Source organism: Poecile atricapillus, chromosome 6 (assembly GCF_030490865.1).
Source record: "Poecile atricapillus isolate bPoeAtr1 chromosome 6, bPoeAtr1.hap1, whole genome shotgun sequence".
Lineage (NCBI taxonomy): Eukaryota > Metazoa > Chordata > Aves > Passeriformes > Paridae > Poecile > Poecile atricapillus.
Window position 1 is genome coordinate 6,364,648 of NC_081254.1, and position 541,033 is coordinate 6,905,680.

The 541,033-nt window shown below is 47.2% G+C and overlaps 4 protein-coding genes and 1 non-coding gene across 10 annotated transcripts; 3 read left to right on the top strand and 2 right to left on the bottom strand.

Annotated features, from left to right (window-relative positions):
• Positions 1 to 490: 490 nt before the first annotated feature.
• On the top strand, positions 491 to 17,155 carry LOC131580072 (putative neutral ceramidase C). Its single transcript, XM_058840754.1, has 21 exons — positions 491 to 653; positions 1,635 to 1,771; positions 3,236 to 3,321; positions 3,705 to 3,854; positions 4,324 to 4,500; positions 4,814 to 4,941; positions 5,340 to 5,417; positions 5,848 to 5,968; positions 6,650 to 6,775; positions 7,063 to 7,149; positions 8,740 to 8,844; positions 8,946 to 9,027; positions 9,450 to 9,565; positions 10,585 to 10,679; positions 11,507 to 11,546; positions 12,424 to 12,519; positions 13,049 to 13,144; positions 13,738 to 13,887; positions 14,645 to 14,704; positions 15,250 to 15,338; positions 16,201 to 17,155. The coding sequence occupies exons 2-21, from the start codon at positions 1,645 to 1,647 to the stop codon at positions 16,391 to 16,393; spliced, it is 2,202 nt and encodes a 733-aa protein (XP_058696737.1). The 5' UTR covers positions 491 to 653; positions 1,635 to 1,644; the 3' UTR covers positions 16,394 to 17,155.
• Positions 17,156 to 21,228: 4,073 nt separating this feature from the next.
• A1CF (APOBEC1 complementation factor) lies at positions 21,229 to 48,175 on the bottom strand. 3 transcript variants are annotated; one of them, XM_058840760.1, is made up of 13 exons: positions 48,042 to 48,142; positions 46,222 to 46,328; positions 42,296 to 42,439; positions 39,274 to 39,408; positions 38,931 to 39,061; positions 37,366 to 37,604; positions 34,236 to 34,400; positions 30,909 to 31,006; positions 29,822 to 30,092; positions 28,201 to 28,409; positions 26,006 to 26,142; positions 25,104 to 25,237; positions 21,229 to 22,712 (listed from the first exon to the last, which is right to left on the bottom strand). In XM_058840760.1, exons 3-13 carry the CDS (start codon positions 42,392 to 42,394, stop codon positions 22,561 to 22,563), a joined length of 1,770 nt encoding a protein of 589 aa, XP_058696743.1. In that variant the 5' UTR covers positions 42,395 to 42,439; positions 46,222 to 46,328; positions 48,042 to 48,142; the 3' UTR covers positions 21,229 to 22,560. The 3 variants fall into 3 exon arrangements, with proteins under 3 accessions (XP_058696743.1, XP_058696746.1, XP_058696745.1); XM_058840763.1 differs by having other exon boundaries at positions 28,201 to 28,385; positions 48,042 to 48,135; XM_058840762.1 differs by lacking the exon at positions 46,222 to 46,328 and having other exon boundaries at positions 48,042 to 48,175.
• Positions 48,176 to 68,528: 20,353 nt separating this feature from the next.
• On the top strand, positions 68,529 to 431,558 carry PRKG1 (protein kinase cGMP-dependent 1). 4 transcript variants are annotated; one of them, XM_058840756.1, is made up of 18 exons: positions 68,529 to 69,196; positions 126,825 to 126,991; positions 227,982 to 228,095; positions 291,884 to 291,989; positions 318,751 to 318,814; positions 337,494 to 337,571; positions 341,450 to 341,544; positions 369,079 to 369,144; positions 376,648 to 376,722; positions 405,013 to 405,109; positions 415,741 to 415,880; positions 419,219 to 419,308; positions 420,988 to 421,129; positions 422,673 to 422,836; positions 423,599 to 423,721; positions 423,827 to 423,889; positions 424,557 to 424,623; positions 427,691 to 431,558. In XM_058840756.1, exons 1-18 carry the CDS (start codon positions 68,931 to 68,933, stop codon positions 427,787 to 427,789), a joined length of 2,016 nt encoding a protein of 671 aa, XP_058696739.1. In that variant the 5' UTR covers positions 68,529 to 68,930; the 3' UTR covers positions 427,790 to 431,558. The 4 variants fall into 4 exon arrangements, with proteins under 4 accessions (XP_058696739.1, XP_058696738.1, XP_058696740.1 ...); XM_058840755.1 differs by lacking the exon at positions 68,529 to 69,196 and adding an exon at positions 95,217 to 95,572; XM_058840757.1 differs by lacking the exons at positions 68,529 to 69,196; positions 126,825 to 126,991; positions 227,982 to 228,095; ... (4 more) ...; positions 369,079 to 369,144; positions 376,648 to 376,722 and adding an exon at positions 404,444 to 404,911.
• Positions 431,559 to 433,249: 1,691 nt separating this feature from the next.
• On the top strand, positions 433,250 to 435,865 carry DKK1 (dickkopf WNT signaling pathway inhibitor 1). The gene is made up of 4 exons (XM_058841615.1): positions 433,250 to 433,540; positions 434,115 to 434,271; positions 434,359 to 434,469; positions 435,151 to 435,865. The coding sequence occupies exons 1-4, from the start codon at positions 433,349 to 433,351 to the stop codon at positions 435,399 to 435,401; spliced, it is 711 nt and encodes a 236-aa protein (XP_058697598.1). The 5' UTR covers positions 433,250 to 433,348; the 3' UTR covers positions 435,402 to 435,865.
• Positions 435,866 to 532,187: 96,322 nt separating this feature from the next.
• On the bottom strand, positions 532,188 to 532,317 carry LOC131580682 (small nucleolar RNA SNORA17). Its single transcript, XR_009277935.1, has one exon. It is a non-coding gene; the product is annotated as a small nucleolar RNA SNORA17 (small nucleolar RNA).
• Positions 532,318 to 541,033: the final 8,716 nt, after the last annotated feature.

Below are 541,033 nucleotides of genomic sequence, written 5' to 3' on the forward strand. Positions count from 1 at the left end.
CGGTGCTGGAGGGAGGAAGGGCTACAGCTGGTTGGATCTTCCCTTCCTGCTGCACCAACATCTGAGGGTGTGACAGCTCCTGCCATTTTGGGGAGGAGCAAAGTGCCAAAACCCTTTGGATAAAGTGTATTTGAGCAGCTGGAGAATTTATCCAGGCCTATCTGAGACTTGAAAAAAGCTGGTTTTTAACAAATAAAGTTTTTGCCAAATAGAAATGCATTAATGAGAAGTATTTTACACTTAAAGTACAATTGTGTTTCCAAGTTCTTCTAGCAGAGCATGGAAACCCTGAGCACTGAAGTTCCATGAGAATCAGGATGGGAAGCAGCCACCATTCCACAGGCTGGACAAGCTGTGATGAGACAGAAGAGGAAAAAACATCCCATTCCCAAATTCCTCAGGCACCAGAGCCGAGCAGCTCAGTCCTGGAAAAATGACTTTGGGAGAGGGAGGTGCTGTCTGCAGCTTCACATAAACACATGGGGGGAAAACCTTCCATCACCTCCTTGTGGGATTCAAATTATTGATTGGTTTCTCCTTATCTTGTGCCACGCTTGACTCACGGTGTTACTCAGCAAGAATTTTCCAGCTGAACTTTCCAACTTGGAGCAGGTCTGGAGCTGGGAGCTGCTGGGACGGGCAAGGAAACTCAGGTAATCCCGCTGGAGATTCCCCTGGAATCCCGTAGGGTCGGTGTTTGTATCTCCCAGTGGCTTTGGGGCAGTTTTGTCAGAGGGATGATGAGAAGTGCCAGGCTGAAGTGTTTTGGGCTGGTGCTGGGATAGCTCTGGGCAGCTGATGGTGCCTGGCAGCCAATGCCACGCTGAGGGAATAAAGAGGGCAGGATGGAAACCTGTGACATTTGATTTGTTGTCACTAAAATATTTGCTCTGTGAAATTCAGCCCTGACCATGAGTGCTGTAGCAAAAGCAGCTGATAAGAGAGGTCACCTGGAGCAAGTCTAAGTGACCACTTAGATGCTGATTTCTCACTGCAACATTTTCAGGACCACAAGTGCTCATTCCAGCAGTTGTTTCCTGCGGGTTCATTGGTTCCAGGGCACATTCCCTGTGAGGAATAACCTGGAGGCAGGAGCTTTACCATAGCTGGAGAATGTTACCACCAGGAAAATCAGATGCTCTGTCTCATTCTTCCCTTTCTAATCACAGAATAATCCCAGACTCACAGATTGGGATGGGTTGGGAGGGACCTTGAAGAGGAGATTCCTAAATTGATGTTTATTGTGGTGACAATATTATCTCCTGACGTGCTCTGAGCTTCAACATCTCCTTTAGCCACTCAGAGAACACAGGACCTGGTGGAATATTGTGGGGTTTATTCCCAGGTCTCTTCAGAAGGGTGAGCAAAGTGCCTTGGGAAAAACAGGGTTGGGGTTTTGGGTGCTCTCCCTGCAGCTCCTGTCAGGCCTGGTGTCAGGCAGTGATTGCTGCTGGCAGGAGATACTTTTTTGCTGTCTTAAGCTGAAAAATAAATCTCCATTTCCTTCTCTGTGCTGCTGCCATCTCTGACACTGGGGTGGGGGACACAAACAGCTCTCTGGGGGTGGGGTGTGAGCTCTGGGTGGGATGTGCCCCTCACTGGGATGTCCCACGGGCTCCTTTCTGCACCCACAGTGCCCCCACCATGCATGGAAAGAGGTCCAGGTGCTCCTTCTCCCGGCTGGAGGTGATCCTGATCGTGTGCCTGGTGCTGATGATCACCCTGACCGTGGTGCTCCTGGTCCTGCACTTCCTCACCAAAAACAACGATGGCAAGTGGAGCAATCCCAGCCCCTCCAAGCCCTCTGCTCCTGGCGGGGTGCCCAGGGCAGGATTTAAATTAAAGGGGGACAGGTAGAGGTCCCCAGGCCACTGCTGAGCTGCCACCACTGCCTCTGCACGTGGTCCTTTCACCCAGGCACAGCAGCAGGAGCAGGGGGGTCACAGCAGCAGCTCTGGGCATGGATGCACAGCCCCGGGGATGGGGTGAGGTTGGCTGCCAGCATCCATCCCTTCCTTCCATCCTCCCTTCCCTCTCTCTGCCTGCTGCAGAGGGTCCTGAGAGCCCCTCACTCCCAGGATTTGTTTTACAGCCCCATCCCAGCCCACTGATGCCTCCAGCCCCATCCCACAGGGCACGAGGGTGTCGGGAGCTGGACTCAACATCTCAGCAGTGGGACCTTCCATCTTCTAGATTTTGGTCTCAATTTGGATGTAGTTCACATTAAGGACTCAAAACTTCATGTTTTTAAGCTGTAACATGTCAGAGTTTTGCACAAGTGATTCTCCTCTGTGTCAGAGCTCAAGGAGGAGGAGGAGGAGGAAGGGTAGTTCTAAGGGGGTGGCCCAGTTGGCTGGTGTCATTTTAAATGACAGAAATGGCATCAGTCTGTGGCCAGTGTGAGTGTTTCCCTTCTGTGTTCAAAGTGACAGCCCAGGAAAGGCCAGGCTGGGAAGACGGAGCATCCCCTGATCCCAAAGCCCTGCCTCGGGCAGCAGCAGCTGTGGGAACAGAGCAAGCACACAGAAATATTTCATATTTTCCCACTGTATTATCTCAGGCTGCAGTGATTTGTGGCTCTGGGAACTCCTGAGATGCAGATAACCTTTCTGACTGATTATGATTTGATAGCCCTCTATGACTTTTCTTCCACGGGTTTGTCCATCCTGGAAGGATTTCTGCACCTTCCCGGTGGCTGGGGTGAGACACCACCTCCTTTGGGAGAACCTTTCCTCACCATTTGGCTGGAGATCACTGCTCAGAACTGCTTTTCCCTTCCCTGAGCTTCAGCTGGCTCTGCTGTGATTTTTCTGGGGGAGAACCAGGGCACCAGCACAAGTGTTGGATGTGCCCTTCTCTCTTCCCTAGTCCTTTCCCAGTAGCTCCTGACACACCATCCCTTTTGTCTCATCCCTGCTGAGCTGAATTGTCTTTGGGAAACAGCACTCAGATCTGGCTCCTGCGTGGTACTGGTGGGCTTGGAGGGTTTAACTGGGAACACTGGGCTGTTCCCCCTCGCCGTGCATCACCACCTGTCTGACACAGCCCAGTGACCCCTCTGGAGAGCTCCCTGGGTGGTTCCTCATTCCTGCTCCACCCAGAGGTCTTCACAGCCTGGGCACATTGACAGCCCACTGGAAATCCACTCAGAGCACTCAGCCAGAGCTCTTTGGCCTCTTGTCCCTGATTCTGCTCGTTCCCATGTGCCCTGATCTGCTAGCTGTTGTTCCTACAGATTCCAACAACATAGCAGAACCAGCAAAGTACTTGGTGGGTGTTGGCAGAGCTGACTGTACGGGGCCTGTGGCACAAGTGCCTCTGGTGAGTTGGGGGAATTCCTCATGGGGTTGCTGAAATACTGCTTTTTCATCCTTTGTGAGTGTTTTTTGGCAGGATTTCTGCTTTAGAGCTTCTGCCTTGCCAAATGTGTGTCGCCTTCAAACTTAAGTTGAAATGTCTTTGAGGTCTGGAGCAAGGTGGGCTGGCAGGAAGTGTCCCTGCCCATGGCAGGGGCTTGGAAGGAGCTGGGCTTTAAGGCCCCTTCCAAGCCCAACCATTCCATGATGGTTGGAATTGCGGGGTGACACGGAGTCGCAGCTCGGAGCTGTAGAATGAGTCCTCTGACCCCTGGGCAAATCCACTCAGGAAAATGCGTGCAGAGGCATAAACAGCTCAGGATTTCTGATGGAGCTCCTCTCTTGCAGATGGGATACGCCAACCCCGACCAGGTGGGTGGGGGGCTCCTCTCGCGCCTCTACAGCCGAGCCTTCATCGTGGCAGACCTCAAGAACTCCAGGCGGGTCGTGTTTGTCAGTGCTGACATCGGAATGGTGTCCCAGAGAGTGAGGCTGGAGGTAGGGGGCTGCAAAGGAGGGTCAGGGGGCTTGCTTTCTTCGGGATTTCCTTGGGGGGATGCTGTGTCTCTGCTGGAGAAGAGCTTTGCACCCCTCAGCAAATGAGGCTGGACTTTGCTCACTCTTCTCTTAGTGGAAAAGTTACCGGGAGTTTGTTGGAATCACAAATACATTATCATGGTGCCTCTAATGCAGCAGAGGAGGGAGGGAGGGAGGTCCTGGAGATCTGTGGATCATCCTGGGATGATCTGGGATTCACTTCAAGTTGGATTTAAAGGTCTTTCACCAGATATTCTTATGTTGAGGCTCTTGCCAAGCCCACAGCTACAACCTCCTTGTTGTGCCAGGCAGGAAGAGAAGCGTGAGGAGGGGGATGGATTTTGGTTGAGGATTTTGCAAGAGCTGGGCCCAAATCTCTGTAGCCTTTGGGCACGAGAAGGGGTTTTTAGGAGCAGCTCCTTCCTCTCAGGTGCTGAAGCAGCTGCGGAGCAAGTACGGCCAGCTGTACCGGCAGGACAACGTCATCCTCAGCGGCACCCACACGCACTCAGGGCCTGGAGGCTACTTCCAGTACACCCTGTTCTGGATCACCAGCAAGGGGCTGGTCAGGCCAGCCCTCAGCTCCATCGTGAACGGCATTGTGAAGGTTGGTGTCACCCAGTTCAGCGTGTTGGTGTTTGGAGTGGCAGCTCCACGTGGCACGGCCTGAAACACGCTTTGAGGCGGGCTTGTGCTTGCCAGTGAAAGCAGCTCAAAAAGCAGAAGCTTTGCATCCTTCCTTCAGAGGAAGCTGTTGGTAGTTTAAAAATGCTATCATAATTTTCTAGAATTTTAGAGAAAAACAAACAAACAAGCACCCCCAAATTCCAGAAAAGGGCTGGGGAGGGGAAGAAAGAGTTTTCCTGGATAACCTCCCATGTGCCATACAGGTTGATACCCCTTGTCTTGCTGCTTTGCAGAGCATAGGTATTGCCCATGAGAACATGAAGAGAGGAAGGCTCTTTATAAACAGAGGCACAGTAGAAAACAGCCAGATCAACCGGAGCCCTTTCTCCTACCTCGCGAACCCGCAGTCCGAGCGGAAAAGGTAAAATCTCCTCAGGCAGGAGGAAAAAATTAACTGCTTGAAAAGGATTTGAAAGCTGTAGTTGCCCTCTCCGAGCATGAGGAATTGGTGAAGGATGTGACCTTGTGCTTTATTTAACAAGTAAAGGGTCAGAGGGCACTAAAGTGAGGTCCTTGGTGCACGGATTTGTGTCATCCCCATTCCCTGGAGGAGCGGTGCCGGAGGACAGCGGCAGCCAGAGCTCTTCCCTCACCTCCCCAGCTGGTTTCAGATGCCTCTCTAAGGCCTCACTGTGCACTGGCAGTACCTGGAATGACCTTTTCACATCCTGGCTCAGCCTAGTGGGGATTTAACCTGCCAGAGCGATGCAGAGCACGGCCCTGACTCTGATGGGATTTCCCGGCTTTGTTCCCATCCAGGTATTCATCCAACACGGATAAAGAAATGGTGGTGCTGAAGATGGTAGATGAGGATGGATCTGAACTAGGCCTTATCAGGTACTGACCACCAGAGCAGCAGGTTTCTCTCCATACCCTCATTATTTTTTGTAAGAACCAAAGTGTTCCATTCTTCCCTCTTTTTTACATGACTGACTCCTCCTCGTTCCTTTGAATATGAAAATCCCTGCAAAACATAATTCTCTGGGTTCCTGCAAGAGTCAGGTCAGGCCTGAAGGAGCTTGGTGGCCCTGATAATGACAGTGACAAATTCTTGTGGCCTCAAGGCCTGGATTGTTACAGCCATGAGCCCCCCTGGCTGGGAAGGGAGAGGATGGGAATCCTGTGCCCTTGTTAATCCAGCCCTAAGCACCACGAGTCTCTGTGCGTATTCTCCCAAAGAAAATTCCCACAAATACATGAGATTGAGCAGGTCTGAGCTGCTGCACAGAGTGACCAGAGCATTTTCTGTGTGTGCCTTGTGACCCAGCTGGTTTGCCGTGCACCCGGTGAGCATGAACAACTCCAACCACCTGGTGAACAGCGACAACGTGGGCTACGCCTCCTACCTGTTCGAGCAGGAGAAGAACAGGGGGATGCTCCCCGGAGAGGTGGGAGTGCCCAAAGGAATGGGTGAAACAGGGCTGGGACAGGGAGGGCAAACACAGAGACACAAGGACTGAGGTGAATGCTTTATTTCCTTTCTTCCTCTACAGAAGGGAAACAGGAAAGTATATTCTTGACTTTACGAACTAGTAATGAGTAGCAGTTATTCAGACTTGAGGAATTACTCAATTTGTTTTGATTAAATTCTGGGGAGGTTGTGGTTGCCCCTGGAAGTGCTCAAGCCTAGAACAACCAGGAAAGTGTCCCTGCAGCTAGCTCCAATAGTTCTCACCCAGTAAATCAGTCATGGTGATTGCCTGGAAGGGAAAAAAATCCTGTGCAAAGTGCTCCAATGACCCATAAACATCTGATCAGCAACATGAGAAGCCAGGGACATGCTGGGAAGGACTGAGGTGGAAGAGGGGGAGGAGGAAACACTGCCTGCACACCAAGGTGGTGTGAAGTTCTCCCTGAAATGGCATGGTGTGCATCCAGTTCTCTCCTGCTCTTCCTGATAGGGCATGCTGGGATGTGCTGAAACCCCCTCCCCCCCATTCCAGTGCTCCCAGTGACTCTGGGAATAAACCAGAGTCCTGCTTGGTGATCGCAGCGGCTGCGGGGAGAGCTGCAGGTGGGCTTTGCAGCTTTCCCTGCAAGGCACTGCAATGCTCCTCTGGCCTTGGCAGGGCTCTTTTGTGGCCGCCTTTGCCTCATCCAACCTGGGAGATGTGTCCCCCAACACGCGGGGCCCGTTCTGCGCCAACACGGGCGAGTCGTGTGACAACCCCCAGAGCACCTGTCCCGTCGGAGGGGTGAGTGTGACCCGCCCGTCCCACCTTCTGCAGCACCGTGCATGGAGAGGGCACCAAAAGTAAAAAATCACCTCTTCTTGGACTGCCCTGGACGCCACTTCCAGGAATTAACTGCGCTTTGCCCCTCACCCCCAATTTTCTGGTCATTCACCCTGAATTTTCCTTGAGTGTAGTAACCCTGTGCCTAATTTTGATGTGGCCTGCAAGAAGCTCTCAGTTCCCAGGATCTGACAGCCTGGCAGTGCCAGATGCTCTCCATAATCACTGATCACCAAATTTCCCAACAGGCAGCCATGTGCATGGCCAAGGGGCCCGGGAACAACATGTTTGAGAGCACCAGGATTATAGGGCAAAATATCTACTTGAAAGCAAAGGTAAGGCATATTCTACTTTCTGAGTGTGTGTGAGTGCTGCTGCGACAGGAATTTGTGCTCATTTAAGTAATTTGATCAGCCTTGTCGATCCCTTCCCTCTGGATATTCCATATTCCATCGTCTATCTACCTTGTATCTTGTATCTTCCATATCTATCTATCTTGTACCTGTTTTGGTGAATGTTTGTAGATTCAAATTACTCCAAAGTTCCTTGATTTTGCTTTTAATGAGTAAATGAGCTCTGCAACCAGCTGGTGATGTCTCTGTCTGCCAGAATCAAGAGGATCTCAGAGCCTGGAATTTGTTAGGCTTAGGACAGTGTAGGAAATCTTAATGGTGGGGAAACATTTCCTCAGGTATAACACATCTGATTAGAAACCTGAATTTAGACTGGACAGCACATACCTTTTTTTAGATACATCATTGCAGGTGCTGTCTTTAAAAATGTTGCTTTGGGGTTTTTAGTCTCACTATTCCTCACTGGGATGTAATGAGGATGTCCCCTCTTATCCTCTTCCTTCTCCCTCCCATTCATCTCAAAGGCATCATGACAGGAAAAATCCTCCTGGAAGAGCTCAGAGACACCACCACACACCACTTGTGGGCCAATTTGCCATCACATTCCCAAACTGACAGAAATGTGGGGTAAAATGTGTGGCTTGAACCCCCACAGAGGATGCTCCCCTTGCTCTGCTTGGCCCTGCATTTCCTCAGCCCTAAGGGCTCCCTTTTGTCACCTGGGGGCTCTAAAGCCTCCCTGGATTGAATTTGTTGGTGTGATGTGAGAGCAGTGAGTGCAAGGAGCGCTTTTGGCAGCACTTCAGGGACAGCAGCTTGTAGGAACTGGAGCATGTCCAGCAGAGGAGGAAGAGCAGGAGGCTTGGTGCTGGCTTTTCCTTTAATCACCGTTTCAGAGGCTGTGCCCTGAAGTCACTCCAGGCTGATCGTGCCTCTGTCCCCAGTGTGAGAGTCCTGGTGTGTGCATCAAACACAGGGGAAAAGAAAACCCTGCTGCTGTCTTTAACACCTCAGACTCCTGGCCTTCAAGGGCTCTGCCCTCAGCTCTTTCCAGGAATGTCATTAAACCTGTGTAACTTCTGGCAACCCTTCCCACAGGCCAACCTGAGGCCAGAAATCCATCCCCTGAAGGGCTGTGTGTGTGTAGTAAATACCTTCAGCTCTCAGGGGTGCAGTAAACACATGGCAGAGTATTTATTACCTTTAAGGCAGTGAGTAGAGCAAAGCACTTCTTTCTCACAGGAAACATTTTTTCTGCTTGGTCTAAGATGTGAGAAATGCCAAGAGGTGCAAACCAGGAGAGGGAAGATGCCATCCTGCTGGAGTAGGGGCATGCTTAGGTGTAAAAGAGAAATGTCCTCCCTGTCTGAGACAGGGAGGGCTTGCAGGGCTTGGGGTGTGCAGGGTGTAGAGGCAGGGTGACAGAAACAAAGGGATTTGGGAAGTACAGTGCCTGGAAGAGGCCATGGGAAGGTGGAACGAGGAAATGGTCCATACAGCTGCTCCTCAGCAGAGCTGGGTTCCTGACCACTTGTCCTTCAAGGATGTTTTTCCACCTCGTGTGTCCCTTAGGAGCTGTATGAAAAAGCCTCCCAGGAGGTGACAGGGCCCCTGAGCTCGGCCCACCAGTGGGTGAACATGAGCAACGTGTCCGTGAAGCTGAACGCCACACACACGGTGAGAGCGCCAGGAAACGCCCTGCCCCCGCAGCAGCAGCTGCCACAGTGAGGGAAACGGGTTTTCTCTCTTATTCCCTTCCTTCTCCCCTTCTGATTTAGGTTAAAACCTGTAAGCCAGCCCTGGGGCACAGCTTTGCTGCAGGGACTATTGATGGAGTGGGGGCTTTCAACTTCACCCAAGGTAATTTGGGGGCAGATCCCAATGCGGCTTTGCATGGCCAGGGAGGGGTTGGCATTCCCCAGGGAGATTGGAACCCCTGGAGTCACTTCACAGCATCCAAAGGAATGGTTTTTAGGCAGGTGGGGGAAACCCCTCACAGGTTTGTCTGTGTCCATTCTGGAAAAGATATGGCCATGCCCTGGAGGAAGGAGAGCAAGGGGATGGAGAATAGGGGAATTAAGAGCTGGTTTGGGATTCCCCTGCTCATTTGTTCCCATTACCTGAAGGCTGCCAGGAGCTGAGGTGGGCTGGAGCTCTTCAAAGCCCCCCAGGAGAGAGAGGTGGTCAGTGCCCACTGAGAAATGTCCCAGCCCCGTGAGCAGGGAGTCTGGGAGCTGCTGGGGCAGCTGAGGAACGCTGTTAAAAGATGTTTCCCCCTCAAGGTGCAGTAGAAGGGGACCCGTTTTGGGATCAAATCCGGGACCAGCTGCTGGGAGAGCCATCGAACGAAACCAAAGCCTGCCACAAACCCAAGCCCATCCTCTTCAGCACAGGGGAGGTAAGGACACAGCCATGGGGAATGCAGGGATCACCGGGCTGGGATCACAGACCCCAATCCCTCAGGGCTCTGTTGGGGGGCTACAGGCAATGTCTGTGATGTCTGGTGAAGAACAAGGAGGGAGCACAGGCTGCATGGGCTCTGCAGAGCTGCTGCTCCATCGAGCCCAGCCCATCCCCATGCCCAGGGCATGGCTTGGTGTTTCTGAGCTCTCCCCAAATCCTGCTCGACAGCTCTAAATGGAGATCACTGCGCCTTGTCCCACCTGGCGCTCCCTTGGCACTGAGGCAAATGCGCTGCTGCCGAGCAGAGGGATCCTGTCCAGGGCTCTTCAGAGCACTTAGACTGTCTGGATAAGGAAATTCATTGTTATTCCTTTCACCAGCCGCCTTAAAAACTTCCCTGCTGTCACTCTGTGTTCAATCAGCTCCTCACCTCAGCTCTCCTCAGAAGAGCCCCCAGCTCCTCCCAGCCTCCTCCTCCACGCAGGATGGTGTTACTGAGAGTAAATTACACTTTATTCTTATGGCTTTAACACATTTTAGGGATACTTTGACAGGCCTCCTGCTTCTGATGTGCTTCACAAGCTCTTGTCACTCATGTTTTGCCCCCAGCAAATTGCTCCTCAGAAAAAAAAGCCCTTTTTTGGCCTGCTGGAGTGGGATTTTTCATCTCCTCATCAATCCCAATTCTACCCTTTTTCCATGCAGGTCTATAGGTGCTACCCTGACCTTCTTTACCCACTTTGCCTAAAGCTGCCCCTCTGGCAACACCTTATTTAGGGGATTTTTTGCCTTACCCGTAGTATTTACCTGTGCCTTACATGCCTTTTATGGTCAGACATCATATGAAGGTACACCTTCTCATGTGTTTCACAAATAAATTAACTTTAATTTAAAAATAAATTCACAAAATATATTTATCTGCCTGGTTGATGACTGTAGGAAGTAAAACACCTCAGCTATTTTTTTTTTTCCACTAAACCAGAGTATTTATCTGCACTTTTTCATCCCCCCTAGATGACTTGGCCCCACCCCTGGCACCCAGACATTGTGGATGTGCAGATCATTGCCATCGGATCCCTGGCAATCCTTGCTGTTCCTGGGGAGTTCACGTGGGTATTCCTTGGGTCTTGCTCTATTTATTGCAGCCAGATTTTGTTCAAGCCTCTTGAAACAGTTCTGTCTGCTGGTAGTAATGGGGGTAGGCTCAAAATTGTCCTCAGACTCACCCTGAGAATAATTGAGATGCACACAGGCTTCCTGAATAATTTTGGTTGTGACAAAATGCAGTTTCAAGGAAAACAAAGGAATTTGCTAACTTAGATTCTGGTTTTGGCACCACAAATGTCATAATGATGAATTGCACTGACTGATGGTGGTACAATGATGCACATTTAAATGGGATAATGATTTATCTCTAGTGTCTTTATTTCTACCCTGCCCTGGCTGTGGTGATGGGTGTGAAATGTTTTGAGGTGTTTTGGTTGAACTTGTGCATAGAGGCTTTAAGGGATGTTGGGAAATGCTGGAGCTGCTGTGGGAATTTCTGGTGGGTGCTGCAAGTCCAGCCAGCAATTCCTGCTTTAGATCCCTGCTCTCCCCAAATCCGGGGGGGTCGGGCTCTGCTGCCAGGGAACAGGGACAGGACAAGGGGAAACGGCCTCAAGCTGTGCCAGGGGAGGCTCAGGTTGGACACCAGGAGGAATTTCTCCATGGCAAGGGAGCTCAGGCCTTGGCAGGGGCTGCCCAGGGAGGTTTGGAGTCCCCATGTCTGGAGGTGTCCAGGGAAGGGCTGGACGTGGCACTCAGTGCTCTGGGCTGGGGACAAGGTGGGGATCAGGCACAGCTTGGACTCCATGGGCTGGGAGGGATTTTCCAGCCTCAGTGATCCTGGGATTCCATGATTCTGGAGCCTAACTTTGTTCCCTCCATGCCCTAGGACCATGTCTGGACGCAGGCTGCGGGAAGCTGTTAAAAGTGTGAGTTGCTGGGGTTTCCCCAGACTTCTCTTTTCCTGAGCCTCCTGGTTTTGCCCTCCTCTCTTCCCAGCTGGGCTCATGGGACTCGTGTCCCACAGATGTTTCCTTCTCCCATTTTCTTCAGAAAGATTTTCCATCTGCTTCCTGACAGGCAGGAGAAATGAATATCCTCCCCAAACACCAACTGATCGGGTTTCAATCCATTAAGCCAATTCCATAGGGATCCAGGCAGAACTGATGCCAGCAGGAGTTTGGCTCTGGGATGGAGGCGTTCAGCTCCTTAATCCCTACCAGGATTTTGCAACATGAGAACAACTGAAAGAAAAAAAAAAGTAAAAAAAAAAAAAAAAAGTGTTTTTTTTCCATTTGATTGACACATCCTGGCTGCAGCTTAAATAAAATCCCAATCCCAGATGCTATCTCCACAATTCACTGGCCTTTCTCACACTTATATCCCTGATTTTTTTAGGAGTATACAGTCCTAATCAGCTATGTATCAGCTTCCAAAAAAACCCCTAGATTTACTGGAATGTGAGGTCATTTGTCCCCTTTTTCTTTGGGGAGTGAATATGAGACCTTAAAAAAGGCAAATTGCAGTTGTAGGTTTGCATTCCTGAGCATCCAGCCCCCCTTCCCATATAACTTTGTATTCTGTCCTGGATAATAATAATAATAATAATAATAATAATAATAATAATAATAATAATAATAATAATAATAATAATAATAATAATAATAATAACTACCATAACATTAATAATATTTTATATAATATATAACATTATATATATAATATTGATACAATAATAGTAATAATGACAGTACAGTTGTGCATGAAGCAGATGTTTCAAGGTAAAGGTTTTATTTCCTTCCTTAGGAATTTGATTCCCATGGGACACCAGAGATGAACGTTGTAATTGCAGGTTTGTGCAATGTCTACACCCACTACATCACCACCTACGAGGAATACCAGGTAAATGTTTAAATTAGGGATTGAATCTGTCTAACTGAGCTCAGCTTTTGGCTCCATGGGCTAATAGTTCATGTGAAATGATGTGTGTTTGGAGTTCTTTCCCTTCACCACAAAAACAGGCAGGGAGAATTGGGAGGGAAGGTTGGAAGAACTGGGGTTGGAAGAATCCCACCCCAAAAAGTTGGAGGGGGAGGCAAGTTGCATCAGAAGCCTTTAAAAGAGGGTAAAATATTTTTTTTTAAAATATTTTTTAAAAATCTTTTCTAAAAAAGGGTGATAATTGGGAGAGCAAAGAGGGTAAAAACTGCACTAAAGGGAAGAGCAAACAGGCCTTCCCTGTTTGCAACAGGTTGGAGAATGAGGAGTAACCTGAAATTGCAGCAGAAATACTTTGGCGAGTTGTTGGGGCTGTTTCCTTATCAGAAAAGGAGTAAATGACCCCTCTGCTGATCTTGAGCTGGGTGGGATGGGATGTACAAACCATTCAGGAGCCTTCCCAACCCTCCTCTCCCAAATTTGTCCTTTCCAGGTTCAACGGTATGAGGCTGCCTCGACTATTTATGGGCCACACACCCTTTCTGCTTACATCCAGCTGTACAGGGGCCTGGCCAAGGCTATTGCTCTGGTAAGCAGCACTTCCTACATGCCACAGGCTGCTGGGGACACCTAAATCCTGTCAGGGGTGGTGGCTGGTCCTCGCTGAGGCCACCTGACTGCTGCCGTCTCTCTTCAGAATCTACCTTGAGAAACACTACATGGTATGAAAATAATTCCTGTAATGGGGGTCTGACACCACTTGAGAAATTCTGGGGGTTTTGCAGCTCAAAGTGTAGGAAATCAGTACCTCCAGCCTTTCAGCACTGCCTGAAGTTGCCGCTTTTCTACCGAAAGGGAAAAAAATCTGCTGCGTTCTTGGTGTACCTGGTGGTGCCCATTAACACCGGGACACTGGGCAGGAGTGGTGGGCAGGAATATCCTGGGATGTTCTGGGGCTGGATTTAGGAGAACCCAGCTACAGGGCAGCAGGTGTCCTGCAGGGATTGCTGCTGCAGGCAGAGCACAGATGGAGATCCTCTTCTTTGGTTTCACGCTCACTTTATTATTCCTACAATCTGTGCAAGCGGAGGCTGGGAGGCAGAGCCGGAGCAGTGCTGTGGCTCCTCAGGGAACCCTGCCTGTCCATGTGGATGTTTAAGGAGCACATCTTCCCTCTCCCAGAATGCCACTCAGGAGCTGCCCCGTGGTCCAGAGCCTCCACTTTTCAACGTAACCAGCCTGACCCTGCTGCCTTCGCTCGGCGCCGAGAACGCGCCGGCCAATAAAACCTTTGGGGACGTGCTGGAAGAAGTGAGACAAGAGTATCGAGAGGTGAGAGCTTCAGCAAGTCCCTAAAATCTGATTGAGAAATTGCCTTTAAATTCTTCCCCCTCACCCCACAAGTCTGTGAGTTGTGGTACCCTCAGACCAACCAGGTCTCATCTCTCTGGTGGGCACAGTTGAGAAGGCAGGGACAGAGCATTTCCATGTACTGGACGGGAATAAAATGGGTGAATAAAGGAGAAAATAAAAGCCCTTCATTCAACACAAAGCAGATTTCCCCCTCTGCTTTAAAACAAAACAGCAGTTGATAAAGTAGGCAAATATTGTACAGTGATTTTTTACAAGCAGCAATCAGGTCACCTCTGATGCCTCTGCTGTGGAATGTGAATGAAATGAAATCAAAATGTCAGAAATGGTCCTGTTTTTAATGCTCAGCATTTAGATAAGATTTCAGTTCAGAGCAAGGGCTTTCACCTCACTGCTGTCTCCTTACTCCCTGCAGTAAGGCAGGGAGGCCTTCTGAAAAATCTCCCTTATTTCTTCCCTTTTTTATGTGCAGTGGTGGAGTTTATCCGGTGGACAAGTGGAATGGCAAGGCCCAAAGCAGCAGTACAAAGCATGAATTGTCCACTGCTGTTGCAACAAGTGAAATTATAAATAATTTAAAACAACAGCAACAACAAACCAAGCACAATCAAACACCACAAAAACAACCCACCCCCTAAATGCATCAAATGGCCTCTTCAAAGGATGCTCTTAATGTGCTGCTCAGCCTTTAACACAAACCTCAATTTCTTCTCCCCAGAGAGAAGTTGCTGAAGTGACTTTTGTGGGTGCAAACCCCAGGAACTCTGCAGAGAACGCGGTAAATGAGATGAATGATGCTGGAATTGGGGTGTTTGGGATTAATGGGTATTTGGGTAGGATTTTTTCATTGCTGGGAGACCAAAGGAAGATGTGTGCTTTGGGAATTCACACCACCAGAAAGCTTTTGGGGCAAAGAAGTGAATTTGGGCTGTTCATGATCTCTTTATATTATCAAAGCTGAACCTTATTATGTGTTAGACCAAGTTGGTATCCAGGGCAAACCTGGTCTCTAATTTCCATCCTACCACCCTGCTGCTTTATTTTAACAAAACAAAGGAAATTAGAAAAGCACTTAATTCATTCCATCACTCACCTGGCATGGACATTGTCATTGACCATTCTCTTCCTACAGGTAAGTTCTTTGCATCATTTATCAGCTTAAATTTGTGCTTTGGCAATAAAATATAACATTTTTGCCAGTAATTCCCAGATTTGCCAGTAAAGGATGAGGAAGTAGAGTCCCTGTCCAGTTTAAAGTGCCACAGAAAGTGGGGACGTGCCTGTACCTTCAGTGTCTGCCAAACTCTGGTATTTTTATTGCAGACTGAGCATAACTTCCTGACAGTGGAGAGATACTCCCACATTTCCGGCAGCTGGCATACGGTGCTGAACGACGCCTCCTGGGACACCAGGTGGGTGCCCTGAGAAATTTCCCTGTCCCACAGAATCCAGGGAATCATTCCAGTCTAACCTCATTCCAGAGCTCCCAGCCCCAGGTTAGTCTTGGCCCTGCAGGCCATGCTCTCCAGGGCAGGATCACCTCGTATTTGGGGGGGGAGGGCAATTTGTCAAAACTGGTGTTCCCCTTGGCTCCAGAATCTGGAATGGAGGCTTGTAAATTTGGGAAAGGGAGGAGGAAGGGCAGAAAGTAGAGAAGGTTTGTGGTCCAGCTTGCTCCTAGCCTAAATCCCTCCCTCTAGCACACTGTGGGGATGAATAAGATGCCAAAGAGAAAAGAGGAGAGACTCACAGGGAAAACTGCCCAGATGTGCTGTGCAGCATAAACAGACAGCAATTTTGGAAAGTTTGGAAGAAAGAAAAGTTAAGGGTGGAGATGGCAGCCTTCAGGAAAAATATCCACAAAGCAGCAAGGCTGGTGACACCTTTCTAAGCTGTAGGTGAATCTTCATCAGCTTCCCAAGAGGGGCTCCCTCAGAGCCAGCTGAAAAATCCCTTGTGTCCAGATGAAGTGTGGGGGTTTTGAGGCTGAACATTCTCTGTAGAGTTTTGGAATTGAGCAGAAGGGCTTTTGCATGAGGAGTCTGTAAAAGAAAATGGGCTTTTGATGTGGAAATGGGTGCCAGAAGTCCTGAGCTCAATAATTAGACTTTGTTTGTGATTTAAGTGAGTATTCATCCTCTTGGTTTAGCTCTGTCCCTGCACAGGGAGGACTTAAAATGCACTTCCCAGGAGTGTGTTCATCTCATTGCACGTCGTGAGCTCCAATAAAACGTGGATTTCCTTGCTGACTGCAGTTTTGGGCCTGTTTTGCAGGTTTTACTGGAGCAAAGGATCCCGTGGCCAGAGCAATGTGACCATTGAGTGGCACATCCCGGCTGGCACAGAGCCGGGCGTCTACCGCTTCCGCTACTTCGGGCACTACAAGAAGAGGCCGTTCCCCTTCTTGAAAACCATCACGGTCCCGTTTGAGGGCTCATCCTCAGCATTTCAAATCACAGCTCCATAGGTGATCCATGGTGGTAGATTTGGTATCTGGGCTGTGCAGGATTTGGACTTGGACGATTCTTGTGGGTCCTCTCCAACTCCAGATGATCCCGCAATGTTCTGGGGGTGGTTTTTGTGGCTCTGGATGTCCCTGCTGCCCCTTGAGTGCTGCTGGTCATCCTTTGAAGTGCAAAGCTTGACTTTCTGGAAAGTTTTGGCTTTTCCCTGCACTTGAATCTCCTCATGTGTCCTTGGTCAAGTGGTTCCTGTCCTGGCCAGGCCCAGTTTCAGCTGATTCTTATTGTAATAATGATGTAATTTCTTTAGTCATTAAAGCTGTGTCTGTTGATGGTGAATAGGCTGTCCCAGAGGGAATGAGATGGAAATCAGTAAGAACTGAATTGATGAGCTAAAGCTGTGGGTGAGGCAGCTCTGAACAGACCCCAGCCTGCTTTTTTGGGAGCATCAGGAAGGACCCAAGGCCAGCAGGCTCTGGCTGGATGAAGGGTCACCCACAGAAGGGACTGTGGTCCCTCTCCAACCCACACAAGAGTTCACCCAAGCACAGAATGAAGACACCATTGCAGGGTACAAGGACAGCGCCCAAACCTGCTGGCTGAAAGTGTTACACCACAAAGAAAGTCCCAGGAATGCAGATGATCTTCCCAGGAGGGTTTCAGAGCTGCCTGGACAAAGCCATGACCACCTTGACCCAGTGTTGGTGGCAGGTCCCTCCTGAGCTGCCTCCCACCAGCATTGCCATGGGCTGCCATAAGTGGGGACAGCTCCACGTTCCCTAAATCTCTTCTGCCCACTGTAAGTGGTAGAACCAGGGGGCACAGGGAGAAAAAAACACAATTCAGGTCTGGATTTAGGATTCTTGTAGGGTCTGACAGCTAAACAACTGTAAATGTTTAATAAGCTCCAATAATGTGTACCAATTTTGTATGCAATCTCCTTAATTCTTCAGAGAATCATCAATCAGATAATTTTGCCTCTCTTTAAAATCAGTAGGAGAGGATGAATTATTCATTTCCAACCAGCTGCAATCAGTCTCAGACATCCCCATCCGGAGGAGCTCAAAGCAGTCGTAATATTGAGTCAGGAAAAAGAGAGAGCTTTGAAAGAACATCACTGGGAATCAAATCCCTGGAAATGCTCCTGATGGCCTGTTCTAATAACTCCCCCAGCCACCCCACTAACAGAGGGGTTTTTTTTAGTAGGCCATGTTTAGGACATGCAGGACAAATTTAAGCCAGCCAAGCTGGATTGCAAAATGAAAGGTCTACCCTCTAAACCATGAACATCTGACCCAAAAGAACTCTCTCCTAAAAGAGAGTTTTTAGGAAGCACGGGAGAGGAAGCGTTGAAATCCAGAATTAGGGTATCTGGAGAGTCCCTTGTGCCCCAGCACAGGTCACCTTATGAAACACCTCCTGTTTATTTGGCTGTCATCAGTGGGCAGGATTTTGAAGTTTAGGGGGCTTTTTTTTATTTTATTTTATTTTTTTTTTATTTCCATAATATTTTGTGTGTAGAAAATTCTGTGTGAGAGAAGCCCTTGGTTTTATTTGCTCTGTAACAGCATCGTGGCTGTCGGCAGGCAATGACCAGCAGCCCGTCCCTGCTTCCCTGCACGCTTTTTGGGGATGCTGTGCCTGGATCCGGCAGCCACTAGGTGCCAGTGCTGTTTTACATGAGAACAAACTCGAGCCAAAGCCTAGAAAAAAAGGAATTTTTCAGGAATTTGGGCACCTCGCCAGCTGTTAAATATAGCACTCACTACTCCTCGCAGTTGCTCGTCCTGGGCTGCTGTCCCTCGACGTGGAGCCATTTGTGCCCTGCTACGTGCTGGGGAGAAGGGCAGAATTCCACCTCTGTTTTATTTTTGTTGGCGTGGGATTTAAACTACCACGAACTCGGGGAACTTGTGTCCGCAGGCTGAGCTCCTGTGCAGGACTCGGGCACGCCACAACCTCCCCTCCTGCACATCCCGTCCCTTCCCAATTTACCAGCAGAATTAGGAGATGCTAATTTGGGATCTGACCCGCTGCTGTCTCGGGGCTTTGATGTGGGATTTGGGATTTGTTGGATCCTGTGCTTGTCTGGGGCTTTTTCCAGCATCCCACAGAGGGTATTTGTGTGCAGCCTATCTGCAGCTCTCTGGTTTTTAACATCTCCACAAACCGGGGTTGGATATACACGGGGTGGGGCTGAGGACCAAGGAATGTCACTCTTCCAATGTTTGTTCCTTAAGCAATCCCAAATCTGGATGGGCTCAATCCTGTGGATAACTGGAGCCAGGCCAGGATGAGTCTCTGGGCATGGAGAGGAGTTGGAGGTATTCAGGGAAAGAGCAGCCCACCCCAAACATCCCCAAAGGACAGGGGTTGGTGGGCAGGGGCTGTCTGAGCCCTCACCAGCACTTAAAAAAGGACAGCTGAGAACTGGAGTTTTATCCAAGATGAGATTTTGGGGGACACAAGAAGGAAGAAGAAAGGAACATCCATCCCATCAGAGCACCATGAGTAGCACCAGGGCCAGGCTGACCCCCAGCTGGGGACCAGCAGGGACTGGTGACCCCTGACTGGGATGTCACCTTCAAAGGGTGGTTGGTTGGTTGGTTTGGGGTTTTTTGGAAATCCAGCTCGGTATGTGATGGAGCAATGAGATGAGATGGTCCCTGGGAGATTTAGCTGGGAAAAGGGAGCCATGCAAGCTCCAAGGTAAAGCAGATCCCTTTGACAGTCACATTATGCCATGGACTGAGGGGGTTTCAGTGGGACATGAGAGCTTCTGGCCAGCTCCAAACACAGAGTTGCGTCACCGTCAGGGACATTTTATTCTCACTCTGCACCTCAGATGAGAGGCCCTGTGTTGTACAGACCTCCAGGAAGGCACTGGCTGGAAGAAGGGAGATGGAGAATGCAGTTTTTGTATCCCTTGCCGTGCCAGCAGCCAATGATGAGTCCATCTGCTGATTTTTCTGGGTGTTGATCTCATCACTTACACCTCAAACTTGTCTTAGACTGATTGGTGGAGGGTGGATATGGTTTTTGGCTTTGTCTTGCTCTCCACTGGGAACCCATATCTTTACAAATGGGAAATAATGTATTCTTTAAGTTGGGCTGTGGGTTTGAGATTCCTTGTAAACTCATCCTTGCTCTCCAAAACTGACCGGCCAGCTGCTGCTGAGCAAAGAGGGAATCTCAGTTGTGCCAGGGGGAAATGTTACAGCACAACAGCAAATTCTCCATTGCCCTGGTTTTGGAGAAAATGAAAGCAGGACATTGGGAAAAGCTAATGAGGGAAAATAATAGAGCTGGCAGAGCTGCTGGAGCCCAGAATACAGCTGACCTCTTTGGAAGAACAATGTCAAGCTATTTCGGCAAAATCTCTTTTGGAGTGGCAGGGAGGCCTTGGCTTGTGTTATCAGATCTTCCCCCATTTCTTGGGCTCAGGATCTCTCTGGAAAGGTGCAAACCCAGAGCCCCTTGTCCCAGGGATTGCTGTTTCTCAGTCATATGATGGTCTTCCAAGGAGCAGGGCCTCATCTTAAAAAAGATTTACCTATCAGTGACCTGGCAACAGGCTCTTCACAACGTGGGGCAAATCCCCCACAGCCCTAAATCATGGATCTCCCCATTTACCCCTCATTTTTGCATGGTGTTGTCTCACTATTGATACAACCCCCCCCAGAATTCTCCATGGGGATCAGGTAAGGAACAATTACCATTGTAATAAATTCACAGCAAACCAAATTCCTGTGGCACTGACAGGTAAATAATTACTGTTTAAATAATAATATTAAATAAATAATAAATAATTACTGGTGAAAGAGGGCAAAGAGGCCAAGAACCCCCCGATTTTTCACTTAGAAGTGCAGAAGAACCTGCTGATTTTGTGCTGTGTGTGCTTGGTGAGGGTCACCAAAGTGTGGAAAACACTCCTGAACAGCTTTGTGACCCTGCCAGCATGACCTGGGATCGATCTCCCCAGAGCAAAGTGTGCTCCTGTTTACCACAGATACATACAAGGACCAAGGCTTGTGTTTAAAAAGTTTTAATGATATTTCAAAGTCCAGTGAATGTCCTCGGATTACTCGAAAATCACAGAGTTGCTTCACAGAATTTAGTCCCCGTTCTAATTTGTAACGGATGATTGAGATGCCATTTTCCCCTTGATTCCCTTTAAACATACGATTGTCCTCCAGTAAATGGAAATTGTGATTTTTCGCTACACTTCACAGTGTTAAAACTCTATACAAACCTTGTACTACTCGTACAAAAATAAGTGCTTCATGCACACATTTTTAATACTGCTTCTTGCCCTTTGCTTTGACATCTTTCTGAACTTTTATAAATAGCTGAAAAAGCAGACTAAACTCACTGAACGTGGAAAGTGAGAAACACTTCCTGCCAACGGTTTGAGAGACTCCCCTGGCTATGTTCCTCTTTGGCAAACACCACTTAAAGACAGATACAGAAGAGAAAAAAAGAAGCCAGGAAATCCGTAACACTCTCGGTTATTTGACCCTCTGTGACCAGGTTTGTCCTTTGCTGTGAAGCCAAACGTGGCCAGCAGCAGCCACAGAGGGCTTGTAATACCTTTAGGGTCTCCCTAATGAGCTACTTTATAAATAGGAGGGGCCTAACAGGGCCTCAGCCCATACAGCCCATGGGGTTTGTTCCATTCCAGGGGAAATTGAGTCAGAAGAAGAAAGAAACTCTTGGTTCCTGCAGTCACCACCTTGTCACAGACCCCTCACAGCCTGGGGGACTCACAGGGAAAGCTCCCCTGGGAATGGCTTCCACTCTGCCACATCACAGCATCTAAACCAGGTGAAAAATCTGACATCAACCCAGCTGTAAATTCTTCCTCCCAAAAAGGGTTTTTTTGGTCCTAGACTGAATAAATTCAAGTTTTCTTAGTGTGCATCACTGTGTAGGATTCATGATATAGGATTAAGGTGCTGCTGTGGTTATCCAGCACTGGATTCCTCCTATAGCTCCATAGCATCATTACCCCTGCCTCAATCCCATGGCAAAAATAAATGGATAATGTCCCTGCTGCACACCAAAGGATGCTCCCAGCATCCCCAAAGGGTTCAAACACAACACCAACCCTGGTGCTCTCCAAATTAAGAGGGGCCCTTAATGCTGGTGTGAACCCTCTTCCACTAAATTAATTTTTGCTGGAATCAGAGCAGGCAGAAGCCTTGATTTAATGTGTAAAGCTAGGCAGGGCTCTTTCCAACCTGGGAAAATGTTCTTTGGATATAATTTTATTCCTGTTGAGGTGCCTGCTATTACTGGGCCATGGCTGTGAGCTCTCATGCTCTAATTAAGTAGAGAATTGGCCTTAATGAATAGCACTTTTCTCCTCCTCAGGCTTAAAAGTTTCCCTGTTTTTCAGTGAATGTGCCATTCGATGGGAAGCGCACAAAAAATACACTGGTATTTGCTGATTTTTGGATCTGGTTGGGACGGAGCAAAGTAAGAGGAAAACTCTGCTGAATTCTTTGTGCCTTGCTTTAAAAATAAAATTAACACGGGAACCTGTTAAAAATTAGCCTCTTGGGCCGGGTGAAAACGTTTAGGAGAAATGATTTTTCACCTTGGCAAAGAAGAATTTCAAAGAGCCTTGAGACACCCTGTGCTGGTGGCAAGGGGTGGGGGGGGATCAGAGACAGGGAGAGGCAAACCCACGTGGCCAAGGGGGACCTCTGCTCTGCCTGGCCTGGGAAACTTTGGGGAGGATGCTGGAAAATTCCTGGTGCATGAAGGGGTTTGCTGGGCCACCCCATCCTTGCCCAGTCCCGGTCACAACAGCTACAGGACCAACTGTTTTCAGCACAGGTTGTTGCTTGTAAACACACACACAGGAGGTGTATAAATATATATACGTATAAAATACACATATACACCTGAGAACCTCTCATCTCCTGGGCTGAGCTTTTGCTTTCTAGCGTGAAAATCTGATTTTGCACGATTTTTAAAAATTTCTCCTTCCCCCCCCCACCCGGGCCCTTAACATCCCGTTACAAAACTAAAGACCTACAAGACTGAAACTCCGACTAAAAATGAACCTTAGGCCACAGATTAGCTTCAAATCGTGAGGGTGTTGAATTACCAGGCTGAGATAGTTTTTCTTTTCCTCTCTGCCTGTGCTGGGTTTAAGGGAATTTGGTTAAAAGGCTCCGTAGCCGTCACTCCGTGTGGCGACAGCAAAGGCAGGATAAGCCTCGTAGGCCGCGTACGTGGCCAAATCTTGTCCCATTGTCACTGCTTGCTTGAGCTGAGTGGCTGTGACAGCGGCAGCTGCGTTGGCAATGGTGTATCCTGAAGGAAATAAAGAAGGAAAACCCGTGGATTAATGAAAATCCATCCAAAACTCACCTTTGCCTGGTAGGTTTTGACGGGATGACTCTCAGTGGGAACGACTTGGGCAGCAGTGAGTTTGTTAGTGGGAATGATGTAAATAAATTAAAAAATTCATAGGAAAATGGAAGCATTTCCTCACCTGTGATTTGTTAAACAGTGTGCTGGAAAAACACCCCTCTCTGTTGAATTTTTTTTCCTCAGGTTTTGATTATTTCTGAGCTAATTGTGCTCTGGACAGGTTCCCCCCCCCTATATAGCATGAGGAGAGCAAGAAAACAACCTAAAATAGGGGAAATTTGGGCAGGGTTCTTGGAGAAAATATAGCTCTGATCCCTTCATAGCCAAAACACAGCCAGTTCAGGACAGCCATGGTAGGGAAACTCCCTCAATGCAACAGCAGGGAGAAAATATTTAGTAGACAGGATTTTTTTGTTTTTTTCCTATCGGTTTCTAATGGAAACTGCGGTTTCAACACTTCCAAATTTTCCATGGGAAGATGGAAGCGTTGCTATTTGAGAATGAATCACTGGGAAAACAGCATCATTTGGGGCTGGCTCCTCTGAAGGCAGGGCATTGCAGCTTGTCGACCAGACCACAGTGTTTTGTCGTAAAATAATCAGGAGTTAAGACAAAGCCTAAATTTGGGAAGAACAGCTGGGGTATCCATTGGATCTGCTGGACCAGGTTCTGCTGCCAAAATACATCTCTGAGGATCCTGTCTGACCAGGTGGGCAATGGGATCAAGTCAAGGTCAGCCAGAGCCAAGGTCCTCTTGGTGGGGAATGGAAATACTGGGGAGCAGGGAGCACACACTGCCTCACTGGAGGTGCCACTTTGGGAAAAGACATCAGGAGTTCCTTACCATTTGAATATTGTGGCTCTCCAGAGTATTTCCTTTGCACCAGCAAGGCCAGGTGCAACAACTCAAGCAGGAATTGAGAAATCTGGGACTTAAGGCACATCTGCCACCATCGAGAGAGAAATGAGCTGCGAGCTGGGCATAGCCTGAGCTGAGCTTTAGCAAGCCCTGGCCAAGAACTAGACTGAAGCAGCAACTTTGGTGCATGTCCATTTGCCAAGTTCCCAAGACAAATAAATAAGGGTGGATGAAAGAAAAGGAGAGATGCTAATTAAGCAGTAAGTGGGGGATGGATTCAATAAAGAGCCCATTTGGGTTCCACGCTGCGGAAGCTGCACAAGCCCAGACAAATTGATTTTTCTGTGGTTTTTGCGGACTCCTGTGGCAGGAAGCCGGATAGATGTTTTATTTTTTTTTTTTTTTAATCCATCCTTGAGACACTCCAAACAACTCAGTAGTACTGACTAATGCGTTCCTCATGTGCAGCTTGGCACATAGTGCTGCCTCTCCATCAGAACTACTGTCAAGCTGGAGAGCATGGTAAATGTAATTCCTGTGTTTTCCATGACTTCCAAGCTGTTTTGGGCAGTTCCAAGAGCTATTGGGTACGAATTCTCAAACTGGGAGAAAAACGTTCCATGGGGGTGTGAGAGCTGGGACAGGATCCAAGCTTTCATGGCTGTGTCATGCCTTTGGCAGATGAAATCCTAAGTGTCGGTTCACAGGGAGCCAGGGGTGCTGGGGGAGGACAGAGAGCCCATGAATTCATCAGCCATGTGTCCTTGCAGGGAGGATGGTCTCTTCCATCCTGGTGACAGCAGGTCCAGGGAGGGGACTCATCCCAGATGTGGCACTGAGGACATCAGTTTTGTGTCATTTTTGGGGCTCCCAGCTGAAGGAGGCGTTCACAAACTGGGAGGAGTAGAGGGGGTGTGTGGAGCCAGGATGGGCCTGTGGATGTTGGGATTCCCTGCCCTTGGATATTGCTCTGACTCCCCTGGACATGGTCCTAGCTGTGGCATTGACCTGAGGGGTTGGGGTTGGAGCAGAGCCCCCCACCCCAATGTCCCTGGCCTGAGTTGCTCTGGAGTATGGACACAGAAATTTGGGCAGTCCTGGGATAGAGATAAAATCCTTTATAGGCAAAAAACTGGCACAGGGTGCCCAGAGCAGCTGTGGCTGCCCCTGGATCCCTGGAAGTGTCCAAGGCCAGGCTGGACTTTGGGGCTTGGAGCAGCCTGAGATAGTGGAAGGTGTCCCTGCCCATGGCAGGGGGTGGAATTATGTGATCTTTAGGGTCCCTTCTGACCCAAATCAGTCTGGAATTCTCTGATAAAGATGCCAGACACACAAATAACATGAGTCACTGTGAGAAAGCACAACCAGACCAGTCCTCAGTGGCCAAAACGTGCTTCATTCTTCACTCCCACAAGGAACTAGCAGGAAAAATGACATTCCAGGAGCCCTTTGCTGTACAGACGTGCCCATACCTGGAAAAGCTGGTGCTGCAGGAGGCACCTCTGCCCCCTCCACAGGGATGCCCAGGGTCTGCAGGGTATATTCTGCCGCGTAGGTCTTGGCCTCGTCGATGTAGGCGCTGAGCTTGGGCGGTGTGAAGGGGTGTCTGTGAGGACAGCACAGAGTTAGCTGGGTTTGCTTTCCTTTCCCCAGGGCTTTCCTGCCAGATGCTGTGATCCACTTAGAGCTGGCATCGCCCCACACAGCAAATGGAAGCATCGCTTTTCTGTGCTGGTGCATTAACAGAGCTGCTCTCCCCTGAGTGGTCGGGTTCCTTGCTGAGAGCATCGACCCTGGCTCTCGTGCTGGACACAACATCCTTGCAGAGTTTGCTGCGCTTTTTCCATCAAAAAACCAAATAAATAAATCCTGCTGCGTTTTTTCTTTACAATACCCAGCCTGGGTTTTTCTTTACAACACACAGCAAATGGTGGTTTTGGTCAGAAATATTTACAGTGGTATTTGGAGCTAAAATATCAGCATGTTCCTTCAAACCCCCTTCATTTCCCCACAAGGACTATAGTTTGCTTTCTTTCTGTACAAAAAATGCCCCCTTTTGCCTGATTATGTCTGGCTTTCTGTAATGTTTGCACCAGCAGAGAGAGCACCAAGCACAGCAGGCAGCACTTAATTACACTCTGTGGATGTTTTCCTCCCTGTATTTCTTTAAAAAGTATTTATCTATATAATTATATAAACATATATAACACATAAATATACATTTAATATATATTCTAAGAGATATTCAATAAATATTTTTTAAAATCCAAGGAAACAGAGACCCGTGTGCTTGGGACTTTAAGGACATTTGTTTGGTAAAATATAGTTTAAAAAGTAAAGCCTAAGCCTCAGAAACCTTCCACTAATGACATACATGGTGGGGTTCTGGCTGGCAAGGGCAGGGATGGTGATTTTGTAGAGGAAGAGCTGTCTTTGATCCTGGCCGATGGCAGAGTGGAGCTGGTACACAGGCTGTCCCCAGTTGTTTTTCTGGCAGATTTCTTCTAAGATCTAGAAGGAAAAAAACAAACCCTCAGGATTTGTGCTGGGGGTCATTGCTGTGCAGAAGCCTCCTCACCCAGCTCCAGCCCCTGTGCTGAGCAGCTGCCTTCCCTCAAAGGGTTTTCAGGGATTCTGGCAGCTTCCTCAAAGCTTAGCAAAAAATACAAAGCAAATGGCAGATAGAATACTGTGCACTTGAAGTGTAAGATTCATCTAAATGCTTCATACTTTAAAATCTGTTTAATTCCTGAAATTACTCCCTCTTCAGTTGGGCATCTGAGTCCTTTTGCTGATTAGATTATTTCAGTGTGGTTTGCTTTGAATTCTCCTCAGACGCTCTGTCTCACGGACTTCTGTTTCAGAGGACTAAAGAAACTCGGGTTGCATTCATCTTCTCTGCTCTGCTGCCTCCTGGCTTAGTGGGTTACAGAGCACGAGAAGTCAAAATAGGCTTCTTTTTAAAAAGAAAGAAAGTTGTGTTTCCATCCAATTAATTCCACGGGCTTCAGCAGGCAATTGCAGCTTTTGAAATGCTGAACCACGCTGCCCTCAGCCTTGGCACAGCTGATCCCCTGGTAATTGGGAATTGCTTTCCAGAAACACTCCTGCTTTGGCTTGGGATTCGAGGGTTTTTAACCCACTGGCAGTGTGCTATCCCAGGTGGGTCTGGTTACCTTCCATTAAACCAGGTTGCTCCGACCTGGCCTTGAGCATTTCCAGAGATGGGGCACAGCCACAGCTGCTCTGAAAAACCTGTGTCAGAGCCTCACCTCTGTCACAGCCTAGAATTTCCTCACAATATGCCATCTATCCCTGCCTCCCGGCAGCGGGATGCCATTCCCTGTGTCCTGTCACTCCAGGACCTTGTAAAGTTTCTCTCCATCTTTCTTGCAGCCCCTTCAGGCACTGAAAGGCTGCAATTAGGTCACCCTGAAGTCTTGCTGTCATCTACCTCAATTAGAGCTTACATTTGAATGGATTTAAAACTAGAAAGTAAAATTTAAACCTCACTGCTGCCTCTAATTTTGCCACCACAGCTCCAGCTGAAGTTTAGCGTCTTGCAGTGTAAAATGCTTCATTACATAGTTCAGTTCTCAATTACAACAGTTCATTTCTTCACTGTGGCAACACTTGTTCCCTTTATATGTCAGTTTTATAAAAACGAATTTCACCTGCCCTAAGGGCCTGCAGAACCATGCCAGGGATTTCACACCTCTAGTGGAAGGTGCCCCTACCCATGGCAGTAAGTGAGCTTTAAAGTCCCTCCCAACCCAACCCATTCTTTGATTCTGTGATTTGCTGACGAAACAGAGTAAGGGTACTTTTGCAGAGGGGAAAAAAAATCCCACCATTCAATTTTCTGGGAGAAAACAAGGATGTTTTCATAAACTTTGGCAAAATGGATGCTGTGGCAACTGAAGTGCTAAAAGTAAAGGAAAAATGCTTCAAAATTCAGGGTGAAGTTGGTTTCTCGTGTTGCTCTGCACAATATAAGGGGAAAAGAGTTACTGTGAGAGATTCCAGAAACTCAGGGAATTTATTCTGGATTTCTCCCCAGCCCTCATCCGTCCATCTGCATCAACACTCACAACCAAATCAAAAGCCCCCACTGAACCGGCAGAGTTTCTGTGCAAGGCCGGGTTATGTCAACACTTCTTTTGCCATAAATGATTTGAAAATGCGCATTATTTTTTACACACGTGCCTTGTTCCTTGGTGAAGTCCCAGGTGATGAATTTTATGTATCAAACCCATCTAGGGTGGGAATTCCTTGACCCACGGTGCTTTTATGGCACAATGGTCAGAACTGGATTAAGGCATTTATGACAACTCTCCCCTGACACCCATTATGATCTTAAAGGTCTTCTCCAACCCAAACCATTCCATGATTCCATGACAGCAGGCAAGGCAGGTGGATATTGCAAGATGCAACTGCTACCGCTCATTTTTCAATGTCTTTTGAGACACAAGAACGGATTTATTTACCAGGCTGCGGCGCAGATTCAACGAGGGGCCTGTTTTCCCAACGCAACCCTTGGCATAGGGATGCTCTTTTTGGGGCATGTACCTGAGGAGCGAGTTTGATCCCCTGGGGCTTTAGCGTGACGTGGTTCATGGGGGTGAGCTCCATCCCTGGCAGGAGGTCGTAGAGCTTTTCCTCTCCCCTCTTGTCTCCCTTGAGGTGGTATCCGCGCCCCAGGCTCGGGAACGCCAGGTAGCCGCGGCCTCCCAGGCCTCGGACGCCCGCAGCCCCTACAGGTACATTCATGTAAATTTCTAGGAATGTAAGAAGGCATTAAACCGAATCAAATCACGGGAAAAAGGACCTGATTCTTGCTGAAATGGAAAAGTTAGCCCAGCTTGCTGGGAGGGTTGGGAAACAGGTGGGCAGGAGGTCCCATGGCCTGGTGGTGGGATAACACAGGCTCAGCACTGACACCCTTCCTTGGATAGATACAGGGTTTTGGGGAAAGACTTCTTTCTGCCCATTTTCCAGCTTCGCTGGTCAGTTTTGATTTCAGGACAGCTTTTTACCCTTTTTTACCCTTTTACCCCTTTTTAGAGCTTTGTAGTTGGAAGGCAGAAAGGGGACAGCTGGCATCTTTTGTTACCCACCAGTGTAATTTCACCTTGAAGAATTTACAGCTTACACAATTTCATCCCGATGAACAAAAATCCTTTTTGGTTTTGCCCCATTACACTTCCATTTTTCCTCAGGGAACCCTGCTTTGGAGTCTGGGGAGACCATAAGGCAAGGGATGGGTGGGGAGTTACCCATCTGCTCCTTTCCTAAAGCGACCTTTAGAGGAGCTGGTTCTCCTGTGTGGGGAAAAAACCTGAGGAACAAGGGGGGTATTCCTGCTTCCCTGTCTCCTTCCTGGTGAAGGGACAAAAATTGGCCATCATAATCCTTGCTAGGCCTACCAGGGTGCCACACAGGGTCCCACCCTGCTGTGGGACTTGGCTTGGGGACACAAGGCATCATCTTTGGAAGGAAGGTCATATGACAGAATTATTTCTTTGCTAGCCCCAAACTTATGTCTGAAATGACCAAAGGATGTCTGTTTTGACATTTAATTTGGGGATGCCTGAATGGGGGGATTTGATTTGGCTCCAGGCACAGTCACCCAAGAGCCTTCAGAAATACTCTCATTTATTCAGAGATTGAATTAACTGAATTAATTATTCTTAAGTTAACAATCACCCAAAAGGGGGCCTCCACCTCCTAGAGCACAGAATGTCTTGTCTGATTCCCTACCCTGCACCAGGGCAATGTGGCTTCCCTGGAAAACTCCATGGCTTTGGGTCAGAAAACACCAGGATGGGCAACATTTTCCCTGCAACTTTCAAAGCAAAGAGGAAACATAGTGCTGGTGGTGGTGGCTGGCTGTGGGAGCCAGCTCTGAAGGGGGAAAAGTGTTTTATTTGGTCTTCCCTGCTGGGGCAAAACCAGGAGGATTCGTGGGTTATTTACACTGGACTGAGGGCAATCTAAACGTTCCTTCCAGGAAAATGGTTATTTTTTTCAGCTGAAATATTGCCTTTGGGAACGACAGAACTTAAACCCTGTGTTTTCCACCCCTTTCTGAGCGCGATCCAGGAGCTGGGGCAAAGCCAATGTCACCAACGCGCGCCTGGGCAGATACCAGAGGAGCCTCTTGGCCGAGCGTCGGCGCGAGGGGAATTACCTCGGACGGAGGGGGGCCGGAGGATGCTCCTGTTGCTGAGCCCCTTGGCGGCGGGGAAGTGCAGGTTGGGGATGGCCGCGTAGGCCTGGGGCGCGTAGAAGACCGGGGTGCCCAGGTAGGCGGCGGCGGGGTCGTAGAGGTGGCCCAGGGTGTAGGTGTAGTCCCCCTGCAGCACCGGGGCCCTGCCGCCCGTGCCGCGCGTGTACCTCACGTAGCTGTCCTTGTCCACCGGCTTGGCCAACGTCACCTCGATCGGGGAGCCGTCCAGCACCTTGGCGGTGGGGAGAGAGCGCGGGACAAGCACAGGGTCAAAGCTCTTGGTGGAAATCCCACCCATGGAGGAACTGCCCCCACATCCTAACAGGATGGGAAGATGGAGGAAACCAAAAGCGCCCCGAATCTCCCTCAGTCAGTGGTGCTGGGTGGGTGAAGGCTTAATCTGAGAGTGCCCAGCCCTGGCCCCAGCTGGGAGAGGCTCCTTCAGCAAAGCCTTCAAAAGGCCTCACTTCCCTGCAAAGCAGCTCGTAAGCCGGCGAGATTCCATGTGCTCCCGTGGAGAACAGCAGTGGCACTAAAAATAGGAGCGGGGTTAACACCTCTTTGGGAACAGCTCCGGCTTTACAGTGAATTACATGCAGAGCAAGAAGGGCTAAATTCTGCAGCCTCCTCGCAAATCCGCATCTGAATTTGGAGCAGATGTTTGGGCTGACCTCGTTTGTCCCAGTTTGCCATTCACACGCTGCCCTGCCAGTGTTTTTGTTGGCAGTGTGGAACAAGGATGTGAGTGTGAGCCAGGGGGGATCGTAACCCCTCCTTTCCTAGTTCTTCTTTCAGCTTTTCCTGTTTTTTTTTTTTTTTTTTGTCTGAGCAGTGAGCTAGAGCCGGGCAAGCACTTAGCACAAGTACAAGGAGCCAAAATGTTTGTGTACAACAGAGCTGCTGAAAAACAAATTCAGGAGTATAAAAGCAACCAGCAAAGAAAATCGGGATAACACCTCCAGGAGGGTTTTGGAGCTAATAAAGCAGGTGGCTTTGTATAATGTACTGCACCCTAAGCACCAGGAATTAACATTTATAGCAGCTTTACCTTCCCATTCAAGGCTTTCATGGCCTCCACTGCGTGTTCTCTTTTATTAAAGTGCACAAAGGCGTAGTCTCTAATTTTCTTTACTCTCTCCACTGCACCTGTGGAAAACATTGGAATATTAGTGGGAAGTGGGGATTAGTCAGAAAACAGAGATCTGAAAGAGTGGTTCTGTCAGGTTATGAGCCCCTGGAGAGTAAAGGCTGAGCAAAGGTAGAAGAGCAAGAGGTCAGTGTCCCTTCACCTCTTTGGATGTATATTCCACAGGAAAATCAATATATAATGGTTGCAGCATTTCAAGGTAAACTAGAAGGTTTTGGGATGAGATACCAGTAAGATTCCCATTAAACTGGAGCAGTTTTCTCCTGTCCAAACCATTCTGTTGGACACTATCTTTGGTCTTGTGTCTCCTTCTGGGAGAGACCACAGCTGCAGGAACATCCCCATGTGATCCCCATCTCCTTGCTTTTGTACATGCAATGGAGGCAGGCTTCAGGAAAGCCGATGCTTTTGCCATAAAACAAGGAGGTTTTTTCTCCTTGACAGCCAGCTCAGGATGTCCAGGAAGAATGAACAGACTGCTCTGCCCAGGACAGAGCAGCCCAGGGCACTGGGATGGGCTGGGACTGATGGGGCAGCAGGTGTCTCCCTAAGACACAGCCTCTCCCTAGGAAACAGCCTTTCCCATGGCAGTGGGGCTTCCCTGGATGCCCCAATTCACCTGGACACAGCCCCAGTCAGGCTCTGCAGCTGAGGGCTGGCCCTCCTGGGATCAGGCTTGGGCTGGAGAATCTTTCTTCCAGCCTGAATCTTCCTTGCATCCAATTTATCCAAAGTCATTCAAATGTAAATGACTTCTTGCTCTTCTTTTCTAAGTCCACCCCCCACAGTTTTCCCTTTCCCTTCTCAGCTGCTCTGCTGCCAGGAGCTCATACTCTTCTGCACTGAGGAGTCTGTCTCCAAAATAACCCCACCACTCCTGCTCCCCACAGCCTTCAGCCATTTCTTTAATTCCTCATCTTCTCTGCTCCTGTGGCTTGGGAAGCACAATATCAGCCAGCCCAGCCTCCTGCAAAACCCCCAAGATGTCCTTTGGAAACATGCCTAAGGGATGCTGAGCAACTCTTCTGTCGGCTTCTTACCTCCTAAAGCAGAACAGGTGCACAGGGAAATGTCATATTGCCCCAAAAAGCACAGGGAAATGCCATATTGCCCCAAAATGCAGGAGGAAATGAACTTTGGTGTTCAGGGGGAGTCACTAGGAGCTACAGAGGGCTAAATGAGCCTGTCTCAGCCTACAGCCCAAGCAGGCTGCATGTCTTGGAATGACACAGGGAGGGTAAAGTGGCACTTTGTGTCCTTCTGGGGCAGAGGATGATTTTCCAAGCCTGAATTTATGGGAGTTATATGCTGATGCTTTGTTTACAAGTGGAAGCTTTAATGAACTCACTATGTTTTGAATATCCCCCTTCTGCCTCCTGGAGAGCATTCCAGGACACCAATCCTGAGCCAAAAATTCTGCTCTTCCCTGCTTCTGCCTCTGCTGGGCCAAGCAATGTGAAACCCACCCTCAGGTCACCTCCATGGAGAGCATCCTTGGGACATTAGAGGGTGTCCCAGCACTTTGGGACAGCACAACCTTCCTGCTGGGAATTCTACCAGGCAGAAGGAATTTCACTGGGATTCCTAAGGAGCAAGGGCATGGCTTTTCAGAGAGACAGCTCTACAGATGTTGTCAGGCTGTGAATTTGGCACAGATTTAAGGGGTGCTACTTGTACTATGTCCCAGCTTGAGGAGCACAAGCAGCATTCCTGGTCCTGTCTATGGAGCCCTCAGAGATGTGGCAATTGCTGTGTTATGGGGACCTCTGGATCATTTTTTATTGGATGACTTGTTGATGTCAAAACAGCTTCTTAACACCCTGGATCTGTGGTAATTTCATCTAAGTAGTGCTGAAATGTGGCTCAATGAGTGAGGCAGAGAACCATGGCAGGGCAATGAATAATTTCAGATCATTGCTGCCTTTTTTGATTTCACTGTAACTTAAACTGCATTTTCTCTCCCCAAAGCTGCTCTAATTTGCTGCTGTAATGCACCTCATTCCTGATTTTAGCCACTGAAATAAAAGCTGTCCATTAAAAAAAAAAATAAATTAAAAATTCCAACATGAATGCTGAAATGATAAAAGGAAAACGAAAGATGATGCAGAACTTCCGTTGTTATAGTGGAAAACTTCTTAGAAGCAAAGCAGATGACTGCTACCAAAGTGTCAAAAGGCCACAAATGTGTTTCTGGAGAGTGTCAGCTTGTTCAAAGCTCGGGAGCAAAACTGGGTAAATGAAAGAAGGAAACAGTTCAGAGAGTGGGATAACATAAATTTAACTCAGGGATAAAATGGGGTCTGAAACTGCTCAATGGTGGCTAAAAGTATGAACCAGAAATGCTGGAAGGACACAAGGAAAACATGTGAAGACTTTTGCATTGCTGCCTAGTCCAGAAAAAAGAATGCATAGAGCAGAAATGAGAAGTTAGTGGAAGAAAAATGAAGCTCTGCAGCGTTTTTTAAAAAATTAATAGAAGGAAGCTAACAGGAGTGAGATGAAAGGAGATTTCACATTGCCAAGCATCAGTTCCTAATGCCTAATGGACCGTGTGGCTTGCAGAGCTGCAGAAATGGGTTATTTTTACTTTGTTGGTTTTGGGTGGAATTTCCTAAAGCTGGAGCAATTCAGAAGTAAAATCTCCTTTGAAAGCCAGCAGGATTTTTATTCCCAACTAATCTCCCCGCTTTCTTTGAAAAATCTCACCCTAAGTGCATGTAAGATATGCCACAAAGGAATATTGAATTAAATGGGAAGCACTAATTATTCACTAATTTACACGAGTACTGGGGGGGATGTATGGAAATGAGCTCAGAATTTAGACAGATCAGATAAAAAAGAGTTGTATTAAATCACTATTTTGGTCACTATCCCTTGCCACAGAAGAATGCTGAAGTCACCCAGCCTGCTTCACTGACTCTTTTTAAGAAAGACTAAACTATTGCAAAACATTTTGATGACACAGGGCATCCCCATGCAGCATTTTGGGTCTCTTCTAGTTGCCAATCATCCTCCTTCATGGTGGCTGTAGCCGGGAAATAAGCAGCCCTTAACGGGATGGCATTTTGGGTGGGAGCCTTCAGCCTCATGACAATTTTTGTGGCATTTCACACGAACATTTCACAGCAGAAAAACAGCAATTTTTATCTCTCGTGGCATTTTAGGAACGCAGAAATATTTCCATTTGCAGCACTTTGTTTAGGAGGCACGGCACCAGTGGGTTCCTACCTGGTTTGATGCTGCTGAACTCCTTCTCTATGGTCTCCTCGGTGGTCGAGAGCATGAGGTTCCTCACGTAGAGGATTTTCACTGAGGACATGGTGTCCTCATCCACCTCCACCTCTGGCTCTGCCCAGTCCACGGCAATGGGGTGTCCCCACAGCTGGATCCTTCCTTTTAAGGGAATGGGCATGGTCAGTGCTGGGGGTCTTTGCTTCCTCTCACTCCTGCTCATGCTCAGTGTTATATTTATAAAATATTTTATATAAATATTATAAATATAAATTATTAATAATATAAAAGTTTTAAAAAAATATGTTATAGAACAGGCCAAATTCTACAAACACGACCCAAAAAAAAAGCCTTCCTAGCTCAAAGCACTGCTGCTGCATTAGCTCCCTTCCAAAAGCACACTTGGAATGGCCTCCTACAAATACCTCTGGAGCCTCCAGAACTGAAAGAAGTGAAAATATGGAATAATTCACTTAAAGTCTCAACTTCCTGGAGTGCTCCCTAAAGGGAAATATTTTAATGCACTTATAAAAATCCCTTTTGGCCAGCAAAGTTTCATTCCCTCGATACCAGAACAGGGATCCTGAAGTCCCAGCGGGATGGAACGAAACAGCAAAAGCAAGGATGTCTCTGTGTGTGCTTGAATTCATTTGGATGAAGCTGCAGCAGAAGAAAGGAGGGACACAAAAAAGTTCCAACACATAAAACAGGGTGTGGGTGTGGAGGATAACCCCAGGGACTCTGTGTACACTGGACTGAGCTGCTGAGGAGCAGGGAAGAAAAAGCAAATAAATCACATTGCTGAATGCTGCTGATGCAGTTGGGTTGGTGTCCCCACTCCTTGAGGCTCAGCTCCAGATTCAGCACCTGATGTGAGAATTTCACTGAACTCCAGGGGAATTTTCAGAAGCCTGTATTTCTTTCTGTCTGTATGCATGTGTATTAAATTTTGGTTAAGCTGGATTTGTGGTTCTGTTGAACTTATAGAAAACTCTGTTGAACTGTTTTAGAGGTGTTAAATTGGTCAATTTTATATTAAGAACTGCTAGTGTTGATCAGATATTGTTAGGAGTAATAAACCATTATTAAGCACTGTTATGAATAATAAACCATTTAGACTTAAATTGTTGAGCCAGTCTGAGGATGAGATTGGCAAGGGGGTTTATTCTGCTGGGACTCAACCCTTGGAATCCTTAACTTTTTCCTTCCTCACCCTTTTGCCTCCCTGGTCTCCACATGAATCATTCTAGATTGCTTTAATCTGGTATTTCTTTGTCTGCTTTATCTGTATAGTAAGTAATAGAGTGACCCTTGCCAACAAAACCTGTTGTGCCTTCACAAACTTATATTAAACCTGCTTTTGCCCAGACCTTGCTGGTGATTCTTTAAGTGACCCAAACCACACATTTGCAGCTGAGGGAACAAAGAAAATCCTGCAAAACACTCTTTGCCAGATCTAAAAAGGCATCTCTGCTTGGATGACCCACTTAAGAAGGGGTGGGAGCTCCAAAATGAGAGGGTGAAGACAGAATTTGGAGGCTCATTGGAAGTGTAAATGATCAAACTAAATGGAAAGGTGCTGTTCCTCTGGAATCCCTCGTGAATGAGCTGGGGTTTGTGGAGTGAGGCTGAGCTGCTCTTCAGCTTTCAGCACAGCACAGAGCCGAGCTGTCAGTGACCAGGGATAAAGGCAGGGCTGCTCACGGTTCCGTGCCCCTTTCTCAATCGCTGTTTTCAGTTAAAACGTGGAAATAATGAACTGCTTGACTTGCAGCAAGGAGCTAAGCTTGGTGCCTCTTGCTGAAAACCAGCCTATCTCCACACTCTTGTTTAGCCAGGACAAAATTTTAATTTTTTTTACAAAAACTCTCAATTTTTGAGCACTTTCTCTGCAGAGCTCCCTCCAAGAGCAATGAGGTTCAGTTTAAAGGAAGCATCTGATAATGATATTCAATCTCACATCAGCTGGAGACACATTCAGCTCTGGCTTGAAACTTTTTTCCATTTCTTGCCATATGCTTGAGGCTTCAGAGGACTCTGGCTCCTGCTCAGGCCTTTGGAATTCCCTAAATTGTTTACTGAGATGTCCCTAAACTGGAAACTCCTCATGCATTGCACATGTCTGCTCAGGGCTCTGAGTTCCTTCCATCTGTCCTGCTGTCTTTGCTCAGGATTTCGAGTGCTCTGCCTGCTCCTGCCTTTTCCACATAAAAACCATGGGAAAGTCGTGCTGAAGAACAGAATGTGCTCCCACCATCAGGGAGCTGTTTAAACTGAAGAAGAAAATGCAGAATAAAAGGAAAAAAATTGTCAGTGTGACATATCTCCCAATAGAAAAGCAAATTAGCTGCTCAAAATCATTCTCAATTTTTACACAATAAGAAAAAAGAGAATTTAAGTGACGCAAGGTATTTCATATATAAAACAGGTGAAAGAAGGCTGGTGGCTGTGAACAAATCTCAAACCCCAAGGTTTGCTGGGTGCTTTCACCAGTCAGTGAGCTGTGCTCAACAAAGCAGTGCAGGAACATAAGAAAGCAAGAAAAAATTGGTGACATCCCTGCAAATGCACTTAGTGTTAAGTGACCCCTTCACCTAACACCTGCTAAACCTCCCTCTCCTTCACAATGGTCTTTGGCTGTCTCCCAGTGCTGAATTTCATAGGTTTACTCTAAAGCAATTCCTCATTCCAAGTTTTTTGCCAAAATATCAACTTTCAGTCCATGCTCCAGCCTGAATCTGCTCTCGGATGCTTTCCTGAGCAATTCTCCCTGAGAGGTCATAAATGAGTTTCTATTTTGTGTTTAACCCAAGACAAGCACAGGACCAAGCACATCCCACAGCAGAGCTGCAAGGGTACACACAGCCTAATCCAGCTGGCTGGATTTTTAATAAACCCAAGCTCCTGAAGGACGACCATGGCTCATCAGCACGGTGCTGCTGCAGGAGCTGCAGTGAATCCCCATGGTGTGCTGGGGACCTCCTGGCTCTGGGTGTCTCTCGCACAAAACTGCTCTCTGAGGGCAGAAAACCCAACCACATTCACTTCCTTGGATTGCCTGGAGATGTTGTCACCACAGCACAAGGTGGTCTCCAAGCTGAAGCCACCCCTTCCCATCCCTGCCAACCTGGGAGCAGCTTCCTCCTGGCCATGGCTGCTGCCCGGTGGTTCTCATACTCCACGAAAGCAAAGCCCCTGTTCTTGGTTTTATCAGCTGCACTGGGGTAGACAATGACGTCCACGACACCGTCCGTGACCTTCTTCATCTCTGCTAGGATTTCCTCCCTCTTCTTGGTTTTGGGGATGCCCCCCACGAACAGGCGGCAGTTGTCCACGCTGGCACAGACCCCCAGGAGCCTCCCGTTCCTGAAACAACAGAGCTGCTTTGTCAGGAGCCAGGAGCCAAAGAGGGGATGGTTAAAGCAAAACCCCTCTTCTGTCCCAAAACACAAGGCCAAACACAAGGCTTTGGGGTCAGCTTTTCTTTTGGGATATTGCAGTGGCCTTGCTCAAGCTTGCAAAAGCTGCCACTCTGCTAAATCTGACATTGAAGCCAGGCAGCACAGCTGAAATGGAGGATTTGAGGGAGAAACCAAAGCCAAATTTTGCTTTTCCTACTTTTACTCTCCCTTTTGCTGCCACCGGGCAACTGCACCCCCCACCCCAGGTCCCTGTGTTGTCACCAGTGGCTTCCCACTCACCTCATGACCGAGGTTTTGGGGGAATAAAATCCCTTGCCATGGAGAGGCACCATTTGAGGACTCACCAATGCCAACTTCTGTGCAGCCCCCCCCCAAAAATTTCCTTTGTTCACCTTTTTGGGGTCAAAGTATCTCTTACAGGCCTGGAGAAGTGCAAAACTTCTTTAGAGGAGTCTTTGGAACCAGGGAAGGAAGTGGAGGAGGTGGAGGTGGATGAAGCCTGATCACTAAGACCTTCCAATCTCTGCTACAAATGACGTCTCCAAGACCTCCGTGTGCCTTGATCCGCTCAAAGCAGCTCACAACCCTTTTATTTTAAATTAAAAAAGCCATAGAATTGCTGGCATGCTTTATCCCAAAAGGTTTTTAAGCAAAGGCATCAACTCATGCCACTTTGAACTGGCAAAAAACACTAAGTGTGGTTGAAATCCAACCAACACGTATTGATGGGCCCATCTGTTGTTGATTTCTGGGTGTTTTGTTCCCAAATTCCACACAGTCACAAACATGAGGGCTTTTTCTGTTCCTTTCTATTAGAAAATGTCACTGTTTTGCCAATTGGTTTCCATCCTATTTCACCATTTTTTGCAATTGCTCCATCTCCCAGAACATATCTGCACAATCTGTCACGAGGGAGACTGTGACTAGAATAAATCAACAACAAACAACCTGAGGGGAACATAATAAACACTGCTGGTTAGGGGAAAGTTAATTTGATGCAAAGCCGAATATTTTTTTCCAATGTTCTGATAGATTTTTTTTGTTTGTTTGTTTGGTTGTTTTTTTTTTTCCCTGTGAGAAAGAAATTTCCTGTGAAAGATGCTGGCCTTAATGAGCAGTGACTGCACAGGGAGGAAGGAGGAGATTTCCCCTCCAAACACAGGGATCTAAATAACCTTGCTCTGAGCTGCCAGGAAAAATATCCCTTACATGCCAAAATAGACCAATAACTATAATTTAAAGCTGCTTTGAAGGTGTTTTCCCCACTTACCTGATTTCATAATTATTGAGTGTCTTTATTGCATTCTTGGCCTCCTGTTTATTGGAGAAGGTCACAAAGGCGTAGCCCCTGTTGTTGCCATTAAAGTCCATCATCATCCTCATCTCATAGATTTTGCCAATCTGCCAAGTGAGAGAGATTTGTCAGCAAGGTGGGAGTGCTTATTGAAGACTGGAATTTTAAAGCCCACCCAGCTCCAGTTCCATGTGCAGGGACACCTTCCATTGACCAGACTGCTGCAAGTCCTGCCCAGCCTGGCCTTGGAATCCGCTCAGTTCAGCCCTGAAACGCTGCTCTGACCATCAGTGACTGATCAGCTGCCACCAAGCCTCACCTTTTCACAGAGGGGGATAAGTTCATCCTCAAAGAGGTCTCGGGGCAGTTTTCCAATGAAGATCTCACAGCCCCTCTCTGGTGGAGGGCCATCCCAGCCCGGTGGTGGGCCCCCATATTTCCTCTGCCCATTTTCCTGCCGTGGAGGAAAAGAAAAGAAAGGTTCAGATATCGATTTTTAAACATGGATTAAACCAAGCCCATCTCTGGGAATGACCCTTGAGGCAGACACCCTCCTTCCCTTCAGCTCCTCACGGATTCAGCAGGGATAACACAGTGTCATGCTGCCTAGGCTGGGATACTTCCAAAGTCCAAGCTCAGACAGTCAGGTAACTGCCTGGAACATGGAAATCCTCCTGGCTCTGGCAGGGGAATCTCCATAGGCTGTGTGTTTGTCATGGGCTGGGTAATGGAACACTTGCAAAATTTAGAACTTGTCTTGATTTACGTCCAATCTGAGGATGACACCTGCCTACCCAGGAGGTCTTTCTGGCAGGGAGCAAATCTTGGCCCCAAATAATATTCAAAGATGTGAAGGCCAGTCAGTATTTCCTTTTGTGTCTCTTTTTGCTAGATGAGTGTGTCTCTGCTCTCCTCCCCTATTTTTAAGCATATTTCCTTCCTTCCTTCCTTCCTTCCTTCCTTCCTTCCTTCCTTCCTTCCTTCCTTCCTTCCTTCCTTCCTTCCTTCCTTCCTCCCTCCCTCCCTCCCTCCCTCCCTCCCTCCCTCCCTCCCTCCCTTCCTTCCTTCCTTCCTTCCTTCCTTCCTTCCTTCCTTCCTTCCTTCCTTCCTTCCTTCCTTCCTTCCTTCCTTCCTTCCTTCCTTCCTTCCTTCCTTCCTTCCTTCCTTCCTTCCTTCCTTCCTTCCTTCCTTCCTTCCTTCCTTCCTTCCTTCCTTCCTTCCTTCCTTCCTTCCTTCCTTCCTTCCTTCCTTCCTTCCTTCCTTCCTTCCTTCCTTCCTTCCTTCCTTCCTTCCTTCCTTCCTTCCTTCCTTCCTTCCTTCCTTCCTTCCTTCCTTCCTTCCTTCCTTCCTTCCTTCCTTCCTTCCTTCCTTCCTTCCTTCCTTCCTTCCTTCCTTCCTTCCTTCCTTCCTTCCTTCCTTCCTTCCTTCCTTCCTTCCTTCCTTCCTTCCTTCCTTCCTTCCTTCCTTCCTTCCTTCCTTCCTTCCTTCCTTCCTTCCTTCCTTCCTTCCTTCCTTCCTTCCTTCCTTCCTTCCTTCCTTCCTTCCTTCCTTCCTTCCTTCCTTCCTTCCTTCCTTCCTTCCTTCCTTCCTCTCCTTCCTTCCTTCCTCTCCTTCCTCTCCTTCCTTCCTTCCTCTCCTTCCTCTCCTTCCTCTCCTTCCTTCCTCTCCTTCCTCTCCTTCCTCTCTCCTTCCTCTCTCCTTCCCTCTCCCTACAGTGATTCCCTGTTCCCAAACAAACTGGGGCTCCAGTAAGTTTTCCATTTTTGGCTCCCTGACCATTTATTTAGCCACTTCCCATTCTGGGATTATTCCAGGAAAGCGAATGCCTTGTACATCTGATTTAAAAGGAATGTAAACAAACAGAGATCCTTACAATAAAACAGGAATATACCACAAACCCTTTTAGTTTTCTCGAACCTAGATCAGGCCCTGCATTTTTCATTCTCATTCCTGTTTTCCCAATGTTTTCAGCAGCAATAGAGTCCTGGGGACATTTGGTTTTATGTCTGAGCTGGTGTGTGAGGGGGCACAGCAAGAAATAAACCCCTCAGTTTGCAGTGGCTTCATTTGTGGCTGGAAGGCAGCACTTCAACAAACCCTTCCTGACCAGGAGCCTGGAGGGAAAGTGGACATCAGCCACTTCCCAAAGATGAACAACCCAGGTGTGCACTGAGGAAGAAGATGTTTGGCTGCACTCACAGACAGGCTGGAAGAAAAATCCCTAAGGTACAGGGAGATTAGGAGAGGGGTGGGGGGGGGGGGAAGAGAAGAAGATAAAGGTTGGAATGGAAAAGGAAAGGAGAGAGAAGAGCAAGAAGGTGTTGAAACGTGTGGGGGATTGGGAGCTGACATCTGTGAGTTAGGAGTGAGCTTTGCCAGATGTGACAGAAGGAGAAACTGAACACCAGGATAATTCCAAGGCCAGGTTGGACAGGGCTTGGATTAACCCAGGCCAGTGGGAGGTATCCCTGCCCATGGCATGGGGCTGGAATGAGATGGGCTTATGGAACCTCCCAACCCCTATGATTCTAAGAAAGCCACAGTAAATCTAAGACATACAGAAGTCCCCTATCTTATGGGTCGGGTACAGCAGAAAGGCTCCTCAAGGGCACCAAACACAGCTGCTGGCCTGGTCCTGGAATGTGCTTTTTCCCAGGAATCTCAGGCTGTGCTTGGGGCTGTTGTGCCCTCTAGTGCCATGCAAAACAAGGCAAAGTTCATGGCCTCCACCTGCCTAAAATCCAGTGTTTCCAGTTCCTTCTTCCAGGATGCTGCTCATGGCAGTGCCCAGTGCTTTCCAATGCTGAGCTTGTTTCGGCCGTGGTAGCCAAGAAAGGCTTTCTCAGGTGGGTTTGAAAGTCATGCCCAAGCTCCCCCTGCCCTAACCACAGGAGGTTTGGATCTTTGAGACCTTGGAGCCTAAACTGGGAGAAAACCTTGGAGCAGGTGGGGCACCTGGCTCCCATGTACCTGTGCAAGCATCTGCACTAAAGGTGACGTGCTGGACTTCCCACCTCAATCCTCTTCTGAAACTTTGCTCAGTGGGTTTTCTTTGGTTTTCAGACACCAATCCCGACCTTTCCCAACATTTAGCCGTGCCCAGGGTTGTCCTTCTCCCACCTTTACTGTCATTTCCCACCAAGCAAGGAATTCCTTGAGGAATAAGATCCTGCTTTGTGAAAGACAACGTAGTGATGTTCAGCATGGATGTGAGAGAGAAACAGAGCGAAAAGGAACGAGCAAGGAGTGATTCAGGAGCATGGATTCGCTGCTCACGCCCCCAGTGAAGCTTCAGGATGAAGCTGGACACTGCACAAAAGGATGGGACCGTGAATTCCTACCTGGATCAAATTATATCCTGTTCGCTGAATTAACGCACGGAGGGCGGCTTCTTTCTGTGTGCCGGTCAATCCATCCCCGGATTTGTGATTTGATTCCATTGGGAGTGATTATCAGCAAAAAATCAGGTTAATTAGGGGTGCTCACTGCAATCAAATTTAAGATAAATTAAATCAATTAATACAGCTGGGAGGAGAAAGTCCACCCTCCTGAGAAAGTTTACAGGGTCGCTCTCCCTAAATCAGTTATTTTGGAGATAAAACCGAAACAGAACAGCAGAGACCACGGAAAAAGAAGAAATATCCCCCCTGCTGAATGGAAATAAATAGCATTTAAACCCACAGTGAGATCCTGGGGAGATGCAGAGGGAATTTGTAGCCTTTTGCTGGGGTCTTAGGAGGCAAAAATATGTAAGTGCCTAATCCTGCACGGAATACACAACGAGTCCTTCAAGCCTCGTGTGATGCTGACACTGGGAAGGCAACCTTGTACCAGCCATGTCCAGCACTCTGTGAGAAACAGGACCTAGCTCCAAACTTGGCCTATTTTTATCTTGGAAATAAGGAACATGGGAGAACTTCAGATCTTAGGGCTCAGGGCTGGAACAACCTTGGGTTCAGATATTTTGATTCAGAGCTGAAGTTTTAGGTCACGGCTGATTTAAGATTTTTTGGTTTGGGTTTGGGCTGAACACGTCATAAACTGAAATCTGAATCTGTCTTGAGCTACACCCTGGGAAAGGGACATTTACACCATGGATTCACTACTGGTGATTCCCTGTTTTTCCTGAATGCTGAGCTCTGAGCTTGTCCAAAAATCCATTTATGTGCTCCAGGCATAAAAAACAGGGTCTGTAGGTGCAAGGCTAAGCTTGAAGTCTCAGGCTGATGCTGAACAGCAGTCAGAGAATACCCAGATCCCTCCTCAGATCCTCAAGGACTCCATGAAGGAAAATGCTAAATTGTGTCATCCAACATGGTTGCTATTGCCTAAAATTGCATTTTGTTGTAGAAAGCTGTAGGCAAGGGAAGGTGGTGCCTCCCAGGCTTGGCTGGAGAGCAAACAGGACCAAGAGGGGCTGGGATGGGATGGTGGTGGGGATGCTGGGCAGAAGGGAAACCCAGAGCAGTAGGAAGGTGGAAGGAAGGTGGATTGCTGAGCCTGCACCCTGAGCTGCTGCCAGATTTTTGGGAGGAGACCCTAAACATCCCCCCTGCACAGCAGTCCCTTGGTGCATGTAAGGTGAGCACTGCATGTAAGGAAATGCAGGTAAAGCACTGCAATCTATCTGGTTACAGCTGACTTTCTGAGAGCGTCATGATTCTGCAGAAATAACAGAAAAAGCCTTTTCCAGTACCCAGCTTTTGACACCAACCCTTTTTTATCAGCAGTTTTTTCACTGAGGGAGGAGCCAAGGCTTGGGGCAGCCCACCTTGGCCATTACCTGCCCTGTGCTCCTATGCCTTTGTGCCCTGGAAGTCTTAAACAGCTGCTTTCAATTTAAAATGGATTATTCCCAGCACCAAAAATGGGGCACGAGCCCAAGTATTTGGAGGACCTCAGTCCCATGTCTCACTGAGATCCAGAGACTGTGACTCAAACACTTGCAAATAGAGGCACCTCTGCAATGCCAGAATTTGGAGCTATTTCATGCAGAGGTTGGTGAGGCTCTTCTGAATTCATTTTATCTTTTTCCCGTGCTCCCAGGTTCTCCAGTGTTTTAATTACTACTAACGTGCATGGGCTGGGACATGGATTATCCAATGCAACAGCTCTCTCCTGTCTCTAATTCCCAAATGAGTGTTTTCTGCAGCAGCTCTAGCCCAGTTACTGGTTTGTTTTGCCCTTCTGAGGGCAGCAACAAGACCCTGTGGATGTTTGTGGTGTCTGTGCCTGCTGTCTCCTCCAGAGCTGGCATTCAGCAGGCACGGGGCAGGATTAGCACACTGCTGTGCAGAAACCACTTGGAGCCTTTCCCAGGCTGCTTCAGAAAGAGAACGTGAGCGTTCACAACAAACCCCGGTTAAAATCCAGATTGCTTTTGCACCCTCCCCTTCAAAGACACCCCATATATCCACCCCATAGGGGAAAGCCCTGTGGCACTGCAAATCCAGCCCCTTATATTCTGCTTTTGGAGCATCCTGGTTTCCTCGGGGAGTTGAGGGATCAAACCTCAGCCCTCGGGCGGGTGGGTCCCTCTTAGCCCTTAGAGCTGGAGCTGAGCGCTGCCAGGCTGGATGCCTGCAGGGATGCTGCTTTGGATGCACTTGCAGGTGGATCCTTTGAGGCCACACAGCCTCTCCTGTGGGGAGGAGGGATTCCCAGGAAAGGCTCTCTCCCTCCCGGGGAAGCTTTCACGCTGAGCAGCGAGCACAAGCCCCGGGGCTGGCGGATGGATGGGAACAGAGCATCTCCCTGGCTGATGCCTTTCCAGCAGCAGCAATATCCCTGTCTGCCTTCTGCCTTATTAGATAAGACAGCCGAGCTCTTCTGGGCTCTTCTCGTAAGGCATCCTGCAAAGATATCAGGCTCTAGACCAGCATGTCTAGACACTGGTGCACTCCAGGATATGCTGAAGCAATCCACTTGGAATTAGGGAGCAAGAGCATTCAAGGTTGCAGTGAAGTATTAATCACAGCCTGCTGCAAAACCCAGGGTCTGGGGGTGGGTTGTTAAAAAAGATCTGGCTTTAATCTGTGCCTGGTGCTTCCACACATTCCTGCCTCTGACCCATGGAAACAACCCTGCCCCACAGAAGAGGTGCAGGATGCCCATCCTCAGGTCTGCCCTGACTCACCTGGAGTTGTGGAGCTGGTCCTGCTGGAAGTGGGGTCCAGCTGGAGACCCCCAGCACCAGCCCCTGCAAGCCCCCACTCCTGATTCCAGAGGAGGCCAAGACTGGGCTGGACACAGACATGGACAGCCCCATGCACCACCTGGGTATGGGTCATTCACAGGTTATTTATGAGCTAAAGAGCTTTCCCCCATCAGTGGGGTTTCTCCAGGATGGAAACAGCAAATCCCTCTTTTCTTTGAGGTATAAATCCCAACACAACAAATCCCAAACCTAGGGAAACAGGCTTTCCACCCTACAGTTTCCCAAGCACTTCTTTTCTCCTTCCTTTCTTCCTGTCTCCCTTGAGCCAAGGCCATCTAAACACTTTTTTTGGACAGGGCACTTTTCCACCTCTGCCACCCAAGGGTCCATCTCCTGGAAACACAGAATCATTTAAGTTGGAAAAGCCCTCTCAGATCATGGAGTCCAACTACTAATCCACCACCAAACCACATCCCCAGGTGCCACACCCATGTGCCCATCGGTGCATCCAGATGATTTCCAGAACACAAATCATGGGGGGATGTTTTATTTCTGAAACTTGTGGAATTCCAGCCCTTTCCCCTTATTGCAGGCACCAGCCCCAGTCTTTGCAGCAGTGCCAGTGTGCTGGGATGGGGTTTTTTTCACCTTATGGGAGGAGAATTCCTGTCACCCAGAGGAAACACGATTACTTTCTCTCCTTCTTTGTTCCCTGAGCCAGGAATCAATTAGCAAATCCACCCCCACAGGGGAAAACCCCCCTTCCATGACTACTGATAGAAAATGTGAATGATTGCAGCAAATTTAGTGCTTTAAAAAGAGAATCAACCCAGTCACACTTAATAGAAATAATAGTTCTGGAATTCAACCAATTTCAGGGATTTGCATTTAAAATGGATTATCATTAACAAGGGCCACTATGTGAAAAAGTGAAGGAAAAAAAGCAGAGGGGTAAGCTGCATTTTGTTCAGAAGTTTAACTTGAAATTAACACCTTTGAAAGTGCAAACTACCCATATTTCCTATTTCATCCTCATTTGTGATGAAATTTTGACAACAGCACCAACTCATCATGGTCACAGCATCAAGAAAAGGAAGGTTCTGCTTTTACCTTCTATCAGAGTATCACCAGGTCTGGTTTTTCTCTCTCCACTCTCATTTATTTTAGGTTTCTGCTGCAATTCTGAAGTGCCAAGGCAAGAAAAGGTCCTTTCATACCTAGCAAGCCCACATCAACAAGAAACAAACCGATTACGATACCACCTCTCCATGACTACTTCCACATGTGGCTCCCTCACACCCACTACAGCACATCCTCTGCCTTTCCTCCATCCAATCCAGGAGCAAGATGAATTCAGACGATTTCATCCCAAAAATTGTGGAAAACTTTGCTTTGCTTCTGGGCTATTTGAAAAAAGAGGAATCTCTTTCCTCAGCCATGCTAGGATTTTTGCTGAGGGGGTATTTGAGGGCAGAGCCTGACCCTGTGCAGCCTTTTCGGGGAAAGCAGGTTCTTGGTTCCATCAAGGAGATAACAAACCCATGTTTATCCCACAGGATCAATACAGACCTGACTGTGCTCAGCCACTTGGACACATCTAATTAAGGCCATTTTGTCTGGTAACTCCTCAGTGCAACTGCTCCTCCTGAAGAATAACAACCTCTGGGAAGACTGGACAATGATATTCACTCTTTCCCCTAATAACCCAAATAGGTCACTAGAAAAACCATTTTCCTCTAGATTATCAATGTTTTGGGGATTTTTTCCCTCTCCCTCCAGGCTCCAAGCAATATCTATTCCTTTCTATACATCCAGAAACACCAAGCATGCTTCATTTTCTTCCCCAAAACTGGAATTCTTGTGAGCTGCCCCAGCTCCTCGCTGGGGTGACACACTGAAGGACGGAGTCTGATTGAGCAACGCAGCACGAGGTTTTCGTCCCTTGGCTTCCCCAGGTGGGGGGTTGTTTTCCACCTCTGGTGGCTCCACATAAATTGGGAACTTGCAGACATTTGCAGGAAAACAGGGAAAATTCAGAGCTGCATGAAAGCGCTGCAGCACATGAGCCTGGAGAAAACATTTTTCTGCCTAATCCGGAACATTTTTTTGCTCGGCCCCTTTTGCTTGGGAATCAGCTTTTCCCTTTGGAATCCCTTTCCTATTGGGCTTTTGCAGCTGGGTTGCCAACTGCACATGAAATGTCCCCAAAAAGCCACTCTGCGATGCTGAGCCCAGCCTTCCTCCCTGGCGTTTAATCTGCATCCCCGTGTGCCGCACACTTGGAAACCATCCTTCCCTCCCTGCCTGCTCCCACCCAAAACTCCTGTTCCAGCGAGGGGAAGAGCTTGGGAGGAGCATTCTGTGCTGGGCAGAAACTGCCCTTGCTGGTTGGGAGGGATTAGGGAAAGCTGAGGAGGTTTTGGGAGCAGTGATTGCCTTTGAAGGGAGACTGATCTCTGGCAAAGAGAAGGAGGGACACCAAGTCGGCTGGAAAGATCTCTAATGATTAAGCCTTAAAGTTGCGCTTTAACAAATCCAGAGGGAATTATGGCAGGGAAAATCCCTCCTCCCCGTCCGCCTCGTCTGGCCTCGCTTTTCAGGCAAGGAGGAAAAGCAGAAAACCCCCTCTTTCTATGGCTTTGCCAGGTAAAAACCGCGCCGAGGTTCCCGAGGAGCCCTTCTGTGCCCACCCTGCTCATCCCAAACTCAACACCAGTGGTGTGGGGCTGTGTGGGGCCAGCCAGGGGGTCCCAGCCCCCCAGTCCAGCCCTGCTGGAGTGGGACAGCTCCGGGCTGTGAGGCTGATGCTGGGGCACTCTTGGGGTGGGAGGCTCCCGATGGAGCCGCTCCTTCCCAACGCCACCGCCAGCCCCGCTTTGCGCACCCACTCCCATCCCCCCGAAACCTCCCAGCAACCAGCAGCCGCCTACCTGAGCAATTCTGGAGATGGCCCCCCGGGAAAGAGGTCTCCTTGCTTTGTGGGGAGTTTGCGACGTGTCACTGCGGTTATTCCCTAATCATCATATCAAACTCCAAAGGTTCAGCAGCCCCGGGCTGCTTTACAGTCCCGCAGGTTAAACTTTAACCCGCCCTATCTGCCAGCTCCCCGCAGGCCTTTGACCAGATAGCTGCCTCAGACAGCAGCCACCAGGCCCAGCTTTCCCTGCTTAAATGCAGGCAAGTCCCAGTTGAAGGGCTGGGATCGTTCTGACAGCGGTTTGCTCCGTGCTTTCCCACCTGATCCATCCCCGGTGCTGCAGCTCTGCCCAGCAGAGATGCCGGGAGAAGGGACGCAGCCTTGTGACACTCTTGGGCTTTACAGGAGGTTTGGGTTTGCTGGAGGATGATGGCAGGAGCGAGAAATCCCTTTTGGTGGAGAAATTCCTCTCGGTGGCCTAAGCAAAGCTGTGGCTTTGCAGGAATTGCTACAAAAATGTTATCCAAGCAAAGACTCACAGTGAGGAAAGCCAGTGCATGTTTTGGGGAGGGTTTGTTGCACCCAGAAAAGGCTGTGAATAAATCCAGCAGCCATGAATTTCTGCAAGGGGTGGCTTCCAGGTGGGGCAACCTCTGAGCATCCCGAGTCTGTGGTCCTTGTGTCACATCTGGTGATGCAACAGCTGGATTGAATGTTTGGCTCTTTCCAAAATCCCTCTGGACCCTCACAGGAACGAAGTGGGGTACCACAGGACTTTAGCAGAGTGATTTCATGGAATTAAAGGACCATTAAGTTTGAAGCAGACCTTTATGATCTTTGAGTCAAACCAGCACCACCATCATGCTCACCACTAAACCATTTTTCTCGTATGATGTGCAAGTCTGAGATCCCAGCACTGGGATCCATCCCTGGAATTGCATCCTGCTGTGGCTGTCTCTGACCTCAGAGCTGGAGCACGACCAGGCTGGGGCATGGTTTGCCATCCCAGAGCTGACCCCCACCACATGGATGCAGTCCCGGGCTTCATTTGCAGCCCTGTTAAATGAAGCATTTATAATTAGGTGTTGCTGACGCTTCAGATTTGGAAAAGTGCCATCCCTGTGTTTGCTCAGCTTTAAAAGCATGAGGGATCCCTGAGGGGGGAGATGACAGGGCCTGGATCCCTCATGGAGAGCAGCATCTTGCTCCTTCCACCTTGCATCCGCTGTCACACCAGGGTGCTGCTCCCATTTCCCGGCCCAAACATGGGATTGCTCCCAAGGAAACATCTCCTGTCTGCTATCCACCTTTCTGCAGAATTCAGGGGTTCAAATGCACGTTTTGGAGCACATTCAAAGAAGATAAAACCCCCAGACAAGCCCTGTTATGAGCAGCTCTCCCTGAGCACAGCTTGGCATCTGCTGCTTCTCCTGATCTCCAGGGCAGAGCTTGGGAGTGAGGGGCAGATGTAACAATGGGTTTTTGCCCTTGTCAAAGGGATTTTTCTGTCTTTAGCACACCATCCTATCCTATCCCAAGGGACTGGGTGGGATTTGATCACCGAGACACTGGATTTCAGACTGATAGCCCCAGTGTGCCACTTCAGACTGCACAGGGAAACGAGCTGAAATCAGTGACCAATTAAATGCCTCTGCCCTGGAATTGTGACAGTGGGAGGAGCACACCAGCTCCACAAAATCAAGTGTCACACTCCTTCACGGGCCCAGCACTAAAAAGAGCAACGAGAAAGTCTCTCTGGAGGAAATGTGAGGTGTTACCTGAGCACAGGTAATGGGACTCTGCTGATCTGTCAGCAAGAGGGGATGAAATGCAGGTGGCCATGGCATGGAAATAGGGCAGTTTGGGATGGAAATCCCCATTTTGGGATAGAAACCAGCTGTGGATTGACCCACAGGTGTGGGGGAAGCGTGACAACACATATGGACATGGAAAGCCACTCTGATGCCAGAGGGGTTGGGATTCAGCATCAGTTTTTGAGGTTGTGCAGGGAGGCCAGCTGTGATGCTTTCCTTCCCTGTCTTCCTCCCTCTGCCACAGATTTTGCCAGAAGAGGAGAAGTGATCAAGAGAGGAGCTGTGATTTGTGCTCGTGTTTCCTTGAAAGGCTCTCAAGAGGCAGAGTGGAGCAGCCCCAAGAGCATTAGAACATAATTGTTTCCTTCTCCACAATCACAGCAGCAGTGGGGCTGCCTCCTCCAGGGTTTGCCTCAGCCTGCCAGTGGGAAAAGTGACACTTCAGTGGATGTTAGCCCTTTGTCTTATTCATTTACTGCCACAAACCCCCTAAGGGGGGCCTGATCCTCCAGATTTCCCTGGAAGTGCTGCACGAAGTTTTCCAGGATGTCTAGCAAAGGATTTATGGCAAATCTCTGGCTGTGCCAGGCCCTGCTGGGGATCAGCAGCTGTCTTTTAACATGGAAATAAAGCCAATAAAAATATCCTTGGTGTCAGGAGGAGCAGGATCAGAGCCCAGCCTTGGGAAAACATGAAAATGGTGATGTTGAGAGCATCTCCTGAGGGCTGTGTTTGCTGTGCTTGGTGGAGATGCCCTGGCCAGACACACCCTGCTGTGATCCAGGCGTGTGGATGCTCTGGTTGGTGGCATTCCCACTGCAGGGACTGCTGGAAGCTGGGGAAGAAACGGGATGTTGCCAAAAAACTTCAAATTTTCCCAAGTCAACTACGGATTCAGAGGGATGTGTATCAGTTATTGGGGAGGGTTTTGTGTGTGTGCAAAGAGAGATTGTTAAACACCATTACAGCTCATTATAGCTCTCTAAACATCCCAGTTCTCCTTATCCCCCCGAATAAATCTGCATGCTGCAATGTCACCGTGCTCTGTAATTAGGAACAATTCAATCAAAGTCTTAATGCTTTCCAAAAACAATCCTTTGCTTCAGCAGCCTGACTCACACCCTGCTAGAGAGCTGCTGCTAGGCTGAAAAGGAATTCATAGCGGAGCAAACAGCCTGTATTTGTATTTAGAGATATGAAAACCACTTGGTCCTAATTCCAAAACTGATATTAGGTGAAAAAAAATAATTATTTTTAAAAATAGTCACAAATGAGGTTTCTGCACCCCTGTCCCTCAAGCATGGGACTCTCCAGCCTCTCGAGCTGCTGGTTTTTCTTTATTGTGGCTGAGACATTTTGGGTTTGTTTGTGCCATAGAGAGGCAGCAGTTGTGCCCAAAGGGGGCTGGATCGTGCTGCCGCCAAAGAAAACAGAATTAATTATAAAAGTTTTGTGTGCCTGTGGCTTCAAGATAAATCTGTGGTCATAAGTATTCCTTTGATTTAGGATAGTTTGATAAGACCTGTGTTTGTGTAAGGCTGATGTTTGGATATGGATCAAATATTGACACTCCATAAATATTCTGCTTGTGAGCCCAATGACTTCTGTAAAGCTGTGGTTACAACTCCTTCAGTCTCAGGTGTTTCTCCAATGCCTCTGGACAACAACAGCATCAACAGTGGGTGTACAATTCCAGCACTATGTTCCACAGTGCAATGCCAGCCTGAATAATCACAGCACAGGGCCCTGCACCTGCACACAGGAAAGTGGGAGCCAGTAAGCTCAGGAAATGCCCTCATTTCCCATTTCTCTGCTCAATATTTTCTCCTAAAATCCGTGTCCAAAAATAATTGCAAAGAAGTGATTTCAAACTGGAGCTGGTGGCAACAGGGCTCCTGCAAATGTGTTAGACACGAGAAGTGTTTGAATCCTGTCCCTGCTGGCGTGTCCTCCCCTTCGGCAAAATATTCTTCAAAAGGCGTCATCAGCCCCAAATGCTTGGGAAGTTTAATTGGAAGTCACATTCCAATATTTTTAGTTCTGCTGACAATTTCCCAACCTGCTTCCCTACTTCTGTCCTTGCAGTTTCTTGATGCTGAGATTATGACCTCCACAGGGTCTTGGGAAAAGGCAGGGGAATCATGGGCCTAAAAATACCAGGTACTTTAGAAATAAGTTGTAAATTTATAAAACAATGTCCTCCCATTAAGTGTGAAGGCAAACCTTGAAGTCACAGGTGTTAAGATTTATTTAGTGCAGCTTAAAAAGGAAAAACCTTTCTGCAAAACGTTACAGAACCCCAGAGTGGTTTGGGTTGGAGAGGACCCTAAAACTCATCTTCTTCCACAGGCAGGGACACTTTCCACTCTCCCAGGCTGCTCCATGGCAGCACAGCTCCCTGGCTATGGGAACCTGGCCTTGGGCACTACAGCTCTTATTTCTTCTTTTAAGTGCATTCAGAAAAACCCAGTATGTTCTGATTGTAATGGTTTACACTGAACAGAAGTGAAAAGCAGTAATTGAATTTACTGTACAAATCACTGACAGTAAGTCCTCTAACGCTGTTAGGACTTCTTAAAATAATAGACTTAAACCCCCCTCCAAGCTGAAACCAAAGCTCTCAAGGCAAATAATTACACTTAAAGGCCAGATGTGGTTATTTTGCAGCACCTTTCATGGCTTCTGTGTGTGCAGGAGAAAAGCCTTGGGCTTTTTTCCTTTTCCTTTCTGTTTCAGGACATATACGTGGGATGGGGAAGACAAAGACTTGCACAGGTCTTTGTTTGTTTTGGAAGGACACCCTGCACAAGGGTGGTGTGAACTCAGTGTGCTGCAGCCTGCCTGGCTGCCTACAGCATGAATCTTAATATATCCTCATAGAGATATTTAATATATCCTCATAGAGATATTTAATATATCCTCATAGAGATATTTAATATATCCTAGCTGGCAAGGGAGAGCTGCTGTGGAGAAGGAAATACCCCAGTGGCTGGGTGCAGGTGTAAAGAGAATGGGGTCAAGGCCATGGTCCATTTTGTTGGAGGGGGCAAATGGGGGAGGTAGGAAAACTGGTATTGATCTGGGGATATAAGGGCACTGATAAGAGAAATGGAAACAATTTGCATGAAGAATTGGGCAAGTCTGGGCAGGACCAATAGGCAGGAATCAGGCTTTATTTTTATATATAAATGCGCTTTTAACAAAATTAAAAAGGTGTTGTTGGGCCTTGCAGATTTTTCCTCTGCTGGGAGACCAGGGAGAAAAATGAGATTTTTTCCAAGCAGCAGGCTGGGTCTTGTAAGCCAGGCCTAACCACTAAGCTGAGTCTTTTACCTCTTCTGAGCTTGGGCCACCTGGGGAGGCAAGAGCAAATAGTTTGTGACTTGTTTCCTTCCATGTAGCTTTTGCTTTTTTCCACTTGTGTTTTTCATCAAAGCACATTTCATACCTCCTGGTGGATGCAGGCATTTTTGGAATATTTCCCACTTCACTCTTTAAGGGTGGCTGCGTGCTCATGACTCACTGTACCTTTCTAATGTGTAATAACTTCCTTCTGAAAAATGGTTCTGCAGCACATTGAGTTCAGGTGTGTTTTATCATCTTGTGGGGTGGCAGAAAAGCACTTGGGACATCCTGCTGTCATTAAGGCATCGAGTGTAGAAGTTTTTAAAACTGGTACAAAACCTTTACAAGGGTTTCAGGGAAGAAATAATGGCTGGGATAGGCTTTGATATCCTGAGTGGGCTTTGTAAGTCCCTGGTTTATGAATTCATTGAGAAATTGATTCACAGAATGATTTGGCTTGGAAGTGACTTAAATCTCATCCAGTGCCACCCCCTTCCACGGGCAGGGACCTTCCACTATCCCAGGCTGCTCCAAGCCCCAAATTCCAACCTGGCCTTGGGCACTTCCAGGGATCCAGGGGCAGCCACAGCTGCTCTGGGCACCCTGTGCCAGGGCCTGCCCACCCTCCCAGGGAACAATTCCTTCCCAATATCCCATCTATCCCTGCCCTCTGGCACTTTAAAACCATTTCTTGTCCTGTCACCTCATGCCTTTGTCAGAAGTCCCTGTCCCTGACTTTCCCTGTGGCAGGAAAAGCAAGTCAGGATTAACTTTGTTCTTGCTCAGGCAGAGGTGCCATGGAGAAAATCAGGAATGTGTGGCCTGTCCCAAACCACCTTAGGGATGAAGTGTGGGAGGGTGGCTATGGGAAACTGCAAAAGGAATTAAAAAAGGCCCCTGTGACCCAAAGAATCTTGAGAAACAACCAGTGGGTGCTGAGCATTGCTGGGAAAGGAAAGTCCTGAGCTGGGGATGGGTGGCCAGCTCCTCCAGCTCATAGGTACAGGAGGAATTACTCACCTACCCAAATTGCAGAGGTGCCAAAGTGGGTGTTAAGTGCCCCACTGCCCCCCTAAATACAGACAGCTCAAGGTGGAGGCTTCCACACCTCTGCTCCAGCAGCCTCTAAGTGCTCAGAACCCAAAATACTGCTGGCCACAGGCTGGATTTCTTAAAATATTTCCCTAAACCCCGTTCTTTTTCCTGTCTCCTTTCCCCAGTGGGTTGGTGGGTGGTCTGTTTGCTGGGTTTGGGTTTGCTCATGGGTGGCCTTGAGCTGCAAGGGTCGGGGCTGTCGTGGCAGGGGCTGGTGCAGAGCTGGGTTTTGGGGTAGGGGACTTTACAGGACCCCGGCTCAGAGGCTCATTCCTCCTTCAGGAGGCTAAAAAAGTCATTCAGGCTCGAGTCATGAAGCTTGGCCCCTCTGCCTGGGTTAAATGGGAACTTCCCTGAGGGTTTGGGTTTGGATCCAGACAGCAAAATCCCGCTGTTGGAGTTCAGGGGGGCTGCCAAGCTGAACTAAGTTCAGGTGGGTGGTGGAGCTGGATCTCACCCCATGAGGCCAAATGTGAACAAAAAAGGGTCTGTGATGCAGGGCACTGGTGTTTGGTTTGGGATGTGTGACTCCTAACCACAAACAGAGTCAATATTTAATAGAAAAGAATGGAGAAATAGTAAAAATAGTAGTTAAAGCAGACCTGTGTCACTTCAGCATAGGTGTAAGGGGTATCTCTTGTCCTTTCAAGTGTTTATTTTATTTTTATTATTTTTTAAATGAATCTGGGACCTTGGCAGTTTTCGGGGTGTTGCAGTTTGCTGCTCCGAAGGAGCTCTGCCAGCACCATCCTCTGAGCTGCCCTGCAGAGTGAGGGATGGGGAATACACTCATTTTGAGCGAATGTTTTTAAACAAACCCTTTTCAGCTGTGGCCAGACTTGAACCTTCAAATGTTTCTATGTCTGGTGAAAACGATGTTTCTTTAAATAAAAACTCACACCACTGCTCCAGAGCAGAATCCCAGACGGGCTTGGGTGGGAAGGGACCTTGAAGCCCATCCAGAGTCACCCCTGCCATGGGCAGGGACACCTTCCACTATCCCAGGCTGCTCCAAGCCCCATCCAACCTGCCCTTGGACACTTCCAGGGATCCAGGGGCAGCCACAGCTTCTCTGGGCACCCTGTGCCAGACTTCCTACCTTCTCCTTTCTGAGTGATCCTTGCTCTTCCCATCACATCAGATTCCTGCTGCAGATGGGGTGGCTTGGGATGGTCTTGCTGGACAAACTAAACAATATAAAAATGCCATCCAAGGTTTCCTGCCCTCCCTTGCTGCGAGCAGTGTCACCACCCTGGACTCCACTTGCCCTGATGTTCTGTCATTTCCTCAAGAGAGTTCCAGCAAGGTGTCATTTTCCCACTGGGAAAAGAGGTTTCTCAGGCAGCTCCAGCCCAGCTTTCTGCTGGAGCTGTCTCAAAGGAGATGTCCACCCTTCCTGGCAAACCTTGCTAGCGACACTTAGATCATATTCTGCTTTTATTTCCCCTGCTTTGAAAGCAGCCAAACTTCTCCCAAAGCTTTGTGCAGCTGGAGATTGCTGAAGCCTCTCCAGCACCCAGCAACAAATTACAACTGTGAGATAACACCCAGCCCTGGGCATTGGCTAGAAATGGCACATTCCAAATATTTTAATTGCTGATTTGTATGTTTGGGAGAAAAAAACACCAACCCTTCAGATGCCGTGCAATGCATGTATAAATTCTGAATTGTAAATAAATATCCTCCCTGGGAGCTCAGATTTTTTTGGCAGTTTATCAAGCAGTGAGGTTTAAACAGGAATACATTCAGCTGGACTGGAAAGCAATCAGAATATCTCTAGGATTTTGGGAGTGGGATGGGGCTCCCTGAGCTGGGCAGGCCTCTCCTGATGTTGGTGTCAATGAAAACTGAGAACTGAGAGCATCCAAAGAGACCTCTGGAGGGGAGAGGAGCCAACTTGCATGGAGCAAACTCAAGCTGTTGTCCCATTCATGGCCTGCAAGAGCCAATTCTGTTGTGAGAAGGTCACAGACGAATCAGAGCTGCTTCTCCAGCCTTGGCAGAGAATTCCTGCTGCCCAAGCTTTGGGCCTTTGGACAGGGATGCTGTGTTCCCAAGGAGGATGGTTGGTACCCGTGGGATTGCTCAAATAACTCTTTGAAGAGATCGAATGTGGATGCACCCAGTGTTGCTTCCCAGGCTTCAAAGTGAGATAGATGTGACAGAACTTCTCATGCTGGAGGAAAATAAAAATACATATTCAAAATGGCAAGAATCCAGTTAGAATAGGAAAAACACCTCACACAGACCCGAAGCCAGGTTGGACTCTGCTTTGTGGAAATTGCTTTGCACAGGCCCTGATTTCAGTGAAGAGGGACATGGAGAGGTTCTGCCCCCAGCCCTGAGCAGTCATGCAAGGCTGCCTGTAAAACCCCTGCAGGTGAGCTGCCAGCAGCTTCTCCAGGAACAGCAGGCTTTGGGAGCAGCTCTGCCTATGGGAATGAGCTTGGGAAGGCAGGAAAATAAAGCCTCTAAAAAATACAGCTGACTCTGTCACTTTGGTGTTTCTTTTCTTCATCAACACAACTTTACCTGGGTGGCAAACAGGCGCTCTGAAGAGCAATTCTCCCTCCTTTCCCTTTCCAAAGTGGTTGGAATTGTCCCTCAGCTGATGGAAAAGGCGGTTCCTGGGAGCAGAGCGTGCTTACCTGGCTGTTCCCAGGCTCCAATATGGGGAGCAGGTGATGCAGAAAATGCTCCAGTGCAGAGCAAACCAAGCAGAGGAGAAACATTAATTTAGGTTTTTCTGAAAGGCAGCTGGTTTTGTTGGTTTTGCGCACTGGGTTATGCAGATGCTCCCTTGGTGTCGGGGATTTCTGACAGAGCTGGTGCTTTCAGCTGTGACAGAAGGTATAAAAAAGGTCATAAACACAGCTTTGACTTCAGGTAAAACGTAATAAAATCTCCCCAAAAGACAGACAAAACTGCTTCTAAACCCAGCCTGCAGCAATTTCATACTGTATATATGCAAAAGATCTCAGTAACCGTTCAGAAGCATCAAGAATTCTTCGTTTTTCACTGTAAATATTTCTTAGATTACAAATACAACTCCGAACAATTCCCCAACTGTCTGTAGCCCTGATGGATTTGTGCCTCCTGAGATTAAATTAATTATTTTTCACTTGAAATACTTCAGTTTTTACTGCCACAATTAATGCTGACTGAACTTTTAAGCTGTAACTTTCATGGTTTCTTTGCAAATCTGTGGGGTTTTCATTATTTCTCCTCCCCTGAAGACAGTATGAACACGTAGTGAGCAGAAGAGGGTGTCACTCCTTAGTAAAAAATGATTTAAACATGAAAATTCTATTTTTAAGAAGCCTAAACCTGAACACCTGTGTTGGGAGAGTTTGCAGGAGCTGGGGATCATCTTGGAATGGTTTCTCTGCTCAATAGCTTCCAAAAGCAAAAGTCACGGAAGCTAAACGTTGCTTGGGGTTTTAAACTGAAAATGCATTTAGAAAGAAGAGAATCCTTGAGGGAATCGAGGTAAAAATAGCTGCCAAACAAGGCAAAATTGAAGAGGAAGAGAACATTGATATTCAGTATATTCATTTCTCACGGAGCCTGATGTTAACGGCTCTGCTGGGAAATTACATTATTGTTGTTAAAATGCTGTGGAAATCCAAATAAAGGCTGGGAAGCTACAGGATGTTCTCGGAGGATGCAAGCTTTGCTGGAAGAAAATGAAATAAACAGCTCAGCTCCAACACTTAAATATTGACATAAAGATGTAAAAGTTGAGGAGGCTTCACAGACCAGCACGTGACAGGGATGTCCCAGGGCACTGGGCAGGCTTGGAAAATCAAATATTCTCTGTCCCTGTGAAGCAGTTGGAGTTCATGTCCTAGAAAAGCAGGATGTGAGCCAAGGAATAAGGGAATAAGAAGCAGAATATGGGAGGTAGTGAGTGGGCTGTGCAGGAGTGGGGCTGTGGCAGCGCAGTGAGGAAGGGGGGTCACAAACAGCCTCGCTGGTGGGTGAAAAGGGCCCTGGAGGAGCATCCCTGGGCACGGGGGATCCCCATCCTCAGGGACAGCCTGGGATTGCTGGGAGACGCCAGAGCAGAGCGTGTGCTGCTTCAGGAGAGCGGTTCTGGGGGGATTTGTAGCTCAGAACTGAGCAGGGCAAGAGCCACCAGTGGGAAAATCTCCCTGGAGCTCCGGGCCGTGAAGGGAGGTCACTGCTTTCCCCACAGTCACTCAGGGCATCCCCACACGGATCCCACGGATCCTGGGCACAGCTCAGGAGTTACTCCTGCTCAACAGAGGTTTCCCTGCACAGCAAACCAGAATGGGGCCTTTTCCACGGGCCTTTCCCACTTTGTCACTCTCCTGATTTTCCAGAGCCGCTTTTGTCGGGAGTTTCTTGCTGACGGAGGCTTGTCACCTCCAAGCTCTGCATCCAAGGGCAGGACACCAGCAGGCATGAGGATGGAAAAACTGATTCTACCTCAAATCCCGCTGCCCCAAACACCCCCAGCCACAGCCAGGCTGCTCTTGGAGCCGATCCAAAGTAAATTTGGAGGGAGCTGAGGAGGAGAAGCCTTTTGTGGCATCCCAAGATAAGCATCAGTTGTCGGGCGAGGAGCAGGAAGCTTTTCAGATCGGTCACGGGTGAGATGCTGAGCATTTTCCAGGAGTATTTCTGTCTGGGAATAGCCAGTGGGAGGCTGAATGGATTTGTGGCTGGCCAGGTGGCTGCCACAGCTGTGCTGTGCTGCTGGGTGTCACCCCGTGCCACTGCTGCCATCAGGGCCAGGAGGGGTGGCAGGGCTTTGTTCCACGGCTACAGAAGGGAAATGCTCTGGTGTGTTCCTGAAAGGTGGAACCATTCTTATTATTGATTTACAACTGCCTAAATGTTTAAATATATATATATATATATATATATATTTATATTTATATTTATATATATGTATGTGTATATATATATATATATAATATATATGCATATATATATTTATATATATGTATGTGTATATGTATATAATATATATGCACTATAACAGTGCATATATATTATAATATGCATGTATTTAGATATAATTATATATGTATAAATTTATATATAGATAAAAATTTATACATATATAATTATATATAAATATATACATATTATAATATATATGCACTATAACAGTGCATATATATTATAATATGCATATACAGTAACAAAAATGTATACAATATATTTAAAATGTATAAAATAGTATAATAAAATATATAAGATCTATAATAAACATTTTAAACATATAATAAAATGTATTAAAATACATAATAATAATAATTGCATGCTTTAAAAAATATAGAGATAGTTCAGAAAAGTCTTTGCCTAGATTTGTAATAAGATCAAGTGATGGGATATGACAAAAAAGGAAGTATATTCTATATTTGCATGCAATCATCTGTTTACAAGTCTGGCAGAAAGTGACTTTTTTTTTCCTATGGACTTATGACAAAACTCTCAGTTTTTGTTCACATTCACCATTTTTCAAAAATCACCCCGTGCTGAGTGGGAGGTAGGATACAGCCTTAAGAACCACAAATGCAGAGTGGGAAATTCTTCTGGGATAGCAGAAAGGGAAAAAAAAGCCCCAGCAGGAATTCAGGCGTAGATGTTGAGAGCATCTAAATTTGGATTCTGGATTTTTTGCAGCCCCAACAGGTCCCACTTGTGTGATTTTTATTTTTTTTTTCCCTCCCTCTTTATTAAAAAGAAAACTCTTTTGCAGTCCGTGGTTGGAGTGTCCAGTTGTGGAAGTGCCTCCAAAGGGGAGAGTTAATAATATTTATCTTAAACGTGCCAGAGCCCACGTGGAGTCTGGGAGATTGGGCTGGATAAAACAGGATGAAATCCCTGCTATCCTGGGAGTTGCTGGAGGGGCTTTTTTTTTCCCACCATCCTCTGATGCTGTGGAGCAGTTGTGAGAGCGTGGATGTGACGATACCCTTGTAGCCAAAGGAATATTTTTAGCTTCCTTGTTTTCCTTCAGGAAAATGACATCCTGCTTGCGACATTCAGGGGATTATTTTAATTTATATTAATAGGGGAAGAAGTAGAAGTTGTGGGACCATTTCCAGAGCAGTGTCATAAACAGCAGTGAGAAAAAAAAAAAAAAAAAGCCAAAAAAGAAAGAGGAAGATACAAGGAAATATTTCTGGGTTATTGCTTCAAGACAAATATTTAATGTGGGATAGTGCAGTATTTTATATAATCCTAGAATGGTTTGGGCTGGAAGGAACCTTAAAGCTCCTCCCATGTCATGGGCAGGGACACCTTCCACTATCCCAGCCTGGCCTTGGACACTTCCAGGGATCCAGGGGCAGCCACAGCTGCTCTGGGCACCCTGTGCCAGGGCCTGCCCACCCTCCCAGGGAACAATTCCTTCCCAATATCCCATCCATCCCTGCCCTCTGGCATTGGGAAGCCATTCCCTGTGTCCTGTCCCTCCATCCTAAATCCCTCTCCAGCTCTCCTGGAGCCCCTTTAGGCCCTGGAAGGGACTCTGAGCTCTCCCTGGAGCTCTGTCTGCTCCTGGTGAACACCCCCAGCTCTCCCAGCCTGGCTGCAGAGCAGAGGGGCTCTGTGAACTCATAAAATTTCACCAGCAAAAAATCCCAGATTTGGATGATTGGAATAATTTCTCTGACTTGCTGCACGGGCAGTGTCGTTGTGCTGGAAGGTTTGATGGATTATAATTAATAGCAGAGAGTGAATTCCACCCAGCTTCCCCAGTGTCAGTGGGGAAAGAACTGGATTATTTTTAAGGTCTCCCTTCCAACCCAAACCATTCTGGGATTCTACGGAAATGCCTGAGCAGCATCACCCAGAGCTTTCTGTGATCCAGAGGAGTGGTGGATTTCTTCAGTAGCTGCAGGGTGTGTAGGGCACACAGCACAGACATCCTCACACTGCTCGTGCCCCAAGCCAACACCAAGGCACTTTTTGGAGGTGTCAAGCAGAAAAAAAATTCCTGTGACAAGCTCAGAAGGAGCTCAGCACACTGACTGCTCCATGGCATCATCTCCAAAGGGATTGGGAAGGCTGATTTTTTTTTAATATAAATATAATTGTTCCCATTTAGGGAGTTACTCTGTAGTGAAAAGGCTCATATCTGTTAGTAAAGTAGACACTGAGGAGGTGACACAGTTTATTAAATTACCCAGTGAAATAGGGACTAAAATGATCACTGAAGAAGGAAACAGCACAGAATTAATCCTTCCTTTTTGTGGCCTTAAAATGCTCTCCCACTGAAATCTTCTGTGTCCACAGCTCCATCCCTTAAGGAAGCTGCCATTAAACTTCAGCTGATGTTAAGAGCTTGGTGGGAAAAAATAGATTTTTGCTACTATTGAAGGAAGTCATAAATACCGAATATTTTCTTTTTTAACATGGTGGGGATTACTGCCTCCATCCAGCTCTGCCAAATCGCACAGGGCTGTGACCTCGAGTCCACTCGGCTGCTGCTGCTGCAGAGGCTCTTTGCTTGCAAAAAAAAAGCGAGTTTGACACGGAGAATGGTGGGGGTTGCAGAGGCGGAGTAAAAGGCAGGGTATCGATTTCATAAAAACCCAGCATCACCTTTGATACTCTGTTAAAGTTACACCAAGGGAGAGCTGGCACGGCTTCCAGAGGGATAATTACGGCCCCAGCCTGAGTAATGTCTGCGTGCCTCGGGCTTGCGGAGCGAGCCGGGATGAGAAATGCAGGCGCTGAGCCTTCCTGGCTTCAATAGCTGGCATATTTTACATATCTGCCGGCTGTAAAGTGTTTTCTGCAGTGCCTCGTAACCGAGAAGCCGCGGGGAGCCAGGGGAACGAGCCCCGGCCCAAGCCGAGGGTTGTTTCCAGCAGCACTTTGTGTTTTGCCTCCTCTGGACGTGCGGAGTCGCGGCTGGGGATGTTCACCCTCCGCTGGAGTGGTGGCAAGGGAGGGGCTCAATCCTTCAGGACATCCCGGGACCCCCTCCTTATGGATGGGATCGTGCCCTTTCCTTGGATAAACACCCCGGGTCTCACTGGGCGGGCTCGAAAGCTAAAAACGTGCACTAATGAAAGGCACACCAAGAACGAGGGGGCTGTAAAGAGCTTTCCAGCACTTGCAGGAGCTTGCCCGGCCTCCAACCCATCGCATCCTTACCAGTAACTGCGAGCGTCCCTAAATTAACAGCGCGGCGTTCAGCCCGGGGGGTGTTGGGGTGGGTTTATCCCCGAAATCCGGGATGTCCGGAGCTCAGCCCGGGGGGCGATGCTGGGGCCGGGCGGAGCCGCTGCTTGGCTCAGCTCCAGGACCCTCCCTCTGTGCCTCTTGATCCACGGGGTGCGAAACACTTAAATTCCCTCGCTTTCCCAACCTGGGATCAGTCTGAGTCTCCCGTGGAGCTGCTGAGTTTCCCTGCTCCTGGCCGGCTCTCCGGGCATCCTGGTGGGCACAGAGAAGAGCGGGATGTCGCTGTTCCTGTGCCTCGGGGATGAGCAGTGTCCCTGTCCCTCTGCTTCCAGCCGCCCCTCCTGCTGGCCCTGGGCTTCCAGCCGCCCCTCCTGCTGGCCCTGGGCTTCCAGCGGCCCCTCCTGCTGGCCCTGGGCTTCCTCGGGTGCTGTGTGTGTGCCAGCCGGGGAGGACAGCGGGATGTGTGCCGGCTCCCAGCCGGGACCGGGATGCGGGACACGGCGGGGCTGCGGGAGCCTCCTCCTGCTGTTCCCTGCCGCTCCTGGCTCTCTCGGTCTCCTTGCAGAGGCTTCTCAGGGCCGTGCTGGCGCTTCGTTGTTTTATCTCCGCGCTTATCTTCAGATGAAAGCGCAGCTGCTTCGGGCTGAAGGCAGAGCCCGCGCTGGGAGCGCTCCGGGAAGGGCCGATGGATGCGGAGCGTGGCTTCGGCTCGGTCAGGGGACTCGGGGCAGGCTGTGACCCCACAGGATGCCAGAGCCTCTTGCTCTGCGATTTTGGCCTCCCAGGAGCTGACCTTGAAGCTGCAGCAGCTGCTGGTTGTGAAATGGTGACGCTCCTTGGTGACTCGCTGAGCTGTCACTGAGCTCATGGAGCCGAGTCCGCGGCTGTTCTTAGTGCCATCTCTATTTTATATACAAAAATATATCGATGTAGCCTTTGAGCTAGAGCCAGAGTAGGTTACTGAGTGTGTTTCACCGAGTGTTTTTTCCCTCCTGTGCCTCCCAAGCAGCCCAGGGCAGCTGGGATATTAATAATGACTGCTCACACACTCCAACCCCAGAGTGCCAGGGTGGGGATGCAGCTTGGGACCTGTTTCTGCTGTTCTCTGCTCCAGAAATTGGATTTCCTTTAGGTAAAAGCTCTTATCAAAAGAGAGTCATGGCCCAGTGTCTCCAGTTAGGGTCCAGTAATGTGGTGAGGGCTGGAGAGACTGTCAGAGTCTGGGGTTGAGAACAAGGCTGGAGCTGGTGGTTTAATTCACAGAAAAGACATATTTATCCTTAGCTCATAGCATCCTTGGAGTTTCCTCTCTGTGCTGCCAGCCCCTGGAGTGGCAACACAACTCAAACCAAAAGTGGTGCCCCTGGAGTGGAAAGGTGGAATTAGAGTTCCAATTAAAAGAAGTCTTTGTCCTGTTTTTAAAAACCTCTTTGGGGAAAGTCGCATCCTTCTGCTGCATGTGAGATTGTTGTGGACAAAACCTATGTTTTGGAGCAGTCAGGTGGCTGCTGCCTGATGGAGATCCCTCTGCTTTCCTCATTCAGGAAATCCAGAGGTTTGGGAATGGCAGCAGCCTGGCCAACAAGAGTGTCCCTAGGGACTGGAAACTGCCTCAGGTGTTGAGAAAAGGGAATCCTCCTTTCCTGACTGGGTATCCTGGCAGGAAGGCCACACGCCTTTCTATTTAAATAGACAGAGGACTCTCATATCTATAATTACATCCATAAACAGAAAATAAAGAATTTCATTGATAAGGGAACACAAAGCTGCCACAGGTGGTTACGTTTTGAGAAAAGGGTTCCTCTATCACATAAAAAACTTGGATGAAAGTGATGGTTGTGCAGCCAAAATTGTTAAATGAACGATACAAACTCATTCTGCCTCAATCCCAGGGAAGTATTTTGATCCCTAGATTAAGATAGTCTTCACCCTACTTTTGTTTCTACACAAGTTAATATTCTCCTGGGAAAAACATGAAGTGTAAAATCAGTAATGAAAAATAATAACCAAGCCACTGCCTTACACACACACAAAGGACCAAGAAAACCCTGAGAATTTGCCCAATGAAAATAAAAATCTCAAAATGAAGCTTTGAAGCATCTCAGAAGTAATTAAAACACACCAGGAAAGGGTCATTCTGCCTTTAAAATGAACAAATTACCTAAAGCTGCTCCTTTTTGTGGAGCAAAGTGTTCTCAAGTCCATAATTACATACACAAATAGAAAACAAGGAGCTATATTGATAAGATACTTTTTCTTCCTTCCCTAACAAAGAGATTAAGAAAACCTCACCTCCAAAATCTTAATTTGCCTTAAAAATAGAGATTAGGGAGTTGCCACTCTCATGAACTGTGCAGAGTGGAGGAAGTAGTTACAGCTCCAACTATTCTGTGACTCCAACACCTGGCTGTCTTGAACCATCAGTATTTATTTAATTAAAAGCTTCATTAAAACCTTAATTGCAAAACATACCAGGATGAATAATTGTGCTGGACACCTACGTGGGATGAAGGTTTCTCATCCCCAAGGGATTTACCCACCTTCATCTTCCTCAAAGCCATCTGAAGCTGCTCTTATTCCCAGCCAGGTGTGAGAGATCCTCGGTTTCCTCCTGCTGAGGCCAAGAGGAGGCACCAGGCGAGGATCAAGGGTGGTTCCTGCATTTCCCACCTCTCCCCAAGAAGGCCACATGTGCCCCATCCAGGTGTTTTCCAGCCTGGGCCTTTCTCTTTCCATCCAGTTGCTTTCTCACTACTGATGCTTTTCTCCTACTCATTCAAGGCACTTTGATAAGAGGAATCCAGGAATTGCCTTCCAGGCTGAGTTCCTGTCCCTGGGCCAGGTTCCATGGGGCCACGTTTGGAGGAGACAGCAGAGATTCCTCCTCAGGAGCCAGCTGTGTTTTGATCCCAAGGGGAACCATGGTCTTCACTTTCCTTGATGACTTTTTCCCTCCTTTGGCTGAAGGGAGATGTTATTCTCATTTTGGGCTGGAATTTTCTGTCTTGTCAATGATTCTGGTTCTGGTCTTCTCCAGTTGTGACTGTCGGGGGTCAGTCACCACCATTCTGGTCTGACCCGAGGCTGATGAAGGCTCAGGGGAGCAGAGTCAGTCCTGCCTAAGAACTTGCCCTGTTCCCTCCCACCCTTCTCAGCTGGCTGTTTGGGGCCAGCCAACCACTGGCACAGGATGGAGCCGATGGACCAGGCCCAGAGCAGGACCATCACAGAATTCACATAATCACTGGGCTGGAAGAAACCTTCATGATCATCAAGCCCACCCCATGCCCTTAACACCTCAACTAAACCATGGCACCGAGTGCCACATCCAGTCTTTTTTTAAACACGTCCAGAGATGGTGACTCCACCACCTCCCCGGGCAAACCATTCCAGTGCTGTATCACTCTTTCTGTAAAAAACATTTTCCTAACGTCCAACCTGTATTTCCCTTGGCGCAGCTTGAGACTGTGTCCCCTGGTTCTGTTAGGATGGGAATCCTTTATTTGGGCTCTGTAGCGGATCACAGACTGGTCTCAACGAGCCAAGGCCAGGAGCACGGAGACCACTCGGCGCTCTCGGTGGTTTCCTGGATCACCATCAAAACTCCGATCCCTGGCGTGTGTCCCTGTGCCACTCCCTGGGGATGCTGTGCCCGTTTGGGGCCGGCCCCGAGCTTCTCGGGCTGTTCCCTGGTGCAGGAGCAGCGGCACGCCCGGAGCAGCCTGCGGAGCAGGGAGAGCCGCTGCGGGCGGACCGGGGGCTTCGGGCCCCTGGGAGCGGCTGGGGCTGGCCTGGGGGGCAGCACCACGGGCTCCGTCTGCGTCTCCCGATCCACCAGGAGCCGGACGCGTGAATTCCGCCGCTCTTGGGCCGGGTTCTCGGTCTGTGTGTCTCGATCCACGCGTTCAGCAGCACCCGAGTGCTCCGGTGCCGGGGGCTCTGTCTGGGTGAGCTGGTGGACAAAAAGCGGCTCTGTCTCGATTGAAGCAGGGGTGGGAGGTGTGGAGGGCACTGCCGAGGAGCTCTCCGGCGTGGTTTTGCCCGAGCAAGCCACGCAGCTCCTCAGGCGGCGGCACTGCCCGCGGGCAGCGGTGTTGGCCGGCGGCGGCAGCGGGACGGGGCTGGGCACGCTGGAGCGGGAGCCCTGGCCCCGCAGCAGCCTGGCCGAGCTGGGGTGGCTCCCGGCGCTCTTGGTGCTCTTCTGGAGGCTGGAACGGCGTGAGGGCCTCTCCCCACGGGCGGATGGAGTCGGGCTCCGGGACTGCTGCACTTGGAGGCGAGAGGAGAAAGAGACGCGGGAGGTGCGGGATGGAGGCGGCTCCCTCGGGCCGGTGCCGGCCCCATCCCCGCCTGTCCCTCCAGCCCCATCCGCCAGCAGGTGAGTCTTGGACAGCTGGGGGCCGAGCTTGTCCTTCTCCATGGGCATTCTCTGGCAGCTATCCCGGGGAGCTGCAGCCTCCGGAGCGCCGTGCCCTGCGCTGCTGGAGGACACGGCCCGGCATGCTCCTTAAACACGGCCGGGACCCGCAGTGCAGCCCGGGCCCCGCTGCCAGCACCAGGCACGATGTGTCACAATGGCCCCGTGGCACCGCCAGGCCCCGCTGTCACAGTGGGTCCCGGGTCCCCTCTGTGACGCGGCCCGGGCTTTGCCGTGGAGGCTGGAAGTGGCAGGGCCGGGCATGGGGCAGCCCCTGCCCTCCGCTCTTGGAGGCTTCGTCCTGCTGGGAGCGCTCCCACCGCTGGTTGAACATCCCCTCTCTGCTCCTGAACTCCCTAAAAGGGCCGGGCTGTCCCAAATCTCGGTCCTGAGCTGCGGTCAGGCTGCCCACGAGGTGGCGCTCTCTGCCTGCCAATAAAGCCCAATGCACTTATTATTAATAATTGTTAATTAGTCCCCCCCCACCAGGACTGCCTGACCCCTTGGCCACAGGGATGCTTCCAGTCTGAGGATGGGACAGCTCCCGAGCCCCGAGGTTTCCAGCCACATGTGAAAAGCTGGAGGCACAGACACGAGACTGCAAAAACACCCCACCACCCCCACCTCCTTAAAAGACAGAGACGCTGCTAATTGATTTTTCAACCCTTAATTTAATACTCCATCGATACAGCCTTGTCCTCCAGCTCAGATGCTTTGTCTTCTCCTTGCCCTGCCCTAGCGGACCAGGGAGTCTGTCCCTAAAGGCGTCCACAGGATTCCACATGGGTTGGGATATGGACCCTGAGCGGCTCCTGGATGCCCTGAGTGCCCAAGGCCTGGCTATGGGGGCTGGGAAAAACCTCCTCCCCTCTTTTTGCCTGCAGCAAGGGGCTCCTGAGAGCCCTCCTTGGAAACGAGAGTGGTTTGGGAGGGAAATGTGATAGGGAAGCTGATGGTGCCCTTTGCCAGCCAGAATTAAAAATTCATGTGCATGATGGGCTCTTCCAAATAAGTCCGGGAAGGATGAGTTCCTCCCTCCCTGGACATGCTGGCAAAGCACTCCGCCTGCCTCCCCCCTCAGGTGCCACCAGGGCCCCGATGTCTGTGCTTGGGGACGGGCTCTGCTCCCCCAGGGCGTGGGGTGTAGGCTGTCCGTGCACGTTGGGATGAGGGACACTGGGTGTTTGGGAAGTTGTGTGTCCCACAGGACGGTGGGGGTTGGCTGGCATGTGCTGGGGAGTGACCCGGAGGGCAGGGAGCAAGGAAACCTGGTGGGAAGGGGTGTTGGGTCCTGGATGGGGAGGAATGCAGGCACCCGAGAGGGGTGGGATGTGGGGAAGGACGCTGGGCGGAGTGTGCGGTGCCCCATCCATGAGGTCCACGGGATAATCTGGGCAGGGAAGGATGGAGGGGGGTGTGCAAGGTGCCCAGGTGCCCTGCCAAGGCGGGATACCCAGGAGGGACCAACAGGGGAGTGCTGAGGATAACGCAGCCTGGAACGTGGGGTGAGGAGGGAGGTGGGATGCTGAGCTCCCGGGGTGCAGAACCGCGGTGCTGAGATCCCGAGGCGGGAGGAATGGGATGCTGAGCTGCCGGGGATGCTGAGCTGCCGGGGATGCTGAGCTGCCGGGGATGCTGAACTGCCGGGGGCCGGGCCGGGCGGGCCGGGGGGCGGCTCCACGTGGCTCATTAGCAGAAGGCGATTTAATATTTATGAAGTGTTCTTGTTTGAATCCCAAGTCTTCGGCTCCAGTTACAAGGAGCTGCGTCACCCTGCGATCACATGGTAATTGTTGCTATTTCCAGGATCCCAGCCTCGCAGAGTGGCACAAGAGCTCTTTCCCCTTTTCTTGTCCTTTTTTCCCCGCCGCCTTTTCCCTTGTTGGCCGCTGTTTTCGGGGCGGTTTTTGCTCTCCCCTCGGCCGGCTCGGCGCTGGCCGGAGGCGCGGGGCGATGCCGGGGCCGCTGCCCTGAGCCGGGGCGGGCGCAGCCGCTCCCCCGCCCCTGCCCCTGCCCGGGAGCCGCTCCATGAGAGCGGGACCGGCCCGGCACCCCCAAAATGACCGAGCTGGAAGGGGACTTCACCAAGCTGCTGCTGCTGAAGGAGGAGCGGATCAAGGAGCTGGAGCGGCGCCTGGGGGAGAAGGACGAGGAGATCCAGGAGCTGCGGCGGCGGCTGCACAAATGCCAGTCCGTGCTGCCGGCCCCCAGCCCGCACATCGGGCCCCGCACCACCCGAGCGCAGGGCATCTCGGCCGAGCCGCAAACCTACCGCTCCTTCCACGACCTCCGCCAGGCTTTCCGCAAGTTCACCAAGGCCGAGAGGTAGGGATGACACCCCCTTTTCCCACCCCCCCATCCCGCGAACCCCCGTTCCCGAGCGGGGTGGCCGGGACACCGCGTCTCCCCGCCTGGGATCGCCGGCACGGAGCGTGCCCGGGGCGGGGAGCGGCTCCGAGCCGCCGGGAAGGAGCCCTGCGGGGGATCGGACAGCCCGGAGCTCCCTCCCTCGCTCCCTCCCTCGCTCCGCTCTGTCCTTCCCCGCCGCGGCTCCCGGGGGATGCTCGGCCGGAGCGCGGGGGGGCGGCGGTGCCTCCCCGGCGCTGGGAAAAGTTTGCGGCGGGGCCGGGAAGTTGTTCGGTGGCTGCTCGGGAGCCGCCAGCACCCCCGGCAGCCCCGGGCCCGGGACAGGTGCTACCTACCCCTCGTCCCGGCCCCCCTTTCCCCACCCTATTCTCCCCGAAAACGAGCCCACGCTGCTCCACCCGTGCTTTGCCTCCTGTTATCCCGGTGGAATTCGCTGATCCCGGAGGACTTTTTCCACATAAATGAGTCCATGATTCTCCTTCCCCGTGCTGCTGTCAGGCACCCAGAGAGAGGTTTTTGGGGGGGATCGTGGGGTCTGCATCACTCAGCCCAGGCTCTCGGGGGTTGTCCTTCTTCTACACACGTGGGAAAACCGTGGAGCGTGGTGCTGTGCTGGCTGCTGGGGAGGTTGAAGGGATGGAGAAGTTGGGAGGGTGTTGAGTGCGATGGAGAAGTTGTGTGTGACCGCAGGGGTGACCCTGCTTTGGGCAGGAGCTGTGGCTGGTGCTTCTCGAGCAAGGCACGGTCTCGTGTGCTCTGTGCAGAGCGATTTATTTCAGCAGAGCCATTCCCAACAGGATCTGTGTGTGAGTGAGCATCCACAGCTCTCACACCTCAAATGTGCTCAGACCAAACTCCAGCCCTTTCCTCCTCACCTGTCCCCTGCCCCTTGTTAACAAGACTATGGCTCAAACGAGGAGCACTTGGCTTTAGGCTTTTTTTATTCATTGTTATTCTTTTCCCTGCCTGTGGCGATTTAATAAAGCAAACTGCTGTGCCCAGGGAGGTGTGGGAGTGTGAGCTAAACGTGTCCATTCATCCTTCCCTGGGGCATCACATCCCTTGGCACCCCCTGCCCAAGGCAGAGGCCAGGTGTTGTGGATGGAGGAGAAACCACGTCCAACTTTTTCCTTTTGCTGCTGGTTTTTTTGGAGGCAATGATCATCCCGAGCCTCGTCTACCAGAGGGAAGGTGGCAGTGACCTGGCAGCTGTGGTGAGGGCAGGGAGCCAAGGGTGTCCCCACCCTGTGAAATAGCTTATTTAGGAGTTGTTAAACCTGCTCGTTGCTCTAGTGAGGTTTAGTCCTGGCCTGAGGCTTTCCCGTGCTGTTCCTGGTTTGGGTTGGCAGGCCAGCTGCAGGAAAAGCTGTGTCCGTGTGATGCCGTGAAGGTCATTTGTCCCATCCTACATCATTCCCATCATCCACAGATGATGTTTTAGTGGGCAGGAAAAATTCCTGCTGGGGCCCTTGGGCAGTTCCAGGCTGGAACTCCATCCCCTGGCATCCCCCCATGCCTCAGCCTCACTCGTGGTAGCCATGACAATGGTATCCAAGCCAGTCTGAGATTGCTTTTGGGTTTTAATTCTTAATTCTTCCTTTAATTCCACTTAATTCTTCTCCTGTCTCGTTGCTGGGAGAGCAGGAGGGTCTCCCATGGTGTGCTGAGCACGCTGCACCCACAACCTCTCTTTTGCCCCTGTTTCCCTCCCAAATCCCTCCCCACCATGGGCTAGATCGAGGTGTGTTTTCCATGGGCAGTGTCTGGGTCCTTGATCTGGTTCCAGGGCGCTGTCCTGGGATCAGGGAGCAAAGGGCTGTGCTGCAGAGGCCTGTGCCAGGAGCATGACGAGCTTTCCCCGCTCCTGCTCCGGAGGCAGGAATGGCTCCGAGTGCTGCCAGCTCCCCTCAGTGTCCCCAGGGCTTGCTCTGGCATCTCAGAACCGCTTACAGCACTCGGCTGATTTATTCATGGGGGAGCTCACGCACCTCCAGCAGCCTCCTGCCTGTGCTCCAGCGACAGCAGCAGCATCCCAGCTCTCCATCCCACTGGTCTTCAGCTCTCTGGGAGGCTGAGGATGGGCAACACCTCTTCTCCAAAACCCACAGACAACTTCCAGACCATAAATCCCCCAAGGGGATGTTCAGGCCCGTCTGTTTTCAGCTGAATGCAAACAGAAACATTTTTTACCTGGGATCAACCTTCAAACACTTTTTCATCTCTGAAGATAAAGATGTAGTTTTTGACAATATAATTGGATTTATTTATTGTGTGTAATATACACCAACATGTAGAACTGTCAAGGAGTTGAAAGCAGTGAACTACAGGATGACAGGAACTCAAACAGGGATAAATCCCAGCTGAAAGCAGAGAATGGAGTTGGTTTAAATATGCTATGCCTCTTGTAATGCACCTCTGTCATGTGCAGCAAGGGTAGAGTTGCAAAGGCTTGCAGAGATCCAAAGAACTGGGATGTGTAAACAGAAAGGTGGTGAAGGATGTGTTATCTCTGTTCTGGAAGTGTGTTTTTATGTTGTTGTTCCTTCTGATAATGTGGAAGTATAAATTTTAATGGCAGAAAGCATTGGCCAGGTGTATAGAGCTGTCTGTGTATCTACAGCCGATCTGTAAATTAGATTTTCTTTCAAAATAGCCACTTTCTGCACCTGTTTTCAAAAGAATTCCTCCCTGTTGTTCCTTGATCTGTTCCTGCCAGCAGAGATTTGAGTTGAGAGCAGAGCAACACTCTTACATCCTTGTAAATGATTCCTTAATTTATTTATGGCCAGCGAGTTTTGATTCACTTTTACCCACAGCCAGTGAGTGTTTGGGATCACACGAGGCCTCGGGGCTGTCTGATCCAGCACCTGCCCGTCCCTAATGGCAGCACAAAGCAGGAAAACCAGTTTGTCCCTGTTCCTGGCAGGGTGGGAGCCATCCCTGGATGATGCAGCAGCCCAGGCACTTTGCTGAAGTGATCCCCAGTTGCTAAGCAAAGGCACTGCAGATGATCAATGATGCAAAAAGTAAATGCTGAGGTGTGGCAAAGCCAGGACTAAGAGCTGGATCAGCCCTGCCTGTCCCTGCACCCAGGGGTGCTCATCGGTGGCTCCCCAGCACCCAGAGGTGCTTTGTGCCCTGGGAGTGATCGACCTGAGCCCTAATCCCACCTCCAGATCATCCTCCCGGGAAATTCCAGCAGCTGCCTGCCTTAATTCCGAGGTGCAATGTCTAATTCCAGCTAAATCCTGCTTATGTGGGGCGAGAAGCCTCCTTCAAACCAGGGTGGTGCGAAATGACTTGGGGAGCTCCGGAATTTTTTCGGAATAGCGACCGAATCTTCGCTGAAGCCCTGGCCCTGCAGGCAATTCCAGATTTTGTGTGTGGTTATATCCTCAAATCCCCGAATCCAGCTCAGAATCCCTGCCATCCCTGGGTTTTTCCATGCCAGTTTCTGTCTGACAGTGCTGTAGGCTCAGCCTCAGCATCATTTAAGACAGATGAGTTTCCCCACCCTGCTCCCGGTAATTTACTCATCTTTCTTGGCTCCCTAACTTTTTCTGCAACTTTTAAATGGGTTTTCCCCCCCTTTTTTAACTTTATTTCAGGAAGTATTTACCACAAGATGGCAGTGGGGTCTAACATTTAAGGCGAGGTGTTGGGGTGTATTGTGGTTTCAGCCTCCCAGGCCTGGACCAGCCCTCCTGCCTGTGGTTTTCCAGATAAAATCAGGCTTGAATCCTTGTTTCTCCTGCTTCCACCTCCTCTGAGGTGTTGGGGGTGTGTGTTCAGCCAAGGTGTTTAAACTCAGGATTAAAGGCGTTGGGTGGTACCAGGGATGGAGCATTGGAGTGGATCCTCTGAGGTTTATGCAGCAAAACTTGGGATTTAGCTGGTGTTTGGCTGTGGCTGGATCAGTCCGTCTCTGGGCTTTGGGTCCTGCTCAGGCCAGGACCAGCCATGCCCAGGGTGAAAACTGGGCAGCCTGGGAGGTCTCCAGTCCAAAATTCAAGACAAAGTCACCTTCAAAGCTGGACTGGGGCTGCCCCAGGCTAAAGCAGAGATGTCCTGCACAGCCTTGCAATTCTCCATCACTTTTCCCCCCTCCAACCCTTGTCTCGCATCTCCACCACCCCTGGAGCTGCTCTGTTGACAGCTTCCAACCCCCTGAGCGTGGCAAGAGGGATCTTCCCCCTCCCTGGAGCCCTGTCCTTCCTCCCTCAGCCCCTTTCTGGGAACTGAGCTGCCTGCCTGCGTTAATTTAGCCATGATCTCATCAGCTGCCAGCCACTAAAGCGATATCGATCCTGCGCTCAGCCTGCCCGTGAAAAACAACCCAGCTGCTTCCCCACTACCTGGAACCACCCTCCCCCGGGGCTTGGGCAGCCTGGAAAAGGAGTTTTTGCCTCATTTTTTTACTGGTGGGAGACCAGTGCATGACCTTTGACCAGTGTGTGACCCTTCAGCCTTTAAGCTGGAAAGGGACGGTTTAGGACTGTCCTTATGCAATATGTGACACCACTCAGCACCTATGTCTGAAATAGTCCAAACAGGGAGCTTTTGCTGGATCCAAGTCTGCTGTTTCTGTCTGTTAGGGTCAGCATCCCTTTGCAAAGCTCAGAGGAAGGATGGCAGTGGTTTTGCCATTAATTACGACCCTGAAAACTCCTTTCTTCCTCATTCGCTCGTCCCCAATCCGCTCCCATCTGCTTCTGATGGGCTGCAGCAGCAAATTCCATGGATGCTTCATCCCTGGGTGATCCCCCACCAAAGATCAGAAGGATTTTATTAGCTGGAATTATATTGGCAGAGGAAGAATTAATACTGTTCTCATTGCTTGTTGTTTTGGGAGTGCGTGGCTGCTCCAAGGGAGGGAAATACAGAGGGAAGTTTGACAGGGTTGCTTAAATTTGGGGAGAGCTGGAAAATATTCCAAAGAGAGTGATGGAAGTGGGAGGTGGACTCTTGGCTTGGTCCTCTGTGCTCATTTGGATGGAGGAACTTGTGGCATGAAGCAGTGGAGGGTATTGAGTGAAGATGGGGGAGACAGGGGGGTTGTCACTGCAGGGAGAGGTGTGACATCAGCCCCTGGAGAAGTCCAAGGTCAGACAAACAAGCACAGAAGGGTTTTAGAAAGGGAGAGAAGCAAATGTTTATGGTTAATCAATGGAAATAATTTCCTGTCTTTTAATTTTTAATGGGCTGAACTAACTGCTCCCCCCTTCCTTGGGCATCACTTCCCTTTGGTTTACAGGAGACCTGAAAATTGAGCCAGGATGGGGGGAAATTTGGCTCCCAAAGGGCATCAAATGGTGCCTTTCTACTGGGTACAGTCTGGCGTCTGTCTGTCTGTCTGTCACCAGCAGCCCTGGTCACCCAATCCACCTTTCCCATCGTATCCCTTCAGTGCTTCCTCATGGGCACAGTGGCATCACTGCTGGAGCAGCAAGAGCAGCTAAACTCAGCTTACCCTTCCATCTCCTCAAAAACAGTACTGAACAGGTATTAATTGATATATAAACATCTGGAATTTTAAAAAAACAAAACCAGAATAATTGATATATAAACATGTGAAATGAAAAAGAAACCTGATTATTCGATGAGATCCCTGGTTCTAGTGAGGAAAGGAAGGGCAATTGTCATTTTTCCGTGTGGTTTGGGATGAAAACTTGGACTCTTTGGCTTTGCTGTGTGTTTCTGAGGTCTGCCCCGAGGAAGGGCACACACATCCCAAGGCTGCCCTCAGCAGGAGCGGGAAGGGCAGGGAATGAGGCAGTGCCCATCCCTGGCTGACGCAAGCTCCGTCCCAGCGGCGTCATCCCAAATTCTTCCTTCGGCCTATTTTTAAATGCCTCAAGTCAGGAGGGTTTTGGAGCCTCCCTTGGGGCACCAAACCACAGGCCCAGAGATTTCAGGGCAGCTGCCAGATCTCCATGTCCCCCAGCTTCCCTCTGCCTGGAGCTGTGCTTCCCAATCCCTGAAAACCTGGTTACGTGTGGGCTCTAAAGCTCAGCTGAGCTCCCAAGCAAGGCCACCAGAAACTGCTTTTCCCTCCTGGATCTTTGGTGTGAGTGGATTTATAAAAATGCAAAAAGCTGGGAGTTGGGATTGTGTTGTTTTCCTGGAGCAGCTTGTGGACATCTCTTAGTCTGGAGGAGAAAAAGGGTCTTGTGTCTCTCTTGCTGCTGCGTTTTTAAAAGTGGCACGTGGATGTCATGGTGTAAAACTGCTTGCCCTCACTCACTCTTCATTTGGCTTCTTTTATAGTTTCTGTCAGATTTTTTAAAAATCATTTTTGTCAGAATTTTTGCATCCTTTCCATCAGAACTTTTGTGTCACTTTTGTTAGAATTGTTCTGTTGTTTTTGTCAGAATCGTCCTGCACGATGGAAAAGGTAATTCTCCAGCAAAAATCCCTCTGGGTGCTTGTCCTGGTTTAGAGCAAATTTGGGAGAAGCAGTGGTGAAGTCTTATCAGAGCAAAATGGGATAGAAAGGACTAAAATAAAACTCAGAGTGCCACTTTCCTAATGAGAAACTTCAGGAAAAAGCCTTCCCAAGGTTTCCACTTGGTTGTGGAGTTGCTGCAGGTTCTGGAAAATCTCTGACAGGGCTTGGCAAGGGGCTTCCTGAAGAGCTTTCCCCTCTGCCGTGACCTCTTGAGTGGAAAAGATGAGGATTGCTTTTTTTTTTAAATAGATTTTTTTTTTCTGTGTCCTGCTCATGGGTGTCCTCAGAGCATTTTTGTTCCATTAGAAATAAAAGCCTGTAGTGACAAATGAGGAAGAGGATGCTAAAAGAGGAGGCTGAGTTCAGGCTCATGGGTGGTGGCAGGAGCTGGGATGATCCTGGGGATCCATAAGGATAAGTGATTGAGATGATTTAAAATTTAAAATTCAGTTTTTGGATTTAATTCATGTTGGGGGCTGAGCTTGAGCATTGTGGGAATGGCTACAGGAGAGGGGGAAAAGCTCCCCAGAAATGGGATCAGATCTCTTCTGTTTGACTCAAAGGAGTGGAAGCAGATTTAGCAGCGATTTTCTTGGTGATTCCTGGTTTTGAGACATTTAAAGGTGTAAAATGGGGAGAAAGTGTCCACCTCATGGCAGTAAATTAATGACAGGCCGGTGGGGTGATGGAAAACTCAAAAAAACCCCAACAAACTCAGCAGCTGCAGGGGGAGAAAACAGAGAATTACTTAATATAAAATACCCAGAAGGAAACTCTGCAGGTGGGAAACAGGTTCAGGAGAAATATCTTAATATTTGGGGTTTCTGGCACAAGGTTTGCACTGAAGTTTGCACTGTGGTTGATTGATTGATTGATTGTAGCAAGCACAGCAGGATGGGAATTCTGAGTTGTTTTCATTTGCATTTTTTCTCTTTCTTGGGAGTTTCTATAAAATCCTCTGAGGTAAAAATCACCACCAGGATTTTAAGTGACCAATTAGTATAAAAAATCTGCTTAAAAAAAAATTATGTTGAGCTGTTTGTAATAAGGGATCAAGTCCTAAATATCAGAATTCCACTTTCTATTTATGTATCTGCACTGTGTTGCCAATATTTAACTTTTTTTTACTCTTTATTCCTTCAATTTCTCAGGAGCTGTGCTCTGTATTATTTTTCCTGTGGTGAGTAGGAAGGATAACAGAGAATAATTCCTTGAGACCCTAAAGAACTACACCCAGATCCTCTGAGTGACTCAACATAGAATTTTGGTGCTTGCAATTACTAAGCCAAAATTCAACTTTTAAGGCCTGGAATTGGTGGGAATAGCAGGGAAAAGTCCCTTAAAAATGCACCCCAAAGGTGGCTTCCAGCTTGGCTGTTTGTAAGGAATCTCAGAAGTGACTGTGGAGCAGGGAAAAATGCAGGGAGAGACACCTGGGGAGCTGCTGCACTTCCCAAAAGTTCCTAAAAAAAAAAAATTCTGGAAGGAATAAATACATCCAAGTGTCCCCTCTTGTTCCAGCCCATGGTTTTTATGACATTCAGAAGAAAAGAAATCCATGCTTACAGAAATACAGAAAGGTTCTGAAGGTTCAGAAAGGCAGAATGGGGAAAAGCTGGGAAGGAGCTCTCTGTGAAGGTGGGAAAAACACTGGGAAGTTGCTTTATCTGGGAAAATTTGGCAGCACCAGGGCTGTGTCTCCAAGGTGGTTTTGCTTCCCACCTGCCAGCCCACCCAAACCAGTCAGGGATTCTGCTTTTTCTGCATTTGATGTTTACCCTTTTCACAAAGCCTTGGGGGAATTTCTGTGGCCATTTCAGAATGGAGGCAGGAAAAACCCACCCCAAATCAGCTCTTAGAGGGAAAATTTTCATGGAATGACACTGAGAGTGTATTTTTTTCAAAAGACAGCCACCACCTCCTCGGCTACTTTATTTCTGTCTTTGCTGTAGTTCAGAAAAGGACTGCTTAACATTAAAAAAAAATTAAAATACTAAAATGAAAGCAGCATAAAAGGTGGTGGTTGTGGGTTTTTGTTTTTTTTTCCTCCCCCCATTGATTTTCATGCTGCTTTATGAAATCTGTGTTAAGTAAAGGCTGAAGTCTCTGCCTTCCCTTTCATCCCATAATGCAAGGCTGGGCTCTCCCTGCCAGGAGCACGTTTCTCACTTTGATCTGCAGGTTTATTATCGCGTGTCCCATCCAGGGAAAAGGCTGCAGTGCCTTTTGGGAAGCACAGACCGGAGCAGTTGGGCTCCCCTGCAGAAACCCTGACATTTTAAATCTTCTTCCCCACATTTCTCAGCACTGCTGGGGCAGAGAGACTTGAAGCCAGATTGAGATTTATCCCTCCCCTCCATGACTTTAAAATAATCACTTGAAAAAAGAAGAATTTCAAAGTGTTTTATCTTTTGATAAGAGAATGCTCGTGGCAACTTCAACCAGAAACTTGTTCTTCTATGGGAAGATGCTGGAAAAATATAGGTTGAGCTGGTGTGGATATTATGAATATTAAATTTTTTACTCCATTATTCCATATGTTTGGAGTCAGAATAGCAAAAAAGGAAGTGGGAATGGTGTTGTGGATCAACTGAAGGCTGGTTTTAGGGAAATTTCTGGGGTTTGATTCATCTCTTCTGAGTCTGTGCAGTCAAATCCATCCTAAAGCATCAGTTGCAGAGGCCATTTGATTTAGGGACAGTTGTGTCCACATGTCCAGTTCGTGCTGCTGCTGCTGCTCATTGTCTCTGGCACCTTTTTGGCTGGGTTGACTCCTAAATTGAAATTTCTACTCTGAGATTAAAAGTAGGTACAGCTGATTCCAATCTTTTATGCTGGGCTGGTTGATTTCTCTTTTGGAGAGCCTCCTTCTCCTTCTTCTTCTCCTTCTTCTCCTTCTTCTCCTTCTTCTCCTTCTTCTCCTTCTTCTCCTTCTTCTCCTTCTTCTCCTTCTTCTCCTTCTTCTCCTTCTTCTCCTTCTTCTCCTTCTTCTCCTTCTTCTCCTTCTTCTCCTTCTTCTCCTTCTCCTTCTCCTTCTCCTTCTCCTTCTCCTTCTCCTTCTCCTTCTCCTTCTCCTTCTCCTTCTCCTTCTCCTTCTCCTTCTCCTTCTCCTTCTCCTTCTCCTTCTCCTTCTTCTCCTTTGTTTTTTTGCCAAATGTTCAGTATCTAAAAATCAAGCCTCTTTTAAAAGCTTTAAATCAAATGGAAAACACAGGGGGAAACTTCCCATGGAATGATGTCATGAATCTTTGCAGCCAGCGTTTCTGTGATGGCTCCTGCCCAGGCAGAACATGAAGAAGTCCCCTGGAGCTGGTTTCCCCCACAAGTGACTCCTTTCCTGACCCTGCTCCCAGCCTGTGATTCCCTGGGAACTGGAAGCAGCAGCTCCTTGCGTGGGTGTTGTGCTGGTGGTGTTCACATTGTGAGGGAGAACACGGAGCTGATGAATCCCTGCATCCCCATTCCAGCCTGCAGCCTCTGTAAATCCGGATTTGGGAACTGGTAATTCCTGATTTGGGAAAGGAGATTTCAAGTGGGAATCTCAGGAGGTCAGCAGGGCTGGCTTTCCCCATCCAGCCCCTCGGCCTCCGTGGAGGTTTTGTTTTCTCCGGTGCGTTTCTGTCATTAATAAAATCACCCCCTTCCCATCCCAGCTCACAGCCCTGCCGGTGACTGAGGCAGCCCTGCGAGCTGCAGGGAAGATTAATTGCCCTAATTGCTCTGCCTTCAATATTGGTTCCACATTTCCAGCCTGAATCTGTCTCAGCTTCCTGGCCCAGCTGTTAATCCTGTCCTGTTTGCTGTCCTTCCCACGCTTCTCCCGAGCACTTTTCCCTTGCTTCTAACCCCCCTGTGCCAGGATAAAAGCCCCTGGAGCTGGAGATGCTCCCAACAAGCTCGAGTTTGTGATTCAGCCACTTCACAACAGCCTTTTAATTGCATTGCATGGCTGCAAATGCTTTTTTTCAGCCCAATTTGTAGGTGCTTTAATAAAACTTGCTAAGCTCATTCCACGAGATCTGTTTTCCATAGGGCCCTATGGATTGGCACTTGTTGTCTCGCCTTAGTTTTTCCAGCAATTAAATGGAGGCTCTCACATCCCAAAGGACGTGCAGGATTTGATGTCAGGCTGACAGAATTACCTGTGGGATTTCATTTACCTGCCAAAATCCTGGTGGAGTGTTTGCTTTCCTCTGGCTCTCCAAAATGTATTTTTTTTGTATTCCAGAACTCAGCAAAGATCAAGAGCAAACTCAGTGACTCTCTGGCCCACCTTTTGTTGAAAATTAAAAAACCCAGTGTGTAAAGACTTGAACCACTCTATTTTCCAGTATTTTGGCTGTCCATATCCAAGCCCTGCTCTATTTTTTATCTGTTCAGGTGCTGACCCATAAGATCATTTTTTATCCAGGGACTTGTCCAATATTTTCCTTCCTAAGGCAGCTGTGACTATGAGTTCACTGCCCCATCATGTTACTGTTCATTTCCTCTTCAATTAATGGGGATGAAGTGGGATTTAGGCAATTTTAGTGTGATGTTGATGGGTTGGAGGTTTTTCTTTCAAGCCCATGCTGCCTTCGTCAAGCTGTGGTAACACTTCCATTTAATTATACAAAATTCCATTATATTATATTATATTATATTATATTATATTATATTATATTATATTATATTATATTATATTATATTATATTATATTATATTATATTATATTATATTATATTATATTATATATTATATTATATTATATTATATTATATTTTATGTATTTTATGTATTTTATTGTATTTTATTTTATTTTATTTTATTTTATTTTATTTTATTTTATTTTTTTTCTCCTTTCCTCTCAGTCTGAGATGCCTGGCCCTGGGGGCAGGGGTGGGTTTTGGCCTGGAGAAAATCAGGATTGCCACAAGTCTCTTGCTGAGGACATGGGGGTATTCTGGTGAGGTTTCTTCTGCCCTTTTCTCTCTGCTGGTCCCATCCCAAGCACTTTTCTCCCCAGTCCACATCCTAAGGAGCAGATTTAAGGAGCAGGATTTGAGGGAAAAGCTGAGGTGCTGTTTCAGGCTGCTCCTGCTCACAGCAAAAGCTTCTTGAGCCTGATACTCTCCTAATGAGACTATGGAGGGAATGATTTCCCTGTGTGGGGGAAGCATTTTCCACTGACATTATCTCAGTTTAGCCTTCAGACCCGACACAAGGATAATGGGATAATTACAGCTCGATTTGATGTGCTCAGGCATCGCTTTCATTACAGACAAATGTTCCTGGAGAAAGGAAATGTCATCCCATTACTGGCTGATCTTTAAAACCTCGAGGAGTTCGCTCACTTTTGTCTTACCAAATCCGGTTTCCACTCGTACACGTCCCCAGCCATACCCAGGGTAGTGACTGTGTTTATCAATAAAACAGTCAGGCCTGGGCACTCAAAGAAATGTGAATTTACTGGTCTCCAACCAATAAAAGTGTCCAGGAGGTTAAGCACAGATTTGGCTTTTGAAGTGGGCTCCTCATTCAGGAGCACTGGGGGCAAAATCAGGCTGGAAATGAGGAATGGCACGGGTTTGTTTGGGACTTGAGCCTTTGGCATCTCCTTAATAAGATCAAGCCCTGTGTGGGATTTTATTGCTCTGCACAAGTCCCTGACAGGAGGGAGCAGCCAGGGGGGTCAGGCTCTGCCCAGGGAACAGGGACAGGATGAGGAAATGGCCTCAAGTTGCTCCAGAGGGGGTTTAGATGGGATATCAGGGAAAATTCCTTCACCAAAAGGATGGTCAGGCCTTGGAAGGGGCTGCCCAGGGAAGTGGTGGAGTCCCAGACCGGGGAGTGTTCCAAAACTGTGGGTGTGGAAGTTGGGGATGTGCATTGGAGGTGGCCTTGGCATTGCTGGGGAATGGTTGGACTGGATCTCAGAGGGGTTTTCTGACCTTTAGGATTCTCTGTGAAGCATGAACCACCAAGCCCTAAAAACCCCAGCCTGATGGTAAATGAACTGCCAAACCTGGGCTATATCTCCTGTTTTTCTTGCATTGCCAACCTTTCCCTAATTTCTCAGTTCAAAAGAGCTTGGCAAAGCAGTTGGTGGTGCAAGAAAAGAAAGGGTTTGGTACCATGTGGGAGAACCAGGGCTGGATTTGGTCTGGTCAGAGCATTAATGTAAATTCAGTGTAAGGTTGAGCTGACAGATGGATTTTATGCCATATTCCTCCTGGCCATGGCTTCTGGGAAGGAAAGGAGATCTGGGAGAAAAGTGCAGCTTTAACACTTGGATTATTTCAGCTTTATCTTCCATGTGGCTGGAAATATTTGATGCTTAAGGCAGCGACAGAGCCATGTCTTGGGGTAAAAAATCCAGGGGACAGACCTCAGCTTAATGCTGGGAAGTGGTTAAAAAAAAAACCTCCCAAAAACTGATGCCTGAGTTGCCAGGGAATAGAGGGAGGGAAAAGCTGCAGGGCTGCACAGCCCCCTAGCTTTCCTGGGAATGAAAAAACGCTTTCAGCTCCGTCTCCCCACCCTGTGCCCTGGTAAAGGGCCTCACAGAGCTGAGATCTTTCTGCAGAAGGTTTGAATAAGGGTTGTACACGGTGGTGCTCTGTGGGTAACCACAGCACCTCCAGGAGCTGCACATGGAGCCGGAGCTCGCCCTGGCCCGGCGGCACCGGGGGAGGCTGAAAGGCTGCGCTGTTCCCGCTCCGGGATTTTTATCGGAGAAACCCCGGGGAAGGATTCCTGGAGGGAAGCTGCCAAACCCCCAAACCCAGCGGGAAGGTGGGGAGAAGCCTCTCCTGTGTGCTGGCACGCAGGGCTTGGCTGTGGAAAATACCCTGGCACAGCTCTTTGGGGCTGGAGGGGACGTGGGGTGGCGGCGCTGGCAGCGGAGACTCCAGAGGGGGAAGATTTGGGGATAAACACACTTGGGCAGGAAAAGCTGGGTGGTTTGGGGGTTTTAGAGCATAAATCTGCTCAGCTGGGGTGGGCACTGGAGGTGGCACTGCTGACCTGGAGCTGCAGGTGGAGATGTCCCTTTCCCTGGATATGCACCTGGATATTTGTCCTTGTTCAAAATAGGTGCCGCATTTTTCATACGGATTTACCAATCTTCCAGTTCTTGTAAAGTCTTTTGCTGCTCGTCCAAAAATGTCACTTATTACTGGGCATTTAATCAATTATAGCATTGATATAATTTAAAATAAGATTTTTATTTTATTTTTTTTCTACAAGCCCCTTCTGCCCTTGACAAATACTATTTGTTTACTTTCTTCAGCATCATCTCCAGCTGCATCCTTTGCCACATGGGGGACTTCAGCATTCTGAAACAGCAGTTCAGCCTCAGCCACCAGGAATTACAGCTCCTTCTTGGCCTCTGGCTGTATCTTGTCCTTTGACTTCACGGTTTCCTGGTGCAAACTGCACGGGGAGCAAAATTCACCCTCTGGGTTTGTGTGGGGCTGTTTCTTCACCCAGGCAGAGGATGGAGGCTCTTCCCAGCAGGAGAGAGCTCCAGCCTGCCTTTTCTGGCAGCCTGCAGGTGGGGTGGGCACAGGTAACACCCCCGTTTTTTGGAGGTCCCGATGCCCATTTTATGGTCCTTCCCTACCTAAACCAGGAGAGCGAATCATGGCAGAGGTTATAGGGGAGGAATGTCTGTGCCTTGCGCTGTTCTCCTTTCCAACACATTCCATCAAGGAACTAAAGGGAAAAGGCGATTTCCCCCCTCCCAGATTCCTTTGATGCCGCTGGCATCCCCTGTAAATCAAGTGCTGGATGTGGGGAGATTTAAAACACGGTATTTTTGGTGGCTAAATGCAAACCTGTCCCATTTTCCTTGCTGTGATGCCCGGGATAAAGCGGAGCTCAGCCTGGGGCAGGGCTTGGCTTTGCCTGACAGGTCCAAGCTCTGGCACTGACTGCCAGCAACAACTTCGGAAGAGCTCCGGGCCATAAATAATTAATACCTGCTGAATTATTCAGGCTGGGCGTGCAGCAGATGAATGCAGCGAGCTGACCAGGCTATGAATGAGTAATTATGTTAATTAACCCATGCAGCTCGCTGGTGGTGCAATTAAGCTCATCCTTCAGGCTGCTGCGATTTTTCAGGAACAGAAATGAGATAAAATGAAACAAACTAAAGCTGCAGTTACAAGAGGTGGGTTAAACCGTGTGGTTTGAATGATCAGCAGACGAGCTGTGCTCTAATTCAGGTGGATTTATGTTCCAGCAGCCCTCCATTCCTTCGGGGGGGGGTGAAACGGGTACATTTCTTAAAGGTTTAATCACTGCTCTCTGCAAGAACTTGAAGACGTTTCTGCAGATTTAGTAGCGTGATGTGCCAGTCTCTTCTATTTCCTGTGTGTTGCTGAAGAGGAAAAAAAAAAAAAAGAAAAAAATATTTAAAACCCATTAGCATCATGAGATGGGTCCTAATAATGCTCTACAAATTGAAAGCTTAATTTTGCAAACACATCACTTGCCTTTCAGTGGCCAGCAAAACCTAAGTCCATGTTAAAAGGCTTTTCTGATGAAAAGAAAGAATTATTTTAGTCACAGGTGGAGAATATTCCCATTCCCCCCCCCCCGCTCTTGTGTTGATAATATGCTTTGCACTGTGAAGAATTGGAAGAACACTGATGGAATTGGGTTCATGAGAGAGAAGTTTAGGGAATGGCTGCGATTTTTCCCAAGCTGACATGGAAAGGATCTGCTCTGAGCTTTGCCTCTCATCAAAGAATTACCCAGGTGGGGTGAATTCTCCACTGAAGGGCTCCAAACCTGTTCCAGCAGTGAGGCTTTTGGTAAAACCTTTAAATAGAAGTAAGGGGGGGATAGAATCTGTGGTTTTCCTTCTGTTTGGGAGAGCAGAGATGGCAAAATGTGGTTCATGCACGGGCTGGATTTTGGATTTGGGATCCCCACCTCCAATTTCACCTCCTGGTAGGGATTTTATACTGCTAAAGAATTGGATACTTTCATCTGAGGATTGTTTCGTTTTCCTGAATTGCTTGGTCTGCTTGGGTTTGATTTGCCTTTTAAAAACTTCTTTTACCCCCTGTGCTGGGCATCCCCTACAAAAATAAAAAGAAGTTTGAGGGATACAAAACATATTTACTTCAATTCCCCAGCCTAGTGGGGCTCCTGGATTGATTCTTCTCCCATAATTTACTCCTCCATGCTCAGCATGTGCTGTTCTGCTGCTCAGTCAATAGTGATTCTGCCTGGAAATTGCATCCATGGTTTTTAAAATCAGAGTTTGCTTGCAAAGCTTGACTTGATCTGTAGATCTGAGCAGTTTGGGAAGTCAGGGTTTGTTATGGGGTTTTAGGGAGGTGATGAATTAACTGCAATTGCAGTGAAATATTCATGGTATTAGCATGAGCTATTTAAATTTAATTGACTTTTCTGGGAGTTTACAAGGGAATATAAATGGAGAGTAAAAAGAGTCAGAGTCCTGAAAATGGAATAATTTAAAATGAGACAAAATGTGTCCTGTGTAGAGGAAAGAAACTCCCTTCATTTTTCAGATTGGTCATTAATACTAAAAAGTAGGGATGTTTGTGTCTGTGTGTCCTGAATTTTGTGTGAACACTCAGAGTGGCTGGGAGTTGAGCCAGGAACTGATGCAAATCAATGCTTTAATGTGCATTACTGCATCGAATCATTGATCCCAGCTTGCACCAAATCAATCTGTGGCATCTCTTTAAGGGGGAACAAAGAGATGGTATTACTTAAGTCTGGTATTATTTATCATACCACAGGAATGGTAAAGAAAACCCACCCAAAATGTGGTGTCTGCAGGCAGAGTTGTTACAGCTCCGAAATAATTTGGTTTTGGACAAAATGAATATTAAGCAGAAGAAGGCTGTGAGTTTAATTGCTCTGAGGGATCTACAGACAGTGCCGTGGGTTTATAAATGCCCGTTTTGATAGAAATAACCCCCTTAAGATGCCACATGTTCATTTTTTGGGGAGTTGCACTGAGTAACTCGAAAAAACCTTGTGATTAAAGAGTTGTGGTAGCGCCTTGCAGAGACACCAAATAAATTAATGTCTTAAACCAGGGCTTGAGCAATAGTGTTGCAATTTATTTTTTTTAATGCGATGACTGTTTTTGATATTTTTATCTTGCATCTAGATTGCTTTGGGGTGTTTTTTGTTGGGTAGATTCTGTGTTTTGCTGGGTTTTATTGCCCAAGCGTTCTGTGCGAGGCTGCATCTCGAGCAGGGCAGCAGAGGGCGGCCTTACTCCTTGTGTTTGTGTTGCCTCCTCCCGGGAGAAACGGGGCTAAAAAGCCGGGAAAAAGGGAAGAATGTGGGGAATGCTGTGCCTGGCCGAGCTGCGGGCCGTGGAAGGCAGCGGAGCCGGCACAGGAGCCGCGTCATGCCCAGAGCATCAGCTGCCAATTCCCTTCTTTGCTGAGAGCCCTGCCTTGGAAGCACAAGGAAAAGAGGAAAGAGCGGGAGCGAAGCAGAAACAAAGGGGAAAACCCTTTTTGTGCGTGTGGGAAAGGAGCAGGGGTGGTTGGGATGCGAGTTTGGATGCGGACTGTGAGTTTGTGCTCCTGTTGGGGGAGCAGGGCTCTGGAACGCGCTGGGTTTGTGCCTCCTGCCCATACCGAGCCTTCCTCTTGTGCCACCGGAGCCTTGCCAGGGGCAAGGAGATGTGCAGAGCCTGCCAGGGGCTCTGGAGATGGGTTTGGAGCCTGCCAGGGGCTCTGGAGATGGGTTTGGAGCCTGCCAGGGGCTCTAGAGATGGGTTTGGAGCCTGCCAGGGGCTCTGGAGATGGGTTTGGAGCCTGCCAGGGGCTCTGGAGATGGGTTTGGGCATTGGGCTTTGTGTGCCGGCAGAAACTCGGGAAGGGGGAAAGGGCCCTGTTGCCTGGGCTGGGTTGCTCAAGGAAAGCAGAGGAGGTAAAGCTGCAACACAAACAGTTCTTGGAGAGAAATCATCTGGGCCCAGCACAGGAGGGACCTGGAGCTGCTGGAGATAGTCCAGGGGAGGCACCAGGATGAGCAGAGGGATGGAGCAGCTCTGCTGGGAGGAAAGGCTGGGACAGCTGGGATTGTTCAGCCTGGAGAGGAGAAGCTTTGGGGTGACCCAACTGTGGCCTTCCAGGACCTGAAGGAGCTACAGGAAAGAGAGAGAGACTCTGTACAAGGGATGATGGAGGGAGGGACAGGACACAGGGAATGGCTTTCCAGGGCCTGAAGGAGCTACAGGAAAGAGAGAGAGACTCTGTACAAGGGATGATGGAGGGAGTACAGGACACAGGGAATGGCTTCCCAGTGCCAGAGGGCAGGGATAGATGGGATATTGGGAAGGAATTGTTCCCTGGGAGGGTGGGCAGGCCCTGGCACAGGGTGCCCAGAGCAGCTGTGGCTGCCCCTGGATCCCTGGAAGTGTCCAAGGCCAGGTTGGACTTTGGGGCTTGGAGCAGCCTGGGATAGTGGAAGGTGTCCCTGCCCATGGCAGGGGGTGGTATGGGATGAGCTTTAAGGCCCCTTTGACCCTAAACCCTTCTGTGATTATACAAAAGATCAATACCAGCCCAGGAATCTTTCTTCCTCAACCTCAGAGAAGCAGACCCAAAACACTTTGCCTTGGCAGCAGCATTTCTGCCAAGGGATTTTTCCCTTTAGGTTTGAGGAAGCTCCCAGTAGTTGGTATTACAGTTCCCCAGCTGTGCTGTTTTCCACACAAACCAAAGACTGGGAGCTGGTGGGGAAGAGGTGCACGGGTGAACCTTGCTGGCATGTTTGAATACTCTGCCATGCAGAGGGGTTAAGGTCAGAGGAAAAGCAGCTGGGAATGGAACTGGAGTGAGGAAAAGCAGGGCAGGTGAGGAGGTGGAGCAGTGCCAGCCAGGAGGGAGCCCTGCACCTCAGCCAGGGGTTTGGCTGCTGATCTGCAGAAATGGAAGAAAGGTGAGGATGAAAGCTCTGCCCATGCCCTGACTCACCCAGGGCACTCAGCTGAGAGATGTTGGCGGTGCTGAGGAAATCAGGCGAGTTCTGGTCTCTAATGCTCTGATGAGTAGAGCAATCAGTCCCTGCTAACACTGACAGAGAAAACGGTGAATATAAACATTTTACACACTCTGAGAGCCCAACTTGATGGAGTTTCCCCAAGCATAAATAAGAAATCGCTGTAGAAGTCAGTGGAGCGCTGTAAAACCTTTGTGAGGCCTGATGTGAGCCCTGTTTGCAGATTGTGCCTGGATGATTCATGGATATTTCCTTGGTACTGTAACAAGCTGTGCCTTCTGTGGGGTGCAGCCATTGATTCGGAGCCTTAAATGATCACAGGGCTCTGCTCCTGTGGACAGAACTTTTTGGGAAATGTTCTCTAAGAGGAAAGGTTTAGCATTGCTGGAATTGTGGCCATAAACACCTGTAGATCCCTAAATAAGAGTCTGGTGCTCCAGTGGAATATTTGCAGTTGCTCAGGACATGCAAATGTCAAAGACTTCAGGATAAATTCTGTTTTTTTTAAAAGGAAGACAGCTCTCAGTGCAACTTAAAGAAACATCAGCCTGTTCTCCAGGCATGTAAAGGCCAGGTTTAAAATCTGTGGTTTGTGTTTATTGTTATAAATGCCTGAAACAGTCAAATAATAATTTTTAATAAGCAGAGGAATTAAACTGATTGTATAAAGAGACAGGGCACTTGTTCTCAATGCATCATGAAATAATGGTAACACACTGGTTATTTTCATATCAGGGGAGCAGAATTTGTGTTTATTTCTAATCCAATTTCAAGTATAAATGAATTGTTTTGAAGGCTGGATAAATCAACCCGACAGACCAAGGCAATTATGGGAGGTGAGTGGTGCATTACTGGTGAGGAGAGATAAGAAACACTGCAGGGTCTGAAAGGGTGAGCAGAGGGAGCACCTGGAATTGCAAATTCTTGGGGTTGCTGAGAGGTTTGTCACTGTGAAACCCCTGAAGTGGAGGAATGGCATCAAACAGCCTCAAAATGAGGCTGGAGAAATGAGCTGCTATCAATTAATATAATTTTGGGGGGTGGTAGGGGAGTGAGCTTCTTGCTGTTCTCACTTTCCTGAGGGTTTTGCTTTCCACCTCTTGCAGCCAGAGCGCCGTGACTGAAACAATGAGCGAGGCGCACTGGGCAGCGCAGGTCAGAGATGGAAAAAGCTGAAGCTGAGGAGTTCAGCTGTGGTTGTGTCATGTTTTAAAAGGAAACAGTGAAGAATTGCAGCTGTCTCATGGAACAAATCTCATCTTTGGTGACCCCAAGTTTTTCCCAGCATCTGAGGAAGATTGGTGCTCTGGCAGAGTTGGGATTGTTCAGCCTGGAGAGGAGAAGTTTTGAGGTGACCTCACTGTGGCCTTCCAGTGCCTAAAGGGGCTACAGGAAACATGAAGAGAGACTCTGTGCAAGGGATGGAGTGACAGGACACAGGGAATGGCTTCCCAGTGCCAGAGGGCAGGGATAGATGGGATATTGGGAAGGAATTGTTCCCTGTGAGGGTGGGCAGGCCCTGGCACAGGGTGCCCAGAGCAGCTGTGGCTGCCCCTGGATCCCTGGAAGTGTCCAAGACCAGGTTGGACTTTGGGGCTTGGAGCAGCCTGGGATAGTGGAAGGTGTCCCTGCCATGGCAGGGGGTGAAATGAACTGAGATTTAAGGTTCCTTCCCAGCCAGACCATTCTGTGATTCCACAGATGCCCGGGGATCTGTTGCTGCTTGTTGGAGTCCCACATAAAGACAAGCCAAGAGGTGATTTCATGTGAAAAAGATGTAGAACAGATGCAGTCCAAGGAGGAATGTGTGGGGGATAGTGAAGGTCACAGGGTCACTGAGCACAGCCTGTCCCCAGCAGTTCAGCTCTGGCTGATGAGAAATGGAAGGAAGCTGGCTATCCCAGCCATCCCACTGTGGAAATCAGACCAGCACATGGCTCCCACCTTCCTTCAACTGTTTCAGCTTCCCCCAGTCCAGCAGAGATGTGTCTGGCAGCAGAATGAACCTGTTTTCCCAGCAACATCAACTGAACTGATGTTTTCTACAGACTTCACCTCCGTTGCATCCTGGATCTTGTGGCTCCATGACTGAATCTGCTTCCTTACATTTTGTTTAATTGGTCCCTGGGTTCATTTGCTGGTTGCTTATGGCTGAAAGCAAAAGGGAAACTACATTTCCATGACCTGCCTTGTCTAAATGCTGCTTTTGCTCTACATAGTCAGTGCCCTGGGACTGTTTAGAGAAGCAGGGCACAGGCAGTGTCTAACTCTGGTAACTGCAGAGCATGGGGTGTTTATTTTGGCAGCTTGCAGAACAAGTTTCTGCTTAATCCCAGCCTAAGGAGGCTTCCCAAGGCAGCCGAATCGTTTAGAAGTTGTTACTGGCTTAATTCAGCCCAAAGAAAGAAGTATATAAGCTCTCCCTGTGTCTGATCTTGCTGGGCAGTCCAACCTTTTCTGGGAAGTGGGAAAAGTGAACTTGAGGTGTGTCTGGACTGGAGGGATCAGGGTCGTGGCCCAGGCTCCTGCAGGAGGGATCGGGATCATGTGTGTGGTCCTTCCTGGAGAAAGCCTGGCCCCAAGGATGTCACTCATGCTGAGGATGTGAGAAGTGCTCCCAGGAATCCCATAGCATTCCCTTAACCCTGAGGGGCTGTGGGGATGCACAGCCACCATGTGCAGCCAGCTGGTGGGGTGAGCTGCTGAAAATCCAATTTTCTGTGTAGTCATGGGAGAAAAACTTCCTGCTTTTGGAGGGCAGAGGTTTCTGTAGATGTGTGGGCAGAGATGGTGGGAATAGAGTCTTGTTAGTGGGGAGAAGAAGTCAGAGGGATGGTTTTGATTGCTCTGATGGAAGGACCAAGCTTTGAAGGGCTTGTTGAACTCCTGGCCACCGAGAATGATTTTTGGGTGCCATTTTTCTGTAGAAATTGTAATTAGATGAGTGATACTCATGTTGTTTCAGCTCTGCAGCCCACCCAGCAGGAAGCACAGCCCAGGCTTTGCTCCAGCCTGGAAGAACAACGAGGGGAGGGAGATCTCTCGCCTTGTACTGACAGGAGGTGCTTTGTGCCATCTCTTCCTGCCAGGCAAAGAGCCCACAAAGGAGAATTTAAATCTTCAGCGCGATGTGACATGTGCTCGAAACCACTGCGTTCCTGGAGAATCCTCTGCTATTCCATGCTCCCAATGTCTCCTCCTTCGGCTTTGCATGGCACAAACATTCATTTTGGTGTTCTGCGTGTCCCTAATGTGATATAAAAAGCTAAATGCATTACAACGGCAGAACAGCACATTGTTATTTTTTCCTTCGGCTTCTTCTGCAGCGAGCAATTTTTTGTTCCATTAATAAGCCTTGTGGTATTTTTCTTTTCCTTCTCATGCACTCTACCCCAGATTCATCCTGGGAGGATTTCCTAGGCAGGCTGGAATGGCTGTGTGCTCTTCACACTTCTCAATGTTTCTTACTGAGCATGGAAAGAACTAATGCCCTAAAGGAAAGTCATCAGGATAATCCAGTTTAGATGTTTTGACTTCCAGCACGAAGGAATCAATGGGGTTTGAATGACAGTGCTCAGAGCTGGATATCTCCATCCCTTTGTGGGGAGGAACAAATGGTCTTCAACTTTGTTTTAGAGGCTCTGGGAAGGATGAAAACAGGGAGGAGGAACATCCAGTGTCATGAGAAAATAGGTCTTTTCCTAGAGAAAAGAGGCTGAAGCACTCCCCAGCTGTTCAATTCCTGCTCCTTGGTCTTGGCTTTCACACAGTAATTTCAGTGTCATTCCTGGGGGCTCAGTTTAGTTCCCAGGTGCCCCCTATAAATCTGTAGGGCCCTGTGGACCTAGAAGGAGCTGCCAGAGGCACTTCAGAGCAGAAGGAATGGCCAGATGTGCCTTAGGGTGGAGTCAGGTGTGCCCATGTTTCAGTAGGTGGCACTCCTTGCTCTGCCTTGGGGACTGCCGTGGATTTTGGGGATGTGGTGGAATAGCAGGTGGCATCCCATGGATGAGATGTGGCGAGTCTCAGGTGCGACTACACCTCAGAGTGCTTTTTGCAAGGGTTCAGCTGTTGTGCTGCCTTCCTTGAAATTTTCCTGTATTTCTGTTGTTCCTTCTCATCATAAAAGGTGTGCAGGTGGGGAAGGAATTTGGTTGTGTGCCAGTGGAGGGAAGAGCCTGCAGGTCACACACCTTCCCAAACCTGCACAAAGCCCCCACCAGCGGCATAATCCATCACAAAATCCAGCTGGTTCAGCTTTCTGCCATGGGCTGATCTACTCCTGCAGATATTTTGGGGAAAGAGTAGAGTGGATTAGGCAGGGAACAGACACCACATCCAGGAGAAGGCAAATGTTTATGGATGTGGTCAGTGGTGCATGTCCAGCCTCTCTGTCCGTGCTGTCCTGGCCGGCTGGAGCAAGGTGACATTTGCCCATCAGGGATTGTGCCAGCTCCCTGAGCCTTGTCTCGGGAATCCAGGGAGATGTTTGCAGGATAGACAGTGTTCAAATACGGTTCCAGCTTGGGAAATGGCAGCTGAGTGGGTGCATTTGGTGACAGATGATCCCTGAAAAGGTTCAGAAGCAGAAGCTATCAAAACCCCGGAGCTGTGCAGAGAGGAAATACTGTGAGTGCAGCAGAGAGGAGAAACACCCCTGCTCCGTGTCATTCCCACCAGCCAGCCTGGTGTGCTGTGCTTTGGGGCAGATGTCTGCAGATGCTCTTTTTTTGGCTTCCCACTCGACATCCAGGCACACTCTGGCAGTGGAGGGAGCAGGAAAAGGCTTTGGGAATTTCATAGCCAAAGGTTTCCTTAAACCATGAGCAGCTTTGCCCCGTCTTCCCAACACCAAGCCAGTTGGTGCATTCCTGCCATTCTTCATCCTAAAGCTGTTTCTTTCCATTTCCTGCATCAAGCAGATAAAGCAGCTGCTCTGTTGAGCCTCAGCTTTATTTATTTTATTTTTTTATTTTTATTTTATTGGGAGCTTTAAATTGAAAGGAATGGAACCATAGAATTTATTTTTATTGGAGGGGGGTGGTACCCTGGGATCCCGGATATCACGCACCAGGATCTGTGCTGGCCTTGTGGTTTCTTTGCTCTGGTTTCTTTGGGAGAGCAGGGAATAGCCAGAAATAGGCAACTGCCGGCTGCCTTCCCACAGCAGAGCTCTGCTGTCGGCTTGTGAAGCCCTTTGGGCTGCTTTGGCCTCATCTTTAAACCAGGGAACACTGGCCTTGGACTTGACAGCTGCTGGTTATGGTCCCAAATCTAAACCTGGGCCATAAAACTCTCTCCTGAGACCTCCCAAGGGTCTAATGGAAATCTGCTTCCCACCTGGAAATAAATATATATTTTAGATACACTTGGCTAAATTCCTTGACAGCTTTATGTGCCATAATTTCTCATGGTTTTCTGTGAATCCTTTCTGTTCTCGGGCACTGTTGTCTCAGTCCTGGGCTGTGCCCCTCTCATAGAAACAAAGTAATGTTATTTTACTGCATGTCACTGAGAAATTATGCACCAGTTTTCCCCAGGGCTTCCATTCTTTTGAAGCTTGGTGGGCTTCAGGTAACTGTATCACCTCTCCCTCCTGCACATTTCACTTCTGCAGGGAGGAAAGCAATAAAAATTACAGCATGTTGGCTGAATGCTGTTAAAATATTTTATTTATCACTGATTCCCAGTTTGTAGGCAGAAGGAATGCATCTGTTTAATGCCTGTTGTCTTTAAAATGGAAATGTTCAGCAGATATTTGGTACTTTTGTTTCCAGTGAGTTATGTGAGCTGGAAAGAGGTGGAATAGACAGTAAAAAATGCTGTCTGGACTTAAACCCATGGAAACAACTGGAGGACTTTGCTTTGTGCCTGGCATGAATGTATCAAGGGAACTGAAAACTGAAGAGTTCTGCATAATCCAAATGCTTTTTTCCCCCTTTTCATGTGCATCTTGAAAAATGCAGGATCAAATGCACGAAGAACCTGCAAATCCTCATGCCTGTGAGCAGAGGCTAGGCTCTTTCCAGCAACAGTGTGGAGCAGTTCTAATTCCTCATCTGTTCTCTTTTTAAAATTTATTTTATAAAGACCAGCTGCAGGTTGAAAGCTGGAGCTAGTGTATAATGGGGGAAAAAAAAGGGCAAGACCAAAGGAGCTCATTCCCATAAGCAGGGGTTAGATGTCTGGCACTCCCCAGCTCATGCCTGCCATGGGAGGTCTAGGACACAAACATCTAGGTTCCACCCACCTCCAAAAAAACATATTCAGGGCTGCATCCTCCTCCTCCCCAAATGAAGTGCCCCCAAGAGAGAACAGGAACAGCTGCTGAAAAGCTCTGAGCATGGAAGTGTGCCGATGCCCCAGTGCTGCAGAAGCTTTTGTGAGGGTCCTGCGTCCAGCTGTGCTCTGGGCTTCCATCACTGGCTCCTCCAGGCTGGATGATTTTATCAGGAACCCCCGAAACAGCTCACAGCCCCCTGTTTTTTCACCAGAGAGCCAAGGCTGGAGCAGTTCTCTAAGGGTGAGCATTGCTGGCCCTTCAGTGCCTGGCAAATGGAAGAACCCAAAACCATTTGGCACTGAGGGCTCGGCCGCTGTGGCTCATTTATTTGATTTTGTTATTTCGGTGCTGCAGCCCCGTGGGCCGTATAGCAGAGGTTGGACCACGCAGAAAACCTGAGTGCACAAAGGAAAACCCTGCACTCTGGGAAAATCCAATCGGGTTTGGTGCGGCAGAAACTTAATTTGGGCTTTCACATGGGTATTTGGGCCAGGCAGAAAATCTCCCAGATTTAAAGTTGGGCTTTTTTTAGTGTTCTGAAGGCCAGATGCCCTGCCTCCAGGCTTTTCCAGTGCAGGCAGACTTGACCGATATTCCCATGGAAATCTGGGTTTTTGGAGCCCGGAGCTTGCTGAGGCTTGAGGAGGAGCCATGCCAGACGCTGGCTTCTGCTTCCACTCGGAGAAGACAACGAAAAACGGCTCTTTAAAAGCAAAGTAAAGGGAGGGATAAGTTCTTTAAGGAGAAGTGGCACCTTAAGTGGAGCAGAAGAGAGGGAGGGAGGGGAGCGGGGTCCCGGCGGCAGCGGGACGGGAGGGGAGATCGCGGCTCGGACCTGTGCGCTGGCCTCCAGCAGAAGGCCGGCAGGGCAGGCACCGGGGGCTGCTCCCGGCCGCCCCCTCCCTCCCTCCTTGGCAGCCCGCGGGGCGTGGGCGGCGCGGGGCGCGGCGGGGCCGGCGGGAGGGAGCGGGGCGAGCATGTGCATCCTCCCCGCCGCCCCTGCCTCCCTCCCGCCTCCCCTCCCTCCCCGCTCGCCGCCGCGGGTGTGTGTGTGTGTGTGTGTATGTGTGTGTGTGTTTCTCGGCTCCCTCGCCAGCCCGGCCTGACGCAGGCGGATCCACATCGCCCCTGACAACACCCCGGCTCCGGAGCGCCGTGCCGGGGGTCCGGCTGCGGCGGCGGCGGCCCCGCGGGGCCGGGCCGAGCCCAGGGGGGCGGCGGGGGCCGGGGTGGCCCGAGCGCGGGGAGGCGGCCCCGGGGGGGGAAAGTTGCCGGGAGCGGCCAGGGGCGAGCGCGGCGGCAGGACCATGGGCACTTTGCGGGATTTACAATACGCGCTGCAGGAGAAGATCGAGGAGCTGCGGCAGCGGGATGCTCTCATCGACGAGCTGGAGCTGGAGTTGGACCAGAAGGACGAACTGATCCAGAAGCTTCAGAACGAGCTGGACAAGTACCGCTCGGTGATCCGGCCCGCCACGCAGCAGGCGCAGCAGCAGAGCGCCGGCACCTTGCAGGGCGAGCAGCGGACCAAGCGCCAGGCGATCTCGGCCGAGCCCACCGCCTTCGACATCCAGGATCTCAGCCACGTCACCCTCCCCTTCTACCCCAAGAGCCCGCAGTAAGCAGGGGGTCACCCCGCCGCTCAGCCTCCCCCCTCTCCCTCACCCCGCTCCATTCCCGGCCTCGCCGCCGCCCGCCGGGCAGGGACCGGAGCGGAGCGCGGCATTCCCGCATCCTCCCCGGGTGTCCCCGCGGGGTGGGAAAGTTGCGAGCGCCGGGTTTGCGGAGGGTGGGGGGAAGAGCGGCAGGAGTGAGCGCCGAGGTGCCAGCAGAGGGGGACCCGGCTGTCCTCCGTCCCGGCTGCGGGGCGATCCGTCCGCCCCATCCCGCCGGGGAACGGGGGCAGCGGCGGGCGCGGGGGGGACGCTGCTGCCGGCGGGTTGAACCGGATCGTGTCCTGGGCATGGAGGCTTTATCGTTGCGGGAGAGGGCGGGGAAACCCGGGACTCGCTCCGGGACCCCGCAGGGAGACATTCCCAGCTGGGAAACTTGGAGCCCGGCAGGATGCGGTTCCCGGCTCTCCGGGCGGGGGCTGGTGTTTTGGGGAGGGGGTGTTTGGCAGAAGCAGGGGCTTATTGCAGTGTCCTGGTGCGCCGGAGGGTGTGCGGGGGGCAGGGAAAGTTGCGGGGATCTTCAGGTGTCGGAGCGCCGGGGGATGCTCTGCCCCGGTTTCACACCTGCCGCAGATTAGGGAAATTAGAGCGCCTTAATGGGTAAACGGAGCCCTCGCGGGAGTGGGAGCGCTCTCCCTCGCTCCGTAGTTCTTTTTCCTGGCCAATAAATCGCCGTGCCTTTGGTTCAGCGCTCCTCAAGGCATAAAAAAGGAGGAGGGAAGAGGTAATGAGCGGGCTACTCGCCGTGCGGGGCTCCATGTGCGGCGATGGGGCGCGACCTCCCCGTCGATGGGCAAACCCGCCTTCCCTCCGCGACCGGCATCTTCCTCGTGGAAGCATAACCGGGAGCGCTGGCGGACCCCCGGAGCCATCCCGGTAGCGGGGAGCGTGTGTGCCGGGTGGGCTCCGGGATGCGGGCACCCTGCGGAGCCTCTCGGGGGACGGGGCGGGCGGCGCGGGGCCGGGGCCGCGGCACAGGGACGGTGCCCGGGCAGGGGTGGCGGGGCTCGGGGACCCTGCTGGGGCACGGGGAGCCTGCCGGAGCGTCCTCTCAGGGACCCTGCCGGGGCTGGCCCCGCTCCCCGCGCAGCCTCAACCCTTTCCCACCGCCATGGCGGGGCCCCGCCGTCTCCAGGCAACTGCCCGCCCTCAGGGCGGCCGCCATGGCCGGACCCCGCCGGGCCGGGCCGGGCTGGGCCGCGTGTTCCCCTCATGCCGCCCCGCCACACTCCCGTTCCCACATTCCCATTCCCGCCTCCCCCGTTCCCACCGCCGCAGATATTTTGTCCTTTTAAGGCGCCTTGGCCGCGCGTTCAAAAGGCTGGCAGGGGAGGAACGGCGGCGGCGCGGGAAATGCTCCCCACAGCCCCCAAAAGGAACAAAACAGCCCGAAAAGCGCCCGCCGGGGGCTGTCAGGAGAGGGGGGACAGGGGTGGCTGAGGGCAGGCGGGAGAGCGCTCTGTGAAATCCCTGGCGTGTGCGGTAAACATCGGAGCTGGGATAAAGCATCCCACGGTGTTAGCTTCTCTGGGAAAGCAAAACCCCAAAGCTGTCGCTTTCCTTGTCAGTGTCGTCGCCTCTCGGCGCCCTGGAAGCGCAGATGGAGCTGGCAGAGCTCCGGGAAGCGCCACAGGTTTCAGCAGAGCGACTCCGCAGCCTCTGCCGTACCCGGTGAAATGTGTAGGAAGCCTGGCAAAGCCTTGGATTATCGTTTTCCAGCTGGAATTTTAATTGCTCTTTGTGTAAACGCAGCCCTGCAGTCTGCTGTGGGGGTATCGCGTGCCACTCCTCTGAGGAGGTGTTTCATGTTGGTCATCCACGGCCAATACTCCTGGTATTATTTACAAAATTGAAGTAAACTTGTGGCTGCAGGTTGTAACTGCTTTTCAGCTGGGGCATTCCAGAGGTTTGGAGCAGCCTGGGATAGTGGAAGGTATCCCTGCTCGTGGCAGGAGGCTGGAATGAGATAAGTTTTGGGGTCACTTCCAACCCAAACTGGGCTGTGATTACAGGAGAAGATCCTTGCTAATGGTTTCAGGAGTGTACAGGCTCCGGGAAGTGTTGTGTGCTCTGTGTCAGCCCTACCCGGTGGCCAAGATAACTCATGGTGTTGGTGAGACTTATGGTGGTGAAGACGTGGAAATAACAAAATCTACCAAAAGAAGTGTTGTTTTTTTTATTTCTCCCCTGTTCATGCTGAATCTCAGTTGACTCTTGGGGTAATGGCATCCAACCTTTGGTTTTGTCAGGCCACCAGGAAGTGTTCAAAAGCCAGGTGGATGTGGCATTTGGGGGATATTAGTTATTGGTGGCCTGGGCAGTGCTAGGAGAATGGTTGGACTTGGTGATTTTTAGAGAGGTTTTCCACAAAATTATTCTGAAGTAACCTCTGGGTTTTTTGGGTTTTTTTTTTTTGTAGTTAGGTGGTGCTGGATTTGCTCTGATCTGGCAGAGGTGGCTGGGGATTGGTAAGAACAATAGTAGCAGGAAGTCTGTTGGAACTGAATTATCATGAGGGTCACGGTAGATACTTGAGGGTCTGTGGTGGTGGAAGCTGTTGTGATGGCACATAGAAGATTCTGGGTTATGGAGTGGCTGAACTCTGAATGAACCTAAGAGAGCTGGAGAGGGACTTGGGACAGGACACAAAGAATGGCTTCCCAGTGCCAGAGGGCAGGGATGGATGGGATATTGGGAAGGAATTGTTCCCTGGGAGGGTGGGCAGGCCCTGGCACAGGGTGCCCAGAGAAGCTGTGGCTGCCCCTGGATCCCTGGAAGTGTCCAAGGTCAGGCTGGGGTTTGGGGCTTGGAGCAGCCTGGGATAGTGGAAGGTGTCCCTGCCCATGGCAGGGGATGGCACTGGATGGGCTTTAATACCCTTTCCAAGCCAAACCATTCTGGGCTTCTATGAATGGCTTTCAAAGTGTGAAAGGAAATTTAACTGCCTTGTGTAGACACATACCATTGAATCTGCAGGATCTCCCCCCTCCCTCCCCCCCATTTAGGATGTGTATGGTTAAATAAAATTGCTTTTTCAGAGCTTTAAGAGTTTGAGATGCTGTTGCAGAGTTGGGCTTGTTTTTTGCCTCTACAATATTTTTAAAAGTGAAACAGGACTTTGTGGGCTGACCCGGGGAACTAAAATTCATGGAGGGACACGTCCTGCCATTCAGCCATTTTCTTCTGAGTTACGAGGGAGAGGAATTGGGCATTAGCATCTTTATCAGTCTCCCTGTTCAAGTAACTAGAAGCCAGTTATTTAAAATACGTGTCTTTTTTCTTCCCTCCCTCTCTTAAAGGAAATAACTTGCAAGAAGTGAGTGAGTAAGAGGGCACAGACTGGGGAGAAAGCTGGCTGCTTTTCCGCTGCAGAAAAAATGCCGTGACAGATCTTTCTCTCCTCTTCATCTTCCCAAATTGCTGCTGGTGTTTGTTTTTCCACACCTTTGACCTCTTGCAGGGTATATCCTGGCTGCTAACCGCTTGTCAGCATGGAGGGAACACTGGGAGACCGAGTTTGTACCAACTGCCTTTGCAGTTAAAATTGTACAGGGCAGCCAAGCAAAGAGAAGCCTTTTCAACCAGCAAGCTGCAACTCTTCCCTTTCCCTGCCTTGTTCTTGCCATGGGAAAATACCCAGGATTTTAATTTTAACAGGCTGCTTTGTTCAGGGATCGGTAACAGCTGTTTACCTTTTTGGAAGGCTGTATAATCAGCGTGTTTTCTTCTCCAGAAGGGAGAAAAAAAGAAACGTAGAAGTAGAACATAGAACAAAGCACGGAGCTCGTAAGTGTGAAGGGCCTGATCTCTTGGCTGAGGTGGTACAAGCTCTGTTGTTAACAGAGACAGCAGCAAAGTGCTGTGTCATTTGTAAGAAATGTTGAGTCAATCATAACTTGATTTGGGGAGTTAACAGACTTTTGGGGAGTCTGCCAAAATCCCAGAGACTCGTTTGTGAGGGGAGGAGCAGCCTGTGAGTTGTATTTAAGAGGTCTGGTTTAAGAAATGTAAAATACTTGGTTGCATAGCCTTAGGGAAAGTACAACATCCATACAAGAGGTTTAACAAAATCCCTGCAACAGCCAGATTGGTTCTTTGAAGGCGAATGTGCACATCCTCTGGGGGCTAGAGGCATATTTTAAGTGATCCTAATAGTCATAAAACCCCCAGCAATACTTGAAAAGCACTTTGTATTTAGGGTATTGGCATGAAATGCTCTTCTGGTGTTTATCAGTGCTATGTATGCTGCAGTAGCCAGGAGCCATTCATCTAAAAACCCCTGAAACGACCCAAACCCCTCTTCCCTCAACCCCCACGCTCTCCTCTTCCTACAGTAATTTGGGGGATGGTTGGTACATGGTGAAACCACTGGGAACTGGTTGTTGAGATGATGGGGAGAGCAACTGAGGCACGCTCCTGCAGTGATGGTTTCCTGGAATGTGAGGCAGGAGCTGGAATGGCGGTGGCCTCTTGAGTCCTGTCACTTTCTGGTGAAGTATCTTGCCCTGAGCAGTCAGCAGAGATGGATGTAGTGGTGTGACCTTCTTTTTTTATTTACTTTTTTTTGGTGTCAGTCCACTGTGATGTGTCCAGCGAGCAATTAATTGAACTGCATTTATCATCTGTTGTGAGAGCTATTAAATGCTGTGGTTGCTTTTATGTGCTCTAATGTCAAATCCATCTGAATGTAGTTTTCAGCTGACGCTCGATGGACAAAAATCCATTAATGTCAGTGGGGTTTTTCGGTGCATTTGAACGGTCAGGATTTAAGGTCAGGATTTTATTGCAATGTGTTGAGCGGTGCTGGGGCACCACTGGCTGGGGAGGATCCCTGGTGCTCTGCAGGGATGCGGTTTTGCTGTGAGGGATGATGCTCTCCCTGACAGAGCTGTGAACACAGGGAGGATGGTGCTGGAGCAAGGCAGCCGAGCGTGATTTTGCCATGTTTTGACAGGTCTGGCTCGGCAGTGGTGGCAGTGATGGGGCTCCCCTCTGTGCGCTCGTGTGACTCACGCTCCGAGCGCCTTTAATGCCTTGGGAAATGACAAGGGGACATTGTGACAGCTCAGCTCCTTGTGTAATACATTACAACCCTCTGAGGTTTGGGTTACTCGCAGTAGTAAGGGGTGGCTGGGTGGTGTTAGGCTGTTAAGCACAGAAGTACAGTTTTTCTCTATTGAAGCAGTGTTTTGGGTCATCTCTCAACACGCTTGTTTGGGCTGGTGATGTTTATGCTGAGTGTAAACTCCAGAGGGGTTTGACTCACAGGAAGGTAAAAAACAAATCTCCCAATAAAGCTATTAAAGCCACGTAGTTGTTTTGTCATCTTCTGTCTGGTTTTTGCTGAGATGAGTTTAATTGCAAAAGAAAACATCGCTGCAATGTCAGTTATCCTTAGTTCTGTTCAACAAGCAACGCAGACTTCCCTGGGTTTTTTCTGCAGCTTTTGGAGATTAATTTTAGCAGTGTGGTGTCAGTAAATTGTGTTTTAAAGCAAAGTAGCTCTGTTCAGAAACTACAGTGACATTTTCTTGGTGGTTATATGCAAAACAGCACTGTTCAGCAAGTATAGTAGCTCTGAGCACACTAACAGCTGGTAATTAACATAGAGACTCTTTTTTAAACTGTAGTACAGCTCCATAATTTTATTTTCTGCAGAATTAACTTTTTTCCTTTTATCTGTACTACTGGAATAATTACCTATAATTGTCTGAGCTGTGTTACATTCATCCTTAGCTGTATGAATGCTGTAGGTGGAGAGTTTTAAAGTGCTTCAACACAGAATGAGGTCCTCAGGTCACGGACACAAATTCCTTTTCTCCAGACTCTGTGAAAGCATTCCTGAGCTTCAGCATCCCATGTTCCTAAACACAGGATGTGTCTTACATTTCTGAAATTGTTAATAATAATAAAAAAAGCCAGGTCAGAGTTCTGAAACTGAGCAGAAATTGATACAGTAGCACAGAATTTAGCCCCGGCAGCTGCCTCGGGAAGGACTCCTTGAGTCCCGAACTTGCTGAGCAGCAGATGGAAAACAGGAGTCATGGGGAAAATTTGTTTCTCTAGAGAGTTAAAAAGGTTACAGTGAATTGTTACATATCAGTTTCCGTGGTTATCCTGAGCTAGATGCTGTAGGATGATAAGAGTTACTGAATACAAACATCTTTCTGAGGGAATGGGTCCAGGAAAGCTGAACTGGAAACGGGTTAAACGCCACTCACTGCCATCAGTGATAGTCCTTGCTGCCTGTGCTGCTGGTCTTTGCTTTTGGCTTTTCACGGGGCCCAAAGCCTTGCATATGCATCAGGATGAAGTATAAATATTTCTGTAAATGTTTTTCATCTGCTGCTTTGCCGTTTCTAGAGGATACGCGCAGGCAGGGAAGTGCCTGACGTTCACGTTTTGTGTGGCTTGGCTTTGTTTTGAAGGGCAGAGAGAAGAGGAAAAAACAAAAGTATTTGTTGCTACATTGGAGCCTAAAGAATGACAAATAATACCTTTCTCCTCTCAGCATCTACAGAAAGTGGTTTGGTATGAGTCAGATAGGTTCTGTGTGTCCTGCCATCCTGAATGCCTGGAATTGCATCCAGGTGCTTTGGAAACGCTGCTGAAGCCCCTGCCTGGCACGGCTTGTGTCGGGGGATGCTCCAGCACAGCGTGCTCTGAGCAGGAGCGCAGGACCGGCGTTTTGCAAGGCTCTTGCAGCCACTGGTTTCCTTGGAAACCACAGCCTGAGCAGGGAGAGCCAAACTTCAACACCCGTGCCTGCTTTCCAAGTCGAAAATGGGCTGTCAGACTTTCAGAAGTCTGGGGTCTTTCGGCTGTGTTTGGAGCTTGTTCATTAGGAGCAAACTTGAAGATGGGTATCAGTGATAAAAGGCTCCCTGTCAGGCTGCAACTATTCCTGCCTGGAGGAGATTTTTTTTTTCCCCTTTCTCTCCCCAAATTCCCTTCTTTGATTCAGTTTGTGAGCACATTTATTGGAGGTGTTTCCTGTCAAACACCCCAGATGTGTCAGGAAAGCTGCACAGCAGCTCTGTGATTTGGGCTTGATGTGGATTTACAAACTGCCCAGCCCAGGCCAGCTCATTTTGTTCACTTACTTAATGTTCTCTGAGGTGGTGGCTGTGGGTGACGTGAACAAAGAGGAGAAATCATAACGGAACTGCCTGGGTTGATGGAAAATTAAATTGCAGTCTTGTAAGTGCACACGTGCTCTGTGTTGAATGTGAAGAGAAATATATATATATATAATGACATGTATGTGCACTCATGTATTTAGCACATGTAGGGGAGTATTGAATTCATGGAAATATACTTTTCTTGGGAGGGAAAACAGTCAGGCTTTAATATCAGTGGAGTAGAGGCAGTTTTGTACAGGATCAGCAGGACTGTGGGAGTGCATCCTGGTCTAGTTGAAGGTGTCACTGCCCGTGAACGAGATGGTTTCTAAGGTCTCTTCAAATCCAAATGTGGAAGTGCTGTCGGTTTCCGTGACCACAGAGTATCACTGAGATTCAGGAGCAGAGGAGTAAATAACATGGGTGTGATGGAAATGGAGAGCCACTGTTCCCTGCTCCCAGTGGAAGTGGGTCCCTGGAATGTGTCAGTGCTTGTTAGGATTTAAACTGCCTGCTTGATGTCATTTGTGTGCAGAGATCTGGTGGCTGAGGGGAATTCATTACTGTTCTTGGAGTCCACAGGCTAAATGAGGAAAATAACTTTCTTGGTGGGTGATATTTCTGGTGAATAGAGGAAATCAATGGCCCTGGGACTGCCAGTAGCACATCAGGAGAGTGGAGATGAGATGAATGTCCTTCAGCAGCTCCTGTGTTCTGCAGTGTGAAACACCACCCTTTTCTCCCTTCTGAGCCCTTGGTTACTTCCCTGGCTGTCTTGTTCCTGCTCCTACTTCTGCCCAAGATTTTTCTCTCTTCCCATGGATGTTGCTTTTTCTCTTCCCTGACAATCCCAAAGCTCTTCTACAGAGCTGTCCAATCCAGCAGGGTCCAGACTTTACATCTTGGTTAAAAATCAGCCTTCTTTCCTGTGTGCATCTGGAGGCAGAGAGCCTCCAGTGACTGGAGCACAAGATACCACAGGAGGCTGGATTTTCCTGCCAGGCCAGCTTTTCTGGTGTGCCAAGGCATTTTCTGCTCCTCACCTGCCCCACCAGCAAGCAGGCAGGGGCTACACAAGAAACTGGGAGAGCTGACTGACAGAGCCAGGACAGCTGATCCCAGCTTCCAAAGAAGGATTGCATAGGGTGGAACCCCACATTCCTGGGAATGGCTGACCACCCACCTGCCCATGGAAAACACAGAATTGTGGCTTTTGCTTTACCTGTTGAACTGCCTTTACATCAACCCATGAGTTTTTTCCCTTTTACCCTTCTGATTGTTTCCCCCATCCCAGCTGGGGCGAGGGCTGTGAGTGGGTGGTGGTGCTGGGGTTCCACCTCCAGCAGGAACATCTCAAGGTGTCTGTACCTCCAAAGGGGTTGGGGCCCAAGGATAGGCCCTGGAGCAGGGACACCTTGAGGCATCAGCAGCTGTGTATGAGGCCATAGATAAGCACATGACACAGCAGGTTCATTCCTGGGGGGCCTGTGGCTGTGGGTAAATCCATGGTGGAGCAGGTTCATTCCTGGAGCAGGTTCATTCCTGGAGCAGGTTCATTCCTGGAGCAGGTTCATTCCTGGGGGGCCTGTGGCTGTGGGTAAATCCATGGTGGAGCAGGTTCATTCCTGGAGCAGGTTCATTCCTGGAGCAGGTTCATTCCTGGAGCAGGTTCATTCCTGGAGCAGGTTCATTCCTGGAGCAGGTTCATTCCTGGAGCAGGTTCATTCCTGCAGGGCCTGTGGCTGTGGGTAAATCCATGATGGAGCAGGTTCATTCCTGGAGCGGGTTCATTCCTGCAGGGCCTGTGGCTGTGGGTAAATCCATGGTGGAGCAGGTTCATTCCTGGAGCAGGTTCATTCCTGGAGCAGGTTCATTCCTGCAGGGCCTGTGGCTGTGGGCAAATCCATGGTGGAGCAGGTTCATTCCTGGAGCAGGTTCATTCCTGGAGCAGGTTCATTCCTGGAGCAGGTTCATTCCTGCAGGGCCTGTGGCTCCTAGAGAAGGCCATGCTGGAACAGGAGCACCTCAGAGTCAGTGTGGCTGTGGATAGATACACCACAGCAGGTAAACCCCTGGATAGATTGGCTGATGGATAAGGTTCCAGCTGGGGCAGGTACATCCCTAAGGGCATCTGGATAGGTCCAAGTGGGGACAGGACCTCCACGGGGAGGAGTTCACTGCAGTGTTCTACTTCACCGTCTGGTCTGAAGGGATGGGGGTGAAGACAGTAATGGATACACCCTTAAGTTGTTGTATCCAGGGATTTCAGTGGCACCTCACAGGAATTACTGCAGCAGGAATCCTGTGCTGGGAGCAGGGGTAGGGCTTCCCTGCAGTGTCAGCCCCAATGACAGACTTGGAGCTGTCATTGTCACAATGTCTCTCTGCAGCCCTGCGCTGGCTCAGTGACATCCTGGGGACCTCCATGCCCTGCCAGCTCCAGAGGCTCTGTGTTAGTGTTTGGGCTTGTCCTTGTTACAGTCCTGCTGTGGACCAAACAACAGCCAGGCCTCACTGGTGGGGAATATCCAGACCAAGAGAGGGATAAATCCATTAGAAATGTGGGAGTGTGTGTGCACCTCTGTACACAGCTCGTGTCCGAGTCCTGGGACAGGGCTGTGCAGCCAAACTTGGCAGATATCTACAAACTAACTGGGGTGTGTGTGTAATACCTGTTGTTTCTCCTTATGCCTCCTTGCACATTTAAGTCCTGTTCAGACAGCGATTGCACAAAGGGGAGAACATCTCCTGCTCATCAGATCCGTGATTGCTTTCTGTTCTCCCGATGGAAGCCCGGCTCTGCGAGGCACAGGAGGGAAACGAAGCGTGGAGAGGCTTTTGTCAACTGGCACTGTTCCCAAACACTGGGACTGGGACACCAGGACAGAGCATGTTGGGAGAGCATAAGGCAGGCAGATCCTCCGGTTTTCTCTGACCTTTCCTTGTTTGAGGGCACAGCTGGGAGGAAGCCAGAGCCTCTTGAAGTTGGACTGCGATTGAAGTGTCCCTGCTCCTGCTTGGAGGAGGGACACAGCTGAGACAGCTGTGCTTGCACACATTCTGCTAACATTCTGCTGCTTTCTAAATGACTCTGACAGGTATCTCAGAATCATTGCTTGCCTTGGCAGGAAGGCTCCTGTGGCCTTTTTCTGGATCAGTTCTGGATGGATGCCGTAGCGCAGTCTGGATTCCCAAGGGAATGCTAGCTATCCATCTCATCTCCCTCCATCCACGTGCTGGGTTTGTTACTGTGCCTGCAGGGGGGTTTCCAGCAGGCACAGCAAGCTGGGATACCTGAGCACAGTGACTGTGCCAGCACAGGTGTGTTCCGTGTGCCACCGCTGTTTGGTGGCATCTGGCACTGGGAAAAGTGACTTTGGGCTCTGTGAGGTGACAGACCTGACCTCTGCCTGCTTCACCTTCTGTTTTGCAGGCATTGTTATTTTCTCATCAACCACCCTGCCAGGTGCTTTGTGTCTTGTCCGTGACTAGGAACAAATTATCCCTTCCCTCATGAATCCCCAAGTTTTCCCCCTTTGGACTTTGCACAAGGATGAGTGTTAGCGTGATCTAGGTAGGCAAAGGGCTCCAAAAGGGAGATCATCAATCAAATCTCAGCTCTTTGGGTTTGTGCCATTACTCGTGTGCAGACAAAACAGGTGTTAGGAGTCTTTTGAAATTATTTCTTAATTTGAAAGCCAAAAATAACTCAAATGGGATCCCACTAGTGTGATGCTAAGAGCATCACTTGGGATGTACAAATCTGGGTTAAGCATTATCCCACAATTTACAGGTACAAACGGAGAAGCTTCCATAGGGATTGAAGCTGTTTGGTGAGGCCAAACACATGGGAGACCTGCTGGAAACGGGGCAGAGCCAGGGACATGAGTCCATGTTACTCACGTGTCACCTCTGGAGCACAGTGGCTCTCCACCCTCTCCTTGTTTTGACTGAAATTCCAGCTGTGAGCTATAAAGGACTTTTTCAGTGGCAGGTTTATTCTCTTCCACATGTTTTTTCAACAGTTTCCACCACAAAAGGTTCTTGCTGTGCTCTGTGATGTGCAAGTGTTATAAGCTGGAGTCACATTATTTGTTTAAGCTGGCTGGGCACAAACATTTTGGCTGTAGGGTTCTGAACGAGGCTCCTGCTTAATAAATACAGCTGAACAACGTTCAGGGCACTGTGGCAGAGTTGTTATTGATGGAAAATCCATGAATATGTAGCAACCAAAAGGCAGAGCTCAGCGAAGCTGTGCTGCCAGGGGGCAGGGTTGGGAAGGGTGGCTTGGGACAGCTGCCTTGGGCACTGGGGCAAAGCAAAAGCTCAAGGTTAACTGTGGAAACTATGGATGCTCGTGGAATGTACCCAGAATGGGATCTTCACAGGGATTTGGAGTTTTAATATATGCTGGAGGAGCCTTCTGAGGCTTAGGTGCTTCCTGGGGAGCCTTCAGCTCTGTTACCTAGCCTGAGTTCCTTGGTCAGCAGCTGAAATATTTTGTGACTTTGCTCATACCGAAGAAATGATTGATATATCATGGGGAGATAATATTCCATGCTTATTCCAAGCTTCTTAATGGAATTTTTATCAGTTCTACTGAAGAAAAGGATGCACAGAAAAGTTGCCTGGCTGTCAGATTGTTTGTTCTGTGCCTCCTTTAGAGCTGCCTTGGCTCTCTCCATGTGGCTTCCCAGTAAAACGATGTGAGGGACCATCCCACCCTAAATTTCAAGTGTCTGCAGCCACCAGGTGACATCAAATCCCTTTGACACTGAGAGACAGGCAGGGCAGGACTGCAGGGTGCAGACCCTGAGCATCTCTTGCTGATGCTTCAGGCATATCGCTGGCACATCTCTCACTTCTCAACAGCTGGGTTTTTTTTCCTTCCACCAATATCTGCTCGTTTTAAACCTATCTTGTGCTCAGTGTTTTCAGAAGACCTAAAAGCTGTTGTTTTTTTTTTTAAATCTGTTTGGGCTGGGGAGCCTGAGATTGCTCAGCCACAGCCACTCTGTGCCCTGACACCATTTTCTCTGGGATTGCTTTGTTGACTCAAGTGCACTTTGCTGCAATACAAACACTGAGGATAAAAGGCAGCCACCTCAGCAAATTAGTGTTAAAGCACTGCAGAAGAATTGTAGATTGGTGTTTTGGACGTTTTTAGAGTCAAGATCTCTCCTTTTGCCTGTGGCCTGTGCTTTTTAAGGAATATCTGTTGTGCAGGGAGGGCTTCTAAAAGTTAAATCAATTGTCTGTTTGTGGACTCATCTGAAGGGTAAATCAGATGCTGCATTGACAGGGATCTGCCTGTGTGGTAAAACTTCAGGTGAGGTTGGATTTAAGTGAGTCTGGAAAAAAAAAAATCATGTCATGGATCATTTGAAACCTCTCCTGGGAGCAAAGGTAGGGAGAGTTGGGAATTCAGTCTGGAAAAGAAGGCTCTGGGTAGACCTTAGAGCCCCTTCGAGTGCCTGAAGGGGTGCCAAGACAGCTGGAGAGGGACTTGTGACAAGGGCTGGAGTGCCACGACACAGGGAATGGCTTCCCAGTGCCAGAGGGCAGGGTCAGATGGGATATTGGGAAGGAATTGTTCCCTGGGAGGGTGGGCAGGCCCTGGCACAGGGTGCCCAGAGCAGCTGTGGCTGCCCCTGGATCCCTGGAAGTGTCCAAGGCCAGGTTGGACTTTGGGGCTTGGAGCAGCCCAAGGAAGGTGTCCCTGGCCATGGCAGGGAGTGTTACGGGATGAGCTTTAAGGTCCCTTCCCACCCAAACTAGTCTGGGCTTCTATGATTCCATTCTAATTTTCATAATGAAAAGAAGTTTTCCTCTACATGCTACAGGTATCCAGGTGTGCAAGCCTATTACAAAAAAAAAAGTAACAAAAAGGCAAAACCTCCCTGAAAGTGCTCTGAAGGGTTACAATACTTTTTGAACAAGGATCTAAAAACTCCCAATTGTATTTTTGGTTACTGTCCATGAAGGCTTTTTTGAGCAGCAGCCTTTACTCTGAATGCAGCTGGTTGAGAAACCTCCCTTTTAGCAGCAGCTGGCTTGTGTGGAATAAAAGAATTAATTAACCTGGTGTGGAATGAGAGAACTTAATAAACCTGGTGTGGAATGAAATAATTAATCAGCCTGTGGCCAGCCTGGAAGAGCAGCCATCTGATGTGTCCTGTTTGATTATCAGGGGCTTGATTCCTGGCCAGGCATGGCTGAGCTGAGCTCCTTTGTATGAAGCTGAGGTGAAAAGCTCCTTCTTTCTGCTTTAGCAGAAAACTGAATTTTTGTACCCAAGACTCGGGAGAGTGGTCACGGGCACGCAGTGGCAGAAATTTCTGCTGAGGAACAAAAGCAAATTTCTCATCAGAGAATGTAATCAACTGGTGATGCTGCAGCTGGTTCCTTGCAGCCTCTGCACGCAGACAAAATAGCAATGTAGTAGAGAGAAAATGTTTGCTGAGTTAACTGGGTTATATTTAGGTGCCAAGTAAACAGATTTCTGCTTTTGGCCCTCCCCCTCACACCCTCAAAACTGTTTCTTGGGCTGTCTGCAAATGTCTTGGCTGTTGGTGGCTTATGTTCCCTGCGAGAAGAGTGATGGGGAGCAGTAGGGGAGGGACATCTGTCCCAGCTGAACATGGGAAAGGTGAGTGCTGGGCATACAGTCCCTATCTCCAGCCCTGTTCCCTCCTCAGCCCTTCCTCAGCACTGCCTGCACGGGCTGGCTGAGGCACAAAACCCTGAACCCCCCAAACTCTCCTCCATGGGGGCTCTTGGGAATTGCAGAGGGTTCAACCAGGCCAGGTGCTGGGTTAGGGCAGCCCCTGGGATCGATCCAGGCTGGGGATGAGCAGCCCTGGAGAAGGACCTGGGGGTGCTGGGGGTCAGAGCTGGGACCCAGAACCCCCCCGTGCCCTGGGCTGAGCCCCAGCGTGGGCAGCAGGGGAGGGGGGGATTCTGCCCCTCTGCCCCTGTGCTCAGGTGAGACCCCACCTGCAGAGCTGCCCCAGCCCTGGGGCCCAGCACAGGAGGGACCTGGAGCTGCTGGAGAGAGTCCAGGGGAGGCACCAGGATGAGCAGAGGGATGGAGCAGCTCTGCTGGGAGGAAAGGCTGGGACAGCTGGGATTGTTCAGCCTGGAGAGGAGAAGCTTTGGGGTGACCAAATTGTGACCTTCCAGTGCCTGATGGAGCTACAGGAACCATGGAGAGAGATTCATTACAAGTGGTAGTGTGACAAGGGGGAATGGCTTCCCAGTGCCAGAGGGCAGGGATAGATGGGATATTGGGAAGGAATTGTTCCCTGGGAGGGTGGGCAGGCCCTGGCACAGGGTGCCCAGAGCAGCTGTGGCTGCCCCTGGATCCCTGGAAGTGTCCAAGGCCAGGTTGGACTTTGGGGCTTGGATCAGCCTGGGACAGTGGAAGGTGTCCCTGCCCATGGCAGGGGTGGCACTGGATGAGCTTTAAGGTCCCTTCCAACCCAAACCATTCCAGAATTCTATGACCACTGTGGCCTTATTGATCCATATAAAGCAGGAGCTGAAAAATCAGCATCTTCCCTTCCGTGCTGCGTTTTGCATCCCATTTTCCTCTTGCAGCAGGCTCTTTTTCTGGCACTGCTGTTGGGACTGATTGTACAGTTAGCCCTTTATTCGTGTGTGCATAAATTTGACTTCTTTTAAAGGAAGCAGCTCCTGTAATCGCCTTGCCAGAACAGATTAGGAGAGGGAGTGTGCAGATCACAACACTCCTCTGCTGCCTTTGACGAGGATTTCATCAGCCTGCTTGAAGTGCTGCTTGCAGCCTCAGGGGTGGCCAGAGAGCAGTAGAAGTTCATTTATTCCTTTATTTTCTTCTCTTCAGATGTTCTTATGCTGTTCACATGTTTTTGCTTCCTAATTTACGACAAGTTGGGGAGTTTGGGACACCCAGTGTTGTATCCGAGGAGGAGAGAATTGTGCTCAGCACAAGGTTTGCTCTGCCCATCACTTCAGGCTTTGATCTGTCTGGCTTTCAGTGCTGATGAGTTTTTCTATCCCAGAGAATGCCTTAACTATAATTGCTTCATAAGCATGGGCACTCGGTGATTAGAAATTACTTTTCATTCCTGATTAAATAGCAAGGCGCAGTCTTTAACAAAAACAGGACACTTAAAATTCCAGCGTTCTCATTTAAAGGACATTGATTTTCACAGGCAGAAAAGCTTTCCTCAAATTTCCACCTAAAGAAAAAACGTTAATGCAGATATAGGTTAATGACAGGTTTGTTTAAGGCTTTCTTTTCCCAGTAACTCGAGAGTAAATCACACAGCAATCTCTAAAATTTGGTTTATGTCTGTTAGAGGTGTGCTAATGAGGTGAAGAGTTTGGAATAATTAAAGCTCAGGTTAGAAACTTCAAGTGGGTTTTTTTTTTGGTTGGTTTTTCTTTTGTTAATCTACAGCCTTTATGGAGCCCAGCTTGAGTGTTTTGGGGGACAGAGCTGATCTCCTGGGGTTTTTGTTGCTGAGCTTCTAGCTGGCAGTGCTGGGCGTATCTGTCCAGAAAAATGGAATTAGAGCACCTGCAGGGAGTAATTCTGCCTGGCACTTCTTGGTCCTGCCTTGACTGACTTCCCTGAGGAAGAATATGATAACCAACCTCAGGGATCCCTTGCTCAGCTTTGTTTTTGGTTGTACCTGTGTTCTTTGACATTGGCTCGGTGGTGCAGGACAGCTCTCAGCTCTCAGCACCCACCAGCCCACAGTGGGGATCATCAAACACAAAATGGCATCAGGAATTCAGGTTCCTATGCAGGTCCAGCTGAGGAATGTCTCCTGTGCTGTGCTTTCAGTGCAGGCAGCGTTCAGCTGGGAATGCTGTGATCGGGATGGGCTTAGATGGGATTTCTGGGTTTGCTCCTTGGTTTGCCGTGTTCCTGGGGGCCTGCATGGGCTTTGTGCGGTGCCAGCAGCTCCACAGGTACTGTTACCTTGGATTTAAGCTGTCTGCCCCATTTTGCTATGCCATGATCATCACTCTGACCACAAAACCTGTTTATTTGCAGTTGTTGTTAAGCGGATAAAGATTAAACCAGTCCGCTGCTTCTCACAGAACTGAGGAAGGTTTGAGCATTGGCAGCTCTTGAATCCTTGTCTGACCTCATGTGAAATTCATGTGGAAGGACCAGTCCCTCAGGACATCATTCCAGTACAGGAAGATGGCAGAGATGTGTCTGATATGTTTGAGACAAAGTTTTTGTCCAGGTTAAGCCTCTTAAACCTTGTTTAACCCTCTTAAACCTTGTTTAACCCTCTCCTCAGCCCCAACCCCGTTTGCTGTTCCTGGCAGCTTTTCTCCCTGCCCACAAGATAATGCCAGGCTTTTTCCTGGCATGCCAGCCAAACAGGATTTAAGGCAGTGGCTTATCCAAACAACCTGTAAAAGTGTTATAGAGTGTTTAAAAAATAATAGTTGTTTGAGTGAAGAACAAGCAAACACTTGCATTCTCCTCTGTGTGCACAGACCTTAACTTAGAATGGAGGGGAGAAGTGATGTTATTGGGAGAAATTTCTTTTTCTCTCTGAAAGGGGCTATTTAAATGAAATATTCTGTTTTAATAACACAGAGATGTTAAGGCTCCACAGACTGCACACAATTTACTTGACCTTTATAAATAGAACAGCCTTGTCTCTCTATTGGAAAACAAAAAAACCCTGAAAGCAGCATGCAGATTTATTAACCAGCACAGAGAAGAACTGTTAGATTTTATTCCTTGAGCAGGAAGGCAAATTGTCCAAGTAGGATTTGGAGAGAATACCGCCACATATATCAGCTTTTTGGGATGGCTGCCAAAAAAAAAAGCAGATCCATTAAACTGGCAGGTGGAAAGTGTTGTATTCCTGAGGTTTCCTGCAGGAGTTACAGTTTGGGAGGAAGGAAATGCTGGGATGGTTGAGCACCTTGTGAAGTTGGCCTCAAACTGTGCCAGGGGAGATTTAGATTGGATAAAGGAAAAACTTTTCCATGGAAAGGGTGGTCAGGCACTGGAAGGGGCTGCTTAGGGAGGTGGTGGAGTCCCCATCCCTGGAGGTGTCCAAGGAAGGTCTGGATGTGGAACCTGGGGACATTTAATGAATGTGGTGGTGTGGAGCTGATGGTTGGATTTAATCTTAGAGGGCTTTTCCAGCCTCAGTGGTTCTGTGATGGGAAGTGGAAGCTGCCAGCTGCTGGAACTGCATGCTGGAGAGGGAACAACCATGGGAATTTAAATCTTAATGTTACTTCTGGCACCTATTTAAGAACCACTGCACCTAAAGGACATCAGGTATATAGATTATTAAAGACCTGGTCATTTTATTCTTGGAATAGATGGGGAAAATCATGGAATCACGGAATGGTTTGGGTTGGAAGGGACCTTAAAGCCACCCAGTGCCACCCCAGCCATGGGCAGGGACACCTTCCACTGTCCCAGGCTGCTCCAAGCCCCAAAGTCCAGCCTGGCCTTGGACACTTCCAGGGATCCAGGGGCAGCCACAGCTGCTCTGGGCAGGGCCTCCCCACCCTCCTTCCTAATATCCCATCTATCCCTGCCCTCTGGCAGTGGGAAGCCATTTCCCCTTGTCCTGGCATTACAAAGTGGGTCTGAGCGAGGAGAATGTCCCAGTTCCCTTAGCTGGAGGAGGTGGATTATTATTAACACTTCCTAGTGTTCCATAATGGAGAATCCCAGGAGTTCTCATTCCTGGGGGGAAATTGTCTCGTAGGGACACAGTTAAAATACTTTTCCAGAATCTGCCTGTGCATCACAGCTGCCTGAAGTGCTTTGTTAGGTGAGCAGAGGTGTTTCATTTCAGATAAGGTGGATCTTAGTGGGTGAAATAGGGGTAAATAAACTGAATTCCATTGGAAATAAAGGATTTATTCAAACTTCCTGCAAAAGGAGATGTGGAAGTGCAGGCCCCAGGATGAACAATGACCCACAAGGTTTGGCTGCTTTTCTTTGGGTTTGAGTTTTCCATTTAGATCTGGCTGCTGTTGCTGTTTGGGTGAACAGGCTGAATTTAGATTTTAAAAAAGAATGGTCAAAGTTGTGCTGTTTTCTTTCTGACTTGAAAGGCTGGAATGTTTTTTTCCTTAAACTCAGTAAAGGAAGTTGTGTTTTCCAAGAATTCCAGTGCCAGCTGATTTCGTTGTTCAGTGTTTAACACCAGCTTGGGCTGATATTTCCAATCACCTGCACTCCTGAATATATGGGATATTAGCATTTATGCAAACAGCTTGTGCCTGCTTTTGACTTTAAAAAAGAATTGTTATCTTTAAAATTAAATCTCTTAAATCTCAGATGTTACTTTCTGGGCCTGTTGGGATTAAACTGAATCTGAATTATTTCAGTTCCCTCCAGTAGTTCCTGTTTCCTCCACATAAATAACTCTGCTCCTTGGCAGGCACGTTTTCTCCATCTCTTTTTAGCTCTTTCTGTGTATTCCTTCATGTAAATATTTCCTCAATGCAGCCTCGGAGCATGGAACAGACTCAGAACACGGAAGAGTTGTAGCAGTGCTTTTCAGAATGTGAACAAGGTTTCTTTCCTAGTCTCGTGAAATATTGGGGACAGAGGAAAGGAACTGTTTCCCTAGAAACCCACATGTGCCTTATTGGAAGAAACACTATTTCTGTCTCCTTGTGATGTACTGATGTCCTGTTCTGCTTTTTTTATGGTTTTGTTGGGGTTTTTTTCCCTCATTATCATGGAATCACAGAAGGGTTTGGGTGGGAAGGGACCATTAAGTCCATCCAGTGCCACCCCTGCCATGGGCAGGGACACCTTCCACTATCCCAGGCTGCTCCAAGCCTCAAAGTCCAACCTGGCCTTGGACACTTCCAGGGATCCAGAGGCTGCCCCCCTCACAGGGAAGGATTTATTCCCAATATCCCACCAAATCTGATGGAAGGCACATTTCTATTTCCTTCTTCCTTTCCTCTTCTGCCACATGAAACCCTTGGGCTCCTTCTGGCTCCTTTCAGCCCCTTTGCAACCTGAGTATTTTTCCTGGCCTGGGGCTCAGCTTTCTGCTTTGTTTAGGCTGATATTTGTTCAACTGCCCCATGGGAGCAGTGAAACAGTGAGAGGGGCAGGGACTTGCAGGGGGAGCAGGAGGGGAGAAAGCATTTGGGAGGATAGTGGAAGGAAAAGGAAGAGAAATCCATGGTGCTCTGCACTAGGAATGTCAAATGAGGAGCTCAGACGAAAAAGGAACAAGAGCCAGAGTTGCTGCAATGGGAACAAGCATTTTGGAGTTGGGAGATGGTGTGGGAAGGTGAGGAGACACGAGGGTGGTGGAAAAGGGGAGACTTAAGTGCAGGATAGTAATGCCAGGGAAGGAAAGCAATCTCAGCAGTACATTATGGGAGCAAACTTTCTTTTCTGCTCATGTGGTGCAGATAAAGGTAACTTAACTCTCTGCCCTCCTCTGGCTTGTTTTTCCTGTGACAGTTCTCAGCCTTGAGATGTGGTTCTTCTCTCTGGTGCCCTGTTTGGAGCTTTCCTGTGAAACAAAGGTTTTCTGTTGTGGTCTTGGGCAGCAGTGTGGCAGCACATTTGAGCTGTACATTTTGGGGCTTTCCTGGCTCGCTGAGGGAGGCAGGAGAGACATGTGCTTTTATGCCTCTTGCTGTCTGTCCTCCAGAAAACAAGTGCTGCTCCTGTCTCCCCTTGAAATGGCCCTTTGTAAGCAGGAGAGCCTTCCCTTGGGAATATCTCAGTGGATCCCACGCTGGGGTTCTGGCTTGCCGGGCTGTAACACCAGGAGGTCACAGCTGCTCCTAAAGACCATAGTGAGTAATCTCCAAAACTTCTTCAGGGTCTGGAATGTGAAACCTGTGAGGAGCGGCGGAGGGAGCTGGGAAAGGGGCTCAGCCTGGAGCAAAGGAGGCTCAGGGGAACCTTCTGGCTCTGCACAACTCCCTGACAGGAGGGGACAGCCAGGGGGGGTCGGGCTCTGCTGCCAGGGAACAGGGACAGGACAAGGGGAAACGGCCTCAAGCTGTGCCAGGGGAGGCTCAGGTTGGACACCAGGAGGAATTTCTCCATGGCAAGGGAGCTCAGGCCTTGGCAGGGGCTGCCCAGGGAGGTTTGGAGTCCCCATGCCTGGAGGTGTCCAGGGAAGGGCTGGACGTGGCACTCAGTGCTCTGGGCTGGGGACAAGGTGGGCATCGGGCACAGCCTCCAAGGACTGGATGATCCTGGAGGGCTTTTCCAGCCTAACTGGTTCTGTGATTTCCCCAGTGTCCATGCCACTCCTTTGCTTTCCTTGGGCAGCACCTTTTGTACTGCTGCATCCTTCTTTTACCTCCGTATGTCCATTCCTGTTAGGATTCCCTGAGGACAAGTGATGCCATGAAATGTAAGGTTACTACTTGTTCAAAAATATCCTCCCATTTGCCAGAAATAGGATGTTTCCCCTTCAGTATCCTTCCAGGCTGAAATTCCTGGAAACTTTCAGTGCCTCTGAAGGAGAGTTATTTTGATCAAAGAAAAGGGCTGTTTCCTAAAATCCTTCAAATTCAAACCTCTTCATCTTTCCCTTGCCTTCCATCAGAATTTGGTGCCTGCTTTCTCCTAGCACATTTGTCACTATTATTCTTCAAAACAATTCCTTTAAGTTCTCTCTGTCTTGTGTTTATTATGTGGCTGGATGATTGCAGGCATCCCTGGAGTTTGTCTCATATGGTTTATGGGAATTAGGGAAATTTCTCTGAATCCCCAACCCACCACCAATTGCTCCCTACAGGTTGTTCTTTACAATCCAAGATTTTATGAACGCTTGAAAGTCCTGAGATTGGAGCTTTCCATGCCTGGGGTTGAGTTTTTTATGTTGTGGTTTTTTTTGGTGGGAGGGTTTCTCTGGAGGTGTCTGCCTTGTGCTGCTCTGATTCCTGCTGTGCTGGGCATCCCTCCTGTGGCTGTGGGATCTCACCTCCATGAGGACAGTGCTGAGTGCTTCAGAGTTTGGGGGTATTTTTTTGATTGAAGCCAAAGGCAACACCACAACCATGGGATTATTGTGGAATTCCTAAAACAAGATGAACAAAAGCCCTGTTTTGTTTTAGTACCACAGAGTTATTAAAGTTGGAAATGCCCTCCAGGGTCATCAAGTCTACCCTGTGCCTGATCCCCACCTTGTCCCCAGCCCAGAGCACTGAGTGCCACGTCCAGCCCTTCCCTGGACACCTCCAGGCATGGGGACTTCAAACCTCCCTGGGCAGCCCCTGCCAAGGCCTGAGCTCCCTTGCCATGGAGAAATTCCTCCTGGTGTTCAACCTGAGCCTCCCCTGGCACAGCTTGAGGCCGTTTCCCCTTGTCCTGTCCCTGTTCCCTCGATTCCTGTCAGGGAATTGTGTAGAGCAGTTGTTGTTTGCACTATTCTTCAAAACTCAGTGGGATTGTCACGGTCAATGCTCATGCAATAGAAATAGGGATGAGAAAATAATATATGGAATGTGCCAGCCTCTCCCCCACCTACCTTTGAGCAGAAGGAAAGCAGCAGCACTGCCCTGCTCCCAGCCCCATCCTCCTGCCTTTCCACAGACACCTCCTGAGCTTCCTGCTGCTGCTCTTTCTCCAGTTAAATGCTATCAAGTTGTGTGGCTGCTCCGAGTTCATCTTGCCTGCCACAAGGTGCTTGTCCAGCTCTAATCTGGTTTATTGGCAGGCTAGACAGAGCCTGCAGGATGTGCTCCCACGGCTGCATCCCGGAGTGACCCTTCTGGGAGGAGGCACATCTTGCCCTTCCATCCTGGCTGCTCCTTGGTGCTTGGCAGTGGGGAGTTATTTGGATAATGCCACACGTCTTGCAAATATTTATGACTGCAAACGTCAGGCCTCCTGCTGACTGGTGAAGTAGGAAGAAATAGTTCTCTCTAAAATCCCTGGGAATATTTATTGGAAGACTGAGGCTCCAAGCACTGTCTGCAGCATTCCATTGCCACACGCCTATAGCATTTCAGCCAGGGATTTCTCCAGGCTGGAGAGAGCTGATGGAACTTCCCTGGTGACAGTCCCATCCATCACAAGTATTGGGTGAATCAGAGTGAGGGATGTGAAGTCTCTGTCGCTTTTCTCTCTTCCCCATCCATCACAATTCCTGTGAATCCCCTTCCTGAACTTTCACTGGAGCAGCTCTATATTTCCCTGGCTGTGACAGCATTCCCTGTGGATGTGTTTATGTCAGGCAGGAGCAAAGTGCTTTTGCAGAGCACATCCATCTCTCCTGGCCCATGGTGCATTTGGAGGCGCTCCTGACGTGTTCTCAGCCTCTAATCCAGGAGAGCAGAGTGAGCTGTCTCTGCTCAGAGGATCTCTAATTGGATTTCTGCATCTATGTAAATTAGGTTATCATCCCCTTGGCAGATTTCCTGCCTGTTGCACCAGGGTGAAGCCATCTCCGTGGTGGCCATCAGTAACTCCCTTCTCCAGGGAATGGGTGCAGCTCACTGTCCACACCTTCATTTATCCCCAGGGAGCCACACAGACCTCCAAAGGCACTAATAAACTTGGGGAAACTGTGGGATTTGCCATGTAGCTCCGCTCCTCATCCTTGCCTCCAGTCAGGGGTCACTGTGTGGAGCTGCCAGGACTGGAAGCCCACATGGATAATGGTTTGGATGGAGATGGATGGAGAAACTTCTGCCTTTCAACTACATGGTTCTTTTCAAGATGCATTGTCATGACCTTCAGGATGTGTTCTCTGTGTCTCTGACTCTGTCTTGCTCACTGAGCTCCTTCTGGAGGATTTTGGGTTGTTTCTGGGTCCTTAGGTGTGGAGACATATGGGGACGTGTTTTCTCTGCTATTTTTGTAGGTGCAAGAAGGCTCCAGCACAGCTGTGCTGGATGTGAGCACTGAAACTGTGAAATGCACGGGGTAACAGCCCTCAAAAGTCTGCTTGGTTTTGGCCAGGCATCCCTGAGAGACACCCATCCCCCTTCACCATCACTTTGCTATGTGTTCTAGAAGAATTCTGGAGCAATTCCTCCATGGCAAGGGAGCTCAGGCCTTGGCAGGGGCTGCCCAGGGAGGTTTGGAGTCCCCATGCCTGGAGGTGTCCAGGGAAGGGCTGGACGTGGCACTCAGTGCTCTGGGCTGGGGACAAGGTGGGGATCAGGCACAGCTTGGACCTGATGGCCTCGGGGATCTTTTCCAACCCAAATGCTTCTCTGATTTTGTGTTTACACCTCTCATTAGCTGCCCAAAGCTTCTGCTGTTTGCTTCAGGTAATCAAGGAGCTGCTTAATCCTTCTCCGAGGGCTTGGTAGTGGTTTTTCAAAATGCAGCTCATGTGGGAGTTCCTCAGAGCTGTCAGAGAGTGCAGGAGGAGGCAAATTGTGTTGGCAAGAGCCAACTTCTTCTCCTGCCTGAGCTTGCCAACATTTCTGGTATCTAAACCTGGGGCCTTGTAGGATGCGAAATAGGAGCCTAAAAAAGGGTGGTAAATTAAGATCTGTGGGGTGAGACATGTTAAAATGCAAGTTAACCAACTCTTGACTACAGTATTTTTATACCAACAACAATTTTCAGCGTAGGTGAAAGGGGATTTGAATATTTTTTTGCTGAAATGATTTTTCTTTTTAAATGTCGGGTGCCAAAATATGATATAATGAACAGCAGTGTACTGATATATTTAGAAATCCTAAGTGGAGCTGTCTGAGCAACATTCTCTGCAGAACAACTCGATTCTGCAACTCCAAGTTGTACTGAAGTGCAAGAAAACCTGGAAATGTGAAAGCTATTTTCCTGGCTTACAGGTTTTGATCAGGGCAGAGTTGTTTAACCTGTTTTTAAATTCGCATTTTAGTTAAAAATTTTAGTGGACTCTTGTGAAGAACATTCTTCCATCCAGCTATTCAGGAGGAGGCTCACTGAAGATACTTAAGTTCCTGCTCAGAAATTTCCTCTAAAACCTGAAGATGGGCTGTGGGTTGTGTGTTGTGGGAAAGGGAAGCATTGTAAAGAAAATCCACAAGTGTATTTAAAGGCCTTCACGTTACTCGGTCCCAGACTTGAATCCTACTCTTATTCCCAGTTACTGAGACAAGAATAGCTCTCTGGAGTTATATTTAAATATTCCCTTGAAGGAACATCCAAAGTGGGCTTTATCCAGAGCCAAAACAAACAGCTAAGGCAGACTTATCAGCTATTAAGGGCACTGGAGTCCAAACAAGCCCCAGATCTTACCCAAAGGTCCGAGCTTTTCTCTGCTGCTCTGCTCCTCGGAGTGAGTCATGAAAAGATCTGCTTGTTCTCTTGCAGGTTTTAGGATTTGAAGGCAATATCCAGCATTTCACCCTTCAGAAAGTGCTCTGTGCTGGGGGTTTGTTCCTGCTCTGGGAGCTGTGGCACTAAAAGCCCTCACAGGGAGGACTCTCCACCTTGCCTTGGCACCAAGAATTTCACTTCAGTTGCAAAAGCAGCTTTGCTGAATGGTGTGGGCTTCAGGCTGGTGGTTGAGGGATGAAATAATCATCCTGGAAGTTCTGCTCCTACCTCTGGTTCTTAGATGGGAACCTAGGAGCTGACAGCAATCCATAACCCAGCCTGCTGGGAAGGGACGAGTGCCAGGAACGGGTCTGGACTGCTGTCTCTTGTTGATGCTTATTTTGGGATCACTGAAGGCTTTGTGGTTCTCAGCTGCCAGTTTGGAACCTCTGGATGCGTGGCCAGGCCACAGGAGATGAGTTATGGAGATACTCATGGAGTATCACATTGAGTACACGTATGGAGATATGTGAGGAGGACACAGAACTGTTGGAACAACTCCTGAAATTACTGAAGGGACTGGAGCTGCTTCCCTCTGGAGCCAGGCTGGGAGAGCTGGGGCTGCTCAGCCTGGAGAAGGGAAGGGTGTGTGGAGACCTCACAGCTCCTTCCAGGGCCTGAAGGGATACAGGGAAGCTGGAGAGGGACCCTGCATCAGGAACTGGGGTGCCAGGACACAGGGAATGGGTTCAGAGTGACACAGGGGAAATTCAGGTTCCACAGACAGAATTAATTCTCTGTGAAGGTGGGGAGGTCCTGGCACAGAGAAGCTGGGGCTGCCCCTGGATCCCTGGAAGTGTCCAAGGGCAGGTTGGATGGGGCTTGGAGCAGCCTGGGATAGTGGAAAGTGTTTGGGACAGCCCGAAATGGGTGGAAAGAGGTGATTTTAAGGTCCCTCCAACCCAAACCACTCTGGGATTCTCTTCCAGAACAGAGCTGGGTGTGTTTCAGTTTTACCTCCTCTTTGAACTACACGAGGGCTTAAAACAGAATTAGAAGCTCTACAAAGGTGAGCTTTGAGCAAAAAGCTTCCCCAACCCTGCTGGAAACTCGCAGCCTCTGCTTTTTGTGCTGCTTGGAATGGAAACCCCCTTTGGAAAGGGAGGTATGTCTGGGGACAGCTTAAAAAAAAATACCAGTCTAACACTTCTTGCTGTGTATTCGTATCCTGCTGGATAGTTTCCTGAAAGCTGGAGCAGGCACAATCCTTGGCTGTGTTTTCCCTTTTTAAGGAAGGGGTTTTTTTTCTCTTTTTCCATGGCCACATTTTGTAGAAGTAAACACTTTTAAACATTTCACGGTGTGGATTTTAAACAGACGGTTGTTGTAGGGATTGGCTGGATTCTTGTATCCATCATCAGATTCGGGGGCAGAGGCTGCAGAATTTTTTCCATACTTCTTATCTCTGAAATCAACTTAATTCCTTGGGCAGGGATATGGAAGTTCCCAAAAAATAGTGCTTTTGTGCATGAGTTTCTACAAATAATTTGGATTTTTACAGCAGTGATAACTGTAAAAAAAAGGTGCCACTGGTTGCAGTAGCTTTGAGCAGGATTTATTGTGTGAGTAAATCAGGAATTCTCATCTCCCAGGGCCCTGCATTTTTACTGCTGTAAGCTTGAGCTCTCTCTGTCTGCTTGGTTGAGTTCCTGTGGATATTTTCTTCCTAAATATGGAGATTTATGTTATTACTAGTATTTGTTAATTCGTGGTAGGGGAAACTCAAGATAAAATACTCTTTCCCCCCCCAAAATTGGCATATTGAAAAGTTCTGCTCAAAGTTTCGAGATGGAAACAGCTAAAAAAATAGTCTTGCTTATTTTTGTCACTGCCAAGTGTGGTTTTTCTTCCCCTTTTTTGCAGGCATCTTCCAGCCTGTCCATCCAGTACATTGCTTTTTGCTTTCCTTACTGGTAGTTTCAAATCTATTTGCTGCAAAGCTGTGGTGGTGAACACCCTAAAATTCAGACTTGTTTTGCTATAATCTTTAAATTGAACTCTTAATTTCTTCTGTTTTTCCTGATCCACCTCTGTTTGATCAGCTCTTGCCAGCAGCAGATTCGCTGGGGAATGATTCCTGGGTAGCTCCCCTTGACCCCCAGGTTCCTGCGGGCTCCAATGCAAACTGGGATTGCACCAGAACAGGGTGTGGTGGGAGGGTTTTGGTTTCTGGAAGCATCCCTAGAGGAGTCTGTCAGAAGTTTTTCCATCTGCTCCTAAATTCTTCCCTTCCTTAAAGCCAGCAAGTGGCTTTTCCACATTGAAATGAGCCCTTTTGGGGTGAAGAATAACTTTGTGTTCTAATATTTATTGTACGTGCCAGAAGGTACAAACCCAGCATAAGGAACATGGCTTTTGTTGCTGTGAGGGAAGAGCCTGGGATGAGCATTGGTTGTGTTCCTTGGAAAATGGGAATTCCTGTTGGATAACAATGGACAGTGCTGCAGGGTTGGGTATTTTACTTGGGTATTTACTTTACTTATTTTCCCCTTGCAAAGCACAGGGGATTAACTTGGGCTGCAAAGCATCTCAGGATGGTTTGGGCTGGAAGGGACCTCAAAGCCCACCCAGTTCCACCCCCTCCCATGGGCAGGGACACCTTCCACTGTCCCAGGCTGCTCCAAGCTCCAAAATCCAACCTGGCCTTGGACACTTCCAGGGACCCAGGGACAGCCACAGCTGCTCTGGGAATTCCATTTCAGCCCCTCCCCGCCCTCCCAGGGAACAATTCCTTGTCAATATCCTATCTATTCCTGCCCTCTGGCAGAGGGAATTCATTCCCCCTTGTCCTGTCCCTCCATCCCTTGTCCCAAGTCCCTTCTCCAGCTCTCCTGGAGCCCCTTTAGGCACTGGAAGGAGCTGAGGTCTCCCTGGAGCTGTTCCCTCTCCAGGCTGAACAATCCCAGCTGTGCCAGCCTTTCCTCCCAGCAGAGCTGCTCCATCCCTCTGATCATCCTGGTGCCTCCCCTGGACTCTCTCCAGCAGCTCCAGGTCCCTCCTGTGCTGGGCCCCAGGGCTGGGGCAGCTCTGCAGGTGGGGTCTCACCTGAGCACAGGGGCAGAGGGGCAGAATCCCCCATCCCTCAAGCTCCCCACACTCCTGGGGATGCATCTCAGGGGTTTTATTTCCCATCTGCTACAATCCAATATTTTTATTTATCTCTGCCTTTGTGCTGGTGGGTGTTCACAGCAGGGTTTGAAATCCAGCATTTTATGGTCACTGCAAACTTTTAACATAAAGGTTTCCACAGCTCAGCACAGCTTCTGTGCTTGCTGGGACAAAAAACTGAATTTCTTTGGCTTGTTGGGGGTGCTGGTGGCTGGCTCTGGACGGGCTGGGGGAGCAGAACATCCCCAGTAGAGCTGTGGGAGGTGTGTGGATGGACACCCCTGGCTGTGCTTTGCCCCTGAGAGGCAGCACAGCCAGGTTTGGATGCACTGGGTGTACTTGTAGGCAACTTGTTCAGGTTCTTTTTGCATGACTTCTGCAAATTCAAATGCAATTACCTTCTTCCTCCTGTTGCCTTATTAATTACCGTGATGGACTTAAACTGATTTGGGACAGGATGTATCACAGAGGATTGTGCCCTCTTTTTAAACTCTTCATCAAGTCTCCAGCACATTTGGTCATTAATCTTTCAGGAAAACAGGGATGGCTTGGTGCCAGGCTGCTTGCTCTGGAGAGGAAAGATGGCAATAACTGCTTTCTACTCTGAGTGACCCTCTGATGGCAGAGACATTGACTCCAGTGCTAAGTAAATATTCATGGAAACCCTTCTCCTTCAGACAAGCTCATTTGGAAACAGTCCTGCTGCCTTACAAATATTGCAGGTTATTTTGTTTGTACGTTGTTCCTATTAGAAGCCCGAACCAGAAAGTACAGAAGAAACACTGTTGGAAAATAAGAGGTAATGGAACAGCTATATCTTGTTTAAAGCACTTATTTGCCGTGGCAGGAGTATGATTTTTAACCATTTAAAATATTTTTTATTCTGTATTACTGGGTAGATTCCTATATTCATGTGTGTGGGATAGCTGCTGTTTTGGAATAATGGTGATGATTAAGGAATGGTGTGGTTTGGAGAAGCACTTATTAGGGAATAATTGGGGACTAGGAGTTAATTCATGTGCTTTGAGGTTCATGTGTTTCTGGACTGGTGATAAGGTGGGGATTTGGCTTGATGGTCTGGGAGGACTTTTCCCACCTGGGATTGTACATTAGAATAAACACAATAGAAAAAAAGCCTCTTTATCTGAAATGGCACCTGTGAATTACAGGGAAAGAAAAGCTAATAATAATAATAAAATAATGTGGAAGTTGCTGAAGGCCTGGCACATGCCAGTGTTAGGGGCTGGCAAGCCACAGTGCATGAGTAATTTTTCTGAATTATTAAGAGTGACGAATATTCTCTCACAGGGAACAATAGAGGAGCTCTGCTTGTAGCTCTGACGTTGTATTTTTAGTACCAACTCATTTTCAAGTATGTCCAACTCAGCTTTTTTTCTTGCTTTATTCTAAAAGATGGATGAAATATTTCCTGTTGGAAGGGTTTGGAGTTCCCAAACTATGGAGGGTGGTTTAGTCTGTGGTGGGAGGGCTGGAAGGAGATGATTTTTAACATTTTTTTCCAAAGCAGTCTGGGATTCTATGAAATACTCTCATAAATAAGCAGCTGGCTTGCAAGGTGCTTTTGTTCCTCCAGCCAGCACTGTTTAAGGGCAGCTGGAGGTGCTTTTCTCACAGGCTTTGTAGTCAAAGTCTCATCTTAACCAATTATCCCTACTAATAAAGCCTATTTTGCTCACATTCGAGCATGACTGAGTTATTATCCAGCCCTTTCCGTGTGGGTATTTAATTTTAGGATGCTCTGATGTGGCAGAGATGAAGCTGTGTTTCATTGATGTCCCAGCCAACATGATGATGTATTTTGTGGGGTGGTTAAAAGGGTTGGGATGACTCAGGAGCCCCTGAGCTTGCTCTGATATTCCTTTGTTGAGGATAGAGGCTGAATCAGGTGGTTTAGATGTTCTGTTACACATCTGATATCATATTATATTACTATTATTATTAATATAATATTGATAATACTATTAAGCTCTTGGATTCCCTAAATTTATTCACATTGGGTCTGTTTTGCTGCTTCTCCCCCAACTAGAATCATAAAGGTTGAAAAAGACCTTTAAGCTCATTGAATCCAACCGAATTTTCTGGTTCCTTTGCTGTTGTTTGGACCAAATTTCCCAATTCCTCCTCAAATCCTTTCCCATGTTCAATTCCAACAAGAAGAGCACTGTTTTGTGCTGAGGATCTCTACATCCAGAGGGAAGTTTGACTTGGCCCAGGAATTCCCTACAGTCTTTTTGAGTATTTTTGCAGCAACTCCTCTTGAAAGCCTGACTTTATCAAGGAGAAACGAAATAAATTTGGAACCTTGGAATGAAATAAATGCCTGGAATTAGAATGCAGGTTGACATGATGTACACAAAAGCTTTAACTAGGCTTTCTTTGGTGGGCAGCTGGGTAACATTAATAACAAGCTCACTGTTATGAGGGTTTGGGGAGGCTGAGACCAGAAGAGCAGTCAAGAGCTGAGTCAAGGCACGGCAGGGAAAGCATTGTCTGGCTTGGCACAGGAGGTGGGGTGAGGAAATGGGGTTATGCAGCACCCAGTCAGCCTTACAGATCCCCAGCTGTGCTGAAAGGAAGACATCCCCCAGGTGCAGGTTTTTCTGGGAGTCCTTATTTGCACACAGGAGGGGTTGGAGTGGCAGTGAGGGATTGGTGTGCAGGCAGATTCCAGCTCTCAGGAATGGTTTTGTGGTGCCCTGAGCCTGCCTCATCCTTGTCCTGTCCCCTCCTGCTCCTCAGCAGGGTCAGTTCTGGTGGCCTCTGGTCAGAGGAATGAGCTGTGTTGAAATAGCCTCCAACTATCACAGGAATAAAAAGAATCTTAAACATCACTGAGCTGGCTCTGCGCTGGGTGGAACCCTGATCTGCTTCTAACCCTGTGCAAGGACCGTGGTATCCCCAAGGCTGGGCTGGTTTGGGTCTCCTCAAGTCCCAGTTTGGCTCTTTTTCAAGAAGATGTGACCCATTAAAGTATTTTTATTTGAAAAGTTTTCTTCATTTTCATCTTTCAGCAGCTGAAACCCTCCTGACTGCTCAGGAAACTGCTGGCTGTGAGCAGCTCAGCCCCCAGGGTCAGGACTGAGGAGCTGCTGGAGGTGTTTTAGGAGCTTTAGTTTTAGTCTAGATCAGGATTTAACATCTCAGTTGTCCACCTGCACAAGTGGCTTTAGGAATTTTGTGCCAAATGCCTCCTGTAGCCAATATCATATAAATAAGCCAATATAATATAAGTACTCAGAGAATCCGTGCAGCGTCACCCTTTGGTGTGCTCCAGTTTGTATAATTATGGGAAAATATAATAAACCAAGTTATAAATCTGTTACTCTCTTGTTTGTGCTTCCTTTCAGTTTTGTGTATGGATGATATTCCAAGTAGCTGTGTTTATTGTAGATGTGAAACTTGTAGCTAAAAGAGGATTTTGCAACTCCACGAAATCTATTTTTATTTCAATGCTGGGCATATCTAAAGCTTGTTTACAAAAAATAATTGCAAGTTCACATCTCTTTGTTTAATTTACTTTTTGTATTTTTTTCTATGACTTCTCTGCACATTTTTAGGCCTGGAATTACAGAAAAACACTGAAAATTACTAGAAAAACACTGATTTTTTTTTCTTTTTTTTTTCTTTTTTTTTAATTTCTTTGTGCCCCAGGTCCAAGGAGCTAATAAAGGAAGCGATCCTTGACAATGACTTCATGAAGAACCTGGAATTATCCCAGATCCAGGAGATTGTGGATTGTATGTACCCCGTGGAGTATGGCAAGGACAGCTGCATCATCAAGGAGGGAGATGTGGGTTCCCTGGTCTACGTCATGGAAGGTAGGGTTGGGAAAGATCTTATTTATTCCTTTTTTCCAACACTTAGAGACAAAAACTTTCGTGGGAGAAATGATTTCGGAGAAAGAGGCTGTCTATATATGGTTGCTTAAAAATTGTGTGGACTGCTTTTGCCTGGAAAATTCTGCCTGGGTAAAGAAAGGAGGTGAAAGCTGTTAACCCTGCACTGGAATAAACCTCCCCTAAGCAGAGGAGGGATTGGAGGCAATGGTTTGCTGGATAAACGAGGATTTTAACAGAAGGAATGATGGAGATGGGGAGTGACTGTAGAACAGGGAGAAGGTGGTCACAGCCTCCTGCCAGGTGTAAATGCTGGTACAGCACGAGGGGCTCTCCACAGGAGCTGTGCTTGGGAGGATGGAAGATGGTGTTGGTGCATCCTGGGCACAAAGGAAGGGCAGCACCTGTGCTCGAGCACCTCTGCTTTGTCACAGGATGTGCTGGGGTTTCTTAGGGAGCACCAGAGCAGGGCTTTGTCAAAGTCTTCTAACAGATGTTGCCAATGCTCTGCATTTCCAAAATCCCAGCTCCTTGTGTTTGGTGTTGTCTTCTTTCCAGGTTCTCTCACTCTCCATGTGTCAAACTGAGCGTGTTTTGTGTATATTTGTGGTTTTTATTTTTAAGGCAGTGCGTGTCAGCTGTCAGAGTTACTGAGCTGGATCAACCCTTGTGTGCATCCAGCATCCCTCTCCTCAGAGCGGCTGATCCTGAGTTCTGAGGGAAAAATCCCTGTTTTCCTTCCTGGTGTGACTTGCTACCACAATGGATAAATGCTTATCAAATTCTTCTTGCTCCTCATCAGAACTATCTGGTGGACTCGAACATTTTGGCTGGATAACACCTAAGGGGAGTGGAGGTTTTTCACTTGACCATCTATATTTTAATATCTTAAATTGTTCTTTTAAACAAAAATCTTTCCAAGGCAGTAAGCCATCCTTTAAACAAGCTTTCCTGCCAAATTCCTCATGCTGTATAGTTGCAGATACTCCTCACTGGTTTCCCAAAACAACTTGAAGCTTCTGTCCTTTTAAGGTTAAGTCTTTTCTCAAGGCACAGGTTTAATTCCTCTGGTTTTTCACAGTTTTGAATTTTGCACATTGAAATGTTTTTTCTGTGAATTATGTGTTTCCACCCCCAGCACTGCATGGAAAGATGTAAGGTTTTCATGGAAAGTTTTAAAGTTTTCAGTCCTCTGAATACAGAGAGTACTTTTGAGGTGCAGAATCTGTTCTGTTGATGATAAAAAAAAAACTGCTTTAAAATAATCCTTGAATAATATTTTCTTCCTAGTGGAAATGTGGAGGATTTGCACTGTGCAGTTCTGTGCTGGCTTCCCAAATTCCCCCCACACCAGAGGTTTGCTTATGGGGTTTTTGCTGCCTGGCTGCTTTTGGGATGTTGTGTTCAATGCTGTCCTTGGAAAAAAGCCCTAAGAACAGGACAGGTTGGAATCAGGGTGTATTTCTCTCCTGCTCAGCCTCTTCCCTCTCCCTGGAGAGGATTTTGGGGGGGATTTAGGGGCAGAACTCTTTCCAGCATGGTTTGGGGTATTGAGCATGGCTTGGTAGTCAGATAACCCTTTACTGCAGATAGATTTTATCATATTTATGGTTATTATTTATCAGATGGCCATGTGGTGATGAGTGTGCAACAAATGTGTTTTTGTGTTTGTGTTTTTCGGGCACTTGAGGTTTTCCATGTTCTCCTGGCAGCCCTGTGTGTGTGAGGGCACGACTTGGCTCTTCCCTTGGCTTTGTAACTTAATTTAAGATTATTTAGATAGCTCCCTAAATATGCATAATGCTTTGCAAACCAAATTATGGAGAGTTTATAGTCTATGTTTAGACATAATGCAGTGAGTGATGATGAAGTCATGGAAATGGGAGAGGACATTATCAAATAGGTTGGGCTATGCTTATGAGAGCTCATTTTGTTTTATCATCCTGTGTCCTCTCAATTATTAACACAATAAACCCAAATAAAAACTCTGTTCTTTGCAAAACTCTACAGGAGAGACCCATCTTTGAGTATTACTGAGAAGTGTTTTCTCAAAAATCAAATAAATACTGTCCTCCTTCCATTAATTCCTTTTTCCTTCCTTGCTTGGGCTCTTGTTCTTCTTTGGGCTGCTTGTGAGAAAAAACAGAGCTTTGAGTCAGGAGCTGAAGTTGAAATTTCTCAGCATGCAGAATCCTGAATTTAGAGCTTCTTTGCTTTTAATAAGTCTAATAAGCTTTTATTATTATTATTATTATTATTATTATTATTATTATTATTATATATATATTTTTTTTATTCTGGGGTGACTTTAGCCACAGTCTGTGTCTTGCTGGCCAAATTCCCATCTCTAGGGATGTGAGGGCCCCTGGTTCAGGCTTTCAGGTGTTGGCCCCACCACAGCCTATTCTTTATTTATTTATTCTTTATTTTATTTATTTATTTATTATTTATTTATTATCTATTCTCTGGCTTCACTCTGCCTGTGCTGTTCCTTCAGCCCTCTGGGAACACCCCACGATTCCCTTGTGTTCAGAAAGTAGCAAGAAGCCCCCTCAACTTTTATTAACTGAAATGGGTCAAGAGATTCCCTAAGCCTTGAGCAACACCAAAAATTTCCCTTCCAGCTGTGCTTTGAAGGTGGGAATGAACGGATTTGTGATGTGACAAGTACCCATCAGGGGCTGAAATTGCTGGCAGCATTAAACATCCCTGCTGTGCCCACCTCCAGCAGGAATATTCCTCCAGGCTGTGAGACTGGGAATGAAAAGGGGATTGAGTGATGCTCTGCCTTAAACTACTCCACACTGGAAATCTGGGCTCTGCAGGGAAAACAATTGTGAGAGGAAAATAAACTTATTTATTGGATATATTCCCTTTCCTGGGTGAAAGTTTGCTACTTTGAGAGGGGTCCAACAGAATATTTGCCTTGAAACTGAGAGTTTTTAGAGCCAAAATAAGTTCTTGCTTATTAATCATAAATGAGCCCGCTACCTCCATATTTTTTTTTTCATCAAGAGAAAAAACTTAAACATTTTCCAATCGGTAGTTTTGCAGGTTTGCATTTGCTGACTTCACAACATTCCTAAAATTCTGCTGAAAGCACTTAAAAATGTGGCAGCCTGGAGAGGTGTTTTCAGAGAGCTCCACCTCAGATCTGGGCGGTGTTGACAGGCTGGAGTTGTGCGTGGGTGCCGCCTCACACTGATGAGGATAAATGTTCTATCCCACCTCCGACCCCAAATGTTTCCTCTGGCTGAGCTGGTGGCTGCAGGCTGTCAGGATGGATTAGGGCAGGAAAATCCTGTGGAGAAATCAGGTGACAAAGTCCAGGATTGAGGCTCTCCTGTGAATAAACCGATCTTCTCGGTGTTTTAGAAACTTTAGTAATAGGTTGAATGGAAGAAATGGAAGAAATAATTCAGTGACACAGGGGGAAGGGGGAATTCCTTGGATTAACTCTTTTGTGGCTGATTGTTTTGTGTTGGCAGTGGGTGCTGCAAGTGAATTCTGAGGCTGCACCTCTGCACACACCCAGAGAACCTGAGGGAAGAAAAGTCCCCTGTGTGCTCCTGCTTCTACTGGCATGGAGAGGGAAGGAGCAGCTTTTTAAGAAGCATGCTGAGAACCAGCCCACACTTCCCCCAGCCCCTGATTTAGTAGATTTCCCTCTCCTCTTAAATTTAGTTTTATTTTTGTCTTCAGTCATGGGGATTTGCCTTTTATTTTTAAAGGTGACTTTGTCTCTTGCTTCCTTCTTGGTAGTTCCTCCAAAGCAAGGATCTAATTGTGATTTCCCATGGGAACGTGGGTTTCTGGGAGTTTTGGGAAGCAGTGTATTCCTAGAAACTGTGGGATCTGCTGGGACGTGGAGCTGGGTGTTGATAAGGGAACACAAACAAAGTCTATGTGGCCCTTTGAACTATGGAGACGAGTGGGAGGCCGTGCAGTCATCCTCAGTGCTCTGTTCAGTCTTGGTGTCACCTCCCTCTGACCCTTCTTTCCTCTCTTCTTATGGATCTGATTTAACAGGACTAATTCCCTTGTAGGGTCTCATGAGTCAGATCCTCCTCCTCCTCTCAGGAAAGGGCTTGGTGGGACTGATACTTTAAAATGAAAAAATTGTAGAGAACCGAGACTGGTTTTGGATTTAAGGAACGTAAATGACCTGAGGGAGGAGAGGCTGGGAGAGCTGTGGGTGTTCACATGGAGAAGGGAAGGCTCCAGGGACACCTCAGAGCCCCTTCCTGTGTCTAAAGGAGCTCCAGGAGCGCTGGAGAGGGACTGGGGATAAGGGATGGAGAGACAGGATACAGGGAATGGCTTCAGAGTGCCAGAGGGCAGGGACAGATGGGATATGGGGAAGAAATTGCTCCCTGGGAGGATGGGGAGGCCCTGGCACAGGTTTGGCTGAACTCTGTGTGGGCTGGGTCATTGTCATGCTCTGGGGTCACACCTGGAGAGATGGAGCTGAGCCCTTGAGGTGGGATTTTCCTGCCTGTACAGTGTGGTTTGTCTTGTGTGCCCAAATACTGTCCTTGCTAGGCTTCCTCTGGGAAATTCCTTCCTTTCTGGTGTAGGACCAGGCAGTTTTGAGTGCTTTTTCCAAGTATATTCCTGATAACATTGCTAATTCTCACCTCTCTCCATCTCCCAGGGGCACTGTGGAAGGTGGTAACAACAGCATCCATTGCAGTCAGGGCTTTTCCAACCCAATTGAGGCCATTCTGCTTCCAGGATTTGTTCTGCCTCTCAGAGCAGGTGTTTTGGGCTCTACCTGAGCCTCTGAACCTCCTCTGGAGGGGTCTGGATCTGCTGTCCCAAGCAGGTGTCCAAGACAGCATCTCCCTGCACTGGAGATTGGGGAGCAGTCACTCAGTGTCCAGAGGAGCTCCATGTGCAAGGAATCAACTCGAAATTTTGGCAGTGTGGCAGTTTCTGCACAGCCTGCAACAAATCCCTGGCCTCCAAGGAGCCTGCCTTTCCCAGGACTTCCCATGGGGTTTGGGAGAATGTCCTGTGGCAGCAGTTTCTTCTTTGCTCTCCTGTTTCATGCTTTCATCTGCTTTTGGACGATTCCTTTTTGTTTCCTTCATCCTGGTATTGCAGGAGGGGGTTGGGCAGGAGTCAGATCAGGGTTTTTTCCCTCTGCTCCTCTCTGGAATCCTGCAGCCTTCATGGGTTTCCTGTCTCTTGGAGAAATTGGGCTGTCCTGCCTTTTACCCGGGGCAATGGAATGCAAATCTTCCACTGTTATTGGCTTATTATTTTAATTTTACGGTGTCTTAATAATTAACTCTTCCAAGAGTATTATTTACCCATATTAGTGATGGGGAATTAAACATTTCTTGTACTTATTTCATGAACTGTTCATGAGATTAAACGGGATATCAAAGGATGACTGGGCTCATGACAGATGTGGTTTGATATTCTGGATACAGCAGTTATTTTTAAAGCTGCAGAACTAAACCTTAGCACATAAAATGCAATAAGAAATACTGGTGAAGTCATCCCTTTTCTGCAAAGAGAACCTAACCTTTGTTTGACTAAGCCAGTATCTGGTAGGGAGGAGAAGAAAATGGAATCCAAGCTGGGACCACTAACTTCAGCCTTCCCAAATTTGTGAAGGTGTTGCTGGACTGGCAGAGGAGAGGAGGGACTGGATGGTATTTGCTGATTTACACAAATATAAATCCCCCAAACAGCAAAGTCTGCTGTCTCTGTCCTCAGCCAAGCCCTGCTGCCAGCACAAATTCTTGTTGGGACTGGATGAGAGGGGCCTGCTGGCAGGTTCTTCTGCAGGGCTGTAGAAGTTTGAGTGTCGAGCTGACCTGAGAATTCCTTTCATTTTCCCAGTGAATGCCTGGCTTTCTTTGGGATCTGCTCCTATTCTCAGTGATTTACTCCTCTTGCCATTCCTCTAATCATTACCTGAGTCTTTCTGCAGTGTGGTATTGACACAAAACTGGGGCAGCCTTGGTGAAGGCTGAAAGAATTCATTGCTGGGGAGGAGTACTCAGAGTTTATCAAACAGATAAATTATTCTGTAAATGCTTTCCTACAACCTGGTTCATCCCCAGGCAGCCAGATATCCATCTTCCCCTCTCCAGGGAAAACAGTGGATAGGTGTAACCTCTTCCAAAACAGTTCCTACTGGATGACAAATGTAATTATAGTGGATTTTTCCCCCGCTTAAGATCATAGCTGATGTGCCATTTATTTTTGTACTGCTCAGCAGTTATGCAAAGGCTGCTTTGTGGTGAAGGAGGTTTTATTTACCAAAGAAATTGGGGAGATAAAGCCTCATTCATTTTATTAATAATAGCAGCTGGAAAGGGAGGCACAAATGTCTTTCTTTTTCCCCCCACTGTTCCATGACTCCCTTTTGTTGCAGCTCCCACCAGTGAAATGTGAAATAAAAGGACTTTTCAGCCCAGCAGTGAACATGGAGGAGCCTGGATTTCGACCTTTGGCTGTGCCCCTTCAACTCCAGGGCTCTGTAACTCAGGCTGTGCATGCAGATAGAAAAATCCCTTTGTTAGAATCCAAACTATCGTTAAAGGGAAGGCTCCCTTTGGGTGGGCTCCACTGGCTTTGGATTCCTTGTTTGCTTGGAAAACTCATCTACAAAAATAATCAGACCATGGGAGCTCCGTGCCCTTTGTTCCTGCTCTTGGTTGTGGGGAGACAGCTCAAAATCACCAATTTTGGGAAGGGGAAGGAGAGAGAGAGAGGCTGGATCAGAATTGTACAAATACAGAATAGCCTGAGCTGGAAGGGATCCCATCAGGATCAGCTCCGTGTTCATCTGGAATCCTGCAGAGTTTCCTGGAGGAACTCATCCCAAAGAGTTGCTGAGTAGTGACTTCATCATTGCAATTCCAGGCAGGAATGGGTGAAAAGGGGGAAACCATTCCTCTTGGTCCCAGGGAACTTCTCCATGTTCCTTAAACACTTCACCTTGGTTGAATATCTCTCTTCACCCCAGGGGAAGCTCATGAGAACATTTCCTGCATTTGCTTCTCCACTGAGGTTTCTTCTCCTTTTTTTTTGGTGGGAAAAACCTCCCATGGATTTTTGTGGTCAAGGCTTTGTGCAGCCCAGAATTTTGACAGAGACAGGTCTGAGAATAAATCCAAGCAAAAGGATAAAACCAGGAAGGGGGGTGGGGAGATGTTTGCATTGCATTATTTGGCAGTTTTCTGATTTTTCCTGTGCTTTGATGTGTGGGGTCCTGATCTGCAACTTCTTTGCAGCCCTGGCAGATGGGTTTGGGGGAAAAATGAGAATTCTGCTCTTAGGAAACAAATCAAAATGTCAGATCAATGTTTGCACTGTATTTATCTAAAATAATAGAAATTACAGTGTATCCCAGCAGCTGCTGCTCCTCGCACATCCAGGCACAGATGATAATTAAATGCAATCAGAACACGTTGGATTTAAGATGGAAAAACTAATAAAAGTAAGATGTTTTCCATTCTTGTGCTAAATATTTTCATAACCCCTCGGTTCTGACTGCAAAAGCTATTTTGTGGAGCTACCAGAAGATGAAATAACAGTGGGTGAGCTTCCTCATATTGTGAATAGCAGCAGCAGCCGGGATTGGAGATGCTGCAGGTCTGGAAAAGCAATAATCCTGGGGTAGTTGTGCAGCCCCATCCTTCCATTGGAGCTCCACAAGGGATTCCTTATCACTGCTGAAACTCTGTAAACTCTTAGCTTGGAGTAGGAGGTAACTTGAAGTCATTTTCTGCCTGGATTGTGAGGCTCTTTTTTTATTTTTACTGATAGTGATGTGTAACGTCACAGGCTTCCTAATGTTAATTGTATTTTTAATTGTATTTGTGAGCTCTTTCCTCTCATTACTTTTTTTGGGGGGGGTGGAGAGGTCCAGGAGCTCTTAAAAGGTCTTTTTTTGTAACTATGTGAAATCTGACTTAAATTAGTTTTTGTTTCCCCAGAGTTTTCAGCCCAAAACACTGCGTTCTTTTTGCCCTGATCTCTTGTGGCAGTTGTTCCTTTCAAAGAAGGGAAGTCCAGTTGTAATGTGGATTAAAGATGTGCAGTGGGGAGTGAGGAACTGGCTGTGGAGAAGCCCTGCTGCCTTTAGGATCATGGGACAAGTCAAGGGACATCTGGTGCCACATCCCTGCTCCAGCAGGGTCATCCCAGAGCACCTGGCACAGGATTGTGTCCACTGAAAATGATGAATAACAGGAATTTACTGCAGGCAACCCTGCAAAAAATATTCCTTAGGATTATGGAACCATTTGTGCCCCTAAACCTGTAACCCATGGCAGGGGGGGAATGAGATGAGCTTTAAAGTTCCTCCCAACCCAAAGTTTAGGATTTACTTGGCAGAAGTAAGATGGAAAACTGACATCACCGCTGAAATTTAAGTTTTCCAGTGATTCCTGGAGGTTTGGAGTAAGCCATGGGGTAAAAATTCCACGGTGGCTGAGGAAAATCCCCAAGTGCTAGGTCCAAGGATAGAGATTTTTTTAGAACCAACTGGTCAATGTGCCCTGAAATGAGAATGAGCTCCAGAGATCTCCATTAAACACTGAGCTCCTGTGTTCAAATTTGGACTGAATAAACCCATGGAAGATCATTTTTTTAAAGCAAGGAATGTTTTTGTTCCTGGTTGGTACAAGATAAGAGAAGGAGATGTCCTTGGGAATGTTCATTTGGAGGGAACAAGTGGACCTGCTGCATGATGAATGAAAAGAAAGGAAGTTTATTTTCTGCTTTCTACCAGCAGACTCTGCTTATTATCATTTGTCAGCTCTCTCCAGGATGTTGTTTTCCTTCTTGGAAAAACTAGGCCTTTTTCACAGACCCCACTTGGCTGAGCATATTTAACACTGCAGAACTTACTTTGCTCGTCGTTGCTGCTGGGAGGATCATTTATTTCCTGCTCTTGTGCTCTGTTGACTGGAACAAAAAGCATTTGAGTTTCCTCAGGAGCTTTGGGTGGTGCTTGGGAAGATCAGGGGACTGGAGAGTGCTGAGAAGCCCCAACAGCTTCTTGTGCTGCTTTGCCTTTTGAATTTCAATGGTAATCTCAGTTTTCTGTCTTACTTTGGCAGAATAAATCCTAGATCCCTGAATGGTTTGGGCTGGGAGGGACCTTAAAGAACATCTCATTCCCCTGCCATGGGCAGGGATACTTTCCACTATCCCAGGTTGCTCCAGCCTGCCCTCGAACATTTCCAGTGAAGCCTCTGATTTAGCTGACAAAAAAAGCAGGGCTGGAGCTCTTTATCTCTCTTCTTGGTCACCAGATTTGCCTCCCAGTTCTGCAGCTGGGTGATTTCCATGTATTAACATTCCGAGCCAGGTCCTTGGGTGACACAAACCAGCACAGCCCCATCTGTCACCAAGCTGCTGTCTCCATGCTCTGTTTAATGTTATTATTTTCCAGAGGAGGATGAGCAGTAAGTGAAACCTTTCTTTCGTGCTCTGGCCTCAAACAAGGCAGCTGAAAAAGAGAATGAGAGCTGGGGCCAAAGCAGAATATAAAATCTCACAGTAAATGAAAGCTGATGGGAGGCAATGGAGTGTGGAATGGGATATGGATGTGGGGACTTCCACTGGGGACTGTTCAGTGCTGATTGGGCCGAGGCAGGAAGGAGTGTGGGAAGGGACCTCAAGGGACACCTTCCACTATCCCAGGCTGATCCAAGCCCATCCAGCCTGCCCTTGGACACTTCCAGGGATCCAGGGGCAGCCACAGCTGCTCTGGGCACCCTGTGCCAGGGCCTGCCCACCCTCCCAGGGAACAATTCCTTCCCAATATCCCATCCATCCGTGCCCTCTGGCAGAGGGAAACCATTCCCTGTGTCCTGGCACCCCATCCCTTGTCCCAAGTCTCTCTCCATGTTTCCTGTAGCTCCTTTAGGCACTGGAAGGCCACAGTGAGGTCATCCCAAAGCTTCTCCTCTCCAGGCTGAACAATCCCAGCTGTCCCAGCCTTTCCTCCCAGCAGAGCTGCTCCATCCCTCTGCTCATCCTGGTGCCTCCCCTGGAGTCTCTCCAGCAGCTCCAGGTCCCTCCTGTGCTGGGCCCCACGGAATGGATAAATTGCATTCCTTAGGGTTACCAATGTAAGGTAACCTGAACAGGTTAAGGGTTAAAAATGCTCACTGGGCTTTTCTTCCCCCTGAGTAAGTGATGAAGATGATCAGTTTTCTAACACAGATTTAATTTTCTGAGCCCTACAAGTCCGAATTGGCACTCAGGAGGCGTTTCCAGAACTGTGCATTGTGCTGCAGCGCACAGCAAAAAGAGGTGCTGGAGATTTATTTCCCTGTCTGGAGATGAGTTATAAGTACATTCACCACATTATGCAGATCAGCTGTCAGACTGTGGGATATCTGCATCAGGAATGGCTCTGATACCAGAATAAAAATCAGGGAGTATTCACTCCAATATTACAAATCAGTGATTTTAAGAGCTCCATAAGGAGTAGAAAGAATCACCATTTTTAAAAGCTCCTAACAAACAAGTTAGTGCAGTGGGAGTGATGAGCATCAGTGTCAAGCTTCCTCACAGTCCTGTACAGCTGATTTGGATTGTCCTGTGTTTATTCAGCATGTTATTCCCCATAACGGGGAGCTCCTGGCACAGGTTGCCAGAGAAGTTGTGGATTCCCAATCCCTGGAAGTGTCCAAGGCAAATCTGGCCTTAAAGCTCATCCAGCTCCACCTCCTGCCATGGGCAGGGACAGCTTCCAGAGCAGAGCAGGTTCCTCTGTATTGTGGAGAATGGGAATAGGGAATGGAAACATGCCAAGGACGAGGGGGTTTCCACCATCTGGGAATTAGGAGTCACCAGCAGACCCAAACAGCCAACAAGAGCAAAAAAAAAGGTGGTTTTTTTTGGTTTTTTTTGGTTTTTTTTTGGTTTGTGTTTTTTTGCTTCTTGTTTTTCCAGTGGTGAAAGACAGGATACAAATTTGGCATAAACAATTCCTTAGGAAATGTAGACAGTTTTGCATTTCAGGTTTGATTCCCTTCCTAAGGGAATGTGTAATTTTATTAATTTGCCTTAGCTACTTCCTTCCACAGCATTTGTTCTGTCAGCTTTGCTATCTGCAGGATATTTGGAATATAACCCTGGTGGCCTGTGAGACCTTGCGCTTGCTCATCCCTGGATGTCCTTCCTGATCCCTGGAAAGATTTGAAGCATGGAAAAGGTACCCTTTAAAGAACCAGAAGGGTTCACCGAGTCTCGGTGTGCATTAACAGCTACCATGTTTCTTTAGAAAGAAAATGCTTTCCAACATCCCCGCTCTGGTTCAGCCGAATGATTACCACAAAAACCTGGCCAGAACAGGTTGGGAGCAGCTGCAAACGGAACTGTTCAACATCACAGATTCATATCAGGCTCTAATGAGGCAAAAATGAGCTCTCCCCATGGCAGATGATTGCTAATGTGCTGGAATATTGCTGCTGCTGCTGTCTCCAGCCTGCTTGGAATTCTAACATCATCCTCTCACCCGGGCAGGACTGGGAGCTGGGAGAATGCCCTGCTTCTCCTTGTGGGGCTCAAGTTCTTCAGGACACCAAAGTGGGCAGAGAAAGGAGAACTGGGTTTGTTAAATGACTGAGTTTTTCCAAAATCAGGCACTGCTGCCCCTTGTGTCACAGCTCCAGTGGTTCAGTCCAGTTCCCTGAGTGCTTTAACAGGGAATTGCACCTTCCCTGTTCCCGATGCTGAGCTGGGCTCTAGTTTTTGCTAGTGCTGCCTGGAAGGATGGACACCACAGCTCCTCCTCAGGGCTTTCCATCACAAAAACAGCCTGAGAACTGGTCTTTGCTGGGAGAAAACAGCGCCTAGATTTATTACCTAGTGAAGAAATTAAACTTTTAACAGTTTGTTAATGAAGGTGATTAAAGCAAAGCGTCTCAGCTTTTTCCTTGCTTGTTCTGTGGTGGAAAGGGAGTTCAGGTAGAACATCTGGCTGGGAAAGCCTCAAGTCATCCAGCAGGGAAGCTGAGTGATTTTTACTCCAGTCATAGGGAGTCTGGAGAGTTGCTGATGGAGTATTGAGAACACTTCCACCCCTCAGGCCCCACACTCCCATGGCTGACTAATGGCATCATAAAAAGCCAAAAAGAAACAACTGGGACACAAGGGATGTTCCTGGTAAATGGGAATATAAACACTGTGCTTCTGTTACCCTCTTAGACAGAAATGGTTCATGGTGGTATTTTTTTTACAGAACTTTCACCCTTCAGTGCCTGATTTAGGATTTGGGATTAAAACTTTATCCTTTCCCGACCTAAGGGCCACTTCTTGAAGCGTAAGAAATGCTTGCATCTTGTCTTTGCTGTGGGAAGTTCAGCTGGAGGGACTCTGCCAGTTAAAAATATTGATAATGGAGCCATTATCAAGGCTAAGTGAATTTGAAAATCCAGATGTGCCAGGCTGCTGTCCTGGAGCAAGTCTGGGTGGAAGCACTTCCAGCCTGACCATCACTGGGCAGTTCCTGCTCTTTGGTTAAGTGATCCCTCTATGTCTTTGAAAAGATCTGTGTTTTTCCCCTGCAGCCTTCCTGAATGACCTCCTGATCACATTTTACCACACTTACTGTGGTTTGTCTTGATCTCAAGACACATCCCAAATTTCTTGCTGTGATCAGAGATTGCTTTGTTAAGGACTTTCTCCTATAAAGTCAAGTACTGTGTGTGGAAATGAAATTATTTTAGCTGACAGAATGAGGTTTTTTTTGTGGTGTTTACCAAAGTTAGACCTAATTCTTACAGGGGAAGAGCAGCCAGATTCTGTTGTTGAGAAGCTTTAATAAAGGTCTTGCAGGAGACTTTTTTTCCCCAATTCTTCCTATTTTCTTCCTTCTGTCATTGTTACAAGTCACCCCCTGAGCTGTTGTTGCTAAGCTGCCCTAAGAATTTGCATTCCCAGGCAGTCTGAGACTCTTCTAATTTCAAGAATAACCTCGGTAAGAGGCAATTCCATAACCTAAAACGTGGGCTGAAAACAGCCACTGGTGTGTTTGGCCTGTTATTCGTGCCAGGGAACAACTCCTTGGGCTGCTGTGCAATCCAGAGGAATCCATTTTAGAGGATGTGTGGATTTCTCCCCTCAGCTCCCCTGTGCAGGTTAATAACCTCAAAAATGGTTTTGTTTCACAGCCAACACCGCCAAGGCTCCCAGGGAGGGGAAGGGAATGCTGGCCTGAGGAAAAGGCAGTTTAGGTTTGTGTTTTAAAAGGTATCGATTCCTGCACTGTGGGAACCTGGGGAATGGAGTAACAGTGTGTGGGATTTGTGTCTCAGTGAATGGGGAAAAACGATCAGCAAACAGATAAAGCCATTGAGGAAAAGCAGCACAGACAGACAGAAAGGGTTTTATTGACTATTGGAATGGAATGGCAGAGTGGTTGTGCAAATAAAGTCATTTTACCTGCTTGGGGCCGAAAGGAAGGCAGGAATTGGAGGAGGAGGAATTCCTTGATAGAGGAAGCATGGGGATGGAGTCTGTGCTCTGTGTGGATGCCCAGCCTTAGGATGAGCTGTAAACCCTGAGCAGGGTGAAAGAGGAGCACTCAGTGCTGTGAACAAGCCAATATTACCTTGGCAAGCAGGTTGAGGTTGAGTCTCCAAGGCAGAATCCAATAGGATTCGGCAGAGTGACAAAATCTGAGGGATTACATTTTTTTGTGGGTCTCACCAGCACTCTCAACCTGGAAAAGCACAGCACATTCCTAAAGAGCCGGGTTTTAACTCCAAAGGAACAAAATAAATGCCAGCTGTCCTAGCTGGGAAGAGACATTTATTTTTAGAAGCCCCCAGGTTCCATGCAGACATTAATTGTGAATTATCTGCTCAGGTGATCAGTATTCAAAGCAGCTGTTCCCAGCAGGCTGCAAACCAAAAATTAGCCAGTGGCTCCCTTTGTTGAATATTCCTAAGTGAATTAATATTGGGCAATTCCACAACCATCAGTAATCCAGAGAAAACACATCCCGTTTGTTTTGGTGTGCTTTACTGACAGAACTCTGCGGAAGGGACCAGCAGCTAAAGGTTTTATTGTACTTCCAAGTCTTATTTGCTTGGAAAGAAATCCCATTTTCTGCTCTGGATTTGCACTCCATTATCTTGGCTTCCTTTTCTGTGTGATGGAGTGTGGGCCACGTGGTGTTGCTGGGACATTTGGGTGCTGGAACACCCCTCTGACAGTGTGATGCTTTTCTCCTTCATCCCTCCTTCCCAATCCATTCCCTCATGGCTTTGCACCTGCTGGGTCTCACCTGGGGCGTAACTCCTGAGGAGATGCAGGTTCTGGTTTTCCACAGCACTCGAGCAGATGTCAACATCTGCCTCCCTTTTTGGGTACACCAATGTTTCTCACGTGATTGCTGTTCCAAGCCTGGGGACATTGCTCAGCACCTCATTTATTTCTGATCCAGTCTGCTATCCTCTCCTCAGATGAATTATGTTTGCCCACAGGAGTCCCTTTTCCCTCCACCTGAGAACAGTTTCTGTCATTCTTGATCTGCTTCATAATTTTCAGTGGGTCAGAAAACAACCCTTTCATTTAGAGGGAGAAAATACAGGTGCAGAAAGATGTTTTGTCTTCTCCCAGCTATTTGGAGGCGATACAGGAGACTGGCTTTGAAAATACTGGCAGGCTTAAAAATGCCTCCATCTTTCATGTGTAGGAAAGAAAACCTGTCTGTGACCTTTTAAGTGCCTTTGTTTACTTTTTGGAAAGTACTTCAAAGAAAAAGCAAGATTTAAGAGGAATTTGCTACTTAATGGGTCGATAAAGTATCCGGTAAGGTGAGACTGCTGCTTTCCCAGCCTAAAATAAATCACAGCACACACCAGCCTTGCACCTGAAAAGCTCTGGAGAGCAGCTACGAAAAAATATGTCTTGGTGGGTGATTGTTCTGGGCCGTCTGGTGACGTCCCCAAGTCATGACTGTGTCCTTTCAAGCACAGCAGCCACGTCACTGCTGTGATTCATCCTAGAGCCTCCAATGTTTCTGGCTAACATGGGCATGGTTTGTTTTCCAGACATAAGGGTAATTTGTAGAGGTGTTTAATAGCTGATTCAGTTCTGATTTGGCAGCAATTGTAGCCTTTCAGACGTTCAGGATTGCTGGGTTTGTGTCCTTTCAACAAAAACGCCTCGAACAAAACCACCCCCCCCCCAAAACCTGTGGCAAGAGTGTTTATGAGCTGTTGTTTTTAAATGGATTTGTGTATTGAATATGATCTAGCAGAAAATCTGTGCTTTGCTTGTGTGTGATGGAGATAAAGCAGTCAGGCATTATTGGGCTGTTTATTATGGGTTTGTTTTTCTGCAAGATGCTCATTTTCAGCTTCTCAGAAAACACGGGCTCCTCTCTTGCGTATTAACTGAAACCGAGTGGATTTTGCTGCCAGCAGAGAGGTTGCTGAGCTGCCTGCAGGTCTTGGGGGGAGAGATGGCAAACATCTCATCCTTGTGGAGATCACTTTGGCTGGAGGTCCTTGAGGAGGGCAGAGGAAGCTGAGATCATGTTTGTACAGCAAAATCCTTATCTCCTTTCTTTATTCCTCTTAAATACCCGTGACTTTGGAAGCATCATTTGGAGAAATACTTGGCTACTGATCTGCGGCAGCACTTTGGATGTGTGTCCTGTTTGGAGAGCTTGATGGTATCTCCAGGCCATTTCTGGGCTCTGGGGAAGGGCTGGGGCAGCACAGTTGCACATCCCAGATGTGGAGAACTCACTGCCCCTGGATTGCTGGAAGTGTCTGTGGACAGGGCTTGGAGCAATCCAGGATAGTGGAAGGTGTCCCTGCCCACGGCAGCGCTGGGGACAGGATGGACTTTCAAGTCTTTTCCAACCCAAACCATCTGGGATTTTCTCCTAATGGTATCATTCTGTAGCAGGTTGGTAAGAAGTGACTGGAATTTGGAAGGAGGGGTGTCAGGAGTGTGTTTAGGATAAACAGCCCCAAAGAGTCAGAAGTCACCAGAGTGGATGTGCCGAGTTCATCAGCAGTGCTGGGCAGCTGGAAAACCTTGGCTTTGTCAGGAATGAAATCGATGCCAGGAGCAGAGCAAGGAGCTCTCTGATCTTGCTCATTCTCCCAGCTTCTATTTTAACCTCCTTCCCATTTGTCTGTGTTATCCCAAATGCTGATGGAACCTGGTGTTGTCACCTGAAATCATGCTGGGACATTTGTGCCAGGTGGCTTTGCTGCACTCAGGGACAAGTGTGGGTTTAGGATCATCCTGACGCTGCTGTGAATAACACCTCCTGTGTTAAATCATATTTCACACTGTACTTGTGAAACCTCAGAGTTTCCAAACTTTGAGGCCAAGGCATGCAAGGAGCAATTTCTCCTTCCTTCCTGCTGTTCCCCGTGGCTCCTTGGCACACCAGCTGACATCCCCTGAGCCAGCCAGCCCTTAGCATGCAGGGCCAGCAGAACATTGGTGTGTTCTTCACTCCTCGCAGCTCTCAAGACAATGATCTCATCAAGCTCTGGGAGGATGGATGAGGCAGCGTGGAGAGATGGAGGCCAAAATAGCATCTTCATCCCAAAGGACACTCGGGAACGGACTGATAACCCTGGAGTTGGGAGAGCTGCACTGCAGAGGCTTTGTGCTGATGGAAGTCTTTCCCATCTAAGTGAAATGAGAGCCTTGCTAAGTGCCTGAAGTGCTCCCAGTGAGAGGTGCACAGAAATTCCCTGTTTGGGGCACAGGGACAGTTTTGTAACTGGGATAAACCCCAGGAGAGCCAGGGCATGGGCCCAGCCTTACACTTCACCTTCACACCAGATGTCTGGTGAGGCTTTCCATTAAATATTTAGTTCCTGATTATTTTGTAAAGCAGGCCTTTGGAAATTTCTGCCATTGTGATTTGAACCAGGTTACTCAGTTTTTTGTCTGGTCTGACACCTCTTCTAATGAACTTTTTGTTGTAACTCAGTGTCCATGTGTTGAGTTTCATTGGCTTTGCACCAAGCTGCTGATATTTGCATTTGAATTGCTTTCCCAGGTCTGTCCAAACTTTCTAATTTTCAATTTGCCAATTCTATTGCGGTAAAAGCTAGTCAGATGAATAAAAAATGAAAAATTTCCTGGCTGTTTCATACCATTACAGCATTTCTGAGCACTCAAAGAAAGGTCAGCAGTGCTTGTGCACCTTCATTTGTGCTCTCCACAGTCGAGAAATGACAGGACAAGGCACAAAGTAATGGCCAGTGCTGCGGACAGCTGGGAGTACCTAAGGAAAATTCGGAATTTGGGGGCAAGGATCACTCTTTTGTGTATCAGCCTGGGGTGTTGTGTTCCACACAAACCTGAGTCAAACAGCCTCTAAATTCCAGAGGGTTTGAATGACACAACCCCTTTTGTTCCATTCCATTATGATCTTGTCAAACTTCGAGGAGGAAAGCCAAGGGAAGATATTGGTTGTGCTGAGTGAAAACATTTGTGCCAGATTGCTCCCGTGTTTGGAGCTTCACTCAGGGGCTGGATGCTCCAAGTGGGTATTTTGGTAATCAGTAGGAGAAGTGTTTGTTTGATTGGAGGAACGAGACTACGGCACTTCCTGGGGGATAAAAGAGGCTCTGCTGTCATCCTTCCCTCACAAGGAAAGGCTGAGGGAGCTGGGGCTGCTCAGCCTGGAGAGGAGCCCCAGCTGAGAGGGGCCCTCAGGCCTGGCTGGCCCTGGCTGCAGGGAGGGCTCCCAGCAGGGCCCAGCCTCTGCTCCGGGGGCCCAGCAATGGCACCAGAGGCACGGGCAGGGCCTGATGGCAGCAATTCCCCCTGGCCAGGAGGCAGAACTTCTTCCCTGGGCAGTGCCCAGCCCTGAACAGATTGGCCAGAGAGGCTGTGGGCTCTCCTGCCTGGGGCTGTGGCAGAGCTGTGTGCACACAATGCTGTGCCCTGTGCTCTGGGATGGCCCTGCTGGAGCTGGGAGGTGGCACCAGGTGCCCACTGAGCTCCCTTCAGCCTCAGCCATCCTGGGATCCTGTGACTGTGTTTGTGCCCCTGTGACTGTGTTTGTGCCCCTGTGACTGTGTTTGTGCCCCTGTGACTGTGTTTGTGCCCCTGTGACTGTGTTTGTGCCCCTGTGACTGTGTTTGTGACCCTGTGACTGTGTTTGTGCCCAGGCTTTGCCAGCACTGGGAATTTCCAGGAAATCCAGCCCAGCAATCAGTAATTGAGGTGGTTAAGGAGCAGTAATGGGGTCTCCAATGGCCAGAGGGGGTGTTTGGTGAGGGAGCTTTATGGATATGTCTTCCTCAAAGCTCCCATTACTTCTTGTATTGTTTCCTTCATTCCAAATAACTTCTCATCTGACTTCCTTAAGTAAATTAAAAGTTGATTTAATCGCCTTCTCCCTGTGTCTGCCTTTTGCACCAGCTGAGGTTGTCTGTTACAGTCCTATGAAGTTCAGCCTTTTAGAGCCTGTGTCTCCTCCTGTTTAGTTCTGCTGAGGCAAAGCTCAGTAATTCACAACCTAGTAGCTTTCTCTTCCATGGAAGATTTAATTTGGAAATTAGGGAAAACTTGTTCCCCAGGAGGGTGGTGGTGCACTGAACAGCCTCTCAAGGAATGGGCACAGCCCTGAGGCTGCCAGAGCTCCAGGAGCGTTTGGACAGCGCTGCCAGGGATGCACAGGCTGGGATTGTTGGGGTGGCCAGGAGTGGGATTGGGTGATCCTTGGAGATCCCTTTCAGCACAGGATATTCTGTGATTCCATAACCAGAAGAAAGCACAGGAATAAATGGAGACAGACTCTGTATCCTCTCTTGACTTTTTAAAAAAGCTTTTGGATCCTCAGGTTCTGGTTATCCTGTTATTGTGGCTGCAGTTTTTTTCCCCGTTAAAATTGGTTACCTATCAGTAAATTTTGTTTCCCCAGGGGATTTGCTTTTTCGGGGCTCTGGAATTTTTGAAAGGTGTGATTCCATGCAGTATGGATGGAACATACATTCATGGATGGAACATCCTTTTTACCTCTCCAGTTAACTTGTCCTGGAGAATTGGAGGGAACCTTGATGCACATCAAACATTGCCTGCATTTTTGGTTTTCATCTTTGGCATTTGCATTTTCCCCAGGAATAAATGGAATAACCTTTGGGCTGTGAGTGATTTTCTGTGTGAAATGAAAGCAGGCTCATTTTCCACAGGACCTAGAATCATTTCCCCACGAGTTCTAATTAAGCAGTGTTTGCACTTGAAATCAGGACTGTTGATAGGAAATTAATGTTTTCAAATGTGATTAAAAAGCAAATAGTTGAATATAATCTCTGCAAACTAATGAAAAAGAATAAAGCAGAATGGTTTAAACCAGCTTTGTTTACACTCCAGAATCACTCTGTGTGCACATTCACTGCTGGCTACACTTTTCTAAATCTAATTGCTCCTTTTTTTCCTGCTGGAATAGCTGATAATCAGATTTACGTGTGAAGAAAAAGAATGTTTTATATAAAAAAATCCAAAATGTTTTAATGATTTATTTAGAAGAAGAATATCACCATGATGTTGTGTCACTGGGTGTTTTAAGGGAAGCTGAGTGATTCTCACTTCTCCTGAAGCTCAGCCAGCTTCCTGAGTCTCCATCCCAGCACTTGTCTTACTGGGGTTAATGTTCCAAGACCTCGTAAAGAAACTCTGCTGTTTTCCTCAGTTTTTTCCCTTCCTGGAACAGAAGGAGCAGCACTTTGGCCTCTTGCAGGGTGAAACCAGAGCCCTGCTGCTCTCCTGCAGATGATATTTTTGTTTGGGGAAGGGGTCACAGACCTCCAGTGTTTGCTGTGTTCTTCATCCCTCTGTTTTGGGTTTTTTTTTACCTCCTGGCAAAGCCCATGCCTCAAATCTGAGGTGGATGGCTCAGATTTTTAGAGGAATCTGAGGAACATAATTATGCCTTTATTATCTTGGATTTACTTACTGGAGTGTGCAGCATTCTCTGTCCTTGGGAGTGAGGTTATGGTTGCTGGAAAAGGCAAGAACAATCCTTGAGTGATATTGGTTACAGCAGGGTTTCCTTGCTGAGAGTTCATTTTCCTCCACGAAAGGAGTTTTAATTCTCTCTCTTTGAAACCAATCTGCACTTGATGCCTTTTACTGGAAAAAGGGAAGCAGCCAGCAGTGGGAAGAGGATATAGTTCCAGTAGTAATACAGAGAAAATGGCCTTTTTTTTTTGGGAACTGGCAGATAGTTCTGTTTTCTTCTGGAATTAAATAAAGCAGGGAAGGCCCCAGCAAGAAGCTGCAGGTTCCCTGCAATTCTTACAATAACAGTGACCATCTGCGAGCTGTAAGGTTCCATAACAATAAATAATTAACTCCAGCAAATTAGCTCAAATTCTCATTCATCAGAACAACAGGGAAGAGAAGGGTTATTGAATAATCCTGAAATCAATGTTTTCCAGCATCCTTCGTCATATTGTGAATTTGTCGGCTTCCATATTTTAAGCACAAAAATCCTTAAGTTTCCAAGGTCTAAAGGAAAAGTCGTTTTTGTCTCTTGCTTGCCCGGGGTGTGTGTGCCAGGTCATCAGACACTGCTCTTCTCATCACCTCGTTGAGTCAAGTCCTTTCTGAAAAGGTTTCCTTGCACTCAATTTTGACAGGACTAATTCTCTCCTCCTCAGGATGTTTCTGCGCTGCCTCCTGACTGCTGAACACAAGAAATGGCACACAAGAGAGTCACTGAGCGTGGGATGCAGGCAGCAGCCAGAGAGCTACATCCTGTTGGGATGTGCAGATCACAGAATCTCAGGATGGTTTGGGTGGGATGGGTGGGCAGTGCCACCCCTGCCATGGGCAGGGACACCTTCCACTATCCCAGGCTGCTCCAAGCCCCAAAGTCCAACCTGGCCTTGGACACTTCCAGGGATCCAGGGGCAGCCACAGCTGCTCTGGGCACCCTGTGCCAGGGCCTGCCCACCCTCCCAGGGAACAATTCCTTCCCAATATCCCATCCATCCCTGCCCTCTGGCACTGGGAAGCCATTCCCTCTGTCCTGCCCCTCCATCCGTTGTCCCAAGTCTCCATGTTTCATGTTGCTCCTTCAGGCACTGGAAGGCCACAGTGAGGTCACCCCAGAGCTTCTTCTCTCCAGGCTGAACAATCAGGACCATTGCAAGGCCAGGTTGGACAGGGCTTGGAGCAGCCTGGGATAGTGGAAGGTGTCGCTGCCCGTGGCAGGGGTGTGACTGGATGGGCTTTAAGGTCTCTTCCCACCAAACCATTCTGGGATTTCCCCTGCCTGTTCTTCATTAAGCAGTAGCCTCTAAGTGCAAGTGGGAAAAAATGGAAAAGATAATTTAAACAAACAAACAAAAAAAGACAATAAAAAAGCGCGAATATTTGTTCTTCCAGAATTCCAGAAGCGTTGGGATATGTGTGATAGAGAGAGCAACATCCAGGATTGGGTTGGAGGAGCAGGGGAAACTTGGCTGAAGGGTGTGCAGGAAGGATGGCTGCTGCCCATGAACGAGAGGCAGCACAGGGGAGATGCCTTTTGGGCAGGCAATTCCTGCTGGGATGGCTGCTCTGGAATTCCTACAGCCTCCTGCACTGAGGCAGCCCCAGAGCCTTCCACAGTGATGTTTCCCAGAGCCCTGAGACTTGTTTGAACAGAGCAGGAGTATTTCCTGTGGGATTGATCTGGGAATGCTCAGGCAGTGAAGGGGCTGCTCTGCTTGGAGGTTTGCAGTCCTAGTGTTGGTTCAGAGGGGAAAAATGAGGAGGAGCTGGACACAATCAGGCTGTGCCTGTGCTTTCCCTTCCTGCTACAACTGCCCAGCCCAGGTGTCATTTTGGCAGCACAACTTCTGATTACCCTCCTATAAATCAGAATGATTAATTGCTATCAGGTAAAATAATATTGGGGAAAACAAGTTAGCTCTTCTGTTAAGAAACTCACAGGGCTTGCTCTGCTTACATCTCAGAAGAATGAGAAACTCAGCAGAAATTGTGGCACTTCAGGTGATGACTGTGTCTGGATTGCACCACATGGCAGCTTTAATGTCCTTGGATTTCTGCTTACCCCAGGTATTAAATAGCACGAGAATTTGGATGTTTGCAAATTTTGGAATTTCCTTTATGTCTTTTTCTGTCTTGGAGGTCTGTTAATATTTTTTTTGGTGGGGGTAAAGCGTTGAACTCCAGGCCTGGCAGCTGTGTGTGGTTTCTGACTGGGGGGAGGCGAGGCAGCTGTGGAGAAATGATGTTACCATTGTATTAGTGCCTTTTTGCCCTCCTTTTCCTGGGTAAGGATTGTTCTGTTGTGCTGTCAGGATAAGAGATGTCCTGTGTAGGTGGTGGAATTGTTTGCTCTTGGTTTATGCAGCACTTCTAGGAATAAATATTAACAATATCATTTTTTTCCCACTGCTGCTGTGTACCACGAAATCCATGAAGTTCATCTTTCCCAGCGTCATCTTCTAGCTAGGAATTAAACTGCTCTGTAGTCCTGGAATGTTACAAGGTTGGTAAGATGTTGTATGTATAGAAATTTGTGCTTACATCTTCCTGTGTGAGAGGGGGCTGCTGCTAATACCAGAAATGAAGAACCCAGCCCAATGTTTTTATTTGCACTGTGACAGTAATGGTGATGTTTTGAGAGATGTTCGCTTTTTCCCAAGGAGGTCTTTCCTGAGCCATCCTGACTCCAAACACAGCCTGTGCCAGCTCTTGGGAAGAAAGGAACCCTTTCCAAGTGCAAACCAGAGCAGTGGGAGCACTGTGAGAGCTCCTTAGGAAATGCTGATTTGCCTACAACAGTCTAGATTTGTTTAGAGGCTCTGCAGGAGTTGGGGAGCTGCAAACAGAAACCTCTTGCTGGCCCTCACCAGCGAGGTTGGGTGAGCTCAGCGGGGATGGGGGAACAGTGAACTCCAGTTCCCGTTGTGTCTGCAGGATCTTCTCAGGCCCAGAGCAGGCAGTTCCCAGCTGGAGCTGCCACAGGAGCCCCCTCCTGGGAGCCCTCATCCCGGCCATCCCCATCTAAGCCGGGCCAGCCCCTGCAGCCGCCAGTGGCGCTGGGCCGTGCCAGAGCCACGAGCGACGGTGGCATCCTGCTGGCTGCACTTGCCCTGCTGCTGGCCACCCAGGCTGGCTGCTGGCCCCTGGCCACCGTGGGGGTGGCAGGCAGGGATTTGGAAGCTGTGAAAGCACCCCGGGGTCCAGGCCAGTGGCCCGTGGAGGAGCCGAGGAGCCCCTGTGGCTCCCAGGTCTCCAGGCCTTGGGTGACCCTGGATGCTCCCATGAGCTGCCCTTGGTCCCCTGCAGCTGCGGCCCCTGGGTGACCATGGCCAAGGAGCTGCAGGAGCTGTTGCTGCTGGTGGGCTCTGGATGGGACATTGGCCCTGCTTTATTCCAGGGTGTGGCAGGTGCTGTGGGCATGGCTGGAGGAGCTGGGGAAGCGAGGCTGCCTGGCCTGCTGTGGCTTGTCCAGCTGCTCCAGGTACCTCCGTCCCTGCAAGAGGCTGCTCCCACTGGGAATGGCCATCCCTGGGAGAGCCTCCAACCCTTCAAAGATGGCATTCCAATGGAGATCAACCAGCCATCGAGGACCCTCAGGCCATCAGAGAGCTGCCATCGTGCCAGGAGCCTCCTCTGCCTCTGACAGCCTCCAAACCTCCAAGCCTCAAGCTGCTTTTGAGCATCTCCCTCCCTCCCTGCGAACCCCCATCCCTGCCAGCACCTGCCAACAGCCTCCATTCCCACAGAGAGCCCCCAGCCCCTCAAGCTCCTCTGCCTGCAGAGATACTTCATTCCCTCCAAGTGCCTTCCCTCACTCAGAACCTTGCTTCTGGATGCCTCTGTCCCTCAGGAGTTTCAGGAAGCCCTGAGGGCCTGCGAAACACAAGGAGGCCGTGGACAGCTCTCCCTGCTCCCTCAGAGAACAAGAAGATCCCAGGGGATGACACCACCGGTGCATCCCTGAACACGGATGTGCCCAGGGAAAGCCGGGAATGGGAGCCCAGCCCGCTTCAGGGACTGGGAAGCATTCCCAGGAGCAGGTGGCAGAACAAGTGTCCTGCAACCACCAGTGTCCACCCCAGGGCTCCCAGGAAGCTGTGGCTGAGCCAGCTGGGAACAGCCTGAGCTTGGTGGAGGAGATGAGCCCTAGGAGACGGGGGAGGTTCACCCATCTCCAGGAGGCTGCCCTGAGATGGGCACTGGGCCCCAGGAGGACGTTTGTGGTGGCAGGAGAGGACATGTAAGTAGGATCAGTGTTAAATAAATTAGGATTTTCCCACAGAACTGAATGTTCCTACTGCTCTGGATTTGACAGGGATAGGGTTCCTTTCTCCCCAGGAAGTGGCTCAGCGCTGGGTTTGGATTCAGGCTGGGAATGCTGTGGGTAACAGGTGGATGGTTTGATTGTTGGTGAGCAAGCCTTGCCCTCCCCAAGGACTCTGCAAGGGACAGTTTGTGTCCCCTGCTGTGCCAGCGAGGAGGTAACAAGGAGGCAGGAGGGAGCACAGGCAGGACAGCCTGTTAGGACTGGCCAGAGGGATATTCCAGCCCACAGAACTCCTGGACAGTGAGCAAGCTGGGGACAGGAGAGGGTGATCACTGCTGGGATGGGCTGGGCAGGTGTCAATGGTCATCTCACAAATAGGGACAGAGAAAAAGCTGAGGTGTTTAATGCATTATTTACCTCCATCTTCAACGCTCATTACTCCATTCCTGGTGGAAAACATGGATTGTCCCATGGGACACTGCAGAGTCCTTGTGGAGGGCAAGCCTTGCTCAGCAGCAACCAAACCACCCCTGTGTGATCCACAGCACTGGCAGGGTATTTTGCAGTTGCAGAATCCACTTCAGCCTGTCCACACGATGTGCAGTTCCCAGCCAGAGGTTAGGAAAGCAACGGGTAAAGGGCAGAGTGTTTGTGTTCCCTTGCTGTCCCTCTGGGCCCTGGATGCAGGAATTTGCTGTGACAAGCCCAGCTAGTTTGTTCAGTAAGTGTGTATTGCTGTTAGGATGAATTTTAGCTGGATTTTAGCCTTGGTTCCTGCCTGGCTCAGAGTGTTCTCCTGTTTGGGGCGAGCTGGGAGTTACACAAAATGGCTGAGACAGGATGGGAAATGTTTAATAGTCTCCAAAGCAGTACAAATTTCTGCTCCTCTTGCTGTCTTCTTCCACCCACAAAGTGAGGTTTTGCTTAAAGTCTGCAAAGTAGAAGCTTGCCTAGAAATGGGTGAGTCCAGGTAGCCTGGAGGTCTGCAGACCTTGAGGGACTTGGGGCTGTGGGAGAAGCAGAGACCATCTGCAGGATCTGCAGCTGCTTCCAGGGTCAGGCAGGATGGATGTGGCTGTTCTGCAGTGCTGGGAGAGCTCTCTAGATGAGACCCTTCCAAAGGTCTCCATGTTTACCTGGACTGGAGGTGCTGTGTGTCCATGGTGGTGGCACCATGCTCAGTGTTGCACCTCACTCCAAAGGATCCCAGGATGGCTGAGGCTGAAGGGAGCTCAGTGGGCAGCTGGTGCCACCTCCCAGCTCCAGCAGGGCCATCCCAGAGCACAGGGCACAGCATTGTGTGCACACAGCTCTGCCACAGCCCCAGGCAGGAGAGCCCACAGCCTCTCTGGCCAATGTGTTCAGGGCTGGGCACTGCCCAGGGAAGAAGTTCTGCCTCCTGGCCAGGGGGAATTGCTGCCATCAGGCCCTGCCCGTGCCTCTGGTGCCATTGCTGGGCCCCCGGAGCAGAGGCTGGGCCCTGCTGGGAGCCCTCCCTGCAGCCAGGGCCAGCCAGGCCTGAGGGCCCCTCTCAGCTGGGGCTCCTCTCCAGGCTGAGCAGCCCCAGCTCCCTCAGCCTTTCCTGGGCACCGAGATGCTCCAGGCCCTTCCTCAGCTGCGCAGCCTCCGCTGGCCCCGCTCCAGGAGCTCCCTGGCCCTGCTGTGCTGAGGAGCCAGAGCTGGTTTGGGCTCAGTACAGGCACCCTGCTTCTAGTTCTAGCCCAAGGATTAATCTCCTCTTTCTAATCCTTTCAGTTGCTGAGTTATTACCAGACTTCAGGAGCTGGACTTTATTTTTATTGACCTGACTTAGCCTAAGCCAGGCCTGAATCCCCAGAGGACACAGTAAATATCAGACTTGGGGTCGTTCAGAGTAAGCCTCACTTTGCCTCGTGGTTGGATGGGCTGGCTCAGCCTGTCCTAAATCTGTTCCAGTTTATATAAATATTTGCAGCCAGACCTCCCCTTCCACCCACTGCAATCCTGTGTCTCACTAATATGTCACCTTCGACTCTGTGCTGCTGATTCCTGTTGGTTTTTCTGATATTTAAAAGCTCAGCTGGAGCAGAGTGACCTTCAGCCAGCACCACTCAGGGATGACCTTCCTCACACTTCCCTTTCTACTTGCAGTGAAGAGAAGTTTATAATTTGATTTTTTGTGTGTGTGTGTGATCCTTTCAGGAAGAATCCTGAAAATTACAATTCTGAGAAGGAGATGAACAGCAAAGAATTAAATTTAAATCTGAGACCAGATAAAATAGAAGGTTCTGCTCTGGCCCTCGCTTTCCATAGCCCAGGGCAGTGGTGGAATCACCATCCCTGGAGGGGTTCCAAAACTTTTCATATTCCCAGTGCCTATGTCCCAGGCCTCTTTAAAGGATTGCAGGTTAAGAAAAAAAACCCCAAACCTTAAGCATTATCATGAAGTGTTATCAGAAAAGTGGAAAAAGCTTAATTCAGGATAAACATGTGTTGTACAATAAAATTTCAGCACCAAGTGGTATAAAAATGCCTTTTGGAGCCTGTTAAAATGCGTAGGGGGTTTCGCATAAGAAACAACGTTTTGATTAAACATTCTCTGCTTTGGTGCTGTGATGCTGCACTTCCCATACTCAGTTCTAAAAGGGTCAAAGAAATCTTCAAGACCAAAAACCTCATTTTTGTGTCCCTTTTTTATAAAGAAAAGCTGCTGGAAGTAGAGTAGGCTGTGATACACAGACAGTTTGAAATACCTTCCTCTTGTTTAGGTCTCGTTTCCAGCTAAATATATTTATCCCAAGACATGAAGTATTCCCCAAGTGACTCTTGTTCTTAGAATACACTTCAGCAAAGGTCAGCTTAGCCCCTCGCAGCACCATTTTAGAGGAGAACATGACCATGCATTTTTCAGCTTGTCTTCCCAAACCCATCTGGAAGCCTCTCCAAGCAGATCATCGGCTGAACATGTGAAAATATGTCCCAAGATTCCCTGAGGATTTTAATGGAGGCACTGAAACAGGGAAAAAATTTTCTCTTGGTCTACAGCTGATAGGAATCAGCCTGGATTCCTCGGCTCCAGCCCAGCCCCTTGGATTTATCCTAGCTGGGGATGCAGGGGAAGTGAAGGAAGTTATTTCACTGAATTGACTGCTTTGTCAAAAAGATTAACCTGAAACATTTCCACCGTTTCAGAACAAATCTCTGTTGCCAGCACTGGAAAGGGTTTCATTCATCAGGACATGATTAATGAGGGCTGGCAACTCCACACAGGAATCAGGATTCTTTTTGGGTACAAATCTGATATGATTTAAGTTGGGCTGAGTTGTTTTATACGCACATTTTGGGAGCTGAGAGCATTTTGAGTAACTAATTCCTTCAACTGGAGATTGCCTCTTGGAATTTATGCTGGGGCAGGTTTAACCTGAGCATTTTTGTGGATTGCACTGCAGAATAAATAAACACAAGGTCATAGATTTAAAAAGCTGCGGGGCTGCTGATGGGTGAGGGAGTGTTGGGAACATGAATAATGGGACTGGATGGTCCTTAAGGTGGTTCCATTCCCACCCAAACCATCCTGGGATTCCATGATCAGTGAAATCAAAAACCTTACTGCAGAATAGAAATACATGATTTGAGTTAAACAAGCAAATTCAATTCTTCAATTTCCTTTTCAGCTTTCTAGGGCCTTTCTTCCCCCCTGTGATGTTTAATGGTTCTGGATGGTTTGTATTCAACAATAAGTGGATGGAGAATTGATTTTTTTTCTTCATTTATGTAGCAGGAGTTGTTTGTTCATATGATTTCTTCATGTGCTTTCTGGCATGCCGTATGTGCTGCTACAAGCCAGCAAGAAGTGCTGGGTTTTTAGCTGTGTAAAAAAATTTGAAGATATCTCAGCTATATCTCAGCACTTATAAAGGAGTTGTTTAAATGTACAGGTTAGAAATGTGCCTTTTCTGTCTGTAATTGATTTCCTCTTGACCTGTGCCCATTTATCAGCTGAAAGGGAGCATTTTTATTCTTGTTAGCAGGAATCAGTCCAGGCTTGGTGCTGTCTCTGTCAAGCACTGAGTGGGAGGGGAATGGGGACACAGTTTGTGAAATGTCACCGGTGTAAACACATCCTCCTGAGCCTCAGGCACAGGAGCAGCCAGCACACGGATTTTCTTCAGGCAGGGGGAGGCTGGCAGGTACTTCTGATAGAATTATCCAACCAGAAGAGTGTTTTCAATCCAGAGAGGCCAAAACATGGCGATATTTTCTGAAATTTGTAGCCTTGTCTGGTTTATTTTGACTATTTAGCCACAGTTTGTCCTCCTGAATGTTATGCTGGTGACTTCTGACCCTTCATTAAGTGCTTTAAATTCAGGCTTTTGCTGGCTTCTTCAACCTTGTCTCATTTGACTCTTTCCTTGCTCTTAACTGTAAACTTTTGAACTTTTTGGGTCACTTCAGTCCTGTTTCAAGCCCAGAAGGTTCAGTGAGGCTGCTCAGGGTGGGTTGAGAAGATGCTCACATTACAAAGAGAAGAGCTGCCAGTTATTTCTTTTACCTATCAGCAAACAAAATCCAGGTGGAAGAACGGAGGGGTCTCAGCCTCTGCTGAGAGCTGGAAAACACTTGGAATTTTATAAGGAAAGAGTGGAGAAGCTGAGCTGGTTTCACTGCAAAATAAAATTGGAAGGAATTTGCAGCAGAAGAAGCAGCAGAAATTGGAGGCTCACATCTCCAAACGGCACCAAGCAGATTGCAGCACGAGAGTTTGGATTTGTTAAGGATTCTGTGAGGCTCTGGGAATTGTCCCTGCTTTAGACATTTGATATTTCTCTCAATATCATGTTAATGAAGCTGGGAAAGTGCCCGTTTCAAGGCTACTTTTCTTCAGAAGGGCTAAATAAAAGTCACCATCTGCTACCAAATCACTGCAGAAAAACAAGTCTCCCTCTCATCTCAATTCCTCCCTAAGCCTTGAGGTCATGCTGGTAATTGCTGACATTCCCTGAGCTCCTGTGTAAATTTTACCATAATTTCAGCAGAAGTTGTCCAAAATCCTTTACCATGAGAAGCCGGGGAAGGTGGTTGAGGAGTTTAGCAGTGGGGGGGCACAGAGTGCTCTTACCTAAGGAATTCCCTTTTAAAAGCTGAGCAGAGGAATTAAAGTGTTTATCTGGGAGCAGGAATTGTGTGGCAGTTGTAGAGCTGGGGCATCACAAGCATTCCAGGTGTTCCTGATGGAGTTTGTTACCATTTCCTGGAGCTCCTCTGTACTTAAAATTTTGGTGATATTAAATCTCTCAGCCCTTGCCTTGGGGCACATTGAAACCCATCTTGGCCTGGGTTTTGATACAATTTTTCAGTATTTCCTGGTGTCTGCTGACCTTTCTCAGGGCTGCTTGGAATGGCAAGTCAATCCTGTCCCTCTCTGCAAGAAAATTAAATGGTTGTTTGCCTTAACTGGCAGGGATTTGCAGCTGGCACCGGGAGCCTGCCCACTGCATGCAGATGATTTTTGCTGCTTCCCTGCTGGAAAGCAACTGGGAACTGTCATCTCCTTAAACTCCTCCGTGCTTTGGAGATGTGCTGTGCCAGCTGCCAAAGCCTGACTGGTGGTTTTAATGGAATCTTTCCCTGGCATCCAGATTGATGCAAAAACAGGGCAGCAACCGCACCTCAAAAGCACAGCAGCGTGAAAGGAAGGCTTTGTCCACTGATGAAACTTCAGAAGGTAAAACCACAGCGTTTCCACTGTAAAAATCACATTTTGGATGAGTTTTTCAGCTGTTTTCTGAGCCAGTTGCACATCCATAGGTAAGAGCAGAGCAGCTGTGGTGAGGAGCCTGTTTGAAGGGAGCAGAAGGAATAATTGTGATGTGTCTGATATCACTGAAAGACTGTGGGATGACTGCAGGAGGGGTGCTGGAGCTCATGGAGATGACACATCCCATTGCTCTTTCAAAACTATGTTTATTAGTGCTGGGGAAAGGGACAGCCCCTGGGAGTGTCAGAGTGGGCCTGTCTGGGGTGCAGACGGCTCTGTGGGATGTGGGAGAGGAAATCATTGCCACTTTGGGGTGGTGAGAAGGGGCCGCTGAGCTCTCAGAAAATCCACGGCAGCGTAGAGGTTTTCCTTTTGTTAATTTTAGATTCCATGCCTGTGCTTGCAGTCCTGAGGTTTCTTTTTTTATGTTTCACTCAAACTGGGAGTGATTCAGAGTTGTTGGTGAGCTTAGACTGAAGGAGGCTTTAGACAGAGACAAGGAATAATGAGGGATTTTCCCCTCTGTCCTTGCTAGGAGGCGTTTCTGTTGTGCCAGACTTCTGGGGTGGCCTGAGGAAAGGCTTGGACTCCCAAGATCTCCAGTGTCTGTTATCCATCCTGGAAAAGGGGAAGAAAAATTCTTTCTCCTTCATCCCTCCAACCCTAGTACATCTCTGGTCCCCACAGTCACTAACTAGTGGAAAGCCAAATGAAGATCAGGCAAGTCAAGCAGGGCGAGGTGGGTTTCCATCCCTTGCTCCCTGGGCTCTTGCTCCAGGCACAACCCACAGCAGGGATGTTTGGAGAGGCTGTGGGCTCTCCATCCCAGGGGTTTGCCAGGATTTAGCAGCTCAAAGCCAGCCCAAGTGAGATAGTGTGAAAAGAAGGAGAGTATTGGAGCAGGGGTAAGGGAAAAATCCTGGAGTGCTGTTTTGGGAAGCAGCTGCCAGCTGAAGGGCTCCATTTCCTGCTTCCTGCCTAAACTCCTTAGGAAGTTGGGATCCAGAAATGGACTGGGATAAAACATCACTGGTGATGCACTCCATGGGGAATGCTGCAGGAGCTGGATAACCCCTCCAAAAGTAAATGTGGCTGTATTATATTTCAGGGTTTCTTGGGAACGTATTATGTGAGACAGGAAAAAATTACGTTCGTAGGGTGGGAATTTTTTCCATGTCTCCTCTGTTGACATTTCTTCCAAAGTTTGGGTACTGCTAAGATCAGCAGTTTCCTATGGGAAAAAATGGAAACAGAACATGGCTCTTGCATAAGAAAGAAAAATAAAGTTCTTTTCAGAAGAACTGCCTTTATTTGTTACTTAATGCCTATGAAAGTGATTAGTGAGTACAGATCCAGAAAATAAATGTTCTGGAGCCTCCAAAACTAAGCTTACTGGAGAATGATTTTGGAATTCAGTGTAGTAGTTTCCACGCCAGAAATCAAATATTCCACAGGAGTTTTGTCCCTGAGTTGAATTTACTGTGCACAATGTATTAAAAAGCTCTAGCGCAAGCATTATCTCTCTTTCTGAGAAAAAAAGCCTCCTAGTCTCACTCTGTGCCTCCAAGGACCCCTTGCTTCAGTTCATTTTTAAGGTCACTGAGATTAATTCATTTGCATTCCCAGTCAGCAATGCCATAAATTGTTTGATCAAAACCCTGCTTTTTTTTTTTTTTTTTTATTTTTTTGTCAGTCTTCCCACTCGTTTTATGTAATCTCAATTCGGTATTTTTGGAAATCAGGCCTGCCTGGCCGTGTCTTGCACTGATATCATCTCACAGTGGAAGTCTCCAAGGATTCAGGGTCTCAGAAACCCAAACAGGCAGAACCAGTGTCCCTAAAGGAACAGTTTTTGTGCAGGGAGTGTCCCTATTCCCGTAAAGGTTACAGATTTTGATGCTAATTACCACTCTTAGAGAACGGCATTTAGGAATATTTGCTGTTGATCTCCCTGTCAGCATCCATTTCCCATCAAAATGTGTGTTTTCCTGCAAGTCTCAGGGACTGGAAAATAATTACTTTAATAATGGCTTTGCCCAGCACTGCCTGAAATATTAGTGTAAATAGTGTTGGTGTAACAAATTTTGTGAGGAGAAAAAAATCTCCTCAGAGGTCTGCATCTGGAACAGAACAACTAATAGTAAAAGTTATGGAATTATGGCATTGTGGAATGGTTTGGGTTGGGAGGGACCTTAAAGCCCATCCAGTTGCAACTGTGGGCAGGGACACCTTCCATGGACCAGCTTGTTCCTGGTCCAACCTGGCCTTGGACGCTTACAGAGATCCAGGGGCAGCCACAGCTTCTCTGGGAAGTCCATTCCAGGGCCTGCCCACCCTCCCAGGGAACAATTCCTTCCCAATATCCCATCCATCCCTGCCCTCTGGCACTGGGAAACCATTCCCTGCATCCTGGTACTCCAGGTCCTCATCCACAGTCCCTCATTATCTTCCTTGTGAGCTCCTTCAGACACTCCTTTCTCCTCCTTGTTTGGCATCCTAAAAACCTCATCCCGAGAGGAATCAATCCCCAGGAATTCCAGGTCTGGGTAATTGTAGAGGCAGAGAAGAGCAGGACCGAGCTGCACAGCGCTGCTGCCAGCTGCTGGAGCCATGGAAATCACCCCAGGAAATCAACCCCTCCTCCCCAAAAAGGCAGCAGGAGCACAAGGAGGTGCTGGATAAGGGCTGAACTTCTCAGGTTTCTGGCTCACACAATGAAGGACAGGCTGGAGAGCTGGGTTACAAACCCCAGGGACTGGGATATATTTAGGAATAGTGGTGTTGCTTTTCTCCACGCAGATCTGAAAAGTGTGGTCTTGGTGCTGCAGTCAGGAGACAATGGTTCATTCTCGCTTTTGTTTTGATGATGGAAGACTTGTCTGCAGTGGGAGCTGGCTGAGAGCGGGCTCTGTTCCTCCCCTGTGGCCTCTGGCTCCTGGCTATTTTCTTTTATTACTTGTGGAGAGAAAAATCACTGTGGCCTTTTCAGGGAGAGTGAGGGCAGAGCTCACTGCAGCCTTTCAGGGCCTGGAAAAACAGCAGGGGCTCTTCTTACATGGGCACAGAGAGACAGGACAAGGTTTTGAACTGAAGAGGGGAGATTTAGGTGAGATATTGGGAAGGAATTGTTCCCTTGGAGGGTGGGCAGGCCCTGGATTCCTGGAGGTGTCCAAGGCCAGGATGGACCAGGAAGAACCTGGGATAGTGGAAGGTGGGCTTTAAGTCCCTTTCATCCCAAACCCGTGTGGGATTCTGTGTCTGCAGATTCCAGAAGTGGTAGCAGAGCCCCACCCCAAAAGCTTACACCCAAATCCGGTGTAATGAGGAATTAAAGGCAATCTCCTCCTATGGAAGTGAGTGACACCGAGCCAGTGACTGCTGGAAGTGCCCAGGATTCACTTCCAAGATCCCAGGCTTGTTTTACAACCCGTGAAAGGAGCTCAGGTGCCTTGGGCCGTCCCTTCCCCGAGCACTGTCACAGCAAACACGGCTGCTCTCATTGCTGGGGCTCAGCTAGCTCTTGTTTCTCCATTAAAGTTTAAAACCAGTGTGATTAAAGCAGGATTTCACCATGGTTGTCTCAGCTGTCCTTCCCTCCTCTGCTTTTATATGGAATTTTTTCCATGACTTGTCCAGGGGAAGAACAGTTTGTCTGCAATGTGAATCCAGACAAATTTTGGCAGGTGGCTCAGTGAAAAGAAAACCTGATGCACTGGAAGCCTTTAGGTATGCAGCTCTTTAAAGTGATGGAATAGGTTGAGAAACAACTTCTACGTGGTGGTTTCTTGGATTAAAAAGAAATATTTTAAGCAAACTAGTTTGGAGAAAATATTTTATTCTTGATTTTTCTATTTTTTTAAATAAATTAATGGAATTAACAGAATTTATTATGCTTGTGCATTTATCGTGGTGAATTTTTTGTCCTTAGTTGGTGTATTTCTAAATCTTGCCTTTCTTCTTATATTACATAAGGAAGAATTGTCAGTTTGGAAGGAGGGCTATATATGGAATATACTCAACAAAAGGAAAATAAACCCAAACTGAATATCCTTTTGGCTTCATGTCAAAAAAGTTTAAGGTCTGGATCCAAGAGAAACCCATCAGTTTCTGTATGAAGGAAGTGCTATTTTGTGAATAATATAATAAATATAACATACACATCTGGGGTTGCCTGCAGGATTTCTGCTGCAGAGGAACTCTAATGACAGACAGATGTTTTACCCCAAGTTCTTTCAGATCTGGTTCAAGAGCTGAGTTTCCGTTGTTGCTTCTCCTTCCTTGAACCAACAGAAATGTGTTTTATAGTGGTGCCAAAACTGGTTTCAAAGGCTGCTGGCACCTCCCAGGAATCAGATCCCATTTTGCTCCTTGCCTTTGGCAATGACCTGTACACTTGCCATGATATTTTTCACTGCCATGAAAGGATTTCTCGTATTTTTGATATAATCCCCTCGTAACCCCTCCTTTAAGGGTGTGTGAAATGGGATATTTTAAATAAATGTGCAGGGTTTTTGTCCAGCAGAGGTGCAGAGAGCAGTATCAGACTGCAGCTGGGAGTAGAACCACAGAACATCCTGAGCTGGGAGGGACCCACAGGGATTGATCCAACTCCTGATCCCAACAATCCCAGCCTGTGCATCCCTGGCAGCGCTGTCCAAACGCTCCTGGAGCTCTGGCAGCATTCCCTGGGGAGCCTGGGCAGTGCCCAGCACCCTCTGGGGGAAGAACCTTCCCCAGATCTCCTGACCCCACCCTGGCACAGCTCCATGAGCAGAAAGAACTCATTTGTAAAGTCCTTGTGCTGGAGAAACAGAGCTAAAATGCAGTGGCTCATTAAAATCCAGCACTGGGATTGTTGGGTTTTATCAGGACAGTGTTCCACACCTGGGATTAACTTGCTGGGAGAAGATACAGGAGGAATAAAAGAAACTGGCAGTTCTCACAGCCGTGATTTTGAGGCTGCTTATGCAATCTGAGACCTTCAGTGCAAAATCAATTATGAAGAGAAGAACCAGGCACCGAGCAAGGCAAACATTATTGCTTTAGAGCTGTTTCATTATGGATCGATGGCCCAACGTCTCTGCTGTCATCCTTTTCCTCCTCATACCCTGCTCTGATGATCATGGAGAAATCCAGGAAGATTCCTTGTTCCTAATTGCTCTGTGCCTGCTGGCAAGCTGGAATTTGCATGGTTAAATCAGGTTTATAATTAAAATACAGGATTTTCAATGGAGTTTTGTGCCATATCCTAGACTTTTGTTTTTAAAGAACAAAAACATTGTTTTGCCTTCATGGAGCTCTTGCTCTGTTCATTGTTTGGGAATAATTCCAGATATTGGACTATTCCCTAAACCTTCAGTGAGGAAGACTCAAGGGCAGAGTTTCGTGTCCCACATCTGGATCGCTAAAGTGAATTTGCTTTCATTTTCCTGGATGATTTAAATTTTGACATTTCTACCAGCAGAATTATTTCTGTCAAAGCCTCTCTGAGGATCAGGGAATCTGTACCAAGGAGGTTGCGTGGAATTGTTTTGACTGGAGGTCCTCAGGAAAAAGCCCAAATATTTTGGCTTGTTATTTCCAGGGGTTGGCTTTGAGGTAGCTGCCCTTACCTTTTGGGTTTGGCTTTTATTTCATTGGGAATCTTTTATTAGAAAATGACTTTAATAAGAAACTTGAAGCTGGGTTAACAGGCTCAGGTTTCTAGAAATGTCCATTGATCCTTCAGATGGCTGAAGAAGAAATTGATTGGGGACGGCGCCAGAGAGACCCTTTCAATATTGGAGGGTTTCAAGAGCTTAAGTCTCCTGCTGAGTGTTTTCAGAAGGGGACATGCTGAAAATCTCATTAATTTGGGAAGTCTTGGCACAAGCAGAGCACGGGACAGCAGCAGAGCACCTTGGGACTTGCCTGGTTTTCCCTGCTGCTTGATGCCTTCGAGGCTTTTGGTGGTTTATTCAGAATTCCAACACCATCCTTCTCCTCCAGCCTGTTGTTTTTCACTTTCATGGCATGCTGGAATGTCTTGTTGCTTTAATAAATTGCCTAAGCACAAAAGCAAGCCCTGCTTGTGTATTTCTGTTATCATTTCTCTGTGCTTCAGCAAACACTTGCTTTAGTCGAAAAAATACGAGGTAATTGGCAAATACACTGAGAAATGCTATAGAAAGTGTTTATTTGTGTGATAGATACCAATGGTTTGGACAATTTGGTTCCTCATCACGGTGATAGGAAATGATATTCTCGCATCTTTTTGAAGTAATTAAATACAGTTTGCCAAAGGAAATGTGGATGAGTCTGCCCTGCAAAGGTATTGACGTTTTTAATGCGCCTTTATGGTCCTAAGAATGAAGCAAACAGGGAGAAAAACCCTCTCTTTAGTGTCTTTTGCATTCCATGGAGGTAATTGAAAGAGTTGGAGAACTCTGGTTTTCATTAGAAGGGAAAGAAATTCCAATTTATTGAATCATTTCTGTTTGCAGGTTTATGAAATAGCTTATTTGTTCAGGCAAATGCCAAGAGGCATCTGCAGCTCTGATAACCCGAGACATTAACTCTGCTCAGACATTATTTTTGCTTACAGTCAGGAGAATAGAAAGTTGACAGGGAAATAATGTGTTTTAATGAAGTATTCATCACTTCTCCCCATTTTTCATCATTAAAACATCCATTTCAATTTAGAAATGGACCTGGGAAGTCATGAAATCCCTCATGCAGAACAGATGGTTTGCAGTGCAGATGGAAAAAATTCAAGCTGTTCCTAAACATCAGTCTGTGTATTTTAAGCAATTAACTGCTTTTCTGGAGGTACAATGGGTCAATTTCTTTTTTCTTTTGGCGTGGCAGAGGTGAGTTGCCTGGAGTGATTAAGCTCATATTTTGTTTTCAACCAACTAAATGAAGCTCATATTTAAAATACTACATTTGATTAAGCACAAGAAGTATTATTTTGGTAGAATTCGGGGTAGGTCAGAAGGATTTTGGGGCATTTTTGTGGTTCTCTTTTCCTAACTAATGAGAGCATCTTGAGGTTCCTTTGTGGGCCACAGACACAATGGAGTTTTCCTTCCAAGTCCTGTGTTTCTCTGGAGATTCTCCTCCTGCTTCCTCTGGGAAGGTGGGAGTACAGGGTGTGATTGCTCAGTGTTTCTGTGCTGGTGTTAATTAGCTTGTTAATTTGTCGGGATGCTCGTTGTGGTTACATTTAACATATGGCTGTGCTTGGCAGGGGCGTGACCTGGAGGAGCTGGAGTCTATGTATATCTATATTATATATATTTATATTTCTTGCTTTTTTATCCATCTCCTCTGATGGAGCACTTGAGGGTCACTAATGAGATTTCATGAGGTGAATGGAGAGGGAATTTTAAATGGGCCAATAGTGACAGGGGAAGGGGGAATGGTTTTACACAGAGGGCAGGGATGGATGGGATATTGGGAAGGAATTGTTCCCTGGGAGGGTGGGCAGGCCCTGGCACAGGGTGCCCAGAGCAGCTGTGGCTGCCCCTGGATCCCTGGAAGTGTCCAAGGCCCAAAGCAAGGACTGCCTGCACAAAGTGTGATTTTCATGGAACTGGAGCAGGTGCCAGCCATTGGATTTGCTCCTGATTGGAGCTTTTAGAGAGGGGGATTCCCTTTTCTCTTTGTGTGTTTTCTGTGATCCAGCACACACCCTGGGAAACACTCGGCAGTGCATTTTATTCTCCAAGATAATCCTTCCAGGAGCATTCCTGAACTTTTCTGTGAAGCATTAGAGCTCTCTGGTAATATAGAATCATGGATTCTTTGGAGGGTCTGGGTCAGAAGGGACCTTAAATCTCATCCAGTCCCAGCCCCTGCCATGGGCAGGGACCTTCCACTATCCCAGGCTGCTCCAAGCCCTGTCCAGCCTGGCCTTGGACACTTCCAGGGATCCAGGGGCAGCCACAGCTTCTCTGGGGATCTGAACCAGGGCCTCCCCACCCTCCCAGAGAACAATTCTTGCCCAATATTCCATCTATCCCTGCCCTCTGGCACTGGGAAGCCATTCCCTGTGTCCTGGCACTCCATGACCTTGTGAAAAATCCCTCTCCAGCTTTCTTGTAAACCCCCTTTAGCTACTGGAGGCATCTGAGATGCTGGGATCTGCTTGGAATCTTCCACATTTGTGAGATCTTTACATCTTTGAATCAGGACACCTTTGCCACACTGCAGGACTAGCTTCACCTGATGTGTGGGTGAAACTTCATCACCACATCCAAGATGGGATTTGGCCCAAGATGGATAAAATCCTGTATTTTGGGATAAGCTTCCAGCTTACAGAGGTTTACATGGTGGATGCTGCAGCCGGAGCGATTTCACAGCTTCCACCTCTGCTGATTTTTGAATTGAAAACCTGCAGAGATGCTTTATATTCCATGTCCATCCGTTCCCAGGAGATTAAATATGTTTTTGGAGTATTGCAGACAGTGTGACCTCACTGGATTGCAGGATCCATCTCGGGTGCAGTTTTGAGCAGGGCAGTGCCTTTGCTGCAAGCCAGGAGCACTTTCCTGTGGAGAAACCATGGATAAATGCTGGTGCTGTGTTCTCCCATTGTCTGGGCAGGATTAGCCCTGCTCCAGACACCTCTGGGAGAAGACACAGAGCTGTGGCTCTGAAAAGAAGTAGTCTTGACATCCAGCTCTTCTCAAAGAGCTGCCTGTGAAATCCAAAGTTTAGGCAGGCTGGCATCTTTTTCACCCCAGAAAAGCCAACATTTCACATGGTTTATTAGCCTTGTGTCTTTTACTGTCACTGCTCCTGTGTGACAGGCTCCAAATCCAAGAGATTTCAAAGGATTTCTGCCAGCTTCTCCCTCAGCAGTGCCCCCCAAGGCATGGTCAGGGTGGGGGCTGCAAAAGGGGGCTGCTCCCTGCACTTCCCTTCTTTTCTCTCAGACCCCAAACATTTCCATTCCTGATTACAAGAACCAGAAGCTGAATAGGTTAATAAATTTAAAAAAGTGTATTAAATGAGGTTTTGTGTTTGGTCCAGAGCTGTGGGACCTGTACTGAATGAAATTAAAATCATTAAGGAGCACTAACCACAATGGAATCATGGAATGGTTTGGGTTGGAAAGGCCTTAAAATTCATCTCCTTTCATCCCCTGCCATGGGCAGGGATGCCACTCACTGAAATCAGGTGGCTCCAAGCCCCATCCAACCTGGATGTGGACACTTCCAGGGAAAAGGCATCCACAACCTTTCTGGACAACATCTTAGAGCAGTACTTGATATCCCAGAGGAGAAACAAAGGCAATTTGAAGTGTTTTTCAATTGTACACAGAGAAATGTGAATATGGGGAAAGTGTCAGATCAGATATTCCCATTCTGCTGGTGGAGGGAAGGAGCCCTTAAATTCCTGCACCTGTCACCTGTAATAAGTACAATTGTCAGAAATATTGGTGTGGACAGTGCCCACGGCTTGGAAGGAAAATCAAATTCAGCCTCCCCTTGGATTTTCAGCTTCCTGAACACCAGTGAGGCTTCTAAGCAAGGAAATGATGGATTGTTGGTTTAGTTGACACATTGCTGGGATTATTTCAGGTGATTTGCTGGGAAGGTGATGTTTTTTCCCTTGGCATTGAGCATTTTGCTGCATTCCTGAGCTGCAAGAAGAGGCCCTGCTGAAGAAGAGCCGAAAATACAGCTCTGTACACAAAGATTGGACACGCTGGTGTGGCATCTCAGCAATTAGTCACGACCCAAATGAAATAAATACCAAATCCAAACCAGCCAGAAATAGGCACCAGGTAAAAGCCACATTCACATTCCATTTCCATTCTTTAAATTGCTCCAAGGGCATTAAAAATATCCTGGGAGCATGAGGCAGAAGGGGCAGAGAGAGGCAGGAATGTCACATCATTTGTGGATATTTCTGTGTGCTAATAAACCAACAGCCTTGATAGCTGAAATACTATCCCAGTACATCAAATATCCATTTTCCAGCTAAGGAAAAAAGGCATCTGCGCATCTTGGTGGCTGTCACCTTGTAAATTTTGATAAACAGATGTAGAACAATCAGCACCAAAGGAAGTGTGAGCACCAAACCACCTTCTCAACTTACTGCACTCAGAATTTCCGAATGTATTTCACTTTACTAAGAAATGCTTAAATAAATTTTATTTATTCCCCTGGTGGCTTCAAACTGCACAGGGAAATGGTGGAGTCACCATCCCTGGATGTGTCCCAAAGCTGTGGGGATGTGGCACTTGGGGACATGGTTTAGTGGTGGTGCTGGTTGGACTTCATGATCCTGGAGGTCTTTTCCAACTTTAACGATTTGGGGATTCTTTGCAGTTATTTTTAATATTTTCACCTGGAAGCCCAAATAATTTCCACATTTTTCCTGGAAAATAATCATGAATTTAGAAATCACTGGACTTGCCAAGATCACTTGCTTTTTAAAGTCCAAAGCTTACTAGAATTACTCCTAAAATGGTATTTCTTGAGGGGGTGTACTGAACACAGAGACACTGAGCTGTCCTTTTCCATCCCTTCTCCTCCATGAGCTCCTGGCTTGGATATTTCTCCAAGGACTGGATTTCTGCCTCAAGATCTCAATCCTAAAAATGATTATTTAATGGCTGAGTGGCCATGGATGTTAAAGCTCAAAACACAAAATACAAGTTGCAGAATTCGTGGATGGTGCAGACTGTGGGATGACAGAAAGTCCCTTCCCGTCAGATCACAGCTTTGTGGGCTCCTGCAGGTTCCTGGTGTGCTTTTCTGCTCTTTTCTAATGAAACAATCCAGCTGCCCAAAGGGATTTCTGGTTTGGATGCAGCATTTCCAGCCTCAGGGAAGGTGGGACAGCAGGAGCTCTGCTCTGTGGTTAGGAAGGTTTGAAATCAGAGCTTGGAATGGAAGGAGAGGGATGGCTCTTTCCCTCTGCTCTGTGTTCCAAGTGCCAACGCCAGCAGCAGCCCCAGACACACCAAAGTGAGAGAAAATAAGGTGAATTTTAAGTATTTTTGGGCCTTCTGGCCAAAAGTATAAGGTGAATTTTAAGTACTTTTGGGCTTTCAGTCACAGAGTTCAACAAAGATGAGGCAAACCCCAGCTGGCACAGCACAGCTAAGAGGACATTTCAAAGTGGTGAGGGTTTATTAGATTATGGAGCTACTGAAGGAACAATGGTTGCACACCCCAGTGTGATTATTTTGTTGAGCTAAAAAAGGCAGTTTAAATAGTAAAAATTACAGGAATTATTTCTTTCAATAGTGAACTTTCTGGGTTAAAAAGTCTTTATTTGTTCTGCATCTAAACATCCCTGCTATGAACACCACCATAATTAAAGCCTGAGAGAAGGGCAGTGTGTTGTCACTGAGGAGAAGTGACAGGGACAGGGGTAGTTTTGGGGTAAACTCAGCAGCTTTGGCTACCTGGTGGCTGTCTCTGTTGTCCCCAGGCTGTGCCAGCTCCCAGTAACACCCACCAGCTGAGATGTCTATAATTCCCATTGTTGTGCTAACCCACAGCAAGTATAGAACAGTAGAAAATGATAAAAAATGTATCTTTTAATTTATCTTAAATTAGCCCTTTCTGTTGCCAGTTCCTGTTCCTGCAAGGCAGCTCTGAAAAGGTGATTTTCTGCCAAGGCCAGGTTTGGGTTTCCTCATTCCAGATCCACCTGATGAGTTTTGTGTCTTTTGGTGCAATGGGAAAAACAGGGCCGAGTCTCACACAACAAAATCCCAGAATTCCAGCCAGGTTTGGGCTGGAAGGGACCTTAAAGCCCATCCAGTGCCACTCCATGCCATGGGCAGGGACACCTCCCACTATCCCAGGCTGCTCCAAGCCCCAAAGTCCAACCTGGCCTTGGACACTTCCAGGGATCCAGGGGCAGCCACAGCTGCTCTGGGCACCCTGTGCCAGGGCCTGCCCACCCTCCCAGGGAACAATTCCTTCCCAATATCCCATCCATCCCTGCCCTCTGGCAGTGGGAAGCCATTCCCTGTGTCCTGTCCCTCCATCCCTTGTCCCCTCTCCAGCTCTCCTGGAGCTCCTTTAGGCCCTGGGAGGGACTCTGAGAACTCCCTGGAATCTTGTCCTCTCCAGGTGAGCACCCCCAGCTCTCCCAGCCTGTCAGACTCCCTCCCTTCCCTGTTCCTGGGCACTCCACACAAATCCCACAAATCCCACATTGGGATGGCTGGACAGAATCCTGGCAGCAGAAATTGTGTTGCAGAGGAAGATTTCTCTCATTTTCGGGCCTTTTCTGCAAGTTTGGAAATGTTGATGCACAGCATTTTGGCTTAACCCACTGGGGTGCAGCAGCAACCGGGGTTGAAGGGCCTGAGGGTGACTCTGGGCTTGGTATCAAATATTTACTTCTGACTCCTGTTTGATGTGAAGGTGTGAGCCTGTGCAAGGTCACTGTCCTCGGACTGAGCAAATCCCCGTGCTCTTGGATGCTTTAAGGAGGTTAAGCCCTGCCTTTTGCCAGCTTTTCCTTGTAAGATCATTGTGCAAAGAGGTGTTTTTCCTGTGTATTTTTTATGTCCTAGCTGACTCTGACTTGAATTCCTCCCTTAAAATTGTCCCTGTGTTTTGTTTTATTGATGGAAATAAAAAGCAATAAGCTGTTTACACCTCGGCAAAAAAAATTTAGGAATAGAGGAAATCTTGCAGAAAAGTTTTTTCTCTTAGGGTTTCCAGTCTGGGGTGGAGATCAAAGGAGCCTTGAGCTCTTGGATACTCATCTGTATGAAACTGGACCTCTGAACCAGTTGAGATTTTCAGAACACTGCTTCACAGGAAATATTTATTGTTCTAAGGAGGAAAAAAAAAAATAATCCCCAGGAGTTTACTTGTAAGTGACTATTTTCCAAAAGAAATATTCCCCAGCTGAAAAACTGGGGCATGAAGATGACTTCCACACTGAGGCATGAATTTCTTGGTTTTTCCCATCTTCTTCTTAACCCCCCAGAGGCCTCATGAGCTAGTTACACACATAGTTTTCCTTCCTTTAAAAGCTTTGCTAAAACCCAGGGTATTATAAGGATGGGTAGGAGCTGGAAGTGAAAATATGACTGCTTTTTTTTGTTAGCTTTAAAAAGCACTGAGAGCTGCAAGTTGGCTCCTCCCCTGCTGTGTTCCCTGGAAGGGTCAGGATGGTCCCAGATAAAGAATCAGAGAATCCCAGACTGGGACTGGAAGGGCCTTAAAGCCCATCCAGTGCCACCCCCTGCCATGGGGACACCTTCCACTATCCCAGGCTGCTCCAAGCCCCATCCAGCCTGGCTTTGGACACTTCCAGGGATGGGAATTGCCCACCTTGGCTGAGCTGAGGGTTCAGGGATGGCTCTTGGAAGTGTGATGAGTTCCAGGTGCTGGCTGGGAGAGCAGAGCAGTGCAGCTGGCAGCTGATAAGGATGTCCTTTGCTCCCTATTCCCAGCATAAGAGAGCAAATCCTGTGGATCGCTCTTGGTGTCATTCAGGAGCTCAGCACCATTGCTCTGCTGACCTTCGCTCTGAAACTCTGATTAAGTGATAAACTTGTGGAGGCAGGGAAGCTCAGGCAGGTGTTTAGATCTGACTGAGACTTCCCCTCGTGTGTTCCCTGCCCCGTGGCAATCCTGGCAGCCTTTCCCTGGCATCTCCTGTGTGCCCATATGTGGAGCAGAGCCTTTGATCCACACCGCTGGCGGGACCTGCGTGCGCAAAATTCTTCATTTCCCTTCTTCTCCCAAAAAAACAAGAACCAGAAGCAAAGAGCTGGCCTTGGGGTGCTTAGGGATTTGAAGATACCAGACAGGATATGAATTTTCACGCAGGCAGTTTGCTGGAAGCGAGTGGAATTTAGACAGGAGCATTAAATGCTGCAGCTCAGCTCCTCCTCTCATTGGCAAACTGTTGGAAATGAGTCCCTAGAAAAACGTTTGTATTTTTGTCTATTGGAGATGAGGAGTTGGGGTCTTGTTTTGAAAATGTGCAAATGGTCTGGGAGCATGAGGGACTTTTTGAAAACCACTCTGTGTGTCAGGCATCTCATGGGGTGCAGGCAGCCCTTCCCAGGATTTGTCACAGCTGCTGATTCTCAGAAAATGTGGGAATCCTTCCTTGCTGGGAACTGTGGATTGCTTTTCCTATCAGTGCTGGCTCCCTGGGCCTTTTTAGGGGATGGAGCCTTCTCCATGGCCAGCAGATGGAGGCTGATTTCTTTCTGAAGAGTTTGAAGTTGGATTGATCTTGTATTAGAACCCTGGGATGGCTCAAGTCTTGCAGGGTGCTGTGAGCTAACGTGTATGATTAAGCTGAGTTTATCATGCAAGACACATCTCAAAGGACTAAACACTGTAAGTGCTTGGGGAAGCCTTTTCAAGCTCAACCAAACCTCACTTGGTCCATCTGGAATTTTTCTTCACAGAGCAGTGTTTTATGCTCTCTGGTCTTTCCTGGTGACACCAGGCTGAGAAGTCGTGCAGGTGTTTTAGTGGAAGACTTGGGTTCTTGCATCAACTTCAGCCGTGTGGTGTTTCTTAGGGATACTCCAGGCTGACCTGGACAGATCCATCTGAGGGAAAATGGAGAGAATCTCCTAGAAGTGTCTGTGGGAAATGCCTGGAAATGCTGCAAGAACATGGGGCAGGAGGGGAGTGTTGAGCATGGAAACAATCTTTGGAACGAGTTTAACACAAAACTGATGGCAAACAGCTCAGACATCAGGATGATGAATAAATACCTGGAGGCTGCACAGGGAGCATCCCTTGGAACAGACCTGGGTATTTAACTGTAAACTTTAGAAAGCTGATTAATGCACAGAGGGTCTGAGTGTCCCAGGAGAAGGCTGTTCCAGTGGATTCAGCTTTTCGTGCCATGAATATGCATTGCCATGGAGTCAGCTCTGCCATGAGGTTCTCCCTAGGCAGCTCCCCAGGGTTCCTGGGCTGGAATTGCACCTTTCTGCCTGTGCTCCCTGGAGCTGCTGAGTGCAGGAGCCTCCTGTGCTGGGATTTTGGCAAGGGAAGGACACTGGAGCAAGTGGAGTGTCTGGCTGTGCTGCTGTGCTTTGGCTGCTTGTTTGTGCTGTGATTTTCTGTGGCACTGCCACTGTGCTGGTCCACAGGAGTGGAATGTGGGTGGGATATTCCTTTCCACATTTGGAGCAAGGTGAGGTTTGTAATGCTGCTACTGCCTTCAGCTCAGCTCAGCTCAGTTCTTCCAAATACTTGTGAAGCCGTGCACACAAATTGTCCAGATTTGCCACCCATTCCTGAGCTCATTAAAACAATTCCCTTCACTAAGCAGGAAATCTGCCCCAAAAGGTCCCCCAAGGCTTTGTTTCTACACTTGGGGACATTCCCAGCGGTGTGTGAGGGAGATGTGTGGGAAGAGCCTGGAAGTGTTGCTGAGCTGATAAAGCAGTGACAGCCTGGGGTGGTGTTGGCAGCTCCAGGGGTGCTCCAACTCCTCACCAGACACAGCCTCACCCTGCCAGCTCATGGGTGTCCTGGAAAGGTGTAAGGATGGTTATGCTTGATGGGCTTTTATTCTTGTGAGAAGTAGAGCCGAATGTCTCTTGAGGCAAATGTGTGGAAGAACTGTGTCAGGTTTCTCCAGCAGATCTTGGTCTCTGGCAGGATGGATGTGGGTCAGCACAGGGACATCCCTGTCCTGGGGGAGGTTTGGGCACCACAGTACTGAAAAGGTCTAAAAAAAGATCCTTCCAGAGTGTCCAAAGGAAGGACACAAGGATGGGGGAGGGCCTGGAGTGGCTGCTTGAGGAGCAGCTGGGAGCACTGGATTTGTTCAGCTGGAGGAGACTGAGCTCAGACCTCACCAGGGGCTGCAGCTCCGCTCTCTGTGACAGGACAGGACCCAGGGAAGGGCTGGAGCTGTGCCAGGCCAGGCTCAGGCTGGAGATCAGGGAAAGGCTCTTCCCCCAGAGGTGCTGGCACTGCCCAGGCTCCCCAGGGAATGGGCACGGCCTGAGGCTGCCAGAGCTCCAGGAGCGTTTGGACAGCGCTGCCAGGGATGCACAGGCTGGGATTGTTGGGGTGTCTGGGCAGGGCTGGGAGATGGATCAGTGATCCCTGTGAATCCCTTCCAGCTCAGGATATTCCATAATTTTACCGTTCTTTGACATGTGACCCTCCAGAACTTCAGTGTCTGCTGAGCCTGTGCCCCCTTGTTGCCTGGAGAACGGCACAATCCGTGTGGGCACAGCTTCCAGTCCTTTCCATGGAGCTGTGTTAACCTCTCAGGTCAGCAGAGTAAAACAATAATTCCATGTGGAGCTTTTAGGCATCTCCAAAGGGGGTGGGACACCAGCAGCGCTCCCTGAGCATCACGCTGGATTCTGGTATGGACTGCCTTGTGCTGCTGTTGAGTAGAGCACAGTACTCCAGCGATCCAACTGCTAGGAGATGACAGCAGGAATATTTACCAGTGCCTGGGTGTGGGGATGTGTCTCTGTGCACACACACAGGCTCTGTCCTAGGGGTAGCAGGGAATTGCGTTTCGGATTTCACGGAGCTCTTCCCTTTTCTCCTCAGGAAATAGCGAATTGCAATGCAAATTGCCTGGCAATTGATTCTCAGCCAAATCAATTTCTGAAGGGAATTTTGTTATTCTAACAGTCTCTAATGCACAGCCAGTATTAAAGGTTAAGAACTTGAGGGAAAAAACACAGGAAAATTGAGACCAGAACTCCATTACTGAGGTATTCACATCCTTCCGTGCAGGAAAAGCACAAGTCCTAGTGCTTTCCTTTTTTTAAGGAGCTGTTGATGATTTCCAGTAGATGAGAGCGTAATTAAATCAATTTTCTATTAATGTGCTTTAATCGTTAAGAAAAGCTCATTAGGCAGCTTTTCATCCTGTGTCAGCAGCATTTTGTTTGGGGTAAGACCTGAGGATCCAAGGCTTACAATAGATTATTGTAATCAGCCTGTAATCCAGCTCTGAACTGTGTTAAAGTATTGATTTATTACAAAAACAACCCCAAAACGTGTTCTACAATTGAAACATTGACACTATTGGCTGTAGTTGCTGAAACAGAGCCTCTGTTTAACAAACTGAGCTCCCCAAGGCTGCTCCTGGGTCTTTCCTGCCACAGCTTCTCTGCCTGGAGGAGCCTCTCCGAGATTTTTTTAGCCCTGGCACGACACTGAGTGACTCAGGATCAGTGACAGAGGATGGTCATGGTGCCCTGGGAGTAAAACCAGCCTTTTACTAAATATTCCCTTTCTCTGAAGAGTTGGTGTGTAGAAATGCAGTGTGAAAATGGTTTACTTTGCCTGGGAATGGCTGATTTTCCACTCTGATGTGGGGTCCATAGACTAGGGCTGATTTTTAAAAAGGTTTAAGAGTTAATCATCCAGTCCCAAGGAAATTTGGGAGGAGAGATTTAGGCAAAGTCCACGTGGACGTGGAATTGTAAAAGGAAATATTTAGATCTTGATTCTGGACCTGATTTAGTAGATTTTAGTAATGTTCCAATATAAATTTGCAGGTTGAAAGCAACTGTTGTGTGGCTGAGGAGCAGCTTTGGGGCAGGACAGGGAAGATGGAGCTGTTTCCCAGGAAAAGCTGGAGAGGTGGGGGATAAGCCACATGTGAAAGGCAAAAACGAATCAGACAATGATGAGGATGGAGCAGCAGCTTGGGAAGGGTGGGACAACTCTGCTGCTGAATCAGGAGTAGCCTCAGGGTTTATGGTAGAGCAGGGACACCACCAGCAACAGGAGAACGTGGATCTGAGGCACAGTTTTGGTCAGGCTGGGAAAAGAGGCTCCTCAGTTAATTAAAGGTGAAGTTGACAAGGCAAGAGTTGATCTTTTCATCTCTCCTTCCCTCTGCAGGTGCTCCCAGCAGTCAGAATTCAGAGAGCAGTGTCCAAACGGGAGCGGGGAGGGAGAATTCTCCGAGCATGTTCTTCAGAAATGAATTCACTGTGAACTCTTTGTTCAGGGAAAAAGGAAGGGACAGGGCACAAGTGATCAGGTTTCAAATAAGCAAATGCAAAGAGCTATTTCAGCAGGTGCAGTCTCAGCTCAGCAGGACAGGCAGGTGGCCAGGGGACAGTCAGAGCTCTGCCTGGGTGTCACCAGGCACCTCGGGGTATAAAAGCCCTTCTGAGCTGGACAGGTCTCAGGCTGGCTGCAGAAGTGGTGCTTCAGGAAAGAAGGTCCTGAGTTACCTGTGCTGGCAAGAATCACTGACTCCTGGATTTAATGCAGGACCAGCAGGAGGCTTTCATTACCCTCTGTGTGCTGTGGGGAAAGGGCACATTCAGGGTTAATCCCAGCAAGATGGAATAGTGCTGGTTGGAAAGGACCTCGAGAGCTCCCCAGGCTGGCACTGCTCCTCAAAGCAGGGTGGTGTTCATGTGAGGTCCAGTTCCTCTCTGGAATTTTGAGAAATCCCTCACCTCAAGTGCTGGTGGAAATTTGGGCACCACAGTAAAAAAGAGATCTAAATGTCTCAGAGAGGGACCAAAGGCGGGACACGGGGATGGGGAAGGATCTGGATGGGCCACATCAGGAGTGGCTGAGGGCACTGGGTTTGCAGCACTCATGGGGGGACACTTTGGGACCTGGTGACTGAAATTTGATCTCAGCACAAAATGTTTTCCATGGGGCAGAGATGGAGAGCTTTGCCACAGAGAGGGGGTTTGGCATCATTGCAGGTAATTTGTAGAAAACCATCAGTTCAATTCCCTGTATCAAAGCTGGAAGCATTCTGTGCCAAAGGAGAGGTGCCCAGGTTCCTGTGTGTGGGACATGCTGCTGCCACAGCGTCTGTGTGCAGCCCCAGAGGGGACCAGGTGGCACTTCACAGGCTGGGCCGGGGCACACCGAGAACTCTGCCACCAAAATGCCACTTATGGCAGCCCTGCCAGAGCACCTGAGGCTCTGAATGCCAACCCTGAACCTGCACAAAGCTTTGTGACAGCCTAGCAGCTGTGATCCAGGGCCTGTGGGCACTGAGCCTTCCTTCACAGGGAGGGCTCTGCTCAGCCTCCGAGCTCTGTCTCCCCTGCCTGGTGTTTGTTAACAAGCAGCACATTTTTTACTTGCCTACTGAAGCTCTTCCAGTGAATTTCCTGAAGCCTCTTATTTATAACAGCACCTGTAAGACCATTTTGTTAAGCATCTCCTGAGGTCTAATAGCCCAACTTGCTGGTTTTCCTTCAAATCAAAGCACTGCATGAGTTTAGTGTGGTATGGAAGTAAACTATCCTGAAAAGCTGTGCCCTGTCACCCAAATTAGATGGTTTGGAGCTGCTTTTTTTAAAAATCAGACCCTTTGTAGGATCTGAAGTATCAACACATCCTCTTATCTGCCTTGCTGTGGATCTGTGGATCTTCTGCCTCTGCTTTGTCCAGTTCTGGCTCTCCCAGAGAGCCCTGGAGGGGCTGGAGCGTGTCCAGGGCAGGGAACGGAGCTGGGGAAGGGGCTGGAGCCCCAGGAGCAGCTGAGGGAGCTGGGAAAGGGGCTCAGCCTGGAGCAAAGGAGGCTCAGGGGAACCTTCTGGCTCTGCACAACTCCCTGACAGGAGGGGACAGCCAGGGGGGGTCGGGCTCTGCTGCCAGGGAACAGGGACAGGACAAGGGGAAACGGCCTCAAGCTGTGCCAGGGGAGGCTCAGGTTGGACACCAGGAGGAATTTCTCCATGGAAAAGGTGGTTAAACATTGGAAGAGGCTCACCAGGGCAGGGGTGGAGTCCCCATCCCCACAAGTCTTCAAAAAACAAGGAGATGTGGCACTTGGGTATGTGGTTTAGTGGGCAAGATGCTGTTCTGTCAAAGGCTGAACTCGGTCATCTTGGAGATCTTTTCCAAACCTCATGATTCTGTGTGGGAATAGCTGGTGATTTCACAGTGACTGTTTCTCTCCCAGTGGAGGTACCTGAGCTCAGTCCCTGAATTTGCCATTCTGGGCAGTGGCAGCAGTGGTTTAGTTTATTAAATTCAATTCACTTTGCTGCTGCTGGCTCAGGTTCTGCATTCCCACAGACAGCACTGCAGGAATCCAGCTCTGCAAACACCAATTAAGAGGACAGTAGAAGACACAGTAATTATAGGAATACTGTAAAACCCCAATGTTTGGCTTGGCTGTTTGCTACTTGTTGCTACCTCTACCCTGCAGACAAATACCAGGGTGGCTGCTGAGGAGCTGAGCAGAGGCAGGCTGGGATGTTAAGAGCTCATTAAAATGAAGCAGTGTTCATCTGGGTCACAGCTCCTGTGTTCCCATCTGTCTGTGGGCTCCTTTCCCCAGCAGCAGCAGCCCTGACCTCTCTGTGCCCCCCAGGGAAGGCTCACTTGAAAAACCAACTCACAAAACTCTCCTGGCAGAGTGTTTTGTGCCGTTTAACACTTTGCCCACGTTGTTTGCAGAGTCAAATGTTTGTCTGGCATTGCTGGGGATGGGCTCAGTACTGCAGCACAGAATCCTGGAATAATTTGGGCTGGAAAGCTCATCCCATCCTACGGGCCGGGACACTTTCCACTATGTCTGGGTGCTCCAAACCCCATCCAGCCTGGCTTTGGACACTTCCAGGGATCCAGGGACAGCCACAGCTTCTCTGGGCACCCTGTGCCAGGGCCTGCCCACCCTCCCAGGGAACAATTCCTTCCCAATATCCCATCTATCCCTGCCCTCTGGCACTAGAAAGTCCTGTCCCTCCATCCCTTGTACAGAGTCTCTCTCCATGCTTCCTGTAGCCCCTTCACGCCCTGGAAGGCCACAGTGAGGTCACCCCAAAGTTTCTCCTCTCCAGGCTGAACAATCCCAGCTGTGCCAGCCTTTCCTCCCAGCAGAGCTGCTCCATCCCTCTGCTCATCCTGGTGCCTCCCCTGGACTCTCGCCAGGTCCCTCCAGCAGAGCAGAGCTGAGGAACAAAGCTCTTCAGGTTTTGATTTCATTTTTTAGGAGGAGAAATTAGGATCTTTCGACAGCCTTAGATGAACCTTTCTTATCATTAAAGACATAACAAGAGGCTCACCTCTAAATTAGGGGTACAAGCATGTTTAGGATCTGGTTTGGGTTGGAAGGGACCAGTCCCAGAAGAGGCTGCTACAGCTTGTAGAACTCTCAGACTTTTCCCCCCACCATGGATTGAAAGCACTTTATTGTATCTTAAATGATGCAGTGAACATGTGGTGGAGACAAAGATCCGCCTTTTTGTTTTCACTCAGGTGGTTTAAAAGAAAGGATGCCCTGAAGAAAAATGTCAGGTTAATTGCCAGACATAATTGCATTATGGCAGAGAAAAGAGCTGTAACAAGTCCCTGAATTCAAGGCCACCATTTCTGATATCTGCAGTGCCTGGAATTGTTTTAATTAAGTGTAAAGTTTTATTCACCTTCTAAGAGCTCTCGTTTTCAGAAAACTTTCTTTAGTGGGGAATGCAAGACTGAGATATTTCCAGCTTAAGCAGCAGAGATGGGGATTTGTGTGCAGTTCAAGGGCAGCTTTTTCACTGCAATGAGAGTAGATAAGATCCAGCTGGTTGCACCAATAATAGCAATTTTTTAATTTCAGAGAGCCAGGTCTATCTCTCTGTTTCATTAATGATCTGTGCTGCTTAAATCCAGCCAGGGCAAGGAGCAGAAGGCAATTCTGTGTATATCTCCCATCTCTGGTTTTGGGCTGCTGTCCTGGCATGGAGAATCATGGAATATCCAGACTGGGAAGGGACCCACACTGTCAAAGGTATCAGCAAAGCCAAGCTTTAATATTGACTTGCAAAAGCACAGCCAAGTTGGATGGCAAGGATTGCTCTGCTCCTTCCTGGGTGGACAATGCAGATAAAGGAAAATCAAATTAGAGTTGAGTTATGGTGGTGGACACAGAGCTCAAAGGGTGAGGGGGGTTGGCCTCCAGCTGCACCAGGGACACTCAGGTTGGACAGCAGGAGGGATTTCTTCCGGGAAAGGATGCCCAGGCCTTGGCAGGGGAGTCAAAGTCCCTGGAGACATTCATAAAATGAATAAATGTAGCACTTGGTGCTGTGGGTATGCTGGGACTTGGTCAAAAGTTGGACTTGGTGGTCTTGGAGGACTTTTTCAACCTCAGTCATTCTGGGATTTTATGATCTTTTCTTCACACTGAATTTGACCTGTATGCAGATTGCAGCACTTACTGGAGCAACATCCAGAGTCTCTCTCCCAGGAATCTACCAGATAATTTCACTTCTGAGGAGGTTTCTTGGTGATACTGAGAGCCCCAGTGTGCTTTACTGTGATTTATTTCTCTTGGTGAACTATTTAAAGTCACAGGTTTTCTATTTCTATTTAAATTTCTATTTCTGTTTTCTATTTAAAGTCACAGGATCCCAGATGGCTGAGGCTGAAGGGAGCTCAGAGGGCAGCTGGTGCCACCTCCCTGCTCCAGCAGGGCCATCCCAGAGCACAGGGCACAGCATTGTGTGCACACAGCTCTGCCACAGCCCCAGGCAGGAGAGCCCACAGCCTCTCTGGCCAATCTGTTCAGGGCTGGGCACTGCCCAGGGAAGAAGTTCTGCCTCCTGGCCAGGGGGAATTGCTGCCATCAGGCCCTGCCCGTGCCTCAGTGTTGGCTTGGCTGGTTAAAGTCATCTGACAGTGATGCCTGCTTGTATTTGAGTGTTTTATGAGCATCCTTTGCCATATGAGTGAGTTCTATCGATGCTTCTGTTCTGTAGCTTAGTTAAAGCTCTCAGTGATGCCTGTACCCTATTTTAATTTTGTTTTTCATCACAAAATCAAGCATTTTTGCTAATCTGGGCCTGGAGCATGGCAGGGAGATGGGAGCCTGTTGGTTTTCTGTGGAAAAGTTGGACCAAGGAGCACTGCTCTGTTTAAAAATTCCCTCACGCTCCCCTGGCCTCGAATGCTAATGAGGACCCAAGATGTGAGGAGATAATATTCCTGCCTGGGCTCTGGAATTTGCTGTAGGGAAGGAAGAAAACAGCGGTGTGGAAAATTGCACAGTGGCAGTGAGGGCTGGGTGTTCCTCACTCTGCACTTAACACGTGCTGAACACACATTTCAGGGCTGATGCATGCCCTCAGCCTCAGCTTTGGTGTAAATACAAACCTTTCTCTGGAAAAAAAACATTCCAGGGCATTTTCCCTGCTGCTTTGTGTTACAGAAGTTTTTTCAGAATGCCAAGGGAAATAAAGATAAGGATTCTGAAAGGAGATTGGGCAAGAAAGGGAGAACAGAAAATCCACAGGGATGGTGTAAGAGAGGGGAGGGAGCCAACTTGTTTTTACAGAGTAAATAATGGAGTCATAGATTGGTCATTAAGGTTGGAAAAGACTTTTAAAATCATCCAGTCCAATTATCAACCAGCACCATGTTCACCACTAACCCACATCCCCAAGTGCCATATCCACAGGTCTTGTGAACACTCCCAGGCATGGGGACTCCACCACTGCCCTGGGCAGAAATATCCAGGTTTCCCCCTTGTCCAGGAAGAGCCTTTGGACAAGGCTTTACAGGTTGGGCTTGGAATGCTCCCTTCAAGTTTGCTTAATTAAAGACTGAACAAATGAGTTTGATTTTCCTGTGCTGGTGTGCTTGTGCCCTTTGTTCAGTTCACAGTGTCTAAGGCCAGAGTCCATCCTGCAGCCTTGTCTTTCTGTCCCCATTTTGGTGAAGGAAGTGGTGCCTGGTACTGCATTTTATTCCTTACTATTTTCCAAAGGTTGTAGCAGTGCTGATGTTCCTACTAAAACAATTTTGGTTGGGGCAAACCCCCCTTTTTCCTCACCCTCCATCCATAGCAACATTCCTGGCCGTGCCCCTGAACTGGGACAGAGCTGAGGGGATGATTTTAAGTCCAGAGTGCAAAACCTTTTCTGCTGGGCTCAACCACAGCTCCTGCTGAGTCCAGATTCCAGAGGGTGATGCTCACATTTCAGCTGGATGCTGCAGGAGCCTGTGCAGGGGCCTGAGCTGAGAGACCTCCTCAATATTCATCTGGATGCATTTTTCCAAGCATTCCCCTCTAGAAGCTGAGATTTAAATCCCCAGGTGTGTGTGTATTTGTGCAATGTGATTACTGAGATAAGAGTATACAAGGGAAGAAAGCCTCAGCTACATCACTGATATGGTTTCTTTGCCCTTTAACTCGTCCCATTCAGCCAGAATTTGCTTTGAGTTATCAAGCAAAGCATTTCAGGCTGTAATTGCTGTGTAGGGATCAGAGGGGGAGATTTTTTTGGAGATGTATGGAGGAGCTTTTATATTCCTGGAGAGGCTGTAGCTCCTGAGCTCCCCTGACATCAGCTGTGGACTCATATTTGGGGTATTTTCTGTATGGATCTATGTTCCTCAAAGCTGAATCCATGGGGTGGGAGGGATGAAGCTGTTCACACTGTCCTTAGCAGGAAGATTATTTTTGCTTTTTGGCTGTGCTGCTCCACGGAAGTTCTCCAGAGCAGCCTCCTGGCACAGGTGTTTTTTAGTGGATTTTAGTGACACTGAGTTGGATTTAATCTGGAAAACTGCTGAATGGAACCAGTGACACCTTGACCTTAAACCCTGGGAATATTTATATATATACAGAAGTCCATAAACTCCCTCAAAGGAATTCTTCCATGCTCTTCCCTGGGTAGGGTGGGTTTCCTTTGCTTCTGGCTCCCTGCTGAAGGAGGGGGTGCTTTGGTTGTTCCGTCAGGGGGATGTGCCTCCTGCTTCCAGCTGTGCCAGTGCTGGTGGCTGGGAGATGGGAGAACGCTGCTTTCAGCAGGTGTTCTCAGGGTACAGCATTTCAGGTGTTCAGGGGTACAGCTGCTGTGGGATGGTGAGGAATACACCTGGTGAGGGATGATGAGGAGCAAACACCTTCCCTGTGTGCTGGGGAAGCCACCTTCACCACTAGGAGGAAGGAAAAGTTCCTTTAAAAGATGTTTTTTGGGTTTTTTTTCTGCTGCTGTCTGGGAATTGCATTTTACTTTTTTTTTTTTTTTTTTTTTTTTTGCGTGGGCTCACAAAATAAGAGTTCATTACCACAGGCTCACAAAATAAAAATTCATTGGGTAGCGATGCTGTTATAAAACATTTTATTTTCATCTTTTGCTTTGTTTGGCTTAATCTTTGGAGAGAAACAAGCGGGTGCTGCTCCTCTGGCCCTGCAGTCACCATTTTGTGGTGTGTTTTTCTCACTCCTCCACACTGCTCTGCTGCCCACCCACTCTGAAGACATGGAGTGGATTATTTCCAACATTTTAAATTTTGTGAAGACTTAAAGGATCCAAAGGATCTGCTTCCAATCTGAAGGGATCTCCAGGGAAGCTAGAGAGGGACTCTGTGTCAGGAACTGGAGTGACAGGATAAGGAGAATGGCTTCAAACAGAAAGAGGGGAAATTTAGGTAGGATATTGGGAAGGAATTGTTCCCTGGGAGGGTGGGCAGGCCCTGGCACAGGGTGCCCAGAGCAGCTGTGGCTGTCCCTGGATCCCTGGAAGTGTCCAAGGTCAGGTTGGGCTTTGGGGCTTAGAGCAGCCTGGGACAGTGGAAGGTGTCCCTGCCCATGGCAGGGGTGGCACTGGATGGACTTAAAGGTCCCTTCCCAAACCTCTCTGTGATTCTCTGATTTTTTCCTGCTGGATGTGAGGTACTCACATGATGATTTCAAACACAAAAAAAGGTTTCAGCTGTACCCATATGAAGCATTTTAAGGGTATTTGGAGGGAACATAACGTGGCATCTGGTGTAACTTTTCACCCACCCACCTGCTTGAGCACAGACAGGCTGGGGGATGGCAAGGATCTCGTCTGGAGTCTCTGCCTCGCTTTTTCCAAAAATATTCACTTGCTTTGGCCTCTGCCTGGTGCAGTTTCATCTTTGCTGGTGGCTGCTTTCCTTACACATGGCAGGGTTTGTGTGCTCCCGTCCCTTAGTGAGCTGGGAAATCTTCATGTCCATTCCTTTCCTGCAGAAATCCTTGTGTTGGTCATAAATCCTGTTCATGGATTTAATTTGGTGAAGCTGCACTTGAGGGCTTGGTCCAGTTCTGGGCCCTCCCTGCCAGAGAGCCCTGGAGGGGCTGGAGCGTGTCCAGGGCAGGGAACGGAGCTGGGGAAGGGGCTGGAGCCCCAGGAGCAGCTGAGGGAGCTGGGAAAGGGGCTCAGCCTGGAGCAAAGGAGGCTCAGGGGAACCTTCTGGCTCTGCACAACTCCCTGACAGGAGGGGACAGCCAGGGGGGGTCGGGCTCTGCTGCCAGGGAACAGGGACAGGACAAGGGGAAACGGCCTCAAGCTGTGCCAGGGGAGGCTCAGGTTGGACACCAGGAGGAATTTCTCCATGGCAAGGGAGCTCAGGCCTTGGCAGGGGCTGCCCAGGGAGGTTTGGAGTCCCCATGCCTGGAGGTGTCCAGGGAAGGGCTGGACGTGGCACTCAGTGCTCTGGGCTGGGGACAGGGTGGGGATCAGGCACAGCTTGGACTCCATGGGCTGGGAGGGATTTTCCAGCCTCAGTGATCCTGGGGTTCTGTCACTCCTGTAGCTGTGATGTGTGGGAAGCCTGTGGGGGAGTTCTCCTGTGCACATCCATCCACACTGAGCACAGCCCTGGCTTTGGGATGTTTACTCCACCTGTATCAAATCCATTAATTCCCCATGGAAATGACCAAAGGCTGTCCTTGGGCATGGAAAAGTGTCCAGACATGCAGCACATCCCCAGAGAGGCTGGAATCCCATCAGCTGCCTCTGCAGTGAGCTCACACAGAAATTCCACACTTCTGGGGGGCTGTTTGGCTGCCTGGTACCAAGCAGCAGCACAACAAAGGATGTTTGGGGCAGATTAAGGAGGGAAAGAAAAAAAAATTAAGCTGTTTATGTGAACTAGGGGAAGGATTTATTCCATGGAAATCCAGAGCAAGCCTTCAGAAATGTTGATTTCTCAGTTTTTCAGTTTTGAACAGGAACAAGAGGGTTCTTCATTATTTGTGAAAACAAAACAAAACCCTCCAGTCAAAAGTTGATTTTTGTTTGAATCATAGAAATCAGTGATCATTCCTGCAGCTTTGCACTTATGTCATGTAATGTTTTTTTTGTTTTTTTTTTTTAAACCCTCAAAACAAGGCAATGTTTTCATAGCTTTGTTGGCCTCACAGGCAAACCCTTCAGTGACCCAGGTCTGATCAGCCTGTATCCACCCCAGCTCTATGGGGAGAGGCAAATCTTGTGTTCCTTCTGACAATTCTCCTTTTTTTCCATTGAAACGATTCACTAACAGAACACAAAAAAGCCTGATTTTTTCAAAAAGCTGCTAAAAAATGAGCTGGATGGCTTGAGCAGTGGCTGGGACAGGAGTTTCAGTGCTTAATTTCTATTTTCTCTGGGTGTGCAGTGAGCTCTGTGCCCTCGGGGGTTCCTGACCAGAGGTGTGAAGTGGTTTGTGGCTGTACAAGGCTTCTCCTTGCACATCCTGGAGCCCTTTTCCCACCAGCACTGTTTAAAACATACAGATTTCTGGTTTGGAATAATTTTGCAGCCCAAGACATCTGCTCTACTTGAGGAAGGTTAACATACAAAGGATTAGAGACAAAGGTCAAATCTTGATTAATTTTCCCCAGATTCTTGAGAAAAAAAGTAATTTTCCTCCCGTTTTCTTCCTGGAGGAGAGCGGAGGCCAAATTGCATCACAGAGAAGCTGTCTGCTTTTCCCTGGCTCAGTGGAGAGCAGGGTCCTGCTGAGGGCAGAGGGTTTTCCTTGGCCCTGAGCTCTGGGGTGGGGAGACTCTGGTCCCTCTTGGGGCCATGATGAGTGTCCCTACACTCAGTGCTGGCTCACCCTCCATTTTCCTCCTCCAGGGGTCACAGAATTCCAGAATGGTTTGGGCAGGGATCTTAAAGAGGATCTGTCTCCACACCCTGCCATGGGCAGAGACACCTTCCACTATCCCAGGTTTCTTCAAGCCCTGCCTAACCCTGGCCTTGGACACTTCCAGGGATCCAGGGGCAGCCACAGCTGAAACAATTCCTTCCCAATATCCCATCTATCCCTGCCCTCTGGCACTGGGAAGCCATTCCCTGTGTCCTGGCACTCCAGGCCCCTGTCCAAAGCCTCTCTCCATGTTTCTTGTAGCTCTTGGAAGGCCACAGTGAGGTCACACCAAAGCTTCTTCTCTCCACGCTGAACAATCCCAGCTGTGCCAGCCTTTCCTCCCAGCAGAGCTGCTCCATCCCTCTGATCATCCTGGTCAAACGTGATCCTTTAAATCCCAGGAATCAGAGGCGAGAGGCTTTGCTCCATCCTTGCTGTCCAGAAGAGACATTTCCTCGTGATGTTTAATCTGCAGAAATGTCCACCTGTTTAACTGCTCTGCTCTGTGTCCAGCAATGGCCTCCTGCTGTCATCCCCGTGCTCGAGGAGCTGCTGCTGTCTCAGTGTGTGTCTGTGTCCATGATTATCCCTCAGTCCTCGGGCAGGAGCTGTTTCCAGCCCCCTGCACCAGCAGCACGAGGCACTGAGACAGCTGAAGGGACGCGCTCCATTAACAGCTGAGATTTGCTGATCCCTCTTAAATTGTTTTCTAAAGAGTTTTTATGTCACTGTTTTGTTTTTCTCAGCAAAAGGGCACAACGAGAAATATCTTTCCCGTTGGCATTTCCCACTGGTTTGTCCCTGCTCAGCTGGGCAGGGGGTGGGAAAGGGCATTCAGAGCACAACAAGGCTCAGTTTTGGCTGCAGTTCCAACTGGGAAGTTCCAACAGCAACTCCAGGAAGGTTTGCTTTGGGTTGGGGCCCTCAGCATGAGGGAGATGCAGATCTGTTCAAGCAGATCCACAGGAGGCCACAAAGGTTCCTGAGGGATGGAGCAGCTCTGCTGGGAGGAAAGGCTGGGGGAGATGGGATTGTTCAGCCTGGAGAGGAGAAGCTTTGGGATGACCAAACTGTGGCCTTGCAGTGCCTGGAGGAGCTACAGATGGGGAGAGACTCTGTAAAAGGGTGGAGGGACAGGACACAGGGAATGGCTTCCCAGTGCCAGAGGGCAGGGATGGATGGGATATTGGGAAGGAATTGTTCCCTGGGAGGGTGGGCAGGCCCTGGCACAGGGTGCCCAGAGAAGCTGTGGCTGCCCCTGGATCCCTGGAAGTGTCCAAGGCCAGGTTGAACTTTGGGGCTTGGAGCAGCCTGGGACAGTGGAAGGTGCCAGGGGTGGAGACTGGATGATCTTTAAATGTCCCTCCCACTCCAACCATTCCACTTTTCTGTGTTTTTATGGATGTGTGAGATGAGGTGGAGACCTCATTAATTCATCAATACGGACCAGAGTGTAAGGATGATTTTAATCCTTGGGGTTATGGAAGAAGGCTCGCAGCATCCCTTCTTACGCCACCTGATGCATCCACAGAAGCACTAAAGCAATTAGATCGATTGGGATGTTGGCTGAGTAAACAATCTAATGCTACATCCCTTGCATTGAGTGGTTTTTTAGCAGATGTTAAAGGTGTTAGGCGTGCAGCTTTACAAAACAGGGCAGCAATAGATTTTCTCTTGCTGGCACATGGACATGGATGTGAAGATTTTGAAGGAATGTGTTGTATGAATCTCTTGGATCATTCCAAAAGTATTTATAAAAGTTTACAAAAGCTCAAAGAAGGAGTGTCAAAAATCAAAGTAGATGATGGAACCTGGCGAGATAATTTAGTTAATGGATGGGGTTTAACACCTTGAATAAAAAAGTGCCTTAAAACTGGTTTATGCATTTTAGTAATTGTGATAGTAGTAATAACAATAGTGCCTTGTTTGCTTCAGTGTATGCAATGGATGATTACCAATTCCACTAATTGAGATTTTTTTAGTGCAAAGAGAGAGGGGAGATGTTGGAAACCAAAGAATAAAAACTTCTACAGATGCTGAAGGGTTCAATTTGCAGCCTTGGAACGAGCTTGGGTTAATGTGATGATGAAAGTACATTGACACTGGGTAGAGAAATTATAGACTTATGTTTTATAGTTGTGTAGTTTCACTTGACGGGACATTCCTTAGGACTAGGGGTGTCCTCCTGGCTGGCTTTTCTCTTCTTCTCATGACCTCTCCCCTTCCCTAAACATCTGGAATGTCACTGGTGACCCAAACATCTGGGGTTGTCCCTTCCTGTCTCTCTCCATCTTCTGGTTACACTGAGGGGGTGCATGAATCCAGCATAAAAGAAGCTATAAAAGGGCTGGATTTCAGTTTTCTCTTGCATAAAGTGCAGTTTCTACAAGAAAAATCCCAGTTTTTCCTGTAATACCCTTCATTTTTCAAGTAGTCCCGAGCATGTGGGCAAGAGCGTGAGGAGTCTCTTGTCCCATCACTCTTCCTCATTGCTTAGATCCAGGGGAAAAAAACATTTTTGCAGCTCTGCTGCTTTGCTTTTATTTTTCAGTACTTTCAGACAGGAATATTGCATCCTTAGCTGGTGTGTGAAGGTGAGGGAAATAAACCTGGAGAGGAGCGTGAGGGGAATTCAGTATTTTGGGGCTGTAAAAGGTTTGTGTGGCTCTGGCTTCACCTTTTGGAAGATTGAAGAAAATCTTGGAGGAATCTTTTGTGCTGGACATGGAGGATGTGCTGGAGGGGTGTGAGATGGTGGAAGTTATCCACAGAAATCTAAGGGATTATCCCCATTTTTATCACTGCTTCCTGATTTTTGGGTGTTGCTTTTTTCACATGCCTAAAATTGATGCTTTTCCAAACAAAAGCACAGAATTCCTGAGGCTGGAAAAGACCTCCCAGACTCCAACACTTGCCTGATCACCACCTTTCTTTCGTGGGTTTTTTGGTGGGTTTTTGCAGGAATGAGCTGAATCTGGATGGGAATTGTACTCAAAGAAATGCCATGCTGGATGAAAAATTAACCAGAAATAATTATATATAATTTATTAATGAGTTGAATCAACAGCAAGCAGCTCTTGAAGGAATATTTTGACCACAGGTTTGTGTAAATCCATATCTGCTCCTACAATATCCCCAGGAAAAGCAGCTGTAGTTTGGAATTATTGTAGTTATTTTGCCATTAATGCAGCCAGGGAGTTATTTGATCCTTTTGACAAAGGAAAATACGCTTGGCAAAATGATTTGGAGATGGAAATACACTGGCAATTTTTATTCTTTGGAGATCAGTGGCTCATGCTCTTGCTCGGCTTTTGTTGGAAGTGCTGTGGAATGTGGAAAAAAACAACCCCAAAATCCTTTCATTTCCCAGGGCTGATTTCCTGAAGTGTTACTGCAGAGATTTTTTTTTTTTCTCTCTTTTCATCTCTTTTCTTAAAAACCTGAGGTAGCCAAACCTTTGTCATCTTCTCTGTTTTCCTGCAAATGAGACCAGCACGGGGGTGGGTTTTTTTGAAAGTGAATTTCCTGTCTACACTCGGATACAAAGACCCAAGGAAAGGGCAGAAATCCATCTGAGAAAGAGCCACAATAAATTTATTGTTGCAGGATCAAAAATTCCCTGTGTCTATAAATAATAAACAGCCAGAAAAGTAACAGAGATTTCTATAGGATCTTTAAATATCTCTAGGAAAGTCCTGGCAAGTTTTCTAATGCATTTTCCTTTTTTAAACTGAAATAAATACGTTTTATACTAGCAAGCTCTGTGCCAGAAGTGTACAGAAATGTGAAGGAAAATACAATCACAGCTTTCAGTTTGTTGTAGGTTCTTAATTCCTGTGGAATGAGGCAACAAATTCCATGGAATATGAGTTCCGTATAGTGGAGACATCCGAGGTAACTCGTGGTTTTAATTCAATTAATGTTTAATGAAGGCTATTAAAACTTTTTTGAGAGTTAAATTGGAAGAGCCACACCAATACCCACCTCACTGTGAACTGGATAATTATAATAATGAGGAAGCTGAGGAATTTGAGAATATCCCTCTTTTTCATGAGCTGGATGAAACAGCAACAATCAGAAGGCTGGGAATATTTCCTAAATCCTGTGGGAAGGAAGCTGATCCCACCTGTGTCAGAGGCAGGAAAACCCCTGCAAAGGCTCGAGCTGACTGTTCAGAGCTGAGATGCTCTCCCCAGAATTCCCAGATGTTCTCCCAGGGAACATTTTAGTTCTGGAATATTTTCTGTGGACATGATTTTCTGAACCTGAGGGAATTTCAAGCTCTCAGGGCTAATTGTTCCCAAGGGAAAGTCTTTGGAATTTTTTTCTTCTCTCAAGGACTCTTGTGAAAGACAAGGGAAAACCAGGTTTTACTTTCCCAAAACAAGGCACAGATGTTCTGAGAGTGTTTTCTCTTTTGTCCCACCAATGGGATGAGGGAGGTGTTGTTCCTTCTTCCAATCAGGATAACCTGGATTGGAACACCTTATAAAAGGGTTGAGAAAACCCTGAAATAAAGGCTTTTTTGCCTCATCAAAACCTGTGGCTGTGAGTGATTCTCGGAACCCTTCACTCTATACTTTGTGTCCTCTAGTGACATATTTTCCTCCTAATAAATTCTGTGCCCTTATTCCAGCTGGAATGGAGAACAGGTTTTGGAATTTGGGATTTGGAGTTCCTTGGAGGACATGCTGCTGCTGTTGAATAGTTTGGGGTTAATTTCACCTGAATCAAGCAAAGTGTGCAAAGGTCTGGGCAAGCCCTGAGGAGGATTTGGGAAGAGCCTTGTTCCTGCCTGTATCTTTTCCATCTTTTTGGGGTTTTCATCCCACAGTCAGGCCCCCAAAGTGCAGTTGGATGTTTTAAAAGCACTCTTTGGTAATTATAAAATTCATTTTTAACAGGACTGGGTATAATACGGTCAGGGCCTGGAGGGACAAGGCAAGGGAGCGGCTTCAAGCTGGAAGAGGGCAGGGATGGATGGGATATTGGGAAGGAATTGCTCCCTGGGAGGGTGGGGAGCCCTGGAATGGATTTCCCAGAGAAGCTGTGGCTGCCCCCGGATCCCTGGAAGTGTCCAAGGCCAGGCTGGAGCAGCCTGGGATAATGAGAGGTGCTCCTGCCCTGGCACTGGATGATTTCCAAGGTTTCTTCCAAACCATTCCACAATTCCAGGGTTTAGGTCCTGTCTCATTTTCCAAGCTCTCTCAGTGGTTACTGGGTGTGAACTCCCTAAATTTCCCTTCCTGTTGAACCGGGGGGTTTGGGGGTTTTATTTCTGGCTGAGCTTGAAGTGCCTTTCCTTGGAGATCTTCGCTTTTCCTCTCCTTTTCTGACCAAACCCCAGGCAAGGTGAGGTGGAATTGCCTTCTTGGCACACATTTGGAAACTGTAAAAATCCTAAATTTTGTCCCTGTGAGACTTCTTAGACACCAATGGGAAGTTTTCATATTTTTTGAGTCATTGCTGCATTTGTTTCAAGATCACCAGACTTGGATTTAATAAATAATTGAGAGCAATTAATGAAGTTTTCTGTGGAAGAAGATGTTTGGGATATATACTTGTTGGAATGAATTTTGGGACAGGAAGAGTCCAGGATTTAAAATATTGTAATGATTTCTGTTGTTTGGATTCTCTGTTTAGGGAAGGGAAAGTGCAGCAAAATTTGGTTTCTCCTTTTTGATTCTCTTTCTTTCAGTAATAGCTGATATGGAAAAACAAAGCTCAAACTTCCTGGGTAGAATTCTAATTTTCTATTAAACAGGAATTGAAATAATCAAATTTAAATTATTTTCATTGAAAAGCAGCTTTTATTGCCAAAATAAAAGCTTCTAATTTATTTTCCTGACAGCAAATGCAGAGCTTTCACTTTGATCTTTGGATCTGCAAGTCACTTTCCTGGAGATTTTTAATTTTTTTTCATTTAATAACATTTTTTTCCTCTCACCCTGCTTAAAAAGAGAAAAAAAAAATAAAAAATGAGAAAAACTGTCCTGGGGGAAAAAGTCCTGAATTTTGAGAGTGAGCTTTCCATTTTTAATGGGATATTCCAGGGGCTGTGGAAGGGATGGAGACAGAAGAAAACATGGAAGCATTTTTCAGGTGAGAGTCATTGCTTTTGAGTTAATTAAACAAAATGACATTTTTGGTGAGCAACACACGGGATTTTTTTGGGTTTAATTCTCTGTATTCTACAAATTTCAGGGATTTGGGCTGTGTTTTGGATAGCTCTTCACTTGGAATTAAATGGATAATCACAGGAATATGTCTCAGGAGGAGAAGTTCACCCCTGGCTCAGATTTCCCTATCGGCTGGGTTGTTTTCCGTGTTTATTTGTTATTCATTAAAGTGTCATTTCTTCAAGTCCCTCAGTGGTGGGAACTGAAGGATGGGAATGCATGGATGGAATGGGGTGTGTAGGGAAAAGCTGGGGAGATGGAATCTGATAGGAAGTAACAGGGTTGGGAGAGCTTTTGCTTTTATATTTTAGAATTTCACACAAAAGTTTCTGAAGGAAATTAATTTCAATCTGCAGATCAGCGCTGGCAGTGTGAATAACCAGTTTTTCCAGGAGAAAAGGAGATTATTTGTTTGTTCCAAACTATTTGGGAGCAATTGCTGCATGTGACCACAACAGAAAACAGTTTTCATTCCACTTGTGTAAATAACAGCTTCTGAAACTTGAGTTTTCCTGGGTTTTTGTGGCAATTAATATTCCCAGGATGCCTTTTAGCTGGGCCATGTGGGGAATATCCATCAGTATATGTGAATATTCTCAGAAGTGGATTTGCTGTGTGATAGGAAAGGAAGGTTCTCCCTGGCAGGAGGGGTTTGGCATCTCCCTTCATTAAAAACAACAAATAATAAAAGTTTTCCATGATGAAACCAAAAATGTGTGGAAGCCATGGATAGCCCATTAGTGCCACGTTATCCCAATCCCATCATTTCTCACCAAAACACTGCAAGAAGCACAAATCAAAATCTCTCTTTTGGGCTCTTTCTCCCTGTGTTGTTCCAAGCTCTGTTTGATGGGGATTAGGGGAAGGTTGTCTTTCCCAATAAATCATTTGCCAGGGGCACAAACACTCCTAGAAACCCCAAATTTACCTCTCTGCATGAGAGGTGAGATCTCATGTAAAACACAGTTTCACTTGTTCTTTTTTCCCCTTTGCACAAATGTGTAGGAATTAATTGGAAGTTGGAATTTTTGCTGAAAGCTAAAACATGATAGGGTTCTTAATTATGATTTTTTCTCCTCTCTCTCCATTTTGCTGCTGAACAGCTCTCAGTGCTCTGGCATGTGGCTGTTAAGTGGCTTTCAATGATGCCTTCTCCTCCTTCATTTGCTCAGGAATCATTTTCCTCTGCTCCTGAGTGCCTGGGATTGATTTTGAACAGCCTGGGATCCGTGGGAACGTGTTGGATTATTCCCATTGTGTTCTCCTAACACTCGTCTTGCTTTTTCTGTCCGCTCGTGTGGTGGAAAATGGGATTAACCCCAGATATTCTCCTTTTCATTAAATCCCATGAGGGCTTTGCAGAGATCTGCCTGGGGAGCTGGATATCCATTGGAATTCTTCCTTTAGCTGGGCCATCCCAAGGTGGGAAACGTGGGCTCAGCTCGTGCCTGATTTTCTTTGGGAATTCCTAATGGCAGCACTTGGCAGCAAAGACGAAAGCTCTGCAGGTAGGAACACACAGCAACTGCTCCCAGATTGTCTGACACCACCACAGCACTGCTGGGAATTTAGTCCCAAGTGTGTTCCTTGTCAAAAGCCTCCCTTTTTTCCTCTGAGGAGCACGGGAACGCTTGCTTTATTGAAAAATAAGAATATAAAATAAGAATATAAAATTCTTTCTGGGAGGTAAAGCTGCAGGGCAAAAGCCCACGCTGGTTTGACAGAATGGAACTGCTCTGCTGTGATGGAAATTAGGACCAGCCTTTACTTTCAGTTCAGGGAGTGCACTGAAAATTGGGGGGCAGCTCCTGCCTATTTCGTTCAATTGGAGAGAAATTCCCAATCCCACTGACTGCTGGAAGCACACTGGGAACACTTCTGGGCCTTTTGCTCGCATAAGAATTTGTCTGATTTCTACCTTTGAAATGTCACTCACACATCAAACCCTGGGATGTTCAGCCAAAGGAAACTGGAGATTTGTTTTATTTCCACAGTGACAGCCACTGTCACTGCAGCTAAAGTCAATCCAGCTGGTTTGTCTTGCACAGCCTCCACCTCCACATGAGGAAGAATTTCTTCTCATGAGGATGGCAGAGCCCTGGAACAGCTGCCTGGGGAGGGTGTGGAGTCTCCCTCTCTGAACTGGAGCTGTTCTGGTTTGCTCTGCTGTGATGGAAATTAGGTTAAACCTTTGGTTTCAGTTCAAGGAGTGCACTGAAAATTGGGGGGCAGCTCCTGCCCAGTTTGTCGAGTTGGAGAGAAATTCCCAATCCCAGCCAGTGCTGGAAATACACCAGGAATATTCCTGTGCTTTTTGTTCACAGGAGCAACAGAGCACATAAGAATTTATCTGATTTCTACCTCCAAAATGTCACTTGCACATCAAACCCTGGGATGTTCAGCCAAAAGAAACTGGAGATTTGTTTTATTTCCACAGTGACAGCCACTGTCACTGCAGCTAAAGTCAATCCAGCTGGTTTGTCTTGCACAACCTCCACCTCCACATGAGGAACTTCTTTTCCATGAGCCCTGGAACAGCTGCCTGGGGAGGGTGCGGAGTCTTTCTCTCTGGATTTATTCCAAGCCCATCTGGAAGTGCTCCTGTGTCACCTTCTCCAGGTGACTGTGCCTGGGCAGGGGCTTGGACTGGATCATCTCCAGAGGTCCCTTCCAACCCAGCTCTCCTGTGATTCTGGGGGATTAAACAGAGATGAAGCCACATACCTTTTAAACCCAGGGAAATCCAGCTCAGACCATTTCATAAGATCCAGGTCTTTGATCCTGTGATGATTCCCAGTGTTTCCAGTCCTGCAGCTTGGCCTCAGTACAAGACTTTTCCCCTCAGTTCCTGCAGATGAATTTTTTTATCACACACCCAAGGAAAAGAAATCCCACAGTTTCATTTCCTGCATCTTTGGCAACTGTTGATGCAACCCATGTGGGTTTTTTTGCCATGAGGAATTACCAGATCAATTTTTCCCTTCCTTTGCTGTGGAAATACTGTTTATTTCCCCAAGATATCTGGTTTGGTTCTCACTGCAGCAGCACCTGGGCATGTGAAAGGGGTTTTGGTTGCAGAATCCTACAATGACTGCACTGTTCAAATCTGCTCTGGCTGCTGAATCCAAGCCTTGCTCAGGAAAGGCTGCAGCAGTCTCCTGGAGAGCCTGAATAAAACCCTCTTTGCTTGATTGTGAAATAAGCAGAGCAAATTTCAGAAATGCCCTTTAGCCCTATTTGTTTTTGTTCTAAAGTAGATTTAGGTGTATACATAGCAGAGACCATATCATTCATTTGCCAATAAAAACCCCATAAACCAGCCCTGCTGGAAAGCTTTCCTGGTTGTGCGAATGTCTCAGTGTAGGTGGAAAAAAGTCTGGACTTAAATATGCAATTAGTTCAAGAAGAAGGGATGATTATTTCTGGCAAGAGGTAAATAAGGGCCTTGTTATTTCAAGGTATCTTTCTTTGGAGGAAATAGAAGCATTGGTTTTGGGTGCTTTGGGGTAAAGGCAATGATGAATTTTGTTGGAAATGTGTGGGTTTGTAACAGCAACAATTCCAGACTGATTTGGGTTGGAAGGGACCTTAAAGCCCCGCAGTGCCACCCCTGTCATGGGCAGGGACACCTTCCACTATCCCAGGCTCCTCCAGCCTGGCCTTGGACACTTCCAGGGATCCACAGCTTCTCTGGCACCCTGTGCCAGGGCCTGCCCACTCTCCCAGGGAACAATTCCTTCCCAATATCCCATCTGTCCCTGCCCTCTGGCACCGGGAAGCCATTCCCTTATCCCATCTCTCCTCCATCCCTTGTCCCAAGTCCATCTCCATCTTTCTTTTCTCCTTCAGGCGCTGGAAAGCCACAATTAGGTCACCCAAAGCCAGGAATGTCTTGTGTAAAGTGAGGGTGTTACAGAGCTGCTTCTTTTCTCTTTTTCCTTTCTCTGAGAGCCCTCAGGATGCTTGGGAACACTTTGTGTTTGCTGGGAAGGAAACTGAGGGTTCTGAAAGTGTCTGGGTCTGGCCAGGAAACCCTTGGGAGCTGCACTGCTGGTGAAACGGAACATTAGGCAGCTATTTCCCTGAAGTGTGATCTCAATTTGCCTAAAGTGCTCTTTTTTCTCTCTCTGCCAGAGTTGCTGCTGGAAATATTCATTATCTAAGGCAGTGTGAGCCCTCAGAGGTATTTGAAACTTTGTGTCCCTGCTTTCTGGTGTCCAGATATATTTTAGATGCATCCATTCTCTTAAGGGCTCCATTTCCACGTGGACAGTTCTGCTGGGAAGTGTCTGCTGACCACACCTCATTAATTGGTCTAACTGATTATATTTTAACGAGGATCAACAGTTCTGAGGGCAGGAGGTCCCTCTCCTTCTCTTCTGAAGGCACTGGGAGTGTTCCTGCTATGTCCTGCTGCTGCAGTTCCTCAGGGATGGTGCTATCCATGCACCTGGGAGATAAATCCCACACAGCTCTCTGAGAGCAATAAAATGAAATAATAAACCAAAAAAATCTCATCTCCTCAGCAGCACCAACATCTTCCTGTAGTGTTTTAGGAACAAAAGGGTGCTAACACTTCCCACAGCTTTGATCTCCCTTTCCCCACTGCCTGGTGGAGATGGTTTGGCAGGGTTTGGCCTCAACTTGGGGGTTCTGCAGAGCCACAGACATTTTAGAGGTGTGGGATTGTTAATTCGGGTGTTTCTTGGGAGCTGTATCAGTTTGGCACACGGAAAAATAAGGACACAGAAGGACATCTCCCAGCAATGTGTTTGAATCACTTCACAGTATCCCGGGATATCATGTTTGGAGGCAGCTTTCCAAATGTTCAGGATCTGTTTTTCTAGGAGATAATTGTTGCAAGGAAGAAAAACATTAATGCAAAATGTTGTCTCAAAGTACAGTTTTACTCCATAAAAATAATAGACAGAATGGACGTTTTTTGGAGGTAATTTGGTTGTTCTGGCTGTCCTGGTTATGGAGAAATGGAAAATTCCTGAGTGTGGGATGGCCAGGAGTGGAGTGTGCAAGTGAATTCCACCGGCTGCAACCAGCAGTGCTGCCCCAGGAGGGCTCCTCCTGCTCTGGAGATCTTGGCTGGGAAACTGAGGAAGCTTTAATTTCTATCCCAAACCTTCTCGCAGCTCCTGGGGCTGCCATGCTGGACATTTCCATAGGGAAATCTGGGAGCAGCTCTGAGCCCCCAGCAGCAGGAGTGGGGTAGGAAACGCTTAACAGCTTTAGCAATTACCAGTTCTGAATCAGCCAAGAAATGAGAGTTAACACCATCTATATTTCAAAAAGTACCAAGGGACCCTTAATGAGACTTCAGGCTCTTCTCTCATCCTGCAAACAGCTCTTCCCAGCACTGCTGCTGCTTCCCAGCTGCTGCTTCCGAGCAGATTCAAAGGGAGAAATCCAATTTGCTGGGTTACAAATGCCACCCCCTGCAAGAACAGAGAGGTTTGGAAGGCACCACCTCTGAGATTTGTACCTGTGGAACCTTTGCTTTGGTGCAGCTGGTGTGGATAATAAATAAATCAATCAGTGGCAAAGACCAAAAAAGCTGAATGTTGGGCTGGCTGGGTTGATTGTTGTGTTCCCAAACTTGTGGAGGTGCTGGTTGAGCCTGCTGGGTTTGAGATGTGCTTTTAATTCCCATTCAGCTTTGCAGCAGCAGCCAATTCCCATTTCCTCCTCCTCTTCCCGTCCCTGTAGGCAGGGCTGGATGTGATCCTTGGGCTTGTTCCCACAGGCAGCAATGTTTGCTGCAGGTTTTTATGGCACTTCAGCTAAAAGCTGATGGAAAAGCACAAGGGAGAGACTCTCCCAAGAGCACAAGTACCATTACAATTGTGTTTTCCACTCCTTTTTGTCCTGCCCTCTTCCAGCAGGGCTGGAGAGGCATCTGTTGGAGGCTGCAGATATCCAAACCCACTCCCATGAGGATGTGTTTTGGTGCTAGCATTCTTCTCTCCTTTCCTGTCACTTTGCCTCCATAATAATCTTATTTTTTGTTGGACAGAACAGATGAGAGATTTCCCCTCTGGCATGTGCAGCTGAGGAGGTTCTGCCACAGACCAAGGGCAATTTTTGCTGCACTTGGCACCTGCCACAGGATCAAAGTGACCTGGAGGGAATCCATGATTTAATAACAAAACTCATCTTTGGCACTCCCACTCTTTTCCACTATTTTTTTGCTGTTTGTGTGATTTCTGTGAGTTGATCTTGTTGGTTCTTTGCTAAAATATCTCTTTTCTGGATGGGGACTGGGACTGACACTTGATCACCAAACCCAGCAGGGTTGTAGGCAGGTTTTGCCCCTCAGTCATAATTTATTTCATGTTCAGTCAGAATTTAAGTGGGATTATAGAAAGCCTTTGGATGAAGGCTGTAGTGTTTGTTTCTTTTAGCTGATATTACAATAAAATAATGATTGAAAACAGGTAAATCCCCCTTGATAAATAGAATAAAACATGATCCACCACCTTTGATTCACCTGCTCTTGCACACACGGGCTTCAAATCAAAATCCTTTGTATTTGCAAGTGCTTCCAGCAGTGATACAGAAATTTTGGAGGAAACCCAGCAAATTATGATTATTTCAAAGCAGGTTTCTGTATTTCTACAGTGTTGTTCTCACAGAATTGAGTCTGAAAACATCTCAAGCCTTTAAATCCACGGAGTGCACAGGATGAGGTTTGCATGAACCTGTTTGATTCTTCATTAACTCAAACCCGACACATTGATATTCCTGGAAAAAGCAGGAGCCCCCCAGGAACAATGCCTGATGATTTTTGGGAATGTTTTCCCTTCAAAATATCTCAGAGACACAAGGTTAATTGCCTAACCCCACCTCCTAAAGAAGGGGGAAGCTGAAGGGTTCCTCACCTACCTCTGGAACAAGCACTGAGCAAAATACTCAGAGTGCAGCAGAATTTACGGCCCAAAGTTCAAGGGAAAAGAGTTTGTTCTGAGCCCTGGAAAAAGCTGGGGAAGGCTCTGTGTGTCCATGGGGAGGGCAGGTACAGCTCTGCCTGACAGGAGAGATGCCTGCAAAGATCTGCAGAGGGGTGGTTGGGTGGTGCTGAGTTTCTGGGCCAGTATTTAATACAAAAATAGGATGAAAATCATCACCAGAGATGACTTTTGCACACACTTTATGATGGTTTTTCCTTTCATTTCACTGCTGAAAGCTTTTCCATGAGGGTTTTATGCAGAATGACAGATCCTGTTTGGATTTACTATTTAGTGCACACTTAAATTAATAGCAGCCTGGTGACACAAGTTAATTACATTTTAAACCATTATTAATGTCCTCTAAAGAGAATCATCTCCTCTGAATTCAATTCTGCTGCTTAACTGCTCCTTGGCTGGTGGAGATGGGCTCCTCCAGGAAGTCCAACAATGGGTTTGGGATGCTTTAAATTGGAATTTTGTTGTTTCCTGTTGTTTTTCTTTCATTAACATCCAGTGGGTGTTTAGCCTGCTCAGCTTTTAGCAGCCAAGGAATTTCTGCCATGATCTGCTGGGACAGGATTTTTCGTTCAGATTTCTACCACTGGGTTTTCTGTAAAAAACAGTTTGTTCCCATCAGCATGTGATAAATAAGATAAGGAAGCACCTGCCAGGTTTTAGCATCTTCTTCTATTTTCTGCTCAGGGGTGACTGATACACTTTTCTTTTCCTTTTTTTTCCCCTTCTCTTCACTGTCCTGTAGTAAATTACTGTAATCCAATTTTGGGCTGTATTGAATCACAGCCCTGTAAGGAACTGGGTAAGGCAGAGGAGGGAGGAGTACTTTGGGTTCCAAAGCTTATAAATCCCTGGAGAAAAAAGGTCCCTGAGCTCCAGTGAGGAATGGTTTTGTTGCTTTAACAGAGTAAAATTACCTGGAAAATCATCAAAAAAAAAATGGCTCAGGGAAATAGCCTGCTTGAAGTACTTCCTCACTCATTTTTTTTTCCAGGAGAAAAGAGAATTCCACAGTGCTAAGGAAACATCTAAACTTGTCTGTTCTCGGGAACATCGCAGCCCTCACAAATGAGCCTCAGGAATTTCCTTGCTGCTGCTGCAGCGTGTTCCTCACCTCGAGGCTTTAATATCTGCCATCTGTCACCGTGCTTCGCTCTGATTTCTCTTAAATGAGGAGAAAAAGGCAGCCACCAAAAGGATCAGTGGCTTTTATTGTTATTAATCACATCTGTGGAGTCAAAATCAACAGAGGAGCTCTGCTGTGCAGGGGGGCTGAGGGGAGAGCCTCGCAGCGAGGCAGCAGCAGGTGGGAAAGGGAATATGGGACTGAGAGAGGGAATATGGGACTGGGAGAAGGAATATGGGACTGAGAGAGGGAATATGGGACTGGGAGAAGGAATATGGGACTGAGAGAAGGAATACAGAACTGGGAGAGGGAATATGGGACTGGGAGAGGGAATACAGAACTGGGACAGGGAATATGGGACTGAGAGAGGGAATAGACTGGGAGAGGGAATATGGGACTGGGAGAGGGAATATAGAACTGGGAGAGGGAATGTGGGACTGAGAGAGAGAACACAGGACTTTTTTGTCACTTTGGGCATTGGATGATGTGTGAAGGTTGCAGATTTTAGTGTTGGCCTGGCCTACTCTGTCAGGAAAAGGATGGTGCAAGGTACAAGTCATCCCAACTCTTGGAAGCAACACAGGAAGTGGTGTCCATCACCCACCACGTGTGTGTGAGCACACAGCAATCTCTCAACATCCTGGCACACTGAACAGAGTGAGGAGAGGGTGATTTAGGTCCACTGAACCTCTGGCCAATGGATCCAATGTAATTCCCCTGCTCCGGCCGTTTCCCAGGCAACCAGCACACAGTTCCAGCTCTAAACAGCAACATACCTGTACCCTGCCCCTCCTGGAGAGGCTAAAAATATTGGCAGAGAGCACTTGGGCCGTGTGAGAAATGGCATGGCAGGAATAGTTTATTAGGCAGATGGGCTGCTTGAGTCAGAGCCACTGGGAGGTGGAGCAGTGATGTCCCTGTGCCGGGAGCACAAGGGCTGGGATATCACATGTGGGAGCCACAGGCCACCCATCCTCGTGGGCATGAAACGTTCTGCTGAGTTGTTTCCATAGTCTGTGTGTGGTATTTATATATATTTGGATATATTTAAGGTAAAGAGAATAGCAGTTGGAGGTAGAACAGATGGCAGTGGCTGCTTTCTTGGGTGGTGTTTCCTGGCACTTCCAAAATGGCCAATGCAGGCCTTTGTCAGCAGCTTCTGCTCAGGGCACTGGCACGTGGGAAGATTGTTACTGTTCCCACAGCTTGGAATGGGACATTTCTCCACGGCTTTACTCGTCTGGCTCTCATTGTCCTGCTGGCTGAGTGATTTTGGGGTGCTAAGAGTGGGCGCAGTAGTGGCGTCTCTACTTTAGTCCCTCACGGTGTTACTACAGCTCTTCTTTCCCATGTGGGTGGGAAAAGCCAGCTCATCTTCCTCACAGGATCCCAGGATGGCTGAGGCTGAAGGGAGCTCAGTGGGCAGCTGGTGCCACCTCCCTGCTCCAGCAGGGCCATCCCAGAGCACAGGGCACAGCATTGTGTGCACACAGCTCTGCCACAGCCCCAGGCAGGAGAGCCCACAGCCTCTCTGGCCAATGTGTTCAGGGCTGGGCACTGCCCAGGGAAGAAGTTCTGCCTCCTGGCCAGGGGGAATTGCTGCCATCAGGCCCTGCCCGTGCCTCTGGTGCCATTGCTGGGCCCCCGGAGCAGAGGCTGGGCCCTGCTGGGAGCCCTCCCTGCAGCCAGGGCCAGCCAGGCCTGAGGGCCCCTCTCAGCTGGGGCTCCTCTCCAGGCTGAGCAGCCCCAGCTCCCTCAGCCTTTCCTGGGCACCGAGATGCTCCAGGCCCTTCCTCAGCTGCGCAGCCTCCGCTGGCCCTGTTCACTGTTGAAATTGCATTCCTGTGGTAGCATCGGATGTGGGAAATAACTCCCTTGTTTTAAGGGTAACATTTCCTCTAGGAGTGAATTAAGCCTCATCTCCTGGGCAATTTATCTTTGTCACAGGGCAAGGTCCTATCTTGGCGCCCTGCCCGGGCAGGTGATGAATCATTGCAGTCCCAGCAGCATCTCAGGGATATTGGTGCCCGTGCTCCGAGCCCTCTGCAGTGAATGGAACACTCATTTATCCCTGGATTCTGACAGCCGGAAACCCGAGTGCCCTCTGCTCCCAGCGGCTGTGTGAGGCCACAAGGAGCTAATGAAGTGACAAGGAAGGGGGACAGCGTGGCCACAGCAGGAAATGTCCTGCGGATCGGACTGGTGGCAGCACGGGGAAGCCGTGAGTGCCAGAGCTGCGGTGTGACAGTGAGGGGACGGTGGGGACAGTGTCTGTCCTGCTGCTGTGACTCCTCAGGAGAGGCTGCCATCAGCAGGGCCTGGGCTGAGGGACACCTGGAAACATCCAGCTTGGAGCCCCAGAATCCCAGTTGGGGTTGGAAGGGATTTGAAGCTCATCTGGTGCCACCCCTGCCATGGGCAGGGAACTCTCCCAGGCTGCTCCACGACCTGTCCAACCTGGCCTTGGACACTTCCAGGGATAAGAAGTCTGAAACCTCTCTGGGCAATTTCTCAGGAACACTGGCTTTTCTCCCTGCCAGCTTTTCTGTTTCCCTAGAGAAAAGGCTTGCTCAGATCCACCTGGGAGGAGAAATACTCCAGAAGAGATCCCAGAGGAAGTGGATCATGCAAGCACCTATTCCAGGAGAGGTTTTTATCTATTTATTCCTCCTGGAGAGCCTCAGGAGGGTAATGGTTTCCCAGAGCACTAATGAAGGCCATCAGCAAGACTTTGGGCTCTGTAACTGCTGCTTTTTGTCTGCCTGAGCTTGTGCTTGGCAGCAGGGGGTGGATTGCCTTTAAACACATGATCGATCAACTTAAGCAGCCTCCTTGGCAGCACCTTCATTATTTTTTCTCAGCCAGATCATTTTCTGTTATTAAAAAGAAGAGTAACAAGTGGGTTGGAAAATGTTTATTCACAGATCCTCTTTTTGAGAGTTTTTTGTGTGGTTTTTGCTTTATACGGCAACTATTTGTATTTTCTATGGTTTGTTAGTCGGTGGTGTTTGATACCTGTATTAGAATCCCAGAATGGTTTGGGTTGGAAGAGACCTCAAAGCCCATCCAGTGCCACCCCTGCCATGGGCAGGGACACCTTCCACTGTCCCAGGCTGCTCCAATCCCCAAAGTCCAACCTGGCCTTGGGCACTTCCAGATCAGGCTGGAGACTCTGAGATGAGATGATCTCTGATATTTATTGGCATCTCAGTTATTTATTAGCTTGTTCTCCTATGTTACTAAATCTATATTTCCTTTCCATTCATTTTTCCCCAGATTTCCTGTGAGGTCACCTATCAAATTCTGGGGCTGTAGCTCTGTGGGAAGGTGGAGGGTGGAGACTCCTGCCTGGGAGGTGCTGTCTGGCCCTGAGAAAGACAGGGATAAATGGGATTGAGAGGCACCAGAGCTGGTTTCCTTAATTTCCAGAGCAGGGGAATGCTTTGTTTCCAGAGGAATTGCACATGGGAGAGGGCAGGACTAAGTTTTGTGAGTGATGCTGTTCTGAGGCTGAGCCCTTCACTCTCCAGGTGTGCCCATCCATTTCCCAGATGCAGGAGGAGCTGGCAGTGGGAGGCAGGGCTGTGTTTGTCCCTTGGCAAAGGCCAGGACAGGGGAAGGATTAGTCACGGTCCTGTCAGTCTCGGGCAGCTGCTGTGCTGTACAGTGGCTTTTTGGAAATGCAAAAGTCCCTGGCCACTCTCTCCTGTAGAGATTTCCCTTTTCTTTCAGCCTCATTCAGTGGGAGATTAGCCTTGGGAGAAATTGAAGTATCAGGTGAGTGATTTGGGGAAGAGATTTGGGGGGAATGACTGGAAGAACACAGGGACCAAAAGTGAAGCAAGGTGGGAACACAGGCACCGAAGTTTTTATTTGCTTAGTTCAGCTTCTCCTTTTCCAATTTTGCTTTAAGGATTCACTGGCATTTCCCTCACCCATCCCAGGCTGGCTCTTGCCATCCTCCCCTGTGCTCTGGCAGGTGCTGGGATGGGTTTTCCTTTGGAAAGCTGCAGCCAGTCCCTCCAAAGCCTGTGGCTCCCTCGCAGTGCGGGATCTTGGCTTGCTCACATCCCTGAAAGCCTGGCTTGATGGAGCAGCCAGGATTGGCAGGTTCGCATTCCCAGAGCTGAAGGGCAGCTATTGTGCTTTTTTTAAAAAGGCCTTTTACAAATGCTCAGGACCCCAGTGCCAGCTGGAGAACTCGAACATCAGTTTCTAGGTAAATTATTTCTGCTCCCCGAGTCTTCCCAGCGGCCACTTGGCAGGCAATTAACCTGACAATGGGATGTGGGAGAGATATGGCACAGGGGCTGAGAATTGGACATCGGGAAGATTTTAAAATTGCTTTTCAAACCAGCGCCTTCCCCCTTCCCTGCTCTGCAGTGGCTGTCATACAGCCAGGGGAGGGGGTGTTTGGCATCCCCACGTAGACTTGGAGGTACATCTCAGCCTTTTAAGCCTCATACTTTGAGCCAAAGAGGGTTCTGTGCCAGCGTGCCAGCTCTCAGGGCTGGTCTGGAGAGCCCTTCCAGCTCCAGGCAGTTCTGAGGGTTTGGATCCCTCCATGTCTGAAATGGTGGCTTTGGAAGAGCAGGTAATTTGTCACACACATACCTGCTGTCATTACCTGCCACAGGGGACTTCTGGAACAGCAGCTCCATTATCCTTTGGAGAGCTGAGTCAGGGATGCTGGGACAGGCTCCAGGTGCAGCTGAGCCAGGGATCAACTGGGGATTGGGACAGGAGCTGGGTAGAATCATGTAGGTCTGATTGTGGAATCATGGAATGGTTTGGGGTGGAAGGGATTTCAAGCTCATCCCATTCCACCCCCTGCCATGGGCAGGGACACCTTCCACTGTTCCCAGGCTGCTCTAAGCCCCGAAGTCCAACCTGGCCTTGGACACTGCCAGGGATCCAGGGACAGCCACAGCTTCTCTGGGCACCCTGTGCCAGGGCCTGCCCACCCTCCCAGGGAACAATTCCTTCCTCACATCTCCTCTGACCTGGTCTCTTCAGTGTTGTCCCATTATCCCAAGTTTTGGGTTTTCTCTTTCCTTGTAGCATCCCTCTAAAGGAATGGGCTGAGCAGGGAGGGGGTTGTGCCCACAGCACCCTCAGTCAGTGCTGCCTCAAGGATCTTGTGCAGGGCATTTGTTCCTTTGTGGAGTTGTTTTGAAGTTGAGGAGCTGACAAGGTAGGCAGATCTGGGGCTGGCAAACCTCTGATCTTGTTCTTGCATCCAGTCAAAAATCAGAGAAGCGACTTATCCTGAGGGATTTGGGTTGGAATTGGAGTGTTTTCCTTGTGAGCCCCACAGAAATGAAAGGTTTCTGACAAGAGAGGCTGGTTCCAGCTCAGCTGAAGTTCAAAGCACTGAGTGGGAGTTGTGCACACTGCAAGCCCTGTGAATATAGGATCCCTGCTCATGCTTTGACAGCTCATTTCTTATATCCTAAAGGAATGTCACCCTCTTCCCAGGAACCCGTTTTGCCTAAGTTGGAACACCTGGAGTAGATACGACAGTGAATGGCAGTGTTGTAATAAGTTACAAATGGCTTTTTGATGTGGGCACTGGAGAGCCTGTGCCAAAATGGCAAGGAATTTTCTGGCATGGGCTTGGAGGAAGCTTGCAGCTGTGTCCATCCCTGCAAGTGTCCAAGGCCAGGCTGGATGGGGCTTGGAGCAGCCTGGGATGGTGGCAGGTGTCCCTGGCAGGAGGTGGAACGGGATGGACTTTAAGGTCCTTCCCACCCAAACCACAGTGGGATTCTGGGATTTAATCAGCTTTTTGTCAGCTGGGTGGTGTGGCTGGAAAAAGGCTGTATGATTCCCTGGGCTGTATCTGTGTGTGTCTGGTCCATGCTGGATTTTCTCTATTCCAGTGATAGTAAAATGCGGTTTGGAACTGAAGGTTTTATTTCCCTACTCCATTTCCCTAAGCTCAAGGACAGAAATAATAATTTTATTTCTTTCTATTGAACCTGCCCTCTCTCCAGCCCATGACCTTGTTCCTGGGTGAATCCCATCTGTATTTTGGTGCTTCTCCTGTGGCCAGCTTGAAATCCAAAGGTCATTCAGACACACTGAACATCACTTCAAGCATTTTGTTTGATGGAGTCGGGTTAAAATGTTTGATTTATCATAGCTGTATAGGGAAAAAACGCTGAAAGATGCTGCTGCTCTTTGTTTTGGCTGAGTCTGTTGGGTTTAAGGCTTGTGGTTTTAAGGACGTGGTTCATGGCAACATTTGAAAAAGCTGCCGGGTGCTCTGCAGTAATAAAAGAAGACAGATAATGAGTAATTTTCAGGTAATTTGAGGGGTGGTTTGATTTTCTTTTCACTTTCCATGTATTTTGAGGTTGGAGAACCCATTACTGCCCAGAGCTCTGGGTACCACTGACACAGGGTCTCTGTGAAGTGGCAGCAGCCACTGTCCCCTGAACACTCAGGAGTTCCTCAGCTGGATGTAATTGCCTGTAATTAGCTGGGCTGAAATTAATCAGGACCAAAAAAGGAATTGTTTTTGTCTTTCTCTGTCTACTTGTTACTTTCCAAGGCTGTGTGTTGGGTTTAAGCACCACAATTAAAAGAGGAACAATTTAAATATTTTGTTTTATGCAGATGAAAATAAATCAAGGAAATGCTGCTGATATGCTAAGTTGAATCAGCATTTATTGCAATAAAGAAGTCCTTGTCCAGTTTGATCAACTCATCAGTCCATCAATCGTCAGGAATCCACTTGGAATTTTAGCATTTTTATGTTCCACTCTTCAGAACACAAGGAAAGGAGAGGTATTCCGTGTGTTCCTTCCTAACAGCTTCATCTCTGGTCTCATTTTTGGGGTTTTGCCCAAATATGGAGCAAATCCCTGTGGCTGGAGCTGGGATGGAACTCCTGAAGGTGGGGCAGAGCTGGAGTCTCCAGGCTCCCTGGGCAGACAGCGATTGGGAGTTCCTTGGCAGGAATTCCCAGTGTTCCTGGTGTGCCCGTACCCAGCTGAGGCAGAACTGGGGTTTCTACAGGAATCCCTCTGGTTTGCAGACCCCAGGGAGGGATTCCCTGAGGAGTCAGGGGCTGTGGAGCTGCAGACCTGGATTTCTGTGCTGCTGTACCCTCTAAGGAATTTTTTCTCTCTCCCTTTATTTATGGCCCCTGCCTCCCACACTGAGTTTTCTCTCCTTGCTGGTCTCATCAATCTCTGGGAGTACATTCATCCATCTCATTTCAGGGGATGGCTTCTGTCTGTTAAAAAATGCTTCTTTATTTTTCTCCTGCAAGGGCAGCCATGCAGGTGCTCACCTTTGTTTCCCACGTGCTTCCACAGGGTTTTTCACCACTTTAAATCCAGGGGAAAACTGGGTGTGAGACAGCAGGGAAGCAGCTTGGCAGGGAGTGAGACAGGATGGGGTTTAAAGGCCCTTGAAACCCAAACCATTCTGGGAATCTGTGATTCAAGGAAAACTCTTGGTTCTGTTTAAGAGGGGAAGTAAAAGACTTCTCAGGTCTGTACCTGCACGTGCTGTGTTGGGATGTGCTTGGCTCCAAAATCAGCAGTTTTCATCAAATTCCTTGAGCTCATTTCTCGGGTGCCTTCAAAGAGTGACAAACAGCCTTAGAAAAAGAAAAGCTGGCTGGGTTTTATTGCAGACACTGCTTTTTTGCCTTTTCCTCGTGGGGCTGTTTGTCACCAGCCAAATGAAGAAATGGCAGGGCTTGATTTGTGGGCACCTCTTTGTCTGAATTCCCAGCGGTTTTATTACCTCGGAAAAGCAAGAGGATGTAGAAGGAGGTGAGAGGATCCCTGCGTGGTGCAGGGAACGTCTCAGCCAGCCTGAAGCTGTTCCAGTGCTCACAAAATCCTTCAGGAGGATGAAAGATGTGTTCTTTAATTCCTGCTTGTGAGCAGAGTGCTGGTTTGGAGTGTGAAAAACAACAATTCTCTGCCAGGCCAGGCTGGATGGGGCTTGGAGCAACCTGGGATAGGAGAAGGTGTCCCTGCCCATGGCAGGGGGTGGGATGAGGTGAGCTTTAAAGTCCCTTCCAACCCAAAATAATCCATGAGACCATGATTTTTCAACTCAAATGGGATTAGAAGCCATAGAAAGATTCTGGGAGGTCTGGCCAAGGTTTGGACCTTCTGCTCTATTCAGTTCCTTCTGTATTTAATACAAAATAAAAAAACTTCCTTTTGTATCCATAAATTACGGAGGACAATCAGCCTTGTCATGCAGGGCTGTTAACTGGGGAGCTGGGATTTGTGAGTTATTATTAATGTGTAGTAAACAAAATAAACCAGAAATACAATTTTTAAAAATCAAAACTTCTCTCTTTTAATCATATATTGGAAGAAATCTAGGTCAAATAGCTTAGCTAGGAAACAATCTGGGGTGCTCTGCAGTGGTCTTTGGTGCTCTAGGTGGCAAAACCTTTCACACCTGGGGATGGAGGATGAAATTATGGTATTGCAGTAGATGAAATTCCACCTCAGGCAGCAGAATAACAAAACAGTCATTAATGTGTGCTCTCCTTTAATGTATATCCTGGTATTTATTACAACATATGCTCTGCACGTACAATATTTACTGAGCTGGCAGCCTCTCTAAATGGGGCTTGGGAAAATTCTGCAAACAGGAAAGCAACAAAAGCGAAAAACATCTTTTAGCTGTCGTGTGTCAACACACTTGACTGGCAAACAGAGGTAGGGTTTGCCAGGGAAAACCAGCCCCGTCTCTAAAGGTTGGTGCTTCCTGCCAGAAAAGTGCTCATTGCTGCTTTAGGAACAAGACAAAATATTCCCTCAGTTTTCAGAACTGCTTCAAATTACTGTCAGCAAGTTTTCCACACAAGCTGTGGCTGCTCCTGGATCCCTGGAAGTGTCAGGTTGGACTTTGGGGCTTGGAGCAGCCTGGGATAGTGGAAGGTGTCCCTGTCCATGGCAGGGGTAACACTGGATGGGCTTAGAGGTCCCTTCCAACCCAAACCACTCTGTGATTCTCTGATCCCCTTAACCCTCCTTCTTCTCTGACCTGGTTTGCTGAACTAAAAAGCATCATGGGGCTTGTCCCCAAAGATCTGGGGATGTCTGTGGAGTATTAGAGCACCAGTGAAACATGGAGTAGTTGGAGGCTGCTGCCCCTGGCTCCTCATTGCTGCCAAGGTACATTGCTCACTTCAGTACTTCTGTGCTTCCCACTGGCAAACCCAGCAGGAGTTCTGGCAATGGAAAAACAGTAAAATAACAAAATGTGAGGGTGCAGGAATTTGTGTTTCATCAATAATGGTACAAAACCAACCCCCCAGTGAAGGGTTGCCTACAGGATTTCCTCCTTTCCCTCTCCTGAAGGATGTGTGCAGCTCCAGCTCTGACTTTTAAGAATCTGCACACACAAACTGAGAAAGATGAAATGGTAATTGTGGTTGTTAATGTGCCACTTAGATGTGGATTGATTGCATCACTTCACAACCACTCCACCTTGGTTTTTACTTCTTATTTTGCTGTCAGGGAGAGCCATTGCATGGAATTAGTGTTTGGTAGAAATGGAGCTCCCTCCTTTTCTCCTTGAATCCCCATTTGTCATCAGCGGGAATGGGCAGAGCTCTTGGAGTTTGGGAATTCTCTGTGTGAAACTTGTGTCTCCTACTGCCCCTTAGACTTCCACAGGTTCTCCTTCTAGGATAACTCCTGCCTTTCAGGCTCAATAATCAAAAATGTTCTTTGTGGTGGTTTTTTCTGTGTCTGAATTTGGCAGAGTAGCTATTTTGCAAATCCCATTTTCATCCTTTCTCACTTGATGCTGTCACAGAGGTTCACATCTGTTGAAGGCACACAGTTCCCATCCTTGTGACTGTGGTGGGAATTACATCTCCATAAAACTGGGGAAGAAAAGCCTGGAGGAAAAGCTGTGTAGCTCAGTACACCTGCAGCTCCTCTGGCTGGGCACTTTGTGCTGTGGTTTATTTGATGTGGTGGTATTTAGTCAAGCATTCGATGTTCTTGGATGTCTTTTCCAACCTTAATGGGGATTCCCTTGGAAAAATGTGGCACTGTCATTGTGTGGGCAGCAGTGGGAGGCACAGGGGAAGAAAGGCTGAAATGCAGCCATAGCTCCGTGTCAGTGGTGGTTTAGTGCTGGCACTGCCCAGTGTTCAAACCCAAACCCTGTTCCAAACCCTACTCCAAACTATCCTGGGCCCTTTTCCCCCTCTTCACGGCACAAATCTCCCTCATATTTCGATGCTTTCCTGTCTCAGCAGCCCCTGTGTGTAAATGCTCCCAGACAGCAGAACCATTGCAGAGATCAACCTGCAGCCTAAACTTCCTTTTTTCCTTCTGATCCCTGAAAAGGGAAGTGCAAACCTGTCAGCATCCTGTCCTTAAGAGCAGCTTTTAACCAGAAGCCCCCTCCAACTGCAGGAATTTGGCTTTGATTTTCACCCCCCACTATCAGCAGTGTTTTCTGTCCTGCAGTGTGTGGTTGCAGGGTTGTGGTGTAGGATTAGCTGGGGGATCAGTGACTCTCTAAGTGCCAGGTGAATCATGGTAAATTGGAGTGTGCCTGAACAGCCACATTCCAGCTCTGAGCAGGGCTTGGAGAGTGCTGCATTAACCTCTGAGTGGTGGAGGGCAGTCTGGAAAAACAGCTCCCCGTGTAGCCATGTGCTCTTTTACAGTTTCTATAATTTCTCTCTGCTCCAGATAGGCTCTGTGAGTCAAAATCTTGGTGATCCTGGTTATCCATTGATTATCCATGATAACTTGGCTCTGGGAGTTACAGAATTTGGCACTGGTAGCCTTTAAAATGAGAGCTGGGTGTCATCAGACCCATCACGCTGTGAGCAAGGGCTGTGCCTCAGGCCACAGAAAGGATCCCAAGCTCTCAAATCCATTCCTCTCACTGTATTTCTCCCAAAGTTTGTCTTGACTGGAAGCTGCTGTACCTTCCACTATCCCAGGCTGCTCCAAGCCCCATCCAACCAGGCCTTGGACACTTCCAGGGATCCAGGGGCAGCCACAGCTTCTCTGGGCAACCTCCCCATCCTGCCAGGGAAGGATTCCTTCCCAACATTCCCAAATTTTTTTGTGTCACCTGCTGTGGGGGCTGTCCTGTGTCCTCTCTCCTGCCTCTGAGCAAGGAACCCCTTGTGCTTCCCAGATGATGGGATGGTAGTGCCACATTTGTAGCTGTTCAAGTTAAACTGTGGCTGGCTGGCTGGATCTGCCCAGTTTGTGTGGATGTGGGACTGAGTTTTCCCTGCTCAACTGCCCGGGAAAAGTAAATGTTAAGTGCTTGTGCTCAATTAAACTGGGACAACAAACTGTTAGCAGAGTGCTGTTAAAATTCTCAAGTCAAACACAAATCCCTGGCTCTGTGCTCTGGGTGGCCTCACCTGCGGGAAAAATCTTCTCTGCCCTGGTGCTGCCTCTGGCCAAAGCTGAAATCCACAATTCCTGTGTCCCAGTTTGACCCAAAATTCCACATTTGAGGTTGGTTTTATGTTGGGATGCAAGTCCTGTGACTCCCCAGCAGGACAGTCCCCAACCAGTGCACCAAGCAGGGTGGGAGATATGCCTGGGATAGATCCAACAAGTCCATCCAGCTCTTACATTTCTCTTCCCAAATCTCCCTGCCCACCCAGTCCCAAGCCCTCTGGGACTTGCTGCTTCCATCTGCAACTTTCCACCCTTTCCCACAGCTTGAGGGAGAATATCCTCAGTGGGGCTGGACAGTGCTTAGCTCCTGCTCTCCTCCTCTCCCTGAGCAGATCCATCACCGTCTTTCCACGTGGATGTGCTCCTCTTGAACATGGAATCTGGATTTCAGCAGCTCCTCAGCTTCCATGAACTGAATTGATTTGGTCCTTTTAGAATTTTTGGTGCCGAAAAGCTGTGACGTCCCCAAAATTATGTACAGATTTGGGGGTTGTATGTCCAATCCATGGGTTAAATCTCTGGGATGAGCCAGGCTGATAAATGAACCCCAAAACCTCAGGAGAAAATGCAGGTTTGTTTTCCAAGGCAATAATTCCAGTAGGACATGGGTTAAGTAAAAATCAATGGTAGGTTACAACTCTGCAGTGTTGTTCCAACAAATTCAGGTGCTCTGAAGAGCTGCTTGTAGAGAGGAAATGCAAGGACAAACTGTGAGTAAACAGTGTGTAAACAGTGAGTTAATGTGCTCCCCCCTGCTAGCAGCTTCATGGCAATCCTCAGAAATTATCTGTAATAAATTGCTCTTAATTGGCTCCTAAATGTAAGGAAATCGTCAACCCTTTTTCGCTTTTTTTTTTTTTTGCTATAGTTTAACAGTGACCTTGATTCCCTAACCTGTGCCCTTGGAGTTATGTGCTCAACACAAATAAAAGACAGAAAAATCAGGGTGGTCTGGGATGAAATTGGAATGCATTGATGTTAACAAATAGTGGCTGAGCAGCTCCATGATCAAGAGAGGTAAAACAATCTGTGCCTGCTGCTGTGGAAATATTTGTTATTTCCCCCCTCAATGGGCTTCATGTTCCTGATGCTGATCAGGAGTTCGTAGCTCTTGTTCTGCAATGGAGTTTCAATTATTTCTGAATTCTGCTGCTGTCAGTGTGTGTGGGGGAGATAAGAGTTTGTGGAGTTGGAGCAGTATATCTTCCATGATTTCCTTTCCTACCAAAAGGCCCTGGAAAAGAGCAAACACGGGCACTCATAACAAAATCTTCTAGGTTTCAAATTGTAATGCAAACTTACTTTTGTTATAAAACCTTCCAGACAGCTCCTTGCTCAGCCTTTTGCTCCCTCAGCTCATGCATTCTTCCCTGAGGTAGAATTTAAGGGAATTGTATATATCCATGTGTGGATTTTAATGGATTTAATTGCATAAAGGGAATTGCAGTTGTGGGAACAACGGAGCCACTGGGATCCAAGGAGAGGCCTTTCCTCCTTGTTGGGAAATAGGGATGGAACAGGTGCATCAAATTAAGCACGTTTTTTCCTTTATTTCACAACATTCCTATTTTCCAAATTACCCAGAAACACAATTACCCAACTAAGGAAAATGTAAACAATCACATTTCATTCGGGTGAGCGTATAATAAATGCTTCAGATTTTTGCCTCTCATGCTTTTTAAGCCTTTAAAGCAGAACCTGGGACTGGGAATGTGGAAAGGATTTTCAGGTAAAGAGGGGAATTTATGATGAAGTTGTTGTGCCCAGTTACTTGTCTGCAAATCAGGGGTGTTTAGGATATGCCCAGGGATTAGAGTCAGATTTAATTTCCCAATTTTCTGAGGCTGCTCCATCCCTGTTCTTTCCCAGCTCCACCTGCCCAGTGCTTTGGGCACATCCAACACTTTAAATGCAAAGCAGAGCAAATGGCAGAGCCTCAGGTGTCCTGGGGTGGAAAGGATCCTTGGAGATTCTCCCATCACTTTTGCCTCTGGAGAGAGGGAAGAGGACGAGAGAGACAGAATGATGCTTTTCTTTGTGATCCAAAGTGAACCAAATAATGAACATGGACTGGGAGAGCTGGGGGTGCTCACCTGGAGAAGAGAAGGCTCCAGGGAGAGCTCAGAGCCACTTCCAGTGCCTAAAGGAGCTCCAGGAGAACTGGAGAGGAACTGGGGACAAGGGATGGAGGGACAGGATACAGGGAATGGCTTCCCAGTGCCAGAGGGCAGGGATGGATGGGATATTGGGAAGGAATTGTTCCCTGGGAGGGTGGGCAGGCCTTGGAATGGATTTCCCAGAGCAGCTGTGGCTGCCCCTGGATCCCTGGAAGTGTTCAAGGCCAGGTTGGACTTTGGGGCTTGGAGTAGCCTGGGATAGTGGAAGGTGTCCCTGCCCATGGCAGGGGTGGGAATAGGATGATTTTTAAGGTCCTTTCCAACCCAAACCATTTTGGGATTCTGTGAAGATACAAAGGAATATTTATATTTCTTTTCCTCCTGTAAACTACAGGGCTCCATTTGTCATCTCCCCTGTGTTAGTTGGACATGTGAGCAGCTGTTTTCCTCCTTCCTTGTGATAATCAACCTTTCCAGCACCTTTTGGGATTTCAGTGGAGCCCACCCTGGGATGCAGCCTGGGTACCCTGGGGTGTGCTGGTTTGTTTTGCCATTTTTTCCCTGGCAGGAGAAGGCAGGGATGGCTGGATGGCTGGCTGGATGATGGATGGATGGATGGATGGATGGATGGATGGATGGATGGATGGATGGATGGATGGATGGATGGATGGCAGTGCTGGCTCTCTGCTGGCTGAGCTCCAGGCTCAGGTGAATGCCCAGGTAGCTCCTGGCACAGTCAGATCCTCTGACAAGTGGCAGTCAGGCAGATGGATTAAAAACCTTATTTAGCAGATGTAAATCCGTCCTCAGTCCCCGAGGTGTTCGTGCCAAGCATTTCCCTGTGGTGCCTGTGCTTGTCACTGGGGAAGGCCGGAGGGGACTGAGGGAGGCTGGAGAGGGGCTGGAGAGGGTTTGTGCTGTCAGCCAGCTCTGTCTCCTCGTTAATGGCTCAGCAGGACGTGGCTGGCTTGGCTCAGACTTTGCATTTTCAGCTGACAGCACAAAAAGCTCCCTCCCTGCAGCTCCTCTGGCATTGAGCCTGCCTTAATTGACAGCCAGAAAGTGGGAGCAGGAGCTATCCGGACCCATCTCCTGCTCTGGGCACAGAGTCACTGCCCTGGTTTCCTTGTGGGAATTGTGAAATGTGAGATGCACCTCTCCCCATTCAGATTCCATCTGTGTGGTGGTGTGGGGAGCAGCAGGAGGAGCATTCCCAGCAGGGCAGGGAGGGATCCTGCCCCTGTGGGCAGCCCTGGAGGCAGCTCTGGAGTGCTGTGTCCAGCTCTGGCTCCTCAGCACAGCAGGGCCAGGGAGCTCCTGGAGCGGGGCCAGCGGAGGCTGCGCAGCTGAGGAAGGGCCTGGAGCATCTCGGTGCCCAGGAAAGGCTGAGGGAGCTGGGGCTGCTCAGCCTGGAGAGGAGCCCCAGCTGAGAGGGGCCCTCAGGCCTGGCTGGCCCTGGCTGCAGGGAGGGCTCCCAGCAGGGCCCAGCCTCTGCTCCGGGGGCCCAGCAATGGCACCAGAGGCACGGGCAGGGCCTGATGGCAGCAATTCCCCCTGGCCAGGAGGCAGAACTTCTTCCCTGGGCAGTGCCCAGCCCTGAACAGATTGGCCAGAGAGGCTGTGGGCTCTCCTGCCTGGCAGGAAGGTTTCTGGTTGGTTACTCTTGGTTATAACTTGTTTTACCCAGCAAAAGTTCTCAACTGCAGTTGGGTTTTTTTACAACCAAAACCAAAGCTTAAGGATGGATGGATCAACAACTCATCCAGTACAACAGTGTTATTTTTCATTTTCCATGTCCAAGGGGTAAATTATGTTGGGGAGGTGATATTTAATCATGAGACCATCACTTGGAAGGGAGCTTGTTCATGCAGAGCATGATGAATTGATTTTTGGGGAGGACAGTTTTTTCCCATGTCTGAGTTTGGAGTGTCCTCACAGCTTCTCTTTGAGAGACTTTGCACCTCTTTGATGACAAATACAAAGCGTCCATGATCATCATCTGAATTTATGGGTCTGCAGGGTTGTGCAAGGCACAGTTTCACTGTTCTTTAGTGTTCAATAGAATATTATGTGCTTGATATTAAAAGCCTGCAGAAATGTCAGGGCAATTCCAGGGTGTAGATAAAAGGCAGTCACTTGGAGGAGTAAAAAAAAAAAGCTTTATGTAAACTGCACAATGGAAGAGAAGTTAATATGTCCTCTTGGGAAAGAGTTCTGAGCTGGTTCTTAAAAATACAATGAAAATGAGTAAATCACCTCTCTCAGAGGAGAAATTCATGTGAAAGTTCAGTGTTGGGACCCTCTTTGGCTTTGTGTCCTCTTCCTCTCACCTCTCTCTGTGCTTACAGAGAAAGGAAACAAAGCAGATGAGCTTTGTGGGTGGTTCTGTGTCTCTTTTCAGAAACCCTCATCCATGACCTTTCCAGCTCTTTTGTGGATGTTCATCCTTAAGTGATGTTCCCTTCTGCAATTCCAGCCTTCAGTCTCCTGTGAACTTTGATTTATACAATTGTGTGCCTTCACCCAGGCCCTGCGGCCCTGATGTGTTTGGTAGAGATTAATTAGGGATCGGTTCTGGCAACTCTCCTGGTTCTCACACCCAAAGCACTCTCTGAGCCCTGCTCATCCTGTCCTTCCTCTTCTCATGTCTTCTAAGAAATGGATGGTGGAGACTGAGGAAAAGTTTAGCAAGGAAAGGAATAAAAAAAGTTTGTGAGTGTTTGCATTAATGCTGGGGACAAATTCCTGCTGGGCAGGGTGATGGAGCAGCTCTCCTGTGGAGCCAGGCTGGGAGAGCTGGGGGTGCTCACCTGGAGAAGGGAAGGCTCCAGGGAGATCTCAGAGCCCTTTCTGGGACCTAAAGGAGCTCCAGGAGAGCTGGAGAGGGACTGGGGACAAGGGATGGAGGGACAGGACACAGGGAATGGCTTCCCAGTGCCAGAGGGCAGGGATAGATGGGATATTGGGAAGGAATTGTTCCCTGGGAGGGTGGGCAGGCCCTGGCACAGGGTGCCCAGAGAAGCTGTGGCTGCCCCTGGATCCCTGGCAGTGTCCAAGGCCAGGTTGGACTTTGGGGCTTGGAGCAGCCTGGGATAGTGGAAGGTGTCCCTGCCCATGGCAGGGGATGAAGCTGGGTGGGATTTAAGGTCTCTCCCAACCCAGGAGTGTATTGGATTGCATGATTTTGGGGTTCAGCTTCTCAGGTGGTGTGAGGAAGCAGCCAGTGTGGGAATGGAGGTGGCAGGAAGTCTTCCAGCCTTGGGCTGTGGGCATGAAAACAGGTGTTTGCCATTTGAAAATATTTCCAAACAGGTCAAACCTGTTTCCCATCCAAATTCCAAACTCCTACCCTGACTTTATTGGTCAGGACACTAGTACTTGGTAAGTTTGGCTTTAATTTTTACACTTCTGATGTTCCAGGATTACTAGAACTTCCTGGCCTGCTGAGGAAAAGTCCCTTCAGGGCACCTTGTCGCATGAAGCCACTGCCTGTGAGCTGAGAAATTGTTTGCAGGCAGATGATCAGATCTGGGTGCTTTGTTTTCTGCATGCCCACAGAAAGCAATATCAGATTTTTTCCCCCCTTTTCCACAGTCAAGACCAGTGACAGAGCTCAGAAGCAAACGGGACTTGTCACTCTGTATTCCCTCCGTCATCAGAAGCTGATTCCTGCTGCTCTCTCATGTCCCAGACAGTAATAAATCACATTTTCTGAGCCCAGCTGACGTGCTGATTTGCAAACATGAAGTAGCAGCTCATAAGAGAATGCATTTCACATTTGTAGGGAGTAGACATTGCATTAACCTGGAGTGGTGCAAATTTCAGCGGCAGTGAGTGAAATGGAGCTTTGCTACTTGAAAGTTCAGCGCAGACTTGATGTATGCAAAAGTAATTAAAACTCAATTCGCTGTGTTTTCAGAAGAGACTTCAAACACATTTGACAGAGAAATCATGTCCCTTTATATCACAAGGTGTTTCCAGTCTTGTCATTTGCTCATTTCTCAGTTTGGATTTGGAATGAGAGCTCATACTTCCAAGCAGTTTCTTGCCCAGGCACTGATCACCCAGCAAACCTTGTAGGAATAAATAGTTGTTCCTACCTGGATGGAGCATCCAAGTGGATGCTCCCCAAGACGGTCCAAACTTCCTCACAGCCCTTTGTCTTTTGTTTGAACAAATCAAAGAGCTCCTGCTACGCTGATTTGCATCCCTGGGGATCTCTGTTCCCAAAAATGCCACTTCCCCCTGCGCCAGGGTTTCTTTTCTTTGTGCTTCAGAAATCTTCAGCCGCCTCCTGGGCTGATCCATCCCTGACAGCACAGGGCAGTCTTTGCTGGGGTGTGTTTTCCACACTGCTGTGGGGTTAGCAGTGTTGGGTTTTCCAGAGAAAAACAAAAGTGAAAAGCAGCTCTGGTGAAATCAAGATTTGAAGGAGGATTTTTGTGTGCTCACAGCTGGCCTGGTCCTGCCGTGCCTGAGGCAGGAATGAGATGGTCTTTAAGGTCCCTTCCCACTCAAACCATCCTGGGATTCTCTGATTTGGTGTGGTTTAAGCCCTGTTTTTTTGCCTCAGAGCTGATTCTCAGCTGATGGCGTTTGATTAGTTGAACAAACAGCCCTTGGATGACAAATTCTCCTTTTCTCTCTCTCTCAGAATCAAGACTTGATTTTACATATTTGTTTCTCTCCCTTTCTTCCTGTTTCTTATTGTTTGAATCAAATAACCTCCTACAATTCATAGCGCAGATATTTTTTTCCAAATTACTGATTCCCTAGTGTTTTCCTCACTGCTTCCACCATTCCCCTTCTCTGCTGACTGGAGCAAGGTGTTCCTTGCGTGGCCTCCAGGCAAACTCAGCTCTGTATTTTAGCATGGGCAAGGCAGAACAATTCTGTTCAATCCAACCTGTCTCCCATCTTTTCCCTGTTTCCCAGTGAATTTTTGGAATTCTGTGGAAGGAACAGCCCTTGAAAAGCTCTGGGAGAAACCACAGAGTCATTTATGGGACAAACAGGGAGGGAATTGGGGCAATAAAGGAGCACAGTCTTTTAAGGCAGTGAAATCATTATTCTGTAGGTGTCATTGTTTCCACGTTGTGGTGGAGCCTGAACCCTCCAGATGTGTGAGGGTCTCCAAGGAATCCCCACTTTGTTTGCTGCTGACACTTTTCTCATATTCCTGCTTCTCTTCTTGATTGCTCTGGATGATTTATGATCCACTTGGCATTTCAAAATAAAATTTGGGTTGAGCCCCTGATGTTATTTTCCCATCTCTTCCTGAAGGAAAACAGCTCTGAACTGTCCTTCCTTTCCCACAGGATGCTTTGGAGGTCTTAAGTCAGAGTTGGGTGCAAAGTGGACTAAATATTGGGGTGAAATAAGGAAATCCCAGGCATCCATCTCCTTGGGAGGCTGCAGGATAAAATGGGAAGGGGAGCAGGCTCTGCCTGCCCCTTTCTTTCCCAGTGGGATGTTCACTGTGCTGTGAAGGTGGTTGGGAATCTGATCAGAGCTCCTCTTGGAGGAGAATTATTTTTGTTAAATGGGAAAGGATTTGCTTTCTGAATAAATCATTCCCTTACTGCCTTCAGGGGAGAAAAAGCAGAGTGGAATTCTGAAGTGCCTGTTCTGTCAGGAACACTTTGCTGTCAAAAACTTGCCAAGTTTTATTGACCAGCTATTCAAAACCCCTCATGCCTGGACAAGGAGTGAAAGCACCAAAGGTGCTGCTGCTTCTGTGTAACTCAGAAGCTCTTTGCTTGTGTCAGGTGAAAACATGGATTTAGTGGAGATCTTCTCCTGCTGCATCCGAGTCACTCCAGTGAGAACTCTGCCTGCCCAGCCTTCCCTGCCAGCCCCTTCAGCCTCATCCCAGGCATTTATTTACCAGGAAAATGTGGAAAGTTGGGGAGAGAGGAGCTGTGCTGTGAGAACAAGACCTGGAATGGTAAATGTGGACTTGCAGTCACTCGGAGCAGTGTGAGAGAAGGGTTTGGCTCTTTGGTCAAACACTGTGGACAGGAAGGGTCAAATAAATCCTAATCCCCAGGTGTCCCACTGGTGGATTTACCCAGGTCCTCGTGTTATTTACCACAGGAAGGAGTTGTGAGCATGTGCAACATCACAGAGGGAGCAACAGTCTTAGAAAGTATTATGGCATTGGAGCATTTGGCTAAAATTGGGCTAAATTAACACCCCCCCACACCCAATTATTGTGGTGGGGCTTGAAGGAGGGAAAGAATTCCCTGGTTCTTGCAGCACCTCTCCTCCTTCAAGGACTGGCCAGAAGGAGAGGCCGGAAGAGCAATTCAGGATTTGCCCTGAGGAGTTTTTGTGGGATTTCCTTGCAGAGCTGTAGTGTTTGGCACTGAGCTGAGGGATCTGTTCCAGGCAGATTGATGTGTGGGCGTGCACCTGCAGAACAGTGTCAAATATTATGGCTTTGTACATTTTAATCAATATTAATCTTTTATTTCTGCGAGTTACAGCGTCGCTAGGAAGTGGGTTTTAAATATATCTGCTCTTTTATCACTGCCTTTCGAGCACATGATTATCCTGGGTGAAAATGGAAAGAAGGGAATAAGTTTGTGTTTTTTAAGGGATCTCAGCCTCTGGGTTTGGACTGTTATCTTTGGTATGAGACTGCAGTGACTACATGTCCCAGTATCACTTATCAATCATATATCAAAGGTAATTTTCAGTTTAATTGAAGGATAAATTAAAATTATCCTCAGTTCCTCTGTTTTATTTGTTTATAGCTTCAATTTTTGTTTTGGGTTGGGTTTTTTTGGTTAACATATTGACATAGAATCATTAAGGCTGGGAAAAGCCTTCCAAGATTGAATCCAGCCATTAACCCAGCACTGCCAAGGCACCTCTAATCCATGTCCCCAAATGCTACATCCACATGGTTTTTCAACACTTCCAAAAATGGTGATTCCACTTCTTCCAGCAGCCCCTTCCCATGCCTGATCACCCTTCTTGTGAAGAAATATTTCCCAAAATCCATTCTAAACCTTCCTTGGGGCAACTAAAGTCTGTTTTCTCTTGTGCTCAAATGCTTCTAAACTATTTTGAAAAGCCAGGAGGTAAAAGTGACAGCTCTGAAAAAGCAAGGGAGGAGGTTTGCAACTAGGAAATAAATTTGGATGGCAGGATCTAACAGCTGTTTGGGGCAGGTGAGCAAAATATGTCTTTTCTCAGTGTATTCCACGGGGAACATCTCAGTGTTTTAAGGGGGATTATTTTAACCAAGTGGCTTAGAAGGGCTGTGAAAATGAAACAAATGGGAGGGTTTTTAAGGTTAAACCTCCAGGTTAAGAGGTGCTGAACCAAAATTTGGGACAAACACTGCAGCTCAGCAGGGCAGGCTGTGTCCTTCCACAGAGTGCTTGGGGAAAAGCAGTTTGCATTTGGGTTTGTTTGCTTTTGAGATTGAAACTCGTTATTTATCGAGGAAAGAGGGAGGCAAATTAGACAGGTGTGCCCTGAAGGGTATTGGAGCTTTTAAAAATTTTATCCAGGGTAAATATTAAACTCATCCCTTCTCTCTGATGACTTTCTGTTCACATCTGGGCTTCAGAAGGACTGGGATAAAGGAGTGTGTGTGAGGATAAACTGCCAGCATCTCCCACTCTCTGCAGATCTTCTTGAGTTTCAGCTTAACTCCTTGAGTTAATCAAACTGAGCAAACCACACCTTCTGTTGCTTTCCCCAAGGATCCAGACTTCTCCCTCCTTCCTTTTTTGAGCCTCCTGAAGGATGAATCAGGCAGAGCTGTTTATTCTGGGATCTGTCCAGCTGAGGGGGAGAGTGTGGGATCATTCTGGGGTGACACAACCCTGCGTGTGCCTTTATGCTGAAGGAGATCTTACATCAGCCAAATTTTCTGTGAGTCACACAAGAACCAAGGTTGTGCTGGAGTTCTGGAGGTCACCTCTCCATAACCCTGAGCAGGGATCTATATTACAGTTGGAAAAATCTTGGAAAACCAGGGTAAATATATATATCTGCATATATATATATTTGTTGATGTTTTATATGTTTTTTGAGGATGAGCATCTCCCCTTGGGAGTGGGTCCAGTCCACCTGTAACAAAAAATAGTAATCATCATCGTCATCATCATCATCGTTATTATCATCTTAACAGAAAAAAATTCCAAACTAGTTTTCTGTTCTCCCAGGCAGGAGGCACCTGGAAAAACCCCATTTATTTTGATTTGGCTGCAGTTTTCTTGTGTAGGTCACAGGAGGAGATGGTTGGGAGTGCCCATCTCTGTGCAGGCAGAGTGTTTCTTCTGGGATAATTCTTTAGGGACTCTCCACCTCTTTCACGGGGAATGTCAGCAGTTTGTGATGAGCTGAGGATCAGAGCCAGCTTGGATTGGGAGATCCTGGAGGGTTTTTTCCAACCCCAGTGACTCTGGGATCTCCACAGGCTGCCGCACTCTGGCTCTCAGTGCTCTGTGCCTTCTTCTCATCTGGCTTTTAGTCCCTACCTTTAAAGCCCAGGGGAAGCTTCTTTATCCTTTTTTCAGCTGCTCTCAGTTCTCCCAGCCCCTCTCTGCCCCCAGGCTGCTGTTACAGATTTGCGCAATCACCTCCTTTCTTTCCATTCCCTGCTTTTCAAAACGCTCCTGCAGCCTTTTGGGCTCTAGAAGGGTGGAAACTGGGATGGAGCTCTGCTCTTATCTCCACTAATCCTTTCTCTGGAGTGTGCCTTGATTTAAATCCAAGAGGTGTTACTGAAGTCACCGCTTCAGGCTGCAGACGTGGTACATGTTGATTCATGGCTTGAAGCTCAGTTTCAAAACCATTTCTTAAAAGCCAGTGTTAAAAAGCAGTTTTAGGATGTCATTTTTTTGGTAGCAGGTCCCTGCCAGGGAGGTGGGGCCAGCTTGGTAACTACTTTCTGGTTTTTGGGCACCTGAGCACGGGTTTGTGCTGGTGTCAGACTCTCCTAAATAACCTTTGGCACTGGAAATCCACCACCACCTCCCAGCAAGAGGATTTCCAGGGTCTGGTTTTGGGGAGGCTGTTCTGGTGACTGCCCCAGTTCCATCACAGTGGGACTGCCTCCCCCAGAGGGTTTGAGAGGAGGTAAAATCAATTTGTTCAACTCAAATGCATTTGCTGAAGGGACTTGTAATGTCACAGTTACAGCTGGAGGTTTGAGAGTCAGAATTCAGGTCTTGCTTCATTTACCTTCCCCTTGGGTTTTATCCAGCAAAGGTAAAGCTCCCCCGAGGGTTTTTGGGAATGGGATATGGATGAGGCTCCGCAGGGTCATCAGTCTCCAGGCTGATCAGCTGCCCCGTGTTCAGTTCCTCTTCATTTGCTCAGCTCTAAAAGACTGAGCTTTAAACTCCTGCTGCAGGTGTTTTTTTAAACAAAATAATCCTGGAAAATGCTATCAGAATTTATTTGGCTTTTCCCAGGGAGACATCTAAGTAAAAGTGATATTTTCTCCATATTCAAAGCACTCTTGCAACAATTTGCAGTGGGAAAGGAGCGTCAAATTTAGGAAAATATGCATTATTTATTTTTTCCCCACTGATATTGTAGTTATTCTGTCAGAACTTTCTTGAATTTGGGTAAGGGAGAAACCCATCAGGGCTTACATTTCCCACACACACACAGGGGCTTGTCACTGTGTTGAAGGGTAACTTGTGCTTCGTCTCAGGTGCCATTTTTGAAATATATTCAGCCTTGTTCAGGAAAATCTGCAGATCCAGAGTGATACTTCCTAAAGAAAACTTTCTACAAACAATCATTCCTCAGTTTTCAGAGCAGAGCTTGAATAGCATCCAACAAATCAAGCTGCAGTCCAAGTGTGAAACAGGCACAGATGAAATCAAATATTGAATAGTCATTCATGAATCCTGCACTGAATCGAGGGAATCCTCCTCCCACCCCTCCTGGCATTTTTGGAGTTGTGGGATGAAATTTATATCCTAGGAATACATGAGCTTGTGCTGAACTCTGCTTTTTTACATTCTTCATTTTCCACTAGGAGTGTTTGTATTTTTTAACCTGGAGTAGGACTGTGGTGAATAATCAATGCCTTCATGGAATAATCAGCTTTTTTTTCTCCCTAAGGGTTCAGGGCTTGAAGAGGGCCCAGTAATGTGAATAATACTAAAATTCATTGCTCTTATCCATGTTCCAAAGGCACTGCTGGGATAGACAACTGAATATAAGGAATTAGGCCTTCCAGGTGTCGCCTGGGTATGGAGAAATGCAAGGTAGGAGTGGCCCTGGCTCATTCCTTCTGTTAAAGCATTTACTGCACAACAGAAGAAAATCTTATTGTACAAAAATCCACTTGGGGTTCTCAGGTACTCTCTTGGATATTCTTGTATCTTTAAAATTCAGATTTGTTTGGATTTAGGAGTCATGGAAGATTTTGGCTGGAAGCAGCAAGTGCCCTTTCCCCTGTGCTGGGAGAAAAAAGGGAGTGCTGATAATGCATTGCAAAAATTTAGTCTATTATATAAATTACACACAAGCTGACAAGTTCCTCAGGTCAACTTAATCTGTTTTCTTCTGTGCAAGAGAAATCGACCATTTAATTATATGGGGAAAAACATGATCCTCCTGATTGAGAGAGTCACATGAGTGCAATTTACTTTATCCTTCCATTCATTGGGGGACATGGATGCAGTTCAGCCAGGGATGTTATTTCAAGTTTAATTGGGTGGGCTCAGAGTGGCAAAACCCCCAATGTCCCCATCAAAACAAAACCTCTGTGGTGGTGGTGTTGTAAGGGACAAAACTGATCCTTTGCTTTGTTAAGTGCTTCATTCATCTGTGTTTTTCTTCTTCTGTGGTTAAAATGATCCGTGATTAACTTGGCATCCTGGGAGGTTATTCAGGAATTCACCAGAGCACAGGCCCTGGCACAGGTTCCCCATCCCTGCAAGTGTCCAAGAGCAGGTTTTGGATCACCCTGGGATAGTGGAAAGTGTTCCTGCCTATGGCAGGGGTGGCACTGGATGAGCTCAAAGATCCCTTCTAAACCATTCTATCATTTTCCATGTGTAGCTGATTTTCCAGGAACTATTTCCATGATTCCTGAAACTGGGACAAAGATGCACCAGGAGTAATTCGGCGTCAGCCTATTCTAAGCAGGGCTGTGATAAAAATCCTGCCTTTAGATTTAATATTGTGAATATTTTCCACTCTGAAGTGGAACACTCCACGGCCACCGAGGGGAAGATTCCCAGTGGCTGGGGCACAACCCCGTGAATAATTCCATGAATAATGTGGACCATTATCAGTTTGTGTTCCCAAACAAACACCAGTGTTAGCACATCTTCATCGGGACGGCTCTGAAGTCAAGCAGCCACTTAGCAATTAAAACTTTAATTGCTCCACGATTAAATTTGCAACTACAATGTAATTAGCACGAAGAGTTTAATTTAGGAAAGCGAGGCTCTGGCTGAGAGGCCCAAGGCTCAGGGATGTTCTGGGGACCATGGCAGCAAGGGGAGCTCTGTTCCCTCTTGGATTTCATGGAATATCCCCAAAGATTGCTGAAGTCCAACTCCTAGGACTAGTTTTTAATAATAAAAGCTTAATTTAATGAAGTTTTAGTGAATCTCCCAGAAATCTTGCAGAGCAACAGGGTGAGGTGAGGCTGTGGCACAGGCTACTCAGAGTGGCTGTGGCTGCCCCATCCCTGGAAGTGTCCAAGGACAAAGAACCAAAGAACTAAGACTTGGGTGTCTGCAGGACTCAAAGTATTTTGAGTTCTGCATGGTTAAAGGGATTTTTGGAGGTTTTTCTGTTGGGAGCAGGCTGGTGGATGGTGGAGACATCGATCTCTTTTATTGACCCTTAATTCCTGTCACCTTCTCATGTTCATTCTGGAAGAGGAATGGCTGGAGCCCTTGGAACTGGGGAACTGAAGACACTAAGATTTTCATTTTATGCTCTATTTGAAAAATCATATGCATTGCCCATCGTTATGGAATAACTTCTTACAGCTGACAGAAAAGTGCATTGTTTGTATGCCAGCTAAAGCTCCCCAAAATCAGCTCAAGCTTTAAATTAAATATAATATTGAATTCAATAATGCTCAATATTTAGACTGAAATGCAGCATTTTCTGATTCTCCTGCCTGGAGAGAAGCATTTCTTGCATTATTTAGTATTTGTCTGATGGAAATGCCAGGGCAAGCTGCAGATGTATCTCCATTAATTGATCAATATTGTGTTGTATTTCATTTGGTTCCTTTATCTGGTTGATACAGCAGAACAATTTGTTTGCTCCATGGAAAACTGCACTGTATAGGCTGCCAGGTAGGAAAAGAAAATGGGAAAAATCCTTCAGCAATCCTTTGAATTCCATGAGAGGTGAATTTTGCTCACGGTCTGGGCATCTTATGGTGAGGTGTTGTCGTGGTTTTAAGGCAGTAACTAAAAAGTTACTTACTTCTTACTGTGAGATATGGATTAGAACAGGAACAAAACAGGCTTAAAACTTAAAAGGAAATAAAGAGAATTTATTAACAAAACTACAAGACTAAGAACACCAGAATAAACTTCCAGAAAACCCTTTTATCCCCCACTACCCAACCATTCCTGTGTTCACATGACAACATAGAGACAAAAAACTTTGGAAGTTTGGTGTTTAAAACAGTCCCAATTCCTGCTAGAGTCTTTTCATCAGCCTTTGTAGAGAAACAGAAGTCTTCTTCTGCTAATCTATGGAGTTTCTCGTGAGAAAACTATTTCTGTTATAGTTTTCTATTTCTCTGATGCCAGCTGCCCGGAAATCTGCCATCAGTTCACTCCTCCCATTTCACATCACTCTGAGGTGTGTATGGGTCAATGAGTCTAGGGATGTCATTTTTAAGGATGGGTTATTCAAAGGCAAAAGTTCTCTTCATCTGTCTCTGTGAGCTTCACTGGAAAACAGTTTTCTCATTGCCCTCAAGGCCTCAAATCTTCTCCTCACTCTGTTCCAGCACCTCACTGTATCACAATTACTCTACTTTTTGCTCAAATCCACACTTTGAACACTCCATTCCTCCCAATATACCCTGTCATGAATTAAAGAAGTTTTTTTCAGAACACTATTGTCCATCTCCATAGCTATAATAGAAAAATACTTCAGCTTATAAAGCATCTCCTTATTCTCTCTTTCCCATCCAAAACTTAACTCTTTTCTTCACTGTCTTTCATAGTTTTATGATGTCTCTTTCATGTTGATTGTTTCTCTCTCTCTGTCTCTCTGGGAAAAAGAAGTAATATGTACGGTTTATCTAAGTAGTAAAAGAATTAAAGTCTTAGAAAATCTGCAGATGTTCATGGTGTCAGGTTTAAGTCCAGCAGTAGAAACTACAAACTAAACCAGGCTGGCCGGCTCTGTTTCTCTCTCCACCCCCCTCCGCCCTCTGCGGCCTTGTCCGGCCTGGAGGTGGGGGGGGAGGCCGAGACAGAGCCTTGTTACCTTTTCAGAGGCCAGAAACCAAAGAGAGCAAGAGAACTCTGGCTTTACATCTTAAGGTGGTGTTCATAAGTTGATCTCACTTTTCAATGGTCAAAACTGCTGTCAATTCTTAGAAATGACCGATAATTGGTCAGGAGAAAAGACTCCCATCAGCCACCAGCAGCTTCAGCTTCCTTAGCCCCCAAAGCTATCTTAAAGGTAAAGTCACCCCATGACAGGTGTTTAATGCTCCAGATTGCTTAGTTACACAGCAGGAGAATGGGAGGCTTTCTCCAGGACAGTAAATTATAATTAAAGAGCACTTTAATTACCAAACCACAGAACATCTTTTATCTAGTCTTGCCAATACCTACAATATCGTGCTGGGAAATCTTCTTGATACTTTTAAAACAAGTATTTTAATTTTATCATCAATATGTTTCTATGTACTCTCCAACACTTGGGAATAATGTGATCCCATCTGTGCATTACTGCTCAGAATTGTCCATCTTTCTTTGGAACCCATGAGCCAAAAGTTAGGAAAAGTCATTCCCTTTGCAGGTTTTTGTTGTAGAGCTTTATCCAGCAGAGCTTTTTGCGGAAAAAGCTGCTGAAATTCAGTTCTATTAAACAAAAAATTACATTCTTAAAAATAATTTAGAAATCTCTGCAGTGTGTGAGGCACCACTAAAGGTTGATATTGCTCGTTCTTGAGAGAAACACCTCTTTTTGTGCTTCTTGTTAGAGTGGTACTTAATATGAAGAAATCAATCAAACATCTATTAAAATAGTCATAAAAATTAGCTTATAATGAAGATATTTGAATCCCCCCCACCTCTGCTATTCTGTATTACAGAAAACACTGCCAGCTAACCTTTAGGTCATAATATTTACCAAACAGCCACTATAGGTTTGATAAATAATCATCTTTTCCAACCTAAATGAGTCTGTGTTTCAGTTCTCTGATTGTATTTCCTGATCCCTGGAGCTGTTTCCCAGTTTGGGGTGTCAGGGAAGGCTTTTTAGTGGTGCTAGGATTCGAAACCTTCACTCTTTTCCCCCACCCTTTTTTTTTTTTGGTGGGAATAACCCTGTGGCCCCCTCATATCTGTCCCCTCTTCCTTCCCTTATCTTGGCTCATTTTCTTCAAATCTTGCTTTTCAAACCCTCCAATATTTAAAAGATTGGTCACTTCCAATCTCCATCCAACCTGGGATTTTAACCCCTCCTCATGCATCCCTTCCTGGTATGGTGCAGGTAATCTGATTAAGCAGATTTCCCCTCATAAAATGAGATATTCAGAAAGGCAAGGGGTGGAGAGATGGGAATTAAATAGTAGCCACGGGTCAGAGTAATTTTCTTTTTGATAATAGTTCTGTTGTTCATGGATAAGTGTTCTCAGGGATTAGTTTCTCAGGGAAAATGAGCAAAATGACACTGCCATTTTCATGTGCAGTGGTAAAGACCTAAATATTTTCCTTTTTAAGCACAAAAAAATTGGGGTAAATTTCACCTGAAAGTGTAAGAGGTGAAACAAAGTTCACACTGACTGTACTGACTGTACAGATGCTCCACTAAAAAACACTCAAGTGTTGAAAAGTTTCTGTATGCAACAGTTGGTTTTAATCTTGTGATGAGTTTATGTGCTCTTCTTCATAATGCATTTAATTCCTCTTGAAGTTGTAGGGCTCTGGAGATTTTTGTTCACAGTATGGAATCGCAGGATGTTTGGGATTGGAAGGTACCTCATCCTCTTCCACCCCCTGCCATGGGCAGTGACACCTTCTGCTATCCTGGGTTGCTCCAAGCCCTGTCCAGCCTGGCCTGTAATCAAATACATTTTAAAAGTTAAATCAAAATAACATTAATCTTCCTTTTAAAATGTCTGAAATTATGTAATTGCCCTTTTCAAATGGTCTTTTTCTCTTCTTTTTCTCACAGATGGGAAGGTTGAAGTGACAAAAGAGGGAGTGAAGCTCTGCACCATGGGACCTGGCAAAGTTTTTGGGGAGTTAGCCATCCTCTACAACTGCACCCGGACAGCTACTGTCAAAAGTAAGAGCATTTTAGATGTTTTTTTTATCTTTTCACTTGGAAGTTGCAGCCTCTTTTAGATGTTTCTCTTTCTCAGTGAATTCAACTCTTTAGGGCACAGATTTTGGTATGGAATTTAGCCACTCTCTGTTGAAGAAGATGCAGAGAAAATGCTTCATTCAGTCACTCAGGTTGGTCCTACCCCACACAGAGGAGCCTGAAAATTATACCACAGTTTTCCTTACAATTCCTGCTGAATCTCATGGTAATTATTTTCTTATTGCTTAGAAGACCCTTTCTGACCTGTGTAAGTTTTCAAGGAAAACTCAGTAAGCCAAGTTTTTGCTGAGGACAAGTCATTGTTTTCCCACTAAGCTGACTAAAATAAATCAGGAAAAAGAAAATCTGGATGGTACTTGACCCCCTGCTCTAAACTCCTCAACACTTCTCCTGTTATCTGTTTTCTTTTATGAATGTTCTGGGCAAAGGCTTGGCTTGCAGAAATTAAGCAGGGGAAATAAATCACATTGCTATGTACAACTTAAATAGGTTTTGTTTAAATTCAGATGCAGAGTTGAGATCTGGGATATAGGATATCATTGTCCTCCTTGATCTTGAGGACAAGTTTGTGGTGGTGTCTGAAGCAGAGAGAGATAATAAATAGTTGTGTGGTTTTAAGGTGCTGTGGGGGAGGAGTCAGAAGGGTACAAATGGTACAGAATAATCCAAACAAGAGGTACAGACTTGAATAATGCAAACCTGTGGTATTCTTGTGCCAGAATAATGAGCTGTGCGAGTCCCTGCTCAGAAGAAAGCCTTTTCCAAATACCTAATTGTGCTTCACAAAGAGAGAAAGGAAAGGAACAAATGGGCAGGAATGAGAAAGCAGGGACAGATAAGTGGATTATTTTCTGCAGGATGTGCTGTTCTCTGTAAGGCTGAAGGACATGACTGATGTTCTCTGTTCTCACCTGTGCAAACCTTGCCTTTACACAAGTGCTGGGTACCTCAGGTGATGGTGAAAAATTCAGAGAAGCAACAGGTTTGTGTGATAAATACAGCTGGGGAAGGTTGGAAAGAGCAGAGGGAAAGGTCAAATCTTAGAAAAGGCAATGAGAAGATGGCTGTTGTTTATTTCCTCTCAGGAGTGCAGAGCTAAAAGGCACCTGATCCTACATTCCCATGAGCTGAGTCCCACATACCCACTCTGCTCCTGTGGCCATTCTCACCTGGCTGTGCAAGGGATTCCCACAGGGAATTATACACTGCAGGTTTTCCTGACACTTTTCCTCTTAGTGCCTTTTCCACAGTCTCAGGCTCCCCTCCTGAGCAACCCTCCAGACTGGCACTTGGCATTCAGCTGTCCCAAGTCCCTCTGTCCTGCTTAGACTGGGGCCAGGGGTAAGGTCACTGTTCAGAGAGTCTCAAGGAAGAGGATTCTGTGTTCCTTGTTCCTCTGGTCCTTCCCCGGCAGCATTGTGTAATTAGAGTTCTGCTAGGTTTTAATCTCCTTCCCAGGGCCAGCAAGGGACTTTGAGGAATTTTCTTTCTAGTTAGTGCACAAATCAGTGCATTTGGGGTTGTAATGAGCTTGGGGAACTGCTGCAGCTCGCCTCTGAGCTGAGGGTGTGGAGGTGTTCACGTCCCCTCAGGGCATGGTATTGACTTAGCTGATCCTACACAGCTTCAAACACCTGCTTGTTCCTTCGGGAAATGAGCAATAAATGTAGTAAATCCCTAGAAAGGTGAGTGGTGGTAAATACTCCATTAAGCCTGGGGATAACTTGGATCATTCCAAGGTTTATTCCCAGAGAAATGGAACTGGTGACTGTAGTGAGAACAGACACTCAGTCAGCGCTGGTGGTAAAGAAGTGTCAGGGAACATCATCCAGCTCCCATTTGGAGAAACACTCAGGCCTTCCCAATTTTCAGGAGAGAGCTTTCCATCATCTCCAGAGTGTCAGGAGTGTGTTTTGATGTGCCTGCTTGTTCTTCATTACGAGGACATTAAGAGCTGCTTTCTGAGGATGAAGTTGCAGCAGAGGCTGAGTGAAGGATGGATTTATTGGGGTATGGAGCTCAGCGTTGCAGCTGGGCCATAATGAGGTGTCAACTGAGTTGACATCTCCTCCTGGATCTGGGTTTTATGTGTACCCTGGCTTTGGTTTGTAAATAATAAAGATTTTAGTGTCATTATTCACTGTTAGTCTACACGGGCTCTTCATCTCATGCTCACTATGCAGGAGCAAACTTGAAATATAAATCACTGGAGGAAGGGCTTTGTCTTTGCAATAGAATTTAGGAGATGTTAAAATTTAATGATTCTGATCTGACTCCTGTCTCATAACGACCTCTTTAATAAGGCACTCCAGGGCTTTGAAAAGCCTGCCCCAGAAGCACTATTAACATATTTTTTCCCTATTATTGCAGTTTTAAATAAAAGCAGAGTGGGGTTTGAGTTCAAAGAGGGCCTGGACAGAACCCAAACTTGGGGGCTGAGGAGCACCAGGGAAGGCAGGGACACATCTCCTGACATGTAGCTTTTTTTAAAAATAAACTTACAGTTTTTGACATCTGATTTTTGTTTGGTTATTCTGTGGTGTTTGCTTTACATTTCCAGATATTAGTGGGGTGTTTGGGAGTTTTTTGGTTCACTTTTTCTCCTTCTGGTAGAAACTGGTCAGTCTGCTCCAAGTATGGAATTGTCAAGGCTTACTGACTCCTTGATGTTCACAGATCACCTTCCACTGCGCACTCAGTGAAATCCAAATCAGCAGCTGATTTCTCCCTCTCTCTGTTGATTATCCAGAGTTCTCAAGTGCCTGTGTGCAAACCTGGATACTGCTTGCAATTCAAAGCAGAGCCACAGACTTTCCTCCATGATTCAAACAAATAATTAGGTTTGGAATGAGGAAAACACCGCTTGTTATGGCTACACCTAAAATGATGTTTCTGATCCTCTGTTTTTAAAGACATGGTTGGAAAAAAGATCTATGAGAGGTCAGCAAAAAGAAAAAAGGACAGAAATCCCCCCAGATGAATTGAGGTTGTGTTTAAAACATTGTGATTCTTCATTTTGATAGCAGAAAAGATGTGGGAGGAAGTGAAATTAATCTGCTGTTAATATTGTGCAGAAGTGCTCATTCCTCTTAAAGAATAATGTGTGGAGCAGAATTTTGCATGTGATTTAGGGCAGATTTTGTGGAAGGAGCAGATTCTCCATCCTCTAAGAATGTCCTGCTTATTTTAGAAATGGTCTTAGCACCCAAAATGGATTCTCTTGGGGTAAAATTCAAACAAAACCATCCCCTAGAAACATCTCTGTGTGAGACTGATGATTTCAGGGGAGTTACACTCCACACCGACCTGTGTTTTCAGGAGAACTCTTAGCCAAAAAAAAAAAAAAAAGCAAGCAGAAGCTGAAGTTATTAAACTCTAAATTATGTAAATCCTTTTGCTGGCCCTCAAAAGGCAGCACAAGAGTCCCTCAAGCTGCTGTGCTTGCCAGCTGCACTAATTGTACAAAACCCAGCGCGGCGCAGAGGGATTAAGGCTGGAGCTCAGCCCTTCCTTGCCAAGCCTGGATGAGTTTGAATTTTCCACTGCTGTTTTTGTTTTAATGGAGTCCTGTGCACTGCTCGCTGCAGCCCCAGGAATGACAGAACTTTGTGAGGAGCTTGGTAACATGGATAATTTGCGAGGAAAAATAAAGCAGCAGTGAGTTGCCAATTAAAACTGCAGAGACTCGTTAAAAGCCTTGCAGAAGGATGTTGCCTTTAGATGTTCTCCAACAATTACAGGAGCCAGGGTAAAGTTTGTTCAGCTCTCCCTAAAACACACTTTGGAAGGAAGTTGACTTTAGATACTCAGCTGTTTGATTAAAATCTCTCTGATATTACATGGAGATAAGAAACCCGGGATGGCCCAGCCAGTCTGGTGTGCCTGGTGGGAGATAAATGGAATATAAATGGATATATCCTGGGAGAAGGTAATTTAAACTCACCCTTCCACTGCCTATATTTTTCTGTGACCTTTACAGGTTTTGCAAGTAATGTGACAAAATGGGATTGATTATTCCTCCAAGGAGATGATAATGAGAAAATGATGTTGAGGACAATGGACAAAGTGTAGCAGGAGTTCTTTCCCCTGCTCTTCTTCTTCAGGAGCATCTTCAGGATGGCATTTCTGTGGCTTTGGAGACACAGGCACAGGAATGGGTGGTCCTAACTGAAATTTTAACTGGGGGACAGACTAATCCAAGAGAAATAGAGAAAACAGAGTGGAAAATTCATTCACCTCCTGGGATCATTGTGTACCTGAAACATCCCCAGGCGTGTTGGTTGCCCAGAGCAGCTGTGGCTGCTCCTGGATCCCCAAGTAGTGCCCAAGGCCAGGCTGGACAGGCTTGGAGAGGCCTGGGGTAGTGGAAGTTGTCCCTGCCCATGGCAGGGATGGCACTGGATAGGCTTTGAGGTCCCATCCAACCCAAACCAGTCTGGGATTCCAGGATTCACAAGTTTCCCAGGATCTGCTTCCTATCCCCTTTTCTAAAGCCTTAAAGGAGGTGCTGAAGGAAGAGGTGGGGCAGCCACAGCTTCTCTGGGCACCCTGTGCCAGGGCCTGCCCACCCTCCCAGGGCACAATTCCTTCCCAATATCCCATCCATCCCTGCCCTCTGGCACTGGGAAGCCATTCCCTGTGTCTTGTCCGCCCATCCCTTGTCCCAAGTCCCTCTCCAGCTCTCCTGCAGCCCCTTTAGGCCCTGGAAGGGGCTCTGAGGTTTCCCTGGATCCTTCTGAACACCTGGAGGTTCTGTCATCATGAGCAGCTTTAAGACTGGATATTTATTTATGGGAAAAACTTTCAGTGTTAAATCCATGTTTAAAACCTCTATGGACCTGTATGGCCAAGCAGATAAAGTAACAATAAATAACAAAGCCCTGTTTGTTGTGTCTGATACAGGAGGAGGGTGATCACCACATCAGGGAAATGAAGAGCTTCCGTTGTTCTGGAACACTTGTGGAAATAATTTTGTTGATATTTTTCACGTTGATTTAATTGCAGAGTGGAATGAGCTGAGATCCCATCACTTAAACACTGTTATAAAGAGATGATGACTTTCTCTGTGCAACCCTTGAAGGATTAGTTAATATTAGAAGCAGATGTCAGATAATTAGTTCATAAGAGCTCCCATTTCATCCCTTTTTATGGATGTCACTGAAAGTGTTGCTGATGTTTGAAATATGGCCAGAGCAGCTGTGAGAAATGAGGTGACTGAACTTTGCTGTTGACAGTAAAGCTTTGCTTTGGGCAGAGTTTGATAAACAAGGGGATGCAATGGAATATTTGCCATAAATATTAATTTATGGGTTCAGTGACACGTGGTCTTTTCCCAGATTAAAATGCAACAGACAGCACAGGGGCTGGATTTGCCCCACAATGTATAAAATTTATTGACTATTAAATAGTCGAATGTGTCTGGAATAAGTCTAGAATAAAAATTCTAAACTATTTCCTGGTAGTAACTGGGGAGCAAAAAGTCACTTGGCACCAAGACAGACCCAGAACTGATCAATTTGTGTTTCAGAACCAAAACAACCTTCTGTTCTCTAAAGCCACTTTTAGAAGCTCCTTGATGACATGAAATCACCCCAAGCTGCCTTTCCTGCTGTCCATGAAAGCAGAGTTTGTAAAGATTATTTTGCCCATTGTAATTCAATGTTTCTTTCTGAGAGGCACTGGATTAATTTAAATGTTTGATTGATTGTATTGGAGGAGTTGTGCTTCCCTGTATCTCAAGTCCATCACTTCCAATGAGCTTCCATTAAGGGAATCATAGAACAATCTCCCTACAATAAGCTCCAATATGGTACTATTCAGTAAAAGTTACTCAATTTCTATTGCTTACAGTGAGGGTGTAGCAGCACCACCTCCACTGGGTGATCCCTTTGGATCATGAGGATACTGCTGCCTCAGGCAGCAATGGGCTCCAGGTCTCCCTAGCCCACATGGAACAGGAGGATTTTTTCCAATGTTAAACCTACCACAGGTTTCATTGATGAATAATGTTTATTATTTTCCCCCATGTCTTTTGTAGTACTGTGGAAGTTATTGTGAGGAAAAATGTGTATGAACAACAATACAAAAATTATTCTTTTAAATTTTCCACAAGTATCACATGAAGCTTTTCTTGCTTTCCAGGCCTTTTTAGCTATGGCAAGGTTCAGAACAAGGCAGGGCAGCCCTGGCATTGGGTTGGATCAGTGGAAAGCATCTTCCCCTGGTATCTGAACATCCCTGGAAGAGAGGAGACAAAATCAGGGGAAACCAGAGAATCCCAGAATGGTTTGGGTTGGAAAGGACCTTAAAACTCATCCCATTCCACCCCCTGCCATGGGCAAGGACACCTTCCATTATCCCAGGCTGCTCCAAGCCCCAAAGTCCAACCTGGCCTTGGGCACTTCCAGGGATCCAGGGGCAGCCACAGCTGCTCTGGGCACCCTGTGCCAGGGCCTGCCCACCCTCCCAGGGAACAATTCCTTCCCAATATCCCATCCATCCCTGCCCTCTGGTACTGGGAAGCCATTCCCTGTGTCCTGTGCCTCCATCCCTTGTCTCCAGTCCCTCTCCAGCTCTCCTGGAGCCCCTTCAGGCCCTGGAAGGGGCTCTGAGCTCTCCCTGGATCCTTCTCTTCTCCAGGTGAGCACCCCCAGCTCTCCCAGCCATTCTCCAGAGCAGAGGGACTCCAGCCCTTGGAGCATCTCCATGGTCTCCTCTGGACTTGTTCCAGCAGCTCCAGGTCCTTTCTTTGTGGGGGACCCCCAAGTTGGAGGCTCTGCAGGTGGGGTCTCACCTGAGCAGGGCAGAGGGGGAAAACAGAAGGGCTGGGCTGCTCCTCCAGCCAGGAAGCTGAGCCTAAACCAAACAGAGCCACTGTGGATGCTCTTGCCCTTCCCAGCTGAGCTCCTCTGATCTCCGTGCTGACGTGTTCTGTGGGAGTGAAGGTCCCTGGAAGGTTTTTAGGGGCATGAAGGTGACTTTGCACACGAGGACTTCACCCTCCTCTGCTGCCAGGGGTGAAACTGCAGCCTGAGGGACCAAGGAGCTGTCTTGCAGTTGGAGATGTTTTGCAGACAGTTCCTGTGTTGATAAAAGGAAATCTCTTCATTATGCAGCATTCAGCATTCCACCCTTATTGCTGCTACTCTTGCCATGCTTTGATTGCTTTACACTTTGATAGTGGGGCGTTGGTATCTTGTCTCCATTTCAGGGATGTTGTTTGAAGTGGGATTTTTTACATGGCCCAGGCCTTGTGGGGAGATGTTTCAAGTGAGGAGAAAGCTGCGCAGGGCAGCTCTGCGTTACTGCTCTGATATGTCAGTTTAAAATACTGATTAATGCTACACAGCAGTTATGCTTCCTAAAAGAAGCAGAATTCTGGAGAGAAGATGAAAATCCCAGTGTGCTTTTAGGGATTGTGTGGTGTCTCATCAGACTCCCTGGCCTTTTCAGCTGCAAATGCTCTGGGACAAAACAGCTGGCATCTCTTCCATGGTATCGACCTTGTGACCTTAAATCCGTTTGTTTGTGGCAATGATGCAGTAATAATCAAATTGATGGAATAATAATAATTCCAATAATAATAATAATAACTACTCCCATGATGGAATCATTGCAGCTGGAAAAGACCTTCAGGATCATCCAGTCCGAGCTGTGACTGATGCCCACCTTGTCCCCAGCCCAGAGCACTGAGTGCCACGTCCAGCCCTTCCTTGGGGACACCAAAGCTCCCTGGGCAGCCCCTGCCAAGGCCTGAGCTCCCTTGCCATGGAGAAATTCCTCCTGGTGTCCAACCTGAGCCTCCCCTGGCACAGCTTGAGGCCGTTTCCCCTTGTCCTGTCCCTGTTCCCTGGCAGCAGAGCCCGACCCCCCCTGGCTGTCCCCTCCTGTCAGGGAGTTGTGCAGAGCCAGAAGGTTCCCCTGAGCCTCCTTTGCTCCAGGCTGAGCCCCTTCCCCTTCCCCAGCTCCCTAAGACTGCCAGTATTTGCTCAAGTTTGGGATGCTGAAGAGGGCTGTAGTTTATTTGTATTTATGTGCTCTGAAGTTCCCTAGAAAAGATGGATTTCATATTATTTAAGTGCCAGCATTAAAAGCATTTGGATACCAAATAAATTGACAAAACTGCAGATAGGCTTTTTAATTAAAAAAAAAAAAAAAAGAAAAAGAAGCACCAAACAAGTTCTCTGTATTGCACATTTGAAAAACTCATTATATTTCATGAATTACATCTTCTCTGGGATTGGACTCTGAATTGCAGTGCTTTTATTTATCTTTAGGCTGCAATAAAACCCATCCAGACAACAGAAATGGTGACAACTGCATTCACTTCTCTGAAGTTATTTGCAAAACCCTTTAGTCCAGAATATCAAAGTCAGTAGTGTTTGAAATGGGTTTGGTGAAGCTCTGCTCTGCCCTTTGCAGCCTGTGTCTGACGCCCAGCTGGAGGAAATGAGATTTAAATAGTGTCTCTTTTTTAATTAACTCCAGGAATGAGGAGCGTGGGAAGAGGCTCAGCTATGTTTTGTTAGTTCTTTGTTTTTTCCACGTAGCCCAGCGCCTCTGTGCACAGCAGAAGGTGCAGGTGCCACCCTAAAGCTGTTTTCTCTTTCCTCTGACATGTCCTGGACATCCTGGATTGCTTTTCTGATGGGAATTGAGGTGAACTCCAGACAGCTGAAGCGATCTGACAGCACTGGGAACTAAGTGCAGAGATCTGAGCAAGGCAAAATCCTGGCTGCCTTTGAAGAGCTAGAATTGTCTTTATTTCTTGTGTTTGTTTTTCAGCTCTGAGGTTACCCTGCCTGATTTACCTGTCAGAGGGCAGCAGCAGAGGCTGATTAAATTCACACAGCTTATCTGATGAGGGTCACAGGAGCTGCCTGCAGTGGGATGAATTGCCTGAGTGGGTGTGAAAATGCCACATGGTGGGTTTGTCCATGTCACCAGCCGCCTTTCTGAAGGGCTTTGCCCAGATACACCTGAGTGCCCACGGCAGAGACACTGCTGGGATGTGCCTCTCCCGCCTTCCTGGCCCATTTCCTCCTTGGGAAGGCACATTCTCTACTTAAAGGCTGCTCAGCATCTGATTAGATGCTGTATTCCCTGTTGGAGGAGTCTCTTGAACCTCTTCAGAGTCCTTTTTGTTCCTTGAATTTCTTCTGCCTCTGCTTTTGTAATCCTTCATCATTTCTGAGCACTGCTGTGATTCTTCCATTGCGAGAGATCCCAAATGCAGACTTACTGGTGTCAGATACTCTCTGCTAACACAGCACAGTTGGCTTTGTTTTTGGGGAAATGGAGGGAATTTAGGTGAGTTTAGCTGATTTAAGGAAGCAGATGAAGGCTACTGTGCTTTGTGTGTGAAGGAGAAACTCAGGTGCTCTGCCTGTGGTAACCAGACACCTCCCTTGATCCTGGGCTTGTGTTGGTTGGGAAGGACCTCAGGAAAGCTTCTCCAGCCTCTCTCTGGGAGAGGGGCTGTCAGGCAGTCTTGGCTTTGTCCAGCAGGCCTTGGCACCCTGAAGGTGCCCTGACCCAGAGGGACACCTGCTTGGAAAAGAAGTTTTCCTTCATGTCCAGCCTACAACTCTCAAACTGCATCTCCTGAGCACTGTCCCGAGTTAGCTGGGAAGTTTGGGAATGGCAGCTCTGTAAGTGCCCTCCTGGGAGGTGTGGGGGGTCAGGGATCCCACCTTTGCTTCTGCTGCTCCCTAGGAGACGGAGCAGTGCCCATCTCCTGTTATTCCAGTGCACACCTCTGTGTCCAGGGACGCAGGAGATGCTTTGGGAAGGGGTCTGAGTTAAACATGAACCCCCCCATACATGCTGAAACCCCCTCTTTGGGTGATTTTGGGCCCCAGAGTGCATTTTTCCCCCACAGCTGGATGAATGCTGGCAGGAGGGAGGGGAGTGCATGGGAACGGGACGTGTGGGAGAGTGCTCAGGTAGAGATGACAAAACAAGGGAAAGTGTTTTAAATCCTCTTTATTCTGCATTGTGGTGTTTAGGGAAGATTTAACAGTTTTAAAGTGCTCTTCTGTTTCAGAGTTGGAGCTGTTTGGACATGGCCCAGTTTGGGTGGGGACAGCGGGGTCCCTGCAGAGCTCATCCCCATTGTCCCACCTTTCCCAGGGGATGGCATTTCCTTTTATCAGAGGGAAAAATACACCTGGAGTGAAGCCCACAGTTTCAGATTGAGTTGAGATTTCTGCTTTGTTCTGGAAGCTTGATTTTGGATAAGCCCTCCTACCCTTTAGCACAGGTGTCTGGAAATCTGGGATAATTTGAGATTAGAAACTTCCTGCGGAGGGGCTGGTTTATCCCATACAATCAGCACTATATGAGGATTCTTAGCTGTAAATGCAAGTAATAATTATTTGTGTGCCATTGCTGATGACAGTTTTGTGATTGAACAAAAAAAACCTGTTCCTGCCCCATCCCTTGATGTGTCCCAAAGCCAGGTAGAATGGCTTTGGAGTCTTAAAGGGGATTTTTAAAAATCCACTTTCAAAATGAAGGATATTGAATCTTCAGAGAGCCAAATACTTCAATGTTGGTTGGGATTTTTTTAATTTGGCTGCACAAATATTTGCCTGCTTCAAATGAATTGTAAAAGCTTTATGGTGTTTGCTTAATCGCTGGTGCGTTTTTAATTGTTGCTTGACAAACATTGTAGTATCTAAAAAGACTCAGTAATTCCCCAGCTTTATAGAGCATTGGGAAAGGAGATAATCTTGTTTTGGCTGCTGCTGCTGTAGAGTTTTTTGGGGTTTAACAGAAATCCTCCTTCCAAGTCCAGGAAGATGATGATGGTGGTTGTATTTAACAGCTAATATTCAACTCCTGCTTCATTACTAAAATAATCCCCCTTAATTATGGGCAAATAAAATGCTGCATCACTCCATCAGCTACTGCAAGAAACTGGGAGGCTCCTAGGCTTTGCTGTGCCCTCGTTTCCTCCTGGTTATTAACAAAAGCATGGCAAGACATCAGTGATAATGTATTTTTCCCTAATTAACCCCGTACAAACATATTTGCTTCCAGGATTGCCATAAATATTTGTGTGGAATGAGCTTGCAGTCAGGTCTGGGATATACTACACAGGATGATCCTACACTGCTGTGGTGCTTCTCCCACATCCTCATAATCCAGAGCCCCAGGAGCAGCTGGCAAGGCAGGCTTGTCCTTCAGCTGCTTTTGGAGCACGACATTTTGGGAGAAGAAAAGCAGGGATGTGCTGCACTGTCTCCGCTGGGAATGGGAATATATAAGAAGTAGATGTAAAGCCAGGCATGGAATCAAGCAGGCTCATTAGCACAGTGCCCCCTTGGGCTTGCTTTAATGTGTGTTTTAATGACTTTGTCATTAGTGTCTGGAAAAGAGTGGTTCCATTCTTGCTGGATTAGTGGTGGGTGCTCCTGAATCCTGCACTCCTGGGGTCGTTGCCCAAATAAATTGGTGCATTTCTAGCACACTGATGTGTTTATCACAAAGATGCTCTGGTGCCAATCGATCAGCCAGAAAAAGCCCAGACTTCAATGGGTGTGTGATGGCTGTGGCTTTTTATTTTTCATTTCATTAAAATCCCAGACTGGTTTGGGTTGGAAGGGAACTTCAATCCCATCCATTCCCATTCCTGCCACATGTAGGGACACCTTCCACTATCCCAGGCTGCTCCAAGCCCCAGAGTCCAACCTGGCCTTGGACACTTCCAGGGATCCAGGGGCAGCCACAGCTGCTCTGGGCACCCTGTGCCAGGGCCTGCCCACCCTCCCAGGGAACAATTCCTTCCCAGTATCCCATAAATCTCACCTCTTTTACTTCAGAACTGTTCCTCTTGTCCCATTACTGTCTAACCATGGAAACAGTCCCTGTTTCTCTTTTCTATAAGCTCACTTTGGTAGTGGAAGGTGCTTTAAGGTCTCCCTGGAGCCTTCCCTTCTCTGTGCTGGGAACATGGGGAGGTGGCAGAGATCCATTGACAATGCACACTTTTAAATTCCTCTGGGGAGGATTTACGGCTGAGATCAACCAGGAAGACTGAGCAGTTTCTCAGGCAGTGAGTTTTTTTGGAGGATGTTGTATTTGGAGAAGCCAATCTTAATTTTCCAACTTCGTTTGCAAATTAAGTCTTCTTTGCTGAGAAAACAAAACTAATATTATGAAACTGTCTTTATAAACAGTTTGTAATTGCTTTGATCTGATAAAGGCAAAGTGTTCCCAGCTTTGTCCTTTAATATCAATTAATATCAATTTATCCTTCAACAGCATAAGAGGAGAACCTGGAGAAGAAATGATTCCTCATGAAAAGACACACTCATTTCCATATTTCTTCTCTCTTTTTTTAATGTTCTTTTGTAGCTAATGAACTGCTGTGGGTTTGTGTGGGCCATGAACATTCTAAATTCATTGTGCGTCTGCTCTCAGCCCTCACATTAGGACTGGAACAACGTTAAGGCCTTTTAATCACCACTGTAATTCCTGCTGCAGGGGGATGTTACAGCTCTCAGGTGTGATGGGAACAGAGAGCTGACGCACAGTTGTGTGAATTCCTCCAAACCCAAATGTTCCAGGCTGTTGGAGATGTGCACAAATAATCCTCCACAAATAAAATGGCCTTGGTGATCTAATTCTCAAGTCCCCCATGCTTTGGTGCCGGGACAGGAACAGGCGTTGGTGGCTTTGGGAGTTTGTGTTTGTGTTCCAGCCTGGGAATGGGTGAGGCCCTGCCACTGGAAGCACTTCAGAGCTGCACCTCCATCTAGGAAGATTTAACCTTGACATTAGAATATTAGAATAACCTAACATTATCGATTCTCTGCAAACTGCTGAGGTTTGGGGCTGAGGTCATACCCACACAAGTATCATGGAATCTCAGAATGGTTTGGGTGGGAAGGGGCCTTAAAGCTCATCCATTTCATCCCCTGCCACATGCAGGGACACCTTCCACCATCCCAGGCTGCTCCAAGCCCCAAAGTCCAGCCTGACCCTGGACACTTCCAGGGATCCAGGGGCAGCCACAGCTGCTCTGGGCACCCTGTGCCAGGGCCTGCCCACCCTCCCAGGGAACAATTCCTTCCCAATATCCCATCTATCCCTGCCCTCTCAAAGTGGGAATTCATTCCCCCTTGTCACTCCATCCCTTGTCCCCAGTCTCTCTCCATCTTTCTTGTCAGCCCCTTCAGGCCCTGGAAGGCCACAATTTGATCACTCCAAAGCTTCTCCTCTCCAGGCTGAACAATGCCAGCTGTGCCAGCCTTTCCTCCCAGCAGAGCTGCTCCATCCCTCTGATCATCCTGGTGCCTCCCCTGGACTCTCTCCAGCAGCTCCAGGTCCCTCCTGTGCTGGGGACAGCCGTGTGTCTCAGGGGTGTTGGCAGTGAGGGACCAGCAGGACACACACTCCAGGAGTGATTTGTCATTGGGATCTCCACAAGGTTTGCTTAATGAAAGAGGGAGGAATATTCCTAATCCCAGAGGTTCTACTCTGGGTTTGAGTTGAGGGATGTGTTGGTCCTGTTATACCCTAAACTGACTTCAGCTGCCTGATGCCATTTAGAGATTCCAGCATCTCATACATTCCAGAGTCTGCTGGAAACACCCCAGAAATCCTGGGGACTCCAGCTGGGGGTGAAAATCACAGTCACTCAACTCCACATATTCTAAAATTAGGAACTTTAGGCAGCCAAGGTTAACAACATTAAAAGTCAGCCTCTGCCAGCCCTCCTGAGGAGAGTGGCCTGTCTGGGAGACCTTTTGTGGATGAATTTTGTTGTAATGTGGAGTTATTTTGCAGTTTCTCTAACTTATTTTCCCCAAATATTTGTCAAGTTGCATGTAATATTTCTGGAACAGGGGAGGCATTAACCTTTATTAACCACTGCAGAGACTGAAACTCGTAAAGACTGACGGGATAATTAAGGCAACATCTCGGGGTGACTTCACTGCTCCTCAAACTCCATTAATTCTTATGACAGTGATGAATTTCAGTGCAGTAATAATTAGTTTTTCTCACTGTATAGAAAAACATTCTGTGAATTACTGCTGTAAATTCACTCTTTATGAGTCCAGAGACATCCGGACTCATCAATGATGCTGCAGTTATTTCCACGTCCCAAGAGATTTATGTGTGTTGGAATGGCAAAGATTCCACAAGCTGGGACAAACAGCACAGCTGAATGTGCAAACTCCTCCTGTCATGACACCAGCAAGGGAATTCTGAATGGCTTGGGATAGGCTGGGCTTTCCCCCTTGCATTTATACCCTGCTGGAGTTAATCCTGGCCACTTATTAAATGTTTGAGCCTTGAGTAATGAAGGTGTGATTTCCAGGTGAGGCTTTGGGAATAGATCCACTGGGAAAGGCTTGTCCAGCTTCTCTCTGCTCTCTTTGGGAAGTGTTCTGATCAACATTAAAAGCTGATTGTCACATCCATTCAATTAATCCTCTCAGAGCTATGGATAGTGCATGGAACCATGGGATACCCTGAGCTGGAAGGACCCACAGGATCATCCAGACCAACTCCCAGTCCTGCACAGACACCCCAACAATCCCGCTCTGTCCAGACGCTCCTTGGCACCTTCTGGGTTCGCATCCGCTTTGGAGCATCATCTTTTCCTCCCGTTCCCTTTGCCTGCAGTTTCCAAGCCTGTGTGAGGTGTCTGTTGGAAACAAAAGGGATGGCTGCTGGGGAAGGAGGATTTTAAGGCCTGTGGAGAGATTCTGTGTGTGGGCAGGCAGCAGGAGAGCCTCAGAGCTACCACAGGTTTGAGCACACACCAACAAGGGGTTTTGCCTGTGTGGAATTAACCTGTAAACCTCTAAATTGATGGAATGCAATTCCAGGTTGTGTTTGTCAGAGGAGAGAATTCCTTGCTGATAAAATCCTATGGATGGTTTGTCTTGACAGACGGGGAAAGGATGGTCTTGTTTTAAATTGTGTGCATTGATGTTGTGTGGAGATTATTTTGTGTTTTGTGCTGAGAAATTTAAATTTGTGCTGGGAGAGTTGGGATTGTTCAGCCTGGGAAGAGGAGCTCTGGGGCTGTCCCTGGATCCTTGGAAGTGCCCAAAGGCAGGCTGGATGGGGCTTGGGGCAGCCTGGGATAGTGAAAGGTGTCCCTTGGCACGGGGTGGGTTGAGATGGGCTTTAAGTTTCTTCCCCACTCCAGCCTTTTCCTGTTCCAATAATTTATATATAATATAAAACCCTTTTTGCCTATGCAGCTCTGTTTTTAAAAACAATTTTCCAGTCTGAATTGCTTTTCCTAAACTCTCTGCAAAGCCTCTGTTTATAAAGTGGATATTAAAATGGGCTGAAAATTGTTTGGTCACAAAGTCAACGCTCTCAATTCCCATGCATATGGTTCATTTTGTTCTTTAAACTGTTATTTACACACATATTTACACTATGAATGTTTATATGCAATGGCAATTGTACGTGTCCTGGGAAGGAGCTGGAATCCAAGAGGCTTCAATAAAATTGTGTGGTGCAGATTTCACAGTAGATTTGGTTAAAACCATTTTTCCCCATTTAGTTTGTCACTAATAGCTGCTTTCACTAATTACTTTTTTTTTGTCTTGAACAACTGCTTGGAACAGCTCCACAAAAGCCAATTTGTTGTGTTCATCATGCAAAATATGCCACGACCAATTACACTGCATGAGCTCATATATTTAAAATACAATAAATCATCAGAACACAGAACAGAATTTATTTCTCTGAGTGCACATAGAAATTAATCCACAATTTTCCTAAGGTGGTTTTCTGTCTGTGCCAACTTCCTGTGTCATAGCAACATTTCCTGGTAAGGGGGAATGGATTCAAACTGAAAGAGAATGTGTTTATACTGGATATTGGGAAGGAATTGTTCCCTGGGAGGGTGGGCAGGCCCTGGCACAGGGTGCCCAGAGAAGCTGTGGCTGCCCCTGGATCCCTGGAAGTGTCCAAGACCAGATTGGACAGGGCTTGGAGCAGCCTGGGATAGTGGAAGGTGTCCCTGCCCATGGCAGGGGGTGGCACTGACTGAGCTTTAAGGTCCCTTCCAACCCAAACCATTCTGGGATTCTGTGATTGTAAATCTGATTGTGCCTTATATTTGCAGCAATGGGAATGGTGTCTTGTGAGGCAACAGGAGGATGAAGATGTGAGAGGAAAAAAAGGAACAGAGAGAGTCACATGGATGAGTTTGTTAATGAGAGATGGATTTTCCCTGTGCTCTGTGTCAAGGTTGCAAACGTGCCCCTGTAAAAGACCCTCTCTGTGCACATGTGCAGATCTGTGCTTGCCTTCATGGTTTAATTATTTAGCTTTGCATTCAGCATCTTTCCAAATGATTCCAGTGATTCATTTGGGGATGACAAATTCTGTATTTTTAGTTATTTTATTCCAGCTGCTGGGATAACTGCTGGGAGCAGAAGAGGCTGCAGCCAGTGATGCACAAAGGGGAGGAGCCCAGCCTGGCTGCCAGACCCCCCCAGTGACTTTGATGGTTTTATGCTGTTAGCAGATAAATTGCAAAATGATCCCAATGAGACAGGACTGACTGGCGAGCTCCTGATACCAGGACTAACAATATTCTGGAGTGTGGGAGCTTACCTGCTTTCATCTCTCCCTTTTACACATGGTTTGAGCAGATTCTTTACTTTCCAGAGCATCTGGTGGCCTGCAGGAGGTTTGGCACGTGGTGGGAAGCCCAGTTTGTTTAGACAGTGGGTTATTTAGTTATTATTATTAGTTTGTTTAGTTTTATCTGTCCTCTTGCTGGAGATGTGTGCACGGGAAGGAAGCAGCGGAAACTGGGCCACCCAGACCTGGAGTCATAGAAAACACCAAACAGTTTCCCAAGAGCTTTCAGGAGAAAAGAGGGCAAGAGGAAGTTATTTGGGAAGGAGACCTAAATATGAGCCTTTTTCATACATTTAGGACAAGAGGCTCAAATCCTGGTTAGGAGTGTGGCTCTGAATCCCCTTTGGAGATTGACATTCCCCCAGGGAATTCCGGCATGTGGGCTCAGAGGGTCCCTGATGCACTAAGTGGGCTGTGTGGAAATGATGGGAATGAGCCACAGATCAGCCTCTCCAGTGGGGTGTTGAAATTACAAAATTACCATAAAGAAAAGGGGGGCTGGAGCAGAATTCCTGCTTCAGTTGATGTTGTCCTCGTGTCCCAGTGGAATGTCCCAGCTTTTGCTCCCTTGCCACCCATGGGTTCCTCTGTGCCTTAATCCTTGTGTTTGAGTGCAGCATGTTCAGCTCCATCTGCCATGAGGGACAGCAGAGGGATGGAGCAGCTCTGCTGGGAGGAAAGGCTGGCACAGCTGGGATTGTTCAGCCTGGAGAGGAGAAGCTCTGGGGTGACCTCACTGTGGCCTTCCAGGGCCTGAAGGAGCTACAGATGGGGAGAGACTTGGGACAAGGGATGGAGTGACGTGGGGGAATGGCTTCCCAGTGCCAGAGGGCAGGGTCAGATGGGATATTGGGAAGGAATTGTTGGCTGGGAGGGTGGGCAGGCCCTGGCACAGGGTGCCCAGAGCAGCTGTGGCTGCCCCTGGATCCCTGGAAGTGTTGGAGCAGCCTGGGATAGTGGAAGATGTCCCTGTCCAGGGCAGGGGTAGCTCTGGATGGTCTTTAAAGGTCCCTTCCCACCCAAACCATCCTGGAATTCCATGATGTTTCTTTGGCTGAGGCCAGTGGTGAGTGGCTGGGTGTCCCACTAGGTCCTGGTGATGATGTGAGCTGATCCATCCTGGAACATGCTTGATTTGCATTGAGAATCAGCCACTTCCTGGTAGAACCCACTGATGCTGTTGATCCCTGGTGATCCCTGGTGATCCATGGTGATCCATGGTGATTGATCCCTGGTGATTGATCCCTGGTGATCCCTGGTGATTGGTCCCTGGTGATCCCTGGTGATCCCTGGTGATCCTTGGTGATCCATGGTGATTGATGATCATCCATGATGGTCCATCCCTGTCCATGGTGATCCAAGCTGTGGTGGCCTTTGGAAGTGCTGATCTTGGTGTGCAGCACAGGAATGAGGTTTTGGAGACACAGAGCAGCAGATCCAGGATCTCCCCAGCTGAGAAAGCTCTGTCCACCTCTACCTTCCCTTGGTCACGTCACTCTGGGCATTAAATTTCCCTGGGAAAAATAAGCAAAATTTCCATTCCCATTCAATACACCTCCAGTGGCCTTGGCTCACCTGATTTCTTTTCCTTTTTTGCCTTGGCTCTTTTAATCCTGTTCATTAAGTATTTCATTAGTTGTGCTGATCCCTCAGTTAATCTGTTATCAAAAAAAGATAATTGAATTTAACCTCCCAGCACAACCCACCTTTAGATAGATAAAATTCTAGGCTAATGACTTGGTTTTAAAAATTCCTAAAATTAGGCTGAGAATATTCTTCTGTTGACATGAGATCTAAAATATTGCTTATCCCAGGGAAATATTTTTCAAATAGTGCAAATAAATGTGGTGGTAGAAAACAGAATGGTGTTGAAATATGGAGAGGTTTTGCTTGGTTTGAAGGCAGCTTGGGAAGAGAAAGCATATATGGAATATTTTGGATGTTCCATCCCTATATTGCTGAGAAATAGGGTTGTACTTAGAGCTTTTGCAGTGAAGATGAATCTTTATAAGGATGAGAGAATTTCCCTAAACTGTTGCTTCCAGCAGTAAAAGGCTTTGGGAATGCAGCAGCCTTTGGTGTGGAGACTTTGTATTGCTCAAAGTATTTGCATTGCAGACAGCTAACAACAGATGAGGGGTTTCTGCTGAGTAAATGTGTTGATAAATGAGTGATAGACAATTAATGAGCAGCTTCAATCCTGTGTTAATCCCTAAGGGGTGACCCAGATGATTTGGGGGAGAAGGCAGGAGGGGAGCAGGTCAGCATCCTGCAGCTTGGGTTTTGTGGAGCTGTGTGGAGTTGTTTCACTAAGAACAACTGTTGAAGTCCCTCACAAGCTGAATATTTACAAGTAAATTCAGCTTCCCCAGCAGCTGGCTGTTCAAATCCCTCATGGGAGCTTCAGAAATCTCACTTAGGATATTTAGTGGGTTGTTCTGTAAAACCTGGAGCTGCACAGAATAGAACATGAAGTGTTGTATAATCCCTTCTGCTGTGGGGAGGACAAAAACCAAAGCCTAAAGCAGTCCAAATACAGATCTGGTTCCTTTTGTTGTCTCCCTTCTCCAATAACAATTGCATTTTCTGTTTTATTCCACAATCTTGGAATTATTTCTGTTGGAAAGGACCTTGCATCTCATCCAGTCCCACCCCCTGCCATGAACAGGGACATTCCTCTATCCCAGGTTGCCCCAAGCCCCATCCAGCCTGGCCTTGAACTTTTTTATGTTGGGAAGGAGATGAAGGAGACAGGGAAAACCTCCTAAAGGTGTTGGTGATTTATACAGGTTTCAATTCCCACTCCCAATGTGGTGATGCTTTCCCCTTCCACAGCCTTTTTACAGGCATATCCTCCTGGATGGGCTTCCATTTCTGTGCAGCACTCAGGGAACAGGAATCCCTTGCCATCCTAAATTTGATGGGCTTGCTCCATCTTTACATGATTGTTTTTACAGGAAAACGACAGTGTGGGGATTTCCCAGATTTTCCAAGCTCACTGTCCTGAAAGAAAAAGCCTCGGGAAGGGCTTTTCCACTTAGGTTACTTATTTTTTAGGGAAAAAATTCCTTGTATCCTCCTGGAAGACAGCGGTGAGGACGGGTCTTTGATTTCTTATTTCCCAGGAAGCAGATGCGTAAAACAATTCCTAAATCTGAAAGATGAACATTTTTGAAATGGGAGGAGTGCAGTAGGAAGGGCGGTACATGCATTTTTGGGCAAATAATACGTGTATTTTTTGGGCAAATATCTCCTGGCTGCCATTCATCCAAATGCCCTGGACAGGTGTGGATGAGTCAATCCCTTACATCAGAGATGGGCTTTAAAATGGAAAGGCAGCTTTGCCACAGGAATATCACCCTCAAGGGGAACGTTCCTTTTCCCTGTAGGAAATGAATCCCAAATTTAAAAAGTCAAGGACAGAGCAAATGCACCCCTGGTTTTGCACCCCTGGACTGTTCTAGCAGTGGTTGTGCAGAGCAATATTCATAAGTGAGGATTTGCAGCAGGTCCTGCCAACTTCAGATAGGGTTTTAATTTGCATCGTGCCTTTGTTCAAGTGGTGTTGGCAAAGAAATGGAATTCTCCCGTGGGGCTGGCACGTCACAGCTTGATTGTGCTGCTGTGGGAGAAGTGCCACCTCTTGTCCCACATTCTGCCATGGGTAGGGACAGTGACAGCAGCTTTGGGGACACCTTATTCCTCCCACAGCTTTGGACAAGGGATGGAGGGACAGGACACAGGGAATGGCTTCCCAGTGCCAGAGGGCAGGGATGGATGGGATATTGGGAAGGAATTGTTCCCTGGGAGGGTGGGCAGGCCCTGGCACAGGGTGCCCAGAGCAGCTGTGGCTGCCCCTGGATCCCTGGAAGTGTCCAAGGCCAGGTTGGACTTTGGGGCTTGGAGCAGCCTGGGATAGTGGAAGGTGTCCCTGCCCATGGCAGGGGCAGGAATAGTTGATCTTTAATTCCCTTCCCACCCAAACTGGTCTGGGAGTCTCAGTTACACTTGAACACATCCAGGCTGTATTTATGGTTCTCCCAGGTGATATTATCCCCCCAAAATTAAAATAAAAAAAGAACTGATGGAAATGGTGGGTTGTGAAGTAGGAAAAACCCATCTCCTCTTCTATTTTTGCTCGCACAGAGGCACCTCCTGTCCCTGTCAGTGTCTTTCAGTCACCAGTGATGATAAATGCAATATTTGTGCCGTTCACATGAAGATGGGATCATTCCAAGGAAGGTCTGGAGACTCTTTTATTAGAAAGTGTCCTTTATTTAGAAAGCATATCAATAGGGGAATGGGGAATGGGAGGACATCTCTATTTATACTATTCTCTATTTTCTTTGATCATTAGATGCTCTGTAACTCCATCTCCAGCCCTCTCAAGTGGCATCATAAAATTAATTGGTTACCTCTGGAAAGAGGCAGAGCTCAGACACTGAGGGTTTGACAGCTGGGATCTCAAGATGCAGTGGGAATGCAAAACAATTCTGCTTTCCATTGCTGAGCAGGCTCTGGGAGTGTGAGGTCCTTGAGGGATGCCAGAAGCCCCAGGAGCAGCTGAGGGAGCTGGGAAAGGGGCTCAGCCTGGAGCAAAGGAGGCTCAGGGGAACCTTCTGGCTCTGCACAACTCCCTGACAGGAGGGGACAGCCAGGGGGGGTCGGGCTCTGCTGCCAGGGAACAGGGACAGGACAAGGGGAAACGGCCTCAAGCTGTGCCAGGGGAGGCTCAGGTTGGACACCAGGAGGAATTTCTCCATGGCAAGGGAGCTCAGGCCTTGGCAGGGGCTGCCCAGGGAGGTTTGGAGTCCCCATGCCTGGAGGTGTTCAAAGCCATGAGGATGTGGCACTTGAGGATGTGGCTTAGTTGTGGGCATTGGGCAGTGCTGGGGCAGTTTTTGGACTTGATGACTTTGGGGGGCTTTTCCAACCTTCCTGATTCCATGAAGAGCACAGCACCTGTGTGGCTGCTCTGCTGGGAATGGTTTACACCTTTCCCTCCAAGAAATCCTGGAGGATCCCACACTGAACCTATTAAAACAATCCAGCCTTGACCTGAAAGTGCCATTTCTAGAGCTTAATCCCTTGGGAATTGTGTACTGGCTGGTTCTGACATGGAATGTTGATGTCACTGTTAAATCAAACCACTTCATAACCTGATCAGATCCAGCATTTTCCTCTTCCCCTGGAAGCAGGAGGCAGCTCTGCTGCTGGAAAAAGAGTGGAAAAACCTTCTCGTTGGCTACAGAAGAGATGTCAGGAAACTATTCCTGAGTGGTTTATTTTCCTTTAAAAAAATACATAATTTCCCCTGTTACTTCTGGCACGGGGGTGACCTCCCTGTGCTCACATTAACAAAGTAATTAGAGGAGCCCCAGTGATGCCACTTGTCACAATTACACTGAGGAGCTTAAAAAGTGCAAACCTCCCCAAATTAATTGCAAAGCTATTTCATATATGAGCAGCTCAAATTAATCATTAACCTAATCATTTTTATTCTAACATTATTTCTTTGTTAAAAATGAGCCATTTTAATTGGATAATGAGGTGCCACTCAGGAATTGTGCATTCCCCAAGTGGATGAGAAGGAAGGGAGTTTATGCAAGGAGCAGGGCAGATGCTTCTCCAAATGCCTCCAGTTTTTATTCTGACAAATTCTTCATTTATTTCCAGCTGGCTTTGGAGTTTCTACAGCAGTTCCTGCTGTCATTTTCCCATTTGATATTCACCTAACTGTCACCTAACTCCTGTGAGCCCTAAAAGTGATGCTCACACCCCTGGGCAAGACCCAGCCTCTGGTTCCAGGTGTCCCAGCCCTCCTCTGGAAGCAAAGGGAAATGAGCAAGGTGTGCATGAGAGATTGCTGGATTAGCACCAAATCCTGAGGATGGGAATACTGGATTTTTCCAGAAGAAACAAAGGCTTTCACCTCAGAAACCTAGAAAATATTATTGAAAACATAGTCTGAAAGAATACATCTAATAGAGTTGCCAGGTACATCATTTTTAGGGGCATGCTTGTCCCATAAAATAATTTTATTAAAAAAAAAAAAACCACAGAAAAAGGAAGAATACTAAGGTGTTTTCTGCCCTGCAGGAGAATAATTCATAGGAATAAAGAAGCCTCCATGTTGAAAATATATTTGATTTCCAAACATGAACTGTGCCATGCTGCCCAAAATAGGAACTGCTTTTCCTCTGCCTTTGCTGCAACCCACCCCAAACCCACAGTGCTGCAGCACCACTGGGATGGTTTTCTCCAGACTAAAACATCAGGAGGCAAAAATAACTGAGTGGGAAGGCTGAGAATTGGGATTGTTCAGCCTGGAGAAGAAAAGGTCTGGAGTGAAATAATTGTGGTCTTCCAGTGGCTGAAGGAGCTACACAAAACATGGATATTTGCAAGGGATGGAGTGCCAGGACAAGGGGAAATGGCTTCAAACTGCCAGAGAGAAGGTTTGGATGGGATATTGGGAAGGAATTGTTCCCTGGGAAGGTGGGCAGGCCCTGGCACAGGGTGCCCAGAGCAGCTGTGGCTGCCCCTGGATCCCTGGAATTGTCCAAGGCCAGGTTGGATTTTGGGGCTTGGAGCAGCCTGGGATAGTGGAAGGTGTCCCTGCCCAGAGGTGGAATGGGATGCACTTTCCATCCCAAAGCATCCTGGGATTCTGAGATTTCCCCTCCCCATCAGAGGGGTGGAATTTGAGGCATGGCTGAAATCTGGTTCTTCCTTTCCTGCCCTGTGCTCCAGTGTCTCCTCTGCATCCCTCTGCACCAGCCCCATCCTCCTCCCCTGTGCTGCCACTCCCAGCCCTGGCCTTGCCCCCCTCCTGCTCCTGCCTGCAATCACTGCCCTCTGGAGCCCCTGAGAAAGAGTCAATTAAGTGGGTAATTATTTCCCTGCCTGGTGGCACATTAGGTTAAACGGCTGAACCAAGTCCTTACGTACCTGATAATTGGGGAGGGATATCCACTCTCCTGACACATTCCCACATGGCTCTGTATGATCTTTCCTGCCAGGTCTTAACTCGTTTTTGTAGGAAATCAGCCCAAATTTGCAGCATGTCGAAATATTGTTAGAGACCGAGGAGCAGGAATCTTGTGGATTTTATTAGGAGCTGAAGGGTTAAATAGGGCTTTAAAAAGCCCCAGTGTCCTGTCCTGGTGAATACCTGGATTGGTTTGGGAACTGACCATGTTAAACAGGTGCTTTTGTAATCCCCATACTTAACACTTTGCTCTTGGAGAAGAGGGAATATTGCTGGAAAAGAGTTTGCATGTTAGTTGCTCACACTTAAAGAGTGAAAGAAATCAGGATTTCATTGAGTGCCTAAATCACTGACATCTCTGTTGGGTTGCCTATTAAATTTCAGCACCATTAATCCAAAACCTGATACTTTTGTCATCCTGGAAAGGAGGATTTTCCAGGCTACTTTTAGGCTTCCTTAAAAGCTCATAGCTCCAGGAGTCAGCTGCAGCACGAACAGGACGTGCAGCATTTTGTGGTGGTTTAAGGTGATATTTTCTTGGTGTTGTAGGGTTTTCTTTGCCTCCACAGCCTCAGTGGTTGTGTCCTCCCAGTCCTGCCCTCTTTGAAGAGCGTCCTGCACATGATGCTTTGTGTGACATTGGGGTGGGACATGTGTGATGTGCTTTATTATTTAATTTGCTTAATATAACCTGATATTAACCCAAATTCTCTGCTAACACCACTCGGGTCAGGGCTCTCTCCTGCACCGAGGAATCACTGCAGCAGCACCAGCTTTGGTGACTTTTCCCTTGTGCTGCCTTCCCATCATCTCCACTGCTAATTAGAAACAGAGGCTGTTAATTAAATATTTCCCCAGTGTTTAATTAAATATTTGTCCGGTGCCTGTGAGCAAAGCGTGAAGGCGCTCTGAGATAACGGGGTTTGTTTTTGCTCAGCAGGACAGTGCTTGTATCTCCCCAGGAAACCTTGGGATTCTTGGAAGCTGCTGCTCAGTGTGAGCGTGGAAAGCAGCTGGAGTGTGCATGGACACACAGAGGAGGTGGCTGTGTGCAGCCCAGTGCTCTCCCTGGGCTGAGAGCGCTCAGCTCTGCTGCTGGGGAGCCTGGAGCCTTCTCTGGAGGTGGGCACAGGGACAGCATCCCTATGGGAGCTCCCACTCCTGGGAAAGCATCCTTCGCTTGCCACTGAGGGGTGGATGGATAAATGCACGAGGGAAGGGGTGAAGGCTGCTGATGACTCTGTATCAACTGTGAAGGAATCCTCATTTCAATCTTTGAGACCACAGAATCCCAGAATGGTTTGCGTTGGAAGGGGCCTTAAAGCCCATCCAGTGCCACCCCTGCCATGGGCAGGGACACCTTCCACTATCCCAGGCTGCTCCAAGCCCCGAAGTCCAACCTGGCCTTGGGCACTTCCAGGGATCCAGGGACAGCCACAGCTGCTCTGGGCACCCTGTGCCAGGGCCTGCCCACCCTCCCAGGGAACAATTCCTTCCCAATATCCCATCCATCCCTGCCCTCTGGCACTGGGAATCCATTCCCTGTGTCCTGGCACTGCAGGTCCTTGTTCCAAGTCCCTCTCCAGCTCTCCTGGAGCTCCTTTAGGCACTGGAAGGGCCTCTCATGTCTCCTTGGAGCCTTCTCCTCTCCAGGCTGAACAATCCCAGCTGTGCCAGCCTTTCCTCCCAGCAGAGCTGCTCCATCCCTCTGCTCATCCTGGTGCCTCCCCTGGACTCTCTCCAGCAGCTCCAGGTCCCTCCTGTGCTGGGCCCCAGGGCTGGGGCAGCTCTGCAGGTGGGGTCTCACCTGAGCACAGGGGCAGAGGGGCAGAATCCCCCCCTCCCCTGCTGCCCACGCTGTTTTTGGTGGATCCCCTGCAGTTCCCTCCTGTGCTGCTGCAGGACACTTCTCAGGAGCTCTGGGACTGGGTTTGATCAGGACTGTTGGAGGAAACAGGGAATTACAAATTCAGGCATTTCTTCCCCAAGATGCTTAACCAGCGGCTGAATAGTCTGGAGCTCCCCCAGATCCTCAACCCTTTTTTACTCCTCCAATCCCCTCTGTATTTACTGCTTTTCTCCTTCAAGTTGTCTTTCCAGATTTTTCCTTTTTTAGAAGGATTATTGAGGTTTAGCCACTGCCTTGCACACCAGATGGCTTTTTTTTTTTGATAAATTCCAGTAATTTTGCTGTTGTTACTTCTCACTGCTCTATTGCTGCCACACAACACTTTTCTGGTGTTATTAAGTTTTGCAGAAAGAACAGTGGGGAGGAAATCCACAATTTAAGGAGTTGAAAATAAACCAAGAAACCCCCCAATAAAATTAAAAACTCCAGAACTTTTTTTCTTTTCTTATGAAGTCCCATTTTTTAAAGCACTGCAGAAAAGGCTCCCTCTTTCCACTCTGTGGCTGCATGGGTGAAGCTCTGATATATGAAATAATTTTGTATTTTCCCCTTTCTAACGAGAAGGGATAATTGATTACGTAGGGACTTTGATAGCACTGCTGGTGGTGGAAGAGTTTGGAAAGAGGTTTGGGATGACAATCCAAGGTCTCTCCAATGCTTTGCCTGGGGTGCCTTTTCCAGGGACTCTCAGGAAGTGCTTGGCTCCCTGGCCCTGCCCAGCATCACTTGGGATGGAATGAAGAGGTCTTTGCTTGGACAAGGGAAATCTTCCTTAGACCTTTCCTTCTGCATCCCTAAATGAATTCCGCAGCTGTATCTCAAATTTTTACTAGTTGTAACTCAGGAAAAACAAAAGAAATCCAATTTCTGAACATATTCAAAAAGCTTAAGGGTGTCGTGACAGCAAAATGTGGCTTCCTCCCATCTTGCTGCAGGTCTTGGAGCAGGAAGGAAGGATTTTGGGATAGCCATGCTTTGCTCAGTGGCAGTGATTGACTTGCCTCTCCTGCTGTAGAACTGTGTTTTATACCTGAAATCCATGTGAGTCCCGGTGCTGATGGGTTATTTTGCCATTTTTTAGCTAGCCAAGTGAGATGCCAGGGAGTTGACACAAGCTGCTGCCTCTGGAAGTGCTGGCTGGTGCTGGAGTGGGACTCATTTTATTAGAGGAGTCAGGGCATGGTGGCTGGGTGCCTGTGACTCACAGTGGTCAAAAACCCACGTGAGTTTTGATGATTTTGGTATTTTTTTATATTCATCTCCAAAGGAGCTGTTTCCAGGGCCCATTTGTGATTTCTGCAGGGCGTGAGGATGGAATCAGCAGCACATCCCTCCTCTGCCTGCAAGGGAACAAGGTGCCCAATGTCGTTTTTGCAATGTGTCTGCGGGGTCCCTGCTGTGGCCGCAGCTGTGCTCACAGTGCTCTGTGTCTGTGTGTGACCCACAAACCACAGCCATGCTCTCTCTGGGGCTGTTCCTGCTTCTCTCCTCCTCTGCCTCACGCTGCAGTAGTGGGAGCTCATCAGTGGGGAGCATTCCTGCTCTCCACGTCACTTGTGGTTGCTGCTGTTTCATCCAGGCACGGCTGGAGGCAGAGAGCAGCTTTTGGTCCGTAGCTTTGCAGCATTTTCAGTGCCATTCCTGGCTTTTTTCAGTCACCAGCTGCAGACCAAAGTTATTGGAATCATGGAATGTGCTGAGCTGGAAGGAACCCACAGGGATCATGGATCCTGTTCCTGCCCAGACCCCCCAACAATCCCAGCCTGTGCATCCCTGGCAGCGCTGTCCAAACGCTCCTGGAGCTCTGGCAGCCTCAGGCCGTGCCCATTCCCTGGGGAGCCTGGCCAGTGCCAGCACCTCTGGGGGAAGAGCCTTTCCCTGATCTCCAGCCTGAGCCTGGCCTGGCACAGCTCCAGCCCTTCCCTGGGTCCTGTCCCTGTCACAGAGAGCAGAGCTGCCCTCAGGAGGAGCTGCAGATCCCAATGAGTCTCCCCTCAGTCTCCCTCTGCTCCAGGGAGCTCAGTAAGAACTTTGTGAGTACTCCAAAGTTTTTTTGTGTGTGGAATAAGCTAGGACAGGTTATCCTAAGAAAGCTCCCAGCATCCCTGGTGTGGCAAGAACAGCTTTTGGAGTCCCCAGAGGGATGAGCTGGGCAGCCCCACACAAGCTGTTGTGACGTGAAGGCAGCACAGGGCTCATTCCCAGCTCTGTGGCTGCCCAGAGAAGCTGTGGCTGCCCCTGGGTCCCTGGAAGTGTCCAAGGCCAGGTCAGAGGCAGCTTGGAGTAGCCTGGGATGGTGGAAGGTGTCTCATGTTGGAATATTGGAACAAGATGGAATTTCAAGGCCCTTTTTTAATCCAAACCTTTCTGTGATTCCATGATCTTTAGCTTTGAAGAATTCCAAATATCAGATGGTGACTGTGTCCTTACTCCTTCTCTCCCTGTGAATTTCAGTGTCAAACCACAGACCTGGGGATATTTTTATGGAGCACGTGGCAGGAATTTACCCAGGAATGTGGTAGCTTTAGTGGATCTCCTCCTGTGTGTATCCAAGCTTAGAAAACTGCTGGCAGGAGGACTTTGCATGATTGTGTTTTAGTTGGGAGCAGCTTTCCAAGCAGTGATTCCTTACAAAATGATGAAGGATGATCCCTTGGACTGGATGTCAGCCTCTTAAGCTCCTCTCCTGGCTCTCACTGTGGTTGCCTTTGGCAAAACCCCTCCTTCCTGGGATGTTTTGATAAAATGAGATAATTTGTCAGTGTTTGTACAGCGCTTCAGGGACTTCAATTTTCATGCTTCAGCAACTGGCTGAGGTGACTTCAGTCAAAAGTGGGTTTATCTGCAGAGTATTAAACTAAATTTGTCTCATTAAGCGCAGCCTTTCTCTTGTTTTCCCAAAAATGATGCTGGCAACTGCAGCTTTCTCTCATCAACAGTGCAGGGTAATAATTGCTTTGGAAATGATACTCTTTCTCTTTTTAGTGCCAGTTTTTTCATGGTTTCTAGGAGAAATCCTTCCTCTTCCCCACAGAATACCTTTCCATTGTTCTAATTGGAGCAGCCTCTCCTGTTCCAGCCCACAAACTTTTCCTAGCTGTTTCTATCCCAGAAAATTCTCCTTCCCCCCTGCCAAGGCGGATGAGATTGAAGTTTTTTAGATGTACAAGAGCCTCTCCCTGTTTTCTGAAGCATCCCACTGCCATTTGGGCAGAGCTTGGGAGGTATCCCAGAGAGCAAACCTCAGACTGAAGATGCCAAGTTCTTCTGATAAAGTTTGAGTGCATTTTAAATAATTAAGTTTTTCATTAGTCGTGAGAGTCCCATTGGCTAAAACTATCCTTGAAAAGATGATGGTGATGGAGCTTAGTGGGAAAAAGGGGATTTTCCACAAATGGGGCAAAGAGGATCTTTAAAGTTTGGTGGTTTTGTTTTGGGTTTTTTTGTGGGTTTGTTTTGGTTTGTTTTTTGATGTTTTCATTTTTAATTCATGAACAGTTTGTCAGAGTCAGAACCCAGTATTTTGGGTTTCAAATATTTTTAAAGCCTCTGCCTTGATTTTGTTCCCAATTGCTGCTACTTTGAAACGCTTGTGGCCCTACATAAAAGGCTCCTTCGGGTGATAAAAGGGATTATCTGCAGAAATGTGGTTATTGTGTTGATAATTATGCTGTCATCAAAGCCTTGTCACGCTTGAGCAGGTGTGAATTCAAGGTTCATGTCCAGAACTCGTTGCTTTTCCACTTGTACTCCGGGGAGGTTGTTATTATTTCGGGTATCTCGGTGCTCATCTCAAACCCTTCTCTCAGCAGACCCTGCAGCAAAAGTTACAGAACCGTGGGGTGCAGAGTCTGGGGTTAAGGACAGCATTTGATCTTCCCTGGGCAAGAAAACAAAAAGTTCCTTCTTGGCCGTGGTTTCTTGCAAAATCCCAGTCAAAGGCCTTTGTTTTGTTGTTCAGCACCCAAACAGGACCATCCTGCCTCCACAGGAGCTCCCCTGGCCACCTCAGCCCCTGGAGATCTCCATCCCCAAGGATAACGCACAGGGAACACAGGATCCAGCCTTAACCCTTGCCTGGCTCCTTTGGCATCATCCCACAGGAGTTTTTTAGGGATTTTGGGCTTTCTAGAAGGGGTTGTGGAGTGTTCAGTCAGATATTAGGAAATATTTCTTTGTGGAAAACATAGTCAGGCCTTGGAAGGGGCTGTCCGGGGAGGTGATGGAGTCCCCAGCTCTGGAATTGCCCAAAGGCCATGTGGGATGTGGCACCTGGGGACATGGATTTGGGGTGGCAGCCTTGGCAGATCTGATCTCAAAGGGCTATTCCATTCTAAAGGATTCTGTGATTCATGGTGTGGTGGGGGCATTTCTTTAATCTGAGCATCCACTTGGATGAATTTCGAAGAGCTGAAGAAAATCCTGGGACCGTTTTGGCTCCTTAAAACCATCCTGCAATGGGATTTTTTAGAGAGTGAATTTCTATAGTTGGATCCCAGATAATTCCCATGAAGGGAGGATGAGGCAGTAAGAAATCTTTATTAAAAATCCAGAGGAGTGAGATGATTTTCAGCTCCTGGTTTTCAGTTCCCAGGGCCTTCACCAAGTGTCTGGATGCTTCATCACAGCATAAAAATTTATAGGATTTAGCACTGCTGTAATGACAACATGATTTGTGCTCCCTCCTAAATGGAAGCAGCAATTTATTCCTTGGGGTAAGGGGGAAACCAAACAAACCAGGAAGAAAATAACAGATTAAAGGCTGAAAATCATCTCTTTTTGTGTGTGTCAGCCTCAGATAGATGGGCTTATAAGAGGGTGTAATACTCCATGGGTAGTTTTGTCCTGCAAATTCCACAGGTTCGGCTGGGAAGCTCAAAGGAAAAAGAGAAGGGGTGGGGGGAAAGCAGATTAACACAATTATTATTTGAATGAGCACAAGATTAGTCCTTGAACCCCCTGTTTTCATGCTGGATTTCAAGGGCAGGACTAACACAGCCACTCCTCTGAAGCAGCAAGAAACACCTCAGCTTCATCCTTCCATAAACGTCTCTTTTTTGATGCCGTTTATAAATAGGGTTCTTTAAACAGATGTAGATTTTTTTCTGCCTTGGTTTGAAACCTGTGGGGAATTTTGGGGGATCCATTTCTCACAAAGGAAATGGTGCAACCACAGGTGAGTCCATGTGCACAGGTACTTTACACCTTGGGTAACCTATTTCCAAAAAATGTGGAAGCAGCACCCTCTGAGAAGTTTTCCAAGTCTGTAAATTGTAGGATTTTGTGGAGGAAATTCCATTTGTAAATCTTTCTAACTCACATAATTGCCATAAATCTTAAAAACTCATTTTTTCTCTCTGCTGCAAGTAGGTGAGTTTATATCAGTAGAGAAAAATTGCCTCAAAATCATCCTTGGTCTCTGGTGTGGACTGTGTCAAATACCAAATTAATGGAGAAACCTAATTAGCTCTCTGCTCTAATTACATCAGCACAACTTCACTGTCCTCAGGAGCCAGCATCCCAAATCCCATCTCCAGGGCGAATCTGGCAGCTTATCCCGGTTTCTGACACTCCCAGTGGGGATGTTAATTCCAGGGGATCTTTCACAGCTGGAGGTGTGAGGACAAACTATCCAGTATCAGAAAAAAGAAAGACATAAAACCCAGCTTTTTCTTTATCCCAGTTGGGATGTCCATGAGAGCTTGGGTGGGAACAGGATGATCTGTAAGGTCCCCTCATCCCAAACCATTCTGGGATCCTCTCATTGAACTCATCTAAAACTGTCATCAATTACCTTTTACTAATAAACCCCCATCAGAAATATATTATTCTATCTATTTTATGTTTTCATTAATACAGTGATTTCCCAAGCTCCTGCAGGATTTTCCTTTCTGCTGCTGGTAATCCAAAGCACCCCTGGGTTGTTCAGCCAAGCCCAGGTGAAAATCTCACCTGGCTTTGATGGCTGTTAATGTTTAGGAGAAGGAGAGAGGGGATGCACCTGGCATGGAAATGAATGAATGAATAAATAAATTAATTTCTAGGATGGAAAGGAGAAGGTGTCAGATGAGGTTTGCCAGGATCTGTTAGCATTCCCTGAACTGGTTTGCAGAATTATCAACAGCTTCAGATAGAACTGGCTGCTTGAAATTAAAGCAAATCTGGACTAAATATGCAAATAAGCTGCAACAGCTGGCGAGACCTTTGTGGGGGCACTTCAGTGATGCTCAGAAATTCCTGCACATCTGGAGGAGGACGTGTGGCAGATGGTGTTGCTCAAGGCTTGGGAATAATTCCTGGCTAAAATAGTGGTTATTTTATTTAATTCCCAGCTGAACCTAGCATGAAACAGACTGTGAGATCATCAGGGTGTGCTAAATGAACAAAGGATTTGGGAAAAAGGAGGGAATAGTGCATCCAGCCAGCCTGGGAAGTGGATACTGCATGCACACAGGGAGTGTGGCAAGTTTGGCATTTGAGCCACAGCACTCGGTTAAATTCTAAAGCAAAGCCAGCCCATGGCTCAGGCAGGTGCCACCTTTGGAGTTCAATAATTAGATTTAATTACAAATCCAGGTTTTTATCAGTCATTAGTTCTGCTTCTGGGAATAAGATGGGGAGGAATTTCTGTAGCCAAAGGAAAAATGGAGTGGCCAAACTTCTTGCATCACCTACAGCCTCCCAAAGGCCTTCCATCTCCAAAGTAATTCATGGAATCAAGGAATATCCTGAGCTGGGAGGGACCCATCCAGTCTAACTCATGGCCCTGCACAGACACCCCAACAGTCCCACTCTGTGCATCCTTGAAAGTGTTGTCCAAACTTAATTCCTCTGGATCTGATTAACCAGGAGCATTGCAAACCAAGGGGATGAGTTACTTTAGCTTTTAAGTGCGTTTTCTGTCATTATTTCAACATCTTTGTTCCTGGAAAATGATATTGCAGGGTTATCCTTATTTTTAGAGCCAGTAGCAATAAAAACATTCCTCAATATTGAAGATTCCTTGCCATTTACTGGGAAAGCAGGATGTGCCAGTGGAACTTTTAATTTCCTGTGCTAGCACCAAACTTCATTTGTCATTTGCTGCTTTGGGTTTCTCAGGGATTTGGTAAGATTTTTAGGGACTGGGGGCATTTTTTTAGCTGAGCACCACATAAAATTCCCTTTAATTGATTAAAGGACTATGATGCATGTGAAGATATTTGAATGTTCATGAGCCTTTTATGATTTAATTACAAATAATGGCCCAGCTTTGTAGCTGTCAGTTAAATGAGAGGTTAAAGGTAAGAATTGTAAAAATTGGCAAAATAATATGCTATTATTCTTGTGAAAGAACAGCTGCACCTGATTGAATGCTAATATTTCTAATTTAAATATTTGTAACTTAATTAGGAGTGGATTGGAATATAAAAATAATATGAGATAAATGCTAAAATTAGAAATGAACTCCTTTATGTAAAATTGTTGTTCCATTTTAGGTTGTCCATCTCTTTTCCCCATGGCAGAGCTTCTCCCTGTTATTTTCCTTTCTCTTTTTTTGGCAAACACAGATGGTTTGCACCTTGTGGGGTTTGAATACAAATCTTCAGTGCCTTATCAGGCAGGCAGGCCCATCCCTGCTTTCCGTGCTCTTTAATTCCTGTCTCACATCCTGGGCAGTATTTTGGGTCAGGATTTTGATTTGTCAGAGAAGAAGGCAAGGAGCACATGAAAGCACATGAGTACTGTGAATCCATTTAGCTATGAGAAGATGTGTCCTTTTAGGGCAGGAGTGGGATAACCCAGGAACTGTTTTCTCCTGTTATCTCCACAAGAACCTGGGGGTGGGATCCTTTCTCCCGTTATCTCTTCCTTGAGATGCAGCATCCATGGACAGGCACCCTCTGAGCTCCTGTTCACGGCTTTACTGCTCCTGGAAAGTGCATTTTAATTCCAACTTGGACAAAAGCAGAGGAAATAATAACGCCAATGCAATTTCTTCTCCCCTGTGAGAGTTGGGACTGGGAGCTGCTGGAAATCCTGCTTCTCTTGGCTAGCTCTAAATGAGATTTCCCCCCGTCCAGCCTTGATTTTTTTGATAAAAACTAATGTCAGTTCGCTTGAAATATTGCTGGGAATGGCCAGTTTCACTGCAATCTCTGCACATGAGCTTCCCTGCTGGATATTTTTTGGCTGGTGGAGTGTGAAAGGGCTGGGCCAGGAGTTTCCCACCCCGATGTGTCCCTGTCCCTGTCCCATCCCATGGGAGCTCCCACTCCAGCTTCCCTTTCCCCTCACCCTCCCCAAGAGTCCCAGCACCGCTCCAGAGCTGTGTGGAGCTCTCCTTAGGGATGGAGTGGCCTTGATCCTGGGGAGGATTAAGCTCCAGTGCAGACAAAGGAATTTAACTCCCCACAAAGAGCCGCCACAGGCGGATGGGGCAGGGCTCAGAATGCCCTTGGCTTAGCACCTGGATGAGCACCCTGCTCCTTGCAAGCTTTGCAGAGAGCTCCTCGTCTCATTTTTGATGTCCTGGTGTGGCACAAGTTTCTTTGGCAAAGAGGTTTCCTCCCTAGGCCTGGCTGCCTGGAGTTCTTCCCACTTGTCAATCCATTAATTATTCCCTGCACTTTGAGGTGTGATATCCAAGTGGCAGATGGAAGCAGAGGGAAGATGGGAAGGACCTTGGAGCCAGATGTAGGGACAGAGGTGGCCATGGATTGTGCCACGGTTATTTTGCTGTACCAGGAGCTTGACATTTGAGACCAGGGGGTGCAATCCCAGGTGGGGCCACAACAGAGCCTGAGCAGTCAGAGAAGGAAAAAAATCTTCTGTTTATAAATCAGTTAGACATGGAAATATTTTATGGGTTTTTTTCTCACTGGGGTGATAACATTTATTTTCTTGGATTTGGAATGGTGAAGAAACCAACCCAAAGCCACTACTTTGGGGTAATTGTGATACATTGGGAGCTGGGAAAGGGGCTCAGCCTGGAGCAAAGGAGGCTCAGGGGAACCTTCTGGCTCTGCACAACTCCCTGACAGGAGGGGACAGCCAGGGGGGGTCGGGCTCTGCTGCCAGGGAACAGGGACAGGACAAGGGGAAACGGCCTCAAGCTGTGCCAGGGGAGGCTCAGGTTGGACACCAGGAGGAATTTCTCCATGGCAAGGGAGCTCAGGCCTCAGAACAGGGTGTCCAGGACATCATGGAGTTCCCATGCCTGGAGGTGTTCAGAAGATGTGTGGATGTGGCACTTGGGGACAGTGGTGGCCTTGGCAGTGCAGGGGCAGTTGTTGACCTTGGAGGGCTTTTCCAGCCTCAGCAGTTCCATGATCCTCAGATTCCGTGGTGGCCACGGGTGAGCTCTGATCACCTGCCCAGCTCCTGCCACCACCTGGGTTGAGCACACACAGATCAATCTGGCATTTTGTCTTCTCCCAGTGTGAACTCCCTCAGGGAAGGCAGCTGAGCAGCAGGAGCTGTGTGTCACCGCAGGATGACGCGGAGATGAGCTGATCTGTCAGGTGAGGTGACTCAAACCATCCTCATCCCTCCTGTGATGTCCTTTGCGTTGGGACATCGTTTACATTCCAAATGCCACCGGGCCGAGGAGTCCGAGGGAGAAATGGGATGGTGTGAATCCATTAAACAGCAGCTCTGGCCACAGCTGCCAGGGACTGCAGAGCAATTCCAGGGCTCCCCTGGGAAGCTGCAGCCCGCTGGGAATGCTCAGGAGCACGGCTGTTATCTCCTCACAGGGATAGGAATGGCTTATTTCCCCTCCGGATGCTGTTTATCTGCAAACATCAATAAATAAGGGCTGCTTCTCCCAGGAAGCAAACTCAAGGAGGAGTTTCAGCATGAAAATGTATTGGTGCTGTTGTTGTAGTGATTATCAATGCATCTCAGTCTGGATGGGGCATTTTCCCTGGTTTTTCCATGCTTTTGGGATGCAGTGCCTTTCCCTTTTTGGAGGGACCAATACCAACCTTAGGGGATTTGTGGGTTTCCAACAAGTGCCAGGGTGGTGATTCCTGAAGGAGATCAGTAGAATGAAGGGTGGGCAGGCCCTGGCACAGGGTGCCCAGAGCAGCTGGGGCTGTCCCTGGATCCCTGGAAGTGTCCAAGGCCAGGCTGGACTTTGGGGCTTGGAGCAGCCTGGGATAGTGGAAGGTGTCCCTGGCCATGGCATGGGTGGCACTGGATGGGCTTTAAGGTCCCTCCCAACCCAAACCTGGCATCCTGTGGTTCTGTGAGTGTGGTGTTGACCAAATTCCTACAACCCCCCCAAATTTCAATAGTAAAAAACAGCAAATGGAGCTGGCTGAGACTCCCCATCCTAAATCAGCCTGGAATAGTGGGAACACGCTTCCTTGCAGTGTTTCTTGTGTTTTGAAGGAGCTTTAGAAATGCTTTGACAATATTTGCTCCAAATTAGAGCTTTAAATGATTTGAGCCAGAAGACAAATTTAATTTAGGGTTTTTTTCCCCTCTCAAGTTGCTTTGTCCTAACAACTTCTAGCAGTGCATGAAGGGTTTTTCATTTACATTATGATTTTCTGTTTCATCAAGTGCTTTGCTCCCACTCTGATGGTGCCTGCAGCAATCCTGAAATGTGCCAATAATAGTATTTTAGCAGAGTAATGAAAAGCAGATAAACAAAGGGACTTCTGCAGGACACAGATCCAGGTAGTGGCAAAGGGGTTGGGGTGGTGCTGATGCCTTTTCTTGTCCTGGAAGATTTGGGACCACCAGAACAGGCTTTGTGTTCCTCTAAACATGTGCTTGTTTGGAATCAAAATACCTCGAGGTCCCTGGGCCTTTTTAATTCACATGTGTCCCAAAATTATACTCAAAACTAATTAATTAAGCACCCCACTCAACTCCAGTTCATTACCAAAAGAATGGTTTGATACTCAAACAGTGCAGTGTGGCGGTTAAAGAGCTGACTTTTGATATGTACAAAAAACCTCTTTACGTGTGCTCCCAGAAGAAAATTTGGACTTGTAATAAATTCAGGAAAAATCCTTTTCCCTGCCTGAAGTGAAGCCAGTGGCATGGATGGGATTCTGTGACTCAGACAGATGTTTTCTGCAGGAATATACAGCTCCTCTGCTGCAGAATTGCCCCCAGAGAGATAGTTACTGTATTTGGTGATATTTTCAGGGGAATAATAGGGCTGCTTCAGCCCTTGCTTTTGTGCTCTCTGTAGCCAAAGCCTCTTGTGGAGTCTTAAATTCAGGGAAAGTGGGTTTAGAAATAGAGATTGGAATGAAAAGTTTACTTTTTGGCTCGTGGAAAATGCAATAGAAAGGGTTTTGTTGAATGATCTGCAAACAGGGGAGAGCTGGAATTGTGCATCCAGAGAAGAGAAGGCTCCAGGGAGAGCTCAGAGCCCCTTCCAGTGCCTAAAGGGGTTCCAGGGGACCTGGAGTGGGACTTAGGACAAGTGATGGAGGGAAAGGACACAGAGAATGATGGCTTAGGTGCAGGATGTGACCTGTTGGACCCAAATGCTCCTTGTGACTTCTTTATTTTTTTATTCCAAAAATAGAGGGAATCAAAGAGTCAGGCTGAAAAGAACTTCGGATCACTCAGTCCAACCAGTCCCTGGCACTGCCAAGGCCATCACTGACCATGTCCCCAAGGGGCACATCCACATGCTTTCTAAACCCCTGCAGGGATGGGGCAGGACAGCCCTTTCCAGGAGAAATTTCCTCAATATCCAACCTAAACTTGCCCTGGCACAACTGAGGCTGTTCTCTTGTCCTCTCCCTCAGAAGTGGGTGAGCACAGTTTGGGCAACGCGTCCACGTTCCTTAAAAAGTTTCCCCCAAATTCCTTGAGGTTTGCAATTTACCAGAGGGATTTTGAGATTTCCTCCCATTTCTGGGGTAATGTTTGTTTGTGTAGTTGCTCATATCCCTTTTCTGCAGCAGCTCCGTGTCTGTGGCATCCAAACGCCGTGTCGCTGTTGTTCCCTGGTTTAGCTCCACATTCCAGCCCTTGCTGAGCACACAGATGGGTGTCATCATCATTAACGATGGAGCTGCTGTGTAATTAAAGATGCCTTTGACTCCAGGAACACGGGCAGGCCTTGGAATGTTGGTGCTCTTCAGCCTCGCTGGAGGAGCAGCCAGTTCACCCTGGAGGGGGCAGGCAGGGAAATGGGGACTGGCTGTGGGGCTGTCCTGTCACTCAGGGAGTCACTCCAGCACCTCAGGACAAGGATTGCTTTGTGCACATCTGCTTTGTTTTCCTCCTCCCACAATGGGCTTTTCATATCCTGGGACACCTCCAGGGGATGGACCCAGCTGTGGCCTTCCAGCACCTGAGGAAAGATGGAGAGAGACCATTTACAAAGCCTGCAGTGCCAGGACAAGGGGAATGGCTTCAAACTGAAAGAGATTTGGGGTTACATGGTATATTGGGAAGGAATTGTTCCCTGGGAGGGTGGGCAGGCCCTGGCACAGGGTGCCCAGAGCAGCTGTGGCTGCCCCTGGATCCCTGGCAGTGTCCAAGGCCAGGTTGGACTTTGGGACTTGGAGCAGCCTGGGATAGTGGAAGGTGTCCCTGCCCATAGCAGGGGGTGGGAACAATTTCAGGTCCTTTCCAACCCAAACCATCCCATGATTCTATGAAAAATTTCTGTTTGTACAAGCCTGAAGCTGCGCTGCCTCAGTTTCCCTTGATTTTCCACACTTGGAAAATGTATTTCTAGGAACTCATATTTCCAGACTAAAGCCTCTCTCGTTTTCTCTGGCATTTTCACAGGCCCTACCAATATTTCATCTGTTTTCTGGTGCTCCAAAATCACCTGATCTCCTCTTCACCTGTTGGCAGAAGGCTGGGCTGATTCATTGCTTTTGAGCATTGTTTCATTATACCCCCATTATTCCCAACAAAAAAGGGCTATTTGGGATCCCTGGCTATTTGAGAGGGATGCAGGCAGGCCCTGAGCCTGCTTGGCTGTGCTTCCTTCAGAAAAGGCACCAAAAATAGAATTTACATTTCAAACAGCTCCAGGCAGTTGTGCTAATTTTAAATATTTCAAAATATCCATCAGTTCATGGAGTTAAATGGCTTTTTTTTTGGTCCTCGCATACAGACAGGCACAGTGGCAGTTTTGGGGAATCTGCTGATGCTTAGTCCAAATAAAGATGGAAAAATGGTTGGAATTTGTGGAGAAAAAAAAAGAAAGAAGGACTGTGTAAAACCTTCCTTAATCCAGAGCCATCCTTAAATGAACCCCTGGCATCACCCACCTGGAAACCTCCTGAATTAGGACTGAAATTTTCATACCGATTCAGGGGAATTTTTGGGAAGGGAAAAGGGGAAATTGCAATGTCCTGGAAGTGTTACCGAGTCACCAGCAGCAGTAAATCCCTGCCCTTGCACTCCCTTAGCCATCTGCATCAGCCACAGTTGGTTTGTGTTCCTGATGATCCCATCCTCCTGGATTGAGCAGTGACTGATGGACGGGATGATCCTGCCAAGGGAGGGAAGGTTCTTCCCAGAGCTTTTCAAACTGGAATATGCAGGACTTTGGGGCACTGTTACAATCTTTATGATGCAGCTTTACAGTAAAATCCTGATTATAACTGACTGTTCTCCATCCAAAATGTGGCTCTGGCTGCAAAGTTTTCCCAACACTGTGATTCCTTAGGAGTTCTCCAGCAGTGCTTTGAAGTTAAATGACACGAGCACCCCTTTCCCTGGGATCCACACTCAGCCCACAGATGAGTCCCACAAGTAATTGCTTCATTAAATCCCTGCCAGTGTTTTCTTGCTTTGCCAAAAGGCAAAATGCTCCTTCCTTTTAATAAGAGCTCATTATTATATTGGGGTGTTTATAAAAATGCAAAGGAGGCAGAGAAAGCTTTAAAAGCAATTACTGGGAACATTTTTGTTGCTATAACAACGAGAGGCAGCTCTTGATGAGCCATCAGATCCTTAATGTTGTTAAAAAGTTTCATTGCCATGACAACAGAATGCAGCTTTTATATCCTGGAATGATACTTTTGCTTTTTTCCCCTGTTTTTGGAGCAGCAGCCTGGGTTGAATTTTTGGAGTGTGAAATATTTAACACACACAAGTAGGAAATAGGAAGTGGAGTACATAGGGATGGATCCTGTGCTTCCCCTTGTATTTTAAATTTGGTTTTTAATAGCTGTTGGGGACAGGGAAACTTCTGGGGGTCTTTGAGGAGACAGGCTTTCATCCCTAGAGATGTTCTTTAAAACGGCAGGGATAGATGGGATATTGGGAAGGAATTGTTCCCTGGGAGGGTGGGCAGGCCCTGGCACAGGGTGCCCAGAGCAGCTGTGGCTGCCCCTGGATCCCTGGAAGTGCCCAAGGCCAGGTTGGACTTTGGGGCTTGGAGCAGCCTGGGACAGTGGAAGGTGTCCCTGGCCATGGCAGGAGTGGGATGAGGTGTTCAGTTCAGAGTGAGAAAAGAGGAAAAGCAGATCCTGGGAAAACGCTCTGTGCTGTAGGAATGTTCATGCCAGTGTGGGACAGCTTTTCCCAGCCAGTCCTGAGAAACCTGCAGCAAATAAATTAATAAGGCCGAGCAGACAATCTTTTCCAGTTGCTTTTGTTTAATCCCCACACGGAGCTGCTGCTGCATCCTGGGCCTGGCTGGATTTTCCCATCGCGTTCCCCTCTCTGCCAATTCTTGTTTTCCGGCCACCAGATCATGCCGGGCTCTGGGATTGCTGTGACATCCAGGGAATGATGCTCAGGCTTTGCCCTTAAAGGGCTGTCACCCCTCATCACTGTTAGCTGGGAAATATAGGGAAGGTTTGGGATGAGCCCTGGGGCTGGGGGTGTGTTCCCAGGGAGGGATTGCTCATCCCAGAATTTCAGCCTTCTCACGGTGAGGGGAAAGCAACTGGAATTAGAAATGAGTTACTGAGAGAGGGAGATTGACCCCAAAAATGGTGTAAGGAAATAAAGATCAATTTATATGTGTCTAAAGTAAAAATGTAACTGGGCAGATACAATATTTTAATGTTATAATAATATAGAAATGTAAACATATATAAATGGAGAGAAGCTTTGGATAAAGGCCTGGAGTGCCAGGACACAGGGAATGGTCAGAGGGCAGGGATGGAGGGGATATTGGGAAGGAATTGTTCCCTGTGAAGGTGATGAGGCTCTGGCAAAGGGTGTCCAGAGCAGCTGTGGCTGCCCCTGGGTCCCTGGAAGTGTCCAAGGCCAGGCTGTGCATTTGGAATAAAGGCAAGGAATTAGTGGAAAGAGGTGAAAATGGGAGGAATTGCCCTTTTCCCCATTCCAATGTTCATTTGCAAAGCAGCATTTGGATTTTGAACCCCAGTCCTGAGCGGTCCTTGCTGCTGTTCCTTATTTGTCCCAAGTTTTGGAGAACCCCATCCCTGCTCCCCCTTCCAGGAACAGGATTTTGCCAAAGCAAACCTCCACTGGTGCAGAAGCCCCAGAAGAGATTTTTTGGGATGTGTGGATGAGGGGAAGGGAGCTCTCTGCAGCAAGGCCATGGGGATCACCGAGTCCTGGCCTGCTTGGAGCCAGTGGGGAGCACCTTGAGGAGAGATCCCAAGGAAGACAAGGAGCAGCACCATTATTCCCTGTCAGCTCCAGGGAGAGATCCTGCAGGGCACAGCTAACAACTCAGAGCTGTTCCTGAGCGATTCCAGCAGTGTAGGAGCACCACAGAGCTCCGGAGCCTGAGGAATATCCAGCCCTGTCTCCTTCTCCACCTGGGATTATCTGGGATGTGCTCAGGCAGGAGAGCTCCAGGAGCAGCTCTCCAGACCCCCCTCCCAGCCCCTCCTGCAGCACAGGGCAATGAAAGCTGGGAAATGAAGCTGATTTGGAAATGAATCCAGTGTGGAAGTGAATTTGTTTAATTCACGCTGCAGTTTAAGAACGCTCTGCTCATTAGCTCAGTGTCTGTGATTAGTGCTCATTACCTACGCTTAATTCCCTCTACCTTCTCCCTATTTTTCCCTTTTTCCATCTGATTTCCTGGTAATTTAGAATATTGCTTTGTTTTATTAAAGTACTGAGGAGAACAGAGAGATGAGAGGGGACAAGCAAATCTGAGTTGCTCAAAACCAAACCAGAATTTCTCCTGAAATTCAGTTGCCAAAGTCCCAGCCCCACCTTTCCCAAAATTTAACACTGTGGAGTGAATAGCAGAGTGTCTAAGTGCCTACCTGCTTCCATCTCCTCTCCCTCTCAGGTGTGGGTTTTTTATAGCATTTTCTGCTATAAATTATACCCCCAAATAGTAGAACTCTCTCTTTGCATCTGGGCTTGAGGTTTTTAATTTTTTTGCCTTCTTAAAGTTAAATTTAGCTGGGCTGCAGAGTGTTTTGGAGATTTACTGCCTAATAGAAATTATTCTCAGCATTTCTTTCTTTAGTATTTCCTCTTTACAAGCAAACACTTTGCCCTGTGTAAATTCTGCTACGTTTCCTTGATAGTGGAATATTTTACCTCCGTATGTAGATTTTGTAGAATTCAACCTGGCTGCTTCACAGGTTGTTCCAAGAAAATTTCCAAGGGAGGAAAAGTTCATTTGTGACATTTTTTTTTTCCTGTAGTTTGTTTAAATTGGGGAGTTTAGGAATTATTCTTTCCACCCAACTCCCAGCCAACAAATTCACTGTCCCTGCTCTGTTTGCATTAATCACTCAGTCCATAACTGAGGTGTAAACAAGACATTCCATAGTGATAATCTTCATTTTCTCTGCCCTTTGTGGTGATGCTGAATTGCTCTTGGATGCACTGTGGGTTGTTGATGGAGCAGGGATGTTTTGGGATAGATAGTGGATTTAGGGAATGACCTGCAACAGCTTCAAAAACCCCCTGGGAATCACTGACCCAGCTCTACCTGCTTTTATGATCACCAGGCTGTGCTTCAGCCCTGATAAATTCCAACTGGGAATTTCCTGTGTGTCAGCACATCGGTGTTCCTGGAGGAGCTGGAGAACAGGGATGAAGCAAGGGAGGCTGGGAACTCTGCTGGGTAGCAGGAGTTCTGCCCAGAGGTGCAGCTTGTTCCCTCTGTGGCTGAGATAATTTTGATAACTCCAGTGTCCATGCTGAAGTCATTCCCACAAGGAATGGTTTTCCATGATAACCTCTGCCTGCTGGAGATCTGCATCAAAACCTCTCCCAGGTGCACTGCTGTGGATAAGCTCCTTGTCCTGCAGCTGGTGTTTGATGCAGGGAAATGTGGCTTCCTGAAAAGGCCAATCTGAGTGAAATCCCTTCTCCACTTCAGGAATTCTGCTGAATTCTTCCTTCCGGATGGGTGGAAGTGGAAATGGTCAATTTTCTCTGCAGTGTGAAAAAGTTCCACACAAATTTCCCAAGGCATTGAGGTGCTGGGAGTGAGGAGCAGCTGAGGGAGCTGGGAAAGGGGCTCAGCCTGGAGCAAAGGAGGCTCAGGGGAACCTTCTGGCTCTGCACAACTCCCTGACAGGAGGGGACAGCCAGGGGGGGTCGGGCTCTGCTGCCAGGGAACAGGGACAGGACAAGGGGAAACGGCCTCAAGCTGTGCCAGGGGAGGCTCAGGTTGGACACCAGGAGGAATTTCTCCATGGCAAGGGAGCTCAGGCCTTGGCAGGGGCTGTCCAGGGAGGTTTGGAGTCCCCATGCCTGGAGGTGTCCAGGGAATGTGGCATTTGGGGACAGGAATGAGGGCTGGGCTTGGCAGTGCTGGGGGAACAATTGGACTCAGTGATCCTAAGGATCTTCTTTTTCCAAGGAAAAATATTGCACCCTGTAATCAAAGAAAACACAGGACCTTGAATTAAGAAATGGTTTTTTCCCCAAAAAACGGTGTAATAATCTGAGATCAAAGGAGTGCTAAGCCTTAGAGACATTTTAGTGGAACTCTTCCAGGTTAAATACAGGTGAGGAGCAGGGCAGCTCCCTTGCAAATCATCCCCCATCCCACCACCCCACAGGGACAAATCCCTGCCCCATCTGGGAATTGTGGATTATTTCTTGCTGGGAATTTCTCCCAGGCCCTTCCCAGGCTGCTGGGAACAGATGCTTGTCAACATCCCCCCTCTCTGCTGGCAGCTTGTCAGCAGATGTTCATCCCCCCCCACCCCCAAATGATTAATTTTCATCTAAACAATAGAAAAAACTCAGAAGTAAAGCCTTGCTAGGTCCCATGAATTATTTAAAAATCATTTCAGATGTCAAAACTCCAGTTACAGTTTCTTGCAGCTCCCTGGTGACTCTGGAGTCATCACTCTTGAAAAATAACCCAAATTATATTTAATAATTGAATAGCATCTACTTTGGTGCTTCTCTATCAACCCTTGGAGTGACATTTAATGCTCGTTAGAAGGTGCTTGGGGTTGTTTAATTCTCTATCATGCCAAGAGTTCTGTAAAGGAACATGTTGATTTTAATTGCATTTAGATTTGATTACAAAAAACCAGTAAATCACTCAGAAAGGGTCAGATTGTTCCATTTGGCCTTAAGCTGTTTTGCTTTTCACAGCAGATATTTTATGTGGAGATCTGGTTCTGTGTGTAAGAGGAGTTCTGAAACAGAACTGATGCAAGGTGAAAATCAAAGCAGAATTCTAGAGTTTGTAACTGTGACAAAGCATTTTCAGAGCAAATTTCAAAATTCAACTTTTTTTTTTTCATGACATAAAATACATCTTATTGAGCCCTCTCTGCTGCCAGAAATGTACCACATCCCATATTGTATGGATAAAAAATAATTCCTATATTCTCCTGTGTGATTTTCTTCCTGTCCCCTTCTCACTCTTTTGTCTCTGGGATTCAGTAGAGGAACATTTTATTTTCAGTTAACTTGAGCCAGAACCTCAAATACTGCTTAATTGGGTGGAAATTAATGACCCAGAGAAGACCTACATGTCCTCTGCTGTTCTTCCCTGTGGGAGTGGTGAGGCCCTGGGATGGATTTCCCAGAGCAGCTGTGGCTGCCCCTGGATCCCTGGAAGTGTCCAAGGCCAGGCTGGATGGGGCTTGGAGCAGCCTGGGATAGTGGAAGATGTCCCTGGCCATGGCAGGGGTGGAATGGGATGAGATTTGAGGTCCTTTCCATCCCCAAATCCAAGGCAAAACCCAGCATTTTCCAAAGCAAAGATGCCCTGAGCGCTCAAGCATCAAGTGTGATCCTGGCATTTCATATCCCAGTTTTTGATGGGTTTAAGATGCAGAGGAGCAAAGTAGGAATGTGCATAATTCTGTAGTTCCTTTTATCTCCAGCAGGAGTTGAATTATTTAGAATTTATGACATGAAATCCTTGCCTTTAGGCCTTTCAGATAAAAAAATGATTGCCTGCAGTGAGTGTAAATTCCAGTAAGAACCCAGTGCCAGAGGAGGGGGGAGCAACTGGGAGTAACACGGAAATTCTGTGTAAATTCAGTTGTGTTTGCACAGGGAGGTGCTTCATGGACTGAAAACTGGGACAACAAACCAAATGCTTAGAATCAGTGCTAATCATATTTACATCTTTCCAGGACTTCATGGATTTGGGAGGTTTTGCAAGAAAGATTCTGATTTATCCTGAACCTTGAGAAATTTATTTTCAGTGCAGGGTTTTAATAAGTCAGGTTAGAGCCATAAAATCCCAGAGTGGTTTGGGTTGGAGGGACCTTAAATCCCATCCCATCCCACCCCCTGCCATGGGCAGGGACACCTTCCCCTATCCCAGGTGACTCCAAGCCCTGTCCAGCTTTGGGAATATGGGCATGGAGTTAAATGAGTGGCAGAATTGAGCTGTGACTGATACCAAGCCCTTGGGCTTGTCTCAAGGCAGGGAAAACTCAGCTCCAACAATTTCCATGCCCTAAATATTCCACATTTTTCACTGCCTGTGGGGCAGATGGGATTCCCTTGTATCCTTCATGGATTTGATGTGTTTGAGAGCGTCAGTGTGGCTCAGTGCCCACCCTTTGCACAGAGGTTTGGTTTTTGGAACGCTTTGGGAGGTGTGGACTCCAAAGACACAGGGAGAACAATCCATGGGCGAGGATTCATCTGGGATAACTCCAGCAGAGCCTGGAGAGATGGAACTGCTGGCCTGGAAAACAGGCTCGGATTAGGAAATGACAGCTTGGTGGGGTGTCCTAAAGGCAAAGGGAGAGGAAAATGGAGCTGTTTGATGGCAGCACAAACAGGGTGAGGACGGATCAGTCCGGATTCTTTTTGATGTGGGCCATCAGAGGAAAATCAGGAGATAGAGGATGGGCATTCCTTGGATGAGGTGTGGGGACAAAACATATTTTTGTGATTATAGAAGGACTGGGAACTGCTAACCAGAACGTGCTCAAAAATCTCACTGTGATCTGCACAGGTCCCAGGAAAGGGACAGGGATGGATAAAATCCTTTATTGTTTGGAGGGAGGAAAATGTGAGTGCTGAGAATTTTGTGTGGAGGAATTTTGATGTCACTCTGACTGGATTTACAGCCCAGTGTGACCTCTCTTGGAAGCTGGGACCAGTGAGAGGTTTGGTATTACAATCAGATCGTCAAGAAAGAGTGAAAGATTTTGGCATCATCTGTAGACATTTATTAAAAACCCTCTTAAACAGAACTGAAATATAGACACAGGAGTAGAGAAAAGGTAAGACTAAAAATAGAGTGTATTTAACAAGGTGTAAAAATTCATTCATCATTTTGGTCACACTTTCACCTGTAGAACAGGGGAAAGCATAAAAAATTAATTACCTTCTACTTCCTGATTTAATTGGCTGTTGAGCACAAATTTCACCTTTAAAACAAGGAGTCCTATGCTGTTGATTTTTAATAATATTATTTTATAAGAAATGCTATCTGTTCATAGGCTGGGTTGAGGTTTGAGCCTTCAGCCCTGAGATGTGGGAGGGCATCCTGAGGGATCCAGCTCAGATTTGTTAAGGATATTTCAGGACAGAGGCAGAGCCCTTGCTCTGATTTCAAGGAGTCTGTGCTGCAATTGGATTATGGGTCCCATTTAAGTTAATAAAATCAGGGAAATGCGGAATTAAGGTGATTATTGGAATTGGTGGGTCTGCCTTACCAGGAAAAGCACAATTCCTGGAGGAGGAGATGAACCCTGAGCTGAGCTGCCACGGAGAGCTGCTCAAAATGCCAGGGTTTCATGGAAATATATCCATGTTTTCTTCATGTACATATATAAATGTACAACTAGATGGCTATATAAATAAAATATAAACTTCTGCTTCAAAGCCAGGTCGGATGGGGCTCTGAGCAACCTGGTTCTGGTGGAGTCCCTGTCCAGGCAGAGACTGGAATTGAATGGAAAATTCATGCTGGTGTTGTTTTTCCCAGATGTGCCACATGGTCATGGCCTCTGTTGTTACCCTGATCTCACTCCTCAGGTAAAACGCACTCAGCAGGAGAAGAATTGGATTTAGAGATCCCCAAAATGACATGAATTACCTTTAATACTTCACAGATCAAATTTAAAGGCACTTGAACTCAGCATTTCTTAGCTGGGAATGGGGTTGGAAGTGTCTGATGTCCGATGATGAGAACTGGTGCATATCTTGTATCAGACCCCAGGAAATCTATTCACTCAATTCCCCACTGTGGATAAAACCAGGACAGGGCCTTTCACCCAGAAGGAAAGAGAATTTTGCTGAACTGAAGTTGTCCTTAATTCCAATCCGTTAAATAATTGCCTAATTTTTGGGCCAGCTTAAATCTCCTATGCTTTTGGCTTCCTCTGCCTGAAATCCCATAGAATTCAAAATCAAGCTGTGGGGTTTCATGGAATTTATGGTTTGCTTTTGTCACCTTTAACTTTTTCCTTTAGAAAAAAGCTGAGCAGCAGCATTTTAAATCAGAAAATCAATCCCCTGGGCATGCCCAACAAATTATATTTAAGATATTAACCACTGACATGGCAGTAGGATTTTAATCTATTAATTTTTAATTTTAATTTTTAGCTGGGAATTGTGGTCATTTTCACTCATAGGAGCATTTCCAGCAGGAAAAATTGTGCCAGGGTGTTGGGTAGACTGGAGATCTTCTTAGTCTGGGAAGGATTGGGAAGATCAGGGTTGAGGCTGAACATCTTCTGCCACTGCTGACTCCAGAAGGCACCAAGAGGTGTTGGAACACAGGGAATGAACGCCTTATCCAGAGTTATCCTGGGGATTCACTTGCTATGGAATCATAGAATGGTTTGGGTTGGAAGGAACCTTAAAATTCCTCCAGTTCTACCCCCTGCCATGGGAGCCAACAGGAGAGCTGGAGAGAGACCTGGGACATGGGCCTGGAGTGCCAGGACACAGGGAATGGCATCCCAGTGCCAGAGAGCAGGGATGGATGGGATATTGGGAAGGAATTGTTCCCTGGGAGGGTGGGCAGGCCCTGGCACAGGGTGCCCAGAGCAGCTGTGGCTGCCCCTGGATCCCTGGAAGTGTCCAAGGCCAGGTTGGGGTTTGGGGCTTGGAGCAGCCTGGGATAGTGGAAGGTGTCCCTGCCCAGGGAAGGGGGTGGGATAAAATGGGTTTAAAATCCCTTCCAATCCAAACCTTTCTGGGATCCCGGGATTCAATGAACTGGGCCTGTGTTTTGCCTTGAAATCAGAACAACCTGGATAGATTTCGAGGCAGGGAATGAGCACCTGAGATATTTGTATGCTAATAATGAGGAATAAACAATCTGTTGGGAGGCTGATTATGTAATCAACGTTATGGCTTAATTACACCACAGAGTTTGCTGGGATAATTTGTATTCCTGGGAAATGGATAGAGAAGGATGCAGCTATTTGAGGAGGGCCGAGGAAGGGCTGACAGGGCTCAGGTACCACCCAACCACTGAGGGATTCCTCTGGGAGAACCTCCCAGGGGATGTTTTGTGTTAAGTGTTGCAGGGATTTGGGATTTCAGGTTGTACCTGACAGAGTTTGGGATCAATCCAAACCCAGACCCCTGGCACCAGTAAGAAATTTAATATCTTGGAGTGATTTTTGATTGATTCCCAGATTAGGTCATTGGATGATGCACTGGCAAAAAGTAGTGATGGCCTCGAGTCCATATCCTTGGTATTTTTAATGAGATTTGCACATTTAGCTGAATTCAAACGAGCTCAGGAAGAACCAGTTCAGCTGCTGACAACTATGAGTGGATTTGCACAAATGGAGCTTTTCCTTTTGGTGATGGAGTTTTTCCTTTTAGACCTTGTCCCACTTGGAGCATTTTCATCACCCCCAGCCCCCATAGCTGCTTTTCATATTTTTTTTTATTTTTTAATATTTAAAATATACATTGGAATATAGTTGTGGCTGCCCCTGGATCCCTGGAAGTGTCCAAGGCCAGGTTGGATGGGGCTTGGAGTAGCCTGGGATAGTGGAAGGTGTCCCTGCCCATGACAGGGGAGGCACTGGATGGGCTTTAAGGCCCCTTCCAACCCAAATCATTCCATGATGCTGGTAATGGATTATTAGAGGTGATAGGTGATATACAGGTGATATTTTGTAGGCAGAAGAAGACAGAGATTTTGGATAATTTTAGATCATTTTTGTAATTTTGACATAGGATATCTCCAGCAAGTTCTGTTTCTGAGCTTCTCAGAAATGTGCAAAACCCAGAAATATTTCAATATTTCATGTTCTTACTCTTCCCTTGCATTTCAGACTTGGGGAGGATCCAAGGAGGATCTGTATCCTAATGCAGGTGTCCCAACTTTGATCCATGTCTCCTGTTTGTGTAGCCTGGTTCCAGGAATGCAGGGTAGGGAATAAACATGGGAATTAATGTTTAAGATGGGAATGAGGTTGGTGATTTAATAAGGCTCTGTCCTGTACCCAGTGCAGAAATATTTCCAAATGCAGTTTTCTCAGGGAATAGGCAACAAAAGCAAATCCCAGCTGATTGTTTTAAGGATTTGATTTTGCCTTTTCCAATCCCATCAGAAGGAGGCTGAAGACCTCCAGAAGACGTGGACCAGATCCCTCCCTCTGGAGCCAGATGCCCCTGATCCTCCTCCCCTGCCCTCTTCCGTGCTCCTTTGTGCTCTCCTTCAGCCTCCTGGCAAAGTGGCTCCGTGTGGGATGGGAGGGAGGGACCACAGCAGGATTTTCTCCTTGGTTCATGTTTCTTTTCCCAATCCCTTTGTCTTTCTGACCATGCTGAACAAGGAGCTGGTGATTGAGGGGCCGTTGTGTGGTGACTCCTGCCCAGCCACGACTCCTTGGTCTCTGTGGGCAAGCTCATCTCTCTCAGCATTTTCCATCCCTCAGCATCAAATCCTGTTTGATCTGTGGGTTCTGCAGTGTCCAGCAAGTCCTCTTTAGCTTTTACCTCCAACAGATTTTATATCATCATCCAATTTGATCCCCTTTTTGTCACCCTCACTTCCTCTTCTTTTCCAGAGCACGTTGGACAGCAGGAATGTCCCTGCACATCCTTGGATTCCAAGGTGCTTTGTGTCTTTAACTCTCCTGAGTTTCCCTAAGAGCCTTTATAAAGTGAAAAAAAGCCATCAAAATCCCCCTGAAATGCTCATGGCAGCAATTCCAGCCCTTCCCCCGGCGGAGTTTGGGGAACCAAGGGCTTGATTTCCTCCTCATACACCCAGCAAGAGCAGCAGTGACCCCTTTGATATATTCATAGCTAATTTGTCCTGATTTGTGTGATTCCACACATCAGACCGAGCAGTGGGCAATGCTCTCGAAGCCTCTGGGAGTTTTCCCAGGATTTTTCACCTCTATTTTTACCTTTATTGCACAGTAAGGGAAATGTGCTGGATTAATCCTGTGAGAAGCCCTGAGTTCAGGTGTATCAAAGCCAGAACAATTCCATGTAGGCAATTCCTTATCCCAGGTATTCTCTGGAAGTCCTTCCTGCTCCCTGTTTGGTTCTTTTTCACTCTGGTGAGCTGTCCTTGTTCTTTGGTGTAGAAATCTGTAACAAAATCTTTCTTTTTATGGAAGAGAAGGTGAGGAGAAAACACAATTTAAGCTCCAAATTAAAAGCAACTTCTCAAAACTCCCAGACCTCAGTAAATGAACTGGAGCTGCCTTCAACTCTGTGCTATTAAAACTCGATTAAAATCAGCCTGTTCTGCTGAATTCCCACTGGAATTCCTACGGAGGATCTGTTTAATAAGCCTTCCAGCTCCTCTCTGAAGAACACAAAACCTAAAGTTTTAAAGCTATAAAAATGAACATTAAGGATGAAATTCTTTCTGGCCAAAATCACCAAGGGCCTATAGGCACTCACCTTATCCCAACAGAAGCTTGGGAAGTAAAAACTATGGAAAACCAGTTGGTTTTGGGATTGTTGCAGCTGCTCTGGCTGTGTCTCGGCTCAGTCTCATTTCATCCTTCGTGTCCGAGCTGGCAGATTTGCAGAGAACAAATTATTCCTTAATAAAGGTCTCATTCAGTCAATTGTGGATTATTTTGGTTTTAGGATCTGATCCACAGGCCAACAAACCTGTGGAATTCCATGGGGCTGCAAGCACATAAATAAAGCTGCTGGAATATGCTCCCTTGCTCTCTTTACATGTTTTTATACCTATATATTCATTTCTGTGCTGCTTTGGAGCCTGTCCAGCACATCCTGTGTCTCACAGGATCAGAATAATGAGGCATAAATACCTTACAGTCCCTGAATCAGGAGAAATAAGTGCTTGAAACGTGGCCCTCGTGATAGGTTAAATGTGCAACAGGAGGCAGAATTTAATGTTAGTGCAGAAACCACACAGGGGAGGATTTCAGAGTGCAGGGAGGATGAAATTCCTGTTTGCATAAGGGTTGCAGGCTGCTGGATCCGGTTGCTGAAGCACCTGAAGGAGGTGTGATGTCTCCTGTCTGTTTAATAAGAACTCCAAACTCTGGTGTTAGGGGAAAAATTAATCCCAGGATCGCTGAGGCTGGAAAATCCCTCCAGCCCATGGAGTCCAAGCTGTGCCTGATCCCCACCTTGTCCCCAGCCCAGAGCACTGAGTGCCACGTCCAGCCCTTCCCTGGACACCTCCAGGCATGGGGACTCCAAACCTCCCTGGGCAGCCCCTGCCAAGGCCTGAGCTCCCTTGCCATGGAGAAATTCCTCCTGGTGTCCAACCTGAGCCTCCCCTGGCACAGCTTGAGGCCGTTTCCCCTTGTCCTGTCCCTGTTCCCTGGCAGCAGAGCCCGACCCCCCCTGGCTGTCCCCTCCTGTCAGGGAGTTGTGCAGAGCCAGAAGGTTCCCCTGAGCCTCCTTTACTCCAGGCTGAGCCCCTTTCCCAGCTCCCTCAGCTGCTCCTGGGGCTCCAGCCCCTTCCCCAGCTCCGTTCCCTTCCCTGGACACGCTCCAGCCCCTCCAGGGCTCTCCTGAAGGGTTCCCTGGGATTGCTCTGGCTGTGTGGCTTGATAGGCTGAATTGTTTGGATAACTGGAAAGGAGCTGGAAATGCCTTCCCTGTGGATTAGGGGAGTAGATTCTCCTCAGTATCCATTGTCTCCCTCTTCCATCTCCATCCTGAAACTGGGGCAGACACAGAACCATCAATGCCGTGTGCTGAAGTTCAGGGCAAGGCCGGGCTGGGCAGGGCTTGGAGCAGCCTGGGACAGTGGAAGGTGTCCCTGCCCATGGCAGGGGTGGCACTGGGTGGGATTTAAGGTCCCCTTCAATTCAACCCATCCTGAGATTCTGGGATCCCATCTGCCACAATCTGTCCTACCTCTGCCTGTCCCAGGTTTACCTCAGTTTCTCTTGGTTTGTCTGAATTTATATCAAGCTATCCTGAGGTTTATCTAAGCCTGCTTTCCCTGTGAGGGCCACCTCTCCTTTGCCTGCTCCTTCCCACCTTCTCCTGCCCAACTCCAATCAACCAAATCCAGCTTTAATCCATACTTTAAACCTCCACTCTTAGCTCATGTCTATTTTCCCCCAACAGCTGAGCTCACTGCTGGCTCTCAAAAAATAAGAGCTCCCGAACAGCAACACTGGCATGTAATTTTCTCAAAAATCCAAATTTTCCAGGGAAGGCAGATTTCAGTGTGTTTTAACCACATTCACTGCTCTCTTTGGGATGCAGCAGCAAGTGTGTGGATTATGGAAACTGGCTGCTGGCTGGGGACTGCAGACATTTCAAAATAATTAATAAATGTTATTAGAGGAAGGAAAACAGCTCCTCAATATTCCATTTTCAATGTGATTTCTGAGCACTCCAGCCGAGATACCAACTACCACAGTCAGTGTTCAGTTAACAGTGTTTTCCACCCGAGCCAGAACCGTCTGGAATGATGGAACGATGCTTCTGCATATCAGGAAGGGATTTTTATTTGACATATGTATTAATCAACAGCTAGAGTAGCGTTATGCCCCTGAACAACTTCTGTAAATTCATGGGGAATGTTTTTATTCCAGCTGTCCCTGGCAGCATTTATTGAAACCCCACAACTTCCCCTGATGGAATACACGGTGTTATTTCTGTTGGTATTATGGATTTAATGGTTTGGAAAAGCAACTCCTCATGAATCCCATTAAACACTCTGCCAGCCAGGGAAATCCAGCCTCCACCTGTGCTGCTGGTGGGGTGGTTTGAGGAGCAAGCTTTGGGGGCTCAGGGCAGGGGGGCAGTGTTTTCCCCAAAGCTGATGTGCTCCTACCTCTGAGGGAAGAATTGAGGTTCCCTCTTCCAGGCAGGCAGGTGGGATCTACATGTCTGAGTGGGAAGGGAACCACAGGGATCATCCAACCCAGCTGCTGGCCCTGCCCAGACACCCCAACAATCCCATCCTGTGTCTGGGAGTGTTGTCCACGTGCTCCTGGAGCTCTGCCAGCCCCGCTGGGGCCTTTGGATGTGTTGTGGAAATAAAGGTGGAAACCTCCCTGTGCTGCCATGGCACAGGGAGTGAGCCCACACTGGCACTTGGGGGGAATTCATCCCCCAGAGGAAACAAATCAGGCAAAAAGAGGAGTTGCCAATTCTTTCTGTGCACCCTGGGGCTGTTTTTCCAGCCCTGGGAGTGGTGCACGGCAGAAACCTCCTGCAAAAAAATGTTGTCCTATTTTCTTTATATCCTTCTTTCCCTCTGCAGAAGAATTCCTGATTTGTATCTTTTTTCTCTCTTTTTACCCATAAACTTCTGGGCTTCAGCTGGATTCCAGCAAGCTTTGTGCCTTTTGTGCTGCCAGTGGCTCTGTTTAGTGGTTTAGTGGTGGATCTGGGTTCTTGGTTGGACTTGATGGTCCTTGAGGTCTTCTCCAGCCTTAATGATTCCTAATCCCATGATTTTAGGATTCCATCTGCCTCCCAGTTTGGGTTGGAGCAGCAAAACCTTTTGTGTCCCACTCTCCATGTGTTCCTTTGCCACAGTAGACGTTTTGTTTTGCAAACCACTGACTGGTTTGGTTTTGGCGGAGAAACACGTCCCAGACCTCCCACCACCTGTGATCCAAGCGCTGCTGGATTCAGACCCGCTCCTGCCACCCTACAAAGTCTTCCCATGCTGACTTGTGGAGCAGACACCCCAAAAAGGCTCTGAAGTGCCAGGAGTGCCACCCCAGGGTGTCTGAACAGTTCCCTCCTGTGATATTTTAAAATTGCCCTTTTCCCTTTCCCTGCTCCTCCAGACCTGGTGCTGCTGCTGCTCTTTGTGCAGTCTGTGCCTATCCACAGGTCTCCAAGTCCAGGAGCAAGGAAAATGCCAGAGATCAGTTCATTTCAGGAAGAGATAGATGCAGAGTCGGGAATAAAAAGCCAATGGTATAAAACACAACTGAATGCCAAATCTGACACGATACTGAGGGCACACAGGAGCAGAATTGAGTTGGAATCATAGAATCCATAAAGTTGGAAAAGAGCTCTAAGATGGAAGTGTCCAAGTCCAGGTTGGATGGGGCTTGGAGCAGCCTGTGGTACTGGAGGGTGTCCCTAACCATGGGAGGGTTGGGACTGGATGGGATTTAAGATCCTTCCAATCCAAACCAGTCTGGGAATCTGTGATGATCCTGTTATCCTGGATCTCCTGTGGGGATGGGATCTCCTAGGATTTGGGATTTGTTTGGTAGAGGAAGCCTCCCAAGCCCCAGCTTTTCACCAGGGCACACACAAGCCCTGGGCAGTGGATTAATGCAGCCCCTGCTCTGCACCTCCTCTGTGCTATTTCAGCACAGCAGAACCTTTAGGACAGACCTTTCCAACCCAGGGATAACAGCACAGGGATTTTACAGGATGGGACAGGTTTCCATCTGCTGTGGAAAACAGGGAATGCTCAGGAGAGAAAAATCTGAGCATGGGTTATTTAATCATTGTGTAGGAAATGCTGCTCATGGGAAATAAAGAAAGTGTTGAAACACGAGGAATTACTGCAAAGTTCATTTAGCTAAGTACCTCTTTTTAATCACACCAAGAGAAGCTTTTGTGTCGTTGGGCTTTCAAGCTGCTTCATGTTCTCAGTGTGCTGCCAAGCCCCGGTTTAACTGCTCTGTGTTTCTCAAAATATTGGGATTGCAGCTCAAAGCTGGAAGTTTAGCTTTGTTTGCAGATGGCAGCCATGCAGTCATTCTGTTTGATGTTAAATTGCAGGTTGATGTGCAGCATTTTGCAGGAAATGTGCAGCTGAGTGTGGGGCAAGGAGACAAAATCTTCACTCCTGCTGCTGTTCTTGGGCAAGTTGTGCTGGCTGCAGTTCATTCCAGACAGGTTTGGGTTGGGAGCTCAAATCCCATCCAGTCCCACCCCTGCCATGGGCAGGGACACCTTCCACTATCCCAGGCTGCTCCAAGCCCCAAAATCCAACCTGGCCTTGGACACTTCCAGGGATCCAGGGGCAGCCACAGCTGCTCTGGGCACCCTGTGCCCTCCCAGGGAAAGATTTCTCCCTCATATCTCATCTAAATCAGGTTTATGTGAGTAGATCTTAGAAACCTGAGTGAATTTTGATTTAAATGGAGAAGAGGTCTGATTTATACAACAAACATTTCAGGCTTGGAGAGAAAATAGTGGATCAAGGAGAAAGGTGGCACTAGGAGTTGGAATAGTTTGGTTTAAAACATGCCACGTCTTTCCTGGGAGATTATTTTCCTTGCAGCCTCTGAAGGCTGTGTGGTTTTTCCCTCTGTCTCTTTTCCTCTTTTTTCTGGTGAAACCAAATCTCAGCTGGAGAAAGGGAGCCCCAGCCTTGGATCCCCTTGAACAAGAAACTGTCCCTGGGATGTACAAGTATCTCAGTGTTTTGATTATTTCCATTTTCTTCCTGTCATTTCTGTGGAGGGGGCTGTGGGGTTCAGCTTCACCAGTCTTACAGCCCCAGAATAATTCATTCCACTGCTTTATTTTATATTATTTAATCCAAAACTCCTTCATTTCTCTGCGTGTCCTTTTGCTCAGCAGAATCATTCTGCTCATAACATCCTGTAAAAAGAGACCTTTCACGTTGCTTTGCACCCAGACAGCTGCAGTTTGGCTTTCCCTTTTTATTTTAGCATTTTAGGGGCCATCACTTCAGAGTACATTTTAATTTTGTCCCATCCAAAGCCCAAGGGAACAGCTCGGAGCTCCAGCAGCAAAATAAATTCGAGCCATGCAGCTGAACTAGGAAAGAAGTAAAAGCTACAAAGCAGCTCTAAAAGCAGAGGTGACATCTTCCCTTTGGAAACTCTGGAACTGAGTGTCCCACATGCTGCTCCAGGGCTCCAGCTCAGGGGTGGCTGCACTGGAGGGGAGGATCCCTGCAGAGGGAGGGGCACCCTGGGGATCCCCTTGGCTCCTGCAGCAAAGTCTGTGCTGGGGCCTGTAGGGAGGCAGCTCAGGTTTGGGATTAGCACTGGGATGTTTGGGACTGGTTATGGAGGGAAAACAAACTGCACTTCTTGTCTTCCTGCCTCTTATCCTGCTCCCTCTTCTTCTTCATCTTCCTCTCCTCCTTCTCCTTCTCCTCCTTCTCCTCCTTCTCCTTCTCCTCCTTCTCCTTCTCCTTCTCCTTCTCCTTCTCCTTCTCCTTCTCCTTCTCCTTCTCCTTCTCCTTCTCCTTCTCCTTCTCCTTCTCCTTCTCCTTCTCCTTCTCCTTCTCCTTCTCCTTCTCCTTCTCCTTCTCCTTCTCCTTCTCCTTCTCCTTCTCCTTCTCCTTCTCCTTCTCCTTCTCCTTCTCCTTCTCCTTCTCCTTCTCCTCATCCTCCTGTTTTTTCTGCTTTTTCTTCTGCAGCTGCTGTTTCTTCCTCTTCTCATGCATCCTCTTTTTCTTCTGCTTTTCTTCTTTTTCTTCTGCTCCTTCTGCTGCTTTTTCTGCTGCTGCTGCTTCTGCTTATCCTTATCATACTTCTGGGTTTTTTCCTGTTCTTCTTCTGTTTCTATCTCTTCTGCTTCTTCTGCTGCTCCTTCTCCTCCTTCTGCTCGCTTCTTCTGTTCCTTTATGTCTTCTTCTGCTTCTTCTCCTTCTCTTTCCGCTTCTTCTGTCACTTCTTGTTCTGCTTCAGGAGCTTTTCCTGCAGCTGCTTCTTCTGCCTCTTTTCCTTCTGCTGCTTCTGCTTCTTCTTCTCTGTCTTCTGTTCTGCTTTTTCTGATGCTGATTCTGATGATGATCACGACTGCTTCTCCTACTTCTGCTCTTTCTGCTCCTTCTTCTCCTTCACCTTCTCCTTCTTCCTCTCCTCCTCTATTCCAAGCACCACTTCAATTAAACTTTTCAATAACTAAACCCCACCATGCTGGAAAGGTGTCCCAGCTCAGGTATTTGCACCCAATGCAGGTATTTATGGCACTTTTCTTGTTCTCATGGTTGTTACTTGTGAATTAAAGCATCCCGTGGTGCAGAATTATAAATGAGAGTGTCTGGCTGGGAAAATTGATTTCCACCTGGCTTCCTGCTGCTCTCGCTGCTCCACTGAGCTTTATGGCAAGTTGGCCATTGGAGCCACTTCTGTAGCTAAATAGTCCAGGAGCACCTGGAGATGAAGGGGAAAGAAAGCATTAAAACACTGGTTTGTTACTGTGGAGAGATGATTGTTAATTTTGCTGCATGTGAGCAGCTCTTTAAAAAGAGGGTTTTCATTCCAACCCCCTTCTGGATAACTCAGAGCTGGGAATAGATTTCCTGGACCTGGGTAATGTTGTCCCTTAGGGAAAAACCAGTGGATGAGGACGAACTGCGTATTTTCCATGTTTTGGTTTCGGGATCTGTTGCAGAGCTCTGTGAGAGACCCTGGGATAAGGAGAGAGGAAAGGTTCTCCTCACTTGGTGCAGTTCTGCTCTGGGGTCCTCGGAGCAGGAAGGACCTGGAGCTGCTGGAGAGAGTCCAGAGGAGGCCATGGAGATGCTCCAGGGCTGGAGCCCCTCTGCTCTGAAGCCAGGCTGGGAGAGCTGGGGGTGCTCACCTGGAGAAGAGAAGGATCCAGGGAGAGCTCAGAGCCACTTCCAGGGCCTGAAGGGGCTCCAGGAGAGCTGGAGAGGGACTGGGGGACAAGGGATGGAGGGACAGAACACAGGGAATGGCTTCAGAGTGCCAGAGGGCAGGGATAGATGGGATATTGGGAAGGAATTGTTCCCTGGGAGGGTGGGCAGGCCCTGGCACAGGGTGCCCAGAGCAGCTGTGGCTGCCCCTGGATCCCTGGAAGTGTCCAAGGGCAGGTTGGACTTTGGGGCTTGGAGCAGCCTGGGATAGTGCAAGATGTCCTTGTGTGGGACTGGATGATCTTTAAGGTCCCTTCCAACCCAAAGCAGTTCATGATCCTGTGATTCATGAGAAACCAAACAGCTTGCAGATACCTGTATCATCTTCCCAGAATCTTCCATGAGGCTCTTGCCACTGTTCCTGCTCAGATTCAGCCCCCACAGGTGCAGCCACCTGGAATTTTTGCTTGCTTTTAGGGCCCTTTCACACCCACTCCCCTGCAATTCTTCCTGCCTTTCCTTCTCTCTGCAAGCAGCAGAGCAATTCCTGCCTTCCCAGAGCACAGTTCCTGCCCCACCTGCATTCCAAGACTCTGGTTTCCATGTTGGGGATTCTCTCTGAGCTATTTTTTAGTTGCTTCTTTAGTGCTGTTCTTCCTGTTCCCTTTTTAATGGTCCCCCACATCAACTTCTCCATTTATCAACACCTTCCCTTCCAGCCCAGGGCTGTGTTAAGATCCCCTCTTTAATTGGGAATATTAATTTTCCTTGGGATTGGATCTCCTGTAGGCAACAAGCTAGAACTAATTTGTGATCTCTTTTAAATGTGAATTCATTACTTTCCTCATTCCCCTTTCCTGGTACTGCTTCCATGCTCCTGGCATACCAGTGAGCCAATTTGTCCCAGGCTGAATCTCCACCTTCCAGGAGAGATTTGTTTTGTTTTCCCCTTTTCCTTCCCCAGATAACTTGAGACATTTTTCCTCACCCCCATCTTGCATTCAGTGAACTAAATGAGTTCTTTAATTTGAGAATTCTGACCTTCCTGAGAGCCTTTTTGGCTTTCCATTAATCTCCCCTCACACACACGTCACTCTCCATCACACTCCAGATAGGATTTGGGAGTGTTTCTTGTGTCTTCCAGCTTGTTCTTCCTGAATTATTTCAGCTTTTATTGTTCAGGACCAGGGAAGATTTCTGAAGTAGTTTGGGAGCTCCAAGGGTTAATTAAAAACCTGGGCAAACCTCTGTGTTGTAGGAATGTGAGAGGAGCAGAGCCCGGAAGAGTAAGAGGTGCCACGGAAAGGTTATGTAAAATAACACTTTGCAAAGAGCAAACCAGGATGGGTAATTAGCAGGGGTTGTAGTACAAGTGGTTTGAAATTCTATGGAAAATAGCTGATGTAATTGAACACTTCCTTAATTAATCCCTGCCACCACTTCTCATTATAGGCTGAGGAGTCCGGAGGCTGCAGAAGAGGATGGAGAGATCTGGGGGAGACAGCAAAGACTGGGAATGGTGTTAGAGAAAAACAAATGCCAGGGAAACATCACGGGCCTTCAATTGATCAAATCACCCAGGGTGGTGTTATTCTTGAATAATTCATCGGTTTCCTGTGACACATTTCTGGGACAGGAGGCTGGATTACTCCAAGAAAAATCCTAGGATCCTACGCAGTACCTGCTCCAGCTGATTGTGCTTAGCCCTGGCTGATAGGTGTTGTCAGATCTGTTTAATACTGTTAAATTCAATAGTTTCAGGTGCCTTTTTAATGTTCCATTTGATTTATATTTATATTGAATACTCCAGGTGGTTTTGTTCAAGAGCAGGGTTGGGTAATAACAATTTCCCTCTGCCTCTTTCCTTGGTCTTGCCTGATCTTCTCCAGGCAGGTGTCGTTCCTAAGGAAACCTTACACACTTCCTTGGAATCTCGGGGCTCCTGGAGCTGACTGGAGTGAAAGCAGAGCTCCCTGGAGGTCTCACGTCCTTCCTGCTTCCTTTTCTCCTCACAGAACCTGCATTTATTATTTGTCACCTCCGAGACCAGGGATTGAGCAGCAGCCCAAACATTCCAACCTGGCCTTGGACACTTCCAGGGATCCAGGGGCAGCCACAGCTGCTCTGGGCACCCTGTGCCAGGGCCTGCCCACCCTCCCAGGGAACAATTCCTTCCCAATATCCCATCCATCCCTGCCCTCTGGCACTGGGAGCTTTTCTCTGTCTCTGCATTTATCATTGGCCAAATTAAAATGATTCCTTCCCTACTGACAAAACCTCCCTGGGGAAAAATGGGAAAGGACCTGCTGGAAAATGGGATATCAGGATGGAGTCATCCTTGCCCCAGTGCTGTTGTTAGAAACTTGGGACAGAAACATCTGGGAATAAAGGAATTTATTCCTGCTCCAGCTGTTGGATGCATTCTCTCCATCACTCCATGCTGTATTCTGGAGCCTCCCTCATGATTCCCAGAGTGTTTGGTGGCATAAAGCAATTCCATGTGCTCCTCCTGTTTAGTTAAATGTGCTTTAATCATCATTTCATACCTTAAACAGGAGGGAGCAGAAATAGCTGGAAATGGCTGTGTTTTCCCCCATGGTGGGAATATTTCCACAATATTCCCTGCACAACCCAACCCAAGTGGGAGGACAGTTAAATAGGAGTGGAAATTCGATGTTTTGTCTGCCCAAAAAAGCCCTGAGGACACAAATTAGTGGCTGCTTCTTTGCCTGAGGGCAGATAAACAAACAATTTTTGGGATGAAATAGCCCAAAAGGCAAAGTGAGCTGACGAGTTCCAGCTTGTGGTGCAAGGGAATAAAAATTTTCAGGTCTGGTAACGCTGCCAGCAAGAGGATGATTCACCTGGTGATCCTTGAAAAAACTTGGGAAGGCTTCAGTGAGCACATAAAAACTTGGGAAGATGTTTAAAGAATGCAGGGCCATCTGAATATTGCATCTCATTTTGGAAGCAATGCCTCTGCTGGCTGCTCTGATTTCAAGGATTTTTTTTAATATTCAGGACTTCCCCACCTATCTAACATAAAATATATCATATTAAATAACATCAACAGTATTTAGGTTGCTCTTCTGTAAATATTTAGCTTAGAACTTTGCATTTCCCCCCTTATTTCAGTGCTTTGGCATGTGAGGAAAGAAAAGGGGAGCTGATGATCTTCAACCACTGGGTCCAAAAGAAGAAATGAAGCAAAACAGCCCAAACTTTGGCAAGCTGGGGATGTGATGGAAGTATTGAAAATAAAGAGAATTAAGGCCTGGAGAGGTTCAGTAATGAATAATCCCCGTTATTTAGAGATTTAAGGCTGTTCAGCCTGGAAAGGGGAAGGCTCTGGGCATGAATGGATGAACCAGCTGGGACAGATCCCAGGCTATGGGCTGGGCTCTGCACCCCTTTCAATTGGGATATATTTCCATGGGTTCGCAGGTAAAAAAATAGGAAGAAAAGTTTGGGAGTAGTTCTTTTTGGAAAAGAAGTTCCAAATTGTTTATTGACTTTTTAAATTGGTTTTAATCAGGAATGTTGATGGAGAGAGGGGCCTGATTCATTTACTGAAATCATTGATTGAGATAATTTCAGTCAGCTTCAATCACAAATTAGGACTTAACCATGGCAAGCATTTCAAATTTAAACTTTATTGGTAATGTCTCCACCCCCATCCAGTTCTGCCCCAGGAAATCCTGATACTTTTGCCTCAGCTCTCCCCTGTTTCTCCAGCAGCATTTGCTTTGTTTTCAGCCCTTGAACCACAGCAGAAATCTGTCAGAAATCATCATAAATCATAATTCCCATCACTCTGTTGTCTCAATGTGCAATTCAATTATTCTGCAGTGCCCCATCCCCTCACCTGGAGAGCTCCTGCAACTGCAGCCATAGAGAAATGGCAGGTTTGGGCATCCCTGTCCAAACTCCTGGGGGTTTCTGGATGAGCAGTGATTTTGTTGTGTGCTGCTCCAAAGATCAAACAGAGGCCCAGCTATGGCATTTTGCTGGGGAAAAAGTGTGAAAGAGGCAATAAACTTTAATTGTTGCATCACTGCAGCAGAGCAAGCTCTGACTGCAGGATGATGTTTTAGATTATTGAATAAGGAAACTCATGTTGCAGATGCATCTTCTTCCATCATTTTGTTTCTCATATTCCTTCCTGGTTGTGCCTCCTGCAGTCAGGGAATAGGATATTTGATATTTTACATCCAGCACAGGCTCTGTGCAGAACCAGGAAATCTCTGTCTGTGCCTGTTCTAATTCCCAGTGGATGCTGAATTTGTGGGACACATCCCAAAGATATGTTTTTCATCTCAGGGCACTCCTAAATACATAACTCTGAAGCCTTTAAGAGGATCAAATCCCACAGAATTCCTGCTGTTTCTTCAGCACTGACAGGGGGTTTCAGCACAACAGGAAATGCTGCTCATACTGATTATAAGGCTCCTACTGACATTTAAATCTCTACCCTGATTAGCCTTTAGTAAAGCAGCTGTTTGTCATTAAGGCTGGAGAAATGAGAATATAAGGTGTGATTAGTGGCTTAATTAATACAGAAGTGCATTGTCTGCACTTTACTGAGTTCCTGCATGGACCTTGGGGGGCCTGGTATATGAATTTATTAAAATATATAGGATGTAATAGTGTGTTATGGTTAATGAGAGAGCAGCACCTCTCCACCATTCCTGATGGGGGGTCGGGCTCTGCTGCCAGGGAACAGGGACAGGACAAGGGGAAACGGCCTCAAGCTGTGCCAGGGGAGGCTCAGGTTGGACACCAGGAGGAATTTCTCCATGGCAAGGGAGCTCAGGCCTTGGCAGGGGCTGCCCAGGGAGGTTTGGAGTCCCCATGTCTGGAGGTGTCGCTTTGATTATAAAACCAAAAATTCTTTTCTAAGAGAAGTTTCTGTGTTCAAAACTAGAAGAGGCTTTAAAAGCTGTTCTGCCATGCAATTCAAGAGGAGATCTTTGAGTTTGCACTTTGAAGGTTTTCCATATTGCAAATGCAGTTAGGGATAAAAACTCATTAAGGAGGAGGTTTGGGAACTGAAGGACCAGCAAATCAAAGCACATTCATTTTATGGATCTTATCAGTGAGAGTATTTGTAAATATTTTGCTGAAAGTCTCTTTGCTTCATGCTGTTTCACGCAGTCAAATGGAGATATGGGGATGGAATTTATTGCATTTACTCTCTGAAAAAATAGAAATTAATATGAGTGTAGTGGTCTTGGGAATAGTTTTAATCAAACTGTTTCTCTAAGGAGAAGCCCTATTATAAACTGTATATAGTCAAGCATTTATGGTTAATGCAAATGTCTAAGCCACAGCTGAGATAAAAACTGGAACTTTCAAGATTCTACCCTCTACTTTATGCATTGGTTTTCCCTGTTTTTATGATGGAATTTTGATCTGAAGAACAGGATGTGGTGTTTGTTGAAGTCTTGGAATTCAACAGGGACCCGAAAAGTAAAGTTGGAAAAGAATGACTCAAAACCTCCCCAGCTGGGAGGTGTTTCATTATCAGGGTGTAAGAGGGCTTGGGGCTGGAAATTTCCTTGAGGTCAAGGAGGAATTTGGGAGCCGGATGGAAGCTCAATGGATTTTGCTGGATAATGCACTAAAAATGTCCCGAAATCACCGAGCTTGTGATGAATTGACCCCGAGTCCTTGCTCACCTTTAGCCTTCCCTGATTTCTCCTCCCCTCACAGCTGCTTTCAGGCCATCTTTCCAAAACCCCACATCCAACTCCTAAACCAGGATTTTCCCAATCCTTTCAGTGCATGCTTTCATGTTGTTTCCTGGTTTGCAGCATTCCCCATTCCTGTGCTTTCTCACCAATGACATCATTTTCCTCTGCAGTTCACAACAGGAATTTGGACATTTTTTGCTAATCACATTTTCCCCTTGTCTTGTTTTTTTCCAGCTCTCGTAAATGTGAAACTTTGGGCTATTGATCGGCAATGTTTTCAAACAATAATGATGAGGACTGGCCTCATCAAGCATACTGAGTATATGGAATTTTTGAAAAGGTATGGCACTTGTTTATTTATCCAAAAATCCCATGAAACTGCCGTCCTCTCTTGCCTTTTTCTTTTTCTTTTTTGTGAGTGCAGTATTTGATTTGTTTCCTTCTCATCTCTTTTGGTTTTAATGATTATTATTATTATTCTGATCTTTGCTGTTTGCCCATCCTCCTGAGAGGAGGGGGAGCTTTGCTGTGGGGGAGTTTCATTCCTGTTGTGAGTTATTCATTGGCAAAGAGTCCCAGAGCTGAGGGGTGAGAGACAAGCTTTCATGTGAGTCATTCAAAGTGTGTCAGAAAAGACACATTTTTACAAAAAAACACCCTTTCAAGGGAAAAATCTGGGGTTTAAATTTGTTCAGATCCATCCGGGGCGTGTTCTTGTGCTTCTGGAAGTAAAATGGGAGTTTTTAGAAAAGCAGAGCTTTAGGTTGCTGTAAAATGCGGGTTGGATGAGTAACATAAAGACAGAAAAGCAAATTTTTCACTCATTGTATTTGATTTTCCCAAAGGTCCCTTCAGAGATTTAAGCCTTGGAGAGGATCAATAATGAATAATCCTGGTTATTTGGAGAGCTGGGGGTGCTCACCTGGAGAAGAGAAGGATTCAGGGAGAGCTCAGAGCCCCTTCCAGGGCCTGAAGGGGCTCCAGGAGAGCTGGAGAGGGACTGGAGACAAGGGATGGAGGGACAGGACACAGGGAATGGCTTCCCAGTGCCAGAGGGCAGGGTCAGATGGGATATTGGGAAGGAATTGTTCCCTGGGAGGGTGGGCAGGCCCTGGCACAGGGTGCCCAGAGCAGCTGTGGCTGCCCCTGGATCCCTGGAAGTGTCCAAGGCCAGGTTGGACTTTGGGGCTTGGAGCAGCCTGGGATAGTGGAAGGTGTCCCTGCCCATGGCAGGGGGTGGCACTGGGTGGGATTTAAGGTCCCTTCCAACCCAAATCATTCCATGATTCCATGAAATCCAGTGCCATGGTGTAAGGAGCAGATTGTGTTTCATGTCACCAACATGATCCCAAAGGGAAGGAAATCTCACCAAATTGTAGGGAATGGAAGGCCCAGGCCACTGTGAGGCTTTCAGCCATCCCAGTGCTACCCAGACATTACTAAGCTGTTACTACACCAGGCTTGTCCCAGTTAGTATTGGAGAAGAAAGGGACTCAGAGAAAAGGATAATAATAACAACAACAACAATAATATTATTCATAATAAATGTTAACAATGCCATTATTAATAAAATATTAGTTTATGCAAGTAGATATTATTTAAATTATATAAATATATATATAAATATATATTTTGTATTTATATACAAAATTTATATACCATGCATAATATAAATATATATATAAAATACAACATCTATGTGATTCACAGGATCTTTTAGATTGGGAAAACCCTCTAAGGTCATCAAGTCCAGCCATTCCCCCAGCACTGCCAAGGCCACCACTGTCCATGTCCCCATGTGCCACATCCACAGGGGTTGAAATCCCTGCAGGAATGGTGACTCCACCACCCCCTTGGCAGCTGTGCCAATGCCTGACCACCCTTTCCAGGAAGATTTTTTCCCAATATCCCACCTAAACCTCCCCTGGCCCAGCCTGAGGCTGTTCCTCTTGCCCTGGCACTCCTTCCCTGGGAGCAGGAGGGTGATCCCGTGGGATTGATGCCCTGGGATGGGGGTGCCTCTAGCACAGCTCAGCCAGAGGCAGGGGCAGGGAATTAATCCAAGCTGGGATTTGATCTGGGATCAGAGTCCTGCCCAACTCACTCTCCCAGTCCTTGGCTGGGTGGAGATCCCAGCTCCCAGGCTCTACCTGTGGGCTGGAATTCCACTGGGCTCATTTCAGCCAGGAATGGAAATATTCCTGGGAAAATAATAAAACTCAGGTACTTGGCCAGGCTTCCCAGCCTCTGCTGAGGTGAGGGCTTCCCTGGAGAGGGCCTCTGTTGATGATTATCACCAAAGCAGCTCAGGAGAGGAAACAGAACCTGCTGCTGTGTTTTAAGGGTTTTAAACCCATCCATTCCAGCATTAACAAACCTTTTAACAAACCCAGGAATGAGTGTGGGATCAGCTCTGGGGTGGGAGCTGCTAGAGCCAGCCCCGTGCTCACATTAAGCTTTTAAGCTCTGAGCTTTAATAGAGATTTTCCAGAAGATTGTCAAGATTAAAATGGATTCAGGTCCTGCAGAGCCTGCCCAGCTTTAATTTTAAAGCAAATAATGTGAGGAGGAAACCAAGGAGCGTTTCCTCGCTCTGTGGCTGTGCTATTTGAACACAACTTGTGGCTCATCAGAAAGGCCTAAGGCAAGCAAATAAATATTTATTTTTTTAAATCTTACAATTTGAATTTAGGAAAAGGATTTCTTCCACTTGGAGCACCTGTAGGAAGGTCCTTAAGAAATGTTACTTCCCATTGGGTCTTCCACTTGGGCTCTGGGCACCTTTAGCTGTCTCAAGCTCAGTTTAAATCCCATATGGAACATTAAATGGTCATTTTTAGATCCCATTTGCTACATTAAATGCTCATTTTTAGATCCCATTTGCTACATTAAATGCTCGCTTTTAAAGATGCTTTCCTTCAAAACATTTCTAAGGAAAACCAGGATAAATCCTGAAAAAGAGCTTGTCGATTGTCAACTTTATTCTTTGCTTTTTGGGACTTTGGGGCTTTTTTTTTCATTCCTTGCCTGTATTAATGTATGAATGCAAATTTCTCTTGTTAAGAAATAAATGGAATAAAAAAGAAAGGTTTGAATAGTGGCTGCCCACAGAAAAGTCAGTGGGGTTAGACAGGATTTTTTCCTGCTGATATTGATCTAAAAAGTCCCTCTCTAATTGTGCCATTATCCAAAGAATGGAATTATCAGCGTCTCCAGCAACAGATTTTCATGTGTGAGCAGAAATTCAACTTTTGAGGGTGAAATGAGGCTGTTCATTTAGTTTTTGGTTTTTTTCTTCATTTATCCTGCTGGAAATAAGTGCAGCTGGATTTCCAGGGCTGCCTGGGAATATCACCCCAATGGTGCCGTGGGTTCACTGGGGTTTTCCCCAGCAGGAACATCCCTCTGGCACAGAGGACAGCTGCTGCTCCTTAGGGCCACCCTTGGGTGTGTCAGTCTTTTCTTCTGAAGGCCAGGAGAAAACCATAAAGCTAGGAAAAATCCATTTCCTGGCTAAGAAATCTGGGAGTGCCTTCCCAAAGTGTCCTGGGCCAGAATGCTGTATCCCTCCTTGCTTCAAGGATAGTACTCAAAGAAAAGTTGGGATAACTCCCCCGACAGACATAGAAGAACTCTTCTGGAGCAAGCAGCAAGTGAAAATCCTCTTTTTCCTCACTTTTCTGAGGAACCAGTCCATGTTTCCCTTCCCAAAGTCAGCAGATGATCCTTGATGGGATCAAAAGCCGCCCTAATTCCGTGGCTGTGCCTGCTCCAAGGAGGGGCTGGAAAAGCCAGCTGGTTTTTGATCCCTGTGTGTACCTGCAAGATGAATCAGAGCAGTGACTCCCTTGGAAACACAGATTTTTGGTAGCTCAATATGCAATTAAATCAACGTTAGATCAAGGTAGATCGTAGAGCAGCCATCAGTGAAAAGTGAAATGTAATTTTGTGTTGTAGATTTAGTAACTCCTGACGGTACAGGAGGTTTTTGTTGAATTTATCTCTAGTTTTTAGCCCCAGTTGTGTTTTTTGTGTGTAATTGACTATATTTGTCCTTACACAAGTGCAGTGAGGTCACAGTTGTGCTAAATGCTGCTGCACCTCTCACTGTAATATTCACTGTTCCAGCCTGACAACGATTTCTTGCTCAACCCAGTCCTAAAACTTGGACTTCAAAACAAAAAATCCCATTAAAAATGGAATTTTTAATTCAATTTAATTAAAACCAGAATATTTCAGTTAAGGAAACAGCTATTTATTAAATAAATTTGTCCAGGGAATAAAAGCAGGGGGGAAAAACCTTGTGCTGTGACAAGAATTTCCTGCTAAACATAAAAGTTTTAAGAGCAGAACGCCTTGAAAGAGTAAATATTGCATTTTTTTCTTCCCCAAAAAAGGCTTCATAAATGAAAAAAGCTTCCTTCAGTTAAAAGAGGCCGCAGATTCTGGTTCATGGTGTAAACCACAATTCCTCCAAGGCCCTGGATGCAGTCAGGAGAGCTGCTGAGGGCTGTTTGAGCTTTAGGGATGGATACTGGGGATAAGTTCCCACTTACACAGCCTTGAATCCTAGGAATGAAAAAAATTCCTTGTGCAGGCAGGGAAAGGATTTCAAGGGGGCTGGATGAGAGGAGCTGCAGAGGGTGGGGATCCCACAGGAGCTCTCGGGACATCCTTGCACCTCCCGGGCTCATCCATGAAGTGTGAGCCCAGCCCTGCCATCCAGGTTTTGTGGGATTTCAGCCCCCCTGCATGGAAAAAAAGCTCTGGAAATGGCCTCGCCTCTTGTCTGCCTGGTGTGTTTGGTTTTTGACCATGATTGGAAATTCAAGCTGTGCTGGGGACATTGAGGCCAGGGAGGAGCAGGATTTGCTGCTTCATGGTGCACGGGCAGGCGCTGGAGCAGAAATGAAGGGATGTTCCATGGGATCAAACTGTCCATTCCCTTCTTCTCTTTACAAGGAAAAACTGTTTTTCTTGTCTTGTAGAGAAGGCCAGGCTCAGGATTTTCTTGAAATGCTTCTTGTAATGAATTGTTTTGGTACAGATTTGCCACAGATTAGTCTCTGTAACTCCTTGTGAATTCTGGGAATGGGTAGGAGGGGGCTGGGGAAGGTACTGTGCAGTAATAGAGGTTTAATATTGACCATACATGTTTTAAAGTAAGGAAAATCATAACTGGAGGCAATGCATCACAGGGAAAAGGGAGGAGAAAGGAAAAGAAGGTAGAAGGATCAGGTACCTGTTGATTCAGGGCATGATGGAAGGGATTCAGTTCTGGTGTCAGCAGTGTTTGAAATGTTGGTTAATAAACATTGGAATAAGTCAATATCTCATTTTAATATTACTGATTCATAGAATTAAAGAACGGTTTGGGTTGGAAGGGACATTAAGGGTTATCTCATTCCACCCCTGCCATGGGCAGGGACACCTTCCACTATCCCAGGCTGCTCCAAGCTCCATCCAACCTGGCCTTGGACACTTCCAGGGATCCAGGGGCAGCCACAGCTGCTCTGGGCACCCTGTGCCAGGGCCTGCCCACCCTCCCAGGGAACAATTCCTTCCTCACATCCAGTCCAAGCCCCCCTTCTTTGCACAGAACTGTTCCTTGGCACAGTGGAGGGACAATCCCAGTATGTGCTGTATTGTCACCTTCTGCAGGATCTGCAGTTTGACACTGAATCCTTTACCCCAGGCAGGCCACAGGCAGGGACTTGGCTCCCACACTGCATCTGTGGGGGCCTCAACTCCCTGACAGGAGGGGACAGCCAGGGGGGTCGGGCTCTGCTGCCAGGGAACAGGGACAGGACAAGGGGAAACGGCCTCAAGCTGTGCCAGGGGAGGCTCAGGTTGGACACCAGGAGGAATTTCTCCATGGCAAGGGAGCTCAGGCCTTGGCAGGGGCTGCCCAGGGAGGTTTGGAGTCCCCATGCCTGGAGGTGTCCAGGGAAGGGCTGGACGTGGCACTCAGTGCTCTGGGCTGGGGACAAGGTGGGGATGAGGCACAGCTTGGACTCCATGGGCTGGGAGGGATTTTCCAGCCTCAGTGATCCTGGGATTCTGTGAGGCATTTTCGGGCTGAGCAGGAATGCTGAATTGCCACCTACAGTGGGAAGGAAGTGATTACAGGGACCAGGGGGTGCAGCTCTGGGTGCCCTGGGGAATGTCACCTGGATCCCTGAGGATTTTGCAGAGTTTGACCTACGTTTCCAGTTTTTTTTTTGTTTTTTTCTTTCATTCACCTCAGAGTTTACTTGGTGAGGTAAATTCTAATTTGCTGGCAGGATTGCTGTGCTCTGTGAGATGGGGTCTTTACATTTCTGAGGAAAAAGAGCCACAAATGTCCTTTTCTCCCCCTTTTGACTATGGCAGCGAGGAAGAACAACCTCAGAGACCCACTTGCGATCTCCAGAGGCACAAGGCCTGGTTTTGGTTTAAGTTGCTGCCTTCTACTTTTAGATTATTCTGTTACAGTGTTTCTACTGAGAATTTGAAAAGATGATGCCAGGAATTAAATCTTCGGCTTTTTCTTCTGTTTTTTATCCTTGAAAAATAATGATGTTTATTTTTACTTGTTATTTTTGTTTTCCAAATCCCCTTTTTTTAAGGATGAGTGCTGCCTTTTTGGATTTCTTTGCCATCAGTTATTCATTCTGCCCACAACGAGAATCACATTTTATTTTTCAACACCTGCAGAGTGGGATCACAGGTACAGATGGATCAACAGGGTGGAATCACTGGAACCAAGTGTTCTGTGATTTTACCCTGATGCAAACAGGCCCAGAACCCAATTCCCAGTCAACACAGTGGTGCTTGAGAGCCTCCAGGGGTGGTTCCATCTCATGTCCTGCCTGTTCAGGGAAAGAAAACTCCTCTTGTCAGGAATTTTACATCAAGTCAAGCCAAATCCTGGCTCATGGCTCATAAGGACAGTGGAATTCTGAGCTCCAGAGCAAAGCAGGCTGTGACAGGACTTCAGATCATATTTTCTGCAGCTCCAGCTCTTCACAGCTCAATGCAGAACATTAGGCACAACTGGAGATTTATTGAGGTGTTAGGGTTTGTTTGAAGTCATTCATCCTTTCCAAATTATCATTTGGGACTGAAATATTGATGGCTGTGCATAGCAAGGGGATTGTTTTGTGTTGCTTACTAAAATGTAGAGAAAAGTAGAGTGATGGGAGGGATTGGAGTGAAAGATTGGAGCTTTTTACTGCCATTATTAAAGTAGATGGAATTATTAAATATTTTCATCTCATTATAGAGTGACTTGAAATACAGGGCTCTGAAAGGTGGTGTGATCTCTGAGTTGTGCTTAGCTTCCTTGAGGTTTCCCTCAGAAGGGAAAGGAGGCAGTGCAAAATAGTGGGGCAAGACTTGTTTGGGTGTTATTTTGCTGGCTTTGGTGGGAATCTCTGGAGATGTGACCCATCAGCTCTAGAAAATATTCAGGGCAGTTGTTCGCTCCCTTGCTTGGGCTGAGGAGAGAGGAACAGCCATGCTTGGTATTTAAGTATTAAAAATGACTAATTGTGGTGAATTGTAAAGGATGAGGAATCTGGAGGTGGAGTACAACTGGCTTTACCCCTTAATTTATAAACCAATCCTGGAACTGTTGGGAAATATCAATTGGTTTGACTTTCATCCCTGTCCCTCTCCGTTGTGGCCGCAGATGTCCTTGGTTGTCGTGCTCCCCTCATGCCCCACAGACAGTGTCCCTCAGGGTGTCACCAGGGTGCCTGAAGAGTTTAAGGACCTTCAGCTCCTTCTAAGTGATCATTGATTGGATTGTAGATAATTAATCAATGGATTGGAAATCAAGGCAAAAGCTTAAGCGCAGATTTAAGACTTATTGCACCCGACTCTTTCAGCCTCAGCAAGGGATGCTCACCTTAAACAAGATCAACAAGATTTGGAGTTCCAGGTCTGTTCCTTAACTTTCTTTCTGAAGTTTCCCCTCACCCATTAAACTCTCATTTCTCTGGGCTCCAGAGGTGTTTTAGGAGCCCTTGGACAGTGTGCAGCCATATGATAATCACAGATATTTCAGAGCTCATCCTCGTGCCTGACACTTCTCATAAAAAGCCATTTATTCCCCTATCCAGCCTGTTATCAGCCAGACAGTGCCTATTCTTGTGTCCATTTTCATGCTCAGATAACAAATAGATCCTTCCCAAAGCAGCTGACAGTCTCCTCTCCTTGGGGGAGAAGGATTTCAGCAGAGCCAGGAGTCGGCTTGGAAATATTTTGCTTTTTGATGAGGCCAGGTAATGAACTCTTCATACAGGGGCAGAAATGCAGCTGGAGGCTTCCAAACTCCGTTTCCTTTTGCCTGGCTTGTAATCACATTGGCTCCTGTGTGATAAGAGGATTATTGTCTTTATCATTATTTTTCAAATGAGGGAGGAACCTGAGCATTTTTTGACAGGTTAGAGGCTGAGTTTAGCTTCTCTCTCATGTTTTTCCATGTCTTCTATGAAGAAATGCCTGAATTTCACTGCAATGTCCTGGATTGCATCTTATTAGCCATGGCAGTCCATGAAAGAGATGTTCTCCTGTGGGAATGTTGGGCCAGGGTCAGAAATGCCTTTGGGGCTGGTGTTTGCTGGGATTTCTTCTTACAGAACCGTTCATTGTCTTGGGTTTATAATGGAAAACCAGCTGAGGTCTTCAGTACAATATTTCAGAGAATTCCAAGGGAAACTGGGCTAAAATATGTAAAAATCCATGGAATGTTAGGGAGAGAAAACCATGGGAAAAAGGGCCTTTTTCTTCACAGCTGGTTGAAAAGTTTGAGCAAAGCCTAATTATGAGGAGGATGTCTCAAGCTTTGTGTTTGAAAACTCTGTCTCCAAACTGCCTTTGGAGCCTAATGAAAACTCCGGAGTCTGCCTGCAAATCCACAATGCCAAGCAAAGCCTTCTGGAGGAGCTTTAATTTGATGGAAAAAAAGCAGCTTTGGGGCTGAATAAATCATTGACAGACTGTTTCAGAAATGAGAAATTGCATCTCTCTGGGTGCTGGATTCCTCTCAGGATGAAGAGGCTCTGAGGAAAAGGGCAGAGCAGCGGGTGGTGTTGGTTTGAGGTCAGACAGGCTGGGGACACTGTTGCCTGCAACACTTGGAAGCTGAGGATGGATGTGATGGATGCATGGATGATTAAATGGGCTGGAATTTGGCAAGGCTGGCAGGCCTGGAGAGGGGTAATTAATGGCCTTGATGTTTAACTGGTGCCAGGGAAAAGCTGAGGGTGGTGGGGTTGATGTGAGGCAGATGCTCCCCGTCTCTCACGCTGCTCAAGGCCACACCCCGAGGGCTCTGTCCAGTTCTGCCCTCCCCCCAGTTCCCCCCTGGGGCTCCATCCCCTTCCCCAGCTCTGTTCCCTTCCCTGGGCATGCTCCAGCCCTTTGCCATGAGGAGCCCAAAATTAAACTTCCAAGGGGTGCCCTTGAGGACCTCATGGTGCCAACAGGGCCCAGAGTGAATGTTTAATGATTGATGAGTTTCTCTGCTGTCCCTTCTAGCTGGTCCCTGAATTCCTGCCCATGATGACAGCATTTCCAGTCTCCAAGCCTCAGGTTTGAGTGGAGGTAGAAAACCTCAGATGCCATTGAGATTGAAACATCCTGGCAGGAATTGCAGTATCCGTAAATACTTAGTAGTTAACTTGTAATCCTCCTATTTTAATGGATTCATTGAAGTTTCAATTTGCTGTGAAGCTCTTTGTGATTTTCTAAATGCATTTTAGTGCAAAGACCCAGCCTTTTGCACATCCAGGACTTCAGGCTTGCTGAGAATATCCTCTTCCATGGCTGCTTTCTCCTGGCACCAATTCCCAAAGAGTTCTGTGGCTGAAAACACCCTTTGGGTTCTGTTATAAAGGGGGATTTAGAAACACAGCTCTGGAGTGAATTCCCTGGCCTGAAACATGGGTGGAAGTTCAATTGCCATGGCTGGGGAAGAGAGGAAACTTGGGATAACTGGAATTGTGCCCACAGAGTACTGGAGTGCTTGGGTGGTGGCAATTCTTTTAAGAAATAAGTGGCCATGGGATAAGAGAAATATCAACAACTCCCTCACTGGCCATGGCCACCTTCTTATGGGGCTTAGTGAAAAAACACCATGGCAATAGCCAAGGAAAGGTGTTAGTCCTTCACGTGGTCTGATTGGTGGTAATTGGCTGGAAATCACAAAGCTCCAGTGTGGATTTGATGTTGTCACTTAAATCCACTTAAATTAGGAAGAAGTGGGGCTTTCTCCCTGCTGGAAAAGGCTGGGGATTCCAGAGAGAAGCACAGTGAATAACCCAACCCAACAGCGTGATTTGTAATCTAACATTCATATCCAAGGCTGCAGCCTTCATTCCATCTTTCCTTAAGGATGGCTGACAGTTATCCCATTGCCCAGCTAACCCAGCTGTGGGTGAGCAGCAAACTGATGGGAAAATGGAAATTGATGCGCCACTCGTCCCTGAAAACTTTTTTATTTTTTATTTTATTATGACAAAGTGTCATGAAAAATGCATTTCAATAAGAACAAAAATTTCATTAGGAATCTGATGAGCTGTCACTTTAGGTAACTCTTAACAAACACAGAGCCCTTGAGATGTGTATTGGGATGAGGATGGTGTGATCCTGGTGTGCTGATTGGAATCCTCTGGGTAGGGAGACGTGGCCAAGTCTCTGTTTGTTCAGGCAAAACCTAAATAGCACAGGCTGGCTCTGAGGAGCTTTGAAATAAAGGGAATTATTGCTTCCCCTGCAGAGGGAAGGCAAAATGCATAAATTCATCCAGACCCTTCTGACAGAAGGATTTTAATGTTTGTCAGTGATGTGGGTGAAACAGCTGCTGAGAGCAGCCAAGTCATGTCCCATATACAAAAAAAACCCCAAACAACCCAAATTAAGAGGAAAAATAGGGACAGTCTTTGGATCCACCTTGTTGCAGTGCAGGACTCAGGAGCACATCTGCCCTGAGCAGTGTGTGAGAGTTTGAAGGCCCAATTAAGTACAGATCCGGGTACAATTTCAAACTAAAAGCTCATTAACTCCAGCCCTGTATTGACTTGACCTCTGGGATGTGCATGAGGACACCCCTGGATGCTCCTTGGCAGGGAATTGGGAGCTAATTTTGGCCTTGACATTACAGAATGATGCTGCTGGAGATGAAGCCCCAGCACAGGAAAAGCCATTGCTTCACTGTTTGGGTGCAATATGAGGTGTGAGAGAAATATTGTGGCAATATTTCCTCACATTCACGGGACAACAGCGATGATTCATGGGGAAATGGGATAGTTTCTGTATTTAGGTTGTATTTAGGTTGGATCTCTGCAGAATGTGCAGGCTGGAGGATGTGTAAATGTGGGATTAATGCAGGGGGTTGGTGTCTATACAATTTATATCCTGTGTGTTGCTGTCTTGGAATTATTTGTTTTGCATGCCTGCAGCTTGGTGAGCTCATCAATGGCTAATCTGGCAGGTAAAGCAAGAAATTTGGCTTAAACAAGTATTTGAAATGATTCCTAAGGTGGTTTAGGGAGCTTTTCCTCTTTTTTTGCTCAGAGTGGCAGGTTCTTTCCTGGTATTTTCCTGGAGAAAACCTCTACAACCATCTGCAATTACTGGTGGAGCAGGGGGAGGGTGTCAGGTTATTCCTGATAGAGTTTCTCCCTCTCAGAGTTTAATTATCACTGCTTTTAGTTATCTGCTCTCTCTTAATTGCACTGGGGTTATCTCTGTGCGGTGTTGGAGTTGCACCCAGCCTGGTGAGAGCAGTGAGGACATGGTGGACGTGTTTTTAGAGGATGATGGATGGTGGTGGCTTCTCCAGCTTGTCCTCCTCCCTGGTCAGCTGCTGGGGTGGCTTTTGTATCCCTCTGTGATTTACATCATTGCCAATATCCCACCTGTCCCCTGGAATTTCAGACAAGGTGAGTGGGAAGTGGAGGTGATTTGGTTTATTCACTACCTCAAATAACCCAAGGCATGGAATTGGACTTGGATTTAAAAAGGCAACCCCCCTCAGTTTTCAGTTTGTTCTGGCATGAAGCAGTAGCCTTTACCAGGAAGAAACTCCATGGAGAATGCTGTAAAGGTGGGATTTACATCTGTTTCATCCAAAAGCTGTCATTCCCAAATCAAAACCAACCCATGTTTTAATTAAAACTCATCCAGAGTTGCCCAGGAAAGCCAGGAATATTTGTTTCAATATTTATTAGAAAAGAGTCATGCAGTTTTGACCATTCCAAAACTACTCTTGAGTGCTTCCATGGTTTGCCAGGTGGATTTGTCTGGAAGATATATAAATTGGGTAAATTCTTGTTTCTGTGCTTGAAGATTAGAGATTCTGTGTGTGCACATCTCCAATCATCTCTCCTGAGTGAAGTACACATCCTTTACCTGGTAATTGTTGTGTTTTGTCTCAGCAGAGCCCAGGAAAGATGAGGCACAAAGCCTTTACTGTGATTACAGAGAGCTGTTTAGAGGTGCATCTCATTATGTGGAATGTCTGGAGGCCTGGCAGGCTGCCTTCCCCACACAGGCACTGCTTTCCCCTCACGAAGATATAGAAATATTGATCTAAGGATAGGCAATAATTAGCACAAAAGAAGATGTTACAGAAAGTAGCCCCTGGCACTGTCGATAGGGGATCTTGTTCAGAAGCTGTTGTTGAGCATGAAATCCCTGCTGAGTGAAATGAGATGATTTGATCACTAAATGCCCACAGATTATAAATTTGGTAAATCGATTATTTACTCTTTTGTTGCCCCTAAGTCCCAGGGACTCTCATTGTGTCACAGAAAATTCTCAATGGTGGGAGCCACCGTGCCTGGGGCAGGAGTTTGGCTCAGGAGCTGAGCAGGAAAGGGAAAGGCTTTTAATCACTGGCATTTTCCCCTTTATTGAATGGGAAGAGTTAAATTTGTGTTGATTTGAGGGAAACAGAGAATGTGGCTCCTCTTTGGGAGCCACAACTTCCAACTGAACTCAAACTGGGAGGAAGTGCAGGAACCTTCACCAAAGTGGAAAGGAATGGCCCTTTTTTTCCACCTGTTTTGAGCCAAAAATTAGGGATTCATGTCTGGGAGTTCAAGATCAAGGTCTTCTCACTCTTGAGCTGCCCAGAACTTGCTGCTCAGGGTGGAATGCCTGGAATCCCTGGAAATGCTCAAGGCCAGTTTGGATGGGGCTTGGAGAACTCTGGGATAGTGGAAGGTGTCCCTGCTCATGGTGGGGGTGGCACAGGATGGGCTTTGAGGTCCCTCCAAACCCAAACCATTCCGTGGATTTCTGATTCCATGACCAAGGCTGGACCCCAGTGGTAACCAAAGTCAATCAATCCTGAGGTAGAAAAAGGAGGAATTTGTAGTAGATCACTCCTATGAAAAATTAATCTGTGTGAGCAAAAGATGGGTTTTAATTTCTGCGTCTGGAGTGAATTTGGAGAAGCCTCCCGGGAATCTGGAGAGGAGTTAATGACTCACAATGTGCTTAATTACCTGTAAAGTTACTTTGTGCTGAACAGACAGAAAGTTAGATTTGGGTAAAGCACAATGAAAGCTCTTTAGCGTAGACAAAAATGAAAGAGGAGGGGAAGAAGCACTATGGTCCCACAAGTGTCAGTGACAAGTCCAGAAAAAAGGTGGATTTGTATGGAATCATAGAATCCCAGAAAGAATTTAGTTGGAATGGCCTTAAAGCCCATCCAGTCCCACCCCTGCCATGGGCAGGGACACCTTCCACTATCCCAGGCTGCTCCAAGGCCCATCCAACCTGGCCTTGGACACTTCCAGGGATCCAGGGGCAGCCACAGCTGCTCTGGGCACCCTGTGCCAGGGCCTGCCCACCCTCACAGGGAACAATTCCTTCCCAATATCCCATCCATCCCTGCCCTCTGGCACTGGGAAGCCTTTAGGAGGTAAAGGACAAGGGCAGCAGCTGCCTTGGCTGGGTTTTCCAGGGACACCTGTGCATGGTGAAGTCAGGGATGAGTTTCTGGGCCATAAATAAGTGTGGAAGTTCAGTCCTGAGTGGGAAGAGGTTCAAAATACTCATAAATGCTCATCAGTGATGATAATGTGGATAATGTGGCTGCCTGGGTAGGATCACCAACATGGAATGGTGGTTTTGGTTTGTTTTTATTTTAGGGAGTTAATTCTGCTTTCACACAGGAGCCACGCTGTTGTTAATACTGGTACAAATCCCATTTTTGAAGCAAGCCTTAGTCATGCTACTAATAGGAGCATTTTCTCCTCAGCACCTTTAAAAGTTGACTAAATGGTGCCATTTGTACTCTTGATATCTTAATGTTTTTATGTCCAGGCAGCAACCGGTCTGGTTTTCCTGTACTGAGTCCATTTGCACATCATAATGATCCTTTTATGCATTTGTCCTCTCCTTGCATGGGATGAATTTTTAATGTGCAGGCAGAGGGTGACATTTTTATTGCTTTTACGGGCATCAGGAATGCATTTTAAATTCAATTATGTACTGTCTCTGGAAATACCACACAAGTGACTTGCCAATAAATACATCTCGTGGATTACTGGAAACTAACAGGGACAGTAATCACTGGAGTTACTTCACTGGGCCAATTTTTGTCACTCCAAAAAATACAAGTTAATGCATATTAGGAGGAATAATTCAAGCTTCATATAGAGACTGATAAACCAGCATAATTATTTCTAGAAGGAGACGAAAAGAGTTTCTGCAGCTCAATGGAGACAAACTCACTGCGTGCCCCAGCAGCTCGATATGCAATTAGAAATCAGCGTTTTAAAGGGAAGGGGAAGCCAGAAAAGGGCATTCCATGCACTGAACACGAGCTCAAAAAATTTGTGCTGTTGAATTGAGCTGGAGATGAAGACAAATCAGGCTTAGGCTGAAGTGTCCTCAGAGGGATGGTAAAAAATCCTGAAGTTGTTAATAATTGAGCAAATTCCAGCTGACCTGCCGTGAATCACTGCTCTGTTAAGCTGCTGACAAGGAAGGGGAGCAGAACCAGCTGGCCAGAGCACACCAGGCATCAATCAGAATCTGGTTTAACAAGAAAATCCAAACTGCTGGAAAACTGGGAAGATAAAAATCAAAGCAAATTGGGATCTGTGAGTGCAGGCACACACATCTGTAGGCACGGGATTTGTAATGCTTTGTGGGCAGATAAAGGGTGATATTGCAAATAAAACAATGTCACTTGAAACAAGTAATTACAGTGTAAGTCCTTATCCAGAGGAGGTGAATGCAGGAGGAATTGGCATTTGCTTTCAGGGCATGGAATAACAGAGTGGTTGATGTTTGCAGGGATCATCTGCTCCAAATCCTCCTTTAAAATGGCTGAGCTTGAGCTGATCCCATCACCACCCCAGAGAAATGTGGAGGGAGCAGATACCCTGTCCAACACAGCCTCTACTCCTCTGCACCTGTGGGATGGGAGATGCTCAGCAGCTCCTGGATCCTCCAAGGAAACCAGGATTGCAATACATGTCCAGGATTTTCCTCTCCATGCTAAGGGATTTACCCTTCCAGGAATCCAGGAGCTTCTGTTCCCTTGTGTTTTAGTTTCCAGGTTAAACTGATGTTTCAGTAAATCCCAATCCTTCAGAAAGTGTTCCCAGCACTGTCTCTGTGAGGTTCTAGACCTAAGGGACCCTGGATAAGGGACAGGGTCGCTGAGCCTCTGAGCTCCACTACAGTCCCCACTGAATTTTGATCGGAGAAAGGTAAAAGCATGATTTTCCTGATAAGAAAATATCCAGTCTTGTGTCCTTGGCTCCCTCATGGACACAGCTCTGCCCCTCATGGACGGTGCTGTTCCAGTCCTTTCCTTATTGCTGGAAATGGGGGAACGGGACAAAAAACTCAGTTTATGGGATTTCTAAATCCACCAGACTCTGCCTTCCTTCACCTGTAGATTTTCTTTGCCACATGATCTTCCTCCCATGTGGGTAATAACCACTCTGAATCTGTAATAAGTGACAAATGTGTTATTCCAATGGCACTTTATGTTTTTTTGGGGGGGATGTTATTGAGAAGAACTTGGCTGCTGTGTTTTAAATCAATCCTTGTGTGCCCACCCTGGTGCTGCTGCCCTGATCTCTGTGCCTGGTCCAAAACTGAGCTGTTGAACACATGTGGGACATTAAAGGGAAATTTGTTAGACATTAATCACCTCAGAGGAGTAAACTGAGTCATCTGCAAATGTGTTGAATGATCATCAATAAATCAGGAATGACAGGGAACCAGGAATGGATTTATGGAAGTGCTTTCAACACCTGTTGCTGGCTCCTTTTAACAGTATTTTGATATCTGTCAATGAGTCAGATTTTAATCTGAAGTGTTGCCTTCTAAACACATTGAATGGTGGGTTTAATCAAGGTGAAATGTGGCCTTGCATAAATCAATGTACAGAAAATAAAATCTGTAGCCATAATCACATCATGATGACCTTCTTTCTGTGAAATAAAATGAAATAAAATAAAGCTGACTGGCATAAATTATATTTTCAAATAATTTTTGATGGGGTGGTGGATGAGGATGGGCTGTGGGAATAGCCAGGCTCTTGAATGCTGCTCTGGGAAAAGAGGCAGGGCAGGATATCCTGGATTACAGGGCTCAGGGCAAAAACTCAGCACCAAAACTGGGTTCTTTCCTTTTGGATCCATCTTCCCTGTCCTTTCCCCTTCCCTGACCTTTTCATGGGCTAATTTGGGGTCAGGTTTCCCTTCTGTTTACTTCATGTCTGCCACAGAAATCCAGGAATTCTGTCCTGCCTTTTCTTATTTCTCTGCCCAAATATCAACCGAGGAGGCCACAGATAGTCCCAGCCACTCCAGTTTCAGGATTATCTTCATCACATTCAGAACAGGACAACAGGAAAAGGTTTGGAGGTTCAACCATGGGCCAAGGGAATGACAGAGGAGGGTGCCAGCAGAATTCCCTTCCTGGGATACAGAGACAACCCCGTCACGTGCTGACCTTTTGTCATCTGTTGAACAGCAATTAGTTAAACAAATTGGTGGAATTTAGTGAAGCTTTCATATTGCAGTGGAGAAAATAATGGAAAAGAGAAAACGCTGGAGAAAGCAAAATGAAACATCTGTTGGGATTCAAGTGAGGACGGATCCAATGCGTGTTGGATCCAAAGGAAAAGTCGCCAGGAATTTCCCTGTAATGGCAGGACAGGGGCTGTTCCATGGATCAGGTGACCTGTGGCTAGTAAGTCTCACTGGTGACCACTCACTAGAAGGTTCTTGCCCTTTTCCAAACTGCTTTGGACCTGGAATGTTGCACTTTCCCCTCATGGATCATCCAAACCTGAGATGCTCCAGTTGGAAGCTTGGATGTCCTGCTCCCAACAGGTCTGGGAGGAGTCTGGGTTTAGGATCAAGAATTGAGGGTTGGATTTGGGATCACTGATCCCTGATGGGCTGTGCGGGGAGAGGAAGCTGAAACTGGGATGAACCAGTAGAATCAAGAATAGAGGCTGGATTTGGGATCACCAGCCTGGGAGAGGAAGCTGAGAGGGTTTGACAGCAGCAGAACAGAATTGTATGAAATTATTGCAATTGGCTTCCCAGCACAGAGGTTTTTTGTGTTTGGTTTTTTTTTTTTGTTTATTTTGGTTTTTTTATTGCCCATTATGCTGCTCGCCTGTCTCTAATATTCCCAAGATTGTTTTCATAAACAATTGGATTTTTGAGCCGTGTGTGGAATCTGTCAGGCTTTATTTGATTATTTCTCCAATACAGCCCAAGCCCCTTGAAAATCCTCGACCTTTAATTCATTTCCAGCTGTGGAGGCTTTTCTGTGCATAGGAAATTTTGGTCTCCAAGATGTAAAAGGAGAATCAACAGTGTTGTAAAGTCTGGGGTTAAATCATCCTTCTCCTTTCTTTAATTCAATAAAGGACTCAGGCTTATCCTGGAGAAAGGGATGTCCCAGCTATGGCTTTAGAGCTTTAGAGGTACTTTAAAGGTATTTGGGATTCTGTGCAGGTAATAAGTCATGAGGAAGGGTTTTTTTCCCATTCATGGGTTGGGATCACAGAATTGGGCTGGCTGAGATGTCCTGGGGGTTTTGCTGGGGACCCCTGGGGTTAGCACAGCACTGCTTGTTTGTGGGAAGATCTCAAATGCCTCTGAGCTGGATTTTCATGGGGCCAATCCCAGGATTTCATCCCAGCATGGTTCTGCTGGGTTCTCACCATGAAAGGAACAAAATTCTTTGGATTTTGGTACCAGTTTCGTGGCTTATTTCTCTGGGGGTAACTAAGTCATTCTTGGAAGTCTGTTGTCATTGGTGATCTCAGAAGTGATCCTCTGGTGATGATTGAGAAGGGATTTTCCTTGGAGTTGTCCCTCCATAAATCATCTCAGCTGTATCAGCCAGAGTGAGGAGCTCAAGGTTGCTCCCAAACCCAGTGGCTGGGATTTAGTGATACTGCCAACCATGGGGTCACCCCTGCTAACTCCCAACCTAGGAATGTGTTGGGCAGGATATGCATGGTTTTCAATCCTTCTATAGTAACTAACAACAAAAAAGATAAATATTTAGGTGTTTTAATGCTTTGTGAATTGTGGAGATTCACTCAAGACGTGTGTCAGGGAACAATTAAAAAAAAAAAAAAATATTCACAGGATCCCACGATGGCTGAGGCTGAAGGGAGCTCAGAGGGCAGCTGGTGCCACCTCCCAGCTCCAGCAGGGCCATCCCAGAGCACAGGGCACAGCATTGTGTGCACACAGCTCTGCCACAGCCCCAGGCAGGAGAGCCCACAGCCTCTCTGGCCAATCTGTTCAGGGCTGGGCACTGCCCAGGGAAGAAGTTCTGCCTCCTGGCCAGGGGGAATTGCTGCCATCAGGCCCTGCCCGTGCCTCTGGTGCCATTGCTGGGCCCCCGGAGCAGAGGCTGGGCCCTGCTGGGAGCCCTCCCTGCAGCCAGGGCCAGCCAGGCCTGAGGGCCCCTCTCAGCTGGGGCTCCTCTCCAGGCTGAGCAGCCCCAGCTCCCTCAGCCTTTCCTGGGCACCGAGATGCTCCAGGCCCTTCCTCAGCTGCGCAGCCTCCGCTGGCCCCGCTCCAGGAGCTCCCTGGCCCTTTCAGGTCCCATTGGTTTGGGGAAGTTGCCCAGGAGAATGTGAAAAGCTGGTGATTCAGAGGACATTAAAAACACTTACAGCTTATCTTTCTTTTGTATACATGTAATTCTGAAGGCAGAAAATGATGGTGATCTCTGTGATATGTTCATTTAATGGGGGTGGTTAAAAGGAGGACACAGCGTTCTGGCAGGAAATGGGGCTGTGCGTGGAAAGGGTGTCAGTGGCTTCATGAAAAAGAGATGATAATGATGCTGTCAAGTGCAGCAGAGATCTTTTAGACTCCTGCCTTCATTTGGTCTTGGATTTGATGTAAATACCCAATTTGGAGGAAAGTGAGACAACAGACTGTGCATGCAAACTCCGCTTCTCCCTTATTTACACTCACTGTGATTTTGACACACTGACCAGTGTTAAGGATCTCTTTTGAGGCACACCATGAGAATCAGTCCCAAAAGTCTTTTGTTTTCTACCTTGTGTGAGGTAATGGTCTTCGTTGGACTTCATTCTGGTGCTCCAGGGTTGCAAGGCCGGGCTGGACAGGGCTTGGAGCAAGCTGGGATAGTGGAAAGTGTCCCTACCCATGGCAGGGGGTGGGACTGGATGAGCTGCAAGGTTCTTTCCAACCCAAACCATCCAGGGATTCTGTGGTTTAATAACGAAGCAGAAAATTGGCTTGGTGCATCACTCTGGGTCTGTCCAGAGGTTGAAGGATGAAATGCCTATGAAATGCCCTAGACAAAGGGGAAAAAATGCAGGAGAGAAACTCCTTGACAGCAAACTGTTTTGAAGAGATAATTACAGTGAAAGCCAAAGACAATTTAATTTCAGCTGTATTGTGAATGCAGGATCATAAAAATCAGTGTTCAGGGCTGTGAGGCTTTGCATGACAGCTTTTATCTTTCATCACCAGTGGGTTTATATCAAACACAGTGTGGCCAGATGGACCAGGGCAGTGATTGTCCCCCTGGGCTGGCCCTGCTGAGGGACCTCAAGGGCTGGGTCCAGTTCTGGGCCCCCAGTCCAGGAAGGACATGGAGGGGCTGGAGCGTGTCCAGGGAGGGGAACGGAGCTGGGGAAGGGGCTGGAGCCCCAGGAGCAGCTGAGGGAGCTGGGAAAGGGGCTCAGCCTGGAGCAAAGGAGGCTCAGGGGAACCTTCTGGCTCTGCACAACTCCCTGACAGGAGGGGACAGCCAGGGGGGGTCGGGCTCTGCTGCCAGGGAACAGGGACAGGACAAGGGGAAACGGCCTCAAGCTGTGCCAGGGGAGGCTCAGGTTGGACACCAGGAGGAATTTCTCCATGGCAAGGGAGCTCAGGCCTTGGCAGGGGCTGCCCAGGGAGGTTTGGAGTCCCCATGTCTGGAGGTGTCCAGGGAAGGGCTGGACGTGGCACTCAGTGCTCTGGGCTGGGGACAAGGTGGGGATCAGGCACAGCTTGGACTCCATGGGCTGGGAGGGATTTTCCAGCCTCAGTGATCCTGGGATTCTGTGATACAACAGTGTTGGAAAAACTGGGTGAGTTGGAAGGTAGAAAAGTTCTGCTTTGGGACTCTAGGTAGAATTTGATGTGCACATATGAAGAAATGTGACCTGCTAGATCCAAAATCACCCCATAAGATCCTCCAAGGATTCCAGCAGGAGCAGGTTCCCTCTGTAAGGTGGCTCAGGAGCAGCAGAGTGAACCCTGTGCCTGGACATGAGCAACCAGAACTGGGCTGTGCAAACTTCACTCTGGTTCCCTGAGTGGCTGCTGAGCCTTTGTAGGTCTTAGGGAGCAATTGTCCTTTCCAAGATGAATCATCCTGAGTGAATTCATGTGCAGTGGGAGGAAGGGGTTCACATACCTGCTAATTACTCTCTCTCCCTCTCATGCTGACAGCAACAATGGAACTTTTCTTTTAAATCAGTCCCATCTCCCCAAAGGAGATGCAGTAGGAGGGCTCTCTGTGATAATGAGCCCCTGTCAGGGAGAGGCAGAGATTGACAGGAGCAAGGCAAAATACTCCTCCAGAGTTCCTGATCTGCCTATTGAACACAAACAGTGCCTGGGCCAAAAGAGAGTCCCTGGAAGTGTTCAAAAACCACACAGATGTGGTGGGCTAATGATGGACATGGCAGAGTTGGACTCTGGTCTTGGAGCTCTTTCCAGCCTTAGTGATTCTGATCCTTTTGAGATCATTTCACATTCCCCTCAGAGAAACTGAGAGTCCTGGTCTCATGATGTCAGCAGATCCCTTGGCATCCTTGGTATCCTTTTAGCACAAGAGGGGAAAATGGAATTTTTGGCACTTGCTTTACTTCAGTATTTGCTCATTAGGGATAAGATCAGTTCTGATTCTCTCTGGTTTTCCTGTGTGTAGTAGAGCTTAGGATATAACCAGATCCCTGAAAACAAATGTCCTACAACCTCCTTTCAGGGTTTTATTTCCCTGATAAGGGCTGTGAAATGAGTGGCAGAACATTCAAACTGTGGCTGTTCCATTTTCACCCTTTCCAAAATGAGTAATTGTGAATTGTTTACTGCCTGTGTGGCTTTAGCACAGCAGACAAATCAACTGCAGCACTTGCAGAGCAAATCCATTCTCTCTTCCTGAGATTTCTGTTCCGTGCTTCCAAGGCCAACCCAAAGTGAAATTAATGGGAATGTGAGTGGCTGTCACCCTCCCTGTCCCTTCCTCCTGCTTCTCTAATGTTCTTTGAGCTGTGTCCTGTTCTGGGCCTTCACAGCCAGAGAGTCCTGGAGGGGCTGCAGCACGTCCAGGGAAGAGAATGGAGCTGGGGAAGGGTTCAGGTTGGGCACCAGGAGGAATTTGTCCATGGCAAGGGAGCTCAGGCCTTGGCAGGGGCTGCCCAGGGAGGTTTGGAGTCCCCATGCCTGGAGGTGTCCAGGGAAGGGCTGGCACTCAGTGCTCTGGGCTGGGGACAGGGTGGGAATGGGTCACAGGTTGGTTTCAATCGGCTAAGAGGGATCTTCTACCTCAGTAATTCCATGAATCCAAGCAAAGCATATAGGAAGTTGCTAAAGGAAAACCAGCCTTGACTTAGCAATTACCTGTGTGACTGGGGAAGGACTGAGATTTTTGGAGAAATAGATACACCTTTCCTGAAATTAATTTCTGCCACTTCCCTTCTGGATACTATGAATGAAAGTAACCAGCAGTTGATCCTCCAAATAATATTTATTGATCTGACAGAAAAGAGGAATTATCTTTTGATGCAGCAGTTTGCAACACAACAGGAATGTACCTGGGAGGGTGGGCAGGCCCTGGCACAGGGTGCCCAGAGAAGCTCTGGCTGTCCCTGGATCCCTGGAAGTGTCCAAGGCCAGGTTGGCCAGAGCTTGGAGCCATCTGGGATGGTGGAAGGTGTCCCTGCCCATGGCACTGGCTGGGCTTTACAGTCCCTTCCAACCCCAGCCACTCTGATTCTATGAAATTATGCCAGGACCATGATCCCAATGATCCCCATTGCCTCCCTGACACAACTGGGAGCCTAGTGTGAGGCTGCCTGTACAGCTTGAGTTGTCCAAAACACCATTTTTTGGTGATTTCCCAAATCAAGGATCAGCTTGGGCTGTTCAGATGTAACCTCAGTTCTTTTGGAACTGAGACAGAGCTCTAGGAGCAGCCCAAGTGTGCTAAGGAAGGACATTTGCATTTTTCAGCCTTCATTCCAGTTGGGTGCCAAAAAGAAGTTTCAGGGAACTCATCCTTAATTTCCTTTTACTGGAGTGTTGGAGTTTGGAGCTCTGCTTACCCAAGGCACAGAACAATGACAACAACTGCAATTGTGATGGTGCCAAGCAGCAATAAAAGAAGTTTTGTTCCAGGCTTAACCCAGGAGAAACATCTGCCACCGACCTGGATGAGCACCCTCACTGAACACCCTTCAAAAGTTTGGGAATGCATCTTGAAAGGGATTTAGAGAGTGAATGGTTGCTTTTACAGCCTGGAGGCAGAGCAGAGCCAGGAGCCCTGCGAGCTGTGGTGTGTGTGTGTGTCAGAAGATAAATGTCCTGTCAGAGCTGGCAGCGCTGCATCCGAGCGTGTCTGAGGCTGCAAACAACGCCTTGGGCCACAGCCAGCACTGCTTGGAAGCCCTTGCTGCTTCCTCCAGGAGCCATCCTGTGGGATGGAGCACAGGGATGAATCAAAGCATGAGTTAGTGGGGATGTTGCTTCTACCTGGAAGTTGAGAGCAGCGTGATGACAGCATCCTCAGGGATGGAGCCATGACCTTTCCCACTTCCTTCGGGAATTTGGGCATATCCCTGCTCCTCCATGGGGACAGGGATTCAACCCACGGATGTTTTAGCACAGCTGCTTTCCCTGAGTTTGGCAGCTGGTGCTGGGCATGTTGAGCTCTCTGGGAAAATGTGTCACTTTTGGAGCCAGGCAGAATCGCTTCAGACAGGAAGCAATTCCCCACGGGATATTCTCCTGGGTCCAGGAACTCCAAGATGCAGAATGTTCCATGGCTGAGCAGTGGGGAATGCAGCCAGGAAAATGTCACCTCTCCTCCTTCCCTTGCTCACTGTCCAGGGTGTAGGGGCAGGGTGGCTGGAGCAGGTTCCTCATCCCACCATCAGGATGATGGCACTCGCACTCTCCTGATAAAAACTCTTTGTGGATGTATTAAAATCATCCAGTTCATTGCATTTTCTGTTAAAACTCAAATCCCTGGAGCTAGGGATCTGCTTTGCCTCCTTGTTTGCTGTCTCTGTAGGGTGGCCTGGATCCTCCTGTGGATCCTGGGCTGCACTTTTGCCAGGGGATCCTATCCAAAAGGCATAAATAATTTGCTGTCCATACTTCATAACACCTTATCACCTTCAAGAACTTGGAGGAGCAGAAGGGCTGCAGGTGAGCAGGAGGTCAGTGAGTAGTGAATGGTTCTATTCCATCCCCAGCTGAATTCCATAACTTCATCCAGGGAGTGGATTCAGGGCATGTGGAGAAATTACTCTTAATTAAGTGCAATAAGAAGCAACTGGAGAAAGTCCCTTATAAAGACTGGGTAAGGCAAGTAGAAGGAGCCCCATTGTGCTGTGAGAGGTTGGTGAGCTGCTCTTATTAATTCTACAATTGAATCACAGTCATTAAACTGGAAAAAACTTTCAAGATTATCAAGTCCAGCTTTTCCTGGGCAAAGTGGGAGATGGTTGTGGAAAAAAAGGAACAAGTGAAGTCCTTTACTTGTATTGCAGGTAGGGAGAAAATCACAAGTTTCAAGCTTTGCTGAGGACTTTCAGTGTTACATACCAGAATATCTGTTTTTGCCAGCTGTAGCACTATTACTGTCTCGAGTGGGTGTTCAAAAATTTTCTTTATTGATGGAATTTAAGGAGCATTGGGAAGAGAACTTGTTGGGGAAAGTCTGGGTTTGTTTGACCCTATTTTGTTGGGCAGAACAGTTGTTCCTTGAACAGCTGGAGCAGTTTGTTGCTGTGACTTCTTCTACCTTAAATACATCCCAACTCAAGGGCTGAGTGTTTGCCCTTCAATAGTTCCAGTCTTTTTCACACAGCTGTAGAAAGGGAAATACAATTTTCCTGCCTCTTGCTGTGGTGATCAAAGATTCCCTGGGAGGTTTTCTGCTCCTGTTTGCCTCTGTCCTATGTGGTTTCCCACTTGGAGCAATTTGCAGCTCAGCTGTTTTGCTCAAGGCTCTCCCTGGAGAGCTGAGGCTCCATTTGCCTTTCAGGGCAAGTACCCACCTGGAAATAATCATGGAAACACTCCTTTTGTACACAGCTCCTTCAGTAATCTAGGCAGTTCTGTGGAGGGAATTGAGACTCTGGTTTATGAATCCACTTAATATTGTCCTGTGGAGAGCAGAGGGGGATTTTTATTGATCTGGAGAATCATGTCTTGCTATCTACTTATCAAAGAAACGCAAATATTTGGTTGTTTTGTCACTTCTGGCTATTCAGGGCGATTCTGGCCTGCCATAAACCTCCCCTAAATCTGGGATATTGATGGTGTAATTCCATGATGTATTGGAGTTAGTTTTGTCAACAAACAAAATGCTTTTCCTGTTATTTGCTCTTGGAAGTTCTAGGCTTTTCTCATGAAATTTGTTAGGAACTTAGGACCAGTTTCCCTGATTTTTTATGGATTTGGTCTATAATAGATGTCTTTCTACCCTTCCTAGGATTTCACAGGCATAATTATTCACTAAAATATACCCTGAGGTGGGTTCCTCCCCACCCTCATAAAAAATAAATAAAAATAAAAAAATAAACTCATAAAAAATATGAGTTTAAGGCACAACCACACTAAATTCTGACCACTTGTCCCAGGCTGCGATCTTCTCCCATAAGTTCATTTCTCATTTGGGAATGCTGGAATTGATGTAATAAACTTGCATTTTATGCTTAGGCTGGGCTATCACAGAATTCCCGTCCAGTTGTTTGCTTGTTCCTGTAACAATGTGGCTCCACGTGATCCCAGTAATAAAAGTACTCTTCCTAAGGGGGGAAAAAAAAAGCTGTTTTTGAGAGCATGAAAGGTGATATTTTTCTGCATTTATCAGCCCAGGTTTGTCTTGTTATCATTAAATAGATTCAACTGAAGCTATTTTTTTTTTTTAAGGAGGGTAAATGAGCAGAGAATAATTTAGATTGGGAAAGACATAAAAGATCAAGTCCAGCTGTTTCCTCAGCACTGCTGAGCCCCACATCCCCAATATGCTGACCCATATCCCCAAGTTCCATGGCTGTTAAACCATTCCAGGCATGCTGTTTTCACTGGGGCAGCCCCTGCCAAGGCCTGAGCTCCCTTTCCATGGAGAAATTCCTCCTGGTGTCCAACCTGAGCCTCCCCTGGCACAGCTTGAGGCCGTTTCCCCTTGTCCTGTCCCTGTTCCCTGGCAGCAGAGCCCGACCCACCCTGGCTGTCCCCTCCTGTCAGGGAGTTGTGCAGAGCCAGAAGGTTCCCCTCAGCCTCCTTTGCTCCTTAAATTCCATCTATTCCCACCCCTGCCATGGGCAGGGACACCTCCCACTATCCCAGGCTGCTCCAAGCCCTGTCCAGCCTGGCCTTGGAGGCTTCCAGGGATCCAGGGCAGCCACAGCTGCTCTGGCCATGGTGTATTTTGGGTTAAATTTTTGTGGTGTCTGTGTGTTTCCTTCAGCATCACCTGGGAATATTGGTGGATCTCAGGTCTTTATGGAAAAGAGAGGAGGAGAAACCAGAATATTGCAAATCACAGGCTGGCTGAGGATGGGAGGGACATGTGGAGGTCCTCTGGTTCAGCTTGACATGCTCCATGTGCTGATGGCTTTTGGGTGTCTCTGAAGAGGACAATTCCACAGCCTCCCTCTGTGGACTGGAGATACAGCTTCAAAGTCAGGATACTCCCTGGAGGTTTGGGGACCTAAACTCGTGTCCCCATCCTGCTCCAGACTCATTTAGGTGCAGTCCTGGGGGCCCTGGGTCAGGGGGCCCTTTATGGCTGCATCACCTTCTCATCCCACCCTGGCCTGGGCAGCTTTTGCTGAGGGAATTGCTGCCAAACAAGTGATAATGTCACCTTTTTGGCCAAGGAAGAGCCACAAATTTGGCTGTAAAACCATTAGGGAAATGTTCAGAAACTCGCCGAGGGCTTGGATGGGAGCTCAGTGCTGCAGAGCCCTCTGTACATCCAGGTGTGGTTCACTCTTTTATCTGGGGCTGCTCTTTTTTGTGTTGCATTTTATTTCTGGAGGGCTGAAGCAAACCAGGCAGGACTATGACTGAGCAGGTTTGTGGCTCACAGGAATTCCAGTGGATCCTGAATGGATCCCTAGTTGACTACCAGCTTTAGGGGTGGCTCTCCAGAGGTTTGTTGCTCCCATCATCACCAAATCCATCCTGGCTGCTAAAAAAGGAGATGCTTTCCATGATATGTTTTTCCTGTTCAGCCCTGGAGCATGAAGGAAAAAAATCTCGAGAAGACAGAAGGAAGGAAAGCAGCTGTATCTGTGCCCTGCGTAAAGGGATCCATTAATCGAGGTTTCTTTTGTATTGCAGTGTTCCCACATTCCAGAGCCTTCCCGAGGAGATCCTCAGTAAGCTTGCAGATGTCCTGGAAGAGGTAAGTGCTTTGAATATTGGGATTTCATGAGTTCAGAACCCTCTGCTGACAATATGCAGCCTCTTCATTTTCTGCAAAGAGCAGCTCCCCAGTTTGGCAGCCATCGAGACCACGAGAGGAGTTGTTGGGAAAATTAATCCACTTTTGAGCAGGGTTTATATATTTAATTGTTTTTTTATCCAATTGGGGAGCGAATCCATCATTTCCTGTGGTGTCCAGAAGGGAATGAGCTTCTTCAGCCCCTGGGTGAGTGGTGGGAAGGAGGGGAATGTGAAAACCTGGTCTCATTTCAGATTTGACAGGACACTTACGTTGGAGGGTATTTTACAGGTGTCATGGAAAAGGTGCTCTGGGAAGAGTTCCAGCAGTGTTGGGATGGAGTTGGGCATTGCCTGCCTGGTTTTAACTGGGGTCTCATTAGGGTCAGGCTTTTATCTAAAACAACAAAGAAATCACCCACAAAACAACCAACCAAAAAAGAAACCTCTGAAAAAATGACAATAAACCCTACAACCTTCCCAAAAATACAAAACCCTGCACCCTACCAAAAAGAAAAACCAAACAAAAAACAAACCCCAAAGCCCCCCAACTTTGCCCCATAAGCAGATGTAAAATGGATGTAAAATACTCATCACAGTTTTCTCCCATATTTTATTCCCATAATTCTCCCTTCTGGGCCTAAGGAATTCAATATCCCAGAAAGTCATTAATAAACCCTCCCAAAAGGTGATTTAAGTGCAGGAAATATGTGTGTGACAGTAATTTATTTAATTCCTGCTCCCTCTCTTTCATCCATGCCTCTCCATCAGGGAAGATGTTCTTGTGGATTTGGAGGAAAAGCTCTGCTGACATTGGAGTTGATTTAAATTTTTTTTTCCTGAGCTTTGCTGGGGTGTTGTTCCTTCTCTGCCTTTTTATTTAGTGCCCAGATAAATTCTGTGACTCCAACAAATCAGCTGTTTGTCACCCCGAATAATTGCATATTCACAGATAAGCTTTATTCCCTTTACTGCCAGGGAATGCTCTGATTTAGAGGAAAAAAAGGAGATGAATTCCCTGTGCTGTAAATTCCATCTGCCTATCTCAAAACCCCACTCCCAACCAGAATTTGCTTGGATCACATCACCAGCCTTAAGCTCCTTATCAAGAGTTAAGGAGGAGCATAAAGTGCATAAAACTTTTCCAGAAACACTTGAAGTTTTGTGGCAGGGGGAAAAATTTCTTAATAAATACCTTATTAAATAATGAGGAAATGAGGCACGAAAGCAGCATTTGTGGGCAATAAATCTGGATTTTTAGGGTGGATGCTCCCAGTTCCTTGCTTGGAGTCAGTGATATTTCCTCTGGGTTTGTCTTGGGTTGAGTAGACTGTGTTTTGCATAAATTAAAAATAAAAAGTCCCTCTCAGGTCTGTATATTTAGAGATTAAGCTCCCACCTGGCTACAGCCCTTTTTCCATAGGTTACACTGCTGTAGTATTGGAAAACCCCTCTGGATCATGGCACTGTTAATATTACATGGAATAATGTCTGGTGACTCACACAGGGATTATCTGGGTGACACCAATGTTGCCAATCATTTCAGTCTTTATGGATAATTTCATGTAGCAAATGGAATTAAAATCCTGAAGGGAGTAGGATGGAGAGTCCGTTCCTGGCATGGCCAAGGAGTGGGATGAGCTTTTGGTGAGCATGGATAGTGCTCAGAGACCTGGGCTGGCATTTTCTCCTCTCCTTCTTTCCCCCTCTTTAGTTTTATTTGGGTTTTGTGGCACAAAATTGGGATTTGTTTTCTGTCCTTAAGTTGCTTCACATTCTGGCAGTGTTTTTCCTCTCTAAGGTGTGCCATTCAAATGTAAAACTAATAGGATTTCCATCTCAAATCAGGTGTTCAGGTACTGATAGGTGTAATTGAAGTTCCTTGACTCAGTCTCCTCTGAAGACACTTCCAGGTACTCATGATTTTGTAATTTTCTATTTGATCTCAAAGTTCTCATTGTGCCTACAGCTGGTTATTCTAAATTTTGTTCCCCAACTCCAAATTCCTGTTCCTGTTTCAAAGAAGGACCCCTTTGCCTGGATATCAGGGATGGAGCTGATACCTGCCTGAGCATCGGTCCCAGCTCCACTGAATTGGGTCAGGGTTTCAGGGAAGGGGAAGGAGGCAGGAATTCAGAGAGCCAGAGGCAGCTGGAGTACCTAATCCTAGACTGGTATGGGTTGGAAGGGACATTAGGGATCATCCAGTCCCACTCTGGCCACAGGCAGGGACACCTTCCACCATCCCGGGCTGCTCCAAGCCCCGAAGTCCAACCTGGCCTTGGACACTTCCAGGGATCCAGGGGCAGCCACAGCTGCTCTGGGCACCCTGTGCCAGGGCCTGCCCACCCTCCCAGGGAACAATTCCTTCACAATATCCCATCTATCCCTGCCCTCTGGCACTGGGAAGCCATTCCCTGTGTTCTGTCCCTCCATCCCTTGTCCCCCAGTCCCTCTCCAGCTCTCCTGGAGCCCCTTTAGGCACTGGAAGTGGCTCTGAGCTCTCCCTGAATCCTTTTCTTCTCCAGGTGAGCACCCCCAGCTCTCCCAGCCTGGCTCCAGAGGGACTCCAGCCCTTGGAGCAGCTCTGTGGCTTCCTCTGGATTCTCTCCAGCAGCTCCATGGTTGGTGCCCTGGACAGAATCATCCAAGATTTGAAGTTCTGTGCTTGCAGATGCACAGGAGGAGATTGGATTAAGGTCTTGCTGGCATTTTCAACCCAGGCCTTTTCATCTGCATTTCCTAATCCTGTGCCTTCGCTGTTTGGGATTTAACCTGGTAATCCATGGAAGATGTTGTGTGTGGGAATCTGATCAGCTGGAGCGAGAGACAGTGACAAAGGCGCTTTGATTTGCTTACAAAACCCTGCAGATCAGTTCTTTGTGCAGATAATGTCGGGTCTAAACTACATCACGTGGATTTGCCTTGTTTGTTGTGTATCCAGAACTCGAGGCAGCTTTGACATTTGTGTGTGTATATATTTATAGGTTATTGCAGGATGTATAGAAATTTAAAGTGTTCCAGGCCAGGCTGGACAGGGCTTGGAGCAGCCTGGGGTAGTGGAAGGTGTCCCTGCCCATGGCACAGGGATGGACTTTAAAGTCCCTTCCAACCCAAACCATCCCATGATTCTCTGGCAATACTTAATCACACATTGAAATATATAATATTTATCACAGTTGCAGTGTAAATGGATATTTAAATATAAATATGGCTAATTGCCCCAAGTCCAGCTGTAGAGACTTCATTAACTCATCCTGGGTTAACAGGAGAGCAGCTACAGCTTGGAAGTGCTGGGAATGCCATTCCCACGTCTCCAGTGTGTGTTTTGAGAATTCTTTCATGGGAAGCATTAATATTCAGAATTTTAATTTATTTGAATGCACTACTGGGATCCAAGTGCCAGTGATGTGTTTCCCCCAGCCCTGGCCTTAGCTCCCAGTGGATTTCTGGACAAACAGCAGAGCCAAACTGAGGGAAAAGGCAGAGAAATGTGCTGAACCCCACAGGCAGAGGCTGACAGGGATTGAAACTCTTCCTGCTGCTCTGGGTGCTGAAATCTGGGATCCCAGCTCTTGCCACTTCAGCAGCTCAGTTTGTGTGCTGAGTGTTGCTTGCCAGCCTTTGTCTTTTTTTCTTCCTTTTATTTCAATTTCAGTGAAAGACTGAATTTTAAATGTTGAAAAAAAATAAAACACAACCCAGAGTTCTTCCCTGTTGCTCGTGGAGCTCCTGTTGTGGCTCCTGGTGAAGAGTGGGATCTTGGAGGAGATTTCATGGCTTAATTCAGCTTTAAGAGCTGTCTTGGGCCTTTCTGCAGAGATAGCAAGCATTCTTCCTGCTCCATGCTGCCCCATTAGTATGGATCAGGAGGCCTTGGGATGCCTGGTTAATTAACAGAGGCTGAACACAGTCCTGCCTTTGTTGGGATAGTGTGGCAACAGTGAATAAAAGAGGGAACTTGTGCAAAATTAATTAGCTTTCCATAGAATCAGTGGTTTTTAGGCTTATTTAGGAGTGAGGATGGCTCATGGATAAAGGGGATGAGGTCCCTGGTCCATCCTGCAGGCTCTACCAGCACCAAGGCAGGCCCTGATGTGATAGAGCCAGAAATCAGATTTGAGGGAGAATTCAAAATAAACAGGGAAAAGTAAAAGGTTTTGGTGAAGAAAAAATACCTCAATGTTATTATTTGTTTTCCTCGAAGGAAGCACTCTGGAGAGTGTTCACTAGAGGAGCTGTGGGATAGGGTAATGCTGCCTGTGGGGACATCAAATCAGCTTTAGTCATGACTGACTATCACAAATGGACAGAATTTTGACTCAAGTTGTACTTGCATTAATTTTTCAAATGGTGCTCATGAGAACACAGCTTTGGGTCTGCAGGTGCACCAGGAAATAAAAGCTTTTTGGGGAAAAAAAGCATTAGAAAATGAAATGCAGCTGGAAAAACTGGAGTGCAGGAATACAATGGAGTCAGTGGCAGGAGCTGCTCTAGCTTTGGATTGGGATAAAATGTATTCTTTGGAGTTCAGTTTTCCTTTTTATTTTCTTTAATGTGGGCACAGACCACATGAAGGGAATTAAAAATAATCTCCTGCTTGTGTTAGCACAGGAAAGGAGTTCAGTATTCCCTGGTTCCTGTGGATTCTTGTCAGGAATGTTGTCATCCCTGTGTGTATTTATTGCTCATCCTCTGTTTTCCTCTGTGTTTTGCAGTGGTAGAAATGGGGCAAGATTTGGGGATTTTCTTCCTCAATTCAGCAAAACTTATTGCTAGAAGGTGATGCCAGTGGAGAAAACCTCTGGGACTCTGATTACTTCTTAATGTCCCAATATCCCATCTATCCCTGCCCTCTGGCACTGGGAAGCCATTCCCTGTGTCCTGTCCCTCCATCCCTTGTCTCCAGTCCCTCTCCAGCTCTCCTGGAGCCCCTTTAGGCCCTGGAAGGGGCTCTGAGCTCTCCCTGGATCCTTCTCTTCTCCAGGTGAGCACCCCCAGCTCTCCCAGCCTGGCTCCAGAGCAGAGGGGCTCCAGCCCTTGGAGCATCTCCATGGCCTCCTCTGGGTTCTCTCCAGCAGCTCCACATCTCAGATCAGACACCCCACTGCAGGTGGGGTCTCACCAGAGGGGTGGAAAAAATCTGCCATTTCTTCCCATTTCATTTAACATCAAATCCCTCCTTTTTTTGCCCCAATAAAATTCTTTTGCTGGACACATGGGAAGGCTTTTCCTGGAGTTCCGTGCTCTTGGCACATGTGGGAAGTTCAGGTCTTCTCCTGGTGGGTATTTGTGTCAGGTGCAAGGAGCAGCTTTTGGCCTCTCCCAAATGTGCTTTTCAGGCAGGGAACAGTGTTCTGTTTTAACTGAGATTTATGAAATGAATTTAGAAACCTCTTGAGAAGCAGCTTTTGTTCAAGCTGAAAATCCCAGTGGTATCAGAAGGATCTTTATCCAGAGGCTTTCCATGCAAAGCTGGATTCCTCTGGAGACAGGGGAAGTTTAATAACATCTCATTTACTGTCAGAAGTCCCTCTGCCCTTGTCTCTGGGCTCCTTTGCTAAACCCCAAGCAGAGGAGCTGGGCTGTTGGTTTTCTTTCAAGTGCATGTTGTAAAATCCACTGGAGTTAGGCTAGAGCACCCCAGCTAGGGGATTACATTTCCTCTGGCTCTCCAAAGCACATAGATTCGTGGAAATCTCCATGAGAATCCCAAGGACACTCAGAAGGATGGGAGTTGTAGGACTTTCTCAGCTGTTAGAGAAGACATTCTTCCCTGGGAGGGTGGGCAGGCCCTGGCACAGGGTGCCCAGAGCAGCTGTGGCTGCCCCTGGATCCCTGGAAGTGTCCAAGGGCAGGCTGGACTTTGGGGCTTGGAGCAGCCTGGGATAGTGGAAGGTGCCCCTGCCCATGGCAAGGGTGGGATGAGATAACCCTTAGTGTCCCTTCCAGCCCAAACCATGCATCCTTTGTGAGAGTTCTGTAGTTCCCTGTTTCCCTGCTTTCCAGCACTTTTCTTGCTTTTCCCCATTCTTTGGGAGCCTCCCTCTCCTCAGTCAACCTCCCAGTGGTGGGAAAAGCCATTCCAGCAGTGCCGTGGCCACCAGCAGGACACGTGGCAAAGGCGATGTCGAACAGAAAAAAATGTCCCCAAATTTTCTTTGTCCCAGGATTTTCTTTCTTTATTGTTATTTTTGGCATTGAGTGGATGATCAGATTTTCAGGAGGTCACTGATAAAACGTGAATTTCTAAATCTGCCCCTTTCAGGTTATGCAGGTGTTGGGATTTAAATATTCCCCGTTTCCAGTTGGATTAAACCTGTCTGGGAGATATTTTTATGCTAAGCGGATTCTGCAGCTGATCCGTCACAGTTATGAAAGAAAGCAAAAAAGAAAAACAAAACATTTTTTTGCTGTAATATTAGATATTTTCCAGGGTTTCACAGATATGAAAAGAAAGGATTTAAACAAATTCATAATTTATTATTTGCCCTGGTGGATTTGCAGGCTCTGTTAGAGACACACAGGATGGATGTGGACTTGTTCATGGCACCTGGGACAACAGAGGTCACAGGGACAACTCAGGGGTTCTGAGTTGTCTCTTTCCTGATCCAGCCTTGTTCCTAATTTCCCAATATCTGTTTATTTACTGTTCCCAGTTTCCAGAGGCTCTACAGCAGCACTGGGGCAAGGAACCCATGGAATCTCTTTTTCCAGGCATTTTCTTTGTTGCAGACAGTTTGGGACCAATGGGTTGGCGGTTGTCCTTCACTTCCTGGGTGGAGAAAATCCAATCAATTAATTCTGACTGAAATTTAATTAAAATTTGGGCACTGGGGGTGAGGGAGAGGTTTCTGTGGTGGAGGTGGCTCAGCTCAAGCCCCTCTTCCCAGGTAGTGCTCCTGACAGCCTGAGCTGAGTGATTTTTTTGGGATGGATCTCCCTGTGGATGAGGTTCCTGGTTTGTGCTGAGGGATTTGCTTTCACTGCTGGATTCTTTGTGAGAAACTTGGAAGTAGAAGCATGTAGCTCACTGGTCTTTGGGGCATCTCTTTCTGGGAATTCGTTCAGCAGTTTCCAAAATTCCCTAATTCTCACCCACATATTCCTACTTACTGACATCTATGGACTAATTTGGTGGGAATGAACCCTAGAATGACAATTCAGCCTGGTTCTTCCCTGAAAATATTCCATGATTTCAACCCTGAAGAAATTAACATAGACAATGCCTTTTTATCTGTAAAAACAGGGGAAAAAATACAATCAGCAATTATATTAAGGAAAACCCAAATATTAATAATCCTGATGAGCATTTTCCCTTTGATTCCAACATTTTCCCTGCTGGATTTTCCCATAGCGTTGCCCACAGTGACACCTGCTGGAATCTGGGACAAGGCTGGCTTGCAGGCCCTCCTGAGTGAGTCCTGCCAGGGATTAATTGGGAGAAAAAGTGAAGGGAACAGTCCATGTGCTCATGGAGACACCTGTGGCCACACAAGGAATGGCCACTGGGCTTGGAATGCTGGGAATATCAGCTGAAGACCCTCTGTCCATGGAGGAGTCATTAAAACCCAGCTTTAAAGCAAAGATGGGGAGATCCTCTTCCCATCCCCAGATATCATCAAAATATAATAGTGTCCTTTTCCAGGGAGTTTATTTCCCTTGGGAAATAGGATTGCTCACACTTGAGGGTTTGTGCTTCTCTGCTTTTAAGCATCCCCTCAGAGGCCTTGGGGATGTGTTTGAAATTCCCCATTCTTGGAGTGGCATTTGCAGTGTCTGGGTTGTAATAATAAGAACTGAGAAGTGTCTTGGGGATAGTGGAAGGTGCCCCTGCCCATAGAACTGGATGAGCTTTAAGGTCCTTCTAAACCAAATAATCCTGGGATTGTGTGGCTGGATTTGGGGGCCAGACAGAGGGCTTTGGGGGCAGAACTTCAGCAGTTGTGGAACAGGGATGGAAGTTTTCATCTCAGATTATCCTCACTGAGGCCATCATTTGTGTAACTCCAGCTTGGAGATGGCCTTTGGAGTCTTTTTTGGAGCATCCCCGTAAGTTTGGGTTTCCCTTGGAGGAAGGGTTGGACTGGGGCTGATTCCCAGAATTCAGTACTGTGGAGGCGAAGGAAGGACCAATTCACATTGGAATTGGTGATGGAAATGGAGGGGTGAGCTTCCATCAGGAAAATCCCCTGGTCAAAATGTAGCGAAGTTCAATAGAATCCCAGAGAAATCCACCTCTAAAATGCAGACTGGGATCAGGAAGGGTTTGTTTCTCCAGGATCTTTCTCAATTCAAGACTGATTCCAGGTTCCTACACCCTCTGCTACAATTTTAAGCAGCTAATACCATTTAGACAATATGAGTTGCTGGAATAGCCCATATCCCATTGATAATCCAGTGTAAGGGTTTGGGACTGACAGGGTTAAATCCTGTGCTATCCATGGCTGCTTTGGGGTTGGAAAAAGGGATGGCACATCCTGGTCCTGGAGTCAGAATGTGCAGACTGAGAACTCCTGGTGGGATTTACAGGTGTCTTGAAGGTCTCAGGTCACTGCTTCCTCACTTCCTCTCAAGTGAAGTATTCAGACCCATCATGGCTATTCACATTCAAAAAAAGGGGGAAATTTTGAGGGACTGGTGAAGGGACAGCAAAGGAAATCAAGTATTTTTGTGAAAATTCCTTTTCTTCCATTATTTACTTGCAGTCAGCTCTCAGAGGTATGATGTGGGCAAGGACACAAACTAGCTTTGCCAGGGGAATGCTCCATATCCCTGTTTTATTTCCCGGCACATGGGATGGGAGGGGTCAGGGCAGCATCTCCCTAAAGCCCCTGCCCAAGGCACTAAGGAGCACTTGAAGCACTTTCCAGACTCCTTTGGTTTTCCAGCAGTGCCAGATGTCCTCTGTCTGGAATGAAATCAGCCTGAAAGTCATGGAAAACAGGGATCTTTGTCCTTCAGGTGCTCTTCCTGCGTTCAGCATGAATCTTGTGCCAAAGAAAAGGCTTTAATAACAAAAAAATTATAGGAAATGGAATTAAGTGACTCTGGTGGTGATTTGGAGACAAATGAGGGGGGAAACAGCTCCTTGCTGGGAAAACAGGCTCCTGCTGGAATGGGAAAGGAGGTTCCTCAGCAGAAGAGATGAGCTCTGCTCCTCCCATCCTGTGATCTCTGTCCACTGGGAGAAGTGGGAAATGGGAATAATGTGGCTGTTGCCAGCTTTAAGCTGCTGCTGTCCCAGGATTTTCCCTGTGTGGGATGGGATCCCATCTTCATTGGGGTCAGACTCCTCTGCTTGTAAATCCAAATGGCCATTTCCCAAATTCCTGCCGAGAAAGCCACGCAAAGTAGAATTCAGAGTTTAAAGAATCCCTGATGAAGGAATTTGGGGATCATTGTGTCCTTGCCTGGTAAGAAAAGGGTCAGCTGTGCCTCGTGCTAAAAATCTGACCTAGATTACATTTCCCAGCCTTGTCCTGGTTTTCTTTTCAGGACTGATATAAGAGATGCTCCCAAAAAATCTGCTCTAAGGCACAAAATAGCTGGGAGAAGTCCAATATTTCTGAGTGGGGTCACTGCATGAGAGATTGATGGAGATGCTGCCACTGCAGGGTCAGTTCTTGAGGCGCTTCACCCTTCAGAAATCTCAACTTTCACCATCTTCTGAATTCAGGATGTTATTTGTTTTTTTCCTCACACCTTCCTCTTTAGTTACCAGTTGTCCAAAATCTTGGAATAAGTTGGAGGCAGTGGAAAGGTTCTGTAAAATTTTCCTCCAAGCAAAGCTGCAATAGGCTCATGCAGCTCCAGCCATGTCAATTTTAGCAGTAGAGAGTCTATTAAATAGTGAAAAATACAGCTTTCTGCACTTAGGAAGGAGATATTTTGCATTTCTATTGTAAAATACAGGTTTTATCCCAATTTTCCAAATTCTGTTGTCAAGGAGACGGTGGCAGCCCAGGTGAGGGGCTCAAGGCAGCTTCTTTTTCATTTGGGAAAAGTTGTTATTGATGTTTCAAAAACTGAGATTTCAGCTTTTCCCAGTTTATACACAGAGTGAAAGTCCACTTGCTGCTTTAGTAAATATATTTGGGGCGAACATTTGCTCTTATGGAGGTGTGATTCACTTCCAGAATTCCTTGTTGTGCAGACTGGGAGCAGGGGCTGAGTTTGTGTCATGTGGGTTGATAAAACTCAGCTTTTTTTGTACTTCTTGGGGAGTTGATGAGAGCAATCAAGGGAAAAAGGAGGATATTTTCCAGCAACAGCCAAAATCCATGGGGATACAACAGGGGCTATGAAGTATTTAATTCATCTGCCAAACTCAGGGCTGGTTGTCCCCTGCACAGAACCCTCAAACTGGAAGCAACTGGTGAATTCAGGGGTTTAAACTGGGAAAATGACCTGTTCCAGTAAAGGCCTGTAGAGGATTGATAAATCCAATTCTTTCCATGATTTCCCTTCCACTAAAGTTGGTTTCCAGTGATAATTTGAAGTGCATTTGCAAATGAAGGTATAGTGTCTCCTCTTCAGTCTAGACCACAAAAAGAAAATACATTTCATAGCAGGTGGCTGGAAAAGTGGCTGAGTATATTGAATTAATGTGCATTTTTTTATTCCTCGTGATCAATTCTGAAATGAGTTTGGATCCTGGTGGCAATGCAAATACCTGAGGTGATCAAGCATGCGAAATTTGGAGGAAATGAAGGAAAAGAAATGAAACAAATGTGTTGATTTAAGTTGTTTACTTCCAGCTTCATTTTGGCAAGGAATTGATTCCCATTCTAATAACTGGGGAACAGACCAGTGGATTTAGGGAGGGCAATGGGATTTCCACACACATTCTTCCATTATGACAAGGGAAACCAAATCAGAGCTATTTGGGAAAGGATTGAAGAGAAGCTCCTTTCTTGCATTTCAGTGAAATTTAATTAAACCCCCACAGACTTGAGTTGCTGATGGTTGGAGAGTGGTTTTGTGGTGCAGTGCCATCGTGGGGGTTCTGTTTCTGGTTGGATTTCCTCAAAGTTCCTGTGTGTTAATGTCCAAAGGAGGCTGGGAATGCTGTGGAATTATAGAGATTTCAATCCTACAAAAGTTTAAAATTACATAATTCCATAATGTTTGTGACTGGCCCAGGGCATTCAAAGGTCTTAAATTTTTTTAATTGTTTTTATTTTTGCTGAATTTTACTGTTTGCTTATTTTTACTCAGGGTAGCTGATGAATTGGTTCTGCTCTGTTGCCTGGGGATCCTTTTTCTAATTACTGATTCTCAGCTAATTCTTCACATTTCACAGTCATTATCTGTGAATCTGCTATTATTTAAATTCCCAAGCAAAGCATTTTGGTGTTCTGACCCCAATTTGTGGCTTGATCTGTGGCCTAATACCACTAGTGCCTTTTAACCCTCTAGTTTGTTATCTGTTATCTCCCCTGGGAATAAATCCTATTTTTTTCCATATCAGCTCAGCTTGTTTTCCTGGAAAATCTTGTTGCTAAAGCTTCTCTCCCATTTCTCCTGACCCTGTGCTGCTCTCACCCTCTGTCATCTCCCTGCTCTCTTAATCCTTGAACTCTCTAAGTTCTCCCTCTTGATCTTAGAGGTTGGTCTTGACCTTTTGCCTTCTTCACCCCCTTCTGTATCTCTTCCCAGCTTTCACAGCATCCTTTCCTTCCCCATTTCTCATCCTCCCAAAATTCCTGTTTCTTCTCAGCAGATGGCCCTTAAAAAAGAGAAAAGTTTGAGGCACAACAAAGCCTCACCCACATAAGCCAGCCCCTGCTCTTCAGCCAATGCCAAGGGCATTCCAGGAATGGCAGAAGGAAAAAGCCAGGAGCTCCTCCCATCTTGTGCACTTTCCCTTTGGAAAGCAGGAACTCAGGCCAGCATTTCTGAACATGATCCCTTATCCACCTTGTTGCCTTTTAATTATCCCTGAAAATTGCACTTGGCAAGCGTTGGCTTGAAGTCCAGCAGAATGTAGATGGGGATAAAATCACAGTCAAAAGGACAATCTTGTGTTTTTCATGACTAGGAGATGAAACCATTGAGGTTTATCCCTAGTTCATGTCCTTCTCCTTAGTACTGCTTGGTTTAGGGGGCTTCTGAGATGAGCTGTGTTTGTTCTGTGGCAAGCCTAGCAAATCCTGTTTGATAGCTCACAAATGTTCCTATTTATCTTAAGGTTAATTGGCATGAGGAGAGTTTTGTGAAGGCTGGGTGCTCTGGTGTAAAGACCTTGACTTTGATGGTGTAAAAGGAAACCAAACTGCTCAGCTGTGTGCTCTGGGTCATGGAAATGTCAGAGATGCAGAGCTGCTGCTTCTTTCCATCAGAGAAGTCAGCATTCAGGCAGCCTCTGAATTACCACAACAGTAGTGTCTTGTTTACAGCTCAATGAAAAAGACTTGAATTCATGGTGGAAAATCAGCCTGGGTTTCAGAACCAGCACTTTCACCTGGGGAGTTGTCAGAGCTTTGGGCAGAGTCGGAAAAAATCACAGTTTGGAGATGGCCTTCTGCTCTTAATTGCAATGTGTTGAGTTTGTCTTGCACAGTTTCCTTTTGTATGACTTTATTTACACCTCCTGTCTTGTCCCAGCAGCTCAGCTGGGAGAGGGCTGGGTCCAGCTCATTTTGTGGAGATTGTTTTGCCTTTGGGATGCTGAAATGGGAGGAGGTTTTGAGAAAAACAAACATCAGGAGGGTGCCAGCTCTATCTCCTTCCCTCCTGCTCATTCTCAGTGCACCACAGGGAACAGCAGTGCCAAACACCAAAAGAAACAACCAGAAATTAAAACAATCATTTAACCAAAGAACTTCAAATTAGGAACATTTCTCACATCTTTGCATTTCAGGAACAGCAGGGCCCTGTTTTATCCCCTTTGGTTTATCCATTTCAGTGTGTATCCCATGGATTAGGTGGAGGCTGTACTTGCTTTTACTTCGATGAAATAATTGTTGAATATCTGAGTTTTTTTTGCTGTCCCTATACATCCTTTTAGATTCCTTTTCCCTGGAGCAATCCCTGTTCCTGAGTCCTCTGGAGCAGAGATTATATCTTGATATAATACAGATTTTATCTTGATACGACCTCTGTCGGGGACAGATGAACTCATTGTGGGGAGTCATCTCTTAAATCATAGTTTAGTTTTAAGCAGTTACTCTTGGACCAGGGAGTTGGATCAGTAATCCTCATGCGTCCCAACTATATCCAACCCTGGAATTCCAGGATTTGTATTATTCCAGAAGCTGTGCTGTGTCAATGCACAAACAGCCCATTTTGGAGGTGTATTAAGAGCCTTGCTCAGGGATGGTTTTGCAGGAATTAGAGGCAACCCATAAAGTGCAAAAGGCCCCACAATTGGAGAAGGCAGCCAGAGTGTCCAGCTCATTCCCAGGAGTGTTTTCCTCAGTGCTGTTACAGCCTATTAAGGAACCATAGTGTCAGTGCAGAGGAAATGTTTCCCCAAAGGATTTGACAGGAAGACAGGCTCCTGTCACTGTCAGCTTTTGCTCTAAAATACATACTCAGAGTGCTGGTGGGAGATCAAGGAGCTGTGCCTTTAAGGAGGAAGTGTAAGTTTGTAAACCATCAGTATGAAAAACAAAAAAAATTGCTGCTGGACATTGCAGCTCTGTTAGAGCCAGCTGAGTAAAAATCACAGGATCATGGAATGGTTTGGAAATCACCTCAAAGTCCATCATGTTCCACCCCTGCCATGGGCAGGGACACCTTCCACTATCCCAGGCTGCTCCAAGCCCCAAAGTCCAACCTGGCCTTGGACACTTCCAGGGATCCAGGGGCAGCCACAGCTTCTCTGGGCACCCTGTGCCAGGGCCTGCCCACCCTCCCAGGGAACAATTCCTTCCCAATATCCCATCCATCCCTGCCCTCTGGCACTGCGAAGTCATTCCCTGTGTTCTGTCCCTCTCGGCCCTTGGTAGTTGTTTCTCTCCATCTTTCTTGTAGGCTCACTTCAGATACTGGAAGACCACAATTAGGTCCCCTTCCTCATCTCCTTTCTCAATTCTATAATTATCATGGAATTAAGGGCATGAGTTAACCCTCTCTTCCCCTCATCACTGCAACTTCCTCATGTTTTAATTTACCACTTGTTGCCCTCTAGTTAAGTTGCTGCTTGGCTATTGAGATGTCTTAAGTGTCAAAAATTAGGGATAAATGAGGAGAGGACCACAAAAGTATAATCCTTCCCTCCGGCTATTTTGAGCAGCAGCATTTTTAGATAATCCCTGGGAGTAGGATGCACTGTAAAACCAGGGAAACAAATCTGTGTGATTCTTAAGGAGATCAGTACAGAAGACTCATATTTACCCATTTGGTTTTGCAGCATTTTCAGCAAATAAATGTATTTTTCCATTTTATTTTGTTTGTATGTCTGTTGTCATTTTAGGATATTTAAGGCAGCAAATCCCAAACAGGAAAAATAAATCTTCTAAAAGCTGCTTCTGTTTGGAGTTTTGCTGACGGTTCTGTGAATATTTTTTAAAACACCAGCAAAATAACATATTAAGGTTATTTTTATTTTATTTTAAAAACACCTTGGATGCAATGGGTGGGACATGGAGGACTGTCATCAACCCTGTGTTGCTGTCACTGGTTTTTGTGGTGTAAACCCAGCTCCAGCTTTGAAGTCCTCGTTTCAAAGCAACCTTTGTGCCTCTACTCCCCTGAGGGGACCTTTGGCGCCGTGGGTCACGGAGCATACCAAACACCCCATTTCCCACCTTTTCCCAAACATTCTCAGCATAAAAACGGCAGTCAGAGGCATCCAGGTGGAGGAAAAATGATGTTTTTTCAATTTTAACTGTTGGGTTGGTCTCCAGAGTGGAGGTTTCTCCATGAGGCCTGGTCCAGCTCAGGCATCTCATTTTTATTTAAGGTTTCCCCGCAAGGTCTGGGTAGGCTCTCTCAGACATCTCAGTTTTAGTCAAGGCTTCTCCATGAGGCCTGAGTGGGCTCTCAAAGTCTCATTTTTAGTCAAGGTTTCTTTATGAGGCCTAACTGAGGTTTTTTCATGAGGCCTGGTCAAGGTTTCTCCACATGACCTGTTCAGCTCTCAAACATCTCATTTTCAGTCAAGATTTCTCTATGGGGTCTGGATGGGTGTTCAAGCATCTTGTTTTCAGTTGAGGTTTCTCCATGAGGCCTGCTCAAGGTTTCTCCACAAGGCCTGGTCCAGATCTCAAATATCTCATTTTTAGTTGTGGTTTCTCCATGGGGCCTGAGCAGGCTCTCAAACATCTCATTTTTAGTTGAGGTTTCTCCACAAGGCCTGATTGGGCTCTCAGAGATCTGAGTTTTAGGCAAGGTTTGTCCAGGAGGCCTAAGTGAAGTTTCTCCACGATGCCTGCTCAGGATTTCTTCATGAGGCCTGGTCAGGCTCTCAGACACTTCATTTTTGGTGGTATTTAGGAGCAGAAGCTCCTGTTGAAGTTTGTGACTGATCAACCAGACTCAGTGAGCCAAAGTCCTGAGCCAGATGTGAAAGTCTGAAGTTGCAAAGGTGACAATGTTTTGTGTGGTGAGATATGCCCTGGCATGTTGGGGACAAAGAAATTAAGCACATATTTAACTGTTCTGAGATGGATGGATTGGGGTGGTCACTGAAATACAGTTTGTACGTGTCTTAGGGTCCTGTATCTGTGGGAGATTTTAATCCTGGGGAGCACTGGGATTCAAAAAGGAGTTTATTGACAAAATTTGGTGCTATTGGGCTCCAATGTTCCTGACTTTGTCTGTTTTCAATATAAGTTGGTCTCAAAAATCCAGTCACTCCTGAAGAGACCTTGCATTGGGTATTTCTCCACTCAAAGAAATGTTAATGTCTGCTCATTGACATTCTGCACAGGATGAGGGATTTCATAAAACGGGATAGTTGCCTTTTTTAGAGCATAATTTGACTTGATCATGAGATTGGTAGTTCTTCTGTGGGGTACCTGGAGCAGGTGATAGAGACATATCCATGCCTTATCCTCTCAAACCTGCTGAGTGAGCATTCTCCTCTCACCCTCCTTGGGTGCTGGGATTTTTTTGATCATTTTAAGTAAAATTGACAATAGAAGTAAAGGAAAAAAACCCTGGTATTTTTATAGAAACTGCTCTTACTGTACAAACAAGGATCTCCATGAAAGGCACTTGATGGAGGAGTTCAAGGGGAGGAAGAGGTTCACTTTTGTTCATTTAGGTTGGAAATGTTATTTTGTGAAAGATTCCAGCTTCTTTGTATGCTGAGGGACAGGATGAGAGGAAATGGCTTCAAGCTGTGCTAGGAGAAGCTCAGGTTGGACACCAGGAGGAATTCCTCCATGGAGAGGGAGCTCAGGCCTTGGCAGGGGCTGTCCAGGGAGGTTTGGAGTCCCCATGTCTGGAGCTGTCCAAGGAAGGGCTGGACGTGGCACTGGCTGGGGACAAGCTGGGAATGAGTCACAAGGTGGACTTCCTGGTCTCAGAGGTCTTTTCCAACCTCAGTCATTCTGGGATTCTGTGAACTTTTGCAACTACACTTCTTCAGAGATCTTAGATGGTATCAGAGGTACCTGTGGAGGTATTGCTGCCTCTCAAGTGAGGCTAAAAGCAAGAGCCTTGTCTTTATTTCCACTTCCATGAGCCCTGTGTGAGCTCTTGGGCACATTGCCTGCCCAGGATGGTGCTCGGAGACAGGACATAACAAGAATTCCATTAGAAGGGCGAAGCACACAGATGAGCTGATTTGAGTTAGAAAACAAGGATTTAAGAGCGGGAGCATTGCTAAAGAATGGGAAGGATGGGTTGATTCAAGCACAAAGAATTGCGGGTGGAATTAGCTGTGAAAGAAATGGCTTGGAATACATAAACATGAGGATGTGGGTGGAAGGAAGGGCATGGAAAGAGGCACCAGCGAGGAGCAGGTCAGACAAAATGAAAGCTCTGGGCACTCAAGGAAGGACTAGAGGAATGTGACTGGAATGTTGGAAGAAGGATTTGGCTGAGATTAGAGCTCAGTTTAAAAAAGAGACAAAATACACTGAAGGAGAGGCAGCTTTAGGTGCTTTGAAGCTCAAATTTGTGCTCCTGCCATTCTTTTGGCAGACTTCTGGGTGGGAAGTTTGGGGAGACTAATGCATGGGGATGGCTAGGATTCTGGGTGGGAAGTTTGAGAGGACTCATGGGTTGGGAAGATCCATGTGTGGGAATGATTGGGAAGAATTATGGATGGGAATGGTTGGGTGAAATTTATGGGTTGGAAGATTGGGAGAACTTGTGGAATTGCTCACAGCAGCAGGACTGAGACTGTTCTGCAGTGGTTGGTGCTGGTGGTAGCTGGTGAGCAAGACCAAGAAATGGCTTTTTAGGGAGCACTTTTATCATATTAAATTGCCCAGAAATCATATTCAAAATGCCATTAATGTATCTAATGAATATGGATTGCCTGATGTAAATTTGGAAGCTATTAGCCTAGCACTTTAATTAATTAGATTTTTGGGTGCCTACAAGAGTCCACATAAGGGGGTCTGATTCCAACAGCTCCTTAAATCTGGCCCTTCCAAGGAATTTCACCCTGGATGGTCAAAAACGTGCACCTTAAATCTGCTCTCCAGAGACACCCAACACAAGCAGTAAAACCCTGCAAGTTTGTGTCCAGGTCTCCTCCAGACTTTTTTTTTTTTTCCCCTACCTCTTCCCACTCTGGCACATGAAAATGGGAAAAGCTGGGGGTTCTGTTATCAGTCTGTAAATGATAAAAAGGTTGGGTGTAAAGATAAAATAAACAAACTCAGGTCAACACAACACTATGAAAGAAAACATCTCAAGCTTAACCAAATTTGAGGATCTGAATTAATTCCCCTGCTTTATCCCAAGGGATGCAGGAGAGGTTGGATGGGAAGCTCTTGATATTCCCCAGCCTGCTTTTGGTTGAATTTGCAGGGGCAGAGCATTTAGAATGAAAAGTCCAAGGTTTGGGGGGGGGGGGGGGGGTGTCTAAATATCAATTCAAAATCTTGATTTAGAAAATATTGGGGTTTTTTGGTCGTGTATAAATGCATATTGCTTTTGATGGGGTGACACAAGGGATGAAAGTATCCTAACAAGTTTAGATGCCAGCATTGATAAGCTGTGACATGAATTTAGCAAGCTTATTCCACAAAATAAGGCAAAAGTTGACAGTTTAAACTACTGTAATAACAAGAGAAAAGCAAAATTTATTTGCTGAATAAAGCCCTTGCTAGCAAAGCTGGAAAACCACCAAAATCAACACAAAAAAAAAAAAAAAAAGGAAAAGAAAATTTTACCACCAGACTTCTTATTGCAGTTTAGTTTGTGTAGCATTATTCCCTGTTGGAAATTCCTCTGTCTCGTTGACTTGCTCAAAATGGATTTAGGCTGTGAGGATAATTCATCTGGGCACAGGCTGGCACCAGCACAGCCAGAAGAAAAATGGGCAAGCCACAAATGCTTCCAGTTTAATTATTCTATTCCTTAGCACAGGACAATCTTTAAGTCACAGCCAATGTCAGGCTGGGATAAAAGGGGTCCAGGGTGATGTTCTTGCAAAGCTGCCAAAATATGGGCTGGAGAACAGGCTCTGCTTTTATTTGTTCATCTTCATTTGGTTCCTTCTCCTCTTACAGACTCACTACGAGAGTGGAGAGTACATCATCCGCCAAGGGGCTCGAGGGGACACCTTCTTTATAATCAGCAAAGGAAAGGTGAGTTCACACCTTCCCAAGGCAAGGGGCTCCCAAAATCCCACTCCAGACTCTCTCTCTCCCCCCTCCCGAGGCACAAATGTGTCAGCACTTGACATTTAATGGAACTCCTTGGCTGGGGCAGGAAGGAAGCCTGAAAGGCTGAAAATGAACCCCTGCTGGTTTGCACATGTGCTCTCAGGGAACACTTGGGGGTGGAAACTGTTATTGAGTCTCTGGGTAAATGACCACAAAACTCAATTTCTTTGAAATAAATCCTACAGTATTCCATGATTTCTTTGCTAAGCATCCCCCTTCCAATGCTGGCTTCCAGGCTTCATTCCCAGCTCTGTTCCCAGCTTCTCCAAATAATAGAATGGCAGGGAGAGATGTCTGAGCTCTCGCCTTGGGGGAAAAAATGGTCTAAGTTTCTCTTCCACTACTCACAGGGAAAATTTGTTTGACTTCTTTTCCCATAAAATGCTGATGGGATTTCAGAGACCAAGTTTTTTCCTTCTAGTCAACAACTATTTATAATTTTTTTAGCCTGCCTAATACACTTGAGAGACACTTGGTTTCTTTCCACATAGCAGGATGGAGATTTTGGAGGGAATACACAGTGATTTCGAGCTGCCAACTAGTTTTTCCACCATCATCTTCCACTTCCTGGGAGCCAGTCTTCATTGCAAGGCAAAAAATGGTCTTTTTTAGTTCGATAAGAATGTCATGGAGAAGCTTTTGAAGTGAAGTTAATCCTGCAGAAATCCAAGTTTGTTGGTTTGATGCCCTTTCACTTCCCTTCACTCAGAAATAATATTCCCTCTTTTCCCAGAGTATGGACAATCATGAGCCAAACTTCAAATCCATTTTCTTTTGCCATTTTTTCATAGGCAAAAAATATTGGGATGGTACATCTCCCTCCCACACCGAGTGTTTGGAGCCGTGTTGGCCACTGAGGCTTTTGCCCCACTTGGTCAGGTGGATCCCGTCCCTTCCCAGCAGCACAGAATCCTGGAATGGCCTGGGTGGAAGGGACCTTAAAGCCCATCCTATGGCACCCCTGCCATGGGCAGGGACATTTTGCACTATCCCAGGCTGCTCTAAGCCCCAAAGTCCAACCTGGCCTTGGACACTTGCAGCAATCCAGGGGCAGCCTCCACACCCTCCCAGGGTATTCCTTCCCAATATCCCATCTATCCCTGCCCTCTGGCACTGGGAAGCCATTCCCTGTGTCCTGTCCCTCCATTCCTTGTCCCCAGTCCCTCTCCAGCTCTTCTGGAGCCCCTTTAGGCCCTGGAAGGGGCTCTGAGATCTCCCTGGATCCTTCTCTTCTCCAGGTGAGCACCCCCAGCTCTCCCAGTCTGGCTCCAGAGGGGCCAGAGGAGCAACTCCATGACTCCTCTGGACTCATTCTGACATGTCCACAATCTACAAAGAAATGTAAAAACCAAATCCCAGTGGTTGGCCTGCAGCCTTTAACTCTGACCCAGAGGATGGTGAAGACATCCTATGGCCTTGGCCAATGCTCCCAGAGCCCTGGACTCCTCCTGGAGTAGCTCCTTGGTTTTGTCCCTGGCCTCTATTCCTTTATCTTGCTGTGACAGCTGCTGGCCAGGAAAAGGGAGCTAAAATCAAACAAGGCACAGGGACTTGCTAAAAAATTCCCAGACTCTCAGCTGGAGCCTGATGGCTTGACAGAACTTCCCACAGGCATAGTTAAATCCTGCCCAGTTTTCTCTCCCAAGCTTATTGCTTTGGAAAAGCGACAACAGTGGCTGATGGATGGATGGAGCTGGAGAGAGTTTAATTTTAATGCCTGGCTTAGGATGGATGTAATAATTAATCCATGCTAAGCATGCTGCCCGAGACAGAGCCTCAGCAGTGAAACACGGAATAAATGACAATGAAATACAGGATTTTAGAGTCAGTGTGTGCTGCCTGGCACCTGCTGAAGCCAGAGCACATCACCTTCATGTCCTGTGGTAAAGCTTGACCAAGGCAGCTCAATAAGCCAAGAAAATGCTGGCATCAGCTCCTGTTCCTGGGAGCACACCTGCAGTGTCTGCAGTCAGCGTGAGCAGGATCAGGGCGAGCTCCTTAGGGAATGTCTGCCTTGTCTGTCACGTCAGAGTGTCTGGAGTGACGCAGAATCATGGAATTGTTTGGATTGAAAGGACCTAAAAGCCCATCCAGTGCTACCCCTGCCATGGGCAGGGACGCCTTCCACTATCCCAGGCTGCTCCAAGCCCTGTCCAGTCTGGCCTTGGACACTTCCAGGGATCCAGGGGCAGCCACAGCTGCTCTGGGCACCCTGTGCCAGGGCCTGCCCACCCTCCCAGGGAACAATTCCTTCCCAATATCCCATCTGACCCTGCCCTCTGGCAGTGGGAAGCCATTCCCTGTGTCCTGTCACTCCATCCTTTGTCCCACATCCCTCTCCAGCTCTCTTGTACCTTTAGGCCCTGGAATTCTTCTCTAAGGTCTCTCTGGAGCCTTCTCTTCTTCAGGCTGAAGTGAGAAGAGATAGTATTTTATGTTTCTGAGCCCCATCACTCTTAGAAATACTGAGAAAACTTCTGCTCTGTTTTCTTCCAGCCTATCCTCCATTGATAATTCTTTTAGGACCAAATTCCTTTTCCCCTTCTTCCTTGTTAGCTTCATCCACCCCACTTCACCCCACTCCTGAGCTCCTTTAGCATATTTATTTTAACTTGTTTCCTTAAGTCCTACCAATCAGAAATCAGAGTGATTTCCAAACATGCTATGTGCAGGAATCTGTGGAGTAATAATCGATCCAAATGGCTTCCAAGCACTTTCCCTTCTACTTGGAAAGTGCTGCTACTCCATCCCTTGCCTTTATCCAGAGGCAGCATGGGCCTTGCTGTGCCATTTTCCACCCTTTTCCCCTTAAAATCTGCAATGTGGTACCAATTTAATCCAGGCTCCCCACTGGAGGCTGGCTCAGAGCTTTGAACCTTGCAGAAGTCACACTGTCCTAATCCCTGAGCACTCTTTGCTTGAGATCCATGGGAGTCATGGAAAAAGGGCTGAAATCTGCATTGAAGTTCCCTCTGTTTGTCCAGGAGCATTCCTGGCTCATCCATCCCACATTCCCTGCCCTTCCATGCATGAGTCAGTGCAGGTGCTCAGCGCTGTGTGCTGCTCATTAACCTCTCAAAGCCACTGGTTCTGCCGCCCCTTAAAGAGCTGGCAGAAGGTTTAGGCCACAAGTGTAAATTTAAAAGGGAAATTACACCAGAATATGACTGAATCCAAAAGGATATGCCTGACATCCTGCCTTTTGGCTTTGGGAATTTCCATGTGCGAAAGCCGTGGTTAAAAAGTTGGAAACATTTGATTTCTGCTCCAGCTGGAGTTGTCCCCTCCCTGAACTGCAGAGAGAGCAGAGCCACCCTTGATCCTGCAATGCCCCAAGCTGTTTCACTTCAGTTGTGTGCAAATGCTGGTGATTTGTGTTCTTCCTGTCCCTTCCAGGAACTTGGGAATGCTGGGAATCATGTGGAACAAAGCTAATGGAAGTGTAGGCCGTGTGGCTGATGCACAGCAAATTTTTAGAGTTTCATTCTCCTTTGACTGTGCTTGTGCAGCCAACTCCACATTTTGAGTTAAAAACATTCCCAAAAATCTAAAGCTGTGTGTTTTTGCAGGAGTAGTAGGAAAAATCCCCACTCATTTTCTTGGATGGTTAGTTGGCGATGCCAAGGGAAGAGCGCAGGACTCTGGGGAATTACATGGTTCCCAGAGGAGCCTTTCCTGAGAGATCCAGGAGGTGAAAAATTCCCCTCTAAACAAAGGGGGAAGAGGTTTTTTTGAACAAAGAGGTTTTAGTTGTCAGTTAAAAGTTCACTGAATCCCACGGGGTTTTGGCTTTTCCGCAGGTGAACGTTACCCGGGAGGACTCTCCCAGTGAAGATCCCGTCTTTCTCCGCACTCTGGGGAAGGGGGATTGGTTTGGAGAAAAAGCCCTCCAAGGGTAAGTGCTCCTTATGAAGTAGCTCTTGAATGTTGATATTTTCTCCAGGATTTTTGCAGCTTTCAGGTGGTTCTGGCCATTTGGGAAGAGATTGGGAGTGTATTTATTCTTTTGGAGTCACTGGATTTGTGTTAGAAGGAGGCCCCACCTCAGTAGGAAATGGGCTTGTTCTGCACTTGAGCAGCCAAATGTAGACCTTCCCTTGTTTGTGGACACAAAAAATTAGTTTACTTTCATGCTTCCTTCCCCAAACAACCATTGGAAGCTCAAAGAGTTTGATTTTTGCAATTCTGGAAATTCCTATATGGAAAAGGATAATCATAGTCATCCTGATGGGGTGGATGGCTGAGAGCAGGGCAGTTTGGGGGGTTGAAATTGCCATGCTGTATTTCTGTGGGATTTTGGAGGCAGAAATTGGATGTGAATAACCACTTTTATATAAACATTTTCCTTTGGGGATGAGCTAAAAGGAGAGAAGTTGAAAATCCATATTCAACAGGTGTTTATTATAAAAATAGGCTTCATTAAGGCAAGAATTTGGGACACTTATTCATCTTCACGGACAAACATATTTTCCTGGGGGTTTATCTGGGTGCCAGAGCTTTTGGGCTTTTTTTGGGCTGCTGTGCTAACACGGTCACTCCCTCCTCTACCACCCTTCTCCCAAGTAAAAGGTGGCAGAATATTTGAAGGCTGAATTTCCTGGCACTTTTTGGCAGCCAGAGATGTATTGAGCACAAACCTCAAGTCTATGAATCTCTATCTTAATTACAAGATATTGTAGTTACTGAAGAGATATCCTGATTTTGATTCCATCCCTGCACAGCCCTAGTGACATGGAGCATCCTCATGGTGGGAATTCCTTGGCATTTCAAATACATTAGTTTGAGATTGGTTAATTCACACTACTTGGCTGCATATATTTGAATAGTCAGTATAGAAATGGAAACTGAGTTATTGAGAAGATGTTCTCAGCATGCAGGGAAAGCAAAGTCCTGCCATCTCTGGAAGTGTCCAAAGCCAGGCTGGGCAGGGCTTGGAGCAGCCTGGGATAGTGGAAGGTGTCCCTGCCATGGGCGGGGTGGGACTGGATGGGTTTTAAGCTCCTTTCCAACCCAAACTGTTCTGTGATCATTTTTTTTTGCTAGAGAGGTGGGATTCTTCCAGAACCATCCCTCCAGTTTGCTGATAATCACAGGAGTCTTACAGGAAGATTTAAATGGAATAATGTGAAAATATTGTAATGGCAATATTTGGTAGCTCAATAAATTGCTAATTAATGAGTTTCATTCGGAATTGTGAGAGACATTCCTGTTCAGACACTTGGGAAACCTTTAGGATGATTCCAGTGCTCTAAAATACAGCTATGGCTGGGAGCTTGAGATAAAATGGAATTTTTACTCTATTTTCTTTTCTTCTTTATCTTTGATTAATTTTTTAAAACTTTCCAGGCCTTAGCAATACTTGGAGTCTCAGAATGGTTTGGGTTGGAAAGGACCTTACAGACCAAGGGACACCTTATTAAAACCTGGTATTTCATGTGTGTAGAATAAAACAACAGCTACGAATCATTTCTTCATTAGGATAGAAAATAATGTATAAATGCAGCCCAGCAGGGGCTGGGATAACAAATCCCTCCCAGCAATATGTCCCCAGCAGAGCCATCAGGGGCTGATGTGCATTATCCCATTTTCCATGCTCACAGCAGATGGCACCCATTAGTTCCCAGTATCCCATTGCACACCGGCAGAACAAGTCATGAAATGATGATCCTCATCCTCTCCCAGGCCCCCTCGTACCTTCCTGGCTAATTGGAGGCAGCAGATGGGTAATTTGCAGTCTAGCACGACATAATTTAGGGTGCTTCATAATCAGGTGGTGTTTTCTTCGTTGCAAAGAAAACATTTGATAGGGCTGGTTACAATAATTATTTCTATCAGCAGGGAAATAAAGTTCCTGCAAATCAGCAAGGGGAGATAACTCAATGCATCTCAGGTGCTGAACTCGGTAATAAGTCAATGTGAATAACTCAGTGTGGCCAGGTACTAAAACTGGCTGATATTTTAGGGGGTGCTGCCTTGCTGGCCTCATACAGCTGGATCTTCCTCCAGAACATCTGGAGCACACCACAGCCCCTTCCAGACGGATGTTTTGGGAGCAGCCATCCATCCCAGTGGAGGGAAAACATGGTTTAAACCTGTGGAAGGGAGTCTTGAGACAGAAAATGATGGGGGAAGAAAACAGGACAGAGAGTAAACCTTTAGAAAAATGAGGGTTCTGAGCACCCTGGGATAGTGAAAGATGTCCCTGCCCAAGGCAAGGGGTAGAATGGGGTGGGCTTGAAGGTCCCTTTCAACTCAAACAAGTCTGGGATTCCATGAATGCCTCCTACCTGCTGCATATTCCATCATAGATTTGATTTACGCAGGGCTAGTGGTTTGGGTGATGTGGATTTCATCCGGTTTTGGGATTCAGGAGGAGTTCTGGACCTGGTGCAGTAGCCCAGGGCAGGGGGCTGGTGTTTGGAGAGGTGGTGATGGAGCCAGGAGAGGGAGAGGTTTGATAGAAATATTCATAATTTGTTTCGTAAGGCTTTCACCAAACTGGCCAAGTCTTGAGATCCAGCTGGGATTTTAAGGTGAGCGCTTTACTTTTTAAAAAAGGGGTCTCTAAATATTCCTGGGCAGTGGCAAAAGAGGAAGAAGCAGCTTACTCTGGGTGAGCAGCCCAAGGCAAAGCTGAGACAGGGCTTCCATAACGTTTGTGCCCACTGCATGTATTTATGTATAAATATAAATGTGAGGGTGTATTCTACTGAGAAAAGAAATGGGAATATGGAAGCTATAAACCTACAAGAATAGCACAAAGTTATAAAAACATACTCCACATTACAGCATGAAAAGAGCAGCTGGTTTTAAGACTGTTTTATTATATTTCTAGGAGGAGCTGCTGTTTTTATTTTAATGCTGTTTTATTCTGAAAACTGCTGAGTTTGTTCATTTGCCCATGTGGGCTGTCCTGGAAAATAAGGAAGTTATTTGCTCTGTGGGGAAGGTTCCTGAGGCAGCAGAGTGTCCTGGGGGTGCTGGGGGACACCGAGCTGTCCCTGAGGCAGCAGAGTGTCCTGGGGGGGCTGGGGGACACCGAGCTGTCCCTGAGGCAGCAGAGTGTCCTGGGGCCAAGGAGGCCAATGGCATCCTGGGGGCAGCAGGAGGAGCATTCCCAGCAGGGCAGGGAGGGATCCTGCCCCTGTGGGCAGCCCTGGAGGCAGCTCTGGAGTGCTGTGTCCAGCTCTGGCTCCTCAGCACAGCAGGGCCAGGGAGCTCCTGGAGCGGGGCCAGCGGAGGCTGCGCAGCTGAGGAAGGGCCTGGAGCATCTCGGTGCCCAGGAAAGGCTGAGGGAGCTGGGGCTGCTCAGCCTGGAGAGGAGCCCCAGCTGAGAGGGGCCCTCAGGCCTGGCTGGCCCTGGCTGCAGGGAGGGCTCCCAGCAGGGCCCAGCCTCTGCTCCGGGGGCCCAGCAATGGCACCAGAGGCACGGGCAGGGCCTGATGGCAGCAATTCCCCCTGGCCAGGAGGCAGAACTTCTTCCCTGGGCAGTGCCCAGCCCTGAACAGATTGGCCAGAGAGGCTGTGGGCTCTCCTGCCTGGGGCTGTGGCAGAGCTGTGTGCACACAATGCTGTGCCCTGTGCTCTGGGATGGCCCTGCTGGAGCAGGGAGGTGGCACCAGCTGCCCACTGAGCTCCCTTCAGCCTCAGCCATCCTGTGACTTGTATAAATTATTTTAAGGCATATGGAAAAGGTGTGGGAATTTGGGAAGCTGTCCCTCCATCAAGGCCATGGCAGGTTAGCTCATGGACAGAACCACTGGAGGAAGCTCCTGTTTGACACCAAGAGCCCCCAGACAAAGAGTGCCCCCCCTCATACTGCTGCTTTGTAAAGACTAAAATACACATTTTTTGACTGATTCTTTGCAAAATGTGTTTGTGGTGTATAGGGGAAGAAGGAATTGTGGTCTTTGGGTTGTGCAGGAGGTGCTGTGCCCTGGTGACCCCAGCAGTGATAACTGAGCTGTCAGGACTGATTTGTATCTGGTTTTTTGTTATATTCTCCATAACCTGAAAATTAGAATGGTGGTAGCTGTTCCTCATGGGACAATGCATCTATTTCTAAGGAAATTTGTGCTATTTCCCACTTACATCTTCACCTCTGGTAGTTATTTTCTCTAAGTTACTGAAATCAGCTCTCCTCTACCTGTCCCAAATCCCTGGGGCATGATAATTTCCTGGAACAATAAAATAATATCCATGGGTATGGGTAGAAATGTCAATGGGCCAATATCTGTGCAGACCATTTCAGAAACCTGATACCATATTTCCCACGTAGAATAATGGGAGTTGCTGTGATGGATGTTGACATCAGTGACCAGAAAAGCATGGGAATGCACATGGGAAATATCAGATCAGGAATATTCCAATCAGGATTGCAGCTGGTGATGTCAGAGCTCTTTTTGTTCAGAAATTAATGTTGGAGCTGAATTTAATACCAAAAGCTTTTTAAAACGCTGAGAACAAGACACCAGTAAAAGTGGGACTTGGTTTCTTTTTCTTATAGTGGGGTTTTTTCTTGGGTCAGACTCAAAAATATATATTTTTATTTTTTTTTATTAAATCTCTATTAACTCTGCAAGAGGTGCTGGGATTACCCCACTCCTGCTCCTCTGCTCCCTGCTCTAATTTTCACTTTCCTTCTGTGTCCTTCAGTGATGCCACTGCTGGACTGACCTGATTCCATTGCTCCTTTTCTGAGGGAATAGCTGAAAAACTCAGTGTTTCTTTAAAAACTTCATAACCCAAACCTGGAAGCCTTTGGGGCACCCCAACTTGCTGCCCTGCTCTCTCCTTTCCCATCCTCTCCAGCTTTTTTTCAGGTTTCTTGGCTGTCCTTCCCTCTTCTCTTTTTGCTTTTCCTTTCCCCTTCCCCTTCCCCTCTGCAGGGCTGAATCCTTTTCCAGTGTCCTTGAACTGAGCTTCCCAGGAATAATGAGGGTTATAGTCCATTTTCATAGGACACCTTCCTTGCCATCCCCCTCTCCCACTAAAACCTTCACACCTCCTGCCCTATGAACCTCATTGTCCTGAATTTTCTAGGGAAAAGAGTGGAATGGAGGTTTGGAAATATTTGTCCCTCTGGGACGCAGAGGCAGGCACACAAGTATAGATGTAGCAGGAATTTCATCCCAGGGTGACATTTCCAGAGAGATATATATGAATAAAAGATATATTTAATCTATAGGATAAAAATAGGAAAATACCATTGTTATTCCTATTTCTTCAGGGAGAACCACAGCTCCTTCTGTTGCAATCCAAGTGTTTTTGGGAAAAGGCATCCAACCACCAAAAAGTGTTGGGAAAGGGCTTGAGAAGCAGCAAAACTCTGGTGTAGGAAGGCAGATGGAATTTGTGATGGGAAAGGGCTGGGAAAATGGGCTGTGGGGTGGGAGGACAATGAGGGAAGGTTCTCCCCTGGGATGTTTCCTCTTGGCATGAAGCCATTCCTTGGTCACAGTGCTTAGACATTCCCTATTCCAGTGTTTCAAGTGTTGATGTGCAGGAGAATGAATAAAAACACCTCCAAAAGAATGAATAAACCCAACCTTCTAACTCTGGCAAGTTGAGATGCATTTTTGCCATCCCTGTTGCTAAATAACGTGGGTTTTTTTATCAATTCAGGGTGTTTTTCCCCTATTTCCCAACACCTGTGCTCTGCATGTATCCCATGGACTGCGGATCTGACACATGGTCTCCAAGGACTGGCTGGAATTTTTTTGTCATCATTATCTCAGATGCTTTTTACACTTCTTGCAAGCACTGGATGATCTCAGAAGATCTTTCAGCCTTTATTTCCCTTTCCCTGACAGGGAGGTGGGAGCCCTGATGGATTTAGATCCATTGTCCTGAGGTGCAGGAAGCTTTTCCAGGTTTTGGGAAAGCTGTTGGCAATTCCCTGAAACAAAACCCTCCCAGAGGCTTTGGAGGGCAAGAGCTCCAAAGCTGGGACAGCTGTAGGCAAGGAGGCAAAGTGACACCAGGATGGTGTCACCATCTGCTCCCCTCAGGGCTGGAGCTCCTCCTGCAGGGATGGCTTGGAGAGGTGGCAGCTGGGCCTTGGAGCTGATGGATCTCCTGAGGGCACCCCATGGCAGAAATTCAATTAAAAGGTGGAAAATATGGCCCTGCCCTGCCCAGGCTGCTGTTGGGGTGACCTGGCCTCAACGCCCTCAGCTCAAGCAACAGATGGAGGAGGTTTATGATTGCAAAATTGTGGATTTTCCTTCAGGCTCTTTGTGGTTTGTTTAATTCCAATATTACAAGCATGATGGATTTGCTTCCCTTTCTCAAAGTCAGGCCCTTGTCCCATGTACCATGCAATAGGAAAAGGTGAAATGGCCAGGGGAGGTACAGGCTGAACATCAGGAAGAATTTGTTCACCACAAGGATTGTAAAGTGTTGGAACAGAGTGCTCAGAGAAGTGGTAGAATCCCCAAAAAGCATAATCCTGGCATGGTCTGGAAGTATCCAAGGCTTGGATCACTCTGGGATGGTGGAAGGTGGTGTCCCTGCACATGTCAGGAGGCTGGAACAAGATGAGCTTTCAACCCAAACCATTCTGGAATTCTGTGCTGATTTCCATGATTCTGGGCCTTCCCCCTCTGCCCTTTTTTTGCCAATATATGAAGGAATGAGCTGGAAAGGACCAGAGGGCAGAGCAAGAAGTGATGGCTCTCTCTGCTTGGGAGTACTACACTGGGTTTCCTGGGGAACAGTTTATTTTCTGCTTTTCCAGCAGGAATGAATTGATATTATTGACTCTTCCAGTCTAAAATCACAACACAGAATGGATTCTACCAAAGCTCCCTCTAATGCGGCATTTCCAGCACCCAGAATTAATTGCTGACCAGCATCCTGAACCAGAGCTGCAGCTTTAATCATTTATGATCCTTGCTGCTTTGAATATCCTCAGGCAGTTTTAAAAACTTCCTTCTCCTGCAGACTTTGAAGTGTGCCACTAATTGCCACAGAAGGTTGGGGCTTTTAATGGCGCTTGTTTGGTTTTTGGTTTTTTTTGGATGAGCCATCTGCTGCTTGAGGCGATTCCTCTGAGTTCTCAGATGTGCAGTTGACTTGTTGATTTTTAGTCTGTTGTCTGAGATTATACATGTGGCAACAAGCCAGGTGAAGCCAATTTTCCTTTACTGTCTTTACATTTTCTGGCACATTTAGTGACTTGTGAAGATCTCTGGAATGTGTCCCTGCCCATGGCGAGGCAGCTGGAAGTACATGATCTGTAAAATCCCTTCCAACTCAAACCATTCTGGGATCTCCTGAATTCAGCCCTACTTTTTTGTTAACAAGAACAACAATTTTTATAGAAAAAAAAAAATAAAATAAAAGCAAGCTGTGTCTTAAAACTATTGTAATGTATTTCTATATAAACATCACATACATAAAGTATTATATTTATTTAAAGGTTTGGAGCTGGAGCTCAGCACTCAAAATGCAATTTTGTGTTCTGACAAACAGTTCAGTTTATAATCTCGGGGTTTTTCCTAATTTTTGTGCAGAGAGCTGGTACCACCTTAGGTTGGCCAAATAGATCCTCATGGAAACACCTCTGGTTCTGAAGGCATGGGGATGGTCAGGAATGAAAGGCTGGTGCACAGAAATTCACCTTTTTTACCATTTTTTTTCTAAGAAAAAAACCAAAAAAACCCAAATATCAGAATCATGGAGTGGTTTGAGTGTGAAGGGACCTTAAAGATTCCACCCCTGCCATGGGCAGGGACACCTTCCACTATCCCAGGCTGCTCCAAGCCCCAAAGTCCAACCTGGCCTTGGGCACTTCCAGGGATCCAGGGGCAGCCACAGCTGCTCTGGGCACCCTGTGCCAGGGCCTGCCCACCCTCCCAGGGAACAATTCTTTCCTTATATCTCACCTAAATTTCACCTCTGTCTATTTGAAGCCATTCCCCTTGTCCTGGCACTCCATCCTTTGTCCAAAATCTCTCTCTGTCTTCCCTGTCATCCTCTTCAGGCACTGGAAGGACACACTGAGGTCACCCCAAAGCTTCCCTTCTCTAGGATGAACAATCCTAATTCTCCCAGCCTTTTAATATCTGTCTTTAAAATATTTGTATCAGCCTAAAATCTCCCTCAGGGGAAAAAGAGCCATTAGGAGATAAGGTCCCTTCCAACCCAAACCTTTCTAGGAGTCTAAAAAAAATCAAAATTTTACTACTCTTCTTCTCATCACAAGGGCATAAACAGCATTAATTTGTGTGGGGAAGTTACACTAAAAGCCAACTTGATGACTCAAAAGTAGTTAGTAAATAATCAAGTGGTTTGGAGTCTTAAAGACAATTGTTGGTTTAGAAAATCACAGCTTACAAATTGTTCTTGCTTTTCTCCAACTGAGTTATAGCCCGGGAACTCAAATTGTTGGGTTTTTTTTTCCTTTGAAGATATTGTCTAAAGAGCAGAGACGATTTTCCTCCTGCAGAGTTAAAAAAAATATCAAAACTAATCAAAAATATGTATCTAATGTTGGGAAAGCAGAGTGTGCCAGATGGAGAAAGGCAGGCAGAATTCCAGGGGTTTGGGGCAAACCAGCACTACAGAAGGTTTATAGTTACCCATATATTTGCTTTTGCTGCAGTGAACATCTCCAAGAAATTTTCCAATGTCTTTTTCCCTCTGTGTTCCTTCAGAGCCTGAAAAAAAATAGCTGCAGTAAGGAATGCATAGGAAATAATAAATATTATTGCTATTTATTAGCTGAAAAAGCTGCTAGAGCACCATTCACATGAAAAGAATATGGTTTTAGTTTATAAAAAATTTTAAATAGCACAATTTGGAGGATTTATTTTCCTGTCTGAAGTGGGATGAGTGGAATGGGTGATGATGAAAGAGATTTTAGGGATCAGATCTGGTTCTTGCTTCCTGGAAAGAGCAAAACCTGGGATTGCACTTTTTTTTTCCCATCTGGAGGGTGTGAAACAGCCTGACAGGGCTGAAGGCTCCAAACTCTTCCCTTTTCTCTCTTTTTCATGATTTTTTGCAGGCAATTCCTGTGTTGTGCAAAAGAAAAAAGGAAACAATGGGGGGAAAAAAAAATTCCACGTAATTTTTGTCCTGCAGCAATACATTGCAGTCAATAATAACCATCAACTATTAGATGCAAATGTTTTATCCTAGAATTTCAAAATGAGGATGTTTGTGTCAAAATGATGGTTTACAACAAATGTTTCTAGTTGGGGAGAAAAAAAACAACCTATGCTCTGGAATAAATGTATTTTTAATGAGAGGAGAGAAAAATCCGTGTTTCGAATTTTCAATGGAACAAGAGTTCCATTGAAGAAATCACACATTTTTCCTGGGAAAATGTTTCCCTCAAAATACTCCCACCAGTTCTGGTCAAGTTTGTAAGCATTAAGTGGAACTGAGGAATGCAGCAGTGAATTTGAATTCTCTTGACTTTCTTTAAAAAAAAACCAAACCCAACGAGTGAAGATGCCTATGGGGGATGCAGGAGTAGAAAATTAATTCATGGGATGTAGACAGGATAATCCATGTTAGCAAACCCTTGGAGCAGGTTTACAACAAGATGGAATCAAAGGGGAAAAGAGAGCAAAAAATGGTATATCAGCTTAAATTTATAGATAAATTTACTACAGCACCTTGTGACGTGGCTTCTGTTCAAATCTCCTTTTGTTCCCAGGATAGATTTGGGTTTGGGTGTCAGGCTTTGGAGCTCCATTTAAAATTCCTGTAATTTATCAATTTTAGAAAATTGAGGGAGTTTTCTGCACAGTAACCCAGAATTGGGGTGCAGGGTCCACTCAGTTCATGATCATTATGAGACACCATCATAATTAAATGTCAAGGCCTATGCTTTATAAATAATCAAATATTCTCTATTAGAGCCATATTAAAATAATTCCACCTCTAAAATACAGAATAATATCAGCTTACATTTTGCCTGCTGTAATTTAAACACAAAGGGACCAAAGAAAACAGCCTTAGGTTGCACCAGGGGAGATTTAGGTTGGATATTGAGGAAAATTTCTCCACCAAAATGTTGTCAAGCACTGGGACAGGCACCCATGGCAGTGGTGGGATCAGCATTCCTGGAGGGATTTAAAGGATGTGTAGAGGTGGCACCTTGGGACATAGGACAGTGGTGGCCTTAAAGCTCATCCAGTGCCAGCCCTGCCATGGGCAGGGACACCTTCCACTATCCCAGGCTGCTCCAAGCCCCAAAGTCCAACCTGGCCTTGGACACTTCCAGGGATCCAGGGACAGCCACAGCTTCTCTGGGCACCCTGTGCCAGGCAGGGCCTGCCCACCCTCCCAGGGAAGGATTTATTCCCAATATCCCATCTAAATTTCCCCTTTGTCAGTGTGAACCCATTCCCCTTGTCTTATCTCCCCATTCCTTGTCCCCTGTCCAACCCCAATTCTTTCTTTGCCTCTTTAGGCACTGGAGGGGGCTCAGTCAGTGATACCAACCTGGGAACAGTGTAGGAATAATCCTGATTTATTTATGTTTCCTGTTTTCCTCATCATTCCTCTATAAACACCCAGAGTTTCATAGGCTGAGTACTATTCCTGTCCTGGATATATTCCCATTTCTTTACAGCCATCACTCTACCAGTCCCCTGCTTTGAATTTAATGATTATTAACATCAATTTTAAGTCTCACAGCAGCCCTTTTACCCATGTCCAGACTTGGCACAGGGGTTTATGTTTATGCTGATGATGGCAAATCAGGCTCCAACAGCACCACTTTCAGTGGCAACCCCTGATCTCACTTTGAGTTGCCCTGGCTGTTGATATAAAAGATACACTTAAACTTTTAATTCCTTGGTGCATTCCAGCAGATTCCTGTTGTCTCCGCCTGTCGCTGTGTGGTGTCACTGTGACTTCAAAGTGGGGGCTGGGGGCCAGCCTGGCCACTGGGGTCTTGGAGAAAGAAGCAAGGCTGGCTGGGAATACCCACCCTGAGAGGGGTAACATTTAAAAGTAATAAATGGCGTTATCACTACCGAAATTTGTGTGTTAATTTAAGGGCACAGCCTGAGCATGGCTCTTGTGAGAGGCAGTGCTCCTGTGATGGTGCCGGGATTGGTGTGAGGAGCTGGGGTTACCTTTGGGTTTGGCTCCCAGAGCTGGGGTTTTGGGATGGTTTGGCTCTTAGGAGAGCCTGTTTTTTATCATGAAGTCCATGTGGGGTCTATTTTTACTGAACACAGAAGGCTGGGGCTGTTCAGGAGTCCTCCCACTCATGTTTTGCTAGGCTGAACCATGTTCTCACTGATCCTCCTGATGCCTTGGAGTGGCTACCTAGAACAGAGGCTAGACAAGATTAAGAGAATAAGAGTAGGTACTTATTAAAGGCCTTCAAGAGATATACCTTGGGCAGTCAGAAGCCTCTGAAAGGGGCTACACCCAAGATGGACGATGGTCATGAGCTTTCCAGACAGATGTAAGTTTGGGCCATTTACATATTAGGGGTTGATCTTCCACTTACAGCTTCAGAAAATGAAGTCATTTACCCCCAGTTTGCTTCTCCCCAGTTCACTTTTGTTTATACTTTTTGGGGCCTGAGGCTGTAGGGTGTCCTTGGATCTCAGGCCTAGAGGGATTGTTTTGTCTGACCAAAATGTGAGGACAGTTAACTAACACTTTATGTGGAGTTTAGAGTTATGGACTAATGCAGTACAGGATTTGAAGATATAAAGGCTAAAATCTTAAGGCATCACTTCAGATCTCCACCGGAGGCTCGAACATCCCATTCCAGGGAATTAAAGAGGGGAAACATCTCCAGCTGTGTGGGAGAGTGTGTGAACAGATCTGACCCTCTGCTGGACAGCTCCTCCCTCGCCATCAGAGCTGGGACACTGCCAACCCTTCCCACAGGGTTGGGCACTGGGGCACTCCATGAACTGGAGTCATTCAATAATGCTGGTTATTGCCAAGCAGACACCCTTAATGGATATGGGAGCCTCAGGCACTGCTGATGAGGGTAGGTTAGAGAGGACCCTCAACACTGGAATTAACCATTTGTTTCCTGGGATTTTGGGGATAGACTGGACTATGCTGCCTTCTCCGTGAGTTATCTGCTTTATTAAAGCCTGGCCATTACACTGATGGGCATCTGGCCAGTGGAGAGTCCATGCAGACCCTGCTCCTCTGGAACCTCTCCTTCCCTTCCCATGGCCCATCTTCCTGTCCCAGTCCTGCAGCAGCTGTTTCTCTTCACGTTTAAGGCACCAAACCTCCTGTCTTTGTTCTCCACACACAAGGTCCTTATCCCTAGAGCCACTTGTTCTTGTGCTGCCAAACTGTACTGGCAGGAATCCTGCAGCAGGCTGATTTACTTAATTATGATTATTTTCTTCCCCCTTCTGCTATCTCTCCAGCTCAGCAGCAGTTCCCCAGCCATCTTTTCATTCCCTGACCATAATTTGTGGTCATTCTCTGCCCAAGAAGTCCCCACTTCTCTCTTTCCAAAGAGAAAAGGGACAAGTTATGGCTCTCCTGAGGTGATGTCACATCACAGAATTCACACAATCACTGGGTTGGAAGAGACCTTCAAGATTATCAAGTCCAACCCATGCCCTAACACCTCCACTAAACCATGGCACCGAGTGCCACATCCAGTCTTTTTTTAAACACATCCAGAGATGGTGACTCCACCACCTCCCCAGGCAGACCATTCCAGTACTTTATCACTCTATCCATGAAAAACCTTTTCCTAACATCCAACCTGTATTTCCCTTGATGCAGTTTGAGACTGTGTCCTCTGCTTCTGTCAGTTGCTGTCTGGTGAAAGAGACCGACCCCCACCTGACAACAACCTCCTTTCAGGAAGTTGTAGAGAGTGATAAGGTCACCTCTGAGTCTCCTTTTCTCCAGGATAAACAACCCCAGCTCCCTCAGCCGTTCCTCACACGGCTTGTGTTCCAAGCCCCTCACCAGCCTCATTGCCACCTCTGGACATGTTCAAGCATCTCAATGTCCTTCCTCAACTGAGGGGCCAGAACTGGACACAGCACTCCAGCTGTGGCCTCACCAGTGCCGAGTACAGGGGAAGAATGACCTCCCTGCTCCTGCTGGCCACATTATTCCCAATCCAGGTCAGGTCCCATTGGCCTTCTTGGCCACCAGGGCACACTCTGGCTCATGTTCAGCCAGCTGTCAACCAGCACCCCCAGGTTCCTTTCTGCCTGGGCACTGTCCAGCCACACCACCCCCAGCCTATAACACTGCAGGGGGTTATTGTGGCCAAAATGCAGGACTCAGCACTTGGACTTACTAAACTTCATCCCACGGGACTTTGCCCATTCATCTGAACGTTCCAGGTCTCTCTGCAGAGCCCTTCTCCCTTCCAACAGACCGACACACGCTCCCAGCTTAGTGTTGTCTGGGAATTTACTAATGAAGGACTCAATACCCTCATCCATGGCATCAATAAAAATATAGAACAGGACTGGCCCCAGCACAAACCCCTGAGGGACACCGCTGATACCTGGCTGCCAGCTGGATGCAGCACTGTTCACCAGCACTCTCTGGGCCCGGCCATCCAGCCAGTTCTCAACCCAGCAAAGAGTGTTCCTGTCTAAACCACGAGCTGCCAGCTTTTCCAGGAGTGTGCTGTGGGAGACAGTGTCAAAGGCCTTGCTGAAGTCCAGGTACACAACATCCACAGCTTTTCCTGCATCCACCAGGTGAGTTACCTGGTCATAAAAGGAGATCAGGATCAGGATCAGACCTACCCCTCCTAAGCCCACACTGGCTGGGTCTGATACCCTGGCCATCCTGTAGGTGCTGCATGATGACACTCAGCATAAACTGTTCCATAACCTTACCAGGTACTGAGGTCAGGCTGACTGGCCTATAATTACCAGAATCCTCCTTCCCACCCTTTTTGTGCATGGGTGTCATATTGGCCAGCTTCCAGTCATCTGGAACCTCACCAGTGAGCCAGGACTGCTGGTAAATGATGGAGAGCGGCTTCGCAAGCTCATCTGCCGGTTGCCTCATCACCCTGGGATGGATCCCATCTTAACCTATAGATTTATGAACATCCAAGCATCTCAGCAGTTCTCTGACTGCTTCCTCCTGGATAACAGGGGGACCATTCTGCTCCCTGACACCATCTACCAACCCAAGAGGACAGTTGTCCTGAAGGCAAGATGTCTTCCCACTGAAGGCTGAGGCAAAGAAGGTGTTAAACACCTCCACCTTCTCTTCATCTGCAGTTACTAAGTTCCCTCCCACAACTAATAAAGAACAGAGGTTGGTCTTACCCTTCTTTTGCCATTAATATATTTGTAAAAACATTTTTTATTCCTTTACAATTTCTTTTAATTCCTTTACAAATCCTTTACAAATTTTCTAAATTAAGTTTGAGCTGAGCTTTGGCCTTCCTAATTTTTTTCCTACCCTAGAAATGCCCTAGAAACCCCCTTAAATACTTCCTGAGAGACCTGACCCTCCTTCCAAATATGATGCATCCTCTTTTTATTCCTAAGTTCCTTTGAAACCTCACCACCCATCCAGGCTGGATGTTTGCTTCATCGACTCATCCTTTTGCACACAGGGACTGTGTCTGTTCCTGTGCCCTCAAGATCTCTGTTTTGAAGCACTACATGTCCCATCACAACTCTGTCCTGCTCTGGGATGCAAAAGAAATTCTGATCTTTTCTTGAAGTTATCTTCATGGTCCCCATTATCTACGATCCTTCTTTTACTCTTTCCCTTCATTTCCTTCTCTCTTTTGGAGCTTTTCCCTCACCAGATAAGCACATTTTGAGCTCCTCAGTGACAGAGTTCTGAGCTGCTGCCCTATTTTCGTCTCTCCTTTCCACCAATATTTATTTGTGGAAAGCTGTTGGGATTTCTTCCCTTCCAGTTTTACAGCATCATCAAGTCATGGTTTGAGCTGGAGGGGGCTCACAGAGCATACCTGGCATGACTCCAGTGCCAAAGGGCTCTGATTAGAGCATCCATCTGAATGGATGGATTTGATTCTTATTTCTTTTTCCTTTCTTCATCTTTTGGTCAATCAGCTCAACTGTTGGTCTTTAAGTAAAGCCACTCCTAAGCATTCATAAAAAAAGCAGGACCACCAATCCATCTTTGGACTTGGAGAGTTGTAGATTCTGGAATTCAGAGTTGCTAACTACAACCTTCTCTTGGCATCCCCAACTTCCTTCTTCCTACATGTGGTGGAAGACTTGTGTTGATTCTCCAGCCTCCACACAGGGATTTCCAGGGGTTTATTTCCTCCTTTTTGTCTGTTTTTTTTTATTTTGGTGGTTTTTTTCTCTCTTCACTGAACTTTCAGCTCATTTGATCTGTCCTGATGTCTCACAGCTCATGTCTGGACTTGTCTCTTTCCCAACAAGAGAGTTCCCTGTATGGAAAGTCTCAAGATTTCCATATGGCAAAACCCTCCAGAGGTTTTATGGCTGGACACTCTGAGGCTGCTCTGGACCTGCTGTTATCCATCAGGATTACTTTGACCCTTTTGTTGGGGCCCTGACTCCTCAGTTTTCTTGCCCCAGTTCTTCATCTTTTCCTCCATGACCTGCTCCCATCCAACCTTTCCACTGGTGGTTTTGGCATCCCACACCCATTTATTGCAGTATCTTGGGGCTTCTTCCAGATGCTTCTGAGCCTGGGAGAAATTCCCAGTAAAGACCCACAGAGCTTCCCAGGCTTTGAGACCCCCTAGAAAGTGCAGATTTGCTGACAATAATTACATTTTGTATTTATTTCTTGAAATTGATGTTTGTCACCGAGATCTATGCAGGCTTTTGCTGTTTGAAGCAAGGTGTCAGTGATTCTCCCAGAAATTTCACCACAGATTGTCCCAAATCCAACAGGAGGGGTGGGAATCATTGAGCTGTGTGCCTTGGATGGAACAGACATTTTCAGAGGTTTAGCTGTGTTTATATTCAATAAAAAAAGGAAAAAGTTCATTTAAAGCTACTAAAGCTGTGGGCAACCTTCATCTCAATTTAATCTCGGGTTTGTTCAGGCTGAAAAAGTGGTTTAGGGTTATGTGACAGAACTTCTCTAACAAAGCAATTTCATTCCGGCTGCTGAAGGGGCTGGCAGATATTTAAATTCATCAAAATTTTTTGCATTTAATTTTTTTTTCCCCCCTCAGCCCCTGGGTTTGTAAAATCCAGTTCTTGACTCCTGAAGTCTAAAGCTCTAAATGACACATCCTTAAGGCCCCTGCTAAATTCCATTATGTCCGCAGTCAGGCTGTAATTAAATGAAAGGTTGGCAGTTGTAGAATTGAGAAGAAACTGGAAGGTTTTAGAGTTTTATATAAATCATGATCTTATAAAGATGAAAATGACTATTACAGGAGGTTACTCAGCATTTGTCCTAGGTGCTGGTTTATTTTCTCATCCTGTTGTATAATTTTGGATATAAAATATTTGGGAACTTCACCCCCAAAAAATTGTACTAAAATTTGTCTTTTGCACAATTCTGGGGCTGAGATGGTGACAGGGAATATCAGAATCCTGGAATTGTTTGAGTTGGAAGGGGCATCAGGGTCATCCAGTGCCACCCCTGCCATGGGCAGGGACACCTTCCACTATCCCAGGCTGATCCAAGCCCCAAAGTCCAGCCTGGCCTTGGACACTTCCAGGGATCCAGGGGCAGCCACAGCTGCTCTGGGCACCCTGTGCCAGAGTCTCCCCAGCCTCACAGGGAAGGATTCCTTGGTAATAAATGAGTCCTTCCAGTCCTGGATTGAAGCCTTCCAAACCATCTTTAGCCTTCTACAGCTGAGTGGGTTGGAAAACATTTTTCCCAGGGGGAGAAAATTAAAGGAAATTAAATCAGGGAGAGAGAAGCAGATGTGAAGTTCCTGGACAGTCCTATGGACCGAAGGGACTCAGCTCTTCCAGGGTACTGCAGCTCCTCACCCTCAGCTGCAGCAACAGGCAGGGGTTTCTTCTCCATGCTGAAAGGACAGGAATTAGGCAAGGTAAAACTTACTGGGAATATTTGGGAGTTCAATGGAGCGGAGGAAATGCGTCAGGCTGTAAAGAGGCTGAGAGATTTTGCGCTGATGACGTCCAAGCCTTTATGCAGAAGCTGCAGAGTAAATCTTGCGTCAAACAACCAGGACGTGATCCCAGTTCTCCACTGCTGGTGAAGCCTTTCTGTGATTTTAACGTCCTGACTTTGGGCACTTTGAAATGTCCTCCAGGAAACTTTGCAGAAGGAGATGGAATGTGAAAGCCAATATTGTTCTTTTCTAAAGCTGGGTATTTCCAACATCTCCCGTTTCCACAGGTTAATGCAGTGCTTTTAAGGATGGCTCTGGCTGGGATTTTCTCTCCTGTCTTGCATCTGAAATAGGCATCTGAAATTCTCCCAGTGCTCTCTTCAACCTTTCTCAGATAAATCTGCCTGATGGAAAACTGAGGTGGCACAAAAAGGTGTTTGTTTCTTGTTCTTCATGGGACCTGGAATTGGGGCTGTGGTTTTTAGTCTGGGACATTTACAAATGAGCTGGATTTGCCAGAGGAAGTGGGGAAGTGTGGGCAGAAAATAGAGAAAAAATCAGCTGAATATTGGCAAAAAAGAGCTCCAAAGGTCCCTGCTCTGACTTCCTGCTCGAAGCAGGGATGTCCCAACTCCTGGAGCAAAGTCATCATTCCCTTGCCCAGCCTAATCTTAAAATTCTCCAAGGAAGGAGCATCACCTATTGCACTGCTCCAAGATTTCCTGAAGTTTTCCATCATGTCCAAGCTAAACCTCCTAAACTTGGAGCTGCTTTAAAAAAATTCCTGAGGGAATGAATCCCAAGAGAAGTAATTTAAGCAAAGGAATCTGGCATTTAACTGGGATTATTACCACTGTTTGCTTCAAAAAGCTATTGAGCTTGGTCTTTATTGTCAGAAAAATGGGAATATCTCTAATCAGCATGGATTTGGGTGTGTCCACAAGAGCACAGGATCAATCCATAGGTATTGCATTATATTTTTTAATCTTCCATCGTGTGTCCTTTCTGGAAAGGCTCTTAGAGACTTGGAGAAATAAGAAATAAATAATTTGACTGTTTAGGAGAGATCGCTTCACCTGGGAGACTTGGGAGAGCTGAAATTCTTTGGAATGGTGGAAAAATCAGAGCCTTTTGCGCTGCTCATTTATTGTCCCACTGCTGCAAAAGAAATAAGGAAAAATTTAGGTTTTAAATTCACCCCCAGCGTGTCCTTGAGCAATGTTGGGTATTTTATGGATAAAACTCTCTAAGCATGACATCTCCAAGGAATGCAGGCTCATTTAGGAAATGTTTTATCATTTGGAAACTCTTGATGAAAGGCCTCTAATAAAGTATTGAAGTTAACCTCATAGCCTTATTTCTCCTTTTATGGCTGCAGAAGTTACTATTCCCATGTGGAGATTCCAGATTAAGGACAGTGAAACAGTGGAAGGGAAGGATTTTAATTGTCAGGAGCTTTGAAGTCATAATGGGACAATGACCCTGTGACCCTGTGTTCCTTCTGCAGCTCAGGAGAAGCACTGGCTCACTTCTCAATTTGACGGATCCACATTTTCCATCCAAGGCCAAGTTGTTATCAGTTTCAAGGGCTTGGAAAGGGATGAGGCAGCCATGGGAAAAGGGACTTGGATTTCTTTGAATCCCAGAATGGCTTGGGCTGCAAGGGGCATCAAGGATCAGCTCATTCCACCCCCTGCCATGGGCAGGGACACCTCCCACTATCCCAGGCTGCTCCAAGCCCCAAAGTCCAACCTGACCTTGGACACTTCCAGGGATCCAGGAGCAGCCACAGCTTCTCTGGGAATCTGTTCTAGGGCCTCCTCAACCTCCCAGGGAAGGAGTTGACAAGGTGGGGGGTGTTTTATCAATGGTCTTGGAGGTCTTCTTACTCCCTCTTTGTGTTTGTCTCTTAACTTACTAAATAATATTAAAGTGCAGCTGCTGAATCCTTCATGAAGAAAATGTGTCAAGGGCTATTTCATGTGGCTCTGGCTGCTGAATTCTGTTGTTGCTGCTCTTCTTCTTTGAGGACAATAATGCAAATACATGGTTTCCTCTTTATCTGTGCAAATTTCTTGGGGTTTTGGCTTTTCCTGGATTTTTGGCTTTGCCTGGCTTTGAATGATCTGGTCAAGGCTGGCAGATAAGTTCCTTATGTGGGGTAGGTCTGCAAGGCACCAGTTTCTAGAAACTCTTCTCATTTGTTCAAGGTTTAATTGATTTGTCCTTGAATGGGATAATTAACATTTAATATATCTTAAAGATGCTCTTGTCGCCCACTGGCTGATTAAAACTGCAATGGATGGGGTGTGGTAGGATTTTATTTCACTTTAATGAAAAAGTGGTCATTTTGTACCCCTGGGTTGTTTCACTTGGGGGATAGAATTAATTATGGACTAGTGAGACTCTGGTTCATTACAATAATTCTGAATAAATTACATGAGTAATTGGGTTGAATCGTTAATGGGTTTGGCAGGCAAGGAGGTTCTACCATCCAGTGTCAGAATTGTGTCACTCAGATTTGGGTTTATTTGTCACTTCAGACTAAACTTAAGCCAGAGTTTACCTACAAGTTTTAGCTGTAGGATGAGTGAAACTTTTTTAGTTTACCAATTTTAATTCCTACAGAATTAAAATTAATCTATAGCTCTGTTTGCTCTTTCCTGCCTTTCTGAGCTGCTGGAAACACTGTGTTAAGTTATATCAATATCATTGAGGGTTTCCTGGGAGCAATGGGAATGGTGGGCCCACTGGAAATGGTTTTACCATCAGCAGAGAGGGATTTCTGAGCATTGTTCCCCTCTCAGCAGTGGGAAACACCGGTGGGACACAGTGGCTCCCTGCAGGGATTTAAACTGTGCATGTGGCACTGGGGGTCAGGGATTAGGGGAGGACTGAGCACTCTTGGGTGGGTGGTTGGACTTGATGATCCTAGAGGGCTTTTCCAACAATTCTGGGATTCCTTGCTTGTCCTGATGCCAGCAGATCCAGCCATGATGGGATGGGTGCAGTTAGAGGGGTTTAAAACAGATTCCATGCAGGACTTGGAAGCAAAGGGTAAGGGATGAGATACTCATCTCTTTCAGCCTTAAAAGTCAGCAACAATAAGGATTTCAGCTGGATGTGGGAATACCTGCAGTGTATATCCTCACTGTGTTGTGGCAGCTCTTGGATTTAATTGGAATTCCCTTCCCAGGCAGGTGGATTCCCCAAGGGGTGGCACAAATGGAGTTTCAGTGCCCAGAGAAAAGGCAGAGCAGGGGCTGTGACAGATGGCAGCCTATAGGTACTGCAGAAGGCTCCAGAAGAACTCAGAGCCCTTTCCAGGGCCTAAAGGGGCTCCAGGAGAGCTGGAGAGGGACTGGGGACAAGGGATGGAGGGACAGGACACAGGGAATGGCTTCCCAGAGGGCAGGGACAGATGGAAAATCGGGAAGGAATTGGTACCTGGGAAGGTGGTGACGTCCTGGCACAGGGTGCCCAGAGCAGCTGTGGCTGCCCCTGGATCCCTGGAAGTGTCCCAGGCCAGGCTGGATGGGGCTTGGATCAGCTTGGGACAGTGGAAGGTGTCCCTGCCCATGGCAGGGGTGGAATGAGCTGGTCCTTAATGCCCCTTCCAACCCAAGCCATTCCATCATTCTCTGACTTCCAAGTGTTCCCACCCCAGCACTGCCAGTAATCCCTCTGTTTGCCTGAAGGACTCAGAAAAGCTCGGTGGAATTAACAGAAGGTGGAATTTTTGTTTTTGTGAAATGGATCCTCCTGGCTGTGGGCAGATGTTTCAAAAAAGGCTGTTTGGCACTTGGAAGTGTGAACACCTGTGTGGAAACTGAGCTGAGGGTGCCACTTTGCTCAGGTGTTCAGGCAAACATCCCAAATCCATCTGCCACCTTCCCTTGGCACTCCAGCTTTTGGAAGTTCCAGTCTGACTTTGGCTCCTGGCTCATCACCAGCAAAGAGGGAATTGTGTTCCCCTGGGGTTTGCTACCCATGACTTGCGGATCTGGAAAGTGCTATTTGTCAGGAAATAAATAGTTACTATTTTCTTTAGATATTAGATACATATATAGGGAATATCAACCCCAAATATCAATCCCAGAATTGTTTGGGCTGGAAGGGACCTTTAAGCCCATCCAGTGCCAACCTTGCCATGGGCAGGGACACCTTCCACTGTCCCAGGCTGCTCCAAGCCCTGTCCAACCTGGCCTTGGACACTTAAACAGCGGGATCCTTCCTTGAAACACACATTTGGAATGTGAATATTCCCAGAAGACAGAAACTTTTATCTAAAACTTCACTTTGTCCCGAATGCACCAAACTTCCCCTTTTTTAGAAAACTAATTGAGGAGGAATTTGATTCCCATGGAGATGCTGACATCCCAAGGACACCCAGTGCTACTTTCTGCCAAGCCTGAAAGATCCATGGGAATATTAATATCAGAACATTTATTAGGAAAATATAATTCTTAATTTCCAGGTGACTTTCTCAGATTATTCCAGTACTCTTTTTCAAAATCCAGGGCTATAATTCAGCCTCGTGTCTGGGCTTTTTCCCCATATATATTTTATTTAAGTTTTGAGTTTTATTTCCTCTTTTTGACAGACATTTTATTTTATAAAAACCCTTTTAATCCCTAATCAAATTTCCATAAGTTCTTTCCCATTTTACCACTGGAAGTGGTTTAATGCAGACCCTGCCATGCAGAAGGAGCACTTTTGCTCCTGATTTTTAGTGCTGTGAGTCCTTCCTGTGCTGAATGGCCTCAGATTCAAACACCGTGTTGGAATTTATCCCAATTTGTTCTTACATACCTGCTTGGCTTATAAAAGTGATAAAAGGAAGACAAGGTTTCTTGAAGGGTCATCATGGCTTGAAATTATGAGTGTAATAATTGCTGAGGTTTTTATTGTGCCTTCCCAGTGCTGAGTGCTGAACCTTCCACCTTCGTATTTGGGTGTTCAACAGCACCTGCCATATAAAGCTGCTATAAAATCACCTAAAATGTGTTCTTAGGGCAGTGAAATCCTTCATGGCAGGGTGGGATATGTCCACCAGAAGGAGAGAAGCTGCTCCACAGCACAAAAAAGGTGAAGGTGTCGACTGTCATTGCCATAAATAAATTTTTTGGGATATTCAGAGCAGTAGCACCATCCATCAACATACCACCAGCAGTGGGAGATGAGCCTGGGAATGGGGATCCATCCCTTTCTTCCTGGGAATCTGCTGGGTTACAACCCTAAATTGCTCTACTAACACTACTGTTGTACTCCCAGCACCAGAATCCCCCATAGGTCACCCCCACCAGGTCCAGGAATTCATCTCTTTCCATGCCAGTTAGATTCCTTGAATAATATTCTTACAGCAAGCCTAGTAACCATGAGATTTAGTTTGGTTTTGGCACATAAAACCTTGATTATTTATTTATTTTTACTAAATCAAGAGTTGGCAGGTGCAACTACAGGCCAAGATGCAGGTGAAGTTCAAGAAATTATTACAAATAAAAGGTAATCAAAGCTTTAAAAAGACATGTTTAAGTCTCCAGGTAGGCAAATCCCTCTTTTTAAAGGATAGAAGATCACCAAATTTAGGTACTACTCCTGAGAATACCCAGTAAAGCTGTTTCTTATCTCCCACCTGAAAGTCATGGTGCAAACAGAAAATACCCAATTAAATAAAAGAGAAGATAGAGATGCTGAGCTTTGAGCTCTTATTGCTAAATTCGAGTTAATAACTGATTTTTCCCATTTTTCCCCTCTCTGATGTGTCTTGTCCTAAATGCTTTAAATCAACCTCATTACGAATATTGTAACAAGGTCAGATGTGCAGTGCTGGAAGGTGGGAAAATGCATTAAAGGAGTCGAATAGCAGCAAATTAGGAACCTCTGCATAGTCCCGTGGCATAATTTAAAACCCACCAGGGAAAACCTCATTTTTTATTTCTGAAAACACTTATTAACATCATTCTCAGCTGATCTCAGCACTCATCTCCTGAGGTCCCACAGGATGGGAGGTTTCTGCCAGGGACTCTCGCAGGCAGCAGCAGGTTCTGCAGAGCAGCCAGCGAGGACCAGGCACTGAGCCACCTGCTCTGGGTGGTCCTTTGAGGTTCTCCAGGTTCTTAGGCCAAGAAATGGGGCTTTATCCTCATTTTTAGGGAAGGAAATGGTGAAGATCAGGAAACAACTGGATGTGGCTGTGTCCATGGGATCACAGAATGGTTTTGGGCTGGAAGGGACCTCAAAGCCCATCCAGTGCCACCCCTGCCATGGGCAGGGACACCTTCCACTATCCCAGGCTGCTCCAAGCCCCAAAGTCCAACCTGGCCTTGGACACTTCCAGGGATCCAGGGGCAGCTACAGCTTCTCTGGGCACCCTGTGCCAGGGCCTGCCCACCCTCCCAGGGAAGGAATTGACAAAACTGGAATCTGTCAAAGACTGGACTTGATGACTTTGGAGTTCTTCTCCAAATTTAACAAATTCTGTGATCCATGTCTGCATCAATCACCTGGATCTGCCTGATTTCCATGGGGGAAAATCACCCTGCTCAGACCAACGTTTGGCTTTCCAACATGTTATCTGCTTGAGGACCCAACATCCATTTGCCATTGGCTTTGATATAAAAATATATCACAGGAATTAATAAACACAGCATGCTCTACTAAACTTCTATAGATTTTAATGTGAAACTAATAAAAGGTGCCATTGGAAAAAGCTGCACTTGTAAAGTCATTTCATAAAAAATCTTGTAAAAATCCGGTCAGGCATAAAAACCTCACTTCCTAAAAGGGAATGAAATACAACAGGAGGGTTTGACACCAAGGTACCCCAGTCTGAGGACATGTAGCAAAAACCCCATGTGATTTAAGCTTCATGGATATTGGGAAAACAAAACATTTCTTAGAGAGCAACAATTCAGCTCGTTGAGCTTGAAAAATACTATTTTACTGTTTTTTTACTCAATATAAGCAAAATATACAACTGTCCAAGTAGAAAATGTACCAGCTCCCTCTAATACTTTGTTTTATGCCTTGTGAGCATCTCGTTAGCACTTACCAACTTCTCCTAAAATATATTTCTACTCCCAGTGACTCCAGCCGAAAGGTTTAAGCCCTGTCAAGAGTTGTACAAGATTTACCAAAAAAAAAAAAAAAAAAAAAAAAAGGAGTCCTTTGTGATAATTGACTGGAATATTTATGAAGCTGAGGCATCAGGTCTTTGAAGGCTCTGTTGGTCAAGGCAATTCTGCTCGGTCTTTACTGCACTGAGAATTCTGAAAGTAAAAACCTCCCAGGAGCTGCTGCTGAGATTCCACCAGCCTGGAGAAAAGGAGGTTCAGGGGGAACCTTCTGGCTCTTGCTGACAGGAGGGGACAGCCAGGGGAGGTCGGGCTCTGCTCCCAGGGAACAGGGACAGGACAAGGGGAAACAGGTTCAAATTGCATCAGAAGAGGTTTAGGTTGGATATTGGGAAAATTCCTTTAGAGAAGGGGCTGTTAAACATTTGAACTGACTGCCCAGGACAGGGGTGGAGTCCCTATCCAAGGGATTGGGAGCAGTGGGAGCAGGTGTTGGAACAGGACATCAAGCAGTTTGGGGACTAGGAAGGTAAAAAAAAGCAAAACAACAGAAATCACCTCAAATATTTTTACATTTAGAGCAAATTATGGCAGCCTAAGGTAAAACCATGAGACAGAGGCTGAAGTATAAACTTATCTCTTCTTAAACTGAGTTGTTGACAGCTTGTCAGAAGCAAAATTGTTTTAACTTCCCAATGGAGAAGTTGGCAGTGAATTCCAAGGAGAAAAATAGATCTATGAATTTCATCCCTTAAATAATGTCCTCGTGTTTCCAGTGGTGTGGTGACACACCTGAGAACATTTGGGAACATGGATATTGTTGCCACCTAATTCCACCATGGGATTAAGGAGCTGGAAAGGGCGCACAAGGTCTCCTGATGAGTTTTTTGGCCCTTGTCCACAGCCAAGGATCTCCTGAGGGCTCCCAAATCCTCCCCTCTTGGATTTCTGTGGCTGAGAGCCCCCACAGCAGCTGTGAGCTTTGTGCAGGTGCCGAGGGCTGGGCTGGGGGAGCTGTAAAATACCAGGGGCTGACACAGAACTCTGGAGGGGATCAGTGTGCAGGGGAAATGCTGGAGCAGTCGGGGCCATGGAGCGCTCGGAGAGCGAGGATGACTCCACAGACAAGGAGTGCAGCTTTTCGGGAAGCAGCTCTGAGGAAGAAGGAGATGAAGGCCAGGGAGTGTCTGAGTCAGTGCTCTCCTCTCCTCCCTGGGGCCACAGGGGGTGGTGGGCACTGCCAGGAATTAATGAATGAATTAATTGTTAATATTATGTGTTTTACACATCGCACTTCTAATAGCTGCTTGTGCACTTAGTGCTGTGCTGGTAAAATAATTACTTGTATTTAATGCACTTGTAGTAATTAAATACCTGTTGCATTTAATGAAGTAATTACTTTTCACTTGTCATAATTCCTTGTTGCACTGGTAGTAGTTACTTTGTGCATTTCCTGGGAGTAACCTCTGCATTTAATATTTTGCACTGGTGGTAATTAGTGGTTTCATGTATTTACTAGTAATTAGATTTTCATTTAATGCTGTGCACTGGGAGTAATTAATTACCTTTGTTTTTAATGTTCTGCACTTGTAGTAGTTCCTGCTTCAGTTAATACCATGGTCACTTATTGCATTTAATGCTGTGCACTTGTAGTAACTTCTGCATTTAATGTCTTGCCCTTGTAGTGGTTAGTTTTCCCTTCAATGCTGTGTATTTACCAGTAGTAACTTCTGGCTTTAATGCTTTGCACTTGTAGTAATTATTACATTTAGTACTGTGCCCTTATAGTAATTACTTCTTCATTCGATGCAGTTCCCGTGTAGTAATTACTTTTTGCAATAAATGCACTTGTAGTAATTCCTTCTGCATTTAATGCTGTGCACTTACTAGTGGTTAATTTTCCATTGAATGCTGTGCACTGGTGGGAATTACTCTTGGATTTGTAGTAATTACTCGTTGCACTTAATACCGTGCACTTGTAACACTAACTTCTACACTGAAGTCTGTGCACTTGTAGTAATTATTTGTTGTGTCTAATGCCCCCTACTTGTAGTAGTTACTCTCTCACTGAATGCTGGGCACTTGCTGGTGGTTGCTCTTGCCTTTAATCCCCTCTTAGCAATTTCTTTCCCAATTAATGCCTTGCACTTGGAGTTTTTCATGCCATGCACTTCCAAAGTTTCCTCATCCTTGAATGCCATGGATTGCGGTACCTCCCTGTGCTGCAGCTGCTGGCCAAAGTCACCTTCTAGAAAAGGATGGATTAGTAGAAGATAACAGAAATTACAACAGCACCTTATGCATCTGAATACCTCATTTCAGATTTTACTGAATATATTTGAACTGAAGCCACCAATTTTATCATATTTTCCTGATCTGTAATCATCTAAGTATAATACAGTAACCAAATGATGTCTGTGATCCATAAATTTAAAGGGATAAATGCCTTTTTGTGGCATCTGGGATAATGGGACAAATGTGTTGGGTTTTAATGGGAATTCATGGGCACCAACGAGTTTGAATTCTTGTTTTAATGGATCAATATATTGGCAAAAGCTGGCTACAGCAACTTAATAAGGAATTCGATATTCTTCCTTATCCTCTCTGCATTTGCCCAAGTTTTAGGAATTAATAGAGATAATTATCCACTGCTATTCCACTGCTTCTTTCTCCTTGCTTTAAATAAGCACAATGTGATTTATCAGTGGGGTAAATTAGCACTAATACACATTTAATTCCAGTCTGAATAGACTCAGAGTCAGCATTCCAGCACAGCCTGGAATATTAATGTTCTTCCCTTGTATTTCTGCTTGCTCTGCTCTAAAAGTATGAACATGAAGAGAGCTTCAAAGCAATTAAAGTTAATTAATGATGACCTCAAACGGAGAGTGCACGTGCATCACCCCTTTATAACCATATTCCTGCTTTAATACCTCCAGTCTTTAAATGGGAATTTCTATTCCTAACAGCACCTGTACATCTCATTTTCTGCTTCAGTGGAAGTGAACAGTGGTGTTCCTGCCAAAATGGATGAGGGGTGTTTAGGAGAGGGGAGGTCTCTCTTGCCTGTAATCCACTTACCCTTGAAACATGGAAAGTTTGGAGGGAATTGGGATAAAGTGAACCCAGAAAATGCAGCGCTGACACTGGAACACCAAATCAACCTGATTAAAATGAATTAAATTAATAATTTTATTAGTCTTGGAATTCTAGTCTTTTATTAGCCTATATGGATGATGAAAACAGCAAGGTAAAGCTGTGAAAGCCCAAAATTTGTCCTGAAAGTGCTTGAAGAACCCTGTGTGTTGGAAATCAGAAAATTGTCATGGAAATAACTGAAGAAATGTGTTTTTTCTTGCAGGGAGGATGTCAGGACAGCCAACGTCATCGCAGCTGAAGCGGTCACTTGTCTGGTCATAGACAGAGAGTAAGTTCTTCCTTCTGCCTGGGGCTGGGGGGAAACTCCAATGTAAACCTTTTCCTGAGTTTAAGGAGAGCCTTGGATCATCTTCTCCAGAGAGGCCTCTTAATGTGGGGTGATAAAGTCACAGACATGTCCTTGATGAGTGGAGGGAAGGTGGCCCTAAATCAACCAGACAAAACACAATAGTGACAATTAGAATCACAGAAAGTCCAAATGGAAATAAAGGAGGAGCTGGAATTACTCTGGAAAAGGGAGCTGGGTGTTACAGTGGGACGCAGGTGGAGTTCATGTCCTGAAAGGCATCAGCTCCTGGCAAATGTTGGAGCAAGGTGTTATCCCAGTCCATGTGGGCATGGAGAGTCCTTGGGAGAAGGCCACAGCCCTGCTGGGAGCTCTGCCACTCAGAGGAGATACAGGACACCTGAAGAGTAAAATAATAATTTGTATAGGAAGCTTGAGAGAAGTAAGGGGGGTTAGTCCTGAAAAAAACATGCCTGGATGCTCCAGTGCTGCAAATCCAGCTGCTCTCTGCAGTTACTGGGAATGGGATTAAAAAAATGACATAAAAATGATACAAAATGACATAAAAATTGAACATGACTCCTGGGCTGGTTTTCCCATTCTGAAGCACTGGCACAGACGACAAAAGGCATGGACACACCTTCATGGGAATCTTTCCATGGGAATGAGGTAGGGATCTCTGAAACCCACAGAGAGGGTGAATAGGTATTGACTTTTCATTGCCTCCCCCAGTGCAGGAGGTTCAAGAAACCTGCAGGAGGGAGCCAGAAACAATGGAATAATGAGAAAAAATTGCCAGTGTTGAAAAGGAAAAGAAGTCCATTGGATTTTTGAAGTATGTGTGACCCATCTCTGGGCCAGGAGCTTTCAGAGCAGTGTGGATTGCTGGGGCATCTGGGCAGGGCCAGGAGCTGGATCCGTGTGCATCCCTAGAAGTGGTTCTGGAGCCCTGCTTGTGTTCTGATGGGAGATGGGATTCTGTGCTCTTTTAGGGCTGATCTCCATCCCCTCTGTCCTGCTGTGACACAAGTGGTTCATGTTGAGTTATCTCACAGGCCTCCATTTCTGGAAATCCAGTGTTCTGTAAAGGCTGAGCTGGGGGATGCCTTCAGAAATCCTGAAAAGTTCTGCTTAATGTTAATTCATTATTAATTGCAAAACCCATGGTCTGTCCACTGAACATAGGTGGGGAACACCTGAGAGCTCCTTTCTCAACCTGGTAGGTAAAACACCCACCCTCCCTTCTTGTGCTGTGGGGCAAAGAGAGGAAGAAGAATTTGATCATTTAGCAAGATAATGTTTTAATAATATTTATGCTTTTAATAATTAGATAATTTAGCAATCACTAATTCAGAGAAATAAAAAGCAACGAGTAATTTATACTTTTTATTTTCTCACTTTTGCAACAGGTATTTTTAGTTTTCACTGTGAGAGTTAAAAACCCCAAATAATTCAAGTCGCTCGTTCCTGATTATTTCCCAGACTGTTCCTTTCCTTGTCTCTTGTGCCTTGTCCTCAGCATACAATGCCCTTGAAATAGTAAGGAAGTACAAGTTAAATTTAAACTGATGAAGCTGTGGTTAATCTACCCCAGAGATTCTATTAACACCTTTCAATTAGCAGAGTAACACTATTTATACAATTCTTATTTATAGTGCAAGAAAAGTGACCCTATTGATAGCCCTATTTATAGCTCAGAGCAGGCTGTCCTGTGTCCTGGCCAGTGCTGAATTTCATGTCCCAGCTCTTCCTTAGGCTGTTATTTTGTAGGAATGACAACAACAGGAGCAAAATTTCATGTGGAGATAAACTACCGGGACTTGTGGCAATTTGGGAGATTGGTGAGGAAAAAGAACCATTTTTTTATATCCAGATAGGGTGAATTTTACACCTTTAGGGTTGTGGTGGTGGATGTGAATGTTGAGTGACACAGGAGGTGGCAATGGGAGCAGGGAGTGGGTGTTCCCTGCAGCTGGAATCTGTTCCATGCAGCAGGAGGGGTGACACAAGTCACTGAAGTTGCCAAATATTTCCTTTTCCCAGACAAGCTCCTTGCCTAATCAGATGGAACCACTGAAGCAGCAATTTCCACTCTCTGTGGGTGTCCCCATTTGAAGCAGCTCAGCAAAACTGGTGTTGCAGTTTCAAAAAACCAGGTGATGGGAAAAGACTTTTTCCTTAGCACATGGAATTCCTGGAGAATTCCAGTCTCACTGACCAACACCACCCACAAGAATTATCTGCAGCAGGGTAACTCTTCCAAATTCCTTCTGAAAGGCTTCCCAAGGCATCCAAAAATTGTTCCAGCTGCCACACTCCCATCTCATTAACAAAGAGTGCTTCAGGAAGTTATTCCTAAGGGAGGTGTGAACCTGGCTCTGGATTTCCCAATACTCCCAGCAATGTTAGGGCTGGTTTAGCTGCTGCAGAGTTTGTAGTTTGGGGGTGAATAATATGGGAAACTTTCATCACAGAGATGAGCCAGGAGCTCTGCGCAAGTTGGGTTTGAAAAGGGAATTGCTTAAGCATGAAAAGAGGGAATGTTTTGCCTAAAAGGATCTCTGGAATTTATAAAATATGTATAAAATGGCTACAGGGCTGAATCAGTAGAAGTCAGAAATACCACGAGGGAAGCCAAACTGGAGCTCGTGATGGGTCTTTAATTACCAGATGATGTTGGTGCTGCCTTGCTTTTTAATTTCCTTGTGAAACAAGAGGACTCTCCCAGTCTCAAAACCGTCCCCAAACCACCCTAAAGTCTCCCAAAACATAGTGCAGCTATTTTTGCCAATCTAGGAAGATGTACTTTGCAAAGTGCATTCCCAGTATCATTTTCTGTTGTAGGAATGAGCAAAATCCTGATCTAACAATGAAAATAATCTGCAGGAAGCATTTGATGCATCCCATGGACTTTGTTCCCACTTGTCCTTGTCCTGAAAATATTTGTTACGAAAAGCATTGGCATTTTTTCCATCTTACAGTTATGGGTTTGAGTTGCTTCCATTACTGGAGTAATGAAATTCAGTGGGATTTGGTCCTTAATGCTCTTAATCCTTCCCTGGGAGGGTGGGCAGGCCCTGGCACAGGGTGCCCAGAGAAGCTGTGGCTGCCCCTGGATCCCTGGAAGTGTCCGAGGTCAGGTTGGACTTTGGGGCTTGGAGCAGCCTGGGATAGTGGAAGGTGTCCCTGCCCATGGCAGGGGGAGGTACTGGATGGGCTTTAAGGTCTCTTCCAACTCAAACTTTTCTAGGAATTCTATGGTTCCCATTGGGAGTACCATTCATTTTGGTCCCCCAAGGAAGAAGGTTGTACTTGAAAAAAGAACTTGGAATTCAGAAAGAAAAAAAAATCCAAAGAATTTCCCAATATCATCAAAATTTCAACACAGAAGAGGAGGTACAGTAATCCAGTGGGGAAAGTGAAGTGAGAGGGTGACAAGGCTAAGGAAATGAGGGTGGCAGCCCTGAGAAGGGACCACAGGACAGGCTCCGTGCCCAGGCTCTCTGGTGAGTTGGGATTGATTGATCCAATGTTCTTCCTGCCGGCCATGGAGCACAGACCCATCCATGGGCTTATGGAATTGGCTCGGAAACTTCAACAAAATCCACACAGTGTTCATGGGAATTGTGAAGAAAAGGCCAGCTGGATAGCTGACCATCTGAGGGAATTGGGGTAAGTCTTTGGATGCTTGAGGAGCCACACAGCTCAAACCTCCACTCTGGGGACACACATTAATATTTTACAGCACCTCTCAGATGCCTTTTAGGCATTTTTATTTCCAAGTGCTTTTTTTTTTTTTTTTTTACAATTGATGGACTTTCTGTCTTTAGGACTTGCCTTGACCTACAAGATCAAGGTTGTTGTTAATGAAGTTTTTCCTGTGGTGACACTGCAGGAATTCATCCTCTGGGAAAAAAGGTTACTATGGGAGCTGTTCGGTGGTGTTGCCTCCAAGTTGTTCCAAGCTTGGCCTTGTCAGAGCTCATCCTGGTGAATTTCCAGGCTCCTTAGAGGGGTTATTAGATTTGTTCCAGGAGTACAGTTGGGGAAGAGTTAGCAAATATGTGCTGGATTTGATGGATTGGTCCTTTAGGAACTTGTCTCTAAAAGGTCTTGTGATAAAAATGGTGCAGACACGCCTTGAGCATCTGTTCTGTGGATCACTTTGGATAAAGATGCACAGACAGACTTCACTGCAGCCCCTTTGTATGGAGAGAAAACAGGAGGGAAAGGCTCCAAACTTATTCCTGACATTTGGATCATCACTGGCACCCTCAGGGACAAGTTGGAGCAACTTTATAATTTTTTTTTTCCCCACCTACCTCTTGAAACTGAGAATGTGTTTGAAAGTGTTCGTGGCTGCTCCTGAACTGTTGGAATATTTACACTGAGGTTGATTCAGGTTCATCTTTTATTTATATGGGATTTTTTTCCCCTCCATATAATTTATTTATGGCGCCAACAATGTTTTCCTGGAGCTCAGAGATTTAGCAACACTGTGGGTATTGGGAGGACAAAATTGCCTCATGCAAATGGAGAGAGAGGAGCTAATGGATCTGAGCCAGGAAAACTCAAGGCACAGCTGCTGCTGACAGAGAGTTACAGAACTACCTGGAATTTACACTAAATGCTGTTTTTCCAGCTCGTCTTTTTCAGCTGCACATATCAAGAGGATGCACTTTTTTTTTAAGGCAACATTTTAAATATTTCAGCTATTTTCTGCTTTTCTACTTTGCATTTCCCATTTTTGTCTGTGTTTCAAAGCCTGGGTTTGTTTTTTATCAAGGAGAGCTGTGAGGTGTCAACAAAGGTTATTGGATTGGCCCCCCTGGCAAGGGAAATTGGAGAAAAATGAAATAAAAAAGTATTATCCTGGCATGACTGACCCCATATAAGCTGAGCTGAGCTCTTTCAGTGGAGATTTTAGGGTTTGCTGCTTTGCTGTTTCTCCCAGTCGTAGCGAAGTTTATCCATGGAGAAAATTGGTTATGAGGAGAGAATAGAAAAAATGAAGAGAAAAGGCCATGAGGAGAAAAAAACCTGAGTATTTTCTGATTGAATTCTGGGAGAGGTTGGGACTGAGCTGAGACTTCAACAACGTTGAGATGAACAATAAAAAAGGGACTCAAGTGAACTTTGATAGCTTGCCCAGTGCTAAGTCTAGCTTAAAATTTTTAATAAAAATTAAGGGTTTTAGCAAAACTGTTGTTGCTCCTTCCAGTGACTTTTTCTTCTTTACTGTTTCACTAGAAAAGATTTATTTGCATTGCCCAAAAAAATGGGGGGGGGGTGTTTAACCCTGCCCTGTTTTCCTAAGGAAACCAATTTAGGCCCTAGGTGATGTCTTTTGGTCTTCCAGGATGGTGTTACTGTGTTAATGAATTGCCTAAATACCTGTTTGGGTGCAATTAGCCATTAACACCCCGATCCTGCTTTGCTCTCACTGTCGCCTTGCAAGGTTTGGCTTCAGCCTGTGGCACATTCCCAGCAGCAGGAAGATAAAACTTGAGGTGTTGAAGGAGCTGAGTTGTTCCTGTTTTCACTGCTGAGCAAGGAATTTGGGGTTGAAAAGTTACTTCCATTATTAACACATCCTAATATTAAAAATATTAGTAATTACCAGACTGGTTAAAAACCACTAACACCCGTTCATTTGAGAGCAAAGGGGTTTGTGCCTTCCTCTTCCTCATTAATGAATTAATTAATTAGCTTTTCTTGTGCTGCATAAATTATGTCCTTGATTGTATGATTTAAAATCTGATTAATTAAGTGGAGCAGAAGACTGGGGAAATTGGTGTGGGCAGAGGGCATTTCCTGAGCTGTAATTCCCAGCAGAGAATCCCAGGATGGCTCAGTTTGGAAGGGCCCACAGTGGGCAGCTGGTGCCACCTCCCTGCTCCAGCAGGGCCATCCCAGAGCACAGGGCACAGCATTGTGTGCACACAGCTCTGGAATAGCCCTAGGGAGGAGAACTCCTCTGGAAAAGCCCTTACAGCAGCTCCAGATCCAAACCACCTCTCCCAGTTGTCACCTCCTGCCCCACAGCAATGGGGAAAATCCAGCTTTTTCCAGCAGGATCATTGTGTCTCCCTTGGTTGTGCTGTAGGTGCAATCTCCACTCTCCACACATCCATGGGGTACATTCCATAGGCTCAGGCGTCTCCTGAAGGACCCGCTCAGGGCTGTCAGTGTGTCTGAGCCGCCCGGGGTCCCACCGTTCCCATTCCAGGATCGTGGAGTCTCCCTGGCTCACCCTGTGCCTGCCAGGATATTGCATTCCCCCAGCTGCCCTGGATTTTCCTCACCTGCTCAGTGCCATTCATTCTCTTTGATCCTACAACTCCTCCTTGAGAAAGGGCCGTATGTAATATCCCCTTCTTATTCCTTAAGTCAGAGATGTGGCACTCAGTGGGGATTTTATGAGTTTTTCTTGCTTTTTTTCAATGTTTCCATTCTTTTTTTTGTCAACTTCGAGCAATTCCTGTTCTTCAGCTCCGTGTTTCATGCCTCAGGAGTTTCAGGAGCCCAGAAAATTGCAGGATTTTCATTTGTACGCTGTGACATTAAGGCAGAGATCAGTCAAGAGACTCTGGTTTGCTGCAGTTCATATTTTCAAATTTTTCTTCCTTGAATAAAAGAAAACCTGCATGTGACAGACCCACTGGGAATTCTGGAATGGCATAGGAGAAAGCAGCTTTTCATCTGGAATGTTTTTGTTTGAAGACATACACTGATTTCAGTTATTAATTTCTAGTTTTTCATGGAATCCCAGAATGGTTTGGGATGGAAGGGATATTGAGGATCATGCTGTTCTACCCCAGCCATGGGCAGGGACACCTTCCACTATCCCAGGTGCCTCCAAGCCCAAAGTCCAACCTGGCCTTGGACACTTCCAGGGATCCAGGGGCAGCCACAGCTGCTCTGGGCACCCTGTGCCAGGGCCTGCTCACCCTCCCAGGGAACAATTCCTTCACAATATCCCACCTGAATTCCCTCTCCTTCAGTTTGAACTCCCTTTGATGTGTTTTTGGATGCTTTTTCTGTAAAGATGAGACATCTGGGATCCAGAAATGAAAATTTCACTTTGGAAGCAGAGGGATTTACAGAGTTCCTGTTTGGAGGACAGGGATGTGATGGTTGAGGTGCCACCACCCTCCACATTGGCAGATGTACGCTGAAGCTTCTACTGGAGGGTGAAAACCTCCAGCAGCCATTTCAGTGGGCTGGATAAATAATTTTGGATCTTCTTGGTGTTGGTTTCTGCATCTCCAGCTTTTCTGAGGCCTGGGCCTGGTGGATCACCAGCATCGATCCAGCCCCGATTGCTGCCAAAAAGCCACACTGGATTTCTTGGCTCCCAGTTGGAATCTCTTCAGGTTCAGTGGTGGACCTGGTAGTGCTGGTGGGACTGGATGATCATCAGGGTATTTTCCAAGCTTGGTGTTTCTGTGATTTTCCTCTCAAAGTGTCCCTTTGTCTTCACAGCTCCTTCAAGCACCTGATTGGGGGCCTGGATGACGTCTCCAACAAAGCCTATGAGGATGCAGAAGCAAAAGCAAAGTAAGTGCTCAGCATCAAGTCTCAAACTTGTGTTTGTTGATGGTGCACCACTGAAATTCCCAAAAAAACATCCTTGTTCTTCATACAGTAATACCAAACAGCTTAAAAAGGAGAGATTCCTCCTCTGGATGGAGGAATTTTCCTCCTCGTGAGCCTCCCTGGTTGTCCCCATGAATATGGAGATAGGTCTCTGGTCAGTGCCCAGAGCCAGGCTGTCCCAAGTGATGTGCTCAATCACAATATCTGAATCCAGTGGCTCTTCCGGAAATCTTGGAATATTGTGAGGTGAGAAACTCCAGATCTTGGAATTGCACTTGAGGGAATTGTTGAAGACATTTAATTTCTTTAGAGAACTCTGACCTTTCTCAGATACTTTCCAAAGTCAAACATGTTTTGAGACAAAAGATAGGCAGTGGAATTTGTCATTTGGGGTTAAAAACTGGAGCTGCCTTGATGTGAAGCAATATATTCATCTGAAGCCCACAATAAATACTCATTCCTTTCAGAAGGGAACTGTAGAGTATTAGATTAAAATATTTTTTTAAAACCCACTTTTTATTCATTCTTGAGCTGCAATTTGATTTTAGTCTGTAATCTTTGAGCTCTGATTCTATCCCAATGATTAAAGCTTTTCAAGAGGTTCCTGTTCTGCTTCAGGAGGTGCTCAATATCAACCAAACACAATTCAAAGGCAGAAGTTGTTGAAAAGAAAATTAAATTTGCTCTATACAAAATTTATTTTCTTTCCCCCCCCCTCAATTATTTTGCTTTTATGGGGATTTTTTTCATAGCACATTAAGGAGGGGGAGAAGTGTTTTCTCAAAGTCAAATGCTCCGAATGATTGCCTAAATTACAGATTCCAATTAAGTTGTACATAGAAACTTCTCATTAAACCAGAGGGGTTAGAATGGTGTCTGCTAAAGGTATTGGGCACCTCTGTGAAGGGAAAGTGAGAATTCCCAATTAAGTATTGATAAAAAATAACTCTTGGTTTGTTTCAGAAACTAAGATCCATCTCAAAAATCTTCAGTTCACAAGGAAAACTTGTTAGTCTTGCAACATACCCACTGATTTCTCTTTTCTTATCTTCGAGTGATATTTGAAATATTAGATTTAATTAATTTTAAGGTATTCAAAGGGTTGCATTTCAGATTGGAATAATATTTCCCTGTCTCAGAACAAAAGTAAGCTTCCTTCTTATAAAGACGTTCCATTAAAAAGGTTGAATTCCCTAAATTCTTGTTGACCCTATGAAAAAGGTGGGAGACCATCAACTTCCTTTGCCATCCCCAAAAAAGGGGATTTGGGGGATGGAATGCTTCAGACAGATGATTCCAAGTATCCCAGGGTCATTCAGTTATTATTTTATGATAATTTTTGAGTGTTACTTTTTGGGTTATATTGATTTCCATCAGAGTAGAAGGGAAGAAAACATTGGGAATAAAATTGGGGAATTTTGGGTGGGGTCATAAACGACAACACGGTCACAGAAGGTTTTTGGAGGTGCCACCACAACCCATCAGCACCAAGAAAAATGTGCCCTTCCCTCATCTATAATTTTAAGTTCTATTCTTGAGTATTTATTACCCCAGGAACATTGGGGATGCAGATTGAGGATATTTTGAGGATAGTTTGGGGAATTTTAGGATCTGCTGTACAGTATGTGGGAAGCTGTGGTTTGGGATGTCTTTGGAAGAAACTCTTCCTTTTGGGAGCCACTGGGCTTTGACCTTCACATTTAAAGAGCTTTTATCTTCTCCAGTCCTTTACTTCCAATGCCAAGTGTTTCATCCCAATGGAAAGACAAGGTCCTGCTGATGGAGGAATTGTTCCCAAAAAATCTGAACCAATTAATTTTGATAGCAACTTTTTTATCTTCAAAGTCAGAGGCCCATGCTGGAGGCCTGTCACTGCAGAGCAGAGGTGACAGTGACATTATTGTCACATCTTGACATTTTCCCTCAGACAGAGAAGGAGGGATCAGTGTTGTCTGCTTGGAAAACCATCCAAAGAAAAAGGAATGCCCTATTGAAAAACAGAGTATTTAGCAGTCAAATTCCACATTCCTGTTTGCTGGGCTCCTTGAAAACCAGCAAAAAGATGGATAGAGGAGGGAAAAATTGTCAAGTTCCTTGGAGAGAGACCCCAGAAGAATTGTGAGCCCTTCCAGAAAGTTTTGGTGTTCCAGAGTTACCTCACGAGGCAAAACTCCTTGGGAGAAAAGTCTCCTTGACAGCAAGTTTAACCTGGATTCCTTTCCAAGCAGCAGTTAATTAGCTCCAGCTAATTGTCCTTCAAGGGCTTATTTTTTCCAAGGGGAGGTTTGTGATAGGGAGGAACTCGGAACATAAAACGTGGGTAGGTTTGTGAGGCTTTACGCAAATCCCATGGAATGTTTTTGCTCCTCTTTTTTTAGCTCTCATCTCCTTTTCAGAGCTCACTGCCAGCTGGGAAAAGGCCTTGGGATGCATCCCGTGGATCCCCAAGGATAACCAAGGCCAGCTTGGGCAGGACTGCTCTAGTGGGAGGTGGAAGGGTTTGGAATGGGATGGGCTTTGAGATCTCTTCCAACCCAACCATTCTGGAGCTGTAAATGCACAGGACTGGACTGTAAATGCCTACAGAATTAGTGGCACTGGGATTTTTTCCCATTTCCATGCTGGAGCACATCCCTGGAGTCACAGAGCTCAGGGCATGGCTGACAGGATGTTAGGCAGAAGTTACAGGCTTGGAATATCTTTCTGTGTATCCATCTGTCCTCCAGGCCTGGAGGAGATGAACTATTTATTGAGTTTATTTTTATTTTTGAGGCAGTTTCCTGCTTTTTGTCAGCTTGGGGTTGGCAGTTCCATTTAACATCCATCTTTTGTGTTCCCTCTACTTAAATCAGCAATTGCAGACATGTCATCTGTGAGACCAAGATTTTAATTGTAGGCTATAATCTTAATTATAGGATTATGCAGACTATAATATGAATTATAATATTCTACTTCTCAAATGTATTCAAATGACTTAATGATTTAATTAACTAATGAATATTATAGTTGCCTCCTTAAAGGGGAAGGAGAGAGGCAAATTTGCTTCACACTCTGAGGAAATGGGAGTCCAGAAGGGCAGCACTCGTGTCCCAGTGCCAGGCCCAGCCACACTGGCATTTAGGGCATGAAGGAAACACCCAAATAATCAGGATTATCTCAGTGTAGGTTGCTTACAACCTGAATGATTCTATCAATACCTTTTGTTTTAGTCCCCCTTTCTAGGCCCCTTTTTCACCTTACACCCCTTCTCTCACACTATTTATTCATAAAAAAGCATCCCAGGAGTTAATTGACTTGATTTTGCTGCAGAGGGTGGTTATGAATATTTTTCCATTTTATACACCTATGGAAATGAAGCAATATAAAAGTACAAAGAAATCTAAGGAAAAGAAAGGAAAATAAATAAAGGGTAAGAGGAAAAAGAGGAAAGATCTCACCACCCATGGATCCAGAAATGAGAAATGCATCTTTTATATCTGTGGGTCAAAGTGATGGTCACAGTCGATCCACTGAGGATGAGGTAACATCTTCATAAACATACTGAGGCTGGATTGGCCCTTCAGCTCCCTAAAAAGGATCAGAAACCAGTTTATCTTCATGGAAACTCCTGTTTTGCTGTGATGGAAAAGCTTGGGAAAGCTTTGCCTGCAGGTGCTGGCTCTGCAGGGCTCTGGACCAGCCAGCCCTGGGGTTATTTGGCTATATTTAGCTAAAACAGCCCTGGGCATTAGGGAAGGATGGTTTTATTTTGTTTAGAAATATGGCTGAGATAAGCCAAGAAAGATTTTAACCCCTGCCAGGAGGGAAAGGGGCAGAGTTAGGGTTCCAAAATGGGAACTGCCATTTAAAGAGCATGATTTAGTGAGGGTCTGACTTGGTCCTGGGCTAGAAACCTTTGGCTGAAATATTCCACCAAGGCATGGAATGTCATTTTTCCTGCAACAGACACTATTTGCTGGCTTTACTGTGTCAGGGAGCTGTGCTGAGGGCTCCATCTCCCTCTGTGTCCCTTGTTCCCTGAATTAGGAAGCATCTGGGAAGCAGCTTTTGCCTTGGCTATCCATGGTGCCGGACTGGAGAGAAATCCCATGGGATGTGCAAAAGCTGGAAAAAACTCCTCAGGGCTATAAAAAGCAGAGGTTGCAGTAATTTCTTTTAAGCCATGTAAATAATTAAAACCCTTCTCGTCCCTGGTGAGGGCTGTGTGGAAGCAATAACTGATCATCGATACCTGTTCAGTTTGTGTGAGCTAAGACATTTGCTGTTCAGAAAAACTGAGATTTTAGGTGGCATTATTTGGCCTCTAATACAGAAGAACTTTTTCCCTTCTTGCTGGAGAGTTTTTCTTTTCCCAACGTTCAGCCTTAAATAATTTGTTATTCAATCCTGAAGCCACTGGTAGTTTGTATCCAGCTCTATCAGATTTTCCTGATTGCTGTAATAAATAGGGGTGCAATTGGAAAACATCTCAGAAATCATTTGAAAATATTATTTGAATATATCATTTGAAAATATGAGAGCCCAGCAAGAGACCACACAGGGTGTTAGGGGTCCCTAAGTGAGGGTAAATGATAAATGTGACTTTGTTTTTTGAGGGGGAGTTGCTGGTTTTTTTCAGACTTGAATTACTCACACAGAGACCACACCAGGTGGACTTGGTGGCTGCTTCCCTCTGGAGAAAGAGCACTGGGAATGCTCTGTCACCCACCAGGGATATGTGAAATGGCCTTTGAAAGCCAGGTTTTTTGTTTAGGTAATAATCTCTGTTAATAAGCTCATCTGAGCTCTCCCTTTGCTCAGCTGACCTTTGGATGTGATAATGGGCTGGGGCAGATGTCACATGGAAGCCTCAGTGGGGAAGAGCCAAGGCCTCTGAAGCAGGCTGCTCTTCCAACAGCTGCCTGCATTTGTTTGTGGAACTGGGGCTGCCCTCTTTGTTTTATGGAATTAGGGCTGCCCCGAGGAAGTGAAACTACAGCAGAAATCATCCCTAGGATAACAAATTCCAGAGGGAGCAGAAACGCGATGTGGATGTCTCATGTGCGTGGCTATTCCAGCTGCACATGGTGGGAGTGCTTGATGGTCTGGGCCTTGGAAATATCAACCATTCCTTTGGCATGGATGGGAATCCTTCTCTCAGGAGCTGCTGGCAATACTCTGCTAATCCCAGAGTTTGGAGCTCCCTGCAGCGCTGGCTCGGTGCTTTAAGCAGAAACCTTGGCCAGCTTTGGGGGTCGGGCTCCAGGCAAAGGCGGCATTAAAACATTTCTGTGCACTCCTGGTGGTGTAAATTGTTTGTCCAGCACATTTTGGAGCTATCCCGAGGATTTATCTAAAGAGCTTTTAAGGATTACACCACTGGAAGTTGGGCTATTTCTGTCCTGCTGTTACCTGCTGACTTAAATAACAGGGAGGCACTGAACAAAATGTAAAACAAATAAAACTGGGTGATTCTGCTGCTACACGGAACCAGTGATTTTAGAACTGCTGGAAACAGGTGTGGGATCATTTGTGGCTTTCTCAGTGCTGCTGTTGCCTGCTAGTCCAGTTCTGCTTGGCTGTACCTCAGCAGCTCCTACAAGCTCAGACCTCACTTTTATATCCAAGAATTTGTAAGGGAAAGGCAAGAAGGAGATGTAGAGCCAGTGAGAGATGAAGGGCAGGTATGTTGCTGGTGCTGGCACGCAGGGAAGGTTTGGCAGGAAAAGATTTGGGACCCAGAAGGAAGCACCAGGGCAGGAGGTGGGACAGAGTTGTCTCCCTGCTGTAAAATTGTCTCGGCAGGGCTGCCAAAGGTGATGCCAGATGAAGAAGTTTCTTCCCATTCACCCAAAAAACTTCCCAGGCCAGGAGTTATGGGAGTAGCTCCAAGGTTTGGAAATGCTGGTTGTTTTAACTGCAGGGAGAGGGTAAGGAGTAGAGGATGGGGGTTCCTGTTTCAAAATGAGTGAATATTCATTGCTCTCCCTGCAAACATTAGTGAGTGTGGTACCTGAAAACTGCCCAGCAAATTCAGCTGACCCCAGGACAGAAATTGTGGCACATTGGAAGATGAAATTCAATCACCCAACTGTGAAATGGAAGAATTAAATCCCACTTTAAGTGAAAAACCCAGTGCAGCCTTAACCCCAAAGCTGCTGCCTCCATCTCCATCTCACCCACAGCTGAGCCACCAAAACAAACTCATTTTCTTCTTCCCTATAGGAAACAATCACTTCTCCTGAGGGCTCAAATTGCTTTCCATACATAGCTTCCAGTCTAAATGTAGTCCCCATTCCACTCAGGATTTCTACCCTCATCTCATCCTTACCTGGGGAGCCCCTTCCATGCCTAAAGGGGCTCCAGGAGAGCTGGAGAAGGACTTGGGGCAAGGGATGGAGGGACAGAACACAGGGAATGGCTTCCCACTGCCAGAGGGCAGGGATAGATGGGATATTGGGGGGAAATTATTCCTTGGGAGGGTGGGCAGGCCCTGGCACAGGGTGCCCAGAGCAGCTGTGGCTGCCCCTGGATCCCTGGAAGTGCCCAAGGCCAGGTTGGACTTTGGGGCTTGGAGCAGCCTGGGATAGTGGAAGGTATCCCTGCATGGGTGTGGCACTGGATGATCCTTAATATCCCTTCCATTCCAAACCATTCTGGGATTCTAGGAGAGGGTTCTAGGATGGGTCTCTGCCTTCCCTGCTCCCAGCTGTGGGACCCACAGGATGTGATGCTCCTGTCTTTGGGATCACCAGGAAGGTGGCAGTCCCCCATTACAGTAATACATACCATAACACTGAGTAATGGAGCTTTATTTTTTTAAAATAAAGCTCCATGTGATATTGTTTTTCCCATGTGCTTCTTTGCAGCACTTGGAATGCCAGAATGGTTTGGGTTGGAAGGGACTTTAAAGCCCATCCAATTCCATGGGCAGGGACACTTCCCACTAATCCCAGGTTGCTCCAAGTCCATCCAGCCTGGCCTTGGACCAGATTTAGGGCATCTCACACCCTACACTGGGCAGTGCTCTTGGTTTTCCTGGCTGTGCTCTGCTCCAATTACATTGATTCGTCCTCAGTTGCATTTGCTCCATTTTCTCAGTGCCTCACTGAACACTCCATGAAATGATTTGAGAAGTGCTGAGCTCTAAATCTTTAAATCACCTGAAAAAAAAAAAGGAGGGAAAAAAAAAAAAAGGAAAAACTGTTCTCATGATTTAGCTGATCCCACAGCTTCTGTGGAGGTATAACAAGATAAAACATCAGAAATATAGATAAGATGACATTGTGAATATGTGTGATAGCTCAGTGCCTGTAAACCTTGAAAGGCGAGATGAAAGCCTGATCTGGCCCATTATATTGGACATTAATGTAAAACTACCTGGAGGTTTTAATGGGGCTTTTGTTATTAAATTTCTGGTGCGAGTTAAAAGCCCGTCATTCATGGCTGTATTTAAAATTCATTTTAGTGATGGCAGTGAAGTGTTTCTGGCTCTGTCAGCACAGCAAAGCAGCACAGGGAGATGTGTTTGAGCCCTGTATTTGCTATCTCTTGGTTTGCTGTGATTTTCCTGTACAATTGTTGCTCCGTAGAAAACATCAAATAACGTCATTTATTGATCACAGAGCGAGGGATTAGCGATACCATGAGCTCCAAAGTGTGCAATTGGAATCTGCTCAGCTGTTGATGATCTGTGTTAAACAAGTGTGCCATACCCCCCCAACCCCTTCAGTGCTCCAGGTCCTGGTGCTGATCTTAGTCTTGGATTAAATCTCAGACCTGGGTGTGTTTCCATCCCAAAATGCTTCCTCAGCAAGGTGCATTCCTCACACAGGGATCGCTATTCCTTCAGCCCTTTGGAGGCTGCTCCTGTGCAGGAGTGATCTCATTCGTCTTGGAGGGCAGCATGGAATTCCCATGGCTCAGAATTCTTTGAGGAGCCCAAGATGGGAGTGGGGCTGGCAGCAGGCCAGGCCAGGGCTGGGACTCTTGGAACACACAGGGAAATTGCCAGGGAGTCCCTGCAGATGCTGGCTTGGCACTAATTAAAAGAGCCACCACTTGGCTGTTCTGAAACATCAGCTGTGCCCTTAAATTCCCCCATTCCAGCTTCCCAGTCATTTCCTACACTCAGGGAGTGAGTGCCTGGAGTTCAGCTTTGAAAACTGTTTTACCAACCCCACTGCTCCAAATCAGCTGTTTTAATAAGCATGCAGGAGCTGAGTTGTCATATTTTGCATCTGGGTCAGATTCAGACATGAAAATATTGAAGAGCTGAGCGAGTGCTTAGTGAGGATGTGACCTCCTGCTTGGAAAAACAGCGTATCCAGGAGAAAATGCTGCTCCAAGGCTTTTGCTCCCTGCTGCTCACACATGCCATTGCTAAGTATTGAAGCTGACATTTAAAGCAAAAAGGATTTGCTGTCATATTTTATGGTTGCAAAGGGTAAAGTCCTGCAGGAGTGAGCCTTGCACCGGTCACAGATCACACTCAGCGCTTCCCAAAGTCCCCTGAAAATTAAATATCATCAAATGCTTTTCTTGCAACCAGCTAAAACTCTGGTCATTTGAAACTTTCTTTTACTGAGCTTGGGAAATGCAGCACCAAAGTGAAGAATATCTCCTCCTGTTCCTATTTGTGTTTCAACCTCTCCATTGTTTCTTAGTCAGGCAGGTTTTTGTCAGTGCCTCGTTATCCAGGACAGCTCCTTGGAACTGGAAGAACCACTCAGACTTCTCAGGAGAGACAGGGGAGGTGTGAAGCCTGGGAACAAGTGGTGCTGTACCTTCCCTTTCCCAGTGGGTTGGAGATGGTTTGACGTGGGAGTCTCTCAACCCAAGCGTCCTTTTATGTGAATCTCTTCAAGTGTTTTGCAACATTGTTTTAAACACAGCTGGGGGAAAGAAATTCAAATATTTTTTATTTTACCTGCAGTATCTCCTGTTCCATTAAACAGAGGAGCTGAGCATAAGAAAGCTGAGCTTGGGGTGTGCCAGGGGCTGCATTGCTCAAAAACTCAACAGAGGCTGCTCCAATGAATTCTCCTTTTGGGTCAGTGAGTGTTGGATGGCACAGCCTGGCTTGGAAATGAAAATACTTGCAAACACCTAAGCTATTTGAAAGCTTTTCTAATTTTCCACAAGTTTCAGTGGATGGCATTGCTTAGAAAAAATCCCATTTCTATCTTCCTTCATCACTCCTTCTGCTGCAGGGGCTCAGGAGAGGCTGATCTGTGTCATCCCTTTGGAGAAGGCACAAGAGGGGTGCCTAAGGATAAACACTCCTGGAATATTTGTAAATGGCATTGAAAGAGTCTCTAAGAAAAAAATGATTCAGTCATATTTTATTATGGCCTTTAAAAACCTTCTAGGGCTTAGAATAGTTTTAATCCCAGTATAATAGTTTATAGTCTCTCCCATTTCCAGTGTTCTCGTTGGGAAGAATCCTACTGTCATGTTGGACTCAAATTGATAATTTCACAGAGGTAATTTTCGATCAACTTGATAATTTTCCTGAAGTGTCCTTCATCTTTAAAAAAACCCTTTCACTGTTAAAAAAATAAAATTATTCAGGACCACTTTCAAGATACATCCAAAAGCATCCAACCTGCTCTTTCCTCATAAACTCATTTTTACAGTGAAACAGTACAGAGAACTTCAATCCTTGTGCCAATACTCATTTAAAATGATGAAGTCTGCCTGAGAAAGTCCTAAATTAGTATTTGTTGCCCCATTCCCACATTGCAGAGTGTTGAGGGATGAGATCCAGAGTGACTTGGGGTGATTTGGGGGAGTCAGGATCAGACCTGTGAGTGAGGAGCTGGGGTTTTACTGCCTCCAAAACTGAATAATCCAGAAAACAGCTCAGTTTCCAGAAGTGGGATCGACCCTTTCCCAGTGACTCTGAACATTGTAATTTGTGTGCCATTTCTTTATTTGATAAGGTGCAGCCTTATCTGGCTCTGCCGTTAGAAAAGCCCAGTGCCCATTAGTGATATTTATTTGTCTAATAAAACACAACATTGTCAGCTTGGACCTGTTCATTTGTATTTTACACTTCTGCTCTTTACTCTCAGTTTCTATGGGAACCTGGGCTGTTACAGCAGTGGGGAATAAAGAGATGAGGAGAAGTCTTGGAAAACAGAACTCTGTTTTTCTCCACTGAATTGCCAGGCACAAACACTCAGAGCCAAATAAACTGGGAATGGAACACTCAAGGCGGGAGAGTTGATAATTGTCGAGTCCCTCCATGCTGAAACATCTCAGTTATGCTTTTCTACTTGGAAAATCCAGGTGTGATACTGAAAAGTTGGGGTTGAGGAGGAGGTAACAGGTTGTGGTGCTTGGCTTTATGGCTATTTTAGTGCAGAGTATTCCAGTGCAACTAAGAATTTTATCAAACCGCTCTCTTTTTGGTGTAATTAATTACAGCTGATGAGATGGAAACGTGGCTCATGTACAGTTCTGTACATGAGAAACACACTCCAGGTCACCCATTCCAGGGAATCCTTCAGGATCTGCTGCTCCTCTCTGTGGTTAATGCAGATGAGCTGAAGTAACGAGCAGGAAATAATTAGGAAAATCCCCTTAAGGACATTCCTCGCAGCACCATGATGTGAATTCTGGACAAGATGCTGGACTGAGGCTATGGCTCGATGATCTGACAAGTCTTTTCCACCTAAATGATTCTGTGTTTGCATTTCAACCTGACTTGGAAGGATGCGGGTGAGATGCTCTGAATAGAGTGTCAACAAGGTGAAGATGAATTTTACATCTTCCTAGAGGTCTGTGTTTAAAATCCAGCAGATTTGGTGAGGATATAAACAACAAAAAAAGGCTTTTGAAACAGTTGGCCCAGGGCAGCTGTGGCTGTCCCTGGATCCCTGGAAGTGTCCAAGGCCAGGCTGGACAGGGCTTGGAACAACCTGGGATAGTGGAAGGTGTCCCTACCATGGCAGGGGTGGCACTGGATGGGCTTTAAAGTGTTTTGTAAACCATTCCATGATTCTGGGATTTCAACAGAGTCACTTGCTCAACACCAGCAGAGCCTCTGATGTTGGAGGCTTCAGGAGAACAGCCTTTTTTCACAGCCCTTGGGCTGAAACTGGCTCTTCCTCCCATCCCAGAATCCAGGGGAGGGGTTTGGAGCTCTGGCAGCTTTGAAATACCATGGCTGCTGTCAAAAGGCCTCACTCAGAAAGCCTCAAAACCCACTCTGCTAAAAAATAAACAGAGAACCACATATTTTGTGCCTTAATAAGCTAAAACATTGGCACCTACTTAAAAAGCCAATTTTGATTTAGTCTTGAGGGATGCAGCCATTCCTAATCCCCACGTGCGACTTACAAAAGAGCTCTGCCCCCCCTGCCTTGCCTGGTGTTAATCAGGCTGAGGTGCTTGACAAGAAAATCTCACAGAATTACGTTTGTTTGGCACAGAGCTGAGTTCAGGCCTCCCCTGATTCATTTTCAGTCAAAGGGAAGCTCCATTTGAAACCTCCACTGCTAATTCCAGGAAAGGAAGAAGGCATTAAGGCTCTCCTGGGAGTTTCAAGTGACAGCAGAGCCATTAGCAGAGGGGAAGTGCAGGAAGATGATCTTTATCAGAAACCACATGTTTGGCTGTATAGTGCAACCCCAGGAATCACTGTTTGCCCCTTGGTTAAGGATTGTTTTATTACATTAAAAAATAAATGTTTCTGGGTCTCTCATCCTCTCAGTGAGCAGTAGGTAACTTTGGGTGTTTACTAAAGATGCTGAAAGAGGCAGGAGTTAAACCTACTTATAAAGGAAGAGATGATCCCCTTTGAAAATAGAAATGTGCTTTTGGAAAGGTTTTGTATAGACTGACCACTAGAGAAGTGAATGCCTTTTTATAGTCTCCATCTTTCTCAGGGAATCCCTTCAGCCACTGGAAAGCCACAATTAAAGCTTCTCCTCTCCAGGCTGAACAATCCCATCTCCCCCAGCCTTTCCTCCCAGCAGAGCTGCTCCATCCCTCTGATCATCCTGGTGCCTCCCCTGGACTCTCTCCAACAGTTCAAATCCTTGCTGTGATCCGAGTTTTGTCTGGAATGCTCACACAAAGGGATCATCCCCTTGGGAGGGCTGGAAAAGCACAAGGAAGGTGGGTTTGGTGTGCAAGGTTCTGCTCCTTCTTGTAGCACCTTTCCAGGAGCTCCAGAGCTCTGGAGTATTCCAGGGAATATCACCACACTCTTGCTCTGCTTCTTCACATGCTTCCTGTTCTCCTGACCTTTGACCTGATCCCAGACATCCCACAGGTGATCTGTCCCAGGGTAAATCTCCAGTGTATCTTCGTTTTCCACATCAGCCATTAGATTTGAAGAGAGGAAGCAAATTAATCAGAATTCGTTTTTGATTAAAAAAAAGAAAAATACATGAAAAAGGTCTGACACCATCCTGCTCTCTCCCATCTTCTGGGAACAACTGGCAGAGAAGGAGCCCGAGTGGGAAGAGCTTCACCTGCAGATTTATTTCCCCTGTAAGGAGCTAACACTGGGTCTTTATAGCATAGAATTAGGCTGTAAAAGTCAGATACTTAAATGTGGAGAAGAGTTCCTAGAGCAGAGCATGTTCAGCATTATCCCAGATATTAAACATTCAGATAGTTCAAAAAAACCCTGGATTTTAGTGAAATGATGTCTCCCTTTACTAAATATGTCTTGAAAATGCTGAATTGTGGGCAATTTTCAGGCTGGAGAGTCCCAGCTTGCTCAGCTGACTCCTGTGGTGCTGTAGTTTATATAAAGCCAGACTGTTTTCCTGCTGTTTTCCTGCTGCTTTCCGTCAAATTTCCTGGTGATTCCTGACATTCCATCCTTCCTCTAGCCCATCAGCATGGAGCTGATGCTTTCCTAGGGCTGTCTTGAGGGGATTTGTCATCCCAGAGCCTGTTCTTGGCATTGGAAGTTTGGGTTATTTCTTTTCTATCTCTGATTTAATCTTTGTTGGAAAAGCACTGAAGTGCTTCTGCCAGACAAGGTCTTTCCTGCAGCTCATTCTGGTTCACTCTGTTTCTCCTCTGCTCTGAGGGGCTGAATGTTCACAGAAACCTCCCAGGAACCTTTATCCATCTAAATTTTGACTCCATCAAGCAGCAGCAGCCTCAGGGTCACAGGTGGTGGTGGCCTCCTGCTCTCCAGAGCAGCTCTTTCTCCATGAGAAGACCTCTCCTTTTGTCTCCTGGCAGCTTTGCGTCTTTAATGGCCTTTGCTGGGGAACATACTGAGAGAGCTTTTGGAAACCATAAACTCTCTCAAGCAGATCAACCTTAAGTGTGACCCCTCCAGGAACTGCCATATGTCCAATTGTGAGAGGCATTAAATCAATTTTATTCTACTCTTGATGAGAGTTTTTACTCATAAAGACAGTCAATAGATAGACAATACAAGCCAGAGGTAACCAGGTCAGCTCTGCAAGACTGTCACAGAATCCCAGGATTACTGAGGCTGGAAAAGCCCTCCCAGCCCATGGAGTCCAAGCTGTGCCTGATCCCCACCTTGTCCCCAGCCCAGAGCACTGAGTGCCACGTCCAGCCCTTCCCTGGACACCTCCAGGCATGGGGACTCCAAAGCTCCCTGGGCAGCCCCTGCCAAGGCCTGAGCTCCCTTGCCATGGAGAAATTCCTCCTGGTGTCCAACCTGAGCCTCCCCTGGCACAGCTTGAGGCCGTTTCCCCTTGTCCTGTCCCTGTTCCCTGGCAGCAGAGCCCGACCCCCCCTGGCTGTCCCCTCCTGTCAGGGAGTTGTGCAGAGCCAGAAGGTTCCCCTGAGCCTCCTTTGCTCCAGGCTGAGCCCCTTTCCCAGCTCCCTCAGCTGCTCCTGGGGCTCCAGCCCCTTCCCCAGCTCCGTTCCCTTCCCTGGACACGCTCCAGCCCCTCCAGGGCTCTCAGAGCCCAGGACTGGACCCAGCCCTCGAGGTCCCTCAGCAGGGCCAGCCCAGGGACCCCTGTGCCCCCCTGGGCTCCTGTCCAGCCGCTGGCACAGCACCCCCAGGGCCTTTCCTGACGGGCCCTTTCCAGCCCCTCTGCCCCAGCCTGGAGCTGCAGGGCTTGGGGTGACCCCAGGGCAGGACCCAGCACTTGGCCTTGCTGAACCTCAGCCCATGGATCCAGCCTGTCCTGATGCCTCTGCAGAGCTTCCTGCCCTCCAGCACATCCACACTCCCAGCCAGAAATATTTTTATAAGTTTTGTTGTCTCCTGAGGAAGCAGTGAGGATGTAAATCTCCTGCTCCATGCAAACATATGGAATTCCAGTATACCTGTGCTACCTACAGAAAAATCATGTCAGCAGATTAGGGGACCCTGGAGGGCTGCAGGTGATGCAGGGAGGCAGAGGGGCACTGGGAGGGGAGGCATGGCTGTGGGGACAAACTGTGAATGCTGCAGTTGTTTGATGAAAATAATTAGGATGTTTTTGAAAAACAGAGCTGCTCCATAAAAGCAGGACAAAAACCAAATGAGTGTGGAGGAGCACACGAATGTCCCCAAAGGCCGGGCCTTCCTCGGGCTGCTTTAAGGGTGTGTGGCAATGGGCTGAAGGGTCGTCCTTAGAAACGTGGAATATTCCTGCCCCCCAGTGGAAATATGGGAAAGTGCTGGATAAGGGATAGGAACCTTCAAAGGGATGCTAAGGGAGCCTCAGGAAGCTCATTGCTTTTGATCTGCTGTCCTGTGAGCTGCTCCTGGTGCTGTGTACTGGAGCCCTTGGTCCCCTCTGTGTTCCCCACCCCAGACCTGCTGCTGTGCCTGTATTCCATTGAATTTTCCGGAGATTCCAGTGTTAGGAGCGTGGCTTGGAGAGGTTTTGGGGGAGCCCTCATCCATGCAAGTTCAGTTCCTGGGATGGCACAAGCCCTTCTCCAAACTGAGCTGAGTGCCTGGGAAGTGTTTTAGGAAATACTGTGCTCCATCAGAAGAGCAGGAATGATGTTGAACTGCTGGGATGTGCAGGAGTTGGTGCCTGGATTCCCCATCTGAGCCAGCTTCCATCCCTTTCCCAGTGAAGGAGTTATCTGAGATAAAAAAAAACAAGCCCTGTGAGTTCAGGTGGTTTGTTTGGTTGCTTGCTTTTCTATCCCTTCCTGGCTAGCACAGGATAATATTCCAGTGTTGTCAGAGCACTTGGGAGTTTGTCCTGCGGGTGAATTTCAGCACAGCAGAACAGTGAGAATTCTGTTTTTGCCTGGCTGCCATGTGTTAAATAAATAAAAGCCTGATAAGAACTTCCTTTTATCTGGTCAAGACAAGCTGTAAGATTGAGCAGCTCCTGTCTCACCATGTCAGACACAAACAGTTTCCAGGGCAGGCTGGAAAACAATTTATGTTTTAATGTCCTTATATACTACAAGGAGGGGTCTTGAGTTTCCCAGTTTATCCCAGTTCTGTGCAGATCTGTTGGAAGTGCCTCAGTGCATCCAGCTGGGTGCTGTCTCTGCCCATGTCCTCCAGCAGTTGTCTAGAAATGGGAGAAGAGCAAAGAGGTCATTATTGATTTATTAATTGGGAGCCTCTGGTGTCCTGCGATTTGGGACTCGGGCACTTCCTGCTTGAGCGTTCCTTGGTGGATTTCTCTTCCCTGAATCTGCACAGCTGCTTTCCATGACCTTTTCAACTTTGATCGTCTCCTGGCAGAGTTGTCTTTTCCCCTAGCCCAGAATCCAGTCCAGATCCTTGCTCCCCACCTTCCAGTATCTTTTCCAACCTTACTCCTTAGCTTTTGAGGTGAGGGCAGTAAAGGTGGATGAATGACCATCACCACCTTTTTATGCAGGGTTTTTTCCCCCCTCACTTCATTCTACAGGATTTCAAGTGTAGGTATTACCTTGTCCCTCCATGTCTTTAATTCCTTGCTCAGTTTTTCACCTCAGGCTTTTGTTTGCTGGTTTTGATGGTTTGATATCCTTGACCAATATTGTCATTTTACTTCTTCTCCTTGTTTTTCCAGTTCATCCCTAATGATGTTCAGCAGGAAGGATTTGAGCACTGCTGGCCTCCCTCCATTAGGAAAATGTGCCATGCATTTCCTATTTTGAACTTTTTTTGGTTTAATCAATGCACAGACCTTTCTTCTTATATCCTTTCTGTAAGAGCCTTTCAAACCTCCTCAGATGCCGTTAGGAAATCCAAGCCAACTGTATCCAGATCTCTCCTTCCCATGTGCTGGGGACTCCTTCAAAGAGCTTCGGTAGCTTGGGAAGCGCCTTGGCTCTTCCCCAAAGAACTCCAATTTATCCATGTGTCAAGTGCTTCTGTTAGGACAGATGTTGGGTTTAGGGGACCAGAGGGCTCTGGATCCCATCAAAAAGCCACTTCCATCCTGGAGGTCACACAGAAGTGCTGGAGGAGGCCCATCTGGTCCCTTGGTCGACTTGGGTCCCCTCCTGACACTTCAATGGGGTTCCCCTGGAGCTTCCCTGGGAAGGAAGATGTGCTGGGAGGCTTTCCCAAGACCTTCCACGTTGAGCCCAGGGGTAAAAAGTGCACTGAGCATCTCTCACATGGCTTTGTTCTCCTCGGTGGGCTCTTTCCAGAGTGTCTTTGTAGGGTCTCTACAGCCCATGGTCAGGCTCGTGCTGCTTCTGTGGTCAGGAAGATTTTATTATTTGAAGACTTTTGAAGTTGTTATTTGCCTTTTTTGTTCTGTCTTACGGTGTTTTTCCTTTCAACTGGACATGATTTGGTTCTTTTTTCTTTCTTCTTACTTGATTTATTTGAAATTACTTAATATTTGAAGGGTGCTCTTGCTTTTAATATCCTGGTTCCTGCTACCACTCAGCCGCTCCAAATTCCTGCTGGCCTCTCCTACATCCATGCTAGGTGTGTTTGCTGTGTCCAGATCCCCACGTGCCACCGCTGAGATTTAATTCTCCACATCAGCTCTTTCAGCTGCTCTTCGAATTCCCTTTTGTGACTTTCAAAGTGGTGCTTTTATATGAAACCTCTCTCCAGCAGTGTTAGGTCATAGCACATCATGGTTTTTCTCTTACAAGAAGAAGGGTAGGACTTTGAATTTGGCCTGGCTTATCTTTTCTTATCTATCATGTGGTTGTGGCTGCCCAATCCCTGGAAGTGTCCAAGGCCAGGTTGGACAAGGCTTGGAGCAAGTGGAAATTGTCCCTGCCCATCGCATGATGATTTGAAGGTCCCTTACAAGCCAAACCAGATCACAGCCACCCTGCTCATCCCTTGGGTTGCCAGAAACCTCATCCTAATACTCTCCTTCCTTGTTTGCATTAGAATTTCCATCTACAGTTGATCTTGATAATTTGTTTTGTTAACCTGATTTAGCACAATAAATTACTCTTCTTTTAGGACAGGCTGTTTGGTGTAGCCTTCCTGTCTCCAGCATCTTCTGGGGGCGCAATTCTGTCATCCCAGAGATGGCCCTGCCATTCCCCTATCCCAAAATAACCTTCCTGAGGGCTGAGACCTTCTAATTCTCCTGCTCTTCACACTTAGACCTTTCTTGGATGTTTGTGCAGGCACAGGTGCTTTGATTTTCCTGCTTCTCCAGATTTTCTCCAAATGGACCTTTTTTCTTCTTCCTTTTCCTGGCTTTTGCCAGGTAAAGATTATTTGTGTGGAGCTCTTGAACTCTTCCTGCCTCTGCAGAGTCCATCCAGTGTGGAGCCAAAAGGACCTGCATGGCCCAAGCTGTTGATTTTGTTTTCCAAAGCAATGTTTTTCCAAAGCAAAATCTCAGCACATAACTCAAAAAAAAAGACTTTTTTTTTTTTTAAGAAGGGAGATCCCAGGATGGGGTTGGTTATGTGGATCCCAGGTTCAGTGAGCTCTTCCCACATTTCCATCTGTCTGCCAGAGTGAACAAGGGGAGCACCAAACCCCTCTGTGTGCGCATGCGCTTGCTTTGTGAGGGAAAATCTGCTTCCTGCCTGCTCCCACTCCTCCAGTAGGATTTTATGTGATATTCCGCTCCTTCCTGTCTTCCTCTTAAATGTCACCTCTTTTTTCCCAAGTAAATTAGGATGGAAAATGCCAGATGGAACAGCTTCCACCAGCAGTGCCAGCACAGCTGGAGGGCTCTGGCCAGAGGGATAAATCCTTGAGGGTTTTGCAGGGATACTTTGGGAAGTTTGGTTCTGAGACTCTCCCTGATGATGTGTGGGAATTGCAGGGGACCCTCTGGAGTAAGAAGATGTCATTCACCCACCTACTACAGCAGCATCTCCAAATCCTGTCACACATGGATCCCCTTGGAGCAAGGGGAATGCAGGTCCTGCACCTGGGCAGGAACAACCCCAGGGACCAGCACAGGCTGGGGGGACCTGCTGGAGCAGCTCGGTGGGGAAGGACCTGGGGGACACCGAGCTGTCCCTGAGGCAGCAGAGTGTCCTGGGGGTGCTGGGGGACACCGAGCTGTCCCTGAGGCAGCAGAGTGTCCTGGGGGTGCTGGGGGACACCGAGCTGTCCCTGAGGCAGCAGAGTGTCCTGGGGGTGCTGGGGGACACCGAGCTGTCCCTGAGGCAGCAGAGTGTCCTGGGGCCAAGGAGGCCAATGGCATCCTGGGGGCAGCAGGAGGAGCATTCCCAGCAGGGCAGGGAGGGATCCTGCCCCTGTGGGCAGCCCTGGAGGCAGCTCTGGAGTGCTGTGTCCAGCTCTGGCTCCTCAGCACAGCAGGGCCAGGGAGCTCCTGGAGCGGGGCCAGCGGAGGCTGCGCAGCTGAGGAAGGGCCTGGAGCATCTCGGTGCCCAGGAAAGGCTGAGGGAGCTGGGGCTGCTCAGCCTGGAGAGGAGCCCCAGCTGAGAGGGGCCCTCAGGCCTGGCTGGCCCTGGCTGCAGGGAGGGCTCCCAGCAGGGCCCAGCCTCTGCTCCGGGGGCCCAGCAATGGCACCAGAGGCACGGGCAGGGCCTGATGGCAGCAATTCCCCCTGGCCAGGAGGCAGAACTTCTTCCCTGGGCAGTGCCCAGCCCTGAACAGATTGGCCAGAGAGGCTGTGGGCTCTCCTGCCTGGGGCTGTGGCAGAGCTGTGTGCACACAATGCTGTGCCCTGTGCTCTGGGATGGCCCTGCTGGAGCTGGGAGGTGGCACCAGCTGCCCACTGAGCTCCCTTCAGCCTCAGCCATCCTGGGATCCTGTGATTTGGAAGAGGCTGCAGAAACAGAGAAGAGAAGGCTCCAGGAAGACCTCAGAGCTCCTTCCAGTGCCTGAAGGGGCTCCAGGGGAGTGGAGAGGGACCTTGGACAAGGGATGGAGGGACAGGACACAAGGAATGACTTCCCAGTGCCAGAGGACAGGGTCAGATGGGATATTGGGAAGGAATTGTTCCCTGGGAGGGTGGGCAGGCCCTGGCACAGGGTTCCCAGAGCAGCTGTGGCTGCCCCTGGATCCCTGGAAGTGTCCAAGGCCAGGTTGGACTTTGGGGCTTGGAGCAGCCTGGGATAGTGGAAGGTGTCCCTGCCCGTGGCAGGGGGTGGCACTGGATGAGCTTTGGAGTCCCTTCCATTCCAAACCATTCTGTGATTCCATGAAATGCCCTCAGCAGCCCTTGGAGTGGGAATACAAGTTCTCTCAAGGTAGAGCTCTGCCTCTTAGCACTCTCCCTCATACAAGGGATTTTCTCCTGGAGGATTTGGGCCATTGGAAAAAAGAACAGAGGGCAAAACACAGACAGCGTTGCCTGAATCTCCTGGGACTTGAATAAATGCACAATAATTGGCAAACACAGCAAGTTGGACAAATAAATGTGTCTGACATCATCAATGTATTGATCTGTTGCACACACTCCTTAAAAAATTTAAGAGGAGAAAGCTGCAACCACGTCCTTTTAATGTGAGCATCACTGTTGCCATGGTGACCTTTCCCCGTGCAGGTCTTGCCTGGAGACTGGAGGCAAAAAGGCTCCTTGGAGCTGATGTGCTCAGCTGAGCCACTTTGGGGGTGCTTGGGTCTAATTAGCACTTTGCAATTTCATAGAGCACAACTGTGATCTGAGCAATTTCAAGCTGTAATTAGGCTGAGCTTTCCTTGAGATCATGTCTGGCTTTCCAGGGGTGGAACCAAAGCTCTTTCCCAATGAATTCCAACAACTTGCCCTAAAATACCTTTGGTGTTGTTCAATGGTACCTTGGAATCCAGGTTGGTAGCTGGGATTTATTGCCCTTGCAGAGTTCATTTGGAATTTTAATGCAAAATTCTTGTTTTCCTTATTATCCACAGTGGCCTGGGCTCCCCTTGGTGTTTTCCAGAGGAAAAAAATCCCCAAGGGATCTGTAGGTATTGCCTCTGAATTCAGGCAGAAAAGTGAAAGGAAAAATCCTTGATGCCTTCTTTTCCAAAGAGATTTTATTGCCTGTGGATCCAAACTGTTGAATCTGAAACTAATGAGGAGAAAAGAGGGAATTCAGGGAATTGTCTCCTTCCTGACCAAAATACACCTTTTTTTCCCCTTCTAAATTATTCAAGGGCTTTAAAGATCATTGTGGGAGGTTTCTTTTCCACTGCCTTTGTATTATTCCTTTAGGAGTTGGGGGGTGAGTGCTCCCACAGAAATGCTGAGTACACCCAAGATGCAGCTGCTGAATCTGGGGGTTTAAAGCCCAATTTTCCCCAGGAATCCATTATTTGAATATGAATTTATTTGGCTGTTGATAAATAACATCTTACTGCTCTTCCATTTTAGATCTAATATTCTGTTCATTGGACTGAAATGAGGTTGTCAAGGTGCGAGCGCAGTGCTTGAGGTGCTGTGAGAGATCTTCTGCTTTTCCTTAGCAGTTTGTTCACTGGGCCAGGATGGAATGTGGTATGAGGCATTTCTTTGGCCTCCAGCTAAAATCATCCAGAGTTAGAACAAGAGACCAGAAAAAAGGGAGGGAAAAGAGAAGGAACAACCCCCATCCTTAAGCAATATCTTTTAATACTGCACAGAACAGGAAACTCCACCAGAGGAAGGAATACTCCACATCCTCCCTCCACCCCTTTTAATTAAAATGGATTAAAATCTGGGGGGTTTAATCAGACTATTCTGTAGGGTGTCTTGTTTGAACTATTTCAGGACATTTTGGCATGAAGAGTAGTACAAATGTTGTTTTACCCAGAGCTGATTCCAGCACTTCCCAGAGAAGGAGGTGGGGAGAGTCCTGTTGGAAGCATGGAGCTGTTTTCTTAGGAGTTCAGGAGGAACATGTACATCTGGAAAACAAATAAATATTTCCATGGTGACCTCCCTGTGACTTCCAGAGAAAATCAAGGACTTTGTTCCCTAAAAACCCACCTGAGAGCACTTGGGTTCAGATCTCTGTGGAGTTTCCATCAGTTGGCATTTTCTAACCTGTTTTTTTTGTCTCTTCCACTAAAATTGTGGCTTTTTCTGGCCCATCACCGTGGATGTGTAATGGACAATTCTGCAATGTGGGTGCTGAAACTGGGAAGTGGAGGGTTGGGATTTTGGGAGTTCAGGCTCCAGGGGACTGTTGTGAGCTTTAAAGGGAGTGATACACTTCTCTGTGTTATGAGAGGAGATGATCCCACATTAATATCTGGGAAAAAAAGGGTGACACTTGCATTTGAAGGGGTTTTCTCTCAGATGAGATCCCATTGTGGGGTGGGAGGCACTGAACCCAGCAGTACAACATATTTCATGAGGTATCACCAATCTCTTGGCACGTTTAGGGCTTCAACAAAACTCACTTCAGAAAATCCAGACTTTTCAAAGAGCCTGGATGAGGAGAAGCACTTTCTGAGCTGCTTTGGCTGCATTTCCCTGTGTTCAGTTAAAATTCTGGTTGAGATGTGTGCAACATCCAAGTCTTCAAAGCCCCATAATTCCAACAAATCTCTTTGTTTAACTACTGAACCAACTTGGGATGAGCTCAGCTTGCTGCAACAGCACAACATAATTTTTGTGGTGCTGAGCTCTCACTGGAAAGTGATTTGCTTTTAAAAAAGGAGATGGGACAAATAAACCTGTGAGGTTTCTAACCCTATATTTTTAATTTCAGATCTCCTTCCCCTTCCAGAGGAAGTTGGAGATGCAATGGCTTTAATGTCTGGTTTAACTGTCACTCAAAGCTCCCTTTCTGTAAGAAAATCTAAAGCAGGGAGTGTGCAATTTTCTCCTGATGTGAAATGCTGTAAGTTCAGGTGCAGGGGCATCTGAGAGAAATTCCCAGCCCTGAAAACATGGACTTGAAAAGAAATCCAGCCTTTCTTTTCCATGCAATATTCCCTGCAGCTGCAGCTTCAAACCCAGGGGAACCACCAGCACATGGCTTTTAAAAATCCCAAAGAAAAGGCTCTTGGTTTGGATTTTTGAAGGTGTCAGATGTGGAAGGCAGTGAGAGGAGCAGCTAAGTCAGGAGTTAAAGCCACCTCAGAAGGATGGGCTGTAAGGACACCTGACCTAAGGAATACCTGGGTTATTATTCCCATCTGTTTGTCCTGGATCCATCCACAGATCCATCTTTCCACTCTTTTGGTGTGGCTTGCAATTTAAAAAAAAAAAAACTTTGAGAGTAGAAGATGAGTCTGATGTTCTCCTTCTTGGTCTTCCTTGGGGCAGGGCAGCAAATCCTCATCTGGAGGTAAATCCTCTCTGAGCAGCCAGCATCAGTGGGTAGCACCAGAGCATCCATCCCTCCCTGGACTGGACTGGCATTAAGGTAGCTAATCCCAGGCAGGAATTATTGGTGGAAATACCCTGGAATAAATTTGGGATCTGAATTTGTGAGCGAGCTCATAAATGGCAGTGATGTGACAGAGCTGAGAATGAGTTCAGCTGTTCTGTAATGCTTGTGATGGACAGGAAAACAGGCAAAGAGCTGGGCTTTTCCTCAGAATCATTGTTCTTCCCAATGCCAGCTTTTCCTGAAAGGATCTTTGGGAAGTTCCCAAAGATGTGTTTGTGCATCATGAGGGGCATGGATGTGTGGAATGCAGAGGAAGGAGCACAGAGGCCTTTCCCATACATTCAGGACATTGTTATTCCCTGCTCTCACTGCTGCTCTGCCCGAGGGGCATTTTAGGGCAAACATTCCCTTCCAGATAAACCATGGAGACCTGGGAGTGCTCACATCCTGGAGTAGTCTGGAGAGCAGGTTTGGACTTCCCCAACAAGGGTTGGGTTCATGCCCTGGTCATTTTTTCCTGCTGCAAAGGTTTGTCAAGGGATATCTCCCCCCAGAAGTCCTGACCCAATGGATTGATAGGCAAAGGCAATGCTGGATAAGAAGGGTTTGCACCTGGGGTGGGACCTCTGAGAGGATGAGTGGCAACACACCACAAAGAAATAGGGATTTGCTCTCACTGCCTCCCAGTGCTTTCAGGCATTCCCAGACTCTGGATCCTGCTGGTTGTGTCAATGCCCTGTGGCTGTCCCTGCTCCCCTCTGTTCCCTGCCGGAGCCCCCTCAAACAGGGCACAGCTCAGCATCTCATGTGGACACAGCACGAGGTGCTTTTGTTTTCACTTTCACCTACTCCTAGATTCCCTGTTGCCCCAAATCCCTGGGAAAGACCTGATCCTGAGCTTTTTGGAGTTATTGGAGCCAGCAGGGAAGGGAAGCTGTGGCAGCCCTGCCACCATTTGCTGCATCTGCTCCTCCTTCCATCACTTTCAACTATGAAGCCTCCTGGTGATGGGAATTCCAGCCATGTCCCTGCCACTTCCCATTATTCACCTTCACTCAAATTTGTGTTCTTCACATGGCACAAATCCAATCTGGGGAGCTTTGGGGACCAGAACCAGGTGGGCCATTTCATCCCAGCTAAAATATGGACAGGCAGATGGAGAGTAAGAATAGTCACAGAACTGAAGATTTGGGGGAATTTTTTTGCTTTCTTTTACACATTTTTTTTTTTAAATGCCCCATCACCTGAAGCAGCATTTGATAAGAAATAAAGTGGCTGCCCCGTCTTGGAAGTGTTCAAGAAAGGGTTTGGAACAACCTGGTCTGGTGGAAGGTGGTTGGAACAACATGATCATGAAGGTCCTTTCCAAGCCAAACTATTCCATGATTCTCTAACCCCTTTAGAATCTTGCTGTATCTTAAAACCATAAGGGCTTTTAGTGGACACAGAAGTAAGGTTTAGCTTTGGGATGTATTTCCCTCCTCACCCCACCTGTAGATCTCAGGCTCATTTCACCTGTGTCTCCCTGCAGGCTGGCTCTGATCATCACCATCCAGGTGCTGCAGCTCCACTTTTCCCAGCTTTTGCAGAGATTCTGTAATTTCCATCCTGAGAAATGCATTTCCTCAGTGATGGGTGAGGTAGTGTCCAGGCTGATCAAAAAAACAAATGAACGTCTGCTTGTTAAACAAGGCCGGTGTCAGTCAGTAGGGAAGGCTCCCAAATTCTGGGTTTATCCCCCCAAACTGGTGGCATTTGCTCAGATCAGGATGGTTGGTTCCCATTTAGTTGCAATTCCTGGCTGGCTGGCAGCCTGCAGGTGGAGAGGAGCCAAGTTTTCTCTGGAGATGACAGTTTGCTAACAGATGTCTGATGTTTCCCAACACAGTTAGGATGGGAATCAGGAGCTACTCCAGCAAAGCTGAGCAGTTGGGTAATTGCAAACCTTTGCTCCTCACATTTTCTTGTTTATCAGCTGCCTGGGTAACACGATTATTTCATTATTTCTGTTGTTGCTCATAGTTCTAGGAGGCAAAGCTTGAAATCCCTCAAAGTAATCATCATCCTAGGAGACAGTGGCTCATTTAAATGCTGGGAAACCTCCAGCAGTGTGAGGAGCCACAGGATTTCCTCTCCTGTGGGCACAGCATTGGCCAGATATGTGGCTCCTGCACTGCCATTTCAAAGGACTGGGATATTGGAAGATGGAATTTCATCCTGAGCTCCCTGGTTACTCTGGTGTCTTGTACGTGGTGCCTGTCCATGCCCAAGAGGCAAGGCAGCTCATCAGGAACAGGTATTTTATTGGAGGCAAGGAAAAGAGCGGTGCTCCCAAGCCCCAGCTCTTCCAGAGGAGGTTTCAGGGGGTTTCTGCCATTCAGATTCACAAGAAATCTTGGAGAAGAGTTTGGAGGCTCTGCAGGATGCTCCTGCCTAACTCAGACCTGGACATCTCCTGTGCTGCTCTCTGAGGTCCAGACATTGATGATTTTCCAGACATTTTGATCTGGGATGAGCAGCACAACCACCAAAATACCCAGGGAAAGGCTCTTTCTTAATTACAGCTAATTCCACTGGGGATAAACAAGCCCAGAAATCCCAGTGCAGGAAGTTCAGGCCTGTTCATGTCTGCACAGCTCCAGCGTGGCACTGAACGTGCCTGTGATGCCACTTGTACCTCCAAGGCATCTTCCCACCACTCCTCTCATCAATTGAATCAGGAATTTGAACTCTTCCAGAGGTCAGAAAAGCATTTGATTATTTGGAAGGTCTCCAAGCACTGGCATAAGGCTGGGATTTACAATTAAACTGCCTTTCTGATTAACAAGGAATGACATGAGGCTGTGGCACCTCCAAAAGTGGAGAAAAGCACCCTGCCCTGGCACAGGTGGATTTGTCCCACAAAGGGATGAGTTATTCCCACCTCATCCTGCACAAGTGGGGGTCAAACTGTCCCTACTCTCATCCCACCTCTGTTCTATGGAACTTCTTCCCTGAACACATTGGCCAGAGAGGCTGTGGGCTCTCCTGCCTGGGGCTGTGGCAGAGCTGTGTGCACACAGTGCTGTGCCCTGTGCTCTGGGATGGCCCTGCTGGAGCAGGGAGGTGGCACCAGCTGTGCTCCCTTCCAGCCTGAGCCGTCCTGTGAATATCCCAAACATTCCTGACTGCTGCAGATACTTTAACCTGATCCAGAACTGAACATTTTCCTACAGAAAAATATTAATATATCAACTGTATTCCTTAGCACTGCTCTCCCAGTGCCTTGAAAGGGCCTCTTTTCTTTGGGAGGTGATAAAATCAAACATCACAGATGTTTTTTACCATCATTCTGTCAAGTGAGGAGCTCACACTGCAGAACCTTGGGAGCTTCTGTTCAGGGAGCAGCATGCTCAGCTTCAGGAATTTGGAAGTAATTCTAAACTTCATGATGAGGAGCATGAAGGATCATACCCCTGGTTTCTTATTTAGCTTGGGAATATTTGTATTTTCATCTCTTTATTGAAGATATTTATCCTCCAGCTTAGCAGGTTTGGAATGCATAACGACTTAATTTGTAGGAATTTGGTGTTTAAGTGGACTTGGACTTTCGTAGCAGGGAATAAAACAGAATTCCAGTGGGACTGTTGTTAGTGGCCATGGGAAGAGCTTGTTTGATTGATTTTACCTGTGTTTTGATTTCACTGCATATTTTTGGCATTTCTTTTGGAATTTGGAGGCTTGTTGCACTGTATTTAGAAAAAAATGTATCCAATTTGTCTCATCTGCTTTGCTGCACTTGTATGCGCTCAATACATCCAAGGAGTGTGACAGGGAATTAGCCAAAGGATTTCCGAAAGCAATCCCAAATATTTTTCTAAGCAAAATAATACAGTTTTTTGACATGTTCTAACTCAAATCCAGAAGATTTCAGCTTCCTTATCCAGGAAGGTGTCCCTGCCCATGGCAGGGAGGTTGGAATCTGATGGTCTTGAAGGTCCCTTCCAACCCAAATCATTGTGTGCCCCTGGCCCTGAAATTTTAAATGTTTGTGTATTGACAGGAAATTTTCCACACTGGAATTTCATCTTCCTGGCAATTAGAAATGATTAAAGGAATTTAACTGCTCTGTACATTCATCATGGAAACGAGAGGCGCTCCCTGCTCTGTCACTGCTGAAATGATGGCTCTGCCGTGCTTTGAAAGGGGACATTTAAATCCTTTTTTAGAGCCAACTCAGCATTCACCTCGTGATGAGCATGAAGGGATCAATGAGCAGCTGTGGCACACAAGGTTATCCCAAGTTCACAGCGGGCTCTGTGCTGATTGGCTTCCAAAGTCGGATGCATCAGGAGCAAGGTCACAGACAGGATCTGGTGACAGCATAAAAAATAAAGCAGGGCTTAAGTAATTTGTTGACAGCACCCCCCAGGAGAGAATTGTGCTTTGCTGCCTGAGATTTGGGGCTTCATGATGTGACCTTTCACATTGTTTGACTCCTATTTGTAGGTTTCCCTTTTCACTTGGAAAATGATGGAGTTTTGCTCTCTCTCCCCCATTGGCAGTGAGGTTTTAAATAGAGCAGAGGAGGTGGCTTGAAGGGAATCTGGCAGTAAATCAGTTCATGCTGTTAATGAAATAATCGGGGTCGGAATGTCCCAAAGCTGGCCAGGTGGCAGTGGGATGGTGGCTCATCTTCCCACTGCTGTTACCCTGCACCAGCAAAGCCTCCAGTGATTATGCCCTACTGTTAATTGCAAGCTCTTCCAGCTAAAATGAAGCCCTGCACCCTCCAGCCAACTCTTTTCCCATAAAGTCACCCTCAGCCAAAGGTCGGACTCTCCGGCAGCCGAGTGTCACATTTGATGGAGGGGGTGGATCCTGCTCATCCATTTCCCCTCCAAGCCTTTCTAAAAATACCCTAAACCTTAACAAGGAACTATTTTGGATGAATCGTGGTCATGGATAGGCATGGGAAGCTGATTCTGGCAGGCTTGCATGGGTTGGAGTTGTGTTTTCCTTACTCAGGGGCTTGGTGTTGTGGGGCAGTTTGCCATGGGATAAACAGAGAGCATTGGGATTTTGGGACATCCTGGCTTGGGATGGCTGTTCTGAGTGGGTTTACAGGAGGAGAACAAGTGAAGATACCCTTATAGGAATGCTGATCTGTGACTGGAGTCATTCATTTCAGGCATTTGCAGCTTATCAGATCTGATTTCATAAAACCTGGCTGGGATTTCTCTCCAGGGACCTTTAGTGGTCCTGCCACTTCCAATAAACATTTATAGAAACTGCTGCCAGCCTGTGGATATGAGAAACTCCTAGGAGAGACTTTTCCAAAAATCCTTAAAGACACCAAAATCTTTAAAGGCAAACCCCACCCAGGAGAAGATGGGTAGAACATGCCCAGCTGTAGCCTTGGGAGCTGGATTGCGGTGCCAGGCGTTGGCTTTGCACCCTCAGTAGGGATGTTTGCTATTCCCCCTTGGAAAACTGTGCCCTCCAGAGCCACGCTGGGATCGGGAGCAGCAGAATGCTGAGCTAAAAGCCAATTTTGAGAGCTGAGATGGAAGTGCAGCAGGTAAAGGCTGGCCCAGGCTCTCACAGCTCGGGGGCGGCGGCGCACACTGCTCAGGTTTGCACCTCTAAGAAATTTCCATTTTTTCGCCTCAAAACCTCCAGATACGAAGCCGAAGCTGCCTTCTTTGCCAACCTGAAACTGTCGGATTTCAACATCATCGACACCCTGGGAGTCGGAGGGTTCGGGAGAGTGGAGCTGGTAGGTGACCTCTTCTTTGTGTGACATCCTAAAACAACTGCTGTGTTAAAAGCTTCATTTTCCTTGTTATTGCACCCCAATAACCCTGAGAAAAATGATCTGCTGGGATTGTATAGTGAAGAAAACTGACTTATATTTCCTTTCCAGGCATAAGAAATGTACCAATAAATGTTTTGCAGTAGCCAAGGAGGATTTTATGTCCTAGGCTGAGAGAGGAGCACACATCTCCTCTCTCTCTTAAGTGGTTTATGACATTGATTTATGGCCTTTTAAAAACACCCTGAAGAATTGGGTGAGTGCTGGGATTGGAAGAGCAACCTAAAATCTTATTTAACCAGATCCAGAATAACAGTAGAAAGCCTCTCTTACACATTTTTTAATTCAGGTCTAGAGCACTTGCACCTGATTGTTCTCAAAGCTGACCCATGGCAATACATCACAGAGAGGGCCTGGTTTTGTGCAGAATTGTGGAGAAAAGACAAAATCTGAGCCTGCTTTTTTTGCTCTGCTTGGCTTTGGAGCTCTGTGGTCTCCTTTAAAGCAGAGCCCGAGCAAGAGGCGACCTGTTTGTAACACCAAGGCAACGCAAAACCTTGGAGTAGGAAGAGGGAGTTGGGTTTCACCACGGAGGAGCTCCGGACACCGGACACTCCTGCACTATGTTAGGAACTCCTGCAAGCCCAGGCAGATGGGGAACAGAGTTACTGTTGCCACCACAGAACTTTGGGGAATCCTCCACTCTGTAACCCTGTGGGGGCCGAAGGCGGCTGGGAATTGGAAAAATGGGAAAAACGAGGTGGTTTTGGTGGTTTTTTGTGATGTAAAGAGTAAATTTGGTATGTGAAGCCCAACTTGCTCTTCCCTGTTGTTAATTCCTGACTTTTCCCGCGTGGATGTGAAATCCTGTGGAGGAGAGAGCGTCTGTGGGAACACTGGTCCCTTCCAGGGGTTTAGGGTTTAATGTATGATTATTTTGTTTATGAATATTTAAATTTATGAGTATTTTGAAGGAGTCAGCTGCTGAGGATGCTTTAGAGCAGGAGGTTGTGCTCAACCTCTCTTTTGAAGTCCCTCTATCCTCTCCAGGCACCAGGGATTTGCCTCCTAAATTAACATCTGGCTTCTCCACCCACCAGTTTGAGGCTTGGTTTGTGCCTTGTGAAGGTTTTGGGTTCATTTTTAAGGGGTTTTGCCAACCTCAAGGTGTTCCTGGGGAGGTGCTCAGGTTTGAGGGCCACCATGAGGGGTGGCTGCTGGGACCCTCACTGGTGGCCATGGCCAGGCCTCTGCCTGTGGCAGCTTTAAGATGACAAAAACTCCACCCTGGTGATGTGTGACACTGGCCCAGGAGGAAGAGCAGGAGGTGCTCTGCCCCTTCAAGGTGTCAGCTTGAGTAAAAATATTCAGTTCTCAGCAGATGCTCCCACCTCAGAAAGCTCCAAGGAGCCCTGGAGCCACCTGGGGTGCAAAAAACATTCCCAGGGGGTTTCTTCAGGGGTGGGTGCCCCTCTCCTGAGCAGGAAAATGCTGGATAACCTCATTTTTTGTAGCTCTTAACTGACACTGAACTGCACACAGATAAAACATATTTAAAAGTGTAGTTCAGCACACCAGATTTTGTTGTTTTTCTTTACCACAGAAGGAAATTCTGTTACAAAGCCAAGAAAATATTCCTTTTGTCAAAACTGAGCCTGGAATTACTGCCTCATGCTTCCGCCTTCTCCATTAAAAATATGGTTTATTTTCTGGCCAAAACTGTAAAATATATCGAAGGAATTGGCTCTTTTATTGCCTGAATATGGAAGTGCAGCAATGTTCCTGGAAAACATTCACAGTTTTTGTGCTTTCCAGGAGTAAAATGGATCAAAAAAGTGAAGGATATGGCAAGGAAAAGGAATTTTATAGCTTTGGGCACGAAGCCTCAGAACGTCACCGCTGGAGAGGGGAGCTGGTGGTGGCTAGGGGGAAACTGGAATGTGTGGGGCTGGGATTGGCCAAGAAGGAATTACAGAATAACATTCCCATTGGATATGGTTTTCCAGACCCCTCTGGGAATGCTGGTGCCTTGGGGAGGTCACCTTTTCCATGCATCCATGCACAAGGATATGGCTTTTAGGTCAGACAGCCTAAAATATAAATTGTTTTCGATTCCTCAGATATTACACATGGAAATCCCCTTTTGTCTTGCCTTCCCAGGCAGTTTTGTTTTCTGTATCTCAGGAAAAAATTCCAGAGCATTGGAACGAGTTGTTTGCTCAGTTTTTCGGTGCCTCCATGGTGCCTCTTCCAGCATCCTCATGGATGCTCCTCTTCATCCCAAATTGGGCTATGTAATCGACTTTTATCTAGGGTTTTTTTGAGGGATAAATCATCCAGGGTTGGAGAAATGGCAGCAAATGGCAGGAGCAGACTTTTTGGCATGCATCCACTCCTTTTTCCAGCTCAGCCTCCCTGCTTTATCTCAGCTGAGCATCTTCTGGGTTGGGATCCAGGATTAACATTAAGAAAATAGGAATTTCAAGTGCCACTGGGATAGGGAATGTCACCTCATGTGACAGGGATGGAAGGCAGGTGTCCCCAGCTCTCAGATACCATCTCTGCTGACCTCTATTGCTCTTGGCTTTGTTCTTTAATTTCCTTTTCACTCAAGTCCTGTGCTCCTGAGCATCTGCCCCAGGTCAGTTCTTCTGGGTTTAAAATCAAGATCATTTTTGACAGCTCTGAAATAAATACATTGGAGTAGCTAAACACCCAGGCTTGGAGTAATTTTTCCATGGAATCAGTTCCTGGAGGTGATGGCTGAGCACAGAGAGACTAAAAATGACATCCTTGCCTTCTGCACTCCTTCTGGCTCCATGGTGGCTCCAAAAATCAGAATTCCTTTGCAATATGGAGATTGCTAAAGACACAAATAAAAACATGCACATCAAATGTTCCAGCCATGTTTTACGGGCTCTGTACAAAGCGGACACAATGGAATTTTTTGGCTTTATTTGTGTTTTAAGAGAAATCTGGCCCCGGATTTTGAAGTGCAATTAAATCTCTCCCAGCCTCCAGCCTGTGTTGTAAACAAAGCCATTAGTGAATTAATTAGATAACAAGGAAAAACCCACTGCAATTGTCTTCTGATAGCCTGACAGATGCAGAATCCAGATATTTATTGGTGAAAATGTCCAACTGTGTCCCATTTCCAATTCCAAAGTGAGCTGCTTTTCCTTGCAAAGATTTTTATTAGAAAGATCATTTTTCTCTTGGAAATCTCCTAATTTTTGGGTTTAATTGTCAGGAATTGCCTCGAGCTGTGCCAGGGGAGGCTCAGGTTGGACACCAGGAGGAATTTCTCCATGGCAAGGGAGCTCAGGCCTTGGCAGGGGCTGCCCAGGGAGGTTTGGAGTCCCCATGCCTGGAGGTGTCCAGGGAAGGGCTGGACGTGGCACTCAGTGCTCTGGGCTGGGGACAAGGTGGGGATCAGGCACAGCTTGGACTCCATGGGCTGGGAGGGATTTTCCAGCCTCAGTGATCCATAAGGACTTTAAGGGGACTTTCCACATCTCCTTAAGGCCAGATTCAGCCTCTCTTCTGAGCTAAGTTTAGAGAGAAATAAGAATTTGCATACCCAAATTAGATTCCCACTCTCTACCTCAAGCCCAACATTAATTTAGGGTCAGCTACAGAACACGCTGTGCTGGGTTAGGCTGGAAAATAAGTCAAGACTTAAATAAACCCTACCTAAAATATGGCTCAGGGTGGTTGTTGCTGCCCCTGGATCCCTGGAAGTGTCCAAGGCCAGGCTGGACAAGGCTTGGAGCAGCCTGGGATAGTGGAAGGTGTCCCTGCCCATGGCAGGGGGTGGAATTTTGGGGCTTTAAGGTCCCTTCCAACCCAAACCATCCTGGGAATTTAGAAGAAGATGGAAAGAAAAATCACGGAGTAAAAATGTAGTCTACAAGATACATTGTAGGCTGAGTTTGGAAGGATGAATCCTTCAAAAATGTGGGCAGCAGGGTGGAAACTGTCCATGACAGTGACTTTGTTGGTTTTTTTTTTAATAATCCAGATTTCACTGTTTGAGAAAGCACTAAATTTCCTATTCCAATTGGAGCACTATGGGACTCTACAGGAAAATAATTTTGCACAATTATGCACTAAGAAGACACTAAAAAAGCAAATTTAACAAATTTTAATCACTCAGCTGTGCTAAACCCCTTTAACTCCACATCCTGATCCCTGCACTGAAAACTGATTTTTGTTGCTTGACAACAAACACAGACAAGTTTTTTATGAGTAAAGGGCAAATATTGGGCAAATATGTTAAAATATATTAAAATTTCTGTCTTCCTATAAAGCCCAGAGGTAAAACTGATTTTGCAGAAATGTCTGGAAGCAAAAGGCTAAAAAGCAGTGAGGAATGTCAAGGGTTTCATACATAAAAACATTCCAAGGAAAAGAGGAATAGAGGAAGAAGGATTCTATGGCTAAGATATGTGGGAAATGGAAAAACTCACTGCTGTGGGGTCTTGGAAATATCAAATGGAGCTAAACTCCAACAATCCCTTACATGATCCTGCTCTGCTTCCCAGTTTGGATTTGTCTGAAATATAAAACCTATTTTTATGTTTAATTTCTGTCTCCAGCCAGAGCTGAAATCTCTGGCTCAGCTCATATCCTGATCCAGCCTCTGCCCAGTTTTGATGGGCTCCCAACACATCCCATCTTTCCAAACTTTGCCAAGACCCTTTCCATGAACAGACAAGCTCTAGGATGTGTTTCCATCTGCAAAGGATGAGTTTAGTTTCAACAGGAATTCAAAATCCAGGGAAAATTAAAACACAGCCCTGCAGTGGTCCAGCCCCACATGGCTGTGTGATAAAAGGAAACATCCTGCACATGCTGGAGAAGGGAATATGCTGCAAATGTTGGGAAGGGATGGAAAAAAAAGGGTCAGATCATCCCCGAGATTTTGCTGAGCTCAGAAGGAGTGACATTGTCAGATGAGTTTGGGATTTCCTTGGGTACATGATCTCAAATCCCTCACTGAAATCCACAAATCTTCCTCCCTTCATAGCAACCAAAAGATCCATTCTTTCAAAAGCCAAAAAATTCACAGAATCCCAGGATCACTGAGGCTGGAAAATCCCTCCCAGCCCATGGAGTCCAAGCTGTGCCTGATCCCCACCTTGTCCCCAGCCCAGAGCACTGAGTGCCACGTCCAGCCCTTCCCTGGACACCTCCAGGCATGGGGACTCCAAAGCTCCCTGGGCAGCCCCTGCCAAGGCCTGAGCTCCCTTGCCATGGAGAAATTCCTCCTGGTGTCCAACCTGAGCCTCCCCTGGCACAGCTTGAGGCCGTTTCCCCTTGTCCTGTCCCTGTTCCCTGGCAGCAGAGCCCGACCCATCCTGGCTGATTATGGGGAATTCTCTTCCATCCTGGGAGAAGAGGAATCCATTCAGTAGGAAAATCAGGCTGTCCCCTCTTGCTGGGACAGGAGCAGTCACTGCTCTGGATGCAGCAGTTCAGCTGTTGGGATCAGGAGCTCAGCTTGCAAACACTACTCTCAGCAACAGCTGCTGCTATTTTTGTTGGTTCCACCAGATTGAGCTGGGAAACAGGGAAAATGCAAGACCTTGGGAATGCCCAGCAAGCAGGAGCACTTGGAATTCAGCTCCTGAAGCGCTGCTGTTGAATCCGTTCTTATTTAATGTGATAGGAAAATAGCCATACTTCAGCAGAAAGTGGATTTCTGGCTCCTTTCTTTTGGAAGAATTCTGCAGGAAGCAAAATTCCCTTGGCAAAACATCTTTGTTATTGTGGAGGTTCAGAGGGATACAGAGGGAAACTGTGGTGAGTGAACTCCTAAAGCCCATCCAGTGCTACCCCTGCCATGGGCAGGGACACCTTCCAGCATCCCAGGCTGCTCCAAGGCCCAAAGTCCAGCCTGGCCTTGGACACTTCCAGGGATCCAGGGGCAGCCACAGCTGCTCTGGGCACCCTGTGCCAGGGCCTGCCCACCCTCCCAGGGAACAATTCCTTCCCAATATCCCATCTATCCCTGCCCTCTGGCACTGGGAAACCATTCCCTGTGTCCTGGCCCTCCATCCCTTGGAAATATCCTGGAATGTTAAGTCACGGAAATAAATCTTTCTCTGGGGGCTTGTTCTGCATCCTGGTAAATATTTACGAAAGTTTCCACTTTCCCCAGGTCAGCTGGTATTGGATCAGCCCAGGAATTGCTGGAGTTGCAGACTGTATGTAACACACATTGGGATGATTTATAGGGAATACGAGCAGGGAAGGAGGAAGGATAAGAAACACACAGCTCATTTTTCCTCTTTTCCATTCAGCTCTGGATTCCTCATCAATATCCATTTTCCCAGCCAGCCTGAGAAAGAACCAAGATGTAAAACCATATTTGTTTATAAAGTGTGTATATAATGTATATTAAATGTATAAATGTTAAAAACCAGACAAAAATCAGGCCTGGAATGCTGTGTGTCCTGGAAACTGCAGAAGTTTAAAACCATAAAGCAAAGGAAGGATTTTGGAGTGATTCCAACAGGAGGAGCCAGCTGTGATCCTATGAAACAAGGATATGGAAAAGCCAGAGAGGCTGCAGCTTTCCTTTTTCCCTGCCTTTCTTTGCCCATGGAATTCCAGAATGGATTGGGTCGGAAGGGCCAATATTTAATAAAATAAAGCCCATCTCATTCCACCCCCTGCCATGGGCAGGGACACCTTCCATTGTATTGACACCTATAAATATTCCATATTTATATTAGCTGTGCACATATATATATACACAACCTATATTTTATGTACATTTTATATCTCTAAGCAAAATAAAAATGTTTTTTATTCTGTTTTTCTTCCACCTTCTGAGCTCAAACCCAAAATCCTTGTGGTTCCTGTGGCTCCCTGGGCTGGTTTTCCCATCAGGATTGAAGGACAGGGTGTCCTGAGCAGCCCCTTCTCATCTTTTTAGGATTTACAGTATTTAGTGGTTTTTAAATAAAAATAAATCCAGGTGACTCCTACATATTTTTTTCAACTTTTGGATTGAGATTGAGATTGGACACAGGGGTATTTTTGTATTAATTAAGATTAACACAAAAACTATTATTGGTAAGAAAATAGAAGTGACCTGGAGTTTCCCACCTTTACATCATAAAATAGTCCTCAAAATCACCTCGTTTGGCAGCAAGCAGAGCAAGGAGAAGGCTCAAGCCGGCTGGAAAAGAAGGAATACCCTCCAGGGCTCATTTTCCAGGTGATCCAAAAAATAGCCCTTGGATTGTGTACCTGAACAGTTCTGGTGCATCGGCACTTTTAATGCAAATTAATCCCTCTGTGGTTTCAAAATCCCACAAATCCTCTGCCTTCCAAAGGACTGGGAATGGAAAATGGATCTGAATTCTCCAGTGGCATCAGGTCCAGGCTTTGTCTGAGCTAATTGCAGATGCCTGTTCTATATTTTAATATATTTAATATAATAATATTTAATATTATTTATTTATATTTAATTTAATATATTACATTTAAATATAATATTTTATAATATTTAATTCCCACTTTATATTTAATATAATTATAGTGTAATAATAGATTACACTATATTTATATTTAATATAATAATAGTGTAATAATAGATTAATATAGTAATATAATAATATACTAATATAATAATAATAATTGCAGCTGCTTTTTCTATATTTAATATCTTCAGCAGTGAGGACATCCTCAAACACCCAATAAACTCCCTGCCTTCTTCCTCCTGGAAATTTCCTTCCCTGGACTAACTTGGAAGTGTAGAAAAGCAAGTGACTTCCCCAGACTCTCCATCCCTGACAAAATAGTAATAAAATTTTTAAAAATAGCCTTTTACGTGAGAGATGCAAGAATTAGGTGGTCAAAATCTGTGGTATTAAATAAAAGGACACACTGGGATTTTCTCCCAGCACCCTTTGTTTTGTGATACTGGAATTTATTCTCCTGAGCCTCCACCAGGTTGTTGGGTTTATTTTCACACTGATGCCTGGTACAGATTAACATTAAGTTATTATTCTATTATTCTATTCTATTCTATTCTATTCTATTCTATTCTATTCTATTCTATTCTATTCTATTCTATTCTATTCTATTCTATTCTATTCTATTCTATTCTATTCTATTCTATTCTATTCTATTCTATTCTATCCTATCCTATCCTATCCTATCCTATCCTATCCTATCCTATCCTATTCTACTTATTATTACTTATATTATACTATACTATATTGTATTATAACATTGACTAGTGAGAATTTCAAGTGAATTTAGAGTGCTAAATATTTATTTTTTTATTGTTTGATACCCAAATCAACCAAAATATGCTTGATTTTGCTGCTTGGAGCTGCTTTCTTGATTATTTTTGTGTGTGGACAACCTAACATTAAAAAATACAGGCTGAAAGAGAACAGATCTGATCTGGAGAATTTGCAAGGACTTTGCAAAGACTTTGGTGTGAAACAATTTGGGAAACAGTGGTGGTGCTTGTCCATCACCACATGGACTGCTCACTCCGGTGGGAAGCCAAGAAATCTGGATTCCCAACAAAAGAAAGGATAAGTTCTCCACAAGTTTATCCTTAGTCCTCCCAAAATTTAATTATTTATTGTTTTTAAATTTCGGTAAATTCTGCTCAGCCCAGATTTCACCTTGATTTTCATCAGGTTTTTGATTCCTGTGTGCCACCTCCCTGCTCCCCTGCCTTGGTTCAGATGGGACAATATCCAATATTTCATTCAAACAGTTAAACTGAGGCCATTTGTTCAAAATGAGACTTTAGAAAAAAATAGAAACCAAACTCTAACCCCAAACCAAAAGTGCTTTTTTCACTTTTAGTTGGCTAAATATACAGAATTTCTTTGTGCTTTGAGCTGTGGTCAAACCAGGATAAGAAATAATGAGGCAGAACAGAAAAATGTTCTGCTTTACTTTTTGGGCATTGTTTGGGACTTTGTAATGTGTTTCTCTGAAAATAAAATGGCAAACACAGATTTCCAGCAAAGATAATAATGAGGAATCTCAGTGTGAAAAATAGGACAGGAGCTTTGGAAAAACAAAAGTTTTATGTGGGCTTGGAAATCCTTGAGGCTGTGGGGAATGAGAAACCACAAATCTGGCTTATATATATATATATATATATAATATAGTTTAGAAATAGTTTAATTGTGAAAATTTTGGCCACAGATAGGTGGCCTCTCATTTGTTAGACTTTAAATAATTGGTGGTGGTGGTGTTGGAAACCTCTCTGCCAGCTGAGGACCCACCTGTTGGGATTGATTTCCTTAAGGTTTGCGGGTCCTTTTGGACTTGAGGCTCCCAGTTTCATTTCTGGGGATGCTGCGGATACCATCCCTCCTGGTGTTTCCATGGGGATACCATCCCTCCTGGTGTTTCCATGGGGATACCATCCCTCCTGGTGTTTCCTTGGGGATACCATCCCTCCTGGTGTTTCCATGGGGATACCATCCCTCCTGGTGTTTCCATGGGGGTACCATCCCTCCTGGTATTTCCTTGGGGATACCATCCCTCCTGGTGTTTCCATGGGGATACCATCCCTCCTGGTGTTTCCCTGAACCACGACAGAACAAAGCAGCTGGACAAGAAACTGTTCAAGTTCAGGGTGTGTGGCCTGGGAAAAGCCATGGGGAATGTCTGGATAACACTCTTGGGAACATGGTGGGATTCTTAAAGTGTGTGTGCAGGGCCAGGAGTTGGACTGAATCATCCTTGAAGGATTCTTCCAGCTCAGCCCGTTCCATGGCTCTACAAAAGTGCCATGTCTCATATCCACCCACATTCCTGTCAGCAAAACAATACCAAACCAGATCTGACATTAAATAAATTCTGATTGCCTGAGTGTTGCCTCCTAGCCCTAAAGGCAGGCTGGGTTTCTGACGGGGCTCAGTGGCTGCTTCCCTCTGGCAGAAGCCAAATTCCGACAAGGACACCAAAACAGAAGTTGCCAGATGGCACCTGGTGCTCGACAGGGGGGAAAGCACCTCACTGGAATATTGTGAGCGGCAGACTTGGAGGCCTGGGAGGTCAACAGCGGGGTTCCTTTGAGAGGGCTGGCCAGGATGGAAGCGTGGCTGCCTTCCAGCTGGCTTTGGGATAGGGACCTGTTCCTCGGGGTTTCTCAGGGTTCAGAAGTTGCCAGGGTTACCTCGAGAGCAAGCAAACAACTCCTGTCAGTCTCAGCTCGGGGAACCAGGCTAAAAATACAGGGCAGAGGCTTAAGGTGAAAAGCAGAGCAGTGAGCAGGCAGTGCTGCTGGGAAGCCAGGTCTGCTCATCCTCTGCAGGCATCCCAGTTCCGCAGTTCCCAGCCGGAGCCAGCACGGGTGGGGTGAGCTGGAGGAAAGGGGAGAAGCTGGATGTTAACTGGCAACAAACGAGAGCAACACCCACATTTGGCTTTTCCCTGAAAATCCTGGTGTTTAGAAACGGTGTTTTTTAGCACTAAGCCAAGTAGTTAGAAACCTGGATGATGACTGGAGAGGTGGGAGGGTTCCTGGAAGGCAGGCAGGTGGGATTGCTGGCAGGGAGGTGGGATGCCCTGTGTGTAACCCCAGCCTGTCCTGCCATGCCCAGGTGCAGCTGAAGAGCGAGGAGGCCAAGACGTTCGCCATGAAGATCCTGAAGAAGCGGCACATCGTGGACACGCGGCAGCAGGAGCACATCCGCTCCGAGAAGCAGATCATGCAGAGCGCCCACTCCGACTTCATCGTCAGGTACCTCCCTCTGCCCCGGGCCCTGGGCCCTCAGCATTCCAGGGATCCATTCCAGGGATCCACACAGGGATCAGCCAGACAGCGTGGAAAAGCCTTCAGCTCCACTCCTGCGAGGGAATGGAGATGTGGAGCAGGAGGAACAAGCTGGGCAGAGCTCACTGGTGCTTCCACACCATCCATGTGGTACCCCAGGATGATGTGCGTTGGAAGGGACCTTAAAGCTCATCCAGTTCTACCCTTGCCATGGGCAGGGACACCTTCCACCATCCCAGGCTGCTCCAAGCCCCAAAGTCCAACCTGGCCTTGGACATTTCCAGGGATCCAGGGGCAGCCACAGCTTCTCTGGGCACCCTGTGCCAGGGCCTGCCCACCCTCCCAGGGAACAATTCCTTCCCAATATCCCATCCATCCCTGCCCTCTGGCACTGGGAAGCCATTCCCTGTGTCCCCTGACCCAAGTCTCTCTCCAGCTCTCCTGGAGCTCCTTTAGGCACTGGACTCACCATCAACAATTTATACATACATACAGATATATTTATTTATTTATTTATTTATTTATTTATTTATTTATTTATTTATCAATCATGATTTGGCTTTGCCCCTGCTCAAGGGTAATTTTCCTTTTCCTTCCCAATTTCTGAGTCGTCCTTCCCACTAAGGGAAGCTGTAAGGCAGGGCTTCACCCTCTGAAATGACACAGGGCCATGACAATGAGCAGCTGTGTCCAGCATTTCTCTTTAGGGAATATTTGACAACTCAAGTTCAGCATCCCTGGACTCCTCACAGGCAAACACATTAAAACCATCTCCCTGCCCCAAACCTAAGCACATCTCCAGGGAATAAAAGGGGTGCCAGGCATTTTTGGTTGTTTCCACCCAAATTACAACGTTCCCTGGCTTTTAAGGGCCTGTGAGGACAGAGAGGGATTTCTTTCAATGCTGTAGGACAGGATGGAGCAGTGGATGCTGAGGATCTCTGGATCCACCTTGAAGGGCATCCAAGCCAAGGCTGCCTCATCCCACCCTCAGAGATGCCTGGAAAACTTTTCTGCCTTAGGAGATCAGCCCTGCTCCCAGAAATTCCTTAGGAGAACAAACAAACCTGGGGTGAAACCAAGCCCTTGGGAAGAATCCAAAGGGAAGCACGTGGCCAGGCCGGGGCACTCGGGTGTTTCCTTCCCAGGCTCATCCCTGGGATTCCCCTGGAGCCTGTGGCTTCTCCTGTGATTCATGGGTGACAGCTGGAGCCCGACACTGCCCGGCTGCCATTCCCTTCAGGATGTGCTGTTGTATCCATAACATTCCTTGTTACCCAGGCTGGAGCTAAATATTCCCTGCGGGCTATTCCAGCCTCTGGATTTTTGGAAGGCTGAGCTGTCTGGGGATGAGAGGGGAAGTTCAGGGCCAGCCAAGCCACCCTTCCCAGAAAAACCCATCCTGAGCCTCCAAGCATTTGTTAATGGAGCCACTGATATTCATGGCTGATAAATGAAATCCTGCTTCATTCCCACTCTTTATCCTTCAGCAGGGAAGCAGAACAAGGATGTTTTACCTGTGCATCTCCTCTTTCCATATCCTGCAGTATTTCTCACCTTTTACAACAACAACCATCCCTGAATTATATTTAATATCCCATGGAAACCCTGCTCTGGGAAGCGACTTTCCAAGTCACAAAGTCCAACCTTTTGCTATTGCTAGAAAATAATTGATTTATCAAACTTGGTTTCTGCTTTTTCCCCTCTTGTCCTCTTACCCATCCACAGGGATTTCAAGTTTTCCTATAGTTTCTATCCTAAAATTATTCAACTGGTTTATTGCTTATCCAGTAACTTGTTTATTCCATTTCTTGGACCAGCTGGGTTATTTTTTTTTCCTGGGTGCAAAGGGCAGAAATTTGAATATTTCAGTAGATTTATTCAGTTTTGGGCTGATGGATGAAAGATGGGTTTAAAATAATCTTGGAGCAAGGGCACAACCTCTGGGATATTAGAATGGGAAAGACAAAATTCCTGAAGAACTTGGTTGTTTTCTTAATTCATTGTGTTAGTTAAAAAGTCTTTGAAGAATAATTGAGTTTGGTTATTAAAATTAATTAAACCATGCAAAAGGAGCAGGAGAGGCCAAGTGGCACTAAATAAAATTGACTTCTAGATAAACTAAAACTCAAACAGGACAAAATGTTCTGGGTGGGATCAGGAACCAAACAAGTGCAAATATTTTGAGGAATAAGGAAATAAATAAAGAAGTTTTTCAAATATTGTGTCATTTGAACCTAAGTCTGAAATAATGCCCCTTCATGTATCTAATCTTTGTGCTTCCATGATAGCTGATAAATAATATTTGATTGTTTTTAATCTGTGTATTTTAGGCCAGATTTAATGCCCATAAAAATTTCAGCAGGGCTGCCTTAATTAGGGAAAGGATTTCAGTAGTATTTAAATTACCAAACAATTAAAAACCATTTAATTAAAATTCCATTTTGGATTCTTGAAGTCTTCTGTAAACTTTAATAGAGATTAAATGTGTATTAAGAGAAATGATATTTTGTCCAAGTGGCAGGAAATAAGTGGGGGGATTTTTTGTTAAAACCATCAATTTTAGCATTATTTAATGGTCAGTTATAACTGACCATTAGTTTTATATCAATAGAAATGGATGTCTTCCAAAGGAATAAAATCCTGCAGTGTTTTCCCGCTGATCCATCCCACAGCTCCATCAAAATCACTGGGATTAGCAGGGAGGAGCTGGTATCTGCAAAACCCACCTGGTTTCACTTCCATTGTGTGGCAGCAGCTCTTGAATTTTTAACCCCTGGAATTTTTACCTCCTGAATTTTAAACTCCTGGAAACTCTGGGAATGCGGGAATTGCACCAGGAGTCACCCTCAGCATTTCTTCCTGCTGCAGAAATTGTTAAAATTATTATCCAAACAGCTACCAAGAAACTTTCCCTGTATCCACACCCTGCTGGAAGCCTGGATGGATAAAGCCACAAGTGGAATAGGAAGTACAAAAGCAGCTGAACATTAAAATCAAGTAAAAAGAAGAATCTCTGGGTTTTTTCACCATAGTTACTTAATATTATTAAGCACATCTATAAATCTAATTAATACAGTATCATTAGAAAATCCTGTTGAGCACAGAGCATGGATTTTAGAGCACAGCTCAGAACTTGAGGATGGGTTCACAAAGCCTGGCCCATCCCTTGAGGCAGTTTTTCCTCCACATTCCTTCCTGGGAGGAAGAGGAAGAGCATTTCAGCTTCTTTAAACTCTGTCAAACCAGCGAGTTTAGTGCTTTGATAATGGATTTATTTGTGATTTTCTGGTTGCCACCCTCAGGCTCTACAGGACGTTCAAGGACAGCAAGTACCTGTACATGCTGATGGAGGCCTGCCTGGGGGGAGAGCTCTGGACAATTCTCAGGGACAGGTGAGCTGGGACTTCTCCTGCAGACAGGGATGTCTGAAATGTCAGAATTCCAACTGGAAGGGTTGGAAGGACCTTAAAGCCCATGCAGTGCCACCCCTGCCACATGCAGGGACACCTTCCAGGGATCCAGGGGCAGCCACAGCTTCTCTGGGCACCCTGTGCCAGGGCCTGCCCACCCTCCCAGGGAACAATTCCTTCCCAATATCCCATCCATCCCTGCCCTCTGGCAGTGGGAAACCATTCCCTGTATCCTGTCCCTCCATCCCTTGTCTCAAGTCCCTCTCCAGCTCTCCTGGAGCCCCTTTAGGCCCTGGAAGTGGCTCTGAGCTCTCCCTGGATCCTTCTCTTCTCCAGGTGAGCACCCCCAGCTCTCCCAGCCTGGCTCCAGAGCAGAGGGGCTCCAGCCCTTGGAGCATCTCCATGGCCTCCTCTGGATTTGCTCCAGCAGCTCCAGGTCCTTTCAATGTCACAGTTTTTAAATCACAATTTCCCATCTCAGAGCATTTCCCACCCATGTGTTTGCAGCCCTCCTTCTGTGAGTGTGAATATTAACTTTCAGCTCTGCCACATGGACACTGATAAATAATATCCATAAATATTCCCCGGTGTTTATGGCCCAGCCAGGGCTGAGAGCAATGAGCAGAAGGAAATCAAGAGCTGTGCAGGGTCTGTTGGCCCACATAACACCAGGGCTGCTGACTCAAGTGAGAATCAAAATCCACACCCTGCCAGGAGCACTCTTCCATCAGGATGCAGCAGTGACATGGAAAAAAAATTAGTTAGGAAAGCATGAGATGCCCAAAACCCCACAGTCCCTGCCTTGGGAGGGTTAACCTTGGAGTGTTTTGGGTTGCTGGGTGCACATGGGATGTGCCCACGGAGCAGGAAAAGATGGAGGGAATTGTAACTCTGCAATAGCCTCATCACAGGAACAGAATTCCATTAAATTTGAAAAGATTGATCAGAAAGCCAAGATTAAATTGTCTTTTAATTCCCCAAGTTCTTCCTTTTCCCAGCAGCCTTTTTCTCACTGAAACAGGAACTGGAGCAAAGTTAGAAGGTGCTGGGTGGGATTTTTCCTGATCTTTTCTCAGAGCCTGGTAATTCCATCTTTGATTCTCTGGGATTTAAACTGAGGTTCTGCTGCCATCTAGCTTAGGCACCCTCTTGGTCTCAGCCAACCCCCAGCACACAGGGGGATGTGGTTTCTTTGGAAAACTGTGGAAACAAGGATCCAAAGGTGCAGTTTGGAATTTGCATTAACTCTTCAAGTCCCAGCAGCTGTGATTTTTCTGCCTTTTACCTGAGTTAGGAACATTAATACAGAACTTATCTGCATTCCTCAAAGGAGTTTTAACACTCAAAAACTAAAGTTGTAATTAGAAAAAAATAACTTTTTGCTTACAAGACAAGGATTTCAAAGTTTTATTTCTAAATTATATAATAAACTTTAAAATAGTTTCAGACATTGGAGGCAAAGAGGCGTCTTCAAAAATGGAAATTTAATTAGATTGAGATATAAAGGTGAATTTAGCAACAGAAATTTTCCAGGTGTTAAAAAGTGATTTTATTGCAGTGATAAAAGTTTTAACAGCAGAATGAATTCCATGAGGAAGGAAACCACTTTCCAGGGATTCATCTAATGGCTTTATCCCTTTTTCCCTCCTTCCTTCCCACAGGGGTTCATTCGAGGATTCAACGACCAGGTTTTACACGGCATGTGTGGTGGAAGCCTTTGCCTACTTGCATTCCAAAGGGATCATTTATAGGGACCTCAAGCCAGAGAACCTCATTCTGGATCACCGAGGTTATGCCAAGCTGGTGAGTGCCAAAAAAATTCCCCCCAGCTCCCACAAAGGTTTGGCCAGAGAGGGTCAGGAGCAAAGTTCCCCCAGGAGGCCCATCAGGGGGTGCTGAGAGGAGATCAGGATGAGGTGCTGTTGTCACCACCGGGATGTTTGCCTGCCTTCCAGCAGGGCTCAGGGCATGGCTGAGCTGGGAAATGCTGATTCTGGCTCGGCATTCTGATCCACACTCCTGGAATGCTGAGAAAAGAGCATCAGGAGAAAGCCACCTGGCTGTCTTGGGCAAAGAATGACCTGTTTGCCCCAGAACTCAGGAGAGGCGCCCTGCTTTTCAGGGTACCCAAATGGACTGGTGAGAGTCTGGAGAGGGGCAGGAGAGAAGAAATTGTTCCCCTGGTGGGAGGTGCTGCAGGATGTGGGCCCTTGGGAAGCCAGCAGTGAAGGACAGGAGCCCTAAAAGGAGCTGGTCCAGAAGGGGCTGACGGCCCCTGGAAGGTGTGGGGGACCAAGGGCTCTGTGTCTTGCTCTGGGGGCTCTTTGGGGTGGGAGCAGCTGTAACTCAGCCCATTGTCACAGCCTGTTGGCAGCCTCCACGTGTCACCTGCTGAGTGACATTGGGGTTTTCCCTCTGCAGTGTTTCCCTGAGGCTGGGGCTCCTCTGAGGTGTCGGGTGGTAGAAGAAGATGAGGTGCAGGACTGTCCTTCTCCCACCCCAGGAGGATCTGGGGCTCTGCTGGTCCCTCCCCAGCTCCCCAGGCATGTCCCCGAGCACGAGTGTCACGGGTCCCCCGTGGGCTGTGACCGTGTGGGTTCCTGACCACCCCCAGGGGACTCCACTTCCCAGGACAATCTGATTTTCCACGCTTGCCACTGCTGTAGGGCCACAGGGAGGCTGGTGAGCCCAGCAAATCCCAACAGCCAAACTGGGACGACTGCTTTACTCCTTGTGGTGGGAGAGAAAACCAAACTTGGAAGCAGGTGCCTAAATCACAGAATTCTGGAATGGTTTGGGTAGGAAAGGACCTTAAAACCCATCCCATTCCACCCCTGCCATGGGCAGGGACACCTCCCACTATCCCAGGCTGCTCCAAGCCCCGTCCAGCCTGGCCTTGGACACTTCCAGGGATCCAGGGGCAGCCACAGCTGCTCTGGGCACCCTGTGCCAGGGCCTGCCCACCCTCCCAAGGAACAACTCCTTCCCAATAGCCCATCTATCCCTGCCCTCTCACAGCTTAAAACCATTCCTTACCCAGCTTAATTTAAATTTGGAAGAAAAAAAGCAAAATAAATCAACTGAGCTGTGGGTGATAGAAAGTTCCAACCCCCAAGAAACCCTTGGTGCTGGTCATGCTTCCCTCATGGGAATTTTCCCAAGGAAAAATCAGCAAAAAGGTCACTGTGGTTCCCTGGTCCTGGAATGACCCTGGGTGCTTTAATTAGGAGAAAAATTCCCATGAGGAATCCTCCTTTCTGCCTTGCTTCACTTCAAGAGGAGCAGAGCCCACGGCTGACATTCCCTCTGATGCCCTGCCCTGACGCTCTCCTGCCCCTTCCCCCAGGTCGATTTTGGCTTTGCAAAGAAAATAGGATTTGGAAAGAAAACATGGACTTTTTGTGGCACCCCGGAGTACGTAGCCCCCGAGATCATCCTGAACAAAGGTCACGACATTTCAGCAGACTACTGGTCCCTGGGAATCCTGATGTATGAGCTCCTGACTGGCAGGTATGGGCATCGAAATTCATCCCAAGATTTCTGCCCTTGTCACCCTGAGGAGGCCGGGGCAGGGCTGGGCCAGGGAACTCCATGGTGGCTTTTCCACTGAAATCTTTTTTTTGGCTCTGAGTGGGCTGATCCTGATGGGAAAAGAGCAAGAGTTTGGCCCTGAATGGTCTGGAAATGATGGGAGAAGGGTGAGGGTTTGCACTCAGCTGGGGAGGTTCCTCACTGCTGGGAAGGAGGAGGTGGTTTGGGCACCATCCATCCCTTCACATATTTAATTTGGGATTTCACTGCTGCTCTTGGCAGGGGTGGCTTCCTGGAGCTTGCTCACCTCTTCCCCCAGAACTCAGCCCCAAGAGCTGGGGAAGGATCCATCCCCTCCACCGGCCCATCCTTCAGGGCTGCGCACACACAACTCCCCATCCGTGGAAAGCCAATTAACCCCCACTGGAATCAGGTCCCATCACACAAAGATAAACCAGGGAATGCCGCTCAGAGCCTCCTGCCTCAGGCTGTTACCACACAGCTTCCATGGGAAGAAGAGGTTTAGCATGGAAAACTTTCTGGTATTTCCCTGCAGCCAACATCCCTGAATTCCAGAGCTCCTTGAGAAATGGTTAGGACCATGGGGAGCAAAGCATTCCTGGTTGACATCTACCTTTTCTCATCTGGGTTCATTTTTATCAGACTTCAATGCTGGTTTAAAGAGAAATTTTTATGAAAGAAGAGTTTTTAATCTTTTCTCCTTCCCTGTGCCCTCTGAAGTCCCCCTTTCTCAGGCCCAGACCCCATGAAGACCTATAACATCATATTAAGGGGAATAGACATGATCGAATTTCCAAAGAAGATTGCCAAAAATGCTGCTAATTTAATTAAAAAACTATGCAGGTAAGTGGATGCAAGAATAAAACAAAAAAAACCAAAAAGCCTTGATGTTATTTGCAAAGAAATGAGCTGGGCAGAGGGATTTAGGATTTGTTATTCCTTTTACAGGGACAATCCATCAGAAAGATTAGGGAACTTGAAAAATGGAGTGAAAGATATCCAAAAGCACAAGTAAGTGTGTTCTCCAGCAGCCATCAGCTCCAACCCCCAGAAAGAGGCATTTCAAACACCTCAGTTTTCTCCTGAAAGCCACTTCCTATCCATAATGTAAATTCATCCCCCCTTTTGGTCCCATGGGAGTGGTTACGTCATGTCTTAGGAGTTTGTTGGGATAAGAACAGGTGAGAGACCCATTCCAGGAACAATTTCTCTCGTCCATCTGTACTTTATCTTCTCTTCTCCCATCCCCAAAGCAGCAGGAATGGATTGGATGGATGGTTTTGTGGGAAGGCTCAGGGATCATCCACCCACCTTGGGGCAAACCTGAGGAAAACCACAAGTGGGACATCACTGAGCATGAAGCTGGGAGTTAACCCAATTCCATGGGGAAAAAAGGGCCTCCTGTGGGAGGGATCCACACTGTGGAAGGGAAGGAGCAGCTTCCAGGACACCTGCAGCAAGGAATGGTTCCCATCTGAGTGTTGGCAATTTCCGCTTCTGTGGCATCACCACGGTGCTGCTGCACACTCTTCCTCCTTGGTCCCCAAAAAAGATGACGGGAAAAATTCCAAAGGGATTTGAAGGCAAAGCTTGTGGGAGATGAAACCTGTTGTTTTAGCAATTTTCTTTTCTTCTTGTGCTACACCTGTCTAACTGTTGGATTCTTCCCTCCCTTCAGATGGTTCGAAGGCTTTAATTGGGAAGGATTACGGAAAGGAACACTGACACCTCCCATAATCCCAAGTGTAAGTTTTTCTATCATTATTTTCTCCTCCATGGCCAATTCCTCAGGGATGCTGTGAGCTTTGGGCAGTGGTATGTTGGGTTAAGTGGGGATAATGTGCTTTTTTTCTTCTGGAAATGCTTGAAAAAGTCACTCCAGGCACATTCCCAGCTAAGCTTGCTCTCCAGGCAGGCTCTTCCCTGGGAAGGCAGTTTGAGGAGGGCACTGCCATGGAGAAATCCCCTTTGTAGCAGGGAACCAAGGCAGGATCACTCACTCCAGCAAATTTTCCTCTCTCTCACCTGCTCCATTTGTTTCTGCATCTCCTTTCCCATTTCTGTGAAGAGCTGCCACTTCCACCCCTTCTCTCAGCTGTGTCCTCTTGCTTTCTCCTTCATTCTCATTTCCTTTGGAAAGGCAAGTGGGATTTGGATGCTATCTTCCTTTCCTTTCACATTAACCTTCCCTTCTGTGCTGTCTTTTGTGCTGTGCCCCTCTTTCCCCTGCATCCATGTCCTACATGAAAAGCGCTGTTGATGTTTAACCGGGAGCGGGCTCGGAGGGACAGCTCCACTCATTTTCCTTTGGAGCAAAGCCCTTCCTTTGATGTCTTTGTGAGCTCTCTGCCCTCAAAGCCCCGCTGCAAAGGGAAGCCAAACAGGATTAGCTGACAGAAATTACCTCGGCCCCTTCTGTCCTGCAGCCTCCCCTCCTTGTTCCAGCTTAATCCCTGGGGATCACCGGGAGAATGCCATTAATGGGGGTTCAGTTGCACCCCATTGCTCCGTCCTGCAGCAGGCCCAGCTCTGGGGCTGAATCTGCCATCCCAAAGTCTGCTTGGGGAAAGAGCAGGAGGGTTTCCCATCCCCCCCTTTTTCCCTGTGGGATGCAGGAGCTCCTGGAGTCAGTGGGAGAAAGCAGAACTTGGCAAATCTCTCCCATAACAATTCAGAAATGTTTTCATGTTCCAAAACCTGGGTTTGGTTGTTTTTTTTTTTCTCCCAAGCTCAAGCTACTATCCTGGGATGGTTTGGGTTGGAAGGGAACTTTAAGCTCATCCAGTTCCATCACTTTCTGTGGGCAGGGACATCTTCCACTATGCCAGGTTGCTCCAAGCCCTGTCCAACCTGGCCTTGGCCTATTTTTAATGCCTATTCATCCATCCAGAGGACCACTTTTCAAGTCAGGCAATAAAGTCAAGTTTTCTCCTCCACATCCAGCTGCAATTCCTGCTTTAGGAATGCAGGAAGTCCATGTAGCCTGAAAAAAAAGCCAAAACAAAACAGGATGTCTTCCTAACTGGTTTTGGTGGATTTTTAGTTTAGCAGGAGCATTTCCAACACTGCTCTTACCCCATATAGCAAGGCTGACTGGAATAGACAGGAGCATCCTTCCCTCTTCCAGGACAGCTCCAGGCTGGCCCTAATCCTGGTTCAACCCAGCTCATCCTTTCCCTGAGCTCTTGGGAGTAGCAGCTCCTCCAGACCTGCTCCTGAGATCCTCTCCAAACACATGAACTGGAAATTTTGTCAACCCCAGAACTGTAAATCCTGCTCCAGCTCATTTCCCACAAGTTTTTTTGGCAAAGTCTCAACTGCCACTCTGAAAAGGGACCCAAAATACAGCTCTGGGGGCAGGCATCCATTTTTCCTTCAATCAACCTCTCCTTGTTAGCTGGGAAAGAGCCAGCAGGACCAAACATATAGATTAGTTCCTTTTCCTTTGAAGAAAATGGCCTTTCCCAGCTCTTTAACTCTCATTTCTTACGTGGCACTGCCAGTGAGGCAATCAAAGAGCTCTTATTCCACGGGATTTTTGGAAAGATCTCAATTTACAACCTGCTGCCATGACACTGCTGAGCCTCGGTATCACAGCTGGAATCTGTGATTTTACCTCTCCTTAAAAGCTCAGGACTCTTCCAAAGATGAGCTGAGGAAGCAAATGGTGAAGGAGCCCCAATGAAGTCAACAGATCCAGATAATCCTAAAGAAATGAAAACCACTAAGATTTTGTAGGGTGGGTTTATTTTTCCAAAATGAGTTGGGTATTCCATGATCCCAATTTCCCCCAATACATGTTCAGCAGCAGGAAAATGCTGATGAAGTAGGGAAGCACATTAAATGCAGAGCTGGAGTTGGAACTCCTGTCTTTTCCCAAGGCTTGCAGCAGCATCCAAGATCAAGTGGGAATCTCAGGAAGGTTTACAAAGCCAAGTGGGACCCCTGAGATCAATCCAGGCCCAATACTGGAAAAAAACATTGTTCCCTGGGAGGCCCTGGCACAGGGTGTCCAGAGAAGCTGTGGCTACCCTGGATCCTTGGAAGTGTCCAAGGCTAGGTTGGACAGGGCTTGGAACAGCCTGGGATAGTGGAAGGTGTGGCAGGGTGGGACTGGATGGGCTTTAACGTCCCTTCCCACCCAAACCATTCCAGAATTCTGGGATTTAATGACTGTCAGTTGGCCCCTGGCTCAGGTTCTTCCCAAATGAAATGACTGAAAACTGCAGCAAGTGTTTTCCTGCTCTGGGTAAAGCTTAAAGTATTAAATTTCTAGTAAGACTCTCACTGCTTTGGGTTGGAAAGTTGCTGGTTTCCTCTCATATTGTTTATTTGGGTTTGATTGTCTTGATTTTGTCAAGTCCTCACTGTAAGAAAGCTTCCCCCACTGTCACAAAGCAGGAAAAGCTCAAACTCTATAGCCAGGGTAGATTTCAATTGTCATGATTTCTAAAAAAGAAATGGGCTTGGCCTTCATCCTGGGAAGATGGGTTTCTCTGGGGGGATCCTGAGGCTGAGAAATTTCAGGAAACATAAAGGCAGCAGGGCTCAGCTCAGCATCCTGGAGCCATGGATGGGAAATCCTGGGCTCGAGGAGGAGACCTTTTCCAAGTCTGTTGTGATAACCTTGTGGCAACAGGTAGGAAAACTCAGGAGAGTAGGGGAGATGGGGGAAATCCCCCAGCAAAAAGCTGTGGATGCAGCACTTCCCTGGCTTGCTGGGGATTCTCTGGGATGCCTATGGCTGTGGGATAAAGAGGGAATGTCAGCACTAGGATGAACATCCCCTTCTTGTCGCTTTTCCCCCCACAGGTCGCGTCTCCCACGGACACAAGCAACTTCGACAGCTTCCCAGAGGACAGTGACGAGCCACCCCCTGATGACAACTCAGGATGGGACATAGATTTTTAATGTTATTTCTCTTACCTGCTTCTGCCTTGCTGAGGACAGCTTTTCCTGGGACGTGGCTGCCAGCGGAATGGGAAGACCGGAATTGGGGAGGTTTCGTGCTCGGGGTCACCATGATGCCTTGATTGATGCTGCTCCAGTAACTCCAGTGGCATTAGGACTTCTTGCTTAGTGACAATAGTGCTCTCCATGTTTTCTGTTGGAACGTGACCTGGCGTGGGCACGGTGGTCCTGACACAGAGCCTTTCTCCGGCACAGAACTCCTCTTCTGTCGCCACAGAGATCCTGGCACACTCTTGATTAGCAGAGTGAGAGATCCGTAGAGTAAGAGGCACTTAATTCCAGCTGCTTTTTCCGTAGGATCAGTAGTAACTTAAGAAGTGCTGCAGCTACTCCAGTGCAGGATTTGGGCTATTCCCACCCTCTGAGCTCCGCAGGGCAGCGCCGGAGCCCAGCAGGAGCACGGGCAAAGCACTCCCGTCAAAGCAGTGGGGAATGTGTCCTTCTCCTTTCCTAGCAGTATTCCCCACGAGACTGAATGTTCCATTTCCTCTTTGTTTTGAAACATTTTGGCTCAGCCTGGTCAAACAAAAGCACAACTGCTGCAGATGCTGTCAAGGCAGAGTTGGGTTGCTTCCCTCATGTGGAAGCACCACCTTTGGGCTTCAGTTCTCCTTTCCCTTGGTACCAATACATGCATGGAAAGAGAAAAATCATGGAATAAATCCATTGTACCTCTATCAATCCATTGTACATCTATTGATCCATTGTACATCTATTGATCCATTTCACATCTATTGATCCATTTCACAGTGCTCCAGTCACCGTCCTGAACAAAGCAACAGCAGCCCACCTGTCTGATTTGGTATAAAATTAAGGATAACTGTGACCTTTTTAGGCCCAAAGGGAAAAATATGAGACCTGTGATGTCCTTTCGAGGTGCTACATCCAACTCTCACCTGAGAAGAAACCTGTCCCTGAACCATCCTATCAGGAATATGTAGCAGAGGCTCTGTTCTCCCTTTTGATGATTCCATGTCTCCATGTCTGCATCTCTTCTGTGTTTAAACAATCTCATTAAAACAGAAATCCCGGCCCAGTCTGTTGGCTCTGATGGACCATTGCCAATAATCCTGGTGCCTCTCCAGGCTAAGGAGCTCCACAGGAAAGTCAGTGGAATTCAATGGGAGATGGATATTGGAAGATCCGTGTGAGGTCTCCAGCGTGCCAGGTCCATGTGATTGTGTTTAACACAGGCATGGCCAAATCCATATGGAAAAAAGAACTGGGAAAAACAATATTATCAGGATATGCTTTTCCCTCACTTCTACTGCTTTTCCTTTGCTTGAATTCCCTCCTCTGGTTTATAGGATGCAGCAGAGGGATCTGGGGTGTCCGTTTGTCCCATATACACAGGACTAAAAGTGTATCCCATTATCCAACAGGAAACATCAGCTTTTGGTCTCTCTGCAAGACCTTGCCACAAAAAAAACACAGAATCATGGAATGATGGGATGGTTTGGGTTGCAAGGGACCTTAAAGGTCCTCTTATTCCAGCCCCTGCCATGGGTGAGCAGGTACTGCCTCCTTCGACCTCAGCTGCCAAGAGCTGACTGTGGAAAGATCAAGTCTCTCTGACAAGGACTTTTCCCACATATTACATGGAAAAGGTCTGTTTGAGCAGTAAAAATTCATTCCCTGATGCTATGTCCCAACTCTTTCGCATGTTTTTCATTAAAGGATTTAATCAAAAGGGTATTTTGACGGCGTGGGCCACGTCTGCTGTTTAACATGAGCTGGGTTGTGTGACACCTTTGAAACCAGTCTGGTTCTTGAATTCCCTCTGTTTTCCAAAGTGTGAGCCACACCTCTGGCACAGTCACTTCTGCTGTTCTTTAACCATTAAAACTTCATTTGCCTTCGAAATCACAGGGAAAAGGCAGCACTTGCTGACTTTTCCACCCTTCTCCAAGGGATGGACAGCACTGAGAGCCAAAGCTGAGCACGAGGGCTAAAACATTAACCAGGCATCTTAACAGGCCTAACAGGCAAATTCTTCCCTCACATCCCCCTGGATTTTCATTCCATGGGGACAGCTTTCTGTAGGAGTTTGTCCCAGGATGGTGACATCTGACGCAATCGGCAGGCAAGGAGGAGGAAGCACCACAAGGATTTGGGGATCAACCTGAAGATGTGACAGGAAGGAGTGTCTAGAATGGGCTGAGGAGTTGGGTTTCTTTTTCCTGTCCCTTTTTCCCTTGTGCCAGGCATGGGAATTGACACCTGCAGTGTGCACTGTGCTGAATCTGAGTTTATTTTGATATCAAACACCTCACTCGACTTCCACGGCCTCTCCTGAGCATTAACACTTTGCATATGTATATGATAAGCCTTCAGTTATAATAATATATTTAAGTTGCTTTATATATATCTCTATATATCCACAAGGGATTGCCTCTGTGTTTCCACCTCTGTCCTTATTTCTTTGTCTCCTTTCCTGATCTATGGGACGACAGCGTTTTTAGGGAAGGGGGAATCGGCTCCCGTGTTTCCAGAGGGGGCTTTGATCGGTGTTGTAGCTTCTCCTGGAGCTGCATTGCCCACAGCAAACTCTTCTTCAACAGCAGGACCACGAGCAGATATTTCTGTAAATAGGTATTTTCGTGTCGATGTTTTGTGGGTCACACAGAACTTTCTGTTCTTTTCCAGTTCCATGGCATTATTCCTTCATTTCCTTATTTGTAATGTAATGTTTTTAGGTCGAGGTAGACTTGAATTAATGTCATATTTGTCAGTATGATTAAACTTTCTGTCAGCTGTCCCGTTCACCCACCTGTCCCATAGTTCTAGAACGTCACTGGCTATCTGGCATTGTTGCAAGTGCCTTAAATCCATGGCATCTTATTGAAAAAAAAAAAAAGACAAATTTGGTGTTATGCTGCATGACAAAGACAAACACACCTCAAACTGTCGTCCTTTCTTAGCTTGCTGCGTTTTACAGTTCTTTCTGCTACCGATTTCTAAGCCTTTATTATCTGATCTCTATGAATTACAGAAATGATGACGTCGTTCTCTGATTTCTGTTCAATGTACCAGAGCTGTGTATCTGTTAATGAGATACAGAGTCATTTCTGTGAAATGTATAAATGTGATGTGCGGGTCAAATTAATCTCTGACATCCTAGCAGTCCGTAGACAGGTATTCCTGTTTTGCTAAGCTCTGCAGATCCCACCCATCCGTGCTGTCCCACACAGCCCCCCTTGGGAATCTCCCACCTGGGAAAAATCCACCCCCACCGGCGTTTTCCCGACCTGAAACCCCGGTGCAAAGACAAGGCTCATTTGCACCGCTCAACAAAACAGGATCTGTGCTTTTCCCTGCCCCGTTCCCTGCATCCACGGGGATGAGCCCTGGAAGCTCCTCCACGGCTCTCCGGCCCTGGCACCGAGACTTGGGCGCTTTTAGGGCTTTCTCAGAAAAAGGGGGAATTCCCATTTGGAGTTGCCTCTCCCCCCGAGTCCCAATTTACGCTGGTTTTACCCCAGCCCTTTGTTTTATACTCTGATTTTCTCTCCTTCCATGGCAGAGGTTTTGTTTGTCGGGCAGATGTCGGTCACGCCCCGGCCATCGGCCGCTTGCACTCTTTGGATGTTGACTGAGGAACTTTGGGTTTTGTTTTTTCTTTCATAAACTTCCATGGCTTTTGTTTCGCTCTGTACTCCCCCTGCAGCTGTAATTGCCGAGTGCCTGTTGTATACTTTATAGAGTTGAAATAAAAATAATTACTTTTGAATGGCTGTCAGTGGGTTTCTTCCAGAACAGGAGCTGAGTTTGGGAGAGATCTTCTGGATGGTGGTGAAATGTGGGGTTACACGGGTTCTGCTCCCAGAACTGGTTGCCCAGAGAAGCTGTGGTTGCCCCTGGATCCCTGGAAGTGTCCATGGTCAGGTTGGACTTTGGGGCTTGGAGCAGCCTGGGACAGTGGAAGGTGTCCCTGCCCATGGCAGGGGTGACACTGGATGGGCTTTAAGGTCCTTTCCAACCCAACATCATCCTGTGATTTGATGATGACACACAGGTGAGCAAAAGCTGGGAGAAAGGAGCAACAAAACATCCTCTGAGGAGGGAGATAAATGTGGTAACAGCCCGAGGAGAAGCCGGGAATCATCACCAGTCATTTTGCGGGATGCAGCAATCGCGGGTCGAAGTTAATAATGCAATAAAAACCCCGGGGTGACGTGGCCCTCACCTGAAACTGCCGGGGGAACGCCGAGATTTCGGGGCGAGGCATGGCGCTCGTTATTCCAGGCTAAAAATAGGGAAGGCGGGAGGGGTGGCCGGGCTGTGCTGGGGATGTCGCCCGGCCGTGACTCAGCCGCTGCTGACGGCACCTGCCCGCCGTGCTCCCGAAACCTTCCCAGGCAATTATTAGCCCGGCTTGAGCCATTCAGGGCTGGAACAGCTGATAGTGGATACCGGGACAGCGATACCGGGAGAGGGGTGGGGGGGGAACCTTAATTGCAGGAATTGCAGCGTCCGAATCCCCACGGGGATTTTGGGGCGCTGTTCCGGATCTTCGTATTCTCATTTAAACCAAGCTGAGAAAAGAAATAAACGGGAGCACGGGGCCGCCGCCGGGAAAAGCCGGGTTAATTAACGGGGCTTAATTAACCGGAGTTAATTACCGGAGCGGGGAGGGGGAGAGGGGCGCGGCGGGGCCGCCAGAGGGCGCGCTGGGCCCGGGGGAATGGGGGGGAATGGAGGGAGCGGAGAGGGAATGGAAAGGGAATGGGGGGGGAGAGATTGGGAAAGGAATGGGGGGGGCGACGCCTTTGATCTCCCCGCATCAAAGGACCCGGAGCTCCCCCCCGCCGGCTCTGCCCCCCGCCCCGGCTGGGGTCAGGGGAGTAGGGGGAGGACAGCGAGGGTCCCGTCGTGTGTCCCCCCCGTGTCCCCGAACAGCGCCCGGCGCGGGGGGATGCGGAGCAGCCCCTCTCCTTTCCTGCGAGGCTGCGCTGGCGCCAGGAAGGACGCGGGGGAGGCGGCGGGGGGGAGACTTAGAGGAGACCAAAGGACCGACTCTGCCGTCGGGGGAGGACGGGGGGGGCTCTCTGCACCCACAGCGGCTCCCATCCACTATGGGGGGTTGCACAAGGGGGAGTGTCCCCCCCTTCCCTCTTCCCGGTCCCCTCCGTCGGGCGCGCCCGGCTGGAGACAGCGGCGGCGTCGGGGAGTGCGGAGCATCTGGCCGGGAACCGGGGCGGGGGATGCTGGGGAGGGGGGGGCGTTCTGCCCTCGCCCTTGCGAAACCCCCTCCCGACCAATGTGGGAGCCCTCGGGGCGGGGTGAGGGCGGTTTTGGGGGCTCACGGGCACAGCCCCCCACCTCCCCCACCCCGGGAAGACTTTGAAATCCCAGCCGGCGGGCCCCCCGCCCCGAGGGGCGGGCAGGAGGCAGCCCCGGGGGTATAAAGGCGGCGGAGGAGCGCAGGAGCCGCTGCTCGCGGCTCGGTGCTGCTGCTCGGGGACACTGCGGGCACGGGAGGGCACGGGAGGCACCAGGATGCGGGGGCTGGTGGCGCTGCTGGCGGCGCTGAGCTGCGCGGCCCCGGCGGGGCGGGCGGCGGCTCCCGGGGGTGCCCTCAGCTCCAACGCCATCAAGGGACCCCCCCCGGGGGGGGCGGCCGAGGCCAGCGCCGCCCCCGCACCCCCTTTCGACGGCAGCAACAAGGCCCCGCCAGCCGCCACCCGGCAGGTAGGAGAGAGCATGGATGGATCGGGGGACACCCACCGGGGATGGAGATGGGGACACCCACCGGGGATGGAGATGGGGACACCCACCGGGGATGGATCGGGGGACACCCACCGGGGATGGAGATGGGGACACCCACCGGGGATGGAGGGGACCCGTCGGGGATGGAGTTGAGGGACACATTTGGGATGAAGGGTGGGACGTCGGGGATGAGGATGCACACACAGGGAGATGGAGTAGGGGGACACGAGCGATGGAGGGGACAGTGGGGGTGGAAAGGGCAGAAGAGGGGACACAGATGGAGCGGCTGCCCAGGGGATGGAGGGGACACTCCGGGGATGGAGAGGGGGACACCGGCGATGGAAGAGAGGGACGCACCGGGTGATGGGGACACCTCGGGAGTGGAGGGGACACCGGGGACGGGAGGACGTCCCGGGGATGGGGGCGGAGGGAGAGAGGGACGCATGAGATGGATGGAGCGGACGCGCCGGGGATTGGAGAGGGAACACACTGGGGATGGAGGGGAGGACACTCGGGGATGGAATGCTGATCCCCCCGCCTCCTGTGTGACCCCCAGCCTTTCCCGTGCGCCGAAGATGAGGACTGCGGCCCCGAGGAGTTCTGCGGGGGGGCGGCCCGCGGCGGGGGGGCCCCGCTGTGCCTCGGCTGCCGGCGGCGCCGCAAGCGCTGCCTGCGCGATGCCATGTGCTGCCCCGGCATGACCTGCAGCAACGGTGAGGGCAGGGGACACCTGGGGCTGGGGGCCGCGGGAGGGCTCGGGGTCCCACGCGAGGCTGACAGCCGCCCCACCGCCCCCGCAGGTCTCTGCACGGCCCCGGAGCCGCCCCACGGAGCGGCCGAGCTGGAGGAGACGGGCACTGAGGCTCTGCCCCGACGGACGCCCGCTCCCGCCTGGCTCCCCACTGCCAAAGGTGAGGAGTCCCGGCTGCTGTCACCCCGCTGTCCCCTGGGATCAGTCCGGGATGCCCTTTCTGCTCCACCATCCCCCAGGGCTTCGATCCGGGATGTCTCCCTTTCCCTGCTGTTCCCTGTGGGATGGGTCCGGGATGTTTCCCTTTCCCTGCTGTTCCCTGTGGGATGGGTCCGGGATGTCTCCCTTTCCCGCTGTTCCCTGTGGGATGGGTCCGGGATGTTTCCCTTTCCCTGCTGTTCCCTGTGGGATGGGTCCGGGATGTCTCCCTTTCCCTGCTGTTCCCTGTGGGATGGGTCCGGGATGTCTCCCTTTCCCTGCTGTTCTCTGTGGGATGGGTCGGGGATGTCTCCCTTTCCCTGCTGTTCCCTGTGGGATGGGTCGGGGATGTTTCCCTTTCCCTGCTGTTCCCTGTGGGATGGGTCCGGGATGTTTCCCTTTCCCGCTGTTCCCTGTGGGATGGGTCCGGGATGTTTCCTTTTCCCTGCTGTTCCCTGTGGGACGGGTCGGGGATGCCCCCCAGCCCCGCTGACTCCAGAAGATAAACCCGGCGTGCCCAGCCCGCCCGTAGGGTGCTTCGGGATGCCCACTCCGCCGTTCCCCGTGGGATCCATCAGTCTGGGGTGCCCACCCTGCCCCAGCGTCCCCGCCTGGCTGAGCATCCCCCGCTGTCCCCACGCAGGAGAGGAAGGCGACTTCTGCCTGCGTTCGTCGGACTGCGCGGCCGGGCTGTGCTGCGCCCGCCACTTCTGGTCCAAGATCTGCAAGCCGGTGCTGCGGGAGGGGCAGGTGTGTACCCGGCACCGGCGGAAAGGCACCCACGGCCTGGAGATCTTCCAGCGCTGCCCGTGTGCCGAGGGGCTGGCGTGCCGCCTGCAGCGGGAGCACGGCCCCGCCGACGCGTCCCGCCTGCACACGTGCCAGCGGCATTGAGCGACACACGGACGGGACCGGACACACGGACGCGACAGACTCCGGTCCCACCTGCACACGTGCCAGCGGCACTGAGCGACACACGGACGGGACCGGACACACGGACGCGACAGACTCCGGTCCCACCTGCACACGTGCCAGCGGCACTGAGCGACACACGGACGGGACCGGACACACGGACGCGACAGACTCCGGCCCCGCCGGAGCGAAGGTTGTTTCTCAAGGGAACTACTCCGAAGCGACTTCTTGCAGTACGTTACTGTGTTGTGAATACTCGAGCTGGCACTTAGCTGTACATAACGCCGGGACTTTTAATGACTTTTAATGAGTTGTTTTGTGTTTCTCTGAGGGCGCTGCCCGGCGCTCCGCAAGCCGTGACTGTGACTTTGTACACACTGGGTTTTTAAGGGATGCCACCGTCTGCGTGCGAGCGAATAAACTTTTTAAATTCAGCCTGCGCTGCCTCCGCGTCCCTGCCCGTGCGGGGCTGCCCTGCGGGAGGGAGGGGAAGGGGGACAGGGGCGGGGGGCTCGCATCCAGCATCCCATGGGAAAGGCTCTTGGGTTGGGACTGTTTATCCAGCTGCTTCTTTGGGAATTCCGTGGTCGCCACCGATGCCCTCTGGCCACCAAAGCGAGGAGAGGAAGCGTGGCTGGGGCTCAGGGACGGGCACCTGGCAGCAGAACCCAGGTCAGGGGGGAGGAGGGAGCGAGGGATCACTGGAGGGGCTGCGCTGGATCAACCACGAGTGCTGCCCGTCTCACCCCTTGCTCCGTGCACAATAAAGATTTATCTTTCCCTTCACTTTGTGGCTTTTTCCTGTGGCTCTCCAGCCTTTTGGGATGGCTTGGAGGGAGGGAAAGCTGCGAGCACACGCTTTTCCCCTCCCCTTTAGCTGCCCCCCAGTTTCAGGTGGTTGCGAGTGGGGAGTGTGGGGTGCGGGGCTGCAGCTGCAGCGCTGGCTCCTGCAGCCTGGGGAAGGGGTTTGGGGTGCCAAGATCACGGTGGAGCCTTCCCCGTACATCCCAAAAGTGCTTTGCATCCCAACCCAAATCCAGCACATCCCTGGGGAGCTGCAAGGGTACCGTGTAGGGGAGCATCCCTTAAATGCTGCCTGCTCGTGGCTGTTTGGTGCCTTTGGGGTTGGTGCTGCCTCTTTAGGGCATTTAATTCCCTGGAGAACATGGCATTGTGGAATACCCAGTCCCACTGCAGCTCTGCCAGCAGCCTGGCAGTGCCGGGCGGTGCTCAGCCGAGGCCCCGGGCACAGAGAGTGAAAAGGAGGGAGAACAGCCCCAGGGAGAGGCTCGAAGGATCATTCCCAGCTTCCTACCAGCTCTGGAACTGACTGAGAACAGCCCAAACTGCCCCAAACCGGAGGGTAAGACACTGATGGTCCTTAAACCACCTAAACCCACCCTGTAAGTCTCTCTGGAGCAGCTTTTACTGGAGTCACAGCACGAACTGGGTGTTGAAGCAACCCCTGAAAGAGTTCCTGACTCAGAGGCTGGAGTTTATTGCTTGAATCATCATTCAAGGCTGTGAAAATTAATTAAAAAAAAAAAAACAACAAAACAACAAAACACCAAAAAACGACAGTTTAAAGTAATTTCAAAAACCATAATAAAAAAAAATAAAAATTGCACAAGATAAATAATAAAATAAATATTTTATTATCGTAGCAATGTTATGCCCATTAAGAGTCAATGGCACTGGGGCAATGAAGGGACCTGGCTAAGAAAAGCACCAGGACTGTCAGATCTGTCATGATCAGTGTCATATTTTACCCCTAGGACATTGAAACCATTGTCATTAGGGTCAGGGCTTTTTCTCCAGAGAGTGAGACAGCTTCAACGCCTCTGCAGGCAGGGAAAAATACCCTCGTGGGGCATTAAATACCATTTATCATCCTCTTTGGTAGATCTTTGTCCTCAACCCTCTTTTGTTTTGTTGGGTTGGACGTCTCTACACCTGGCCTTGCATTAACCAAAAACGCTTCTTGTCCCATGACATCAGTCACTTTCCCAGCCTGGAGGGCGTTATAAGAGCATTTTTAGCAGCCATTCTGAGGCAAGAGGAGCTCAGGTCAGCACTGGTTGCATCTGTGTCCCGTGGTCTATGCCCAGAAGGATGGATGCTACCACAGACATCACCAGAATAATTAATTTCGTGGATAGATTCCACAAAAAAAATGGTTTTGATGGGTTTTATTCCCTCCTCTCCCCCCTTACCACATCCTCAGGATCTCTTCCCATTTCTGGCCCTTTTGGAATTTCAGGGTTTGATCCTTAGGTAAATTCAAGGATCTGGATTTAGTAAATCAAATATAAAATATCATGAAAAATCATGAGAATATGACCCTGTTGTGTCTGTTAAGATTGAACAAAAGCTGTTCTTGAAGGGAGGGATTTTCAGTCTTCCCTTGGCCCTGAGTATTGTTCTGTCCCCAAAACCTGAACCCATTTTAGGTGTGCATCATCCTGGGAAGTCAAAATATTCCTCTAGCAGCTCAGGAATGGGGATGAACAGCCCCTGAGCTCCGGAAATGTGGTGACAGGGAGGCAGGAGCAAAGGCTGCTCGTGTGCCCCTTTCCCAGGGGACAGGCACTGCAAGGTGGGTGGGAGGCAGTGGGATTCCTTGAGGAATGAGCATCACCCTGGTCCCTCCTGGATCCTTCCCCACACTGACAGATTCTCCTTATCAGAAATGCCTGAATTAGTTCCTTGCAAGCCCCAAACCAAACCAATAACAACAACAACAAAGGTTTGTGGGAAGTAGAAAATATAAAACTTGGGGAAAAAATGGAATGCGTGGAGCCTCTAAGTCTGGACTGGTTGGTGTGTCCAGTCTGGATCTCCTGCTCTGATCCAGAGGGAAGACAGGGAGAAACCCCAGCCTGCAGCTCCTGACACACAAAGCAGTGACCCCTGCTGGAAAAGCTATCTCAGGATGCACTTCCCCACTATTCTCCTTCACTTTAAGGGAATTTTTCCCTCCAAAAAGTCAGGAAAACAGCCTTTATCATAAGCAAGAGGAAAGTCAATAAATGAAAGCAGATTTTGGTGACTGAAGAGCTTTGGCACTTGTGGTGTGCTCTCTGCTCCTGCTCTTAGGGCTGGAAGAGCTTCAGTGAAGCTCTGTGAAGTTCAATACTGGTATTTATAATCATAGAAATCCGTAAAGCATCCTCCCATAATGGCTTCTGCTGGAAAGGGACACCTGCCAGCATCCCAGGCTGCTCCAAGCCCCAAAGTCCAGCCTGGCCTTGGACACTTCCAGGGATCCAGGGACAGCCACAGCTGCTCTGGGCACCCTGTGCCAGGGCCTGCCCACCCTCCCAGGGAACAATTCCTTCCCAATATCCCATCCATCCCTGCCAGCTGTCAGTTTGAAGCCATTCCCACCTGTGCTCTCCAAAGTCCCTCTCCAGCTCTCCCTTTAGGTGCTAGAAGGGGCTCTGGGGTCTTTCAGCCCTTTCTGGACTCTTCCTCTGCACCTCTCAGCTAAAAATACCAACCCAGCATCCCAGACCCCCCAGGATTCCAGTGTCTGGATAAACACGGAAGGTTTGAAGGGAAAAACCATCCAAAACCCATTGAATCCCTCCCTGGTTTTCCAGAAATGATTTTCCTGCGCTGTGGATACAGATTCCCAGGAGATGGATCATTGGAAAGCCTCTCTCTGCTGTACTCGGGGACAGTCGTGGCATAAAGGAATTAAACTTCCAAGGAGGGAGGATGGGATACAGTGCAGCTTTTGCCGGAGAGATTTCAGGGAAGCAAATCCTATTTTCTTCTAATTTTCTTCCTAAGTTCTTTCAGAAACCACTTCCATCCCAAGCTGTTGCACAGAAACATCCCTTTTGTTTTTTAATAGTTGTTTAAATAGCTCACACCCTCCCTCTCCTCCATCCATCCTCACACTGCCTTTAAAACTAAGCGCCCCTAAAAACGCTCGTGTGCGGAATAAAACCTCACACAGCGCAAGAAAGGGTCATAAAACCCCTTAAATCTACCCACGGGCATTAAAAGGGAAAAATCCCTTTTTTTATTTTTTTTTTTGTAATCCTCACCTCTCCTGACACAGAGCAGAATCCCGCCCCTTTCGGCTCGGGAAGATGAAACAGAGGGAGCAGGTGAAAACCTTTGTGGCTGTAACGCAACACGCAAAGCTTTGGGGTGGTTTTGGGGTTTGTTTTCTCGTTTATTTTTTCTGGAGGGGGGAGTTCACCCACCTGCTGGAGCTGCTCTTTGTCCCGAGCCTTTCAACTGCGGGCTCGGCCGAGCAAACCTTGATCTCCCTCGGGAGGGGAAGCGGAAAATCCAGGTGGTCCAGGTGGAAGGTGTGGGTTCCCCATGCCCTGCGCTCCTTCAAACGCATCCCCGCTAATCCAAAGGGATGTTTATTCCCGTTTTTTTGGTTTTGGTTTCCCCCCCCCTCTCAAGTAGCTTTGTTTCCCCTCCCTCAGTGCCTGACTTGTGTCCCTAATTAACACCTTAAGAGGGGGCGAGGATAACCGGGATGCTTAAGGAGGGCACTTCTGGGCAGAGCTTCTAATCCAGGCCGGGCGGAGGGAGGGGACCCATTAGCAGGTGATTTTAGGGAGAATTAAGCCATCAGCATTTAAATGGGCACGGCCTGATGAAAGGCTTGGCTCTAAGGGCGCGTTAAACTCCCGTAGGGTTTCCCCCCCCAAATCCCAGGTGTGGGATGAGGAAAGGGAAGCAGGGAATGGATGGATAGTGTGGGGTGGGCGAAGAGTCCCCGTGGGGTTTTAGTGAGGAAGTGGCGCTGTGTCGGTCCAGAAGGGGTTTTAGGATCCCGCAAGGGGTGAAGCTCCTGCAAAACCCCAAAAGTTTTCTCCTTCTTTTTTTTTTTTTTTTTTTTTTTTTTTTTTTTTTTGACGTAATTGGAAGCAAGCCATGGGAACGAAGGGCTGTTGCTGTGGTGGAAGGAGGGAATGATGTATCCCACAGCATTTGGGCTTTGCAGCTTTAATCACCGTTTATTTTACTTTTAAATGTTAAATCCATAGGTGACACAGAGTCAGGGTAGATGGATAAATCTGGGGAAAAAAATAATCATGGAATCAAGGTTGGAAAAACCTCTAGGAGCATCCAATCCAATCAAAATGCCAATAGGCAACTCCAGAAGCACAGAACTGTGGAAAACACGGGATGAGGAGGTGGGAGCGTGTTCCCAAGAAAATTTGGCAGCTCCCAGGTGCCAAAGAGAGGGCTGGAGAGGTCTGGAAGGTTGTAAACAATGCTCAGGACGTGCCCGAGGGTTATTTTTGTTCTTCCCAATGCAAGGAGGAGCCGGAGTGTCCAGCTCAGAACAAACCCAGCGCTCTCCAGGTTGGACAACACAAATAAATCTCCTGGCTGGAATCACTTGGGGACAAGGGGAATTCATGGAAGGCAGGGGCTGGGAGGTGGTTACTGGCCAAGAAATCTCCAAATTCTGGTTATGGGCACTGGGAAGGATCATTCTGGAAGTGTCTGGAGTTAGGGGAGAGTTTATTTAATTATTAATGTAGTTCTTGCACGCTGGCTCCTTAAAGCCTTGAGAAGGTGATCCAGGGCTGCCGTCAGATCCACAGGGAAGTGTTGGTCCTTCTTTATTTATAATTTTAAACTAAAGCCTCCTCTGAAACACATAATTGGTTGAAGATGCTGATTTCGAGAGGAATAAGGGGTTTTCCTGGTGGGAAGTGTGCCTGCCCATGGCAGGGGGTGGGATGAGGTGATCCCTCAGGTCCATTTCCTGTGGCAGGACAGGTTCTCAAGCCACTCTTGTCTTTGGGTGATGAAAATGTGTGTGATAAAACAATAAAATGAAAAAAATTGGAATATTTTATTTTATTGTGCCTGGCTTAATATTTCTGGGGCTTATGGTTTTATTTTAAATTGTGTTTAAAATACACCAATGCCACCATCAATCAGTAAAAAAATTCACGATTTTTAAGGTTTTTTCCATCCCAAGGTATGGATTTTTATGGCATTAAGAGAAGGGAAAAGTGTCAAAGGACACATTCCAAGATCAACTCCCTTTCTCTATTTTTTTTTCTTTTTAATTAATCCTGAGTGCCACAAATAAAAGTATTTCTATACAGTATTGATCTTATTTTAATTCTCTATTTTCCATTAATTTGTAGCGAGAGTTTGTAGCTTTACTGCCAGTCCATGTGGCCCTTGAAAATGCCAGCTTCCCAATTTGGGAAGAAACTGAACAATCCTGGACATCTCAGACCTCACCTTTCTATTTCTGAACAACTAGATTCACACAAAGAACAACAAATCCAAACCATAATGATTTTAATTTAATTTATTTTAGCATCTCTCCGTTGAATGAGGATGGTTTCAAAGTTTGGGGTGGCCCCAAGGTGTGTGAGCAATTTTCTGCAGATTTGGGGTGGCCCCAAAGTGTTTGAGGAGGTCCCTGGTGGTTTGGGGTGGCCCCAAGGTCTGTGAGAATCTCCCTCCATGTTCAGGGCACCCCAAGGTGTGTGATGACGTCCCTGGTGTTTTGGGGTGTCCCCAAGGTGCTGGAGCATGTCCTTGACAGTTTGGGGTGGCCCCAAAGGAGGCTGTGTAAGGAGGTCCCAGCTGGCACCCCAAGCTGTGTGAGTAGGTCCCTCCAGGTTTGGGGTGCCCCCAAGATTTGTGAGCAGGTCCCTGGTGGTTTGGGATGTCCCCAAGATTTGTGAGCAGGTCCCTGCAGGTGGTTTAGGGTGTTCCCAAGGTTTGTGAGGAGGTCTCTGGTGGTTTGGGGTGTCCCCAAGCTGTGTGAGGATGTCCCTCCAGGTTTGGGGTGTCCCCAAGGTTTGTGAGCAGGTCCCTGGTGGTTTGGGGTGGTCTCAAGCTGCCCATCCTCCCCGAGGACGAGCTGATCCTTCCCTATCTCAGCGGCTTTTCCGTCCCAGCCTCTCCCTCTGGCAGCTTTGGGGCCGTGCCAGCAGCGCTGCCTGCCCATAAATGACCATCCCAGGAATGCAGCTCCTGCTGGCTCTGGCCCAGCCTGGGCAGGGAGGAGTGATGGCCTGGGCAGTGGCCAGCCCAGATCTTGCCCCTATTTGGAGCCCTGCTCCTTGCACACCGCAGCCCCGGACGCGCTCTTGGAGAGGTGAGGGAAAAGCCTGGAGCTCTTTCCTGCCAGGACTTTATTCCACTCCCATCCACAGGGACCACTTGAGCTCGTGGACTTCGAGTTTTCAGCTTAAACCACAGATCCTTCCTGCAGAAAACAGCTTTTCAGTTTTCAACCTGTCAGGGTTTTGGCTTTTGTTCAGGAAGAATTCCTTCCTGGAAGGGGTGGTCAGTCCTTGGAAGGGACGTGGTGGAGTCTCCATGCCTGGAGGTGTCCAGGGAAGGGCTGGACGTGGCACTCAGTGCTCTGGGCTGGGGACAAGGTGGGGATCAGGCACAGCTTGGACTGGATGATCCTGGAGGTATTTTCCAACCTGATTTTAATGATCCTGGCTGAGCCCAACCTCTCTGTCCCCAGGCTTGGCGGGACCAACATCTCCATTCCTGGGCAACGCTCCCGCTCAAATCCAGCATCGTCCCAGAGCATTTATGGGGATTTTAGAGGAGGTTTATTCATACAAGATGATTCTCCCCTGTCAAGGCAAGGTACTGTCTGCCACTAATGGGTAAAAGTTCCACAGGTGAGACAGAACAGAAGGAAGGACACCTAACCCCCAGCAACTATTTTGGGTAATATTAAAGCATTTTGTTCCCTCGTGTGTTATCTTCCAGCTCGTCCTTGATGAGGCAGATGGGAACTTAGAACACCATGAAACCTGTCTCCATGCCAGTGATCTCCTCTCCTCCCAGGTAATGCCATTCCAGAGCTGGATCCTGAGCCAACATGAATTCCATCAGAAAGCCGGTGGTGCTCACAGGCAGGAGAGGCAGGAGCTGGCCTGTCTGAGCCACCAGGAAGCAGCAGGAATGCCAAATACAAAAAATTCATACCCAAATTATTGCTTTATTTTATTGTATTTTAACCCATGCTGCAGGATTTTCTGCTGTCCCAGGAACTCAGGAGCTGGGGACAGCACCAGTTCATGTCACTGGAAGCTGTTAGGGGCTGCAGGGATCCCACCCTGGTAAAAGCAGATGCTGGCATGGAGAAGTGGGATGGGTTCCTGGAAAAACCCATTCAGCAATTCCCTGCTTTTATTTTGAAACCAAAATCAGCCAGAGTGATCAACAGAGAGGAAAACACCTTTTTTCAGCTCATGTCCCATACATTTAAAGTTTTCTCTTACAATAATTTTGGTTTAGAGATCATGTTCATAAAAAAAAAACCTCATTTAATTGTTGGCCAGTGTTGCACTGGGAGAAGAGACCTCCAGCTGACCTTTTTGGACCCCTTTAAAAATCCATCAAGGTTCTTCTGGGTTTAGGGTTTTTTTTGGAGGGGGGAGGGGTTTGACAACTGGGGGCAAGAACCATCATAGAAGGGTTTGGGTTGGTTAAAGCTCATCCAGTCCCACCCCTGCCATGGGCACCTTCCACTATCCCAGGTTGCTCCAAGCCCTGTCCAGCCTGGCCTTGGGCACTTCCAGGGACTCAGAGAAGGAATTCTAGTTGGGTTCCTATCATCCTAGAGCCACCTCCATGGATTTATTTATATCCTGTTGGGTTTATGACTCCTCATGGTACCACAGCCTTATTTTAAAATGCCTCAAGAGCACAGAGCTGCACTGAGGAATATCAGCTCCCTCTGCTGATGTTCTCCCAGGTTTCAGTGCTCCTTAAAAGCTGACTTCCATGTGGAATATGCATCCCGAGGTTGCTGTTTGTGGCTCAAGTGGCAGCAAAGGAGTGGTGTCCACCCCAGATGCTGGAGCTGCCTGGAGCTGGATTTCGTGCTGTTGAGCAACCCTAGGTACTGGCTGGAATTTTTTCCCATGTTTGCTGCCTACAGGTCACGTCTCTGCACTGCTGAACTTCCTGGCCTTGGGAGAAGTCCAAGTTCTGCCCCGTGGAGCTCCTGATGGAGCACAGAGCGCTGTTCTCGTGGCCTGGGGGTTGTGATTAGCCTCCTGCATTGGTGCCAGAGTGGCTGGGCAGCCCCAGCAGCCCCCAGCTCCCTGGAGGGTTCAAATACCCCCTGGAGATGGGATTTTGCTCCTGATGGTGAATTTCAACTTCTTGTGTCAGAAATGGCTGAGAAAACCAGGCCCTTCTTACCTGGGCATCTCAATCCTTCCTTAGGTCTGACTCTCTCTTAAGTTGTGGGTGTAATTAAATAAAAAGTTAACAAAGCAAGAGCCTTTCAAAGCTGGAGTTTTCAGTGTTGCCATGATCCCTTAGTCCTGAGCACCTTTTCCAGCCTAATTCAGAACCTTCACTGTCATTAAAATGGGAAGACTGCAGCCCACATCAGTAAGATGATTTCTTTTCCAGGAGTGTTGGCTAACTCAACCTCAATTTTTTAGTTTATCCCTTAAATCCTGTGGAACATCAGACCATTGCTTTTGCATACATTTCAGTTTTAATTTTGCCTTGTCAATACAGTTTTAATCACTTTCAAGTCAGCACTGGGCATTTCACATCTAATCCTGTGAAGCAAGATAAGGGCCATTCAGGTTTCTCCATTCAGGAGAAGTTCTGAGGTGGATTTTCCAGGTCCGTTTTTTAAGAAGGGCTCTGGGTTTGGTTTAGTACTGACTTTATGTTTTGCAGGGCTGCTGAAATAGGACAAATTCAGTGTGGGAATTTTTAGAATAAAATTGATGGCTTCTCACTGACACAAACTCAAATCCCTTCTGGGGTGAGAAAACAGAATACAAGCAAAATTCCTGAAGGAAAATAAAAGCCCCACTGTTTTTTTCCCAGTGTGACTTGGTGTGCCCATGAGCTGTTCCCCAGGTTTAGATAAAACAGAAGTGAATAAGAAAAATCAGATTTTGCCAAGAACAAGGAGAGCACGCGATCCTGCTGGGCCTTTGGTTTTGTTTATTTCCTTGGGGTGTTTGAGGAAAAGAAGATGATGAGGTCACTGGGAGCAGTGGTGGTGCAGCCAGAGCTTTTTAAGGCACAAGTTGGCCCCCTTATCTCCCTCCTTATCTTTACTAGGATGACTGGGGTGGGGATTAGTTAGAGCAAGAGCTTCTGCTGCATCCTGGAGCTCTCGGGCTCTCCCTCCCTCATCCTCCAGGCTGAGCTTCACATTTGGAACCTGTTCCTCTCCGGATCCCAGCACACGTCCCTGGGATTGTGATGTTCCCTCTCTGCCCTGATGACCTCTCTCAAACCTTGTATGGTCACAGAAGCATGGAAGGGACCCACAGGGATCATCCAGTCCACAGACACCCCAACAACCCCACCCTGTGCATCCCTGGCAGCCTCGGGCCCTGCCCATTCCCTGGGGAGCCTGGGCAGTGCCAGCACCTCTGGGGGAAGAGCCTTTCCCTGATCTCCAGCCTGAGCCTGGCCTGGCACAGCTCCAGCCCTTCCCTGGGTCCTGTCCCTGTCACAGAGAGCGGAGCTGCAGCCCACAGGAGGATTTTGAAGACCCCCCCCCAAGGAGATCTCCCCTCAGTCTCTTCTTATCCAGGCTGAACAAACCAAATGACTACTTGAAAAGTCATTGGAAAAGTTCTTTTCTTCTATTTTTGATGGAATTTTGTACCTTGTCCTTCTTTTTTCTTCCACCCTTCTTGGCCCATCAAGCATAGACAAAAATTTCCTCACTTTCAGGATTCTGAGGCTGTCTCATCCCAGCCCCACCAGCCTTTAGAGCCCAGACATTGAAAACTCCTGACAAATAACTATTTTCTCTCCTTCCCCTTGCTGGAAGCCTCCCAGAAACTCCAACCTCATGACTTTGTTGTTGCCCTTGGAATCACTTCTTAAATTCTGGGGATCATTCCCAAACACCCCAAACTGCCCTGGGAAGAGGGGAGGCTGCTCAAGGCTGACTCACAGCACCTTCTCCCATTTGTAAATTTTCTGTTATCCCTTTATTTGCTCCAGCACAACCAGAATCTCTTGTCACTGCTCTGTACATAGCAGAGGATGAAGAAAACATCAGAGGTGACAATAAATGACAATAAAAGAGCAGGGGAAATGCACTTCAAGTTGAATGAACACATTTCAGGCATGGTTTGGGGTGAAAAGGATGTGTCCTGATGGGAGAGGGGGACAGCAACAGACACAGAGCAGTCTAGACCTGACCTCTACCACCCACCCATGTATATTTGGTAAAAAAAACAGCTCTGCCTGCTGCATTTTATTTTTCTCACTGAGGTACACATGGCTCTTAAATAAACATGATTATACCCTACGTGGAGCTGCAGCTCGGGCCAAGCACTAAAAATAGTGGGCAGAAGGGAGAGACTTCAATTAGATGCAGAGTGCTCAACAATTTAACTTCTAATTGGCTTGTGGTTATCCCCCAACGAGGAACCAGCCCTGGTGTGCTGAAAGGATTCACAGTCTGGCAAAACAGGCAATCAAATTGAATATTTTTTAAAGGGGATTGACCAAAAAAAGAGGCCTGGGTGTTGCATGTCGAGGAACTCGTGTGTTTGCGTGACATTTACCTTCAGCTCAGGGGTGAGGTCTCACCTTGGGGCTTTGAGTTGGGCTCAGCTCTACGTCCTCTCCTCATCTCCTGTTTGGTGGCCCCACAAGGTGTTTTTTGGGTTGGATTTGGTTCCTGATTCAGCTCACGGTGCAGAACTTCAGGACCAGTGGTCAGAGGCATCTCAAGAACTCCTTGATTTCCACCCTCCGCTCCAGTCCAAACTATATTTTCCTTCCAGCTCCCAGCAAGCCTCTCCCATTGTCATTTCCTTAATTTTTACCTGCATTTCACTGTTCCTGCTGCCTCAGCCTGGAAGCAGCAGCACACAGTGGCCTCCTCAGCATCATGGAGATCATCCATCAGCCTCTGGTGTGTCTCCCATTCCCTGAAGCCAGGTGTGGAGTGGGAGGAGGGTGGAAACTGGGAAAATGGCACCCCCCAGCCACTGCCCACACGTCATTCCAAGCTTCCAATCCGACTCTGCTCTGGCACACAGCAGGCAAAGCTTTTCCAGGGCTTTGCTGGGATAGAAAGGTGGCTCACAAGGATTCATTCACTGGCAAAAATTTACAGAGCTGTCTAGCAAGAAGAGAGAATCCTTTTCCTCTGTCTGCATCCACTCCTTTCTTTCCCAGGATATGGGACTAGGATATGGGAATGTGGGAATCCTGCCCTCATTTCTGAGCCACCTTTTCCATCCCAACTCAAGACCCCTAGAAAACCACGGCAGTAGTCCTGTGATCACCAAGGCTTGGTCTTGTACATGTGACTGTGGCTTACTGATGGAGAACATGGCAATTTAAAGGGGAAAAAAATCTCAATATTTTGAAGTAGAAGAAGCAAGTGCATTCCAATATAATCCATGCATTGTTGGAAGGGACATGCCAGGTGTTTTTCCCCATTTCTGCACCTCAGGAGCTGTCTAGGGAAGCTTTTCCATTCTTGCATTGGGAAAGAGACCACACAAACTGCAGCGTTTGGTGTGCTGAGGCTGAAATGAAATCCAGCCCTTCTTCCCAAGGCCATGTCCCTGCAGCCAGCCCTTCCTTGTTTCCCTCCAGCCAGGAGTGTCCCAGAAACCACTGTGGCTTGAATGGTTTCAATCCTGAATTTTTTCAGTGGAATTGGCTCCTGTAATTATCGGACTCCTTGCCAGCCATGTCCACTTTCCCGAGGCTCTCCCACAGCGACAGCCACGGGACTTTGGCCGTATTTGAACACCGAAAGTGAAACTTTGCCCTGTGGCTGGTGGAGAGGAGAGGGAAGGGTTTGGAACTGAGCTTGGGTTTAGCCAAGGACTGCTCCCAAGCTGAGTAGTGCTGGAGTTACTATGAGAAGAAGAGGACAGACAATCCTCCTGTGAAGCACAGCTCATGCCTCTGGCAGCTCTTGGTGAGGAGGAGGAAGATGGTCAAGGATTCAAGACAGAGTTTGAATCACAAAATAATGGAATGTTTTGAGTTTGAAGGGATCTTAAAGCTCATTCCAACCCCCTGTCCTGGGCTGCTCCACTATCCCAGGCTGCTCCAAGCTCCATCCAACCTGGCCTTGGACACTTCCAGGGATCCAGGGGCAGCCACAGCTGCTCTGGGCACCCTGTGCCAGGGCCTGCCCACCCTCCCAGGGAACAATTCCTTCCCAATATCCTACCTAAATTTCCCCTCTCTCAGTTTGAAGCCATCCCCTCTTGTTCTGTCACTCCAATTCCTGATGATTTGTCCCTCTCCATCTTCCCTGTAACCCCTTCAGACCCTGGGAAGGTTCTGTGAGGCCTCCTCACCACTTCTTTTCTTCAGGCTGAACAGCCCCAACTTTACTTATTAATATAATTTATTTATTACCCATGAAAAACCATTTTTAATAACATAGGATGTGTATTTTTTCACTCCTAGGCCTGCTCTCTCTTCATTTACTGTGTCAGGTGTTACATCACAATTAATTAAAAAAATCCTGTCCCCAAAATTAAAAGTTGTATGGATTTTTTTTGGTTTTGTTTTCTTGGGTTTTTTTGTTTATTTGTTGTTGGGTTTTTTGGGGGGCTTTTTTTATGTGTGTGTGTAATAAAAAAAAAAAAAATCCTTCACTTCAAGCAGAAAACTGAATTAAAGCATAGAAGTGAAATGATGATTACATTAAATCCACCTTGATGAGCAGCCAAGGAATGCTTTGAGTCCCAAAAGGTGAGACTGTGGCATCATCAAGCAGCAGGGCTGACACCTTGGGAGCCTCCCATGGGAAATCCTGTTCTTGCCCAGTCTTGCATGTCTGGGCTTGTTGGTTTGTATCCAACTCCTGGAATTTCAGGAAAGAAATGTCCTCTTGTTCCACCAATCCATGCCTGCATCACTGCCCAGCATTCAGGAAAAATTCCTCCATAGAAAGAGAGGTCAAACAATGGAGCTGGGCTGCCCAGGGAAGAGCTGGATTCATTATTCTTGGAAATGTTCCAGAAATCAGTAGATGTGGCCCTTGATGGTTTAGTGGCTGTGGGAGTGATTGATCAGAGCTTGGACTGATGATCTTGGAGTTCTTTTTCAACCTTACTGACTCCATGAGTCCCTGATCACCTTTTATTATTTTTTTTTGGCAAGTTGGGAAAAAATGCAAATTATTTTGCTGCACAAAACAGGACCAAGATTGATGTCCAGGAAAGTAGATGAACATTCATATTTGGGGGAGGAAATCTTGGAAAACAAAGCTTTTGCTCCATCTAATATGGATCGGATGGCCAAGGGAAGGACTGGAAAGACCTGATCCCAATCCTGAGCAGCAGCACGAGCCCATCCATCGTTCTCCTGGAGTTCCCAGCAGCAGCAGGGAGCAGCATGGATCCTCATCCTGTTCTCTTGCAGAATTTCCAGCCCAAAAGGTGTCTCCTGCAGAAATCCTGCTGCATCAACTCCTCTGACAAACGCCAGCGTAGCTGGATAACGGGAACAGGAAATCCCTACCCAATCTTTGCCAGCCAAGCTCCAGGCAACTCCAATCATTCTCAATCCCAGTTTACTGAAAATTGGGATCTGGAGTTAAACATAGCAGGAAGTGAATGACACAGGGCGGGAGCTGGCTTGGGTTGATCCCTGGTTTGGTTTGGAATAAATTTCACTGCTTATTTGGGAATTGTGGAAGGACTTCTGGGGGTTGTGTGTGCCTGGCAGCTCCTGGGAATTGCTTGACATTTTTCAGGATCAGCTCCCTGGTGGTGGGTTCCCAGTTCTTCAGAATGCACATGGAATATTTAGAGATGCATGGAAATGAGTGGTTATGGATGAAGAGGGTGCCCCCAGGATCCATCCCTTCATTAAAGCCTGGATAGGCACGCAGCCAAACTGAATCCCATCATGGAATTTGAGGTTTCTGGGTGCTGACCCTGTTATTTGGGATCCTAGTGGGGAAAGACTTGGCCACCACCCCAAAACATTTCAGTCCTGCCTGGATGGGTCACGGAGCATCCCAGAAACTCATCCTGTGTCGGTTCCTGGTGCTTTCCTAGGTGAGTTTGGAGGTGTAAGGAGGAGATTTGGGCTTCCCAGAGTGAATCCCAGAATCACGGAATGGTTTAGGTGGGAAAGGACCTTAAAGCCATCCCACCATCCCAGGGTGCTCCAAGCACCATCCAACCTGGCCTTGGACACTTCCAGGGATCCAAGGGCAGCCACAGCTTCTCTGGTCAATGATGGTTGGGGTTTCAGCTATGAAATATTCTGGATTTAGGCTTATTGCTGTTGTTTCCTCCCCAAATTTCTCCCATGCTGCACCACTGCCTGACACAGGTAACTTTCCCTAAGAGACACCATCCAAGCTCATTAATGGGACACATGGAGGTGGGGGAAGGGGTGGCCATTCCAAGGTGGGATTTGGGGTATCCGGCCATGCCCACGGATGTGTGGTGTTCATGCACTTTCCAAATTAGGGACAGGGGAGAAAGGCTTCTTAAAGAGGATTCTATGGGAGGAGAGTAGGGCACAGGCATCCCAAGTGTCCTTGGAAATGAACCCCATGGATTTGATCCAGTTCCCAACTTAAAATGTAGGTTCCCTGATATTGAACAGTGAAGGTGGGATGTTGCCTCAGGTACAGAAAAACCCATGATCTCCTCTCAGAAATACTAATTAAATTCCCAAAGGAGATGTTAAACCTTTAGATCAGTCCCAAACTCCCAATATTTATGGAGAGGAGCTTAAATGTCCCACCACAAGCAGCAAAACCTCACCCCCCACAAGATGCCCACTTCTCTACTTATTATTACTGTATTGTGTGATGTGGCCTGAGACATTCACTGCCCTCATATTTCAGGTGGTGCCTTTTTTTTCTGACTGTTCCAAGATTTTTCCAAGACCCAACAGCCAGCAAAATATGTTTGGGTTGGGTTGGTTTTTTTTGGTTTTTTTTTGTTCTTACCATAAATATCTTCAGTGCATGGCTCCTGATGTGATGAAGTGATGGATGTGAAGCTCGTTGGCATTTCCAAAGTCACGCTCCAGATTCCTGCTTCAATCTGACCCCAAACAGATCGTGGGGATGAGATGAGCTCTGCTCTTAAGCCTCACTCAACTGCTGTTTGAGCTGCTGAACTCATTTATAAATTTGTCACCAATTTCTAAAACTGGAGGAGAAAATGATGGACAGCTTTGAGAAAGGCAGGGAGAAAAGCCAATCCGGGGCTATTTAATGCCCAAATTCCCATCACAGCTGCTGCAATTTGTTTGTTCCCAGGGCAAAAAGCACCTGGAAATTTCTGTGTAGAGAAAAAAAGATGAAAACATAACACAGGCAGTTTCCTGTCTGTAATTTATGCAGTGACCAGCAAAAATAAATGTTATATTTGAATAAAGGAAGCTGGAAGGGGAAACATGCAGAGGGTCAGGACAGTGCTGGGTGCTGTGAATAGGAATAAAATTATGTTAATAATAAACAGCTCCACTGCTCTTTTAAAGGACTTATTTCTTCAACACATGCAGAAAGTTAAAGTTACAACTCTGTGAAATTTCTGCTGCCTGCCTCATCTGTTTATCATTGACTCCCTGGATGCTCATGGTAAGAATTCCGGCTTTTGGAATAATGTTTGTGGTAGGTGGTCCCTTCAAAGCTGCTCCCTCGCACTGAGCCAGTTGGATTTGCTGGGCGAGACTTTGCTCATGCAAAGTTTTCCTTCAACTGCATCCAGCGCCGTGATGAGCCAGTGCAAGAGAAACTACTGTGCTGTGATTCCCCCTCTCAAGCCACTCAGACACTTTGAAGTGGATTTTTGCCTTGATTTTTGGGGCCAGAGAAGTTGTTAGGGTTTTACACCCCCCCTTCCCCTTTCCTCCATTCCCAAGGGAAAAAGAAAACATTTTTACACATGCTGGTGCTCTATATTTATCAACATAAAATCTAAATATAGCATTGTTTTTACACCCATTGCTGGGGCTAACCCAGCCATGAAATAAACACACTTTCTGCTTTCTAAAATTGCATTTTGAAAGGTTTACAATTATTATAGCCATTATTATGGTATCAAGGCAGAAATGGAACTGCTTTCCTTCTGTGTGCTCATCTAAAGGAGGGAGGGAGCTTCACATTTTCTTCAATAAATTGCATGGGCACTTTCCACCAAGGAGGGGTAGAATGAAAAAAAAACCACAAGGCTGCAAAACAAGAATTTAATCTTGTTTTAAATAAAGATTAATGCCATAAATCAGCACAGCCACACAAGCAGATGCTGATGTGAGGTGTAGCTGAGCTCACACTGTGCAAGAGTGCGAGCACAAAAGGTCAAACAAAATCTTTGAGAAATTATTCAATCAGTTTAGAAACCTTTTTCCCAATAGTAAAAGAAAATAGCAACAGGTTTGTTTGGGTTAATGTTGCACAGCTCTCGAGGCAAAAAATGTTCTCAAATAAAACACACGTGGGAACTGCTTTTTATTTAGCTTGTGCTAAATTCTAGAAATCCATGAGACTCCAGGCAGTTTGCTAATTCTAAAAGGCCATGAGACTCCAGACAGTGGATATTCCAAGAGGGACTAAAAAAGAAGAAAAAATGGGAAAGAAAAATTCCAGGGTGAAAATGGGCATTAAAAATGCCAGGGTGAAGATGAACGGGAAAAATGCAAGGGGAAGATGAGAAGCAAAAATTCCAGGAAAAACCTGGGGTAAAAACAGGGACATGGTTTCTCTTGAGATCCCACAATTGATGAGCAACTGGAAGAGGCATCACTGGAGAGCAGTGACTCTTTAACTACAAATCAATGGATGCTGTAGGTGATGGATCCAAAGTTTTAAACACTGATTTTTAAAAAATTATTGCTTCTATATTGATTTCTAAATGATTTTAAAATAGTTTCTCCTTTTCTTTGGTTAAACCCCCCTGGAGCCAGTAGCCCATTCCTGAGCTCCTGTGAGCAGAAGCTCTTTCCCAACTCCCCATCCTGGAAAGGAACTGGCAGGAGAGCTTCAGCTTCCTCTGTGTGCTCAAGAGCCCAGAATTGGACACCCTAAATCAGGCCCTAAATCAGTTCCTAAATCAACTCTAAATCAGCTCCCAAATTAACCTCTAAATCAGTCCTAAATCAGGCCCTAAATCAGCCCCTAAATCCCCCCTCTCCCTGTGTGACCTCCTGACACGAGCAGCACACAGGAAGGTGTGGAGTGTGAGCGACAGCCCCACTCAGCAGCTCCCTGTGGAGATGGGATTTAAGGACTTGACCCCAAAAAATGACATTCAGGATGTCACAGACAAAAAACGAGACACTGCAGTTCCTGGTGTCCTTGCCAGGGGGATAAGAGAGCATTGGGATTATCTGCCCATGGCATGGGGTTGGAAGGGGATGAGTTTTAAGGTTCCTTCCAGCCCAAACCATTCTGTGGTTCTGTGATTCAATGATTATTAAATTCTATATTATTCTAATTAAATCTTATTATTCTCAAGGTTTTAATTTCACATTCACTACTCCTGGCAGTTGGAATTCACATTGATTTTCTCATCCCCCAGCTGGCAGCAGATGGAGAATTCCTTGAGAGCAGCACTCGAAGATGGGCAAGGCTGGGAGCAACGCTGGGACTGTGTGGCTACTTCAGATATTTGGAATTTTACTTCTTTCCCTTTTCAAACCTTGTTGCTTTCACCCCTGCTGCAGCCCCCACAGCCCTCCTCCCTGGCACCCAAGTTTGTGAGTTCTTTCCCAGCAATTTTGGTCTGGAAGGAAGGCAGGAGAAGGAGGAAAAATTAGGAAATTCTTCCCTATAGAGCCATTCCTTATGGAAAAGCGGCTCTGTGTTCTGGGATTGCTTTCAGCTGAACCACAGGCTGAAATTACATTGTTCAAATTGTTCAGAAAAATGATAGAAAAACAAACCTCAGTTTCTTGGTGGCTCTGTTTAAGCTTTGGCTGTGCTTCCACTGGGAAGCTATGGGTGAAAAAAACAACTTTATTTTTTTTTTTTTCCAAATGGGAAAAATCCTGTGTTTAAAACTAGCAGTGGACAGAAAACACTTCTGGGGTGTGGGTAAACATGCATGTGGACACTCAGCTCCCATTCCCAGCAAAACCCCTGGGGGGGATCCACTGCATCCCTTGGGAATGGCTTCTCAAGGCTAGGCATGTGCCTCTGAATTTTCACAGGAAATTCCTGTTGAGGCAACAGCTGTTTGGCATCCTCATCCCATAGGGAGCACCTGAGCAGGGTGGGCTTTTCCTTGTCCTGGGCACCCAAAATTGGCACATTTGGGCTGGATGTCCTCCCCAGTGGCACCTGGCCCCAGCCCAGTGCCCATCGCCGGCCTTTCCCGCTCGGATGTTAATGGGATAACGCTGCCGCGGGCTTTGAAGATGAAGGAGAAGCCTGGACAAACAAGGCCAGATAAACACAGCGCTTCATCTCCGAGCAGCACTGTGCCAGGAGTGCTCCCAGCTATTTTTCCCAGTGTCTCCACACGCTGGAGGAAGCCCAGGTCACCGCTGAGCTCTCCTTCCCCCCTTCCCAAGGCAATCCATCCCATTTGATCCGTCCCTGCAGGATGCTGCTGGGAGCACACACGGGTTAATTGAGCTGCATTAACCCAAGTCAAACTATAACCCGCTGGGTAAACATTTCCCTATTGTTTCTGGGGATTACCGTGCTGGGAAGTCATTAATAACCTGGAAGTACATTCCATTTATCTTTGTTTATTAGCTGCTTTTGGCAGACTCCAGGAGCGTCCCCCTGCTCCTGGAGCGTCCCGCTCTGACATCAGCCCAGCTCCAGCCCCTGTAAAGTCAACAATCTGATTTGGTCATTAATCTCCCACTTCAAAAGGGCAGGCAGAAGGTGCAGGAGGAAGATCTCACATCTGCTCTTCCACTTGCTGCTTGCTGGGGCTGGCTCCAGATAAAAGCCTGGTCTCGGATCCCCCTGCACTGCCTGACCTCGCCAGCATCCCCCAAAACCCTTCAGGAATTCATTTCACCCCTCGTTTGCACTTCCAGGCAAAGGGGACTTGAATCCTGAGGAGCAGGACCTGGAGATGTTCCACAACTCAAGGAACTACATTAGGTGACCAAATCCCATCCCTAGTACCCTAAAAGGTACTTCCAAGGATACATCCAGCTCGTTTTTGAGCTAAAGACAATGAATCTCACTCCAGATTCCAGGATCCTGGTGGCTCCAGAGCCCACCACAAGCTGTGGCTGCAGAGGAAGCCCGAGCTCACTGCAGACCTGCCAGGAGCAAGGCAGGACCTCAGAGGGGAAGGTCCATCAGCACAAAGGCATCACCTCCCCCAGCTTAATGTGGAGTCATTCCTACACCCTTATCCAGCTTTTTGAACAGATCAGAATCAAAAATTCAATGGGATTTGCTGGAGGAACAAATCAGAATTAGAAAATCCACCTCCTGGAGGAACAATTAGCATGTTGGAAATGCTTAACCCCCTTATTATTGTGGCAGGGAGGACTGAAAACACTGTTCAAACAACCTATTCTTCATTAATTGCATTTTTTTCCCTGCTGCCACACATCCAGCACAGGAGTTACTGCAAGGAGGGAAGCAGGAGAAGGCCCTGAGTGAAGAATTCCTTGTGGTTAAAGACACCTTGAAGCCATCACTGCCAAAGCAAACCCAGCATTGTTTTTCCTGGGCAGGGTTTGCTCCTCGTGCTCCAAACATTTGCTTCCCAAATAATTTCTTCAAACCACAAATGTAAAATTTTGCCTTCTACATCCAGAACCTTCCACTTGCCCAGCTGCTCTTCCATGTGAAAACCTTCATGAAAGTGAAAGTTTTGTTAAACTTCAATAAAATTTCAAGAAATTTCCTGGTTTCACCATGATATTATTTTGTTTTACCTCTGTGGGCAAAAAAGGAAGATGCCAACCTCTCTTCTATATCACCTACAAGGACGCTTGCTTTCCTTTGTCATTTTAAAGAGAGAGTTTTTTATTTTATTTTATTTTATTTTATTTTATTTTATTTTATTTTATTTTATTTTATTTTATTTTATTTTATTTTATTTTATTTTATTTTATTTTATTTTATTTTATTTTAATTATATTTTTAATTTATTTTTATTTTCTTTTTCTTTTTTCTTTTTCTTTTTCTTTTTCTTTTTCTTTTTCTTTTTCTTTTTCTTTTTCTTTTTCTTTTTCTTTTTCTTTTTCTTTTTCTTTTTCTTTTTTTCTTTTCATTATTTTTATTTTTATTTTTATTTTTATTTTTATTTTTGTTTTTGTTTTTGTTTTTGTTTTTGTTTTTGTTTTTGTTTTTGTTTTTATTTTATTATTTTTATTTTTATTTTCTTTTTCTTTTTCTTTTATTTTATGCTCCCCAAGCCTCCAGGAGAGGTGATGTGGGGCTGGGTGGGTGGGATGAGATTTCTCTTCCTTTCTCCCCTCCTGTTCCTGGATGCTCTCCTGATACTGGAGATTAGATCCCAGCCCCTCCAGGCAAGGAGGAACTTCAATGTGCATCTCCCACATCCTGAAAGGATGCTTTAATCATTGCATAAGGAGAGGGAAGGAGAGGGAAGATAGGACCTTTTATTTTGCTTTCTTGAGGGCAAAACCCAGCAGCGGTTTCAAGACCTCCTGAGCCCTCCAGGTGACGAAACTGCCTGAGAAGGCTCCTTGATTTCCCTGGACTTTGCAAGACTTTCTGATTTCCATGAATCTTCATCCATTCCTCTCCACATCCCCTGTCTTGGACCTGGCTGCCTGGTCCAAGCTCCCCAAACATCCCTGGAAGTGCCCAAGGCCAGGCTGGATGGGGCTTGGAGCAGCCTGGGATAGTGGAAGGTGTCCCTGCACATGGCAGGGGTGGGATGGGATTTAAGGTCCCTTCCAACCCAAACCATTCTGGGATTCTCTGATCACTTCATTTCATATAGAAATATAAATAAATATATCAAACATACAGAAATAGGGTTATGCTCTGTCACATCCTGTGTGATTTCTGATGTCATTTTGCATGACCTGAGGCTGCTGGATGTGACGCAGAGCTTTACCCACAGTGCTCACAGTGATGTGCTCCACTACCTGCCCAAGGGGAAATTAAAGCTGTGTTTTAATTAATAATGATCTAATCTGATCGTGTAAGTGCTCTGCCCACTGCACACAGACCTGCCCAGCTCTGGGCTTGGCGTGTCCGTCAGGACAAGCCCAGTCCGTGGCTTTGGAGGGCATTTTTGGGGAAACCCCAGGAACATCCCTTCCATCGTGGGTGATGTTATCGCTCACTATTAAATATTCCTAAAAATAATTAATTTGTACCCACAAGCCTTGGGATGTTTTTCATGCTTTTATTATAAACTCAAGAGGGCTACAGAGAAAAAAAACAAATTGCTGCGTGTCATCTCCATCCCGTCAGAGCAGACATTCCCTCTCTCGGGTGATTTTTTGGGAAACGCCGGCGGGCACACGGAGCCTCCCATCGGGGTAGTTTAACCATTAAGCCGAGCTCAGGGCGGAGCGGGCTCGGTGCCTAAGGTGAGGGCACGAAGAAAGGAACGCCAGAGCTTTGATCTAGGCCAGGTGTTAATTTGGGAGATCTGGGAGCTGTTAGGAAGCCGGGGCAGCGCATCCCGCGGGTTTATCAGGGCCGGGATTACCTAGGCTGAGGACAAACAACCTCTGCCGGGACAAACAGAGCTTGCCACATGAAAGTGCCACCCGAGCTTAATGGGGGCACTGGTTTTAATGGGGACTTTCATCTCGGCGCTCCTGAAAGCGACGGGGGTTGGAAAAAACCGGGAGGAAAAAGCGGATTTGGAGCCGGGAGAAGTCACCTGCTGCTCGGGCAAACACCAGGATGGGCCCTTGGGGCTGTGCTGCGGGATAAAACCCAGCGTTCATTTCCAAAGGGTGGGAGAAGAGAAGAAATAAAGAGGGAACAAGGGAAGGAACATAAAAATATGAGAAGTAGAGGCAATTTTCCCAACACTTATTTATCCAAATCCCAGGTTCTCCAGCAGATGCTGTTCCCTCTCCTGCACACCTGACTCCTTCTACCCTTGAGGACCTCTGCGGTTGCATCCACCGCTGCTAAACCTTGAAAATGCCACTACATAACAACTGCATTCAAAAATTTCACTTTTAAATAAACGCCCTGTTTGTTTAAGAGGTTGTGGGATGTCATTTTCGCAATGAGGGAAAATGCTGGTCCCTGAGGGCAGGATTAATACTGGAATCTGTGAGTTTAACACCTTATGGTTTGTCTCCCTAGCGAGCTTTTAAACAACAGACCTTTAATTAAAGAAAAAAGTTAACTTTAAAATCCTTTAAAAATAAGCATAACCCATATTTCACCTTTCCTGTGTAGAGGACAAATGTAAGAAGCAACAGAATCACTGCCGGGTGCACATTTGCAATCAAACAATATCCAGATAATAAATACTGAGGAGGAAATCTCTCAGTAACGATTTTTAAGAAGCCACCACTAAAGACCTGATATCGACATTTTGTTGCTTATGGAAACACCCACAAGGCACACAATTTCTTGCAGCCCAAAGATTTCTTCAGCTAAACCCTGATTATTTTTGTTTTCCTCGAGTGCCAATAATTTTATCTCCATCCCACGCCGCTGGATTGCGACAGGCTGGGAGTGGGAGAAGCAGCACCGTGAATGTGACACTTCCCAAAGGTGCCAGATAAAGTGGGAGGTGCTGGTGGCTCCCGGGGCCACCTCAGTGCTATGTTGGGTGGGAAGGAGCATCTCTGCCCTCTCCTGGGGCAGCACAGCCTGGCGTGGCCTCCACAAGGGTTTCAAACCCACCCCCCCCAGACATTCAAAATCACCCCTCGTGATGGCTTGAGCAGCTACAGAAGCTACAAAGATGTGGAAATGGGATCATGGAGCTCCAAAGCTGGGCACTGAACCTCACCGGGGCTTGGGACTCGCTGCCTTTATCAGGGGGAATTCCAAGGAGGGAATCTGGGGCTGTTTGGAAGCCCCTCTAGACCAGCACATCCCTCCCTTTGGATCACCCTTCCCTTTGGCTCATCCTCATCTCGCTCTCACTTGTGGTCCAGGCTCCCTTCTTTCATTTTTCTGGCTGCCTCTAATTTGTGGCCATCCGTTAACCGCTGCTCAGGGCCTGCTGGGCTCAGCCCCCTCGACAGAAGCTGTTCCCTGCAACCACAACCATCCCAGGAAAATCAGGATGGGGATGGAATATTTGCCCTTTGATTGTTTAACAACATCTGAGAATTCCAGCAATTCCCATAAGATCCCGAGGAATGCGGAGCAAGAGGAGGAAGAGCCGCGCCAGAACCGACTCCTTTTCATTTCTTTTGGGATGCGGAAAGTGGAGCCAAGGAAAAGCCGGGATAACGACGCCCATGGTGGTTTTAATTAGCTGCAAGCCTGGAATGTGGGGGCTGATTGTATTTGTTTAATGATGAATAAATCTGGAATGGTGTGGGTGGGTGGGTGCAGGAGATGATCCAGGAGCCTCTAATGCACGGGGAATACAAGGAATGTCGCTGCAGCATGGTCACATCCCTGCTGGGCCCTTCCCAAGGGATATCTCTCTGTGGAAGGCTTGGGACTGGCTCCTTGGGCTTGCCCCCAGTGTGCCACGGAAGGAGATGTCTTGGAAGGCAGCCCTGGCTGTGGCTGTGCTTGCAGGGGCCATACCTGGAGCAGGATCAGGGGCTTTGCCTGGAGAGATGCTGCACAAAGCAGGGAATGGGATAAATGTGGCACGAACAGCCCTCATGGTCAACAGCCCTCAGGGAAAGAAATTGCTCCTGGGAGCACGCTCCTGCCATATCCCAGCTGCTCCCTGCAGGTCACTACAAGGCTCCTAACTCAAAGGACCATAAATCATGGCTTTTTGGTGGTGTTTTGGTCCCAAATTAGCGTGAGCAGGAAGGGTCCTGCCCATCTCTCACTGTTGCTACAGAGGAGGGCAAAGCTCAAGCAACCAAGAGCAAAGGATGGGAACATCTGGGGTCAGTCCACATCTGTTTCCAGATACCTGGGGTATGATCAGCAATAACCAAACCTTCTTTTCAATTGTACTGGGGGGCCATTCCCTCCCCCCCCTGTGGAGCACAGTTAGGTTGTGTCTCTTGCCCCCAGACCACCACAGAGAGTGGATAATGGCTTGGTTTAAGGATGTTTTAGAGCTGGGATTCTGCCCTAGGATGTTTCTAGGGTCTGTTGGAGGTGGTGGAAGCTTTCTGTGTGATTTTACTGCAGCTAATGAGTGGGTGGTCAGCGGGGGAATACAGCCAGGATGGAATCCTACACCTGGAATTTCAGCAGGAGGAGCAAGACGAGCCTTGCTGGCCATGCTGCCCTCTCTGTTCTGGCCTTGAAACACCTCAAACACCCTGGACACATCAGTGGGGAGGCAGGGTTTGCATGACTTGATTGGGAGCCACCTCCAAAATATTCCTGGTACAGCTCTGATGCAAAGAGCCATGATGGAGAGTCATGAAAACACACTGGAAAACATGCTTTGTGGGAATTGAAGTGCAGAAACGTTTTGAACTGGAATAAAATTCACTGAAATGTGTCCAGAGAAGGGCAATGAAGCTGGGGAAGAGTCTGGAGCCCCAGGAGTGGCTGAGGGAGCTGGGAAAGGGGCTCAGCCTGGAGCAAAGGAGGCTCAGGGGAACCTTCTGGCTCTGCACAACTCCCTGACAGGAGCTGTAGAAAGGTAGGGAACAGTTCCCAGGGAAAAAAATGAGGAGAAACAGCCTCCAGTAGTGCCCAGGGAGGTTCAGATGAGATATTGGGGATCACCAAAAGGATTGTCAAGCTCTGGAATGGGCTGCTCAGGGCAGTGTTGGTGTCACCATCCCTGGAAGTGTTCGAAAGGGGTGCGAGTGTGGCACCTGGGGACACCTGGGGTTCAGTGGTGCTGAGCGAGCAGCTGGACTCGATGATCTTAAGGGCCCTTTCCAACATTAAATGTTGTGTGAAAATGTCTTTCACCCACAAATGCACACCAGGTTTAAGGCAGGTTTCCGAAGCTTGGTTACTAACAAGAGGTTTTTTTACCTGCCATGGGACACAGCTACAGTTTATATAAAATAGACCAAAAACCTTCAACCCCCCAGCCCGTTTTATCCCCAAACCTGTGGGGCATCCACATGGAGAAACTGCAGCTCCTGTGACCAGGAATGGTCCAAGCTCCCTACCAGGGCTTGCTGCTGCCATCAGCACGTGGGATGGGAGCCTGGAGCACCAGACAGGCCCTGGGAGCTGCCGATCCCCACGGTGCCCCAGCCTTGCTGAGGTGACCCCATGGATTTCGCTCAGAATCACAGATGGAGGAGCTCAGAGCAGTCAAAGGCCCCATGTTGCTGGAAGATTCAGCAGCAGTGGTTGCACCTCCAGCATCACTTCCCTCCCTCTCTCTGAGCTGATCTGAGCCCCCAGCCTGCAGCTCCAGCCGTGGGGAGCTGCTCCTTTATTACCCTTTTCCTTTCTGGCGCAGCAGCCAAGGACAAGCCGGAGCGGCGTCCACCGCTGGGCCTCTCTGGAAGCCCCAGCATCTGGAGCTGCAGCTCGTGGCGTCCTTTCAAGAGTGCAGCCAGGCAGCTGCCGAGCACATGTGAGGAGGGAAGGCGCTGCCTCTTGCTTCCAGGGATGCTCTAATGAAGCCTCTCACCCTCGGCAGCTCCCTCCTGGCTGGGGCGGCTTCCTGGAGCCTCTGAGAGCTGCAAGTTCAGGGCTCAGAGAGGAGGCAGCTCCCAGAGCAGGGGTGAACCTCACGGGAGGATTTTTTTCTATTTAAAAGTTACTGAAAGATGGGGATGCTTAGGTCTGGGGGTTGTGCTCCAAAGAGTTCAAGCATCAGAGCACAGAATCAGGGAGTGAAAGCATGGTTTGGGCTGGAAGTGCCCATCCAGTGTCGCCCCCTGCCATGGGCAGGGACACCTTCCACTGCCCCAGAGTGCCCGGCCTTGGACACTTCCAGGGATCCAGGGGCAGCCACAGCTTCTCTGGGCACCCTGTGCCAGGGCCTGCCCACCCTCCCAGGGAAGAATTCCTTCCCAATATCCCATCTAACCCTCCCCTTTGTCAGTCTGAACCTATTCCCTCTTCTCCTGGCACTAGATCCCCTCATAAAAAGTCCCTCTCCACCTCTGGATGAGATCTCATCATCTTTCATCTTTTTCATCATCTCATCATCTTTCAGGTACTGAAAGGCTGCAAAAATGCTTCGAATGCCCACAAAATGTCAGGGCTGAACTTCCTTAGCAGAGACTCCACTCTCAGCCTCCTAGGAACTAATTTAGCAGCTCCTGACAGTTTGCTGCCAGCTGCACCAGTGAACCCCCATTTGCTGGGTGGGCACAATATTTTTATTTCTTCACCCCCTGCATTTTCTCCTTACAGCCTGGGACATATTTTTGGCACATAGAGAGTTTGATCCCAAAGAAGAGTTTAAATCTTTCTGGAGATGGAATTATGATGCAGCATTAAAATGATCTCTTCCTATCATTATTGATTTAGGGTAGGAGGCCACCCCTGTCCCCCAAAACAGCACCCAGACATATGTCACGTCCTCCATCCACTCCTTCCCACCAGGCATAAACTAAATTCTCCCTCTGGGAGAAGCTCTGGAGTGGGGAATTCTGGTGGAAAAGCAAGGTGTGCTTCAGAGGGAGGTTTGGATTTGGTGAGGTTTGAGCTTAGCATGTTTAGCAGGGCTGGGAACACATCAATGTGCAATTTCCCCTTTCCATGGTCATTTTTCCCTGCCTCCTGCTTTTCCTCTTCCCCAGCCCTGGAAGGACAGAAGCTGGTGTAGGAAGTGGAGCAGGAGGTGAACAGAAATTCCCTGTTTTCCTCCCACACAAGCCCACGCTCATTGGTCATTCCCTAGAATTTCCATCCAACTTCCAGCCCTGCACAGGGCCAGGATGGCCCAGCTTTGGGGTGATGGAGAAAACACGGCTTCTGGCTCTGCATCCTGCCAAGGGAGAGGTGGAACTAATCCGTGTTTTCCCTGGGAGCAAAGCTGTGCTTTCCCTGGGGGCAAAGCTGTGTTTTCCCTGGGGAAAAAGCCGTATTTTCCCTGGGAGCAGCAGGGAAATTTTGCAGAACACAGCTAAGCCTGCGCGGCAGCCGCTGCAGGATGTGGGGTTTGCTCTGCCAAGAAAAATTAAATAATAAATAGGAGGAGGGAAAGCCTGCAGCCTGCTCTCACTTTCACTGATTTAATTCCAACGGCGCTAATTTTGAGAACGCCAACCCTGGATCCCAATCCTTCACAGACTGGCAGACAACGCTCTGCTCTCCTGCCCTTCCACCTTCCAAGGACTGGGGGGAAAACAACACCCCCCATTCCCAAATTTTTAGCACCCCAAGCCAGCGGAGTTTGGGAGAAGTGCTAGAATGGATGTAAACAGGGAATTACACCCTTCCAGCTGCACGTGGGGTTATAATTACCCGGGAATGCAGCTCGGCCGCTGGTGCATCAGATGCGCCACGCTGTCGCCAAATTTGCAGATGTTCAGCCTTACTTTTATTAAGCATGACAATGCCCAGCAGGATCTATTTTCCCTGATTATCCTCAAATGGAGAGGAATATTAAAAGGCAGGATAATTAAAAATAGATGCCTAAACAAAAGGATGTGTCTACAATTCTTTTTCGTAGCGCTTTGAAATAGTTCGAATTTCTCGGCTGGCTCATGTGTACAGGGAAGCCAAAGGATGTCTTAAATTCAGACATATGTCTTCATTCTGTTTAATGTGCCAGAACAAAAACAGAGCTCGAGACCACCATGAATTGATTTGGAAGCGACGGCTCCTCGTCCCACTCTGCCAGACTCCAGGGCAGATTTTGCAGCGAGGATATAATAGCTTCCTACAAGATAAGGGGCGGGGGGGGGGAAAGAGAGATACGGAGCCTATCTTGCTGAATTTGGTGTTGTGGATGTTGCATGAGGAGTGCCCCCAGAAATAAACTCTGAATTATTTTTGAAAGCCCACGAGCAGGGGTGTTTTCCAGAAAGGCTTTGCAAGAGGAATTTCCTTAAATCCCTCTGACATCTAAGGCAGGCTCTGAAATAAGCATCCTGCCGTGGGTTTCTTTGGAGGATGAAGATTCAAGGAGAGCAAACAACCTGATTTGGAGGAGACCCAGCCAGCAAGATAGCAAATTAAGGGCCCTGGCACAGGGTGCCCAGAGAAGCTGTGGCTGCCCCATTCTCTGGAAGTGTCCAAAGTCAGGCTGGATGGGACTTGGAGCAACCTGGGATAGTGGAAGGGGGTGGAACGGGATGAGCTTTAAGGTCCCCTCAAATCCAAACTGTGCCATGATTCTGTGATTCTAACATAGCACTACTGAGAGCTGGAAAATTCAGGAATTATTCATGGGAAAAGGGAAACTCAGGCTAGGAAATGGATCGTATACAAAAAGAAAGGAAAAAGGCACAGGTTAAACTTTGCAAACGTGCGCAGCTTCAGGATGAAGTAAAAGAGAGGCACAGGGTGGGAGTCACTGGGAGGCACTGAGAGTGACTGGTGTGGGGCAGGAGTGGTGCCTTCAGACCCAGAGACATGGCAGGGACAGCTGGGAGGATGAGGAATGAGGCTCCAGAGGATGGGATTTGGGATAGCTGTGGCTCAGTGGGTGGTGCTGGATGCTGCCTGTGGAGGAAGAGGCAAAGCTCTGAGTCGTGTGAATCCACCTCCACCCCGAGAATGGCCAACCCCATCCAAACCCAAAGCCAAGCCCAAACCCAAAGCCAAGAATTCAACCTCTGCTCCATCTCTACACACTCCCCAGTGTCTGGACACCAAGCCACGGCTTCTAATTGGATGTTTTGGGGTAAGGAGGGAAGGAGAGTTGAGAGAGTGAAGAGGAAAAACCCCAATCCCAAAGCCATCGATCCAGCACAGCCTTGCAGGGGCTGGAGGTGCCTGGGAGCATCCCGAAGGCCAGGCTGGAATGGGCCAAACTCAGCATGGAGAAGGCTCAGCCATCATTTCCCGGGCTGTAGGATAGGATGGTTTCCTGGGAAGAGATGGGAACTGTGATTTTCCCCCTAAATGCAGCTTTGCAAAACCAAACAAAGATTTTCGAATCCTTGTTCAAGTTTCAGGGTATTTTTAATCCAACTTTGTGTAGATGAGCTGACATTGTCCCATGGTTCCTCCACCCCAGGGAAGCTGAGAGACGTAGCACCGGCTGCAAAAAGTTAAAACCAGCTCAAAAATGCATCTTACTGCCTAAAGCTGAACCCCAAACACTGATCTGGAAAATCCCAAGCCTCCTGCCTGATCTAAAGGGATCTAAATCTTCCAGGCCCCTTGGCTGTGGCCTGAAATCCCTTCAGACACCGGGGCTTAGGCTCAGGGTCTGTATTACATCTGGAACTGATGCAAACATCCCAGAAGACCCCAGGGAAGGGACTGAGATGATCCAAACATCCCCCAAAACTACCCTAGAATTGCCAAATTTAACCAAGCACTTGACTTACTTTCCCCTCTTACCTGCAAAGTAGGTTTTATGTGGTAGGTTTTAGGTGGGGAAGTTTCCCATGGGGACAAAACTTGGGCAAGTGGTGGCAGAGGCAGCAGTGCAGCCTCAGATCCCAGTTTTTCCTCTGGAAATGTCCAGTACTGTCACCCCTGGAGGACACCAGTGCCTGTGGGCCGTGTTTTCTGGCTGTGTTTCAATCTGGAGAGTGCAGCAGCTCCCGTATCAGTGGGGTTGTATTAATCTCAGTTTGTGGTTGCCAGAGTTTTCAAGAATCCTACAAAACATCCCAGCAGCAAGGGGATTTAAAAGCAGTTTAATGACTTCCCACTGGCTGGGAATGTCCAGACTCTTGCTGATTCCTTGGGCTGGGGATGCCCAAAAATGGATTTGCAAACGCATCCACTGCTTGTTTTCTCTCTTCTCCTCACGCAGATATAATCACTGCTGACCCTTGCAGACACTTTGGGGCAATTGGAGGTTCCTGTAAAAGCAGGAAGGAAGGCTTGGGAAGCAGGGAAATGGCCAGGAAGGTGATGCTGCTCCCGAGAGGAGCGAGATGGCCACCTGAGCTCCAGCAGCACCAACTGGAACCGCTCCTGCTTCTCGCATGGCAGAGCTGTGTGGGACGATGAGGGCTCCCCAGGAACAGAGGAAGTGAGGAGAACAGAAAAAGAGATATTCCAGAAGGAAATATAGATTAAGGAGCCAGATTTCCTCTCCATAAATCTCATTAAAACACAAGTTCTGTCTCCCCAGCACTGCTTTTACTCTGAGCAGTTTTCTGGGACCATAAGGGGCTTCTCCAAAATGCTCCCGGGCTTTTCTGGATGGAGGTGCTGGAATTCAGGGAATTATCCCTGCCCTCTCCTCTGCCTGAGTGTTCAGCAGCTCTCCTGGCTTGGCCTGCTGGTGAAGCCCTGGGAGTGCAGGGGTGGGTCCAGAGTCTTAATTCACAAATGATCCCTGACCCTCTGGGACACCTCGGTCCCAAAGCTGTCTCTGAAGGACTAGGTGAGCACGAAGTGCTGGTTAAAAAACCCTGGTTGCAGTTCTAAAACTTAAATTTCAAATCTTCTTTTAGGGTCCCTAGCACCTCATTATCAAGGTTTGAAGAGGTGTTCTCTCCACCTCCCCTTGTGCTTCTTGCAACCAACATGTAAATAAATTGGGCAAGAAGTGACTGTCCCAAAGTGTCAGGGATGGGGGTCATCCTCCCACCCCCACCTTCACCCCACAGGACCCAGCAGTCCCCTCAGACCAGTCCTATTTGGCACAAAGGAAAATCCATGGATGTCCTATACATTTTCTAGTCACTCTGTTTGTACACACTCAATAAAAGAGATCAAGGAGAGAAAATAACCCCAAACCCAAACCAAACACAGCCCTTCAAGCTTTGTTTTCTCCCACACTCGTTAAGTGCTAAACCAACATCTGGATGCTCTATAAATGTGTTATTTAAGGAGAGAGAGTTCCCCACAAGTGTTTATTTGCAGTGTCCTCGTCCCTGTGGCAGAGGGGCTTTGGGACGTGGGGCTCAGTGGCAGCTCCTTGCATTGAAGTAACTCTTTTGTAGTCTCGGTGTCTGTGCCACTGCCAGGGCCAGCAATTACCACATTAAAAATACTTGTCAGCCTCATTAAGGAGCTCTGTCTGGCAACATCCGGCTGGGAGCTCGCTTGGAGCTTGATTTAAAGGCAGGATTGCCTTGCTCAGACAGGGAGGGAGCCTGTGGGATCACCAACACTGTTATCCCTCTCCCTTTCCCTTCGGTGGCCAGGATGGATTTGCTCCACGAGGAGGGAGGGATGTCTGAGACATCTTTGACTCTGCTGCTGGCACAGATGAGGTGACAGGGGGTGAAATGTTGTGGCTGCTCCAGGAGTGGCCAGCACGCTGTGGGGTTGGGTTTTGGGCCCCTTTGTCACAACATGGTGACATCTCTTTGGGGATTATCATGTCTCACCACCATCACAGCACTGGTGTGGGATGAGGAGAAGCACGGCACGGCCCTGCAGGAAGGATGTGGGTCTATGTCCACCAAAAAGATCTGAAAAACCCCTGGAGTAACTCTGGTCGGTGCCTGGGACCTGCCAGACCCATCCTGTGTAAATGTCCATTCCTGTGGCAGCCACGAAAACTTCTTTAGGATCTCCAAGCTGAAGGCTGAGTGATGGGATCCATGGAGACCTTTGTAGAAGCCTGGGCAGTAAGGAGTTAATCCCAGAATCCCAGGATGGTTTGGGTTGGAAAGGACCTTAAAGCCCATCCAGTGCCACCCATGCCATGGGCAGGGACACCTTCCACTATCCCAGGCTGCTCCAATGGGCCTTTGACACTTCCAGGGATCCAGGGGCAGCCACAGCTGCTCTGGGCATCCACCTCAAAGGCCTCCAACCCATCTTCAGAAAGATCCAGAAGAATGGACTGCATGTGCCCATTTATTTACAGGAAGAGCAGGAAACCCAATCCCAGGGTGGGGAAAACACCTGTAAGAAGCTATTCCCCCAAAGCTGGGGTGGCACACCAGGACCCTGAACACCTGGATGGATGCTGGATCCAGGATGGGTGATCTCCTTTCCTCTCCTATCTGGTATCTGCTTTTTGCTTTTCCTGCTTTTCTTTTACTCTTTTGTCCTATTGTTTTCAGCAAATATGGACAAAAATGACACCAATTTCCATGCCGAGCATGCAGGCTGTTGATAAAACTTTGTGACTTCTCTCTCTGTGCCCTCTTGGCTTTTTCTGTGCTTTTTCAACCATGGACATCTACAAATCTTCCCTGTGGGAGTGGGACCCCACAGCCATTAAATAAGTTGTAATCTAACAGTTTCCCTTCCATGTCCCGTTCTCCTTCAACACCTTTTGGAGGAGGGAAAAGCAAATCCGGGAGAGGGAAATTTGGGGAACTTTGAGGCTCATAAGTGAGTTCATTAGAGAGAAAGCAACAGCAATTTGCAAGGCAAGAAGTCTCCTGGACATCCTATAAAACACACCAACAAGTTCAAGGAAACAGGGAGAAAACATTCCACTTCTGGAATACTGGACCAACGTCGTTCTGCAGGGAACACCAGGACAGACTGCTGGGAAAACAGTTAATTATTTATGTGGCACAAACCAAACCAAATCCCATGGCTGGGAACATGGCTCCAGTTTGGATCTTACATGGAACTGGAAATACACGGCTATATTTCCTAATAGGGAGTTTCAAACTAATCAAAACCACATCAGCTTTGTTGTGCTGGAGCTGGGTGGCAGAGGAAAATCTGGATGGAAACATTGCTGAGGGTTTGCAGGAGATTCTGCTGTTCCTGGGCAGTGATATTTTGCTGAAAACCCTACAGAGGAAAGGAAGCAAAGCAATGACCATGCAAAATCATGGAAAAGAGTTTGAAAAGACTCCTTTATTGAGGAAAAGAGCTGGAAAGAAGAGTTGAAAGCAATAGGTTTTTTCTGGCTTTTCACGTAAAGGTGGCACTTGTACAATAAGCACAATTTGTCCTGTAAATAACAATTATGATAAAAAATAACTCCTTTTTAATTAGAGCTAGGCTATGGGAAGTAGTTGCACAGCATCATGACCTCATGCTTTTAATTTCCTCCTGCCTATGCCATCTCCAAGGGAATTGTGTGTATTATTTTGCTTGTTTGCCTTTTATTCTGCAACCTCTCCCCCGTCCCCCCAACCATATGGGAAAGAACAAAATTCTGCAATACCACTCTCATGTATTAGAAAGAGGTCTGGCTACAGCCAGATGTGCTGCAGGAAGGGATTTCCATGCTCTTCTCCCTTGGGACTGAGAACTGGGATTGTCCAGTCTGGAGAGGAGAAGCTTTGGGATGACCTTCTCAGGGCCTTCCAGAGCCTGAAGGAGCTGTAAGAAGCATGGAGAGAGACTCTGCACAAAGGGTGGAGGGACAAGACACAGGGAATGGCTTCCCAGTGCCAGAGGGCAGGGTCAGATGGGATATTGGGAAGGAATTGTTCCCTGGGAGGGTGGGCAGGCCCTGGCACAGGGTGCCCAGAGCAGCTGTGGCTGCCCCTGGATCCCTGGAAGTGTCCAAGGCCAGGCTGGACAGGGCTTGGAGCAGCCTGGGACAGTGGAAGGTGTCCCTGCCCATGGCAGGGGGTGGCACTGGATGGGCTTTAAGATCCCTCCAAACCCAAACCATTCCATGTTCCCATGATAATCCTGACTGCCAAGTATCCTCCTGCAGTTCCTCTTTCCAGCAGCTCTTGGCTCATCTGCAGAGCCAGCACTGAAATCCCAGGGAACATGAGCTTAGGTGAGGAGGGTGAGGTTTGAGCACGGCTGCTAAAGCAGGAATTTAATTAATTAATTAATTAATTAATTAGGGAAGCACAGTGATGTCACATCTCCCTGTGTGCCCCTCACAGTGAGGTGTGGCTGCTCCCAAACTGGGTCCTGAGGAGCAGCTTTCCTTCTCTTCCCAGCAGTCGCTCCAAAGTCTGCTCCTGATTATTCCGTGAAGGAAGGGCACAGGTTCCCGGAGCAGCTCGAGCCAATGTCACTGGTCATCCTGGCAAGACAAAGTGGCTGGGAGAGGAAAACCAGCCGTGGGTTAATTATTTTCTGCTCCCATCCCCGGGCTGGGGTTTGGCAGGCAGGACACGAGGGAAGGGAGACGCTCCCTGGAGAGGATCCGCGTCCCCAGGGATCAGGGATGATAAATGGCTTACAGAGCTGGCTGGGAAAACAGCGGCGCCTCAGGAAAGCTGTGAATCATCCCCCTGTCTCACTCTGCTTCCACTGGAGTGGCTTCCCCTCTGGAAAAACGTGGTAATTCCTTTGATTTGAGGCGCTGCAAAGAAATGTGTCAGTCCTGGCAACTCCTGGGATGGGCTGGAAGTAGGGATGTGTCCCCCACCCCAGCGGGGTGGCTGCTCCTTGCAGTGGGGCAGGGTGGGATCATTTCCACTGTTGAATTCCAGTGAAAAAATGTCTTGATCCTTGGTCCAGATCTGCTGCCTCCCAGATCCTGAAATCACTGATTTTCTTCTGAGCTGGAAAAATAAAAAGCCAGGCTGGGCAGGGCTTGGAGAAATCTGGGGTAGTGGAAAGTGTCCCGTGTCAGGGGTGATAATGGATGAGTTTTAAGGTCCCTTCCACCCCAAACTATTCTGGGATTCCAGGATTCTGGGATTCTGGGGTTCTGGGATTCTGTCACATTTACCTTGGTTATTGATTGATCCTGCCTATGATTGATGGCAGTGCTGAGACCAGGAACAGATTTTAGAATCACTCCATTGTCTTCAGGGCTTGTGGTGGAGAAATTCCTGAAGGGAAACCCCTAAGGGTAACTGAGGCAGCCCTGACTGTACCAGGGGAACCTGATGTGCTTTGAATCTTCAGTGGAATCATGGGATCACAGAATCCCAGAATGGTTTGGGTGGTTAGGGACCTTAAATCTCAGCTCATTTTACCCCCTGCCATGGGTGGGGATTCCTTCCACTGTCCCAGGCTGCTCCAAGCCTCAAAGTCCAACCTGGATTTGGACACTTCCAGGGATCCAGGGGCAGCTACTATCAGTGGATGCACTAAATAAAAAAAATATCCCTAATGGTTTATACCTATTTTTGTCCCATTTTCTTTGCAAGATGCAACTTCCAGGTACCTGAGCTCCATTTAATTTAGTTGGAATGTCTGGGGAACAGGACAGTGGATGAACTCCATTTGCTCAGTTTTACTTAGTTATGGAAATCAAAACACACATCACCCGGAGTTTCACTTAAATTCTGACAAACAAGAGGGAAGGAATGTGAGGAATAAACCTGGAGAGAGGATGGAGTGAAAAACATGCCCTTGAGAAGGTGTGGGGGAACTATATATACAGAGGTCAATAAATAGAGCTCCTGTTTGGGCCCTGTCAGAGGTGTCCTGAGCTCCCCAGGGCAGCAAAATATGTTTGTTTTGTGTAACCCCTTGGACAAAAACAATGTGATCTGAAATGCTGGTGAAATGCACTTTTCTGCCCTAAATTTGCAGGCAAACTCTGTGAACCCACCCCAGGCTTTGCTAAAGTCACAAAACCTCAAACACCAGAGCCCTGAGCTGCAGGACCACTGAAGGGGCTCTTTGATGGAGCAGCCTAAGCCCAAGGTCTGGGAAGGTGTTGGGAAGGTGAATTTTTATTGAATATATCAGAGGGAGAGAATCAGTGGCAATTTTTGGTGTTCTCCATTAACTGTGAGGTTTCAAAAAGAGTCCAGCAGAGCACTGGGCTGTTGACAGAGTTTTGGCTGAGCTTGCTGGCTCTGGAAGTGTGAAAATCCTAGAAGCCCCTTAGGAACAGAGTTTAGGTTTAGACCTATAAACATCTAGCTCAGGCTTAAGCAAACCCCAGCCTTAGCAGGACACCTGTAAAACCCACCCAGCCCTGAACCAAACTGACAGAAAACTGCAGACACTGCAAATCATTATAACTGTAAAGATGTAATAGTTGTAACTACTAGTTGTAACTGCAAGCAGTTGTAAATATGAAGCTTCTCCCTCTCATATTTGGTGAGGGTCCAGTCACAATTATGTGCGAGAGAGTAAATCCCAATTTCCTCTCCCTCCCAGCACATTTTCCTTCTTGTTTTCTCATGGCACAATGAAATACTCTTTGATATTTTGTGAATTCATGGGTGGAAGTCAATACGGATTTTATTTGTCCCTTTACTTCCCTGGAGGAAGATCCAAAAGGACTGGAAAATTTTGCTCATCCCAGACTGATTTCCCTGCAGTTTTACACAGCTGAAGGAGCTGAATTTGGTGGTTTGGAATGAATGAGAGGCTGGGTGTTGGTTGGTTGAAAACAAATTGATGGGAATGAGAAATCTAGTTTAGGAGTCACTATTTAATGTTATCTTTTTAATCATGGAATCATGGAATGGTTTGGCTTGGCAGAAACCTTCAAGAGCATCTCATCCCACCCCTGCCATGGGCAGGGACACCTTCCACTATCCCAGATTGCTCCAAGCTCCAAAGCCCAACCTGGCCTTGGACACTTCCAGGGATCCAGGGGCAGCCACAGCTGCTCTGTGCACCCTGTGCCAGGGCCTGCCCACCCTCCCAGGGAACAATTCCTTCCCAATATCCCATCCATCCCTGCCCTCTGGCACTGGGAAGCCATTCCCTGTGTTCTGTCCCTCCATCCTTCAGAAATAGTCTCTCTCCACCTTTCTTGAAGCTTCCTTAATGTCTCCTATAATTTGTCCTTGGAGCTGGCATTCAGTAGAAAACCCATTCTGGAATAAAAACTGAAGCATTAAAACACAAGGGAAAATGTGGGAGACATCATACATTTTCCTTTCCTATTCAATGACCATAAATTTTTTGGATAAACTAAAAAATATATTTTTGATGGGGTAAAAGGTTCCCACCACAATATTATTAATTTTTAAGGTTTATACTGCTTCTTCCAGCATCCCATTAAGCCCTTCTTGCCTGCCTGCAGCTGAAGTCAGGGATTTGGCCTCTGGGTATGACATCTTTCCTGAGCCTGTCTAAAAGTGTACTGATAAAATGTCTGTGGACATTTTATCTGTGGACTCAGTCTGTGGACTGAGCCATTCTCTAAAATCAGTGGGGAATGTCTACAGGTATCTAAAATATAATCCAAACTGCAAAATTACTATTCCTACAAGAAAATGGAATTATCACTGGAGAGTTTCACGGAACAAACAATCATTTCAGCCCTGCGATAAGAAAATATCTTTTCTCCTTAGAAATGTTCTGTGGACAAGAGCCACGGGCAGGGCCTGATGGCAGCAATTCCCCCTGGCCAGGAGGCAGAACTTCTTCCCTGGGCAGTGCCCAGCCCTGAACACATTGGCCAGAGAGGCTGTGGGCTCTCCTGCCTGGGGCTGTGGCAGAGCTGTGTGCACACAATGCTGTGCCCTGTGCTCTGGGATGGCCCTGCTGGAGCTGGGAGGTGGCACCAGCTGCCCACTGAGCTCCCTTCAGCTTGAGACAACCTGGAATTCCACCAAATTTCCCAGTAGGAAGAGATGGAAGGCTGGGTGAGGCTTTCTCTCCTACTCTGGGCATAAAAGTGAATCACTGCTGGATTCCAGTGAGTCACTTACCTCTTCTTTGGAGTCACCAGGACACTCTTAAGCCATTTCCTAAAGGTATTCCTGAAGTTTTGACTCTTCCAGTGACACAGAACTGGTGCTGGAGGAGATGGGAGGAAGGCACAAAATTCTCCAGAGGAAGGTACAAAAAATCTGGCCTGACTTTAACAGGAATAAACCCAGACACTGCTTTTGCTGCTTCAGTAGAATTTGAAGTTTGTCCTCTAATCCAAGGCTCCTCTCCTGAAGCTGTAATTACCTAAATCATGGTTCATTAATACCTGATAGCAGCACAATTACAGCCTGAGACCTCAGCCTGCATTCTTAGCAGGAGCTTTTGCGTTGCAGGCTGAGAATGATTCAGGTGAAAGCTCTCTTTCCATGACCTGTCATAAACAAGGGAGCCCTACAATCCATCCCCCAGCCTGCCTTTCCACAGACTGCCAGGATCGAGCCCCTTAATTCCTATTGACGCTGAGGGATTTTTGTGGAAGTCTAATCAAAGGGTTGCTGCTTCTAATAAGCTTTAGAAAAGCAGCAAGAAACAAAAACAACCCTGCCTAAGTGAATTTCTCCTACTCTTCATGTTTGCCCCAGCCCTGGATTATTAATTGCTGTGACTGTGCTGTGCTTTGATTTATTTAAATCAAAGCAGGCTTCTTTGGCTCTCAGTTTAACTTTAAATAGACATTGATACAAGACTTAGTGATATAAAGAGCAGCTGTTTTTGATAAATGACATCCGGAGATACAGGGGACTACTGAACACAGAAATTCCCAAATCTCTGCAGGTTACAGTGTATCATAACGCATTACTTCTGCTCACAACACCCAGAGCAAAACTGAAAAAGTCAGGAAAATTTCCATGTGAGCACCTGGACATTGTCAGGAAATCCCTTGTAAAGGTTTATTATACCTGGGAGATTGAGTCTCACACCCACAAAGCTGCCAGGTACTGCTCTGACCCTGAAAAAGATCGTTAATTGATTAAGTAATTATGGCTAATCTGGGCTGATTCTTTATCCTGAATTTTCTATGGCTGAATGCAAACCCCAAAGCCATAACACCGTGCTTTATTTTGGCCTCAAGCTGCAGCAGGGGAGGCTCAGGCTGGGCAGCAGGAGGAATTTCTCCATGGAAGGGCTGAACTGTGACAGAGAGTGGGAGCCAGGACAGGGTGGTTTGAAAGCAGGACAAGGGCTGAGATTTTGGTGCTGCCTTAATCCACTTGTTTCTTTTGCTGGTGATACTGGAGGGGAACCTGGGATAAATGTGGTCTCCTGGCCATACATCCAGAAATACAGAATCACTAAGCTTGGGAAAGGCCTCCAAGATGACTGAGTCCAACCACTAACCCACATCCACAAGAACCACATTTCCACGTTTTTCTACCATTTCCAGGGATGGGGATTCCACAAAGATTGCAATTCCAATGCTGGCTTTGGTTCCACTCTTAGAAGTATTTCTTATTTTTGCATGTTGCAAAATATTAACCAAACTCACAAAACTTAGATGAAATAAAGACAAAAGGTTTATACTTAATACACATGATGCTCCTCTCAACTCCATCTGTTGTTTCTTGTATCAAGTCACAGGCTCCCCAGGGAATGGTCACAGCTCCAAGGCTGCCAGAGCTCCAGGAGTGTTTGGACAGCACTCTCAGAGACAGGGTGGGATTGTTGGGGTGTCTGGGCAGGGCCAGAACCTGAAATTGAAGAATCTTAGGGGTCTCTTTCAGCTCAGGATGTTCCATGGTTCCAAGAAAATGGTTGAGAGGAAAATTACCCAACAGCCCAGTGAGTGTTTCTGTGAGATGGGCTTGAGACGCTTCAGAAGGTGGTGGTAGAAAAGCAGAAAGTGACACCATGATAACAGAATCCCAGGATCACTGAGGCTGGAAAATCCCTCCCAGCCCATGGAGTCCAAGCTGTGCCCGACCCCCACCTTGTCCCCAGCCCAGAGCACTGAGTGCCACGTCCAGCCCTTCCCTGGACACCTCCAGGCATGGGGACTCCAAACCTCCCTGGGCAGCCCCTGCCAAGGCCTGAGCTCCCTTGCCATGGAGAAATTCCTCCTGGTGCCCAACCTGAGCCTCCCCTGGCACAGCTTGAGGCCGTTTCCCCTTGTCCTGTCCCTGTTCCCTGGCAGCAGAGCCCGACCCCCCCTGGCTGTCCCCTCCTGTCAGGGAGTTGTGCAGAGCCAGAAGGTTCCCCTGAGCCTCCTTTGCTCCAGGCTGAGCCCCTTTCCCAGCTCCCTCAGCTGCTCCTGGGGCTCCAGCCCCTTCCCCAGCTCCGTTCCCTTCCCTGGACACGCTCCAGCCCCTCCAGGGCTCTCAGGGCCCAGGACTGGACCCAGCCCTCGAGGTCCCTCAGCAGGGCCAGCCCAGGGGGTTGGGTCCTTCCCTGGCCAAGCCAGGATGCTGCACTGGGTGTCCCTGGTGCTCCCTGAACCTCAGGCAGCCACAGCTCCCTGGAGTAAAGGAGCAGTGTCAATCACACAGTGGGATCCAGCTGGGAGCCCAAACTTCCCAGGAATTCTGGAAGAGACAGATCATGGGCTGGCCACAAGGCAGGGATCTCAGAGTCCCCAGAGGAGCTGACTTGTGCCCAACATGTCACCATGTCCACCACACCATGAGTTACCAAAAGGAGAAAGGCCCTGTGCTTCTTTTATTGACAGGCCCTATTTGTTATAGGAAACCATGGAAAGTGGAAATAAAATCCAAGCTGCCAAAGCAGGGAGAGAGAGAGTAAAAATTCAGGTGGACTCATGATCAAGGGCCAGACCCTATCACTGAGGTCATGTATAGAAGAATGAACTCATCAGTCATGGCATTGTACTGAGTGGTAAAAGCTCATGGAAGGAAGGAGAAAGGAGGTGGGACACATCCATGGTTATGGAATTCGTCTTTCTGAGCAACCACTGCCTGTGCTGAGGATGTGCAAGTGCCTGAAAAGCCACTTGTGGATGGAAAGAGGGAATTAATTCCTCCTCTTGCTCTGCCTGCATGCACAGCTGGTGCTTGTCTTGTTCAACTGCCTTATCCAAACCCATGGATCTTTCCATCCTCCCCCCCATATCCTGGGAGTGAGTGAAGGTGAGGGTGGTGGTTGGTCACTGGCCAGGGTCAATGCCAGCCTGGCCCCTGACAGCCTGTGCCACACCTCTGTCCCCACAGAGGATGTCCCCAGGATGGTCCCCAGACACACTGAGCCTCCTTTCTCTACTGCAGTGAGTCCCTGGGCTCAGTTAGATGTTGGAGCAGGGATAGGGAAGCTCCAGGCACCAGTGAGACCAGGAAAAGAGTTCCAGCTGCTCCTCTTTCCCTTATCACTCTGTCCAACATGTGTAGTTGCACAAATCCGTGCCTTGCCTGCAAATATTTGGGATAAGCCATCCATGTTCATTCAACCTGTGCAATTTCCAGCAGTGCTCGGCACTGCCCAAAACTGTCCCATGGGTAAACACACCCACAGCAGCTGTATTTCCACAGGGAAAATTCCCTATGGGGAAAAAGAGGCTCAGGCAGGTGGATCTTAACTGAGAGGGAATTTTGATTATACCTTTTATTTGATCTTTGTTTCTTTTAAGCACAACATCTTTTGTTTTTCTTGCTTCCAGGCTCTGATCTGTCCCTCTGAGCAGGTGTCAAGCAGCTGCTGTTCAACCTCACTGCAGGTTTGCACTCCTGACACCCTACAGCTCCATCCTAAGAATGAATATGGAGACTGAAGAAATCCTGACAGTTCCCAAGCAAGGAAACTCAGGGAAAAGGTGGGGATGAGCACCTGTGTCTGTGTTGATTAGCCCAGGGCATTGTGTATTATCAGCCAGGCAAGTGTCTGACAACTCCTGTAGCTCTTTTTGAGAAGATCTGAAGGCCATGGGATGAGAGATGGATCTGTGTCAGGGAATCCAGGGATGGGTGTAACTCTGTGTATCCTTCGTTCCTAGAAATGCTCTGGAGCTGCAGCATCTGCACAGGCACCCTAAAACTGATGGTCACCTCTTCTGCTGTGACAAACCCAGGGTGGGGGCTCTGGTTTGGCTGTACATTTATTAAATGTTGGTAAAAATATAGTTTTCTTGCCATATGGCTGCATCCATCTGGAGCAGCCCTTGGGATCCAGCAGGGATCAGGTGAATTCTGGTGGTTCATGGCTCCCTCTGACTGAAATTTGGGGCTGGGGTGGTCCCTGGGGCTCACAGGCAGCTGCTGATGAAATATGCAGTGGGAAGGTGGGCAGGGATGGAATGAGGAGAGGAAATGAGCCCAGTTCTACCCAGGAAAAGGCAGGCAGGAGAAGGGGAATGGCTCCTTCAGGTGAGGAATGTTGGGATCACTGTGTACTCCCTGGGGGTGGCTGGGACTGAGGTCAGAGGAGCAGATGGGACTTTGCGAGAGCCAGGTGAATTTGCTGGATATTCCATTAGGAGCTGGGTAAAGGCTGTGCCATGAGATGCCTTCATTCTGCATGGATTAAGGCACTTCCTCTGACCCAGGATCCCGAAGTGTGACTTTTTCTGACTCAGGAGAGAATAAAATGGTTGAATCTCCGTAAAACAGAGGCTCTTTGCACCAATTTGGGCTGAAGGTTTGGACTGGTGAGTGACAGGGTAAATCGAGGCAGAGGAGGCTCAGTGTGGAGAAACATCAGCAATGGATTCAGGCAGAGCAGCACCAACAGGCCCAAGAAGGGGCAGATGCATTTGGGATCAAGTGATCTCTCTGGATCCTAGGGATGGACCTCAAACATGGCCAGGCTCCTGTTCTGGCCATAAAGAAGATCCCTGGTGGCAGCTCCCTGTGTGTGAGCACGTTTTCTCCTGTCTCAAAGGGCATCACTCCTAAAGGCTCCCTCAGCCTCAGGAGTCAGGGATGATTTTTAGTGTCCTTAAATAAAAAATCAATTAATTTGTCTATTTTCTGATCACAGAAAAGATTAACCAGATAATGCTTCTGAAAAAAAAAATAAAAATGGGAGTTTCCTTGTGAGCTTCAAATTCCCTGAGTTTGGAGGAAGGTTTCTTCCTTAAATCCTCTAATTCTTTGTTTCTTATTCATGATGTGTGCACAATGACAGAACACAGACATGAGACGTCAGTTTAACACAAAGCAACATCTTAAGGACCTTATCAACCATATATAACCCATTATGCAGGTTATAATATATAGAATAGACTAGGATATACGTATAATATACATACAATATAAATATAATATACATATGAAAGGAATGGCAGCTAGAACAGATGTGAATTAGCTTATGAACCCTAATTATTAACAAAGAACTATATAAATGTTTCATCTCAGCTTTCACCCTTTTGTACGGTACTTTTTAGTAATAACCCCCCAACCAAATAGAAGAAAAGATTTTTTTTCAGGATTATTGTAACAAGGGTGGACTTTTGGACACCTTGGAGCAACCCTTTAAAAAGGAGAAGTTTCCTACAACAGCAGGATCAGTTTTTTAATGCACATGGCTTTACCCATGTTCAGCCTGGGGCTGCAAGGGTGTCCCAGCTTGCCAAAACCAAGGGAAGAATAATGGGATCCGAATCAAATTGTCCTGCAGGGCTCTGTAAACTCGTGTTTATACAAACACATAAGCAAGTCCTTGCTTTGAGGGTAGAGTTTCTCCAGCTTCGTGGCTTTAGATTTCTACACGTACAAAGAGTAAGAAATCAAACACTTGGCACAGGGCTTTCCTTCAGTGGCTGATGAGCAGTGCTTCGTGCTGCTTAATCAACAAAAAGCAATTAACTCTTCAAAGGCAAGCACGGACCAATTCATGCTGCCATTTGCCAAATGCTGCCATTTGCATCAGGAGCAACATTTCTCTTTCTCCCAACTTCCATGGAAGCCGTGATGGTTCCTCGGTCCTTAAATCACACTAAGGAAGAAAGAGTTCAGAGAATGATTTCATGGAACCATTTCATGGAATCATTTCACGGAATCATTTCATAGAACGATTTTATGGAATCACTTCATAGAATGATTTCATGGGATGATTTCACTGAATGATTTCATGGAATCATTTAATGGAATGATTCAATCGAATCACTTAATGGAATCATTTAATGGTATTATTTCATAGAATCATTTTATTGAATCATTAAGAATGGAAGAGATCTTCAAGATCACCAAGTCCAACCATCAGCTCAGCACCGTCACCGTGTTTCTTGTGTATTTTCTGGTGCTGGCAGTGGAGTCAACCAGAGACCAGCAGCTGAAAGGTTCTCCAAAAGGGATAAAAAAGCTACCAGCTGTGGGGGACAGGACATCCTAGACCTGGTGACCTGCCAGAGATATCCCACTGGGTCAAATATAGAGAGTTGGGATGGAGGAAATGTTGCCGCTGAAGATGAATAGATCACATGGACACAGGTCGAGGTGTGGTGAAAGAAAGAGCAGAGTTTATTTTTCCTCCCAGGATTTATAGGCTTCTGACCACGGCCAGGGATTGGATGGTCAGGATAACACTTTCTCACTGCACTGGCCATGAGAGATGCCCATCACAAGACAGGTAACAGAAAGAATGTACACATATCTATGTTTACAGTTACTGTCCTGGGAAAGTCCTTAGAAAACTATGTCAGCAAGCTCAGAAACTGAGTTTTCAGGGCGACAGAGGAAACATCCTGGGTTTGTCTCTCAGCTCCTCTACCAACAACACCACTGCCCCAGTGAAATGTTTGTCACTGTACAAGATTCCTGCAGTACTGATGAGGCCAAAATCCCAGGACAGGCCCTCTGATAGGGAAAAAAGACTATAAGCATTTTCTTTGTAGGGTTGGGTCCTCATAACATTTTTCCTCCCCAAAGCTGCTGTTCTATTCCACCATTGTTAGGGTGATAGACACAGCCCTGGGGACAAGGAATTTTCCATAAGTGCCACCTGAGATTCTGCACATGGAAATGAGTGTCAGGGAAAGAGGCTGGATCCATGGAATAGCCTGATTTTCCTAGGGCGACTCTTTGTGCTTGCTTTCCTTGTAGCCTGCAGGGCAGACAGAGCAAGATCCAAAAACAGGGATGCGAGGAAAGGGAGACAAGGAGTGTTCAGTGCTCCGAGCCTCCTCCAAGAGAATTCAGTGTGGGCTTTCCTGGATCAAAGTTCCCCACAATCCATTGTAATTTATGTGTGCTGGAGCCATAGAATAATGCTGAGCTCATGTGGTTTGGTACTTAAGCAAACATGTTTGTGGAGTTTCTAATGCATGACAGAAAGGCTGGATCGGAGCTTTTCCTGGACTAGGAGGAGAAAGGAAAACAGCATGTGTAAGGAGCAATGTGTCCCGCTGAGGAATGCAGGAGAAAGGCTGGGAATCAGGATTTTAGTCTTGGATGAGGAGATATTTCTTGTGATTATGGGGCTGAGGACCAAGCATCCTGGCTTGGGCTCATTGCATTATTCCTGAGCTCATCCAATTATACCCAAGCTCTGGAGATGCTTCTTTGAAATTCTTATCCTCTTTCTTAAAGTCATATTCTGTTTCAGGGCTGTAAGATGCACACATCCCAACTGATTTCCAAATGAGGGAAAAACACAGCAAAAATGTGCCTCAGCTGAAAGAATAAAGTGACAAAAGTGACCTGTCCTGTTGCGGGGAGGATGGAAATTAAAATATTATGACGAATTTTTGTGTCTAGTGGAGTCTCATTTATTAAATCAGACTGTGCAGCTGGATAATACATCATTAAACTGAAATAACGAAGTGCTTTTAATTTCAAAAGACAATTTTATAAGGTTTTTTTTGGAGGCCTTTTTAGGTAGGGGAATTTATTTAATTTCAAAGCAACACTAACACAAATCTTGAGCCCTCATCACCAGTGGTGTTTGCAGAATGAGAAGGGGAACCATAATAATGGTTTTGTTTGATGTATTTTTAATGCACGTTCTAAAGGATCCTGTCTGATAAAGCATCCTGAGAAATGGACCTTCCCCAGCATTTCCTACCCCAGCACATGGATTTGATCTCCAATCTCAACCACAAGAAGCAAACCACGTGTTAACAGCATGGGAACACCAGGGAGAGGGACCTTTCTGGCTGTCTTTGGAACACGAGGAGATTTCGGGATAGTTTTTCCCCACTGACGTCTCTTTCATCAGGGAGACAGATCCCAGAGCTTTTTGGGGATAACAAAAGCAACTGGAAGCAGGAAAATGAGAGGGTGTGTGTATGTGAACTGGGATGAGCTGGGAAGCTTTGTAGATATTTCACAGGTTGTCAGATGGAGCAGTTGGAGACTGACATGCTGATGAATCCCACAGGTTTCCAAGGAGAAACACAAACTTCCACGGAGTTAGGACAAACACTGGATTACATTTAGGATCCACACATCCAGCTGCAGACAGCACCCAAAGCACTTGGTCTGGAGCAATGCTGTGATCCTGCCAGCATCCACTCATGGCAGGACTACTCAAGTGAGAGTTTTCTGCAGGAATGAGGATTCCAATACCCAGGGGGGCAGGAGGTGACAGAGTGCTCTGGGACAGCTTGGATGGCACGGAGAAAAGGAATGGGGGCTGGAATCTGCCATGCATGCCAGGCATGAGACACAGAATCAGGAGCAGTGAGGTTAAAACAAGCCAAGGAGATGCTTTGCTATATCCCATCCCAAAAAACTCCAGATGGAAGAGGATGCTGGAGCTCTGCAGGCATTCCAAAGCATCAGGCTGTTTCAAATACAAATCCACTTTGTGGAAAAAATAACATTCCACCTCCAAATCACCAGGGAAAAGGGGAGAGCATCTTGGTGAGCTCTCACTGTGCTCTCAGTTTGAGTTTATGCTCTGATGAGGGCAGGAGAAATGGACTTGGCAGACATGAAGCACCTGGGTTTAGGCTTGGTTTTATCTTTCCTTCTCAGCAGAACTGTGAAAGCAAGTCACAGCTCAGATTTTGCAGGTATGGGTGAAAGAAAAGACAGTTGGTGATGGCCCAGACAGTGTCCTCCCACTGCCATCTGCATGCCAGCTGTGACAGGGGGTATCTCGTGACAAGATCAAACCTCACATTTATGGAAAAGGAGAATGGGGCTTCCTAAAAACACACTCACACAAAATATGATCCCCTTGTGCTATTGATGGGGCTGAATTCAACAAGTTATCATGGAATCATGGAATCTCCTGAGCTGGCAGGGACCTACAAGGATCATCCAGTCCAGCCCCTGTTCCTGCCCAGACCCCCCAACAATCCCAGCCTGTGCATCCCTGGCAGCGCTGTCCAAACACTCCTGGAGCTCTGGCAGCCTCAGGCCGTGCCCATTCCCTGGGGAACCTGGGCAACACTTCCTTTTCCCAATATCCATCTGACCCTCCTCTGACCCCATTCCCTGGGTCCTGTCCCTGTCACAGGGAGTAGAGGCCATTTCCACTACAAGAAAAAAAGATCTCAATTTAAGCACATGCGGATGGTGATTAAGGCACTTAAAATTAGGTGTGCGCTCCAGAGCTGCTGCTTGTGCCGAGCATTAGGCTTAGGCCACTCCCCTGAGCTGGGACTGCCCTGATAGTCAGACATGGAACAAGAGAAAAGAGGAGCAAAACCCAAAATAGACGCACGCACACACAAAAATGCAGAAAGAGCGTTTCTTTTTATGTCTGTCTGCTGAGCTTAGTGGGCTTTCTTGGCTAAGTCTGAGCTAAATATTACTGAAAATAGCACAGTGCTGTAGCTATTTCAAAGCTCTGTCTGTATTTGTTCTGTGCACTGGGTGGGCAGGATGCTCCATTCCATAAATCACTTTCAACGAGACAGTAGGCTATAAAAAGGGAGGGTTTTTTTCCCTTTAGTGTTTTTACTTCTGAGTGTTCTGAAGTGGCACAGGCTGCACACTGGGGAGAGTTAAAAAAATGTGTTTGCTGCTCCACAGATCTTCTCTCACACATGAGAGACCCAGGGAGACACTGGGCAGACAGCCCTGCGCTCATAGGTTGACAAGGTCGTGCTTAGGCTGGGCTAAAATATTAAAAAAATGTTAGGAAAGGGCAGATTTAGATGAAATATTGGGAAGGAATTCTTCCCTGTGAGGGTGGTGACACAGGAAAGCTGTGGCTTCCATCCCTGGAAGTGTCCAAGGCCAGGTTGGACAGGGTTTGGATCACCCTGGGATAGTGGAAGGTGTCCCTGCCCATGGCAGGGGTTGGACTGGATGGGATTTAAGGCTGTTCCAACCCAAGCCATTTTTTGGTTTTTCAGCTTCTTCTCATTTCCAGTCCTGTGCAAAGCCCTCCACGAGCAGTTCCCAAGGGCACTTCCAGCCTCAGGAACTCCTATAGGGGAATAATTACCTAGGAAAGAAAACAGGTTTTCAGGAGGGTCTCCTGGGACGTTTTTGGGCACGGTCAGGCAGGGATGTGCTTCAGGAGGAAGCTGTGAGGAAGAGCGGAGAAGCAGGTAGGAGAACCTACTTGACTTCTACTTAATCCAGGAATTCTGCTAAAAAAAGATCCTTCTTAAAATTTAAGGATTGAGTTTTGCACTCCAAAAGGATCCAGCTGCAGGTTAGGTTGCTCCTGCTGGTGGATTTTAGGAACAACAGGGTGGGAGAGAGGCAGGGAGTCAATGCCCTCTGCAAGGAAAGGCTGCTGTCTGGTTCAGCTGATGGAACCACGACTTTTCCCACTAATACCACAAAAAAATGGCAATCAGGATGGAAAATGTGCTTTGGGATTTTGGCACTGGGCAGCTAAAACACCACACAGGAATAAACATGTCTGGGGGACAAGATTTTCCTCTGGGGAAACTCTCACAAACAGGGAAGCATGGGAAGGTCACACCTGATACAAGTCAGGAACAGCCAAGCCCAGAGAACCCTCTGGAATCAGCTGCTCCAGCACTGAAAGCCTCAATTAATCCAGCCATCAATTCCAGCTTCAGCCTTTCCATGGACTGCCCTCCCACGTTCTCCCAGCCTTTGGACTCTACAGCTTAGCATCTTCCTAGGTTTGGAAATGTTTTTGGGCTTCCTGTCCTGGAAGTGTCCCAGGCCAAGTTGGAGCAACCTGGAATAGTGGAAGGTGCCCCTGCCCATGGAACTGGATAGGCTTTAAGTCCCTTCCAACCCAAGCCAGTCTGGGATTTTCTCCATTCTCCTCCTTCCTGACACCACAACAGCACGTCAGAGACCTTGGAGAGAGTTCACAGTGGTGGAGTTCACGGTTCAGGTTTAGAGAAGTCCTCCACAGAGGAGTAATTCTCAAAAAAACCCAAACAAACCCAACTCCACCCAATATCAGCAGCTCCAGAGCCTTTCCCAAGTCTGTGGCTCAGATTTCACCCCCTTGTGTTACTTGATCCTGCCTTAGGAGAGACCATCCAGTGCTGGGAAGGCAGATTAAATATTTTCATTTTCCAAGGCAAATATCAGGATGAATCACTAAACCCAGGCTGTGCTCTCTGAGCCTGCAGCATCCCATGCTCAGCATTCCCTCGCTGCTTTTAGCTCCCTGCATTTGTCATGGGACCTCCGTGGATTTGCTGAGTGCTGAAGTTTGCTTTTAAATTCCCTTCCAATCACGGAAACCACACAATGAGTGGAGCCATTGTAGTGTGATTTGCAGAAAATGAGCTATCTGGAAATTAATTCTGGTGGTTCTGTGTTGGCTCAGCTCATGGTGTGTGGCTTTGATCAGAAATAAAGTAAAATCTTGGAAAATTAAAGTCAGAAAAATTCGCCCCAAGAGTCTGAAGTGTAAAAGCGTTGATTGAAGCTGAGTGAGAAATAGCAGAAATCCTCTGGTTTTGCACAGTGGTGTAAACAGTTCAAGGGTGGTGTAGCTATTGTTAGTTATTTAATGCCATAATGTGAGCTATATCTATACATTTATAAATATATAAATGTATGTATATGTGTGTGTTTACATCTAAATTGATGTATAAATGTATTTTTATTTAAATATAAATATATAAATGTATAAATATATAGATAGGTATATTTCACATTTAAAACAAAGAAACCTCTGCATATCACCCAACACCATTTCACCTCTTCTCTCTCTTAGATATGGATTTCAGACCCCCAAAAATAGATAAAGAATATTTTCCACAGCCAATGTCTTTCATAACCTTGGTGAGTGGGATGTTCAGCCACTTTTCCACCACCTCCCCAGTATGCTAGAATCACAGATTTATAGCCAGAATTTCCCCAAATCAAGGCTGAGCTGTGATATGGAGATGCCCTGGCTGGAGCACCTCCCTTGTGGAGCCAGGCTGGCAGATCTGGGAATGTTCAGAGGAAAAAAAGGTTGTGTGGAGACCTCACAGCTCCTTCCAGGGCATGCAGGGGCCACAGGGAAGCTGGAGAGGGACCCTGCAACAGGAACTGGAGAGAGTTCAAACTGAAAGAGGAGAAATTTAGGTGGGATATTGGGAAAGAAAACACCTGGGAGGGTGGGCAGGCCCTGGCACAGGGTGCCCAGAGCAGCTGTGGCTGCCCCTGGATCCCTGGCAGTGTCCAAGGCCAGGTTGGACTTCGGGGCTTGGAGCAGCCTGGGATAGTGGAAGGTGTCCCTGCCCATGGCAGGGGTGGCACTGGATGAACTTTTAGGCCCTTCCCACACAAACCAGTCTGGGCTTCCATGGAAACCAGTACCATTGATGATGCCTTGCAAGGCATGTTGGTCTGAGATGCTCTTCCTCAAATCTTCCCCAGCAGCAGTTTTTTCTGCTCAAATTACCTGCATTTTAAAAATAAAAAAATAAAAAACAGAGATCTGTAAGTCTTTTCCCATCCCTGGCTTACCAGCAGCAGCAGCACCTGTAAAACTTAAAATTTTATTTAAAAATGCCTCTAAAACTTTAGAGAATTATGTCAGGGGATTCTGTGAGATGAACAAGCTGTCAGGGCTTCATCCAGACCCTTACTGGATGAATCCTGGACAAGGATTGAGCCAGGAAGGTTGCAGGTGCATCCAAACCAAGAAACTTGGGGACTGGGAACTGGAAATTGTTTTTGGATAGAACTTGGGTGAGAGACAAAGGATGCAAGCACCAGGAGAGAGCAGCTTTGCACACCAAGCGTGCATGTGTTCCACCTGGGAAATGGGGCTGGAGGATAAAACCCCTCCTGGCAGGGCAGGGCAGAGGATTTCATCTTCTCCCCACATTCTCTGCCCAGGAAAGCCAGAAGGAGGCTGCTGCTTTTTTATGAGCATCTCTGAAATGAAGCAATTTAAGGAGAGAAGCTCCTGGGATATGGCTTTGGGAGAAACATCACCTCTCCCAGGCAGACTCCAAAGGATTTGTGTTTACAAGCTGAGCTCCCCTCTGGCTCAGAGGAGTGGGAATACACAGAAAAAGGAGATGCAATATGCTACCTCCAGGGTGGAGGTGCTTTTTAGGCCAGGTTGATAACACCAGGCAGAAAGGTATGGCTGCAGGGCCTTGGTCACCTTTAAATCTCTCCTTCACAGTCAGCTTTTACCTTAAAATTTTAAAAACTCTATGCTTGGTGTGATTTTCTCACTGAAAGTGAGACTTAAAAAGATAAGAGGAAGTTCCTCCTAAGTCACCCACCACATAATTCCTCTGGAATTGCAGGATTGCTCCAGAAATCTGCACTTTTTGAGCCCAGTGCCCCTTTTCCTTGTTTTAGAACCTGCCAAGGCAGCAGCTTGGGATGCTTAGCCTGGTATTCCATCTCAGGAAGATCCCAGAAAAAAAGTGTTTTAATTCCAAGCTCGTTTACATTACTGAGTAGCTGATATTTGGTAGGTGCCACCCAGTAATTAGTCACAACTCAGAGAAGCTGTGGCTGCCCCTGGATCCCTGGAAGTGTCCAAGGCCAGGTTGGATGGGGCTTGGAGCATCCTGGGATAGTGGAAGGTGTCCCTGCCCATGGCTGGATGAGCTTTAAGGTCCCTTCCCACCCAAACCATTTTGGGATTTTATGATTTTTTTCTTAAGTTCTCAGAAGGTTTTGGCTCCCAATTCCCACTAGAAATTGTTAAAAGTTTTGGTTTTGAAAAGCTTTGGTGGAAGTTTATTTCCAGCACTTATGTCCTGTGTAAATATGAGCGTTGAATTAAGATCCTCTCGTTTGGAAGATGAGGGTGATTAGGGCTGCCAAGTCTTTAGGGAGAGAGGTATTATTTGATGCATCATGGAGTCATGGAATGCTTTGGGTTGGAAAGGACCTGAAGGATCCTCTCATTCCACCCCCTGTCATGGGCTGGGATGCCACTCACTCCACCAAATCATCATCCTAATAAGCGTTTATTCCTTTTTTCCCCAGTTTTCCTGCACTGTATGACCAACAAACCTTAAAATATTTCACGGCTTGTCTTGGCCGTGCTGGGTATTTGTATTTTAAGCAGGACTAAGTGTTTGTTAGGGTGAGGAGATGATAATTTTGCCTCCTGCCTTCTTCCAGTCCAAAGCACCCATTGGAAGGAGCTTGGGAAAGAGTTAAAGCAAATTTAAAGCTGCTTGTGCTGTTGGAAGCCGCTCTGGGCTGGAGCAGCTGATGGGAGGAGGGTGGGAGAGCCCAGGAAGGTGAAGGTGATGGAGAGATGGGAGAACTGTGAGACAACACATCCAGGGAAGCACTTCCTGGTGAGCCTGGCTGCAGGGTATAATCAGGCATCTGCTGCTCGTTTGCTGGGTGTTTTTTTACTCCCATCCCAATCCCCCGAGCCTCCCCTCCTGCCTTGCCTTTTTTTGCTGGTGAACGCTGTCTGTTTGTGTAAGGGGTGTCAGGGGCCTGAAATTGTGATCCCAACCAGCAATTTGGGTGTGTGGGTGAAAATGAACCGTTGTAGTTGGTTATTTTATGGGCCCAAAATATGGCTGTTAAAAACCCCAACATTCCCCATCTGAGCTTTCTGCATCCAGCCCATAAAATGTCTGGGATGCAGAGACGGGATCCAAGGCGACTTCCTGCCATGAAATTGTGCTTCACTAATGATCACTGCAGCCTGTTTGCTAAACTTGGAGCCCTCTTGTTTTCCCCAAGGGAGATTATGTTGTTTGTCTTGGGGGAAAAAGGAAAATAAAAATAAAGTGTTTGTGTGCTGCTGCAGTTGTGAAGTTAGAGAGCTTCAAAGATTCACCTGACATGGGACTGAGCTGCCAGGTCAGCCTGGGTACAGAAAGAAAAAAAAACAAAAAACCAAAAAAAACAACATTGGAAAGCTGTAAGAAAGGACAAGGATAAGGGATTATTAACAATTTAATTGTCTATCAGCCCCCATATTTAAAATCAGTGCTGGAAGTTCATTTTCAGGTGGGGTTGTCTCTTCTCCCCTCTATCGCCCCCAGGTTTTTTTCCTCATTTCCCAAATACTGCATTTCTTATCATACTTTTAAATCAAATAAATGCTGGTTTGTACCTTAGGACAGGTTTTGAGTGAAGAGCTGTAAAACTTCAGGTTCCTAAAACTGCACCTCTGATGCCTTGCAAGAGAGACATCCCAGTCCAGGGTTTGGAATCAGGGTGGAAAAAAAACAATACAGAAAAGGGAGATTAAAATGAGATGTGATGGAAAAGGAATTTAAAGTCAACTGAAAAAGGGGTCTTTGTCTTTCAGAATCACCCTGGTTAGGAATAGTTTTTTAAAGCTGCTTTGAAGAAAAAAGTATTTTTTAAGTGCCAGTGGAAGACTGATAAAGATGGATTGGAAAGTGGACAGGGCCAGATGAGCCCCTTCATCCCAGGTACCTCAAAGCTGTTGTTTTAGGGCTCCCTAAAAGCCACCCAACCTTTTAATCCTTTGGATAAATCAGGACTTTTCTCCAGCAGGGGAAGAAAATAGAGCTCCTGTTTGGCCTTCAGCTCAGGGAGGGTCTGGAGGATCAAAGCTGGGATGTTTGGGATCCTTTTGAACCTCCAGCCAGGGTGATTGGTGTCACACATGCCTGTGACAGCCCAAATATCCCGATGGAGGGCACGGTGACAGCAGCCACAGCTGCAGAAAGAAGGAATTTTCTGGATCCGCTTCCATATTTAATGCCCCTTTTTGAGTGACACTTCCTCACGTGTGGGATGTGTCAGCCCCACACACAGGCTCTGGGTAAGAGAATTCCCTGCTTCCCAGGGCACCAAACATTCCAGGAATAACAACTTTTACCAGCAACACGAAATTCCGGAGGCACTTTAGGTGGGATTTTTAATTTGGTCACTCCCTCTACTGGAGGTTTTTTGCTTCAGCTTTATGCAGATGGTGATCTCATTAACAACTGGTTAATCAGGCTTCACACTGCAGGGCTTTTAACGATTTATTTTAAAAATAACTGCACTTAAATATTTTTTGGTTGGTTGGTTTTTGTTGTTGTTGTTGTAGTGGTTTGGTTTTTGGGGTTTTTTTTGTTGGTTCCAGTGTGCAGGGCTGTCCATGTGATGAAAATCTGTCTGGGTACCCAGTCAGGGCAGCAGGGAAAGATGGGCCAGGAGAATATTTTGGAGTTCGGGACCATTTTTCCTTACAGCAGCCTTTAAACAGCACCTTGTTTTTAGCTTCCCAGTGGCCACTCCAGGACTGTCAGAATGTTAATTCAATTTACTACCTGGATTTTGACAGCAAACTCCCCCCTCCACCTGGGAATGGAGAAAAGGGCACTGCAGGATATATCCCAGTAGGCTGGAGCTTAAGGAGCAGAGGTGATGGCATCACTGTGGATTTCAGGAACCTATCCCAATTCCAGTGCCTAAACCCAGCAGATCCAAGCCTTGCCTTGAAGGCCTTTCAGCACTTTCCTAATATTTAGTTTGGAGGGGCCTCTGTGTAAATGGGAAAAGCCTGGAAAAGCGAAAGTAAAAGTAACTCCAGCATGCTTGGCTGAAGAGGATTAATAAAACACAGCAATAAAAAGCTTAATAGAATTAATTCTTAACTTCCCTCAGCATATTTGGAGTAGCAGGATGAGATCGATGCAGGAATTTTTCCTGCAATTAAAATGGAAAAACTGGGAGATGTCATAAAAGGTTTGATGGGCAATGTTTTACTCCCATCAATCCAAACCCTTGGCAGCAGCAAAGTTAGTCCGTGCAACCCCAGCTTTGTCCTGTTGGACTGTGTTTAAATTCCTGTTCCTTTGGTGGCTCTGCCTCCAACCTCAGCCCAGCTCAGCAATTGCAGGTCCCCAGCACCACAGGCTTTTCTTAGCTGCGTTTGGTTAAGCCAGGCCTGTGTTTAAGGCAGGGCCCAGCCCCTGTTTGACAAGGCCATGCATTCCAAGCCCGCATGTTTTCACATTCCCAGCGGGAATTGCCCAGACATCTCCCATGTCTGGGTTTGCTGCTGAGATGCCTGGCACCATTCTTTTAAGATGGAGCTTAGAGACTTGGACAAAATATTCCCTGGGAGGGTGGGAAGGCCCTAGCACAGGCTGGATGTGCAGTCCCCATCCTTGCCAGTGTCCAAGGCCAGGTTGGACTTTGGGGCTTGGAGCACCTGGGATAGTGGAAGGTGTCCCTGCCCATGGCAGGGGTGGCACTGGATGGGCTTTAAGATCCTTCCAACCCAAACCATTCTGTGATTCTCTGAATTTTTAGCCTCTTCTCATTCCCAGCCCTGTGCAAAGCCCTCCACAAGCACTTTCCAAGGGCACTTCCAGCCTCAGGAATCCCTGTAGTGGAATCATTGTGCAGGAAAGAAAACAGGTGAGGCAGGGGAGTCTCCTGGGATGTTTTTGGGCATGGTCAGGCAGGGATGTGCTGCAGGAGGAAGGCTGTGAGAAGTGAGGAGCAGGTAGGAGAACTTCCTGAGGAGCTGTGGCTGTCCCTGGATCCCTGGAAGTGTCCAAGGTGAGGCTGGACCGGGCTTGGTGCAGCCTGGGATAGTGGAAGGTGTCCCTGCCCATGGCAGTGGCTGGAAACAAGCTGGGCTTTAAGGTCTGTTCCAACCTGAAGCATTCCATGGTTTTCTGGAGCAGTTTTCAAGTGGCCGGTGGAGGTTTTCTCAAATACGTTTTTTCTGCTGCTCTTTGATCTGCTGGTGCTGGCTGGGAGAGGTTCCAGCCAAACCTGGGTCACCTCATCAGGCAGTGACACACTCAGCCTCTGGCTTCTTCTGAGGAGACCTCCTCTGGGAGAGGAAACCCAGGGATCAGCCCCTCACCTCACTCCCATCCTGAATTCAGAGCTCTGGGAGTGTTTGGACAACAACACAAAGAGTGGGTGAACAGGATTGTTGGGGTGTCTGTGCAGGGCTGGGGGCTGGGATCAATGATCCCTGGGGGTCCTTCCCAACCCAGGTGATTCTGTTCCATGATCCTATGATCATTCTGGAAGGTTGCCCTCCTGGAGGGATGAAAGTCTTCGCCTAAACCAGTCCTTTATGTGCGGGGTGTGGAGTTTAATGCCGAAATCAGCAATAATGCAAATAAAAAACCTCGGCTGGGTTGTTCAGCAGTATCAGGGGTCACCAGAGAAACCTCTAATGTGTGTGGTTTAGTCTGTGTGTCCTGGGTTTATGCCCTTTCTGGGGCAGGGGACACTGCAAATATTGGCGTTTCGCAGGAGAAACAGGGAATTCTCATATTTCTATGGAATGCAGTGCATAACCTGCTGTGGAAAGTCTGGAAAGAACAGACAATATGGGCCTGTCTATTCTCCCACAACCTTTGGTTGAGAAAAATCTCAGAAATTAGAAATATCAGAGAATTTCTAATCAATGAAACAAGAGCTATTAGCCATGGGAAGTTCAAATTCAAACCTCTGAGCTGAACGCTGAGTTGTTCAGATCATAAAGAAAATAAATACTGAAAATATTGAAAACCAGAAAATATTAAAGCATTTTGAAAATGTTCTAAGACATTTAATAGTGTTTCTCGAAGCTGTTGAGTTGACATTTCTGATTGGAGCGTCTGACAACCCAAAAGCTCTGAAACTGCCTGAGAAAAAGTGGAATTCTCTTAAGCCTTCCTGATAGCCCCAGGGAAACTTTATCCCTGGCATGCTGTGCCATGAAGATTTTTGAAGGAGTAGGTGGTTAAAGGTGATGAAACAGCATCAGATTTTCCAGCTGTGCCATGATTCTGGCAATATCCCAGAAAAATAACCTCTGAATGAATCAGCAGGAGGAATCCCAGGGCCAAGCCCAGGCCTGCTGTGCAGGAGGAGTTTGTGTGTGACACCAAGCAGGAATTTGGCTGCTTCTCAGCCTGGTTCTCTGCTTATTTAGGAGCAAAACATCCAGAATGTGATGTTGGAACACTGGAAAACACCATCTGTGCTACTCCAGGCTGGCTACCAAAGCCCTAAAAAAAGCCAGGCAGGGTTTAGATGAGCAGGAAACCAGGAAAACATCATGGCATGAGGCAGGCTTGCATCAAACTGTCCCCAAATGTCCCAGAGATGACCTATGTGAACATCTCCTATGGGAACCTATGGAAGTGGCATCTGAAATCTTGGGAGACAAAAGTTGATTTCTTTTCCTAAATGGGTATAAAATGCCTGAGACCGCATGGTGTGTTCAAACATAATTCCCCACTCCTTGTCCCTAAAATTCTGATGAATAAAGTAAAGCAGGCAGCCCCAGGTTCTGCCCTGTAAAAAAAAAACAAGTGAAATTTTTCAAGCTTTCCTCAGCTTTTATGATCTAAGTCTACCTATGGCTAGGGGAAAAAAAAAATAACAAAAAATTCAAAATATAATTGAAATAAAATTCCTTAAGGTGCTTGTGCCTCCTGGTTATCCACAGCATCCAGGTCAGACATGGATACAAAGATCAGCTAACACAGGAAATACATTTCCAGTCACATGCAACCAAAATATTACAGAATGAAGATACTCCAGGGTTAATTTTGTGTTTTGGTTTCAGCTTTGTTTTTTTTTCCTCCAGATTGCTGAGAACCCCAACCTTTCATGAGTTGTGAACAGGCCTAAACCTAAACTGTACCTTTCCTCCCTGCAACAGAAAAAGCTCCCCAGGCTGGGGATTCTCATCTGTGCTTCCTCAATTATAGGATTTTTCAGGCTCTCCCTCATCTGTTCCCAGCTACATCCTGTGATTCCCAGCGCGCTCTCAATCTGGCCAGCACAACTTCCACGTCCTTATCACTGACTCATCTGCACATTGGAAGATCTTAAAGAGTGAATCACAACTCCCTGTTTGCCGAATTCCTGCTGCTGCCTGGGGAGGAAGGCTTGGGCTGATGGAGCAGAGCTCAAGGCAAGGGACACTTTGATGTTTTAGGGACTTTAAGAGGGTTGGAATCCTCCAAAAAGAGGATTTAAATCAGTTTATTAAATCATTCTGAGGCTGCTGTTGAGCAGCGACACCTTCAAACTCACCCTTGAATTTTTTAGGCTGCACATGAAGTAAAATGAAAATGTTTGGGTTTTTGAAGCTGGCATTTAAAATATGTTGGAGCAGCTCTCTGTCATATCAGCCCCGTGGAGGAAGTGTCACTCAGCACAACGGGCCACAGGCTGCGCCTATAAATTGTCTGAAATCTTCCCTTTCAGCTGTCAGCTGACAAATCCAAACGGGAATTACATAAATACCAGTCCTACATTAAAGCCTGAACACAGGGCTCCTGTCTGCTGACGTCTGAGAGCTCCAAATGCAGCGAAACCACACGGAGTTAATGATAATTGAGATCATATGGGCTTTATCAAAGCTTCCCCCAGAAAAGCAGCTTAAGGGAAAAATCCTTAAATGTGTGTCTTGACCACAGTCTAGCGATCTCCTTCCGCATTGGAGCCTTTAACTAATTTGTTGGGTTAATTACTGAGGCCCAGGAAAGTTTGCAAGAGTGATAACTGCCTATTCTTTGATTCCTGATCGTTCCATCCAGTGGTCTTTGGGAATTAAAAATAATCCCCCAAGTGCAAGATGCGAACCTGGGGATTCAGTCTGTGCCTGGTGCTGGACTGACAGCCAAAAAGCAAAGCAGCCCCTGGAGCTGCTGTGTCACGGAGTTCACGGCAGCCTACAGAAAACTGGGATTCAAAATGGGTCCAAAGCCAGATCAAGGAGAGGTGGAGGGGCTTCAGAGGCTCGTTAGGTAAGTCTGATGTGCCACACTCTGCTACCTTTAATTGGAGGGGTGGTGGAGCTCCTGCTCCACATCCAGCGCCGGAGGAATGACCAGAAGGTCAAACAGGAGGGAGAAGGCGGGGGAGGAGGAGGAGGAAGTGGTAATTGAGGAGCCAAGAGATGATTGTGAAAGTGCTTCGAGGAGTCTGTGTGTCTGGCGAGGGACAGTCTCGCTCCTGCTGCCCTCCCAGCCCAGCAATGGCACTGCTGAGTGTCCCCAGAGGCTGCCCAGGCACTAAAGCATGGCCAAGCTTAATTAGCTGTGGTTAATTAGCCATGGTTAATCAGTCGTGTTATCTGTGCCCGTGTAATGACAAGAGATATTGGCCATCCTCACACCTCGGTTTTCCAGGGATAAGCAGGAATGGGAAGCCAACAGCAAAATCATGGAGTAGTTTAAGGATCTTCTGTTCTGACTCAGTTTACAGGTTTTCTCTGTCCCTCTGTCCCTCCATATTTATAAAATATAAATCACTGAGGCCATGCCAGCCACCAGCACAGCTTTGTTGTCCCCATCCCTGGAAGTGCCCAAGGCCAGGTTGGACTTTGGGGCTTGGAGCACCCTGGGCTAGTGGAAGGTGTCCCTGCCCATGGCAGGGGTGGCACTGGCTGAGGTTTAGGGTTCCTTCCAACCCAAACCTTTCTGGGATTGCACAGTTCCATGACATCAGGGGAGAAGGGATTGGCAATGCAGGATTCACACGAATCAGACCTTGAGTCACAAAGTGTAAAACCATCAAAACCCTCAGAGATTGCACAAGAAGACAGGGGTGGAAGAAGAATTTGGGCAATTAAATTACAGGTGGACATATCTGAGGCACAGAGGAAGTCAGAGAGCCCCAGGGGACACCACGAGAGCAAAAAAAATGCTGCAGGATGACACGAGAAACTGCAATCCAAGAGAGAGGAATCAGCAGTCTGAGGGTGACAGTTCAACAAAGAGGGATGAATCCAGAGGAGCATGGACCATGGATGAGGAGAATCCACATGGCAGAACACACGTGTTCCAGACTGGATCAGCTCCATGGAAGGACAGAGTGAGCCAGGGATTGATGGCAGCTCATGAAGACACTGGGTTTGTTCCCATGTGGAATATTCAGACTGGCAATGAAGTGTTTGCCCAAGAGGAAGCACAGGCTGTTCTCACCCCACTTTTACAGCAACCCCCATTCCCTGGATTTGAAAAGATTCTCTCAGATTTTTACATCACAGGATCACTGAGGCTGGAAAATCCCTCCCAGCCCATGGAGTCCAAGCTGTGCCTGATCCCCACCTTGTCCCCAGCCCAGAGCACTGAGTGCCACGTCCAGCCCTTCCCTGGACACCTCCAGGCATGGGGACTCCAAAGCTCCCTGGGCAGCCCCTGCCAAGGCCTGAGCTCCCTTGCCATGGAGAGCAACATTTAATTATTTGAAAGCTTCAAGAAAAGCAGCCTAACAACTGGAATTCCTCTCCTGTTTGGATTGGTTTTTTTTTCCCTATAGAGAAAGAGAATGAAATATACAAGCAAAAAAAAAAAAAAAAAAAAAAAAGGGTGAGTTACTTCAGCTTTTCCAATAAGAGCAATTTCAGTTTTCCACAAGAACACACAGTTATTAATATCGAATCTGGCTTTAATGAGGATTTTTTTGGTGGAACAAGTACCTTCAGCACAGCCACAATATATCTTTATAATGCAGCCCAATTGCCAAGAGAGACATTACAATTATAAGGGAAGTATCTGAAAGTGTCTGTGTGGTATTTTTGGAGTTGCATTCGAAAATACACGAAAGCCACAGCAGTACATCCTTCTAATTCAAATTTAAAGGCAAGAAAATTCAATATTAAGCACTTTCTCTTGCAACTGCTCCAAAGTTGATATTCTGCTGCAAAAAAAAAATTAGCTAATGGGTTTTTAAAGTGTGCACAGAACCTTGAAATGCTTACAGACCTGCCAGCTGTTGGCTTGGGAGCCGTTCCACTCTGCCGTGCCACCAGATGTTGGCAGACATAAAAACCAGCAGATGTGGAGACCTGGACCAGAACTTGGATAACTGGTCAAAAAGGGAGAAGGAAACAAATATTTGAATTGGTATTGAACAGTTGGTCTGTGGTCAGAGAATCCCAGAAAGGTTTGGGTGGGAAGGGACCTTAAAGCCCATCCAGTGCCACCCCCTGCCATGGGCAGGGACACCTTCCAGCATCCCAGGCTGCTCCAAGCCCTGTCCAGCCTGGCCTTGGACACTTCCAGGGATCCAGGGGCAGCCACAGCTGCTCTGGGCACCCTGTGCCAGGGCCTGCCCACCCTCCCAGGGAACAATTCCTTCCCAATATCCCATCTCTCACTACCGACCACTCCTTTTCTCACACAGTTCTATTGGGTCCTCCCGAGTGTTTTGCCAGGTTAAGTTCTGGAATGCCCTTCCCCCAGCTTCTCCTCTACCTCTTCTTTTGCTGAGTTTTGTGTCTTCTCACAGGAGTCCTTTACTCTCAGTGTCCATTTGCATCCAAAGGTAGCTACCCCTCAACTGTATCCCCCTAAAACGCTTGGGGGATAAAACATGATGTAATCAACAAACATTTCCACCCCGTGGTTCTCCCATTTACTTCTCAATGTATTGAATCCTTGCTCAGATCCTGTAACAACCTCTTGTTGGCATCTCTCCTTTCCAAAGGCTGCATATTCACTCCTGCTCAGTTTTTGTGTCTTTAATTAATTACTCCCCGTGTAAATACCTTCCCCCTCACCCCATAGCACCTTTAGTTGCCAAATTCTTATTTGAAACCTACATGAACTGTGATTTGGACACACATGGGGCTTCCCTGAAGGAACTGACAAAATGTGAGACTTTACCCCACAGATACCCCACTGGCTCCTCCAGAGAGCTGAGTTTATCAAAGCCTCAGCTAAGCCTGGACTAGAGTTTATTTGATGGGGGACCTTGCCTAGACCTAGCTTTGGAGTTGTAGAAAGAAAGTCTTTCCATTTTCATTTTCCAGAACCTGCAGTTCTCCTTTGGAAACTGAGGTGACAACAACATTCCTGGGGACATTAGCTGCAGTACAAGAAGACTGAAAGAACCCGAATTACCCTTGCTCTGAGGGGCTGGTATCCCCTTCATATTGTTCATATTTTCTGGAAATGGTTCAAAATTGCATGGGCAATTCCATGTTCCAGCCATTTGTGGGGCTCCAAAAGGATGGAGCCCCTTTTCTTGCTGGCCTCAGCACTTGTGCAATTAAAATCCTGCCACCATTGTCTTTTCCCCTCCTCATTTAAAGGCACCATCCTTCTCCTTCCGTTATCCTCCCTCCCCTCCTGCCCCTGGCAATTTGTTAAAGGCCCAGCTCAGCCCTTTGTTGTTTTCCTGGGGAGCAGCCCATCAATCCCAGCTGCTGAGAACAGGACACAGGGGCTGGAGGCATTTGGGGGTTGCATTTTTGATGTTCAGGCTGAGCCCTGCTGGCCCCAGGCGCACAGAGATCTGCCTGTTGCTGTCAGAACTTGTCCACACAGAGAAATCCACGGGAGGAAGGGGTTGGGAATTCTTCTCCCAGATCCATTGGGATCTGTTTGGGAGGCACAGGATCAGAGCTGATGGGGAGATTTCTTAGTGCCTCACAAGTGTCACGCTGGGTCCAAACAACTGTTTCAAATGTAGTGGTAGGCGATAAACCAAGTAACATTTGCAGGGGCAAACAGTCCCCACACCCAGCTAGCTACCACCTCACAAAGAGCTGGTGTGCAAATGGACTTGCCCCAATTAGATTTGACTAATTAACCTTATTTAAGGTTAATAAGCCATAAGCAGGGAGATGGGAACGTCTGATAACTGCACTAAGCAAATTAAGATAACAAGGGCTGATAATCATCATAATCACACAGTCATTGAAGGGTTTGGGGTGGAAGGGACCTGGGAGACCACCCCATCCCACCCCCTGCCATGGGCAGGGACACTTTTCACTATCCCAAACACCATCCAGCCTGGCCTTGGACACTTCTAGGGATCCAGGGGCAGCCACAGCTGCTCTGGACTGTGCCAGGGCCTGCCCACCCTGACAGGGAATGATTCCTTCAATAAATCCAAACCATATTTCCCCCTTTTCAGTGGAAACCATTCGTCCTTGTCCTGTCACTCCAGTTTGTGATGCTCCCCTGTAGCCCCTTCAGACTGTGGAAGGAGCCCTGAGGTCTCCACACAACTTTTTCTTCTTCTGACCAGGCCCAGCTCTCGGCCTGCCAACTTTCTCACCTCCTTGAGAATTGTTGAAGGTCTGTCTGAGATGGAAAACCTGGGCAGTGAAGTGTCAGATCAAGTTCAACATCGATCCATGGAAAACAAAGTGTAAGGGAAACAAAATTCCAACCACCTCAGCACGCTCACAGGGGAGAATTTCTTCCTAATATCTGACCTAACCCTGCCCTCTATCCATGGGAAGCCATTCCCCCTTGGCTCCAGGCCCCTGTCCAGAGTCCCTCTCTCTCTAAAATATAAAATATTGTAAATGTTTATATTTGCATATAAGTTTAGATGGATTCCTTTGGCTCTCCAAAGGATGATGCAGAGGATCCCCCTGAATCCCCCTGAAGCTCTGCCACCACGACCTTGTTCAGCTCATCCCCAAATGAATGTGGTGATGTAAGCCTGACTCCGAGGGCTCTGTGCTTGCAGTGTTCTAAATGGACCTGATTTAAATCGATATTCAGTGAGGAAAGTTAATCATTAATGATGTCCCTGTGGCTGAAATCAGGCACAGAACCACAGGCTCCCTACTTGCCAAGCTTGTGCCATCATGAGATGGCAAACAGGGCTCTAAGAAGGTGGAAATATAGGATTAAAAAAAAAAAGGGAATTTATATGGTTTAGCTTAGGTGCTGGGGTAAAACTGAGATGCTTTTCATGGTGGAGATGAACATTCTCATCCTCAGTCCTCATCCAAATACTCTTCTCATGGGATCCTAAACCAAAGGAGGATCAGCTGAATATAGTCATTCCCTAAGCAGCCTAAAATCCTATTCCATGAGGAAAAAGCAAACATTTTCCCAATATTTCCCTGCCTTCTGCCAGTGACGTGTGCACTCTTTCACCGACAAGATAAACTTAGAAGGCTGGATGCCAAGCCCGGGCAAAGAATTATCTTTGTAATTCAGGCATAGGTGTTTAAATCAAAACAATATGTAGCAGGAATCAGATTTTCTAAAGCATTTAAATCCCCTGATAAACAACACCACAAGCAAACCTCAGCAGCAAATACCTGATTTTATCTCGCTGCCCCTCACAAAACTGCCATAAAAATTCAGTCTTTCCTCCCACCCAAAGCCATTTGATATCAAACCAGCCCTGACTGAACTCCTGCTTCCTGTTAGGACCCAAATATTCTATGACATTGCTTCTGCAAAGACCCAGCCTCATCCCTCTTTTCCATTAATTTGATTAATTGTTTTTCCATTTGCATTCTTTGTGATGTTCCTCCAAACACTCCACAAATTATCTGGCCTGCAGAAAGCCAGAAGTTGTTTGGCTTTTTGGTTTTCTTTTTGTTCCCTTTCCCCCCTTCCTCTTTAAACTCGAGTGCAGCTTGGGAGACTTCAGCTCTGCCATTAGTTTTAACTGCTCTGTGTAGACCTGCTGGCACCACCGAGGAGAGGGAGGGCTCCGAGGATGCTCCCGTGTCCCCTGCCAGCACAGAGCCAAAGCCACCCCTCTTATTAGGGCTACTGAGCCTACATTTCCCATATTATTAATCATTAAAGCCTGCCTCCAAATTCAGGCTGCTCCGTGGGTCAGGGAGCTCTCCCCGAGCTCATTAACCATACTGGGCACTCATTTACTTCTCCTGCAACAACCTTTTTCTAATGCAGGAGGGGGAAAAAATGAAATGCAGGTGATTTTTTTGGTTGGGGAGGAGTGGGGGTTCCTGCTTGATCTCCCAAATAGAAGCAGCAGGAGTATTTTGCTTGTCAAGAGGACAGTAATTCTTCAAATCCCCCTCGAGAGATAATGAGTGGCAGCGCGCTGCTTTTGATCTGTCATAATTACGGAACAGAAAGGAGCGGATGCAAAGCTGCTGTGCCACGGGAAGGTCACTCCTTTAAACATGCAGGATTCCCTCTGTGGCTAATCCCAGCTTGTCCCCAACAGCACAGGCTATTTTTAGGAACAACAGCGGGCCCGTTACACATCCTGGTCCTATAAAAGCAGCGCCTCTCTGGTGCTTCTCCTCTAGGGCAGCTAATGAGTAGGTAGGGAAATGCTGGCTCTGTGCTTTGGACTTCCATGCTATTCCAAGGAAGGACAGCGGGAACGTCTCCTCTCTGGCGTCAAACAGTCCCCCCGCAGCACCCAGGCAATTTCAATTATTACAAGGCAACAGTATAAGTACGAAGCCCGGCACAAAATAAAGTAATTACACTTAATTAGGCAGCCCCCCCCCCAAAAAAAAAAAAGAAAAAAAAGAAAAAAAGAAAAAAAAAAGTGATGGCCTGAGCCTCACTGTCTTAGATGTAGACTTTTGTTGACTTAACACAGGACAGGTAGTGAATGAAACTTCAAAGTGTAAGCAGCTGAAGTACTGCTTAATTAGTGGAGGCCTAGTCAAAAACACAGCAGAGAAACAACAACAATGACAAAAAAACCAAGGAGAAAAACAAACCAACACTCAATTTGCTACTGTCAAAGGTATTGAGGCAGAGATATCTGTCTCAGAGAGGCTCTGAAATTAAGGATTATTCCATTAAGTTGGTGCTTGTGTTCAAAAGTGAGTTTCTGTTAATGCAGGGCTCTCCAAAAGTGCTGGATCAATGCTGAAGCCTGCAAGTATTCAAAAGGGACCTGGGTGCAAACAAATTCCTGCTCGCAAATCTGACTGGCCTGGCAAGCTCCAAGTCCACATCTTGACTCCTTTGGTCCTCTGATCTTCCCGTCCCAAGGAACCTTCCCTGGAGAGAGAGCTTTGCCAAGTCAGAAGTGATGGGAGATATATAAAAAAAGGAGATATAAAAAAAAAAAAATAAAAAAATAAAAATCAGGTCTAGGACCACTGGATTCTTAGGTACAGCCTCTCTCAGGTTTGCTGTTGCACATCCAGGATTGCAGAGTTTGCCAGGGCAGCTCCAGTGCTTCCATAAGCATCCCACTTCTTTATCACACAAATAACTGTGGAAAACAAGAGTGGGTCTGAGTAGCAAATTGAGATGTTTTCTGTCTCCTCTGGGATGGCAGGGGAGGGGAGGATTCTGCCCCTGTGCTCAGGTGAGACCCCACCTGCAGAGCTGCCCCAGCCCTGGGGCCCAGCACAGGAGGGACCTGGAGCTGCTGGAGAGAGTCCAGGGGAGGCACCAGGATGAGCAGAGGGATGGAGCAGCTCTGCTGGGAGGAAAGGCTGGGACAGCTGGGATTGTTCAGCCTGGAGAGGAGAAGCTTTGGGGTGACCAAATTGTGACCTTCCAATGCCTGAAGGAGCTACAGGAACCATGGAAGGAGATTCTGTATAAGGGATGGAGGGACAGGACACAGGGAATGGCTTCCCAGTGCCAGAGGGCAGGGATGGATGGGATATTGGGAAGGAATTGTTCCCTGGGAGGGTGGGCAGGCCCTGGCACAGGGTGCCCAGAGCAGCTGTGGCTGCCCCTGGATCCCTGGAAGTGTCCAAGGTCAGGCTGGACTCTGGGGCTTGGAGCAGCCTGGGACAGTGGAAGGTGTCCCTGCCCATGGTGGGACTGGATGGGCTTTAAGATTCCTTCAAACCCAAACCTTTCTGGGATTCTATGGTTGGTCTCATCCCACTTCTCATGCACATCCAACAGTCCCCTCTCCCCAGAGGTGCTCAAATTTGCAGGAAAATCTGCAGCCAGTGGAGGATTTGTTTCATCTGTCTGCCTGCTCTGGGTATTTACCAGTGAGAACAGCTGGAAGACAAAATAGTATCTCCTACAAAGATTTGTACCTGGCTCAGCATTTCTCTCAGGAGCCCCTGATGATTCTGCCAATTTTAACTGCACTTCCCACCCCACTTGCCTGTCTCTCACACCTTTTTCCCTTTGATTCCCAGTCACTCTCATCTGTCCCTCCTGCAGCTTGTTCATCTCTCTAGAGCCAGGCTTTTCATCCCCCTCTGATGAGTTGCTTCACACTCCCCTTCCAGACTTGGTGGCTGAGATCAGAAGCAGCTCAGGAAGAGGTGAGGAGAATCAAAACATGCAACTCTTTCCTCCGAAATCCTTTACTTCAGCAGATTTAGAGGACTAAAATAGTATGTTTTTTTGAGGTGGGGAGCTGTGTTGCTGTGTCAGTCCTGTCCAGCCCCTCTTCAAACAACAAAAGTTACAAACACCCAAAAAAGGCACAAATTTGCTAGAAGACTTCTCATTCTGATTCCACACCTCAAAACTGTATCAGGAGCTCATTTTGGAGTAGTGGCTCCGTAGCCAGGAATTATTAAACACCAGCTTGTCCCAGAGTTTTTATTTTGTTTGGCATGAGGAGACTGCATTTCTGGACTAAAACCACTCCCTTTAAGCTGGGCTTTAAGTGAGCAGGTAGACTTTTCCAAGAGCAAGCTCTGTTTTCTATCCACAGAATGAAAACACTCAAAACCCCTCAACACTTGAATTTTGGCTCTTTTCCCCATTATTTCTGCATGTATAGCAAAAGGCTGGAGGTCAGGGAAAGGTTCTTCCCCCAGTGGTGCTGGCACTGCCCAGGCTCCCCAGGGAATGGGCACAGCCTGAGGCTGCCAGAGCTCCAGGAGCGTTTGGACAGCGCTGCCAGGGATGCACAGGCTGGGATTGTTGGGGGGTCTGTGCAGAACAGGAGCTGGATTCGTGATCCTGATGGATCCCAGCTCAGGATATTCTGGGATTGCCACCTAAACCCACCATGCTGAGGTTGGTAGCTTAACTGGGAATGCACAGAGATTGACACTCCAGGAGTGGCTGTTGTGGAGTTTGGGGTTCCACGAACAAAGCCCAGTTTTGAGAAAAATAGAAAAATACTGAGAAAAAATTATCTCTCCACTCTCTCCAGCTGAAATTTAACAGCTCCACCGTGCTGGAAGTGAGATCTGGAAGCTGGGAAGCAGTTCCAGGAGTTTCCCTCAGTCCCTTGGTTGCAGCAGGGAAATGCACATGGCCAAACTTCCCAGTAAGATAATGGGATTACACCAGCCTTTGATCAAGCTGACTTTATTATTAATAAATAGTTAAAGAGTTCAATGATTTGGTAAGTTTTCAGTTATTTCATCTCCCTCCCCAGTGCCAACCACTCCCAGTTCTCCCAGTCTGGGTATTGCACAGTGTCCTGCTGTCACCTTTCCCACCTTTCCCTACACTCATATCCATCAGCCTTTTTTCCCAAACCCCCACCAGTTTCCATTTCTGCTTGAGATAACTTTAGAAGGAGGCACCTCCTCCCTTCTCTACCTCTTACTTGGACATTGTTTTCCACAGGGGTGATGTAAAGACATAAAAAATTCACTTGACAGTCCCATGTGGATCTCAGGACAAAACTCAGCAGATCTAATCTGCTCTGCAAAGATGAAACACGGTCCTACAGGGCACAATATTGTGTGTTCAGGGGCCTTTTTCTGTCTTGAGCACTCCTGAGCTTCAGCTTTATCTATTAGGATTTATCTTTTAGCAGTAAGAGAGTCAATTCTAGGATAATTCAAGGGTTTCACCAGAATCAATAGGATTTTCATGTGGTTCTCCGCACTGCTCCCTTTTAGGACAGGGTCAGAAAAAAAAGTAAAATAGAGAGAGGGAAAGGCAAGCAGAAATTCAGCAGAATTTCTCCAGCTTCTGCAGTAGATAAGCAGGCATTATCCTGGAATTGGATTCATCATATCTTTCAACAAGACATACAAATGATTCTTTTAATTATTTCAGATGAAATGCTACTGGAAATGTTGAGTTCCTGATAAAATTCAAATTCAAATGCAGGGAAAGCTCACACATTTCCCTTGCTATGAATGTGCTCACTGAGGAGCAGTTGGCTTGGAAAAAGAGATAAGAGGTTGGAGACCTCCATCCTTTTTTCCCTGGAGTCGCTGGGCCAGCAGCAGGAATACACCTACTTGCACATTAATGCACAGTTACAACATGCTGGAGATGAGGAAAAATACAGAGGTTGCAACAAAGGATATTTTTGATGACTCGAGTTTTTTGGGAACTCGCTGGTGGCAAAACCTGGATATGTGTAGGCAATTGCTACTTCACCAACTCACTCTTTTTCCAATGACATGGAGCCATGGCTTAGATATTGATTGCCTTCATTTACTGCCACATTTACAAACAATTACAGAGCAGCTGCCTCACTAAACCCTGGGTTTGTCTAAAACCAGACTGAAATATTGACTGTGGCATATCTGGAGTGAAAGAAATCCTGCAAAAATCAGAAAATCTCTATCAAATCCCTTAACAATCCTCTTTCAAATCCTTGTGTAAAATTACAGGAAGATTTTGTGTGGTTTATACCTTTTGGGCTGCTGTTACAGCAAAGTATTCCCATCGTGTTCCATAGAATCATGGAATGGTTTGAGTTGGAAGGGGCCTTAGAGCTCAAAAATTCCACTCCCTGCCAGGGGCAGGGACAACTCCCACTATCCCAGGCTGCTCCAAACCCCAAAGTCCAACCTGGCCTTGGACACTTCCAAGGATCCAGGGGCAGCCACAGCTGCTCTGGGCACCCTGTGCCAGGGCCTGCCCACCCTCCCAGGGAACAATTCCTTCCCAATATCCCATCTAAATCTGCTCTCTTTCTGCTACCTCTTTTTTTTATTTCTTAGGGCTAAAGAAAGCAGTCAAGTTTAGAGTCAAATTCCCAGACTGGTCTCCTGAAGGCTCAGGGAGCTTGAAGAGATCCAGAATCTCCTGCAATATTATCACAGCTGATCAATGACAGAAAAATGTGAGGTTCTTTCAGCAGAACCAGTCCTGAGCTTTCATAAGAACCGATTTTTGCTGCACTGAGGAGGAGGCCTCAGGAACATCCTCCCTGCCATGGGAGGGGCAGCAGTGGGATAGGAATTCAGGAGAGGACTAAGGACACAGACTCCATTCTCTCCAGGGCTTCCACAGCCCTGGTGAAGAGCCAAGAGATTCCTTCCCTAGTCACAAATTTCCTCCTCCCTCAGTCATTCCCTGCAGCTGGGACATCTCACCTGCTCGGAGGCAGCTGTTGGATGACAGGCAGCAGGGACGGGATTGCTCCTGGCTGATTAACCCACTAATCCCAAAACATGACACAACAAACCTCTCATTCCCACTTCCCAGTTTCATCTTCCTCCTCTCCCCAGGGCATTTCTGGGGCTGAGATCCTCATCCCTGGAACAGTCCAGCCTTTCCCATGAAGCTTATTTTCCCAACCACAGCAATTTCACAGCTCAGTTTCCCTTTCCTAACCTTGTTCAGGCTGCTCCTTGTTTTTAATCCCAAGGCTTTCTGGCGTGTGCCCCAATTTTCCAGTTGAGAAATGATGGCCTGAGGGCCACCAAAACCACAGTTTGAGCTTCTTTCCTCCCAAAAGATTCATTAACTGTCCCATAAATCTTAATATTAAGTAAGCTGGGCAATTATTTGTCCATTTTTATAAGCCTTCACCTGAATCATCTGCACCCATGCACACACCCAGGGCCAGGCAGGAAGTTTCCACTGTGCTGCTGAAAAATATATTAATAAAAGCTTCTAAATGGCTTTATTTTTCATTAAACAATATTAAGAAATTAATATTGTTTGGTTATTGGAAAGAAATATGACAGCATTATTGTTCTTGGATATTTATAATTGCACTGGAAGATCATGGAATACCAACATGATTTGGGTTGGAAAAGACTTTAAAGCTCATCCTGTTCCACCCCGCCATGGGCAGGGACACCAGGACATCCTGGGATAGTGGGAGGTGGCAGGGGGTGGGAACTGAAGGAGATTGAAGCTCCTTTCCAACCCAAACCATTCCCTATCCTGTGATTCTACACCCAAGGAATTACTAATACACCATCAGGCACAATATAAAACCTCCTCAGAAAGGAGAAAGAGATTTTATGTGAAGCTGTTTGAAATAAAAATGATAACCTGCCTCTGCCTCAAACACTTTTTGTCTAATTTATTTTTTAAAAATGTGATAAAAGCGGTCCTTTTCTATCATTTCTGAGCAGAACAACTCAACATTCAGCTGGAAAAGGTGGTGCTCTACCAGGTGTTTTTGTTTTGTATCCAGGAGGTCTCATCCAGAGTGCAGGATCCTGTGTTGCACAATGCATTTCCTGGAGGTAAGAACCAGCTGGAGTGAGTCCAGAGAGCTTCTCCACCTGGAATAACCTGATTCATCCATTCCAGGTTACTTGGAGAAGGGCTGGGCAGAGGACACACATGATAACCACCCTCAAAATAATAAAAATAATAAAACTGGGAACCAGATCCCTCATTCTGCAGGAGCAGGATAAGGAGTAACAGGGAGTTTTTAATAGAGAGGTGAATAGAGGGAGAGGTCCAGAAAAGTCTCCAGCCCTCTGCAACTCAGATGTTGCAAGAATTTCACCCACCTGCGACTCAGAGAAGATTATTCTTCGATTCTCCAGCCCACCGTGACTCACCTGTTTAACCTTCCTTTACCTCTTCCTAATCTGAATTCCTGAATGTGGGACACCCCACAAGGCACAGCTGCTTGGAAAGAAGGGCCATGGCAGCAGATGTTTCTGGTGAATCAGTTCTCCTTCAAGCACAGGCCTGTAAAGCAAGAGGGAAGGATGAACAGCTCAGCCTGTTCTGGGAGCAGCCAGCTCAGAGCTTCAACCACAAGCAAATCAGAGAATCATGGAATATCCTGAGCTGGAAGGGATCCATAAGGATCATCATCCCCTGGCCCTGCCCAGACCCCCCAACAATCCCAGCCTGTGCATCCCTGGCAGCGCTGTCCAAACGCTCCTGGAGCTCTGGCAGCCTCAGGCCGTGCCCATTCCCTGGGGAGCCTGGGCAGTGCCAGCACCTCTGGGGGAAGAGCCTTTCCCTGATCTCCAGCCTGAGCCTGGCCTGGCACAGCTCCAGCCCTTCCCTGGGTCCTGTCCCTGTCACAGAGAGCGGAGCTGCAGCCCCTGGTGAGGTCTGAGCTCAGTCTCCTCCAGCTGAACAAACCAGTGCCCTCAGCCACTCCTTGTATGGCCCTCCCAGACCCTTCCCCATCTCTGTTCTCCTTTAGACCCTCTCCAATGGATTTGGATTCTTTAATAACCCTCTGTTCTCCTCCCCACCCTGCCTTGCTAAAGCCACTGTCCCTAGGGATGATTTCCTCTGGCAAAGAACTCCAAAGGTTGTCTCTGAGGGGCAGCCAAAGCCAGGTGTGCTGGGAAGAGGAGAATCACAGGTGTAAAGAGGAGTGTAGAGGTGACATTCCCATGGGATTAACTATTACTTCCTCCTTCCCAAGCTGGCTGCAGAGAACATGCAGCAAGGTGCCTCTGAGGGATGATTCCAAAGGCATTTTCCCAAGCTGTTCATGCCACACACATCCTTCCAAACACACAGGTCCAGTGAAGGGCTTGCTCTGAATCACCAACAGATTTAACCAACATCCCAATTGCAGGAAGAAATTCTGCTGGAATTTGCCTGGGATTTGCACAATGATACCAGAATCAAAGTGCTGATAATTCCCTTAGGGATGCTTTGTGGCGTTGGGGCAGACTCTCTCTTTTGTCACTGCAATATGGAAATCCAGAATTGAAAGCAGTGGGTTTCAGACCTTTGGAAATAAAAATATATGTAAGACAATTGGTTTTGAGTATTTTCAAGGGGAGATAGTCCAAACTGTGCCCTTTTAAAAGAGTGGGAAAATGCAGCTAAATCTTTCGGAATGCTAACATCTCTTTTGCGTTTAATCTGGCAGGTCCCAGGTGGGTTGCAGATTAATTACCTTAAAACGCACCTGCTCACAGCTGGAAACCAGCTGTGCAGCTCAGAGTTTAGGACACCTGATCTTTTAAGCGTACAGAACCATGTAGTCCACAGAAATGCTTGATAGAAAGCGATCAATGAATTCTGGTATTAAATGGAATTAAAAAGCCGCTTCCTGAATTGCAGCAGGGAGCTCATTGCCTTAAACCTACAAAGCCTTTCATAATTTTGTGGTGCAGAGCAGGAGCTGGATTTTGTAGCTTGAGACACGCTCCTCCTCCCTTTTTCTTTGTTTCCTCCAGTACCTCCTTCTACCTCATGGATTGTATTTAAGTGACTGTCATACCCTGTCTGCAATGCAAAAAAATTGTGCTGTCTGGTTTTCCACTTCATTACAGAATCCCAGGATCGCTGAGGCTGGAAAATCCCTCCCAGCCCATGGAGTCCAAGCTGTGCCTGATCCCCACCTTGTCCCCAGCCCAGAGCACTGAGTGCCACGTCCAGCCCTTCCTTGGACACCTCCAGGCATGGGGACTCCAAACCTCCCTGGGCAGCCCCTGCCAAGGCCTGAGCTCCCTTGCCATGGAGAAATTCCTCCTGGTGTCCAACCTGAGCCTCCCCTGGCACAGCTTGAGGCCGTTTCCCCTTGTCCTGTCCCTGTTCCCTGGCAGCAGAGCCCGACCCCCCCTGGCTGTCCCCTCCTGTCAGGGAGTTGTGCAGAGCCAGAAGGTTCCCCTGAGCCTCCTTTGCTCCAGGCTGAGCCCCTTTCCCAGCTCCCTCAGCTGCTCCTGGGGCTCCAGCCCCTTCCCCAGCTCCGTTCCCTTCCCTGGACACGCTCCAGCCCCTCAGTGTCCTTTTGTGGGGGGGGGGGGGGGGGTGTCACAAAATAGAGAATGCAGAGGTGGCCTCCTGTCTGGCAGATGTGGCCACATCTGGGCTTCATCTGTGACCTCTGGATCAGACTGAGGGCTCTCACCTTTTGTGTGTCCTGGTCTCCAGGCTTACACTGTCCTCTCAAGGTCTGATATCTATCTGATACCCACCCCAACTGGAGAGGTTTGGGAAAATCACAGGGGATCTCAGAGCTATTCCACGGGGAGGGGACAGGAGGTTGTGCATTCCCACAGATCTGGGAGCCAGGATGGAGTTGCCATTACCTTTAGTCACAAGGGGTTGTGCAAAGCCAGATTTTAGGCACCAACAGAAACAAATCCAGGGCAGATCTGGAGACTGGGAAGATCAGGAGTGTGCAGGCTGTTGAATGAGCATGGAAATGCAGCATGGGGATGTTGGTCAGCGAGGTAACTTGCTTTTGGCAGCTGCCAACCCACTTGTTTTGCTGTTCCCATTTTACACCACCAGCTCAATAACCTCTGCCAGCCTTACACAAACACCCCAATTTTCTCTTCCTGGACTTCATCTCTTTTCCTTGTCTCACACAGCTTGCCAAAACAACTGGAATAAATTATTCCATGGGATGTTCATGCCCATCTTTAGACACGACAACAGCAAAGACACTTTCTCACAGTCTTAGTGATGTCCACAGATAAACTTGAATTACTACTGAACAAAAAACACACACGAGCCTTATCTGAGGAGCTGCAGTACCTCTGGAAATCATGAACTGATCAGCTGCAGTTCCTTGTTTTCCTAGGAGCATTAATATTTAGGTCTTCCTGCCTGAAACATTTGGAAACCCTCGTTAAAAATGTTGTTGGACAAGCCAGGCTCCGCAGTGTCTGTTTGGAAATCCAGCCCTTATAGCACAGGAAAAACCACACATGGGGCAGAAATGATAAAATCGACTTCAAAAGGAGCAACTGGGGGTTTCAGCACCACCCCGGTCCCCAAGTGGATCGAGCAAGCACAGGATGCACCATGAATGTGTTGGAAAAACAAGGAGCAAGGCATGGCACTGATTAACAGCTCAGAAGAGGCAGCACAGGGAATTTGTACTAAGTTTGTGCAGCTTGTGTTTAGGTGAGGGGTGGTTAGGGGATGTGTCAGATTGCAGGGGTTGGCAGGACAGGAGGTCAGCCCACCTCCCTAATGACCCCCATTCAGTGCAGCGAGGCACATTTTTTTTGCCTCAAAAACCCTTTGCAGGGGCTGATTTCTCACCATGACACATCACCAAGCATTAAAGTGGTGATTTGTACCAAACTGGGTCAAGAAAGCATGGAGATTTTGCTGGGGAAAGTGAACACATACCTCTGAATCCTGATGGAACCACAAACTCGTGCAGTTGCTGCTGAGATCTACAGCTCAGCTGATGAGCAGGAAGTGGGAATACCAAACTGGAGATTTATCTCTTCCAGAGGGTCATAAGACCATCAGAATGAGGAGTTTCCTTGTCAGGAACAGATCTGCAGCCTTTGGGGACGGCTGCTTGTGTCACCCCTGCCATGGGCAGGGACACCTTCCAGCATCCCAGGCTGATCCAAGCCCCAAAGTCCAACCTGGCCTTGGACACTTCCAGGGATCCAGGGGCAGCCACAGCTGCTCTGGGCACCCTGTGCCAGGGCCTGCCCACCCTCCCAGGGAACAATTCCTTCCCAATATTGCACCAAACCCTACCCTCTGGGACTGGGAAGCCATTCCCTGTGTCCTAGGCCTCCATCTCTTGTAAAAAGTCCTTCTTCATCCTTCTCCTCAGCTCCCTAAATGTCCTCACAAAGTCACAACACATTCCCTGGACAAGAAGGAAGGATGAACAGCTCAGCTTGCCCTGGGAGCAGCCAGCTCAGAGCTTCAGCCACAAGCAGATCAGAGAATCATGGAATATCCTGAGCTGGAAGGGATCCATAAGGATCATCATCCCCTGTTCCTGCCCAGACCCCCCAACAATCCCAGCCTGTGCATCCCTGGCAGCGCTGTCCAAACACTCCTGGAGCTCTGGCAGCCTCAGGCCGTGCCCATTCCCTGGGGAGCCTGGGCAGTGCCAGCACCTCTGGGGGAAGAACCTTTCCCTGATCTCCAGCCTGACCCCGCTCCTCGTCCTTTTGAAGTTTGCTGAGTTTCTTAATTGAGAAGATTTTAGATCATAGAGCTGGCATATCAATCCCAGATAATTCCCAAGTCCTGGTTTCATCCTCACAGACTCAGCTGTTTGAGCTGATTGCATTCACCTGGTATTTCCCTATTTGAAACAAGGTTGGGCTTTTTTTCCAAAGGAATTGGAAAGAGATGAAGCCAACCCTCTGGAGAGCCAGGGGGGTTTGTGAGACCTGTGGGCAAACCTTGATTCCTATTTATCCAGCCTGCACAGGGCACCTCTGTCTTGGGGGAAGATGGACCTGCATAATGCCTACAGAATTAGGAGGAAATTAAGAAAGAGAATTTCATTTAAAACAGATCCACTTAGAAGTAATTCAATGGCAAATCCAGCCATGTAGGAAGAATGACTTTGCAAATAGGTGACAGTAATTAATGATCAGACTTGATCATCTTAAGGCCTTTTCCAACCTAAACAATTCTATGATTCCGTGATCCCTTCCTGGAACAGCCTTGTTGTTAAGAGCTCTTTGATGTTCTACACACATCCAGATATTAATATTTTACAAAGGAAAACTGAAAGTTGTAGACAAAATAAACTCTTGTTGGGAACAGCACACAAACCAACCTTATGCAAAACAAGGAGCTAATGGCTGTATTTTATTGAAGTTAGATGGTAATTAAATTATTAACAATGGCTTTTTTCATAATAAGCATTGACTTCACTCACCTGTAGTCACCTACATGTGTTTTGAGGCTCACCACTCATCTTCTGCCATAAAATGATTTTTATCAAGTTTATTAAAATGGATATTATTTTTCTTGCCAGCTAAAGTGGTTGAAATCTAATAAAGCCACAATTTTAGCTTCCCATTTTATAAAAACTGGACTGCAGCAGTCAGAACTCCTCACTGCTTTCTCTGCATGGCAGGGAAGCATATTCCTTCATCACAGAACTTACTGTCAAGATCAAATTTAATCTCAGGAGAAGTAAAAGGAGCAACTCCAGTCAGGAAACAGAACAGACCTCTTCTTCCATATTTTCCTTTTTTCCCTGTGCTCCTTCAGCACTACAGTTTCTTCTAAGGACAAGAATTAATCTCCAAAAATATTGTCTTCACTAATAATCTTGTAAAAGGTTTCTGCAGTTGGTTTGCAGGCAGCACAATTATAATTTTTTTAATTAAGGTATCAAACTATCACAATACCAGTCGGTAAATAAGTCCTTTATAAGTTTGCTTTTTTGTTGGTTTTTTTTTTTTTTTGGTAGACTTGTTGGCAGGGGCTTTCTAAATTTGCCATTCTACCTGTGATTCATGTATCAAACATTTTATAGGAATATTCTGGAATTTTTAAGCAAGGAATGCGTGGCTAATTCACCCCTAAGGCACAATCACCTGCATGTGGGGAAAGCACAGTTATTGCATTCAGGGTCCTGCATCCATGCAAGTGAGGGTAGCTTGAGGCATGTTATGATCCTGCAGCCTTCCAGCTGGGAATGATGTCCCAGAAACAGAAATGATCTTGGGTCCCCAGCACAGGAAGGACAGGGAGCTGTTGGGATGAGTTCAGGGGAGGCCATGAAGATGGTAAGGAAAGGCTGGGAGAGCTGGGATTGTTCAGCCCAGAGAAGAAAAGCTCTGGGATGACCTAATTGTTCTTTCCAGTGCCTGAAGGGGCTGACAAGAAACATGGAGAGAGATTTTGAACAAAGGATGGAGGGACAGGACACAGGGAATGGCTTCCCAGTGCCAGAGGGCAGGGATGGATGGGATATTGGGAAGGAATTGTTCCCTGGGAGGGTGGGCAGGCCCTGGCACAGGGTGCCCAGAGCAGCTGTGGCTGCCCCTGGATCCCTGGAAGTGTCCAAGGCCAGGCTGGACTTTGGGGCTTGGATCAGCCTGGGATGCTGGAAGGTGTCCCTGCCCATGGCAGGGGTGCGAATGGATGATCCTTAATATCCCTTCCATTCCAAACCATTCCATAATTCTGTGATTCCAGAGCTGTTTCTGCCACATCTCAGTTTTCACAGAACCACTGAATGCCCTGCCTTGGAAGGGACCCACAAGAATTCCTGCCCCTGCACAGGACCACCCCAAACTTTTGCACTGTTTAAGCTGGTGCTTCCCTAAACCCTTGCAGTCCCTCTCCAACCCTCCCAGCTGTGCAGTACCTACTCCAAGCTCTCACTCCACACTCCTGCAGCATCCCACATTCCCAGCTTTCCCAAGCCCCTGGCTGTGCCCACAGCTCTGGGATTGCTCCAAGACTGATTTATTTCAAAATGTTCCTGGAATTTCCATCCTGCCATTCCATGTGTTGGCTGCATCCCCAAACTACAACCAGCCCTCCTAAAAGCAGATTTGTGGCTGTCCACAGCTTTTGTTCTTGTTCCCAAATCCACCTTGGATATCTCTATTCTGAGTCCAGCCATATTCAAGGCACAGGATTTGGGATGAGAAAGGGGGAATTTGTCACAGGTCAGAGCGGGGATTGAGTTCAGGGCTCTCCTCAGCACAAACCAGCTGCTTTGGGACTTCCAGGCACACATGGGCTGCTGTTATCCTCAGTGGGACTTTTTGGAAGTGGAGGCTCATTAACATCAGGGGAGGCTGCAGCATCTGGCCACAAGAACATCAATTAGCTGCCTACCAAGTTATCCAGCAGCAAACAAAGGCAGCCTTCCAGAGCTCAAACCAAATGGGTTTGTAAAAGAAATAGGCTACAAGTTCAGGCAGTCGGTGCCAAGTCAACTCTGTGTTCACCAGGTTTGCTACAAGAAACAGAGGAAATGGAGGTTTGGCTTTCTAACAAAGGAACATCCTTGGGGACCTAAAGAAAGAAAAAAACATTTCCTGTCTGCCACTTCAATTCAGGATGCAGAGCTGGTCTGAAGAAATCTTTATTCCCCCGGAAAGAAAATGACATTGCTGTACTTACCCTTCCTTGAATCATTGCATCTTTCTGCATCCAATTTCCAATGTCTCTGCCTGTGGACAGCTCTGTTGAAGCTGCTGTAATTGGAAACAATTCAAAAGGAAACACAAAAGAGTTCCATGGAAGTGGTGCTGTCAGTCAAAAGCATTCCAGCAGCTAGGAGCACCTCGGAGATGTTCCCAAGCCTTGGGACTTAGAGGCACCCAGAGGTAATTTTTGAAAACAAGGGAACTACCCAAGGCAAAGAACGATTCTGCAGCAAAGGAATGAGCTGAACCTACCCCAAATGAATTCCAGGATTTGAGTTGTTCCTCTTCACTTCCAGCAGAATAATGGAAACTCATGCCTGGAAGAACTAAAATCCACAGCCAAAGAAAGCTTTGACTGCAGAGACGCTGCTGACACAACTGCCAGGATTCAGGTGCTGAGCTCACTGCACTTCACCCTTGCTATTCTCCACTCCCTCTTGCTGGCAGCAGGATTTTTGGAGAAAGCAGAAAGCTATTCCAAGGGTAGAAAAAAAGCAGGATTTTTGGCATCGTCTTGAAGCAAAGATAGATCAGCCCTAAACTTTGAGATGTACCAGAGATGTAGCCAGGTTTAAAACCTCATCATTGCTAAGCATCATCATCATCATCGTCATCATCATCATCCAGATTCAACGGCGTGCATCAACTTTTCCACAGGATGCTGTGTCCATGCCAGGGTTCCACAGGACATTCCCATGACCAAGGCTTCAGACATGTGGATGACCCAGAGGATCAGCCATCACTCTGCCCAGCTGTTCGACATCTACTGCCCAGGTGCTGCAGGAGCAGCAAACCCAGGGCCCTCTGGATGCAGCAGCTTGGGATGCAGCAGCTGGGATGGGCAGTGGCAGCTCTGCAATGCCCAGGTGGGCAGCAGCTCATCTCCACGCAGCCTGGAGCCAGGCCTGACCCTCACCTGCTCCACACAGAGCTTCTGCCTGGGGAACGTTGGACAAGCTTTGCCAAACTCCTTATTTGAGAACATTAAAGAGCAGCAACAGCAGAGAATCATGAAAAGGATTATGGAATGGTTTGGGTTGGAAGGGACCTTAAGATTCATCTCATTCCCACCCCTGCCATGGTTAGGGACACCCTCTGCTATCCCAGGGTGATCCAAGCCCTGCCCAACCTGGCCTGGAGCACTACAAACACCAATGCAGAACCAAACTTCTGCCTATCTCGTGGTTTTATTATTGCCAAATAAAACTGAAGGAATCAAATGAACCTTTTAAATGAACATGCATCAGATTTAACCTGGAGAACACAGAGCAAACTTGGCTTTAGGTGCATGAACCTGCAGCCTGTTTCTTTTACAAACCAGTCTGGGTTTCTGTAAGGTCTCTCTGTGGGTTTCACATGGCAAGTTTCAACAGAAAACTGTTTCTAATCACAATTCCACAGTAAATTCAATGAAATTTTGCTTAATCATACATAAGCCGGAAGGGATAAAAGCAAACCAGCCCCGGCAGAAACAGGCCAAACATTGAGAAGGATCTCATCCAAGCAGGAATTTATTTGGGATGGATTAAAAGCCACAAAGACCAAAGGAAGAGAATTTGTAAAATCCAAAGAAAGCAGAAGGCAGTGGTCAGCAGCTCCCTGCAAAGGAGGAGAGACACTGGGTGTGCACTGCCTGGAAAAGAAGCTCTGGAAGCTCTGAAAGTTGTGAGCATGGAGACAAACTGGATTACCTGAGGGGATCCAGCAGCAGCAGCCCCAGTCTCCCAGGGATTGTGGGCCCGAGGTAATGAGTGTAAGATCTAAAATCGGCAGCAGTGAACTCACAAACACACCTGTAACAGTCCCGTGATTAAATCTGAACCATTCTGCTGCAATTCCAGCTTTTCCACCTTAAAACAGCCCTGCCTTTGCCTGCTTGGTGGTAACCAACAGTGCCACGGTGGGGTATGTGGGAAGGCATTCCCAAAGAACATGGAAAAGGGGAGCAGTTTGTGACTGTGTTTTTGCTACCTTGCAAGAAACCCTCAAAGTTCAGGCATCTGTGGAAAGGATCCCAGAATGGTTTGGGTGGGAAGGGACCTTAAAGTCCATCCATGCCATGGGCAGGGACACCTTCCACTATCCCAGGCTGCTCCAAGCCCCAAAGTCCAACCTGGCCTTGGACACTTGCAGGGATCCAGGGGCAGCCACAGCTGCTCTGGGCACCCTGTGCCAGGGCCTGCCCACCCTCCCAGGGAACAATTCCTTCCCAATATCCCATCTGACCCTGCCCTCTGGCACTGGGAAGCCATTCCCCCTTGTCCTGTCATTCCAGGCTCTTGGATATAGTCCCTCTCCATTATTTCGGTGGGTTCTTTCAGGCACAAACCTCTCCCACTCTCTGTCCCAGGATGAGATCCCAGGCTCCAGCCTCAACCCACTCTGGTGCTGCTGGAACAGAATTTCCAGAGCTATCCACAACTCCCGTTTGGCTGCCCCAGAGAAGCACATCCTGAAGTGCAGCTCGCAGCTGATAAAGGAATTCTGATTAATGTTAACCAAAGACATTTACACTTTTTTTTTTTTTTAACATTTGCTGTCTCCACGTTATAAAAAAAAATAGAAAGGAAAAATTTGTGTTCCAACATCTGATTGTGTATGAGGCAGCTGGAATTTGACTGGGGTTTTGACACATTGAAGTTTCTGTGCCTGATCCTTGCAGAGCTGTTGGATAAACAGAGGTGCTTTATTAACAGCAACACAAACAGCCCTTGGAAATCCTCTTGGAAAAGGAGCTGTCCAGACACACAGAGATTCATTCCCACCCCTTGCATCCAGGGAACACATGCCAAGGATTTAGGAGTGCATCAGCCAACAAGGATGAGGGGGAATTTGAGACAGCTCCTGAGGGAATCTGATGATGCAAGAGATGCACCATTAATGAGCACTTAACTGGAAGCGGCTCGACATGAAAAGCTGATGTCAAGGACTGCAGGAAACTTTTCCTGCTGATTCATACAGATCTGGACCTCTGCACCCAGAAACCCTCTTGCACCCTGCTCATTAATCCAGCTCCAGTTTGTACAAGCACCCAGCTGCTCCCAGAAACTGGGAGTTTGGCAAGATGATGCTTTGGACTTCTTCATTTTTGTAGAAAGAAGAGGGGAGAGATTTTTTCTTTCTCATTACAATTACGCAGTTCAACTCCTTATATTTATCTCGCCCCATCAATCAGAGTGATTTGGGATAGGAAAGACTCTCCATTCAGAAATGGAGATCTTTATTTAGGGGTGATGCTTAAATTGGTGATATTTATTGCTCAACTAAACTGGAGTTGTTTAGTCTACATAATCTACTTAGTGTAGGACAGGCATTTTCTGTATCACATTGAGTTGATGCCAGAACCTATAACAGTGCATCCCAAAGCTTAATTTTGCTATGTTTATAAAAATCTGGGCTGGCCAGTTGGATTTCTTTCATAGATGATGTGGTGGATGCTCTTCAGAGCAGAGTTCTGTATTTACCAGGGGGAAAATGAGAAAAAAGGGACCATCCAGTGCCACCCCCTGCCATGGGCAGGGACACCTTCCACTATCCCAGGCTGCTCCAAGCCCCATCCAGGATGGCCTTGGACACTTCCAGGGATCCAGGAGCAGCCACAGCTTCTCTGGGCACCCTGTGCCAGGGCATCCCCACCCTCCCAGGGAACAATTCCTTCCCAATATCCCATCTATTCCTTCTCACTTTCGGTTTTTAACCCATTCCCCCTTGTTCCTGTCACTACAACACTTTTGCCTTTCATATTCAAAAATATTTTTTACTTTATTTTTTTTTTTAAAAATACAGTATTTTTTTCTTGCCTCTCTGTTCCCCAAAACGAGAGATTTGGTAACTCCCCATGCTTTGCCTGGAAGACAAAAGTGATAAAAGCAATAGAGTTTGGGTTGAATCCTTTTTTTCCAACAGGAAGTGACTGAATAATTTCACTTTATTAAAAAAAAAAGTGCATAAGAAAGAGAGAAAGGGAAGGTTTTGAAGGGTTCTGTTCAATCCTGATTGATAATTGAGACCTCAGAGGTCTGAAGGACTTGAAGTTTGCTACAATTTAGGATCACACATCAGATTTGGCAGCTCTGCCCTAGACCTGAATTTGCTGAGGCAGCTCCCAGAGGATTTTTGCTGCCTGTAAAACCCCTCCTCCTCTCCCAGCTACCTTCCTCTCCAGCCCCACAAGATCAAAGTATAAGGAACAAATGGAACTATTTCTTTACAACTTCAAGGTAAACCTAATTTGCTGTAAAGCTGCAAAAAACAGTGAGGAGAAACCCTTGGTTTCTGCACCAGGAGCTGGAGGGATGAAGGAAGTGCATCCACACAGGGCAGCAGGAGCTCTGAGGTGGCAAAGCTCAGGTCAGATTTCAGGGAATAAAGTAGACTTGGAATTGTGGGCGTTTCCCCTTTGGAACTTCTCATCTCCAGCCAGGATGCAATGAAGATCAAAAGGTCCCTAATCCCAGTTTCTTGGCTCAGGGTCAGCCCTGGGAGCAGACAGATCTGAAATCAGCCTGAACAAAACAGCTCCTGAGGTCAATTCCTGCACTGGCAGGTTAAGGAAGGGTGGAAGGAGATGGATCACATCTTTGGGATCTGCTGTCCCAGAAGGAAAACAATTACAGGTGAGACTATGGCTAGATGCTACTGGACATACAGGACATGGACTGGGGAAAAACTGGATAAAATGGAAAGAAAATGGGGATAAAACCCATGTACTGATAAAAAGCATGAACTGTGAGGGGCAGAGAGCATGACAGGTGCTGGAAGCTGCTTTTCTTGGCAACATCTGCTCCTACCTCACCTCAGCTGCTCTGGTTGCACCCTTCTGCCAGGAACACACAAAGGCCAACCCCAGAGCAGTCCCAGTCACGGCCAATATTCCCAGGATGTTAAAGAAACAGAAAGGGAACATCCATCAAGAAGACCAAAAGGAGACAATCCCTGATATTGCTCAGGTTCATACAAGGACTGTCTGATACGGTGAAGTTTTTGGTCATGATTGAGCCTTTCCCATTTATTCTGCAATAAAGTCTTCTTGTTCCAGCCCAGACTTGCTGTCAAGGACTTGGGAATAACATTTATAATTTCCAGCATTTCATTGTGAAGAATTTAAAGGGAGGATCTTTAACCTGACACATTACCAATGCAGTTTTTTAGACCAAATATGTATTCAGGATGGGCAGCTTGGATTATCAGGCTTCTTATGGGGTTTGATGCATTTCCACGACCCCCAGGGAATATTTCTCTGCACCAGACACATTTATACACAACTGGATGAAATGTGTTTGCTTTTGCATGGAAAAAATCCCCCTGTTTGGCCATTTCCTGGGAGTGTTTTGTTTTCCTAAACACCATTAACAATGAACATTTGCAAACACAATGCCCAGGACACAACATCCCAGCTCTGGAAAGGTCCACTGTCCTTCCCCAGCTTCACGGGGGATTTTTCAGCACCTTGTACTTGTGGTTTCCTACAGGACATGAGGCCAAAATCCAGATGGATTCAATTACCTGGAAACAACCTCGGTGCACTCCGATTCCTCTGGTTATTGTGTTGCTGCTTTATGGAAGGGAAATGTGGCATTAACACACCCCACACCACTTCCAGTCCTGGAATATCAACCACAGGTCAATAGGATGGCCCTGACAGCACATCCAAGGTCATTCCCAACCACAGGGAACTCACAGCAGGAGCTGGAACAGCAAATCCAGAGAGAAAAGCCTTAAAAAGAGCCCTGCTCAGCTCTGTTTAAAGCCCAGCAAACACTGAGGGAGCAGTTAAACACATATTTAATCCCTGTTGTGTTGTGTCCTGCTGTTTCAATACTGTTGGAGTCAGTAGGATATTCCTGCCACTTACAGTCCTGGGATATTTTAGTGTCCTGGCCTTGCTGGCACACCAGGAACAGGTGAGGTTTTGGAGCACATCTCTTTTAGGGCCTTAAAACACAGGTGGGAAAGAACAAAATGCTGCCATACCTGTAACATTTAGAACTCTGGAGGTTTTCCTGGTCCTGATATTCAGCATAATTTATCTTATCAACAGCAAACATTGATCACAAAAAAACAAAAAAATAAATAGATCAAACAGCCCCCAAACACAGAAAAAATAACTAAGATCTAATTAAATAAGAATTTCTCCGTCGAAGAAATTGCCTCTGTGAGTGGTTTACGGTGCATCATGGTCATAGAACTGCAGAGTCATGGAATGGTTTGTGTGGGAAGGGACCTTAAAGCCCATCCAGTTCCACCTCTGCCATGGGCAGGGACACCTTCCACTATCCCAGGCTGCTCCAAGCCCCAAACCCCAGCCTGGCCTTGGACATTTCCAGGGATCCAGGGGCAGCCACAGCTGCTCTGGGCACCCTGTGCCAGGGCCTGCCCACCCTCCCAGGGAACAATTCCTTCCCAATATCCCACCTAAATCTCTTTTTTTAGCCTAAAACCATTTTCCCTTCTCCTACCTGGGCTATTTTGCCCATCTGCCTCTTGCTCATTGTTGATTCCCCTTTCCCACTCTTACATTCCTGTCACATTTAACGATGGGCCATTATCCTGAGAAATCCAATATTTGATTCTATCTCTCTATAAAGAGATGCTGACACAATTTGGGATTATTTGAAAGTGGAATGGCATTTGTGCCATGGATAAAACAGGAAAAGTCGCTCCAAAAATCTTTGGGAAAAGTTCATGCTGGTGAATCTGGGACCACAGTGAAGGAACCGAGGTCACTCCATGCTCCACATATCCATACATTAAACCCCAAACCTACACAAAACCCAAAATTCACTTCCCCTGAGGCTTTTTCCCAGAGTGGATCTCACTTGACATCCTCTCAAAATTACCCTCCAATCTACAAAATTACCTTCCAATCTACAGTGGTGGAAAAAGAATTCCAGCGCCCTCCTCCTTCCACAGCCAGCAGCAGAACACCGAGGAAATTCGGTATTTTAATGCAAAGTTTGCGCATTTCATGATCCCCCTCTAGTGACGTTTTTGGGAATACCACCATGGATAAATCAGGACACGCTACCAGACCTTAGCAATTCACTCCTCTTTTAAAGGACTGGGGTGTACAAAAACCAAGGACATTTTTCAAAGGAAATTTAAATTATTTTCAGTAGGAAAAGGATACACAAAGGGGAAAGCTTGTTCCTCCCAGTTAAGAGCAGCTCATCCCAAGTTTTCCACATCAGCAGTTTGGTTCTGATTTCCTGTTCCATTTTCCCTTGAACACATTTTTCCTTGGCCTTGGCAGTCACCTTGTGTGGTTACATAACTCAGTGACACATTTCCCCTGCCCCGATTTCACAGGTAACCTTCCAGCTGTTTTTCCTGGGGGAAGGAGGACCTTGTTCTGAACAGGAGAATCAGGTGGAAACTTCCAGCTCTGGATTTCCTCAGGACAGAAAACTTTTCCCAGGAGTCTTCTTAAATATGATATCCTTATGTCCAGACTCCAGAAATAATCTCAGCATGGATGAATTTGGATATAACCACCCCCAAACCCCAAATCAGATTTAATATCACTGTGGTTTGGAAAATTTTATACTAATTATTAAGCTTATTTTTTTTTATTTTTTTTTCATGGGTTTAAATTCAGCAGGTGGCTTTAGGCCCACTAACCTCAGTTTTATTCAGATGATTTATTTTATTCCTCACAATGGAAATAGTGCACAGGGCAGGAAAGACTCCATCAGATATTTCCACAAGGAGAAACCACCAAATGTCTAGGAAAGCATCATTCCTCACAATAAAATATTCCTAAGTGCATTTTTGGGAGGTTGTACCTGAGACCAGGAGCCTGCACAGGATATTCCCAAATCCATAGCGAGGGAATGAATGTTGGGTTCAAATCTCCATCAATCCAATGGGGTTGAAAAATTTAATTATTTTTAAAAGCTCAAATACTGCTTGGGTTATCCTGGTAGCCAGCTCTGACCGGAGAACCCCCTGAAATTCCCAAATCCCAGTGTGCAATTTCTCTGGACTGCAGCAGCTGTTGCCTGCTATGATCTTTGGGATGTTAAGGATTAAGTGACTTTTCCGAGGAGCATTCTCAGGGAGCACAGCCTTTTCTGACCTTCCCAACTCTAGCTTAATTTTTTGGGATCAGCTGGGGCATTTCAGGGCTGTTGGACTGCAATCCTGGCCCCAAAGCAAATGTCTGGGCTGCAAGAAAGAAATCCCAGAGCTCACATGGAGCATCTGATGTCACCAGAGGAGGCCACAAGAACTCCAGCACTCCAATATCAGGGAATGGTTTGGGCTGGAAGGAGCTCAAAGCCCATTCAGTGGACAGGGACACCTTCCACTATCCCAGGGTGCTCCAAGCCCTGTCCAGCCTGGCCTGGAGCTGATTTGGTTCATCCCAGGTGCCAGAGCAGGTAAAAGCTGTTTGCACTGAGAGGTGCAGCCTGGGGGGGATCTTTCAGGTCCATCCCATCCCACCCCATCCCATCCCATCCCATCCCATCCCATCCCATCCCATCCCATCCCATCCCATCCCATCCCATCCCATCCTATCCCATCCCATCTCATGACTCTCTAAATCCCTGCACAGAAGCCTCTGGTCATTTTTTCAGACATTTTCCTATCACCCTCTTTCCCACTGCTCTGGTTTTAACCTGTGCAAGCTGGATTTTGCCTGTGCTGATGTTTTAAGTGACAGAACTGCTCCAGTTTCCCCCCATTTCACTCTGGTGTTGTGGATTTATTCCAGTTCTCTGACACAGGACAGGGAAGCAAATTATCCCTGAGTCCAGCCTTTGGGGCACTCAGTTCCAGGCTATCCTGCACAATCTTAATTAGACCTGGTTTCACTGGCACAAAATCCCTTTTTTGACTGGGCTAAATTTATTCCATAGTATTCCTCAATCTATTTAGCTCTTGCTAAACTTATTCATCCCCTTTCCATGCAATCACTGGACTTTGTAAATTATCAAATCCATCTCAGAGATGGGAAATTTACCTCGTTTCTGACTCCAATAACTTCACAGAGGAACTGATTGAGTGATTCTCTTTTGGAAAGAAAAAGCAATTCTGCCTTGATTGTGTTAGTTCCTTCCAAATGTATTTTCAATTCTAATTTGCTGCCTCTTTCATACCTGTTGTTCCATTTTTAAAATGGTGTAGATTATAACAGAATCCATCAATTTATTTTGGGATGAGCTGTGATTCCAAAATAACAAATAATTCATTATAAATTTTAGCACCAAACCTGAGAAAAGCCAGAAGAAATAACTGTGAAATACAGTTAAGACATGGAATATCTGGGATAATTTCCAATCAGATTAATATAGGGAATTCTGCCACATCCATTCCCGGCAAAGGTGCTGCCAACAGGGTCACAAAAACCTAGATTTGTTTGGGTTGGAAAGGACCTTAAAGCTTGTGTCATTCCATTGAAGACACTTTCCACTATCCCTGGTTGCTCCAAGCTCCATCCAAGTGATGAAATCCAAGGACAATTATCCTAAAAGCCAGTTAGGAAAGAGGCTCCAACCCCATTTTGCAGCAGATAGGAAGAACAGCATGAATAAAGTGAATCCCCTGCTTCAATGCCACAACAGAAAGGGAGAACACCTTTATCTTCTCCCTTATCCTGAAGATCTGGAGTGATTTCCAAAGTGTTCCACCACTTTCTTGGAGTGCCCTGTGGAATTAACTCCTTTAAATTACTTTTTAAACGACTTGGGCCCACACCTTTGTGATCAAGGGTGTGTAATTGCCGAACAAAAAGGCAGAAACCCCAGGGTTAAATAATTGCTGGATCATAAAACTGAGGATTTAACTCCCACTCCAGGATGGGAAAGTGCCTCTCTGGGAAGGTGGAACCACCCTCCAAGGCCTCAGCCATCCCACTGATCAAGGGCTGATCACACCCACACCCCTGATAAGGAGCTGCCCTTATCAGGGAGCAGTTGCCACCCTTTCCAAGATCAAGGGAGATTCTGTCTTTCATGGAGAAGCTGTGAAAAGGAGGCAAAGGACTCAGCCCCACATGATTTTCTTGGCAGGAAAACCAGTGGATGTTGTGGCAGGAGAACGTCCAGCAGCACCACGCAGGTGGAGGTTGGACATTTTCCACCATCACAGCCTGGCCATGTCTCTGACCCTCTGAGCAAACCCTGTCAGATCCTGGTGTCTGTTCCCAGTGAAATCTGTCCTGTGGGATAGGATGACTTCAAAAAAGCCTCTCCTAACCTGCCCTGGGATTCCTGAGCACCTGGAGGGTTCCTCCTCCCCTTCTCCCTGGCAGTGAAGCTACAAGAGGTTTTTCCCCTTTGCACATCACCTAGTTAGGATTCTCTGCTTGCTCTCCAATCCTGGGTTTTCCATCCAGATACTGTTCTGTAAACAGCACCAAACAATTCAGAGCTGGTGTTTTTATAATGTAGATTTTCTGTGTGCTTTTTTACCAAAACACATATTATACAAATAAACACATTCATCAGTATAATCCCAGAGCAGTGCAATTGTGCTGATTAATGTGTGCACTGAGGTAAAAATCATGGGATTCTGGGATGGTTTGGGTTTGAAGGGGCCTTTAAGATGATCTCATCCCACCCCTGCCATGGGCAGGGACACCTTCCACTATCCCAGGCTGCTCCAAGCCCCAAAGTCCATCCTGGCCTTGGGCACTTCCAGGGATCCAGGGGCAGCCACAGCTGCTCTGGGCACCCTGTGCCAGGGCCTGCCCACCCTCCCAGGGAACAATTCCTTCCCAATATCCCATCTAAATTTCCCCCTTGTCAGTCTGAACCCATTTCCTGTGTCCTGTCACCCCAGCTCCTGTTGCAGAGTCCCTCTCCAGCTTCCCTGTATCTCTTCAGACCCTGGAAGGAGCTGTGAGGTCTCCACACACCCTTCTCCTCTCCAGAACATTCCCAGCTTTCCCTCCCAGCCCAGCTGTGATCAGGAGTGTGGCATTCTGCCCATGGCAGGGGCTGGAATGAGATGATCTTTGAGGTCGCTTCCAATCCAAACTATTCTGGGGTTCTCTGGTTCCAGGATCCACCTTCACAGGGGTGGGCAATGCTTTTATTTATCTGTGTCTCCATTTCTGCTTTAAGGAGTTTGGATAAACTGACCCCAGCTCCTGTCTGAGACCTGAAGGGCAGAGCCCAGTGTAGGGATCTTCACTCCCCAAATCAGAGCTGCCTCCTCTTTGAACTCCTTTTTTTGATCCCCTGAGTGCTCTACTCTGCATTTAGTACCCCATGAAATGCCCTTTCCCCTGCCTTTAATTAAGTGCAGCTAATTATTTCGCAGCCCAGCTCCTAAAAGTTGATTGTCTTGATTAAATTCCTGACCCTGTCAGAACAAATTTGATATTTCCTTTGCAGGAATTATTTCTCACAAGATGCCTTTGATTAGTGTTAATTATATTGTCTTCAATCTTTCACTGATTGCATCTGCCCAGATCCTTCCAATCTCCAGCTCAGAGTGGCCTGTTCAGCTTTTTAAACACTAAGTTTAACTTATTCCTCCAAAACTGCTTCAGTGGGGTAAAAATTAACAGCAATTACTCTGAGTGAGTTCTTCCAGGGGAATATGAGGGGAAATCTCTTCACTGGAAGGGTTGTCAAGCCCTGAAAAAAGGCTGCTAGAGGAGTTAGAGTCCCCAAACCTGGAGATGTTCAAGAACGTGCAGATGTGGCCCTTGGTTTAGCTGTGGCCCTGGCAGTTCTGGATGATCTTGGAGATTTTTCCCAACCTTAATGATTCTATGATTTAATTTTCCTTAATTTTGCAAGCAATTGTACAACCCAAGGAGATACAGCCTAAACCTGTTGCTCCTTAACAGCATTTTCTCTAAATAATGCAAAAACTCTCCTGCCAAAAATCTGTTTATTGATAAAATATTCCACCTAAGAAAAGAAATGGGTAAGTTTAAGGTGTATGAAGATGCTCTGAAAACAGGGAAAACTAAAAATACCCAGCTGGAGTGGAGCCAAGGGGCAATAATAGGTCAGTGGTAAGAATTTACATTATTGTAAACATAATTCTGTTTTTATAGCTCCCAGCTCTATATATAACCCTTAGTCCCCACATTAAGTGTAAGAAATGTCCCATAAGTAAGAAAATACAACAGGATTTAGTGGCAGCAGAGCCAATATGGGAAGATTTGGGGCTGGGCTGTAATTCCTTAAAATCAGGAACAAAACTTCCATTGGAATAAACATTCAAATATTGTTGAGATCTTGATAAAATAGCAGGATTTAGGGACAAAGCCTTCTCACTTTTTTTTTTCCCTGAGACTTTTTTTTTTTTAGAAAAGTAAATATTTCTAATTTCAAAGGAATTTTAAAAATTGAGTATTTAGAAATATTAGCACCACCCAAAATCTCCCTACTCCTGTCAAATAAGAGATGGAATTCCTTGGGAAATACTGAGGACACTGGGATTTTCTACAGGAAAAAAGAGGGCAAAGCTGCTCTCTTTTATATTTTCTATTTCTTTTCTCTCTGCACTCTCTTATATTCCCTGTGGAGTATAAAACCCCTGTGGAGAGATGGAAGCTGGAGACTCAAGAGTTAAGGAAGAGCAGCCAAAATACCTCGGAACATCCAGCTGCAGATCCCATAAAGCTTCTGTGGATATCAGTGTTATTCCCAAGTGCATTCCTCTGAGACACCATGGACACCCTCCTTTGCAGCATTTTTTTTTTTCTGACTTTGCAAAAGAAAAAGTCACTTTGTTTATTTGTTCATCACTGTTGTAAAGCATAGTGAAAAAATTACATTTTTAAGCTTTGTGGTTAAAAAAAAAAAAAATAAAAACTCCTTAAAGTTCTGGTGCTTCAGAGGAAATGAAAGGAACAGGAAAGGCAAAAACCAGAGCAGGACGCTGCTTGTTTTTAATGAACCCACTCATTTGACCATCTGACCATTCCTTTTATGGAGAAACCCAAGGTTTTTCCCATGGCTGCTTTTGGGAATGTTCAAAAATAGGCTTCACTTTTGCCTTGCAAGTTAATTATAAATATCTGTGGCAGAATGCACAGCTTTACCAAAAATTCCTCTCTGGAAAAAAAAATGAATGTTGCAACTCCCACCACATTTTGGGATTTTTTTTCTAACTATAATCATGTTAATGTTTGTTTAATTATTAAAAAATAAATAATTCAACGGTTTTCTAAATATAAATCACTCAAGATTGCCTGGGGTGGTTACTGAAGAGATGTTTAAGAGGATTTGAGGCGCTTTCCTGCTTTTTTCTTGTCCTGTGCTGACATCTGCTGGGTCTTGCTCAGACTGCACAAAGCCCCAGTGACACTGGGGACGAAGAGCCCAGAAACTCCCAGTTTTGGTCATTAAGAGACTTCTAAAAAATTCCCACTCTTTGCTTTTCCCACCAGGATTATTCTCCTCAGAGCTTTCTTGCCTGGCCCAACAAATTCCTGCCCTGCTCCCAAGAACCGACTGGTTTTCCTGGTTTTATTTTGTGCATTATGATGGAAAAGGAAGGTGAGGGGGCGAAGTCACTCCTCAGCTTCCCAATTCCCTACACCATAATCTTTGAAGCTTTCTCCAAAGGCTGTTTCAATTCCCAAACTGGCTGTATCCCCAAATAAAGCCTGGTTTGGGATTTTTTTAGAGGTTTTTAAAGAAAAACAGGAATGTCCTGGCTATGTATTTCCACCTTGGATCAATAAAAATTATAAAAATCTATTCCATAATGCAAGTATTTGCAGAAAACCAACCAAACAAAAATCCCCCACTAAATATAGGGACATCTAAGACAACTATCCCAAGCCATAGCCTGAATAGCTTTTCAGGAACATTCAGGTGAGGATGGAAACTCTTGGACCAAACCTGGTGAGATGCTGGCATCGAGCTCTTGCTCAGAGCACCTCTCAGGTAGCCTGTGAAGGCATGGGGATGTAAAATTAGAAATTAGGCATAAGATCCTTATACCTCCTGAAAGAGCTCCTGGAAGAACTCTTGGAAAAAGCTCTTCCAGGAGGTATGGAGGTATAATTCCAAATTTTACCTCCCCATGCCTTCAGAGGCCATGTGGGAGGTGCTCTGAGCAAGAGCTCGATGCCCGCATCCCACCTGCTTTGAACCAAGAGTTTCCATCCCCGCCTGGATGCAGCTCTATTTTGTAGACCTTCCCACAGCTGGGGCACACAGGTGTCCCCCAGGACATGCCAGCACCAAACCTGACCTCCAGGCAGACTCACACTGCCCTGGGTGCCCAACTCCTCCCTCAATACTCAAGTGGCTTTGGAAAAATTGCCCCTCGAGGAACACTGGGCTCTAAGTGTCACAGCCTCCTCATAGGGGTCTGGGACCTTCCATGTGTTACACAGACCCTGAAAATGTCACCTGAGGGGATCCTGAGCTGTCTTTGGGCTCATGTGCTCCAGGCAAGCACATCCTGACTCTGGAAAATGCCACCAGCTGCTTCCTGAGTCTCCTGCTCTGCAGGGTCACGTTTTGGAGCAGAAGGGTTTGCAGGAACATTTCAAAGCTGATGATGGAGAAGGAATTTTGGCAAGGGCCTTAGGGAGGGACAGGACCAGGGTATTGTGGTGGCCAACAGCTGGCCTGAAGGCCTCACAGTTATAAATAATCCCAATTTTATAACCAAAACATAACTAATTCTATAAATAGATTAATTATGCAAGCTGAGGAGTCTGGACCATTGGGGAGCAAATAAAGGCGCGGGGTACTCGGGCAGCTTGGCCGGGACTGAGCACTCAGACCCTCAAATCTATATAAGGAGAACATCACTCCATAAAAATCAGCTGTTGCACATGAATCTCAGTGTGTTCTGTCACGTGCCTGTCTCCAACATCAAAATGACACAAGGGGGAATGGTTTTAAACTGAAAGAGAGCAGCGTTAGAGGGGATTTGGGGAAGGAATTGTTCCCTGGGAGTTTGGGGAGATCCTGGCACAGGGTGCCCAGAGAAGCTGTGGCTGCCTCTGGATCCCTGGAAGTGTCCAAGGCCAGGCTGGACCTTGGAGCAGCCTGGGATGGATGAAGATGTCCCTGCCCATGGCAGAGGTGGAATGAGGTTCCACCTTCCAACCCAAACCATTCAATAATTCCATAATTTCCACTATTTTATGTTTCCTTCTGGGGATGGGCCTCTTGGATTATGTCCTCACCCAGCTCTCATCTGCTGCAGCCTCTGGAAAATGAACAGGAACAATGCACACACAGAGGTGAGGAGCTCTGTGTGTTTATTAGGAAATCCACACAGCTTTCAGCACCTCCTCAGTTAATTCAATAAACCCTTAACATGGGAAGTAGACTTGGTGGCACATGGAAAATCAGCAATAACGGGAAAAGTGGTTCTGAGTGCTTGGATACAAGGTGTGTCACACAAAAATGATGGCACAGAATCATTTAGATTGGAAAAGACAAGGAAGGGAAGGGAAGGGAAGGGAAGGGAAGGGAAGGGAAGGGAAGGGAAGGGAAGGGAAGGGAAGGGAAGGGAAGGGAAGGGAAGGGAAGGGAAGGGAAGGGAAGGGAAGGGAAGGGAAGGGAAGGGAAGGGAAGGGAAGGGAAGGGAAGGGAAGGGAAGGGAAGGGAAGGGAAGGGAAGGGAAGGGAAGGGAAGGGAAGGGAAGGGAAGGGAAGGGAAGGGAAGGGAAGGGAAGGGAAGGGAAGGGATTATTTTCCTCAAAATGGAGGGGAGTTCTTTTTATCAGCCTAAACCCTAATTCAGCGTTAACTTCAGTAAAAGCAGCTTGGAATACACCAGAAAGTTCTGGGTCTGGAGCTCCAGGAGCAGCTGAAGGAGCTGGGAAAGGGGCTCAGCCTGGAGCAAAGGAGGCTCAGGGGAACCTTCTGGCTCTGCACAACTCCCTGACAGGAGGGGACAGCCAGGGGGGGTCGGGCTCTGCTGCCAGGGAACAGGGACAGGACAAGGGGAAACGGCCTCAAGCTGTGCCAGAGGAGGCTATGGGGTCTGTATGGGCTGACATGGGTCTGTAAGGGCTCTGGGGTCTGTAAGGGCTGTGGGGTCTGTGAGGACTGTGGGGGCTTTGGGGCTGTGAGGTCTGTGCGAGCTGTGATGGCAGTGGGGTCTGTGAAGGCTGGGATGGGCCTGGGAGCTACGGGGTCTGTGAGGTCTTTCTGGGCTGTGAGGGCTGACATGGCTGTGGGGCTTTGAGGACTGTTTGGATTTTAGGGAGAATTTCTTCACTGAAAGGATGGTCAGGCCTTGGGACAGGCTACCCAGGGAAGTGGGGGACTCATTATTCCTGGAAGTGTTGAAAAGCGCTGTGGATGTGGCACCAGGGGACAAGGGTTAGTGGTGAACATGGCAGTGCTGGGGGAATAGCTGGATTTGGTGATCTCAGAGGGCTTTTCCAACCTCACTGATTTTATCATCCTATGACTCAGTGACATTTTTCCTCTTCCCCACTTCAGCTTTTCAGAATGGACAGAAATCCTGCAAAACCCTTTTTGTCCCCTCTCCAGTGCCACACAGAGGCTGTGATGCAGCCCCAGCTGATGAGGCCCTGGCACAGGGTGCCCAGAGCAGCTGTAGCTGCCCCTGGATCCCTGGAATGCCCAGGGCCAGGTTGGAAGGGGCTTGGAGCAGCCTGGGACACTGGAAGGTGTCCCTGCCCATGGCAGGGGTCGCACTGGAGGAGTTTCATGGTTCCTTCCATCCAAAAAGAGGAAGAATCTATGATTTAACTTGCAGAGCTGGTGGAGAAATTGAAGCAGGCAAAAAATCACAGCGAAGCTTTTCTGGCCAGGGCCACAAGGGGGACTCTCCTACAACATTATAGAGAGAAGACGATTTCAGCGGAGAGGGAGAAGGGGAATAAATCAATTCTCCAGCTGAATATGCAAAGCCCATTTTAGGCTTTAGGTTTTTAATCTTTTAATCTGTGAAATTCATTAACAGGTATCGGTTTGCCTTCATGTCCAGCTGCTGCTCTGGCTCCTTTCAGCTCCTTGTTTGATGCTGCAAATTGTATGTTGCAAATATCCTGATAATTTTATTGATGAATTGAAGAGACTTGCATGATCCAGTTTAGATAAAAATTACAAACCAACTCCCTGACAGCTCAAAGATTTTTATGTTATATTACCCATTCTGATCAGATTCCAGGGCTGGCAGGACCTGGCCAAGGTACACCAAGCACCAAAACCAGACGTTGGCAGTGGTGGAAGGTGCAGAGGGTCACAAACAGGTTGGGATTTGGGCAGCAGGGCAGGAAAAAGGGAAGACAACATGGAAAAGTGATGGCAGGGAGGGAAGACGTGCATGGCCAGTGCTGGTCAACTCAGACACCCAGAGAGTCACATCTTCCTTAGAGTAATGCATTAAGAATGGGCAGAAGAAGAACAAAAGCAGGATTTGATGTTTTTATTAATGTGGTGATATTTTTTTGGGTGGTTTTCTGTACTTTCTACTAACACCTGTCTGCCTTGAAAGCTCAATATAAACATCACTTTCTACCCCCAGACACAGCACACACTGGAGACATTTGGAGTTCTCAGATGTGACCCTGAAAATCGAGAGTTAAAACACAAGCCTTGTTCACTTTAACTCCTATGAAGTGAATATAAAAGGCACAGTAACTCTCAATTTCTAAGGAGTTAATACGATAGCCAATAAGTATCACTCTGAATTCCCTGTACAGTGCCTCTCTTTGCTAAAACGCAGAAGAAACCCTGAGTATTTCTAATTGAAACACAGCTATTGTGCTTCCTCATTTAGTGGGAGGCTGTGGTTTGTGGTGAGAGTCACGACTAAAATGAAACTGAGAATGAGCTGCCAATTCCCACAAAAGTGGAGGTGACCCCGCAGTTCCTTTAAAGGCTTCTCCAAAGACGAGACATTATCATTCTAATTAGGGCTTCCTTTTAGTGGGGAGAAAATTTGTATTGCACTGCTGCCATAATTCTCATTATAAGTGAGCAAATAATTGTTCCTACTCGACACATTAAATTCCTTTTATATCTTCAAAACATTATCTAAACCCAAAAGTCAAAGGGTTTTTTTTTCTGCTGGAGGCCAGTGCCTGAATTGTTCTGCCAGGAAAAGCACAACAGTGACAGGTACATCACATCTCATGCAGATGTACGTATCAGACAACAGAGACTGATCTTCACCTCTTTTAATGATCTTTTTTGAGGTCCCAGCTGTATGTGACAGCATGAAAAGAAAGGAATTTACACCAGAAGCAAAGGAAGTATTTGGATTTCACAGAATCCCAGGATGACTGAGGCTGAAGGGAGCTCAGTGGGCAGCTGGTGCCACCTCCCAGCTCCAGCAGGGCCATCCCAGAGCACAGGGCACAGCATTGTGTGCACACAGCTCTGCCACAGCCCCAGGCAGGAGAGCCCACAGCCTCTCTGGCCAATGTGTTCAGGGCTGGGCACTGCCCAGGGAAGAAGTTCTGCCTCCTGGCCAGGGGGAATTGCTGCCATCAGCAATCATCACCGTGCCTCTGGTGCCATTGCTGGGCCCCCGGAGCAGAGGCTGGGCCCTGCTGGGAGCCCTCCCTGCAGCCAGGGCCAGCCAGGCCTGAGGGCCCCTCTCAGCTGGGGCTCCTCTCCAGGCTGAGCAGCCCCAGCTCCCTCAGCCTTTCCTGGGCACCGAGATGCTCCAGGCCCTTCCTCAGCTGCGCAGCCTCCGCTGGCCCCGCTCCAGGAGCTCCCTGGCCCTGCTGTGCTGAGGAGCCAGAGCTGGACACAGCACTCCAGAGCTGCCTCCAGGGCTGCCCACAGGGGCAGGATCCCTCCCTGCCCTGCTGGGAATGCTCCTCCTGCTGCCCCCAGGATGCCATTGGCCTCCTTGGCCCCAGGACACTCTGCTGCCTCAGGGACAGCTCCGTGTCCCCCAGCACCCCCAGGACACTCTGCTGCCTCAGGGACAGCTCGGTGTCCCCCAGCACCCCCAGGACACTCTGCTGCCTCAGGGACAGCTCGGTGTCCCCCAGCACCCCCAGGACACTCTGCTGCCTCAGGGACAGCTCGGTGTCCCCCAGCACCCCCAGGACACTCTGCTGCCTCAGGGACAGCTCGGTGTCCCCCAGCACCCCCAGGACACTCTGCTGCCTCAGGGACAGCTCGGTGTCCCCCAGCACCCCCAGGACACTCTGCTGCCTCAGGGACAGCTCGGTGTCCCCCAGCACCCCCAGGACACTCTGCTGCCTCAGGGACAGCTCCGTGTCCCCCAGGTCCTTCCCCTGGATGAAATTTCTCTCATCCATCCCTCTGCCACCCACTCTTCAGTGACATCAGGCATCCCTAGGACACACCAGGAATCATGGAATAACCTGGATGCCCATCTGTTTGTGGCCAGCTGGAGGGGCAACAGCTGAATTCTCTTCTTCGGAGGCCACAGAAGCATCTCTTTGCTTCCCACTTCCCTCTATCCAGCTGTCAATTTTCCTCAGGTTTGTGGGAAATTAATTAATTTGGAGACTGTGAATCTTCCTTCAAATCTGGATGAAATTGGTCATTTGATTCAGAAATGATTCTGAATTATCCTGACAGGTGGGTGGGCACTGAACCCACCTCAGTGCTGTTTCCATAGGAAATAAATTTGAAAGCAGGAGTGTAATGCGAACATTATTTAAAACAAAAGAGGTCCTCAAGTCTTAGGAGAGTTAATTAGTATCTCACACCTGCTGGAGAGCTAATTACTGATGGGCTAATTTTGATCAGGCAGCTGGGAAGTACTGGTGATGGAAGCACAGAGGGGTTGTGATGCTGCAGGGCAGGGCAGGAGCGCTTCCCACAGGATCCGTGGCTATGGATCACAAGGCTCTCTGCCAAGCGCAACAAGCTTAGTCCAACCTGTAAATAAAGCACTCACTTATAAAAAAGAACTTGGATTTTTTTTCAGGCTACCTTTGAGATTTATAGTTAATGAGAAATGCTACTCAGATTTTTGGGGGTGGCTGAGTGATTCTTGTGTGTTTCTTCCAGCTCAGGACCTATGAAGAAATCATTTTGTTTGGGTCATTTTGGGGATTTTAGTGATCATGTAAGATCTGCACTAACACTCCTTTCCCTGGATTCAGCCAGGAAGAATCTGGAAATATATTAACCAAGACTGTGAAACAAACCCTTCTTTCCTAAGCCTTCTTCAAAAGATAATTCTGCAGCATTTATTATAATGTAGAGTAGGAAAGAGAATTGTGTTCACTTTGGAGGTTGCATTTTCCTCTTCAGTTCAGCCAAACAGAGCTGCACTCAGCTGCAAATAAAATCTCACCAAGACCTCCTACCTGACCAGACCTTTTATTTATCATTTCTATAAAAAGCAAACCTTTTATAGAAAGATGGAGACAGATTAAATACCAGCTAAATTCATATTGCTGCTATTTATGATAACATGCAGATGTGCTAGAAGAGGTTTGGAATCCCAGGATGGTTCAGGTTGGAAGAGACCTTAAAGCCCATCTCATGCCACCTCCTGCCATAGGCTGGGACACCTTCTACTATCCCAGGTTGCTCCAAGGCCCATCCAACCCAACCTTGGACACTTCTAAATATGCTCTATTTTTACAGTTTTCGGGCAATAAAATCTAATAAATCATACGAGCACAGGTAAGTGCAAAGATGCAGCTGATATGGCTGGGTGGGGACGGCTTTTCCAAATTCCAGACCTTCTTTTGCTGATTATTTTTAAGAATTTGTCTAAAAAAAGGCAGGCTCTTGACATTTGGGCTACCTTGATACCTGGGGGGTCACTCAGGAATGTTACAGGTGGCTCTGAAGTGATAGGTCAGCCTTAAATCCTTCCTGAGGCATCTTCCTGCTTTGGCACAAAACGAAAGGGTGTGAATTGGCCAATTAAAATCCATCCATCTCTCAGAATTCCATAAACTGGATATGTTTATCATGGGTTGGAATTGTGCTGTAGGAGTTGAGGCCAAGCCTGTCACCTGCAGCTGGCTCAGGTGACCATCCCACCCACTTTCCCTGCTTTTTTTTTCCTGGAGGCAAATATTCCTCCCTTCCAAACCAAACCGTTCTGTGATCCCTTGTTGTTTCCCATGGAGCCTGAACCAGCAGCACTCAGATGAATGCATGTCACAGTCTAGGAGCAAAAATCTCTTCCCTCTCCCTCTAAATATATAAAAGGCAAATCATGCTGGGAAGGAAGCACAGGAATCAAGATGACACGTCCTGCAGCAGCAGCAGGTGGGGGAATTTCACTGCCTAGAACCCAGCAGCTTTGCTGTCTGTTCCTTTTATACTCTTCCTTTAACAATCACATGTTATTTGAGGTCTCCCAGGTTATTGGGAAGGCTGGAAAGCTGTGTCAGGACCAGAGCAGCTGCTCAAATCACTGTGACCTCACAATTTGTGGAGCACTTTGCCTCCTGCTACCCCAAACTCATTTGTCACAGGGAGCTCTTCAGCTGCCTTCCCCTTCCAGCAGAATGGGAATAGTGCTCTGGGTTTGGTGGAAGCTGCACCTCGTGCCTGTGGGCTGCTCCTTCCTCCTGCCCCCTTGGGGATAGATCACATTTTCCACCAGGATGTCTATCTTTTATTTCTCAGGAAGATGTGTTTTAGCCAGTGCTCTCTGCACGTTCCCAGCAGGAGAATGATGATGGTGGGTGTCTCTGTAAGGGCAGGAAGGGAGCAAACCCCCTCCAGGGATACCAGGACAGGGCTGTTCCACGAGCCTGGGCTGTAATTTGTCATCCTGGCAGCTTAATTAGCCTGGGCAGCACAACACCCAGCATGGCACCCGTGTGTGTCTCCATCCCTGGGCATAGTCCTGCCTCTCCTCCCTCACCTTGTGGGAAGAAATGGAGGAGGAGGCAGTGGTGGAGCCAGGAATGAGAGCCCTGGGATCACCATTCCCCTCCCTGTGCTTCTCCTGGCCTTAATAATTAATCCCTCCCATGCTCCCATGCACGTTCAAGGTCTGTGACCTGATATCTCCTCAGAATTCCCATCCTCAGCCCCCATTTATTTATGCATTTCCAGCCTGCAAGGTAAAAATGTGCAGCAGTAAATTAAACTGCTGGGAGAAACAAATATTTATTATTCTTGGCTTGATGATGGGGTAAAGTTTTGAGTTTATCCTTCGTGTTCCTCATTTAAACCGTGGTGATTAATCAGCATTGAGCAATTTGTTTCCCCCCCTCTCCCTAGGACTAGCTCTGTGTAATGTTAAATCCAAGCAAAGCCTGCTCAATATTTGATATATTTAAAACCTGCACTTTCCTTTTTCATTAAAAGAGCCTCTCACCCACATTTCTGAGATAACAGCTTGGAATAAAGTAACTCTTTGTGAATGCTGGAAGAGTGATGCTGTCTAGGTCTGATGTCTGAAATGTAACACATTAAAAAATAATCATCTTTCTACCTGTGAAAAATTAATCAGATTAAATAATGACCTTAATACAATTTCCCTGGCGACCTTTACTGAGGAAAGAAGAAATTCTTCCTGAGTTACTATAAATAACCATGGCAAAGCAGATTTTCTCTAAACTTCGGTGTTGTCATTCTTTCTAAACTCTTGAAACAAATCTAATCCTCTGTCCAGCATCATAATATTCCATTCTGCACCATTCTCTAGAAGCACCCCATCCCTGGAACCCCAAGAATCTGCTCCAGAACCTCTGCCTGGATTTTTGTAGCATTCCTAGGAACACCTGCCCTGGGAACAGCCCAGGGCTTGCTCTCACATTCCACTTAGTTGGGTGCCATGCCCACAACCTTCTGAGAGCAGAAAACACAGTCTGGAGTGGTAAGCACTTACAGAAGGTTAATTTTAGCTTTGTTGCCCTAAAAATGATGTTTTTTATTCTCTAAGCATTTCAACAGAGCTTTGAAGGTGAAGAGAAAGATTTTCAACAGTTTAGCAGAAGATTTTGTCCCCTTAGAAGAGCTGCAAAAGAGCCACTGCTGAGACACTTGCCTTCCCCAAGTCCACTTGGGAATCCAGCACAAAAAAGCTTCTTGCTGTTTTCTCCTCCAAGCAAAGCTTCCAGGACCTCCTAGAAGCCAAATATTGGTTAAACCCCACAGGTCTGTGCAAAGCATGACAACTCCACAGGAATCCCATTTCCAGAGGGCAGGGATAGATGGGATATTGGGAAGGAATTGTTCCCTGGGAGGGTGGGCAGGCCCTGGCACAGGGTGCCCAGAGCAGCTGTGGCTGCCCCTGGATCCCTGGAAGTGTCCAAGGGCAGGTTAGAGCCACCTTTTGCAGGGTTGTTGCTCCTGCTGGGTGACTCCTGAGAGGATCAATACAATTTTATCCTGTAAAGAGCAACCATCATTGCCAGAAAGATAAACAACATTCCAGCTGTCCTGGCTGATGCCACCTCAAAAGCCTTGGTTTTCTCAGCTGAGTGAATTACCTGATTCTGCTCCTGTTGTTGCTACAGCTTTGATCCAGCTCCAGTTTTAGCCTGGGATCAGCTGGGCTCAGTCCAGACAGGGAAATCACTGACACTCCTTTTTTCTAGAAATAAGGAAAACAGGCAAAACTCCTCAGTTCTTATCTAATGGGTTTCTTAGAGCCAGCTGCCTCTAATATTCACCTGATAAACTACACTGTTGTTTGGGCTCATCCAAACTTGAGGTTTAGCAGTGCTTTGTAATAAACGCAGGTCTTCCTCAGATTACAAAGAATGGTAACTCAGCAACCAGGAATCATGGAATGGCTTCCCTTTCAAAGGGATCTTAAAGCTCAGGGCAAACCACACCCCTGCCATGGGCAGGGACACCTTCCACTATCCCAGGCTGCTCCAAGACCCAGAGTCCAGCCTGGCCTTGGACACTTCCAGGGATCCAGGGGCATCCCCACCCTCCCAGGGAACAATTCCTTCCCAATATCCCATCTGACCCTGCCCTCTGGCACTGGAAAGCCATTCCTCCTTGTCACTCCATCCCTTGTACAGAGTCTCTCTCCATGTTTCCTGGAGCCCCTTCAGGCCCTGCAAGGCCACAATTTGGTCACCCCAGAGCTTCTCCTCTCCAGGCTGAACAATCCCAGCTGTCTCAGCCTTTCCTCCCAGCAGAGCTGCTCCATCCCTCTGCTCATCCTGGTGCCTCCCCTGGACTCTCTCCAGCAGCTCCAGGTCCCTCCTGTGCTGGGCCCCAGGGCTGGGGCAGCTCTGCAGGTGGGGTCTCACCTGAGCACAGGGGCAGAGGGGCAGAATCCCCCCCTCCCCTGCTGCCCACGCTGGGGCTCAGCCCAGGGCACGGGGGGGCTCTGGGTCCCAGCTCTGACCCCCAGCACCCCCAGGTCCTTCTCCAGGGCTGCTCCAGCTGCTCATCCCCAGCCTGGATCGACTCCATGGGTTGCCCTGACCCAGGGGCAGCACCAGCACCTGGTCTTGTTAAACCCATGAGATTCCCATGGGCCACTTCTGGAGCTTGTTCAGCTCCCCTTCGGTGGCCCTGTCCTTCAGGACAGTTTTAAAGTCACCACTTCTGCAGCAACATTTCAGGGGTGAGCAAGTTTGTGCAATTATTATTATCCCTAATTTTAACCTTTCCAGTTACAACTGGCATTTACTGGAGTAAACTGATGGGAAGTGGAGAAGCAATTTCCCAGCCACTGAGAGCATCACACAGAAAGAACTTGGGGACAACCACCACTGTGGCTGTCATGCACTGGGGACTCCTGTAAATATCAATATTTATTGATATTGTTATTGATTATTGTTATTGATATCAATATTCCCTTGGAATGTGTGACAGTTCCCAGGAAGCATTTCCATGGCCCAAACCAGCCCATTCCAACTGGGTGTTTTCACACCATTTGCTAAAAAATCACATTTCCTTTTTTCCAATCCCTTTTCCATTTTGCTGACTGTTTTCCAGGTTCTGGAAGGATTCAAGCTGTGATGGGAGGATGCTGAGTGACTGTGCTGGGACATTTCTGCCAACAGACAGATACTTGTAACCTACCACGACCACACTGTCCTTTCCCTTGCTCCAAATCCTGGGTGCAGGGACTCCCCACTATTAATACAAAAATATTCACTATTTTATTTCCCAGCAGATCCCTGACAGATCTGTGAGGTTTTCTTTATAGTCTTGCTCACGGTAGTAAATACTTAAACAAGGGAGAAAATAGAAATAGTTCCATTTTTCACCTTGATTTCCTTTTCCCCTCCCAATGGGAATTACATTGCCCTGTCACAACCCCTGAATTTCTCATTTGTATCTTCCCCGGTCTGAAAATGTACTGGATGCTGTGCTAAGCCACAAAATCCTACTCGGAGGAGTGTAGGAATTAAATCAGTGGCAGGAGGGGTGATTATCACCTTGATCCGCCAGCGAGTGCTTCTGCCACTTGGGGGAAGCTGCTCGTGCCTTGCCTCAGCCCGACAAATTTTGGTGCTTAAATAGCTGTAAATTACATCCCAAGGCACATATCTGGAATTCTCCTCCCTGTATCCAAAGCTGGGCTAATGCCTTGCTTCCCAAAGGGAAATAAAAGGGATTTTTTTTACTGGCTCAATTTGTGAGGTTCCTGCTGTTGGTTCTGACTGCCAGAACCTGCTCACAGCCTAAAATCCATACTTATTCATGGCATAGCATCCCCAGAAGGCAAAGTTTGGAATTCTGTATAAATTGTCAGGATGACACCCCCAGAAAATAAAAGAGAAAAAAATACCTCCCCACCCCCAAATCTTGTACCCCTGAGAAAGATTTCCCCACAGTATTCCAATTTTAAAAGTTTAAATAAAATCAAGTTAATTTTAAATAACACAGGCCCCATTGCTGAAAAAAGGGGGAATTCTGATCTCTGCACTGTAGGAGAAGCTCTGAGCACCTGGACAACACAAAGAAGCTGGTGGGGATGGAATTTCCCTTGGATAAGCATGGATGTCACTACTGACCACCAGTGTCCAGCCCGAGGATCCTTCCCAGAGCTACAGGTGCTGTAGTTGTTTTAGAAATAAAGAAACAACTTCTGTTTTCCCTCAGAAAATTGGGAGAAAATGTTCCTCTAAAAAGCACATGACCCTAATGAATATCAGGAACAGAACTGACAGACTTTGCAATAAAAGTGAGGCAGTGAAATAATAACAGTGTCTTAAACAGGATTAAAATATAACATTTTACTTGTTATTTCAAAGAATAGATTTCTTTTTTTTTTCTTTCTTCCATCAGTCTTATCTGCATGTCCAGCCTCCAGCTTAACTCCAAACAGCTGTTTTAGTGCCAGTCCCAAGTGCAAATATGCCAAGAAAAAGGAATTAGGGAAAAAAACCATCTTTTTGTTTGTTTTTTCCCACGTGAGAGGCTACAGTGCATTTCTCATGCCTGAAAACAAGCACCATTGCTCAAAATATTTGGTCAGAAACCTCAGCTTGAGAAAGA

Bases quoted from the DNA above. Each gene is read 5' to 3' on its own strand.
- LOC131580072 (XM_058840754.1), top strand. From the start codon at position 1,645: ATGCATGGAAAGAGGTCCAGGTGCTCCTTCTCCCGGCTGGAGGTGATC. The intron at 3,855-4,323 runs GTAGGGGGCTGC...CCTTCCTCTCAG, and splicing joins CCCAGAGAGTGAGGCTGGAG to GTGCTGAAGCAGCTGCGGAG. The intron at 4,942-5,339 runs GTAAAATCTCCT...GTTCCCATCCAG, and splicing joins CCGCAGTCCGAGCGGAAAAG to GTATTCATCCAACACGGATA.
- DKK1 (XM_058841615.1), top strand. From the start codon at position 433,349: ATGCGGGGGCTGGTGGCGCTGCTGGCGGCGCTGAGCTGCGCGGCCCCG. The intron at 434,272-434,358 runs GTGAGGGCAGGG...CCGCCCCCGCAG, and splicing joins CGGCATGACCTGCAGCAACG to GTCTCTGCACGGCCCCGGAG. The intron at 434,470-435,150 runs GTGAGGAGTCCC...GTCCCCACGCAG, and splicing joins CTGGCTCCCCACTGCCAAAG to GAGAGGAAGGCGACTTCTGC.
- A1CF (XM_058840762.1), bottom strand. From the start codon at position 42,394: ATGGAATCAAATCACAAATCCGGGGATGGATTGACCGGCACACAGAAA. The intron at 34,401-37,365 runs GTTGGCAGGGAT...TTCCCTTAAAAG, and splicing joins CAGGAGGAAGCTGCTCCCAG to GAAGGATCCAGCTGTGGGGA. The intron at 31,007-34,235 runs GTAGGAACCCAC...TGTTTTCCACAG, and splicing joins GTTCAGCAGCATCAAACCAG to GTGCAGTGGAGAGAGTAAAG.
- PRKG1 (XM_058840755.1), top strand. From the start codon at position 95,262: ATGGGCACTTTGCGGGATTTACAATACGCGCTGCAGGAGAAGATCGAG. The intron at 318,815-337,493 runs GTAAGTGCTTTG...CTCCTCTTACAG, and splicing joins TTGCAGATGTCCTGGAAGAG to ACTCACTACGAGAGTGGAGA. The intron at 337,572-341,449 runs GTGAGTTCACAC...GCTTTTCCGCAG, and splicing joins TTATAATCAGCAAAGGAAAG to GTGAACGTTACCCGGGAGGA.